Source organism: Chelmon rostratus, chromosome 9 (assembly GCF_017976325.1).
Source record: "Chelmon rostratus isolate fCheRos1 chromosome 9, fCheRos1.pri, whole genome shotgun sequence".
Classification (NCBI taxonomy): domain Eukaryota; kingdom Metazoa; phylum Chordata; class Actinopteri; order Chaetodontiformes; family Chaetodontidae; genus Chelmon; species Chelmon rostratus.
The window spans coordinates 16,723,009-17,243,257 of record NC_055666.1 but is presented as its reverse complement, the minus strand read 5'-3'; the positions used below and the strand labels follow the sequence as shown (position 1 = coordinate 17,243,257).

The window sequence follows — 520,249 nt, the reverse complement described above, 5'->3', positions numbered from 1 at the left end:
AATAGATTATACAGTGTAGGCAAAGCTACATGTGCCTAATTGTGCTGAGGTTTTCTGCAGTCACTCTCACTTTATAGACCACATCAGTGTGCACGCATGCCTGTGGAGATGAGTCAGTTGCCACAAAGCTGCTCGATTATTTCACCATCCGTTTCAACGACTGTTTTTTTACTTGCAAGCACAATATAGCACCTAGTACAGATTCAAAAAATGCATGCTGTAGATTCGGTAAGATTAGTCTGACACAACAGCTGCTGACCTTGCAGTCCCCAAGGACAGAGTTCCCGGCAAGGGCTGTTTTCTCCTAGCTGCTGACTGTTGAACCAGTGTCTCACATTACTGCTAATTCTTCTCTGAGGACTAAGGATTGACTTTTGTTTTTTAAAGAGTCATCAAAGGTAATTGCAAAGACAGTTTCTAGTCCACTAAAAAAGTCTGGTGTTGAGAGGAAAGAAAATTACTGATTAAGTATTCTCATTTATATAGCAGTTGGGACATTTCATTGTGGGCTTTGGTCTCTTCATAACTTATGAATGACAATAGAGACAAAAACTGAAACTGCCAGCAGCATGGCATTCAAAAAGCTATATACTTGTTGCTCATCTTTCCATTTGACTGCTAAGTCTCATATTTCAGATTTCAACAATATTACAGTCTGTAATAATGAGGACACAGGTATCAGGTGATGGGAATATAGGGTAAAGGTGAGCGTCAGGTGACTAAAGCTTCAGGAATGCAATGATGACACAGTTGCTGTGTCTCTAATTGTGACATGTCACAACATGTTGGGCACTTTTTTTCCTTGATAACACTTCCACTGATCTACTGGTTGTTTCTTTTATTTTTTTATTTGACCAGGAAAGGTCTGCTGAACATACATGCCCATTTCGATCATTTCTTAAATGGTTTGTCAATGTATATTCACATATGGGAGTGTGAGTAAGTTGTTGGTTTCTGTTTTACACCACATTTCCCTCCAAAAGTAACATTTTGGAGTGGTTTCTGGGGATGAAGGAAGTTTAGATTCCATTGCCACTTACTCACCCTAAAAATCTCCACATGTATGCAGGCAACTCATCCACACCCACCCACCCACTCACCCATCCCACACACACATCCCACACACACGTGCTTCACAGAGCATAACAGCATCCTGATGCTACACACTTGAGTACATTTATTTGGTTTAGTGGGTGTTGCAATTCATGCCTTGTCAATTCATGCACAAGTGTCATGGATAGACCTTATCTTACTGTGATTGTACAGTGCAGTTTTTGAACATTCCTGTACAAGACAGTTGTGATTGTCCAGATCATGGTTTGTTGAGGTACTGTTGGCATACTTGTATTATGTCATTTCTATTAGTCCTAATATCAATTAATGATTACTTTGATTAAAAAAATATATGAATAAAATGTAATATTACAATAATTCACATATCACATTCTTACTGTAAATAGTGTGGCAAATGTTGTACATCACTTTCTGTCAGCCTGGTAATCAATTTTTTAAGGTATAGATGTAGCTAAGTAAAAGTACACATTGTGATGCACTGTCCATTACAGTAGAGGCAATAAAAGTACAGATTATTTAAAGTATCTATTCATCAGTATAGTAGTCAAAGTAGAAGCACTTGTTTAAAAAAAGTACATATGTTTTTATTTTATTTGATGTTAATTGTATTTTTTAAGTATTAGCAATTAAATGTTCTTCAGTAGCAAAAATGAAAGTAGCAGCAATGCAGCTGGTCCAGATGGAGCTAAATTAATCTTCATCATATATATATGTGTGTACATATAGACTACTGTTTAGTTGTTTCATGTTTTCATGTTTTCAGAAATCTTCATCTGCAACTTCAACCACATGGGATAAATAATGCAGACTAAAATGTAGTGGAGTGTAAGTACCTCAAAATTGGACTTAAATAGAGTACTAGTGAATGTGCTTGATTACTCTGAAATAAATAAATAAAACTGACTTGACTTCATGCATTAACCTGTAATCACTAAAACAATTTTGCAGGTGGTCTGGCAATGCATTAGCATTTAATCTGTAATTCTCTTTCTTCTTTCTGTTCTTGTTTTGAGTGCACAATATTATTCTATAGCATGAAAAGTCAGTCAAAGTCAAAATAAGATAAACATTTGCGCCCTTTCCCCCACCGCCTTTCTCTGACAGCCTACCTGCGTGTTTCAAAATATATCTGTCTGCTAAATTTAGTTTCAGTATATTTGATAAAAGGGAAACTGTGTCTTCTTTATGATGCTGTTATATTTCTGGTGTTGGTCCAGTGGTGTTTTCTGCTCAGAGATGCACTAAGTTTGTGTAATCTTAAAGGTGAAATGAAACCTTCCCATCTGTCCCCCCAAACAGTTAAGCATGGATAGGAAAGAAACGGAAAGCAAATCCTGACGTGCAAGTGCATAGACCCTTCACTGTATGTCCTGATACGACTGTGTACTGTGAACTATGTCTTCTACTTACTCTGTTTTCTGCCACGCAGGCACACTGAAGTCAACCAACCGCTGTGGATGGGTGGGATCAGCCCGAACAGTCTGGTAGCCACGTAGCTAGCTAACAGCGTTAGCGGTGTAGGTAAGTGCTCGTATGCTCGTTATTTACTTAATAACCATAATGTTATACCTTAGATAAGTTGTGTGGACTTTTGAAATGCTACTGTTGAATAGACTTTGTAACATGTGTGGCTATACTGAGTATTACTTGAAAATATGATGTTATTAACTTAGCTCGCCTGGCTAGGTAACTAGCATTAACTGGCAGCAACAGTGATTACCGTTAAGTAAGTTTATATGTAGGTTAGCTTGGTAGCTAGCGAGTGTTAGCATAAAAGTGTCCCAAGCTAGTCGCTTACTGATATCAAGTAATGTAATGCTATCAATGTTAGCTGTGGCACAACATCGCAGTGCATTACTTAGCTTGCTGACCAAGGTGACTTAGTGTGACTGAGCGTTAAATAAGATGAAATGTGGCTAACGTCTCATTGTTTTTTATTCTAAGCTAACGTCAGCGCAGTGAACGTCACAATGGAATTGCCGCATCATGGTTACCGAGCAAGTAAGTGGAAATGTGAATCACCATGTTACCATCAGTTATCAGTTGTGCAAAAAATTTACAAAATATCCAGTGTAGTGTCTACTTCCTATTTTCCTAAGAGAGTAAGACATAGAGGCCCCAGCATACCTGTCACATGACTGGTGATTGACACTAAAAACGTCCACTTAATGAGGTACATCTAGATAAAACTAATGCAGTCTAATGTACCAGTACTTGAATAAATCTTGCTTTTATACTGTAATTGATTTACAGTACAATGGGTGGACAAAATATAAGAAACAAATGTGGTACAATTCAGCAGCATCCCAAACTACATCCAAGATGGCAACGTCAAAGGTGAATCAACCTTTTGTGAAGATACTACCCTATCAGCCAAATAGGGTGGATTTAAGTGTATGTTTATGTTTGATATTGTTGTTAAAAAGCTAGTAACTCTATGTAAGATCATCAGTAATTTTTAAATATTTTTTCATGTAAGTTTAAATTCACACAATTTTCTCTGTTGTGTCCATATTTTTCACAGCTAAACCAAGAGCCCGTGCAGCTCCACCCACAGCAGATTCTGTTCTGTTTGACGACACCAGCTCTGCAGCACCAGCAATGAACAGTCAGGCATACTACACTCCTGGGTACAATATGGGACCCACAAATGACATGCACGGAGGTACTGGAGTGGACAACCTGTTTACTGACCCAATGGCCAATGCTGCAATCATGTATGGCTCCTCATTAGCCAGCCAAGGAAAGGATATGGTAAACAAAGAGGTAAGGAAATGCAGGATATTCATAGGGATATGATATGAGGGATATTCCAAATATGATGTATGCTACTGTATGTGGTTGAATGAAGGGGAATGGGTTGTTGACACAGTAACCTATTAATAAGGTCAAAGACTCAGTTGGTTAATTGGCAAAACTTTACACCTGTCCCTCGTTTAAAGGAACTCTGAACACATTCTGAACAATTTTCACAACGTCCTGAAATTTCTCTGCAGCTGTCATATATGACACAGCCTGACTCTTAATATATGTGATAAGATAAAAGGTCTAAGCAAGAGAATGGAGTTGTCTAAAATAAAGCAGTTTGCTTTACAACTTTGAAACAATAAATGTTTTCCTTGTTCTAATTTTTTTTTTTTTACCCCAAATAGTGACTCTTGCTCTCACAAGTTCATTATTTGAAGTTTTGCAACATAGAGAACCACACACAGATGTATTCCTTAATTGTCACTCTCCAGGAGCAGTCTAATACCTAGTACTTTCTGATTTTCAGCTACCGTCCAATTCCGTTTTGCCAGACATGAATCACTTTCAGAGCCTTTTGACAATTGAATCTTGAACATCTAAGGCATGTCATTTTTAGTGGACAGTTTTCAGTCAAACACACCATTTTCTGGTCCATTTTCTCATATAAGATAATAGTCAATGAATTTCATCACCCAGGAATAAAGGAATGAAATGAAAACGCCTGTGGATGGCACATAAATAAAACTGATATTGTTTTACTGGATTGGCAACTTTGGTACACAGGTGGTTACGCATACTGGGTGTCAATCCAAAGTGATGCACAACCCTGAGGGCAGGCGCAGCCTTCTTTAAAACTGTGACTCAGCTGTATTTATTAACTTTGGCAGACTGTCACACCTCATCTGTTAAGTTAATGTTTGCACTTCCTTTGCCTTTCAGATCAGCAGATACATGTCTGTGAACAAGCTGAAATACTTCTTCGCTGTCGACACCAGATATGTATTGAAGAAGCTTATGATCCTCATGTTCCCTTATACACATCAGGTAATCAGAACCATTCATCCTGTCAGACTTTGTCCTACATCAGCGTACAGGACAACACAAAAACATTTAGTAGTGCTAAGACTCCATGATAATAAAACTGGTATCATATTTTCAGCCACCTATCACATTGAAAGCATGCAAATAAGATAATCAGCCACTTAATCACTGCAACAGCTTTATTTATGAATGTGATAATGCTGCGATTGCCTGTGGGGATATAAAAGCATATTGTGCTCAGTAAATTTGCACACACTTGAACTCATTCAGATTATAAATCAAGTCACCACTCCAAACATTCTGTGCCAAGATAATGTACGAACCACATGCAGTGCAAACTGTCCTTACAAGACCAGGGTCACGTAGTATGTACTGTTTGACCCTAAATTCTACTGTATGTACTCTTACATTTGCAGCTATTACAGTTTGGTTGTAGTTTTAACTCTGCATAGAATACCTTATAGCTGGAGTTAACTTAAAGGACAAGGCAGGTAATAGTCTATACTTTTCTTATTGTCGACAAATACTATAAAATGACCAAAGGATTAGTCCCCAACAAAGTATTAACTCCTGTTTGAGTAATATTCGCTAAAAATCTTCAGTGCTCTTGATTTTTTATTATTATTCAGTGTTTTGTAAACTATACATTTTGGACCTGTTTTTTAAGATTCACACTTTCAGTTAGAAGAAATGGGCTTCTGGCTAACACAGGGTACAGAAGTTGGAAAGAATTAAGAAACAGACACTTTCTTGGTTTTATTCTTTTAATGGAATTTGTTGACACCAACAAAAATATAGACTATTGCTAGCAAGGTAGCAAGGAGTTAAACAAACAAACAAAAAGCCAAACTAAAGAAGACAGCTCTCTTGCACTGGCCCAGAACATGCTAATTGGCTTTAGTGTAATATTTCATTCTGTATTTTCTTCATTCTTATTCAGAGGATCATCTAACACTGCTGTTACCCCTTGTTTATCTATAATCTTACCAAATTTAAATTAACTTTCATATAGTGATTGTCTAAGTCATGTCATTGTTTAATGTGAGCAAAGCAATAGACCCTTCAGTTGGAAAAATAGCACCAAGCATCATTTGCATATAACACTGATGATGATGATGATGATGATGATGATGATTGATGATTCATACTTTTTTTGTGTGGGTTCTCGAAAGGATTGGGAAGTTCGTTACCATCGGGACACTCCACTGACTCCAAGACAGGATGTGAATGCACCTGATCTTTACATACCAAGTAAGTTTCCTATAGATACACAATTATCAATAGAAGAACATGTTAGGATCCTGTATGACGTGTTATGTGTACTTTTGTCTTTTAGCAATGGCTTTCATAACCTACATTTTACTTGCTGGAATGGCCCTTGGCATTCAACAAAGGTGAGTCATTCTTCCCCATGTAATTTATTTTATGACTCACAGTTACTGATAAGTTAATTAGTGTATATTGTCTTTGTGTAAAGGTTCAGTCCAGAGGTTCTTGGACTGTGTGCCAGCACTGCCCTTGTGTGGGTCATCATCGAGGTCTTGGTGATGTTGTTCAGTTTGTACCTGCTGACAGTACACAGCGATCTGTCAACCTTTGACCTTATTGCCTACAGTGGATACAAATATGTTGGGTAAATATCAAGTTACGCTAATGTGCATAAGCAAAGTGCATTCACAAAGCAAATCAGTGTGATCGTTTTAGACCAAATCTGTAACTTTTTGTGTATTATAACTAAATTGTCATGAATAATGATTTTAAATATAAGTTGGTCCATGTCAGCTGCATTATAAATTCATGTTTAGGTAGTATGAAATATTAAAAAAAAAATGTTCTGCCTCTCCTGTAGGATGATCTTCACAATGTTGTGTGGCTTAGTGTTTGGCAGTGATGGTTATTTTGTGGGCCTTGCCTGGTCCTCTTGTGCCCTTATGTTCTTCATTGTAAGTATTTTGAGTCCTTATTAACATCATCTCCTATATTTGTAAATCTAAAGTATTTGAATATCATGTTTTCTTAAAACTGAAAACCAAATTACTAATTTCTGATCAATCAGAATTAGAAAATGAGATCATTACACGACTATAAACTGGACATTTATTATTTTTTTTTTTTAACAAAGCCTGTGCATGGACAAAATTGTGTGCTTGAAACAATCCGGGTTGAATAATATACTTTTATCTTATTTAATCATGCACAAGCATGAGTCTAAGCTTAAAACTATGAATTTCCAATCCACAACAGGATTGTGTTTCTTCAGCATGGCATATTTTTAGTTCAGATTTAATTGCCTATATAATTATACTTAATTCTACTTCATAAGTAGGTCAGATTTTTGCATATTTAGTTTCTGTTTTGTTCAATTGTTCTTTCCCCATGTGTTTAAAAAGAGAATAATGAAGAAATGAACAGACAGTATACACAAAGAAACGAGGACCGCTATTGCACACCAAACTCCATAACTATGGCAAATACAATCGGTATATAGTATAGAACTGTAATATAATAGGCATGAAAACCCTTAGGTTTAGGTTTTACTGTGATAAATACACTGTGTTGTCCTGTGCAACAAAATACATCATCAACATCTTTTGGCATTAACATTCAGCATTATCATTTGTTGCATTATTGCCCTATATTACTTTTAGTTACCAAAATACCCTTACAATTACCAATTACTTCACGTATGTGACAATAACTTGCTAAAAAACACACAAACAACTTTTGGGGAAAAAAGAGCTTAATGGCTAAAGAAAGGAATAACTGTTTAACCTGTTTTTATTGCATCAATAATGTTTTTAATCAATGTATCCTTTAAAATTCCTTTTTAAAGGAATAGTTTAACATTTTGGGAAATAGCTAGCTAGCTTAGCACAAAGACTGGAGACAGGGGGAAACAGCTAGCATGAAGTCTTGTCACAGTGACGATGCCAGGCAACCAGCTGAGACTCTAGAAAGTTATTTGTCCTGGCCAAAAAATAGTCCAAGCACATAACCCTCCTACAAAACAACACATGTAGTTTTTGTACAAATTAAATAAAGGATTTCAAGATTGAACTTTTAAATAAAAGAACTTTACACATAGTGGTGGGTGGATTTTGTTACTTTTAGACAGAACTAGGCTAGCTTTCTCCCCTGCTTTCAGTCTTTGTGCTAAGCTAAGCTAAAATTTGCTGGCTATTGCTTCATATTTACCGCACAGACATGAGTGTTATTGATCTACTCATTTAACGTTTGTCAAGAAAGCAAATGAGCATGTTACCCAAAATGTCGAACTTTTCCTTTCATCGAGACAGCTTGCATATTATATGTTTGGCCTGAATTCTAGGTTTAAAAATGGTGCTATCTTCACAGGTTCGATCTCTGAAAATGAAGATCCTTCCCTCTCTCTCCTCGGACTCCATGGGAACTGGATCAAGTGCCAAACCTCAGTTCCGCCTTTATATCACTGTGGCTGCTGCAGTCTTTCAGCCAGTCATTATATATTGGTTAACCTCTCACTTGATCAGGTGACCTTGAGGCATTTAATAACCTGAAATCCAAGTGTATTGGACCCAAGAAATGTGGTAGTTGCTGTGCTTGTACACCTGCCTTTATATGCTCTTTTGTCAGTACACTCAGAACATATGTGTCAGTGTTGAATTGCAGCGTGTGTTGAGCCTGTCAGACGAACATGTTCGTAATGCAGTGGTTTCACTGATTTAATCACAAAGTTTGGTACAGAAAATGTTTCACTGGAAGACTTGTCTTCCCGCCTGAGTGGACAATGATGCTGACAAATGCTTTTTTGGGTCATCTAGTGTGGTAAAGAAGGGCTTTCATTGTGAAATTTGTTTAAAAATAACTCAGTTTAAATATCCTTTTTGTAAAATGTTTCTGGACATGTTTTCCAGTATTTATGTCACACAGTACAAACCACACAGACAGCAATGCGCATTACACCCATGATTCGAGTGCCACTTTTCTGGAATAGTATTGTTGCTGCATTATCTCCCTTTCTCTTGTAAGTCCGGGATTTTATTTATCTACATTTGACAAAATATGACAATGTTTGGATTTTTTGTAGAGAAAAAAAATAAATATATTTAGCTTTGTGCATTCAGTTTTAAGTTTCTGAGGCTTTTTCAGACTATTTTGTTCCATGGGAAAAGCTATGCGGGTCATTTATTTTTTGTTGTATCTGATTTTTCCTCTGAACACTACTAATTTAGGTCTGTATTTTTTAATCCACTACATTTAATTCAGATTTTACACACAAGTGGAAGAGGTTGTGTAATATACATTTGCATTGATTAAACCAGCCAGTTTATTGAAAGGTCAGAATTGGCCACACCTTGACAAATTAAAATGCTGCTTAGACATTAATGCAGTAATAATAATCCACTAGTATATTATAGATAAAAATTACAAGTCATTATACTTCACACTGATAAGTTTTAATACATAAGTACCTTTTGCTGATACTCATTACAAATGTTTCCATTTGTACATTTTTAATCTTTAACATTGTTTCTTCCTGAAAACATCTTAATAATTTTACACGACTAACCATCTTACTCCTGTTACTACTTGGGTACTTAGTATTTCATGAGGTGTTTTACATTAGGGTTCTGTTATTTTTTATTGTACTACCCTGTTGAGTGTGACGACTGTCTCCTACTGGTCGGTTTTGGTGCGACTGTGCAGTGGGTGCGGGAGCGCGGCTGGGCGCGCACACGCCGCAGAGCGTCCTTGTCGTTTCCAGGGAAACCCGGACACCAACAGACCACAGAGGTGTCCGACTCGGACTGAACCGCAGAATTTCACGTTTAACTTTCGAACGACGTGTGTTGGACATTTAAAGAGCTCTGAATTGTGCCAGAACTACCGTTTTGGTAATTCGGTGAGTAGCTAGTCAGTATTGTGCATTTGAAGGACTGGGAAACATCCCCGAGTGCGTTACCTGTGAGAGGAAGGCGGCTTTCCTGACTAAATGAAACTTTATATTGTTCCGCCATTTGCCTCCTTTGTAGAGCCATGTGGCATCACCTCCAAACTTTCAGAGCGTCAAATATTGGAATTTACCTGCAGTAAGTCCGTTATTAGTTTGTTAAAAGTATGTAATCGATGCCAGCGCACCTTTAGTACATACATGCTAACAACGGTGACTTTGTAAGAGAGCTGCACCTGTCCACTGGACACGCTTTGTGTTCATGAATACAAGAGATGTTCGGTTACTGTAAGACTGGACACACACTGGACTTTGAACGCCTAGTGGATGCTCATCAGATGGGAACGGATAGCTAACATTTAACTGATCCAAGCTGTTGTTTTTCCTTTCTCCTGCATTTTCCATCAGCTCTTTTACTCTCTGTGTTTAGTTAAAATGAACCTGGAGTAGCTAACCTCCATGTTTAATTGTTTTTGTTTTGAAAGGTAGTTTTTAAAGTTTTAAGTTTTATTATTCCTTCAAAGAAACAGACCTATAGTTCTTTTCTATCTATCCTGGAGGAAGTTTTTTTCTGAGGGTGCTGTGCAGATTGCAAAGCCCTTTGAGGCAAATGTGACTTTCAGCTATAGAAAACTTACTTGGTCACTTTTAATCTTCACTGACATTAATCATTCCTAACATTTGTTCTGTCGTATCATTCAGGTGCGGTACAGCTGAATGATCCTGGAAGTTTCCTCCTGGGAGAGAGATGGAGAATAGCCCTCACACACTGCCACCCTCATCGCCATGTCCTACCTCATTTGGAGGGACCCTGCCTTTCTGCTCCTCGCCGCAGCAGGCCTGCTCAGATGGCCGTGTTTCACTCCCGCTTTCGCCTATTTCGTTCCCCCCGTCCCCTACCTCACTTTCTCCAGCAACCGCAGAGTCTGTTCACTTTTCCTCTGCTCTTTCACACTGCACAGCATCTGAGTGCCTGAAAGGACAAAACACACAGTGCCTCAGCCCGGCAAACATGTCTGACCAAGATGACCTGACATGCCTCAGCTGGCTGCATCAGAGGGGCAACCTGCTACCACTGCAGCCCCTCCCCAAAATGACACTGCTGCCTCATTTAGAGCCCTCCACACCTACCCATCCTCTTCCTCCGGCCCTGTCCAAGCCACCGTACTCCTTCAGTAGTCTGATTTTCATGGCAATAGAAGACTCCCCTGACAAGAGGCTTCCAGTGAAGGACATCTATGAATGGATTGTGAACAGTTTCCCCTACTACAGGACAGCTTCTGGAGGCTGGAGGAACTCTGTTAGACACAACCTGTCCCTGAGCAAGAGCTTCCGCCGCATCCAGAGGGACAAAAGCCAGGTGGGCACATGACTCAGCGTTTACCACATTAAGAGCAACCAGGTCATGTAGCGAGTAAAGCGCTTAATGTATAGGACAGAGGTTCAAGCATCCCTCTAAAATGTGCCTCTCTGTAGTCAAGTCAGCAACTAAACTGCCTTACAGGGAAATTATTATAATGTGCGCCACATGTTGTTATGTGGTCTAATGTGTCAGCGTGGCTTAAGACTAACATCTTTGCGTGGGCCACTGCAGTTTGAGTGTTTCAGGTGGTTTTGTATATTTCTTTCAGTCAGTGGGGAAGGGATCGCTGTGGTGTGTGTGTCCAGAGTACCGGCCGGCGCTCCTCGAGGTCCTGAGGAAGACCCACAGTTATCACAGCACCAACAGCAATCTGATAAAGAAGCCTACACTGTGAGTAAAGTCACACAGTTTACGTATGCGCAACAGGGAAACAAACAAATATTCATCTTGAATCTTTTTTAAAATAATGTTTAACTCCATAAATGTGGTTAATTGATCATTATACAGTATTAAAAGCTGGGAGTTGGAACAAGAGAATGTTTTGGTTTACTGTATTTACTTAATTACTTATATAATTGATTAGCAAAAGTGGATTAGATACATTTTCTTTTGGCTGACTCAAAGTCAACACAAAGTATTAGTGATGATACTATTACTCAATTAATCATTACTTCATTAACTGAAAGGAAATTATTATCAACAATTTTGATAATCATTTTGTTATCTGGGGTAAAATACCAAATATTTGTGAGAATTAGCTGCTTTTCACTGTCTTTTCGATTGAATGTAAACTGAATATCTTTGGATTTTGGACTATTGGTGGGACAAATCGTGCAATTTGAAGACTTGCTTTCTAACTGGAGCAGTAAAATAAAATTATCCTGTAGTGGCTAAGGTGTTAGTGAATCGTATTACATTTTAATGACACTCGCTTACTAGAAGCTGTATTTGTCCAATTGTCTAACTATCTTGCCATGTTGTTTGCAGGTTGGAAGAAGCTGAATTTGGGCTGCCTGCATTGTCTGACTCTTTCGAAATATCAGGTTAGTGATGATGACGAGGAGACTCACAGCAGGCTTATGTCACTTAATTAGTGCAAGAACTTACATTTTTGACCCTTTATGAATTTCTTTCCGTCTACATTATTTTATCAATGGAGTAACAGCTCTCTGTGACACTTTTATTACCTGCAGCTTTTATTCCTCTCTGCAGTTTTCTCAGCATGCAACATTGTTCCCGTGTTTGTGTTCTGTTGTCATGGCAACAACCTTCTATTACCTTGGCAACCCAGCAATAGACTAGCTTGGTCCCCTTTATGTCCCCTCGTTTTGTTTCCGAGCCTATGTGCTACATATGCCCACATGCTCACTGAAGAATCCGACAAGTGGTTGTTCATCCCGCCTGTATGAAAACGCGTTGTTAATATTAATGTCTAATTTTCTGCATGACACTATAGTCTGTCATTTTCTTCTTTTATTGTTTTTTTCTCATGCAGATCCTCTTTCTCACACCCTCCTCCTGTCCACGTCCTCACCGCAAAACTTGACTAGTGGTAACCCAACTTTCTCTGAAAACCCTCTGTGCCCTTTGACCCCGGATCATGAGGAGCTTGTCACCATGGAATCGGTTGAATACCAGCAGGAGGAGGTCAGCGAGGAGATGGAGAAGGACCCCCTGTCAGACAGCGGGTACATTGAGTTACACTATTACCACTCTCAGCAGTACCTATTGCTGCCGGGTGACACCGAGTTGGACCTGGAGACTGTGGAGATCCTTCAGCTCGATGCCGAGGCCCAGGAGGCTGCTGGGTCACTGCTGGACCTAGCAGGTGGAGGATATTAATGTTCTATCCCATTTAACAATCACAAGTGATGCAATGCTTCAATCCATTGTAAGCAAATACTCCAACAAACTAACATAGTGGGGCTTTGTATTTTAAAGTCTTAAATAATAATGGATGGAGTGATGATGTTGACACTGCCCTAAGGCTTCCGTATGGTTTTGTAGATAGGTAAAACATATATATAACAACTTTTTTGTTGGATTAACAAGACTATGAATTACGTTGCGTCACATGTTTTCAAGCACTTGCAAATGCAGAAACTGAATTAACCACCATACAATGACAACCTGGATCAAGACTTGAGAGCGTAAGATAAGAAAAATGGAAAAATCATGCTCTGAGATTTTTAAGTATTAATAGAGTAATGTCTTCAAAACAATACATTTTAGGTTTTCCACTGTGAATTTTTTAACACAATAAGTTCATTCTCAGAGGTGGACAGAGTGCTTCCAACTCAAGTGGAAGTGCCGTGTCTTGATTAACTTGTTTCCCAAGTTAAAGTAAGATTAGTAGAGCGTTGAAACTTGCACAAGGAATGTACAAAAATATCTCTTTTGTGGAAAACACTGAGCAGCACACTGACTCACATCCACACTATTACTTATTCAGTGTAATGCTTCTTTAAAAAACTCTTTAATTTATAATTTAGTTCTGAATGTAGAGTGCACTCAAAAAGTTGCAAAGCACTACTCAGTTCCAGTAATATAAGTACTTCCAATTTTATGTAAACATAATTTCTTTCCACCCATCGTCAATCTTCAGATCATGAGTTGATTTCATGTGCATGTTGTCATGTTACTGAATCGCTGTATGTCTATGAGTTTTCTGTGAATTTGAAAACCTAGATATGATCTTGTAAGCTAAGCTAAGCTGTTTCAATCAGGAATAGTTTTGATATTAAGTTGAACTGTAAGATGACTCACTGCCATTTAAACCACTGTCCATTTCAGGGTACACTGAATTTCTGTTCGTAAATTATATGTATTTTCAAAAGCTTTAGATTTTGTAATCCAACAAATAAAATCTGTCATGCTGGTTTTGTGAGTTAAAATTGCCTGTTTGGGGGTATTTTCATCATATCCAGAAGATTGTAGCTGTTTATACGAATTATACCATTAGAGGGTGCAACAGTCACGTTTTGCTGAACCAACTATAGTCTGGTATACATTTACATGGTATTTACTCAAACAAAAACCTGTTGCTAAGCTACAATGTCTTTAAATCCGTGGAAGTTTTTCAGATATAATTTGCATACATGCAAAACATCTAACTTCTGTTTTACGTGGCTTCCGTATACGTAACTTTGTACTAAAAACTACATTTCCCTAAGCTATGAGGAAAGGTTGGCATGTTGGGTAGCGTTGTTCTTAGACGGACTAAAGCGCAAGCAGGCAAGTACATCAACACTACATTTCCCATGCGACGTTTCTCAAGCTGAAGGCGGAAGTGTGTGAGTTTCGTGGTGGAAAAAAGTTCTCATAGTTCTTCTCATGCCAGTGTAAAAAAGTCACGTTTCAGTCGTTTCTCGACCTTCATAAGATTGTGTTGAAGCCGTTTGAAGACATCGAAGGTAACATTACACTGTGAACGAGAAGCTAAAGCGAGGGTATCCGTTATTTGCAGGCCAATTCAGGCTGTAAAAGCATCTGAAAAGATTGCTGCAGCGTTTTTTTTAACACTGGTTTCCCGCAACAGCTAACAGCAGATACGCTTTAGCCTGTTTTCACTGTTTTTGTTTGAGTCCATGCAGACATACGCGCTGCTAGCTACTGCCGTTAACGAGAAAGATAGCCCGTTAATAGTTATGGGCTTTAGTTAGCTATTGAGCTTCTCGAGTACATCTCGGTTAGTAATCTGCTTATCTTAGCTATGCTGCTCCAAGTACTGCCAGCATAATTTAGCCAACATCACTGCAGAGTTGATTGCTAGTTTCCGACATCAAGCTATGTTGATTACAGAGATGGTACTGTACAGTTTAGTTTATTTCATTCGATACTTGCTCATAACAAATCTCAGGAAGTTTGCAAAATAGTGTTCGGCCGCAGGGCTTTGTTGCATCAACTGGGTTGCACGCATTCACTGCCCAGAAATGTCAGGCATGCTGCTGCTGACTGCCACACCTTTTGAGGTGTTGCGCTCTTGGTGAGAGGAGGGAGCGAGCTTTGGGTATTGCAACCATACATAAGCTGTTATGAAAGCATTCGCCTGTCTTACTCATCTTGGGAAAGTTCATCCTCCTCACAAAGCAACAACAAAGAAGTGCATTGAAGCAGCAAAAATGAACAGTGTACTGGAGAGCGTGTTGAATCCCCTAGCTGGAGGCAAAGCAGCATGACACCCATAAGAGCATCCCACAGTCAGCTTAACACAGAGCTCAATATTGTGTCTGATGGAAGGATCAGTGCATGTCTGATTTCTGTAGACACAGGCGAAATGGTATTTACTGAGTAAACATCTTTGTCATAAACTCATCACTTTATGAAGCTGGAAAGAAAATCTGTTAGTGTGCTCAGCAGAATAATCTATAAGGAATTTGCCCTTTAGGCCTACAAATAATGGCTACTGATGGTATTGTTTAATGTACTGATTATTTTCCCATTACTTTTCTTATGACTAGCTGTGACAGCTCACAAGATTTTTTTCCATTAGTGCATTAGTTAATGACCGTTGTGGAATGTCATTACAAGTAACAAGAACCCAAACAATGTATTAGCATTGTTTGTGGCCAGAAAACACAAAAACAACAAAATAAAAAGTAATTATGAAAATAAAAGTTTTTATAGGAGCTTAAATTACAGAGAGGAAAGCACCTTCTTTACTTTTGCGAAACTGTAACCAGCAAATGTTTGCTGATTGTGTTTTATCAGTATTAATAATTACTATTAGGAGATGGTCAAAATTTGAATAAAATAGTTCTCTGGTGCAGACGAAAAGTGATTTTTAGAGAAATGCCTTGAACGGTGCTGAATGAATTAGACAATTGGAGGAAAACTATTTTTCTGATAAACTGATCGTTAAAGTCATTTATCAAGAAAACATGTTAAAGATTTTTTACTTTTCAGTGCTATATGTCATTGTAAATTAATATTCGTGTAAGGGCGTGGGGTGTTAGTGGTCACCTTGGACATTTTTCAGTTGTTGTGACGAGTTATGGACTACAAAGTTAGACCGATAAATGAATAACATAGAAAGTAATTTGTTGCCATCCTAAAATTGTTCCAGTACTAATATCCGCCTGTTGTTTTTGTCTGTGCTGTACACAGGAACCAGTACCTCTAAAGGATGGGGAGTGAACCAGGCCCAGTTCAGATCGTCACAGTGTGTAAGGAGGACCACTCCTTCGCTTTGAACACAGAGGCGTTGGCTCGAGTTCTGCTGGCTCCCGAGGTCCGAGACAAACATGTGGTAGTGCTGTCAGTGGCCGGAGCCTTCAGGAAGGGCAAGAGCTTCCTGCTTGATTTCATGCTCCGTTACATGTACAGAAAGGTGAGTCACACTGTAATTACATCTTACTCCCCAGATCCCCCTACAGCACTCAGAGGCCAAGATCCCTTGCCTGTGGGGACTTATTTGATGCTAAAATATTGTCATGCAAACCAAAGAGTGCCAGGGAAGTCACAGCAGGTGATACTGACTGGTTCCTCCACTTGTGTTGAAGGTGTGATAGTCTGGAAAATCACTGATGGCCTGTGGCTGCAATGCAAACCTTTAAGCAGTGATCCCACATTAATGCTCCTCCCTGCCGTAGCATGTGAACTAACAAGTTTGCTGAATAGGAATAATTGAGAATGTAGTCATTACCTTTATTAAGGAGTGGATTCTATGTGAATGCCCACAGTTAGTTTTCCTGTGCATATCTTGCACCCTAACCTAATGCTTGGCTTTAGATTTGCTTTGCTCATTGATAAATCACACTGATTTTGGTAACTCCATTACATTTGTTGTGCTGCCACCACTGTTACCTACCATTTAATCCTCTTGTCATCTACCCAGTACGGTCAAAAGTATAGCTAACTGTGGAGATAATTATGACCGTACTGATTATGCAGAACACCTGGAGTTTTCTATTATCAAAATGTGTAATGCTGCTACATGCTGCAGCATAACTAGAAGTACATGACCCGGCATGTTTCAGTTCTTGAGTAAGCTTGGAGGTTGGGACATGATATCCACAGAGAAGGTCTGGCCTGCCCCCCCTCTGATTTCGAGTTTGTATTTCTGCAGGGTGATGAAAACTGGTTGGGACAGGATGATGAGCCACTTACTGGATTTTCTTGGAGAGGGGGCTCAGAACCAGAGACAACAGGCATCCAGTTGTGGAGCGAAGTTTTCCCCGTCCGGAAGAGCGATGGAACAGAGGTACCTGCACACATTTGTTTATGCACTGTGTGCATGCCAGGTTTTTCACTGAAAAACTACAGTGAAATCAAGAAAAAAGCATTTGGCATTTAGAACTTAGTAAATAATAATAATATCACATAATTTCTATGAAAAGTCTTTATTTTCCGTGGGTCATTATATGAGTTGTTACTTAAAGCAATCAATCAGTTGAAAGATAATTTAGGAATAATATACCTCTCTGGATACGCAAAATGTTCACTGAGGTAATGTGTTTTGTCCTGTTCTCCTGCAGGTGGCAGTAGTGCTGATGGACACTCAGGGAGCCTTTGATAACCAGTCAACCGTGAAGGACTGTGCCACCATCTTTGCCCTCAGCACAATGACCAGCTCAATACAGGTGGCTGATTATCATCACAGATTTAATAATTTGTTGTCATCCACCTTATAACTTGTGCTCACATAGTATCTCTTTTGTAGATCTACAATCTGTCGCAGAACATACAAGAGGACGATCTGCAGCAGCTACAGGTCTGTTTACATTAGTGGGACGGGAGTCACGCTGATGATATCAGCGGGTATTTTGGTGCAAAACACCTGCTTTGATGTGGTTACTGTCAATTGTTTGAAAATTCCCAATTTGGCGGAGGCACGCAACCAAGAGGGAATAATTATACTTAAGACAGGGTCTGAAATATAATTTTTTTTTTTTTTTTAGAATAAGCTTTTGTGCATCTGATAGAAGGGTGTTTTAGTGATTTAACTGCTTAGCATCAGTTACCCTTCAGACGTTTGCATCTCAGAATTAATTTTGCATCATGGCTGCCTCCTCCTCGCAGCTGTTCACAGAGTATGGCCGTCTTGCCATGGATGAGATCTTTCTGAAGCCCTTTCAGGTAAGTGCAAGATCTGAGGCATTGTTTCATTGTTGCTCTGTTTTATGTGTTAAATATGTTTTATCCATAATTTAACACCTTTCTTTTCGTCCTACAGTCTTTGATGTTCCTAATAAGGGACTGGAGCTTCCCTTATGAATATACCTACGGGTTTAAAGGAGGCAATCAATTCCTGGATAAACGGTTACAGGTACCAATTCTATTTTCTGTCAGAATACAATAAGTACTCATATCATATATGTTGGGTTTTATTTATTGTGCTTGTATTTATCTTGTGTTATTTGTGTTTTTATTGTGCTTGTATTTATCTTGTGCTATTTGTGTTTTACCCGCTCTGTAAAGTGTCCTTGAGTGTTCTGAAAGGCACTTCCAAATAAAATGTATTATTATTATTATTATTATTATTATTATTATTATTATTATTATTATTATTATTATTATTATCTTATCTTAAATACTTGAAGTTTGGAAGTTTGGAATTTCACCTTACTATTGCATTGATTTTTAAAGGTCAAGGAGGCCCAACATGAGGAGCTGCAAACAGTGAGGGAGCACATCCATTCGTGCTTCACCAAAATTTCCTGCTTCTTGTTACCTCATCCTGGGTTAAAAGTTGCCACCAGCCCTGGTTTTCAGGGACAACTTAGAGGTAGGAGCCCCTCTTTTCAATATTATTCTGCTGTTTAAAGTTGGTTATTAGCAGAATGCCCAAAATTCTAAATGCTGTCTAAGTTTTGACCTTTTTCGTCAGACGTGGCCCCAGAGTTCAGAGAGCAGCTGCAGAGCCTGATTCCCAAACTGCTGCATCCAGATTATCTGGCTGAGAAAGAAATAAATGGAAACAAAGTCACTTGCCGGGGCCTGCTTGAGTTTTTCAAGGTAACATCTTCAATATTAGAGTTTTCATGCAAAGCCAAACCAGTTCTTGTCTAATGATTGTTATTATTGTCTTACTAGGCTTACATCAAGATTTACCAGGGGGAAGATTTGCCACAGCCAAAAACGATGCTCATGGTATGTGCAGGATTGGTTTTAACAAGCTCATATTTCTCCCTGTTAATTAGATGCATGGATACTTCTTTCTTTATTTGCTCCTTCCTTGTTCACTCATCTAGCATTTGACAAATGTGTGTTTGTCTCACCAGGCTACAGCAGAGGCCAATAACCTAGCAGCTGTGGCAGCAGCCAAAGATCAGTATTACAAGAACATGGAGAAGGTGGGTTCACTTCCATGTGAAAAATCAAAAAGTTATCAACAGAGGGAGGGTGGATAATCCTGACTGCAAACTTCCTTTCTTAAGTCTCTTTTCTCTCTGCTGTCCCTCCTAAGGTGTGTGGGGGAGACTTGCCCTATGTGTCCCCTGAATCTCTGGAGGAAAAGAATCACTTTTACTCCCGAGAGGCTCTACACACCTTCTCCTCAACGAAGAAGATGGGCGGACAAGAGTTTTGTGACCGATACCAAGCACAGCTGGAGAAGGAGCTTGAGGAAATGTGGCAGTCATTTAGCAAGCACAATGAGGTATTAGACTATTACTTAAACATGATATACAATCTTTATACCTGTTTAAAATATACATTTTTTAACATTAAAATAAGCATTTGACACAATGCTTTTAGTACACATTTATAATATTTAGTATGCAACTGTTCACCCACTTTAAATAAATGTCATATATTACCCCTGCATGCATTGCTGTTTTTGGTAAAAACATGATTTGAAAAAGTTTTTAAACATCTGTTTTTCTCTTTGCTGTAAAAGTCTAAAAATCTCTTCAGCGCCTTCCGGACGCCTGCAGTGCTGTTTGTCCTGGTGTGCCTCCTCTACGTGCTCTCAGGTGTGTTGCTCTTCGTTGGCCTGTCCACCTTCGCCCTGGTGTGTGACTGCACTCTGGGTGTGGTCATGATGTCCATGCTGACATGGACCTTCATCCGCTACTCTGGTCGGTACCGGACTGTAGGAGGAGCCATCGACCAGGCTGCAGGTGTCGTCCTGGAGCAGGTGAGAATAATGAGGATGGTGGAAGTGGTCAGCTATTGTTAACTGATGTCTACCCATGTGGCTTTCAGGGTTTTCAGTTATATTATTATAGCCTTTTTTTTTAAATGCATGAATGCACAAACATCACTAGAGGGAGCAGTTGATGTTCGAAAGAACAAATGCAATATGCTTCAGTGGTTGTTGTCACCCCTCAACCATGCCCATAGCTGCTACCAGTTCTTCACAGGATTTTTCTCAAAATGACTGTGATCTGGCCACAAACACATAATACTTGAAGCCTGGCAAGATGGATTCTTGGCTTGCGCGATTTTATGTGAGCTCACGATCTTGTGAATCAAGCTGCCTCGCAAGGTACTCCAGCAATATTAGAAGAGAAATTAGGAGTAATGCAGCTCTTAACTCAACTGACATGAACTTGTAACAAAAACAACACAAACATGTTCCATTTTAGTGCTGGTTTATAGAGTCGTATACTGTGTGACATTCAAAAACAAGAACAGTTTGAATTTAAAATATGTTCACTGCTTTGTACAATAGGTCATTTTGCCTTTAATCATGTAGCATCTTAAGGAACACTTTTAATTAGTTGTCACCAGGAAAAAGCCAGGTTAATCTGAGACCTTGTGGTTTGCTAGCCAACTACTGTGTTCACGGTCCAGTTTCCACCGGACACTTTCGGCATAGTACCCTTGAAACCTGTACCTATCCCATACCTACATGTACCTAAACTCTCAATCTGTGTTGCGTTTTCACTGCAGACATTTTTCACACTTTTCTTGGTCTGGAGAAGCTGTAGCGTTTATTAACTGACACACTGTTAACTTATACTGTGCGTGTACTACCAGATTCACAACTTACTGCTGCCCTTTTCCTCTGCTCCACCCATACTGAGCTATGCTACTCTTTTAACAACAAGAACATAATGGAGTCATTGAATGCTGCCTGTTCTTTCTTGTCTGCATGTGGTTGTATGTTCCAACAAGGAGACAAGTTTTGTTTCAGCTACAAACGGGAAGACAGACTCAGAAAACTACTGTACAACTGTAGACTATATAGATATGAAAAAAAAAGTCTGGGGGTGTGGAGTTGGAGAGACATGAACTTACCAGACCTCTGTGCCTCCTAGTCCCTGCCTCAGTCTTGTGGCTACCTTAGCTACTACTAACATAACACACCCACATCTCCGACCAAATTGTCAGCAATCGAGTTGTATTGTAGTTGGTGTAGGTGATGCATTTTGACAAGGAACAAGAGTTGGTGGTATAGGAAATAAAGTATCATCATCAGTAATATTTTTTAATTCTCCGTCATGAGTCCGACAATGTTAAACGAGTGCAGTGCTGAGCTGTTGGAGTTCTCTTGTCAGGTGATAGTATGCTAGTTTTTAGGCTTTTTTTTGCCAGCCACGTGGCAAACCGAAAGTGTCATGGCGTTGCACTCAGTGTTTTTCTCACCTCCTTTCACCCTGCTAGATGCTTGACAGTGTTCACCAGCTGTTCGCTAGCTTTTTGGTGCAGGATAGGTTACACACAGTGGTTTTTATTACAGCTTGTTTGCTGAGAATGGCTTGGCTCTAGCTTCTTGAAGCTTGGTTGATAAGTGCAGTAGGATAAGGAAAAGTAAATGTTTGAACCATAAAACTGAAGCATTGAGCTAATCGAGGCAAAACAAACTGAACATCTGCAGAGTTGGATTAAAATTGCCTGTGGGTGCATAAAGACAGTGAAATCAAAAGTATGTTTTCTCTCATCCTGTCACTGTGTCAATTCATTAATATGCTAAATGTAAGTATTTTTCTATCAAAATGGCTTCCTTTTCTTTTCCCGTAACACATACAAATGTTTTTGATGACTCATCTTGAAATGTTATTCCGGGAGGGTAACTAACCCCAACCATCTTGTAAAACTGCACTTGACTGCTAGCTAGTGTGGGTAGCTAGCAGAGCAATACAGTAGGAGGTGTGTGTTTGAATTTCAGCTGGAAAACCTTTGAAAACAAAGCATGTGTTTTCATTTGTTCATTTAACCCTTAACCCCTCCTCCTGGTCTAACGGCACAGGTGAAAGGAGGTGTGTGGGCGGGCTTCTGCAGTGTCGTAGATCTCTCATTGGTTCCAAATGGAGTTGCTGTTAAGTCACTAAGCCACGTCCACGTAGAGCGAACCAGTCACATGATTTGATTCAAGTCTTTCTAAACCCGGAAATATGCTCCATCCCTTTTGCTGTGACTTAACTGTTGCAACCCCGTTCACATCACATTTAGTCAAGAAATCCTGTAATCATGTTTGAAAATTGATCTGTAGATTGATAATTAGGAGCACAAATACTAAAGGAAAGGAACAACAGTGAAAGACAAAAAAGCCCTTGTAACAGCCATCAGGGTTCACTCTGTTCCCTCTGCTTACTTACACGAGACCGCAAGTGGTTTGAATTTATCGAACGAAACGCTTCCTGGCAAGTTTAAAAATATGACGGATGACGCTGAGAGGTTTCAGTGAATCAACCACAACGAAGCGGAAGTCAGCAAATGTTGCAAGAAGCTCTTGACGATTCAGTGTGCAATCAAATAAACCGTCTTCCTTTTTCTCTCCGCTTTCAGGCCACAGTGGTGTTGAACAAGTCGAGAGGCGCAAGCACCGGGGACCAGAAGAAATCCAGTTAGGAGACCTTTGAACCCCTCATAATCTCGATGCAATGCAACCAGCGCACAACACAAGCACACATTCAGCACTAAAGCCTTATCATGCCACCCATTGGAACAAACATGCAGCTAAACCACTTTGGCACAAGGTAAAAATATGATGCCAATGCACCAGCATCTTTATTATGTACATAACCCTGCCTGTGAAAGTCCAGGCGTCAAACCATCCCAATCCCTCTTATTGATACTACATGTCTTAAATTGACACTGCCGTCATTTGACACGTTTACAAATGGTCTTAATAGACAAGACAATGTTTACCTTTAAGCTTATAAAACACTTTAATTTTCTATTTCAGCTGAATTTATCTTACCTGGCCGCATATTGTTCAGACAGGCAGTCAGGGTGCTTTTCAAACAAAGCTTCTGCAGTATATCTTTAAATAGTTACCTTTAAAACATGCTGGCTTTAAAGCTAATACATTTATACATATTTCTTTGTGGCTATATTTTTTTTACTTTGTGGCCTTAAAAACATTCCATTCTCTCTGTCACTTTGCTTTATATTTGATATAAACTAGCAATTCCAGACGGGTGAACTGTCATTACTTTGAAAGGAGAAGAGGATACGCACTTTCTATACAGTAGATTTTGGAAGCTGCATGTAGTGGGAGTTCAGTTGAATCTCATTTGTTTCGAGTGCTTTGCTGTTTATTCATAGAAGGATGTGTTACACTTTATAGATTTTGATACTATATACTAGACTCTTCTAGTAAAATTATATATAGGAACTGATATGCTGCAAAAAATTTCCAACTCCAAAGAAAAGATGTTATTGGGATATTGGTGTTGAATATGACAGAATGAGCGAGCAGTCAGCCAAAGAGCTAACTTTAAATATTTGCATTATACTTTGGCCTTGTACTCTTATCACTTTAAACCTCAGTAAATAAAAGCTGAAATATAATCTGCAGTGTAAACAGGAGAGCTTTATTCCTTCGAAATTTTAAAAATGGCAGTGACTACAAAGAACTCAGTCAGAAAACAGTGTTAAACATACACAGAACAATAACAAGCAGGATGTTTAAACAGATACAAAATACAAGTAATAAACAATAGAAACCTATAGAGAATGGGCCTGGGTGCCTGTCCCCCTGTGCTGTCTCAGTTTTCAGAAGATTGCATCACTTCACCAGATTCTGATCAAATTCAATGATTGTGAAAAATCCTCAATATGTAGTCATGTTAGTATGTTCGCACCTCAGAAATGATTTCTTGACATAATGCCTTTAGTTACCAGTTGCAGCTGATGCTGTGGCTGTGAGAAAGCTGTGTGGTGCCTCACTGTGTTGCACTTTACAGAGCTGACATCAGTGATCTGGCTGCAGCTAAATGGGACATTTCAACTGTTTCACATTTACTCATTCGCGATAAAGGTCCTAATGTGCTCTTCAGTGTAACTGCATAAGAGAACTTTGTCAATGTAAAACTTCTTTATTAATATGACAAACTGTTCCCTTTTGGCAAAATAATCACTATACATGGCCATTAATACAGCTTGAAACTATTGCGTGTTTGGGTCAGAGTTTTGCTTCCAGTGACTTCCACGTAGTGGTTGCATAACGTAATGAAACCATATTACAGCAAAGGAAAAATAATTACTTTGGGCTGACTTGCTTCTTAGGTCCTCACTTACTTGCAGCCATTTAAATGATTAGCTGTATTTTTCAAAAATAAGTCATACAGGGAATTAAAAAGGCGGACTACACACTGTGGATTTATTAGGTTTTAGTTTTCCTCTGTGAGGCCAAGCAGGGCTTCTAAGGCCAAGTCAGGCATTGGATTAAAGGACTCTGATTATTTGCAACCATGCCCTACATCTCTGAATATGATGAAATGCAGATTCTTTTGGAAAGCATTAGATTGAAGATGTGGAATGGCAAGCATTTAGTTTGGTAAAACAGGCCTTTTCAGTGCCACAAGATTGTCTGACCTGAGAGTGAAAGTAGGCTCCTGTAGTCTGTAATGGTTTTACATTGTTCACTTTAACAACTAACCATGCATATACGTAGATACAAAGAAGAGACACAAAAACCTGATTAATGGTGCTTTACTCTCACAGTGATTTCATGTTACTGTAGGTATAGGTCATAAGAACACAGGGCCAAAAAAAAAAAAAGATGTGGAAATATGGAGGATGAGTCACTTTCTAAATCCATGACTTTTGACTGTCTTTTTGCACATTCCATGTGTGTCGCTTTACACAAGAGGAGGAAACATCAAGATGTTGTACAAGCACTTCCTATTGCACTTCCCCTCCTCTTTGGTGCTTTTTTGCACACGGCTCATTCCAAAAGTGAATAAATGCATGCAATATTGTAGTAACAGCTAATGTAGTCATCTCCTGCAGGGCTATGGTGGCCTTGACTCAAGAAGTGCTGTTTTATAAGGAATAAACAGAGCTTGAAACGGTTGATGCCCCTCTCTGATCTGTTCTTTCAAGTGATTTTATATGAGGTGGCACCAGGGATGAAACTCTCTTACCGCACAGATCCACAAGCAGGTTCACTATTACAGTACAAACACTTGCTGCAGGGCAGAGCAATGACCAAAACCACTGAATATTATTTCCAATTTCATTCACATTTTACCAAAATGCTACTTGTGGCATTTACAGATTACAATATCACGTAATTGTGCAGCCACAAAATGTATTGTTTCAGATTGCATTAAGTTTAGATTATATGTATTATGTACAATATAAACAATAAACTATTATGCAGTGTGTTACGTAATATGCACAGTATGAGCAGTAATACTTGTTTTAACAGTAGGATGAGTGAAACTACTACATGGTGCTCACAGTATAAACAAAAATCCTGGATGTGACATGTACAAGCTATTAAACACCAGAACATCTAATGAACGGTAGATCTGAGGACATTATTGACAATAGGCTATACGAGTTTGTGTGTTTTTGATAGAAATTAGTGTTGTTTTATTGCTTGTTATACCACATAATGAATGTAGGTCATATTCTACAGGCTTCGTGTTTACATCTACAGCGCTTTTACGCCCCACAACAAAACTGTCGCTGCCACAGTGTGAATTGTCTTCATCTGTGATACTGCGGGAGCACCGTTATTTCACTCTCCAGAGAAATTTGTGCATTCATCTCCCCGCTTGTTGTGTCATTCTTGTCCCTCATCTTCCGCCCCTCGCTTCCCACTGCCTGGACGCCCGCCGCTGCCTCTCATCCTCACACTGATCCTCTCTGTTCGGCTGTCTCTCTCCCCTCCACGAGATGCCGTGTATAAAAATCTGCTACAGCGAATTTCGTGTCCCTTGTTTCCTTATATGGTGATCAGCGTCGCGGCCCGGCCCTCCTCGTGCTGTGAGCGAGGCGCGTGCACTGGCCGCCGCCGCTCAACGTTCGCTTCCATATTTGGAAGTGAGTCCAACAAAAACCGCACGGAGGGGAGGAGAGAGAGGTGGGGAGAGAGTGGGGAGGGGGGGTGATGGCGGAGAATTTCCTTCTACCCTGAAAACCGGCCGACTGGCTGCCGAATGTCGGTGAAAACAGCAGTACAATAGCTTTTCTTATTAATCATTCATCGCGCCGTTGGTGTACTCACGTCTTCGGAGCCGATAAAGAATGTACGACATTGGCCTCAGTCACGGCTACACACACGTTGTTTTTAATGTAGGTTAAAATTAAAACAAAGAAATTAAGTGTATTCGTAGAGCATCAGAAGCTTGGCCAACCGCTTTGCTCAACTGCACGTCAAGTACTAATTAGCACTAATAAATACTTAGTTTCGTATATAACCAGGAAATGGAAGGTTTATTCAAAATGCTACACAAACACATATTCCCATAATGCTCTCCGCTACCCACTTGGTATGTTTGTTTTGTTCAAATTTGCTGTCCGCCACCGCTACAGGGAATTAAATTATTAATAAAAGGTGCCTATATCATAGAGAAAAGAAGATTAAAATCTAAGAAAATAACAAGGAGGTAAAAGGTAAATTATTGTTCCCCTCAAACGGATGGCAATCGGTGTCACGCTTAATAAAAGTGTTCAGTAATATATTAAAATCTACCTGGGAATAGTTTTTATTTTTTCGTATTACCAATTTAGTGTATGTATATACGATATTGCAGTGAAGCTGATTAACAATCAAATTACTTTTGGTGAACTCTGTGTTCTATCACAAATAATTAAAAAAGAATTATATATATATATGTAGGTCAATATACCAAGCAGTAAATGATATCGGACAGTCGTGGCTTACAGACACGCGCTCCCGCTCGTGCACTTTGAATCAACCAGGGCCGCGCTTATAGGCGCGTCCACGTTGTGTATCGAGAGTGTGAGCGAGACCGACAATTCATCATCATAGTCCATTCAATTTCCACCCAGACGTTGACCTATTCAGAGCTACAGCAATGGTAGGCTTAACATCGTTTTTTTAATCACATTATGTATTATTGCTCGTTTGACTGTATTAATACTGACTTAATCTCAATATATGGGGAGCTTTGTGGTCAATTTGTGTTTATTTAACAGATCACTATTAGTTTTAGCATCAGACGTAGTAAGCCGGTCCTGTTCCGCAGGAGCTAGCGCCAGTGCTAGGAAGCGAACAGCTGCTGTCCGAAAGACTGGACAGCTCATAATACTTTCATAGATTTAACATTTATCGCGTTCACCGAATTTGCTAGCGGTAGTTTTTTTTTTATTCTATTTTTTTTAATATAAAATCGTGATAACAGACCAGATAAATGACTTAACGATTTACAACTGGCGCCATTTCGTTCATCTTGCCGTGTTTGCTGATGAAAAGCCTAAAGAATCTTGTCTGTGTTAACATGTACACCGTTGTCATGACGCTGTTCCACTGTGTCTTCACTGCACCATGTTTCCGTTATTTCACCTCTGTTCGCCCAGGCTTGCACAGAAAAAAACAGCCTAGCGCTGGCAGGTGCAGCAGCGCCGCGGGGTAAGCTAGCTAACCGTATTGTTAGCTGAAGTAGCTGCATTAGCAAAGGCAGAAAATGACACCCATTATGGCTGACGCTAGCTGTGATTTTCTTCCTCTTTGTCTGTGTACGGCACAAGCGCTAACGGGATTTAAGGCGCAGGTTGACGACGTACTCCAAATCAGGTCACTTTTCAGCCACCGTAATACTACATGGATAATTGTAGGTTTAATGCCAAGGTGCACTGTGACACAATATGAGTGAATTGACAAACGAACGGTGTGATTGAGCAGAGCTTTTGCCTTATATAGCAAGCTAGCGCTCACATGTGCGTCTGCTGCATTCATGGCCCCACCCTGAATTTGGTGCAAAGACCATTTTGTTTAGTGCTGTATTATAACGAATCTGCAGTTAGATTCACCCAACTACCATTTGCCGTGTGATGATTTTGCCATGTATGAAGTAGAATGCAGCAAATATTTGACGGTATTGTCACCATTATGTAAGGACAGTTTGGCAGTGTTGGATTCGCTAGCTGAAGCTAGCGGGCCGCTGTCTCTGGATCTTGATGGTCGGTACTGCGCATCTTTTTTTTTTTTTTTTTTTTTTTTTTTTTGGTTGCGCATGTAATTTGTACGGCCGGTTTATACACACTGCACGCTCGTCACGCCATTAGACTACTATACAGTACCAAGAGGAAACAAATAACGGTGCCTCTATTTATTAATGCATAGTCTTCAAACATTAAAGAACCAGGTAGATGCCGGATGCATTTTATTTTGTGCACCACTGCAATACTAAAAAATAAATTCATTGTGTTATATATGGTAGTGTACATATACACATAGTGTAATATAATACATTATCTCAGTTTTTTTGTTAACTTCCCGCTTCGTAATCTGTTGCCTTTAATTGCTGAGTCGGCACCGTTGACATCAACTAAACTGTCTCCTCCACACTTTCTTTGTCTTTTTTAAAAATGTTTTTAATATAACGGCATTAGGTCTGTTTGTGCAAGTGAAATTGGCCTGTGTTGTAATAGTGTGATTCCTTCTGTAATCTTAACTGTTACTTTGTGTCAAGGAGTTCAAGACGTGTATTGTTGCTAGGAATGTGTTGAGTCACTGAACCTTGACTTGTGTAAAGAAAAGTATCTATAGTTAAGATTAGATAGGGTAAGAGCTTACTAATCACCTTGGTAAGCCAAGCTTGCTACTACACCAAAAAGTCAAATTAACAGAATATAAAAGATATCAGGGCAAACTGGGCTAAATCAAGGCAGAAGTAGAAACCTATAGATATTTTATTGACTTTACAGATGTAAATCATGTTTGGGTACAGAAAAATGAGACATGCAAAGCATAGGTCTTAAAAATGTCTCAGCATCACCATGGAGGAAGAATGCAGTGAGACAAATGTGTCATGTGCCGTCTCCTGTGCAAAGAGTTCAGAAATTTGTAAACGTCAGCAAATATTTTGGAAAACAGACTCTGTTATAACTACAAGGAGCATGGAAAAAAACATCGAGCACAATTCTTTTATTGATGAATTGGATAAAGGAAGTAAGTAGTTGTTTGCTAGTTACTTATTACCCTACTGTTATCCCATACAAATCTTCTTGGCCCTGAGCAAACACGCAGACTCTGCCTGTGCTGCTTTGCAGTTGGGTTCCTTTTCCGTCTTTCCTGTCCCATTATTTCCTTTTCATTGTTGTTGTGTCTTTTTTTCCGTTGACACATCGGTGGTAGATAACAGTTTTTTTTCATCTTCTCCTGAGGCTGGTTTTTCCTGTGATGGCGTGCCTTAAACAGAGTCAGAAGACCTGATTGAGTGACTTGTATTCTGTAGTTCTACAGAAGCCTCATTGTCTATGACTCAGCCCTGCACTGACACTCTTAATTCCTGGCCGCACCCTCACCCACATGGTCATCTTTATGTTAGAGATAGATGACTTTTCCTTCTGCTTGCAGAAAGATCTTATGTAATGTTTTATGTTCAACTGGTCCTGTCGCAATCGCAGAAACTTAGACACACCTGTTAGCTGAACTTATTTGGTATTCATGTTCGAGGTGGACTTTGGACAAGCTGTACTGGCCACATATTTTATTTCTGTCCTATAATATTCTTTCAGTCTGACCTTATTCATAATAAATGGAGTTAAGAGGCTGTACTGACTGAATCATCTATGCTAATTTAATTTGTACAATCTGTGCTGTCAATTGGGCAATTTTCACATTGCATTACACAACTTTAGCTGGGTACCAGCTTGCCACAGCCACACCTTGCATTTCATTTCATATCCTTATCAGTCAACCTCATAAGGAGCATTCCTGCTGTGTGTGATAGTCACATGCCCCCCTCTCAAGCCCTTCTTCAGCTTCATTTTGTCTGTATTTAGTAAACTTCAGACATCACTTCTGGCCTGTTTAAGACGGTGGCAACTGTTGCCTTGTTCAGGCAAAGCTGTCACTGTGGAGTAAAGCTGCAAATAACAAATTACTTTTATAATCAGTCTGTCAATTATTTTTTTTAGATTGTTTGGTTGATACATCACAGTTTCAGACGAGCCCAAGTAATCATATTCATATTGCTTCTTTTCAGTTCAGATCCAAAAGATGGATAGTTGAAGAAAAGAAAGCCAACACATATTCACATTTGAAAAGCATTTTAAAAGCAGTTACTTTGTTACTTATCATGTATGCAGTAGAACAAGTGACTTGAGCAATTAACTGATTGTCGATGTGGAACTGAAAGCGTTAGTGTCAATTTGTATTTAAAACATTTTAGATTTATGTTGCGATATTTCCACAAATCAATCCCTGGTGATTTAAAAAATAATAATAAAAAATTAAACCATCTAGCAATGGATTTTCTGCTTGATCCACTGTTTTTAAAATATATATAATATGTATTATGTTTTATTTTGTGAAACCTGTATTAATAAACTAAACCTAAACATGTTGCAACTGTGTGTTATTGGTGGTTTTTATAACTTTACAAAATATGTTGTGACAGACATGAAAACTCAAATGTTTTTTTTTTTTTTTATAACACTAATACGGTAGAATTGAATACCATAGGTAAGCAGATGTACATGATACATGATAACTGTTAATTTTCATGCGGCAGTGTACTGTGAAACCAGCATACCCCTGGTTAAGAAATTATCTTCTGTGACATTATAAGTCTTGGGAAAACATGGACAGTTGCAGTAATAGCAGCTGCCATGTTTAACTGTACATAATTAAACTGTAAATTAACAGATAGTTCTCTTTTCACAGGCCTCCGGTGTGAAAGTCACAGACGATGTTATCGCCGTCTTCAACGACATGAAAGTGCGTAAGGCTCAGGCGAACGAGGAGGAGAAGAGGAAGAGGAAGAAGGCCATTCTGTTCTGCATGAGCAAGGACCTCAAGAACATTGTTCTGGATGATGGTAAAGAGATCTTGCTGGGTGACTTGGGAACCACAGTCCAGGATCCATACCAGCACTTTGTGAAGATGCTGCCCCCAGACGACTGCCGCTATGCCCTGTATGATGCCACCTATGAGACCAAAGAAACAAAGAAGGAGGACCTGGTCTTTATCTTCTGGTGAGGGCAGCCATTATCAGACATGAAAGGGTGTATGATCATGAAAATGAGAAGTTTGGTTTAAATCATTTTTCCTCCTGGCTTGCAGGGCTCCAGAAAGTGCCCCCTTGAAGAGCAAGATGATCTATGCCAGCTCAAAAGATGCGATCAAGAGAAAATTTGAAGGTAAATAGTAGTGAGTGTATGTGAAAGGATTCACTTGGAGAGAGCAACCCATAGAAAATTATCCCCTGACTCTGTAGTCAGGTCTACAGAGTATCGTTGTGTCTTTTAGCTCATTATTTAGCTGTCTGTCTCGCATCTTACTGTAGCTCACGTAGTGTTGTTTTCAGACAAAGCAGGAAGCTGTTTTAAGAGAAAAACCCACTGCAGACTAGCTGCTCAAAGAGCAAACTAACAGCATTACTGGATAACTGGTGAAAGTAGAGGAGCATTTATGAGCCAATGAATCAGGCAGTTCCTACAGCAGCAATTGGTGAACAAAACAGAGCTAAAAGGAGAGTGAATGTTGGACTTGGTGGCCAGAAACATGACTACCTAAAACCACTAATGTTGCTTCATGCTGGATGTGTAAATAGGAAGTTGTTTGATGATGAAGCAAGTGTGGTGTTAACAGCTTGTTCCACTGCCCCCATGTGGACAAAACACTTAACGCTGCTTAAAAATCACTCGATACATAAACATGTACCAAACAAACAACCTGTTTGTCTCCCTTTATACCAAAAGTTTTTTGTTTTTTATTTAAGTAAGGATTTAGCTGATCAGAACAAATTATTAATGGGGAATTGTTTATTTTAAATATCATAATCTCATAACTGTAATTTTAACATGTGCACAGGGACATCTGTCACTACTACTGAACCTGTTAGTAGTGGCCACATCACATTCAAGCACCATTTTGCTACACTCTACAGTTTTGCATTGGTAACCACTACTCTGCACTGTGCTTTTTATTTGTCTCAGTGCTAGTGCTAAGGGCGATGTTTAAGCCCTTTCACACTGGACAAACCCCACAAGCATCTGGCTTTTGTCTTCAGTGGGAAAGGGTACAATCAGCATTCATTCCCAGGTGAAATGACTGAAGTAGTCACGAGTTTTTGTCAGCTCCAGGTGCTATCAGCAGTGATGAAAATATGACACTTGGGTCTACACGCTAATTTTTTCACTGCATGATGCTATGACGCGTTGAAGTTCCAGAAATTGGCATGCGAGTAGCCAGTAAACTCAAAACGCTTGAGTCTCATTCTGTTGCTGTTTGAAAGACAGACTGAAGTAAAATATATAAAATAAAGCACCATAACATTGTCACTGGCCTTCATGCTGCTTTCTACTGTTGCCTGCTTTTCCAGTGCACTCATGATGTTGAATGTGACTCAAGTTTTAAAAAAAAAAAAGAAAAAAAGAACTCAGTTGGATTTTTAAAAAATCTGCATATATGCACTGATTTAATTATTTCCCCACTTGATTTTTGAGAATAGTCTTAAATTTAAATTACACATACCATGGTAAAGGATTTTGTCTATTGTTTGATTTCAGGTATTAAGCACGAGTGGCAGGTGAACGGTTTGGACGACCTCAAAGACCGACACACCCTGGCAGAAAAGCTTGGCGGCTCGTCAGTAATCAGCCTGGAAGGATCCCCTATATAAATACTGCTCCCCTCCCCTCTCTCTGGCTTCGATCGAGGCCTTTCAGACACATCTGTTGGGTTTAGCTGTTCATTCCAGTGTGGTTTGGAGAAGGGCAAAAGCAGAACCAGCACCAATCGCGGGACTCCTGGGTGGGATATTGGGGGTGGGTTTGGGGTCAAGTGACAGATAAAAGAAAAAAAAAAAAAAGGAAATTCCACAAATGCAGACTCTCATTCCAGTTCACGCAACATAAAGAATATGAACAAAACACACACTAAGGAAAAACATTAAGATACAACTGAGGAAGGATGATGGTAAACTGAAGTACACATATTGTTCATGTTTAAGGACAGGGTTTTGTTCTTTCCGGGTTCCATTTGAATGATTGCAGAGAAAGGGACAGACAAAAGAAAATTAGTTTTCCAACCATTGAATCCTGATAAATAATTGTTCCAACTACATTTTTTTTTGCCAAACTTCTAGTTAAGTTTTGTAAGTGTGTGTAGTTGAGACTAGGTGTAGTATAAACTAATTCACTCTTGATTGCACAAGATGTAACAAAACTTTCTCTGGGGGAACACGGTTAAATATATATATTTTACTTTTTCGTTTTGTTATTCCATTGTGTGTTTTTTTTTTTCTTTTTTTTTTTTTTTTTAACATGCAAATTCCAAAACTGAGTGATTCCTTTTTATTCCAGTTCTTGGTCAGAAAACCATGACATTTGATGTAGTAAACAGATGACATTCCTTGTACTTGTTAAAACCGGGATCCTATTGATTTAAAAACGTTGGTGTTATTAAGGTGAACTTATGATGGGGAGAGATGTGTATATGAAAGACCAGCGGTCAGAGTTAAGACTGAATATTGAATGGTGGATGTTTTGTATCGTCTCCTTATCTCTAATAAAAAGCACTAAACTACTGACTTGTTCTGCTCTTTTCCCACTTTTTTTACTTGTAAAACACTTGAGCCTACATTTTCAAGTTTGTGGTGTTTCAGATTTTGATAAACTGCCACATATCCGATTTCTCCTCTGAAAGCATCATGGTTGTGGTGGATGGCACAATGTAAAGTTACATTTTATGGACGATGCTCAGACCTCACTGCACAAAAAAGAATCATCCAATCTAATCTAATAATTACCATCAACTAGTTCAGTTTATGAAATCTTTGGCAAATATTTTCTATCACAATGCCCTAATATTTAAGATGAAAATTTTTTGTCCAACTAAGTGTAAAACTGGAAAAAGGGCAAATATTTACATCTGAGAAGCTGGAACTAAACATTTTTGTTTGAAATAACTAATTACTGTAATTTTCTGTCAAATAATAAATTAAAATGGCTCTAAAGTCACTTTAAACCACACTGGTCCATTGGTGCTGCAGTACCTGTTGTGACCACAGGAGGGAACCCCAACATCACTCCTGACGCCAAGTAAAAACCATTGACACAAACATTGTTAGAAATCTCTGTTTATTAAAATATATCAAGCATTTTCCAAAAAATAAAATTAACACTCTGTCTCTCAGGTCCACTCTGAGAAACGCACACGGTCTGCTGAAACATGTCGAAAAGCATCAGTGGTGTCCAAAAACTGAATGATCCTTGAAGAGCTACAAAAATACCCCAAAGTCAGACAAGAGAAGAGGGAAAGATGTAAAGGCAGAATGTCAATAGAGTGCCGTCATCCACAGTAGGAAAATGATTTGGTGCTACTGACACACTGCACACGCGAGGAAAAGTGTTTTTTTTCCTTCTTGTAAAAAAGTGGTTGATGTTAATACTGTGGAAACACTGAGTGTGTTATTAATCTGACTGCGGGCAAGAACTTATTAAAAGATGCTGTGGTGATGATCTCACAGGCAGATTCGTTTAATAGGCCCAGAGGTTACAAGGGAGCAAATGAAACACATGAGAGGAATAACTCAGTGACAGGGAACTTGATCCAAAAGTAAGTGAGTAGATCTGCTCTACTGGTGTATCAGTGAAAGGGTGTTATTTTTATGTGGATTTAATCCTGTTTCACTCTTCTTTCTTAAGGGGAAATAAAACATTTCACCCTGTATTTTTTCAGTCACTTAGTGCTTTCTTGTGTTTTTCGTGCTATACTTCCAAAACCTCCTTTTGTCCTACTTGTGTAATTCTTAGTCCTGGAGACAGTCTAGTCGGCTACCGTGTACCCAGTAACAGATCTGAGCAAACTTCAGAGGAGTGATGCGCACAGCCACATTGTAATCCCGGTTTTCCCCGTCTATCTCCAGCCACTGGTGTCCAGAGAAAATGCCGATGACCTTTCTTTCCCAGCGCTCTAAACTGTTGTCCCACACTCTTCCATACACTCCAGAGCCGCTCGCTCCAGGCCGGGCATCGCAGTGCTGGTATATCAGGTCACTGGACTCTTCTTCCACAGGACAAAACCTGTACACCAGCTCCCCTGATCGATCGCTGTCAAAACCAGAGAAGTGGATGCGCTTCCCTGCCAGGTCATCAGAGGAAGGAGCGACGGAGAGCCGCATGAAGGGACGTCTGTGAGGCCAACGCAGCTCTAGCAGGGCGTAATCAAAGTCCATGCTGACCTCCTGAGGGCCCTGGATCCAGCCCTTTGGCACGCGGGTGCGTTTCACCCTCAACCAACGGACCAGAGGCTTCTTGGCAGAAGTGAGGCCAGCTTTGGTGCCGTTGATGGACGGAGGAATAAGAAAGCCAACCCTGAGTTTCCGCGCCCCCTTGACATAATCTTTCCCATCATGCACACAGTGGGCAGCTGTGAGGACGTGCTGCTGAGACACAAGAACGCCGGTGCAGCCTGTGGAGATCCGCACAGCCGTGGAGAACGGGTAATCCAACAGGAAGTTGTCACCTTGGATGTTAAAACGGCCGTCTGCTCCGTAGATCTGCCGCCTCACGCGTTTGTGCCTGGGCTTCAACCTCGGTGGAGGGTGAGCAACGTGACCCGTGTCCCCTTCAAACTCCTCATCAACCTCAACATCTACGGTAGTGAGAGTGCGGGAGCCGTCGGCGTACAGCGTCTCGAAGGCCAGCTTGTCTGTGAGCTGCTCCTTCCGGGCCTCCTGCTCTGCTCGGTGGAAGCAGCTGGAGTTACAGTGAGTAGTGAAGTCCAGCTGTGTGTGAGCACTGAAGCGGGAGCGGTTGAGAGGCGTCGGCGCATGAGGGACCAGCGTGGGGACGTGAACGGGCGGGTGGTGAGGAGGGGGCAGAAAGGACAGGGTGAGAGGGAGGAGGAGCTGGAGGAGCAGGAGCAGGTGAGTCAGGAGGGAGGTCTCACGTGGCGCCATCACGGTGATGGAAAACACTGGAAAGACACGGAGGGAAAAAAATCACATACATGAGGAAAAAGAGGTTATGCTCAAGAGATTGTATGAATTCCTACATGTCTATCAAGGGAACAACTGCGGAAAACATTGCCAAACAAACAGTCTTACAAACACACAAACTAATCCCCCATAAATCTGGACTCTTTCACAGCTGATTCTTGATTATAAATCACAGCCCCTATGCAAGGGGGTCAGCTTGCAAAATCTAATGTTGCAACGCAGATCTGAGTTTCATCTGGTGTGGGGAGGCAACAATGGACCTCTTGTTCCTACAATATAGATTACGAGGAAAATAGGATTTCAGCATGATGGAAAGAAACAAGCATATTAATGTCTGTTTGGTACAAAAGTCACAAATTCCAAAGGAAGAAAAGGTTCAATTGAAGTGGAAGCAAAGCGGCCACAGACATAGCTGCAAAGCCAGAAAAGGGCTGAGCGGTCGACGCTCTAAAAGGAAAAGATATGCAGCGTGCGATTACATGAAACATCACTTAAAACATGTTCCTAGACATGATGTGCAAGACTGAGGTTCTGCATTAGAAGCAGACTGAATAGGTGGACAAGAGGCTGGGAGAGGTTACAGTAAAAAGCGCCAAATCAAATATTTGTGGACACTCAGAGGTAAGAAGTTGTTTTCCATCAAACATTAACTACTTCACAGTGTACGTGGGGCTTTAGGGGCAGATTAGCAGGGACAAGGAGATACTCGATCCCCTCTCAAGGCTGTGGACCTTGAGGCACTCATGGCACGAAGAGAGCAGGTGTGTGAAAAGTGAAAAGAAACAAGTCGAGGCATGGCGGCAAAACAGGGTATTATCCGGAACAAAGGGCAGGGTGGGGCCTGCTCACACACCTCTGTGCTGTCCATATAACACTACAAAGGAGGCACAGTCACAAAAAGGAGCTTGAGTAAGCAGGGAAAGTACATATTTCCCTCCATGCTGACGTGTCAGAAACATGACAGCTGCGGCAGACAATTACACCACTTACAGAGGATCCTAAGTGGTAAATTGGCTGGTGAGGAAGGGTATAAACCAGGCTGTGGTAAAACAGATGTAGTCTGCGTAATGCTATGAAATAACTGTTTTCACAGCCTGTGTCAGTTTTGAAACACACTATTTGACCCTTAAGGCGAATTCAACCTCTAAACCATGGATGATGGAAACCCCAAGAAAATGATCCAGGAGACATCCTTGTGCAAAAATGACAGCATATAATTGAAGGCAAGACAGTGGGAGTGCGCTGATTTTCTGGGCTGGTGACTTGGAGCTTGGAGAATATAGTGCATTCACAAAGAGAGGGAAAAGAAGTGCAAATGAATTTTCTCAGCCATTCTTTGCATTGCACTTCAGTGCACAAACAATACAGACAGGTATCCAAAACACTCCAGTTTGCATGGGATCTAATGTTGTCTGATAAAGCAGAGCAGTCAAATTAAGTTCAGCTCCTTCTAACATCTGTTCTACAACCACAAGATCCACTTCAAGTGTAACTGGAAGGATGGTTGACAGGAAATTTGGGGCCAAGACACAGTTTGGAAACAGACTGAGAGGGGAAAGAAACACCTGAAACCTCATGCATGCTTTATTTAATCTAACCATATATTTAATTTGGCCTGAATAATCGCTTTAGAGCCGGCTAAACAAGGATGTAAAAATGCAGACCGTCATTTATGCAACGACCTGTAAATGTAACAGTGGTGGTCTGGCCCACACCCCTGCCCCGTGGGATGCCTCAAATGCAATTTCTGAATCAAACTACTCAATCTAATACAATACCTCCTGATTAGAGATCGATGGTCCGTGTTTACATCCCAGTCAAGTTTTCCTCCCCATCAGACGAGTCCTTCAGGATCACTTCCCAGGTTTTCCTCATCATCTCCGGTGACCGGCAGGTACTTTCTCCCACCTCTCTACCTCCGTGCTTGTCCTCCAGATGGAAAGAAGGACGCTCGCTCTTTTACAGCACGTACAAATAAAAGTCTCTCTCAGTGTTTGGATCGTCACGGCTTCTTCTGAAACCTGCCCAGCTCAGACAGAGAGCCGCAAATAAAAGTCTCTTGTCTGAAAAGAAGTGTTTACCCGCTGCGGAGCGTCCAGCCTCACGGTCCTAGCGCCCCGCCTCCGCCCGTCTCCCGCTGAGTGGGGGACAGTTAGCTTGTGCTTTGCTACCAGGTTGATGTAAACCAAATCAACCACAAACCACATCAAATACATCTTATTCTCACACTTTATATGCATTTATATGTAATAATAAGTGGGCAACATTAGATTCAAAGTATTTACAAGCAGAGACAGAGAAATATTTCTGAGAATCATGTTTATGCATAAATAAGATAAGCTAATAAGCTAACCTAAATCGTCTACAGCTATGCTAGCAGCTTTTGAGGCTACTTTAGCACTGCTGATTTGAGCTAAACGCTAACAGCAACACGCTAACACTGACATTAGTTTAGTAGGTAGCCTACAATGTTCACCATCTCAGTTTAGCACATTAATATGCATGCTAACATTTGCTAATTATCACTGAACGCAAAACCCAGCAGAGGAAGACGTGTTTAGATGGATTAGTTTCACAGGTATTTCGCAAACAGAATATTTGCCATTTCAGCACAAGTCGTCTTGACAAGACGCTGACTGCTGACTCATCACATTGGAGAACTTTGATCTAACTTTTCAGCCAAGTTGCAAATTCAAGGCTGCGAGAAAACTGCTGTTATTATAGAAAAGTATGATGCCAATACACATTTTAAGACATTATGCTGTCATTATTTTCAGATTAAGCCTTGATCAACATCGGCATTTTCAGTTTAGCTCTGTTATGGCACAAGGATTTAACATTCAATGCAGTCAACATGCCTGATGATTTAATGACTCAGTTACAGATTATAAGTGCTTATATTCTTCATTATTTCAGGCAATTGGTACATTCATTAGCCGACAGCTAGACTCAAACAAGAAAAGTCTTGTTTCTGACATTACTGTATCCTAATTATCATCTTTGCCAAGAGCCATGATAGAAATGAAGACCAACCCCTGTATGCTCAGAAATCACAGCTGGCAGGCAGAGGACTGTTGGGGCATGTAGCATTCACCCCACCCTCTGCCGCCTGACCTTGATCTCCAAGAGGTCTTTCATCTCTCATTGAGGATCTCTGCAAACCTGTGGAATTTGGGACGCCATGCAACCGATGCTCCCGTGGGGTTTTTGAAGCTTCAGGGGTGCTGAAACAGAGCTCCCAGTCACAGCGACAGTGCTTTCAGGAATGCTGAGGAATCTCTCAACAAGGACACAAGTCAGGCTGCCGACACAATGTGGCCGCTGTTGTCGTCGGAGCAAACGTCACCCTGGAGGAAACACCTACCGAACCTGCTCCTCATCCCTGTAATGAAATCTTCAGTCGGTATTGTTCCTGCTCTGTGAATAGTGGAGCGTTGACAGATTAAGTGTAAGGTATAGTCCCTCAGAAATATAAGGGGAAATCATTGTGGATGAGAAGGAAGGTAGCCGGCAGAAGGCCAGAGAGGTGTAAATGTGTAACTCTGTAAGCATGCTGTGTGTCATGATGGTATCACTGTCTGTCTCTCTGCTTTGCAGGGCGAGCACAAGAGATTTCCTTTGTGTGTGTGTGTGTGTGTGTGTGCGTGTGTGTGCGTGTTTGGCATTGAGTAACTTGGCCTCCGTTTCTCTGAGGATTCCTCTCTTTCCGTCCTCTACTTTCCACTCTTCCTCCCAAGAAGTTCTGCTTATGAAGACACAGTTGTTAAAGGAATAGCTGTACATTTCAGGAAATATGCTTATTTGCTATCTTACCCAGCGTGACATGAGAAGATCGATACTACTCTCATCTAAGCTGCAAATATGAAGCTATATGTAGAATATGAATATGAAGATATGAATATGAAGCAGCAGCTGATTATCTTAGCTTAGCATAAAGACTGAAAACAGAGCAAACAGCAATAATTAGTAGTGATTACACCAGGAAACATTCCCACACATCAGCAAATCCACAAACTGTTGGTTTTACATTTAGTTTTTATGCAAATTAAACAAACCAGATTTAATGTGCTCATTACTGTGCTTTAGAGGCTAGATGTTTCCCCATTTCCACTCGTTATGCTAAGCTAAAATAAGCAGCTGCTGGCTGTAACTTTATATTTATCATGTTGACATGAGAATGATAGAATCCAATCATCTAACCCTGTTCTGCAAGAAAGCAAATAATTGTATTTCTCAAACTGTTTCTTTAATTCTAATAAATGTATGCTTATTTTTCAGCAGAGCAGAAATAGAAAAGAAACAGATTAAATATATTATTAGTGCAATAAAAACTGGCTAGAGTTTTTTAGCAATGCAGTTTTCGCTTTTCTCTTCGTTCTCGTCTGTTTTTTTTTTTAATAAAATATTGTAGCATATATGAAGTCTAACTCTTGCCAAGATAGCAATTAAGCATTTTTTCCATAGAGTCTATTATATTAAAGCCTGCATTTTGGAAAACTATGTCAAAGCTCTTTACACATGATGGAAACTTTCCTCTATATTTTTCTAAATTTGTCAAACTGTGTTAATTGAAGTGTATGCTAAGAAGTCTTGTTAAGATTTAAAAAAAAACCCTTTCCAGGTCCAGTATCCCACCTGTGTCCTGTCTGTTGTACGGTAGATTAGCAGCCTCTTGTCTAACACGTGTTTCAAGGGTCATTCATGATTCGGTTTTCTGAAGAGGCAGTATATTTGACAGTTTAAAGGAAAAAATCTGCCTAAAACTGTTAAAAACAGCTGTCGGCAGTATATCTTCCATTTCCGAAACCATTTGCTTTGTTTGACAGTGTTCATTCAATTTTTCAATGTACCTGCCTTTTCCCGTGGGGGCCTGGAGCCTTGAAAACAAATTCCCAGCATGCTGTGGGTGGTGGAAAAGTGTAAATAAACTCTGGAGAGGTTTCTGGTCCATCACAGGACCAATACAGACACCCACAGTACACATCAGACTATAAATTCGCCTGACTTCCATGTCTTTGGCATTTGGAAGGTCACATATTTGAAAGCAGGGAGAGCTTGTCAGCTCCAGATGAAAGAAAATTCCTGGATTGAGATTCGACCTTGTGACACTGACATACTGCCGCCTCTGTTTGATGGTGTCATTTTTCCCTGCTGCACTGCAGACAATGAGCTCCATGTCACAGACTGTGCTCTTTCGTGCATGGACACCAGGTGGAATGGTCGTTTTACTGGTCACCCTTTGGCTATGTCACGTCAGGTCAGTCGCTGGATTTGACCGAGAAGGTCGTCTTGTCAGTGAACACACCAGATGTATACATGAGAGCATTTCTGAACAAGTGATTTATTGCCTTTAAGAAGGTTTTATGATCATTTTATACTGTTCGCTGTGATTGAATGCCTGCTAGTGTTAAAAACACAGCTTTCCTTGAATGATGTTCAATATAAACCTTTGAATCCGACAGCCGAGATGATGTGGCACTTGTAAAACAACAAGGCTATGAATCTGTGGAGTTTATTCTTTGGCACAGCAATGCTTCGAGATAAATGCTAACATCTGCATGCTAACATGCACGCAATGACAATGCTAACACTTTTGTCCCTATGGAAAGTTAGTACAGTTCATCCTCTGAGGAACATGAATGTCTGCACAAAATTTTATGCATCCATCGAACAGTTGTGGAGACACTGGAAACAAACATATCAGCCTAGAGGAAAAGTCGCTGGATCGCCAAAGTCAGTAGGATTGATCCTCTGGAGTCCACGGATGTCTGTACAGACTTCCATGGCAATCTATTAGATCGTTGTTGACAGTGGTAGACCAGCCGTGCTGCTAGTGTGGCTAAAAATAAAGACTTTTTGGATGAAGTTCTGTTTTTCTCTTGGTCAGCCTCTGAGTTCAGCATTAATATGCTACTACACTCTGCCTGCGCATAATTATGTTTATTTTTTACAACTTTTCTCTAATTTTGTTTATCTTTCCTTATGAAACACTGGATACTGTCGCCTCTGGAACCTTTCAAACAATCTGAGAAGGAGAAATTACTTGTTTGTTGAACTGCTCACAAGTTGTATTCACATTAAGGTGGTTCTCTGTGACAAGGGGTCACAAGCAATTATTTCATTTCAAGGTGTCACAAGCCAAAAAGTCTGAGAACCACCAGGCTGCAGAATTGGTGCCCTGCGGGACCAAATCTTTCCCTTTGTCTTATTCTTGAGGATACCTGGCAACATAAATAACGTGTTTCTTCAGGGTGTCTATTTCACAGATGCTCCAAAATGTTAACATACATCTTAGATGAGACAAAAATACCAGTTTCTCTATCGTCATGGAAACAATAGCCAGAACAGACAGGAGCTAACTGCTGCAGGTCACTACTGTTTCTGGTGGTTGTCAAAAATACATCACGGAAAAGCAGAATGATGGTAAAAACTGATTACCCGTTCACAAAGTAAGTCTGTAAATACACTGATACAGAGCATTTACAGAGTGAGTGGTGTATTTTTCCTAATCTCCATGACTGTCTCTTTAACACCGAGGTCCTGAAGGTCAACGACCCCTGACCCCCCAAATCCTCAGCAATTTCAGTCAGTCTCTCTGACCCGTGCACACACTCACACTTTCCAAGATGATTCATTTAAGAAAACAAACAAATAAAAATCCTTAGAGACCCACTTTTCTCCCTCTCTGGAGAAACGCCTGTCGTGTTCATTAACACATGACCACTTTCCAGGGAAGTGCGTTATTAGTCTGTCACTGTGTGTCGGGAGAGAGAGGAAAACAAATGAAATGAAAGCCACCAGGTTACCAGCCGTCCGTGTCACTGTTTGACTTTCTTCATAATTATTCAGTTTAGTTTGTGCAGGATTCCCTAATATATGTCATTACTGGTAGCTGTCAGGGCTCATCTCGCTCAGCCTGGGGGATTCCAGATGAGTGAGTTCACGCTGGGTATGTGTGAGCAGACATACCTTAAATTTCCATGGAAATGTAGCTGAGGTGCTGCGCACAAGTCAAAGCCTGTATAGTTCCATATTGTCCAGCACTCATCTCTTATACATGTTTCCAACATGTCCAAATTTGACTGAGTTAAAGACATTTGTGCATTGAGGGGGCGAGCAAAGCTGTGGTCCCTCTGCCCGTTTTAATGCCAGCATGGTGGGCCGAGGGATCAGGGCTTGTGTGACCGTTCAGCTGACATGCTGTGAGGGCCCCTCGACAGGTTCTGTAAGCAAATGGGGATTTATTAACTGGATCACAGGGTTTTCTCTGGACTCTTTAATCTGATAATTGGCTTCAGATTCAAACAGACCATCTGAGTCTTAAAATAGTAGAGTGAAACTTTCATAACAATCCTGCAGGTCTTGACCAGACCCTCTGGTCACTTAGGAACCGCAGAAACTGGAGCCTTTTGAGAGAGCTTTTTTTTTTTTTTTTTAAATGGGGACTCTGGACACAAAGAATGTCCCCTTTCTCCTCTGTGGCCTGTGCTTCAGTGTTTTATGTCCCCTTTTTTCCGTCCGGATGTATTTATTGCATCTTCACCCAGTCCCTTTCATCAAAAGCCCTCCCATCCCATCTGTCTGTCCTCTATCTCTCCTCATCATCAGGTCAAAACAGAGCCAGTGGACATTTTCCACATTTCAGTCCATGTGTTGTTGCAGCACTTGACAAAGAGCTTCATCTGTGCCAGGAATTACCTTTTCAGACATTATCTTATTTTCCTCCCCAATAAATGTCTCATCCTGCCATTGAGCAGATACCCCTCCTCCCGTTGGTCCCTGGTTCTCCTGCAGGGCCTTGTGGGTACGTATTCAGCCCGACTTCCCCTCGGCATGATGTCATTTCAGTTTGGCTGCGTGAGCTGAAAGAGGAAAGGGAAAAAAATGAAAAACACAGTTAGCAAAAACAGAACTAAGGAATGCAAACTGACTGCGATGAAATCCATCAGGAGGGAGGTGGAGTGTGTCTCCTCATATCTTTAACCAGTCTGGGCACATTGGCGGGCGTAGGAGGGAGCTGCTGCTGAGACTGGAAGTCATCCCAAATGGTATCCTGTCACTCCAGCCTCTGGCCTCCCATAACAACCTCAAAACATCTCTTTGGCCTGGATAAATGGAAAGGAGACAGGCATCTGTTGGCTTAATCAAGCAAAGTAATGACCCCAAAGGGTGAAATAAATCCACTCATCACCATTAAGTCATTTCACAGATTGTTGTCAAATTTGTCAAAACAAAATCAACAAAATATGTTGATAGGATAACTGCATTTGCGAATATTGTTCCCTAGAAAAGTTCTGTTAAAGCAAAATAATAACAATGATTGATATAAACTGGTGTATAATATTGCATTATTTGAACCAGATACAACTGAGAGCCAGACCTGATGACTCTTGACTCCAACATTTGTTTTCAGGTTCGTTTTTTTTATCACTAATATTATTCTTGTTATGTTGGTCGAGAGCCTGAATAAGTGCTGACTCTGAAAACAATGCTGTCCAGTTGGGAAATTAACAAAAAGCAAATAAATTTTATGTCCTCAATTCCTCACGAAAACAACCTCCCAGTATGATGACAAGACCAGCGCCAAAATATTTGATAGGAACTCAGGAACGGCCCAAGTGTGGGTTTAATATTTGGGTAATCTTAACTGATACCAGAGGGGAGAAATTACTGGGGGAATGCTGGAAATCTGGTGAGACGTGAGATGTGTGGTGAGACCAGAGATCATACAGAAGTGTCTCTCCATCTGTGATCAACAGTGGCATTTGAAATCAAAGGCTCTGGACCCAGACAGCCACGCAGCTGTTGCACATTGAGGAAAATGCAAACGTGTGAGGCTCAGCTAGACTGACAGGCCGCCTCAGAGGAAAGCCTTCATCGTTTATCACACCAATATGGTTTGAATATAGAGAAATCATCAAAACGGGCGACTGCAAACATGTGACCACACGAGATGAATCAAACTTCCTCGAGCTGTTTCCGTGGAAAAGACAAAAAGCATTCAGGCCGTTTGAGTAGAGGAACAAATCTGCTGTAAAGGACACGGTAAACAGACCCAAATATTTACAGCCTCAGAGTGAACATTCCCGCTGACACTCTTCTGTACGAGTCTCTCCTTCGTGCAGAGACAGTTGAGTTTCATTCATCTGAAAAGATACTCTTACCTCCCACCTGCGTACCCCCGTTTGACCCTTAAGCATGTGAGTATGATTCTCTGGCGGCTCCCAGTCTACCTGCACTGAGGAGTTGGTTTGAACTTTTCTCCCACTTAGAGAACAAATTTCAATCATATGTCAGTTACTTTTAACCAGGTTTGGCTACAGATTTCTTTGAAAATATACATTATTCCACAACACCTTAATTTGTCACCTCATCTTTAATAACTATCTCCAGTCTGTACGGTATCAATCTAGAGGAAAGCAGGCTTAATGTTTTTTAGATATTCATCATATATAATGTGCATTTTCTGCCTTTACTAAGTTGGTTCTCAAAGTGGAACACACAGAGCTTCAGTTGTGGCCTACCTGAGGATGCTCTTCAGGAAAATTATGTTATTTAAAGCTGCACAAATAGATTTTTCTTAGCAAACAATTGCTAATTTACACATTCAGCAGTTACGGAGCAACATCAGCCTCCATTTGAAAGCACATTTCTGACTGCCTGATGAATCCAAGTCCAATATTTACTCTTCTTTTAGCTCGAGTTTGGTCTCCGTCAGCTCCTGAGACAAAAAAAAATGTCTCTTTAGCTTGCTAGCTGCTCTCTGTGTTAACTGGCTAGTTGTGCTAAATGTGTCTGTCTGCCGTCTGGTGCCTGGCGGGCAGCAAACAATTTGCTTCTTGAGCGCATTTGCTGAATACAACTGCCTGACTACATTGCTAATTTTGAGATATGGATCAGTGCTTTAAAAACTCTTAGTCGTGAGTTTTTCATTTTGAACTTTGGTTATAACATTTCACTAATCAGCCTCAATAATCACTTTTTTTTGTACAGATTTCTCCTCCAATAACTCAAATTTCCTTGAAGTCACCTGAGAATACCCCAGTCAAAAATGTAAGTCATTTTTACTGCTTGCCTCTTGTACCAGAGTAAAGAGTTCTACAGTCCACTGAATGAAGGCTGAGGGGGCACCTGAGTCCTGAATGGAATGTTCTGGAATGCTATCACCACAGTTCTTTGCTCCAGAGAACTCACAAAGGACCCGCCCACAGGAACAACGCCGTTGCCAGGTAACGAAGAAGCCGTGATAACGACCACAGTGAGGTCTGTTAACTGAGGATTGGAATCCAGGCAATGTGAGGAACAACAAGGGTACAAAATGGTCTTTTAGATGACTGAGAGTCCAGTTTAGGTTTTTATTTGGGTAATTCTTCTTTTATTCTGTCATTTTATTTCTCTAATCAACCCCAAAATTTGTGGCTCCGGCGGTTTTCACCCTCATGAAGCAGCTGGAGACAATCCAGATGCAGCACTGACAAACAGAGCCGTGAGGCTGCCAGATCCTTTCACTGTGCTGTTATCTGCAGCTGCTAATCCTCTCTGTTACATGCAGTATTAATTTGGTGACACTGTTCTATTAGAAAACACAACAACGGTGTCCATAACAATTGACAGGCTTTCAAAGCAGACATTTCCTCGGCTATATACTAAACAACATGTCTGTGAGTAAAGAGAAACAAGGCAGTGTTTTATAGCCAGACACACCCTGCCAACAAACAAATTAAAGTTCCTAACGAGGGCTAAATTATCAGTGCATGTGTCAAGCTGTTACTGCATTCCCTCACTGAAATTAAAGCAACTTTCCACTGCTCACCTCTTTGCCACAGATATCTACTACTGGCATTTTTTTTAAGATTCAAACTCTGCCAGAGCTGTGCAAGTGAATGAGGAGCTGAGCAAGCCAAAATACTGCAGTGGGAGGTTTTCATGGTTAAAAAAAAAGTCTAAGAAGGAAGAGAACGTGGCTTTTCTTGCTGCATTCTTTCCTTCATCGGGAATTCGCTGAGGTTTGGCCGTGCACTTCTTGCTGGAGCCTTTTCCTGTTCGCCTGGGAATAACAAGGCCGTCCATTTGTTGTCCCTGCACGCTTTGAACAGAGGAGCTGGAGAACTGGGCTTCAGAGTTGTCCAAGTGCTCCGGGCTAACCACACACCCACAGTTTAATCCTTCAAACACCGCATCTCACACAGAAACAAAGCGAGCCCCTGCTCCCAGTGTCCGAAACAGACCCCTGAGAGCCGTGGAGCTCATTTTCCTGAGAATAATACTCTATGCAGATAAGCTACAAGCTCGGGTTCGGGGTTTTGTCCCCTTGACTGGTCCTCTTTTCAGCTGCGGACAGATTGATGAAGCAACGATGCTCATAATTGGATTCCAGCATGGTACATCTCTGCTCTGTGCCCAGCTGGAGGTTATTGTTTTTGACCAGCATTTAATCCACGGTTGATTGGGGTCTATAAATTCAACAGACAGGAGATGGCACAGCGAGCTACAGCCCCAAAAAGACATCAGGGCTATGACAAAACATTCCAAGCGACAACTGTTTAATTGTAAACTTATCTAAAGGTTACCCACAGCCAGATGAACAAAAGCCCCGAGGACATGAGTGCCTGAGAATCTTGGATGATCACAAAAGCTTTGCAAACGCATGTCTGTTTATAATAAGCGGCAGAATCCAAAACACCCCATGCAAAGCCAAGGAAAACTTGGAGAAAAAACATCAACTGTGTCTGACACCAGGGATCCAGTTGGAGGAGACTTAGAAAGAGACGTCCTGTACCAGGAAAAGCCAGTAAAAACAGTTCATAAATGTCTCAGTCGTCTCCACCTGTCCTACTTTTCTCCTCTCACCAAAATATTAAACAGAAAGATACTGTTTTTTAACACATTCACGCACGTTTTTCGCTGTCCTCTGCCACCTCCCTCATTAACTAGTCCGGGAAATAGTGATTGTGTAACCCTGATTAAAAATTACAACCTGCTATAATCAGTTTAGACACACTGATCCAATGCATCTGACACCTCGCACAGATTGTTCCAGTTTTTCCCCGAAGCATGAGAGGCAGCACAAACGTCTGGTGGCTCAGTGAAGGCAGTGGGATGGGTGACAACAGAGAGAGAGAGAGCGAGAGAGAGAGAGAGAGGCACATGAGGCGGCTGAGGTGGCCAAAGTCTGATCTCAGTACAGACAAGGCTGGGCCACAGCTGCGTGTCCTCACGTTCAACCCCCTTCCAGATCCAGATTAGTAACACCGTTACACAGCCAAGACCTGCTCCAACTGACACTTGGACAAAAGTCACTGGGTTATAGACTCACACAAGGCTGAGCTCCCTTATCTATCAGCTGGGTGAAAATTCAATATCATCAGTTACTGACCTTCAGGTGATCCGTATCATGATGAACGTATGTGACTAGATCGTGCTTTTGTTTCATGAAACTCAGTTCAAATGCATGATTCCCAGCACACTGTAAGAAAAAAAGCGTACATTATTTCAATAGTTCAGTCAAATAATCTTAAATGCATGTCGCGGTCTTCCCATAAAATATGACTGAAAGCAATAGAAAAAAGAAGAAAGTGGACTTTGGGTCATTTTGTTAACCTCGGTTTGGCTGTTGTGTGTTATTTTGTATATTGTAAGAACTTATAAAACGTATATTGGCCATGTGTCCCAGCTGCACCCCAAAACTCGTGCAAACGAAGCAGGTGTAAAAACATTGAAAAGAAAGTTTTGCAAACATTTAATGAGGAAGGAGACTCAAATCAGCATGTCATCGAGGCTTTAAAGTTCCCATGAAACGGCGAACAAACTGCTCTTCTGCATATTGACGTGTTTACGTGCATATTATGTCCTGTAAAAACAGGCAGCCAGGGAGGGACTTGTCACGGATATTGGTTGGTGTTTACAGCAGCCAATAGCATTACGCGGTCCTGACTCTGGACTGCCAGCGAACATTGCCAGACCAGGACTGAGCACAGCCTCTGAGACCGAAGGAGGCCAGTTTGACGACAGGGAGCACAGTAGCCTGCCAAGGTGGTTTTTCTTGGAGGGTTTGGCTCCTGGCACCCAGGGATTAGTCGACTAATCGGACCACCTGCTGCACAGCTAACCAAGCTAACTAGCTACACTTAGCAGCCATTAGCGGTTACTTTAGCAACAAGTAAAGGCATTTGTCACGAGTTGAGGCAGAGCAGCTGGAGGACATGGGAGGGAAAAACAGGAAGTATTTTCTCCATAAAAAATGATCCAGTTTCACCCAAATCAGTGAATAAAGTTATAACGTTGTGCTTTGTTACAATAATCTGTGAGACCTGGCCCTCAGCAACACTACAGAAGCATTCCTCTCTGTATGCATCTGTGGTGGTGAATTCAGAAAGCATTTAATTGGACAGAAAATTTGAATACGCCCCCAAGTGCATGATGAGTTATAAAATAACTTTCCAAGAAATGAAAAACGCTAAAATCCCAATAAATATACTTACAAAACACCTTTTTTGCCATTGTTGGGTCAGATACTGGTCTAGAGGTGACTTATGAATCAAGACTTGTGACAAAAATACATCACTGATGTTGACAGCATGGGAACTAAAAGAAAATAAATACCAGTGAGAGAGGGTGAATGTAAAACAGGTTTATTTTGAATTAATTCTATTCTGTCTTTAATTTCTCTGTCATGTTGCCAATCATGTTAAAACCATTCTGTGTCTCCACTGGCTTCTTTCCTGCATACGGTATGTGTTGCTGCCACTCTCTCCTCTCATACAGGGCCACGCAGACAGAAGGTGCTGTTGAATTATGAGCCTGTGACTTGGCAGAGTGTTGAATGACTGTCAGCTTAAACGGCGCCGGTTCACCAACTCCACCGCAGAACCAAAAGAACTCCATTCAGCCACCAAAGTCCCAGATGCCCCATAGTCACACACAACAAACACCCCGAGGACTCATGAAAACCACAGAGGTTTTCACTTGAGCTAATATTTGGACTTTTTTTTACTTTGTATGAAAAAAAGGATAACAATTATTGCATTTAGCATGAAATCACCTCTTATACCAAGAATGTGTGTTCTTTTTCACCACAGTTGCACAGCCACAGTTTTCACAGTTGACAACTGCCTGTTGCAGCTCTCAAGTGTAAGAAAGTACTTCACTAGAGCAGTTTGAGGGATAGGTGCCTTGCTCAAGGTCATTTCACATCGTCCCAGTGATGATGAGGATACAAAGGAGCAGCTCTGACATCATGAACTTGGCTCTCTACCTTCTAAGTAGAGCTGACATGATAACTTGATTAACTGATACAGAAACACTTGACTTGTACAGACAGATTATTTACTGTGTGTATGTTGTTGGTCATTGGCACTTATATATACACACACACCTATTTTATCCACATACTTGTGTACATAATAGTTGTGATTGTTCAACTTTGTTGTCCCTGTTCATAGCTGTTATGTTTACATGTCCACAGCTATGAGAGCCATGAGAAAACAGAGTAAACTTCCCTGTGTATGTACACATCGTACTTGGCTGACACTAAAACTGATTCTCATACTAAAGTGGATTCTGATTCAACTAATTGATTAATTAAACAAACTAATTGATAATCAGCAGTTGTCAGTGCCAAACCTTTTCAGTTTCTCTGATGTGATCATTTGCTACTTTTCTCTGTTTTACTCCAAATTGAACATTTCTAAGTTTTGGATTGTTGGTCTCACAAAACAAGACACGTAGTGACATTTTCACAATTTTCTGACATTTAATTTAAGCAAATTAACTGCTAATGAAAATACCTGCTAGTTTCAGTCCTACTTGTAAGCTGCAATGTCCTCAGATTACATTTGCACCAGCAGCAGAAGCAAAAGTAGTGCAGAGTGTGCAGGACGGCTCTTTCCCATCTAAATGATATCTTTCTCTTCCTGTATATAAAACAAAAATATGGAAACAGTGAGTGAGTTAAAGAACCACAAACAGTGGTGGGAACCCGCTGCCCATATATCAAAGACCTGACAGCTCTCTAACAATGGACTCCACCTGACCTTTCCTTGTTGCTGCTCTCAGCACCAGAGCGGCTGCTGATGTTGCTGCTGCCGCAGGGAGGTATGAGTCTGCACAAACCCAGCAGGGCTGCAGAAAAGAGCACCGCTCTTTCAACGCAAAACAAGCAGAAAAACAAATAGCAGTCGATTCTAACTACGTGTCAGAGTGCAGCTGATTACATCTGGCTGCTGAAGCTGTCATTATCACAGAGAGGATGCAGGGAAACACTTCCGCTTGTCAGGGAGGAGGAGGATCAAAAGCTCGATGAATAACATGGAAATAAACACAAGCAAGGTGAAGGCGTGTGCGAGCAGCAGAAGAGGTGGTGGTGGTGGAGTTGATTTCCTGTAGTTACTGAGCTGTGTTGTTTCTTTTAAAGAGTTGCCCAGATGCCATGTGACACACAGATGGAGTTACGTCGTGACTCACACTGACACTTGATGATGGTTTAAAATCCAGAAGAGGGGCAAGCTTTAAAGACCAAATTGCTTCACTGTCTTGTGTTATAATATCTTGCTAAAAATATTTTCTCAGCCAGCTCCCTCCTTCACAGATTTTTCTCATTCCTCTCTTTGTGAGGCCCGCTCAAAGGGACGTGGGACCTATCCCACCCTCATTTCGTTATTCATTCTCTAAGTCAAGGTCTCCTCACCCCGTCCTCCTTCTTCCACTTTGACTGTAGGACCGGGAAACTCCAAAACATATCCAACAATGCCATTCAAGTCAAGCAGGGTAGAAAGTTAACATTCAGTGTTGTCTCTCTGCGGCCTGAGCGGCTCCCTGCTCTCCATCATCTGATACTCTCTCATTGAGTTGCAGATGGTGTCAGATTCAACTGGGTCAAGGCGTGGAGAGGCAGAAAAGCTGCGACTGTGAACAGAGAGGGTGAATACAAGACAGATCCCTGACAATCTATGCGAGCACGTATCAAACCACCTTCAAACACCAATTCCTTCGTGGATCTGGAGATGTAAAGGTTGCTGCAGCAGTTTCGCCATGTGCAACATATTTGCTGCGCCCCACATGGTAAACGGCGCGTGGGAGCGAGGCCAGGTATCTTAATCCCCATCACCCTTGGGATTCCCCACCAAGAGATCCCATTAGTGAGGATAAAAGCTGTAATGTAGTCCGCAGAGGCTCGGTGGACTTGTGGTGCGCTGCAACCCCCACAGGCCAGCAATGACCTCCATCTGATCCCTCACTAACTGGAATTACAGCTCTGGCTCCAGCAGGCAGTGTAAAAGAGCAATGAACTGTAAAGCATTTTGATGTCTTAATGAACAACATACATGCAGCAACAAGTCCAATAAGGGGCACCTATAAATTTGAGAGCAGTATTTGCAGATACCGAAGAAAAGGGCTCCAAACACTCAAAGCCTTGTAGTGTGGAGAAGAGGAGGGATTTTAACACTCAAAAACACTTATGATAAAAAAGTAATAATGTCAGGAGTGATGCCGCATGATGCCAGAGTGTTATGAAAGGCAGAAGGAGCAGCTATGTTTCCCTAAATGTGATTTTAAGAGAGAAAATCTGAGTCTCGCACGTAAAATCGGAGGACTCTGAAGGGAGAAAATGTGTTCTCAGACATACAGTACAGCACATAGTCCTGGGTCAGCATCTGGTGTCACTGAGCAATAATCACACACGATGTGAACACGCGAAATAATTCAACGACTAGATCCGGAGAAATTTATTCACTTTAATGATGTCTGGAGAGCGATCAGAGCGGGTGTCGGAGCGTGAAAATGAAGAAATCAGAGACACCTGAACATAAATCACAACCTTCATCCCAAACGTAAACAGGGATGAAAAGAAAAAGTCATCACGTGTGCTAAACATGGAGCGAATGGAGGAAGTTAATCATCAGGTTTCTTGATTGCCAAAATATAAATGACTGCAGGGTTACATTAATCACCATAAGAGGGAAACAACCCAAGGCCTTTAGCAGGAAAACACTGACTACACACTACAAGTATAATGACTGCAATAATAAGTAGATCCAAGTTGTTTTACCATCACAGGTAAACAAAGAAAACAGGTCTGTAATCTGCAGGAGGCTCGTGTGTAATGATGAGCCTGAATTTCTCTGGACCGCATTCACCACGTTCTGGCCTCAGTTCCGCATGTAATTACTTTAACATGTTCTCCTTCAGAGCTTATTTTGTGCTTTTCATTTTAAGTGAAACTAGAGGAAGAAAGTTCGCTCAGAAACCGGTACCCTACAGAGACCACTTGTCCTACTCAGACAATGAGGACCCGGTCTGCAGAGCCAAGAAATCACAGAAAAATGTTCCTGCAAAAGAAACGACATGTGAGTGTTTGTGCATCATCTGTGAGCTATGTGCCGAAGCAGATGTTACTCACTACTCAACATCGTACTGCTGCTCCTGTCACCTTTAACCTTTTAGGCTCACATTGACTTGGTTAATTATTTAGGGTAACACTTAGAGATAGATTACAGCAAGCAAGTTGCAGTGTAATTATTTAGTACATACATGGTATTAATAAAAAACTTCTTGGACACCTATACTGGGACTAATGTGTAGATACAGACTAATATAACAACTTTGTGTTATAAGAGACTATTACTTAAATCAACTCTAATCTAGGTATTTCTATGATTACTCTGAACCTATTTAATTACTAGTAGGTGCAGCAATATTATCACTGGATAACAAGGCAGGAAAATTGGGAAAATTAGATAACAGTGCCAACAATGCAATAAAAAATAGCTGTGCTGTGATTTCTTCCAAAATTAAAATATACATTCATTTTTCATGACCTAGCTATTGCGTAAGGACATTTCTGAACACTGTGCCGATTTAATATGTTCTGGGTAATTAAACTGCAGTTCTGCTCTTCCCCTATTCCCTGTATTATACCCTTGTACCTACCAGTAGATACCCAGTAAGTATTTTATAGGTAACTTTTTATGTAATTAGTGTGTAAGGTATTGTGTCTAATTTAGAGGCTGCCACTTTATTTAGATTCTTGGCTCCGAACTAAAAATTCTCAAAAAAAAAAGACTAAAAATAAAAAACTACTAAACCCCAGATCATACCACATTAACTTATCATTCAAGTGAGACAGAAAAAGTCAACAGGAAGACACAGAAAAGCTGATAAAACATGCAAATGTGAACCTCACTGGATGCTTTTGTTTGTGCAACAGGAAGAACGCCTGCAGTTTTTGGTTGTAGTTTACTTGTTTCCTAAAACTGAAGGTAGTTTTTACCTGCAGGGGCTGCAAGCATAAATGCTGAGTGTTTTCTTCTTTAATACGGTGCATTAAGGTGCTGCCTTTGCGAAAATAGAGTAATAATAATGTGCATTAAAAGAAACTAGGATGAATTTTCTGAGACTGGAGCAGATGAGATGTTTTTGCGGTTTGTCATATTATTAAAAAGACACTAAGACTTATGACTTGAGAAGGTTTTTCATTGTACTTTAGAGGCAACACTTTCACTATTACACACCATTCTCACATGGTTACACATGGTGTTTGGATTGATTACAATGACGAATGACTGATGCTTTCTTTACAAATACTTTACCTTGCTAACAAAACCAAGACCAACACCCTTCAATTGATCTTTAAAGGTGATTTTAAGATGCATTTAAATTGCGTAATTATACACAAACACAACATATGTGATGTTGCTCAAATGAATGGTGTTTGTGGCTCAATTATTTGGGTTTAAAAGACAGGATTCAAGGATTCAAAGGCTCATTTGTCACATACACAAGGAATATGTGTCGTTAAATGCAATGTGGTGTTCCCCTAAGGTTGTGCTTAAAGTCTGAAAAATAAGGAATAGAAAAAACATAAAGGATAAAAATTGAAGCTAAAAATCATATGTATAAATGTATACAAATGTAAAAATGTACATATGTGACATTTGCAAATATGCAATGTGCAGGACAGTGCAGAAGTTTGCGAAAGAAAAGACCAAGGATGTACAGAGGTCAGAGGTCAGAGGTCACCATCCTGAGTCTCTGTGCTGGTTACAGAGATGTTGGCTGGAGCACAGAAAGAAGCTAGAATATTCTATTGTTGAGGTGGTGAAGTAATATCTAATTCTTCATGATTTTAACATAAAAACACATGAAGGTTTGGTCTTTTCCTGTTCACAGAAGTCATCGGAGGACTCAGCTATAAATCTTCCATCCCTCTCCCACAGCAATGCTGAGAAACATTCAGGTCTTCATCTTATGAGTACGCCCTGGACTTTTCATCCCATGTCTTTCGTGCACAAAGCTGATATTGTTGTAAAAGCTGTGACCCTTTAGACCGACACGTTACAAGGAACTGGGGAGCATCTGGTAACATAAACGATCAAATAAAACGAGGTTAACTGACCTCGCCCTCAGTCCTGCGCGCCTCTGTTACAGCTTGGTAATGGAAACACTTCCACCTCCTCTACAAACACACAAACACACACCTGGTCAAAAGTCCACGTCCCCGGCCCTCCCTGGTTATGATCCCTTCATCTGGAAACAAAGAGCCACATAAACCAGTGTCGTTTTCCCAATTAGGAGAAGAAAGGAGGTCTGGAGATGAAGAGAGACAGCAGCAGCTTCTGGAGTCAGCGTGAAAGCTGCTCATTTGCGAACACCCCGCTGGGTTAATTCAACCCCTGCATGAGTGTGTATGTTTTCACACTGGCCTACTGAACTCTTTCATTTCATGCCACTGGCAGACCTCTGGTGTGGAAAAATAGACTGAAAGGAATGCACACATGATAACACACATGCAGAGTCATGACCGCACATTCACACTCCATCATGAATACTGAATGAAGAAGCGGCCTATCTGGTAACTTTCTGTTTTTAGTTCTTAATTTCTTTCTTTCTTTAATTTCTGATTCCTATAATTTAACATGACAAGACGAGGGCCAGTGGTATTAGTTAGCCTCCTTCTCCTGTGCTCGCCTTTGTGTGTGTGTGTGTTCACAGCTGGTTTTAATATAAGAGCAACTGGCAGATAAGAAAATGGTCAGATGCAGTGAAAGGAAAAAGGGATCTGGAGAGCTAAGTGGCATAACAGAAAACAGCACATATATCACAACTCCCTGTTGACTCAGCCATTCACTTACTTTAGTTTAATCAATCTGCTGGAAACCCTGAACCTGCTTACACAGAGAGCAGCGGAGCAGTGAACATACAGACAGAATAAGATCTTTATGAGATGCTACCAAAGTTTTGCTCCTTAATCACAAATCATGTTTGTTCTGAGCATTTTAATTGTATTTTTTGTACCGTTGTTCTACATTCCATTAAGTGGATTTTATTCATTTTTGCACAGTCTGAAAATCAGTCAGTAGACTCCTGAAACTGCACTGAACAGAGTCTGCAATTAAAGGTGCAATATCTAAGGACTCCACCTGTTGAATCCATGCTCCAAAAAGCATATCACCAGTAACTGCTGCTTGCTGTAGCTGCAATTAGCTTGTTAGCAAAGTTAGCCGTGCAGCTAGCAGTCCCGTTAGCTGAGTCTGCCTGGACTGGGAGCTTGGAGCACCAGGCGAGTGTTGGTGTTGTTAACACAGCTAGCACAGGAGCTTTGGACCACCAGGAGGAGGAGATTTCCAGGCCCGGAACGCAAGGGACCTGGGGGGAACGCTGGCGGGGAGCGGTGGAATGTGCACCAGAAGATGGATGAGCGGGCAAAGGAACTCGGCAGGTTATCGGTGAACAGGACCAGACCAAACACAGCTTCTGAGGCTGAGAGGCCAGTTTGACAACAGGGAATCCAACCCAAGGTGATTTATTGTGGCTTCAACCAGGACCATCAGACTATACTGGAGGTACAAAGTTGTATTATAAGACAGGATGGGCCGTAGCTAGCTAGTTAGCATGCCAACTTCAGAGTACTTAAATGTCTTCAACATAACATCAAAACTCTTATTTCTTCACATTCTGTTGATAATTTTAGTTTTTGAATGTTTGAACTAAATTTATTCCATATTGTGCCTTTAAAGGAACAGTTTGATATCACAGGAATTATTTGCTTTCTTGTAAAGGGAAGTAACTCTGATGTGTGTATGCTAAAAATGAAGCTAGAGCCAGCTGCCGGTTAGCTTAGCTTAGCACAAAGACTAGAAACAGCTAGCCTGGTACTGTTCAAGAGTAACAAACTCAGTCTACAAGCAATTCTAAAGCTCACCAATTAACCTATTATATCTTTTTTGTTTGTTTGACCCAGACTATCCCAACTCATGCAGCAGTACTTACACTTGAGTAGGATTCTTCCAGCCTAAACTGCAGCCAAAGTGGGAGTTAAGCCCCCCCCCCATATCAGGACAAGGGGAGGTAAAGCAGCTGAGAGTGCAGACTGCCCTCCAGGGACAGACAGACCAGTAGTGAACACTTGTTGGACCACAGCCCACTGCAACACACCCCGAGAAACTGGCTGCACGCGTGCTTTGAGTCATGTTGACCGCAGAAAGCAATTCCTCCTGCAGCAGCTCTGAATGCGGTGGGCTTAAGTAGCGTAGATTTCAACAGAGTGCCTCCCTGGACTCTTATTTAAACACTGCTGATCACCTCTGAGGTCAGCTGGACGCTCCTGTTTAGACATTACTTTAAAAAGCCTGTCAAACAGTTCAGATAAGAGCAAGCGGAAAATATGAAGCGATGTAGAATGACAAGCTGTTTCAACACAATAACAGGTTGGGAAGAACAGGAGGCCTGTATTGAGAAAGATGTGGGTTGACTGCACTTTTCCAAAGGTACACTGCCAGTGTCAACTGGAAACCTGGACTTCTTGCAGCTACACGTCAGGAGCAGATTCCTGAGGCAGACGGGAAGCTGCTGAAAGTCAGCCCAACAGAAAGCTATGACCCAGTTCTAACAACAGAAAGACCACTTCAGCTGTAGTCCTCTGTCTGCATGTATCATCAAACTGTCTACAAATATATTCGATTTCTTTTAAGCTTCAGTCTCTTAAGGCGTTTCCGTCAGGTGCTCCACAACACTCAACTTGTAAATAGTAAGTGGTATATTTTGGAACAGTAGTCAAAAATAATGTAATTACTGTGCTTCTTTAACTTCTATCTCTGTTTTAGGATACAGCCAAAATAAAGATAAATGCTTTCATCCACATCAGCCCTCACTAATAAGGCTTACAGAGGAACACTGCCACCTAGAGGTATATACATAAAACTACATGTAGTTTAGTCATTAGTATGACATGTCAAATTCTTAGCTTAGCTTAGGTATAATTAGTACTGTTTTCTACTGATTCTTGACCGGTTGTGATCACCTGCCATCATGTGACTGAAAATCCATACTTTTTTATCTCCATGACAACTGAGCAACTTCCAACCACTGATAAAGGCTTCAAATGTGGCTGAAAGTGAGTGGATCTTTGTGCTAAGATTTTTTTTTTTTTTGTCAAGCTACATGTAGTTTGTATCAGCTGCGTCTCAGCTACATGCTACATGCTAATTCTGATCAGGTTTTAGGGTTCCTAAAAGTGACCAAAGTCCGCTCCATTCAAAAATGTGTTTTGCCTTCCGTTACTTCACTTGGATGTTTGAGCTTCACTGTGCAGAATGAAACAGGAGTACAGTTTCACACTGGAGCGTCTCTCTGTACTCATATCAAGTCTCAGTTTAAGACATGTCTGAGAGGATTTTGTCACATCATAACTACTTTGGAGCCAGTATGAGACTTAATAATGGAGATGTTTTGTAGCAAAACCATGAGACCTAAATCATCAATCAGAGTTCTTCTATACAGCTATCATTAGCTGTAATCCTAGCCACAATTTCTGTCTTATGTTTCACTGAGAAACAGCAAAAAGGAATCAAAAGAAGTTGCCTTATTTAAAGATTTATTAATTTATAATACAAGCTTTTATGTAGACCACATTGCATTTTTAGTTTTTACATTTATTCAGACTGAGCTAAACTTCATAGCAGTGACACTGATTGACAAAACACAAACCAAAGGACACTCAATGGAAGGAATCAAAAGGTTTCCGACTGTTTCTGAGAAACCGCAGCCCATCAACACTCCCAGTGCACTCTTTTTTTTAAAGACCACATGCCCTCACTAGTCCTCATACAGTATGCCACGTGCATCACACACCCTCAGACACACTCACACACAAACTCACCCACACTAAAATTGAACAAATACCTATACACAAGATAAAAATTGATATATTTAAATTTCAATATTAATGATATTACTGAATTCCACGATAAAAGGCAAACAAGAAGTAAGGACAGCATCCAAATGAAAAGGAGGTGAAACACCACCAAAATCTTCCTTTTAACTCTTCATCCAAGTGGGAGAAACTCTCCCCCTGCCTCGTTCCAAGTGTCCAGTAGAGGGGGCTCTCACAGCGACGACGCTTCTCCCTCTCATCTTCAACCGCTTCTTCTGTCTGCATTAAACTGGCCCGCCGTGTTGGCTCCTGTTATGAGGGAGCATCGACAGTCTAGTCCTTTAAGTCAAAGCCAGAGGTGCGAGCGCGAGGCCTGATGGCACACGAGCCATCCGCCAAATCCTCCGACTCCATCCTTATGAGCCTCGCTGGAAAGTCTTTTCACCGTTAGTCCTTTGCCAGGAACAAACACGTGTAAGATAATGGCACGAACGCCACTGGTGCTGATACAGACCAAACGGTTCAGTTAATAAGAGGCAGAAACAGTCTGATGAGGAGGATGGCACATTTTCTACCATGTGGGGAGTTTAAGTCTGTTCCTCTGACCAAAAGAAAAGAAAACAAAAAAACAGCGATTGGGGAAAAGATGATGACGATGAAACACAATAAACACCTCTGAATTAACAGACTGGTTAAGTGCAATGAGAGGGTTAACACCATTCAGTAAGATCTGGGGAAACATCTATGTGACTAGTAGGGAAGGGTAAAAGCCCACACATCCTTTAGAGCAATTCTGTGTCCATGAAGAGCAAAGAGTTCCTGGGTCTTTTTGAGTACGTATGACGGCTCTTTAAGGCTTGTCCAGCAGCGGACAGGCCTGCAAGGGAGCGTAGATACTGTTTAACGTAATGATCTTCAAAATAAAAGAGGAATAACGACAGCAACTTATGCCGATACAGTAAAAGCTTGGGGGGCAAAAAATGGCTATATTGGCACAAAAAAAGACTCAGATTGGACGTGTGTTCAATCAAAGCGGCTGACGGCCCCAACCAGACTTCCTGTGATTTATTCCAAATCCACAGCTGACAGGATGACAGGCAGGAGAGAACAGGGTGTATTTATATATATGTGTGTGTGTGTGTGTGTGTGTGTGTGTGTGTGTGTGTGAGGTTAAGGTAGAGGGTAGGAGGGGCATTTCTGTCGCTTTACAAGAGGAGGCAGCAGTTGCTCTCTGTGGTTTTTTCTCTGTTCCTTTGACCTGCAAAGACATGACAGCAGAGACACGATGTGAGATTAAAAAAACTGTCTGAAAGTAGAAGAAAGCACGACTCGTTCTGCAGACGGTCTGTGTGTGGGATGAGGTTGCAGTTAGCAGCAGAAGCAACAAAAGCCCTGCTGCATGATGATGTATGTGAAGGCTCAAACAAAAACAGCTTGGTGATGTTGATAAAATCAACTTATTTTTTCTGACCTGTGTAATTGAATATGCAAGTAGTTACATAGCTACAAATGTTGCCCTTTCAATGAGCTTCAGTAATGAAACATTGTCCAAAGTGAGCTTAACTACTTCAGCTTTGTCTCTGCAGTTTGCAGGCCTATAGCTACCATGTTCCCACGATATCTGGTCCTGTATGTTGGAGGCAAAAAAAAAAGATCCTCACCATGAGAGTTGGGCTCTGGAAGAGTCTCTCTGGCAACCAAGTGCATGACGGTTGTTCGGCCTGGTGGCAACTTTAGAGCTTTGAACAGAGAAATGATTTGTTATTTGTCAGCTATATTTTACAGTATGATCCTATGGTAGCAAATCCTATGAAAACGATTATTATACGATGAATGATTCGTGTCTGTGATTAAGATTTCAGACAAACAACTGTGAGGTTATAAAAAGGATAAGACTTCCGCGAAACTCAGATTGGCAGTCTTAAGAGTTCTGGAAAATTCCAGATGAGCTGACCCGCGAGGGCTGTTATGGTGCAGTCCAGACTGTAAATAAAGATGGATAATGTGTCTCCACTTCCTCCCACTGTGCAAAAATGAAGCGGAAATATCCCAGATACGGGCGCTGCCACCGTGCACTGGCGACATCATTTGGAGAAAGAGTCTGGAGAGTAGTGATCGGGGTGTGGACCTGCAGTATCAAGGTCCAGCCCACATACACGCCCACCTCAACCACGGGTTACGGTTAGCTGTCAATTAAAACGTCATACACACCCTTTTCTAGCATCAAATAACAAATTAGCCAGATGGGGTAGGACTAGCCTCATTTAAGGATTTTTATGTGTTTATATTTTGCTTGTAACTATGAAAAAATCCAAGAAACTGGGAAGGAAGGATGCTGATTGGCTGTGGTGAGTGCAAAGACAGTGACAGAGGTAAATGACAGGGTTCAATAAGAAGATGTATCATTAACAACACTCTGGACTGTGGGTATAAGCTTGCTAGGTCTGGCATTTTAAGTTTACAACCCTAATCAAGTTATTTTCCTGTCCAACTTTATTTTTACCACACCGCATCAACAACAGGAAGACTGAAAGGATATAACTTGCCTCCACTGTCACTATGACAACAGAGGTGTTAGTTTTGACCTGCTCCTGCGACACTGAATTAAACCATACTACTGTGTCTGAATTTAAGCTCTGAACGTGCAATTAGGGCGTAAGTGAGTGTGTTCATCAGGTTTGAAATTGTGTTTTTTGTTATTTCTCCTTTAATTGCTAGCCACTTATTGATATATATGTATATATATTTGAGTATTTTTGATAACAATCTTGCAGTTGTACCTGTGGCTCTTCATCTCGACAGTGTAGCATAATTATAATACACCTACAGACCCAATACAACCATTTGTGGGTCCGCTTGTGGAAAACTTTTTCTGCAGGAGTGTTTTTTGTAGGACAGATAGATAAGGGGGCCGCTCACTGTGGTCAGAATTATCTTGGTGAAGGTGTCTTTGTTCAGAGGTGGTCTTACCTCCAAGGGTAACGTTGCCATGAAGGAAGCGTCCCTGGAAGATGAGGCGCAGTATGCTGGGACTGCTCACCCTCTCCTCCTCCCATCCTATCACAGAGCACAGAAACAAGTGAAAGTCACTCACTGTATCCCAGCCCTAACTGGATTTTTGAGGACAATACTGATATTGATAAATGCAAGTTTAGATAACGATAACAGTGTATCAGCTGAGAGTAATTTTTTTACATGAACACATAAATAAAAATCCTGCTGCAGAATGCTATATTCATTTGTTTTCACAATTGTGAATAAGCAAATACTTTACAGTTACAAAAATCATCAACTGATACCAATATATCTGCAGTAAGTGTATATTGTACGGTTTATCATTACTATTCTATGCTGTAATTATGTTATTACCCATTTGGTCACTTTTGACCAAGTTTGTGTTAAAATTAGCCAGTGTTCATTTTGACTTTTAATATAAAACAGTGTATACAAGGTTTGCATTGCACACCTTAAGTAATGGTAGCAATGAATCTGCCATAGCAAGGGCAAAGGGACAATTTATCCCATGAATTATTAATACTATACTAATATTAAATATCATATTAGCATTATGAAGAATTATCTGCAGAAACTGCCAATAAATGGGTCAGCAAACACTGAGACCGAAACAGATGGACAGCTTAGAATAACTTCATAAAATCTATGAAATATATCAACTGAAACTTAATACAAAAAAAAAATCATTTAAAAAAAACTTACCTGCAGGCCAGTTCTCAAACACATGCTTGGCAATGTCTGTGGCCGAGTCATTCGGGGAGAAAGTGAAGTCTTGTGTTTTCCCACTGACCAGGATAAGGCGGAGGTGCACCTACAACAACAAACAAAAACAGCTTCATCTTAGTCCATAGAAATGTTGTATCAGCCAACACTCCATGACAGTTCTTCTTAATTAGTTGTGGTGGAATCCCTCCACTTCCTCTAACCTCTTCAGACATGAGGTGACCTTTAGAAGGCTGTGAAGAGACGGGCATTCCAGTCTAACGAGATTTATCCACACCAGATCTCCACCCTTTGACTGGCCGACTTCATTCACTGAGGGCTTACACTGAAGTGAGCCCCTGTTGCCAGAGACGACAACAGATATGGGTGGGGCTGAGGGGGGAACACTGGCCCTTTAGTTCCAGGGCGCTGCAAGCTCCTCTCCGGGCTGTCGGCCTAATGCGATAACCCCAGGTGTCCCAGACAGCTCTGGGCCATGTTATTAAATTTACATGGCCAGTGCGTAGCCCCGAGGGGGACTGTGCATATGTGTGTGTGTGGGAGGGGGGGTCTTTAACAGTCGGGTTTCCTCCAAATGTTATCCTCTGGGCAACTACACAATCCAATCTCTTAAAAAAAAAAAACAACTAAAAATAAAAGGGAGTTGCTTGTCTTAACATGCCTCGAAGGTCTAACATCCGGAAATCCATGTGGGACGATCCACACTCATTCTACTATGAGATTTTAAAGTATCACAAACTCTTGTTCTGAATGTGATATGAAGAAGACATCACACTGGATTTAGGAATCTGCATTGGCCCTTTTATACAGTCATACATGTAAAACTATAAATGATTAATAATATGACAGCAGGAGAACACAACAATTTGTTTAGCTTCTTTGTGTTGATTTTAAACACAGACTATTATGCTGAAGTGCAGATTTTCAGATTTAACAGTGTGTGAGGGCGATCACATGACAACAGTATGGGAGATACTGTTTAGATACAATAATCCTAAACATGAAGACAAGGCAACCAAGGAATATTTTGGAAAAAATACTTTAGGACTTTTGACTGGCCAAATCAATCACGTGAAGACAAAATTCCACAGAAACATGAAAGAAGTAAAGACCTTTTACACTGAGGACAGTGGAGCATCACCAGGGAAGTGAATCAACTGTGAGTCACAGAGTCACAGACCTGCCCACTGACCCCAAACCACAGATGTATTTTAATAGGCAACCTTTTGAGGCCGAAATGTCTAAAATGGATACCACACCAATATATAGGCACCAATACGCTGACAGGCTCTCTGCTGAAGGGAGTGGTTAAGCATAAACACTGTTGGTGTATGTTAAAAGGAAAATATGATGCAGGCTCTTCAGGTTAAATATATTGTATTTCTTATCATAATGTACACTATTTTAATGTCTTCTCTCACTTAACTACTTCCTCATAGATTTCAAGCAGTCATCAATACAGCAGGATTTGCAGCCATGATTTTACATTTCTATTCATTTGTCCACTTAATTTTATACTGTATGTAAAGTCAGCTCATGGTCAGGACAGAATTTTCACTCTGACCTGAATTATTGACGCATTTTGGACCTTATTCTAGTTTATGCTGTAGCAAGTACAGTTCCTGATCAATCCATTAATCCATCATCTCTAATCAATCATACCACTCCTCCAGACAATTACTTATGCGAGAAAATCAGCTAAATCTTTCTACTGGGACATCTCTACTGAGGAGTCAGAACTGACAGATGGGATTCATTTTCCCCAACATTTGCCCTCCTTGGTGGCACATGAACTTTCTATGGTTCACAAATCACAGAGGAGAGAACAAAGAGATTTAACCACGAGGTGTGACGTCAGGAAGGGATGACCCCACTCTCTGATCTGTTTACAAATACAATCCTCCCTCGGTGGTCCTCTGCCCTCCCCTCCCCCCTCTGAACCGAATAACCTCGATGTGGGGTTACATACCCATGTCATCATTAACAAGCATTGTCCCCATCACTATCCCTTTCATCCCCAACAAAATAAAAACAAAGTCAAATCTGCCTGGTTACCCATGGCAACATCCGGCATTACAAATGTCCTCGAGGATGCCCAATCCAAAGGAAATCCTTCAAACACTGTTGTGAAGCGTTAACAGAGGTATCAAAAGCTTATCCATTTTTTATTTTGGTGAAGTTTCCTAAAAACTAATGCCCCGTGGTAGCTGCCAAGAGAGATGATCTATTAAATCCCACTCTGCTTAGCTGTGGGTTTTTACCTGATGTACCTAGATGTCCTAGATAAAACAGTTGTCAACACTAAATATAAATAAATATATATATATATATATATATATATATATTTATTATGACAATAAGATTGTGGGCTACAAATAGAAATGTGCTAGTGTATCAAAGGCTGCAACAAAAAAAAAAAAAAAAAAAACAATTTTCAACCTTGACAATAATCTGCTGATCATTTTCACAATGAAGCGACTGACTGGTTTGAGAAATGTCTAAAAATAATCAGAATTTCTTCTTCTAATTCTTCTAATGCCTTGTTTTTTCTGTCCAACAGCCCAAAGACTAAAACATACTCAATTTACAATTTATAAAAACGAGTTTTTAATTTGGGAAGTCAAAATCAGCAAATTTGAAATTTTGCTTTAAAAAATATGTAAATAATTAAAAAGCTATTTTGTTTCAGATTCATTTTCTGTCACTGGATTAACTGACTGCAGACTGAAGCACTAAATGCTTCCCAATTATTCACATTTGCATTAAAACAACTAATTGCCTGACTGACCATCATAAAATATTTTCCATCTTACTATCTCTGATAATACTTGCAGGTTAGACAGCCAGCACCCAGGTATCATAACTAACAGAAAGTCTTACCCTCTGTATAACTTCTACTATCAGTCCTAATCTGTCTCTAAATGAGTGCCATCCATTCCTATGGTGGGGGGCACTATGGCCAGGATTTGTTAAGAGGGTACAATCAATTGGCGTCTAAACCTTGAAAGGAAAGTAGGGCAACGTTTTAACTGAGATTAGACAGATGGTGTTCACAGGAACAGCGGCCACTGTCCCAGCTAGTGTTTGTGGAGGTTGGCTAATCCATGACCACCATCCTACCCCAACCCCCAAACCCTTAATTATTTTAATTTGGGGAAACCTTTGTTTAATGTTATCACTGTAATAATCAGATGTTATCAACTGACTCTATATCATGCAACAGCAATTGGTGTGACAGACTTAGCTTGTCAGAGAGAACACAGAGGAAACCCAGGCTGCCACCTTTGCTGAGTTACTATTGGAAAATAACTTCAGAAAAGGAGGCATACCCTTAACTTACTCACCATATCAAGATCCCTCTGGGTGGTCATGGCTCAGTTAGGAGGAAGGCCGTGGACGTGGAGCAGAGAGTACAGGAATGGTGTGCTTCAGCTGCTGGAGACGGGGCCAGAGCCCTGACACAAACAACACAAACACTGTGAGGCTGCTTCCCACAGCCTGGCACCATAACTGCACTGCACATAAACCATTTTGCACCGAGCTAACATGTCGCTAACGTTACAGCTAACAGCATAACATCATCTCTCAAACGTCAAACATGCACATGATAGATTATTTCACGAAAGTAGTGAGCATACAGGCTCACTTAGCCATTTTTTAGCTAATTAAAATAACAAACTTAGCTTGTCAAGCTAGGACAGGGGCGATCTTAATAGCTTAAGGCTTTCCAGGTTTTAGCAGTTAACGTTAAGCTAGTTAAGATAGCGGGCTAATGTTTCTTATATTAGCTAGATTAAACCATAACTACAAACTAGCTGTCTTGTAGTAATAAGACGGTTGATGTTGTAAAACAACTAGAATAATGAATTCGCTCGAGCACACCAACTAGCACCGAGTTTCGTTATGACTGATTTCGAAACAGGGCTCTGCGAACAGTAAGGCTTTTGCTAAAATTAGCATTAGCTGCTGTGTTATTTTATGACAATCCTGCTATCGCTGGGTAGCTGCGGGCTAGCTGGCTAACTAAATGTGCAACGGCAATTTGTGTCCTGTCTACCTCACCTGCATCTGATGATTATGATGGAATTTTGCATTCAGTTGAATTGACGAATCAGTGTTAATCGCTTCTCCTGGGGAAAATATCGAGTGTAGTTGAATTTCGTTGACTGTGGTTATCGGTGGCTAATGGACGGGAAGACGCCGGATGTCAGCTGGTTGTAAACACAAGGAACGAACACAAACGTTTCTGGGAGTTGAAGTCCAGAACGAGTAAGCGTGGCTCTAGATAAGACTTTATTAATCTCACAATGGAGAAATTCACTCTTATAGAAGCTCTTCAGAACACACAAAGGGGGTGCAAACAAATGGAGGTGCAAATAAGAACAATAAGGGTGCAAATAAGAACAATAGGAAGAACAAGAACAATAAAGGTGCAAATAAGAACAAAAGGAGCAATAAATTACAACTGTGCAAACCACAAAAAGAATTTCAAAAATGTTTAAAAAAGAAGAAAATAGGTATCCTATGTACAGTCAGTTTAAGAAAAAATATAGAAAGTGTCTAGACGGTGTCTATGACATTTTCACCTGCATTGAAAACGTGCTGCCACTGTCTTCATTGCGAAACGTGATGACTGATTTCATACATTCCTTTGCTTAGTGAAGCAAATAGGCTTGCATGGTACATTTCACAATAAACCCCCAAATTATATCATGATTTGGCAAAACAGATGGATCAAGAATCACCACGTAAGAGGACAGACTGATAACGAAATGTATCCTGTAAAAAATCTTTTCGTTCCTAAATTGCTTTAGTGTCCAATCAACAGCACCACTACAACTGTCCCTGGATGAAGCAAGGATGTTCGTTCTTGACTTTGGAAATAATGGTTTTACAAAACAGTCCCAACTTAAGGTCCACTTGCTAGCTTTACCAGAACCATATCGCTGTCTTCATTAGCATATCAAGTTTGCTCTGTTGTCATGAGGATCATCGCCATGACAACTCCTTGGAGACTGTGACATTTCCTGCTCAACCAGGTTATCAGATTTGAAGCTTGTGCAGTCCTGACTTTGGCAGTGGTCCAGGTGATTAAAACAGAAGGTTTAGAAATAGTTCAGGATGGGATGGATACTCAAGTAAATTAAACTACTGAATTATAACTGACACAGCATGTATTTACTTTAACACAAATTACAACCTCTGTGTTTGCCTATTGTCTTTAAGCATTAAGTTATTGATATCTATCTAGGTCTCCAAAGATAAAGATCCAGCCAGTGATGAAGGCCCAGATATCTCCTGGGCTCACACATCAGAAAGCCTTGGGCACATGGATGCAAAACTCAGCATAGAAAAAGCTGCAGACAGTACATGCTCTCTGATTCCTGATCCTGATCCCATGAGCCATCAGGTGAGTCATGGTAGAGCAGCTATCAGACACCTGGAGCCACAGAAGCATTTACATGGAATGATTTCCTGTGTTAGTGCCTCGCCTCGTCTGAGTCATGACTCGGGTAATGAGAAACTGCGCAGGATTGAAAAGAAAACTTTAGAGATTAAGTTTAAGTGCAGTACAAGGCTGTACTGGGTTACTTTTCCACATGATGAGCAGAGAGCAACACAAGTAAGCAGAACACCATATAATCAACTGTACAATATACTTCTATGAGAATCACTTACTTAGAAAACCCATCACTGAATAATAATGAAAACCTTTGCTGAAGATACGATAAGATGAGAGAGGACTGAAGTGTTTTCTAATTAACCACATTTGTCATCCAAATGTACAGACAACAAAAGACCATACACAGAAAATCAGTGAAAAGCCTGCCAGTTCTGAAACACTGGTATGATATGACAATAATTAACAGAGTCAAGCTTGATTATTGTTCCACAACAGTATCTAATCAAGTTGTAAATCTCAGTGGTATAACCTAAATACATGCCAATCTCCAGTCAACACTCAGGTCTAAATTATATGATGAAAAAATAAGAACACCAAGTTAACAATAAAAAAAAACAATAAAACAAAATGTCCTGAGACATTTTGTTCCTCTGTGGGCTGGACTCTTTCTAATGGGGTATGATATATCTTAAGTAAAGTATATATATCTTTGGTGATGTATATAACCCACCTCAGCAACAATTTCAAGTTAAAAGAATTCAGTTAATGTCTTATGACACTAATAGAATCCAAGACACCTCTTTTATGAATGAAACTGTGACATCATCACATGTATGACAGAATAATCTTAACTCACTTACTTGGTTTTGTTGGAGATTTCATCCACAGCTCACAGTCTTCATCAATGAATGGAGCTGATTCATTGTTCATTATGTGGGTCAAGTGTGACTGAACTGATTAAGACTGAGATGCAGTTGAAATTCTCAAGAAAGCTGGAAAGGGGACCTTTGAGTTGAGATTATTTCATCAGACATGTTGTCCCCAAGGTCAAGAATGAACTTCCATGCCCAAATTCTAAAATGTGTCCGTCTAGTAGAGTACAGTTGGATTACCTAACAGGACAAAATGGGATGATGCTGCAGGGCCTCAGACCCTCACACCTCAGGGCAACTGAATATGAATGAGTTCCACAGGGGTCTTCTGGTGGCTGAAACCGACCAGTTCAAGTCTGGGTGGAGACCTTTGTGGCATGTCATGTTCCTTGTGCTGTCACCATAAAGTCAAATAAAATGTAGAAAACAATAACACTAAAAAAATAGTTGCACACAACTACACTATCAATCAAAGCAATAATTGCAATTATTTCATAGGAATTTGTAAGGATAAGGCACAATATTGAGGAGGGTCCTGCATTATTCACAGATCCTGTGACTCTGTCTTTATGATGGCCTCTGTGTCAAAATGTTGAGTAGCCTAGTAGTCATAGTATTATTAATTCTTTTAATTATCCTAATAAATTGTTTTAGTTTATATTGTGCTCACAAGTTGCATGGTACTAAACAAAGTCATGCTCAATCACATTGCCATTAATGAAAACCAGGTCATATCCAGGCCTAGGAGGACGTTTATGGTTTCTGGGCCTTTGGGTGAATGATTAAACTACATATTTATTGTCTGGATGTGACACAGGACATATACAGTGTTCAGAAGAGAGTGCACAAGATATTTTGGGGGTCTAGAGGGGTCTGGTGACTTTTTTTCACTGTGGGGCCCCCTGTTAACCCACCCATATAGTAGAGGAGGTGAGGAAATAAAACTAACATTGTAATTAATGTTGTTTTGTTGTTATTGTGTTCTGTTACAAGTATCAGTAATCTATTTACTTGCAATACCTTAAATACTTTAAGTGTACCCTGGACTTGGCACACTTTCATAGATTGTTACATAATGCACTATTACAGGTACATGTTGCCTCCCTCAGACGCTGTTTACGCCTGTGCTGTCACATGAATGACTCGGTTTCCCAGAAATCCACTTCGCGCAGGCGCAGGACGCGTTGTCTGACAGTGGTAAACAGACGTCAGAAGGGAGTCTTCGCCTCGAGTCAAAACAAAACAAAACAAAACAAGTCAAAAAGATCCCGAAGGAGTGGATATTTGGACAGCCACAACGACAAGAAGTTATACAAAAGTCATCCCTGAATTAAAACAGCTACTTGGACGAAGTTTTTGGAGACATTTCACGGACTTTTTCACGGATTGTAAACTCTGGAGTAGCAGGAGCTTAACCAGCTAACGTTACGGTGGCTATCGTGCTGTTTTCAAAGTGCGGCGAGTGGGAGCCGACAGACCTCCGAGACGACCCAACTTCACCCAACACCCGGGAATTCGCTTTGTAGTTCGTTTACGAGACCGCGGGGCGGAGGTCGGCTGAGCTCCGGGCCTCGTCAGAGAGGCTTTTATAACCGCTTCTTCGAGCATCGTGTGCCGCGGCAGGAGTGTGGAGAAACATGGCAGATGGTGACATGCGCCTGGCCGCAATGTGGCGGATCGTGCAGACCTGAAGCACGGACTTTTTTCACATACATTTCTCTCATCGTCGCCCTTTTTTTCTTACTTTAACACTATTTAACCGCTACCCAGACCCGCTCTCTCTTTCCTCTTCCTTCGTGTGAGATTTCGGTGGTTGTTTAGTTCCAGCGGCTTTTACATACAGGCCAACGAGACGGCGTCCAGCGTCTCACTACGGTTTTTTTTACACTTTTCTGGCACTTGGCGAACAAACCCGTTGCTTGGACAATCAGCCGCTGTACGTTTTTACACGTTGCTTTGACTTAACCGGCCCGATTTGTCACTGTTTGGGGATCATTTGAAGACTTGATTTAAAAAAGTTTGGGTCGGGGTTTTGTGGCTTGTGGTGCGCCCAGACATCACGTTGTTTACAAGTGGAGACGGACAGGGGCTCTCCTGAGAAGCTCCTTTTGTAACAGTAGCCGGCTAATCCTTGTTTGTAGTCGGCATAGTTTTACAGCACGAAATATCCCGAGGTTGAATGTTTTACATAATGAATTATGTACAATTCGACTAATTTGGTACGAAATAATCCGTTATTTTGATTTATTCTTGCAATATTTCATTTTTTACATCTTGAAAAGCAGTTAAAAGTGTGTCTGTACAACATTTAATCTTTGACAAATATTTAAATTGAGTGTTTAATGACGGGAATGGCGTCATTTTATACCCATCTACCTTTAAGATTGTGTCATTCATTTTCAGGGGAGCCCAAACCTGTGTAGATCCAGATGTTTTGGTGCTTATTGCCACTTTTGTTTTTATTTCATTCAAACAAAGGGACGCTCATCCCAGCCCTCCTTCATTCTATATAAATCGGAAGGTTTATGATAGTTACTATTAAGGAGATTATTTGGGTTCCCTAATCTCCAATCTGAGGATTAACCGAGGCTATTGGTGTGTCCAGATTATTACGTCTCTTTGCTCGGCCCCTGTGTTTACACCCCCGCAGCGGGTGAAGCATATTGTTTTTGTGTCAGGAAGTTTTATTTTAACGCATCATCCGCTCAGAGTTGTCTTTAAATTTTTATAGGTAGATGTTTTAAGTGGTCCCATCTTTTTTTTTGGCTGAGCGGAAAATCACAGGACCACCATGGAGGAGTCGTCGATGCCCCCAATTGACCCAGATTTCGAGCCGCAGAGCAGACCCCGCTCCTGCACGTGGCCCCTGCCGAGACCCGACATCGCGGCTGTCAAACCGGAGGGCGCGGATGGCACCGAGTCCGCCGCCGGGACCCCGCCCGCCGACGAGGACAAGCCCGAGCCGCAGCAAATCACGTCCGAGCCCGAGAAGGCTACGGCGGCGGCCGAGGGCGGGGTCGTGGCCGGCGTGGGTGGAGCCGGCGCGACGCCCCGCAAAGGATCATCCAGGCGCAACGCGTGGGGGAACCAGAGCTACGCTGATCTGATTAGCCAGGCCATCGAGAATTCACCTGAGAAAAGGCTGACCCTGGCGCAGATCTATGAATGGATGGTGAAGACGGTGCCTTACTTCAGAGACAAAGGAGACAGCAACAGCTCAGCTGGCTGGAAGGTGAGAGTGTGGGTGGTGTTCATCCGTCTTTACAAGGTGGGCTCTAATGCTTTAAATGTCCTGAGTCAGGGATTAGTAGTTTTCCAATTCATGCTGCAGCATAGAGCACTGCTGTGCAGATGAGCATCCTATTCTTTCAGAGGAACTTTAAATCTGAGAGTATATGATGTTATTTTTCTTTTCTAGGTATAAAAAAATCACCTCCTTAAATTTTTGACTGCATGATCATGACATTTCTTACTTTTCATTCATAAACTGTACCAGTATTGATAATGTCTTTAATTGTCCTATTGTGCGTTTTTTGTGTCGATGTATTTCTTTTTTTCTGTTTATGTCTTCCTTATCTGCACTAAATGTCACTCAGTAAATATTTTTGTAGTACTGGTTTAGGCCAGTGGTTCCCAACATTTTTTGGCTTTTTGCCATGAAACATTGTCACAGTTCGAATTTGTCTGTTAGCTTTTACCTTTTTTTTTTTAAAATAATAAAACAAGAAGAGAAAATTAAAATATATGGTACTTAATTAAGGGTGTGAAATTATTCAGTGCATCGCAATAAAAAGTGCAGATTACAGAAAAATCTGACATAAATAAATATATGTGTTAATATGTAACAGAAGTGGGTTTTTTTCCATTCTGTGACTCACTTTGTGACCCCACAGATTTGCAGCCTCTTGGGGGTGTCCAGATTTCCATCTTTTGAATCAGTAGCTCAGTGTAGTTTCTTCATTCTCAAAATAATTAATTCATTTCGAGCTGTACCCGTGTCTTAATTATGAGTAGTAATTCATCTGTGAATGAAATGTTTAATGACAGGAAACCCATTAGTCACCAACATTTTTCATAATCTTTTCTTTCTCTTTGTTTTCAGAATTCAATTCGCCACAATTTATCACTCCACAACAAGTTCTTGAGGGTACACAATGAATCGACAGGCAAGAGCTCCTGGTGGATGCTCAACCCAGAGGGAGGGAAGACTGGGAAAGCTCCTCGCCGCCGGGCCGCCTCCATGGACAACAGCAGCAAACTGCTGAAGAGCCGTATGAGAGCCAAGCAGACCAAGAAGCAGGCGGGAGCAGCTGGCCTGGGGGGCGCTGGAGGGGCTCTGCAGGGTGATGGTAACGCAGGTTCAGCGGGCGCCGACAGCCCTAACTCGTCCCAGCAGTTTCCCAAATGGGGGGTTAACAGCAGCAGCCCCTCTTCCCGCGGCAGCCTGGATGACACTGACATGTGGACCACCTTCCGCCCACGCACAAGCTCCAATGCCAGCACCCTGAGCGGTCGTCTGTCCCCCATCGCGCCCGGACAGGAGGACGATGATAACCTGCCCGAGGACTCGCTGCTGGGGAGATACGCCTCCAGCAGCTTGACCCCAACCCTCACCGAGACCCTCATGGAGGAGCTGGATCTGATCGATGGCCTCACCTTGATGACTGGGCAGCAGGGAGGGGCTAGTCCCAGTACAGCTCCACCAGCACCTCCCACTCCGCTACCCTCCGCTTCCACCCTGCTGCCCCGTGGCTCCAGCTTCTCCTCCTTCCATCAGCTGCAGCCATCCAGCCTCCCACAGGCCTCCGCTCACACTGGCACCCAGGCCTCCATCTCTCAGTGTGGCCCCAGCAACAAAGAGCCGTCAACCTTCAGCAACTCCCTCTTCAACCCCATGTCCAGCTCTGGTTCTCGTGGGAGCGGCCATTACAGCACTCACGTGCCTTCCAGCCTGGAGGCGCTACTCACCTCCGACTCCCCTCCTCCCAGTGATGTCATGATGACCCAGGTGGATCCCATTATGCCCAGTCCTGGAGGCGTGGGCCTGATGGGCCTGGGTACACCTGTGGTGGGTGTGAGGTCCAAACCCAAGCAGCTGCTGTTGGGTAAGGGACTGGAGCCAAACACGGTGGCCCCCATGGCACTGCAGGCTCAGATGCAGCCGCAGCAGCACCACCTTCACCACCAGCAGCAGCAGCCGCACCAGCAGCAACAACAGCCACAACAACAACACCAGCATCACTCTCAGATGGGATTGGGGATGATCCTCTCAGGTATGTCTCAGGACCCATCTCAGCTCTCTGCTCTCAAAGCCCAGCATGCCACGGTGCCAGCCGTGGGCTCTCACCACGGAGGGCCCGTCGCCTCAGCCAATCCCGGCGTGAGTCTGCAGGGGATGAGTCAGTTCGGAGCTCCGTCCTGCTTCCCGACCGGTCAGGACCGACTGCCCACAGACTTGGACATAGACATGTTCACCGAAAACCTGGATTGTGACGTGGACTACATCATCAACAGTGACCTCATGGACGGAGATGGCATTGATTTCAACTTTGACCCCATACTGCCTGGAGGCCAAGGCTACGCAGGCCCCACCACCACACAGGGCTCGGCTCACAGCTGGGTGCCCAGCTAATTCCTCAGCTGACCACACAAAGTTAGCCAGGTACTCTCATCACACAGCTTACACTTTCATTATTGGTTCATCCATATTTCAGTTGATTGAGGCATTGTTTGGTCTCTAAAACATGATATCCAAAGCCAAAGATGGCGCCTTCAAACGTCCTGCTCAGCCAAAGTTTGTTCAATTTACAGTGAAATAAAACAAGTAACATTAAAACAGAGAAAAGCAGCAAATCCTCACATTTGAGAGGCTGCAACCAGAAAAGGTTATTGAGCATTTTGGCTCAATAAACAACATATATGATGAAGACTGAAAGTTGATTTCCACAATTTTGATCAATCGAATTGTTCAAGTCATTTCTGGAAGGAAAAATTATATTTGGGTTTTGAACTGTGGGACAAAATAAGACAGTTGGAAGTTGTCACATTTGGTTCTGGCAAAGAATGATGAGCATTTTTTCAATTCCAATCAATTGGTCAAACGCTTGATACTGAAAATAATCGTGAGTTGGAGCCCCAAAGTGATTATCAAGCTTGTCGCTGATTTATTTTCTGCTGACTAATTGATTAATAGACTTAATTGTTTCAGTTATAGAAACTTTGCAGAGCACCACCTGTAGATTTGCAGGCGTTAGTGAACTCATCTCAGTGAGGTGATTTGAGACGATAGATGATTTTACACACGTCGCTTCACATAATCTGGATTTATGAGCCAATCAACACAATTGATCTTTTTATCATGTTGTGTTGCAGGAGCTGATCTCCAATCAAGATAACCTCACAAAACGACAACACGACCGGTGCATTCCTCCTCCCTGCTGGCTGGAGATACTATTTTCACATACGATGGTTCTCTTGGACTTGAAAACCAGACCTCACCCATGTCATGTGCCAAGACATGCAGAGGACAGGGAGGAGATTCAGGCTACTATGCACAATTTTTCTCCCTTTTTAATTTTTTTTTTCTTTAAATAACACTTGCAACAATTTGGCTGCTAGCCTTTTTTCTCTTTTAATCCGAACTGATGATTTTTAAAGACACGTGACATAATGTTTTTAGAGTGAAGGGACAAATCATTAATCTCCCCTCTGCTGGGACTTTATATTTCAGTTATGTTACACCAGAATAGCTTTAGGGTGGATCCGGTACTTGACGGCTTTGGTATTGAAGACTCAACGGACTGTGTGTTTTTGGAGAAATGGCCAGTTTCCCATTGACACCTGCCTAGCATGAACTGCCAGACCAAATGCTGTTTGATCGTCTGAATGAGGTGCACCTTCTCCACTGCGCCATTAAAAGGTTTCCATCGCAGGAGTCGGTGAAAGCCGACCGTGTTGAGACCAGGTGGAAGATAAAGACTGGATGACTGGAGGTATAACATGCTTGATTCAGCATTGGCTACGCATCTCGCCCATTTGTGTACTTGGACTATGAGCACATGTACGATTCAGATTTCTCACTTCAGAGAAAAAAAGATAATGAAATTGGTTAGGAGGGGATGTATTTGCAGTTTGGCATTTTGGGTGTTAAGGTAGATGTCAGTTAGAGGGTGTTTTTTTTTTGTTGTTTTGTTTTTTTAGATCCCTGATGTGCAGTTAAACTAACAAAATGAAGAAATGTGATTTGTGAATTTATACACAGGGCATTCAAGGGTAAATTTATTTGCCAACAAGTGATTGGTTGGCCAAGTATTATATTGTCTCACACAGCAGTATGCCTCCACTGTCAAATGATCTACCTGATTATTCTTTTCATCGAGCCTGTGCATTTTCAAAGCACTTAGGTTTCCTGCATCACAGGGACCCCAAACTAGGAGAATATAAAAACATTAGGTTATACCATTTCATTAAAGTTTAAAGAGTTTAAATCCTGTAAAAGAAAAGAAAAAACATTCAATGTACACGTTGCACATGTACATTATGACACACTATGCAGATTTATCAGAAAAACTAGATGAAATCTTGAAGGAAATTAGATAAATCACTTCTTGAAGGGTTTTGCTATTTAACATTTTCCTGATATCTTGTTGGGAGGGGGGTTGAGGGGGACATGGGTATCAGAATATCCTCTCACACTTAATTATTCAGTACTTCAATTATTCAGTTCAAGAAATTAATTCACTGTGTGAGAAGTACAAAAAAAGAATATATTTGATTATAGTTTTAATATACAATTATGATGGAGGTAATAAATGAGATATTAATACATATGAATATATTACTAATGACAAGTGATGTTTTTTTTACATTGGAAGAAGCATTTTCAGATCATTTCTAACGGTAATTTTCTATACTTTTATTTTTGTAAAGGATGAGATGCATGTAGATTTTTTTACGTAACCAAAGGAACACTAATATTTGCATTTGCATGGCATTTAGGGAGCGCTTGGGCCTGACACAGTATCTCGGTGTACATACGCTTTGCAAAAGATGCCTGCAACATGAAATCTGATTTTGAAAGACGAGTGAGGCAAAGTGCATTGATACTTGACCGTTTGAACTAAAACTTCCCAATGATCTGCCTCATTGTTTGCCGCATTAATCGTGAATCCAAGTAAAACACGTATGCTGAAATGTGGCACGGCGAAAAGAAAAACCTTCATCGCCCCACTTTTCAACATGGCACCGAATTCTCATCTCAAAACGAGACAAGTACAACCGTTACCTCTCAGGGTCGCTCGGAAGTAAAACAACAAAATCAATTGTGCACAGATGAAATCAGATCACATGACAATAGCAAAAAAAAAAAAAAAAAGATATTTATTCTACACACTTTCTCTGTTACTACAGACTGGAAACCAACACGCCACGTCTTTATTTTGTTTTCCTGGAGACACTTCTGTCGAGTTGATCTCAAATTTGACTTCCCTTTTGTTTCTTCTTAAAAGAGAAATGTATTCTAGCTCTCCAGCCATGCATATCAGTACTAGCCTTTCCCTTGGGATTTTTTTTTATTGACTGCCAATATTAAAAACACTATAGCATGTTACTCTGTAGCAAGATCGACTCTATTTTGTCATCTTCCCCTCTTAAAATTTTGTGTTCAGTGTTTGTATTTAATTACTTTGTTCATAACGTCAACATTTTATTGTGATCAGAAGTAACATCCTTGCAGTTTAAACTCTTAATATTCATCATTTCACTGTAGCTATGTGAATATGTTAGCCTCTGATATGTATAAAGCACTCTTGTTTTTTCCACAAATGTTTTTTTGAATGGTGCTAGATGTCATTTGTGACGTATCCTGGAGTACGCCATGATACAGTGGGTGCATATCAGGGCCTTTTGAATTTTCTGTGTACAGCACAAGAATCTTGATTTGGTGTTTTCAATCCACAGTCCTTCCCCCTCTTTGTTTTTCTGTTTTTATATAGATATGATAACCCCTTCAAACTGATCACTTCATTAGATCTGGAAACAGCAGACCGGCTTGTTAAAACTGCATGATTTTGCTCTTATTTTAAATCATAACGTGATTATTTTAGAAAGCTGTATATGCAAAAAATCACCCAGTTTTAGGACGGACTGCGGCATGTGAAATGAGTGGTGGCTGGTTTGTGAGAATCTGCTGCACCCAGCTTTTAGTTTACTGTTGCCTCCTAAAAAACATGCAGGTGTGGTATTATTTCCCTTGTATCTCCCCTTCTATGTAATTGCAACTATCTACATATTTTTTTCTTTAAATTTCTTAAACTAGCAGTTAGTCCCCGTATGTTTGTTTTTAAATTTAAAATTGCCCCATTTGATACATTTTAGTATTCGGCAAGGGTGTTTTTTTTTTTTTTTTTTTACTTTAATTTTCCCATAGGGGAGGGTGGGGTGGACAGGTTATGATAAGTTGTGCATAGGCCAATTATGTTTTTAAGAGTTTGATTAATGTTGGTAGTTTTTCTTTCTTCTCCCCCTTCAGTATTTTTCTTCTTTACACATTGTAAAGTCAGCCAGAGATGACAAACAGTTCTGAACAGCAGAAATAAATCCAATAAACTGTTTAACCCACTTTGTCTGTGACTGAATTTACTATTAAATGCTTGTTTGAAGTCAGACTGTCAGTTCTGTCAATCTGCCACTAGGGGGCGCTGTTATCCAGTTATACAACCAATTTGAATCCAACAAGAAATACTGTAACAATATACAGTAAAGTAGCTGATTATAAATGTACAATATACTTAATAATAAAATAATATTAAAGGGTTTTTTCTCAAATCAAATAGTGTTGGCTTTGTGATGCTGCCAATCACATTATTTAGGTTTTAAAGGATAGCCTCACTATTTTTAAGTCTGTCTTAAAATAATACTCCCATGTCTACATTGAAAGGCTTTTTGGTCACTGTAATCATTGCTTCTCTCCATACTGGTCATGAGGAGGTCACTTCCTAATGTGATTTCAGTGTAAGTGACAGGGCATGAAAGCTTCAGTCCTTCTACTTCGAAGTTCTACCAAACCTACAGTAAGGCTTCAACAGTTTGACAGTCGAAGAGAATGGCTGCCTTCCAGAAGTAGTGCTTTTGGAGCAATATATTGTTTTTCTTTATCTGTCCACTGCAGCTTAGCAATGAAAAGCTGTCTATGGGAATTAGATAAGAACTAAAAGGACTAACTTTGAAAGGTACCCCAAGTCACACTGCTCAGTCTCAGGTTCGATCTGGTTAAATTTAGGACTACACAGAATGACGACTGTGGACCTTGTCCACCATCACTTTCATTGAAATTACATGTGAAGGTGAAGTGATGCTCTGTGATGGATTAGGTAATTCGTTCAAATCCACAAGCACACTTTTAGGTACAGAGGAAGTCTAAAAACTGAGAGATTGATAAAAAAGAAAATGTCATAACATAACATAAACTTGGACAAAGCTTACAAAAACACTGGTATGGAAGGTAAAACAGTAGACAGCAGTTATTTTCATAGAGCATCTTTATAGAAAACATTTCTTCACATTTTCAAAAAAACATTTTTTGTCTTTTCACTTGTTCTCTTTTTTTAGGTAGTTTTTGGTTTTTTTTAAATAATTGTCGTTTTTTTTTTAATCTGCTCAAGTTGAACATTTTTTTTAACATCCATCTGTGTCAAAGGCTCTTGCTGAGTTGCTGGGGCTTGTAGAAGGTGCCTGATAGAAAACACGGCATTCACAGCCGTAATATTTGTCAGAGATGGTGCTGACCAACACCAAGAAATAACTGTTCCCATTCATGCGGGAAAAGCCACAGTTTTTACGTTGTCAGTTGGGGGTGTTTCCCAGCTGCAACCAAAGCCCACATTCAGCCTCCAGTAGTCACATCCTTCCACTTCAGCAGCACTCCAGTTTTAGCCTGAAGGCACCTGTGTTAACAGCGCTTTTGCTTTTGTCGATATGCACTTCTGTTTCTTTTCTACATCCCGCCGTTACTACAGTCTAACTCTAAACAGTCTGTCACACCTCTACATCTATCCAAGCTGCAGCACAAAAAGCAGGTCCTACCGTCACACCCAGAAACAACACACAAAAGAAAGTACTCGAGAGCAGCCTGTGGCCCACCATTAAGCTTCAGTTTTGGCCCTTCATAGGGAAAAAGTTTGGGCACGACTGCTCTAGAGTTTACAAAAACTGTAAAAAAAAAAAAAAAAAAAGACAGAAAAGATACAAGAGTTTCAACAACTAGTTTGCACATTGTTCTGCTTTACAAATTGTACCATGGATTTTGACTTGATAATCAGCTTTGATACAGTTCACAAAAAAAAAAAAAAAAAAGCTTTAACACAAAGCTTTGAGCAAAACAGCTCAACCTAAACTCATGACCAGTGCAGATCTACTTCTGGGCATTTTCCATCTATCTAATTCATCACTGTTGTGACAGGTTGAGCTTTGGCCTGAAATTCGGTCTCCGATTTGATCATTTCTGACGCCCATCAGTCCAAACAAAACAATCATTTAGCGAATGGCTCAGCTTAATCTTCACCATAGGAAACAGCTCACTGACCTCTTTAGTTGCAAATTTTCTTATCATCAGGTTTAAACTGTGTTTTGCAAACACGGCTACCTTCAAAATCCTTCCAACGATTCACTGAAATATCTCGGATCAAGTTACTTCACCCAGAAATCTGGGGTTGGGAACAAAAGCAAAGTCTGAAAATCTGAAGACGTCTAAAAGTCTTCATTACACGTCGTACAGTGGAGAGGAAAGGCTTCAGACCCACACACTGTGCGTCTCAATGTCTACTAATGAGCTACCTTGCATTATAAATATATAAAGTTTAAAAAAGTGCTTATTAAAAGAAACTATAGTGATGTGATAACTTCCAGCAGTGTCACTGTTGTTTGTTCTTGACCAGCATTAATACGAAACGTTAGGGACAGAATGACAGTCATCCTTCACCGTCCACTTAATGTCCTCCTCCAACACTGACAAAGATTGTCCCAAAAAAACAAAGGCCCTGGTCTCCCATCAACATTTATTCAACTTGTTCAAAAAGATTCTTTTTTTCGAGGGGGTAAAGCATAGTTAATACAAAAGGAGATCAAACTAAAAAGGGAGACTTTTGGCCACTCTAACACACTGCTACCACCAAGCAGTTTCTCACAGACTGAGCTGGAACACAAAACAACAGGTAAAAATTAAAACAACTCTAGTAATAATTGCACATAAACTTTGAGAGCCGAGATGTTTGATAAGAGGACTTCACAACAGGAGAATCTGCAGAAGGGGCAGGGGGCACGGGGGGTTGTGGCACACTATGGTATAAATACATTAAATCTGAGAAAAAGAAAAGCACAATCATGAGGCACAGCTACGAAACGATGGAGCTCTGTGTCCATTAAAAGTGCTGCTCTTGTCCCACTTCACCGTCTGCTGTTGAGATTTCTTTATCCTCACGTCTCTGGGTCTCTCTGTACCAGCGGAAAGTTTTAGCTTTGTGCCTCTCCGAGCACTTAGGCAATCATGTACTGAGTGATGGCTCTCAGAGCATATAGCAGCTCAGCCTGCAGCCGGGCCTCCATGATTAGTAAATTCACGTGTATCTGAGGGAAAGAAAAATGATTCAAACAGAGTGCAAAAAGAGGGGTTGAGGTTTAACCAGTGGAGAAGATAACAGTGAAGGTCTTCTCACCCGTTCTGAGGTTTTAAGTGGGGCCCAACTCAGCGGACACACTGGGGTTTTGGTGGCGTCCGGAAAACAGGAGACAGTCTTGATGTACAGCTTCAAATCCCGCTCCAGCAACTGGTTCACTTCTCCGTAATCATAATCGTCATACCTGTGACCACAAATGTATGTATTTATCTACTGAACACAAAGAGAAGTGGGGGGTTTTTGTATGGGTGAAAAAGGAGGGTCGCTCACCTTATTCCTAACACACAATGGATGTAATTCCAGATCGCCCTCTTCAGGTCAGGGCTGTGCAACGAGGGGAGGGTGGCCACGCTCCTGAACCGGTCGTCCAGGAGGTGCCCGATGTCCGAATACAACCTGTTGACTAAGGAGAAACCGTGGTCCTCCCATGAATAGTCCTGCAGAGCAAACACAACACATCTTCAAAATCAGCATTGGAAGGTTTTGATGTTCATTGTCACTAAATCACCTACCAAAGAGGGATCCTAGACAAATGTCTTATACGTGTTTTATTTGAATAGTTTTTAGAAGCAAAAGTCTGGGGGAAAAAAACACAATTTTGTGCAGCAGAAATGTACAGCATCACGTAATTGACTCTAAAGTATCGACCAGAATGTAGCATGGCATCTCGGTTGTGTAACATGAAAGAAGTTCATGTAAAATCCAAATAAAATAACTTTTCATTTCTTAAAAAAAAAAAAAAAAAAGAGAATATATAAGGGAAGGAACCTTGTTTCAAAAAAGTGTTAAATAAAGGCCTAAATCCTACATGTCAGTTTACTGTTGATGCCAGCCAATGATAAACAAGTACTTCCTCTGGCCGTAACACACATACAAGTATACCGACAGCAAAACCCACCTACTGGTACATAACGTCCTCACCTGAACTCTAAATACTTGAAAGTGGTCCTCCTCCCTACGAGCAAACTCCTGATAGCAAAAGTCAGGGTCTGTGATGAACCGCATCGGGTCTGCAAGGCAAATCATCTCCTCCTCTTCTTCCATATCTAAAAAAAGACACGATGAAAGCAAAGGAGATGGACGGGAGGCACAGAGCGTGCGTCAATAAGGGTGGCTGATGAGCGATAAGTTTCAAACCATGTGACCTAAATTTAACGCTCGAGATAACCATCAGAAGTGAGTGAGAAAGTCTCAGCTTGTCTGTGCGTATCATCTGCCAAGTAGGTTACCTGTCTGCTGGAGTGTTTGGGTCTGTAGGAGACGCTCCTCTCTCTTCTCACGCTCCTCCTGGGACTTCTGAATCCTCTCCTTTAGACACACTATGTCACAGCTGGAGTCAAGAGACTGTCAACAGAAATGCCAGGAAGAGCACAGATGAAGTATCTCACAAGAACAGACACAACGCACCGCTGCTGTGACGAGAAATAATCTGATCATACATTTAGCATCAGAAAATGAAGGCATCTCCGACATATTTACACCAGGAACTCCTTTCAACCAAAGCGATGCAACATTAATTAGCATTTAATGTGGAGAATCACATGCTCAAACGGACTGAACTATCAATTTCACACTACGAATTCAGGTTTATTTTTATCTTTTATGTAACAGATGGTGTACACTGTACCTACATAGATGTTATTCTCAATCAAACATTATTAAAAATGCTAAAATCTTGCTGAAATGCGAAAGAACTAAAATACTGTAGAATCCTACTGAAATGATTTGCTGATTAACTGATAACAATGGACAGAAAATTAACAACCATTTTCCCTAAATCGATCAATCACATTCTCTGGTTCTTGTGACAATTTGCTGCTTTTCTCTGTCTTGGATTATTTTTCACTATTTTCTTTTAATAGACTAAAAGAACAGTCGATTCATTTTAAAAATAATTCTACAAAAAGCGATCATGAAATGAAGTTGCATAACCTTTGTAATAATAAAAGCTATTCATGTATGTCTCACCAGTTTATCTCAAATGAAGCAAAGAAAAAAAATAGTTATAGCTTATAGCTAAATCTATTACATGCATATTGTATAAAAAATAGCATCTAAAAACCAAAACAAATGCACTGTGAAAGTTTCTTAGCATTACAGAAGTTTAAAAAGCAAGGCGAGAGCAATATTTTTCCTGCCTTTCACTCGGTAACTGATTGACTTTGATTTTAACAAAATATAATTCTGACTGTTACCCGTCGTCGTGTTATGTGTTCGGAGGGAGTGGCAGGCGACTGAGGCACATTGGTGTTGCCGTTGGCAGCATCAAAGGGGCAGAAGGTCGGTGGGGTCCCGTTAGGAGATTTGGAGAGCGGGACAACATCTGAGTCTGTGTCGCATCCAAACACAAAGCTGCAGAGGGAGTGGCAGTGGGCCAGGATCACCACAGCCTGAACCAGCTCAGCCAGTGACCAGCACTGCTCGCCCGACTTCAGCAGTGTCTGGAGGGAAAACAGACAAGAGCTCAGGGTCAGACTGGTCAATGAACATGTGTCATTTTAAGGCTTTTCTTCAATTTTGTTTATCTGCATCCTGAATGCTCTAAAGACATAAATAATTCTGTTTTTCTCTAAGTGATAAGAGGTAACCATTTAATACTGTGTTTATGTACATTTCGTAGTGTGCGGTCCGTCTGTGTTTTGCTTGGCTGTACCTGGATGTGTGAGCAGGCAGTGAGCCAGGGTTGGTGGGCCAGCACCTTGTTGATGTGGTCAAGGAGGCGAAGGCGAGGGGGCGCCGCCTCCAAACCCTGCAACCACAGAGGGTCTCCACCCACCCTTAGAAACTGGGCTGAGTGCAGGTACACCAGGTAGTTGCAGTGATGTCGCGCAGCAGCCTGAAAGTCAGAGGAAGATGTAGCTGAGCTGAACAGATTCGGGGGAAATGACTGACTCAGACATAAGAGCTTGTTATTCTTCAATTTTGAATAAAACTATTATGATGAGTAAAAAAAAACCAAAACAAAACAGCTCCCCAGACTACTATGTGTTTAGCGACATATGCAGGATGACAACAGGTGAGATCCTGGGTATGCATAAACAAGACCAGCGTGGTCACTGACCATGATGGCGATGTAATGGCGGTATGGTAGTGGCAGGGGGCCGTCCATGTGCAGGATGTAGTGCTGCGTGCGCAGGAAGCTCTCCAAGTACTGAGGGTGAGAGGCCATCTGCTGGGACACGGCATCCACGCTCCCCGTGCTGACCAGAGCCTTCATGAACAGCAGCGACACTCGCTCCTTCTCACCGTTCACCATCACCTACAGAAACCAGGACAGAGAACAGGGAGGAGGTTGGTCTCTGTGGCGAGAAGCAAAAACATCGAGCTGTTTGTTATTGCGGTAAAAGCCCAGGACGGCTTTTCATTGGGTTCATGTGCATGATGCTTAGACAGTGTCCATTGGAGCTGAAACATCAATTAATCAATTTGTCAAGCTGCACAGATATGAGGATTTTCTATTTTTCTCTATACTATATCCCTGTAAATTAGTCCTTATTTGGATTTTGTATTGTTAGGTTTAAAAAAGAAAGTAGTTTGAAGATGTCACACCAAGGGCTGTGGCATTTTTGTGACATTTAAGAGGCGCAGAAATGAGCCAGTTATTTGAGGAAGTAATCAGCAGGTTAATCAATAAAGAAAAGAAACACTGATTGCAGCACCAGCAGCCATCGACTTCTTAAAGTGCCCATAGTGACAGTGATAAATGTCTTCATTGACACCAGTAACACATACTGTCCTTCGGGGGAATTATTGGAACTCATTTCACAGCCAAAGCAGGTTGGCTCAAGATGAGGTTGGTCTTCAGTGTCCACACCATGTGATGGCTCAGACTGTGGACTGGAGTCATGTTCCACATCTTAAATCAACTGAAGAGAGGCAGTCTTGGAAGAACAGCACCCACGAAGCTGTGATACCGGCGCCACTGGTTAGTGAGTGCATTTCTTACATTATTCTTTCTGCAAATAAAACAAGGAAACAACGGTGCTCAGCTGGGAGCTCAACAGGCACACAGACAACAACTCATGTTGGCTGCAGCAGGATTTGATGCTCCATCACTACATTTTATTAAATGTAAATGAAGCACAGTATATTTACAGGTATCCACTTCTGCAAATTGAAAGTAGATGCAGTGAACCAAAACAACGAATAGCTGAAACCAGGAAAAAAAACACCCAAAGTTGTCCTTTCAAAAGGGGATTTACATGCTGGGAGGAAACACAGATGAAGGAACTAATGTGAAAGTCGGGCTTAGGAGGCCTCGAAGAGGGAAGCTCCACAGCAGCAAAGAAGTGGATGAGACCAAACACACAAACACAGGAGCGACTGAGCTGAGGAGCCAGAGGCCAAGAGAAACAGACCCATGTGGAGAGGGGAGCTGGCCTGCCCTCGTAGGCACAGCAATTTATTACCTCTCTTGCCAACATACAATGGCCTCTAGGAAAAGGTGTCGGGGAGCTCGGCCTCTGAGCAAGGACTCAGTTCCCCTGTATGTGAAACCTGAGTTCACAGCGCTGATCAAAGCCAAATGGCTCGCTGCAGTCTGAGCCTTCTCCTTTTAACAGCACAACCTGCTGTCTAGGATTATTACTGCCCTGTCAAATCACAGACACCTCAACTTATGTCACAGATAGTGGGAGTGAATGGCGACTAGCGGGCATTGTTACTTAATTTGATTTCTGCACAGCTCTTTGGCATTCAGTACCATGTTTATCTGCCTGGTAGCTCCATGTGGTATTTCACTCCTCCCTGCAGTGGATGAGGGTTTCCTCCTGATCCTGCAAGAGGCTCCACCTCATGACCTATATATGGTCCACTCTCACATCTTGGAAGACGTGTTAACATACTACACATTAAAGAAATCGCTCTCAATCTGATGTCTATATTTTTCTAATGTCATATATATATTTATACAAGGCCAAAGAGAAAAGATCTAAAAGGAACAGGAGGATAAAAAAGCAGCAAGTGAACAAGGAAAAGTGCCTCTAAATGAAACTCGGACACAGAGGCAATCTCATCTGTCACCGTACATGGGATATGGGCTGGAGGGTTCGTAGAGCACACAGGTGCCTGCCAATCAAAGACCTATTGACAAGAGCACATTCAAACAAGTATCTCTCTGCAAACACAAGAGCCACTGATTAGTATGCTGAGCTGCAGAATCTAGGTTACTGCTCCATCAAGCACTAACTGGCTTGGCCAATGAAAGGAATGGGCATTTCAGAGGCCTACACCATACAACATGCTTTGAGTATAACTTGTCATGCACTTATCATGTAGGGAGCAGTTTAGTTTTTTTTCACTCTGCCACTGTGGAATGAGCTAGGATTGCAACATTAACAGATTATACTTCCATCTGATCAGGAATGATCCATGTGATACTGTTTAAAAACTGCTCTTAAACAAATCTTTGGCATAGTGGTGCAGTAATTTATTTCTTATCAGTCGGCATATTGGCCAATAATATCAGCCAGCGAATGCATCAGTCTGGCTACAGTGCTGACATGCTTTTTTGTACTTTATAGAATCAAACTGTTTCAGAGTCACTGCACAGCACACAATATGATTCCAGAACAATAAATTTACTTGGCTTTCAGACTTCAGAGCTGTTCCAGACTCCCCAAATATGGGTGGAAAACATTTCAGACTTCAGACTTAAGAAATATTGCAGTTGCTTAAAAGCCAGACTACTAAGATATCATGACAAATCCTTGTCAAAGTTGGACATCATGCACAACCAGGTGACACAGAGAACCTTGCTGAAGTGTCCCTGAGCAAGGCACAGACTTCTACTTGCTCTAGTAGGGCTGTGCTGTGCCTCCTTGTTGTGTAAGGTAAGAGAAACAAAATTTCTGCATGAGCATTAATTCAGCAAGGGTTACTGTTGTTGTTGTTGTTGGACCAGTTAAAGATGAAATGACAAGCTTGCGTTTCGTTCAGGGAACCCTGCGCCCACACAAGGCACTGTCTATGACTCTACTGCCCACACTGGACATTACAGGGCTGCACAGCTAGGTGATAAACCCACTGCACTCTTACCAAAACACATGTACAACCAGCAGATATGAAAAGACACACACATCAAATCCCTACAAACTAGTGACCAACTGACTGGTCACAATTTAGTCTTCGACCACTGTGAAATTTACAGTTGTGACAAGAACCGTAGAATGAGACTCACCATGTACTCTTATATAGACCGACGAGTCAGGGATTTGCCATCACTGACAACACACAATGAAAAAGGAAACTGGTGTTTTGTGAAGTCTCATAAACATGTCTGGACAAATACAACAGAAAAAGTCAAACTGAAACAGGAACTACAGTTGATATGAGCAGTCGCACAGCAGGAAATGACACATCCTACAGTTTTAACTGAGTTAGCTGACGGCGTAACACAGAAGCAAAATTAAAACGCTGCCAAATCTACAATTCAAGACACTCTACAGTAAGTTTACTTGCAAATTTGAAAAAAAAAAAAAAAAAAACAACCAACGAAGATTTTGAAACTCCTAAAATGAACTCAGCATCTACACTCCATCTTTAAATTACATCTCTTTTGTTTTTCCTGGTTGTCAGATTCAAACAGAGTCAAACAATTTATATTTCAATGCTTTTTCAAATAAGTGATCCATTCCGCATTATTTAAAGAAACATTTTCATCACAATGTATCAATAATTGTGATTAATATACTCCAGGGGAGGAGGTTTTAGACAGACATCTTTTGTCAAAGCTGTGTCCAGACACCCATCCACACTGTTTCATCATTGTTTCCTAAAAACAAGCTGCAAAAGCTGCACACAGCAGTACTTTTGATAAGGCGATACCCTCCTTGTTGTCCACCCACATGAAAAAAACACCCGCATGAAAAGAAAAAAAAAATCTGGTAACAAGCGTGTGTGGGCGGATATATGAAGCAAAAAGGAACAAATCATCATTTAGGTGACTGTGTATGGTGGTATTACAAAGCATATTTTGGTTTCACATGGAGGAAAACAGTCTGATAGAGCACAAGCACATAAAGGCTTTGTGCAAACAAACCTATTAATTCTGCTTACAGTACGCCCAGCAGCAAATGATTTTGAAACAAAGCCATTTCTTCCTAGTCAAAAACAAGCTGGAGGGTAACAAAAGCGATACAGCGATGTTGATATTAGAGCACTGCTGTATTCAAATCACGAGATGAATTCAAACTTGTGGCCTGGCAGCAAAAGACAGAGAAAAACAACTCACAGAGGGCCTGTTGTGGTCAAAAATTCACAGGTGCAGATAATTTGACATTCAAAAAGAAAGGGAAAAAACCACAGGAGAGGTCATTTGTTTATTGATCAGACTCGAGCAAGAGGCAGGGATGAAATGAAAAACAGGGGTGACGTCACTTAGGGGAGGAAAGGTAAATGGAGACAAAGACAGGCTTTGATAGCAGGCTGACAAACAAAACAGCAGCACTGTACAGCCAGGGATATGAAGGTGCGGGCAGGACTGAGATTACACACAAAGAAGTGGAAAAATGATGCCAGCAGTCTTCCAAGGGTAAATGTGTCAGCCTGAGATGAGATGTGCATGTGCGCATGTAATGTCTGTACGTTTGTGTGGTGTTGGTGGGCTGCGGGGGGGGGGGGGGGGGGGGTTTGCTGCAGATAGAGGAGGAGGACATTCAATCTGCATTCCGATTGAGCCTGGAGGGGGTCCGTCCTTATCATACGCCGGTGTCCTAGGGTCATTACCTCTTTGACCGCCCCCCTTCGCCTCATTACCGGAAACACAAGCAGCCAGGGACGATTTTGGCTCTGCAACCTGAACTCAGGGAGTAGTGCAAAAACAAACCAGCTGCAGCCCAAAGATGTTTGGAGAGGGGAGGGAAAGGAGCTGCTGGGTAGGACAGCACAGCAACACTACCAAGACAAACAAAACACTGTGCTGCAGGATGGGAAAAAAGACAGCAAGCTGAGCCCACTTACAGCAGATGAGTGATCAGACATGTCAGAAAACACGGTGGGCAGGTAGAGCAAAGGGGGGGGTGCAGTAACAAAAGACTTACACTGATGTAAGGCTACTTCATTACTTGTCTCATTCACAGACAAGGGGTGGATTATCATATCAAAGTCAGGTGAATGCCTGCCAAATATTTGTTTATTTAACAGACAGTTTTGGGATGCAAGTGGTTTAAGAAGCTGTAAACTCACAGGGTTATTATCCTTTGCAATAGCATTGGCATACAAAACAAATACTGATTGCCCACAGTTATAAACTATTATGTAGTCAAATGACATGCAAAGAAAAATGCCAGCCGAATAACAATGAAGATGAACAGCAAACAGTGAAAAGGGCAGCGAAAAGTAGCACAAAGTGAGCTAGAAACCAGAGTAGAGGGCTTTGAATCCCTTGCTGCTCACATTCCTCCCTGTTTTGCTCCATTTCTGGACTATAATCTGCAGCAAACATGGCTTTTAGGGACTGCATTTGAGACAGCGCCCCCCTTCTGTTGCCAAATGAAAAACAGCGACAGAGGAGAAAAACAACTTTGATTGGCAGTCCAGTTCAGCCAGCAAAAAACAGCACAATAAAAGTCGCCCAACATCGAGAGGGACCGCATGCAAGAAAAGCTGAACAACCCTCATCTGTCCCCGTAGATTAAAAGCATTTAGACTGCTGTGTGCTTCCGAGCCGTCCTTATATCTTATTTATGGCCACTAAACGGCACCGCATTACTTCACAGCCACCTCGCTGACTGACAGACACTTTTCTCCCAAAATCCTTGGATGATGTCATCGTCACCTACAGCTTTCTCCTCACACTGCAACGCTATTGCATTAAAACACTAGCATTTCAGCACAGCATCTGCGTGAAAGTTACATATAATTATATAAAACGGAAAGGAAGTACTTAAATCATCCCTGTTGAGCCAACAAAAGCAGAATCGTCTCCAACGTTACATTGTTTGTGGGTTTAACATCACAGTGACGGCACAGACACACAACTGACAGCAACAGCCGAATTTTGTCGAACCTGTTCACATCTAATGTAAATTTACTAACGTTAGCTTTTATTAAGAAAAAGACGAACGGTTGCGAGCTTTACGTGACATTTTAACAACTGGGGATGGAAACGACAAAATGTTTCTTGGTGGCGAGTAAAGGTGGCAGCTCATAACCGTGAACTGAATCACGAAAACACATTTTATTGCCTCTTCAGTTGTAATTTAACTCCGATGTCTGCTCGATAAACCGTTAGCCGCGTTAGCTAGCTAGCGTCAGGTCAGAAGTTTAGTACAGCTATTTTCGCTCGCTAGCTAACTTACAGTAACTTGCGTTACTGAATGACACTTTGATAAAAAAAAAAAAAAAAGTTTAGGGACTGAAAAAGGCTGCGAACGGTAAACTCAATCTTACACGTTGGCTGTTAGCTGCACAAACAGGACATTTAAAGCTAAAAAAGCCAGAACAAGAGCTGCTTAGGAGAAAAGCTTTTCATGTCTGAAACAGTTCCTTAGGCAAATGAATGAACGTTACTCGGGCTAACCAGTTAGCCGCTAGCTTTAATTGAGTTAATACTAACTTAGCCTAACTATTTTCAACATCTTCGTTTTTTGTCAGCTTGAACCTACCTGTTTATGCACTCGCTGGCGCTGGGTTCTTAGGGGGTACTCCATTTTATTCGTACAGATGATCATTTTCCAAAAAAAAAAATTAAGAAAAAGAAAAAGTGCTGCTACTGCATGGATGCGGCTCTGTCTTGTCTTGGTGCCTTCCAAGCTAGCGAACAAAGGCAGAGAGCCTGCCGCCGGATGCAGTCACTCAGTCGGTCCGTAGCTGAACACTGGACAGAGAGAGCAGAGAGAAAACCTTCCCAGAGTCGAGCTGACAGCTCCAGTAACAGTGTGCCCAATCAAAGCACAGGAGGCGGAGCCGGCTGGCAGGGTTATATCCAAATGCTAATGAACATCTGCCAACAGGAGTACAGAGAGGCAGGAACAGGCCAAGGCAGACACAGGGTCGGACTACCAACTTCTTACCAATTCTTGAATCCTGGGACGGGACATTTGTTAGGAATCTGCATTATGTCTGCGTGTACGCCCTGTTTTATGCTAGCTGTGCTGTTTTAGTTACAATATACTGTACACTTGGATTGGAAAGATGGAGCATCAGACAACCAGTCACACCCTGGACTAAAAAAAGACAGTTTCCAGGTATTCCAAAGTAAAGTAATACAGATCAGTGTGTAATCCTGCTTGGTGGGACAGAGGCAGGTTTGTAGTTTCAGAGATGTATGTGACTTCTTCTGCAGACAGTTACTCTACATGGTCAACAGCACAAGAACCCAAATACTTTTGAGTTTCTTTGTTTTTGTTTTTTGTCTGGGTGTTGGTGAGGGGAATCTTAAAGGGGTCCTTCCGAGGCTGGATTAGTATCCCAAGGGGCCCCTGGGCATGGAAGTCCATGGGGCAAGTTTTAAAAAAAAAATTGCCTCCCATCTTTCATGCTCAGGGGTCCCTGGGCCCCGATTGCCCTTATGGTACATGTGGTATGTGAACTTCATTGAAAAATTCATATAACAGAGGTTCTAGACCAAAAACACTAGATCCTACACTTCCCATGATGCAACTTGATAGTATCTTTTTGTTACAGCCTCCCTGCCCTAGTAAAGACCCATGTCCCATCCTTTTAACTCAGGTTTTCTGTTCTGAGACGTTTTTCCCCTGAGACTTGATAACACACAAAAAACATCATACAACTGCCTTCATGGGCTGCTCATGAGAAGCAAACTGACCATCAAGTGTAAAAATCAGAGGACTTCTCATTTAATGCCACAGCATACAGCGATATTTGAGACAATGGTGTGCTTCTATCTTCATGGCAGCAGGTTGGGGAAGGCCCTTTCCTGTTTCAACATGACAATGCCTCTGTGTACACAAAGCCACGTCCATAAAGACATTTTTTCCCAGTTCGGTGGGGAAAAACTTGACTCGCTTGTGCAGAAATGACTCTGATAAAACGTGTCTTTTGCATCCAAGTCATGCTAAACTTAACAGGGGAAAAGACAGAAAAATCTCAATTAAGTCTTGCTGCCATACATCAAGTCATTTAAAAGACCCAAAGGCAAAGACAGCATGTCGCATTCATGTAAGCTAAACACACAACAAGCATTGTTTGCAGTCCCTCTTGCCATGAGATGTCCTCAAATGACCACTGCATTCAGGCTTATTTGATTGACCCTCTGCTTTGACCCAGTAGTTACTTCTTGTACAGACTTATTCAGTCCACTCTCATCATGATGAAAGGGACACTGGTTTATCAGAAATCTTGGAACTGGATTGGTTCAAATCAGGATGTTTTCTGCCTGAGTGCAGGAATCATGACTTACTTACTTGCTTACAAGTTCACGTGTATAGGTACAATGTCACCAAATAAATGATACTTCTAATATTAACGGCTGCTCGGTCTTAACAAATTAGCTTGTATTTCCTTTTTGAAAAGGTATTTCTTTGAGGCAAGGTTTCGCTTTGCTATATGGAAACTTCAGATTTATGAAAGTGGAACTGAGAACAAATCTGGACACAAGAATGCACAAAATACATGCAAATTGCTCTGTTGCTTCTGTCTTTAAAATTAGATTTAAATCATTGGCCAATCTGACACTAATTAGTGTATTTGTGAGTGAATATCTTTTGGATTTGTGGTTAGATATGCACTTAAGGCAGACACATTTACCATAAAATCAGATCAAACGTCTCTCTGAGGCCTTGTGTGGTCCCAGTGGGTGACTGATAAATACATGTATAACATTTAATCTACATTAAGCAAAGACTGTCTTGGCTAAAATACACTGAGCTTTAACGCAACCGCATAAGCTTCAAAACAAAGCTGACTGAGAAGCTCCAGTGGGGAATTCAAGTGACAGTAGATCTGAGTGTCCATCTCTATTAGATTAACGTGCAGTTTGCACAAACATCATGTGAACCACACTGGAGTGGCAGGCAGAGCCAGTCCAAACCAGTTAACTACAGCTTTACTGATTCGAAGAAAACTGGCAAAAGGTTGTGACTTTGCCGAGAATATCTGCAATAAGGAGGTTTCTCAGTCAGCAATTAAGCCTTGTCCTAGATTTGAAATAATATTCTAGGGCTTCAGCTAACGACTGTTTTCATTATCAATTAATAGTCTACAAAAAGTCAGATCTTCAAATGGTGTCTTTTATCCATTGGACAGTCCAAAGCCAAAAGATACTCTGTGTGAGTATCACGTGACACAAAGAAAAAAGGAGATCTTCATCAAAGTTGCCCATTAATTTTCTGTCAATTGGTGAATAATTTCAGCTCTACAACTTTCAGCAGAGATACTGACTGAAAAACATCCAGAGTCTTGCACCAGGCTTAATACTTGTGTGATGATCTGGCTGTGAGTGTCAGAAATTCAAAATGTAATTGTGTGTCCTCCATGACTTTGGCTGGAACGTTTCAGAAGCAGCATTGTAACATGATGTTATTTCAGAAAGGCTTTTTGTGTGAGTGCCTTGCCTCTCTTAATATGTGCTCTGTGGCTTGACCCCATGCTCTGTTTTTTGTGTGTGTGTGCTGTATGTTATAAGTAACCACTTCCCGAGCTCAGCTGATGCGGTAGAACAGCTGTCTGGTGTACCGGCAGCATCAGAGACTAAATCTATGTTACGCCTTATTTATCGCACTGATCAGAAGCAGCCATTACTACGTTAGTCTATCATGAAAAGAAAAACAAACAAAGATGGCCATTCTCCTAATGAGTTTCTTATACCAGAGAATCATTCTTTTCCACAGAAACAGACACAAAGGGGAGGGAATTTCCTAAGAAGGAAACCTGCCAGGCCTCTAGTTTATTCCTCTTGTACAACAGATTAGTTTCTTTTTCAAGCTGCTTGAAATACCATCTATAAATCAGAGACACTGGGAAATTAACATCCACAGTGTTATAACTAAATAGTAATACTAAATGTTTCCTGCTCTGACTCTTAACACTGTTCACAGGCTCAACTGCTACACTTGACTACGTGCTGCCTGTCACCCAGCACTTCCTGTTTAACAAACCCTCTCCTGGTGAAGAAACTGCAACTGTCAATGATAAATCAAAAGTCTTACGCCAGCATCGAAACTTCTCCTAAATTGTAGTTTGTCTTTTTATTGCAGTTTTGCAGGGATTTTGTGTAGATAACCTCACACCAGCTGAATGCGTGACAAACGATCTGTCTTCAAAATAATAAACAAAGAGTTTTATTCTAAAATGAGGTTCCCAGGCTGTTGATGGCAGCCTCTGCAGAGATACGGGGACAGATCGAGGCAGAACTGGTTGAATAAGGTTAGTCATGGCACATACAGAGGGATTCCACTGAACGTGGCCTGGAGCCACATCAAAAACTTACTCTTAAAAATGTCTTAAGAGTAGAAAAGACACCAAATGTCTGCATCTGTTCTTGCCAGTTTGGACTAGAAGAAATTGGGAGTGTGCTGCACGTATGTGCTGGGGGACGAATGATATTGCAAGGTCATCGTTTTAAACATTATCTCACCCTTGTGGCAAGAACTGGTACAACTTGCCTCTCTGCAATGAAGCAAATTTGTTTAGTGTCTGTGTAAAACAGCAGCATTTACATCAAACCAGCTTTCTGTCTCCTTTTAAATAAGTGGAAATGAGTAGGAAGTGATATGAACTTATATTCACAAAGCTGTGTACAGTACATTATTCTGATTTAATTTAATAATAGACACCTTCAGTGAAATTTACAATACAGCTTCTATTTATTTTTGTGTAAGTCTGGCTTCCTCCTAAAAGAACGTCTATTGGACCACGATTTCAGAGAAACAGAAAGAGACAAAAGAGTTAGAGCTGCTAAAGAGCATGCTGTCTGCAAAGTCTTCTAATGGACAGATGAATACATGACCATGCACATTTCCTGATAAGATCAACTGTTTAAGAGCCATTCTTAGCAATGGCTGCCACTTTACCATCATGCCACAAAGACAGAAAGTGGCACATCGTCACAAAATGGATGTCATCAAATTGTATTGTCTGAAATCGGTAGTTAGGATGTGATAAGGATGAACCTGGCTCTCAGGCTGTGGGTCGTCTAGGTCGAGACTTTTTGAAAGGATCCTGATTTCCATATGTGGTTTGAAGACTGCGTGGTTCTTTGTATTTGCTGAACTGGACTCAAAGTGCAGCTCTGCCTTCAGCTCTCTGAACTGCTGTGTTGTGTTTGACTGCTAATGTCATCTTCTTCCTTCCCTTGTTTAAAACCTTTTAAAAAACAAAACCTAAAATAAATATACAAATAATTCCCAGCACACATAAGGATATGAAATTTGACATATATTATTATTGCATACAAAAACAGAAAATGCTCCAATGTTCATCAGTGTCAGTTAGGTTGTCAAAAGGATCGCTATACAATACAATACAATCTACCTTTATTATACATTCAATAGTATCTACAGTATGCAAGCCTAAGAAAAAAACAGATCTGCAGTCAGATTTTCAACCCAATGCTGCACAGATGAAACAATGGGGGAGAAAATTCACTGGTCCTCAACAACTACTATTAACATTATTACAAGTGTGTTGGCATGTGTTCAGTGACTGGTTTCCTGTTTTGTGTGTCTAGGACTTCTTCCTTTTTGCAGAGGCATCAGACATATCGACTATCTTTTTGTTTTACACTAGTGTTGTATCCATGGTTAAAATTCTGGTATCATGACAACATTGGCTTCAGTTGTGTGCTGCATCACAATGTAAGAACCAAGTATCATACTCTACTGCAACATCCTCAAACTCCACTGAGACATAAAATGAGCAGTCCTCTAAAATTAAAGTTCCACTAAACACCAAGAGCTTTGTCTAGAAAGTTGGCAAAATGCTTTGGCTGTCCAGGCAAGAAAGGCTGAAGAACAGAGAGATCCATGGTCTTCAGTGTTTCTGTCAGGGTGCTGAAAGATTTAAAAAGAGCTCGTTACTTTCGCTTTGTTAAATAGCCTCGCATGTATGAACTGCACATGTGAGAAGCACATACCTGCATGTGCAGTACAAAGAGTGGGAGTCCATGCATAGCTGTTCGGCCAGCTCCAGCTGGTGGTTGTCCATCAGCTTGTCATTGACTACGACCAGCAGAGACTTGCCTGCGCCGAGCGCCTCCAAACAACTTCCTGCCCCTGAGGAGAAAAACAAGACCCTCACTATGACCAGAAGTAAACTCAGTCTGTGTTTCTATTCGTGGAGGCGGACGACACATGACACAGACATGACTGGAGAAAACATGTTAGTATCATCATGTTCTATGTGTTTGTTTGTAGGTAGTTTAACTCATAATAAGGATACTTTTGACTGTTTATGTCAAAGCATTCTTTATGTATGCTGTTGTAAAATCACAAAACAGAAGAAAATACAATATAAGTGTAGTATAGATGTGTGTATATAGATGTGTAGTATAATGTCTTTTTTTTTTTTTTTTTACTTGTCCTTTTGGCTGCACCAAGCGCCGGTACCGTAATAACACAGATAGATGCGCATCACAATCCCTGTGGTGGCTGGCTTGAACTAAACACGCCACAGCTTGGCTGAGAGTGACTTTTAGGGAAGGGTGAAAATCCAGCACTGTGAAGGAACATGGCGCGCTGGATTTATGACACAAGACGAAATGAGAGCATCATTGCAGAACAGAACGTGGCACAACAATGGTTTTGTCTCGATTATCTTGCTTTCATAATCGCTGGAAGGCAAAGTTGTGTAATTGAAAATAAAATTTGATCAACTGCCCAGACCTACATTTTAGTCTTCTCCTCATACTTGATTGAACAGCATCCTGTCTTTAGTTCGCTCTCCGCCCTCTGATGCCTGACCCCAACCCTCATGTTGTGTCTGTTGTTGACGCTCTGCTGTATTAATCATCAGTTTTCTGTTTAATGTTTGCACACTGCTGACATACCAGTATTTGCTTTTCCTTTGACTTCTATATAGCCATTATGACTTCTGGGCAGTTAACATGACAACTACCTGCCTTAGCGACTCCCATGATAACCATTAATGTGCATTATGTTATTAAAAAGCCAATAAAATAGACAGTTTGACTAGATTTGAATTGAGTAGCCTCAATTGACAGTGACAGAACAAAAATATTGTTAGATTAAGATGTGGCCACCACATCTTACAGGAGTAAGAGTCTATTGTGCTAAGAGGAGTCAGTGTTCAAGGTTATTGATATTTTACTCACCTGCATGGCTGATGACGAGGTCTGCCTGCTTGATATCTTCTGCTAGAGAGGCTTTGAATCGATAAGCCTCCAGTTTGATGTGTGGACAGCTGTCAGCAGCCGGGAGAAGAGATCCTCTTCCGACCTGAAGAACCAAACGCTCGTATCCACGAGCCTTTAAAGCCTGTGGGGGGCGAAAATACTATAATTATTATAAAACTGCTCACAGGCTCACAAATTCACAAGTTGAATTCATTCACTTTTTTAATCAAGAAGCACTTGTTGGATAATAATGCTATGTTGGTGCAAAGTTTTCTGAGATTCGAGTTCCATCACTAAAGAGAGATAACACCTCTGAGTCACCTGTGCCAACTCTCTATATTTAGACAATGCCAGGTCCCACTTTCACATAAGTATAATATCTGCATACTCTAATGCTATAACCTCTTAATGCACAATTGTCATAATATTTAAGCAGCTTTAAGGTAGAAAATATTAACTTATGCCACATTATATGAGCTTGTTCCAAATGTTCATTGAACACATTACACTGAACACATTTTACACTGATGCATATTCAAACCCAAGGCAAAGAAATGTTCATCATTTTATACTAATTTCCCCCAAATTCAGGCTGACAAATTTGATATTTTAGGAAAATTGCGGATTTCTTCCAGAATCTAAGAGGAGACACAGATGAAAACATTGATTTTTCATGCAGTGGTCAATTTTGAGATTTTGGGCAATTTTTCTTCTATATCATGTCTTCTTTTAAAACCAGTGGAGAGAAAATGTCCAAAATACATATTTAAGTGTTTATTGTAGTTCTTTTGTTCTGAATATTTATGCACGTTAGTCCATACTTAAACATAATATTTCAGAAAACATCCCATCTAGATTCTGGATGTTTTTACAGAGGGGTTTGCTCTCTTTACATTAAGAAAAGAAAGTCACACATTTGACTGTTTTCACTCAGCTGGATTACTGTTTGGTCTGTTGTCCCTGAGTGCAAAACACTGCTGCTCGGACCTCAACCTGAACCAGGAGGGGAGACCACAATAGCCCAGTTCTTAAATCCTTTGTGTTGGATATGTGTCTCTGTAAGATCCTAATTTTAGTCTTCAAAAGTCTCTGTGACCTTGCCCCTATTTACTTTGGCAAATTGATCATTAGATATGTTCCAACCAGACCACTAAGATGGTTGCGTGGTAACTTACCACCCATCACAATTCAGTCCAGGGTCAGTTTGCAGTTACAATGGCCCTGAACTGACAATCTCAAGGTGGATGATAACCTTTCAATCCTCTGAAACACTTTGCCGTTAACTTCATATTTGAAAAAGTGTCATACAAACAAAGCTGTTAACAAAACAATTATTAAATATAATCATTATTTGTATTGATGGATGCAATAAGACATCCCGACAGCAAACATTCTGACTTATCAATCTGAGTTGTAACTAATAACACTCATGTTTTTACACGTGTGCTATAACAAACGATCTGTGACAATTATTCTCTTAATATACTGTACATTTATCTAGAATGCCTTACATTCGGTTCTCAAAATACTGTCAGTAGTCTATACAGTGGTAGAAAGTAACTAAGTACATTTACTTAGTACAAATTTGAGCTACTTTTACTTTACTTGAGTATATCCATTTTATTTTATTTTTTTCATATATTTATTAGGTGGTAAGGCACATTAGAGCAGAAACCAATGTCATAATCACATTGAATATCACATCACACCTGCATCACAGTTTAAAATGTTGAGTATATCCATTTTATGCTACTCTATATTTCTACTTCACTACAATAGGGAAATAGCGTACTTTTTACTCCTCTACATTTTAAATGCAGGACTTTTACTTGTAATGGGGTATTTTATAGTGTGGTATTGCTACTTTTACTGAAGTGATGTGAATTCTTACATTATTCATAGTAGCAGTATATAGTATATATATACACACACTGTATATATATATATAAATACACACACTGACATATCGCTACAGTATAGTACTAATAATGCAACAAGAAACTCGCAACAAATGTAAGTTAATTGGTGTTAGCTTACTTTAAAACCATGTTTCCTCACCTGAGCGGTCTCTGAAGACGTGATTCTTTCAATGAGCTCATCGAAGCTCGTTGTGCCGACAGTTACAAACACTGTCTTCATGGCTGCTCGAGTAAATCTGTCAGTTTTCTGGTTTGGAAGTAATTTCAAGCACTTTACAGCCACCTCTCACAGCTCATCTTCAACATGACAGCCACTTCCGCATCACACCGGCGACGTCACAGCCCTGAGAAACACGTCATGCTGCCACCTAGAGGTCTGGAGCTGTAACTGAGGCTGCAGTGTGGAAAAACACCAGTTTAAATCTCTGTTTTAATGCCTGTGTGTATTTCCTGCACAGTGATACATGACAGCAATGACGACTTAAATATTTCAAATGTCCCTTGATCTGCAATAGTTTTTATAATTGTAGTCTCTGCATAAAGAAAGAACGCAATGTGGTCAAACAAATGTTCAAAATGGAAAAACATAATTGGAGCTTAATTTTCTATATCTTTAATTGATTCTCCCCCGTTATGCTGTAGCCTGATAATCAGTGTTGTGTTTAAGAATACAACAATGCATACAAAAAATGCTGTCATATTTTCAGTGATTGTTGTACACATTATGTCACTGCAAAGAGATTGTAATAGCAGTTCACCATATACACCTGCAAAGCTCTTCCTGTGGTCCCATCCTCAGTTCCCACCATGAAAAGCACATCATTTCTGCAGCTTTAGACTGAAAGGATGACTTATAAATATGATGTGTAGCTGAGAGTAAGGTTGGACTACCAACCAGGGAACAGTTCACCCTGTCATTAGTTTGTAGCAATATGATAAGAAACGGCAAGGAGTCTGCAGTCTTAAGGTCTTATCTTCTTGGATGGCCATGTGTAAAACTATTTTTCAGTTGATATTGTACTCATGTGGTTGATATTCTTACATCTAAATCTAAATTAAACTAACTAACATCAAGCAAACCTTGTATGATAGTATTCTAACAGAGGAAAGATGGTTATCCAGTGCTAAATTATGATTCGTCTGCTCTGTGAACTGTACTGTACTATGTTTGATGGTACTTTAAGGTGACAGAGTACAAACACTGTGTACAGAGAATGGGCTGGTGGAGGGTTAACAGGGGCACATGGTCCACAGCTGAGGGACATGTGGAAAAAGAAACATAATGACATAAGAAGGTAGTGTCTGTTGTTAAGGACAATACAGAACTTCATCCACATTATGACGAATTTGAGGAGGAGCCTTCACCTGATAAGAAAGAGGCTCCTGCTGTGGTGGAAGTTAAACTCAGGTGATCTGCACAGCCTAACTGGGCTGTCAGTTATTGAGGAGGCGCAAAAATCCAGGACCACCACAAACCTACTTCTCATAGTTTTCTGGGGCAATAGATATCTCCATATGTCTCATGATGTCCAGGATCTTTTGTTTCAACACCTGGGACACAAGACCTGCTCTCTGTGCATGAGACAAACGGCCAGGCCCAGGCTCTCAAGTGACAGTGAATAACTGCCTTGTCTCTTTCAAAGAGTTACTGTCCTTTAAACTGTATGAGACACAAGCAAACTGCAAAATACAGCATAAAAATCTGGGCAGCGTGTGATGTAAAGACTTCCTGTACCTGGTGCACGCAGGTGTACACCAGCAAACCTGCTGACGGAGCTCCACAGAGGAATCAGGGCATTAACGTTTTGTACTTGACACCGACAGCTGGGCTCCAGGGGCACATTATCACTGCTGGTCATGTTTTGACTTCATACGTCCTTGGTGTCAGGCTGCCTCACATGAACCTAGTGAGAACTTGTAGGTGAAAGAAGTCACACAAATGGGCTAAATTTGGCTAAATGTGAGGTTTCTTTAGATGTCCAGGATACATTTAACTCTTTTAACAGCTTTTTAATGACTAAATTTAATGGGAAGCATTACAGTTTTCAGTGATTCCATGTTTTACTACCTTAAGTTGACAATCTACTTCTATTCTTTCTTCTATTCTTCGCTTTTTCTTCAGTTGTCAAACTGCTTTATTGTGTTTGTTTTTCATGATCGCTTATATAAACCAAATAATAAAAATCACTAATCATTGATCACCAATAGTAATCCAACAATAGCCATTCTGCTGCATAAGAAACACTCCTACTTTTGATACTTTAAGTATGTTTTAATGCTAATACTTATGTTACTATGACTGACACTGTTTAAAACGTAAATAAAACAGAAAGCAATCATTTGCAAACAAACCGTTTTACGAACAACAGTTTTATAAAGTGTCCCTGAGCCCATGTAGTAACATCCTTTATCCAATCATGTGTTCACAAAGTGGTGAACGACTGAGCCCTTCCAGGATGCTCCTTTCATACATAATCATGATACTATCACCTGTTACCAATGAACCTGTTTACCTGTGGAATGATCCAAACAGGTGTTTTTGGAGCGTTCCACAGCTTTCCCACTCTATTGTAAAATATAGAATACTTTCACATTGCTATATCACTAATTTACATAGGTGAAGGATCTGACTACTTCCTTGATCACTGAACAGTTATTGCAACCTTGGGTGTGACAGAAATGTCCAAACCATCCTGAGCTACAATATAAATAAATGAATTTCTTTCTTAGTGATGATTGTGTTTTTCTGTGGGATGATAGTGTCGTTGCAGCTTACTGGCACCTACTGTACACTGCAGGCAGCTGATAGCCTGGTGGCCTCTGCTAGTTTTTGTTTGTAGATGTCTAAAGCACTCTTGTGGTGTGGACAGAGATAAACCCAGCAGGACCGAGGACAAGACACTCAAAATTTGTTATTTTCCCCCTCAAGGAGCTGCGGTGACCCTGTTAACTCTGAGACGTCAGCGCCCCTCTCCTCTCACAGCAACTGCTGCCAGCTCGGTGAATAAAGCACAGGCTCAGCGAGCACCCAGCAGCTCCATCTGACAACCGCAGAGCGAGAGGATGAAGAGCCAGCTTTGTGCTCCGTGGGATGTGAAAACTACAGCAGTGCCATGTGTGACAAATGCAAAAAAAAAAAGAAGTTGCAAAGCGCACACCAACTCCACTGCACTCTGCCAGACTGGTGCATGAAAACACACACACACACACACAAGTGGAAAGTGTAGCATGGTATTTTTAGACAATGCAGCTTCAGAAAGTTTTAACTCTTTGTTGTCTTTTCATCAGATGTGACCAGACACATCATATTTGCCATTATGTGAAGTCCTACTAATCGATACTAATCAACATATGGCAGTTACTGTAAAAAAAACAAAAACCTAATATATATATTTCAGTCTGTACTAATAAGTCAACTAACAATTGGATATTTTTGTTACATTTCAAACAGAACTAAAAGGTGCAAAACGTGGGATGAATACTGAAAATTATAAAATGTTGTCTTGCTGAGCAAGAAAACACTAAGAGAGAAGAGACTCTGATAGATAGTTGCTTGCTTTGTCAGACTGCAGAAGCTTCCTAATCTATGATGCATTTTTGCACAGAAAGATGACGGTGGAGTTTGTCCTGCTTCACTTACTGTTAGAGGAAACTGGTGCACCTCTCCTGTACTAAACTCTCATTAGGGGCTCGGCCCCAGAAGGGCATGAGAGTATCGTTTTAAGAAAGAGTTGAAACAAAGCTTGACCCTATTCTTTAACTTAGACTTGATTTTTTTTTTTGTGCCACTTGAGGGCAGTAGAAACGAATTGTGGACACAACACTGACATATCGCTACTGTCCAAGCAGATATTGCCAGCTTATTTGTTGACACCCAGCAGCTACAGAGCAGCATTAGCACTCATTTAAAGGTGTGTTCCTGACCACCTGATGTATGTATGTAGAACATTGATTCTCTTATACCTCTGCCATACAAACTCCTGATATCTGTCTCCGTAGCTCCTGAATGCTCCACTATGTTCACCAGCTAGTCATTAACACTCTGGTTGCTGTGTGTTGCTTGTGTTGGTACTTCACTGTGGGTTTATAGAGCTTTTTTGCTGCCTGTGACGGGTGAAAACGATGTTATGAGGGTGAACAGTAAAGTTGCCGCTGGTGAACTAAACAATGAGCTGAAACTCACTATGAAGCTCTGTAAAGCTGAGATGAGCTAAAGATTCATAATTCTCTGTAGGTTCATGACGATGAGTAACGCCTTTCACACAGTCACATTCATTCACTGATACAATGTTGTTATAAACATATCGAACATAGCAGCTTTGTGGCAAAGGCTTACATCATTCATAGTAGCATGACCAAGTGGACTAGTTTCATTTAAATTACAGAATGGCTTCCTATGGAAGAACGGTTTCTAAACTGGGGGGGAGGTGAAGATCTGTTTCTGAAGCTGAAATTAGAAATGTTGCAGATTGAGGTCAGCAGGCAGAAAACTAGCATCGGTCACAAAGAACTAGTTGTGTATCATAGATAATACTGTAACTGTGCCCAGTGACAATCGCAGAAAGGCATGTTTATTACCAAATGATGACAACTGTTTAACCGTCAGAGGAAAAAAAATAAGAGACATGAGACCAGAATGCAACAGAAATTATTTAAGGCTCTGTTAAATCCTCACCTTCAAAAAACAAAAACCCGAAAAGAACAATGTACCATGTATCCTGAAAAGTCACAAAAAGCGAAAACTAGTATAAAATGAAAAATTTAAAACTGGCTACCCATGTCATTAGTTTTTAATAAATAGGTTACTAGAAGAAAAAGAAAAATACAAAGTTAAATCTGATTAACTGTGCCAGAACTTTTATCAAACCACATTGCAGCGAGAGTTATTTGATGACAAGAAATCAGCATCTCCTGAATTTAAAGCAACACACGTCATGTAGTCAAACACAAATATGCACTGTGAGCTTCCTTTGGTCGTTCCAAAATCATTCTCCCACAGAGACTCCTCGAGAAAACTGAAATGGAAGACCTGCGTCCACACGATTCATGCCATGTAGAGACTTTGACAGAATTCGGCTAAAAACAGTAAAATGGCTCTTCCTTATCACTTCAAGTTGATTTAGCAGGACATTTTCAATTTTGAGCATGCATGTTTTCAGATGAGTTTAGCTGCTTCAGGCTACTGCGATAATAATAAAGGAAATGCTTAAACTACAGGGCAGGAGACTGGACTTGATGTAAATGTTACAGGTTTAATCCACCAAGTCGCACATCCTGTCGAGGTTTCCTGATGCTAAAAAATGTCAGACTGTAATACACACTCGCTGTAAATTGTGTCAGTCAGAAGAACTATTTTAGACAAAACTTTCCAAATAAAGGGAGCAGTTTACCTGGGCAGCAAACTAGTCGAAGTATGCATGCTTAAAAGTCAAAATGTTTCAATACTATGAAATACTTTGTCAAATTCCAAACTTGAGACATAATACAAGTAATAATAAAGTATATAATAGTGATTAAAGCAGCTTTAAAAAGAAGCTGCAACCTCACAAACACTCCTGCTTATTATTTCAGGGATACTTCCGACTAAAAGGGGGGAAAAAAGACCGAAATTCACAGATGGCCGTTCTTGCTCGTTAAAAGTCTGTCTGACTTCATCCTGGGTCATCGCAAAGGCCGTTAAGGTTGCAGCAGAAACGTCTTTTAACAGTTATGATATCAAAAATAGGGCCGACGTCTTTCCTGTCAGATGCTTGATGACAGTCAGAAACCACTTTGAACAGGAACATTACCAGCTGTGGTAAGTTTCTGCCAGAAGGCTCAAAAGTCCGGTTGTCCCCAGGTTCATGGTTCATCAAAATACTTGTTGTGATCCAGACAAATTATGAATCTGTTAAAAAAAAAGAGAGAGAGAGACAGAGAGAAAAACAAGTTTAAATGACTAAAACTGGCATTCTCTGAGTGCATGTGTGTGTGTGCAGTGGTTAACACAGGCAACATCTGTCACAGACTCCAAAGCGAACTTCCTGTTTTTTCAGGATGTCACATTTTCCTCTTTGTACGGCTCGGCACACAGGACTGTCTGCTTCATTAGTCCCTACTCTTCAGGGTCTTTTCCCTCCCTGCCCTGAGCTGCTCATACAGTTGTATTCTTCATGCCACATACTTTCTGCAATCTTATGATAACAAGCTAAACCAACGGTTTGCGCAGAGCAGCACCACCCACTCCTCTTTCTCACTTCCAACCAAACCGCTCCTCTCTCTTACACTGCACTGAAACACCACACAGTCATCCATGTGTCACATTTCTCCTCAGCTTGTGAACCATTTTTACACAGCCACTGCAGGGACATTTTATCACATTTTGTAAAATTAGTGAGCGGCCAACTGTGCTGTGCTTGTGAGCTCTTTGGCAAAGCACGAGTATGAATGCAACCATGCAAAAGAAGATAGGAATGGCAGCACTTGTACCTCTTCCTCACTGTACCACACAGGCTGTGCAGCACTGTTCCTGCTTCTCAGGCAGTGTGGAATAATTCATCTGTCTGACGATCTCTGCGAACAGCTCGTCCACCATAGTCTTGCTCTTGGCAGAAGTTTCAATAAAGGGGCAGCCCCACTCTTGAGCCAGAGCTCGTCCATCTGACCCGGCGACCTCGCGCTCAGATTCCAAGTCGACTTTGTTCCCGACCAGGATCAGCGGCACCTTCTCGAAGCGCTTCACTCGCACTATTTGGTCTCGCATTGGTCTGATGTCCTGAAAGACAAAGGAGGAGAGGATGTGGGTGTGTGGTTTCTCATGAAAACCACAGGCAGTATGTAGTAATGGGACAAATTATCTCCATGCCAATGTGGTTGTTTTCCAGTGCTATACTATCAACTTCTTCTGAACAGATTTTCAACATCCAGTGTGTTCACTCTGGAAAAGTGAGAAACTCTGTATGCATACTTAGAAACAGCTAATTTATAGCTGCACTGTTAAAGCAATGCAAAAACCACATGTCGACAAACAGCTGTAAAAAGTTTAATTAATTCAGTATGGGGGCAAAGCAGATAAAGGAAGATTTTAGTCAACAAATAATGTATTTAAAATTCCCCCTTTCTATTTGTGAAGTTTAACTTGCTATGACAATCCAAAATCGCAGTTCGACTTTTGCATTGCATCATTTCCTGTTAGCTGAAAACATAAGTACACTTCTTTTGTTTACTAAATGTGAAAACAGTAAGAGTAACAGAACAGAGAAATTCTCCTGCATTTTCATATATCAATACTGCTGTGTTTATTAAATGTGTAGATTATATTCACTTTCCACTTATGTGGCATTTCATTATTGAGAGTTTTTTTGTTAAAAAAAACCCGGTTTGGCCGGATTGAAACGTTTTGGGAAGGAAGTTTTTAACTACGAAGCTGTTGTGCACACTGACACCTTAGGCTGTTAGCCAGCTTATAGCTCGCTGACATTTGAAGGACGGCAGACGTGCATGTCTCCATGCGCTTACTTGTACAATGTTTCATGTGTGTCATGTTGTCATAACATTGCTTAAAACCGAACACGTCATTGTGCATTGAATAAATTAAGCGTCGATTACTGCTTTTCAGAATTACTTGCAAGTTTTGATGGATTGTTTATCTCTTCAGTTGCGAACACATTTCGATATACGGTCAATTATTGTTTTGCAAAACAACAGGTACCACGGAACAGCCATGATGCCGAGTCACCATGAGAGCATATTGTGAGTTCACTATAGCACCACTGGTTTTACATGATTCTCACGAGATCAAATTTTTACATCTTTGACCAGATTCATTTCCGTCTTTGAAACATAAAATCTTGATGGTGCACGGCTATGCAGTTAGCAGCACTCACCACATAAGTAGTATGAATCACACCCCAAGACAGCGCCTTAATGCCCCGATTAGCTGCCAAACTATGAACAGTTTCCACCTGTATGTGGTTGACGGTGTCTTGTATATCAGGTACCTGGAATGACTGCTGGTTGACCAGGCTGTAGACCAGGATGAAGCCTTGTCCGTTCTTTATGTACAGATCTCGCATGGAGGCGAACTGCTCTGTCCCCGCCGTGTCGAGGATCTCCAGCACGGACGGCGACGAGTCCACCTCGATCTCCTTTCGGTAAAAGTCCTCGATGGTTGGGTCGTATTTCTCGATGAAGGTGCCGGTGACAAACTGGACGGTCAGCGCGGACTTACCGACGCCGCCGCTGCCCAGCACGACCACTTTGTATTCTTTCATTGGGGCGGTCGAGGCAGGCTAACGTAGCAGCTAACGACTTAGCTACACTGCTATACTCGCACAATAAACATTTATCAGGCCTTTCAAAGAGCTAACAAGCAAACTGACGAATGTCAGGCGACCTAAAATTACTCCTCTACATTTACATGAACCCGATAGTTGCGCTCGGTGTTTTTATACGCTACCTCGCTAACGTTAGTTAGCGAGTAAAAGTTGATGCCCGTTAACGTTAACTCTGTTGTTAGCTAGCGTTAAGGCTAGCTCGTTTTTGGCTAAATTCACGCTGTTCCATGCTCGAGCCTCAAGCCTTTTACATCCGATCTGATAAACCAGAAGTGCCGGAGACTCATCGGCAAACTTGCTGTCTAGTTACAGACAGCAAGTCAGGATGATACACTACACTTCCCCTACAGACAGCATGCCAATTCCGACACACACAGAGCAGCCCGCCGGTGTCGCAAAACGCAACGCTGGTTATTTCCGTCTGACCGGGCCTGGTTCTGGTTCCGGGCCCGGCCCGGCGCTTCGGCACTCGTGCGTCCTATCGATGGATAAACCGCAGATTAAATATTATAATCCGCGGGTCCATTGGCTACAATTTGCTGCTGCTTCAGTGTATGTTTGACTCTCTGCTGGGCAAGTTTGGTTTGATTACGGCAAGGAGACCTTTTTCCAGCAACTGATTTCCTGAAGCTAACAGCTTGGTTTCCGGTAACGACAACAAGTTTTCCGGTGTGATTATTTTCAGAATAAAAGCCCCTTCCCTACAGCAGTGGGCTGTAAATACTGGAAAAGCTTTACAGATGTTGCAAACATGGCTCCTATCAACAAGTTTAATTTGAACCCATGCAAATATTATTCTCATGGTAGTTCAAACATGTTAATTAGTTACTTCAGAATGCCAGGAACTGTAAGAAAACGTTTAATTTTAAATATATACATTTTACCACTTACAAGTCAGATATTTCTATTGAATTAAGGTAATGCAATTAAATACAACTGGATAAAAATGTAGATAATAGCTGTAGAAATAACCATTTTTATTTCATATTTATGAATATCCAATTTAAGAATGTGTACTAGTGGGCTAGTGGTTGAGAAATATACAGTGTAACTGCAATGCCCCCCCCCCCCATGTCTATCTATCTACTCTCACTTATATATAAAGGCAGAGCAATAATCATCAAATACATTGTTATAATACTATATTCCTGAATGTCTTCTTTGGTGAGTTTTGTATTAAATTGGTTTTACAATGAGTTAAGATCATCTTAGATCAGTAAAAGAGAAACTTGAATTCAGAAGGTATATGGTTGCATTTGTCTGCTTAAGACAGAAAATAGATCTAAGAATATTTCCTTTCTTGTCATTTTGTGAGTTTGTGTATTTATTGGCTTGCTAATGTCAGTAGTTATCTTGCAACACAACATCTTGCACTATATTAATATATTGTCAGGCTATGTTCATGACATCAATGACTTCAACTGAAAATGTACCCTTCATTCATCCTTCATTTTAATATCATCCAGTCATACATGGGCAAAATGTCACAATTCAGGAGATAAATGGTAGATGAACAACAAAACACACCACAAGGGGATCACAATTATGAGTTTTATTAAAGGTCAAACAGAAATTGCAGAACTCATCATAGGCACAGTAACTTACTCTTAATAGCTATACACTGCAAAATAAATTGGCATGTAGCACAGCAGCACATACAAGCACCACAAGCAGAAAACAGAGTGAAACGATAGTTGACTTAGAAACAGCAGTCACTTTCAAGTCTGTCCTAGAGTGTCAGAGAGAGTTTTTCATATGGCTTAGTCCTGAACAGTCTTTGGCCCTCATCATCTTCCACAGGTTACCATTCAGTCATTCATTGTACCCAATTTAATAACGACTCACCAACATAGGATTTTAAATAAAGGGACAAGTTTTACACACGCTCAATACATGTCCTGATTTCAATCAATCTAAATCAATTTAAATGTAGAACGTGAAAGGAAATCTTCACCATGCATGATAAAGGCACAATTACAACTGAATCGTGTTAAAATAATGGTAACAAAAAAATCAGTTTTAAAACAAAAGCTAAATCTTATTCACTTGTTGGTGACTGGAAACCCGCAGTACGTTAAGTCCACTCCACATGCACTTTTCCCCACATGTGGAGTCAGAGGGCTGTGAACCGATTCACCAGAATGACTCAGTCAGTCCACCACTAGGACAAGTGCCATGGCAACAAAATCGCTGGCTTTAATAGCAATTGAAGAACATCACATGTCCAAATCTGAAGGAAACAAGCTGCTTAAGGATGTTGCTGCTGATGCAAGAATAACATTGGAAAACCAAGTTGTTTGCAATTTTGACTAAAATCCTGAGGAGAATTCAGATTTATTGTTGTTTTGGATAATGACACCAAGGGGGCAAAGAATAACCCGTTCCACAAAATGACAAAATGAAAGTGAATTTAAAACCCTGTGAACACATCTCACATCCATGTCCCTCCAAAGTCTCATTTTTGTACCAGTTTTTCTTTTTTTCCTGGCTGCTTTTCAGCCTGCAGGTGGAGCTCCTCTTTGCTTTATTTTGGTGCATTACAGGACAGAATACTGCACCTGCACTTGTGTATTCATGATGAGCATTTAAGGACAAGGTTAGTACTGGTTTATAATATGTATGCTCCAGACAAACTATTTCTTCTAATCCACCCCTTTTGTTTGAGATATTGTTGAACCAAAAACATCCCACTAAATGAACAGAAAAAAGCTTCTTTTTTTTTTTTAAAGCAAACCATTCATGGTTTACAGCTAGGCAATGTCATGCTTGGCAAATAACAGGGCTCTAGCAAAGAAACAAAAGGACAGATCCCTCAAAGCAATCTTTTTTTACTGTAATAAAATGATAGACATACATCATTAACAATACATTGATTTGATTTTTTTAATCAACTCTTTTATCTATATTTATTCAAAATAAATTTTGAGTATTTTGACAGAGTTATGTACATAAGTGCAAACAAGGTGAACATCACACATTCGTATACACCTCAGCAAGGATCGACATCACCCAGCACAGCTGGGCAGGAAGAGGCTTCTGGACCACCTTCTTGGCTAAAACTGAAACAGAACTCACTAATGAAAGCCTCCATACAGAGGAAACTGAGCAAGGGCTGTCCAGTCTGCAGGAGGTGAACAGTGAGCATTGCTGACTAGTTTGATTTTACAGAAAAAGATGAAGATCTTTTCATTAGTCCAAAAGCCTCTTCACCTCCCTGACAGATAGGTGTTAGCTTTAAAAGCCAAAGTCCATTCTTATTTCTCAAAAACACCATGTACGAGAACAAAAAAAACAATTAAGGTCAAATAAACAAAACAAAATAAACACCTGATCTCCCCTAAGGACCTTTGGATATAACAAGGATTTAAGTTTTCCATACAAAATATTTAATCACGTCGCAATAACAAGACAAACTAATTAGACATTCCCTTTTTGAATAAGTTAGTGTTGTATGTTATTTCAATGAATGTGAAAAAATTCACAATTAGGATAATAGAAAGGTAGCCATGTTGTCATTTTGTTGCCACAGCAACAGCAACTATTACCATTACCAATGACTCCATCATTGTATACAAATGATTTTCATATTATATCTTTTTTCTTGTTGGTCTACACAAACTATTAACTATGTATAAATGAGTTTTTGTATTTCCATGCTGTGTTTTTTTTAAATGTCACCTAAAAAAAAAGCTTAACTTACCGTTAATACGTCACTTTCATACACAGCTATCACATCTTTATACACTGATCGAGAAATAAGGCCCTTTGTTTGTGCCCCGGGCAACACAAGTATGCTCAGGACCGAATTAACTGTCCACATGCTAAAGGATCTGGTCACTGGACACAATGATCAGAGCATTTTGCATATTCCAGAGTAATGATTCATGACTGTATGGGTAAAATACAATGAGGCCTAAAGGAAATCAAGTACAAGAGAATGAGAGAGGGACAGAGGTAAAAACTTATTTTTCTCACGCCACACTGCAATCCCCCTAACCGACACGCTCTTGTGCACCAATACATACGTCCAAAAGTACTTAAAAATTCAAATGCCCTCAAGAGGCACAATTTATTAATCAAGTATTCTGTTTTATTCCAGCTGGATGGCAATTAGTGAAGGCATAATGATGTAAAGGGGAGAGGAGACGAAGGCTAGAGAGAGGGGTTTTCTTGGCTGGACAAAGCTAGTCTTTCAAAGCTGTAAGATTTAGACAAACTTGATTTGTCTGGACATTCTAATCATCAATTACATCATCATACATGATCATCAATCATTAAATTGTGTAGGAGAGGACAATTTCTGTTCAAATTCTTCACAGAGAAAATGTAGCTGCTCAACACACTCAAAGGAGAAGTACGTTTCTGTACCAAAAAGTACATTTCTTCACAAATGTATGATAACAGGCATATAGTGGGCTACATATGGTTTAAAAGGAAATGGTACTTTAAATAAATACTTAAGTATTTTGGGAAATATGCTTATTTACTGAGGTTAGATTAGATGACTGGCATCACTGTCATGTCTCTGCAGTAAATATGAAGCTTGAACCAGGAGACTGTTAGCTTTGCTTAACACGAAGAGTGGAAACAAGGGGGAAAAAAATATTCTTGTTCTGTCCAAAGTAGAGTGAGGCTGATAAATCGGGTGATATTAGCTAACTGTAGATATACTGCGTCTGTGTATATGTTGGCTGATAAGTAACAAGAAATTGCAGAATTGCAGTTAAACTGTTTGTCCACCAGATGAGACACAGCCATAGTTACTGTACATAACTTGCACTAAAACTACAAATTGTTGTTTTTACATTTCTCTGTACTACATAAACAAACATACAATATGTTAACTAATGAGCTTTTAGATAATTTGAGGCAAGCCGTTGCCTCTTGTTTTCAGTCTTTATGCTAAGCTGATTGGCTGCTGGCTGTAGCTTCATATTCGACACACAAACATCAACAGACAGCAGTATATATCTTCTCATCTTACTTGGAAAAAAAGCAAATATGTGTGCTGTTCCTTTAAGGGACACATTTATACCAATTCAATGTGAACTTAAGGTACAGTTGCTACAGTTAAGGTAGCACAGGACGCCCAGGTGGTAACATTCACCTACTCAAACCCAGGGTCAATCCCAGGAGGTGGTGCTTCCAACTTGGCCCTATTGAACACAGTTGACAGTGTTAATGGTTGGGAAGCCGGTGAGGGATTACATCTTTGTCACAGCACTATCACCTCCCATCGAATGGTGTGTCTACACTGTCACTTCTGTATGCAGCCTCCCGGATGAAGAGTGGGAGTTAACAGAAACAAGAACTGCAGTACAGTAGAGAACTGGCCAATCCACAGCATGTGAAAAAAAGGATAACAGGCTGATTTTCTCAGTTTTGTCCAATGATTATACCATTGTTTCTAGGTGCATTTTGGGCACTTTGGGTACCTTTGAAGGTAGGGATACAAAAACTGACTAGCAAGAAATGGTACAGTAATGTACTTGTACAATTCTGCTCTACCTTTTCTGAGAGTGAAAGATATTTCTAAAAGTAGTCACACCACTCATTGACATTAAATATAAATCTATATAACAATACACATACTTTAATATGTCTAACACAGTATCAGCATGGTACCTATGTGACCTCAGAAATAGTCTATATATAGTGAATCATTACATTTCAACATGCCTGTCTTTTAGAAGGGCATGTGTAGTTTTTGCATTAGATACATTCACGACACAATAACATTATTTAAAATGAACAATGCTCAGTGAGAAATGCCTTAATATCTGCAGCATTTACAAATAACCAAATATGTGATTCATTGTCTCTTTCAACACACTTACGTATGCACACAACTCGCTGATTTATTTCTTTACATAAATGCAAAGACAGCACAGCTGTCTTGAGAAGAAACTAGTACAGATGTGATTTACTCTTGTAATAATGTACCAAACAACACATTGATCTTTGAGCACTGGTCTGTTCTTACAGTGTATTGACAGTGGTGGTTTGAGGAGACTTGAGAGAGGCACATCTGAATTTGGATAAAAGTGATTTCAGCCCAGTTTCCAAAGCCTTACCTTCAATTTTACACACCTATAGAGCAATTCCTTACAGACATTTGGAAATCATGACTCCAACTGGTTCATCATTTTTTTTTTTAACCATCAGACATCAAACGGGTGACTTATTCCTCCATCTCCTGGCTTTACCATAGCTCAGTTCAGGTTATAATAACTGTGGCTGCCGTATTCAGAGTCTGACGACTTTTGACAAAAAGGGCACATCAGTAGAAAAGACGACATATTATAAAGTCAGACAGGACATTTTCAAGTTCTAAGCTTTCTCCCTGAAGAGCCATAAAACATACAAATCTTGTGCCACTTACTCAATCCAAAAGCCTCATCAAAGGAGACAATTACACAAAGAAATTGCCTTGTCAAAATACATCTCTGCGTTTGAGAGGGAGACATTTATTTGGTGGAATTATTCAGGTATTGCATTAAATGGGGGCAGCTCCTTGCATATACCACCACTTGGCACACACTGACTTTAGGCACAACATCAGGAAACAAATTCAGCTTCCATCTTGTGCAATAACTCTGATACGAAGTTTGAGATGTGCCAATTATAAAAGTCTCTCATCTTGGATCTGACCCTCAGAAATATCATTTTGTCTTTACTGTGATTTCAGGTGAGTTAGACACAGCAAAACAGGGTTTGTGGCAAAGTTGTAATAAGTCAACACCTGTAGATTGTCATTCTTTTACACCATGTTTGGATATCGAATCACAAACAGGACAAACAAACCTTCCTTTTCAGTCATTTGACGATTACCCTCCACGGCCAAGAAATGATCACTGATCAGACATCGCGACTAAAGACACCTCATCACTCAGATTCAACAGTTTTAATCATGTGAGCTGTCTGGTTTAGTACTTGTATTTTTCCAGAGACACACTCTTTTCACACAGAGAATATAACCTCACCTGCTTTAAGACAAATCTTTTCTTAAATCACGAAATTAAGAGCCACATTTTTAAAAATCTCTCAACTCCTTTAATATAGAAGTGATTGAGTCCTAATTTTACCTCACTCTGTCAATTTGTAGTTTTTTAAGGTTGTTGTTTTACATGAAATTTCAGTATCAATACTGACCATGAAACTGGGGGACCAAAACTGATTCAAATCATACTGAACATGTATGGAACAATATAAATTTTAAAGTGGCAATCACTGTAATTACTACATTTTACAATATGAGCTATAGGCTGATACACAGTATTTTTGTAATGACAGATATTGCCTTTAATTGCAAATAAGATCTTTCAATATTTGCTGTTAGGTGATTTGAATTCTTTTGGGAAACTAAGTCTCCCCTGCAGCTGAGCAGATAAATCAAAGGCACAAACAAATGAACAACAACTCACTGATGTTTCATCAGGCGAGATGAGACCATGAGAACAAACTGAATGGTAGATGTAGTACAACACAAATGTTACATTTGTAGCCATCTTGAAACGTAAACATGACATGATATGAAACACTTTCATTTTGACAACACGTAATGGTTGTAGACCAGCAGCGAGTCCTTTTGCCACTCGAATGGTCTGAATTTCCAGAATTAGCTTTTCAGAGTTTCTGACTTTGGAACAGTCAAATGTGTTGGGTTGCCTCGTGTGATGGCTCCAACCCATAAAGGGCATGTAGTCTTAAATGTGTGTGTGTGTGTGTGTGTGTGTGTGTGTGTGTGTGTGTGTGTGTGTGTGTGTGCGCACATGTCTGCTGCACTTTTAAGGTGTGGGCATGTATGGCTGTAAGAACGAGGGAGCTCTATTGCTCAGCCTGATCAAGTCAGTATGCATCAGGATGGCTGCTTTAAAGCAAAAGTAATACGTCCAGGCTTGTATTGCGTCAACCTTTGCAGCTTTGTTACTTTCAGAGTATCTTATAATAACTTTCACATTGCCACTCAGTCAGTGTGCACTGTAGGTGAGGCACATGTTTGCTGCATTCAGAAAGATGACCGCCCTGGTAGTGCGCAGGCCTCAGGGACTTTAACTGGGGTTTCGGGAAAGGCTTACTGAGTTTAGCGCCACCGGAGCGGCCACCAGCAGTTTGGGGACGGGACAGTAATGGGTTTCCATGGGAACGCACTGGAGCTCCACTGGATCAGGGGTCAGAAGCTCTGAGGGGTCTACTGGAAGAGAGAGAGGGAGGGGGGAGAGGAGTGGCAGTGAATTCCCAGTGAGACAAACATCTGCAAAATAGTAACCTGCAGTAGAAGAATCAATAAGATTAAGTCAGTGTGCAAACTATTCAGAAAGTAAAATCAGTTTTTATACACTTTAACTTTGACAATATTCATTTTTCAAATAATGGCCACAGCAAGTTCTGCAATGAGAACATTTATTTTGAATAACTGCTACTCATTGTTCGAATGAAACTGCCAACAGCCATTAAATGAATAAATTTGTACCAAATTTGAAAGTTAAAAAAATATGCCAAATTATGTGGATTAAGATTTTCCATCTAAATTTCATCCTGTATTCCAAGTACAAAAAAAAAGCATTCAGACCATAATGACATGTTAAAACCCTCCAATAAAAACCATGTTGCAATGAAAAACTCACAAGATATCACAATCTGTGTGTGTGTGTGTGTGTGTGTGTGTGTGTGTATATATTTTATACAGATATTTTTTGCCGATATTGCTCAGGAAGGAAAATCAAGACTGTATGCCAAAGGTAAATCACTAAAAAGAAAAGGAGACGCTTTTAAATGATAGCAGGGTTGTTACTGATGCCAGACCACACGCTGCATATGTCCATAGATTATATAGAAGACTGAGAGGGACAGTGGTTCTTCACCAAACTAGGACATTTAGATGAAAACAGCTACCTATTCTGAGATTCTTCTCAAAATAAATTCTGTTTTCATTTGCACACATCACAACAGACTGAAAAGTGAGGACAGATGAAATGTGAACATAATATATGAACTCTGACTCAGAACCTCCTGAGCTAAAATAAAAGAGAACTGAAATGAAAGAGCAAACCTGATTCGAGGCGGCAGATTCAGCGAAAGGAACATTGGTGACTGGGGTCGAAGCCGACGAAACAGTGGAGGTGGTGGCACCGTGCATCATGGGAACTTTTATTCAGGCGAGTCAGACGAAAGACAGAGGACGAGGATGTGGGCGGGGAGGAGGGGGAACAGGAATGATATGGTTACCATGGCAAAATGTGTAGGATCAAAAGTCATGGCACAAGTCAAGTGATATTGCCAGGATGAATTTGAACAAGTATCAAGACACATGCAAACAAAATAGAGATAAAGAAAATCACATATTTAATTAGCCAACCGGTTACAAAATAAAAGAAAATGCATTGTTTCACCAACAAATGGTCGTTAAACAAACAAGGCAATACACAATCATACAATCAAATCAGACTGGAGTATCTGATAATTGTATTCAAATGGACAGGGTGTGTGTATGGAGGGAGCAAATGAGCCATAAGAGAAAAAACCCTTTTCAATAATGTCACAGCTATGGCAGTCGTTTATCTCTTCTTCAGAAATAGTCCCTGTCAGCCTGCAGATACAATCTAACTTATTTTCACTGATCATTTTGTGATTGTGTCAGATTTAGTGACTGACTGGCTTTGCAAGATACATTTCAACATCTCACTTTCATTCTGCATTTAATTCATAAATATCCTGCAACAAACACACACACACACACACACATGCATTCATTAGAATATAAAATATTTGTTTTCATTTTACAGTCTCAGTGATCTGCTTTTTATTAGCATCTTTAAGTACTATCGAAAACAGGCAGGTAAAAGTGATTACCAGAGATAATGTCTACCTTGGGACAAATTAAAGGAGAACTTGGGTCAGTTTACCAGTCACTGGGAGGTCTACTAAGCCTGAGAGCAGTTGTATGGAAATGTCTTTAGAAATGTCTGAGAAAATAACCTCTGATCATGTCAGCAGGGGTCTTCTCGACCTTGAGATTTTTAAAGCCCCTGTAGACACTTGGTCCACCCACGCATGTGTTTTCATTTATGTTGACTAATCAGACCTTTTTTTAGGAGTCTATACAATTGTGCTTAATGGACATGTCACCCACATGTCTGCTGTTTTCTTTATACCTGTTTTGGCAGGACATCATACACGATTGCCCTTCTTATTAGAACAAGTAATTTAGTGACATCACATTGACCTAATCAAATAGAGTGAATGAAAACACCTGTGTGGGTGTGCAAAGCCTGTAACAGAAAGCTTGTGTTATAAACTGACAGCCTGGACTTTACAAGATGTGTGCATTTTCCAGGTAGAGAGGGTCTAATGAAATGCTTTTGGTTGCATTATGGGAAATGTAGGATTTATCACAATCTGTGTGTGGATGGGACTAAAAGTCAGGATATCTGGACCTCTGCTGCTTTAATTTTGCCCCTTTTTATTTCAGTCTGTCTCTTATGAGTGCCCCGACATTATGGAAGTGCAATGTTAAACCACTGGAGTACTGTTTTCAAGAACAGTATGTAGGATTTGTGGCATCTAGCAGTGATGTTGCAGATTACAACCACCTAAATACCCTTCACCTCACCTTCCCCTACGAGAACCTACAGTTTGTGAAAGGCCCTCTCTAGAACCAGTATTTGGTTTGTCCATTCTGGCCTACTGTGGAAACATGGTGGTGCAATATGGCAGACTCTGTGGAAGAGGACCTGCTCCCTCTATAGATATAAAGAGCGCATTATAACATAACGAAAACACAATGATTCTTATTTTCAGGAGATTGTACGCTAATGTAAACATAATTATGAAATTCCTTTTTTGCCAATAGATCCGCCTAAATCCTACACACTGGTCCTTTAAGCAGCAGCATTCACAACTGGACCAAATGAGACAAAAATACGAAAGCTGAACTACAATCACAGCAGTTGCAAACATTCTCTTTTCCCACCAGCAGCAACATAACACATCCTAGAAACTTATTTCATGGTGTCTTATGACAGCAACAGACACATGAAAACATTTATTTTTCTTTTTTCTGCTTCCTGAGTTTCTGCTTTCTGCTGAAGTTTACTGACTGAAATTATTTCCAAATGTGGTAAAAAAAACTAGCATAATATCAGCATGCAGCCAGTGGTAAATGTGGTATGGATGGAGAACACAAAGTCAAGTCAGGAAATGCATAAGCGAGGTGGTCTCTCTCACACACACACGCACACACATGAACACAACATGACAGTCTGCAGGCACTTTTTGATTACCATCTACAAGACTTATGACTGCAATTAAGATCAGCATCACCACAACTGACAATCTATCTTTCTTTTATATGTGCATGTGTGTGTGAGTGTGTGTGTTCGTGTGTAGGGGTAGATTAGTGATTATGATAGATCTTGGATTATTTTAGTAGTATATAATATATTTTGTAATCACTGTTAACACCTCTAGACTATCACATTCTGTACTGTACTGTAAAAACATGTAAAATGTCTCCATTGTTCAAAAAGGACCAGTACTGGACCTACCTGAGCTACCTACACGCATGCACACATACTGTTCGCATGCACACCCAGGCATGGCCGCACAGAGTGGAAATGATAAACTATAGCTTGTTAAACTAATCGGACATTAATGTAATTGCGGAGAGACACACATGATGGCACACAGGCATGATGCAATGAAAAAGACAATGGGATGAAAGCTCCAAAATGAATAGCTATGGACTCCAGTAGCTAACATAATCGTCTGTGGTATGTCCTCCCAACGGTATGAATGTACCTCTATGCTGACAACTTTGAAGGACCATAGCAGTTTGAGCTCATTACCTGCACATTTCTTATACTTTACACCACCACTGACCACCACTTGTTTCTTTTCACTACAGGATGGTATAAAAATCAACTTACAGAAACTTGGACCTTGTTAGAGAGAGGTACTGCATCAACATATCGTCACCTTTACTCTCCATCACAGTGACATTATAATACATTTATGAGCAACGACTGCTTTTAAAGCTCCATTTCTCAGGTCAGGCATGACATCTGCATCTGCATCATACAAGTTCTAGATTTAACTTTCTGAGCTTCAGATTCAACATTTGAGTCAAAACTTTTTTAATGCCAGGGCTTGTCAGCCAATGTAATTTGCAACATTGTTGGTTTGAGTTGAGAATGTTTGTTTCATTTCATTCCCCATCTCTCTCTCCCCACATTTTCTGTCTACTTTTCCACAAAAGACTACAATTTCAAACTTATACTAAAAAAAACACCACCCATCCATTGTCAAAATAGGGAAACTAAGGATCCACTGTGATGCACTATCTACCACAGAAACATGCCATATTTCTGGTGTATGAATGAAAGCAAATGGCTGCCTCAATAGCAGGAAACATCCATTGAAATTGTCATATGTTATGGCTTTGGAGAGCCCTTGGTAGTTATGTAATGCATACATGATTTTTAGTAGACTGGATAAAACATGCTAAGCAGTACGGCCATTTTGTCATCCAATTGATGAATCAATCATTCAATAAAGCGGCTGCTCCACCAACACATATATATTGCATAGTTATAGCTGACCTACCAATGGCTCCTGAGGGCAACATGCACAGAACAGAGCCTGTCACATTATGTATGGCTACATGTGTGAAAAACAAGAAATGGATGTGAACAGACGAGACAGACAGCAGGAGGAGGACAAAAGAAAACAAAGAGGACAAAGAGTTGGAGTAAAGAAGAAGCCATAATTGGTAACAGCAAGTCAACGGGTTCAGGTTAGTTCAGAGGACATAAGCAATACTGAGGTTGATGAGAGTGTAAAACCAAACCGGTGTCAGCTGATGAGCAGCTTTGATCAGCATATTGTAGAAGTGGTGTATCCATGCAGCAAGAAATGAAGATGAAACTAAATGTGCATGAGTACTCCTTCTGCATGGAACAGGTACAGTATGTGGGTGTTTTGGCTGCAGACCTCTATGTTGTGTAATTTGGGCACGTGGCATATCAATAATTCATGACAGACTTCAAACATTTCACTAACCACTGATTCTTTGCAGTTACCATCCTCTTAATGGCAAATGTTTTTCAGTGTTGATACCTAGCAGTGTCTCTTGTATCATTATGTGTCAAATACATGTGACCAAAATGTTGTTTTGTGTCGTATAAGTTTTTTTTTTCACTAGCACAGTCTCCTTAACTGAGCAACTATTGACTATTTTCATTAATTATTTAATCAATGCATGGTCCGAAAATTGTAAAAATAAAATTGAATTACCGCCTTGTGGATGTATGCTTCACCAAAATTTAGTCAGTTCATCCTAGAGTCATGTGAACATTTGTGTCAAATCTGAAGAAATTCCTTCAAGGCGTTCCTGAGATAACATTTAACATGTTATAAGAATGGTACGAACTGCACTGGCCACAGCTGTTGCCAGTGCAGAGGCATAAGCAAATACTTGTGATAAATTCTGACAGCCCAACGTGACACATTAAAACTGCATAGCATTTCAGACCAACACTTCAACACCTGATATGCAAGTTACAATTTTTGGTACTTAAAACAGAGAAAAGCAGCAAATCCCCACATTTGAGAGGCTAAAACCGAAAAATAGCTATGATTAAGTTAAATGATTAAGCAGTTTTAGAGACTGTTGGCAATTCATTCTCTGACAACCAGTTACTTCACTGTTTCAGCGCTAATGTAATGCAGTAAAATATGATCATACATTTTCTGCCAACCCGTCCTTCAAATCTAAATTAAACCCTTCAAATCAAGTCGCTCCTGATGTTAACAAACAAGCAGATGTCCAGTTTAGTGTAAAAACTGTTGAAAATTACAATCATCCAAAACATCAATATGTTTAAGAGTATTTGGACTGGTGTTGGCTATATCCTTTACTCTGTCTCACTTTTTTGTTTATCTGCTCCTATGACTTACTGGTACTTTCAGCAAAATACATGTTATTTTCCTTTATAACATTAGGACTTCTATGATTTCCAATACTCGATAGGCTAAACAAACCCACAAGGCATGCACCCAATAATCCATGCACCGGCAGTCTCATATAATAGCCTTCTGAAGTGATCACTTTTCGTGCCTTCTCTGACTTTGTTTATAGCTTCAACAACTCTCATCACGTGTCAAGCAAGAGTGAAGCAAATGCAAGCAACACAAGGGAGGAAGTGAAGCGTGGTGTGATAGAAAGGGTAAAGGTGAGCAGTTAAACTGTAGTGCATACTGCTACCACTACACCTGTAACTTCCTGTTTCCCACAATGTTGAATAGTTGTCAAACATAAAAAAAAAAAAAATTCTGCCAAGAAGTTCCAACGGTTAACTGATTCCAGTTTACCGCCCACATGCATGGTAAGAAATACACTGTCCGGACTATGTTTCAGTGTTGCTAATGTGTGTAGAGACTCACCGGTGGGGATGAAGGCTGGTTGCTGGAGCTGCATGTTAGCCAGGGCTTGCTGGTAGTGGAACATGTTGGGATTGAAGACAGTGGCAGCAGCTCCGTTGCTCTTCTCTAAAATCGGCCTCTTTGGTAGCGGCTGCATGGCACCTGGAGGCAGAGCCTGGCCAGGGAGAAACCCAGAAGAAGGAGGAGAGAAGTTTTTAAACACTGCTTACAAAATGTGCATTACAGTACATCAACAATTTCCCTGAAACAAACAAACAAACAAAAAAACTGCATTAGCTGGTGTTTTTTCAGAGTAAATATACAGCCTCTGTGAGTGCATCAACATCCACTTGATGTGGATGTTTCTGTTTACCACCACAAGAGGACACTGCAGTGTGTAAGATTAGCTGAAGTGATGTAGGACAGCCCAGAGGTCAGGCCAAGAGCAAAATGGGATTGCTATGACTTCATTCCCTAATGGGGCCTGTGCTGAAACATCCAACTGCAGTGGAACATAACCAAGAGAACAGGGAAATATAATTATGACATGAATATATACACATATCACATTTTAGCATGTGATGCCAAACGGTCATAAATATGTTATGCATAGTTTTTAAGTATCCTGTGAGAATCTTGATTCATTTAACGTCAAATGGGTGAAAATGTGAACCACTGGCGACAATTCAGGATGGCACTACCAGAAACAATACAGTCATTCATGAGCATACAGCATTAGCAGCCACATCAACAAATTTTCGATTTTGTAACTTTTTCCAATACTGGCTTTCTTGTTTTTCTGCATCAGCTCTGCAGATTGACCTGATTACGTTACAGCTGCTCACAATGCTAACTTTAGCCCCTGTAGCTTGCTTCACTGAGAGTACAGGCTCAGACACATGCACAGCAGCAGACATTCATGAAAAACATAATCCCCAGACTACAGCTGCCTGAGGGATAAAGTGATACCCGGATGCTTCACAGCATCAGTAAACAATATCCAAGTAAAGAACAAGAAAATGTTCTCCTGTTTCACTGCTGTGTCAAGCAGATATGGTGAATTTTGATTTGTAAGTTTTAAGAAAGAGAGTATTGGTTTACACCTGTGTTTTTTCTGTTCGTTGTATCATACAAAGTCAGTTGATGTTCTCAGTATTTGTCCCCGTCACAGTGTTGAGAAGAACTCACCAAGGCTGCGGACGCTGTGGTTTGACTGGCTTGGTGCTGTGCAGCCTTGATCCTGGCCTGCAGGTGAGCCGGGGGATGGAAGTACTTGCACTTGTCTCGGCTGCAGCGGCCTTTAATGTAGTCCATGCAGACGATGACCGAGTTCTCGCTGCAGTCCACCATGCCAGCCTCCAGGGGGTGAGCGTAGCGGCAGTCGCTCTCACCCCTCGTGCAGTTACCACGTTGGAATTCTCGACAAACCTGGCAGGGTCATTGGGAGCACTGATCAACATTTACCTTTCATCATACTTAGGCCAAACATAGCAACACAACAACTGCACGCAGCGCGCATACCTCCAGCTTGTCTGTGCGCACATGTTTTTGTGCGGAGGTGCCGTTGGCCATGGCTGCCAGGCCGGTGGGACTCCCAGGGACCAGCAGGGGAGTACTGGGCAGCAGCTCAGGCATCAAGCCCATGCCTGGGCCCATGTGGCTCAGATATGGACTGAATGCCATACTGGGACTCGTTGCCAGGGAGGGCGTCACTGGGAATGTTGTCTGAGGAAAGGAGAGAACAGCAGAGATGAGAGAGACAACTACATAGCAGATTATATAGCAGAGATTCCTCTTGCTTTAAGAGAGGTACTGATGGTAACATAACCGGGACTGTGGGTGTTTTTACCTCAAGCTATGCTATTACTTTAAACGTTAAGAAAAATAAATTAATAATATATGAAGGATCACCACTTCTCAATTCAGCAAATGACACATTTCCAAAGTTGAGTAAGACTTAGACAGGCCTTTCAAAGCTACCTTCACTATTGCTAATTAAAAGTGCTCAGAATAATAATGATAATTATGATGTACTTGAATAAGTGAATAAAAGTTCTAACCAAAGATACAACAAAGACTAAAATAAATCAAAGCTGATGTGCCACATGGCCTAAACTAAGTATATTTTTAAATATTTTATTAATTAAAAAACACCCTACATGTTATATTTGGAAGATCTTTCTGCTTTCAAACACACTGCTTCAATTGAAAAATCGTAGTTTTAGTGTAGACTGCTCACTATGGGCTGCAACTGTGCTCCAGGCAGCATGAACTGCATCTGTTGAGCCAACATGGCTGCCGCGGCTTTTTGCTGGATCAGGTTATTCCTCCCGTTGATCTCCAGCTGGGTTTTCAGGTGCGGAGGTGGGTGCAGGTATTTGCAGTTCTCGCGCGTGCAACGCCCCTGTGGAGGAGAGAGCAGGGAGGAAAGATGAGAGAAGGCAAAGGGGTGACATTTTACAGTCCCAATACAGAAAGATGAGAATACTGTGATCTACGTTTAGTTGATCTCATCCATGTAATCACGCACAATTTGTTAAACCCAACATCAAGGAGAACAGGCGTGTTTACAGAGCAGAACTACGTACGATGAATTCTGGTGAAATAAAGCACTAATGAAGTCCCGAAAGGCTGCATTTTAGATTATTAATGAGAAATGTGCAACCGCTTTCTAAAAATGTTCATTAAATGCAGGCTATGTTGAAATCAACAACAATCTGAGCAAAACAGTAATGTAGACATCTAACTGGCAGTCATTCAGAGTTGTTTATTCTTTCTACAAGCAAATTACTGAGCTGTAATCAAACTGTTCTTCTGTTTTTCATTTTACACCACTCATTTTTTAAAGCAATGTGAAATGACAGGTGAAGTATTTGAGCCAGCTTTGAATTTTTCCACAGAGGCACAGCAGAAGCCAGATAAACTTTACTGACAAGAGATAAAGCTGGAGAGTGAAAACATATGCTCGACTCTCAGCGGCCTGTACAACAGATTCTGTACCTCTGCCTGGTAGTTATCAGTCCAATAAATAAGTTACTTTCCAGAAAGAGAAAAACAAATATTTACAAGTATAAGTGGCTGACTGTAGCACATACACCTGTCTATTGAAAATGGAGACCAGCAAGCTTACTTAGGTCATAAGATATTTTAACGCGCTGCAACCTGCATTATGTTTTCGGGTTGTCCGTCCCATTCACTCTCTCTGTCTTTTATCCACATAATTATCTTTTTTAATTTCAATTTTGCTTACAGTCTCTTATGAACGAACATATATAGTAATGCATTGTATAAGGTAGTATATACAATTCCAGGAACACAAGACATAACATACACAACATACAGTATAAGTAAGCAAGACATGTACATTCATATAACATTCATTCATCTTACAAGTACCTCTTATCCAAACCCCCAAATGAACCTCTTGAAAACAAGGGAGGAAAACATAACCTGCCATCCCATAGGATATCTCATTTTTTCAGCATTCTGAAATACACACAGCTCAGCTGAGAATTGACTTTTTGCTTTACAGGTAATAGATCCTTGGATTTCATTCCACACTTTGGGAGTTGTGAGAGCCACACCTCACACACTGATCAGAAGAATCTGGATACGACTTATGAACTTTCTCTAGTGTAATATAGTCTTGTCATCAGTTTGCATTATATTAACTCTATATTCATATTTGTGGTAATGCTATTAGTGAGACAGAAGCATTTTCCACTTCATATTTGCTTCTTTAAAATGTAGATCTTTGGACATTCTGCCAATTCATTGTTTCTTTTTTCCTTCCAAGTGAAAGCTTTCTCTTTATCATTCACCATCATTGTCAAGTCTAGTTCTGTCAAGTTCTAATATTGGCTTTAAGACTTTTGTCTTAAAGCCAGTTTGATATATCTTGGCTATTTTAATTTACTTTGGTCCTGATATTACTTTACTATTAATTAAACTTACAGGTTAATACTCAGAGTATTACCCTCCCGTCCCTCCTGTTCTGGTTTTGGTATCACATTGTTAATTGCTTGGTACATTGTTTGAGGGAGAACAATGTTGCCTCCATGCATAATCATCATCACTGAAAAATAATGAGCTAACCTATGTCCAAAATATAGAATACATTTCTATTTCTAATGCATTCATGCCTGGCACCTTTTTTGGAGGAAAGCTGTCAACTGTGAGTATCCTTCAGTGCTACGGTGTGCCTTCTTATTACTCTTTTAACTGAGGTACTCAATTGTTTATCTGTTTTATTTGCTGATGAATAAGATAATTTATTTGAATTGGGTTTAAAATTAATATTTAATACTTTTAATTAAATATCTTTTTTAAACAGAAGATTATGATATTCTGTCTTAAAGTTTTGCAGTCTTGCAAAGTCATCCTTGGCATTTGTTTCTGAATATGTCGAAGAGAATTCATTGATTTTCCTTCTCAGGCAATCTCCTTAACTAGCTTTTGCTTCATTTTAACTCAAAATGACATCATTATCCCTCTTATATATGTCTTAAATGCATCCCATATCATATCTATTGAAGTTGTATCAGTAGCTGTTGTATTTTCAATACTTGTACTTAGATATATCTCAATACGATTTCTAATGTATTTAAGAAATTCAGTATTGGTTAGATTTATTCCTGAGCTCTTTATATCTACAGAGGGAGTGAGTCATCCTCCAGGGAATCCACCATGTTTCACCGCCACGTTTCTACAGTAGCCCAGAATGAACAAACCAAACACTGAGAGCACCTTTTGTGTTTTTCATGGCCACCATAGGTTCTCCTACACCCTTAGAAGTGGAGGGTAAGGTGAGGAGTGTTCAGTTGGCTGCCATCTGCAACACAGTAGACCATGAAGTAACAGTAACAATACTGTGATGTAAGAATATTCTGGTAATTAAGCAAAAGCGTTATCAGCAGAATGTACTCAACTTACTTACAGTAACTAATAACTACTTAGTACAGTGGAGTAAAAAGTGTAAAGTACCAAATCTGTACTCAGTACATGCCACCACTGGACTTTCTGTATAATACATATACGCATACCAGTTTAATAAAGTATAGTTAGGAAACTAATCTCTGATTGATCTTAAGATGATCTTTTATTACTTGTCATCTCCAGGAGATCAGAACAGGGTTTAGTGAGATGAGATCTGAACTCCAGTCAAGGGGAGGACAGTTTTTATGAATAAATCACGAAGACACAAGTGTTGCACCTTCCTGTTGGAACAACGTGTCCCAGGGACTACAATGAATAATTAAAAAAGTGTGTTCCACCATGACTGAGTTAAACATTCAATATAATGAAAACAGAGAACCATTCATGACCCTTCATTAAAAAATGCAGCATGAGCCATGTTGGCTGGGCAGCCAGTATTCTAATGTTGGGCTTCTGTGCATAGTCAAAGCGTTTCTATTTGTTCTGTATGCAGAGCTTCACTCAGCACATGCAGGCTTAAACAATGACGGGAGACAGTCTGTATGACCATAACCACTGTCGAAGCGTATTTGAGCGATGCCCTTTCCAGAGGTCACACGGCTCAACAATATTTGGGGCTATATACTAAAACTTATTTGATGCAAGTTGAACAATACATAACTCCAGTTTTAGTTCCTCTGACGAGGGTACCACTCTTGAACTTTCCCTAAATATTTCCATATCGCTAATTAATCAAGTGATCATTGCAATATGTTACATCCAAAGTGCAACTATGGATGCAAAACAAGTATCTCAATAACCTAATACTGACTTGGGCTATTATATTTCTGTATTTTAGTCAGGTGAGGCTTATCCTGATTCAGCAACCTCTGCCACAAACCATTTTAATCTGAAGTTCTTAATGCTCATTTATACCTGTCATCTTTGGCTTCTTGACAAACCCTAAATCAGATTTTGAACCATTTATCTAAAAGCAATTCATTTTGCCCCAGAATGTCATTAAGGCAGTGTCCTTCCTCCCTGCCAGAGGCTGCGGGGAAGGTGAAGATGGTGCTGCAGAAACACTGCAGGTCAACACACACTCAGAGGAAAAACTGCAGTCTCCATTAAACCCCTGGGCCGCCAGCAGCTGTCTGCCCCTGCAGATGAGCTGTTAACCCGCTAAACTACCTCCACTGAGTGTCAGCCACATGCTCTATCATCATACCACACCCACACAAACCAGCTCTCATTAGATGACCATGAGCTACAACTGACAGAGCACTAAAGCAACGGAAAATAAAAACCTCTGAAGACAAACTGATGTCATGGTGCAGGGACTCTGACAGCCATGGATGACGTCATGCTGAGACAAGGACACGTTAAAAAAAAAAAAAAAAAAAAGGGTTTAGCAGCAGGAGAAGTATATAGGACAGGAGGTAACTGCTGTGTCTCCTATAGCAGCATCCATTTGGGATTCACACAACCTCACACACCAGAAGAAAACTGTACAAGCTGACATGTAGCAGCCTGAAAAAACAGCCAGGATGGTTCACAGGCATACACAAACACTCTCACCTACACTGGAGATGTGAGCAAGCTTTGCATCAGCAAGCTGTGTGTTTAGGGATGAGTCTCTAATGACGAGTGAGTCCCATGAGCCCAACAAGTCTGCTCAGTATAGGAAAAGAAAAGCAGCTATTAATGAGCCTAATGATGTACTTTCTATGTGTTAAAAAAATTAAACAAATTTGACCAAACTAATGTCTGAATTTCGTGCTCTAATAACATGAACATCGATACAAATAGAAAACTTTTCTAAAAGCTATAAAATCTGGTATAAAGACAGCGGCCAATGAAAAGCAATGTTAAGGAGAGTATTGGGTCAGGAATCTCCTTTCGGTAGCCATGGCAACACACTACGCAACACAGAGAAAGTCCCTGTTAGTACAGTGGTGTGCTGCTGATGCATTCAGGGAGAGAAGAGAGAGGTATCGATAGACTGCACAGATCTGAACTGTTCCACGCATTTTTGGGCTGTATTATATTCTATATTAATATGGGACAGATTTGATGTTTTTCTTCAATTAAAGGATCAACTGGCTGAAGTCTGGGCTCATTTCCTTATGTGACAATGATGTAGAGCTGCAACAATTAGTCCATTATTTGACTGAATTATCTAGAGTTAGCAAGAATTTTGATAATTGATTAACTGCTCAGTAATTTTTTAACTAGGAGGGCACTATTCGTCTGTCCAACACTTTTCAGACTGAAATATCTCAACAGCTATTGAATGGATTACGATGAAATTTTACACAGACATTTATGTTCCCCTGCGGCTGAATCTTAATAACTTCAGTGATCCCGATTCTCATCGAGCACCACCATGAGGCTGACATTTTCGGTTTATAGTGAAATATCTGAAGGGCTTTTGGATGGATTGACACAAAAGTTGGTAGAGATATCCAGGTGCTTAGCTGATGAATCTGATCACTTTGGTGATCCTCTGACTTCTTGCATCTAGCACCATCATAAGGTCAAAATTTCAGTTAGTTCAATGCTTTGGTTTCTAAACAAATACCTGCAAAACTAATGACATTTTCATCATCCTCAACTGTACAGAGGTTTGTTTAATACTTAACATGAAATGCTAGCATGCTAACACACTTAGCATGCAAAGGGGTTAGAATTGTGGTTTGGACAAAAGAAGCATTTTAAAGAAGTCATCTTTGGCTTGTGTTGGGAATTTGTACCTATTTTTTGACATGCTATAAACCAAAAAAAATGAATCAATTAATCATCGACAAAGTGTTCAGCAGACTAATCGATGATAAAAAATAATTGTTCCTTGTGGAGCCTACCATGATGTCATGTTGTGTTGATTCCCCTGTATGTTGGGCAGATGTGATGTCCACACTAATCATTGGAGATGACAGCAGCACTCCAGTTAACAAGGTAAAAAGAACTAGGCGGTGAGCTTCCCCCTCCCTCCTCTGCAGCAGGTTTAGACCGACCAGACAGAGCTAATGGGGGCGCAACACGGAATGACAGCGGTCAGCTCGAACCGGGCTGGAGATGCCAGATATGGGAGGGACAGTGAGGAGGGAGGCCATTAGCAGATAAATCCATAAAATTAACAAAGAAGGGAGGGGCGGGTGGAGAGCAGGAGGAAGTAGTGATGCTGTAGAGCGGCCCTGTTGGGGACAGAGCGAGGTGCTTCTTTGTTTTTTCTAGTCAGTCAACCAAAAACAATGGCTGTCAGCTGAGTATAATCCTGAACAACAATGGGGATAGAAACACTGTTCTAAAGTGGAGATTGTTTATATACTGTGCTGGCGCTAAAGCCCTGCTGCAGTTCCTGATAAAGAAAGCCACTTTGACCTTCAGCCGTCATCAACTTCAGTTCTCTCTTACACTAACATGACCCCGGGGCTTCAAACAACCAAATGTGGCCTTTAATGCTTGTTTGCTGCCTTTGGTACAAAGCAGCTCATATCTTTCTCCCATCAATGCAACCAGTACAGAGCCAGGCTGTTGCTCTGTGCTAAAAACAGCAGTGCCACTCAGGAAGATCAAACTATCCAATGGGTACGCACTCCTGTGCTGTTGCTAGGCCCCCCTCTCTGTTTCTCTCCCTCTCTCTCTCTCTCTCTCCCTCTCCATCTCCCTCCTGCTCTGGAGGACATAACACAGAAAAATGGCTGAATAATAAATTCTAACTCAATAAACGAGGAGACAGCAGCTGCACTCAGACAGAAAGCCCCTTGTCTGGGTCTCACTTTTCCCTGCAAGAAAGCTGGTTGAGCAAAACCTCTCACAAGCACACACGTATATACACACGCCGACACAGCAACAGTCTATCCTCTGTTTTACCGCAATTGCCCATTGATAGTCGGAGCTCTTCTAAAATACTGTAAAGCATCATCACTTCTCAGACTGTTAGTTTTCAGCTGTGTATGAGGAGAGCTGGAGAGTCAGGAGAGCAGCTGCGGTGATGTTGAAGCATCACGACCGACAAGCCCACATCATTGATGGGCCGACAGACCGTCGGTGAAGTGGCTTTAGGTGAAATTATGTTCTGGCAAATGGAAACAACAAATACCTTCTGACAATGTTATGCTGATCTACTCTACCTGTGTGTGAGCATAGACAATCATGTCAATTTGTCTAGTTTAATTTAGGGTTGGGCTACGTCCCGATTTATACCATGACCACGCCAAGTCCTCGATTCTGACTGGCTAGATGAAATAGGTTAACTTTCAGCAACCAGGCAAGACATCTGTGATGCAGGTGTTCAATTTCATTATCGGTAAAGACAGCAAAAATAAGGCTATTTGTGTAACCAATAAAAAACTGAATAGCTAAATAGCTTGACAGTCCAAATTTAATTTAACGTTTGATATTTTTGTGAGTCAGTGGGAGGAAAAATAGGATTACGTTGGCTATGCAGTGAAGGGAATTCAATGCATTACAATCATGTCACATACAACTTGTCGGCTGTTATCCTTAACACACACAATGAGATTAAATTTTTCTACCAGAGACTTTTCAGTATAATTTATACAGTTGTAACTATTCCTATAATGCATCTAGTTTGTTACATCATTGCAGTCAATGCTGCAAATCAATGAGCAAGACTGCTTTATGGTAATATATGATTTACAGGATTTTCAAATGAATGTAACAAAGTGTCTTGATTAGGCCTTGATTAGTGGTCTATCAGACACAGACTACATGACTGCAATGTTACAGGCTTTAATCAATCAAAATCTTTGTCTGTCACCCCACTCTCTCTACCTCTTCCTTGTCTCAATGACATACTATCTAATGTGGCAAAAATTACCATGTCATTCACATTTAGGTATTTCATCTTTAGGCTTTAAATGTACTACATTATGATATTGCAATCACAAAATATTACCCATACGGTGATAAATGTTTTGATCAATGTCACCCACCCTTAGTTGAAAGTGACAGTTTTAGGCTAACTTTAAGATGGTTCTCTCCAGTCTTTTATAATCATTCTGTCATACATCTTTTTTCAACAACATGCTAGCCCTAATTCATGATATTTAAAACCTGCAACAAAATACAAGGACATGAAGTGATGATGAATAAATCAAATGACATACAAATGAAATTAGAAAAATTCTAAAAAAAAATAGCTTGAAAAAAATATGTGGAGGTAAAAATACTGGATCAACTGACCAACTGGCATAGTCAGGTTTCCAGGAAATTCATCCTGACGCATCTCCTCTCTTGGACAATTTAGTTTGTAGACGACACCCTAAACAATAGTCCTAATCATCAAATATATGGCATTTTAGGTGTGAAGTAGCATAGCCACATACGGTGGACCACCTCACCTGAGACAAAGACCACCTCTGCCATAAAAAACAACAGGAAAACATGGCTTTAGTGTATCTTTGCCTGTGTTTGGGTTTATGTGTCTATCAGCAGGCAAGTTGCTTGTTCAAAATATGCAGAACCATTAACTAACTTGACACAGATCTAAACAAATGAGATGGGGTATGGCAAGGATCGATGTGAGTAACGTCTATCGCTTTGTTACCTTGAGAGAGTCGAAGCAGGCAATGACTCGGCCATTCTCCACATGGCAGCTCCGGGAGGGGTGGGCAAACTTGCACTCAGCATCAGATCGCGAGCAGGTGCCTCTCTGAAACTCACGACACACTTCCAGGGTCAGCCATTTGGTGTCCCGTCCCATGGCCATGCTGACAGCCATCAGAGTCGCTCACAAACACTGAGCAGTGGTGGAGATAGATGAATGGAAAACGGTCTGCTGAGAGCAAGGGTGACTAATAGTGATGCAAGAAAAAGTCCCCAGCAAAAACACAGAGGAAATAGAAGTGAAAATATTTTTCCTCAGGCTGCAAGTCCTTTTGGTTGGTGTATTTTAGAGGATGTTTATTAGTTCTTCCTGGGAAAAGTGGCAGCTGACGTTTCACTGGGGTGAGATACAGGGGTTTAACTGTGAGCAGAGGCCAGCTCTGTCTCGAAGAAAAAAAAAAAGAAAAAACTACTCTGAGGACATCACTCCGGCATGCTTGGATATGTCACTGAGCGTAGTGCCTTCACCTGAATCAACTGCCACCCACGGTAAGCAACTGTTACATTCACGTCAACATGGCCAAGGCTGGGGCAGTCACTGCGGTGCTAGCTATGTTTGGTCAGCCTGAAAAAGGAGATTTCTGTAGAGGAACAAAAAGCAGAACCTTACAGGGATGGTGTCCTTGCACTGATGAGACGAGGTGGTGGCTCAGCTCAGAGTATGAGGGGACTGCAGCTCAGCAACGTGGGATGGATGACTGTGGCTATCAGGATAAAATACAGCCTCCAATCAAGGCCAAACACACACTTAGCCGTGTCCTGCTCTCATCCAGCAGAGTCAGACAGCAGCTAAACAGCAGCAGACAACCCCTCGCAGTAGGCACTTTGGAGTTCCACTTCCTCCTCTTATTTCAGTCTCTTTCTCATCCCTCCTTCGCCGTCGTCTGTTCTTCTCTTGTCATCCTCCTCACTGACCTCTCTTCTGCATGTCCTTGCTTGTTGTCTTGCTGTTGATCGCAAACACAGAAAGGCAAACATTAATTCAAAAGCACTGACGAAACAGCAGCCTGTTGAAGAGAAAAACATAAAGCGTCAACCTTGTGTAGATCTTGTTTAGACGGAGGGCGGTGAGGACCACGAGGCAGGAGGGTGGAAGGGAAAGAGCCAAAGAGAATAAAGCGAGGACAAACAAATAGGGGAACAGAGCATACAGGAGGGAGGGAGGCAGCAATGAACAGGAAAGGGCAAGCTATGTCTTGATTAAGTGATACGAGAGAGAGAGAGAGAGAGAGAGAGAGAGAGAGAGAGAGAGAGAGAGAGAGAGAGGGGATGGAGAGAGATTGCAGGCAGGACAGAGACGTCACTTCAGCTCCCCTGAGCTCCACGGAGCAGAAAGTAATTGACTAACTTGACATGAAGCTGCAATATAGTGTGAAAAGCAGTGTCCTTGAAATCGCTGGCAAGGCTGGCACGTGTGTACAACCCCGATGATTCCCAGACAGTTATTAATGTGAAGGGAAGAAGTAGGAAAAGGAAAGAGACAGGGCAGAAAGAGAGGGAGGGTAGTTCTTCACAACTGCAGCTGCTGTGCTCAATGCGAGGATCCAGCCAATCGAACAGACTTTTACAGGCATGCAGAGCACATCATAACCAATGACAGGGTAGTTTCCACAGCAGCTCCTCCCTCCACAGAGCCCGTCCTTGTTCCTCCCAGGATTTTTTCACTGGTACAGCACAGTCATGGCTGAGCCACATGCTAATATTCAAACTGTACAACAACTCTGAGCTGACTCCAAGCAGCTTTGTCTTCTCACAGACATGGAGGAGTAAGATATGTCTTATTCAAGCAGTTGACTATACTGCAGTGTGGTGCAAGGAGGATGCATGCAGCCTGCTGTGCAGCTCACTCTCAGGGAGCAGAGTGACGTGTCCAGACACTAACTGAATACAGATAACAATCAGTGAGGTGGCTCAATAAAGAAACACACAGAAAAGAAACTACAATTTGGCTTCCCAGGTAAAAGGCAAAGTCCAAACAGCATTTTGGAGTTAAGGTAAAAACTGGAGCGAAAGGAAGGCTACCCTGTGTAAAACAGAAGGGCACAGTAGTAGATTAATGCACAAAGTGAATAAACAATAGGCCAAATGCAGGAGAGGAGGAGTACAAAAAACAGGAGGAGGAGAGGGGGTTGGAGCAGATATTATCGGTCCCTGCGTCTGATGGCGGCAGACACAGACGGAGGAACCAACGGGGGGGAGAGTGTGAGGGAACGTGTGTGTGTGTGTGTGTGTGTGTGTGAGAGGGAGAGAGAGAGAGAGAGAGAGAGAGAGAGAGAGAGGGAGCATGCAGATAGACAGCCCAGAAGGAGAACACCGCAGTGGAGTGGGAGAAGGAGGGATAAGGGGGAGGTGGGAACTGAATTGATACACCCACCTTCAAACACAAGAACAAAGACACATCCCAGCCCAAAAAAAAGAGAGGCAGGAATGAGAGATGAGCAGGTACAGCGATTGCTTTGCTTGCTTAACCATTATGCTTGTCTGTGCCTCCTCCTCCTCCCAGCCTACCTACAGATCGATAGAAACTTTCCTCAGGGGGACAAGACAAGCACTCCTCCTGCAGCTTTGCCTGTCCTGCATTCAGGTCCACATCAGTGTCAAGCACCCCTGCTTACGCACACCCTGACGACGCAGCTCAGCAATATGCAACCCGCATCATCAAAATGCTCCTCAGCAACACTCCTCACTTCCCCTCCTCGCTCTCGCCACACCAGACACCAAATGGCGCGCAGTTGCCATTACATCCATTCTTGGAAAGCTCCGCAGCAATACTGGCACTCCTCCAAAGCCATTCTAGTTTATGCTGCACCCTGTACTTTTGAATATACAAAGTATTGACCTTTCACTTGCTGATATATACTGCTATGAATCTGCTCTCCAGGACTCTGACCCTCCCAAAAATCTCACCAACCATATAACCAAGCCTTTCTTCGTTACCTTTGCCTTTGGCCTCTATCATGGCTTATACGGATGGTGGAAGACAATGGGCACAGTTAAAAATAGAGAAATCATGCCATGGCATAATGTCTAAATTGGTAAAATGTGACATGCCCACTTGGGGGTTAGTGTTTGTTACAACATGTCCATGAACTGACAGACTGACTGACCTGTGAGAGCTAAAAGTAATGTAGTAGATCTGTGATTCAGACAAAACAGTAAATAAGCTGTGTCATCTAGCTACTTCTAAATGGGTGTCACAACCTCATCCCCAGAGATGTAGGAACATGGAAAAGTACAGTGCAAACTTTATACTCAGAATTGACTATCAGCTTTAGCCCTTTAGGCTAAATATATAAAGTCAGCATGATTAGCAGGTATAATTTGCCATGTCCAACATCTTAGCTTAGCATATTAGGATACGAACATTAACCAAAGTATTTAAAAAATGACAATTTTGTCTTGATGATGACTCTGAAAAGTCAGGGGTTCACAAAAATGTTCACAATTTAATGGAAATCCTTCCAATAGTTGTTGAGCTTTTTCAGTCTGGACCAAGGTGAACCGACAGACCGAAAGATTGACATTGCCATTCACACAGCCACACCGCTTGCTTGGCTAAATAGTTGTCCCTCCAACCAAATTTCTGTTTGACTGCACTGTGTGAGTACACCTTGGGACTAATCTGCACATTTGTCAGTGAATAATTTACCAACAGCAGCAGACCGATATAACCACAAGGCAAAATCCAACAGGAATAGCCACCTTTATGATGTAGAACTTCAGGGTTCAGGATAAAAACATACAAATGACTATCTTCAAAAATGTCACTACCTTGTAAGAAACGCAGCAAAGATAGGCATACTTTATGGCAAAAATGTACAAAAACAACAGTCACATGAACTGTCTGCATTGGGCAAAATATGTTTACTTGCCTTAATAGGATGCTATAAATCCTAATCAGCAGCGCTGATGCTGAGCTTGTGCTCTTTAGAAATAAAGATCCTTCAGTTTGGAATAAAACCTCTACTGACAAGCTGCAATACTGCACAACACTACCTACCACAGCAGAGATAAAAGATGAGGAGGCCTAAAGATACATGAGCATAACAAACATCCAAGGAGCAAATAATTAAGAGGCAGATGAAGCAGAAGGATAAGAGTGAGAAAAAAAGAAGAGGGAGAAGTTTGACTTTAAGCACTCTTATGCTAAACATTGATCAAGAGCTCTGCTGAAGAGACAAGGGCTTGATGCTACATGCTTGAGGCTGCATTATTGTGCAGCAGCAGCCCACACACCACAAATATTGCAGTCCCTCCCAACACTGGTGAATGGGTTAAAGCTCTTAAGTAAAAACAAAACATACAGAAGAAAGCATAAAAATAAGCATTAGTTAAGCAGCTAGAATAGTAAATAAACTCATTTAACCTTATAGTATTCACGGAATGGGTGCTGCTAATGATTGTTTTCATCATCAGTTAATTCAGTTGATTTGTGACATGATTTGAAATGTCACAATTTTTCAAAGCCCACAATGACATCTTCCAATTGATTGTTTTGTACAACTAAAAGATAATCAATTTAACATCATTTTTTTGACAGAGATAACCAGGAAATCCTCACATGTGGGAAGCTGAAACCTGATTAATTGTCAAAATAGTTGCAGATTAATGCTCTTTCTATCTAATCAATCTATAAATCTATGAATAGTTGCAGCTCTAACACACAGATACACTTAGAATTGTCACCAAAACTCTCATCTCTATTCCCACATAGTAATAAGAAAACTGTAAGAAAGAATGTACATTTTGTACTGAAATAATCTTGGCCTACTGAACTTGTCCGACCTTTACAATGCAGCATAAATAGTCATTTGCAGGGATGCGGCATGGTGAACAAATATAGAGTGTCCTAGTTATAACAGTCATTATGCTGCTGCCTGTCCTCCAGGTGTCCGCACTGAGAAGAGGGGCTCCAGCAGTCACTAGGTGGGGGTCAACTTGTAGGAGGAACAGGATGGGGGGGGAGTATAAGGAGGACAGATGGGGGTGGCTGCTGTTGACTCCGGCGCACTGCGTCCCTCATCAAACACAGTGCACCAAAGGGCTACCGGCAGTGTAACCTTCACCGGAGCTCTGACGTCTGCATTATGGCTGGCGTGTAGGCTGGGTGCCACCTCGACAGACAGCCCTGCGCCTTATCTGCTCACTCTAACAGAGAGCCTTATACCAATACAACTGTTAGTGCCAAGGTGACACATTAACACTTGTGAGAAAAATAAACCCCTTATTTTTTTCTCGTCTTATATTTTTCCCTTTGCTCTTTCGTGTTGCATAATCATGGAATAGGCAGGTGGATATATTTTAAGCGCACTGTAACTTTAATTTTTTTTTTTTTTTACATGTTTTGATTTCATCTAGATTAAGAGCATTGAATAAATGTAATAAATAGTAATGTTAAGTGTAACACATAAGACAATGTCGCACAAGCAACTAATAAATCAATTTTTAATAAAATGTACATGTGCTGGTTGTTGCAAATTTGCTGTTGAAACATTTGAAATAGCTGAGACACTGTAAGAACTTGCACTGGCAGTGGCTATTTGATTTCTTTAAGAAGTTGAAATGGCACTTAAAATTGAGGGATTGAATGAAGTTGAAGTATCAACTGAAGTGAAAGTGTTGAAAAGAGTTAAAGATTCAGCTGAACTTAAAGCACAGAAAAAAGGAGCTGTAGGGTCTGTGTAGAAATTTTAAGTTTGCTTTATTTGTTAACTTATTATGAATCTCTCTAGATTAAGAGCATTAGCAAATGCGTTGTTGACTAATACAGCAGGTCGAGTGTATTAGCCAATATCTAATCAAAATTAGATGGCTCTATGTTGAAAATTTGCAGTTGAAAATTGAACTGGTAGCCGGAATATGATTTCTTAAAGAAGATGAAATAGCACTTTAAACTGAGGGACTGGATGAAGATGAAGTGTCAATAGGTTGAAATAGAGAACAACAGAATTAAAAACTAGAATGGTCTAATTTTCCTGAGGAAAACCTATGTGTGCCTGATACTTAAAATATGCAGCTGAAAGATTAGAATATGGGCACTGGTTAAGTCTGTAAAACGTGACAGTAAAGAGGTTTAGGCTAACACAGCAGGTTGACAGAGAGAACAAAAAGATCAGAAAATTATTGAATTCAACATTTCATGGACTGGGGAGCATTTATACACTGGGAGAAAAACATTTTGGTCCTTGTTTCTCACGAATCTGTGAGTTTCCTGTGGGAGTTTTTTTTTTCTTTTTTTTTAATCTGGAGTTTCCCCATTCCCAAAAGCTCAGTGAATTCCTTTTTTTAGAGGCATAGGTAGTTGTGTAACAAATACTATAGCGATGAAAACAACTCTTATCGCCAACAAAATGATCTGTGTGTCACCGTTCAGTAAGCAGACAACTCTTTTGAGAGCAGTGACAAGGACGAGTGCGAAACAGGATAATGTCAATGACCAGGTGATTGATTAAAAAGCACAAGGTGGAAGATCCATAAATCACAATGAGAGTGAAAGCCAGCAGCCTGGAGGGATGGAACAAAGTAATTAGGTTAAGTATCAGTAATCCTTTCAGCTCATTAAAGCACCACAGTTCCCATTCAAACAAGCATACAACAAGCCTATCCCACCATACAGGACAACATAGCCTCACAAAGCATGAAACACCTGGAACAATGCAGTTTAGCTTGCCTGCTGCAGTTTAAGTTTTAATTCAGAAACAAGACTGAATGAAGTGTAGGCCCGAGAGCTTTCATTTTCCACCACAATACTGGTTTTGAGCTTGGACTTCTCCTCCCTGTAGTGAGGTACTGAAAGTTAACTGTGTGGAAAAACTGTAGATATGAGTTGAACCACTGATGCACCGTCAGCACAGTATTTTTCATTTGTTATTGCTGCTGCATTCTTGGTGAATGGTTTTATTTGCACCATAAAAGATAGGGCATCCCGGGCAGTTAATGTGTGTGTGTGTGTGTGTGTGAGAGAGAGAGAGAGAGAACAGGAAAACAGGAAATGTGTGAAAAATAGCTGTTTGCCATTTATGTTTGTCAGTTTATCAGTGTTTACATGAAGTAAAGGAAAAACTAGCTAGACTGGTGCAGAGTCCACAGACTGGAGGGGACGTGTACATGTCTTGACTGGCTGTACTGTGAAATGAGCCAAGACGACGGCAATACATCCACTGTAAGTGTGTACAGTGTATGAAGGCAACTAGTGACAACACAGGTGCCATGGTGGCTTGAGTGTCTGACCCCTAAGGGTAAACAAGGACAAGACTCAACATCCCTGCACTGCATGCATGCATGGAGGCTGGCTGAAAAAAACCCTGCAGACACACAGCCAGAAAACCAGGAAGCAACCTGCAGGTGCTCTTCCCTTTTAATAGCTGCAATGGAATAAAACACGATCTACAGTGAAGAGAGACTCACAAAGTTATTTCACATTCATTTTTGTTTTGCTCTTCACTCTGTGGCATGGCAAGAAAAAAACGACTTGCACTTGAAACACTGGCGCTGCAAAAATGAAATCCTGCATCTTGCATTCAACCAAGCCCTTGAGTGCAGACTCAAATATGACCGAGGCTCATAGCATTATTTGTATCCATGCAGAACAGCTCTCAACAGACCTGCCCAAAGCATAGTCAATGCAAATGCTATCACTGCTGCGTCTATGTGTAACACTGCAATTACGACGATATTTAACAATAACAAAGCTGCTTTGGGCTTCCGTGCAACAGGCATTTTAAATGACTGCAACATGGATTAAACATAAAACTAGGTAGCATTAATATTGCTGCGAACTCAACTGCGCCAGACGGGCTCAGCCTCTTACCTGTTTGTCGTCCACTCGGATTCAGATTCGATATGTCTTCAACCAATATTAACGTCGGTCACAATGATTGTTTGATCGTTATTTCCCACAAAGACGCGGTCTTGGGGGCTGATATACAATCAGTATTGTCTATAAGTGAAAGAAAAAGAAGCAAAAAGCGCGTTACCGCAAGCTAGAAATAATAAAACCGAAGCAATTAAAAAAAACGTGTTACGTAGTGAAAGGAAGAAGCGGGGTTCGGCTGGCAGCTTTAAACGTTAGCTGCAACTCAATTTGCTCGGCTGCAACACGGACTGAACACACAGCAGAATAACAGATTAAAAAAAAAATCAGAGGGAGGGCGAAATGGTGAGGGAGGAGTTGGGAGACTGTGTGTGTGTGTGTGTGTGTGTGTGTGCTTTCGTTTATTAGGTAACATGATTAGCACTGGGGGGAATCAAAGTCACGACAAAAGCACTGCAGGTATCAAGGTAGGCTACCATTAACACCTCGCAGGTAGGTATATCCAGTCTTATATGTGCAGAAGACGGTACACATAGAAGATAAATACACTTCCTTCGTTTACTATGACTCTAGTACTAGTGCCAGTGGCGCTGAGGGCTGACAGTTAAGGAGATATTTCGCCTGCTCAGAGCAGTTAGCTACAAAGATCCACCAAGAGCCAAACTGTGTGTTGTAATTTTAAGGATGTTATTTAAGGGCCAGCACTTTACAGACATATTAGGACAACAGTTAGGCTAAAAGTAGCCCGTAAAAAGTTGGCGTTTTTGCCATAGCTAATGTTGACTAACTTAACGGTCAAAATTTAAACGATACGTCAGTCTAACGTCAAACGAAAATCTCAAAACACATATTGACAAACCCGGTGATACGTCCATGTGTCTCACTCCTTTAACGGTTTAGAAAGGTATAACAAAATCAGTATAGTAGTTATGTTTACTTCTTACTTTCAGGTGACAGCCAAAAAATGGAGGTACAGGAGCGCTCTTTAGCTATTCCACCTGACGCTATTTAACGTTGCTTTTCTACCAACACTGTGTTTCCGGTCGCGTTTTGGCTTTTCAAAATAAACCTCTGTCAGTCGCAGTTGTTTGGCTGGGCAATCTATAATCATGTCATATGGTATGATGGATAATTGCTCTAAAAGTCACCCTTTTCTGTGAGGTTTACACATGCGGTATAAACATGCCTGCTAAATGTTTGGTTTTCAACGCTGTGTGTTCACAGTAGTAAGGTACAGTTGATCGCAAACAGGAAATGAAGATAGCAGAGAATCAAGCTTCCCAGTCACAGTATGTCTATGCTTGTTAAGTTTTACATTTTTTCAAGTTTTTAAATCTGAAAGAGGCAAAAATTAAGGATAGAATTCCTCTTTTCTATGGTCAAGTCCAAATTTGAATATACACTAAAACTTAACTGTCTATATTCCTAAGTATATAAACTAACAGCATGTACTCTGTTCTTATACCTCAACCTTTTTCAGCAATGCTACGGTACTAATAAAAAGTAATCCCTCCTTTTGGCAATCCAATAATCTCCACAAAGTCTTGAGCATTTTCATTTTCAGTCTATTGCTGAATAATTCTTCAAAATTTAGGAGCAGCTGTCACAGCTGATCCCTCTGTTAAATCCTCTGAGGATCACACTGAAATATGGTTCAAATCCTAACCAACCAAATTTAAGAATAAGCTGTGATGTCAACTACCACCTCAGCATAGTCACCACTCAGGAAGTTTGGATTTCGTTAAAATTACTTCAGCGCTCCCTGCTGGCGATCCAGAGGGTGGCAAGTGCAAAACAAAAGCTTGACGTGTTAAACACTTGATCAGATCAGACACACATCAGACACAAAAAGAAGGTATCTCAGTATGGCAAGAAGAATCAGTCGAGTGAATGTAAAACATTGTATATAAAAATTGAGACTTGGAGCACATTCAGTAATTTTACAACATTAGTAGTTAATGCTACACATTGAGGTATCTATGAAAATTCCATTCTCCTTTTCTGTTACTCAAAAGACACTAAAAATCACAGGTACATTTTAAAATGTACGTATTTCAGACAAGACAGCAATTTGGCAAACATATAGATTGTAGCTCACAAACAGTAACATATTATGTATAGAAACAAGTACTACATTGTTCTTTTTAACAAAGAAAAAATAAACATAGCCTCATTCCAAGCTACATTACAAGAGTTCAGATGTATTTAATGGCCAGGAGAACAGTCTCAGAGGCTTGTGTCACTAAAAGGTAAAGGTTTGTAGGTACATTGACCAGCCTCTCCTGTCAATGAAATGTATCCATTACAGATGTCAGTTATGGCAAAGAAATACAGTATCAGTATCAATAAATAAATGTGTGTCATTGAAAATAGTTCACGGTAAGAAAAAAGAAAATTTAGTGGAAGGCATATAAATGAAAACAACTTTAGTTAATTTAAAAAAAAACCCTTTGATTAACTAACAACAGACAAGGCAGAACTTGGCACACTTATTATTAAGACACCCTACTTCTTCTTCCGATCACTACCACTGTTCCACATTGTCAACGTAATCCTCCATGGTGCCATTCTCGTCCAGATCCCACCAGTCTGGGAGTAGCATTTCTGACTCCACACTGTCTCCACCAGCCTTCCCCTTGTGCTGCTCCTCAGCTACTACCAAATGTCTGTCAGGTTGACTGGGTGTTTCTGTGGGCTTCAGCTGCCTCCCTTGCTTTGTGGTGAGCCTTCCACGGAGCCGCCTCCTCTCCTGCTGCCGCCTCTCCCTGGCCTGCCTGCGCTCCTGCTGCCTCGCCACCTGGAAACGCTGCAGGAAAAGGTCACGGGCATACTCATACAGCTCTACGTCCCATCGGTTTAGCTGGAGGATTCTGTGCTGCGTCTCTGGAGGGACCTCAACGCTGGAGGCGCGTGTGCCATTGAGCTGTGTGAAGGGTGCAATGAACTCCAAGTTAAAGGTACGCTCAAACAGGTACTGGGTCTTACGCTGGTATTCAGTCAGTCCGAAGAAGGCCATGCCACGTAGGTTACGCTTGGCGCTCTCCAGGAGTACTGCCCAGCGTTCTTCCTCACTCATGGCAGAGACATTGTAGCAACCCACCAGGCTGAGATCAGCGAGCATGCGGGTCTGCCGGTTGTTGGCCAGATTGTAGGGGCAGTCCATGAACTCCAGCAGGGAGCAACCTGACCAGTCATCTCCCGAGTAGCAGTTTGGCAGCTCAGACAGCGTTGGTGAACGTCCATCACACACATGTAAGGAGGCCTTCCATGTAGCACCACGTTGCACATGTCGCCACTCGCTTAGGTAGCGTGATACTGGGTCTCTTAAGATGGTTATATAGTAATAGTTCCTACTGGAGAGAAAAAGTGGACATTAGTTCAGATTTTGACCACCTGCTTGCAGTATTAAAACTTCCTCCAAGGATCACATTCACACTCAAGATGAAAGTGAACAGCTACATCAAATGAACAAATAAAAAGCTATAACAGCATCAAATAGGTCATGTCTGCCATTACCTATTAATGTCAACAGCTGAACCATACAGTGCATGTAATGTCGACATGTTTTGATCTGTATTATTTTGTTCACTTTCTTACATCCCTGCAGTGATAGCAACACTTAGGCCATTTCATAACACTGAATAGAAAAATTTGTGGCTATTAGGACTTAGTTTCCTCTGTCAGTAATGATGGTCTTGTGATGTGGTGTCGAAGGCAGTAGATCAGTCAGACAAATCTTGTAGTCTATTGCATTGCTGAATGGCCAGCATAGTTCTATAATCATTATTATAAGAGCAATGTATAGTGACTGTATGCAATGTATAGTGATTGTATGATTCCCACCCCAGCTTCCCCCCTCACCAACCTGGGCAGGTTCTCGGGAACCTCTCGTGAGTCCATACGTGACGGGACGCAGCTGGTCAGCTCAGTCCAGTCCGCATGAAGCCCGCAGCTCCAGCCGGTGGAGAAACGGGAAAAGAGCCAGGTTTCTTTTTTACCTGGCCGGTAACAGGTACATTTCTTCTGACCTGCGTGACACTCGCAGGGCCTCTCCAGCTGAATATTCCGTACCAAATGTCGACCAAACGTCGTGCCACCCGTTTTTTGAATGTGCAGAAAAACTATAACATCATCTCCTTTGATGTTGAAGTCCACAACACGATTTAAGTCGGCTCTGGTGAAGTTGAAGCGAGGGACAAAGCGGACCAGAGCGCCGTCCTCTGCGATGTACGGGTCTCTTTGGAGGCCGTCTGGGATTTCATTGCCCCTGGTCCGGGTACCAGTTGCACCGCCGTCCTTAAACCAAGATCCCAGCTGGTGTAGCATCTGGCACTCAGACCTGCTCGGGCAAACATACTGGATCATAATGACACCAAAGAGCAACACCATGAGCAGGACGATCAGGAGCCGGTTGTGGCTGCTGCTGCTGGACTTCACATCCATCTTCCCGGGACGGACAGAAAAACATCACTCAGGCAGTCCGGACCCCTGCCTCGGCTGGGGAAGCTCGGGGAATGGTGTTTATATGGCCACCAAATGAAGCGAAAACAATAACAATGCAGCAGCTAGCCAGCTAAAGGCTGCTAGCCAGAGTGTCGACTGAGTCCCAGGAAAACGGACGAAACGTTATTATAATTGTTGCTGTAGTGTAGGCGGGAAAGCGTTCAGATTTCATTTGAAAAATTAAGCACTTTTGCCGGTAGTATTAGTTCGTTCTACAAAGCGGTAACAGTTAATCTTTCACGCAGTGGTAAATCCGTGTCTTCAGCGGCCATCGATTCTTGACCTTTCTTCCCAGCAGCCTCTGCGCTGAATATGGGCGTGAAAATTACGTCACCATGTTTAACGCGCTACAGGTCCAGAGCCAGGGAGACACAAAGTTAACCTGATAACCGATTGAAGCGTTTTCACCAGTAAAGTGACTGTTAATCATTAATAACTATTATAATAATATACGGTGTTTGATTTCCTATAATTCGGGTCTGTACTCTTTGCATGTTTCATCGCCGAAATAGCTCAGTTGGGAGAGCGTTAGACTGAAGATCTAAAGGTCCCTGGTTCGATCCCGGGTTTCGGCATTTTGATTCGGTAAACAGATCATGTCTTATCGTTTAAGGCAGTGGTCCTCAACCGTTTCTGTACCATGGCCCAGTTTAATGTTTGACAATATTTTCACGGCCCAGTCTAAAGGTGTAGCAGATAAAAACAAAATAAAATGATAAGATCGGCATTAAAAACTGTGGTATTTTCTATTTAATATAAATAATAACAATAATAATGAACGTAAATCCACTTTTTACTCATGTTAAGAGGACCACAAACAAATTATTGAAAAAACAAAATAATGGAAATTATTTTTTCTTTCTGTGCGGCCCAGTACCAAATGACCCACGGCCCACTAGTGGGCCACGGCCCACGGGTTGGGGATCAATGGTTTAAAGAACACCGGCCTTGTATCCAGCATGGCAGCCTGCCTCCACAGCAAACACGAGACTCTGTGTTCCACTTTTGTTAAGTATCCTCATGTTCATTCAATTCTGTGGTAATTCACTCTGGAAAATGTGGCTTTCAGCAGGTATTTCATTAAATGCTCAACAACCTGAAGGTGACCCTTGACTTGTTGGCTCATCAATTTGCCCTCTTTTTGCACATTTCACAACTGATATGTTCATGATTTCATAACTTTCCCACTAAATGTGATTTGTATGAACAAGGCTCTGTATTAGAACCAGCAATAGGCCTCTCACCAATAACTCCCGGTTGCCTTGTTTATTATAATGCCTTATAATGCCTTATTTTCACTTCACTGTGTGTAATGCTGCTGCTGCACTGCAATTTCCCAGCTTGGGATAAATAAAGTATATCTATCTATCTATCTATCTAACCTGTGCTAGTGGGCGTCTGTCCCACAGAGAAGAATTTCACCCCAGCTCCACCCCACATTCCTTTCTATCAAACAGTGGCATCCACTGTTGACCCCTCTGGGGCAATTAAAAGACATACAGCGTAGTGTGGAATAATAAATTCTTTCTATTGCGTAGTTGTCAATCCTGGGCCTCTAAAAGAACACTGCTGCTTTTCTATCCTACCATCTTATTTAACTGCAGGAAATTAGACTCATACAGTGCTTTAGAAATTGAGAAATAGAGCTGAAGAAAGGAATTAAGCAGGCCAAGCGCCGCTACATAGACAAAATTGAAGATCACTTCAATAACAACAACCCCCACAACATGTGGAGAGGCATCAGAACCATGAAGGACTACAAGCCTAACACCCAGCTCGCCAGCCACGACTCCACCCTGCCTGACACCTTAAACAGCTCTGCCCGCTTCGACACATCAGGCAGCAGAGAAGCCATACACCTACCCCGGCTGGAGGAGCAGCACCAGCCCCTCGCGTCCTGCAGCAGCACCAGGTGACATCCACCCTGAGGAGGATCAACAACCGCAGAGCTGTCAGGTGTCAGGCAAGCCTTTGAGAACATGCGCTGACCAGCTAGCAGGAGTGTTCCTGGACATCTTCAATCTGTCCCTGCAGCTGTCTGTGGTTCTTGAGTGCCTCAAGTCCTCCACCATCATACCGGTACCTAAGAAGACATCCATCACCTGCCTGAATGATGCCTGTTGCTCTGACCCCGGTAATCATGAAGTGCCTTGAGCAGATTCTTCTCAGGTACATTAGAGGCTTCATCCCCACAGACCTAGACAGCCTTCAGTTCGCCTACAGAGGGAATCGGTCCACAGAGGACGCTGTCTCCATCACCCTGCACACAGCCCTGACCCACCTGCAGCACCTACGTCAGGATGCTATTTGTAGACTTTAGCTCAGCTTTGAACACCGCCATCCCAGACAAGCATTTGCTGAATCTACGTGCAGTGGGTCTGCCTGCGTCACTGTGCCACTGGATCAGAGACTTTCTCACCAACAGGCCTCAGGTGGTGACAATAGGGAACACAACATCATCCCCTCTGGTCCTCAGCACGGGCACGTCACAGGGTTGTGTGCTCAGGCCAACCCTCTTCACCCTGTTTACTCACGACTGTGCTGCCATCCACCCCACCAACACAGTCGTCAACAAGTTCGCGGACGACACTTCAGTAGTGGGTCTCATCTCAGATAACAACGAGACCCACTACAGAGGGGAGATACACCAGCTCACCCAGTGGTGTTCAGCCAACAACCTGGTGCTGAACACATGGAAGACCAAGGAGGTCATTGTGGACTTCAGGAGGTCCAAAAAGACGGATCACGCCCCCCTCCTCATGGATGGAGAAGTGGTGGAGCGTGTGGACAACATCATGTTCCTGGGCCTCCACATTACATCTGATCTTTCCTGGTCCATGAAGGTCCTGGTGAAGAAGGCACAACAAAGGCTCTTCTTCCTCAGGAAACTGAAATGGGCTGGACTCTCCACTCGGTTGCTCGTCAACTTCTACAGGGCCACAATTGAAAGCATCCTCTGCCTTAGTGTGACAGTATGGTATGGCAGCTGTACGGCACAGGAGAGGAAACAACTGTCACGAGTGGTTAAAACTGTACAGGGCATCGTGGGCTGCCCCCTTCCTGACTTAGACTTTGTATATGCAGGCCGGGTCAGGAAGAGGGCAAGATCCATCGCCATGGACCCCAGACACAGACTGTTTGTATCACTTCTATCAGGAAAGCGGTGCAGGAACATCCGCACCACCACCAACAGACTGAGGAACAGCTTCTTCCCCAGAGCTGTCAGAACTATTACCCCCTACAGCCCCTCACTGGAGTGAGAGACTGTGAGAACTATGAGCCACTGCAGACTGCACTTTGTCCACCTTCACCTCTACCTTCACCTGCACCTTCTCTGTACTTAACATTTAAGTACACACATGCTTACCAAATTGTCAGCTGCATCTCAGTATATACATTTTAGTATATATTCAGCTGTTGTTGGTATATTTTATTGTTGAGTATATTTTTATTGTCTTAGTATATTTTTATTGCATTTACACATATTTTTACAGCATGTTAGTTTATTTTATTCTATTATCTTTATTTTATTTCATTATCTTTCTTATTATCTTGCTTCTAACACGGGGGTTGCAATGCAAATTTCGTTGACATGCTCAATGACAATAAAAGCTATCTTGAATCTTGAATCTAGATGCGATTGCATTGAACCCAGTGTGACTCTCTGGGATGCTGCGTTTGGAAAACATTGCTCTTGTACCAGCTGAGCAGCTATATGTAATCAGGATTCTAAAACATAGCATGGAGAGAAAGCAGTCCAAATGTTTATAACTTGTTAATTATATCATTGTAAAGGTTTATAATTCGCAGTTAAACTTTAAATGTTTGAATGTGCATAAAAAGATGATATTTAAGATCGTTTGGGAAAAGTGTTTTTTTAATGTTTATTTACTTTTTTATGTAAGGTTTCTGTGTTACGAAAGTCGTATAAAGCGTCCAAAATAATCCCCCACATTTTTCACCTCAGTGTCGCCAGGCCCGACATGTCTGCTGATTAGCGCCATTAATCAAACCCTTCATTAGTGAGATCGTCCAGGTGATAAGTCTGCTGCTGCAGGAGGATTAAAGCCTTTTAAAAAGGGTCCAGTTGGCAAAAACAGACGTCAGGTCACCGCGGCTACGTCACTACTGGAGGAATTTGAAGTACTAATGATCGTTTGTGTGAACAGATGTATCACTATGCTCTCAGTCTACAAAACAAACAACAAAAACAAGCAAAAAAAAAAAACTTTAAAGCTTTCAAATAACGAATTAAAGCTGTCGACTGCATCGGCTTATAGTGAAGATGAATGGTTGTGGATCACGTTTTTCAATGGATGTATGAATAAAATATATAGAAATAATAGTAGTAATAATAATAGACTTAACCGAACAGTTTGTTTCTGTCCCTTTCTGTCTGGTTGTTATTAAGAAGTCTTGAAAACGTGTAGGCAGGTTAAAAAAAAGAGACCGTAGCCATGATCACACTTGTTTGTATGTTTATTTATTTATCTAATTTTTGTTGGGGTTTTGATCCAGTATCATATATTTTGGCTCATAATTCATTTGAGACATAGAAGTGAAGTTGTCTTTCTTGACTCCCCGTAAGATTATATTATATTATTTGTCTTTACCTAATGTATACAAAAATCATGTTATGTAACCACTACTAATATAACAACTTCTTATTTTGACAATAATGGCGCTGATTCGCCTTCTTGTCTTTCTGGTACGTGGATTTCGCGGCAGAGTGAGACGTCTGTGCCTCCGCCTCCTCTCTGTCGTTGTTGTTAACGGCTGGAATGCGGAGCGATGACTAGGTCCCCGCCCTGCTGTCTTTAAATACCCACCACCACGGTGAACCGTTATAAGGGAAATACACGGGGATGTGCTGACATTACTCGCAATTTTATTTACACTGTGAATACCTGCAGAACTTCGTTTTTGTCGGACTTCTAACATGGAGCTGGACCGGCGGTTGTTGCTAGCTCACTGTGCGGCTCACGCCCTGTCGATGGTGGCGGGCTTGCTGGTGGTCGTCCCCATGGCCCTCAACGGCTCCGCTTTTAAAGGCCGCTGCGCGCTCTTCTCCGCCGGCTACTGGAGGACAGAGAACCGGGCCGAGCTGACGGGGCAGCCGGGAGACATCTCTCACTTGGTGGTACAGCAGTGGGGCCCGCCGGCGGCGTGCCAGTTCGCCACATTTGTCGGTATTTTCACAGTGCTGTACGGTGCAGCGCAGGGCTGGAGGTGCCTCTTCTATCTGCACGGACGACATGATGAGTGAGTTCACTGACTGACACAGATCAGTATATCATTGACCCAATTCCTCACAGTTCAGTCATCTCTACTGCTGAAACAGCAGCAGCTGTAGTAAGACAATCAATTAATTAATTTTAATAATCGATTTATCGGTTTGAGTACATTTTTTGAAGAGAATAAGTCAAGGTACACCTTCTTAAATATAAATATTTTCTAGTTCTTCACTCCTCTGTGACAGTAAACGGAATATCTTTGGAATGTGGACAAAACGAGACATTTAAGGACGTCATCTTGGGTTTTGGACTTTGACGCCGTTTTTCACCATTTTCTGTCATTTTATAGATCAAACCTTTACTTGATAAATCAAGAAGATAATCGACCGATTAATTGACAGTGAAAACAATCAATACATTATGATATATTTTTAAGGGTTAAGATACTCAGCAGTGTGTGAAGTAATTAAAGTAATTAGCTGCACCTTTACCAAGTGATGTGCAAATTAATGCATTAGTAATTATAATCCAGTCATATAGTGTACATTATTCTGAAATTGGCCATTCTGCATAATAAGTGCTTTTACTGGTGGTACTTTTAGTATATTTTGATGCTAATAATAGTGTACTTTTACTTGAATAAGATTTTGAATGAAGGACTTTTACTTACAACAGTTTTTACACTGTAGTACTGCTATTTTTACTTGAATGATAAAATAATAACAATATATTCTACTTATTGTTCCCTTAATGGCACTCACCGTCAGCTCACATCGTTTAATATCAGCCATTAAATCATACAGTACAATAGTGTAATGGCAGGTGTAGAAGTTCAAAGTACAATTCTAAATATATTTTAGAGACTTGATGTCATTTTGTATACTGTTGAACAGCACATCTTGGCATGCACATAGCTATGTCCCAAATATATTTTATAACTAATGAATGTGCATCTCTATACAAGCAGAGACACATTATTAATCTGTCTATAGGTGTGTCTAAAATAGTCCAAAAAAAATCAAAATATGATTTGTAGCATTTTCTATACCACAGCTTTAGTAGGTGTTTGACCTACATGACCTGATGTGTGCACTAATATATCAGCCCAATGTGCCAGCATAAATCTTTTAGTGGATGTTTTTATCTGTATGACCAACTGTCTGACGTGTGCAATGTGTGTTTCTGCTCGCTCAGCACCCTGTTTTCGTCCTTCCTGACGGTGGTGCTGAGTGTGTGTGTGCTCTTCCTGTCTGGAGGGGCCAGTGTTATCCTGTCTCTGGGACTGGTCTCCTGGTGTGACACCGTGACTGACGACAACACTCGGCCTTACAGGTACGCTGTCTGATGAACCTCCATGGTGTCATGGTGGTTTACTGTGTTTTTGTTTTACTGATAAAACGTGACAGCAGACAGATGGAAAAGTGTGTTTCTGACCCCTGTGTGTTTGTTTGTGTTCAGCTGTGCAGAGTCCCAGTCTGTTCCTCTTTACCTGGATGTGGACACCTCCTCCTTCTACACAGAGCTCAGCCTGGCACAGGTGAGAGCGCTCAGACATGGACACTAACAACAGAGTTTTATGACACCAACTGCTCAGAATTTCATGTGAGGTTATTAATATTTTAAGTACCCAGACATGTAAAAACATCTGGCAGGTTAATTATGACATAATGATGGATTGTAGCCTTCTGTACCGCTTCTTTGGGTTTGAATGTTTTTATAGAAGGAATTTAATCGATTTACAGAATCCGAACCTTTTTGAATCCCTTACCAAATATTATTAGGTTCATCTTAAGCATTTGCAAGTACAACCCTGATTCCAAAATGTTGGGATGCTGTGGACTTTATAGTCTGTAAAACTGTCGTCGGTAAACACAGTTTATTTCCAAATGATTGCATTCAGTTGTTATTCATGTTTTACACGGCGGTCCCAGCTTTTTTTGGAATCAGGGTTGAAAGGCTAAAATAACTACAACTCAAGGATGTCTTACCACCTTTCACCAAATTAAAATGTTGATTTGATATGAATCAGGGTTTGACTGGTAGAGTCACTGACTGAAATGTACTTAAACTTCTTTCTCCTGAGAAGAGTCACCACATATTGAACTAACGCAGTCCACTTGTGTACAGTGGTGTAGAGAGCACATAGAACAGAGAACAGACGAGCTGTTCATTTTAGCCCTTATTGAATTTACTGGAATTAGCTACAGCTGATCTAATCTGGCCTGATAGCCAGACTGAATTCACATTTGTTTCACTACATTATTCAGTCAGACGTTGTTTCGCCTGATGGTCGTTTTTTTTTTTTCGCTTAACCATAGATAGTCAGTAGCAACATTTCGTTCCCACAATCATTTATTTAGTCGACATGGAAGCTGTTGTAGCGGATGCTAGGAAAATTTCACTCAATGTTTTTCTCGGCGATCAAATAAACATGCCGACATAGGAGTCTGCACACACACGTACACACTGATGTTTTCATTATGTAAGTGTGACTATAAGCATAATTAATCACGCCCCCTGTCCCCAGGCGTCTCTGTGGTGTGTGACAGCTCTGTGGCTGGCTCAGTCCATCCTGGCTTTCCTGCGGCTCTACCACTCTCACAGCCAGAACATCAGCGGGCCGTGTCGTCCTCGAGAGAAGGAGCTGCTGCTGGGACACAGTCCGTCCGACAGCGGCTCGCCCTCCCCTCTTCCTGCAACACCCACTCTCCTGGTCTAACTGACACTCAGTTAGAGGTAGTGACTTAAGGTGATACCCTTAACTCTGCTATCTAAATGTAGTTTCAAACCTCATTTGTGTCCCTCTGCAGTTATTATGTAAGAATGGTTAAGACGTGCTTTTATTTTGATACAGCTCATAATTCATCATCTTATATAACAGAGCCAGACCATAAATCGTGGAAGTCAGCTGATAAATTAACAAGAAAAAGATTTTTTTGGGTCATTTAGAAACAGCATCTCTATTATATAGTTTTTCCTCCAGAGAGCACTGACAAGCTCATTTTCACAATGAAAAACCTGAAGTAAGTCACATTTTTTTCAGAACCAAAGAATGTGGTTGTTATCTCTTTGTAAAAAAAAATATCTGCCAATACAACATTATCAGATTGTTTAAATATCAAATATTGATATCCAATATAGGTCAGGCTATATTATATAATGATGGGCCAACATCACTGACATTACGCTGCCTCAGCACCCGTCACCTCACAGTGACGCGACCGCTTAGCCCCAGTTTGTGCCTCTTATATGTTCATTACGTTTACACAGGACTGAGCATCTATTTTCCTGAATGATACATACCAGTTGATCTTAAAAAAAAAATTCCAAACACTGTCAGTTTACAAAATCCTCAAAGACACCATTTCTTATGGAGATGGTGTCAGCCTCAAAGTTGTTCTCCTGAGTTGGGTATATTGGGAAATGCTTACAAATTTAGTTGATAATAAAGCTTTTTAATTTTTTGTGTGTGGTGTACAAATTAAATAAGGACAACTGTCATTTCCAGCTACAGTTTTTTTGTTTAGATTAGAAGATAGAAATCAAATTTAAAAACATGTAAACATCTCCTTTTTTTAATCATGCAGCAAACTGAGTATGTTTCATCTACATGGTTAGAAGAGTCGAAAGGATTCAGAATAGCACTAAATGTTGTTCAACGAGCTTCTGGGCTTTTAAAACTGTCTGCAGGAATTCGTTTTTCAGAAAAACCGAGGCTTAGCTCTGTGACTCCAGTGTAACAGTGTGCACTAACTGGGACTAACCTCAACTCTGTCTTTGGACAAAAGGGATTTTACAGAAGACAAAAAGCAACACTCCTCAGAACAACTGAAGTGGAAGTATTCAGTGATCTAATAACCACAGTGTTATTGAGAAGCTATTGCTTAGACAGGTCATTTGACCACAGGCAGCCAGAGGGTGTTTTTCCTACAGCCGACTTTGAATATATTTAATATGCATGGTTGTTTACATTTCAGATGGAGTCTGACATTTTGCACAGTATGTCCTCATCAGGGAGAATACATGTTTGTTGACTGTTCTGAGCGTAATATTCAGATGTAGCACTGAGGTGCTTTCATTGTGAAGCATGTGGTGAGTGTGACTGAGCCACCATGTACGAGAAACAGGCTCACTATGTGAGCATGACCTGAATGTTCTGTTGTGTAACGGAAAAGTCGCTGCTGACCTTCTCTCTTCTTTTGACGATTGTTGTTATGATGCTGTTTGTGTGGACACGGCCACTCAGGGCGTTAATGAAGCAGTCAAATTCTCTCAAATGACACTTGTACAGTCTGTAGGGTACAATCAGAAGCTAAACCTTCAAGGATCTGTAATAGTTTTCATGTGGAGAGAGATTTGTGCAGAGCCCAACAGGGTCAGTGAAGAGGAGATAAGTTTTTAAAACAAATGATTCAAAGTTGCTTCCACACTGTCCTGTTATCATGGACTCAAGTGGCTGTAATGAAACACAGACAGCAGAGCAAGAAATCTGAAGTAAAGAGAGGTGAGACAGTCATGTCACTTGCAATGAATTGTAATATGTGAAATGTTTTTTGTATTATAACTGACAATGTTCTTGCTTTTTACCTCTTATATCTGTTTGTGCTCATTCACATTCATGTTTTTTGCATTTGTCTTGTTTGTTGAATAAAAAGCTTGTCGTTCTGGATGAATGTTGTCTCAACATATACATACAAAAAAGTATGTCCATATACATCAATACTGGCTTTTTGGAGTTGAGAATACAATTCCACTACAGTCAGGCCGTGACATGCTTATCTCTCTTGCCTTTAAAAAAGCAACATAACTGACACATATAAAACACAACAAAAGTAGATCAACAGAGCAGATTAGGTCGACAATATATGTAATGTAATGGGTGATATGTAAATTCATACATAATGGGAGCAGGCTTACTGTATGTTAAGGATTACTTTCCCAATGCTCCCAGAAAAAAAAATTGATACATGTATTATTAATAGGAACTCTGCCTCCTTACATAAAATAATAATAAATAAGAGTGGTTTGCAACATCAAGTACTTCACTTAAAAGAACATAAAAAATAGATAGGAAATTGACGTAAAATAAGATGGAGAAAAAAAAGCCACTTGATAATTGTAAGAATAAGATGAAGGCTGAAAACAGACTAAAGATAATGCATAACATAAGATGGAAAATTAAGTTAAAAATAGAGTTCATAGAATGCATAAAAGCAAAATACAACATTTTAGAAGAAGTGCAGCGTGGCATAGGTGCGAGACAAAGTGCGAAGGTTTCAGGCCTGTAGAAAATACGGACAAAGCCTAAAAATGTGAAGGATCTATGCGTCAATACCAGGTGTAGTAACATTTTAGCCATTTGGTGGCAGTATAGACACCTGGTGGTGTGTAAACTGCGAAAATACATAAGGAAGAAGAGGTAAAGAGCCAATCACAAACCAGGGCACCATATTGAACCGATGTTTTGGTCCGAACTGCTGCCTTTTCCCCAACAGTTTACTTTGGGTTTGTTTTTACTGAGGAAGCTACAACTTGAATAAGACTTTATACTCACACGGTAACAATGAAGTTAACGGAAATCAAAAAGTTGAAAGTGCCCGAGCTGCGGTCCAGACTTAAAGAACTCGGGTTGGACATCAAGGGACTGAAGGCTGAGCTGATAGGCAGGCTGTGGTCTGCTTTAGAGGCAGGACAAAGTGTAGAAGACGGTGAGGAAGAGCCAAAACCACAAAATGACACCTCAGTGACACCTGCGGCACAGACGGAGATCGCGGACGTCCGCGCTCAGTCCTCGTCAACACCGACAGAAGCTGGTGTCACTGCGCGCTGTAAACTAGACCGCACCAGAGAGTTCACAGACTGTGCCACACAGACAGAGACTGACACCGGTCTGCCAACACCACAGCAAAGCTCGGATCTGATTTCGGACAGTGTTCCAGAGTACCAAGCTGAGCCGGGATATGCAGAGCGTCCCGGAGAGGGACAGGACAGGAGAGCTCAGTCATCAGAGGAGAGGGCCAGAGGTCGAGCTTTCTACGAGTTCAAAGAGGAGATACGATACAAGAGGTAATGCAAGATAGATTGTAGTGAAAAGAATATTGTGACTTTCTTAGCTCCACCATTTTCGGAACAGAAGAAGAAAGTAGAAAAGGGTTTGGGTTTGAAAAAATGTGAAACTATCCCGGATTTAGACCTTAAAAATCTTTTTAGGAACTTTTTGAAAATGAGATTTCATTGAAACGGTTATTATAAAGCAGCACGCGTCTCCATCTCATCTCAACCAGAGCCAAATCTCCACAACCTCCAGTGAACAGGGAGGAGACAGAAGAGGAGGATGAAGATAAAGTCAGATTAAATCCATGTAAGTGAAGTAAACAACACAGTCTTGTGCAGAGACATGAAACAACCCTGATCAAGTCAGTATTTTAAACTAAGATTAACTATTTTTTCTAGAAAATAGTCCCAAGAGTCACATGTGAAGTCATAAGAGCAGCATAGGGGCATTTTTAATCTCTGATTTTCCTTATTGTTTGCACAGATGACAGTCACCTCCACTTTGAGGCGGGTCCTGACGGTGGATGTGGCCAGCCGCGGTTCTGGGCTCGATGCCCCTCGCTGTGGTCCGGCTGCAGGCTCACCCACGGGGTGCTGCAGGGCAGGGTGGGTTTTGAGGTGAGGCTGGAGAGGAAGTTGTTGACTACACAGCTGGAGGAACAAGAAGACATGGATTCTTGCGGCCTGAGAGTGGGCTGGTCGATGGCCAACACCTCTCTGCTGCTGGGTAAGGATTAGGTTCATTGTTAGGTTCATTTCACCTTTTTGCCAGGAGAGTTTATTTGAACATCTGTCCTCTGTCTCATATCAGGTGAAGGTGAATTCTCGTTTGCTTATGATGGGCGTGGTAAAAAAGTATCGGGTGGGATGGAGGAAGACTTTGGAGAACCTTTCTCGGAGGGGGACATCATTGGCTGTTACGCTGTGAGGAACACTTTTCTATCTTTGTCCTCCTCTGTTCACAGTCTGAAAATTCGCTGTCTCGTTTGTTTCTTGTCAGATGAAGCTCTTGTTTTGGTGGAGTTGGAGGATATTTCTTATTTATAATCCCACCTGTGTGTGTTTGTGTGACAGTCTTTCTCCACAGGCACTGCTGTTGAGCTCTCATTTCATAAGAACGGTCGTTTCATGGGTGTTGCCTTTTCCCTGAATGCCCCTGTGCTGCTGGGTCGTGCCCTGTTCCCTCATGTCCTCTGTAAGAGCTGTTCAGTCAGATTCCAGCTGGACCCCACAGCTTCTCCATGGTACCCTGGCCCGCCAGGCTTTACATCGGTGGCAGCTCTTCCAACAGGCCAGAGGGTTCGTTCTACATCAGCGCCTTCCTCCAGAGCACGGTGTGAGGTGAGAGACTGTCGCTGGGTTTCCATCCAAAGTATTTGAATGTGGATAATATAAAGGCCAAATGCAGAATTCACATCATTTCAACAGCCACAAATGTCAGCCTCATGGTGGCACTAGAGGAAAAGTCAGTAGAATTCATCCTCTGGAGATCACGTCTGCACAAAATTGACGCTTTGAGATATTTCAGTCTGGACCAAAGCGGTGGGCCGACCATCAGACCGACATCCCTAGAGGCCTCCTGCCAGTGTGGATAAAAAGAACAACTATTGGTTATTTTCAGACTGAATATAAAAATAGTCCTTACACGTTAACGTAATGTTTGAACTTCTCTGTCCCTCTCTCCAGGTGTTGTTGATGGTTGGTCTTCCTGGTTCTGGGAAGAGCCACTGGGCCAGGACTCACATGAAGCAGCATCCAGAGAAACAGTACAGACTGTTGGGCACAGAGGAGCTGCTCGCCTGTATGATTGTCAGTCAGACCTCCAGCCTTCACTCTCAGGCTTTATATTATATGTACATAAATATGTTCAAAGATGGTGTTCACTTTCTGACCTACTGATCCATAAATGTTCAACCTCTGTGTGTGCGTGCGTGTTTAGAGTGGGGGTCAGAGGGAAAGCAGGCTGCAGCAGGCCTCTCAGTGTCTGACTGATGTGATCAAGATAGCTGCTCAGACTCCTGGCAACTATATCCTCGACCAGGTAACTCTTCACATATTGATTTAACTCTGAAAATCCTGTCCTTTAATTAAATTTGAATATTTTGTTTTATTAGAATTAACTGGTTAGTGAATAATTATAAAACCACATATGGTTATCCTCAGTAGTATGAAAAGTGTTACCATTTTTCTAAGTATCTATCTATCATCACCAAGCAGTTGTATGTGGGTCCACTACAGTTTCAGATAAATGTCAAAATTATTTCATTATGTGTCAGAATTATTGTATAAGGTCATAAGCATGTGTGATTAATTATCCATTGATGCACTGACACATGCTTGGAGGTGTCAGTACTCGGACATCGTGTTCCACCTCCTCACTTCTCTTGCCATATCCTCTTCACCATCTCTCTTCTGTCCAGTGCAACATCCTCTTCTCTGCACGGCGTCACAAGCTGCAGCTGTTTACAGGCTTCAGGCGGTGGGTGGTGGTGGTCTTTCCCTCAGCAGACGAGTGGAGACGTCGACTGTCCCAGCACCAGATGAGTGACAGGGAGCAGATCCCCGAGACCGCCCTCCTCAAACTGCAAGGTCTGACTTACGTCTCAGGGATAGGAGGCCTCAGTCCTTTATTTTGCGCTTCTGTCATCGTTCCACAACTGAAGTTTTCCTCCTTTTCTTCAGTGAGCTGCAGTCTCCCAGAGCAGCAGAGTGACCTGCTGGAGGAGCTGATGTATGTCGAGCTCCCTCAGGAACAGGCACAGGCGCTCCTGCAGGAGTACAAAGATGAGGCTCGCAGACTGCTGCCCCCCATCCCCACTCAGGACAAGAAGAAACCCAGACTTAACAAGAAAAGACCCCACCCTCACGGCCCTCGACCCTCACATAGGATGCAGTGGACTGGTCAGTGTAATAAATGAAAGGATGTATTTTGGGAGAGTTTATATTTTCAGATGTTAATTGTTTTTATTATCGTCTTTGTAGGGTTGACCGACGTGCGACTCAACATGCAGTCATGGAAGCAGCAGCCAAGATATGTAAGTGTTGTGAAATCAAACCATAACACAAATCTCATGATGACATCATTTGGTGCTGTTGATTTGTCATTAGCTTAGCTGGTTTAAACCTGCTGCACCTCATTGCTACATCCTGTGTTTAGTAGAAATCACCTCAATGCCACTAGACGTCGAATCTGAGATTGAATTTATACCAGCTGTGGACATGGTAAAAGGAGGCATAAGGTCATAGAGTTCAGTGTAAGGGCAGGTTGTTATGCACAGATGTTTAGTCAGATGCTAAATAACACTGCAACATCCAAATTAAATTCGATTTTTTACATTTCAGTGGAACATGGCTTATCAGGGCCAGGGCTGCTGCGACTACAGAGACTTTGGTGGCCGCGGTTATGAAGGTTACTGGTGAAGAAACCTGGAGCAAGAAGAAACAGATGTCGCTGCACTATATGTGTTTACAGGAACAATAATTTTACTGATGTCATTTAATGTTGAAGAAGAGAGCTAACTACATCAGGAAGTCATATTACACAGAACTACAGACTACAGTATGTGCTGCACTTGCTGCTTTGGCCAATCAGACTTTGTTTTGTAGTATTTAATCATTTTAATGAAAACCAGGTCACTTTTTAGCGTTTTATTCAAGATATTTTTTAAAATGTATTGTGTTTTACTGTACGAGGTACAAACAATAAAAAAAATCTACAGTATTTTGCACAATGGTAATACCAGTATTGGTCAGAGAGGACTTTAAGTCAAAGAGTAATAAATTGCTGAACTTTTGAAATGTTTCTCTTTGTGTGTACATTTGATCATCTGGATGCATCCTCTGATGCAATCAGCTGAGTTTCCTGTCGCCTGCTCTGGCCTCGCTCTCCGTCAGGCTTCACTGTCTGATAGAGCAGCACGGCTCCTTTAGCTGAAGGACACAGCTCTGACCACAGAGGGCGGCTTCTGTCCAGCTGCAACACCTCCTACAAGGAGGAACAACAAAATGCAGTCAGCACAATGTTTTGGTGCTTTTAGATGTTGCTAAGATGATATTAGATATTTATGTAGAAGGCCCTCATTCTAAACACATCACTTATGTGTCTACGTCTTGTTATATACTTCACATTCCTCCTAATGCAGCTGCCAAAACAAGAAAGCTCTGGAGTTACTATTAATTATAACTCTCCAGTTATACATTACTCACTGTTTTGCTGAGGAAGACAATATCTGTAGACTCGTGGGCCTCTGCTCCTCCTTTCCAGTACAACTTTCTGACTTCATCAGCTGTCAGTGAGCAACTGAGGACACACAGCGACAACTGACTGCAATTCTAGGCAAACAGCCATAATATCCCTGAAAACATCTTTCTGTCATCATCTCAGGTCACAGCAAATACATCTGGTGTCTGTCACCTTCTGTATTATCTGCAGCTCTCTTACAAAATGAACATACCTGGTTAAATGAAGGTAATATATGAAAAAAAAAACCCATTGAATTGTACATGGTCATAATGAATGGCGGCACTGTGGTTTCTCTGATTCACTGACTTTCAAGACAATCAAGGAAAGGGTACCTGACGTAGAACTCAGCGCTCGGTCTACCAGCGCTGGTGTGATTCAGAGCGACGCCCATCAGGACAGGCTCTCCCAGGGAGCTCAGAGGAACATTCACCTGTGGATGGACAGAGTGAAGGTGGGATGAGGGAAGAGAGAGATTAAAATAAGTCTGGTTCTCTGTTCTCTATCTTTGCTAAAAACTTGGTCGTGTTCAAATGCCAACTGAACTCTGACCAGCACTAACGAACTAACTAACGAAAATGCTTTCTGATTAACCTGAAACATGTTTCAATCATTTGTTGTTCAACACATGGAGGTTTTAAGTCACCAGAGATAATTTTCTTTGAAAATGTAATTATTTTTCAGTCAGTGCTGTTATTCTCAGTTTTATTTAGTTTATTGATCTTTTAACAAGAGGTGTATGCACAGAAACAGACCTTTAACGTTTAAAACTAATGCTGAAACATGCCAAATTAACCATCTGATTCATTTATTGACAAAATAAAAATAAAAATATTTGGTTCCAGCTTCCCAAATGTGAGGACTTTCTTTGTCTTATGTGATAGTACTCAGAATGTGTGGGTTTTAGACTGTCGGTCAGACAAAATGAGTGATTTGAAGGCGTCTCAGAACCTTCAACGGACATTTTTAACTTTTTTCTCATGTTTTCTAAACTAAATGACTAACCAGTTACAATTACAACACAATTAATTTCAGCATGGGTGAGAAAATGAGGAACTTGGGCTGATTTATTCACCAGCAAATCATAAGGAAATTAAAAAGCATGCAAATTTCCAAAATATGGAAATGCGGCCTTTTGTTTTAAACACTGTTTTGCAGAAAACCCGACCTCGTCTCTGATCTCAGCGCACACAGATGAGAACAGCTCCGAGACGACGAGCCTCTGCTGCATCATGTCCACGCTGATCTGCTCCTCACACACCGCCTGGCCCAGACGCTCACACACCACCTGAGGACGGCGGCGATGGTAAACAACAACACATCAGGCATATTGGTGACACGTTAGTGACATTTCATTCACTTTGTTTCTTCTCACCTTGGGTTCTGGGTGACCGCCCGGGATGTCCAGGAGCCCCCCTGCCTCTGCCACCCTCTGGCTCCTCCGAATCAACACCACCTGACCGTCATCTGTACACAAGACGGCGCCCACACCCAGAGGCTGAGCCAGCAGCGCCAGAGCATCGCCGAACTCCACCTCTCCCAGCTGACGGAGCTCTGCCGCTCGACACGACCAGTTTGTTCCCAGGTAGTCCTTGTAGCATGTCAGGCCTAGTCTCAGAGTGAGGAGCGGCCCAGTCTCTTGATCATCTGTGTTTTCTGTATTTTCTGCCTGATTCACATGTGTGTTTCCTCTGTCCAAATTGTTCTGAGCAGTGTCATGCAGAGAATCGCTGGTACATGAATTCTCTTCTGTACTTTTCCTGCTGTTTAATTCCCCTTCCTGATCCTCTGCATGGTCTAAGATGGGGACGTGGGGTGAATGAGTGCAGGGTGGGGGTTTAGGAGTAACGGAGGATGATGAGACACTTGCAGGAGAGGCCAAGTGGAAAGAGTGCAGCCTGAATTTGGAACCGTTGAAAAGCCACGGCTCTTTGGACACCCGCTCGGTCCACACCTCCTCTATCTGACGCGCCAGAGTCGGATCTGTCTGCCTGTTAAATCTGAAAAGAGGGAGATGAATGAAAAATAACATTTCAGGTTGCTACAATGCCTTTTTTTTCCTATAAAGTAAAAAGTAAAATTACTAAATTAAAGGATGAGGCAGGCGTTATTCTACATTTTTCAGAAAGAGACTTTCCTGCCATTGGTTCCCACTGGTTCCTTCTGAAAGTGTATTTTTTAAAGAAGGCTACAAAGGCTATAACAGCCGGTTACTTGTAGTTTTTGGCAAATGTTAAGAGGAGGAGTGATAGTGCATTTATTCGGGACTGTTTTCACCCACAAATGTGGTGTGCTGTTATGTATTTGAGATAGGTGGAGGTGTATGGTGCAGAGGAATAAGCAGATAGTAACTGTTGGGAGGATCAGTTCATTGTTGGTTTTGGTCTCTTTATTGGATTTGTTGACAAGAGAAAAATATAGAACATCTCAGCTTATTTTTTAAGCCAAATGTACTGTGTATAGAGTACAATGCATATCACTTATGACACCTTGTAAAGTCTCTAAAGACATTTATTTATATACTGTACATTATGCACAGTGTCAATGGTGATCAAAGGGACTTTGATTTCAACAGCTGAGGCAAGTTAGACCACAAGTTAACCCAATATCCATATCAGATGTTTGAGCCACTGTGTTGTTCAGTGGGAAAGCCCTTTAAGTAGATAACGCTATGGTTTGAAACCATTTTAGGGGTCTGATTTAGGTTCCTACCTTTCAGAGAGCTCCACTTGCACTTGAGACTCCAGCAGCCCCCTCCAGGCTGCACAGTGCAGCAGCACAGACACCTCAGCGTCCATCATGTCTCCCTGTGTGTTATCATTCGAGTCTTTTCTTATCCCTTCGCTTACACTGATGCAGTTCTGTAATCCTCACATCAAAATACCTGTGCCCGGGGTTTTAGCTGCTCTGTTAAGGAAACAAAATGCACAGGAAAGAAACAGAAGTTGTAAGCAGGCTGTAAAGAGCTAAATTTCAACATTTTTCAATGCAGTAAATGACTGTGCCCACATCAGGAAACACGCTTCCTCTAAACTCTCCCTCCAAACACAAACAGACACGCCAAGAACACACACAGTCACAGATTAGAGCTGGAAAGCACAAGTCATTTTGTTCATTGATTTATAGCGAGCCAGGCAGTCACTCCAAACATGTCGAAACCCGTCCACACTGCGTTTCATGTTTGTCTATTTCTGCACGAGCCTGAGACCTGTTGTTAAGCTTTTTGTTTACAGTTATTTAAACTGCTGAATTTAATCACAGGTGTTTGGTTAGGCTCAATAAATATCTGATAAGTGTTCAAAGCATAAACAAAGCAAAACATAAACCACATATGTCCACATTTTCACAAACTATCACATATTTAGCCTTTGTATGTGCGCAAAAGGACTTCTTAAGGCCTTATAAAGTCATAGTCCACTCACACAGGTCTTTGCACTTGATCTACCTGACTAAAGCTCTTCTCAGAACTGCTTCTGATGTGATCAAAATGTCCTTGATTGACATCTTCAATCCCTTGTCCCCTTTGTTTGTCATCTGTAATGGTGTGACAACGTGCACCTTTATCACTGTAATTGATACATGGAGTTTGGTGACATCACATAATTACCAGCATAACTCTAAGCATATGCCGAATCAGAATAACATAAAACACCTGTGTGAGTGTGCCGAGCTTTTAAAAGTACCTGTATCAGTGCTGGTATCAAGCCAAGATACTGATCAAAGACAGAGAATCACTGATATCAGTCTTTCATATGGGATATATAAAATGGGGGATAGCAAGTAATATTTCAATCAGCAGTGATGTGGCCACTTTTGTTTACTGGCAATGTTTCAACTGCTTCCTACACAGTTCAGAAGTGATGAAGGTGTTTTAAAATGTTTGATCTTTGCCATGTGGACACCGTTTTTAAAATAATGAGTGAACACTCTTACCAGTCTGTGATGTCACAGCAGGTGTTTTGCCTCTTGACAGCTGAAAATCACCTGCAGTGACATCACCAGCTGGGGCTGGGGCCAAATGCAACTTGCTGAAGGTGCTATCTACAGAGCAGCAGCCCCCAACTGTTTAGTAGAACGGGAGCCCAAAGGAGACAAAATTTAAGTGAGCGTCACCTCTAGATGACGGGGGTCGGCTACATGCTGACGTTAGTGTACAGCATCACATAGTAGCCACACATTTGACTATGCTAATGCTATTTGCTGGAGTAACTCGAGTTATCTTAAATGCTGTTAACTGTTCCGACTTGAACAATTCAAGGTAACTGACAACTTTAGTGTCAGTTCATCCTGGAGCTGAACCCACTCAGAAGGACCGTAAACTAAGCGCAAACCACAGATAAAAAAACGACAATGCCGCGCCAGCATTTTATAACGTGTAACATTACAACAGTAGCTTGCACAGCTATCAGAACGTGTTAGATTCAGGCTAAAACGCGGTAGTTTTATCTTACCTTCTTATGCGAATACGCATACAACACAGCAGCGTAGCGTCTTCCTCTTTATTTGACAGATGGCAAATGTGTTCGTTATCACCACCCGGTGGAGAGAGTTCGAACTGCAGGTGGATATATCATATCGTCGGAAAACTTATTTACTGAAAGCTGTGCAAAATCTAAATAACTGTGTATGCGATATGTTGTATTTATGATCTACTGGCAGGTTTTAGGACATTGCATAGCAACAGCAGGGTTAAACGCCTGGGAAAACAAGCATCAACGACAACTTCCGGTCAAACCAAATCAAAAGTCTTATGCTATGTGTTGCAAATTACAGTAAAGTCATTAAGTTAAACGGTTCTGGAGACAGTACCGCGGTAGAAATACTATATTCAAAATAATTTTGACAAACAAAGTACAGTTATTATTTATTCATATAGATGACACTTGTGACACAACTAATTAATTAATGTTAATGACACAATTTAGACTTATTTTGTGCTATACAGGCCTTGGCAAAATAGGTCAGATGGCATAAATAAAATAATTACAGTTTTAGAATGCATTGAGTTGTATGTTTTGTTTTGTTTGATCAAACAGCAGTGGCACCTTGCAGTGATGAAAAACGACTGCGCTTTATTTTGACGAGCAACACCCCCGTGTTCCGGTTTTAATTTAGCTAGTTTGACTCAGACTTTATGCAACGGCCCGATAGTACAGCTCTTGTTATAAAACTGATCTTTGCGGGTATGTCACTTTTCTTTGTTTGAGTGCTGGCTTTATGCGTATTCAGTTTTGAACCACTGTTAAATGTTTGTTCTTCCTCTTTCACAGAATGCCACTAGCTAAATTAGATCATTATTAAGTTAGCAGGCTAACAGAAGCACAGACTGGCTGCCGAGCTAACTCCGGCTAGCTTTAGCTGTGCTGCTCAGGTAGCAGAACGCAATGTTCCCATTGAAAACTCTCTGCTCTGTATTTGACAGTTTATTTCATGCAGTGAATAGTGTGCGAACCCAGCAGTTACTCTGTAGGTGGTGGTGTAGCTAATGAAAGTAACTCAACGTTATTTTTAATTCAAAGTATGTAAAACTCTTAGGTTGCACAGGGTCAACACACCCCCAAGAACAAAGCGACATGATGTCAAAGTGAATGACAAGTTTGATTTTTCTGCAGAAAATAGCAGAGATCTCTGGATCAGCTGGTCGAGTTGTTCGGTTCGTGTTAAAATTCTGCTTTGAAAGTATTTCGCTCACCTCGTCCCCTGTTGTTGTCCTCGGTCAGGTCACGTGTCAACAGATGAGGGGACCCCTGCTGACCGCATCATTTTTAATGGAAGCGCACTGAAAGGTAAAAGAGAGGAAACTGAATAATAACAACGTGCCTCGGGGCCCTTGCTACAAATCCTCTCCCCCCTTTAGTTTTCAGACAAACCTCTGGAACAGAAAGTCCATACAGTTTATTTGAAATCCAGTTGTCATTGGTTGGGGGATTCGTCTGCAGTCATTTTTGGTTTTGGAAATTCTCTCCAGCAGCCAAACTCATTTTAAACAGATAATTATATGATGCTTTAATCCAGGATTCTGACCAACTTTGATTTCTATACCAAATAATTTGATTCTTTTGGTAAAATTGAATGACAGGTCAAGGAAATGTGAAAATGATCAGCCAAGCACACTGTCTCCAGTGTTTGGGTTTGTCCCTAAGTGTTCCTTTTTTAAAATTTCAACTTAAGAGTTGTGAAGCACCAGATTATATCCTTCCAACAGAAGTTGATTGCTATACTCAGGCTGGGGGACTGAGGTCTGGACCCATTTAGTCAGTAATATTTTGGTTTCAGATGCCTCCCTGCTTTCTCCTGTAATGGTCTTTCTTTGTATCATCGCTGATGTTGACATCTGTCCTCTCTGCACAGGTTGTCTGTGTGGAACCTCAGAAATTAACCGTCATGCAGTTGGAGGCTCAGCTGCGTTTATGTCAAAGTTGTCTTTGGTGCTGCAAGAGTGGACTGCGCCTGCTCTCCCAAAGCTATGCACACAGGTAGTCTCTCTCTCTCTCTCTCTCTCTCTCTCTCTCTCTCTCTCTCTCTCTCTCTCTCTCTCTCTCTCTCTCTCTCTCTCTCTCTCTCTCTCTCTCTCTGTGTGTGTGTGTGTGTGTTTGTTGAATTTAATCAGAATTGATTATTGATCAGTGATTGTGTTTAGGTACTCAGCTTTGTACAGGTCTGAATGTCTGTTTGGTTTTGAATTCTTTTCTTTCTCGCCACAGAAAAGCTGTGAACTACTACGACCTCCTGGGGGTCAAATCTGACGCCAGCTTGGATGAAATTAAAAATGCATTTTTTGACAAATCTAAGAAGGTAGGGTCCTCATTTAGCAACAAGCTGCACATGTAAAGACAATGTCTGGCCACACGAGGGCAGCCTTTTACATCCTTGCTTCTACTCTTTTACTGTTCCCACAGTGAGCTTCCTGATTGTTTGTTTTCATGTTGTGCCTCCCAGTGTAAATAAGGATGTGCATGTTTATTTACCTTGTGGTTTTGGCATAATTGAGGGGTGACACAACTTACCCTGTAGAGAAAAAAACATGGATGTGACTGCAGAACATGCATATGCATGCATTTGTTTAACAGAGAAAGTACAATGCAGCATGTCGAGATAAGCACCTGCCTGCTCTGCAGCAGCTCGTGGTTCATTGGTCGGTTATGATTCATTGCTATAACTGACCCACTCGTCATGCAGCTGCACCCAGACAGTGACCCATCCAACCCAGCGCTGCACAGCCAGTTTGTGGAGCTGAACGAGGCCTACCGCGTGCTGAGCAAGGACCAGAGCAGGAAGGAGTACGACTTCAAAATCAGACGTCCATACAGTGGAGGCCAGGCCTTCAGATCCACCTCCAGTCACACCAGCTACAGAGCCAGGTGAGTCAGTTAGTGCTTGTTAGTTAGCTGACCTGAGCATCATCCTGACTCTTAAACAGGATGCTTCTCTGCAGGAAGAAGACAGAGTTTTAATGGTTTTAATCCAACAGTGGCCTTGTGGGGTAGTTGGACATTGGTCATGCTATTCTTGTGAAGACTGATTAACTGGAAGTGTTGCTGTAATGCTGAATGAAGAATGAATCTCTGTACTTTCCCAAAAAAGGAAAACTCCCCCTGCAATTATTGGCCAGATTTTTTGACTTGTACCACTGGATAGTCCTTGATGGAGGTGCTCCATAGTTTGATGTTTTAGGTTTTGTCACAAGCCTAGAAACTCTGCTTTTGATGATTCTGCTCAAAGCATTAACCGATCTTCAACAAATGATCTGTTTTGGGGTTTGTTTTTGTTAAAATAATTATATATCCAGATAAACATCTTGAGATTATATATCTCAAGTTTTACTAGTTTTTGAGGAAATAACACAACAGAAAAAAACAACATGAAATAACTGAGTTTACTGTCTTCTCACAGCTAAATGGAAGAATCAACATTCGAAAAAAAAAGTTTGGTGGAAATGTACTACCTAATAAATGTCGTCACTCAGACTGGCCTCATTACACCTCAGCTTAGTTTATTTTTAACATTTGTACCATCTGTCCCACCTTTGTTTTTGATGTCACCTTTCATGATGCATCTTCAAACACTTCACCATCAGTAGGGACGCCCAGGACAACATTCGTTACTGGGAGCAGTTTCGTCACTCTCATGCACAGGAGATGAACACAGAGGAGTGGCAGAGGAGGAGGAGGAGGAAGAACTTCCACCTGTTGGGCTATTGCATCATCACTATAGTGCTCAGCATCGGAGCCCACATAGTCTTCTTCAGGTGAGAAAAGGGCATTGAGTGCTTTTGTTTTTTGTTGTATTTGTCTTGATATTTTAACTCTGCCACTATTTCATGTTATCCTGTAGTGAACTTGCCACTGAGCCCATCCATCTTGTTTTCATGCTTTGTTTGCTGCACACTCACATCCAGATGAATGGGATTACTTGTGGACACGTCTCTCTGCCATGTGTCCTGGCACAACCTCATGGCTTGTGTCCTCGTATTTGTTTCCACACACTGACTCTGTGCCACTTGTGTTTGCAGAGATTCACTTCTTTGTGATCTGAAGAGCTGTTCCAACAGCTGCACAAACTCGTAAATGCAACTGAGCATACAGAGTGCCTGCTGAGCAACAAGTTTTTAGCTTAAGCAAAGTTATTCTGTGGAGGGTGTCTTAACCCAAGTGTTTCTTCGACTCTTTCAGGAAACTGGAAGAAATTCACAATAACTTCATGGACGAGAAAGATCGAGTCATCACAGAAATTTACAATGAATCTAAAGAGAGGGCCAGGTGAGTGCTTTACATTTAAATTGGTGTTTTCTTTCAGTTTGATGGCACATTTGGCTGATAACGGTAAATTTGTTTGGGTTTGGTTAATGTTTGAATATGGCGCTGGGTCTGAAGGTGTTTTCTCTGATGTTTCCCAGGGTCAACGGTTTTAAGAAACAGACAGAAATCCTGCGGCAGAAACATGCAGAGTTTCTGGAGAAATACAAAATCCGCAACGATGGAGGCGACAAGTAGGAGAGTCTCCAACTGTGCTCAGTGGTGATGGAGTTAGAAGTACCAGCGGGAGGAAGACGGCAGAATGACTGTGGCGCAAGTTTTAGTATTTTAAAGTTTTTGTCCGCGTTTATCATCACTTGAAGACACATAGAGCATGGGTGTGATGTGGGAGGGTTTCTCCATGACCAAGCTGAACTGTAAATCGGACTACTGAAGCATTTACAGGTGATAAAGTATTTGAAGTGATGCAACTTTGTAAAGGATCCAGCTGCAGAGTGCACACAAACCTTTCAGAGCCGTAATGAACACTGTTAAACTGCCTCGAGTGAACTCAAAGCAACATGTTGTTCATTGTTCTCAGCCTCATTTCTGTGTTAGTGGTGCACAGCATGCTGGGCTCACAGACAACAGTGAACCGAGTTGATCAAGTCAAGACGAGACAGACTGATATAATGCCAGTTCGTTTCCAGCTGAAAGAAACTGACAAATTTGATTAAAATCATATCTCGGGCTGCACACAAGAGGACACTCTGTAATGTTCTCACAGGTTTAATGAGCCTGTTCGTGGGAGGATGATTGAGGAGGGTGCAGTATAATACATGTCAAGAAAGTCAAAAGTCTCAGCCATAATCGTTTTCCAAGCAAATTGTTCACAGTTATGGATTTTAACTCATTGTTCCCTCTGTTGAGCCTGTGTTACTGTAGAATTGTAACACCAGTGTTTCCAGACAGCGCATAAGAAAAGGTTCATTCGTTAGAAAGGGATGACGCAAGTTTATTTATTATTAACTACTGTAATAAGGTTAAGACTATGGAAATGTGTAATTTGAATGGAAAGATGCTCATAATTACAGATGAAAGTTCCTCCAGAGCCGGCGTTTATCATATTACCTCTCAGTTTTTAGGATATTAGAGAGTGTTGTCATTTTTCTGTCTTTCACTGCCTTACCTCTCTCCCTGACGGGATGGAAAAGAAAATGATTAAAAGATCAGCTTTTCTCTCATCAATCATTACTCTTTTTTCTACTCTCATTCGCACACGCTTTGATTCTGGTTGTGTAACACAGAAAAGGCTACACACACAGCTTTTCAAAAAATTTCCAGTGAATAAAGATTATTTTGTAAAAAAACAAAACAAAACAAAAACTCTTAAAGTTTATTCACCATTTTATCAATATCTTTCTATAGTGAAGTTCATTCTACAGGTTTAGACATCCAGATGTAGTTTAATAAGCAACTACACAGACAAATCAGTCTTGTTTTAATTAGATAATTATTTATCTGCCCTATTTCATAATTCAGAAGTTTATTTTCCATTGTCTCGTTGGTCAGACTTGAATTTTAACTGCTCTTTTAAACCTGCAGTCTCATTTGGAGCTGCAGAAATTATGAAAAAAAAACTGATTCACATGAAAGTTACGAAACAGTTCCTAAGAACATCCTGAGCACAGAGCGTTTGCTGACTTGGGGGGGGCTTGGTTTCTCGTTTTGGGATTTTTTTTTTTTTTTAGATTACTTGCACAAGTATGAGCTGAACTTTCATGTGAATTGTCTTTTAAGGACAGATATTGCCTTTTTTTTTTCCTTCTGTCTTCTTGTCACCACGCCTGTCCTGAGACTTCAGCAGGAGATAACACATCCCTGCATAGCCTGCAGACACCCTCACCCTCATGTGGCATGTGAGTGCCGTGTCATAACCCAAACACACCATAATGACTGAGATTGTGGTGTCGGCATGCCTCCACACACACACACACACACTAATGGAAGACAAGCCTAATGAGAGAGGCAGCTGTAGTACTACACAGGACAAACAGCTATGAAGACAGTTTTAATAGACTTTTATCTTTAGTTTAATGAGTGGCAGACGAAAAGTGTGTCAAGGCCTGCACTGAAATAACTGTCTGACACACATGGCATCTGATGTATTACCTGAAAAACAATAGATAGTGATATTGAGTGGTTAAAAATCATTAATTAAAAAAATTGACTTTCAGACTTTTAATCAACCTGAATTTGGATTTTTCATTTTTAAATTTCTCTTTATTTTCTTTACACTTTATTTTCAGGGGCCATTTCCTAGTACTTTCCTAGGAAGTTTACAGATGGGGCAATTATAATTATTTGACAGTGGAAATTTTGACATGTCGCAGTGGGAAAGCACAGGCGTAATAAATTAAATGAATTATGGCCAAATTCCATTTAGCTGCTTCAGTTTCAGGGTCTTGGTGTTGTGTGTGCTGGCTCAGTATCACACTGTCATGGCTTACTGGAACTCTGAAATTGAACAGAGCCATTGTTCATGTTATTAACTAGTTACTGGTGACACCTGTGCTTTTCCTGCTGTGAGAAGTGAAAATGTCTACTGTGAAAAAAGGTCTACGAGACAAGGTTCATTTATCGAAAGCTTTATTCTCCATATGTGTTGAACTGTTTGCCTGAAAGTATAACAATTCAACTTTGTCTCTATTTTCCTGCAATTAGTAACAATGATTAAGTTATGGAAAATAACGTGTTACCAAATGTTGGTAACCAACATGATGGCTTTGACACAGGCTTCTCCGCACTGCCATGAATACAACTTTGGTGGATTAATACTGACCCTGTTATTGCTTTCTTTGCTAATAAGAAGACCAACCTCAACCTATTCATATAGGCTATGCTAATTATTTTCATTATCGACTGATCATTTTCTTGATGGACTGTTATGGTCTATAAAATGTCAGAAAATAAGAGAAAATCCCAACCACAATTTTCAAGGTGACATCTTCACAATGCGTGTTTTGTCCAACCAACAGCCCCAAACCAAACATGTTCTGTTTACTGTCATAGACGAATGAGAAAACCAGTGAATGCTCACATTTGAGCAGTGGGAACCAGTGAATTTCTGTCACCTTTTTCTTAGAAGGTAACTTAAGGGGATAGTCAGTCATCAAAACTTGTAGATGTCTGTCAGCTGATTTATTTATGAATGATCAATTGTTTTGGCTCTTCACACACATAATCAATAGTAGCCTAGAATATAAACCTATACACATAGCCTAACTGAAAACCCCAAATTTCCAGAAATAATGTCGAGGACATGACCTCGGTGTCGTCAACTACAGCTACATTTCGGTTCCCCACTTAAAAGGGGCTCCTGGCGGCCCCCAGGCCCCACGCTGTGGGGCCAATAGAGACGCTGCACCTGTATTCAGTGCGCCTGTCCTGCTTGGAAAAAGTTGGCAGCGCAATGGTTACGCTGCGTGCGTCTCAAGGGCAAAGGAAATGAGGAAACCGATCACAACAACTAATGAAGACCGCTACCTTCCCAGACCTCTCTGGCTGTCTGCGGACTACCCTGCTGCTCTGCCGGCTCTGCTGTAGCTGTGCTGCCATGTCAGTACAGGATGTTATTCCAGTCATATTTATAAGAGGATAAAAAAAAAACGAGAAGATGCGCCTGGAGGGGAAACGTCACATTTTCAAGGGGAGCGACAGCGTGGAGAGCCTGTGACCGAGCCGGGGAATATGCGGCACCGTCCCTCTGCACGTCGGGCCAAAGCGTCGGATCTTTACCGGATAAACGTCCTATAGCTGGGTGATGTGATTTTCTTTTTAGTCGTGCGGAGGATTTTATGATCGCGCCACGTTTCAGCGTAGATCTGGGTGATCCTCTAGTCACGCCACCCCGGACCCCCAGACCGGTTCCTTGGGATCAGGACCAACAGACTGACGGTGCCCTGGAATAAATATAGGCAGTCATCACTCAAAGTTTAAACAAGTCTCATTACAATTTCAGGATTTCAAGGTTACGGCACTACAGTTAGATGTTAAATTATTACTTTACCTCTGCACGTTTTCTGTCTATATGTTCATTTTCACGGAGGGAGCGCTATTTTAGATAGCAGCCTACTCCAGTGTCTCACTAATTAAGAGGATATTACAAACTATCAGGTTGGGAAGTGACTCCTGGAATAGTTCAGACAATCATTTGGTCTCAATGCAACAAGATAAAGTTATTATTTCAACACTGAGGATGCCGCCCTGGGTGTCTTTTCAAGGAAGGGAGAGTGGAGAATGAAAGCGGGATTTCTGCGTCTTTAATCGGACGATTGATCAGAGAAGGAAGGACACGGCCGGACGAGCCACCTTTTTTTCTTTTTTGGATCGGTCCAAAAATATTTTTTGCGTGCCCATTGGACTCCTGCACAATGGGGATTATGCTTCAAGTTATTCTAGGAATGTTTCAATTCCTGCTGTTCAGTAGAATACCCACGTCCCATGCCAAGGTATGTATGTATTTGACTCTATAAGTCTGCATGTCTGAAGTGGCCAGCCTGCCATCGGCTATGAGCTTGTGCGGTTTATTTCCTGCTTACATTGATCATGTTTTGATTGGAATAAAGTAATATTGTTTTCGAATGAATGTGATGTGGTGGAGAACATGTGGGACTTTAAGCTGTGTGGAGGTTATCCCCGAGGTCAATGACACCTGTCACTTCTGGTCCAGTGACAGGAAAATTCACTATAATATCTCTGTGGGATGTTTATCTGCGGTGCTCAGTAATGACTTTATAGGTGTTATTGTGTTCTCTCACTATCATTATTCTTTTTAGTGGGGTACCTTCTAAAGAGAGTTTATACGCTGTGATAAATAATTAACTAAAGCTTTGTAGATGAGTAAGAACAACTTTTGGGTTGCCAGGTTGTGGAAAATCCTCCTTCAGCATGGCTCTTGCTTTGTGTTTTTAGCTAACTGTAGCTCATAAGTCATCAGGAAGGAACCCTGTTATTGCATTTTTTTACTACTTACCTTTAAATAAATGAAAATTTGGGCCAGATGTCAATTCATTGACAACATTACAATTAAAAGAATAGTTTGACATTTTGGGAAATATGCTTATTCATATTCTTACCAGGAGATTGATGAGAAGAAAGAACTCTGGTTAGCTTAGCTAGCATGAAGACTGGAAATGGGGAAACAGCTAGCCTGTCTCTGTCCAAAGCTAGCAAGTATCTCCAAAGCTCTATAATTAACATGTTTTTATCTCGTTTTATTCTGTACAAAAAACTAGAGTTTTTTTTTGCCTGGGACCAGTAGCTTCCTGCTTCCATGGTTGCCTGGCAACTAACTGGTCCGCAAAAAAAAATAGACTGGCACTAGCTCTCATAAAGCCGCAAATTGTCATTTTTAGACAGTTTTGTGTGATGCTTAGAAAAACAGCATATAATGTGTTAATTAGTAATCTTTAGAGGTGCTGGTAGGCAGATTTCTGAACAGTTGGACAGAGCCAAGTTAGCTTTTTCAAGTTTCTGTGCTAAACTAAGCTAAGATAAGCTAACTGACTGCTGCCTGTGGCTTCATATCTGAGGAACAAGCATGAGAGTGGTATCAAGCCTCTCATCTAACTCTGGACACAAAAGAAAATAAGTGTATTGCCCAAAATGTGAGGGGTCTCCCTGATGAACTAAAGAGTTAGCTAAAAAGACAAAGCATGTCACACTGGAAACAGATAATTTTTTTTTTTTTTATGTTTTTGCCTGATACATTACTTGATTATTTTTAATTGTTGCCAATAATGGAATCATTAGAAATTGGTGCAAATAATTCTGTATGGACTTGAAATTCTGTGTTTAGTGTTATTTAAAACAGGATTGTTATGGCTATCATTCATAAGAAATTATGAAATAATTGTACTGACATGATCCTCAGTGTGACATATGGGCTTATTTTACACACACAGACACACACAAAGGCACACACACACACACACACACACACACACACAGACCTGCATATGCTGTTTTTTTTATTTATGTCTGGAGACTTCTATCAGGAACAGGCAGTGCCCTGTGGCGATGTGGGATCCAGCCCTGACTTTGTCGGCTGTTATATTGTGAGTTTTAGTGATGCGTCATCCTAGACACTACATGACACACAGTAGTGTGCAGCAAAAGGCCTCCTAACCTGCTCACAGCTGCTGTCTCTCACCTGAGACTGTCTGCTTCCATGCTGTCTGCTTCTCTGACAGCTAATTTGGAAAAAGGGGTCATCCTTTTCCTGCGATAGCGATGAAGTTCAGTGTGAGAGAGATGTGTGTAGCTGTAGAGCACACGCATAGATGCATTCACACAGTTGGCCCATCTGCCAGTGTGCTCTGGGAGTGGCTGGGAGTTAGAAATGTTAGACAGTAGACAGACATCAATACCAGTGCAGATGGCACTGGGATGGCAGATAGCAGAGTGTGTGTGTGTGTGTGTGCGTGTGTGTGCCAGCTCCCTTCAGATATGGCTGCCAAAAGGAAGTAATCTTATCCTCATCTCAAAGACTGATACAGAAAAGACACACTTACTTAAGCTCACATCCTACCAGTCACAAAATGGCCTCAGTCCCAGCTTAACTCAGAATCAATGTGGGCCAAACCAGTGTGTGTGTGAGTGTTTGTGTGTGTGTGTGTGTGTGTGTGTGTGTGTGTGTGTGTGTGTGTGTGTGTGTGTGTGTGTGTGGAAGGAGGTGGAGCAGTTTAAGGGGGGCAAACTGGGCAAAGTCTACATTCCCTTACAAGTGGCCTTGGTCTTCACACACACACACACAGGTCCAGTAATGGCAGTGTGGGTGTTACAGAGAAAGAGAACTATAAAATCAAGTTGCTCTTTCTGTGTGCTCTTTCAGAAGTGTAAGAAGTATTCAGATCCTTTATTTGTTTAAAATTATCAATACACCAATGCTAAATACTCCATTACAAGTAAAAATCCTCTATTCAAATCAGCTGTCACCAAATACACCTAAAATCTCCAAAGTAACAGTACTTTTGCAGTTCTGCCGTAAAATGTCTACTGTGACCGATACAGAATAATACATGACATTAACAGATTGTTGAAATCAGTGTGTAAGCAGCATTTCTACTGTCATAACTGCTAGTGGTGGAGTGACTTAGTTTTAACTATATATACAGTTTTAGTCCAGCTTGGGGGTCAAAGGCTCACAAGATAAATCTGATGGCTCCTGTGATGATTAATGGAGGAAAGCAGAAATAACAGTTCTGCTACAGTTTTTTTCTTATAATATATATATATTATATATATATATATCCCAGCTGACGCCAACATCAGGAAGAAAGAACAAGAGAAAATTGAGAAGTACCAAGGGTTGAAAGAGCAGCTGGAACGGATGTGGAAGGTCAAGGCTAGCGTGGTCCCTGTGGTAGTGGGGGCACTCGGGGCAGTAACCCCCAAACTGGGAGACTGGATTTTTTTTTTTTTTTTTTTTTTGCAGGTTTTTTTTTTTTTTTTTTGCAGTTTTTTGTGAAATAAATATTTGTTCATTTTGCCTGTTTGAGTCCCAAACACTTTATTAATGAATCCATCTGAGAAGTTTAGAGGGGATAATCTGTTTGGTAGAGCTGCTAACAACTCATAGACATGACCAAAGCTTTTTATTTTTAAGGGTTCACAAGCCAAATAGGCAGGGAACTGCTGGTTTAATATTTAATAATACATGGTATTTTATAAGGCTGTTATATGGATTTGAATGTAGAATCCTAATCTGAAAACTCAGTCCGAGAAGTGAGTAAAGGAAACTGTGTGTGAGAGTTAACTGCAAATGGGCCACATGAAGTGACATAACAAGTCTGACATAACTGACAGAGGTCCACAAAATAAACTACTGTCTGAACAAAACATTGCAGTAGGTGGTCTCTTGTGCTTCTACTCCCCTGACTGCAACAGTTCATTGTTGAAAAATCCAGTGGCACATACTCTCACTATCTGCCACTGCAGGGCTACTGAGGGTGTTTCAAACACCATAATCAGGTGATAGAGTTTAGGGCAAAGGTAGCAGGTACAACTCATCAAAAACGTAGAACACAGACATTTTCAGTTGCATGCTCAAATGGACCAATGGACCCCATCTGCACAGGAAATATTTCATAATGGAGCCTGAAATGAGGAATGTTTGATTTAGTTGTCATAATGCTGTTGACCTGCTCTTACCCTCTGTGTATCTGTGTTTCAAAGTTCAGAGTTTTTACTTTCCTCCTGTCGTCTACCACCGTGCATTATTGAGCTTTTCGTGTTCAGATGCCAGGTGTGAAGTATTGTGGCATTCATTAACAGGAAATACTTTGATGTGTTGATATGCAACGGCAGCTTTTTTACAATTTTACAACAATGTCAAACAGGAGGTTGCATGCAGAAGCTCAATAGTTAATTAATGGCAATATAATGGTAGTTCGGGGGGAAAAAAATCTTGATTATTGATCATTATAGCAGATTTATGCCCTATTACATTGCTGGACACATTTGTAAGATAAACTTGATTGAATTAATTACAAAATAAAAATATTGAATCTACTCTTAAGCATGTGAGGGCGATCTATGTACCTCATGTGCTTAGAACCTTCGCTCACTCTCAAATGCAACCTTTTTTCAACTAAAATTTTATTTAAATTTGATTTCATCTTATTTTGATGGAACATACTTTTCGTGCTTTTAGTGTGTTTTTGGCATAGAAAAATTTTAGGTTGACATGATGATATGTTGCATAAATACGTAGTATACATCACAGGAATCAACATCAAACACACTGAGGATATTTTAGGTATAGAAAATTTTTTTTTGTTTAATGAAGCTCTAATTTACTACACATCTTTTTTCCACTTCTTTCATAAGTTTTCAAAATTAAACCACTCACCATGACTCCAAAGTATAATGCTGAATGCTTTCTAACAACTCGACTCGCCCTGGAAACCCTAAACTTATTGAAACAGTGCTCTTCACATTCATTACTTTTATGTCTCCCTCCAGTTTGCTCACTGGCGGCCAGCAGACTCCCCAAAATCCAGGGAAGGTCGAGAAGGTACGCTTCCTGTTTCTGCAGTGAGTCCTGCACTACTTCATGGAGCTGATAGAGAGAAATAAAAAATGACTTTGTTGATTTGTCTCCACCAGTGCGGCGGTGGTTGGAAGTGTATTCGAGGAGTGGCTGTGAGCCGCGGGACACTCTGGTAGAGGTTTGGCGGGAGTTGCCGGAGGAGACGCACCATCTCTTTATCCCATCCTGCGTGTCGGTGAGGCGATGTGGCGGCTGCTGTACTGATGAGGCCATGGAGTGTGTTCCCTCGCTCACACACACACTCACCATGGAGGTATACGCACAGACGCGCACTAAATCCCCACCTGCGTCAGTGCAGGACAGTAGATGATTAATGAAAAGAGTGAGATTATGTTTGCAGTTTAACATGATTTTCTTTTTTTTCCTGATCTGTGTGCAGCTGATGAGAACGTCCTTCATGAAACATGAGCTCGTTGAGCTGCCTTTCGTTGAGCACAGCCAGTGTGAGTGCAGGTAATAAAGCACACTTACAGTGTCTGTAGATGTATGGTATACCTGTTGTTTCTTGACTTCCCTCCACCTTTACACTGACACCATCTGTTTTATCTGTGTGCAGATTAAAAGATCAATTTCAGCCAACACCAACTACAAGGTAACACTTCATTTCTTCCAACTCTTACCATTCTGGATTTCAATCTCTCCTTGTCTGTTCATGTTTAATTGTGTGTTAGTGAGCTGTAAAATCTCATGTTCCATCGTCTCTAATGACTGTATAAAACCCAATCTGTGTGGCCACTAATGATGCTCTCACAATTCTGCTGCTGATGTTATTGATGAGGCGGAGGAAGGCAGAGGAGAGATTCAGTCAAGTCCGAAGAGCCATAAGTTGTTTAATAGTGTTGAAAAGAGGTTACACTGTCAGATATTGCTCTTGTATTCATTGTCTGAGGCCAGCATGCTTTAATCAATTTCAAACATTTTGTGGTTGTCATTGATTGGACCGTTTTAAAACACTCTTTCTTGCTGCAAAAGTCCAGCATCTTTGCCCCTTGTCTCAGTTTTTAAACACAAGAAATAACCAGATGAAGCCATGAAACGTGTCAGTGTTTGCTTTTCCGTAATTGTGATTAAACACGTTGAAGACTCAACATCCTCATGCTTGTTTGACTGGTGCTTTCAAACCACACAAGTCCCATAATGAAATATTAGGACAATTAGAATTTGGGTTGTTAATACAATGCTTTTCTGCAGCCGGCTGTAAAGTGCTTTTAATGCCACATCACCAGTTTCGCCTATTGCAACTGCCTACCACACAACAAAAAATGAACTTTTTTGCCTTTTTGAGACAGCTGAAAATGGCATGTGAAGAGTAAATGTTAGAAAGCTGGAATCAAACCAGGCACTTGTGGTTACATGGTGACCATAATGCAAATTTGTGTAAGAAAAATCAAGGTCATCAAATGTTCACTGTGATGGTTTGCTTATCTCAAGGCAAGCAAGTCTGACGTTTCAGTGCACTGAAACATGATAGAAAACTCTTATGGCTCATTCAGAAGTCTCTGACTTTAGCTCAGCTCATACATGGTAAAAGTGAAGAAATATTCCTGTTTGGGCAGGAGGCACCGTGCTGTTCAGGTTTTACTGAGGGTCACTTGGGACCAACAGATGTACACCGTAGAAGAAACATTTCTGTTGGATCCCTGATGTTTGTTTGTGTACCTCATACTGGCAGGTCCAACCAGACAATCATATGATTGCATCTTTAATGTTTATGTCCCCTTGCTTCCTGTTAGGATGTGGACATAAATAAAGGATTCCAATGTATGTGTGTGTGTGTGTGTGTGTGTGTGTGTGTGTGTGTGTGTGTGTGTCTGATTTCTTCGGCCGTGTTCAGGCTTCATGTGTCTATATGACCGTATTTGGTTTCGCTGAATCTCTACGTGTATTCTTGTGCGTGTGTACATTCTTTATGTTTTATTATAACTGTGTGTGAAAGTTTTCATGTGTGTGTGAATGTTTGTTTCCGTGTGTTTATGTGTGTGTGCCCCTCAGTGAGTTAGCATCTGTGTGACTCTCTCCCAGCATCCCCTGGGATAGCACGCATCCTGTTGTCACCATAGTGATGATCTTATCTTCCCTGCCATGTGCTCTCTCAGAGACTCGCAGAGCAGAGTCACGCATCCATGATAGTAAATTAGAGCTCCAAAGACAACAGCAGCAGCACACCGTTATTAATGTCAGAGCTAAGCTGGTAGACACTGTCCCCATAATTTGATATATCTTAACATAGTCTGCAGCAGATGGGATTTGAACAGAGACAGAAGGAAGTCAAAGCAGGAAAGCCAAAAAACAAAGCTGTATTTTGATATTGAGAACACCAGCATATATTAAAGTTAAATATATTGTGCTTAACAGAGGCTAGGCACTTAAAATGATAAGGAGGATACAGATCAGCAAATTGTAGTGGACCGAGCTTGGTAAACTAGTGTGGACGTGGCTCAAAAGTGCAAAGTGTCTCTCTGTCCTGGTAGTCAGTCATTTCACTGAGTCACTGTTTTGCCTTCGTCATTGATCTTTGTTCCTGTCAGTGAATTAAATAGTAATCAACAAGTATTGGAGCCTTCTGGCCAGTGATCTGTCCTTAAGAGAAGCAACAAGAGCTGTAAAAATACCCCGTTACAAGTATTCAGAATTTTACTTTTCAAACTAAAATACTCAAGTAAAGTACCTCAGAATTGTGCTGAAGTACAGCACTTGATGTCAATTTGCACCACTTTTATCCTTGATTAGTGAATTTTCTTGTCAACGTCTGTATCCGATACTTTAAATGATAATCGCCCAAATGGTGCTACTAATATTAATAAGAATATCATAGAAAAAAAACATTAAAAGCTCACTGTTGAGTAGATACAACAGAACCCGTGTTACTGTATGAAATGACAAAAATAAGTCAAAGATAGATAACATTGCAAAATACAATACTAATAACACACAAAAGTTACTTTTTAAAAATGACTGTATTGATGTTGGACATGATGTACATGAGAGAATGTGAATATGTGAAGCTCACTCGAAAGTCAAACTCTGGCTCTGCTGTGAGCTTCCTGTTTTGAGAAGGAGATTTATTGTGTTTTTTGAAGGCCTAACTGTTTGTATAAGTACATTACGAACAACATTTTGAGATGAAATATACCAGGACTCGAGCAGGGTATTGTTTGGCATTTTCAGATAACTAAGTGCAGATATGAAACATGATATAAACTTGCTTTTCCAACAAACCCTTTTATTGCTAAACCAAAGACACTTCAAATGTTAAAAGCAGCTGTACAAGAACTTTGCCTGAATTGATTACAGACCAAATGATTTGAATCAGAAACTGTCTGATCAAAAAATAAGTAAAAAGAAAACCACAAATCTTAGCAAGCTTTCAACTGGGACATGTAGTACATCACGTTCCTCGAAGAATACATTTAACATATTCACTCAGGGAGACTGATTTTAGTTTGGTTTTAATGTGTGTCACATTTTGTGTATCTGATATTCCCAGGCCCTATCTGAAGCCAACGAGAAAAGACAAGAAAAAAGAGCGAGTGAAGTCCAGACAGAAGACAACTGGTGCCATCAGAGCTGCGTAGGTTGAATATTCAGCGTACACATTTAGTTTTTTAAGTCAGTTAAGAGCCTGAAGTTGACGTCAGCGTCAGTGTGACTGTTTGGATCAGGAAAAAAAAGGTTATCTGCTCTACATTATTACTGAAGGACAATTTGTTGTGCAGACACAGCAGTCAAGGTCTCTCTCTCTCACACACACAAACACACACACACACACACACAGCTGTCATTTTTGGGGACATCACATAGACTTACATTCATTTCCTGGAGACTAACCATAACTGTAACCACTACTTACCTAACCCTAACCCTAAACTTACCCAAACTCTAACCTTAATCCAAGTCTTCACCCTATAATTGAATGATTCACATTATTGGGACTTGCGTTTTGTCCCTATAAGGAAAGTGAGTCCACACAATGTGACTGTGTAAACAGATTTATGTCCCCACAACATGAGTTGCACATGGCCACACACATACTCAGCATACACAGGAAATCCAGATCACCTCCAGGACTCACCTCTGTGTAATACTAAACACAAAAGACAAGTAAGCTTTATAACAACAACATTCTATAGCAGCTATTCATTCATATTTAATATTTATTGTCAGCACTTATATGACATTTATTTTTTGTACAATTCACAATTCAGGCTGTTAATATGGACAGTTAGAAATATTAAAGGTCCAAAACAACATTTTTCTGAAGCGTTCTGTTTGTAGTCCGAATGGTATCAACCAATCACATTTGAGACTGCATGCAGGTTAACACTCATCGGCTATCCTCTGATGACGATTCAGCTTTTTATTCATTTCTTTTCTGAATTTATCTGTAAATGTTGTGTCACCAATGAAAAAATAGGAATACACTGGAAGCCCCCAAAACATTGAGGCTAAATCGTCATCAGATTGTGGCGGATGGGCAATGAGATTACTGCTTCATGTACCATGATTCAGTCCTGAGCAGTGAAGGACAACAGTTAGCACTCTTTTCCTCACCACTCTTTTTTCATCTGCTCCCCCTTCACTTAACTGTCAGTCATTTCTGGGCTCCAGGGGCCAGAGGTGGCTCAGATTGGGTGTGATGTCCCCCAGCGCCCATCCATCACTCAGAACGGGCTTTATTCAGACTCTGGCAGGGGTGAAATCTGTGTTTGCTCCCAAATGCCACCTCCTCTGTCTATGCCAGCGGCAGGCGTGGTCATCGGGATCTGAACAAAGATGGCCCCTCTTTGCCTCATTAAGTAACTTCATTAAGACTGCCAGCCTCCCGGGAAGACTGAGGCAGAACCAGCTCCGCTTAATGGACCAACTGACGTAGAGAACTTTCTCAGACTCAGAAAGTACAGAGAGTCTAGAAGGAAACTGAAGGCCTCATAGGCAACTGAGTGACTATAGCCATGGTAACGGCCAGAAAGACAGACTGACCAGAGAGAGCAGAAAATTTGTTAGCAGGAAAGGAAACAGTATCCCACATTAGTCACACATCTCCCACACACTGCATTGTCATGGGTTGTTTTCAGACGGGCACTGTCCACATTTAAACAAGCCTGGCATTTATTTTTAGCCATGCTAACGATGTGGTGTGTGTGGATCAGTAGAAAAATAGCAAAATCTTCTAGACCCTGTATTGATCCCATAATTTGTCTGTTGCCTGTAATTTGACTGTAATGAAATGAGGATGAAACCTACACACTCAGATGATCCCATGACGTTTCCTGTAGCACCACAAGCTGGACATTTGAGTTCAGTGCTAATTAGCAAAAGTTAGCATGCTATCATACTGTAGGTGAACATGATGAACATTATACCGGCTAATCATGTTAGCATTGCCATTGTGAGCATGTTAGCATGCTGTTAGCATTTAGCTAACAACCTCACAAAGCCACTTGCGTGGTTCTTGACTATTGTTAATCAATGAATTAAAAAATTCTGCAGCTAATCACACTGTTCTAACACTCCTCTTCCATCCAGGACCCATGCTCCCCCATCCTCTACTTCTTCTCCATCACCTCCTCTCATCAGCATCTCTCCCTCCCTGTCACCATCTCCGAGGCCTCGTTGTCGCCCCTGCAGAGGGAGGAGGTGGGCACTGGATACTACGTCTTGTCAGTGCCACTGCACCATCAGAGCTGAGAGCTGCAGCCGGAAAGGCCGGAGGCTCAACCCTCATCGCTGCAGGTCAGTTCGCACATAGCCAGAATACATTCACTGGTTGAGGTTTTTTGAATGTACCAGTATGTAACTAAAACAACAATACACAGGCAGGGGTCCAGAGCACTGGCAATAGAGCCTCAAGGAAGGAATCTAAATCAGGATACATTTTAGGGAGCATAAAAATGCAATCAATGAGGCACCATGAGCTGCATAATACAAAGATCTATACATGTAGACCAGAGCATCTTCCCACTGCTCCTCTGTGATGGGCTGCCTAAAATCCATTTCTGAATGCAGATTTTAGAGATTCTGCAATTGAACAGTCAGTCAGTTGCTAGGACCTTTGACGCAAGTGAGAAAGCTTTGCGGGACAGGCTGTACCTCATGTGGTAGAGCAGGACCTGATATGAGTCCAAAATTCATCTTGGACGAGGGCGTCTGCCGTGAAAAAGTACATGTACATGCTCACTTTATCACCAGACATCCAGAATACATGTGAAAATCAACCCTGTATCTGTCAAACAAGATTTCATGCTAAAATCTTCTCCTGTCTGTTGTTTATTGTTCCAGGTGTGATGCCGTGAGGACTTGATGTGTCCACCCACTTTCTTTTCACCTCCTTGTTTCCACAAATCCCTGCTGATTCATCGCCCACTCTCAGTATCAGTGCCATGGAACATACAGATGCTCAGACATCTAGTACCTCAGACGGAAGGAAAAATTAGCAGAAGCACACACAAAAACCTGTAGTAGAGCTCTAGTTTAGCAGTAAGTGCAGCATTACAACCTAAATATAGATGTATGTGTATGTGTGTGTGTGCAGCCAAGCACCTTAGCACCTCCTTGCTTCTGTGGCAAAGCTTCTGTCTGTCCACATGTACATGCGTGTACAAAGAATCACAAAACACATCCCATGAGTGGAGGGATGAAATGGCAGCATGATGGCGACTTTGCTGTGGTTTGGAGGTTACACTCAGAGTTTTTCTGGTCTGCAGTTGAACTTATAAATGTAAGAGATCAGTGGAAACACGAATGATCACACCAAGCAGGAACAACGGACATGAGGTGGATCGGCCTTCCGCAGGTGTCCCACATGTTGACGCTTCAGTGGAAGCTGTGATTTGTTGTTCGCAGGCAAACTGCACATGGAGACAGATTCCACGGTGAAGTCAAGGCCAATATTTGTGCGAAGGATTTGAAAAACAACTGCAGCAGATTATACATGGACACATCCACGCTCAGACATACCACAAGGACATAGGACATGCACATGAACTGGCACCCCAGTGTGCGTGGACCTATAGTTGAGCTGAATGCTGGCATGGAGTGTATCTGTGTGGTCTCCCCACTGAAAGACCCAGGATGGGTTATCCCTGCAGCCGTTCTCTCTCATTCAAAGCGCATGACCACGGGCTGGCTCTCCAAGCCGCTTTCCAGCATTTGTTTAATTTGGGCCTTTTGTCTCCATCTTTCCTCGGCTCCCCGATTGAAAGCAGCCGCTTTGCCTCTCTTGCCTCTCTTTTAGGCAGTGAGAAGAATGACAATCATGAGGCCTGGCGGTTGTCCACTGCTTCACACACAAACATTCACACTTTGATGCCAGGAACAGACGACACTGCAAACGCAGACACACACAGTCTCACTCATTCTGTGCTATAGCAAGCACACGTACATGCATATTTACACGCACATGCAATGTAAAATGATTGCAGGTAGCCATAAGCTTTTGTTTGTGCCACACCAAGTGTGAAAATCTATGTCAGTTGTTTATATTTGCAATTTACTGCAAAGTCTTCATTTAATATTGTATTATATGCCTCTGTTTTATATTTTATTATAATTCTGTCAAGTTGATTGAAAAGATATTCTATATTGCAGAATGTGTCTTTGTTTTTTTTTTCTGTTCATCTTTAATCCGTCTGCATAAAGAGTCACACTGGGTGGCCGGCTATGCACACTCGGCATCTAAACCCATACCCAAATGTATTGAATTTAAACAGAGACGGCTCACACAGGCCACAGATGGGAGACTATATACATTATAATGTGTAATTCAAACAATCAGTGGGGCAGTGTTGTCCACAGCACAGAGAAACCAAGCAAATAGCCATTCCCAGTGCAGTGAAAGGAAAACATGGCTGTTTTTGTTGCATGTTACGGCCGGGAAGGAAAGAGTATTATTCATTTGGAACATAACTTGTTTATATTCCGACTGAATCTCACGGTTTAACTCCATGCTAGTTCGTGGCTGCTTGGCTGCTGGGTGGGAACGGGGATTTGAACTGTGGCTGTTTCAGAAAGGATGAGGTCTTGAGCAGCTTGTCAGTCAGCATAACGGGCTAAAGCCAGAGCTCAGAGGACCCATAATGGTGGGTCATGGAGTGGTTTGTCCTGTGCTAAATTTTACTGAGAACATTTTGCCAGTGACATTTTAGCTCCATGATAAACAGTAGCTTTGAAACTCCGTGATTCATGTCTGTACTCTCCCCGCAGTCCAGAGTCTGAATTATTTGTGTGTCAGCCTTGTGCAAAAGAACTTTGTTTCAGCGGCTGCAGTGATAAGCTCTGTATTTATACTCTCCTGAGATGAGATTATTTTTTCCCATGCTCGAGTCCATTGTTCAGTGTTTGCCTTTATTGTCAATCAATGCTTCAATCACTACCTCTATATCATAACATATTAATGACCAAGTATTAGAGTATTGTTGTTACTATCTCTGTTATTTCAGACCTCTTTTATGATATAAGGATTTATTATTATTATTTACATTTAGCAATAAGCATAGTCTGCAGCAGATCTGTGGTGATTATCACTGGTTTAGAGGAACCTATAGGAGTTTTCTGTGTAGGTTTTAGTAATCCGAAGGGACGAATTTTTCATATGAGGAGAACTGAACTGGTCCTCTAAGTACAGACCTAGACACTGTGTGATAATGTGGAACAGGAGATGGTTTCCCAAAGTGTTTGTAGCCTCAAAGCACTGGTGAGCATTTTTGGCTTTCAAGGAATATTTTGCCTTTTTGTGAAATACTTTCCTGCTGAGAGTGAGATTAGAAGATTGATGCCACTGTTATGTCTGTACGGTAAACATGAAACCGGAGCCAGCCGTCATCTTAGCTTAGCATTAAGACTGCAAACAGGGGGAAGCTGCTAGCGAGGCTCTGTCCAAAGTTAAAAACAAAAAGTGTAGCGGCACCTCTAAAACTCAGTAGTTGGTCACTTTTCTTTAATATTTATAAAAATGTGTGAAAGGTTGTGGTTTTACAGGGGAGCGGGGTGTGCGGCAAACTGTTTGTTGGCTCTGAACATTTGCGAGCAGCAGACACTCCAGGAAGTCGCTTTTTCAGCCAAAATCAAGTCCAGCACATACAGTAAACCCCCTTTAAACGACAATTTTACTATTCGGTTCTCGTATGGATTTAACAAGTAAGATATAGTGAGATTTACAGGTGCCAGTAGGCAGATTTTACTCTTGGACAGAGCCAGAGTCAGATCGAGCTATTTCCCATTGCTTCCAGTGTTTTTAGCTATGCTAAGCTAACCAGCTGCTGACCTCATTCGGTATTTACTGAACACACGTGAGAGTGGTATCAACCTTCTTATCTAACTCTGAGCAAGACAGAAAATAAGCGTATTTCCCAAATTTTCTCACTCGCAGCTATTTCTTCTCATGCATTTATTCATTTTTACAAATATTTCCAATATTCTTGCCTCCATTTCTTAATAATATCACATTTTGGGAACAAGCAAACAAACATTTTGAGAAACCTGTGAGTCCCTGAACATCAGTACAGATTGCACTTGTGTATGAGATTGCAAAGCACATACTGTATATTAGTCCACTGGAAAAATAATAACTTTTGTTGAAGGCAGAGGTGAAGGAGCGCATGGACTCAGACTGAAAAGCTCCACCCATGTAGACATGTATGACCTAATCAAAAACATTCCACTTGAGAGAGTTGTGGTGCTCAGATAACTTTCTGAGGGCCTTTCGGGCTCCGGTTGTTTCCATTTTTTTAAAAAAAGTACTAATTCTGAACAATTAAAGCAACAACAGTTGATTCCATCAGAAAGCATTAGCATCATTAGCAACATCACAACTCTTTCAAATAGACTCCTTGGAGATACTAATAATACTATTCAAATGTCCTGATCCTGTGTCAGTATCAAACATCAGTGTGCTTTGTATCTGCACAGTCTACATTGTACTGTAAAGGTAGCCCTGTTCTAGCCTCCAGTGTCTTAGCCTATAGAGACCCCTTACTAAACTATATAACATTTTATAATCTCTAATATCCAGCTATGACCTTGTGTATGACGTAGTGCATACTTTAGAGATGTATTTGTAACTTCATTTAAGCTGTACTTTGCAATGAATCTCTTCTCTGCAAATACATTGTACTACTGTAGCCTATGTATAAAGAAAAAAAACCTACACTCTTTTTTTTGCTGCTACACCATTTGTGCCCTATTATGATGTCTTTGTAGAAAACAATGCAGCTTTATGTTGTATTCGTACATAAATGCCAATTATTCGATTCAATGTCCACATAAAAGTGTATTCGTCAAATATATTGAAAATGATACCAGGATACAACCGTGATGTTACAGATGTTATTAAAGGAAATGTCTTATTTTTCGTATACAGCTCTGGTTTTCTTCCTGCCACTGTTTATCCGTGCTGCTCCCCATCTAACGTCCCTCTGCTTTGACCTCATCTCTTTGTTTTAATCTCTCATTTGCTGGTAATGAAAGGTAAACAGCCACTTTTGATTACAGTGACACCCTGGGAGTTGGGTACAGAGAAAGTGTGTGTGTGTGATGTGAGGTGGTGTTATGAGACATAATATTGTTCCCTCTCCTCCTCTTGTTCGCACTGCTGAGTCAGAAGCCGGTCGAGAACAAAGGTGCGCTGCCCCACACTGTGTGATGGAAAATCACAAGTTCATTTAGTCAAGTACAGTTATGAGGCACTTGTACATTACTGGAGTATCTCCATTTTATGATCCACTACATTTCAGAGGGAAATATTGTGCTTTTTATTAATTTGAGAGCTACGGTTACTTGTTAATTTGCAAATTAAGATTTCACATACAAAACATATGACCAGCTCAACTTCATCTTCAACTTTTCACTTAACTTTTGTGATAATTTCCAAATCCCTTTTGACATGTACTCAATCGAAAACAGTACAAAGACAATATATTTAATGTTTGACCTCATCAGCTTCATTGATTCTTGGAAATATGTGCTTGTTCTGAATTTGATATCAGCAACAAGTTTGGAAAAGAGCAAAAAAAAGACTGGGAAAGTCACGGACTCCATGCTTTTCTGACTTGTACAAAACATAAAACATAATGAAATGCATCAAACATATCTTAAAACTTTTTAAAACCAATGCTAAAACCCACCGCCACCCCCCTCTCAAAACCTCGAGTACATTCAGCCATTATCATCCACCAGTGGATAAAACAACACCATCATCGCTAGTTTCAGTAGTTACACCAAACTGTCAATTGTGGCCACAATGGCTGCTGTTTAACGTAAGTCACAGTGTAATTTGTGCTCGTATTTTTTGCAAGTGTGTGTGTCTGGGTGTGCCTGTGTAGATGTATATTACTCATTTTGTATGGGCATAAATGATTTTACGCAGTCGCATTGTGGGGACACACCTCCCTTACGGGGACAAACTACAAGTCCCCACAATATAAATCATTAAATTTTAGGGTGAAGGTTTGGGTTAAGGTTAGGGTGAGACAAGTAGCAGTTATATGTATGGTTAGAGGGAGTCTGCAGGAAATGAATGTAAGTCAATGTCCCCAAGAGTGATGGAAACACGACTGTGTGTGTGTGTGTGTGTGTGTGTGTGTGTGTGTGTGTGTGTGTGTGTGTGGCAGAGCCTGGGAGATGAGATATCGTCTTTGTATTCGGTGTACACACAGTACCTGTCAGCACTGGTTTTGCTGAGCACTGCGCCTTTTATCCCCGTGGCACCCATGACGATGAATATGACGATGATGATGATGACAGTGATGATGAAAGTCGCTGGCAATATCATGTCCGGCCCTCATTTGTTCCCTCATCATCATCTCACGTTACAGAGCAAACTTTAGACCAAAGGAAGGGTAATAAGTGAATGTCTGTATTATTGATGATGACTGATGGCATGTACAGCCATCGATAGTCGTTACAGAGTGTGAAGGAGAGGAGAAGATGAAAGAGCAGAGGAGCTAAATGCTGCTGCCAACTTATCTGTCTGGAAGGGCATTATGCCAGTACTAAATATAGCTGCAAGATTAGAGAGACAGAGGGAGAGAGAGAGAGAGAAAAGGACAGAGTGAGTCATGCATCTTGATACAGAGAAGATGCCTTTACTCAAAATTGTTTTTTTTTAAAGCTCTGCACTCGTCAGAAACCCCCAGAAACACGTCATCATACAGGACCGGCAGAAGCACTGTCTCTGCTCACACTTTCACGTGGCCATCTGGCTGTTTCTCTGTATGTTCTTATACAGTTCATGCATTCATTTGACCTCCTACATGTATTTTCAACTGTGGCTCACTGCACCGCTTGCCTCATCCATCTCCCTCTGTCTCTCTCAGTCTTTGCGCTTGTATCAGGACTTCCTGTATTTTTCCACCTTGCTTTCTCTGTGTTCAGAGTCGTGTTTGTCTAATAACTCCAGCCATGGTTTCCTCCCTGCTTTTGTAGCAGCAGCTGTGTTGAAGCAGGTACTGGACGCTATCTGGCCTGTAAGTGTGTTTTGTTAGATGGTATCAGCACTCCTGTGTGCATGTGTGTGTGTGTGTGTGTGTGTGTGTGTGTGTGTGTGTGTGTGTGTGTGTGTGTGTGTGTGTGTGTGTGTTAGTGAGAGAGACAGAGATAAAAGACTGAGAGAGAAAGAGAGAGATTGAGTCCAATATGTGCAGTGTAAAGAAGAGTCATGTGTGTGTTTGCTGGTTTCTGTTAAACTGACAGGAAAGTGAGTGTTTTTGAACGTCTGGTGTGAATACAAAGAACTTTTTTTTATTTTACAGAACAAACAAACCGAGTTATCTCCAACAGAAACGTGGATCCACAGGTCTCGTCTGTCTCTCTCCACCGAAGGACATCAACCTTGATAAAAGATTTACTGTTCTTGTTACTTCATGGGAAACAGTATCTGCAAAGTCAGAGGACTGAGAATTTAGTGTGAACATGGCTTAGTGAGGACGTTTATCCAGATTCAAATGTTTTGTTGCCATGGCATGACCATTAAGTCCAGCTCTGTCAAAGCTCGTTCCAATATTATGTTTACAATATAAACGTAGAACCAATGATTCAGAGTGTAAAAATACTAACATGCAGTAACTACATGATTTGAAGCTGATCACTACCAAGAGCCGGCAGATGTGCTACGTGAAGTTGCTATGTGACGCTGTACTAATTCACTCAAAACTACAAATGTCCTGATGGTGGCGCAACATTGAATGTCAGGAGATCACCAGTATCACTAGGATTTATCCTCTGTGCGCCACAAATGTCGGTCCAAATTTTAATCCATGCAATCCATCCAATAATTTTTGACATATTTAATCTGTACCAAAGGAGTGGACCAACCAACCAACTGACATTACCATGGAGCCAGGCTAAAATATACAACAATACAAGAATATGTTTGATAACATGAGATGTAATTTAACAATTGAAGGTAATTCATAGAAGAAAAGAGATAAAATCAAAATGGAAAAGGAGATTTTGAAGGAGAAACTATTCTCTTCTGTTCTGTGGGCAATTTTGTTCAGCAAAGCAGATTAAAGCATGAAATAACGCGGAAAAGCATAAAGTGGAGCGTTTCAGAGGAAGAGATAAGTTTGGTGGATTATAGAGAGGTACAAAAGGTGAAGGAGAACATAGATAAGGTAGATGAGGGGTGAGGGGTGGTATAGGGCATAGGGGGAGGGTGGAAGGCTGGGTTTTTTTGTGGTTAGGGGTCCAGCAGGTACGTAGACGAGGGCATAGTTGTGGTCTGGGCATGCTCAGTCCTGTCAGGAAGAGGATGCGGGTACCAGTAGGAGTGAGAGGAGATCAGAAAGCCTGCTCGATGTTATCTCTGTCCATACCATACCTGCAGGTCGACTCACCTGAGGCAGCAGCCAATCACGTTCTCTGTCTGCTGATTCCTCCTCCTTCAAACTTCCAGGTTCATTTCTCCTACGTTGGCCCACCTTCACTGATGACACATAACATTTTACTTGTAGCAAGCATCAATCTGAAGTGACTCATTTTTATCTTAACAATATCATTTAGCAGGGTTCATATTCCAATACATAACATTCATATAGCCAATCATTTCACAATAGGCCTATAAAAAGTATGTGTATTGCTTAATTTTTTAAAAATCCAAATGAGACTACAGCAATAGTGATGTGGCCATTTTTTGTGTGGTGCCTATATCAGTGGCAAATCGTCATATGTTGCTATTTAGAATATGTGTTTAAGTATATTGAAAACTCCTGAAAACTTGAGTCAAACATGCATGTGTAGGCTTAAACATGCATGGCAAATAAAGTTGGTCCTTATTCTATACCCTGTGAAAGACATTCTACCATTTAACTCTGGAGACATAGAGATTAGATCTGAAGATGAGGAAAGAAACTGTAGAATGTACCTCAAGTATTGCTGTCTTGTGCTTGCCTTGGTCTAGATAGAGAGATAGATAGATAGATAGATAGATAGATAGAGAGATGAACAACTTTCAAGTAAGGAGGCAAAAATACAATACAAAATACAAACTAACAATATAAGAATAGATAGATAGATAGATAGATAGATAGATAGATAGATAGATAGATAGATAGATAGATAGATAGATAGAGAGAGAGATGAACAACTTTCAAGTAAGGAGGCAAAAATACAATACAAAATACAAACTAACAATATAAGAAAAAATAGTACAGAATAATACAGAACTAAGCTATACAAGATTAACATCTGGCAGTTAAATGTGAGCGCAGTAGTGCATTTGTGCAAAATGACAGTGTGCAGCAGTACCAGCATGAGAACTTGGGTTTGTGGTAGTTGCAAGGCTGCATCAAAAAGGCTGTGGATTTTGGGTATCTTGGAAGTGTAGAATAAGTTTTTTGTTGTTTGACTTGGGTTGATGTATCTTGGGTTGATGTATTTTTGATATTTATATTTTTTGTATTATTTATTTTATTTCTTTTCTGGTAATAAGGTGTTACATAGTCACCAGAACTGCTGCAAATAACTTTGTTTACACTTTGTAGCTGTCTGTGATTTACTGACATCACTTTTCAAAATGTGTAATAAACTAAACAAAATCATTTCTATGGCCTCTCTCAATAGAGGGCGAAACTAAACTATAAACAGGAGATATGGCGACCCCTGGTGGTGACGTCTTGTAGCGGCGGGGATTTTCCGCCACGGTAAAGTAGACGTGGCAGTGACGTCAATGCCGGAAATGACCCGGATCGGAACTTTAACTCCTGGGTTGAGTAGTTTTTACCAGAAAGATCGAGGACTCTCCAAATATGATGTAATATTTACTCAAGTAAGTTGGAACCTATCGATTTTTGTCTTTTAAATACGGCTGAACCACACACCGTTAGTTTAGGTCGAATTGTACCAAGGTAAAGTAGGAGAAACCGTGTTGAAAGACCGGTTAGCTTTCTTTAGCTAACGATAGCCTGTGGTTAGCCGGTTGGGCCGTGATCAGCTGTGTGTCGTGATGGGCGGCCTGTACACACAGAGCTGGTCCAGACTTAAGATAATAATTCTTACCTAATGATAAGTATATTTAGCTCACTTGTGATTTTACTTGCGAGATGTGGCAGCTATTTGTTGTATGTTGCCTGGTTGTTATGGTGTAGTCGGAGCCTCCTTGTTGGTGTCAGCGAACTATGCCGTTAGCTAACGATACCAGCTGGCTTTTTCCTCCCAACCTACTTGATCATGTTTTATCAGTTCCATTTTAAGTAGCAGCCTGAGAGTTTAAAAGCGATGACACGTCTTCTTTCTGTCCCTGAAGACATGTGTTTCTATGTGCCCATGAAGGATACCCCACCTTGGATGTGACTTTGCACACACATCGGGAGGTCTTCGTATTTCTGCACTACACAGAGTAGAGGGTTAGGAACCGACAGTCCCACTTGTGGTCTAGAGCGGCCTGGTGACCCTTAACCGGCGGCAGGATGACGTGCCGTGACCGGACCCTCGAGTTCCAGTCAGCCTGCAAATCTCTCCAGGGCAGACCGGTATGTTGGTACAGCACACACCTGACATCACCGCACAATAATAACGGGATCACATTATGGGAAGTTAGGCATTTGCCCCAAATTTATAGCATGTAGAGTTACAATGACGTGTTTTACTTTTGGTTTTGGTTCCTTGTTTACTCCTATGTCTACATCCACTTTTAGTTCCACAGAAGGTTGCAATAGATTTGTAAAGTTAATTTGACCAAAACCATCACAAAATCAAAGTACCTACAAATTGGTATTCTTATTATCTTTCTTCCAATATTTTGAGGCAGCTGTTTTACTGTAAATCCCCAAATGGCACAAAATGTGATTTCAGTATTAAAAATAATGGTAAATGGCAGTCTGTCAGCTATGCTGCTGTATTGGCTGATATTAGTTATCACAGAGATGTCAGTGTACATGATGGCTAATATTGTAGTATAAATCTATACATTTAACACTGTCTCAGTTATGTTGTTTGTCTACCAGAGACCATTGTTTATTTTTCAGCTGTAAAATGTCCCCTCTCGTATCAAGTGGAGTCCAATCAGTGCTCATAGTGACAGCATAAAATGTTTACTTAGTTTGGCCAATGGCCCAAATGCACTGGTATTGATTTTAAACTGATAAGAAAACAATAAGAAAGCATTTGACCTGCAAGTGTTTGGAATTTTTAATCAGTGATACTTAATAACTATATGATGTTTAGTAGGTCAACAAAACTAGAAGGCGTGACTTCCCTGTTACTTGACCAATTGATTTGTCCTAAATAAATTTTGAGGTGCTCTGTTCTGTCATATTGTCAGATTTATCCCTCAGCTGATTATTTTAAATTAATATCTCCATCTCATACTCTCCACTTTTGACCTCCCATTGCAGAATGGAGTGCAGCCCAGTAAACCAGCTCTCAGCGCCCTCAGGCAGCGCAGTGACTTCACAGTTATGGCCAAGTAAGTTCCTCATGGTGTGTTGTCTTAAGTGTTTTCACAGTTCATAAATCTTTGCTGACTCTACTTGTTCTTATGTCAATTTTGTGTGTTGCATTATTTGTATTCACACATAATTATCCTCCTTGTCCTTATCTTTATTGCACTTGTAAAGCATATTGAATAGAAATCATGTTTATTGTCTTTCCATAAGTTAAATGAGGAGATTGATATGAGTTTTTAGTGGAAGAATTGGTTTGGGACATAATTTGCATTGCACAGCACAAAGACTGTGTGACTGTGAGTACTCTTCAGTACAGTTTGTGCATTACAAAGAAAGGTACATTTTTGTGTGTTTTGTTTCCTTGCAGGAGAATTGGAAAAGACTTGAGCAATACATTTGCCAAACTGGAAAAGCTCACTATTTGTAAGTGTTCCTTTTAATGATATTTGAGCACCATTTAAAACATGCAAAACATCTTAGTGCTGATTGTAAATGCTGTCGTTTTGATGTTTTAGTGGCAAAAAGAAAATCTCTATTTGATGACAAGGCAGTGGAGATCGAGGAGCTAACGTACATCATTAAACAAGTGAGCTGAATTGTTAACATCCCATGAAATGTGTTTTTGCAAACATTCTGTATTTTATTTATGAACAGAGCAGCTCTCTATAACCCTTTAAATATTTAGTAAGATCTACCTCTTCTGTGTTTATGGTTTTAGGACATCAACAGTCTTAACAAACAGATAGCACAGCTGCAGGACTTGGTGAGGTCCCGTGGAGCTCCGGGTGGCCGACATATCCAAACCCACTCTAACACTATAGTGGTGTCATTACAGGTATGAGCTCTCTTTGGAGATTAATCTATCTATCTATCTATCTATCTGTCTATCTGTCTATCTGTCTGTCTGTCTGTCTGTCTGTCTATCTATCAAGATCTACCTTATTCTATAATGTAGATGTGAATTGAGTGCAAATGCATGGAATCCTGATTTTTTAAATCCTGCTAAACGTTGCTTCTGTTGCCAATTTGGGGGATTTAGGGAATTTTGAAATTACTGTAGAAGAAACAAGGTTAGCATGTAATTTTAAAATGACAAATCTTTTTTTTTTTTCATCAAAGTAGTTTTGCATCCATATAAAATACCTTTGGATAATGTTTGTAGAAATCTTGCTCAGACGAATTAAACTGTACTCTGTTGAACTTTTCTGCTTTATTTTTTGTTATCCACAGTCAAAACTGGCTTCAATTTCCAATGACTTCAAATCAGTCCTAGAGGTCAGAACAGAGGTGAGAAATGTTTGATGTACTTTATCATTGAAAGGCAGAAAATACTAAAAATGAAAGATTTGAAATGTTGCACAGGTTTCTCCTCAGTCATGTTTACCTCCTCCATCATTTGTCCCTTTTCCTACAGAACCTGAAGCAGCAGCGCAGCAGGAGAGAGCAGTTCTCCCAGCCTCCTGTCTCTTCTTCTCCTCTATTGGCCAACAACTTCAGTAAGTCTATCCACATCTTAGCTTCAGCCTTGTACCCGCTATGATTTTTACAAGGGTCTCGCATTAAAGTAATGGCACGAAAAGGTAAACACAGCATGCTGTTGTAGCTTCATAAGGGTGTGTTCACTTTATGTATATATATATATATATATATGTGTGTGTGAGAGAGAGAGAGAGAGCAAGAGAGAGATTTATTTTTTCATCGGCCATATTTTGTGTTGCCTTAAAGCTTCACTCAGTTTGAAGTTTCTCTAACACTTGCATGACTTAAAAATCACAACCTAAAAATAATCCCCAGTAGCCCAGACAACGGTAAAAAGTAACCATAAATCACTGTCATAAAATTTTGAGCTCATTCTGCAGTACAGACTCAATCCTCACAAATTATATCCTAGTCATCCCCACTTTAGAAATTGGTGGTTGTCTGAACCATTGCCTGCTCCCCATCTGTTCATCCAACATGAAGCTTGTGCTGGCAGTTTTAAAAAGTGTAATAGAGTGAACACACCTTTATTATTTCTTTGTTTTGGCTTTGAGGCAACATTCGACATGTCTGGCTCCTGCTCATTTTACCACTTTGCTAAACAAATAGGTCGACGTTATGCTAAACACGCTACGTACCAGAGACCCTTTAATTAGCACAGGGAGCTCAATTGCTTCCTGTGCAGACATTTACACTGCCAGTAAAATGTTTATGAACAGTCTATATTTCAGCCTTTTTTTTTAAATCTCAAATATTGTGCCCACTAATTGTGCAGTCAAATATAGGTTAAGAATTGGTAAGTAAACCAAAAATGTTGGTAATATTCCGTTTTATTGGAAATAACTTATATTCAGTTGACAATGAGTTTAATTATTATACTTGTAATTAGGCCTCTGTAGCAGACAACATAGAGTACTGTCTGTTAATTACACAATAATGATCAAAGTGTTAAATGTTAAATGTCTCCTCATGACAAAGAAAAGACAAGCTTATTATGTTTTATTACAATAATTAAACATTAGACATTACAGGTTATTTTGTTTTTAAAGGTCTGATATACCTGCTAGATGTATTTCCTAATTTTAGCTTATTTACAATTAGCAAATTTGTTGAAATGTAGTCAGAAATGCCATAGATGTACAGAAACATTTAGACTGGCAGTGTACTTTTCAAACAGCTGTTATAATAGGGAACTGCTCAAAATCCTTGTGAATATGATTATTACTGTATTTGGTCATCTATAATGCAAAAATTAAAAAATATTTTAGGGAGCCGCAAAAAAGGGGCCCAGGAGCCGCATGCAGCTCGCGAGCCGCGCTATGACTACCAGGGCAATACAACCTCAAATTTAAAAGGTATTTCCCTGGAACGTTTGACTCTCCCAGCGGGTATAACTCGCTACTGTATGTGCCCGCTGTTCTTTCTGCTTTTCCCCCCTCTACCATTGAGGATTTCTGTCTGGGCCTGTTGAACATGTGTGCATGTTTTGCTTGTTGTGTCCCTTCAGAGAGCTCGGTCCTGATGCAGGATGAGTCCAGGAGTCTGGGGGATGTAGCCATCGATATGGACTCTCAGAGCAATCCCCTGCAGCTCCAGCTTATTGATGAGCAGGTAGACTGTTGGTGTATGTTTGTCAAAGTCAGACAGGTGGAGAGGAGTGTGTGCATTTAATTTGCCAGTGCACAAACTGGGAAAAGAAAGTCAGTTATTGTTTATTTTTGAAGTCAGCTGATTTTGAAGTGTTGCGTCTTTGCTACTACAAGCAAGAAATGTATCCACTGTAAACTGTGTAGAAATATTGGACTGGGGTATTTGGTGAATATGTGACCAAATGGGTAAACTGCATTTACGTGCTCTAATGTGGCCCTTTTTGAAATCTTGCTGGCTGTGCCATAACAGGACTCATACATCCAGAGTCGAGCAGACACCATGCAGAATATTGAGAGCACCATCGTGGAACTGGGCTCTATATTCCAGCAGCTGGCACACATGGTCAAGGAGCAAGAGGAGACCATCCAGAGGTAAAATGGAGCTTGAAATGGAGGGAGAGTTGAGGAAAGAGAGAGACACGTACAGCTAAAAAAACTACAACTTGTTGTTTTTACACTTCCGGTTTTTTTACAGATTAAACAACTATATATACATATAATGTGTTAGTTAGTGAGCTTTACAGGTGGTATCCGTTTCCAGGCTTTATGCTTAGATAAGATAAGTGGCTGCTGGCTTGAGATTCACATCAACCGTACAAGATTAGAGTGGCATCGGTTGTCTAGTCTGACTCTCAGCAAGCAAGCAAACTAGCATGTTCGTGCTGCCAGAATTTGAGTGGTGACTTACTCTTAACTGCATGCAGTTCAGATTGAGGTCTTTCATTTTATAGACTGAATGTGCAACTTGCCAGTTATCTCCTGAACTGACTGATTTGAAAGAAAATTATTATAGGTAGCCCAATTTACATCTGTTTTAAAGTCCTATCTCACTGAACTGCTTGTTGTGTTCCTCTCACAGGATCGATGCTAACGTGGAGGACACCCAGCTGAATGTGGAGGCCGCCCACACAGAGATCCTCAAATACTTTCAGTCAGTCTCCTCCAACCGCTGGCTGATGATCAAGATATTTCTCGTCCTCGTCGTCTTCTTCATCATCTTTGTCGTCTTCTTCGCTTAAAGAAAAGAGGAGCGGCTGACGGGAGGGGAAAAGCACATCGACTGAGGGGAAGTAAAACTAAAAGCTGGACTGAGACGACGTGTCCAGACAACATATTTGAAGGACGGACTTCTCTATGGGAGTGACAATTTGATGAAGACTTGGGAGACTTTTTGATTAACACAGACTTTTCGGTTAATTCCCAAGCCACAGACTCTTGATCTTAATTCGACAATTCAGTGAAGAATGAAGATGTCGAACTCTGTCCAAATGAAAGAATATATTATCTAAAATCCCCACTTTGTATAGAGAGAGCACAAAACTGCTCTGCATTGTACTTTGACCAATTATTCATAAACATTTAATCAAAATGGCTATAATTTAATGGTTTGATTCTGCAAACTGTCTTTTAATTTTGATTTGTTTTTTTTTCTTGGTTACCCCCTTTACCACATGTCATCATTATTTTATTATTATTATTTCAAAGCCAAACAGAACTGGAGTTTATCATCGAATATTTTTGCTTCGTAGTTTACTTTTATTGAAGAGCATGACTGTGTCACTTGTTTATCAACCATTCTCCACCTACCACCATTCAGTAATTTTGTGAATTATTTTTTTATTCAGTTATATTCTGTTTCTCTTTCAAAGTTTTTTTTGCCAAATGGGTACTCTTATAGAACTGTGACACAATACAAAGACACTCAGCTATTTGTGTCCTGAAGGCACGCGTTTTAAATGAAACTGTTGGGTTGCCAGCCTTTAGGCAGGTTGAATGGTTTAAAAAGCATAAATCCGGCACATTCTGTGCTGCAGAGAGGGTTTAGCATACGAGTGAAGTATCTGAACAGGATCCAGGTTTGACATCAGTGCTTATGAAGGGGTTTGGCTGGTTGTGAAGGCCCATTAATGAAGTGGCTCAATCAGCCAGATTCCCTGAAGTGTCTGGTTGGATGTCACTGTTGTAGTTGCTTTTCCTCTTTATTTCTCTAATGTACCAGATGTTATTTAAGTGACCGCAGCTTTTTAACAAGAGAGAAAACATTCATCCTATTTTTCCCCGTCTGTTTTTTTTTAGCCAAATGCCTTGACTTAAATGTATAAAGTGCAAATAGTGGTAATGATGTATTGATAAGAAAGTGCATATTAATAAAATAATAATGGGGTGCTGGCATTCATGGCTGAGATTTTCTTGGGATAAGAGGATTAGGCAGCAGTGATATAATTAGCCATGCCGGGCTAGGAGGCTAATACGAGTCAACAGAGGAGTGCTAAGCAGGTGCAGTTTAGTGTGATATGTTGGACACATATACACCATAAAGATGTACTGGTACTGTATGAGTACAGTATTTATTTATCACAGAACAGGCCCCAGACTGATTTACAAACAAATATTTTGCCTTAACCTCAATGAAGTGATAAAGGTCCACGTGTCTTTCATTCCTTTTATAGAAAGGCTTCAATGCTACAAGACTTAAAAAATGTACTCTTAACAGGTATCAACGGGCCAAAATCCAGGAGTCACATGTAGTCTCAAATGTTGCACAACTGTACCTACATTTAAACAACAAAAAAAAACTTTGTGAAAACAACTGTTTTAACCACACAGAAGTTATAAGAACGTCATGTACATATTTTCCTAAACACACTATGAGGGCACCCACTAACTGAGCAGGCGATCTGAAGCCAACTTGTGACTGCTGAATATACAGATGCAGCAGAAGACAGCTGTCCTGTCTGTTGCATAACATGTTTTTAAAGAGACAGTTCATGACACATGTATGATTCATCAAGAGCTGTTGTTCACAGAGTCCTTGCATGAAGTTGTTTTTGAGGATACCTGAAGCATGTGAAGGTTAGCAAGGGTTTTTTTTAAGATTTTACTCAACAAAGTCCCATGTTGCAGATTTGATCTTCTAGACATGCTAATGCTGTGGCTCCATGGATGCTGGTTGGTTGGTCCAGCACTTTATCCAAACTGAAACATCTCAGCAACTATTGGATGGATTGCTATGCACGTTTATATAGACTTTGGGTATCATCGGACATCTCCTGTAGCGCCACCAGCAGGTTGACATTTGTGATTCTGAGTGAGATGTCTCAATAAATATGTGATGGATTTCCATGGAGTTTGGTACACACATTCATGTTCCCCTCAGGATATACTGTAATCACTTTGGTGATCCCCTGACCTTTCTTCCAGCACCATCATTAGGTAGACATTTTACTGTGTCCAATACTTTGTTTTATGACTAGCACCAGCAAAGCTAATGACTGTCCCATCAGCCTCAGCTGCACTTTGTGTTTAGTGCTAATTAGCAAATGTTAGCACACAAACACACTAAACTAAGATGGTGAACATGGGAAACAACATGCCTGCTAAAAATCAGCATGTTAGCAAATTAGCATTAGCTCAAAGCACCACAGTGTATAAGCACGGCCTCACAGATCTCCTAACATGGCTGTAGACTCTGTATTGTTTGAACAGGTTTGTACCCATCAGCGCAACAAAATGCAAACCACATGTGTCAGAATCCAAACAACTAATAATGTTTCTTAGAAGGACTAAAGACTTCAAGTTCATTTGCGATTAGACGAGTTTCTGTAAAGTCAAGAATTAGTTCTAAGCCCACCCTCTAGACTTTTCTCCTCCATTTTTCAAATCTATTCCTTTTCCCTTTTTCACTGAATGCTACCTTCCTTCCTCACATCCCCTCTTTTCCCCTCTTCCCCATATTTACAGTATGCTGACCCATCTCTATTTTGTGCTCGCTTTCCCTCAGTCCTCATTTTCTCCCCCCCTACCAGAAGTCCTCTATGGGTGTTCATCTTCTCCCTCCCACCATCCTCTCTGCATTGTCTCTCTCCCTCGTCTCACCCATGGGCACTCTGCTCCATTGGGCTGATCTCTGGCATGCTCCTGCTCCTTCCCTTCCTCGCCCTGGCCTTGATGGCCTCCTCCTCCCCTTCTCCATCCTCCTCGTCAGACCAATCCAACTCCTGCTGCAGATTCCCCCTGGAGCCTCTCATGCTGCTGCCCTTGAAGAACTGACCCGTGCGGAACTTGGTGCGGAAAGTATCGAAAGAGAGGCTCTTGCTGCGCTGCTGCTTCTCAAAAACGGTGTCCTGCACGTCTTCGTTTCCGTTCATCTCATCCACGAAGTCGCGTAGCACAGTGCGAAACAGCCGGGGAACCTCGTGAACCTCAGGCTCCATCTGTGACACCAACCTCCTGAACCTGTAGTGGCAGGAGGGACTGTGACTATTAGGAACGTCTTGATCTCCAACAACACACACAGTTACAGAGCACTTAACAGTCAAAACAAAACACAGACAAGGTCATTATGCATATATATCTATACACGCACACACCCAGAAAGTATACCCAGTAATTATGCAAAAGTTGAATAGGTGTTTAAGCACCGGTTACGATCTCTGGTTGGGTTATCATGGGCAGTGTAGTCGCCTAGAGAAGAATGGGGATCTGAAAGTGTCAGCTTACTCTCTAGGTTATAGTTAAGGGTGTTAAAGGGATTAAATCGACACCCTGCAGCTATCTGTTCTTCTGCCTCTTCTTTATATTCTATGTGTCTTTGTCTGTTTCAACTTGCCTGTCTCTCTCTTTTAGTCTCTAATGTTGCCTCTGCCTTTGTGGCTCCCCAGCCCTTATTTCTCTGCATCTTTCTGCTTGTATCTGGCTCTACATCCCGTTCTCTGTTTCAGTCTGGTTCATACTTTCTCAGTTCCAATTTCAGCTACAGTTATCTCTTATATCTTCAATATGCGTATGTCTCTCTGTGTCTCCCTGTCTTTCTTGCTGCCTCTCTCACCTGACGATCAAGGGGCCACACTGTGCAGGAGGGATCTTGCCACAGAGGTCCTGCAGTTCCAGCAGGTCGTTGGGCGTCAGCTCGTAGGGCTGTGGGGTCGGGGTGTTGGCCAGCCAGCTGTAATCAGCCGTGGAGGAGGAGCTGCGACGGCGGCGCCGACCCTCAGTTGCCCGCTCCAAACGAATGCGTTCAGTGCGCTTCACCATGGCCCCCAACTCCAGCATCAGAGTATTGGTGACCAGTTCCTCAGTGCTGCGTTGGCCGGGCACTTTGGGCTCAAGGGAGAAAACAGCGGACCAAGGGAACATCTGGGAAGGAAGGGTAGAATTGGTGGAGGAGAAACAATTTTCTGTATAGCTGCATGTGACATTCACCGCACCTAACTTTCAGAAGGTTCATATTTGGGGGTGTAGAATTTTCGAATCACATGGGAGTATAAAGACAAAGCAAAATGTCACAGAAACCTCGGCAGTTGGTCTTTTGAATGCAAATCATACCAGATGCAGGGACTTATTTATAGCTAATGTAAATGTTTAGAGAATTTAAATTTCCGTACTCAGACAGAAACCTCTGAAATACAATATAATGCGAGAAAAATCTCATCAGTATGAAGTCTGTTCAAGTAAAACATGACTCATAAGAGGTATAATAGTGTGCATGTGAAAGGAAAACAACTCATATGGCTGATGAATACAAACCATGTGTTCTTAAGAAGACTGTTATCACTTGTTATTCTCTTACTCTATACACTATCATGTAAGTTTAATTATTGTCTTACCTTCATGAAACTGGATCTACAAAGCTGTAGTGTCTTCTTTTCTGACAGAAATCCACCCGTTGTCTGGTAAAGCCCCTGTTAGCAGCCAGATGAAGCGCAGGCCTCCATGGACATTCAAAAAGGATGAGTCCTCTGACACCAGCTGGTGGCACACGGTTACCTGGCTGCCTTGCTACCTTTGACGGTCCTCAGCAGACAGCGCGTGTACTTTTGTGAGGAGCCCGTGGAGCGTGGTGTGAGTTTGGGATTGAGAATAAATGTAATCCTGTATTAATAAAGAGTGACGAGAACGAGCTTACCCCGCATGAGTGTGCACCTGAGTGAGGAGTGTGTGTTTGTGGGTGTGACTGACAGAATTCAGCAGGGGTGTTGACATAACAGCATGGGATTGATGGCTAGTTAAGGTCTTTTGTACATTTCATTTCACTTCATCTTTTCTTTTGAATGTGTTTCACACTTTTCCTTCCTTTTTGTGCAGCTGTTAAAACTGTAAAGAAGGTTTCAGCTCATACACACAAGAAGGCTGAACACCTTGATCAAAAGTGTTTTAAACCACTTGCATAGTGTCTAACAGAGATGTTAGCAGTAGTCACAAAATTTTTAACCAGCCATGACACCCAGCATATCCCTTGAAAGTAACGAAATGTTCATCTGGAAATGGTCTGCAGACAGTAATCCTCCAAGCACACTTTATAATTACCAGACTGTTACGTTCAAGCATTGGACTAAGATTACATAACTACCCACATAATCTCTATTTTTTCACACTTCTAAACTCTCAGCTGTTAGCAGTCTGACCCACTAGCTGGTATTGTATTGCATATAAAGTAACTGCAGGCTAGTTTCTGGGTTTCCGCACCACTCAGCACTGAGCCACCAAATCCCAGATTACAGTCAAATCCAGAGCCTACCTGGAAGAATGAGTGATTGTAATGATTATTATAATCTAATTACAGTTGCCTACAGTGGATGCTGTTACTGCTGTACCTGAACAGGAATGGTAAGTGAGCAAGTAGTGTTGACTGATCATTTTAATGTATTTGAGGATAACAATTGCTAGTATTCTGCCCATGAGTAGCTACAATCATCAGGGATAGTAACAAAAACACAAAAAAGGATTATTTCCATGGTGCTCCTTGAACAAACAACGCCACAAAACCATTACACCAGTCAAACACACATGCAGTACAACATTCATACAGCGTGGCTAAGCTTACAAACTTTTAAAGGCCACTTTGAAGAAGCACTCTGAGGTGATCCTCTTTTATGAATCTTATTTCATTGTACTGCAGCAGAATAAAGAAATGTGTTTTTACCAAAATCTTGAAACAGCATATAATTTGTTGTGCTCAGTCTCTCTATGTGTGTGTGTGTTCATTTCTAACAGGGGGAATGGCACAATTGGGGCACCCAGTGGGAGTGTGGAATTGAGTATTTACAGAATCCAAGACAGAACTGGCAGAAAGGGCAGGACCAAATGAGAAAAATGCAATTACAAACCAGTCTGCTACTTCAGCGCCACAGGCAGCGCCATGAATTCGTCAATACACAGCACAGTGAGGCTACTGATATTTCAGAGCCGTGGTCGGCGACATAGATTCTAACTTGCACAAACCTCGGTCAGATAAAGGATCGATGAGTCAGGCAGACTAGACTGAAACATATTAAACTTAACAACCCCTCTAGCCCTGCACCCTCTCTGTTAGGGGCTGGAGACGGGGGATAGCAGATTATAAAGGGGGATACATTTTGGTCATTTTGCTAACAAGGGGAATGGCATCCCCCTTCATCCCTCCTCTAATCCCCCACTGGTTCCACTACCTCTCTGCCTTTTATCAGAAAAACTTTGTTCCATACATACACAGACACAGTGTGTTTAATAATTTTATATGTTTGCAACATTTTGCTGGAATAAAGTTGATCATCATCTCAGCATTGACTTTCCTAAAGTGATCAGATTCAACATTTTTTAAAATATAAAGGTGCATAATCAGAGTCACCTGGAACAAGATGTTCTGCAAGGTTTGAATATAATTCATAGGTTTGTCTGAGTTTGATTTTACAAATAAATAGGATAGCTTCTATCTTTCAAAGGTGGAGAGATAATATTTAGTCAAATGCTTAAATTTTTAAGTGTCTTTCTTAGAGAGTGTTAGACTTAGAACACCCAAAACACTACCCTGTGGGACTCCACACTCAGTAGTTGTTAGTTCAAATAATGTCCCATTTACATCAACCGCTTTGCCCTTGACAAAATATTTTAAAGGTTGTATGCTGCTTTTACATTGCTACATCTCTAGGAGTTTGTTTAGGCCTCTATTTTCTGGGATCATCAACATTTACCTTCCAGGTGTGATGAGTAATTTGTTCGTTGGCCAGTCAATGTTTCTAAAATATGGTTTGTGATGTAGCTGGACTGTTCGCTTTTTCTCTGCTTATATCCTAATTGCAATGCCTTTCCCAATCCATTCTTCACAATGAGCCACCTCGTGTGTGTGCCTAACCATACAGTTAGGTTGGACACACTTTTATGTTAAAGTGTGTCCAATGAAGACAAACCTGAGACATGGCTCAGGAATCAGGAAACAGGAATCTCTTCAGTGTCTCTCTGCAGTGTCACCTAGTGGCTTAATAGATAAAACCGGGTCACATACAGCACCGACAGTGTAAAGGAGGTTACCACCACTCAAGAATGAAGCTGTCTTGCTTAATTTCACTCATTATTTAAGTGGTGAGACCCAGTGAAGCACAGGGTGAAATGCGAAATCTACAAATGTGAAATTTGTTCTTGTTTTTTTGTTGTTGTTGTCAGAATTTAGAATTTGTTTGAATATTATAATGTTTTCTCTTTAGTACATTTTTTATACAGTATCCTTAGAAGCACATACACCACATTCCTATTACCTAAAGTGTTTCTGTTATTATCACTCTTAATTTTAATAATATTGTAATTTTGTTTGAGAAACACATCAGCAGGCCTTCAATTTCTGGTAATAAAGCAGACCTGCCTTGAGTCTCTTATATCAGGTCATAAGTAGTGCCTATTCCCATTACCAAATAAAATCATAATTAATGAAATTACCATAAAACATTGAGCATGACAATGTGTTGTGGACGTTGGAAGTCATACGTATGTGACAAAAAGGTGCACTTACTTACACAACTCTGCCAGGTAATCTAAAAATGCAAAGAAACAAACAACATTTTTTTTTTTGTTTTAAAAAACAGCAGTTTGAACCCTAGGTTCTCAGAGTGTCATCTCAAGCCTTGCTGAAAGGAAACGATAGCCCCCCAGTATTGCCAGTGACAGCCTCCAGCACTGCCAGTGCTCAAACTACTAGGTCTTTTCTTATACATATCTCTCCCCTGTCTTGTCTCTGACAATTATATTGCTGTATCCAATTTTCCTTAGGAGACTACAAACAATATGGCGGACGCTCCGGTTTGTGCCTGTGTGGTTTTATGTGGAAAAATAGAGACTTGCTCAGTTTAAAAGCGGCAGCATTGCTCACACTAAGGCTGTTGCTGGATTTGTGTTGTCGCTAGGGGTCATCAGAGGTTCATACCGCCTCGCGGACTTTTCCCAAAACATCGCCTGCTACGTCACTAACCCCCGCTCCGCCTCGTGCCACAACGATTCTGTGTTTCTGTTGGCTTGTCAGCTGCATGGGACGCGCGGCACATTGTTCAATATATGAAAACTGTCAGTTAACGTCAGTTGTTAGCTTCGGTTCTGTTAAAAGCGGCCGTTCGTTCGTTGTTAAGTGAAGAACTGGAGGCGGTTATTACTTTTAATAAGCGGTATCAGAGCACCGTCACAGCGCTGTCTGAGCCTCCCTGGCGGCTGGCGCCCTTTGTAACTCTCTAACGTGAATGGTAAGTAGCTGTGGGTTGGGGTTAGCTTGTAGCATCATTGCTAGGTTAGTTGTCAATCACTGGCCGCTGATGGACTAAGCACCAACAGGCGATAAAAAAATAAGTCTCAACTGGCCATGGTAACAGCTCTGCTTAAGAAGTGTTTGTGATAGATGTTAAATTGAAATCCAGCTTTTTGTTCTTTGGAAGTTGTCAGTTGTCTCTTGTCCTGTTGAACCTCGTGACCAGACTTTTGTACAGCACAGGCCATGGTCCAACGTCTGGATCTCTGCCTCTTCCGTCCAGCGTTAAATTTAACCTGCTCTAAGCTGCCTCCAGAACATGAAGATTTCGTAGAAATTGACGATTAATTAATTGATTTAGTTTGCTTAAAAGTGTGAGACGTCAGTGACCATAATACCAGAGCTAGCCACAAATCGAGACTAAAAGACTAAAATGGGCAATAATTATCTTCTATATGTTGATGTCATGAAATAAGAAATCTTTAGAAATTCTTTATTTGTGGAACTGCCAAGTCCTACCCTAACTGCAGTAGTGTAAGGTAAATGTTATTCTTAAATAGAGTGGGTATGTTTTATCTTTTTTATTCAATTGAACTTCATCTTCAACAATGCCACACTGCTGCTCTCCTTTGTGATGTGATTATTTTGGGTGTCTGTAAGCCTTTCTGTTAACTGTTCACTGCATATATGATACATTTTGCTGGTTTTTAGCGCCTGCTTTCTGATATCTCTGGTCAAATATTGAATACTTAAGTCCCTCTTTCTTTCTTTTTTTGCATTTTGCCTTTTTTTTACTTTTACATTACATTGTATAAAAATGGGAAGCAACAGCTCACTCGCTGAAATCCAGGGTGGGATGTACAAGTACATTTCATGTGTCTTAGACCACTAGTTCTCAGTTAGTGGACTGTGAAAATACTAGTGACAACAATGAAAATAAGACCAGCACTTTATCATTATTATGTCCCTGTCAAGTAAGTTCTGTTGTATCTTATCAGTATTAAAAAATTGTCTTTAAAGTTGAGGTGAAAGAATTAGTTAGTTGATGACAATAAATTAATCGGCTATAATTTTGATTATTTATTGAATCAATTGTCCAAGCAAATACTAAACATTCTGTGGTCCCAGCTTCTCCAATATGAGGATTTTCTAATGATCTCTGTATTATATATAAAAAAGTACATTTGGGGTTTTGACTGTTTATGACAAAGTAAGAAATTTGAAGATGTCAGCTTGAGCTCTAGGAAACTGTGACTTTTTTTCCCATTATTTTCTGACATTTCATTGCATAGTTTATATATTTCCCAAATACACCTGTCAGTTTAGTTCAGTATATCTCCCATTTTTCTTTTTAGGAAGAGGTAAACACAGTGACACAGTCTGTGAGCAATGACAGAAACTATGTGACAAAAGTTGCAGTGTTAGTAGCCTTGAGGCTGGAGTGCATGCCAAAACTGAGTTCAGAACTGATCTCTACAGGTTTGGTCTGGCCATTTTTTTCATTCAGGCTTTTCTTCATTCCAACACTTTCACTTTTAACACTTTGTGTACATGTGTTGCTAATAACCCATATATATATTTAGTCTTAGTAAATGCAGTGTTTGTACAATTGCTGTACTGATGCAATCAAGTAGTAGAAGTCATTGGGCAAAAAAAAGTTTTTATGTGCACGTCTAACTGTTGTTGCAGGAGTTTGAGAGAGAAGGGATTTATTTTCAACTTGAAGTGCTCTTGGAACATTGCAGACAGTCTGTGTTGGAAAACACTGAGTCACAGCTGCCAGTGACAACCAGTGTGTCCCTGAGGGATCAAAGCCATAGCAACATAATATATTCAAGACAGTACACACAGCTAGAGGGACAGATGAGTAGAACATGTTTAGATACATGTGGTATGAAAAGGATTGTCTGTCATACACAAATTGACATAGAACTGCCTCCACCTTGCTTAACAGGCCTGTACTTCCTCTTTGTTTCAGACTGTGTGTGTTTCTAGTTTCTTCACTCCAGCTACTGACTCCCATGACTCCAGGAACTGTCTGATTCTGGATCTGTCAAGCAGGAATAGGACAGGTCAGCTGGCACATTGTCTCATGGATGCCAGACACAATCATCCACCTCAAGTTCTATTAAGTTCCCATCAGAATATAAAGGAAATATTTTCTCTACAGTTGTCTTTATAATGCAGGCAAGCTAAAAATCCAGAAGAAATGCATATTTAATTTTTTTTTTTCTATCCAACCTTGGTAGGCCCAAGCAGAAAGAGATGAGCTGGGCTGAGGAGGACTGGACGGTGGGGCTGTCTGGACGGGTCCTGCAAAAGGTGAAGGAACAGCAGATCCATCATGAGCGGCTGTCCAGAGAAAACAAGCAGAAACAGCTGCAGTTGGACAACATCCATACTACCCTCGAAAAACAGACTGTGAAGGTACAAGCAGCCATGTTTGTTTATGTACATGTTGGTTTTCTTTGACATGGTGCTGCACCCCACAAAATTAATAAGTGTGACAAATAATTGTGAAACATGCCATTAGTATATTCACAATTTGTAACTGTCAAGAATGTGATGGATTTCATAAACGAATGGAAAAGTTGAATTTATAAAGAACCATGAAATTTTGGTGGCATATTTCTAATTTCAAAGTTATCTTATAAATGAATATTCTTATCCAGCTAGGTACAGTTAAAAGGTTATGTTTCATAGTACTGAAATATTAGGTGGCCTGAGAGCCACATTCTGGTCTTAATACATTAACTATGGCAATGAAATGAAATAGGCAGACATTTGTAGATATTATGTTGTATGAATAGTTGATAACATATAATTCTGCCATACATTTGCATTAGCAGTCTCAGGACAGGATTTGTTAATTTCAATTTTTGTGATCCTACAATCTGTTCCTTACCCTCTCCTCTTTCTTCTGCCCACACCTGCCTAGTATGAGGAGGTGCGTGGGGAGCTCCATTCTGTGCAGAGAGAGCTCCAGAGGGTTCGAGATGAGGCCAAGACAGCAGTGACCAGCCGGGAGCGTCTGACCCAGGAGCTTCAGACCAAACAGGCCCAAGTGTGCTCATTCGAGGGCCAGCTAGATGCAGCTCGCACCCTCAACAACAGACTTACCCACGAAGTCAAAAGGTTTGGACCAGTGGACAATTAACCTCTCAGTCAGTTGCTCAATTTCTAATGTGTCTTGTGTGTTGTTTGTCTTTTTTTGTGGGGTTTTGTAGTGTCTGATTAAGAACAGAGTTTTTTACCTTCACAGTTTCCAAGCTGCTATTAAAAATTAAACTTGGCAGTAAAATACAGTTTATTAAATGAATACTTCATGTTGGATATTTGTAGCAGATAATACTGATAGAACTTACTCTTAAAGCTGTTTGCAACATTTAAAGTCAGAGGACAGATAATTAATTTTCTGCTATGTTACATGTGTGTAAAAAAGGGAAATTTATTATCAGTTTAAGATTAATAATGTCCAGTGAATCCAAAACAAAGCTATAATAGCAGGTCTGTCAGCATTCTGAAATGGCATCATCAACGGTTTTAAACTGAGAATAGTCCATCCCTAATATAAACGACTGAAGCTAGATGTCTAGAATGACAGTACTCAGGACACTTTTGAAAATAGTAGACTCATTGTACTTCTTAAATGTTTTATTTCTTTTCTTATATATGGGTTTGTTTAGTTTTTGGATGACTGTCATAAATCTAAGTCTAAGTAAAGAAAGAGGCAAATCCTTCACTTGTTCCACTGGATCATAGTTGCTTCTTCCTTGACATTCTTACACTGAAATCTTTTCCTCTGTTTTTCCTTCATCATGTCTCTCTCTTTCTCTCTGGCAGGCTGGAGGCAGAGCTAGAGAAGCTGCAGAACAGCAGCATGTCAGCAGATACCACTCTGTTTTCTACGCCCTGTTGGAATACAGCCTCGCCCTGGGAAAACAATGGTACAATCCTATAACTTCATGATTCCCATTTTTATTCTTTTCATTAATTCACTGTATAGTTTGGAAAATTAAATGAAAGAACTACAAGATTCCCAAATGAATAGAGAGGTTATAAATAAACTTCCTAAGCTTCTTTCCTCTCCCAGCCCTTCACTCTCTGGGGACTGTAGTATTTCTCTTTCCTCTCTTGTCAGTAAAGCAGTTGGGTTCTTCACTGCTGTTGTTTCTGTTCTGTTTTAATGAGTGATTTTAGGTACTAAGTCCAGTGTGTCCAAATGCTGTGTTTTTGCCCTGTAGGGAGCAGAAGAGATGAGAGGCCAGGGCATAGAGATGAAGGACAGAGCCGGGCACCTATCCGAGTAAGTACCAGTATTTTTTTATGCTGAACTATGCATAGGCTAGTTCAAGACCAATATGGGTTTTAACTTAAAGCTGCAATTCTATAGTTGTAGGAAGCTCACATCATGTCAGTAGATAGACAACAAATAGAGTATTTGTTTGGTATGAAGTGCTAAATAAGGTAGCGCCCATGTCCTAAACTATTTTGGCTATTTTCAGTAGCATATTTGGTGCTTTAGTGACTGTTTAGTTAACAGAACTGTTTGTGGCTTCAACTTAGAATAAACTATAGTACCCATATTTACCTTAATAAAGGCACTTATCATCCAGTGAAACAGTATGACTCACTGATTTGATTTTAATACCCTTTGGACAACAATAGAGGTCTATTGAACTGGGGACTAAGATATAATCAGGCTGTGGCTGTATAAATAATATTTGATATAATAATAATGATTATTTATATTATTATGTATATTATTGCTGGTTTTGGTATTTTCATGGGATTTGCTTACTGCAAGAAAAGTTTGGAATATAACCCAATTTATGCATTTTTGATTTTGACCTTCTTGTACACTGCTAAGCTTCATCATAGTATACTGTGAAAGAGTATATGCAGAAAGTAAAACATGCAATGTACCTATAATCTTCACACCTGATCTGTGACTTCCCTCAGTTTCCACACTCTTTTTTGTGTTGTGCCAGGAACAATGGTGAATATAACAGCACTGATTTTTCTTCAGTAAAAGGCTGTTTAAGTTAAAGTGAAATAACTTGAGTTTATAAATTCTGCTCAAATGTTCTTTCTACTTTGACATCCTAACACCATCCTTTGTCCCTTCTCTTCAGCAGCGCCTCCAGTTCTCTGAAGTGGCCACAGCCTCGTTACCACGACAGCAACACAAGAACACACCCCACCGCCATCCATCTGACCAATCAGACTCCTTTTCCACTCCCTTGGCTGCGTTTCCGTGGGAACGGGATGACTCGAGGTCGGCAGCCAGGAGACGATCCCCGCCCTCTCCCCAGACGCCTTGCACTGATGTCATTAGTCAAGTCCAGTCAGAGCAGTGGATGTGTGGGAAGGAGAAGGACTACAGAACAGAAACAGACAGTGAGTGGGGATGTCAAATGTTGCCCATTTGCAGTTTGAAAATATACACGTATACAGCTCAGTCTGGCAGTCTGTCTCCTAGTGCAGGATTATCAAAAGTAGCTGGATAATTTTTTAATTTAACAAAGTAAGACCAGGACCCAGCATGCATTGAAGTAAACAGACAAGTCCTGTGTTTTAACCAGTGCTGTTATCTATTTAACTGGCTATTTAATAAAGCATTCTTCTTTATTTCATAATTTAGCCTTTAATTTTTAATGTTTGTCACAGCCCTCATACAGTATGTTACAGACATCAATAAAAACACTATCAGCACAAATAGATTTTCAGATGCAGTTTACAAAGTCAACATTGTTGACCAGCCTTATGTCAATATAAAGGCTGTTCCAGTGCCTGGGGTCCATAGCAGCAAAAGCTCAGTTGCGGTTGGCCTTGAATTTTGACTGAGAGATAGCTAGCAAACTCTGGTCAGAATAACATAGATTTGACGACTGCTTATTAGCCAAGTATGGTTTTTCAATTAGAATGAAGGAGCGTGTCACCCAGTGCAAAGTTGTAGCTCATTTTTAATAGTTGTTGAACAGCAGTGGAGGTCTTTGGCACAGAGGAATACGTCAGCACTTAGTAGTAGAATCAATTAACTGTTAATTTTGGTCTTTTTAATGGGATTTGTTGATATGAAAAATCTATTATATAGCTATTCTTCACCTAAAACAAATTGCTAGAATTTGAATATTTACATTAGGACTGATATGCTGGCACTTTGCTGTAGTGTTGTTATTATTGTGACATTGGACCGAACAGTAGGGCCAAAGGATGAATGTTTTCCGTTTTGGTTTAGTTTTTAGCTCTGATAGGACTGTTGCAGCGTAAGTGAAACAACACGATCATCATGAATCACGTGTACTATGTATAACCTCAAAAACACCTGTTACATAAGAGGTGTAGAAACCACTGGCTCAGCAGGAGGCTCCTCTGCTTGCTCCCAGGCCAGCGTCATGATGCAGAGTGGCTCTTCATACACTTCACGATTGTGACATAACATTCCTCTTTCTCTCAGCTCCATTCTGTGTGTGTGTGTTTGTTTAAAGGAGGAAGGAAGATAGTTCAACATGTAACAATTAATGCTTCTTTTAGCTGCTATAAGACAAAGGGAGGGGTGGTGCAGTGTTTACATTAGATGTGCTTTTTTACTGGCTTGTTGCTCCTGTGTTTTTTTAACAATCTACTCTCCACTGTTTAAAATCACACTAGAATTTTATTCACATTTGCTTCCTCATGGGGCTGAAAAAATCTTGCAACAGCAGATTCTTGTTAGGTTAGTAGTACAGTATACCCTTGTTTTTTGCGGGGGTTACGTTCCAAAAAGAACCCGTGATAGGCAAAATCCGTGAAGTAGAAACCTTTAATTTTTTTTTACAATTATTGTACAATTAAATACTCTATTGTACATTGAAAAGAAAGAACAAACCATTTTACAGGCTCAAGCATTTGTTTCACAAATAAAAGTACTTTAGAAATGTTTTTTTTAACAAATAACTTCTGTGCTGTACTGTCAAATAATAATTGTAATCATCGATGTGAACAGAAGGCTTCAAATTGTGGAGATTAGCACCGCCCACCGCGACCCGAGTAATTGGATTAAACGGGAGAAAATTAAAAATGATTATGAAAAAATACAAAGTACAGTCGGACTAATAGTGACTCAGGTGTATTTCACTGCTCTTCAGACTGAGCCGCTGCATCCTGACTCCGCTCTGCAGTGTTTTCTTCTTTTGAAGCCCGCGGTGCAGGTGTGTTTGTTCGGGAGAAGAACATAGCGATAGGCAAAACTCGAAATTACAAGAGAATTTGCACGTACGTAATGTAAATTTGGCAAGCTGTTTTACATACATGTACATATTAAACGGCAAGGTTATTGACGCACAGGTAGAGAAGAAGCGGAGTGACTTTTTAGTCAATCAGAATGCAGAACACAATGCACGATGCAAATCCGTGAACTAGCAAAACCGTGAAAAGTAAACCGCGTTATAGCGAGGGATCACTGTACAACAAATTTTGATTATAATTATATCTGTAGATGACAAATATGTACAAATACAGACGTTACAATAGAGAGTAAAAAAAAAACGTTGTTATTGACTGTTAAGTCAAGTGAAGATGTTGACAGTAATAATTATAGATACTTCAGTGTGTAGCAGCTCTTCACTTAAAAAGTTGAACAGTTTTGTTAAATTAAAGGAACAGGAAAAAGACAGAACAACATATTAGACAGACACGAAATTGATTTCATCCCTATCTTTGGATGTCAACAGCCTGACATCCACAGGCAACAGCTGTGATTGTCAATAAACTGACCTCATTTGTGAAGACCTCAGCCTTGTGCCCCTGCTGTGTTATTGCCTGTTGGTCAGTTGTAAGAATTCACTGCATTCTTGCAGATAATGTCAATGCTCATTTTGGTTTTTTGGCATTTCTTTTTGTTCCCCAGTATTTCGTCTCCCTTTCCCTTGCTGTCTCTCTGTCAGTGTTTTCTCTCCCACCCACTCTGCCTCTTTTCTTCCATTTAACGTTTGAATCCTTCCTTCACTGGAATTCAGATATCTTTATAACTCTAATTTACCTCAAAGATTTTGTTTTCAACAATGAAATGAATATTTGTGGCCATTGTTTTCTTTTGAAAGATGCTAGGCAGCGCAAAATGTATGTAATTTGCAGTAAATAAGGTAGAACTTTAACAAACACTAGTATGCTCTTTAAGGCCTTTAAGATGTGTTTTTTTTTTTACTCTGTGTGTCTGGTCCATCCACCAGAATCTTTATCAGCATTACGGAGTCGAGTGTCTGCTCTTGAGGAGGAGCTATGTGCAAAGGCTGGGATGTTGAAGTCTGTTCAGAACGAAATGGTGCAAAGCAAGAAGGAGCTTGCCGCCAAGGAGCTCAGTGCTCAGAGAGCCCGTGATGAGCTCAGCCTGGCACACACACGCATAGCCCAGGAGAGTGACCGGGTAAAAACACACACTACCACTACTACTACTGATACAACTGGTACTACTACTATTACTACTACTGCTACAGCTACTGCTATACTGAGAACACATGTGTTTCATACCAGTGCTAATGTTCTATATTTCCCATAAGCCCTCTTGTTTTTCACAAAATGGGTGTTGGCCTCATGTTAAAACATTTGTCTTTGATTTCCCTGAAAATGACAAACATGTGAATATTTTACTGCAATCACAATCAGTTATTATCAGTATCTTTGTAACGGTTGAAAAATAGCGGTCCTGCCCTGACAAAACAATCCAGCTGATATTTTGTGAAATCTAACCTTTAGGCAAACAATGAACAAAGACAATGCCAAGGAGGGACTAACAGAGGCTGCCTGTTCTCCCATTAATTGTCTTGTTTTTTTTAAGAGTTACTATGCCAATCTTTCAAAGTGTTAATGCATTCCTGATGCTGAATGCTTAATGCAGAATCTTACTCAGCATTACAGGATTAAAACAAGGTAAACTAGAAGAGCAATCGGAGTGCGCAGACCACTGTCGAGGCCCATAGTCCACTCTTCTGTGGACTATGGGCCAGTAAGAGTATGATAAGTTGTTTGATATGTGTGTGTATGTATTTACATTTCCATAGCTATACAATAGTGTGAGAAAAAACATTGTTGCAATTGTGGAGAGTTAAAGTTGTACAATTCTCTCCTGAAACCACTGTCATTGAGTGCTTCATCAAGACTGCTTTCTGTATGATGTTTCAGCAGCATGTGTAGGCTGCCCCAGAGGATTATGGTACCCGTGACCATGGATTGTGATATGGAGTCATCATATTTCTACATCTGGCCATGTTTTGTCACTATTGAACTTTAGTCCACTGGATTTTAAGATTTCTGGCATTTATTCCGCCAGGGCTAAATGCGCTGTCTCGCAATCTTAACAAAACTGAAAAATAATATGTGTATTCACCCCATGATGTTTAAGGGGTTCTTGGGTTCATGGGTTCTTCCTTGGAACATGTTACACACTTTCAGCAAGTTTCATGAAAATCAGGCCAGTAGTTTTTTTCCATAATCCTGTTGACAAACAAACAAACCAACAAACCAGATTGAAAACAAATGTAAGGGCAAAGTTGATAAAACAAGGTTAGGGAAGTGACTTATATGAACAAAGACACAAACATGCCCATACATTTGACAATTTACACGACACTTAATAGAATAATTGAATATCTGACTAATTGCTTTGCAGTAATTGCAATATCTTGGTGTCTGTGTGGCAGGCATCAGGAGCTGAGCAAAGGCTGAAGCAGCTACAGGAGGAGCTGAAGTGTCAGAGGCAAAATGCAGAGAGCAGCCGACTGCAACACCAACAACGCTCTAAAGAGCTGGAGAAACAACATCAGAGGGTGAGATGGAGAGGGATGAAAGAGACAGAAAAAAGAAGATGCTTTGAGAAACAACTAAAAAAATCAAGAGAACATTACAGATTTGTGTCCAGCTTGCTTTTTGTTCCATTGCATCCCTAAAATGTTTTTTTTTTCTACAGTGCAGTTAAAGACAGAGGCTCAGATTTATTTGCTGTGTGTTGCCTACAGGATTTGACAGAGCTTCAGAAGGAGAGGCAGTGTCTGGAGAGGCAGCATCAGCAGGAGGTGAATAAGCTCAACCAGGAGCTCCAGCAGGCCAGGACACTCCACAATGCCCTACAGGCCCAGGCTGACAAGGTAAATACGCTCATACGCAGACAAGGTCACAAAATCATACACGTGAACAAGGCAAACAAGTTTTGTAATATGCATGTTCATACATATACATTTGCCATGATAAAGCCTGCATCAACACTGGAAACTGAGGACCAAAATGATATTCTGTACATATTATTTGTATTTTGGCTCAAATGTCTGCTCTGTTTTTTCAGCTATTTCCTGTTTTTCTTTCCTGCTACTCTGTCTCTATCCATTCTCCCCTCTCCCCCTCTCTTTTTCCTGGGACTTTATTTGTACCAAAAGGTCAATAAACTTATCTCACTTCTTCTACCATGCTTGCTTTTTGCCCTTGTTTTCTCTCGCATTCGGTTTCACTGTCTTGCTCTCTGTGTTTTATGTTTTCCCTTTCCCTCTCCACCCGCTCTCCTCTCCGCTTGTCCTCCTCTCCTCTCGGTTTCTCCCCAGTGGAAAGGTTGAACAGCGAAGGTAATGACCGTGTGACTACGTTTGACAGTGCAGAATGCTTTGGTTATGGAAGCGTGAAACAAAATCAAACTTGTGTGTGAGAAATACTCCAGGTTAGGCATGACGGCATGGCTGCAGGATGAGGGTGCAAATAGATGGAAAATTTGTATGAAGGTGTCCTGAGGCAAGATGCATGAATGTAGTGAAGGAGGAGTGTGCTTGTGCTTAAATACATGGTGTTGTCATTTTTTTCTTTTTTTTTGGATTTTCTTAATGCCAAGGAATGCTGTGGTATTTATTTTTTATCAGCAGCACAAAAACACACATTTTTATCTCAGCGGTGAACCCCTTGACATATACAAAAAAAAGTATGTATGTATTTCCTTGACTTTAATTCCTATGCTTTTAAACATCAACAATGAGCATTCAATATGCCCACAGTGTCCTTTAAAACTCTATTGTAAGCCCTTTGTAAACCACACAGATGTTATCTTGTTATATCTGATAAAGCTACAGAGAGTAAATACAGAGGCACAGTAGTGTTGAATCGAATCACATACACAATCAGAAACATTCAACCACTGCCTTCTGTGCAGAAAAAATGTTTGCATGTATTCTCACAAGAAACTGGACAAACCAGAAATCTCCAAGAAGTTTGCGGTCACAGAAAACTCCAAAGGATCTGCTGATTCGATTTGCATGTAGACATAATTAATGAGCAGTGGTTAGTTGTTCCAGGAAAAGAAATGACAGTCCCTTCTTCTTCTCACAATAGTAATGAAATACTCACTGAGAACACTTCATATGCCATGAACTTTGCTGTAACCTCTAAAATGCCTGTTCTGGGCTTACTTACAATTATTACAAACCCATACTAGTGTCAGAAATTGTCCAATCAGTGACCACCCCAAAAGCCTTCTCTGAAGTTACTGTTTAAAAGGCAAAGCCTACAGCATTGAAAAGCTGCTGTGAGCTATATTTACCACCTTGTTCGTTGTTTCATGTACATTATACAAATGACTATTTCCAACCTCACATGAAGAGTAGTTGATCTAAAAAGGCTGAAGAAAGTAACGAAGAAACCATTAGTTGGATTAGTATATGTGATGACATAGTTATGTACACGGAGTACAGTAATGCAATCTCATGTCATGGTAACACTGTTCTTGTGTGCAGAGTCATGAGATAATATACAGAATTGATGAAGAGTGCAATAAAGTGTGCAGAATGAGCACTGGGGGGAAGCCCATCAGCTTGTTATGGCTTTTTTACTTTCCCCAGAGAGGTAGACAATATGTTAGACACAGCTAATGCTCACTATTGATCGCTGATCACTCTCCTGCTTCCCGTTCGCTTCACTGGTCCTGATTTCTGCGCTTACAAAAACAGCCAGTAATTTCTTTATTTCTTCTTTATATTTTTTTGCTTCTTACCTCTTTTTCTTTTGTACGTTCCTTCCAACCCTCTTTGATTTCATTTTCCTTGTTTTTTTAGCATCTGCTGAGTCTGTATGTCCTCCTGTCAGTTGTCTCTACAGAAGCAGACATTGGACAAAGAATTGGACTCTCTGAAAGAGAAACTGAGGTGGACAGAGGGACAGCTGCAGGAGAGCCAGAAGAAAGAGACGCAGACACAAGCCAAACTGATGGTGACACACACAAACACACACGCACACACAAACACATGAGTCTGGTGAGTCAGGGTCTGCAGTGTCAATTATTCATTAGCTGAGCAGTGAGTATATAATGACCTCCATAAATTTTTAAACACTTTATTGTGCCATTTGACAGTCAAAGATTATGATAATAAGTGAACTGTAAATAAATGATGTCTATTGTCAATAGACAAGTCTTCCAGAATTGTATCTCAGACCATTGTTATAGATAGTAAAGGTTCAGCTGATCTGAGCGCTTCTTTTGAAAACCTGAATAGCTAAAGTCCTTATGGTATAATCTAGAGTTAAGTTCCATTTGACTGGATTCAGTCCAGCTCATAAATGTTTTTTACCCTTGCATTAGGAAGCGATGCGTGAGGCAGAGGGCGTGGCAGTGAGTCTGGAGCAAAGCAGGAAGAAAGAACGAGCTCTAGAGGAGGAGGGGAGGAGACTGGCAGAGGAGCGAGCCGACGCACTTCGTCTCCTCAAAGAACTGCAGGGTGAGGAACGAGCTGCGAGTGGAAGATAGGACTAATCCATGAGATTTGTCAGTCATGAGATATATACTGGCCTAGAGTTCTTTAGAGAGGCTTTCTTTTCTCTTTCCTTCCTTCAGAGGGAGGTCAGAGGTAAGGAGTTGGTAGGGATTCAGTGTCTTGTTTAGTAGCAGGACAAATACTTGCCAACATACAGGCTTAAAACAGTGTTCTCTGGTGATTCCTTGTAATTACACTGTCCTGTTGATTCATTTATAATTCTTTAAAGGACAAAATAATGCACATTATTTACATATGCAGATAAGGTCTAATGACCAAATGCTTGACATCAATGTATGTTGTACAGTACATGCCATGCTAATTCCCCTTTTATCCCACTGCTGCCCCCTGCTGGTCAATAATGCACAATCCATTTTCTCAAACTAATGCAATTAACTATTCCAGTAATGCATATGTGTTCATTGAAACGGACAGATAATTTCTTTGTATACTGCTTTTCCTCCAGCAAGTTTTTTCTTAGTGCATATGTGGTCTGAAAAAAAAAACTTATTCTGCTGTTTGTTCCTATCTCCTTTTAACTGTAGACCAAAAAGCTGCCCCAACACCCCTTGTACAACCTGTCCAGTTTTGCCCTGTTGTACAGAGCTTCTCCCCTCAGCCCTCTTACTCTCTTCATTCTCGACCATCAACTCCCATCAAGAGGCCCACGGCTGCCACCCTAGCCGAGCAGAAGAGAGAAGAGGACGTGGATAAGAGAAAGGCAGAGATTACCACGTCTTACCCCTCTGACAGAGAGCCAGGAGAAGGCATTGACTCGGAACACATCACTGTACTTATTTCACAAGACTCTGAGTGTTTACAAAGGGCAGGACTCAAAAGAAAAAGTAATGAGGAGAACAAGAGCAATAATGAGATGATAGAAAGTGACAGCTCTGGAACAAATAAACACTCCACATTTGATCATGGACTCTCTCGTTCCTCTCACTCTGCTGCTGGTACACCCACTAACAACTCTATTGATGGTGATGGTTGCAAATTGATGCTGTCAGCTGAAAAGGCACCTTCTCTCACGTCCGATCAGGCCAAGACCTCTGAAGACCTCAAGAGGGAGAATGCCACACTGCGTTCAGAGCTACATGATGCACGTGAAGAACTGCAGAAACGACTTGAGGACCTGGAAGCCCAGCGACGGGCAGAAACAGAAGCCAGGACCCGGCTCAAACAGCTCAGCCGCAAACATGCCAGCCAGTCTGTGGAGAAGGAGGAGCAGGACAAGGAATGGAGGGCACAGCTGGAAAGTGAGAAGGCTGAGACGGAGAGGTTGAGGAAGGCCATGGCTGCTTTGGAGACAGAGATAAAGAGAGGATGGGAGGAAAGGGAAAAGAATAAGAGAGAGGAGCATGAGGAGGAGAAAAACAAAGCACTAGTAGACCGTGAAAGTGAAATGACAGAGCTTAATATCCAGCTAAAGAAACAGCTAGCAGAGGTGAAGGCCCAGCTGGCATTAGAACGAGAAGAGAGGAAGAGAGAGGAAGAGGAGAGGGGCCAAATAACAAACACAGACATAGATATAAAGAAGGAGCTGAGCACGAAACTGGAAGAACTTCAAGCCGAATTGGAAGAACTAAAGCGCAGCAGACAAGAGGACTCCTTAGAAGAGGAGAAACTCACAGTTGCCAACAGCCCGCTGACATACCTGACTCTCCATGATGATGAACTCAACTCCAACATGGTTTGCAGTGACAGCAAGTTCCTCCCTTCACCAGAACAGCACCTCCTCTTCTGCCAGTCCACCAACCAACGCAACATGCTTGTATCTCAGGCAACAGGAGATCTCATTCAGGAAGAGCGAACAGTGATAGATCCTGAACACTCACCTCAAGTGGCCTCTGACCTGGAAGACATCAGACAAAACTATCTGGTAGGGTCTTCTCTGTCAGACCACAGAAAGGCACTTTCTGACGTTCAGAAGGATGACCCTGCCTCCTCAGATTTGACAAAAGAGGTGAAGCGCCTACAGAAGGAGAATGCAAAGGAGACAGAACGTGCTAACCTGTACCAGGTTAAACTGGAGGCCCTGCAGAGCCAGGTAAATAATGGTATTAGCATATAATAGCAAAGCATGCATGCCAAGGGTTGTAGTGTGGTGCTGATCACTAAAAGCAGACTTGAGAGTAGGAAATGTCATGCACTCCAGTTGTACATGCATTCTTCTAATGAAAGAAACAAGCACACAGAGTGTGCAACACTTCTTTCCTACTCTATATATAGATATACAGATTAGTACATTACATTTGTCCTCAGTAAAACAGTTTGTTTTGGAAAGATAGCAAGAAAACTCTTTTACATACTGAATCATAACACTTGTAAGTAGAAAACTCACAAAAAGATAATTATGGCCAAATATAAAATGTCATTATTTATTGTCACAAAACTATCTGAGAAAGCAGTAAGAGAAAGAAGCCGGAAGCAACCAGGCCAAATTAAGAACAAAAAGCTACTCTTCGTGCATGACATCAACACGTCCACTTGTTCGCTCTGTAGCAGGGTAGCAGTGCATACACTGTGAATGGCAGTGTGTAAATACTGCTTAAGGCAAAGCTCTGTCAGTGGAAACAGTATTGCAAAAACATCTACCAGTGGACACATTTCTACTGTTGCACAGTATTTACCCTCATTCCGCCCAACCCTAGTCCGTCCTGATGGAAGATAATTAAACTCCTAGTGCTGAGTCCAGTAAGATGACCTGGGCTTTCTATATAGCAATGATCATTTAAAAGTACAGCACTGACTTAATGGCATGCATTCACAATTTTTCCTAGACTAGTTTCTGAGACTTGTCAGCACATACAGGGGCATTCTTTGGCTTACCTTTAAAAAAATGTGCCATGTGATGTGTATCTGTTATTAAAACACAGTAAATCTTTGGCTGCGGTAGCTTATTACCAGTTCATCTTCAACATTTTCTCTATTCTCTATTCTGTCCTATAAATTATTTCCTTCTCAGGTGACACGTCAGACCCAGCAGCTAACGATGGCCTTTGAGAAGCAGAGTCTGCACATCTCTGGCCTTCTAGCTGAGCTGCAAGAGAAAGAAGGGGCCCTCTTCAGCCAGGGAGAGGAACTGCAGCGCTACAAACAGGAGCTAGATGCACTCAAGGCCCAAAAAGAGAGAGAGGAGATGACAGTTCAAGAGGTAGAGGATGGAGAACAAAAAGAAGAGGCGCAAGGTGATAGGTTGGTGGAGATCTCAGGGCTTCAGCCAAACCATGGAAAGGAGTGTGCTATCTCCTTTCTCACTACAAACTCACCGGCAGACAGTGACTCTAATGCACAGAGTTATGTAGGTCAGCCAGAGATCGGGACATCTGCTGCTGAAAGGCCAACACCTATTAGTGACAATGAAGCATTATGGTCAGGAGAACAGCATCCAAGCTCTGTAGAGTCAGACAAGACTCAGACCAAACATGACTCTGTGTATGTGATGGGAGAGACTGAGTGTGATCAAGATAGAGGAACAGCAGACATGGTTGCAGAACTGCTTGCTCTCCGACAGGAGAATCAGCTCTTGAAACAAAGAATATTGGGCTTGACCATTTCAGACACCAGCATCCCAGTCTTACACACTGCCAGTGAAAACCAAGATGACCCAGTCAGGCAAAGCCAAAACAGAGTAAATGCTGCTCTGTCCTGTTTGGCTGAGCTGAACGACATTACTGCTGAGGCACAACAGTCACCGCTGAAGAAGGTGAAGAGGAGTCAAGATGAAGGAGGGGATTTAGAAGGGGAAGATGGGAGGACTACGAGGACTGAAGAAGAGCTGGAGGCAGTGTGTCAGCTTCAGATTAAGCACCTACAGCAACAGGTAGTGACTGTGTTTTATCGCTTTGTATCCCAAAAATGATGTGATGGGTCTTACTGAAGAATGACAAAATACGTTGTTAGTCATGAAAACAGGAAAATGAAATATATAATCTCTATATAAATCTAGTACATCAGTGACAGAAAATGTGATTTCTGATCCCCCAGATGTTTTATAAGTATATCCCAGTTATCTGAATTAATGTGTAAATATTGACATGTATATAGCCTTGTATTTTTCGGAACTGAGTTTTATTTGGTAAGTGTGTATGATTCAGTCTGCCCTGTCCTTCCCCTTCTGTCCAGGTGGTGGAGCTGCAGATGAAGGTACGGGCTCTCTCCAAGGAGACCCAACAGCAGGCCGAAGAGCTTGCAATGTGGAGACTGGCCTCCCAATCAGCCCCAACATTTGATCAGTTCCTTCCCAACACAGACACCCAGTCTGAGGTCCAGGAACAGATTTCTGCTGTCAGACAGTCCCAGTCAAACCAGCAGACTGATGATTTGGTCCACATAATACCAGGAATACAGAACCAGGCTCTGACTGTCCAGGCCCAGTTTCAGGCACCTTACCTGGGTGTTCAGGAGAGCCCTGGTAATGTGACAGTCATCAGAGAAGATGAGTTACTCCTCTCCCACTCCTCCAATAAACTGCAGGGCCGCATGGTGTTCTCCAGGTAACCCACTAATGCCAGGGAGCAATGAAAAATATGGCAATACCTTACATTAGAAGCTATCTAAAATGTATAAGTTGGTGATAATGTATAGATGTACAGTTTTAATGTATGATTTTGTACGGGCTTCTGTTTTCTTATGTGTATGCTTTGAATTAACTTTTTGTTATGTTTTGTTTTACCACAAGACTGCAGCAGAGCAACCTTTCTGAACCAAAGAGTCCCCATTCCTCCAAAATGACAGCACTTCAGGAATACAATCAGGATACTGCCAAGATTGATGAGGTGATTTTTAAAAAAATTATCACTCTCTTACTTAGGAGACCACTATATGTGTCACTATAGTCTCTTCCTGTCAAGGTTTCCTGGAATATTGGAGTAGAAATACCTTAGTAGCTCTATAAATGCAGTCCTTTTAGAAGGAGTAAGAACTGAATATGTTTTTCCAGTTACATTAAATTTTACAGATGTGTAATTTCCTCATGACTGAATTTTTGGGTTGTTTAGATAAAGCTGTTTTTCTTATAATTAGTGCCAGATTGAACCCTGCTGTTTTTCCTTTGGTTAAAAATTCAAACCATCTGACTACCCTCAGTGCTTGTATTTTCTAGGAAAAATGTTTTAGTTCAAGGTTTTGAATTACAATTAATGGGCACACATCTTCACATAGAAGTTGATTAATTGTTGTTTTCTTCTCTTCACTCAGGACTCTGAAAAAGAAAACCAGGAGATTGACGTCTTACATCAGTCAAATAGCTGTCAAACACAACACAAAGAGAGGAGTGATACTGAAGTTATCCAGATCTCATCTGAGAAAACGGGTCAACATGTCACCAAAGACAAAGTCTCAGGACCAAAGCAGACCATAACAGCCGAGTTTCAAATTGGGAAGCTTGAGGCTGAACTAGATGCCTCCAGAGAAACCTGTGAAATAAACGTAACCAATGATTCCTCAGACGGAGATGCCAGGACAGAAGTGAAAAGTGTCAGCAGTCAAACAGAGGAGAGTTTATATCCTCGCTGTGCTCCAACGGCATCTGAACTCCACTGTGCATACACACAGACTGAGGAGATGGAAGAAGAGTTGATGGAATCCCCCTCTGTGTCTCCTGCCCCGTTATCTGATGGTGCTAGTTTAGGAGACAAGATGTTGTTTTCAGGTTCTTTCCCCATCCCAGCTGACCCAGCCCGTCTAGCTGAAAGAATCCGCCGTAACAGGACACAGCTGTCAGCTGCCTTTGATGACACAGAGTATGAACCCTATGGACTGCCGGAAGTCGTCATGAAAGGTAACTTAGTTAGCTGTAAGTTTGTGAGGTTAAAACAAGGACACTGAGGCCATATTTTTACACTTTTGAGAGAGCTAGACTCATAGTTTCTCCCTGCTTCCAGTCTTGGTGGTGAGGTCAGGTGAACATTTTTCCATTCCTGTCTTAATACTGGATCCATAGATATGATCTTTATATATCTCAGTGTGGCAAACAAGTGTCTTTCCCAATAGCTGTTTTAATGACAGAATTGTGGATTTCCATTCTGACAAGGCAAAAGAGCAGAATATTCAATATGAAGTTACATGACAGTCACCACTAAAATTAGTGCCCTTCTGTGAAAGCCAAAGCTATAAAAGGGTAGGGTCAAAAGTTTGTTGGAATGACAAAATAAGCAATATGGCATATTTCCATTTGTGTTCCCAGACATCACATAACACTATGACCAACGTCAAAGTTCAAGTTCTGCCCAGACAAAAACAAATGTTGGATTAGAAATTGGTGGTGTATCATTAACAGTGTTCATATCTGAATCTTGGTCGTGACTTTCTGACCTTGTAATACCCCTAATGCTCTTTTTTTATTCCTTTGTCTCCCCCTCTTCCAATCCTGCAGGTTTTGCAGACATCCCCAGTGGTCCCTCATGTCCCTACATTGTGAGAAGAGGTTTGTTAGGGACTACTGTCGTACCTGCCCCTCAGAAAAACCAGGGACGGGAGGAGGAGGAGACAGATTAAAACACAACTACAGGTAACCTCCAAAGTCTGTCCCTATACGCTGAGAAAACTAGAATTGAAGTCCCAAGAACTAAGACATTCAAAAAGCCTGTTAAGTAATAATATACCAGCTTAACTTTGCAGACATTTTCTGAATAGCTTTTCATGCTTTAATATGACAATATAAGGGTGTGTAAAGGCCCTGATATCATCACTTACCCTTTAAGAATATGGTCACTTGTCTCCAAAAATTCTTGGAAACAACTTAAAATATTGTTTTGGATCATTATTGTTTTCTTTTTTATTTGGTTAAGAGTTTGACTCTATCATTGACTAGAATATGGCTTACATATTTTTGCATTTGTATAGATGTGGTGGAAAGAACTGATCGCTGTGGCTTGACAATGAACTTCAGGGATGGACGGTAGCAGCTGTACAGGGACTCTCCATTCACCAGCACCAGCTGAAACACTCCAAAGCCAACACAGGACCAGTTTAAAAAGTGCTGCAGTCACTCATGGACTCATATGTGCAGGTAACTCGGCCTGCACTGACAGAATAAACAGCCCCACTGTGGGTCTAAAATGTCTTAATGGTCACTAGTTTATCCTCTAATTGCTGTGTGGAGACTTTGCTAATGCTGTCATTTTACACCCAGCTGTATATTTTAGGAACAGAGGTAGTGATTTACTGATGTTTGTTGATGTTGAAGTTAACAACCACTTTTCCAAAGGGACTGTTTATTTTTTAGTAACTCAGAATTAAGTTATGGGTTAGCTTACTTTGAATGAAACAGTGCCTAGTCGATGCTTTTCTAAGCAAGTGCTTATCAAGATAAGTTTGACTTGTTTTCCAGAAGGGTGAAGCCAAGAGAGGCCTGTTGTGAAAATGTGATATATATATATATATATATTTTTTTTCTTCTTTTATTTCTTGAGGTGGCTTATTTATGGACACTTGAATGTGTTTTAGTAGAAGGCGGGTGTTTACAAAAAATGTGTGAAAGCATGGTGAGTGTGTGTGTGAGACGTTGTAGCATGTGTGTCCTCATTTTGATGTTACTGTTTGTATATGTGTGTGTGGGAGAGAGAGAGAGGGAGAGAGAGAGAGAGAGAGGGGCGAGCATGACTCAGTCTAACCTGCATTGGTTTCCGCTCCATGTATGGTGATACACACTGCGCTCTCTCTCCTTCGGTTGCTTTGCTTCTCTGTCTTACACTAACGAGCACTCAGTGGTCAGCTCTGTGATGAATTTACGATAAACTAACATTTGAAGCTTTATTTTATTAGTAGAATATACCGATAAATTCAGTTGGTTTCTTATACTTGACCGAATATAATTTATTGTATTGATGTTACTGTTTTTGGTTCTTGCACATTTGCTACTGTGCGTCAGTGGCCCACATGTATGTACACTGTGGATTTTTTTTTTATTGTTAAATTTGAAATTTATGTACAGTTTGTATTATCTCCTGTGACAGAGAATCTCATCACTTTGCTTGCTTACCAGGTTACACCAGTCAGTCAGAGGATAGGTTCACCTTTTTTCAAGTCCATCTGAAAACTATACTCACAAGCCCACATGTATATTGACAGTTACTGGTTGTTATAATTGTTTCTCATGTACAAACTGGCAGTGAAGAGATCTTTTTTTAAAGCAATTAAAATGTAAATGACAGGCGCAACATCCACAGTCCTCATTCTGTGTAAAAAAAACACTTTTAGTAGAAGCTCAAGTGAACTTTCTGTGCAAAATATTTTGTCTTAAAGCTTGGTGGCGTAGTGGTTATGCTCACAGGACTAGTTGAAGAAAGTTGGTGCTAGTCAGTCTCAATCGCTCCAAGAGATTTTCTCTATTTTTATCCTGGTATATCCTTAGCCAAATCAAGTGGGTATCATCCAAAGTTGCAGTCTTTATAGTATAGTCTTTATAAAATCTAGTCTCTTTATGTTTCTACCAAACAGTGCATGGAATTGATACTAAATCAACGGTAAATTTGGAAGATACCTGCTTGATTTGTCAAACTCGGACTGCTGAATCCTTATACTATACTGTCAGAAGTAGAGCTGAGTGTTTTGCCTCCCAGTAATTGCACTCAGATTGCTTAAAGAAAGTTTCTTTGAGGCCAGTTTGGAAAGAGAGAACAGTTAAGGCATCTGTTAATTCCTTCAATTTACATATTGTCATTTGAGTATTATTTTAAGACAAACCTGGAAAAGTGTTAATCTGTCCTTTGAAACCTTGTTGAGCTCTGTTTCAGTGACTTTTGAGATTATTTGAGTTGAAGGTTTATCACATATTTGTTTAAAAAGTTGTTTTATGTTAAATTTTATTTAGAGGTGGAATTGTTCTCTTATGGCCTTGGTTTGTTAACTTGGTCAGAACAGTGTGCACTGTTACTGCCCTGACTCGATGCCATCGCCATTCATTTACCATGTTGACACACTCACACACACACTCTTCCCCTCCCTTTCAGCTGCCTTCACATCTCTGGGATTTGTAGTCTTTTGGCAGTGAGGTGTGATCGTCCGAGAGGAGCTCATTGTGTATTGGTTGCCTTGTTTTGGACACTTTGATGTGAATGTATCTGTGTCGTGTTTGCGGCTAAAATAAAAGGTTTGCTTTTAATTTAAGCACTGTCTCTGTTTTGGATTCATTAACCTTGTAGCGCCTTTGCGTCTGAGAAGTATGGCTCTGTACTTTCTGTATTTCATGCTGTGATCTTAGGTCTGTTCATTCCGCTGTCAACTGTGTGCGAGGGTTTTTTTTTGCTGCTGGCGTACGATTCTAGTGAGTCAAGTCTAAATGAGTACCACTGTCCAATGAAGAGTGCTTCAAAGTGTTTAAGTGGAGTATCTTGGTTAAATCTCATAAGTATTTCCGCAATTACCAAAGTCCGCTCCCTTTGCCTCTTGGTCATGAGCACATGGTTAACGGAGCAGACTGGATCAAAGAAAATCAAGGAGTCAGTTGAAGAGTCAGATTTTCAGACTATAGAGTCTTTTTGATTTCGTGATGCAATTCCTCCTGGAGTGCAAGAAAAATTGTGTGGATCATAATTCTGACTTTAAAGAAACAACTGTCTCTTTTTACTTCCCAAAAAGACAGAGATTGGAAAGGCGAGGATTTAGAGAGCTTAGCCCCCCACGTCCAGCTCAGGAAACTCCGGGACCTCTGCTCTTCCTCTGCAGTGACGCCACTTCATCACACTCGCTGCACTGTAATGTAATGCTCCTCCTCCTGTGATCTACTCTCCTCTGTCAGAGTGATGTAGGGTCACGAGAATGGGGAAACACCTTCCAAGGAGAAAACACACATGCACACACACACACATGCACAAAGACACACACACACACACACACCCGCACAGAAGGCTCCTCGCTGAGTGCTGAACGGTGAGAGGACGACACATGCTGCATGAAACAAACTTGGATAGGACATTTCTTCAAACTTAAGGTAAGAGATGCACAAATATAATTTCTATCAAGCAGGTTATCGAGAGTTATAAATATTTTTGGGAAAGGACTGATTCTGTTGTTCATTTTCTCTTCATAAGCAGAAATTTGTCTTTTTATCAAGCACGCTAATGGGTTTTAGATTCAGTTTGCATGTGCGATTCCAAGGCCTTTCCTCCACAGTTCCTTTCTTCCTTTTTAATTGTAGGTTACCGAGTATAGTAGTAGACTGTCTCACTGATTTAAAAAGAGATGATCAATCCCCTGCTCTAACATTTCTGCCAATATATATTCTCTCAACCCTGACACAACACAGTAATTTAAGGGCAAAATTTAGAAAGTAACATAGCTTAAAAGTATATTTTAAGATTTATACATCTGTGTTTCTGCAAGCGCAGCAAAGCGTTTGACAAGCTTTTCATTCTTTTTTTTGTGGTGTTGTAGCTTTGCGAGCAAAATGTAAACAAATTTGTCTTTTTCTCAGCTAGGAGTGTGACTCAAAACAGTGCCATCATTATTTTTGAGGATAATTATTTCCCAGAGCATGAAATCAGAGAACCAGAGTTGTAACATATGATCGGCCTCTGACGTCAGTCTTGGCTGACTTTAAAGAGATCACTTTGGGGGGTAATTGCATCCAAAGGAGCTTTATTTTCTCCCAGCACTGTAAATTCTGAAGTTACGATACTACATCCTTAACAACAGACGATCATATTCATCCCTTGAGGTTTGCCTGCCCCGTTAAAGGGGCGAGACAAATGTTTGTTTCTTCGGCTGTGGCCGACTGACACATTCACAAATGGGCCTCTTTATGATAGCCGACCAGGCTTTACTTAATTGTTGCTTGGAGTCTGCAGATCACACTGCTGTATGTGCAAGTATAATGATAGAAACAGCAAAGTATTGAAGTGCTAAGGAGGTGATAAACTATAGAAATGACCATAAAGCATTATTATTACACCAAATAAGGAAATAGTTCATGTTTTCTATGTCACATTATCTATGCATAAACAAGTGTGTGTTGTTTTTGTTTGCTGCAAAGTCCTTCGCAGACTGACAAATGTACAGCATGATATCCCACTACATAGCAGGGATCCCAAACAGAAGTAATGTGTCTGTTTTGGCAGCAGACTTCCTGAAACATTTCACTGGTTCAAAACCATGTTCAAAATCAACTCTCATACAGTTTGGAAAAGTTGTTTCCAAGGCGATAAAACAATGTTTAATATTCCTCAACATGTTATAACACACTCAAAAACAACCCTCACAAAAAAATTCAGTTAAAACGTCTTAAAATGACATCTGTTTCTTCTCCCTCATTAAAGTCCAGAATATGAAAATGCAAAAATTGTTCATTTTAGAGGTTTATGTACTAGACACAAGTAGTCTGTTGCTTCACTGTGAAGCCTATTGTCAGTGTATGTACACAATATGTTCACGTTTCCTCATCATGCTTGTGTAAGCTGCATACTGAACCATGTTTGGCTCCAAAGTATTTGCGCTGTCACAAGTCATACCCGAGTGTACATGTGTTACTCTGATATTTAAAGTGAGCACAGAGGAAACTTTCTCCCTTCAGCAGAGGAATGTGGAAACTGGCGTCTAGTGTCATACTTAGCAAATACTTCATTCCGGACAGTGAAACTCAAAAATCCAAGTGAAGTAACAATAAGCAAAGCACATTTTTAGTGGAGGGAGACTTTAAGTATGTTTGAGTTGTTGAAGAGATCCCAAACTTGACAGTTAAGCTAGGCACTAATCACATTGAGAGGATTGTTTGCAGCTGTTTTAGATTTTTTTTTTTTAGTTTCTGCAGTTCATACTTTGGTCAGATTTGTCTTGTACACCTGCCTTAAATGTAAACCTAAGCATGGCTCATGCACATCTTCTCCCAGCCTCGTGCTTCTTTTCAAACAGCTCTCCCCATGATTTATTTCCCCACCTGCCCCTCTGTTTAACTTAAGATTAGATCACCGCCCATCAGCCGCAGTCCTGCTCTTTTCTAAGCTCCCCTCACTCAATATCTTAGCAAAATATCAAAATATGCCAGCGCAAGTTTAGACAGTGATAACTAATAATGGTTGTCAGCGTTGAAGCCAGGGGCAGAGAGTGAGACTGTCCACACAAACCGAAGCCAACAGTCCATTAGCGCAGAATGCTAACAGTCGGCCAGACTCTGGGAAATCTCAGAACATTGTCAAGGTCCGTGTGGAGCCGACCAGGGCCGGCTGACCCAGAGCAAGAAGCTCCTAAATCCCAGTCCTCTGCATGTGTGTGAGTGTGTGTGTGTCTGTCTCAAAGGTAAACACAGTTCAAAGAAAACATTAGAAGCCAAATGAAGATAAGCGATAAATTTGTTTTCGATTAATGTCAAGATGTATGTTTAGAGTTTTGGCAGAGTCTAATCGTTTGTGAGAGCACTGGCAGGGCGGCCTGGTGTGTGTCAGTTCCTCCCTGGTTATTATGACAAAGTCTCTACAATGTGAACACTTACTTCATGCCCTCATACCCCGATAAGACAGAGCGAGAAACAGGGAGCTGTGCCACCTTACAGCCCCTGTGTTCCTTTATGCTCTAATCTACATTTAAACCTGTACACATGTGTTTGCCTGTTTGTTCTTGTGTTTTGTCATGCTTAAAATGGTTTGAAGGGGAAAGACGCGGACCCACAGTCCTCCACTCCTGAACACTGAAGACGCAGGACAACCGGAGAGGAAGCAGAGCAGGAATACAGAGGAAAGATTTCTCCGTCAGCTGATTTGTAGAGCTTTAACATGGGATGAGCTCAGTGACTTAAGGTACTGTCTTTATCATTCTCTCAGTTATAAAACTTTCTTTATGCATCACACAAGCTACCATAACAGCTATCATAAAAGAGAGAGGTGAAGAATAGTTCCTTTCAGTTTAACAGTATTGCTCTACTTGGCTGTGATCGCATTGGATGCATTGCGCTTCATTTCCAGCTATTTGGTAGACTGTGAAAGATTTCCTCTGAACTGGGCAAACATAGATTTTTGATATGGTTTGTTTTTTCAATGATTTCCAACTCAGTCACACGCTACGTCAGTATAGCACAAAGGAAACAAAGGGCTGTATCTGGAGCGAGCTTACCAGACCTCTGTGGCCCGGTCCTCATCTCTGCATGAGGCAAGCAGCTGCACCAGCGGCTACTAGTATAACTGGACTGAGTCTCCGACCGAACTGTCAAGTTATTATGGGAAATGTAGGATCAAGTGTTTTTTGGAGCTTGACCTATACAAAGGACTGAAAGCCAGAGTATCTCGGCCTTAGCTACTTCAATTGTAACCTTTTTAAGCTCACCTACAGTATAAAATTAAAGTGAAAAGATTGCCTGCATATGGTGCTTTTAATCCAAAGCACTACATTTCACCCTATTCACACACACACACACACTCAAACCCTGTTGGCAGTGAGCTGCTGCCTGAGGTTCAGGCTTAATCATCAGGAGCAGTTTGGGGTTCAGTGTCTTTACCAAGCACACTTTGACATTAGGACAGGAGGAGCTTGGGGTCAAAGCGCCAACCTTGAGATTAGTGGACAACCTGCTCCACCTGCTGAGCCACCCCATGTGGTATTTTAGTGTTGACTGTTCTCATCCTGTGGGTGATCTGACCTCTCATCCGCATCTGAGCATTAAGCAGAGCTACTTTATCTTAAAATTTGTGTCTCTGAAGATCTCGTATTTTGCTCACTTTCTGAGGACCCGGCACATAATGCTCTTTGTGTCAGTTGACCACTAAGACCAAACTAACTGTTCCCCACCTCCTAAGGCCCCAGGCAGAGAAAGACTACATTCCTGCTACTAAAATCACTGTAACTTTGGAAAGTGCCACTTAAGTTGGCTACTGAAGCCTCATGTCCCCCATGTCTTGAGCCACGTTTACGCCACAGGGACTAGGGACCAGGCTCTGAATTAAATTCTGGGGACGTGATCCGACAAATAATCTCTGCTCGGGGGGAGTGCTTCCCAAAGTACAGGAACTAGATTCATAATAATTGCAGCTGGATTGTATTAACAACCTGTTTTCATGTAAAACCTGTATCAGTACTGTACAGTCAGTGCAGCTATCAGATTAATGAAGTGGGGTGAAAGAATTACACCCTCAAATGAAATATGAATCGTACTCATTTCACACCGGTCCAGCCCGTAACTCCTCACTTTTCCTGTTCGCGTCCGTCTCTTTGCTTTGACGCACTGATGTATAAATAAAGGTTGTTAATGTCTGTCAGCCTTCCAAGAACACTTGTGTTGCTTGTTTATACATTTCCGTGCTCACACATACAGTGCCTCTCCAAAGGAACTTCCTGTTTATGGCCAGCTGTGCACTGCATCCTGACTGAGAGCCCGACCAGATCCTGGCCTCTGAGCTCTGACCCCTAACCCTGAAGGGGTAGGGGGGTCGACAGGGATAAAATGCGGTGCACCACCCTCCTGGCCCTGCTGACAGGGGTCATGCTGTACTTGGTGATGGGGGCGCTTGTTTTCCGCACCCTGGAGGCCCCCAGTGAGAATTTGGCATACAAAGACCTGCTCGCTACCAAGCGCACCTTCCTCGATAATAAGACCTGTGTCACCGAGCTGGACTTCCACAAGCTTGTGAAGGTACCACTGAACACACTGAGCAATCTCCCATTACGTAAACACACAGACTGCCTGTGAATGTGACTTTAAACAACTTTAACACACAAACATACAGTGTTTATTTTGCTTTTCTGTTTGTGCTGTTTCTGATTTAGCTTGACAGGCGATGTTATTAGATTCAGTGTGACTGGCACCTCCCGAGGATATCATTTTCCTCGCTGGCCATCTATAAATCTGCGTAGAAATCATAAAAAAAGTACTCTCTCTATAACTCCAGAACTTGCCTGAGAATTAACCTCAGGCTAATTGTTATTTAAGTGTCATTTACACAATTTGTTCTCTTTTCATGTCACCTACATACAGAAACAGTGACAAACAAGAGGGCAGGTAGTCAGAGGGCAGTCTTTTAAACAGTATTTCACTGCACCGAGGCTGTAGAAACTCCTGGTGGAAAGTAACAGAGTATATTTACTCAATGATTGTACTTAAATACAATTTTGTTTCACTTGTACCTGAGTAATTCATTCATTTATGCTCCTACATCACTACATTTCAGAAGCAGATGTATTTTTTACTTTACTACATGTAGTGACTTGCTAGTTACCAGTTACTTTTCATATTACTTTCCCTCCCCCCAAACACACACACACACACACACACACACACACAGACACATCCCCAAAGAAATGTGATACATTTATAAAATACAACGCATTATTAAAGGTTAAAGCTCTGGTTTTTGGCTTACAGAAGAGTGGTGTCTTTGGGGCCCTTGTAACATTTCAGTTTTTAGCTGTTCAACCAGAGTGTGAATTCCCATCAGATTGTTAAAATAAATAATTGCTTGAGGCCCATTTGTAAAAAAATTGTACAGTATTTCATATAAAAATGGACGAATTAGAGACTGATCAGCTTTATCTGTGACTCCCAGATTTGGAACCATTGAACCATATATCAAGAGGATCAAATTGACCAGCTACAACAGTAAAATGCTCTTTGCCTTGATGCATCAGTACAAACAGTCTAATAATGTATTGTATAATACAGCATCAGTCACTGGTGCCATTTTTCTGCAGAATGAGTACTTCTGATCCTAAGTCATGATAGAAAACAAGTCTTCAAAAATGCGAGTTGTTTTATTTTGTTGGGTCCTGTTGGGTCCTGTTGTGCATAGATGTGTGTTGGAGGGAACATTTCCAGTGAAATGATTGAAATCCCCTCCCTGCAGGGAGTGGCGTCCGCGGTGGAGGCAGGCCTGGATGTGAGCAGCCTTCCTGCCAACTTCACTAGCCGCTGGGACTTGGCCTCCGCTTTCTTCTTCTGTGGTACCATCATTACCACCATAGGTAAGCGGGGACTCACCTTCAGGCTACACTTTGAAGATCAACAGCTTTAAGAAGCTCTGAAGTGAAGGCTTCTGATGGGAAGATTACATACCTGATATGTTGTGGAACTGATTAATAAGAGAAGAAACGTTCCTGTCATGTCAGTTACATCCTGAACATCCTTTCCTCAGCCTGTCATCCGCACAACCAGAACTCTGATCTATGACACATTATACTTGCTTGGATTTCCAATAGATCCGATCTATAATTTGGTTTTTGGTTTGTCCTCACAGATGAGTGATGGTTTCAAACTGCAGTTATAACAACACTGCAAAGTGGCAGGGCCGGTCTGGAAGCAAAAATGATCTCTTTGGTTGAAAACTGATCTTCATCAGCTGAGCAGCTAAGCGGTGAACTTACATGGAAATGTAAAAAGTGATGTCATAATTATATCTATGCCTTCATGACTGACATTCAGAACACATATTATCATGTCAGTGAACGCAGTAGACATGTTTTTTTTAACATTCTGAATACCAGACATCTAAATCCATCTAAACATGTAAAACTGTACTTCATGTTAGCACAGAACACATCTCAAAACTGGCTCTCCAGTCTGCTGTAAATGGAAATGACTGAGACAGGAAGCGTTCGAAAACTACAGGAGCATAGCTTATGTGTACTGTGTGAATAGCCCTTAGAATTAAACACACATTCATATTAACTTATATAATACTGAAGGGTCCTCTGTTCTTCTGATTTTTTTAACAGGTTTTGGGAACCTGTCTCCTCGGACATGGTACGGCCAGTTGTTCTGCGTGTGCTATGCCCTGGTGGGCATCCCCATGTTTGGCATACTGCTCGCTGGAGTGAGTGACCACATGGGCACGGTGCTGCGTAGAGCTGTGGCCAAGATTGAGACCCTCTTCTTGGTGAGAATGGTCTGTCCTGCCCGGCAACTATACCTCAGTTGGATCCACACAGGCCTTCAAACCTATGAGGCCCAGACATTTTTTTTTGTTACTGCTGTCTTAGCAGTGAATAATTGGATTCTGTGTGACTTCCTGGTTAAAAACATTGCTAGAACCTCCTGCCACCATCGTTATTAGTGTAAATATATATTCCTGTGCTTATGAAATAAGGAATTCTCAGTTTTCCCCGCTGTTTAAAAGGACAAATGTAGAGCTGGTAATTAAAATATCATACTTACATTAAATATGGATGTATGTTACTGAGGAAGTCATTCAGTATTAATTGACTCTTAGTCTTCTCTGATAAAGAGATGTTATGGACACATCAATAAGCAGTGTTTGTGTAAGGAACACTGACCTTTGACCTGAAACCGTTGTGTAGTAAAACCACGACTGTTTAAAGCCAAACTTGAGTCTCATGACTCTCAACTTAGTTTCATTAAATCTAATTTAACGTGTAAATATAATTTCAGTCTTAAGTCACTGTCATTCATTCTGCTGCTGTGTTTGCGGTCCTCTTTCTCTCAGAAACGTAAGGTCAGGCCGACCACGGTGCGCGTGATCTCAGCGGTTCTCTCCATCCTCATTGGTTGTCTGATCTTCCTCGCCGTGCCAACAGTCGTATTTCAGAAGGTGGAGAAGTGGTCCTTTCTGGAGTCGCTCTACTTTGTGGTCATCACTCTCACTACCGTTGGCTTCGGAGACTTTGTACCTGGTACTGACGCACACAACGCACACACACACACACACACACAACACACGAGTTGTACCCAACCTCATCGCTTACTTCAGACAAGTATAGACCAGACACGCCACAAGAAATTGCGAGGTATTTCCGAATGGTCACAAGATGGCTACCAGGATATGAAAGAAGAAAATTGAGATTTTGCCAAACAAACGTTTTCTTGTATTCTTCCCATGAAATACTGACCAATTCTGTTTCTTTGCACCATAAAAATCATTCACATTAATCAGTCTGATTGCTGCAAACAACCCCTCAATGAAACTGCCACTAGTAGCCATGCACCCTATGATGAGAACTTGCAAGTACTGCAAACTTGGACATAGACATTGCTTTGTTTTAAAGCTGTATTCACATTTCAGACAAGGCCCTTGTGCTGTGAGTGTTCGTGTCTAACAGTATTTTATCCCCTATCCTGAGCTGTTCCAACACCCAGGACAAATGGCTCCTTCAGAGGCCGGCAGGCTCTCAAAAAGCACAAACAGCCTTTTTGTTACAACTGAATCTGATCGCCGATGTTTCACCCAGCATCTTTTTTTGTGTTTATGATTGTATGATTATCATTGAATTGGTACATTAAAAAACACATTTAATTAATAGTTATTTATCTGTTATCTTTAATTGCAGCAGTCTGAGGTCCAAGTCAAACAAATTCCATGCTGCGCACAGACTTAAACACAGCATCGTTATGTGCGGCACACACACACACTTGATTAGCTGAGCCACAGAAAAATATTCTTTTTTCATAATCAATGAATTGTTTTTTTTTTTTTTTCAAGAAAAATGCTGCCAGCATTTGCTGGTTACAGCTTCAACAAATGTGAGTGGCCATATAGCATGGAAATTTTCTCACTTTTATTTTCTAGATGATCGGGAAAAAAATCAGCAATTTTATTGGGAATGAATATAATCGTTAATTATGGAATAGGGATGATGCAAAAGCTGATTGCCTGCAATAATGTGAGGATGGCTTACAGCAAATAAAAGCAAAAAAAAAAAAATGGTGGAGAGAGAAATATTCTTCATCCAGGCCGTCTATGTTAAAGCCTCGTCTGCAGCTTCTCCCTTGCTGAGGTTTCACTGAGCAAGAAGCTGTCTTCCGTCCTGCTCCAGGACTGTTTTGTATCAAGACTCTCTGACCCCTGTGAGGCGGCAACAGAAAGGGGAATACTGTGTCTCTGTGGAGATCAGTGGCACATCACAGCCCATTAAAACCAGCTTTCTCTGTGTCCAGGTGGTGGTCGTGAGGGCATGTTCTTCAAGCCTCTGGTGTTGTTGTGGATAGTGTTTGGTCTCGCCTACTTTGCCTCCATCCTCACCATGATAGGCAACTGGCTGAGGGTGCTGTCCAAGAGGACCCGCGCTGAGGTGAGAGATGAGTGGTGCTAGACAGCCAGGAATGTATCATAATTTTTTTTGGAGGGCTCATCTTTTAGGTTGCTTGTGTCTCTCACTCTCAGATGGAGGAATTGAGGGCCCACGCGACAGACTGGACCCAGAACATCCAGAACATGTCCATGGACTTCCGCATCCCAAACCCTCTGGAGTTCAACGACCCCTTCCTCCTGCAGCGCCGGCGCTGGAAACGCAGCGAGCGTCGCCGCATACGTCGCGGAGCCCAGGGCACTCTGGGACACTGGGCTCGAGGGGGATCTGAGAACGGACACCTGCCAAACCGCTGGGCCGCTCTCTCCAGCTCCATGAGCCAGCTGGATGCCCATCCATCTCTCGAGAGGGCGGTGGTTGCCAAGTCCAGGCCGCGAGTCAGTGCTGCCGGAGGTGAAACGGTCCCGAGAGTGGGGCCTGGATTGAGGGTTGACCCCGCTGCGGGTCTGCAAGTGGAGGGCAGGTCGTTTCCTCCTCTGCTTGCCCGCTCGTTCTCCCTCCCTGTGGCCCGCTCCACCTTAGAGCTGGACTCAGCAGGTGCAGCCCTGCAGGAAGGATCCCTCTCTGGATCCGAGTCTGCTTTTGACTCCAGATCAGACGTCTCCTCGGTCTCCTCGTCCTTCTTGGCCCTCCGCAGGTTCCAGCCTTGTTGTACAGTCAGCAGCATGGAGGAGGGAGGGACCACAGACATGAACACAGCGCAAGAGAAAAACGAACTGACTCCAGCAGAGAAATATGGATCTGTAGCATACAATAGCTGCAAACACACACCTGCCTCTGGTTTGCTCCCTCTCACTTCCTCTCTTACCCCTTTTATTCCTCCCTCTCACCACCCGGTCCTCCTTCCCTCGGCTCCACTCAACATTGCCTCCTCAGCCAGCTGCCAGCTGCTGGACTTCTTCGGAGAGAACCTGGCATACATCGACGAGTCCTCGGACGCTCTGAGTGACCAGCCAGCAGCAAGCGAAGAGAGGAAGAGGCGACCACGAAAACCAAAGAGGAGGAGCATCAAGAGGCAGCCGGCACAGAGGTGGAGCCCCCTGCAGGTGAGGAGGCCCCACAGTGAGATGCAGCCACCTTCAAATCCCCCCACACCACCTCCAGACTCGTCGGTCTCAGACCTGCCCCCATCAGAGAACCACACAGGTTCGGCTCCGACACTCTGACAGACAGAGTCGACATGTGACAGAACGGACTCCGAACAGAAATATAAACACTTTAGTTTTTGCTCCAGTTTTTCAGGAGTTGGAATAAAAGACCTGAGACTTTTTCTGTGCACACTAAAGGATTGTTTCTCTGAAAATTTGAGCACAAATTTGGTAAAATCGACGTTAGTGAGTGCCAAGGTACCTTTGCCAAGGTAATCCATCCGTCTGGAAGGTGTGACATATCAAGATGCTGAATAAACAGTATGGTTATAGCACGGGTGTGCCTTGGTCTGGGCACAATAAAAGGCCACTCTAAAATGTGCCGTTGTATCCTGAAAAAAGACATTTATTAGGCACTGAACTATGGATTTCACTTTAGTAGGGCTACAGATATGCATTTTTTTGCTCACAGATGGAATGGATGAATGGCACGACAATGGGCCTCAGGATCTCATCTTATTATCACTGTGCATTTAAATTGGCATCAATAAAATGCACCTGTGTTCATTGTCCTTATCTTATGTCTGCCTGTCAATAATCCCACCGCCACCATGGGGCACTCTGTCCCACGCTGTCCCCATGTCACGCTGACACAAGCAAACCGCCAATCACACTGTCTGCCTGTGCTCCGAGATAAAACTGCACATTTCAGAGTGGCCTTTTTATTGTGACCTGCACACGGCACACCTAAAAATCATGCTGTTTAATCAGCATCTTGATACTCCACACCTGTCACAGGGATGGATTATCTTGGCAAAGGAGAAGTGCTCACTAACATGGATTTTAACAAATTTGTGCTCAGACTTTGAGAGAGCCTTTTATGTGCGTGGAAGAAGTCTTAGATCTTTTACTTCAACCTGTGAAAAATGGGTGCAAAACCAAACATGTTTTTATTTTTGTCCAGTCTAATATTTCACACCAAAGATGTGGGTTTACAGCAGACTTCACACTCCTGCCGCTTATAACATATACAGTATTTTCCACATCTAAGTCTCACCATCATGAATGTAGCTGATGTTTTTGGATATTTTTAGTATTTATGCTTAGCCTCACAAAGTCGGTACACAAATTTTGCTTTGTTACTTTATGATCCGGCAATCTTGATCTTTAACAGGATTAATATTTACCATGTTAACTATTGTTGTATAGCTAGATGGCGCTAGATGAAAAGTCAGGGAGTCACCAAAGCTACGACAGGTCTGTCCCAGTACCCACACTTGCAGTCTTGCACATTCACACACCTGCAGGCACTTGTAGTAGACAGCAACAGACAGCCACACATGTTGGATTCAGTGAATAGTATTATTATTCTAATAACATTGGGAACGTCAGGATAGATTTTAAATAGCATATCCTTTTATCAAAGATTAAGAAATAAAAAGACAGAAACATCAAAATAATACCTCTTTTTTATGTACACTAGACCTACATGCTTCTAGATTAGACTCGATTTAATTGCTTTGTTTATTAATACTCCTCTTAGCTCCTGAATGTGCCTTTTCCATCTATTTGTAACTGTGACATTGTGTCACTGATCCGAAATATTTGTTCCAACACGTCGTCTGAGCTCAGTCCCAGTGTGGATATTGGGATGAACCTTTCGGTTCATTCTGAAGGGGGACAGGAACCACATTTCATAGCAATCCATCCAGTAGTTGTTGAGATATTTCCGTCTAGACTGAACTGATCCATATTCCCAGGTTGCTCCTTTTCTCGAAAAATGATTTTGAAATAAATCTTCAGAGAGATGAAGAGGACTTTCAAATGAGGGAATTATGCCACACCTGGAGTAAACAGCTGGTCATGAGTCTTAGTGGTTTGAAGAGACTTTGAGTCACATCATTATCCATCATTACACATAATTATCTACTTTGTCGATTTGTCCTCCAGCCGCTGAGCTTGATCAATTCTTGGCAGACGTTTTTAACACTAAATCTCAGACTGAAGCGGCTTTGTGAGGCTAACTTTTGGCAACTGACTACTGGCCTAAATTCAGTGCAGCGTTTCCCACAGTGTTTTATAGCTGAGGTGGGCCACCTGGCTTGAAGCAAGGCAAAAAAAAAAAATGAAATATGGAATACTTTTGTGACATTAAAAGGGAAAAAGAACATGGGAAAAGAGCAGAGGAGGTATTTTTCACAAAACAAACGCCATATATTTCAGAAGTGTGACAGAAGATGTCATCTACCAAGAAAATTAATCACAAGACACAATGCGTCTGGATCTGGGTGGCTTACCGCCTCGGCTAAAAAAAATCCCTGGGGAAAACCCTGCAGTGGGTGGAGAACCTGAACCACAACAACAGCACAATAGTATCAAAGCACGGCAGGGCCATCATTCACCCTCAGACCAGTGTGAGTCCTCTGTGTGACGCGTCACACGAGTCCCGACTATTGAAAACTTTCTTCTGTGTTGAAACTGTCCGGCTGTTGGAGGGAGGAAACAGGTGGATGACTTCCTCCTGTAAAGGCTCTTTGATCTGCTGGTTCATGAAACTGAGTGTCTTTAAGGGTTAAAAAGGGTAAAAGTCAGACTGAGTCACTGTCCGCTGCTTCGTGTTTAAACATTTGTCACTCCTCGCACCATGATAAGCATCTTTGCGTGCTCGCCTTGGATGCGAGTGGTCACGGGGTTATTAAAGCGACGCTGAGTTTATTTTTAAGCGTGTGGTGTTTACCAACTATACTATCAAGTGTCCTTAAGTCACTGCTTGTGACCACGTTCCCTCTTGGCTGATGCTCCTCGTTAGTGTTTTATTATTTCCAAAGACTCTTTGCCACCTAAATAAACTGTGCAGGTGTTTTGACTCGTGTACACACCTACTGTACTGTTTGTCCTCAGCTGAACCCTGTTGGATGCCTCATAATGTCTTAAAGTTACACAGTAAAGTGATGATCATCAGACCTTCCTTGATACACACACACACACACACACACACACACACACACACTGCTATTTGACATTAACTTTATCGAGGCTGAGCCTGTGCAGATGCCTTTGAGATTTTTTTTCTTAAAGGTCCCGTGTTGAGTAAGGCCTTGGAGCACTGTTTGTTATGAGTGGATTCATTCCACTGATCAGCAGGTGGTGGTAACGTGTCAAGAAAGACACTAATGTGCCAACAAAAGCAGTCAAACAGTTTGTTTCTCCCAGTCCAATCACTGGAGACCAGTGAAACTGCCTGAATCTGGTCATGCCAACATGCTGGTTTTGCTGAGGTTTTAAGAGCAGAACGGAGCCAAGTAAAAACAAACTATGACATTCAGTGATCTTATCTATAGCGGTCGCCATTGTTGTTATTACTTCTCCTTTGTTCTGGTGCACAATTTGACAACAGCATGAGAATGATGTTAGTCGCTGATTGGCTAATCTCCCTATGGCGCTCACTGAAGCGCTGTTTCCTGACACAATGCCACATGAATCCGTCGACTCTGTGAAGTGGGCTGATTCAAAGGTCCGGACCCAACTTGTGTCCCAATTTCATCCTACTTTTTATGTGTATTTTTTACATATATTTTTGTGTGTTCACACTGGAAAGTGACAAAATTCAGTACTTTAGACTGTTGCAGTGTACTGTGAAACTGATTGGGGAAAACAAACAAAAAAGATGAAATCTCTACAAAGATATTTTGGTTTCTCTTTGTATTGTTTAAAAAAATCACTTAGATAATTTCCTGATAAAACATAAAGGTAAAGTGCAGTAAAATGGCCTTTATATTACCTGCAAAGACAGGTACATACTGTATAAAATTGGGAGTCAGGGTCTTGTTGCCTAACCTCTGTCCACTGGAGAGCAGGAGATCTCTAATGACCTGGATCCTGAACTCTGAAAGTCCTGACTGAGCTCAGCTCTTGGTGGACGAGGGATAAACACAAAGTTCCTGCTTACTCAGAATCAGGAGCTACGACAGGAGGCTGTGTGGCACTGTGCCCCTCACCGGGGCCAAAATAAGTAAGTGACTGAATCCACACTCGGGTTCAGGCTGCCACATATTGACAGAGGGTTGGAAGGAGAAAGATGTTCACATGGTACTTCACTGCTGCGCTGACCACGACCCATCAACAATACTGTCATTTTGGCTTTGACTCCTGACCTATGAAGCATGTTTTTCTCTATGTTTAATTTGTCTTTATATGGGATATTTTAATTGCGCCTCCCTTTTGGTTCAAGACTTCTCCGTTTCAAACTGAATATACAACTTAAACTCTGTGTTTCAGACCACATGCTCAGATTAACGCTCCATTTGAGGCACATTCATCTCCCAATAAATAAAAAAAAAAAGAAACTTTTTAAAGTCACTAATTCATTGTATTTACAGTGAGATTTGCAAACCTTTTCATATGTATTGACTTTTTTTTTTAAGCATTACTAAATGCCTGTCTAATAATGGCTTAATAAATGCTCATTTTAAATAAATGTACACATTTGGTTTTGTTGATTTGAACATTACATCCAAATGTCAATCATAGATCTCAGTGTTAAATCTGAACCCTTAATCTAAATATCTAAACAACGGTCATATCCTAAATCTGACGTGTTTAACTCTAGTTCTGGGTTAGTTTTTATTCTGTGATAGCATGAATACAAAACCAAAAGAAAAACATCAGTCATAATATTGCGTGTCAAGATCTGCATGATACGTTCAGTGTTTATGTGCTGAATTTAAACTAAATTGTGCACCAACTAGCAGAATAAAAAAAGTTTGATGAAGGTTTTTTTTTCTGCAAAGTAACTGACTAACTTAAATGCTTCATACGTGAATAATCAACTCAGTGTTTGTGCATAACCTGGTTTTGAAAAAAAATCTATTTCTGGTTTAATTTTACTGACAAAATATTTGCGTCGTTCCAAACAAATTGAAACTTGAGCCAGCACATTGAACAGACCTGCTCCCTCTTCCGACCTGACGTCCAGATTAAACATGGAGTGTTCAAACCAAAGATCTCAGCCGTTCGGCAAGCAGCAAAGAGAGCTCTTTGCTGCTTCTTGTAGGAATACAGGATGTAACATTTACATGTATGAGATTAGAGTTCACATTTCAAATAGCCATTCGTGTTTTACAGCGGTGAATCTCACTTTAAATCCTCTGAAAAAAGTGACTTTAAAGAGCTAAGATTGCTTTTTTATTGTTAAACTAAATCAACTTTGAGCATGTTGCTCTTTACAAAGGGTGCCTGTAACATTACAGATGTGCGAAACACTTGTTTGTCTGATATAATTTCAGTGAATTCACCTCGATGCAGATAGGCTGACCTGCTTAATGTCTCTTTACCTTGAATTGAATCAGCCTGCTGTGAGTCCAGAGAGAAATCTCTGAAATGTCGCCCTCATATGTTTAAACGGAGAACAGCCAGGCCTCTGCGGGTTTGGCTTCCCAGCTGTTTTGTCCCAATGGCCTCAAGTACAGCAACACTCTCCAAGTCTGACTGCTCAGAGAATATGGCTTCAAAACTGCTGAGGCCACAGATCGGTATCTTCTGTTTACTCTTGTGTCTCATTACCGCTCTGCTGCTTGTATAACTTTTTTATTTTGTTTACGGTGTCCTGTTGCCCCGAGAGAGCTGTATTTTCATTTAACTGCCAGAAATAAACAGAACGATGTCGACCTAGTCGTGACGAATGATGTCTCGTCCAAACGTGTAGCGTGCGAGTTGTATTTGAAGCAGGCCGCGAGGTGCTTTTGCTTTCTGTCATCCTCAGAGCGGCTCTCCAGTTTTTGGTCTGCATGTGAGGGCTGAGTGATTGAGTGAGCATGTGAGGAACCAGAGCCATGAATCATGACATATTTTGCTATATGAGTATATACGAGTATATATGAGCCGGATGTTCAGTATGTATGTGTGGGTGTGCTTAAGATGCCTGTAGGGTCTATGTGTACACTCCCTCCCAAAGTCAGAAGCACAGACTTGGTTTATGGAGGTGTGTGTGTGTGTGTGTGAGAGAGTGAGCGGGGGTCGATATCTTCAGCAGACTTCCCCTCTCCAAGGACAGTGGGACCCAGTGTGAGACAGAGCAAGGCGCTCTACCGTGGGATAAGTACAGGTTGGATATAGCAAGGGGTAGTTAAGTGGAAAAGACTAACAGATGCTGGGGCTAGTTTACTCAGGGGGAGGGAGCCTCACCACAGCTCCAGCACTAGCACCCCGACAAACACACACACACACACACACACACACGGAGTGAGGCTGCATTCTCACTGCGGCTTAGAAAAAACAGTTTTACTGCGATGGCTGGAGAACAGTTTGTATCTCTTTAAGCTATTTTGACAGCAGAAGTGGCTCGGACAAAAACCTCCTCTGTGAAGGGAGATGGATCTCCTGCTGCTGAATTCAAGGTCAGGACGTTAAAGGCTCAGTTCACCAAAATCGCAGAAAATGAGAGGACGGAATGTACCTGCAGGGGCGGTTCTGGGTTTATTTCTATGGATTTAGATGGAGGTGATGGATTCTGTCTGCGGCTCTCTGAATAATGACACTTGAAAATAACCGTTCAGCTGTTTTGATTGCGAGGTTTGTTTGTCTTTGCGATTGTGAGCTGGCCCTTTAAGAGTGAGAAAAACAGTTTGTGGTCGAGATGAAGAGAAGACAAAGCAGGTGAACGCAGGTGTGTGTATCCGCCCTGCCCTGACGAGGTGGAGGTCAGCAGCAACTGTGATGTTATAACTGAAGCTTGTGGGTATTGTAGTTTTTAGCGCAGTCCACCATGCTAAAACAACAGGTAAAGCACAGTTACTCAGAAACAAAGTGGAAATAGTTGAAACTGTTGGTCCCAACATAAATATATATGATTGTTATTTTATCTAGGAGAGTTCTGTGTGTCTGTGTTAAGAGACATTGGGGATATTGTTGAAAAGAAGAAGAAAATGGGAGTACAGAATGGAGAAGGAAGCTTCCGGAGCCAGCGGCCCCGCCTACTCACTTAACAGCCAATCAGAAACAAGTATTTTCTGCAGCTTTAACTTGATGAGTGCATGAAAACCACTGGCTCTGTTCATGCATCCGTGACCAGATGCTGTTGGGGCAACCTTGTTTTTGTCAGACTGGACTGCTTCCTATTCAGCTAAAACTTTATTGTCAACCAGGTTTTCAAAACACGCACACACACTTCCCAAAAAACAAAACAAAACAAAAAAAATAAATCCACATATCACTTTCAGCTGGGTCAGCGAGAAACACCCCCTGTCACACAGTAAAATTCACAATAAAACCAGGGAATCATTTTTGGGCTATCACGCATGACCTCACCAGCCAAACTCACACACACACACATAGCACACCCAGTTGCTCTCTGTCTCTCTCTCTCTCACACACACACACACACAAACCACTGGCATACCAGAGAGCCTATATTTAAAATGAGCCCTGGGGATGTTTTTTATTTTCAGCCATTTAGACATTCTATCAAAAGTGGTCAATGTGGATGCTTGGGTGTAGAGAGAGACTGTGTGTGTGTGTGTGTGTGTGTGCGTGTGTGTGTGTGCGTGAATCAGTGAGACACACTGTAGGGACGACAATGTAACCATAGCATAGAAATAGCAATGAGTTGATGGCTTTTTACAATAAGATAATAAATGCACATTCAGAAAATGAGCATGAGAGTGTGATGACTGAATGTTTGAGCCAGACCCAAATAGTTACAAATTTGCTAAGACTGCAAAATACCACCTTCCAAACTTGTAGCCCTTCCAAATACAGCCCTATCATCCCACGTCTCATTTTCAAAGCCTCTCTTTTCTCTCCCTCTCTCCTCCCACCACAAATCCCAGAACCTCGAGCAACACAGAGAGAGAGAGAGACAGAGGAGATGAGGGGAGCATTTAAATCTAGCGTTCCGTGAGTGGTCGGGTCGGTGTCTGGAAATCTTTCACATCCTGTTTACGCCGGGCAGATTTCAGCCCGGGACCGCAGAGAGCTGGCAGGGCCCTGTGCCTGGACACAGCTCCTCTCTCTCTTTTCTATCTGCTCCCTGCCTCCCTCGCCCTAAAGATCTCAGTCTGCAAACCTTTCCGCCGCCGCCTTCCTATCAACACCTTCAAACCTAAAGCAAACAAGCAGACGTCTAGCTCGCTCTGCTCTGCCCGTGGCCACCGGTCTACGGCCGGAATCGAAATCCTGATAAAAAGAAGCCTTTTCATGCAGACCGAATGTGGCCAAATCACACAACGCCCCCTTTAATATCCAAGTACAGGTTTAATACAGCTATGTGGTTGTATTTACAGTGTCCTATATCAGACGGAAAGTTCCAGAGAAATGAAGAAAAATGAAGTTTTCATGCCTGTAAAGAATTGGAGCAAAATCCTGATATTTGAGTCAGGAAGCGTAAAAATATAAGATCTCAAAAGTCTGCTAAAGGTGATCAAACAGCGAAGATTACTGAACAAAGGTTCCATCTGTCCTCTCGTCTTTATTCTCCCCCCAGTTGGAAGTCAGTTTGTAGGTTGGGTCCTGTTCTCGACCTCCTCCTCTTTGCCTCCCTCTCCTCTTCCTCTGAACTCAGCGACACTTGCAGGACTTGACGACCATGTTGGAGAGTTGCTCAACACGTGGTGTGCGGCCTATGAAGTACATAATGGTGAGGGGCTCCAGGTCCTGGGGAACGCAGCAGGGCGAGGCGGAGGCCTCAGGGTTCAGCTTGTTGTACAGAGGCAGGATCTGACCAGGAAAAAGACATGAAGAAGTCAGTCTCTCACTATGAATGATGAGGCGCCACATGAACACGTTGTTTTTGCCAAAGTTGGAGCAGTTTTTATTACTCCACATGAGAGACTTCCTGTAGTTGTGTTTTGTCTTTGCTCTTCTCAGTAGCCGCGTTTCCAGCGATGTATTTTTCTGCACATGTTTAAGTATCGCATTAAAAAAGGTTCATGGTAACGACAAAAAACGGGCACAATTTTGCATTAAAGATTTTTTTTTTTCGCTCGCTTGAGGTGGTTTTTGCCTTCTTTAAAAAAAGAGTTAATGCCCTTAATGGGAGATGGAAACCTTTCATGATTTTTTTTTCTCTTTTTTACGACATTTCAAGAGTCCGCTTCAAATTCACTTGACAATTAGATGGAAATTACCTGGATTCGAGATTACATCAGCCCAGAATCCATCTTGCCAGGCTTCAAGTTGTGCGCCTGTGGCCAAACCACATTGGATTGGACCAATCAGTGTCCTATGAGGAACTACTGGCAGCTAGCATTTACGAATTTCCTACTCTGCCTCTGATTGGCTAATCCCCTAACACTAACCAGTCATCACTCCTCATGTCTAAAACTAAGCAGCCCGACCAACGAAGATGAAAAGGTGTTTTCGCTCTTCTCCTGACTGGCCAAGAGTTCCGCTCTCACTCTAAGTCATATGTTTTATTGATCTGATTGCTTGAAATTATCCCATGATAGACAGTGGCAGACACATGGTTCATCCAATCACCTGGCAAGTATTTTTTTTGGCAGTGCCTGCCCTTTTCCAAACAGCTTCCATGGACGACGTCCCAGATGGTTCTGTGTAACAAACCATCTGGCCCATCAGGTTCAGATGGAAACACAGTTAGCGATGTGAAGTGTGCAGGGCTGAGATGGGAAAAGCTGATGTCACGAACATTTTGCACCAGTCAGGATTTTGCAACGTTTGAATCAAAATGTGAAGACAGCTGTGGGGCTGTTTGCTTATGTTTTCCAGACCAGTTTAAGAGGAACATCGCGTCATTTGGGGAGATAGGCACACAGTTTCTGGTGTCTTACAGAGTTTGATTGGAACACTGATACCACTCTCACATCTGTAAATATGAAGCTACCGCCAATTAGCTTAGCTTAGCATGAAAACAGGAGGAGACAGCTAGCCTGGCTCTGTCCAAATGTAACAAAAATCACATTTAAAGCTCACTAATTAACATGTTTTATCTTATTTCATTACTGTACAAACGTGAGAGGACGAGGTGAGGGAGGCCAACAAGTGAATTAGCTTATTTCCAAAAATGTCAAACTATTAGATGAGTTAAACTAAACTTTGATTGCTGTGTTTTCAATATATCCTCTGACCACAGTCTGTCAGCGTGTTGCCCTTTTTCTCTTTCATGTACTTTAATATGTAGCTTACAACAAAAACTGCCAAACTCCATTAAACTGAGTGACCAAACAAATCAGTCTGTGTTAAAGCCACAGTGTTGACAGCAGCAAAATGTCCCAGTGCAGCAAGCGTAAGCGTCCTATAAACATGGACGTCCTCCACATCTATATCACAATAAAGGACATGAAGGTAGAGAGCTCAGAATGCTACAGGCCAAGTCATGAGCTGTGAGACAAACAGGCTGTGTTGCATAAGCCTATATGTTCTGTAACAGGCTTCTGCGAAGTGACAGCCCATTTATGACACTGGGGTTAACCAATTTCAGCTAACTATGGTGTTTAGCAGCCACAAACAATGCACTTAAAGCTCATTTAAAAGCAAACGTCACATCGTTTCAAAGTTTCTGTACATTGAAGTCAGGCTGGCAGTTGATTTGGTCCAAACCGGAGTGTTTCACTGGAGGGACGAGAGAGGCCTTTTGATTTTTCTGTTTTGTTTCGACTGGACAGCTGTTTACAGCTGATCAATCCCAGATGATTTCTATTTATACAGTTTGGTTTGTGCTGAGAAGTCCGTCACTGTTTCCACTCAAACTTTTAAGCAAAACAGAAAACAAGGTCATGAATCTGAAGATTGGAGCAAAATAGAACTTGGAAAAAAGGATACTTTTGTCTTTTCCTGAGTGTATAGGGAGTCTAACTTATTAGTCTGACTGGTTAAAAGAAATATCTTTGCTGTGGTTACAAAATGAACTGCTGATTTTTTGACAAAAAAATGCCTCAGTCATGTAGAGCTGGAATATTTTTTATACCAGTGTCAATACAATAGCTAAGCTTTGGTTGCCATATTTAATTTTCCTAAATAAAAACAGTCTGAAAGTGGCAACATTTTGATTTATCTCTGATCACAGGACGAAGCATCTGACGCCAGTTTTTGGTGCGACACATTTTATATGATTCTAATAAAGTACTGAGATTGAATACGCAGCCGTGGCCATACGTCATGTTACAGAAATAGACGACCCCGACAAACTCACCATGTTATAGTGGTTGTTGGCACTCCAGAGGTAAGGACAGTTGCCAGCACAGAAGTTGGCTTTGTAACCTTTGGGCTCATGGATCCATTTCCAGTTGAGGTCACGCCTGAAGTCGATGTAGAGCGAGCGCAGGCAGCAGCCCTGGTCTGAGCCGCTGAGACACAACATACACACAGAAATATATCAACACCCGTCCTGCTTTTCAACGTCTGGGGCAAGAGCGCAATGTTGGGTCATGGGAAAATGACAACGGGTCACCATTGAAGAACCAGCCATCATAAGGTAATAACTATGCAAGGCTGCCAGAGTTTTCCCCTGCAGCGTGAGGTAGTCTAAATAAAACACTGCATGCCTGTTGCCCTGCAGTCTAAACACAGGGTCAATGTTGTTAGTTTTGCCACACAATAGTCTGAAAATGAGTTTTGGGTCAGGAGGGAAAAGAAACTGAAATCCACTGCCCGCCACAACTAGATTTCAGGATTATAAAACTACAAATCCTGGAAGAATGTCAGTCAGTGACACATAACCGCTCTCGAGCGGCTGGTTGGCGGCATACCGGGAGCAGGTTGTGGTGTCTGTGGCGGCCGCCCTCTTCTTGCGGTTCTTCTTGGCCGGGTTGTCCACTCTGTCACTGGGCAGCACGGTGAGGATGAGGTGCGGCGTCTTGGTGCTGAAATCCGCCTGGCCTTTGACCTGGCCGGGCTTCCTTATCTGACGAAGCCTCTCGTCGTCCACACCTGTGGAGAGCAGAGCAACAGTCAGAGGTCGCAGGATAAAGCTGAGGGGTCAAAACAGAAGTTAAACTCACTCTACAACACAAATTCTGCTCCTTTATTCAGACATTTCTCTTGCATTTTTATTGTGTAATACTGAAAGTTTTCCCTCCTCACGTCTGTAAAAACTATTCAAATGAAATCTGAGAAAAAACATTTTCTAATTAGTTTAACTGGTCACAACTCACCAGCCGAAAAGGTCCAGAACACCTGAGTTAACACCTTTGACGTCGTACAGTTTGGATGCCAGATAAATGTGGTCATTCGTTCACAGAAATAACCACAAAGTCACAGATTCTAACACAGCTATAGTTTTACACTCAAAGTGTTTTTTTTTCTGGGAAAGCAGAAAAACATTGAATGATTGTTGCTGAACAAATATTACAGCACATAGACAGAAATACATGCATGATACAGCTGCTACCTGCGCCAGGAAAGACAGCCTTACTGTTTGCATCTGATTTCATGTTTTTTTTCTGGGGCTTCGTGGCCCGGAGAACTACAAGAGCTCAAAACAAGCCCCCGCTTGTCTTACATCAATATCAAAAGTTAACATTTTTTCCGAGACGTGAAAAAACTTGGCTGAGCTGTGTGTAGATCCTGAGGAAAGTGCTGTAATTTAGGGCCTCAATGGAGCAACACAGACAGTCTGACATTCAATAGTGGAAGAACAGTTTCTCCATTATTCCTGGAGGATAGTGAGCAAATGATTCATGAATCATTCTGGAGGCGCCTGACAGAAGAGTCTCCACTTTATGTTCACATTCGGTGACCTGCAGGATTATTGCTGCGCTGGTAAATCTTCCACAAGTGCTTTTAATGCATTAACGAAGACATTTACAGCCAACCTGTAAATTTCTCATTTCTGTAGCCACTGAGATTAAACTGAGGTTAACTTTACGTTTTACTTTTTCTTTGACATGTTGGCTGTCATCCTGGTTTATTTATTTTTTTAAGTGCTGTGGTGAGCTCAACTAATTTTCACAAGTAGCATCAATTTCCCCAGTGTTGAATGCTGACCACAAACAAGCAGCATCCACAGAAATCTGCTGAAAACATTGCAACAAGCAAAATCTCTGTGAGATAAATGTCTTAAATTCAGCCAATAAATGCTTGCTTTTGTCTGACAGGATAAATCTTCTTACCAGGCAGTGTCTCACTTGTGTCCTTAATTATCTCAGTAAGATGGTTTGAGTAACTTGATGGTTGAAACTAGAATTTGCAGAATCACAAAGCTGTTTGATCAACACAGACAAGCACAAAGCTGCTTTGCTGAGGTCAAACTTTCTCTGTATCAAGACAAATGTACAGGTTTTTAGTCTGGATGCACTACTTTTAAGATAACTGTGGGCTCTTTCAGACTTTTATGGGTTTTTCCTTCTGTATTTCCTGTTCTGTAATATTCCAGTAATATTTCCACATTTCCTTGCTTTTTTTTCTTGTTTTTGAGTCTAAAGTCATCATCATCAGGCTGAGTCTGACAGTCGTTCCACGAACGTCTCGGACATGAAACAGCTTGTCTGGAACAGGAGATTAAACATTTTTCTGTATGAGGTGTGAAAATTTTCCCTCGAGTCAAAGCGTAAATACAGTTTAAGGTTTAGTGTCACTGGCGGTTCATTCGAGCCTCAGAGCGGCTCTAATAATCGTCTCTGCACATACAAACACAAATGCAAAGACTTGGCCAACATGATATACAGTGAAAACAACAAGAACTGCAGCAAACCTGCAAAGAGAGCCTCCAGCTCCTCACTCTTGTTAGGAACTATGTTGTTGGTGGACGGGACAAAGGTGCAGCAGGGACAGTGGACGCCCAATTTAAGGCCGAGATTATTCTCTGATTGGTGGAAGAGGAGACAGAGAAGGACATGCATTGAGATCAGCTGATGAAGATGAAGTTCACAAACACTGTTATTGGCTTGCTGGTGCTGAGTCTGACCTGGATCTGAAACCCAGTCCTTAATGGTGTCGGTGACATCCACAGAGATCCAGGCTCCCTTCGCCTTCAGCTGAACGGTGCGGGAGTCAATATAACGTTGAGTGGAGGTGCTCTCTTCATCTGGCTTCAGCAACTGACACACACACACACACACACACAAAGACAAAGACATGATGGAGGTGATGGAGCTGACACTCACAGTTTCCTGTCAGGGTACTGAGTGAATACTATAATGTCTACTTTGGTGAAATAATGCATGATTGGCATAGAGCCATTATCATCATCAGGCATGAAGGTTATGTTGAGCTTCTTTCTCGGGGCTAACATTTTTCTGCAAGAGGTGTAAAATGTCTCCCTCGAGCCAGAATATAAACACACTTTAATTGGTGAAAATTTAGTGTCGTAACACTCTTGCTGGCCTGATGCCCAAAATCCTGAAAGAAGAAATCTGACACAAAAAACACATATGTACAGTATCCCTGGTCACACTTTACACATATGAACATTGTTTTTTGAAGATTCTTCTGTGATGTTGGCAAGAAAACAACTCCTGAGTCTGCTTCTTCTGGGACAAATGGGGCCTGGAGTGATTTAAAAGGAGCATTTCTGTCATAATTGCGCAAATATTGGGTCTATCATTGGGTCGCAGTCATGGTGATCTTTGAGCTGACTACCTGATAGATCTCCACTCTCTGCTCTGAGGCCCGGGCCTGCGGGTTGGGAGCTCTGAAGATCCTGAACTCAGCCTTGACCAGGGTGCTGTTGGTGAGGTCCACTCCGCTGACGTCAAAGCGGACGACTCTGTAGTGGGGGCTGGGGACTGCTGGCTGGACCACATCTGGATGAAGAAACAAAGAGCGTGAAGGATGACTAATGATCCAACATCTCATGCCCTCTTCGACAATGTTGTATTTATACTTTTGGTTAAAACAGCGCTGTGATGCATTGTCTCGGACATAATTACTGCTGATGAGTGTCTTGAAACGAAATTATAGGTTCTGGCATCGTGAGTAAATGTGCCTGGTCTTATGTTTAATATATGAGTAATTGTAGCGTTCATGCTGTACGAAACATCACCTCCCAACTCGACAGTTATGTAATTATGCACCATGTAGTATCCAGCGCCATTAATCTTAAAAGCTCCTAAATAAGGTCCATCAACATCAACTTTTGTTTCTTTGCGTGAGAGCTGCCGGCGACCAACCACAGCTGCAGTTCAGCACCACAAGGAAGGCATCACAGAATCCAGTGCCTTGCTCAAGGGTAAGTCTTGATAACTTGACTTTCTCCACCCCTGCCTCATTTCTCCAAACTTGTTTAATGGTGGGTGGAGGTGGGCAGTAGTAGCAGCAGAATCTCTGATTTAAAAAGGCAATGAAGGGCAATCGTTTGTTGATACATTATTTGTGTAGATACTGAAATTCAGTGAAATTCTACTACTACTACTACTACTTCAGTTTAGAATTCCCATTGAGTTAAACTTGTACCTCTAATCTTCTCTGTGTCAGAGGGAAAATAATGTACTTTTATGTACTTTTATCAGTTACATTTTACATACAACACATAACAACACTTATACCTTATAAGTGAACTGAACTACCCAGCCATGCGAAAAGTAGTCAGAGTTACAACCACCTGGGCCAGATACATTAAAGTGGTGCTTATGCATCAGTTTAACCATAGTCAATGGACCATTTTGCACCACCAGTGGAGATTGGTAGAACCACCAGTTCTATTTATTTATTCTACTGTTACCAGAGTAACACTGTGACTGCTGGATTTTTACTTGGAAAAGATCTTTTTAAAGATTAATACTCTACTTGAGTAGGATCTGAATGCTCATACATCCCATAATGGACTCACTTGTGTCGGTGCGGGGAGGCAGCATGTCGATCCTCTGCACCTCCTTGGCGTAATAGTCCTCCTCGCTGCTCTCGCGCTCGCACGTGGACTCGGCCAGACGAGCGCGCTCCTTCAGCAGCTCCCGCGTGCTGTTGTAGAGCAGCATGACCTCCGGGGGCACCGAGCCAGCCGGCGGGTCCTCGTCCTCGTCGGGCGGGCTGCGGATGCGGAGCTTGCTAAGGATCTGCCCGCGGACGGCCTCGATGCGCCGCGACTTCTGCTTGTCCAGGTTGATGGACTGGCACGTGTTGATCCCCTCCACCAGCAACACGCCGGAGAACCGGAGCAGCAGCAGCAGCAGCGCGAGGCGGAGGAGCCACATTGTCCGGTGGGGAGACGGAGGGACGGAGGTGCTCCCTGAACGGCCGCGGAGGAAATCAGCTGAAACAATTAAGGTCACTGTGGTGGGCTGTAACTACAGCCGAGTCTCAAAACCACGCATGAAGAAATATGTGCGTAAAGTGGTTTGAAATTTAAAACTGAGGGTTAAACCAGTGTCTCCAAAAACTTTGCAGAGTAAAATAAGAAAGGCTAAAAAATAAAAAAAAAATCCAATATCCAGCTCTAACAGGCTATTTTGGTCAAAACCACTTGCTGTGGAGAAGGAAAACCACATCTGCTGACTTTACATTTATTCTGCTAAGGTCATTTTATAGCATTGTTCATCCATGCGCCTGCATATTTGAACACCACACACATAAAGACGCATCGTCATTTAGTCTTTAGACTTTAAATGGAAGTTTTTAAATAGATTTTTTCTTTAAAAAAAAAGGTGCAGCACTAGAAATACTGTGTCTACACGTCAATTTATATCAATCTATAACCAATCTCCGCTGTAAAAAGCTCAAATTTTGTGACTGGAAATTTGGCTGACGCTTTAATTCCGATCCGGTGCGCTCAGCGGCTCCGGTGGTGTCCCGCGCCGGTGCGTGCGCGCCTTCCGCGTGTACAGGTAAAGGTATTTGATCAGTCTAACCGAAAAATTGGAGTTTTATCCGTCTCCGTTTTCCGTCGTCCATCCTTGGGTTATTCAACAGCTTTCAGGAGAAAAGAGTCCTCACAGGAGCTCAGCCCATGTCGCAAATCCTCCAAACTAAAACCTGAGCCGCTCATTTCACCTTAAGCAGCGAGGTTCACGTGCGTTCACCTCCGAAAGAGCCATCTGTGGGGCGAAGAGTTGGCCCATACCAGCCTTCAGAAAATCTACTAACAGCTTTGAAAAAAACCATATACCCAACGAGATCCTCCCATTCCCCGTTATAGGTAAACAGAAAGCAGCCTGCACTAAAACGTAGGAAAAAACTGTTGATTTATGTTGGAAAAAAACATGGTGGGCCCATTAATCCCCCTCACATAAACATCAAAACACGGAAAAAGTCAGACGACGTGAAAAGACATGACGCAGAAAAATATATGAAAGAAGTCCTTATGCTGTGAATTAAAAAAAAAAGAGAGGAAACTTTACAGTAAATTACAGATCCTCGGGTTAAATGAGCTCCAGCCTGATGTGTGCAGGGCTGAAAGCTCTGCTGCAAACGCCGAGACCTGCTGCATGATGTGCCTCCATTATTCTGCAGCTCCTCTGTGAGAAACGCACGGAGCCCCAGACAGAAAGAGGTGGTGGAGGGAGGGAGGGACTGGATGCGAGAGAGGTGGTGGTGGTGGCGCAGGGGCGGGTTGCCACCAAAGTGAGTGTGTGATTATGTACGCAAGAGCCATCTTCCACTCGCGCGCGCGCGCACGCGCACACTTTGCAATTTCCTCACTCCACAAAAATGCCTGCACCACCCTCTCTCTGCAGGTAAACATCCCCTGAGGACGTATCAGCATTAGAGGTTCCACAGTTCCACATTTTGGCAAACATAATTATTCCCTTTTTTTAACAAAAAACAAAAAACAGAGAATTAGAAAATTGATAAACATAACATACATAACATGTCTGTACAGTTAATATGAAGCTCACTTGTGGCCAGTAGCTGGTTAGCTTAGCTTAGCATAAACACTGGGAACTGGGGTGAACCGCTAGCCTGGCTACCACCTGGCTACTACCTGCATCTTTAAAGCACACTAATTAACACTTTAGATCTTGTTTAATCCAAGCAACAAAATAAATGAATAAAAATAAAGAGGCTGGCACATTATCTGACCATATAAGGGCAAATTGAGGTTTTTATGCTTCGGTTTTGTGCGAACCAAACAAACAAGCTATAACATGTTGATTAGTGAGCTTTGGAGGTGCAGGCAGGCAGAGGACAGAGCCAGGCTGGCTGTTTCACTGTTTCCAGTCTTGCTAAGCTAACAGACATGGATGGTAAAAAAAAAAATCTGCAGCAGATAGCCAAGAAGCATATTTCTCAAAATGTCAAACTAAATCTTAAACATCCAAATTATAAAACGAAAGATGAAGAAATACATATTAGTTCATTCCAGTGATTTCAAAATGCAGCTTTCATAAGGATCTGAGTGTAATTTTCAGCTTAAACCTCATTCATGCTGATATCTTAAGTCTTATCCTAATTTCATTCAATCACTGCACAGCACATCCCTTTTTATCTTTATCTTTTCCAGCTTTCAATCTGGGCCCTTTCTTTCCCCTCTGTTCCTCTTCAGGCTCATTGTTAATTACAGCTCAGGACTTGGAAAGGACTGTTAATCTGTCAGGGGTGGCTTTTATTGCTGCTCTGCTGCCATCCCATTATACCGTTATTATAGTTGCGGGTGCAGGCCTGTAATTGCTGTAAGTAGAAGGGAAAGGTAGGAGAGACTCAAGCTGCCTCAAGGCTTCTGGTCAGGGCAAACACCCCTCTTCATCGTCTGTCCTGGCAAAGTTTCTAAAAATGATAACACTGCCAGGCTCCTGTTACAACTTGACTGCTGCTGCACAGCCAGAAATGAATGGAAACACATTTAATTTGCTTATGTGGACCTGGACTCTTTCTTTCAGCAATCTTATAAAGATCAGGCACACTGTGGAGTATCTCACATCACAGCAGCCCTCCCAGGTGGGGTGTCGTGTGTGTGTGTGTGTGTGTGCTGTAATGTGTGGCATTCAAAAAAAAAAAGACTTCCTCAAAAACAACTTCTAGCCTCACTGCTTTTTTCTGCCGCTTTTCCTCAAAGCCAAATATAGACAAGCCACTGCCACGTCATCTGGCCCTCAGCACTTTCTTAAACCCTGAGAGAGGGCGAGATGGGGTTCAGAGCCTGCCTCTCACTCAGGGGTTATATTTTAGCATGTCTGTCATATGAATGAACCCATAGTTTCCACAAAAACCTACAAGAATCTTGGTCGTTATGGAAATTAAGACAGTTTTATTGAAAAAGAAGGAGCCCAAAAACATACAAAAATAAATACAGATAAAACCACTGGGGGTTACTCTCGGGGAACATTTCCATCTGTTATACTTCAAATCTTTTTCCTCCATTGGCAGCATCGACCACTTAAATGTCATAACTGCAATCAACCAAACAGTGTGGCCGGTTCTCTAACGGTGCCAACTTAAACCAGGGTCCAGCCTCTCTCTCTTCTCTCTCTCTGAATACCCACAGTCCCATCCGAGTGAGGGGGGAGGTTGTGTTTGGTGCCGTCTACACCTCGTCTTCGTTCAGAAGCATGTTGGGGATTCCTCTGGAAATCGGGAACTCTCGTCCTGATTCGGGGCACTGCAGGCAGCCTTCTATCACCTCCACCTGCAACACACACAACCCAGAACAGACAGGAGGTGTGAGGCCACCACTAGATGTCACTAAAGAGCGAAATGCACCATATGGCCAAAAGTATGTGGACAGTCCTGTTGCCATACTTTTGGTTTGGGGTTGGTTTGTATGGTTTGGCCTGAACCCCTAATTTCCATTTGAGGGAAATCTTTGATGCTACGGCATACAATATTTTAGACCAGTGGTTCCCAAACCCTGGGCAATGGTCCAATGCAGGGCCATGGAACATTTGCTACTGGGCCATGAGAAAAAGATATGATTCAGCAAACACAGCTTGATAATAAGTATACAAGGCAACAGGCTATTTTTTTGCAGTAATTATCTAGAATCTGATGCAGTCATGCTTTATTTTTCCTCCTCCAACCCCACGCGTCAAGCAACAATATACTGATCTTTAACTCAAGGTCCAGTGTGGGGGATTTAGGGGGATCTATTGGCACAAATGGAATATAAGATTCATAAGTATGCTTTCATTAGTGTATAAGACCTGAAATTGAGAATAACCTTAGAATGAGCTCTATATATCTACAGAGGGAACAGATCCTCTTCCAGGAAGTCCGCCATGTTGCACCGCCATGTTTCTACAGTGGCCCAGAACGGACTGACAAAACACTGGCTTACATCTCTCATACTCTCGAGCATAACTTTGCTGTTTTTGCTGCTCACTGCTCAACGACTGTATTGCACACTAACGTTTGCTAACATCAACTTGTACTGTCGTGTACTGTCCAATGTCGAGTGCTGTGGGTTTTTGGCAGGCAGTCTTTTCTCCAAAGCAGAGATAAAATAAATCATGATGTTTCATAGTGTTCGGTTTTACTCCAAGAACAGGGGCAGCAGTCTAAACGAGGCATGTGACTGGCATCAGGTGATGGTGTTTATTAGCTACTTCCTAAAAGCACACAGAGAGCCTGAATGGGTGCGTTTGATTTATTGCTCCCATCCCTGCCAAATTAGCAGACCGCCTGACTATTCAAGATGTTTGCATCAGTCAAACAACAAAAATAATTCTAAAAGCAATAATAACAATAATAATGACATCCCTACAATGTACTGTACTTTGATTAGATTAAAATGTAAAATGTAGTAAAATGTATTTACCTAATGTCTTATAGCGTAAGTGAATGAAATGTGTTTTTACTGTGTGTGTGTGTGTGTGTGTGTGTGTATGTGTGTGAGAGATAGAGAATGAGTGCGTGAGCAACTGTAATTAGTCTGTCAGGCTGCATTTGCAGGCCACTCAACAATTTCTCACAAAAGAAATGCCATTATGTTCTATCTCTCACTGCTCCATCAATCCATATTCACTGAATTTTTATAAAATATTAAATAATGGGGGAGAAAAAAAAAGATATTTTCTATTTTTGGCTGCCAGGCCAGTGGAAAAAAGTACATGTTGGAGACAGTATAATGTGTTTTTATGAGTAACATTCAATGTAAACATGTTTGTTTGTTTATAAGAAATCTCCACAGGCTTTAAAATTAGTTATGTTTTCACGCTTGCTCACTTTCTCGCCTGTGTACCCTTTTCTTTCTCTCATTTTCCAACTTGGTATCAAAGCCAATCCGCAATGACACCATTAATGAAAATATAAATGTATATAAATGTGATATATGAACATGCCTGCTTTGGACAATAGAGTGCTTACAACTTTGTGGCAGCAGTTTGGGGACAGTGGCCCTGTGCACAAAGCACAGGTCCATACAGAAATAGTTCTGAGTTTGGTGCAGAAGAGCCTGACGAGTCCCGACCTCAAACTCATCCAACACCTTAGAGATGAACTGAACACCAAGTGTGATCCAGGTCTGGTCGCCCACCATCAGTGCGACCTCGCTAACGCTCTTGTGGTTGAATGGGAGAAAATGCCTGCATGCAGGCTCCAAATTCTAGTGGAAAACCCAAACAGTCTGTCATAGTAGCACATTTAGCATTAACGCCAATGGTTTTGGGATGAGGTGTTCAATCACATATGTGTAATGTCTGGAGTCGACATACTTTTGGCCATGTGGTGCACATACTGGGGTTAGAATAATATCTAAAAATATAGTATTTTAGTTCCTGTGTTTGATGTTTACAAAAAAAAAAACCTGAATGGACATGGTGCAGTTATGAAAAACAAGACACTGTGCAGGAAAGGACCACATGAAAGCTTTGCTGCTAATTGCTGTTGCCAGTAATAGAAATAGAAACAGGATGTCAAGTACATACTGTATCTTTCTATGTTACTGTGTAAGAGTGAATTTTTTTTCACTGTGTTAAGAGGAACAAGAATAGGAAACACTGCTGGGATCTACGTGGTATATAACATCAAGAGTGGAGAGGTGGTCCCTGGAGCTAAATACAAAAAGGACCAAAGCACTTCTTTTTTTTTTTTTTTTTTTTGTGTTAAAGATGGTTTCAACTTATGACAATGTATTTTTTGGTGAAAGAATAAAAAATTAAAGCCTTAAAACAACAAGACCTTTGTAACCACAGAGAAAAAAAAACCTGATGTATATAAGTGCAAACTACCTAACATATCTTTGGGTTTTGCGCTGTTGGTCGGAGAAAATAAAGACATCTGACAACGTCACCGCCCTTTTCACTATTTTTTGGACATTTTAAAGATCATAACATGAATCAATTAATCCGGAAAACAATCAGATTAACTGATAATGAAAACAGTAGTTAGTTGCAGCTCTAAAAATAATACATTCACATTATTATCAGAAATGTAAATACATACAGTAGTAAAAGTACCATTAGTACAATAAACAGTGACTAGCAATAACAGGAGTGACTGTGAGCTCGTTACCTCTAAAAGTACTTTGTGCACCTTCTTCAGGAACTCAGTGTCTTTCTCATAATCTGCCACCAGCTCACCCGGCAGGTCTTGCCGTTGACCCAACTATAGAAGGAAAGGAGACAGGGACAAGGGTTCAAACTGGGAAGCTGTCACTGGGTGGAAGAAGAGACCATGACATTTTCTCCACCTACCGGTGAACAAGATACGAAAGAAACAAAAACACAATGACACAATACTCAACACCCCAGTAATGGAATATTGTTCACTGTATACTGAGCAGTATACAGTGGAAACATTTTGTTAAACACACAGCGCTGCATCTGCAACCGCTGCTGTTGATACATAGAATCAATTCCGCAATCAGTCTGTTATATTTTGTGTTTAGTAAAAAAAACCACATAATATATAATATATATAATATATATAATATAACACACACACATATATATATAGTTTTTTTACATTTTCAAAACAGAATCACAGCTAAAATAAACAAAATAGGCCAAACCAATAAACTAAGAGAAAAAATGTAAAGAAAGGGGCAGAAAGTATAAATAAAATACCACATAAATACAACCTTTATTCCAAAAAGGTTGGGATGCTGTGGAAAATGTAAATAAAAACAGAAAGCAATCATTTGCAAACAAACAGACAACAGTCTTCTGTCTCAAGTGTCCCTGAGCCCATATAGTAATATACTTTATATAATCATGTGTTCACAAAGTGGTGAACCTCGCTCCATCCTTGCTTGTGATCGACTGAGCCTTTCGAGGATGCCTCTTTCATACCCAATCATGATACTATCACCTGTTACCAATCAACCTGTTTACCTGTGGAATGTTCCAAACAGGTGTTTTTGGAGCATTCCCCAACTTTCCCAGTCTTTTGTTGCTCCTGTCCCAACTTGTTTGAAACGTGTTGTCAAATTCAGAATAAGCAGATATTTACAAAAATCAAGTCTAGATTTTTGTTTGCTGGTGGGAGAGACCGAACTCCTAATAAGCACAGCTGGGAGATTCGGGCAATGCGACAGCTCTCCAATACTTCTGATGACTTGTTTCCAATTAAGTGGAAACAAAGGAACAATCCCACATTAAAACAAGAAAAGTGCCTGCTTCCTTGCAACACCTCCAACACTAACTGTCATCCATGAATCCTCTTTTCTTAAATCTAACTGGTAAATTACAGTCTAATTTGTAAATAGACCCTCTTGTCTGTTAACCTTAAATCATCATTGAGCTTTTGTAAGGATCGTAAAATGTCTGCCCTACAAATGACCAACTTTTCCTAATATACAACCATGATTCCTACAGGACAGTTTCCCCCCTATTTGAATTAATGGATTGTCCCAAATCGAAGGATATCCTTGATTATACTGAGATTCTCCTCTCTGGAATTCTCCAAAATTGGATTAGTATTCATGCTAATGTGATACCTATTGACAGTCCGGACAGTCTGACTCACCTCCTCAGCAGCCTTGACCAGAACGCTCCACTCCAGTTTGGGGATCATACGGCTGACAAACTGGGGGTTGAACTCCACCTCATTCATCTTCACCTCAGTTGCCTGCACAAAAAAAACAAGAGTGAAAACAGTGTCTTTTAGCCACACATGGCTGCGTTAAAAATCACTTCCTCTGCCACTTGTTCCAAACTATTACCAACATAAGAAACACATAATAGTTAACTATAGTGACCATTAACTTGAGATTTTCCACACAGTATTATTTTTCAACATTAGTGACAGGTTCAGTATAGGGTCACATAAGTATAATTAGCACACCTATTAAATGTCAGCATTGGATTTTAGGATATTTAGCAAAGACTGTAGTGTACATGCTATAGACAAGTTGTTTTGATTACATTGTGGTTGTAAGGACACCCAACGGAAGTTCCAAAATATTCAGAGAGGATCCTGATTTAAAACAGATTTCGTGTGGCATGTCATGAGCATATCAAATGTATTTCAAGACATAAAGCCACAGATGTAATTCTAACAGCGTCTTCCGTGTTATTATCACATAATTATGAGGAAAGGAAGTTAAGTTTGTTTCTATTGCTAGCTTGCTAACACCTTGTTATCTACTTATCTAGCTATCTCACTATGCTACAGCACAAGTGACATTTTAAAAGTAATGTCGGGTGTCTGAAAAACTTGGCTTTAAAAAGACCTCCTAGATCAGGTAACTGGCCGTCTCTATCTTCTGTCATTTCGGTAACGCGCAACATCAAACGTTAAGACTAAATGGTGTTTCAGTACTGTTAGAAGTTAGCCACGTCGATAGTTTACCTTGATGAGCAGCGGGTATCCTTTCGTGACCCCCTTCACGTGAGATGTCAACATGTTGTGCGTGAGCAGCTTCATGTTTACAGCAAATAGTCACTGCTTCAACTGTATTTTTCTGATAGATGTACACAGATAATTTCAGTCTGTCAACCTCTTGTTTGTCACACTCTGGCGTTTACATGTGGACCGGAAGTGCTGCTGTTGCGGCACGAAAAAAGTTCCCCTGAAGCTTTATCGCACCACCATTGGTTCCTTTATTATAGCTGTAATTTAGTAGTTTTGAATATCGTATGACTCTCTTTAGTAGTCCCTTTAATACACCGCACTCCAATTATGACTAATGTTATACTGTTACAGCTTTTTGTTTGATAATATTCAGTTTTAAAATTCTTTATTAAAAATAAAAATCCTTTAATCCCTTAATTTAGCGAAATTTGAACAAATTTCGCTCAGCGAATTTTGCAAAATAATATTATAATATATGTATGACTGGGTTATTGTTACTGACGCCATTAACATGTCAGCAAATGTACATCTTTTGTACATTTTGTACATCATCATTTGTCCTAGCAGACTTATGTTATATACTGTACTTACAGAACTATTACATGCAGTTTTTGGTATTGTTATCTACAGCGATGGATCATACCTCATTTGTCCATCATATGTTTTGTATCCGAGATCTTAACTTTCTCAAAAGTGTGCAAATTAACAAGTGACTATAGCTCTTAAATAAAAGTGAAGTGAAAAGTAAATATTTGCCTCTCAAATTTAATGGAATAAAACAGCATGGAAATACTCAAGTGCTAAAATTCTGTACATAAGTACAGTATATAAGTAATTATACTTACTTACATTCCACCACTACTATAACAAAGCACTGGTGCTGATTAGCAGCATAAATGTCAGGCAAAGATGGCATTCAGTTTTTATAATCACATTTTTTATTTTTTGTATTAATTTTGTATACTCCTTGTCTTTGTATTATACAGGTCATTCATACAGTTTATGATATAGTAAATGGTAATTACACACACGAGGTGTAACAAGCATCAACCCGTTACCCTCACAGACATGCATCATGCGCCCCCACAAACACACTCTTTCAGTCACTCGCGCGCGCACACACACACATATCCCTTACACTTATTAAACCAAAAACATAAAAATGTAAAACTTTTTTTTAAACCACAAACCCCCATTTTCATCCTCCATTGTCACCAGATTCACATCATCTCAACTCTTATTTTGAAAACGAGTATGACAATACTTATGTTTTAACAAAATAAAAAACAAATAAAGAAACATAAAAAATGCAGGAAGGCAACTAAAGAAGTGGGCAAAGCAGAGAGTATGTTAATTCAGATCCCAGTCTTTAACACTTCATGGAAACAGAAGCACGAATGAGCTGCAGGTAGAAGAATGACTGGCTGACATCTGGACAGTTTACCATGAGCTTCAGATGACTGAAGTCTGACTTGATTTTGTGAAGCTTTACTGAATCCAATGTGTTAAGAGTTTAGAGGTGTCTCTATTCAGTCAGGACGCGTGTAATCAGTCAGGTGTTTATCAATATGAGCCAGTGTTTGTTAAATTTGATGTTGGGAAGGTACAGGATTGAGGAAGGCAACACAAACTAGTTAAAAAGGGCACTCTGCAAGGTTTATGGCACAAAAAACAGCACTGAGAGAAGCAGGTGCATAGTGGGGCCAAAGCTCAACCAATGATGTGTTGTGAAGTTGGGATGAAAAACCATCTGTCACCGTCTGCAGGGTGTTAGCAAAGGACACTTCATTAAAATATTCTACCTGTCTCCACTATGAGCAGCACAGGACAACAAGTACACCAAAGTGCTTCAACACACACTGCACCCCAAAAAAAGAAAAACTGACATCTTAATGAATCAGCTGGAAACTCTTTCTGGTGTTTGCAGCCAGTCATCTGTGAATAAGAATACAGAGCAGGGATTTCTGGCATTAATTCACCTGCTTCCAAACCATCATAGTTGCCAAAAGCTGAAACACGTTGGTCTCTTTGCACCTATATACTACTAAACAATTTCTCTTCTCCATGCACCTTGGAAGATGGTAAAATTGTGCCAGAAACTCCCTCTTTAAACTAGAGTACACACAGCTTCAAGCAGCTCAATTCAGAGTACATGAAGTGTCCACAATCTGTATCTGTGAACAAGGAATCCTTGAGAGTCATAATCCTACCTGCCCTTGGCTGGACTGAAAATGAAGCCGGGTGAGAGTGACAGTGATATGTCTGAACAGTCAGTAAGGATAGTATGTGGACTTGTGTATTACTGAGGGGAGGGTACATGAAGGGACTGCTTGCTGAATGCAAAACAGAATGATAAATCTGGTTTAGTCAATGTATGATGGAGCCACATGAAACACTGGGTGTCAGTAACTGCAGTAGTCGTTAATCGTTGCTTTGTTTTTGCAGTGGCGCACACGCCGACTCTCATTAGTCCATACACACATCCAAATACACATTCAAACACTAGATTCGCTCCTATAGCTGACCTTCCAAAATCATGATCTCATTCACACACACACACACACTTTCTCTCTCACACATACAAAAAAAAAAAAAAAAAAAAAAAAGCTGTCATCATTCTTGGCCTTCCTCCATGCGCCACTTCAGGAAATCCTCCTTCCGGGCGTCTGGCTTGATCTGATTCCGCATGCCACCGAGCAGATTGGAGGTGGCTTCAGAGGCCACTATCAAAGGTCGGACCACGGTGGGCGGGATCTGCCGCAGGACGCCGCCCACAGCACCGGGCAGACCCTTCTGCTCGTGGCCACGGGATGCTACATCGCACAAGGTCTGAGCTGTGTCAATCACTCCCTGCAGAGCAGCGAGAGAGTCGAAATATTTTATGTTTTAGTGCATTTACATTCAAACAAGTTTATGTCAGAACTCTCTATCAATATATTAATCTATACTCTTATAATCTATATCTATAAAATGTCAGAAAATAGTTCCCAGGTCATGGTGACATCTACAAATTGCTTTTTTGTCTAAACAATAGTTAAAAAGCCAAAGACTTCCAGTTTCATACCATAGAAGACAAAGAAAGAGGCTGGAAGCAGCTAATTTTGGCCATTTTAGGCAGGAGAAAATGAAATGTAAGAAATAAATTACCAAAATTTTCACTAATCAATTCTTGGCCAATTGACTTGTCACAGCGGGACACAGTTGCCCTAAATTTAGCTTCTCATATGATCAGATTACCTTAAAAGGCTGACAGTACAGCTACTACGAGAATTTGAGAGCTGAAAGATGAGTGCATGTTATCTCGTTGGTTCTATCATCAATTCTGAGAGGTTTGGTTGCACGCACCTCTCTGACAGTGTCGTAGGCCTTGGCCACACCTTCCCGGAGGTCTGCGGGCTGAACGGCCCTGCGGGGCCGGCTGGAGGGCGCCCGGCCTTCTGTGATGGCGAAGCGGTTCAGAGGGGGAGTTGGGGACAGGATGTCATACACTGTCTCCGCTGTGGCCTGTATGAGAAACACATGGACATCAAAAATGGACATAACATTCAGTAATTTAATAGGCTCAGTGATAAGCCTGTTTGCCTCTGTGCTACCTGTAACAAATTTATGGTCAAAATTTATCTCCTGTATAACTTGAATTCACAGTCATGACCTGTACTGAACATCCTGTGCAGACTGAGTACCTGTATGGCTTGCACCAGCCTATTGCTGAGCTCCAGAGCAGCTGATGCCGTGGAGGTGCCAAAGGATGCTGCCCCCCTCTGGAGACCTCGAATAATGCGCCCATCCTTCCTGTACTGCTCTATGGGCAACCAGAACAGATCCCTCACTCCATGGACTGGACAAACGCACGGAGATGGAAAGCGGGAAAAAGAGAGAGAAAGAAGACAAAACAGGATAGTGAGCATGTAAATGTTATGCTGACAGTGTGTACAATGGTGTGTTTGGACCAGAGACAAGCCGCATCAACTCACACAGCTGGACAACCGAGTGCATGGGGCCAACACCTCCCAGAATGCCCGGCAGCTGATTCTTCCTGATGTCCGTCAGCCACTCAGTGACGGCGTACTGGATCACTTTGTCCACACCGAGGAGACTAGTGGTGTTGCAGAAGAAAGAAACTTAGAACTGAAAACTCAAGTGGTCACAAAAAAGGTCACAAACCACTGAGGAGATTTGGAAGAAAGAAACCGAAATGTATCTCTCAATCAACCAGTGAGACTTCTGTGTTGGTATGGAGGTGTGTATTTCTACCCGTGTCTGCAGCAGAGCCTCTTTAGCTTCAACTCGGAACAGTTTAACTGGGCCAGACCGATCAGAATCCCTGCAAACGTTCCCTGTGAAACAAACAGCAGGGCAGAGGGAGCGTGACAAGACAGTCAGCCTGGACAATTCCTGATCAAACATACAGAAATCCTTTACATTTCTTTATTATAAGCTTTTGGCCAAGCTGAGTGACAGCTGTTTGAATGACGTCTCACCTGTTCAATCACAACATGTTTGCCATGATAGTCCAGCCAGATAGGCACTTCAGAAGTGAAACGAAACTCCCTGAAAATAGCAGGGTAGGAACAGAGACACCACATGAACATTTTCATGTTAAGAGAATTTTTGTTTATAAAAGCAGAGTCAGACTTTGAGGTGAATTAGTTTCCATACCGGAAGTAGATTGGCTGGTCGGAGGAGGAGGTGGAGCCAGCAGAGGAGGAGCTCTGCTCGCTGTAGGTAGTTTCAACAGAGGCCGTGAGGTCAGGTCCCAAACTGGCAGCTGACTCCGCCTCCTCAGACGCCTTCTGGGAGGGGTCTGCCTTCACTGAAAAAAACAAGCAAACAAAACATTTCACCAGAGCTTATCTCAGAATAAATATAGTATCAAATGCTAAACAAGCTCAAAATCAGTTTGAGTAATGATTTTAATGTGCTGCAGCTAGTAAAAATTAATCATGCCACAGCAATGATATGCACTATTTATATATTTCACACTCCACAAAAAGCAGCTTAGCAAATGAGAGAAGCCAGTGTGACAGATCATGAATATGAAAGATAATTGATTAAATATGTAGTAAAGAATTAAAAAAAACACCATGATCAGTAGCTCACCTTCAGTTGCAGGGTCCACAGGCAGGTAAGGGTTAACAAAGGAAGCTAGATTGCTGAAAAAGTCCTTCAGGAAAAACAGTGCGTCCTGACAGGAGACAGAAACAAAGAGGCTGGTTAGATGTGCCAGTGTGGTGTGTCACAGGAGCAGCCTAGTCTGCTGGTCCCTGTCAGACTGAATGGTACCAAATAATCAACGTGCCTCAAGGACATTTCTGTGGGGTGTCCAATGGCTCATTTTCTAAACTACTTGAAACTGCATGGAATTAATATGCAAAATCATTTCTTGCAAACAAAGATGGATCTTTGGGGTTGAAGCAATCACAGAACAGCTGCGGCTCAAGCCACTTTTTGGAAGTTATGTACTGAGACCGGATCGCACTCCCTGTCAGTATTCAGTCTCAGAAGCCGGAGTTACCTGGTCGATGTTGAGTCGTAGTGGCAGCAGGCTGATCCGAAGACAGCATTCTGGACCGCCGAGGCCAGACTCTGGACACACCTGCAGGGCCTTCACTGTCAGCTACAAAAACAAGAGGCACAATCGATATCATATACCTGACACAAGCAATATCCCATCCCTCCCGGCTCTCTGCTGCCTCACCATGTTGGAGTGGGCTCGGCGGGGCATGCTCTCGCTGGTGTAGAGGTAGAGGAATTTGTTGATTTGTGAGGAGGCAAGTCGGTCTCGAACCTCCAGCTCCTGGACGATGAATACCTGCCTGGAGAGGGGCTGCTCACCCCCGGGTCCGACCCCGAGCCCAGCTGCCACTGACCCCTCCCCGTCCTGCCCTGCTACTGCCACTGGGTAGGATTCATGTTGGAAGGACACCTGGAGGACAAAACAGGAGGAACAGGTTAACAGGTTGTAAAGATGGTGTTTAAATGTGTCTCCATGCTGGTGAAACTGCAGAGCTACTAAAGAAGTTGCACAATTTAACATTTAAGGAAATACCCTTATTCTCTTCCTTGCCAAGAAGAGAAGATACCACAATACCACTCATAAATCTGTGTGATATATATATATATATACACACACACACACACACACACACACACACACACACACACACACACACACACGCACACGCACACGCACACGCACACAGCTACTAAGCATAAAGACTGGAGGCAGGGAGAAAGAGCGAGCCTGGCTCTGTAAAAAGGCAATAAAATCTGCCTATGAGAGTGGTATTGATCTTTTCAGCAAGAAAGCCAATAAGCATTTTCCCCAAGTGCTGAGCTATTTATTTCACTGTCATTTCACACAAAATGCTTTAAAGCTGAGATGAAACATTTCTTCTCCATCAAGGCATCACGAAACATCAAAACTGGGTACATACGGTGCATAAATTTAAATACACAAAAGCCTAAATTACATAATTATGTTTACTCTCAAATCACTTTCAGTATTTGCAACAGAAAACTATTTTAAGATAAACCAACTAACAACCACTTCTAGTCTCAGTTTCATCTCAAGCCAGCGTACACACATACTGTATAAATACCTTGGTAAGCTGGATCTCCATCAGCAGTGTGTGTTGACGCCCGCTGCCTCCAGCCCAGCGCCAGGAGTTCTGGGGACGAGAGGAAGTGACGGAGCGAGACGGGGACCCACGAACACCAGCAGGGGCTGAGCGACCTCTGTAGAGAGAGCAGGGTGGAGATGGGGGGGACACACAACACACTCAGGTGAACGATTATCATGTGTCTTAATGTGAACATTGTATGAGAAACTACATTTCTGCTCATGTTGGCCAGTGTGTGTTTGTGTGTGTGTTACCTGTTTGCGTGCTGGGCATGTATGGACATGGGCTTGCCACCGAAGTCTTTGCCACCGTAGAGATGCCAAACCACAGAGATCTCCCGCAGCACCACCCTGCTCTGGGGCACCGGGAAGCGGCTGGGGGCTCGGAGAAGGTCTGAGCTGCCTCGAGGTCTGGAGAAGTGACTGTCCTTCACTTTGATGGGCCCTGGGGACAGCACCGTCACAACGGGCTCCCCGTCCTTGGGCTGTAACAAATCCAAAGAGTGGACATTTTGTGAGCAAGCATACAGGTTAGCTCTGAAAAGGAGTCACGCTATCTGGGAACATAAACTAACAGGGAAGAAAAAAGACAGAAGACAATAAAACCAAGGAGAGAGACTCACAGGAATACCCATGCCGGGAGCCTCCAAGATGCAAAAGTCGTCGTTGTCAGTGGAGCCCTCTGAGCCCTCGTCTGACATCATATCTGCCTGTGCCTCTGTTGCTGTGGCAACCAGTCCGTCGAGCTCAGAGTCCTCACCCTGCAGGACTGAGGGGCTGCGCTTCGAGGCTTCACCGGGGAACAGGTAGACGGAGACAGGCGAGCCTCTCGGCATGGAGGGTGAACCTGGGCAAAAGCAGAGAATCCATGAGTGAGTTTAAAAAAGGTTTTAACAACACACAAAGATGTAAACACTCCACCCTTTTCCACAGCGACTAAAAACCTCCTGAGCACATGTGCATTCAGGTATAAATTACAACACTTTGTCAGATGCTATTACTGCGTTTGTAAAATTTGTGCAACCAGGGGACCAGAGTTGAACCAGAGTTTCATGTTTGTTCTCCTTCCTGAAAAGCAATTCATCATCAGTCTTTGCCAGCTAGAACACATAAGTCTGTACAGTTGTGCAACAACACAAAGCCACACTCTCTTGTATGGAAACCCACATCTGAGGTGCTGACTCCTAAAAAGCCTTTGCACCCTTCTAGCTCATCCAATACAGCTAAGAAATTGATTTTTGGAGTACAGTACTAAGTTTTAAAAGTTGATATAGAATGATTATGATGATAAAAACCCCAAAACATATTAAATGTGATTATCTCATTGAGTCAAGATGTGACAATACGCTACACAAGGAAACGTAGCTCATTGCACAACTTTGTTCGACCGTATCCCATTTGGATGTTCAGTTGTGTTAAAAACAAACTCTGCAGTACCTGGATCTAAGCACTCTTCTCTGTGGCTCTTCTCTGTGTCGATTAAGGCATCAGCCAGGTCGTACTGGTTGATCTCAGCGGTTTCAGCGGGGGGGCAGGGCAGCACAGACGCAGGACTTTCTGACAGCTAACAAGACAGAATATAACACCGACATTAGGCAATCTGAAGGCATCTTTATACCACTTTTCAACATATGTGGAACTGTTCTGTTCTCTAGAACAAATCTGCAACATGATTGCATTCATTCACTATTTATTATGTAGGAAATACAACATCTAACATTATTCTTTCCTTGGCTTCATTATTTTATTTCTCCAGTAAATATGCTGGCCTTACTGGTAGTTTCTGGCCAGCGATTTCGGTGGGTGAAGCATGTCGCGGTGGGGGGTGTAGGTCACCCTGGGAGACCAGGTACTGCAGCATATTGACCAGGGCAGCGCAGGAGTCAGCACAGGTGTGAAGGTGGACCACATTGTTGGAGCAACGGAGCTCAAAGAGAGGCTGAGACTGGAGAACAAAGAAGGGATACAGAGGAAGTAAATTTAGAAATAATAAAAAATGGTGACAGAGAGGAAAATACGTGGAATTACAGTGATGTTGTTGAACAATTTGCCAGGGATGCACTTTGGATCAGTCTCCATGAACACATTTGTTCACTTGTTTTTTTCATCTTTCATGAAATACATCAAACACAAGATTTTCAAAAACCTGAGTTCACTGTGTATGAGTGTGTGTGTGTTTGTGCACTTTCTGTGCACACCTGTGTGTCATGTGATATCTTTCTGTCTAACAGCTGAATTGGTTTTACTTCTCTTAGATGGTCTCCTTCCACCATCTCAGCTCGAGCTGAACTAAACATGCAACAACTTGGCTGAGGGTGTTTGGGATTTTAAGGAGGGGCAAGATCATACTGCTGTAAAGGGAAGGAGTGTGCAAAACAACACCATTGTGAAATGGAAGGTGTGATCACAATCTTTTTACTTTGATTATCTTGTAATAATCGTGGAAGGCCAAAATCGTAATTTAATTACAGTTTGATTAACCGTCTGGCCCTACCTTAGCGGTATAACTATAAAATTAATAAAACAAATGACTCAAAGACAAGGCTAGACAATGCAAACGAACATACAAAACATCACTTAATTGTAGGCACTCGACTATCAAAATCACTAGTCGACACCTTCCATTGTTGCACACTAATCGCTCATGTGTGGTTTTAGAGTGTACTGTACTAAAGCATGGCAATGCAGCTACAGCGGACTTGCGACTGGGGGCGCTTTGGGTAGCTGTTCTGACAAGTCACAGTTGTCGTGCGCGACTTTAACACTGCGCAGCGTGGGGCGCTAAAGCAGCAGACAAAAAGAGAGAGCCACAAAAAAAAAAAACATTGCCAACACAGATTTGTTTGAACTGTCACTTTCTACGTTCTGACATGCAAAATAAACAGAATCTAAGGCATTTCGAGAAGTTAGAAAGCAGTCACGATGTTTGTTACTGAGGCAAACAGCATCTCCAGCTCAGACAAGTTGCTGAGGGTTAAGGTTAAGGCCAAGGTTAAATAAGATATATCTCCCGTGATTAATGGACGAGTTCGCTTGTTTATGGGAGTAGCTGATGACTACTAAAATGCAGCCCGATTGCACTGTTACATAACAAACTCTAAACCAACCATTCTCACATTTATACACCTTGTTACTGATTGGCTAAAAGGACAGCTGCATCACTGCTGAAGGAGGACAAGTTTACTGTTGCCTCGATGGTTTTGGTTCCATGTCCAAATGAAAAGTGATCCTAGTCTTAAACTGCTGCTTGAAGCTATTATTATAGTGAAACTTCATTATGGTAAAACAAATATTTATAAACACGGGGCCTGTGCTCGTTTGTGGTTTCTGAAGGAAATTGAACTAAATTACAATGTTTTGTTTACCCTCACATTTTTCTCTGGCAGGGGTAGTCATTTTTATGCTGCGGTGCTTCGTGGCTGCTCAGTGAATGTGAAGGAAACACAGGTATGTAAACACATGGCGAACACTCACCAGCTTGCCCGTATCGCTGCCTTTCCATGTGGTGATGGCGAGCTCCAGCAGGTCAATGTCCAGAACACACACATAGTCTGTGACAAGAAGACACAAGGAGGCTTTTATTGGACTGCAACTCTTTTCGAAAGCGATTCTTGTTTACACCACTAGTACTGACTATTGTATTGGCCTGAATGTAAGATGCCCATGAGCATCCCTGTAGAGCGAGCACTAAAAGAAAGGTTCAGTTAATGACACATAAACAGGACTTTCTGCAGTGTACACAGCATGTGCATCATGTGTCTCACCTCTCCTCAAGTCCACGGTGTCAGTCTCACATTTGTCAGAGAGGTAGAGAGCAGAGTCATCCAGGATGAATCTGACCACGACATAACAAAACACAACTTACACAAAAATCTGAGTCACCAGTTCATATAATGTGATACAAACAGGAAGCAACATTTCAAAATAGTTATTGTTACAATAAGTGTAACTGATTTTAGTCTTTTTCTTTTTCAATATTTGTTTTATTTATTGGCCAATCTTCATGATCAGCCAGTGAACTATACCTGAGGTGGAAGGTGGCAGTGTCTACGATGATATTACTGGACAGAGAGAAGGACTCTGCAGTGAACAACACTCGCAGTGGCAGATACAGAGGTCTGGAAAACAGACAATCACAAGATGAGTGTGGAAAAAAAGGGAGGAAGGTACAATGTACACTCTCATTTTACCACTTTTTTTTGTGACATACCTGTAGTCGACAGCACAGGTAGCGAGGTGTGTGTGGAGGACAGTGATGACGGCAGGTGCTGTGTATCCCAGAATGGGATCATCGATGACATCCAGGAAGTCAACCAGCTGTAACGAACAAACACATACTCGGTTGGCGAATGACAAACAGTTTAAATTCATCCACCAAATTTGATTTGGATTTGCGCTTTTTCTGCACAACTAAAATGGTTTAACTGGAAAATAAAACGGAACAAATTGCATTTGCAGCAGTAATAACAATAACATTCAATACATAAATTTGGTAATGCAATCTGTCATATTAATCATATTTTACAACCCACGATGTAATATCATATACTTATTATCTCTGGGAGCAAGAAAAAAGAAAGGAAAACGTTTTTTTTGTTTTGTTTTTTTGGCAGGGCTGTCGGGACCTGTGAGGTGAAGCAGGATGATGTTAGCAGCTATCAGCACAGACGGTAAAATGTTACTGGTCATAATAATATGTCCAACTCTCTGGATTTTTCTTTTATGTATTTTGTTTTGTGGATGGAAAGATTCTCAGTCGATATTTGTCTGTTCTGTATAATGAGTCTACCATATCCACCATAACACACATACCATAAAACCTTTCAGTTACTTTGTCATTAAGTGTAATTTAACCGTTTTTAGTGTACCCACTTTCTTCAAACCATCTATATCCAGTGGTGGAATGTAACTAAGTCCTTACACAAGTACTGCAGTTAAGTACAAAATTGAGGTACTTTACTGGAGTTACTTTTCCTTTCATCTCACTTTATGCTTTTTACTCCACTACAATAATCTGACTGTAGTTACTGGTTGCTTTTCAAATTAATATTTTTGCACACAAAGCATAGTAAGAGCTTCAAACATATAAATTAAACAAACAATAAAGTAGAGCTGAAACAATTATTCTATTAATCAACTGGCCAACTGACAAAACATTAACTACCATTTCTCTGCATTGAGTTCTTTCACTTTCACTACTTTAAGTACATTTCCTGATAATGCTTTCATACTTTTACTTAAGTAAAGGATCTGAATACCTCCTCCACCACTGTCTACATCAGGGATTTACACCAAATCAAGCGCCTGAATGATGCAGCTGCAGGTAATACACAGTTTATGTAGCTGGAAACTGCACAACACATCTCACTCCTCCACTGCACTCTGGTCCATTGCTACTAGAGAAACTGTCATCTCACTCTCTTGTATTCTCTTGTATTCCATATTCTATTTCTACATGAATGTGGAATGTGAAAAATGTTGGTGTAGAGAAGAAGCTATTTTCTGACTCTGAGGGACTGACACGTATCTCTAAGATGGCTGAAAATTTTCCTGCTGTTTCCCTTTACATTTTTCATTTCATTGGGTAAGTAAAACGTGAAATAAAAGAACAGATCAGAATGCCTGGAAAGTAAATAATAAATACAGATGGAAATACACGGGACATTGTTTGTAACTGAGTTAAAGTGCAGGAAAGTGATTTAGGGGGAATTTTTCCTTTCATGAACTTGACAAGAAGAAGCTGAGAATACTGTATGATATGTGCGAGGACTTTCCTTGTCCTGCTTCTCACCTGCTCGTGCCAGCTGTGATTGGTCTGCGTCATGTAATGTCGCATGGTGGCACCTTGAAGTCGAAGGGCAACCAGAAACTCCTACATGGAGAAACAAAATCAAACCGTGTTTCATTTCAAAGTCGCACCAGCTGCAAAATCAGGCGTTTGAGGAGGACGTACCTTGACACTCCTCTGTGGGTCCAGTGTGACTTTAATGGCTGTGGACAACATCTGTGGCTCCCCCTCCCTGTTGCTTACACTACTCACACCCACCTCTGTGGGGTAGATGGTTGGGTCCAAGTGCTTTGGGGGAGTGAAGTTGGGCATCTCCAGCCGCTGTGGGATGGGGGTGTCTTTCACCACCGCTGTAGTGATTTGGAGCAGGGAAGAAATTAATTTTCTTCTTAACATTCAATCTACTTTAACATAATTAATAGAGGAGAATTAGGAGGAAATTATATTACAATAAAAGGTATGGAGACAACAAGAAAATGTGCACCTCGATGGTAGAGCTCCACTCGTTTGCTCTCCAGACACAGGAAGTTGAGATTGGGGTCATTCTGGTGCTGTGCCACACTGAATATCTTCCCACCTTCCAGATCGAGCACAATTTCCCCATGACTCTGGTCCTCCTGAATCAATATGATGAAATAGAAAAGGTTGAGAACCACAAAAATTACTAGATAAAAAACAGATATTATTCAAATTGTGAATGGGTCAAGGGGAGCTGTTTGAAGGGTTTTGAACCAAGTCCAAGTCCAGTCTCAAGTCTCTGAGACATGACTTCAATGTCCTGCTCTGGATCAAGCCAATTATGAGTGCAAGTGCGCTGCCCTCGTCTCATTATAGTCAGGGTCTTCTAATACTATGGCTAGCAGCCACATGGCCCACCTTCCTGTCTGTTCTGGCCTGGAGGCGACCTTTGCCAATAATCACAGTGAGGGAGAGGAGGCTGAGGTTGTGGTTGGGCCGGGAAGCTGACTGTTGAGTCCTTCCAGCTGATTCACTGGCCAAGTAGAAGTGAGGCTCGTCCTCCTCTGAATCTGAGTCTGTGGCATAAAGACAAAAGACAGAGGAAAACACATTAATCTGGTTAATCTCTTCCACCCTTATCCAAATTCAACACAAACAAACTACTTGACTAATAAAAGATGTTTTGGCAGGCTACTTGCTCCAATAGATTTACATGTTGTCTAAGTTTTTCCATCAAACTCACCCAGTCTAAAGGCCGATTTGCACAGCTGGAACTCGTCACGGTGATGGCCGCTGTGGTCGGGGCTGTGGGCCGAGGGAGGAGGAGGCTCCCACATCAACAGATCGTTATTGATCCTTTTGGACGAAGGGGTGGGGGAGGAAAATTAATTCTGATGCAGGACCAATGTAAAAGACCAAGAAGGAACAAATCTGGAAGACGAAGCTATTTCTAACATAGCTAACAGTTCCACATGAGCAACTCAAGTACAAGGACACCAGCAACATGAAAAAAAAATTAGGAATACCACCTCGTGGCTGTATGCCTCCACCAAGTCAAGTTGTAGTTGACATTTCTGTCCAGACTCATATATGTAGCGAAGACTTTAATAAAAGTATTGAGTACATTTTAAATTAAATATAATTCTAAGTATAAATTAAAACAGCTTTCGTGAGGGATACCCGGATAATATTAGCTTTGAAAAGAGCAATCATACATGTGCTTCTGCTGATGTACCTGTTGTAGATGCTCTGGAAGGCCTGTTTGCTGGGCAGCAGGATGTAGGCCAGCGGCAGGCTGATGTCCACAGCACACTGACACTGAGCGACACACTGCGCCTGAAACTGCCTCATCTCCTCTGGGTCAGCTGGAATCACCATCTAAAAACAAGGAAGGAGGAGGAATGAGATTGGTTTGGATTCTTGATGATGATGGCTGGTACAAGGGGTCAATTTTTCTGTGTCAGTGCACCTCCTCAGTCTCAAACATGGTGCGGTTGGAGGAGAATGGAGAGCTGGTTTTGTCGTTGAGTTCACAGTGACTTTCAAAGAAGGCGGCCCCGAGGTCCCTGATGAGGCCCAGGTTCATCCCATCCAGACCTGCTGTCGGGCCCTGAGCCTCACCTCCTCGCACATGCACTGATATCCTGTTCACAGAAACAAGTAATCCTCACTTGTTGTAGAGTACATTAAGACAGTATTTTTGGCAAGAATAGTGCAGTTTGTACTTGTGCGTTGAATCTATGCTGAGGGCTACAACGCAGAATCTGAGAGCTTCTGAACAATGAAGTGCTGATTTCTAGTTATTCTCTTGATCATCACAACTAACCTGGGCAGAGAATCCCGGTTCTTCTTCACTCTGATACAGGGGAAAGAGCCGCCCTCCCAGCCCTCGTATGACCCTGGTGAGACACGATACGTCAATTTTCTATTGTGTTCAAACTGTCGCCAGGTCAGGACTACATGCAACAGCAAAGTCTTACAGACGGACACATTTTGTAGAGCTACAACATTATGGACTAACAGGAATTCTACAATCTCTAGTACAATCTTGTGTCCTTTATAATGTGAAACATACAACATAAAGGAACTTCCACCATCTCCGTATCAAAAAAAAAATGACTCATGGTACTGTATTAACAAAAACGTGGCACTTTCCATTGATTTCTAAAGATAAGACGTTAACTCAAGTCCCCGATTGAAATGATTATAGTTAAACTGTTAGATATGTTTTACTGTCTTATTGTTTTAATGCTTTTAAAAACCGGATCTCTCAGGAGAGCGATATTGATACAGAGTGGATTAGCTTGTTTAAAACGGTTGAAACTGAAAACACGCTGGACTGTTTATGTTGATCAGTGGGTATTGGTCAGCATACTGTATGTCTATCTTCTGTTGCTCTTTTCATGAATATTCAGTCAGCACACACAGTTACTGTTTAGGGTCTGTGTGTGTTCCCACCGTGCAGGTCGGTGAAGGAGGCCTCCAGCAGCTGGGTGAGGCAGGGAGCCCATGGCTGACCCGGGGCAGTCTGCTCGCTTTGGAGGTCCGGGGCCTCCTGGTGCTTCAGCTCCAGCTCCATCAGCTCCAGTACCAGGGTCTCCTGCCGCACAGCCCTCTGGGTCGGAGGTCGACGCTTAGGGAGAGGCCGCAGGTCGGGTATGGGGAAGCGAAGCCTGAGGATGGCGTGGGGGGAGAGGAGGGTGAAGGAGGAGCACAGCTCACTGCTCTGGGTCTGAGGGGAAAGAAAGTGAGAAAAGACAGAGTGAGATTTATTTATCAATAGTGAGTGAACATGGATTTTTAGAACTGATTCACAGAGTTACAGACACTAGCCAGTTGTCGTCGGTCACTGTTGACCGCTGGGAAGCTTTAGTGGCTACTTAAGAAGAAGAAGTGCTTATTTAGTCTATCTCTCGCAGCTTGGTTCATGTTTGTGTCAGCACAAATACGGTCGGTCACATATGACAGGATTGCCTCGTCAAGCTTTTTTGTGTATTTTGGGTTTTCAAATGTCATGCTGACGTAGAAACCCATGACTCTGCAAAACCAAACGGGATTACTAAAGTTAAAATTGTACTGTGTGTTTTTGAATGCTTTTCTGCTCACTTATGGGGAAGTGTGGTTTATAACACAGGCGGGCTGCTGTGCAGAAGAGCTACATCAAGTTAGGAGGTTCAGCTTGTATGAGGAAAATGTATTTCCACCCTCATTACAAACTGCCTTTATTGCTGGTATACTTAATCATCCTTGAACAAAAACAGGTTTATAACAGGTATGCTGACTTGTGTATTCAGTCAATGGTGTCATAATGTTAACAGTTTCTCTATGATGAAACAAATGTATGTGTGGTACCTGTATGAGTCCAGGTCCAGCGGTCTGTGTGGGACAGTGGCTGAAGGCTTTGCTCAGGCTCTTCAGCCGACTGAGGATGTCCAGGTCCAGCTCGGCACTCAGCTCTGCCAGCTCCACCCGCACTACACTTTCCCGCCGCACCACACGCTGTTTACCCTGCCAGGACACCAACACGATCGTGTTTCCATTGCTTTTGGGGACATTACATAGACTTTAACTCATTTACTGGAGACTTACCCTAACCATAACTACTACTTGCCTTACACTAACCCTTACCCTTACCTTAACCCAAGTCTTCACCAAAACATTTAATGATTTATGTTACGGGGACTTGCATTTTGTCCCTATAACGAACGCAAGTCCCGACAATGTGACTGTGTAAATGGATTTATGTGTCAACAACATGAGTGACCCAATTCTCCACAAATGCAAGTAAACACACACACACACACACACACACACACACACACACACACACACACACACACACACACTTCTACTTCTATCTTAGTGAGGGCACTTATTGACATAATGCATTGGAAACTTAAGTCAAAAAAGTTTGGCACAAGCCTTTAAAATTATATACCTCTTTTCTGTTTTACTTTTTTAACTCGCTTCACTTGTAGGCATGCTGTATTTTAGAATAAGTACTTTTTCCTGTTGTCTGACTCCTGTCAATCCTCACAGCCTGACTTTAAAGAGCAGTCTTTGTCAGGGCCTGGTGTTAACACTGTGACACTACACCACTTTATGTGCTACACAAACCAAACACGATTTGCACGGCACATTTTGTACTTTGAGATGTAAGATGACATTTCACATAAAAACGAACTGAAAATTACTTATAAACAAATACTATTGCTTTAAGACACATTTTTAAACATATATCCTGTAAGGGTGTGTGTGTGTATAAATGCATACCCTACGTAGGTGTTTTTCACTGAGGCCGTAGTGTAGTTGAGCACATGGTCTGGCTGCAGCTCCAACCGTGAACATGCCAGCTTTCTGGAACTGAAGTAACTGGAAAGAGACACACAGAGACACTGTTCTCTCAAATCTCCCTTATCAGTTTGTTAAGAGAGCAACAAACATGAACTACTTTCAGATAACTTTCATTTGATTACTTACTGTGCACTGTAAACGATACTGGCCACATTGAAAATTTAATACAATGATCAAACAGACGATAAGATCTTGGCACAAAGATATTAAGAGTCAGAGCTACACAGGCAGACAAGATTTTGTACCTCACTGTACAGAGGCTTTCCATCCTCCCAGAGGCACTCTAACAGTTCCAGTCTGCTGAAGGAAAGGTCAGAGGTCACAGCTCGACTGTGGCGTCTCCCGCTTCGCATCTCACAAGCAACCTGCACTGCTGCTCCAGTTACTCTGGGAGAGAGGACAACGTGAATTAGTCATTCTCAGCTAGAAGAAGCTTGTAGAAACCCTCAAGAACAGTGTGTGTGCGTGTTTATTTGTACTGAAGGCAGCAAGAGTGGGAGTCGAAGCAAACAAAAAGCCAGCAGGGAGAAGAAACACAAAAACAAAAAGGAGTACGACACATTTTCAGTATGGCGTGCTGCAATTTACATAATGCAAATGATGAAAACCTTACAGATATATAACACATTCCTAAAACCTACAGGCTATTTAGCTTCATCAAGGTTTTCTTTTTCAGAAATATATATTTCTGCATCTCATTTGTTTTCTGAGCAACATCTTGTTACGAAAAGGACGTACAGGTTTTACTGTACCGTCAACTGAATCCTATCTGTTATTACTGAAAAATGAAATTAGGTATGTAGCCACGTCGCATAAATTGAACTCACCAAAGACAATATCTGTCTATGTTTTTCTACCTGAGATGGGAGTGTGGGCAGGCCTTGGCAAAGCCACCTCTCAGATGGTGGAAGTCTCTCTCGCTGAACATGCTGTCCTTGAAGAAGGCCAGCTCCCGGAAGAACACCTGAGACACCTGAGCCAATGACGAGGTTCCGTCGGGCCTAGAGGGCGGGTCCTCCTGCAGCAGGGTCAAGGTGAGGCCGCCAATGGTCAGTCGCAACAATGCATCGGGCTTCATCTGCTCTGTCTGGCTGCTGTGTGAGCGTCCTGCAAGTAAAAAAATGAGAGCTCAGTTGCATTTTTAAGGACACACTTCTTCTTAATTAACACAGACAAAAGGCAATGTAAGTCAGGAAATTTGAGCTGTAATTATGCAAATTAAGAGCAACTTAGTATAATTTTGACGACAGTCAAGCACTTCGTATTTTAGACCTTAAGATTCCTCCAAACTACTGATGTAAACCCTCCCCTCAGGACTGCAGTGGTTTTACCTCTGGTCCGGTTGCTTGACTGGGGTAGACTCTGCAGACAGCCCGCTACAGGATATCTCCTGGAACAGTTCACCATGCCCTGGCAGGGAGAATTAAAGTCTAAATGAGATTGCTTGTAATTGGATAGGTATGTTTATGCTAATAAGTATGTTTTGTAAGTAAGGAAAGTAAGAGCACACATAATTTCATAGCACATCTTGCTACTGCTATTTGAAAACGCTTGCACAATATCTTGTGAAGAAAAAGACAAAATCACATAAATTTAATATTAGAAATACCAATACTATTGTCTGCAATACTATATCATACCAATATTAAGAATTTGGGAACTAATCAAGGAATAAAAAAAAAAATCAAGGACATAATCTTCCTTTTTCTGATGTTTTTTCAGCCTCACAACAACAATTGCTCTACGTATGGCCTGTCTACCAAATGCTTTAAACTGTAAAGACACACACACATATAGGCTGTACCTGTGCAGACAATGCTGCAGGCTGTGTGAAACTGGCTAGACTGTGTGTAGAAGACTCCATATCACTGTCTGACAGCTCGCTGCCAGAGCGCACAGACGTCACGCTGCTGGTCATCCCAGCAGGGCCCATGGAGTAAAACATTTCTGCAGGTGCAGGTGCACGCACACACACATGCGCACACACACATGCGCGCACACACACACACACACACACACACACACACACACACACACACACACACACACACACACAGTGATTAAATACTACAGTATACACATACACTTCATGGCACATTACTGCAAGGAAATTAGTGTTTCCAAAATCATTTCCACACCACCAAGATTTCTCATTGAACGCTGACGCCCCTTTTACTTTTATGTTAGTACACAGACGTCGATTCAGCTCCATTACAACGTCCGCTGCTGGTTTAAATGCAGAACCCCCCCCATTCTGTGTTCCTACATTTTATATGTAACAGCGACTGTTCCCCCCTTTGAACAGGATGTGTAAAAGGGGCTTGAAATTCTCTTTTTGCATTTTACACAGATTTCCTGTATCTTGAGATTCATAAGGTTATATGTTAACCTACCGGTATATACTGTATGGCTGCTACATTTTATTTTATTTTCTTACACGGATAGTTTACAAGCTGACCTATGCTGCTCTGCGTACCTCCATTCTCCAGGGTGGTGATGTAGGGCTCCAGCTCAGGCTCAATATCCCACTCCCTGTCTCTGGGACTGGAGCCCAGCTGCTTACTGAGGTCCTCTTCAATCATACGCAGGTCATCTGAATCTAATGGACGACTGTGTACTCCACCACACTTAGTCTCGGGCTCTGGGGGAGAGAGGACACAGAAACAGCTTTATGAATGTGTGTGAGAGACAAAGAGATTGTGAAGGCCGAGCGTGACCTCACATTTATGAGGCATTTAAAGATGTTTGTGACCTTACTCTGCAGCTCTAAACAACAGAGGAAACAGCACAGGCTCATTGTCAGTGTGTTCTATTCAGAGTCCTCCTGCCTTTGAGGACTCTTACATTATGTATTGCTAAAAGCTGAAGGCACCCAATTACCTTACCTAGAAGAAATATTGAATAAGCAGTAAATTCGTAGTTTTAGTTTGTGAGTGCATGCATGAATTAAAGCATCATTAGTGCATTTTACTCATCAAAAGTACTAAGAGATAAGAGTATTTACTATTCTGTTTGTTAACAGGATGAAGGCTAATGTTCATTTGATTATAATTTATTCATGTTATCATAACAGGCCTGACTGTACACTGACTGGTTCTTGCCATCAGATATAAGCTGGCCAAATCACAATCATTTCTTAAATCAGAGACACGCATGACTCATCCTCGTTTCATGCCATAACCACCATGAAACAATGTTAAACATAACACACAAAAGTCAAAGTGAAATGGCAGGCTGCTTATTTATCACAGTGGCTGTGTTTTAATATACCAGTGTCGATGCAGAGGGCTGCCAGCAGGTCTGTCAGATGTGTTATTTGATCTGGAGACAGCAGCATGTGGACACAGCCCACCTTCCCATCCAACTCCAACTGATGAACATATAAAAACAGAATCAAGTCAATATGAGAGAGTAGTTGCTTTTACTAATCTTTCAGTATGTTACAGTATGCACGCACGCACGCACACACACACAGCCACAAACAGACACACACACACACACACCTTTGGTCCAGGCAGCATGTCATTCTGTTTGATCTTGACGGTGGTCTCGATGAAACCGGAGCAGCTTCCTATGAGCAGTGGCTGAGATGGAGGACAGGGAGGGGATGTCTGGGCTTTTGCTTCTTCTTCCCCTTCTTCCTCATCTTCTTCTTCTTCTTCTTCCTCCTCCTCCTCCTCCTCTTCTCCTTCACTTGCTGTGGCTGATTCTGCGCATTCCCCCTCAGGGGGACCCTAATAAATTAGGGGGAATCTTTAAGCATTTCTGGTTATAAATTAAATTTACCTTTCTTCTTTATGTCATTTACCCTCTTGTTTCCCTCCCTTCTGCTTCATGTCTGCACAGTCACTAGAGTTAAAGACATCATGGCACATTTCCTTTGTTTACGACAAGCCAATTGCAGACAATTAATCATATACAAAAAAAACATCCAAAGACCAAGAAGATCCACAGTGATATGTTAATCCAAGTTTACAAATTTACACATTTATGTCAGGTTTCCACTGTCAAGAAATAAGCTTACATTTTACATAAAAACAGCTGTTGCTACTTTGTTCTTTTGCAACAGTAGCAAGAGAGAAAAATGTCATTTTGTTCAGACACCACTGCAGGGGTAAGAAGTTGATTACCTGAGTAGCTGGAAGAGCTCCCAACAAGTTATAAGACCCTTTTATTAATCCACATCAGCAGCTGGGCTGCTCGTGGTGTGGCGCAGAGTGTTGTGTGAGCATTTTGAGCATTCATCCATTTCTGAGGGATTATTCTTTGATATTTTTTTGTTTTCAGTTTGCTTAATCTTTCATGACCTTGTTGATAAGTATGTGGGTAAGTAAAATATAGAAATAAATGAATTGAAATGTGAGAGAAATTTTAAAAAGGGTCAAAACTAGTGAAGAAGAGAAACAAAAAAATATATAAAGATTACACATAAAGTGTAAGTGGTAAGTGTGGTATCCATTACCTGTACTGTGCCGGTGCTGTCGTAGAACAGCTGAACAGCGCTCAGCTGGAGGATCTTGTGCAGGAAGGCGGGCGGCTGGTGGATGTCAACAGGCAGAGTAGTCTGGCTGGCTGGATCTCGCACCGCCTCGTCAAAGTACTCCAGCCTGGGGAAACACAGTGCAAGCAAACACTTTATCTATAAACCAGTTGTTCTGTTCGAAATAAAGCCTTTGAGATGACAGAGCCTTCTGGCCACTGACCCTAGATCAACACAGCCATACTGAGCAGCTTTGTTGATAAGCCACAAAAACAAAAAGGGTTCAACAGTGTCACAGTAAACCGCACTGGAGGACATGTGGCACCAGTGGAAATAAACACAGAAACCCGGCAGTGGCTACCTGGTGTTAATCGCACATGTGTGTAGGGATGGGTTGCAAATTCAGTTTTCACAATACTTTCACAGTTTATCTGATTAGGACGGAACACTGCATCTGAAAATAACGATTGCAATAAAAATACATCATATCTTTAAGAACAATGATTGCTTTCAATAAATCATGATTATCATTTATTTCTATAGTCAAACCAACCAGTTAACGCTCTGCTGTGGCCACGGTAAACAAATGCATCAATGTCAAGGTCACAGACTTCCCTGACATCACATATTAACGACACCTTAGGTACACAGGCCAGCAGTAATGTGTGGCCACTGATAAAACCCTGTTCAGGTGAATGACCTCATCAATACCAGCCCTGTTTAAAATGAGCTTCACAGTGAGGCCGTCTCACGACACAAGGCCAAGGAGTGCAAGTTCATAACTGAGCAGGGGCATCTTCTCCTTATCTGCTGATGAGCAGCGAGAAGATGAAATCTAATTCTTGGCTTCCATTTTGCTTTGCCTGTCCCCTGACGGTAATATAAGTGCTGATGCGGGATTGCCTAAAAAGGTTCAGCTCCAGTTTGCAGTTTGTGTTTCAGTTTGCACCCCCCCCCCCCTTTATGACCATGGCCCATTGATAACACAAACACTTGTGCATATGTGCACTTTGACAAAGGAGGCCCACACAGTGTTACCCATCCAGTGAAACGATGAAATGAAGAAGTCAGAACCAAAAATGCACAAACACAAACATTTACAGAGTCACTTCATGAACAGCATGCAGAAATTTCAGTGTAATGCAAAATACCCGTAAAGAAGATTTGATTTCATAAATAATGCATTGATTTCAACTACTTAGAAAGCTGTGAAGATGTAATAATTTATCACAACCACCTTATATGTTTTTGCTCCCATCAGGCCTTGAAATCTAGTGTTTAGATGATGTGTTTACTAAAGAAAATGGAGCAGAAATGAAGATGAGAGGGGAGAATACGTTCTATGTGATTCTCCCAAACTTAACACTGCCATGGGTGTTTCAAGGTAATGATGAGAGTAACTTAGTCGAATTACATGCAATAAATTCTTTTGCAGAACAAATTAAGTGAGTCTTCTGAGTAGATCCTTTTCATATTTATAGAGCAGTGTAATTCACAGGTAGGCTTTTCTATAAATATACTATTGCCAAATGAACTGTAGAAGTGACCTTTGAAGTTGCATTTCAAAATGAGCTGCTCACTGTCAGCAAGTTTCACCATGAGAACAGCAGCATAAGTGACCTGTGTCTGTTTTGCAGGACTATTAGTTTATCACAAAACAGGATAGATACTTTTACATTTAGTGTAGTATTAACAAAGAGAACATATAAAATATGCAACATAAAGGACAGAAAATGACGAAGGAGGCGCAATAATCAAAAGGTCATCCTTTTCTTTGCAGCTCACTTCTAGGACCTACCGTTTGATGTGCATCTCTAAGGCAACACCTGTTTCCAGGTCCAGGGGCTGGTGCTCGATGCGAACGATAGTGTCTATGAAGGTGACTTTAATACGACGAAGGACTGCAAGCACAGATGAGATGAGAGACATGCAAAGGTTCATTAGCACTGATCTTTCAAATCATCTCTTCTTGGCTGTCTGTGTTCAGACCAGGTTTCCATTGGGAGAAATATTCTGTGATTCTGTCAGAGTGCTCATTACTACTGTGGTGGAAATCTTGATGTTTGTATGTTGACACTGTCACTTCATCACAAAGTGAAAACACACACAGGTTTCACTTACCCGTCTCAATGGTTTGTGCAAACATCTCAAGCCCCTCCAGCTGGGCGGGCGGCTCCTCGGATGTCTCCGGGGGGTCCTTCAGGCACTCCTGAGCCAGCTGCATGCTGGAGGTCATGCTTGATGACCAGCCTTGGGAGTCCCAACCCCCAGCTGAGTACAAACAAAACCACATGGGATTCAGTGATTTCTGTACTTCAGGACTACTGTGTAAATGATTTATTACTGAAGATTCAACACCAGGCTTGCCTTGACCATGCACCCTCTTTCACCTAATTTTCACTCTGTACTTTGACTGACAGATAGTGTAAGTAAAATGTGTGCACTACCTTTGTGGCTGGGACAATAAGCTCAAATGATTAAACTGTCAAAAGTATATGACATAAATTCAACAATGTACACATGGAGATCTGGGTTGCACCTCTTCGGCTTTCTGTAGACCAGCATTGAGCTGAGAAGATTAGTTGATTTGTGGTAGTCCAGAAATTGATCAATTACTAAAATAGTTGACAATCAATTATTTCAGTCATATTTTAAAGCAAATAATAAATAATTCTCTGGTTCCAATTACTCAACTGTGGGGATTTGCTGTTGTTCTTCCTCAAATATGACAGTTAAAGGACTATTTGGACTGTCACTCCGACAAAACTAATTTGAATATGCCATCTTGGGCTCTATTAAAAATATAAAAATGAAATTTTTAATAGCACCTGAATATCAAATCATTCCAAATGGACACTTATTTATGCTTGTCTGCATAAGGAAGAGCTCCACATCAGGAACATTTTTTGAGGAAACGGTAATAAAAACAGGCACAAATTGACCTTCACAACAACTGTGATTTAGCACCACACATTTCAAACTGAGACTGCATGGGTAATTATGATAATCCCTGGATGATCCCCTCACTGAACCTGAGGCAGACAGATGCATGTTCAGTGTCCCAGGAGGAAATCCCACGGCTAGATTCAAGAATTTGTTTTTCAGTGAACTTACAGGTGCGGTACTTGGGTCGACATGTTATCTGGAGACCAGAAACTTCTAAGGTGCAGTGATCAGTCAGGAGAGCTTGCCAGGGGATGGTCACAGCTATGCTGCTCACAAAGCCATCCACTATCTCCAGAGGAGCCCCAAGGGACTCCAAAAGCTCATTGACAGCCTGGGAAAAGACGAAGCAGTCAGTAAAGTCAAAGAAACGAGAGAAATGACTTCATATTTGTCTCATCACTCTGGGTGTAGACTTTAAAGCCAATAAAGTATACAGCCAACACGGCAGGAGGGAATATATCCATTCTGACTGCTTAGACACTGAGGAGAGACACACTTAATCTGTTTGGCTGATGATGTGTTCCCATCAGTGCATTTCCTTGAAGAAATGCGAGCTAGGCTCAGAGCATGACGTTGGAGATTGTTGTTGAACTCGAGCGCTGTTGCGAAACAGTCAAGGGTGCACGAGTCCGACAAAAACACACGATGACTACCGCTGTGCTGTGACGGCCACCGTCTCTCCTCTCTTTTAAAAACTCACCCAGACATCGAGGTTGATCTCTTTGATGACACCGCTGCCGTTGTATAGGTCCAAGCCCAGCTGGTCCAGGCTCAGTCTTTCCTGCAAAAAGTGACCGAGGTAGTGCTGTAAGAGGTACCGACAGGCCCGCTTTTTGATTGAGCCTGACCAGGGGAAAAGCCAGCGAGACATAGGGCCAGAGAGAGCGGGGAGAGGGAGCAAAGAGGTGGCGGAGGAGAACGAGTGCGAGCACAGTCCTCTGGCAACTGCATAACAGACTAACACAAAGTGTGCAAAAACAAGGAATGAGCCACAGCTAGCTAGAGGGGGCTAAGGAAGGGGTAGACCGTAACTCAAGTTCTCCCCTAGGCTTGACACAAAAACTCGGAAATCCTTTGTGTCAGGACCGACGAGGCTCCCACGTTACTTGACGAGACGTTACTCCAACTGTCTGTAGCTGTCTCGGCTCATATTTTTGGTGCGTTTGTGTCGAATTCGAGCGACAGGTCCGGTTGGTGCGTATCTCTTGTTTCAGGGTTGTTTATTGTTATCATACGCCAACTGATGGTATGGTAGACGTACGTGCGTCACGCGTCACAGTGACGAAGGGTAAAACCCGGAAGGAAAAGACATGACACCAGTCATACGCCATCTTTGTAAGGCCAGGCCTTTCTGTAAATACAATATAACACCTGTTTTTATACACAGATATAGATTTATAGATATAGATATCATTCTTCTTTTTTTCAAATCTACTCGCACATTTATATGTAAAACAGAAAGTAGATCCCTTAATATAACCAAGGTAGGAAAAAAACAAAAGGAAGACAAGACTAAGTAAAATTACAATTAACATTGTTTATGGGTAATTTTACTTACTATATTGGCATTATTAAGTATAATTTCATGATAAAAATAGATCTACACAGAGGCAGAGTTAATCTAGTTTAGAGGAATGTGTTTCATATATTGTATAATAGTCAATAAATAGCAACCATGTTTTGAAGCCTTTTCTCTTGTTTATCAATTGATATGTATTTCATTTAGTGGTATGTAATTATTTATTTATGCAAACCACATCCCAACTGGCACAGGGACAAGATTGGCATTTTAATATTACACATTTTTTGCAATAGGATTTCTGTAAGCTGAACAGCATTTCCATGAGTCCACAGTCCTCATTTCAAACTTTATCTGAAGCTAATATGAGTTTTGGGCTGTCTGCATTCATCAAATCAAGTGGTAATCTTTCTTATATTTTTCTGTGTTTACCTGTGGCTTTGTTTTGGGACTAAAAAAAGGAACATTTTAACCATTTTGTTACACACATAATTGTGTTTACTTACTAGCATTTCCTTTTCAGGTGCTGGGACTGTCCTCAGCAGATGGAGTTTGCTCAGTTGACATGAAGACAAGTATTTAACTTTGTGTATTGACAAAGACCATGAGAAACTGTTGAAAGCTCAAGAGAAAACTAGTAACTGGACCTTACGTTGGGATGTTTCCAAGGTCAAGCATGGACTTTCAGGTTAGATATTTTGTTCTTACTGTAGCTCAAGTGAAATGTATCAAGTGTGTAACAAAATATTTTTTTATTGTTAAACATGATACAACAAATCAACATGAACACAAGGTAAACTACTGGCCATTTGTCTTTATTCCTATGAAAACATGTAGTGATTGCTATACAAATGACCAAATACTAAGGTTACAATGACAACCAAAAATTGTATCATAACATCAGTCTTTGGGTCAAACAGTTGACATTTGACTGTTAAAACAAAACAATAGTTTACATTAGTCAACTTCATCTATATCCTTTTTAATACAAGAAAAGGCAAAGAATAAGGGATAAAAACAAAAGCCATAAATAAAATAACTGCTTTATTTCACAGAGGTATGCTTCAATTCTTCATTTTATGAACGCAATGTCTGGGATCTTGCCTTCTGTCTGCAAGCACAAAGAGGAAAAAGCATTTTAGGGCCTTGCTACAAAAATGATGACATTTTTATGGAGATGCAGGGACTTCAAATAACCCATGTTACCTTTAACTGAGTGAAAATTTGTGCTGCTCTGTTGAAATCCCACTCATTGTCTTGCAGACACCTGTGACAGAATAAGTGTTCAGATATTTTAAGTGAAGTGTTGTCATACATTTTTTTCCAGCGCAAAATGCACAAAAACAAGACTTACTTTTGGGACCATTCCAGGTTCATGCCAGACTTCTGTGAGAAGGCTGTGAGCATCTCTTGCTGTGGTGCTGTGAGGGTGGGGACGGGGCTGGAAGATGGTGTCGGGGCAGGAGCGACGAAGGCTCGGCGGATCTCCTCGGTTGTGGCCATCCGGATGAAAATCTGGTCGTTCACAATGCACAGGCTGTGGCACAGGAGGACCCCAGGAGACACACAATAAGATCTGACTGTTTCAGGTACTTCAGGAGGAGTTCAACCGCTTCCTCTTGGCTTTTCAACACTTATGTTCACCTGCCACATACATTCAACTGCCAAGTTATCAAGCTAAAACCAATGTAGGCAGATGAAACGGCTGTGCAATAAATTTTACTTTTGTGAAAGTCACAGTATTGTTTTTCTTGAAATCGTTAGTTGACTGATATTAGACTAAATTCTCTTGTGCTAGTCAGTGATTTTAGAGCACATGGCTTTTTATTAAAGGCTGTTGTATTACAAGGATGTTTGTCCTCATGTCCAGTTCATTTTCACGAAGATCTGCTTCTGAACTGTTGTTAATAACTTAGTACCATTTCCACAAATATGTAGGCAGTGGAAGATGATACAAACCGTTGGTTAACAGCTAACTAAACTTACCCAGTACTCCCTGCTGGGACTGTGATGAACACTCGAGAGAAAGCCATGGTGGACTCTCGGGATTTACCATCGACAGCAACTGAAAAGAAGACATGACCCAAATTAGTAACAAAATCAACACCACTTATATTTGCAGTGGTTGAGAACAAAATATTAAATCATGATGATGAAACAACTCACCTTCTTTGAAGACTCCGCTCACTGTGAATGAGAGTAGTGTGTTCTGTACATGGAAAACAATTTTGCAGAATTAATACAGAATGATTCAAAGTGAGAGGAAAAAGGTTAATGACAAGTGCTGGCAGATGGAACAAACATGAACTCACGGTGTAGGTGTTCACATCCACAGTAAAGGAGGCGATGTCGTGCTGAGTCTTGGGAAGCTCATTGAGGAAAGCCACAACATTCAGCCGTGTGTGTTTCAGAAGTCGAAACCGTATTGCTAATTGGGGTGAGATTCAGAAAGGGACACATCTCAGAGAAATCTCATATCACAAATATTCAGTCTCAACCATTCAGATGCCATGGCAGGTCAACAGATCAATGGGTAAACTCACTGGAGTCTTTGATCCTCTTCAGGTTTCGAGTGTCTTTATGATACTCTCCTAGACTGCTCCTAAAACCAGAAGACAGGGATGGATGGAGTCAATGTGAGTACAGCCGAGACTCAGATAGAGATGTGCCAGGAGTGGGATCAGAGATAAGAGCAGCCAATGACTGGTGGTTCTACGTAAAACGTCTTTCAATGAATGACTAAAATCTAACAGTAGAAATCAGTACTCTCATATGTATACAGAAGTGTGCGTCTGTGTGTGTGTGTTCTTACCGAGAGGGGTTCTGGGTGGAGTAAGGTGTTGTGAGGGACAATGATGCTCCATCGTGGTAAGCATCCAGGAGTGGCTGTCTGTCCCCTGAGTCATATATGCTGTAGTACCTGCAACACAATCACTTGAGTTAGTTATCTTGAGTCCGTCCCTGTGATCCTTTCCTGCACACAAACATTTTTATGGAGATGAAGTTGCACTGGTTCCTCAGCCACTGTTGTGAGAAGATTTTTTACATAAAAGCAAGAAACTCACTGTTGCAAGAATCGAAGGATGAGAGCCTTGATTTCGTCTGAGCCAAAACAGCTTCCCTGCATTGTCAATTTGAGAAAAAAAAAAATTCATAGAGATGATAACGATCAATGCACCATAAAACTTCTGAAATTTATTACTAAAGAAATAACAAATTGAAGAGCTTCTATGAATGTCACTGCACCAGGAGACATCATCAATACGACAGTTTCTATTAAAATATACAATCCAATGAGATAAAACAAGTAACCTTGCAGGGCGGGATAGTGGTGGGTGTTTCCACATCAAATCCAATGGGCGGTGGGAGGTCAAAACCATCCTATATGAGTAACACATGAGGGAAGACACAAGAGTGAAGAAATGAATTAACTGCTTCTACACTTCATTTAATTAAAACTGTGGACTACACACTGCCGCCTTTATACCAATGTTGATGAAAACACACAATTTCTGCTATACAGGAGATAATAAAGCTATAAAAGATCAAAATGGTGGAATATCAACAGGTCCTTAAAAACAAGATATTTAACCCCTGAGCCCATTTCATTTAGATGTTGCAGTCATTTTTGGCTTACCAGTTTGAGAAGCCGGGGAAACCTCTGACGCACAGCACTGTTACAGGAACAAAAATCAAGAGCAGGAAATTTAGCATCGTAAACCACCTCACACAAAGACAAGTCATGCTCATTATTGTAGATACCACTGTCAGTCACACCTGCTGAACCACTTAATATCATTTTGTGCTGTTCAGTTGATGTCATTTTAAGATGCTACACTTTCACCAACATTTGGGAGAATACAGTCATGTATAGATACAACCCTGATGCAAAAAGCAGTTGGGATGCTGTGTAAAACATAAAACAGAATGTGATCATTTGCTCATCCTTTTTGACATATACTCAAGTGAAATCACTACAATGACAATATATTTAATGTTTTACCTCTGTAAATATCTGTTTATTCTGAATTTGATGCAGCAACATGTTTCAAACAAGTCGGGACAGGAGCAACAAAACACTGGGAAAGTTGTGGAATGCTCCAAAAACACCTGTTTGGATCATTCCACAGGTAAACAGGTTGATTGGTAACAGGTGATAGTATCATGACTGGGTATGAATGATATGATACAAAGGATATTACTACATGGGCTCAGGAATGCTTAATAAAACCGTTGTTTGCAAATGATTGCATTCTGTTTTTTGATTTTTTTACGTTTTACACAGCGTCCCAACCTTTTTGGAACGGAGGTTGTACATGGATGCACAAAGTGTAGCGTACCTACAACCAGTGTCGTAGGGGTTTAAACTCTGAATACAAGTAAATACCCAAACAGACTATCACACAAGCCTTGTACTCCCTTCAGTTTCAAGCTGTGCCTCTCGTCAATTCTCCCACCCTTAAGTGTACTTACCAGCAGATATACTCACCCACTCCCCCAATATGGAGATATACACAGATCTGACATGGGGAAGCAACATAAACATACTTTTGTACAAACACACACACATACAAACATGCAGAGACCCAAGACCTAGCAGTCTGCACTGGAAACCAGTTAACACATCCATGGTAAAACAAAGAGGTTATGCATTGCTGGGAGAGAGGTGTTACCGCTAGTCTCGTGTTAACTTCCCCACAAAACTCTGGCCAAGATGCTGAGGAACAGATGAGTCTACATCACCAAAAAACAAAGCAGGGTCTGGGTAAAAAAAATATAAAGTGAAGTTCACGCAAACACTTGCACATGTAGTCTAACATTCATTAGAGGTGCCAATCACAATTCATCATGTGAGTGAGTTTGTCAGCGTCTGCGCCCATGATTATCAGCAAAGAAAGACGACCTGAGAACAAAGTGGAACAAAAAAAAGAAAGAACAAAAAGACAGCCGGCCTCAAAGTGAGCTGCACCCAGCAGTCCCACCACTCATCCTACAGCCTCCCCCTGCTCCACGAACAAAGCAGTTATCAGTTTAGTATCTCATAGCCACCATCATTTCTGAAGAGATGAGTCTTCATACACTAGCAGTGACTGGACTTCATGCTGTGTAGCCTTTTAATTTTCTAGTTTAATTTGGGCCCAAGCCTCTAATTAAAGAGGGACTGGGAAATCATTAAGCATTCGACTTGAGTGGTAATTCTCTCCTCTGCTCTCTCTCTGCTTAATGGTTGAGCTTTTTGTACTGTCACAGCCATCAGAAACTGGAAGAGGAAGTGTTTTCACTTTTCATTTGACTTGTTTGAAGTAAAACTGAACTTCAATTTCCAGTTCAGAACATATTTCCCTCAGAAGGTAGTTAAGGGTATTTGCCAAACTCTCCACAACATTCACTGAACAGCAGAGGCCTGTTTTAGGCCAAAGAGAAGCAACTTAGTGGAAGTGACAGACTGCCTTTTCTCTCTCTTCATCATTGGTCACTGATAATGACCTGTATCCCCCTCCGCCTCAACCCAACGGCCTTTCCTGTGGAGTCCCGTCTTCACAAGTTCTTCTCTTCATGTTCTCAGTGAGTCAGAGCTCACAGGGACTGAGGCCGAGTAATCGTGACTGTGCCTGCCTTAGGTTGTCCCGGGATTTCGAGGTGGGATCTTACCCGTCATGGGCTATCCAGCCTTCCATACTCGCCTGATACAGGGGGCCGAGTGGGCAAGGGTGCTATGAGGGGAGAGGAAATCATTGGCTGTGGATTTTCTTTGTTTCATCCAAACATTACGACAACTGTGGAGTGCCCTCTCTCCAAAACAAAACCTATACTGTTTTACAGTACTGCTCAAGAGATTGTTTCTCATTCTTACTTTCACAGTAAATTGTGTTGGAGGGTCGTCGTGCTGAATATCTTCTTGTTTTTGTTAAAGTTTCTTCTCGGAGTTACATCTCATCAGCAGCATGATGGTGTTTTACGGCAGTTTATGGGATAGCTAATCAAGATGTCAGCGGGGGAGTGCTGGGTACAGCATCACCGAGAACCATCAAACAGAACAAAGCTTGAAAGGATGCCCCACAGAGAAGCTGAATAACTGGCAGAGAGAGGAGCGCTGTTCAAACTGTGGAGACTTAAAGCAAGCTGAAAGGAAAACAATGTGGAATTGCATTATGGGTGGATGTCCTCTCAGCAACTTTTGGAAGTAAGAAGTGTTTAGTTTGCAGTGTGAAAAGGAATGTTAATCATCAAGTGGAAAGAAACAAGTATAACGAAACCAAAAAGAAGGCTAATTTGAACTAATTGCAAAATATTTTGTTTCTTTTCTCCCTTTCTGTCTCTCTCACAAAGACACACACATACACACAAATACAAGGAGTTAACGGCGAAATGTCAGCTGCTTGTGCTTGGTCCAAAAGTTCATCCATGACTGCTGGGGAAGTGGGTTCAGTAACTGTACAGGTGTCTGACATTAACAAACACAGAGGCTTGCTTGGTTTTCTTATGTAGCACAGTGCTGCACACTTGTTATTCAGGAAAGACTCCTGGACACCCCTTCCTGCACACATACAGTCACACCACAATAAAATAAACCCTCCATAAAATTTTCTCCCCTCACCCCACAAAACCCCTGACTGACCTGATGTATGAGGCCTGATCCTTGAAGAGGTCACACAGAGGGTTCCTGATCAGCCACAGCTCCACCAGCTTCAGGCCCTTCATCTTGTCCAGCTCCCGGTCAGACTTCAGCTGGAAGACCACACAAAAAAAGGAGGGTGTGAGGAGGGTCTAAAAATAAATCAGGCTAAGGGCCTAATTCATGCATGGTTATTATTCTCTAGATCAACTGAGCAGCCAGTTTCACCTCGTTGTGGGAAAGGTTGAGGGTCTTCAGATGAGGCACCTTGGTCACCAGTTCAGCGAGCTCATCCAATTTGTGAATGCGGTTATTACTCAGGTTCAAGCACGTCAGCTGGCAAGAGTCACAGACACGCATGTAAGCACAATTAGTTTGACCCCTTAACTTAATCAGAAAGTAGCTATATTCTGAAAACAGGAAAATGTGTGCCACTTATTTTCCAAGAGAACACGACCAAAAACATTCACTGTATTAATATTACCTCTGGAATGTTTTCTTCAATGATCTTGATGACAGCTTCCATGTTTGTCTTCCTATTCAAAATGACTTCAATGTTCTGAGACACCAGGTCTGTCACATAAAATTAAATTAGCAATCAAAACACTACACAAACATACAAACTTGGAAAAGGATGTAATAGCATTTTCAGCAACCATAATGTAATAGAATAAAGTAATCAACAGACCGCATACACCATCTATTTAATCTTCAATGTAAAACAATATTTCAGCAACCATTTCCTTAGAATACAGTGATTACAACCCTGCCATGCACAATAATTAGCAGAAATCTTGTATAATTCAATGGTTTAACAGCATGTCTGAACAGCTACAACCAGATATTTACTTGTAGCACTAATCTCTCATATATACTGACAGATTCTGGTTTATCTGTGTTCAATGTCATGTCATATATCCAATTTATTTGTTTAAAAGGTATAATCACCTGGGTCTGTTCGGATGTTGTTCAAGTCCAGGGCTTGCTGGGAGCCATCAAAACGCTTTGCCATGCATTGCTGTGAAAGATAGACAGCCAACATAAGAGGCCTCATCTGAACATCAAAAAACTGTCAATATTAAAAGAAGCTTGGTCAAATTCATTTTGATGGGGCTTAAAGGGCAGAAGGATGGGATAATAAACATTTTAGAAAACAAACAAAAGAATGAAGAATCAGAGTTGTGTCTTTGGAATGCCAAACAACCCAAAAGTCTGCTCCTGAGAAAATTTAGCACCAAATTACTTCAAGGACCAAAGATTAAGATTTAGTGCCATCTAGTAGTGAGGTGGCGGACTGCAATAAACTGCGTACTGCTCCCCTTCCAAGCGTGTGAGAGAGCCTGCAGCAGCCGTTAAGAACGTGAAATATGTTCTCTAGAGCCAGTGTTTGGTTTGTCCATCCTGGGCTACCGTCGAAACATGGCAGTGCAACAAGGCGGACTTCATGGAAGAGAACCACCTTCTGTAGATATAAAGGGCTCATTCTAAGGTAGTGAAAACACAATTCCTATTTTAGGTTGTTATACACACAATATTCTGATTATATCCCATTTCTGCCAATACATCCCCCTAAATCCCACTCTCTGAATTTTAATTTCAAAACCACTTCCCACTTCTGTCAGATCAAGTGCAAAGGTGAGCATACCCTTGAATGCATGGAATTAACCTCACTGCAAAAATCATCACCACCTCATATTTTTCTTATCAATATGAATCTACTTTTTAGTTCATGTGTTTTGATCCGTACCCACTCGTCACAGAGACCAAGTGAAATTCTAACCAGTGTTTGTGACATTAACAGTCATTTAATAATATCACTATTGACACGGCCCCGTTCAGACTCTTCAGATAGTTTATTGAATCCTGTAGCTCACCCTCAGGTGCTCCAAGTGTTCAGGCTTCAGGTCAGAGAGAAGGAAGGATGGTGGAGGGCTGGGATTGACATGCACTTCCACCTTGAAGAGACAAATATTTGTTGGCATTACAGTGATTGATAAACAAAGACATGCAGTAAATATGCTGAGTTTTAGGTTAAGTGTGATTTGTGGTTATTCATTATATAGACGTCACAATTGCAAAGTAGACAGGGCAAGAACTTAATGACAGTGCAGTCATTATATTCAAACTGCTGGTAACAGTATAGCATGTTACCATGATCTGACAATGCTTATGAGAAGACTGATCATTAAGGATAGACTTTCTGCAGCAGTAAGAGTGACATTTCTTTTATTACCCCAACACACCTTATATCCATCGGAGTCTGTTATCTTGTGGGAACATTTGTGCAAGGCACTGGCAGTAGCCGAATCGTCCACATAGAAATGACCCCTGTTATGGTCAACGTGGTACTGGACAGAAGGAGGGAGAAAGAGGCTTAATCAATATTCATATGCACAAAGATGGTAAAATCTTCAGCTAAAAGGTACAATTCATGATGCAAAATACACACACAGAGTTACAAGCACAGGGCTAGCTCAAGTTTATAGTTTGATATAAAAAAAAGTGCTGAACCTCACCTGTACAGGTGTGAAGGGAACTGAACAGATGTTCTGAAGCGCTGTCAATAACCATTTCTTGTCATATTTTCTTCCGTGTGGTATCTGTTGAACAGAAAATTAAATAAAATAAGATCTCTTTTGACAGGTTACAAGCATGGATGTCCTGTGGTGACTGTTACACTACGCACCGTTACTTTGTACCAGCCTGAACGGGGTTTCCCTCCTCCTCCACTGCTGCCTCCTCCACCCCTGTCTCCTCTAAAGCCGCCTCCTCTGCCACCTCCTCCTCCTTTGCCTTGTCGCCTGTCTCTGTCAAACCGCCCATCGCCTTTTCGAAAAGATCTTCCATATGGGTTGCTAAAGAAGACAAAACACATATATTTTTATTTCTAAAAACTAAACATGTATTTCCCCAAGAGGAACCAGGGTCTAAATTTTGTTCCTCTGCCATAGTACCTGGATCGCCAAAAAGTTGCTCCTCTGTGGGCTGTATCTTCCAATCACCCAGGAACAACTGAAGCCGAGTTTGTACAACATGGAGTTTCTAAATTTTTATGTAAATAGCAAGTCCTAAGAGTAAAGGTGTTGTGTTGCGTCATAGCAGCACCCAAAAAGTTTTAACAGTGTATAAACATACTGTGCATTTTCATTTTAAACAAATAGCTCTGCTCACATTCATTATTTCTCACCTATCTATAGGGCTTTTTTCTAACCACTACTGATTTGTTTTGAATTCACACTCTACCTCATAAAACATCAAAGCAAAGTGTTCTCTTTTCCTTCATTCTCTTTACTTTTATGACTGTTTGCTAGCTTTTAGGGTGTGTCCTCATACATGTGCTTGATGTGCACCGGATTCAACCAACTGGGGAAACTCTGAGTACACAGTGTACGGTAAATAACTTTACACACACTGGCAGCTGATATTAGTTCGCACCCATTTAAAATGTGCACGTGTTCTATTATTGTTCATTAATTAGTAATAAGCAGTAAATACAACACTCAGTTTCACACTTTCAGTCACACCAACTTTCACTTTTGTTTGTGTTAACTGGGGTATTTTCTGAGCAGGTACTTATAATCCTAGTCCAATTCCCCAAGGCCTCTTTCTAACGTGAAGTGCTTCTTTTGGAGCTTATCAACAAGTCACACTCTTATAAAAATATCTAGTGACAGAGTTAAGCTATCAACAATCAACACCCTGGCACAGTAAGTCAGCCACACTTACAATCTGTGCTGGGAGCTGTTGTCCTGCGAGTTGTCACTCATAGTTACATCTCCATCTGTATCGTCAAGCCTAGACCGTGGCCCAGGACCTCCAAAGCCTCCGGAGTGGCTTCCCCGTTGGCGGTCTCTTCGGGACCTGTCATACCGACCCTTGTGGGAGCCTCTGCCTTTACGGCTGCGAAACTGCGGCGCTGTTCTATCATCATGCTCTGAAAAGGAGAACAGTATTCACAAGTTAGTTTGACTTAAGTATTGGATCACAGACATACATGATCAAATAAAAAACATCAAGTCCTAGCAAAGTTATAAATACAATGCATATAAATCAAACGATTTGACTAAAACATAGCAAATAATGCACTATGATGAGACATTTAAGTTACTCACGTGTCTTTCCACATGCTGCTCATGATCAGTTTTAGCAAGGGAGTTCATGGTGTGATGGGGAACAAAACAACATGCTACAGGACCTAACGCCGCTGACCTCTGCAGTAACTGTAGTCAATACATTCCTTGTTAACATTAACCCATTCTCTGGAATTGTAATAACTGGCCACTAAGTATTGGGTAAATACTTGACGCATATCTATAGAGAAACAAAAGCAGACCTCCAGGGAGCCCAAGATATAATTTTACCTCCTGGGACCACGTAACCAGTGCGTCTGACCTCTCTCCTCACCATAAAGTCTCCACACCCTGATGAAAAACGGTACAAGTGGTACAAACGTGTAAGGTTAGTGGTATAGAGAACAGGGCTTCTTACCGTTGTAGTAATGCCCGCCATCCGCCATATTCCTAGGACAGTGTTAGATTAAAAATAAAACCCACAGCCCTTGCTGTAAAATAATACTGGCAGGGATTCGTTTGTCTCTTTCACGAAACACAAAGGTTAGGCTGTGGAACAAGCTCCAGCATCCCAAGTAGTTCAGAGGTGAGACAAAGGCGACCTCGCCGTAATCGAGTAGCCAGTGTTAAACTAGCTTTTAGCTTAGCTAGCTTTTCCAACTACGCGTTGACGCAAAAAGCGGAAGTACAACTTTTAGACACTTTCCCTTCCGGGGACATAAAATGACGCGGGCAAATGAAACATAACAACTTTTGAATCATGGTGGAACAACAGATTATCTTCAAAGCTGTTGTGAGCTTTGTATGTTGAAAGAATTCATTAACTAACGTTATCTACCGGAGTTTTCAGAGTACTTAGAATAAATATTATCTGCCATACATGCTGTATGGTCTCAAATATGAGCAGGTCACATTATAGTCAGATTTTCTTCAGAATGAAATTTAGCATGCTGTAGAATTATGGGATTATTTTGGGGATCAAAGAAGGCATATTTAAGTTAACAAAGAATGCTGCGTTATACACTAAAATCAGAAGCAGAAAATACACATTACTTTAATAAACTGAATGATCTAATGACTTATATAAAAGGATACTATTTCATAAAAAACGATTTTCCACATGAAGACTTTAAAATCTCTCACACTTTTTGAAATATTCATTTTTTAATTTGGAAATTACATTGAGCCTCTTAAACTTCACATAATATCTGGGCATATTTAATCAACTCCAATAAGGACTTACTCAGAAGTCTCTGTGTCAGGAAGTGACGCAAGATCAGTTTGGACTGATTAGCAGCAAGGTGCAGCAACCGCGCCCCACATTGATGAAGATAGTTTACCTTTATTTATTTTTAAATGTCAAACACCTAAGCCATATCAACACCAGATTTACCCATGTCGGTGTATACTTTAACCCCCATAATTACCCGACTTAAACCGGAGGAAAACCTGTCCAAACCAAGGCTACGTGTCCTGTCAACTTAAATTAATGGACAAACTTACCATCATTCATCACACGGGCTACCACAGCTAGGTTGGCGTAGCTTCTCTGAGAAAAAGTCGGGCCGTCCATCGAGAAAAACTCAACTTCAGCCTTAAAGAAAACCGTCAGAACTTACTTTGTCGTTATTAAAGCATTCAAGAAGAACAGTTACACAAATTCTGTATGTTAATTATCTTAATTCACAATGTAATGTATGCTAATTAAGTTGAAACTATCTTTAGCTAGCTAGCTAACTGTTGGTTTTAGCACGGCGGAGCATCCCGCTGGCCTCACAGACACAATCCCACAATATTTACCGATTAATTTATTTTACGGTTGTATTATTTCTAGTGATGATGTAGGAAACAACTGCGTCTGTCTGCTTCCTCCGCCGGAGTCTGTTAGACTGTCCCGCTCATCTTTCTCCACCACGAACAACAACATTGCGCCACCTGCTGGACAGGTTTCAACCAAGTCGACTGACGACTGGAGTCAGGATCAAGTAACTGGTCAAACTTGTCAAACCACATTTGTGTGCCTGATAAAGTACACCCAGTTGCCAGTTTATTAAGTCCACCTAATTAAGATTAATACAACAGTCATGAAATAAATCTAATCTCTGTGAAGGTTAGACTATTGTGTTGAAACTTCTTAAAAAGCTGTTGGCTCATCTTTACGGTCATTTGTATTGCATGTTTGTGGTGCTGCTGTATTGTGTTGCAGTATTCAGAGAGGTGTGTCTAATGTTTGGTCAACCCTCGTTGGTAAAAATTGGGTGGACAAAATATTAGAAACATCTGTTTGAAACACCTCATCACTCCAAACTACAGTTTTTTTTAAATTAGCGATTTAAGACAACTTAAATTGAGTATTATAAGTTCCACAAAGGTAGGATTTATTGCAAGGCTCTTATATTTGACCCCATAATTTTTAGTAAGCTGTACCTCATAAACTGGCAAATGAGTGTACAGTGCTAATAATAAAGTCTGATAAATGTCAGTTATTCTGTCTAGAAAGTTTGAATAAGTTAAATGCACTGCTGAATGGTATCATCAAAATAACTATTTTAATAGAGAAATAGTCAAAGAAAGTTAAACAGAACAAAATGGAGCATAATATATTGCCTTAGTATCCGGAGCAATATGTCAGCTTGTTCCAGCTGTCCTTTGAAGCTATATGACATGTTATGGCTGCACCTTTCCATTAAATGTGCATCATTTCATACACATTTCACCCAGCTGCTATGTTTGGAAACTTTAGGATTTCCACTAGAATTTAGCTTTTGATATGTAGCACATATATAATTAGGTAAGTTTATGTGTGACTATATACTATGTTTTGATGTGCTGATACAGTACCATTATTTCTTTTGCCTCTGTTTGTAATTTATTTGTGTGTAACCTATTGGGGATTTAATATGAAATTATAAGTGTGGATGGTTTGAGTATTAAGGTTATGGGCATATGAAAACTCAGCAGACAGCAGCATTTATTGTTTATTTGACTTAGTTTGGACTGTCCAATATGTGATGGTGTTCTGTGTCATTTAACTGTATACAGCCGGTAAGACCAGGAAAAGACATTTCAGCTGCATGATATGTAAATAGTTGAAATCACTTATAGTAATAAACAACACAACGTTCTATCAATATATCTTCATCTGTTTATAAGCATGTTTAGTCTTTTTAAGATTTACTTATAACAACATGAGGCTGTTGAACCATTTGTGCAGATTCATTATGAGTTTCCTTTGCTGCTGTAAACAAATAAGCGTAGCTTGGGTTGCAACACAGGTGAGTTTCTGCAGACCAACCGCATGAAAAACAGTTAGTAAGAAAAAAAAGCATTCACAGGTAAAGAGAGTACATTTTTGGCCCTTTATGAATGATAGAAAAAAAGACTGAAGTATCTTAAATCTGTGACAAAACACCGTCTCTGCAGTATTAAAAATTGCAAGACAACCACATCACATTTCTATGGATTTTAGCTGATATGTTTGAATTTCCTCGTTCCTCTTCCTCAGCCTGTGAAGACACATCCCCCCTAAACAAATCCTCCTCTGTTGTCTCTTCAAGTGAATGAAATGAGGCAGCAGTAACAGTATTTTTTAATGTAACAGTAGCTGCTTTGTCCACCGGATGCTGAATGTGACTGTTGATAAAGGGGCGTCTCAGCCACAGTGTGCTTCATGTAACAGTCTTTTCTCCTCTGCAGCCGTCCTCCTGCTGCCAGGAGGCCACGCTGATGGCCTGGCTCAGAGAAGTGATGAGGGAGGTCAGGCCGATGAGGTAGCCGTCTTCTCTGCTCCCCTCTGCCCATGGGATGTCGTGCAGGAGCCCGCTGGTGTCGGGCACGGGGGTTGTCTTCCCAAAGTCTATCATCCATACGCTGGCCTTGCTGCTGTGGTCGTGGACGAAGAGAAGCGAGCTGCCAATCACCTGATCAGGTCAGATGGAAACGTATGTAGATTCATTGTGAGGATATGAAGTAAGATTGAATTTGAGTGAGGTGAATATAGGCTGGATCAGCAGAAAACAACAACTCTGGCCTCAATGTGGTCTAATTTTTTCTGTTCCCTCTGTTATTTAATATCTGCCATTTCCATTCCATGTTTTTTCACTTTCAGCTTATATCATTTAAAACAGAATATAATAACGAGAAGATTTGTCTGTAGGTAAACAAACCTCGTGGGTTCTGAAAAATAGTGAATTCTTCAGTGCATCACTCAGGGCCAGCAGTCTGGAGTGGTACGCTTTCTGAGGACACAGACGGGTCAAGTTTAGCACCAACAAATAGTGCATACAAAACAGGGTAAAAGATTAATGAAATGAACTGAGTAGAGTGGACATCAAGTTCTTCAAGTGACAAGAAGTCAGTAGTGAAGATTAGGGAAATTTTTTTTTAGATATTTTCCTTTTCAGTTTTCAGTTCTTTGCTTGTTCAACATAATTATGTTTTCATAAGTGTTTGTTGTTGGCTTAGTTTTTTAAAATTTTATCTTCATTAAAAAGTTTTTAAGACAATGCTTGTGTTGAGTGATGTGGTAGTTTCTTGGGTTGTAGTGTTTTCATGAGGTTAGTGATTTCAAAAAAAAAAAATTGCTGGAAATCACAATATGATAGAGGATGTTTTCTGAAGGAAGAGAAGTGTAATGTAACTATGTAAATGTGGTAGAAAGAACTGACCAGGATGTCCAGCTGACTCCTGGTGAAGTAGAGCAATGCCTCTGTGACCTGAACTAAAGTCAGAATGTTCCTGAAGTCCCGTCGGACGCTGCCGTCCTCCATCTGACTCGCAGAGAAAAGAAACACAACAGAAAACATGCAGAGTTCAGGTGTTTTTAGGGTAACATGAGCCGCGCTGTGATTTTACTGGCCTGCACTCCTACCATGATGCCCTCTATCCTGAAGCCCAGCGTGGACGTAGAACTGGTTGCATCCCTCCACTGAAGGTATCGGCACTTGGTCACCCCTTTCTGCGCGTGTTCCTCTGCTGATGGAGCAGACGGGTCTATTTTCACCATCTTTTGGTACATGTCACTCCGCAGGGGGGCCTTGAGCCGGGCTTTGATCAGTTCCTCCTCCTGGTATGTCCTGAGGAGCAAACTTTAGAGTTATATCTATCTATCTATCTATCTATCTATCTATCTATCTATCTATCTATCTATCTATCTATCTATCTATCTATCTATCTATCTATCTATCTATATATATATATTGCTACAGGCCAAAACTAAGATGAAAAATGTATGTTTTGTTGGGATTTCCAATGTCAGTGTTCTGAGTTAACACTTAATCAAGTTAAAAATTTAGTTATTTATAAGACCTAAATTAATTTCAACGTGTCAACTAATCCATCAGTTTTCACTTTCCACATTATGTTAGTGCTGTTTTTACACAAGTTTTCAGATTATTATTCTCACGCAGCACAACTGCAGCCCCTCATCTGTTAAGTACACTAATTTCTACAGTTTCAGCATTTAAGATTGAAGATTAATCCTGCAGCACAGGACTGGACTGGTCAACGCTGGGATACAGAAAAAATTGCTCTCAAGCCTACCGGACTCCCATCTTGCAGTCCATGATGACAGGTCTCCTCAGCCCACTCAGCAGGTCCTCCAGGCGGATGTAGCAGTGCTCCCCCCTGTTGACCAGGCCGTGGTACTGCGGGACAAAGGGTCTCAACGTATCTCCCATTAGGGATTCCAGGCAGTTTGCCTCCACTTCGCTGTACAGTTTCAACACCTCCCCTCCGTCACTCAGCTGGAAGTTACCTGGTGAGCAGCAAGAAAGGGATAAGGAGTTATTGTTTATCCATGGGATTATCAATGAGTGTGCATAACATTTGATTTTTCTGAATAAACTCAAAGTGCAGGGTGGTCCAACTAGAACACAAAGTGTTTCTCTTAGTCCCTGAAAAGCTGACAGCTGTAGACATGATCACAGCAGCGTGTTGATGAACTGTTTCGGATGAACTGCAATAAACGTGCCTTGATGTCCAGCCAGCTGGACCCAGGAACTCTGCCGCCGCATTGACCAGTGCATCATCGTCAGGTAGGTTTTCCAAGAGCGGCACTGAGGCACAAAAGAAGAAAAGATTATGTTGTTGTCTTCATGTGCACTGAACATTGAGAAGGGAACGTGTATGCTGTTCCTGTCCACTACAGCAGCAATACAACATACATTTTTTATACAGCTGATTGTGTTCAGGGTCTGGAGCCTAGTCCACCATATATTGCTTTTAAAAAGGCAGGTTACGTCTTTGACAAGCCAACAGGTGTCAAGCATACAGACAAACACATTTACCTGCAGTATATTCAAAATAAACCTGAATGTCTGCATGCATGCAAGTGGAACAGACCCATCCAAGACCTTGTTACTGTGAGGCGACTGAGCTCAGCTGCTGCACTGACCTATTATGGACATGAGCATCTTCTTCTGAAGGCTAATGCTCCGATGTATGGATATCAACAGGTTCCCACCTGTGATTTTTCATGCCCACTAAAACCATTTCCCAATCCTTCGTATGCCTTTTGCACAGCAAACATTTCAATTTGTCAGAGCAGGAAAAACACAGGTCTTACTAACTCTATTCAAGTCTCCCACTCAGCCATGGCAATGTGACTGTGAGCCAGCATGCACAATAGCAGGACCCTGAAACCAAAGCAGCAAAATGGAATTCAGCCATCCTTCATTTTTGTGATGTACGGCAGTGTTTTTCCTACTGCGACATGTCAAAATGTCTGGCATGAAAATGGTCCGTGGAGGAGCTTAAGCCAAAAAGCCTCGGCAAATGATTACATGCAAATGTATTTCTGAATTCTCTGATCTCTCCTTTCGAGGAAATAAAGCCCACCACCGTCTGAAAATCTATAGCAGATTGAGAAACAATTGTTGGGGCACATTATACAGCAGAGGCACATCTTAAGACCTCTGTCAAAAACTGTTATGAGCAGGTTCGGTGTTTACAAACAGAACATACCTCGACAGTTATGATCTGTTTTGTATATACACAAAACAGCTGCCACCAAGCACAGGCACGGCCAGTGAAAAACCAATAAACCAAGGGCCAACATGGGCCTGAGCATGCTCAGTAGAGACGCTGTTACAAAATGAGTTTGCCGTTTGAAGAAAAAGCCTATTTGATGTTTTGTGCTATTTGTTGCTATATCTGATTTCTCTGTTCCCAGTGCTGTTACATTTAGTCCTTATAAACTACTCTCCAGTGTCTGACCATGCAAAATGCAGACTGCACTGAGAATATCTACTCCCCAGTCGTCCTCCCACCATCTGCTCCCCTCTGGCCTCATATCTGTTGCAGCAGCAGCAGCCAGGCATGCAAACACCATTCAAATCTGACCTCGTCAAAGTCCTCTTTCAAGCCCATGCAAATCACCAGGACCACAGGTGCAAAGAACAGTTGAGAAATATAGTTTTAAGCCTCTTCTTTGGAAAACCAGAGCAGCCACATGCACAGGTGTGATGTGAAGTGTGTATGCTGGGATGTCAACTGCCAAAAATGAAAATGAAGCCCTTTCTCACCTTCCTGAACGTCCTCCTCTTTGAACCTGCGTCCTCTCCTTCGCTAAAGACCTCATCACTCTCTGCTGAGGAGAGGTTGATGGAGGAGCAGGAGGAGGTGGACTTGTGCAAAAGCTTGGAGAGGATCGGATGTGGGGTGGACCACTGGTGTGTTGCGGGGCCCTCAGCCATTTCAACCTCTGGGGTCTCCCCGCTCCCCTTGTTCTCTCCCTCCACGGCTGAAATAGGAGATCTCTTCATCTCCTCATCCTCTTTTTCCTTTCTCTCTATCTCCAAACTCGAGTTTCTACCCCTGCAGTGTTTCCACTCGCTGTTTGTGCCCCCTTCCGTGTCCTTGTCATCATGCTCCCTCTCTCTTCCAGTCTCTTCTACCCTTCTTTTCCCACTCCACCTCGTGCGCTCCCATCCATCTGGATCAGCTTCGTAGCTCCCCCCTAACCTCTCCCTCCTCCTCATCCTCCATTTCGACCTCACTTCATCCCGTGCACATCTTGTGTTCAACTCAAAGCCCTCTTTTCTGTCTCTGCCTTGAGCCGACTCACTCTCTCCATCCCTCACCATGTCTTCCTGTCTGAGAGAGGAATGGGAAGCGATGCTCAACGCGGAATTGAGCACACTATCCCCCTCTTTGTCTTCTCTGAGTCCTCCTATACACTGATTGTAAGGGGGGAAACTTTTTGTTGACTGGAGTCTGGGTCTGGATCTCACTCTGACCCTCCTGCAGCTGCTGGAAGGTCCTTCGCTGATTGTCTGATGTTGGCGCGTCTCATCTGATGGTCTGGCAGAAAAGTCATGAGCTTGGTTGCCCTCCGTCTCCATGTTCATTCCCTCCATGTGATTATCGTCTGCCATGTCCATGTCTGAGTCCAGTGCGGAGCATAGATGGTCGCTCTGCTCCATGGTCCCAACATGTGCTTACACAAAACAAGGAAACGTTAACAAGAGATGCACAGTTTTGAATATGTTTGAGGAAATGCATTTACTAAGTCTAAACTCTAACATAACCTCAGCAGTATTTCTAAGTTTTCAGAACTATAAAACTACAAATGATCTAACTTACCTGGCCCTACCTGTGCCTGCCACCTGTTAGGCTTGTGTGATAGAAAGCTCTGCGCCTTCCGAGCAACGTCCCTCTCTCATTCTCCCTGCTGGTGCCATATTTTGCATGCAGTGACGTTATTAAGTTTCCAAAGCTTCAGAGCCGCAGGCCACGAGGCCACCAAGGAATGACAGATGTGACCGTGTTAGACAGCAGGGTGTGAAGTGGGTGAGGTGTCCTCACACCAAATATGAGTGCGTGCTTTGTTGGTGAGCTGTTTTAGGGTGGTGTTTTCTGACTATGCATAAGATTAAACAAATAGACAGATGGACAATTTTAAACAGGTTTTATTGCGACATTCAAACAGAGTGTGCTTTATAAGGAATTCACAGCCAAGTAATACACATTGTGGCTTAAAACTTGAACAACTGAAGATATTTTTCTGTAGTTAAAAGAGATGCAAACAAACAGGTTGACATTTTAAAGTGGCATGTCAGCCTGCATCATAGTAGAACTTGCGACCTTAACATTTCAGAGCTGGAAAAAAAAACAGGAAAACAGGAAACAGCTGGTCTTTGTTTAATTTTTAATATCTTTTTTGTGTATTTACTTCAAATGAATGGAGACCCAGACTGTTCAATGTTAGATAAATAAATATATATTTATATGCAAATAAATACAGGTCTAATATGTGGTATAACCATGAAAATGTCAAACTAATTAATACATTTTTAAAACTCACACATAAATAAAAATGGACATTGGGGAAAACTGCATTATGACATTAGAGCAGAATTAATGGAATGAACTTATGGAATGAAATACAAATAACTCACAAAATACTATATTACTGTGAAAAGAAGCAGGTGGAAATAGCAATTCACTTTTCCATGGCTGCATTACATGTTTTGACTGTTTATTCATATGGTGATTTATTTCATACCGTCCTGTGTATTCAAGAAATAAAAGTAACAAAAATGACAATGAGAGATTTGTACGAAGTGATAAAGTTTCTGATAAGTCAGTCCCATAAGTCATTGGGTCCTGACATTAAAGTTGAAACACCTGTGTGAGATAGCTCAAACAGGGCAGCTCAGGCCATCAACAAGTCTGTCAGTCGGTGGTGTGCGGGAGCTCTGTGAGTCATTTTCAACCGCATAGTATTCCTCTTCAGTCTTCATCCTTGCATCTGGCTCTTCTCCCTATCCTATATTAATGGCCTCAGGCTGCCTCTGATTCATTTATTGACCATGTATCTATCTATCTGTTATGCACCTCTGTGCCGTCACCAAAGTGCAAATGGGGCTTCTCCTGGCTCAGATTTGTGGGGGTTATCTGGAGGGGACCCAGCAGCTCTGCAGCACCTGTCAGGGAATTTATCCTTGTAGTCAGTACCAAGTGGCTGATGCAATTAGCTTGAATAGTGTTGAAATTCTGTGTGCCTGTGTTTCTGTACCTGCAGCTGCATCTTTTTCATCCTCTTGCTGGTTGTAGTTCATGTTATTCTCCCTATCTGACAGCAGTCCATCTGTTCTGAACTGTAAACAAGGAAAACAAGCACAAAGAGCGTGTCAAGTCTGAGCTATACAACTCCTGGGAGGAATCTGGTGGTAAGCCACACTCGCTTCAGCACAAACTCATGAAGTGTGCAGCCCTGCAGCTAAAGACGGGCTCAATATTGTGTGCAGTAGTGGGCGTCTTGTCTCACCTGCTCTAGACCCCATTCAAATCTTAACAGCCGCATGTAGCTGAGGACCAAGAGGAGGCTGAGGAAGACAAAGTTGCTGGACACACCCACAAGTGCAGATAGAAGAGGGAAGTTGAACAACAAGTATCTGAGGAAGAGGGGAGAAAAACAGTCACACAGCTTTACAGTAATTATGATGTGAGGACTAGGCTACTATATCATCATTGTACTTCAGTAGAAGTACTAATACCACACTGTGAAAATACTCCACTCCTTAGATACTGTGAGTATCCAAGTATTATGAGCAACATTCACAAAAAGAGGAAAAATAAAAGTACTCATTGTGTGTAAAAATGCCCCCTGTCCGTATTTTAATGTGATATAAGATGTTTTTGGATTAATATACTGCTGCATCACTATGTATGATGCATTTTACTGCTGTAGACATTTAAGGTTGAACTCATTTTAACTACTTCATGTACTTGTGGGTGGTTAAATCCCCAGCAATGTATCATATTCTATAAGATCCCCATATGCTTGTAGTGTTGCAGTCCTGTGAGATTCACGTATTTATAAAAGTCAACTTTTCATGCACTTAGAAAAGCAGCCCTGTTTTCTACTTTGTGACGATGCATTTTCCAGCTAAGAGAATTTCAGAATTTGAAATTTCAAAATCAACCCATAAATGAAGTGGAATACATTGTACAATATTTGCCTCCGAGATGTAGTGGAACTGAAGTACAAAGTTGCATAAAATGGAAATACTCAAGTACAGCAAATTTTTTTGCTTTCTTCTCTGCAATGCTTCATCATCAGATGTACTGTATGTTACTGTCAGATCTATTAAACACATGGTGTACACATCAGTTTAATGTGCAGGCATGTGCACCATGCCTCTGACTCTTACCGTATACCAGTGAAATGAGCATGAATGTAGAGGTGAGATGAGTAGATCTGCACCCTGTTGGACAGGATCTCAATGACAGCAGTGGCCGAGGGGACGTACTGTACATGGAGAAAAACCCAATAGGTTGACTTTAACAAAACGCTTGCTATTCAAGCACACTTGCACATGCTAACACATTCACAAAGCAGTGCAGGGCTCACAGGGTCGTCCATGTAGTCTGAGAAGAGCTCCACCTCCAGCACTTGCTTCTGCTCGGTGACTCCACTCAGAAACGCCGGAAGGAAGAGCAGCGTTCCCAGGTACCTCAGCAGGTCTGAACGGTATCGCAGCATGGTCTGACCAGGGCAGGACAACACAGTCACCCTGACATATACAGCTGCAGCAACAACACAGTACACAGTGTCCTGCGGATGAATGAATCTGCTCTTTCCTTACAAATGAGTGATGGCACATCCCCAGAAGATATTTTCAGTGATGAATATTTGGTAAAGGATGCTTGGTGTGGTAATGGATGCAGAAGTTTCGCCTTCTGTATAACTCAATGATTGAGCTGTGTGCTCAGTTTAATGAATGCTAACAAAAGCTGATCTCGGTGGACTCAATACGGCCCTCCGCACAGTGTTATTAAAATTTTTTTGAGGTGGATTAGTATATATGGAGGTGCAAGAATACACAAGAAAGCACTGTAAAATGTGAAGCAGTCCAATACAAAAAACACCTCTAAATATAAGCTCTGAAAAAATACCAAATCAACACGCCTTTGATATAGTGTCAGGCTTTAAAAGAAGTATTTATTAGAGGACTGTTGCATGCATTTGCATTACAATGTATTTTTTTATGATTACTCGTAAAAAATACATTGCATTGTTTAGTGCCTGCAGGCAATGATGGCGTCCCTCACACTTCTAACTACACTGAAAGAGCTTTACTCCCACCGTGTGTTTGTATCAGTCATTAGCTCACACGTGTCCTGACCACTGAGATCACCTTCTGTCGCGGTAGAACTCTGCAGCAAGCGCAAGCAGCCCTAATCTGGCTCCAACCAAGCCGTGTGATTAAAAGGTTATTGTGCGTCAGAGCTGTACTCACAAAGCGAGAGCTGGAGGCGGACGGCAGTTGTCTTGCCTGAGAGACACACAGCAATGCAATAATGAATCAGTGGAGTTTGCAGGAACTAGAAGCATTATTTGATTGTATGTACACTTGTTGCAACGCAGAAGCTGAACAGATCTTATTGCAACTTACAGAGCGAGCAGAGGAGGCAACTTGCCCTCCATCCTGGGAGAAACAGGCTATTTTGATCATGAACATCCCCAGTTCCTGATTGACCAGAGAATCAGGCATTTCCAGCTGCAAAGAGATCTGATAGGCCTGGCCGACTGTCAGCACCTGAATGTGCATTTTATAAAGATTACAGAATTCTATGAATAGATGAATTTTTAATACACGGACAGAGATTCGCACACTCTTGTTCATACGTACGCGTTTCTTGTTCCTCATCAGTGAGATGTTGGCCATTGGATAAGAACATAAAAAAGAGGCAGGAGAGTCACAGTCTGTCCTGCAGACGAAAACATGAATGACTGAGTGAGAGTAAAAGCAAGAAAGACGGACTCAAACACACAGTAACTGCTGTCTATTTCTAATGAGGATGACCAGGACTTCACATACACACCTGTGGTAATAGTGCACATCTGTGGAAAAAGCTGCTTTGGGCATGTAGGAGTAGTAGAAGCTCCCGTATAAAAAGGTGGCAGTCCAGAGGAGCAGGAAGACAAAAGACAACACAACAAAGCTCTGTATGATTCTCTGACGGATGCGTAGCATCGCCATGACGACACAATACTGGAGCCTCAGCAGCGCCCGACCAATGAGGACTGATGGTTCATCATCTCCTGGGCGCAAATAACTTTCTTGATCCATAACACCAGAAACAGCTGCAAAACCGAAGATCAAATACAAACAAACAAACAAACCCAGGAAGATAAATGCAACCACATTACAAGCATGTTTTGAAAGGTAAACGAAAGAAGTGATCAAAAGGATCATGCTGACTTGATTAGTCTGGAATGTCACTGAAAAAGTTTTCTGGCTCTGAAAAAAGAAAGATATCTCAAGCACTGTCTGTTTCACACTGCAGAAAACTCAGTGTGGTTGATGATATGACCTCATTGAGCATAAAACACAAGCAACATGTTGATTGTGCTGAGAGCTGTGCAACCACCAAGTCCAATCTGAGTCACAAGCAGAGGCCTTTCATATCAGATGACTCCAAACTCAACTGGCGCTCTGACTGTATTACATGTATCAAGAAGCACAGAAGCAAATAAGAAATGGGACGTTTCAGCACAATTTGTATTGTATAAAAATGTTGATAGATCAATGGTATTATATCGATAGTCCTCAGTGGACACTAAGTGTCCGTAAATTTAATCTGTCTATTTACTCATTTCATGTAACTTTGATATTTGCTGATATTTCAAAAGAGGAAGGGAGTTGCAACTTGCTCAACACATATCCAGATCAAGAGTTACGCCAGTAAGGGTTATAGCGATGGGATACTAAAGCATTTTTAACTCAACATCCAAATCAGCATTTCAACAAGGCAGTCTAATTCAAATGTCCATGTGGTATACAACAGCAGCATGCCTGCAACAGTAGTCTGTCTTGCTATAAAAAACTCACCTCTGGCCAACTATGAGCTGTTAGGAAATTACCTCTCCTTTCCCCGAAGTCTGTTGCTCCACAGCTTGACACGGTCTTGATGAAATGCTGTGAACTGAAAACAACAATAACTTGTCCTTAGCTCCTGAAAAGCTGCCATTGGACAGGGCTTAGCCCATCCCATATGAAGAGAGATGCTGCTGCCAAGTGGAACAGAGTTCTTAGAGTTGAACATGATACTGACAACAGAGCCAAGGCTATTTGGTTTTGGCACCTATTAAAAACTGATTGATTCTATATATAAAGCAATAAATCATACAACACAGAGACACATTCATTAAAAAAGTCAAAATAAGACATGAGATGAACCATGAAGTAGGCCTGGGTGAATAAAACACACCTCACTGCTGATACCACTCTATAACCACGAGAGGCAGAAAAAGCAAAGCGAGGAATGTAATCTCTTACCAAGAGGGAGAGACATCCTCTGGCAGAAGAGAGAACACCCGCCAAAATATCTTTCAGCGTAGAAGAAGAAGCTTTCGTCCAATCACGCGCAGCGACGGGCGCAAACCGGAAAAGGTTCAATTTCATGTAGCAAGAACGTTTGGAAAACTGCGGAAAGGTAATGTTTGGAGTTATGTTTCTAAAATCTAAATTTAAGTGATTTAACAGGTTATTTAATAATGTCATAGAGATACTGAGGAAAACACGCTAAGTATGACAACATTTCAAGTAGGGGAGACATGCTGCTAACCGTTGGGAAAGTCTGCGCTGCTTGTTGTCTGAGCTCCTTAACTTCGGCATTATGACAAGCAGTGATTAAACAAGACACAGGTCCTAATAGCCTAAAAGCCTGCAGAAATGAGTTTTCATTATAAAAATTAACAAAATGCTTGTGCAGTCATTACGGTTACTAAATCAAAAAGTATACCCTAACCTATAGTGATAAATTATCATCCTTTCTAAATGGGAAAAAGAGTCTTATCTGTTGGGGCAAGCAGATACTTCAGAGACAAGCTTTTACATGACTGTAATCACATTTAAGGCTGAACTCGCTGTTTATTAAAATACATTTTAGCTTTAAATAGAATACCACAGTGTGATTTGTTGTCATTCACGTGTTCTGTTCTGTTCTGTCTTCTGGTTGCAGGATGTCCTGTAACACAAGTGTTACACGTGTTCAGCTGTCATCTGTGGGTCAGGCACAGCGAGCCCCAGTCCACCTGATGCCCTGTGAGATCGAACAGGATGGGCCGGCCAAGGTCTCAGAGTTCTTCAGTGCTACCACAAAAGATGGCAAACATGGTACCCTCAGAAAGTGTTTGATATCTGTCCCATTTTCTATTTTGCAAAGTGTTAAGCTTTATTAAGATCTTCCAGTATACTAGAGCTCACTGAACCAGTTTGCAGGTCACACAAACACGGTTAAAATACATAAAGAAATAATCGCAGATTATCACCAAATGTGAGGATTTTCTTCACTCTCAAAAGATTAATTTCTAAGCAAGAAAGTCATTAGGGTCTCAAAATGTCATGTCAGCATGACTGATTTCTGCTGCTTTATCTTGTAACCACTAGTTCTAATATGGAACATTTGTGTCATAAGGTAAGACAGGACGAGTATCACAGCTGTTTGACCTCACCGTTAGCAGTAGCATATGTTACATTTTATTCCACAGTCATATTTGGTGGGGGCCAAAACCATCTCTAACAACAATCTGTGGTGTGTTTTTCCCCATCACAGAGAAGACGGTGTCGTTCAGAGGGCGTGGGTTGAAGGGGCAGGAGCTCAGCTGTCCTCAGGGCTACACTGGCTTGGTGCTGAAAGAGATCAACAAGCCCGGCTCTGACCAAGAGGTAAACATCACTGATGTCACGTCACAGAAAGGCTGACCAGCGGTGGGGGCCTGTCAAGCATAAAGTAAAGCACTGACTGTATGGGGCATAAAACCAGACATGCAATTGTGTGGGTGAGGACTTTCTTTCTGTGTGTTCATGAGGCTAAATGATGTTGTGTGTGTGTCCAGGACAGGACAGTGAGGCTGTCCTCTGTGTTTGATAAGCTGACCTACTGGAACCTGGAGACACATCCAAACTCAGATGATACGATTGTGATGGCGATGGATTGGCCAGAGTTGGCTGAGGCGGTGAGTCAAAGACAAGACTAAAATGTGTCACCCAGTAACTTAAAGTTTTTCAGTTCAATGAATATGAATAAATCAAAAGCCTATGTTTTTGACTTTGACTTGACTTTTTAATATACTCCAATTTCCTAACTTCCTAATTTTAATCAAAACATTTGTTTGTGCTGTTAAGACCTAATAACTTTTTGATTGAGCCCGTATTTTTCAGTCACAGCTCAGTCCACATGCTAAAAATCTGTATGACTAGTAAATACAGTATGGATAAATTAAAAATGGATTCCTGAGTTGCAGATTTGTTCTTGGAACAGGGCTGTGGTACTGCCCTTTTTTTTTTTATTATATATCCTTAGTTTAACAAATACTGTTGAAAATAGCTGCACTGACAACAATAGCTCACCAGACTACCATTTGAAATACAAGGGCAAAGAGGCAGATAGATCTGTAAGATGGATGTTGATGTTTGTCTCTCCACAGATCCACGGGCCAGTAGAAGACTGAAGAGAGAGACAGAATGACCTGCAGAGAGGTGGGAGGTTGGTGTCACCTCAGTGTGTACAGTTTGCTGGTTACAGGCTAGAGTCTGTGAAAAGACATCAGAACTGTTAACCAGTCCAGTGTTACTGCGGCGGAGCAAGAAGTAACAGACATAATGTTTATATTTTTGTAAGATGTGGTTTTGTAGTGAAATAAAGAAAAATAAAATATTTACTGACCGACCTGTGCATCGTGTGATATCACTGAAACATGACAATAATAATAAGAAACTTTTCTACTGAACAGTGTTTATTCACAAGATGACATTTAGATTTTGCACACTCGCTACCATGAAACTCTAAATGATCTCAACTGTCCCTGGTGACTATCCAGTGTAAAACTCCTGGGTTTGTGTGGTGATATCAATACTAGTCAATTTTCATTCTACAGAAACTGTCAAACATGGTGCAGGACAACAAATCCCAAAAGTGTCAGTCATTCAGGCACATTTAACATTTAAATTTAAACATTTAAAGAGAAGGCAGACTTACTGCATGTGGCAAAGTGTGCTCATACTGTATATTCTGTCATACTACAAGAGAAGGAAATGGGCAGTAAGCAAACCAAACGCATTAACGTATTCCTGCCTCACTTCCACTGCTGTTCTACCAGGGAATGTAGGCTGGAAGTTGATCTATTGACACCCGTTTTCCATTCCCAACAGCTTGTAATTAACCTGGTGGAAAACGCCAGGTAACGTCTATGAAATATATCACTAGTTAGGATAAGGTGGCCACAGTGCAAAGAGAATCTGACTGAATTTACAGCAGGCTACCGTATATGATCTGCTGGAAATGCACACAATGGTTTGTCAGGTAAAAACTGCTGGAGCAGAAAATTGTGGGGCAGCAATCTTATTGCAGTCTTCATATTATTGTAACATACTCACCTGTTGTTTCTAAAGGAGAGGAGAAATTAAGCACCTTTCTTTGTCATTTAGAGAATTCAATCAGTTTGTATAGCTGCCACTCTGAAATTTCAGGGTCAGTTGCCTCATTTAGTCCTAATCAAAGACTGAAAAAAGAGATAAGGGGAGGAATGAAGGAAACAAGGCAAAGGCCATTTGGCACCACTGATTTCTGACTTCATCAGATATATACTCTATACAACTGTTGATGAAGTGGCTTCATCAAAACTGATGCAAGGAAAGGCTTATATGACAAGTTATAAATTGACACTATCCAATTCTAATGTTGAATTTTGAAATTTGATGGTTTCATCCTATAAATAAAACACTAGACAGTACAATGCTACTATATTTACAATTTGCTGGCACAGAGTCACACATTTAGAAGGCAGTCGTACACATTACATTTGATGTAACTGATAAAACAAACACAACAGCTTTCCCTTATTTGTGTTTTGAGTTCATATGATAAAAACTGGCTGTTAGATGTCACACGAGTCCTAAATCTTCTTACAACAATGAAGTTTGGGATCATTCTTATACCCATACAAATGTATGAATAATGGTAAAAAAAATGCACAAGCACAAGAGCTTAAAATCAATTCTAAATGAAAACTTTAAGTCAATCAGTCTTGGGGAGACAATGGACATACATAAACACATAGCTTGTTAGTTTGATGAATGAGGGCTTATATAACTGCCACACTGCTGGTGTTTACTCTCACTCTGTGTGTGTGTGTGTATTTGTATTTCTGTGGGATCAAATGTCCTCAGAAGAACAGAAAGCCAGGGTGTCTGCAGAATGTTTGCAAAAAAAAAAAAAATTAATACAGTATTTGGATAAATTGAGCAGGATGGTTGGAGTTGAGAGATGGAACATCTTGTGGCAACTGTGTTTTTATATCAGGGCCACGAGAGAAGCCACTTGTGGGGTTGACGTTACATACATGAAGTACTTTGGTCATTTAATCACATTTGTTTGCCCGCTAAATTTAATATTTGCCTTATTCTATCAGAGAAGTGTCATAGTATAGTATAAAGTATGAAGTTGAGTAAGCTTGCAACTATCGAGGTAAACATTAGCTGGTTTGAGATTGTTTATTTCTGAAAAAGAATATAAATGAATAAATAAGATCAGATTAAATGTCTAGAGATGCCTGAAATGAGGCCTGTTGAATTTAAGACTTTAAATGACATCTTTTAAATAAATTACTTTTCAAAATCGATCTATTTCTAGCACATTTTATTGCCATCTTGATATCTTGGGAGTGGGGATGTGTTTATTTTTCTGGTCCCTTTAATTGTTTTTTTTTTATGCAAACTTAATATTTTTTGTTTTTATACTGAAAAAAACTGACATTTGAAATTGTCATTTCAGACTTTTGATTGTGATTTGTGATGTGACATTTTATAGACCAAAAAATTAATTGGTTCATCCAGGAAATATGTTGGCGCCCTACTCAATTTAGGCTTGAAGGTAGAATTCAAGTTAGGCTATTCAGGAAAAATTTAAGTATGTGTGTGTAAGTATAGAAATACAAGTGGCTCTGTTTGTGTGTTAGCTAAGAGGTGGAGGTGGTGGAGGTGGTGGAGGTGGTGGTGGCGGCGGCTGTGGTGGCAGGGAGGGCTCTATGTCTGCCTTGCTGCGTTTGGCTGGCAGCGTGTGGTCATGAGCTTTGCGAATGTGTCGGTAAAGGTCCCCTGATTGTGTGTAACTCCGGTAGCAGTAGCGACACTCGTACGGACGTTCGCGTGTGTGCACGATAGCGTGGCGCCTTAGTGTGTATGTACATGAGAAGGTCTTCCCGCAGACTCCACATGTGGGGACATCCTCTACAAAGTTCCCCATAGAGTCCTGGAAGTCCTGGAAGTAGGCAGGGGGGTCTGAATGAAGCTGAGCTGTGGACGGATGAATGAGGGAGGCAGCGAAGGAGGAAGTGTCCTGGGAGGAAGGGCCGGCACCGGAGGAGGAGGAGGAGGGAGAGAGAGGGAAGGAGTAGTCATTTGAATGGGAGGTAATTTGTGAGAGGCCCTGTGGGTGGGAGGAGAGAAACTGAGGGCTGTTCAGCTCCTCTTCTTGGATGTCATCTTCAAACTCATCGTCTACTTCCATCACTGGTTCCCTCTCCCCGCTTTCCGCTTTCTCCTCCTCCAGCTCTTCGTCAGATATAACTATGGCCTCCACTTTGACTTCCACATTCTCTCCGTCATTGTCGTCTGTCCTCCCTCTGCCCAAAAGAGGGTGTGATCTTTCATTTCTAGAGGTGTGTAAAGCTCTCGTGTCCCCCTCAGGTCCTCTCAGCGCTTGGGTCTGAGCAGAGTGGAAGTCGAAACTTTGGCGTTGGAGTGACACAGTGCTCTGGATTCGTATCTGGGGAAGTGCACGCTCTGGAGCCGAGTGTGTTGGGTTTGTTTCTGGGCGTGAGGTTAGTGCTGATGCTTGGATTAGCATGACCATCTGTTGTCCTCCGCCTGGTGTACCTCTGTGGTCAGTCTCTGAGTGCTTCCTAACAGAGTCATCACGGGGCAGCCGTGCTACGTCCTGATGGGGGCTGGGCGGGCAGCCAGACTCTGACTGGGAAAGAGCAACCACTGACCGGCCACTGGCCTGACTCCCTGGCACCAAGGAGGAAGAAGACGAGGACGGCTGCTGGTTGCTGCTGTGGCTGGTGAACAGAATAAAGAAGGAAGATATACTGTAAGCAACCTTTTAGTAACAACAAATCATAATAATGTGCATCAGTACATGGAGGAACAACCTTCCCGAATGGAGTAAAATGCTATTAAAGTCAAGAAGCCAAACTACATTTTTTTTATCTAAATATGATCACTATTTTCAGTTTCTTTGTCAGTTTCTTTACTGTACTTAAGGTTGGGTGATATGACAATATATACCAGATAGGGCTTGATAATAACATGATCTTGAGACGGGATTGTGATAAAACATGATGATGATGATAAAAATGAATTTTTAATTTAATTTAATTTACATCCAACAGTGTATCACACAACACAACAGCCAGTCAGCCTGCTGCCTCTTTGCCTCTGCTCTCTGTGTCACTACCTGTCTAAACGAGGGTGGTGTTGAGCTCCACACACACAGAGTGGACAGCTGTGTAACTTCAGAGTAGAGCCCACAGGGGAGGTAAAGAAACAGACTGTTCATTATCCATATGTGCAACAAAAAGGACACAGTATAACCAATTTATCAAACACCTGTTGAACTTTGAAATGTTGAAATGTGATGTCTTCATCACAGGACCTGTCCTTTTCGACTTCTATTCTGCTTTAAGCTCAAGGCTAGTTTTAAATTAAAAGACAGTGATCTCTAATCTAATATTTAGAGTACACTGATGTTTTTGGAGTGCTCCGATTTTTTCCCAAGTTAAAACAGTCTACAAATTCACTACAGACACCTACCTGTATGTTTCAGTGGTGCTGCAAGGGCTGCAGAGGGCCGAACCCTCTCCCTGACCTCCCGTCCTCAACCTGGCGTAACCTCCCAAAGCAGGGGCAGACGGGCCCACGATGAGGCCCTGCACCAGCTCTCCACCTGGGGGTAGAGGAGGGGCGCCCATTCCTGGCTGCGTGGTATCAGCGAGGTCAGGGCTCAGAGGAGTCTGAACTCTTGCCTCTGATGACCTTCCACCAGTCCTCCGCTCAGACTTCACAGACTCCAACTGACTCCTTTCTGCTGTTATGGATGCTGATGAGAGTGGCGCTGCCATGGCGACAAGATTCAAGTGATCTCCTGCCATGGCTACCGCAGGATCAGCTCCAACATCACCCCCACCCTCCCTGCCTGTCTCTATTGCCTTCCTTGCACCAGCGCTCTCTTCAGAGCGAGTGCTGTCTGCCTCAGCCAGAGGCCCTCGTCTCTGCAGCCGTCTCTTGCACACTCTCACCACTTCATTCATGTGCAGAAAGCTAGCAGCGGCCAAAATGTCCTCCACTGGTGGCGACTCGTCCAGCTGCAGCACGCCTTCATAGACAAAGTCCAAGAGCAAGCCAAATGCAGCAGACGTAACAATGTCGCTATCAAGTGTGACAGAGCTGCTGTTGCTGTTCCCAGCGCTGACCCCTGGAGAGTCTGAATAGAACATGTGGAAGAAAGGCGAGCAGCAGGCCAAAACAGCCCTATGAGCCAGGAAACGGGATGTGCCCACCAGGACGGTGCAGTCGCAGAGGAAGCCCCGCTGGCGCTGGGAGCGCAGAGCTGACAGCAGCTGCTGGGAATGCTGGGGGAACTCCATCACCTGGGCAGCACACACACAGATTTTCAAATGACTTTTACCTGACTGAATTACTCATATTGCCCATCAAAACGTTATACTGGAAACTATGTACAACTAAGTTGCACTAAAATATACTGGCATTCACTGACTAAATCACACTTAACAACAAAAACAAGGCAGACTGTCAATTTCTGTGTACATCCATGTGCATTGACGTTTAGAGACTAAACATACAAATTATAGAAACACCAGAAGATTATATATTGTGTCTAGTTTTCCAAGCATGGCAAATAAAACGAGTCCTAGTCCGTGCACTCTTGCAAAGGTGCACGCAGGTGATCATATAACGTAGCATGCAATTAATGATAATCATATGCAATAAATCTAAGTGCAATTTATTACTGACGGTCACTGAGCAAAACCAAGTCCATCCGGTTTCTCCCATCCAAGTTTTTTTGGGGAGGTCTTTGTAAAATAAACCTTTCACGTCAACGACTTGTTTTTTTAACAGCAGAATACCAACGAAAACTGCGGCCTCCTTCTGTCTTCATACGCTGATAACGACAGTTGAGAGTCGTCTGTTAACTTGTCTTACGTTACGTTTCCATGGTGACAAGCCCTAGTTCTTCAGTCCGCTGGTAGCTCGGTCCAGGAGCTGAATCTCAATTTGAAACGCGACGAGGACGAAGGCAGCCGACGGCATGCAGGTGAGACAGAAACATGGCTAACACCACCTCGTGTATCAAAGGACCCCAACTGAAAAAAAACGAACAGGCTGTGTAGTACGAAAAACAAGCTCCGGCTGAACTATGCTAACATTAGTTAGCTAAGTTAGCTCAGCCTCTGTAAAATTCAAGCACCGAGGGCCCCAGTAAACCGCTGCGTTTCTGTTTTTGGATGTACGAACGTGTGTCTTAAGTTACAGTGAAATAGCCAACACCGTTTTCTGCTCAGATATGTCGCATTTTTCGTGGATATGATCAGCCCGTCCTTACCTGCAGCTGCTGTCTGACTGATGTTTTCTTCCAGGACAAAAAAAAAAAAAAAAAAAAAAAAAAAAAAAAGCAGTTTTTCCTCTTTGGTGCCGGCGGACCGCAGCACCGCCCGGCGCCACAGTGCCACCTATATGCGGATAGCGAAAGCAGACCGGAAGTGGCAGTCTACACGCATTAGTGACCACACGTGTGTTGTCTTTTGTGACGTCTCGCTGAACTGAAGTCAATACAGCTGATCAGTTGATGGCACAATGCAGTGATAGACGAGGAAGAGGAGGAAGAGGAGGCAGAGGGGGGAGAGGAAGGAGAGGGAATCGTGGTGGAGAGGTAAGAGATTACAGCCCTATAAAGTGGGAAATGGCACCATCTCTTTAATAGTTCAGAGACTGATTTCTGGCTCATAACACGTCTGTATTGACTGTCAAGGCATCTCTATGAATTGCCTTGTATGGTAAAGTCAAGATCCTATATTTAAACCAAAGCTATAATTATAGCTGTGTGTGTGGGTGTGTGTGCATGTGTGTGTGTTATGAGTCAGAAGTAATGCTTTCTTCTCTACCAGGACAGAGATGTCCATCTGTCTAAATCCATGTCTTATGCTCTCCGCCATGGAGCCAACCAGATGGGTCTTCAGATGGGTACAGGTGAGCAGTCTGGTCTGAGTAACACAAGTGTCCCTTCACTTTTCACAGTTTCTACGATCACTTTGGTTGTGGAGCTATTTTTCACTGTCGGCCTGGTTCAAACAGACATAATGGAAGGAAATGCTGTGCGCCAGCTGGTGTGGTGGGGTGGATTTACTCGAGTGCTGTACTTGGGTACAATTTTGGGGTACTGTACTTGAACTTTGCTTTAGTATTTCGATTTTCTGTTTCTTTGTATTTCTCCACTGCTTTTCAGATGGAAATATTGTACTTAATACATTTATGCGGTAACTTCAGTTACTTCATAGATTCAGATTGATAATACAAAATATCATCTACGGTCGGATGTATTATTATGATAAGTGCGAGTGTATCATTATAAGTTAAGACTGTATGGTTCCTTAGGGGGAAATTCACAAGCTACCTAGCAGTATATAAAGCACTTGAAATTATCCCCTCCTTTACCAGCTGCAACATTAAAGTGATGCACACATTAATCAATAACTATAATCCAGTAATATAATAAACATAATTCTGAAATGGGCCATTTGGCATAATGACTGCGTTTACTGGATGCTGCTTTTACTTAAATACAAAATCAGAGTGCTTCTTCCACTACTGTACAAAGGCTTCCCCAAAATGTGACAAACTATATTAAAATTATATATTAAGCTGCTTCATTTATAATAACTCATGTTTGCTCACTCAACAGGTGTTTCACAAATACATTTTGAACAAATCTGCACTGACTATGATCTTGCTGTAAACTGGCATTGTTACTGTTAGTTAGATCATTCATATTACCAACATTTGTGTTCAATGTTTCACAAACGCATTAAGACTGTAATTGTATTCCAAGACAGCATGCAGGGCAAAGAGGTAAGTACACAAGAGAGCATCCATTGTGGAAATGTGACCGTAACCATAACAACTCTTATGCTCATAGATGGCTTCCTGTTTGTGGAGGAACTCCTGGCTCACCCGCAGTTTCGCTCGTACTCACCTGAAGACGTCGAAAGAGTCGTGGCCACAAATGACAAACAGCGCTTTAAGCTGCGCTCCCACCCGGAGGATGGACGCCTGCAGGTTCGAGCCAGTCAGGGCCATTCACTGCAGGTAAATGTCTGATGAGCTGTTCCTGAAAAGAGATATGTGGAAACCTGCTAATGGCACTGAGAAGAGTATACTTCATTTTGTCCACAAACCAGCATGCCAGGATCTTTATCCCTATGGATAGATGCTGTTGTCAGTATATTTAAAATTTACACCAAAATTGCTTTTAAATAGAAACATCAAAACACCAGCTACAGTGATAAATCTCCATGTGATTTAGTTAAAGTGATGTGTGCTTTTACACCTAACCTCTTTGGCTCCGTTAAAACAAACTCACGTCCACTTGCCCAGTTATTATTCTTCCATTCATTTGGGCTGGTGTCAAAGCTGTGAATTAAACCCTGGTGTGGACCAAGCAACTAAACCAAGACTACTTGAAAAAGTGGGTCTTCATCAGTTTCCTCTGGTGCAGTTTGTTTGTGGTGTGGAAGCCAACACACAAAACACACCACATACAGGATTTTATCATTGCAGGTATGTGATTTTAGCACAATTTTAAAAACTAAACTACTCATAAATCAATCTTCTGATCATGAAGTGTTTGACAGTGAGCCAACAGTAATAAGACATGTGTCATTGTACAAGGCGCCTCCTTTTCGTCCTGTCGCCACCTGTTTATCACCTCATTATCATTCAACATGCGGTCTACTTGCTGTCTAATACTTCTAATATATAATGTTATTTCTTTGTGAGCTCTTTGTGACCCCAGATAAATACATATACACATTGAAAACATTAAAGTGCTGCATAAACGACTGTCAGTTACCAATGTTTGATTTCCTCATGTGGGTTCTGATGATGCAGTGATGATGCAGGGTGACAGTCGCCAAAACTATCCAACCAGTAACCTGTCAGTCTGTATAACGTCATGTTTACCCGTCGTGGTTTGTTTGTAAACTGTCAGTGTGAACAGGAACTGGACCAGAACTATAGTGCAACAGTGTATCATTTGTTTCTCTTGGTCCAGACCAAATGAAGCAAACTACAGCTGTGAATGTAGCCTTACTTTTGCAGCTTTTCATCTCTGCAGCCACACATAAGGATTTAAACCAAACAGCAACGCAGAGAAGACAGAGACAATGTGGGCGTCAGATGCTCAGTCTGTGTCTTCTTTATGTGTGTGGGAGAGTGTGAGTGAATGAAAGCAAATTTTATTTGAGGATATAGGATATATTACAATGTACATTTACTTTCTTCTGATGGAAAATGAACTGTGGGCTGAAAACACGCTTCATGTTGTTCTGCCAAGTGCGTACAAATGTAATAAAACAATTTACACCTTCAAAATATCGCTTTAAGTGTAATTTTCAGGTGGCATATGCTGTTAGTCCTCTGACAATCAGTTGAAATGAAAATATCATTTTCATCCTCTTGATGCAAAAAGACGTTGGGGAATAGCACCAAGGCTGGTGCTCATTGACAGCTTCATTTCTTGTAAACATGACATGTTCGCAAACCCTCATTGGCCTCAGTTTCTCCTTCCATCTTCCCCTGATAGTAGTCAAATTTCACAAAATCCTCACAGCTAGTTAAGCAACAAAAACAACTAAATCATCCCACTCAAATTTTCCTTAACAGGCAATTTAGTTTCTGTGTTTAGTCTCTGTGTATAAGATTTCAGTCCCGTGAAAAAATCTCCAGTGCACCCCCATTTTAAATGCTGTGTTAATGCTGTTTGAATTGCTGTGGCCAGGTAATGGATTTGGAGCTGAAACCGGTCCTGGCTGGTTCTCCAGACTGCCCTGCTGAGGCCGTTCATGGCTCCTACATCCGCAACTGGAACTCCATCTTGCAGCACGGCCTGAGCCGCATGAAGAGGACACACATCCACCTGGCACCAGGCCTGCCAGGGGAGGATGGTGTCATCAGCGGTAAGCTGTGAGTGTGTTTGTGTGTGTGTGTGTGTGTGTGTGTGTGTGTGTGTGTCTGACAGAGAAGCCAGCTGAAAACGCAGACAAATAGGCTCTACAGTGTGATTCATTTTCCCACCAGGCATGAGGAAAGACTGTGATCTAGCTGTGTATATTGATGTCCCCAAAGCTCTCGCTGGTAAGCTGAGCCACTAATCACTGCTACTCGATACGCTCAGTTCAGTCTGTATGTTTAGACTCTCTCTTACATGTGTTTTGTGTGTGTGTCTGACTGTACAGACGGTATTGAGTTCTTCTGGTCAGAAAATGGAGTGCTGCTGACTGCAGGCAACGCAGAGGGAAAACTTCTCCCTAAATACTTCAGCCGAGCCTTAAGACTGAGACCAACAAGTAAGAAAAACACGTGGATTCATTCAATCTAGATTCTTTTCTGTTGAAACCTGGATTGAGGACCAGCATTTACTTGTTCACTGAAGTCACTTTTGGCCTGTGTTTCAGGGAGCATCCTGCCACTGCAGTAGCAGCAGAGGATACAGTTCTGTCATTGGTCATAGCAGGACTCACCTGACTGTGTTGGCATCCCATGGTTGGTTGATGCTCGTGCTAGTTCCCTTGGTAACACTTGTTGTTTGGCAGGAGCATCCTGGTGAGGCGGCAGTGTGAGAATCCATTCAGAAATCATCCTAAATGGGACTAAATTGGTAAACTTTTCATGTAAGGATCGGGATGGCTTGAGGGAAGCATACTTTCTTTAAAAATATGACGGTTCAACCATCTTATGCTGGCAAATGTCACTTTTTATTTATGCATATGGAGGCTTGCTTTTCTCTATTGCATCGTTAGTGCTACATAAACTGTAGCACACATTTGCTACCAAGATAATAAAACATAACCCTGGTTACAAACAGACACACTGACTGCTGGAGGAGCCTTTGAGGACATATTGTGTCTGTGGTTAGTCACTTTACACTTGACAAAGTATGGGAAAACAGAGGATGCAGATACTGTGGTTTTAGTTAACGGACTACTTCAACAGTTTCTTGTCAGATATGGGGGCACACACACACACACACACACACACAGAGCATGTGAGGGGAGATAAATGGTTTGAAGCTTCCTGTGTAAGAAACAGTAATTACCACCATATGTCAGAGCATAAGGAGTGAAGACAACAGAAAATGAAAAGTGAATTGTTGTATTTATTTTAATAAATGTTTGTTTATTCATAAATGTATTAGGGAAAACATTTCATGTGAGCTTGTGTTTTTCTCCTTGTTGTTGATTCTTGGCTGTGATAATGTGGCTGCTATAATGTGCCATAAATTTCACACTAAAGTCTAAGTGACAATAAAACTGCAGCTCTGGACAAAGCAAGGCTTTCTGTCCTGAGCAGCAGGAAGTCCAGATACAGCGAGCTGAACAAAGTAAAGTTGCTGCTGGCTGATACGTCTGTTGATTTTACATTTCCGTTTGATTGTCAAGCCTGCTGATCCTGGACCAGATGTCCAGCAGTTTGGCCCTGCAGTAGTCCATCCTCAAATAAAGCACAAATCGGCATGAGATCCACAGGAGTCTTGAACTGTCTGAACATGGAAATCCATCTTTTGATGTAGCTACATTGTGTGGGTATGTGTGTGTGTGCTGTATAAAAACATGGACTGACGAGGTGGGTTGTAATGCATTTACACATCAACAGAATACCTCATTTTGACTACTACTCTTGTGTTGTTTTGTAGTTGGAATATAAAAGCCTATCCCACATGGTTTTCCACGGCTGAGACACACAGTAGATCTGATGTGGACTGTGAAGGATTGTATTTTTTTGAGTGTTTTAGTCCTAGAGAGCTTCGTGGCCTCCGGTCAGCTTGTGGAAAAGCTCCTCATTGAGCGTGTCGCTCTTCTCACGACTGCGCGTGGACATGAAAATGTAGCCTCCAATGAACTCGTGAACAATTTTGCAGTCGGCGGTCACACAGCTAAAAGCAATGTTGACGTTGCCTTCAAACTCTATGGCCACCTGTAAGAGTCAGGAACACACACACACACACACACAGTAGTATATGAGGTTCTTTTCAGTGTTCAAGTGTTAGTGGTCAAACCAAAAGTTTGAGATTTTGCAGACTGTTCTCCCAGACAAACGGTGAATTAAAGTATTAGCATCACCTGTCGTATGTCCCAGTTGACATTCCACTGCTTCATGTTGTTGTAGCGCCAGGTCTTCACCACATCACCCACGCCCAGGTCAATACGGATCAGACGGTTGGGAGCAATGCCAAGTACCTCGTCTTTCCGACTGCCCTTAAACCTGTTGGGCAAAAACATCTTCATCCTCTTTTCTTGCTGAGGCAAAAGTCAATAATTAATCCTCCAAAGATTTGTAGCAATTCACTGGCTTGCTGGATCACACTCAGATACCAATTCTGTGTTTTCCACCCTTATCAACAATCATACTCTCATCATATTGCACATATCAGCAATTCTTCTGCAGAATTGTGTCTGTTAAGTGTGACTTGGGGCTGGTTTGCTGATATGATCTTAAAACATCATAACAGAACACATAAAAAAAATCTGAATTTCTGCCAGTGGAATGATCCTAAATTGATGTTATCTGCCATTCAAGCATTTCTGAAGAGCTTTAAATGAATTCAAATAAATTTAAACTCAACCTGACGACGACGTATGACAGGCCAAAGTCAGGCAGCGCTTGCCAGATCTGCAGGAAGCGCATCACCGCGTCTGTCAGTGAGAGCTGAGCCACGTTCTGGTATGCGTCCAGGATTCGAGGGGTCAGCTGGAGGAGCAGGCACAGGGTAAAAGGTTGGACGTAATTAGATTTTTGCTGCCTTGAGCACAAAGTGGGCAGAGGTTTCAGCTGTAAAACGGTTCAGTTAGTTTAGCTGCACAAGGTCACTGTACTACTGTCCGGAAAACCGATAAAGTTAGTTTCAGTTGGTAATGTGACCCATTGCTAAACGTCATGTAGAGGATCAAAATGAGAGATGGGTGTGAGCTACTCTGCTGTTGCTGCTTCCTCAAAATGTGACACATTTACTGTTTGTGAAGCATTTACTTTATTTATTCTTTTTTGTGTCGCTTCTGCTCTCTACCTGCTTGGTTTTGTACTTCTTATGGTAGCGTGGCGACACCAGACTGTGAGTATTGATGCTTTCGTCGTTAGCAGGTGCGTTGCCATGGGAACCGGAGTTGGTCTTTTGCATAGCCAGAAAGGAGCAGATGCTCTGGATCTCGCTCTGGAAGCTGCTGTCGGCCAGAGTCTTGCCTTTGGAGCCTAGTCGACATGCAGCCATCCACTGAGCGTACTGCTGGTCCTGGGGGGGGGGGCACGGAGCACGGAGAGACATGTGGTCAGAGAGGTGAGATAGTGGAACAAAGATGGAGGTGTTGAAAGAGGAGGTGGGGGAGACGTGTGTGTGTGTGTGTGTGTGTGTGTGTGTGTGGCCTCACGTTTTCACAGCGCAGATAGACCTCATTCATGCCCTCGGGTGCTGGTATCAGGAGTCTGATGAGGAACTTCTGTGCTGCCACGTTAACGTCCGGAGCCACCTCACACCCTGTGTGCAGGATAAATATCATAGCATCTAGCACTTAAATTTAGAACATAGAACAGAAGCATGGTAAGATAAGATGGAAGAGCAGTCTTTTGATGAACATGAGTCACACTTCCGGCCAGAGCCCACTGAGTCATGCCCACAGTTAACTGTCTTTATTTATGTCGTCGTCCGCATTAGTGTTATACTCTTTTTATTAATGCTTCATTTCCTCTTTGAGCCCAGAATATGCTTTTTTTTTAAAAAAGAGCTGTTAAATGGTTCATAATGCTGATCTAGGATTACCAGTGATGCTATTAACTTCTAACAGACTTAAAGGGAAACAGACTCGAGAGCGGCACTCTCACTTTTTACCATATATGGAAAGCTCTGTGTTTGCGTGTGTTGAGGTTTCCTTTGCATTACATGGTACTGTAATATGTGGTCATTTCTAAGCAGTAATGCTACAAAGAGGTAAATAAACAGGTGGTTAAAATGTCTGCTACTTTATCGGTCACATACTTGTAAATACTTATTCTATTGCTAACTGAGCACATTACTGGTGACATAGAAGCAAACTATCCTGATAATGAAAAACAGAATATGTGCAGTACCTTTGAGGTTAATCTGTTGAATGGGCTCCCCGACGCTCTCCTCTTTGCTCTTGAAATAAGAGATGGAGGTATCCTGGAACTTGAACCAGTACTGCTTATATCCCTTCAGAGTCAGCCTTTTTGGCCTGAGATGTACAATCACATTGCTCAGTTTCACTGTGTTTGCAAAGTTACACATATATGTTGTTTTTTGGTCAGGAAACAGGTGCTTTGCTCTTTTTGAACTCATCTATTATCTAGGCCAATGCCGATGGATGGTCTGTAAAATGAATGTCACCTGAATATCTTCAAATAGTCGTTGAGTTCTGGTGCTGTCATGTTTTCCTGGAGGAAAGACAAAAATGTTTTTCAGCGGATAAAAGATAAAAGAAGATGCAGTATTGTTTGGGTTATCTTCAGTTCTTTCTGTATGATAAACTTATTTTATTTGATGTTATGTTTGAAACAAACTGCGGACCGTAGAAGAGTTACAGCCCTATAACAGTTATACTTTGTCAAAATCATTGCAGGGATTCAAGTAAAATACCCTATAATAGCTTGAGTTATTGCAAATGACCCTCCAACCGCAGCTGAGAGTGTAACACAAATCACTTCGTTGAGTCAGTATCTTCTACTTCTGTCAGGATTAAGCTGAGACAACTTCACCCTAATCCTGACAGGAGCTGACACTCAGCGATGAGTACATGCAACATGTCTGACCAGCATCTCGGATGCAGAGCTGCTCTCTCCCTCCATCTTGACCTCCAGGCACAGCAGGGCGGACTCCAGGTCATCCATGGCCGCACTGGAGCTCAGCATCATGGGCTCTGACTGAGACACCTTACTGATGTGGTACTACGTGTAAGAGAGCAGAGTGAGACACATTTAACTATGTCCCAGACGTTAAAGGAGAAAACAACCCAAACTGTGTGCTAATGATTTCTTCTGGACACTCAAATCCTTTTTTGCAGGAGCAGTTCTTTGTGAACAAATTAGGACTGTTTATACCTGAGTGAGTTTTATCTGTAACATGTCAACTCAAAAGCAAAGATGACACATAATATGTGCAAAATATGGATTCTTTTAATTGACAGGCAGCTGATTGATATCGTGCTTCACAGGTCTCATTTGATCCAGTTTTCATGGTTTTGCTGTGAAACACATTATTGTGGCGCAGATTGTAAGTGTTCCTGCATCTATTTATAAAATACTGTAGTTTGAAAGGCTGATTGCTTCACCTTGGATACTTTGTTGTTTGACTAGTCAAATTCCTGCAAAATGTGACATGTAAGATTTTCGTGAATATATTTTCAACATTCCTTTCTTTCTTTCTTCTGATTCTAACCCCTCAGCAGCAGTGTTCTCTACCTGCAGAGCTCCAAACAGCATCATCTCCTCCTCGGTGCAGTCGATGTCCTCCAGCAGGATGGCCCAGCGCGCCTGCTCGTACAGCTGGGTCAGACGCACAACATCGTACTGCGCGGACGGAGAGGAAAGAGCCAGGTCAAGAGAGGACTGCAATGCCACACACGCAAACATACACACATACTGTTAACTATGAAACCAACATGCATGCGCACGCACACCTTGGGCTCCATATCATAGAAGGCAAAGTATTTGAAGCGAAGCCCAACTCTGTCATTTTCTTGGATGCCCTGCTGCATAAGACAACGGGATGAGTCCAACCACCTGAGAGGGAAATGGAATGGTATATGTTTATGAGTTCACATGCATCATGCATATACAGTGTATATATAAAGCTCTACAATCCCACTTCCCCCATCCCACCCTTAGAAGGACTGACCGACGCAAACATACACTCACAGTCAGAGGAAAACTGCCACAATGTCTGAGAACTATTGTATAATCGTCTTGGTGTTCCTGAATTTAAATTCTATATCTTACATACACGTATGTATAGATATAACTATGTTCCGTTTGTTTGCATTGTATTTCATGCTTGCTATTGCAACAATGGCTTTTACAGGACAAGCAGTTCAGGTTTAGTAGAAAGCAGATTTGAGCTTTAACATGAAAAAGGGACATTGGGAGAAACAAGGAGAGGCGAGAGAGAAAATAAAAAATAAAGCAAATTTTCTTCTTCTGGTGTCCTCACTATCGCTGAAAGGACAGTGCTTTGATACAAATCATACAGCCTGACACCCTTCAAACAGCTCTGATTATAATCCAGCTGTAGAGCAGTGGCAGTAGCATCTTTTTTAGCAGCATGCATTTAAGATAGAGTGGGTTTGAACTCCGTTAGGGGGAAACTGCTTTATGAGCTGAGCAAAACTTAACTCTTTGTTGAGAAGTTTAATGAGCGAAACGCTGTTCACCTGTGAGTGCAAGAGAGTCTGAAAGCAGCAAGTTGTGCTAAAAAACCAAACTTCAGTTACGAAGACTTGGACTTGGTAAGTAGTGACAAAAGGAGCATATTTTGTCAGCCAACGACGCAGTTGCCAATAAGACTGAACCAGATTCCTTCTTATTGTGAGACAACAGCTCTAAGCACTGAACCAGCATGCCTTCTGGGTAATTGGTTGGCACAAGATTTATTTTCTGGAGTCTAATTAGCCAAACAACTTGCACCTGTGAGCTGGATTATACAGCTCTCATTCACACAGTAACAAGACATCCAGACAAGTTTGTGTGTGAGTACAGGAGGACCTAAACATGATAATGTTTAAATCAAAGGACAAGCTGTGAGTTGGAGAGATAAAGTCACTCATCTCCTCACATAAAGGAAGGTTTTACCACACAAATATCTGTAGAGGTATACCTGCCATGGATGTGGGCCTTGTCCACCACGCTGGCTGGGCGGTACTGCTTGGCTATGACCTCGGGGGCAGGGGGAGGCTGGGTGACTGACAGCATCTTGTAGACGGCCTCCATCTGAGGTGAGTCAGCGAAGTGAGCCGGCATGCCGTTATACAGAGAGGGCCGGGATGCTGCGAAGGAAGTGAAGGAGGGCTACCGTCAAATTTTCCAGGGGAGTTCACTTTGTGGACATCAGGGAAAAAGTCTGATTTCTCTAGTATGTGACTCAAACATCTGCTTTAAAATGCACAGTGGCTGCTGAAGAGTCTGCTGTTCGGTGTATTTTATGCTCAATGATTAACCTTCTCCACCATGTTTCAGGTCTATCTTTGGATCATTTACAGGTAGACTATATGGAGCCTTTTGAGGAATACTGGTCTCAGACTTCATCATCTAGAAACGGTGATTATTGTTACCACATATAGTTCACCTGATTTGTTATAACTCTGTTGAAAAGACTGTAAGGAGCATTTTCTGCACTGATAGTACAGTAGTAAAGGTAAGTCAAAAGCCAAAGTTGTGAAAACTAAATTTCTTCTGGTGAAAATGAGAGCAGGAAAATCAAATCTTTGATCTTGGCAGTTTTTTTCCAGGTTTTTTGCTGAGGGCCACCAGTGATAAAACATGTGCCTGTAAAGCCTGCAGTGTGAATGAAGTGTGATGAGTGTACCCGAGGAGAGGGGCACCTCGGTCAGGTCGTAGATCTCCTCAGCCGAGTCTTTATCTTTCTTCTTCTTCTTCTGCTCTACGGGCCGAAGGAGCGAGAGCTCCTCGGGGTGACGGATATCTGTGTAGGTGACAGGGAGGAAATGGATGCAAAAGTGATTAACTTTATTAAGCAGACAGCGTCTCGGCAATAATACTGACAGATATAATACGTAGAGAAGGGACAGCCTGATCACTACAGGAGCAGCTCACTGCATGTTACAACACTGGACAACTGGCAACCATACAAGTGTTTCAGGTAAATGTGTCAATTATATGAACTGACCTTTTTACAGCTGTGCATCAGACTCTGTGGTGCAGTGGTAATAAGTCTGACTCCTGATCAGAAGGTTGCATGTTCACATCATGTCAGTAGCTATAAGTTTGCTTTTCAGTGGCTACTGAACCCCTGTCTGTTGCACTTTACGGTTCTAAACTCTGGCTGTTTAATTGCCTTGTATTTCCTTCCTGTATTAGTACACAGCCATACAAATACCCACAAAACCAAGTGTCTTGCTCTGGATTAAGGCCTTGCATGTTTATGTCACCTCAAGGTCAATGTTTTTTGCAGTATTATGAATTCCAAATTGTCATTGCATTTAAATATAATAGTGCCATTGTTCCGTCCTCCTCCACCTGAAAATTTATACGGGTGTTACTGTTGTTATGACAACAACTAGAAAATGTTTTAGCCGTCACACTCTGACTCTGTGGCTGCGTGTTCAAATGTGTGGGTCAAGCCTTTGCCAATGCAAGACAACAACAGAAGCTGGAAACAATAGACAAAAATAGACTGTGAATGAAACCAGAGGTGAACTTAATTGTAGTAAGCACAGTCACAAATGTTTGGCTACACAGGGGTCCCCTGTGGCTGGATGATGAAATCTACATCAAGTAGACCTATGTGGACTCTTGTGACCACAGGCACCATGGCCTTGCATGTGTAAATAATGTGAAAGAAGGAAATACTAAGAAAGAAAAGAAAGAAGTTTTCACCCTGGCTTATAATAGTCTGATGAGATCAAAATCCAAAGAACAATCCATCATCATCAACATTATTTCTTCGATTGAGGTTGATGGTCATTTGTGCTCAAGAAGAGAGGAAGGGGAAAAAAGGAAGGGGGGCTTAAATGGAAGAAAGAAAGGTTGAGTCTCACTGAGCAATCTGCAGATGCCCATCACGGTCTGGAACACGGGGTTGGAGAAACAGGCTCGGAGCCGCAGGGTAACGCCGTTGGGCAGACACAGCCTCAGGGGCTTGTGCTGGGGCATGAAGACCAGCCGGGCATCAGCGTGGATGCCATATTTCTCCAGAGTCCAGGCGGTCCGCAGCAGCCACCGCTGCTTCTGCTCCCACCACAGCGCGTGGTCCGACCAATCACGCTTGATCTCTGCAGAAACGGACAGAAAGCATTTGTCCCGAAAACTGAAACGGAGTTTACAGCCGTTAGTTTCAAGCACTGATGTGTGAAGTCCGCTGTCTTCTGGATTGTCTCGTTCACCGTGCAGACATTTTCTCACCTCAGGAACTCGAGCTCCAAGTTCCAAACCGCTGGACGTGTAAACAGAAATGAATTTACCGAGCATTTAATGAACAACTTGACGCAACTGTATAAGTCATTACGTCGTTTACATCCTGGTTTTTAGTTTGTCAAAAAACTAGTGGAAGTTGAACTAACAGACTCTGTGGCGCAACGGTAGCGCGTCTGACTCCAGATCAGAAGGTTGCGTGTTCAAATCACGTCAGGGTCAAAATCTTTGAAAAGATACTTTTGGCCTTCGCAGGGGTCCACATGGATACTCGCGGACTTGGCCGGAAAAGGACATGCCATACATCACGTCAACGCGCACGGCCACAGAAATCATTACTACTCTTTGGTGCGCATAGTTAGTACGCAAGAGAGGAAGAAAGAAAACAATGAATAAAAAAAGAAGCAATATTAACAATTTTTACCTCCAGTTTAGAGAGCGGTACTCATCTCAATCAATTAGAGGTGATAAATAAACCAGTTTGTCCTCAATAACAGACTCTGTGGCGCAACGGTAGCGCGTCTGACTCCAGATCAGAAGGTTGCGTGTTCAAATCACGTCAGGGTCAATATTACTGTTTCTCTTGCTCTGTTTAATGGACGATTGTTGAATTGGTTTGTCTTTCACGGACCAGAGTCAATCTGGACACATTGTCACCTCCGTGGATGTATTACTGGAGAGTGAAATGATTCCACAAGCACTTAGACTGACCGTTAGAAAAGAGTAGTAGTAGTATAATATACAGATGTGAAATGCATATGGCTCATGTTGTAGCTATGAAAATCTGATATGAAGAAACAAATTAAATACTGTGTGGAACGTCTTACTGCATACGTTACACCAACATTTGATATGTACATTCGCTCTCCTCTCTTATCCCAGAATATGGTTTAATTATTTTTCTGTGTGGGTGCATTTATACCTCTTTATGCCAAGCAATAACCAGACTATCTTCAGCCTGTGCCGTGATGCATGAAGGATATATCAGTTCTTTTTTAGGTGTTGCCAATGCAGTATATGTGAATTCTTGCATGGCCATTCAAATTATGTCACTATCTTTAGTCTGTGCCGTGTGACTGAGCCAAAGACTGATGCGAACAGAGGCAGACAGGCAGTAACCCACGTGTCTTTTCCACCAGCTTCAGGATGACCCCTCCGATGTGGAGGTCAGAGGCCACGCTGAGGGTGACAGGTGGCGCGTCGGACCCCAGGTCCTCCACTGTGACTGACAGGTCCCACGCTGCCATACTGGGACTAAGAGAGAGAGAGAGATGCAGGAGACGGGTCTGACAGAGTCGAGTAGACAGATGCCAGGAAAAGAGAAGAAAGCAGGAAAGACAAACATGAGGGAGAGTGAAAGAAGGGATGAAATTATAACAAACTGTCAAGAAAACCTGCTCAACAAATGCTCTTTAAATGATCCGTTATGTGTGACGAATGTCATCTTTTTTGTTTTTGTTTTAGCGCCAATATGAAGCCAGCTCAGACAAAGCAGTCGAGGACAAGAAGAAGATGAATCACTTCAGTGAGGTCGCTCTTTCATTTGTTTTTCCACCTCATTCAACTGCCAAAAACATCTGACATGAAAAATGTTCAGATGCATTGTGATGCCAAATGGAAGGTTTTAGTGATTATTAATTTATTTTGATATGTCAGGAATGAGAAATTGTGCACTTTGATACAGGAACAAATTGTTAAAATGCCTGAAAAACTCTCGTAAAGTTACATTTCAGAATAACACTACAACCCTAAAGCTTTAGGGCATTCAATCGTTCGCAACTGGACCTCGTCAGTTTGTCTTAGAAGACGTTTCGCCTCTCATCCGAGCAGGCTTCATCAGTTCGTACCCAACCAGACTAGATAGGACAGCTCTAGTCCAATGCAATGGTGTTAGGTTCAAGTATTTATCCCCTGAGTGAGACCAACCCACAAAAAAACAAGGATGGTATCACTCTATTGTGAGGCAAACGATCCCCCCATTAAGGTGGGGTGGGGTGCAACCCTTTGGTGTCAACGACAGTCGTTAGCCTCGTTAGTGTCCCATTGTTGTCATTGGGAGGCTCCTGGAGCCATGTGTGAATGGCTTTGTTGTTTGTTTTCAGAGGCTAAATCTTGGACGAGGTCCAGTTGCGAACGATTGAATGCCCTAAAGCTTACAATGACCTGGATGAATGAGAATATTCACAGGCATACAACCCTAAAATATGTTTTCTGCATTCTTTCATATCAGTGCATAAAAAAATGAGCAACAGGCATTTAAGATTAATTTTTAAGAAGGTAAAAGTGGCTGTGAAAAACTGATTTACACATTCTAAAGAACTGTTTGACTGAACTTGATAGAGTTGCTAAAACAAAGCCTGCCTCAGTTTTCCAGGACATTCAGATATCTAATACCACAGAGACAGAACAGATGATCTGTCAATCCCTCTCCTATCAAATGTGAGAAAAAAAGACTTTAACTCATGGTTCAATATCACATGATACTGAGTAACACTGACACACACACACACACACACACTGAATGGGTGAGTTGATAATGTCCAGTTTAGTGAGCACTTCCTGTTCTGACTTGAACTATCACCAGGCACACACACTTCCGCTTTCTGACCCGCCTAGGTGAGCTGTTCATCCAATGCCAATACAGCAACCCCCTGCATGTGTCTGAAAGTGGAAGGCCATCTTAAAGATACTGAATTTAAGGATTAAAAATGCATTTATTTTTTTGCTCCATGTATCTGTATTTTCAAAGATTAATAGAACAGACAGATACATAATAGTTGACACGCCTGAACCCCTCTGTACCTCTTCTGGAAGCCTAAACTTTATTTATCTGCATGATTCTGAATATAAGGTTTAATCTGTGACCAGTTTACTTGATGTGACTTAATAAATTACCCCACATTTGTGTATTTAATACAGAAGCTTTACACAAACACACACCCTGGCCTAACTCTCTCTCTATCCTCATGCTTTCTCCCTTTCTGTCATGCTGTCACACACACACACCCACACACACACTTTGAAAGACAATACCGTTAGTCTCCTCAGTCCAAGATTTTGAGTGATGCAAATGGGTGGACTCCTGCTCTTCTGTCAGATCTCTGAAGAAGTTTACCAGGTTTTGCTGTGAAAATGTGCAGAAGTTTCGCCTCCCTCGGGCTGGGCTGGTTGCGGTCTGTGTAGCTGTGTCTGCGCAGCTTGTGTCACTTCTGTCAAGAAGGGCTTGTTCCTTTTTTTGTCAGTTTCCGCCAGGCGGAAATGTGAAAAGGGTTCAAGTTTTGACTGGCAGGTTGTGTAAGTGATGCATATTTGGCAATGTGTGTGTGTGTGTATGTGCATGTGCATACAGCATATTAGAGAGTTTGCTTCTTTTGATATTTTATTATTATGTATATAATTTTTTACTGCTTGCTATTTTTATATTTTATTATATATAGTTTGTTCTTTATAGTCCTATTTCACAAATTTTCACTTTTTTCACTGTGTGTATGCTTACAGTCATGGTACACTTTATTTTCTACACACTGCCATTTGCTTTAGATTCTTTTTTGTGCAATACTTGTTCATTACTACTGTTTACTATTTTGCTATTTTATTATTATGTATATAATCTTTTTTACTGCTCGCTATTTTGATATTTAATTATGTATAGTTTGTTCTTTATAGTCTTATTTCACAATTTTTCACTTATTTCACTTTGTGTAATGCTGCTGCTGCACTGCAATTTCCCAGCTTGGGATAAATAAAGAATATCTATCTATCTATCTATTTATCTTATATATGAGATACTGAAATGACAAACATGCATTATGGCACATAGGCCTCCTGTCTATGGAAGAAGTCCAGATTATCTTGATCTCATCACAGATTATTGAGTTCACTGGTTTGATTTGGGTAAAATAATTCTACCTTCAAATAATGATCTAGCCCTCCTTGAAGTACTGGAATGGCCAAATGTATCTGGCACTCAGTTGTACAATCCGCTAGGGGGCGACACACTGTGCTCTTCGGGTTTGTAGAGTAATCTTAACTTCCGGTATATGTATATATATAAGATACTGCTTACTACAGACAGTTTGGGTTTCAACTCTGCTTGTTAGAACTGATGTTGTATTTACTAGCATGTCTGGTCGGCCAGTGTGCCCTCTTCTACAAATGACGACATTCCCGATAGTCTGAAGGAGCCGCAAGCCTGTAGCAGTTGGCTTCGGCTCTTCCATGTCATCTCAGTCGGGGTTTACACTCGGTGTGACACTGAAAATAGAGCAGCGCCGGACACATCAGACACAGCATATCCGTTTCACTAGTAACAATAGTACTAGTTTAATACCGGCACTGGACCCCAAATTAACGCCTATCAACACTTTTTAGTTTAGTTTTTCGTTTAGCAACAGCCGACTCGTACCCCTTGAAAATGGTACTTTCCACACGTTAACGGCAAAAATAAAAATGGCACATGAAAACGTCCATCGTTAAGGGGTGTGTGTCTGTGTTCGTAACGAAAACGAAACCTAACGACGGTGTGGCTGACACTGATCACTGTGGACTTGAAGCAATACCAACCGTTAGTCACCCGGTGACACTCAGGCATGGCACTACAAATATCAGCTCTATTGTCATATGTCAGGGTCCCTCTGTTCACCGGCCCTCTGTCCCGTGTCCGTGCTAACTTCCAGGGAGCCGGTGTCAAGTTCAAACACGTTTTAACTCCTGGAACCCCCCAGCTGGGAGGGAAGCCAGCAACAAGTCCTGTCCGCGGCCATATTAACGTTGATGTCCGAACTGAGAAGTTTTCAACAACAACGACAGCAGCCGTTTGGAAGTCCAACCAGGGGAGCGGTTCCTCCTCACCTCGGGGGAGAAGGGGTTGGCTGAGCAAGGTCGCCCTCGGTGCCGCCCTCGGAGTGAGCACAGTCGCGCTGGTCCAGTCTCTCCACACCGGAACCCTTACCGCCATGTCCCTCAAAGTTAACCTGAACTCCGCCGAGGGAGACTTGAAGGAGACCAAGGGTGAGACGGTTCAAGCAAGGCCGAGAGGATGTTCATTTCATTTTAAACCCGCTGCCCTGCAGTATGCTTTACCAACAAATGAAAGACAAACGTGTGCTGTCACATGACCAAAACACCTGTCCAGCTGTCAGCTACTGTGAGGTCGTGCAAACACATTAGAGAGTGAAATGAGTTATTTTGTCCTAGAGTTAGAACACTATAAACTCACTATATATATATATATATATATTTATATAAAAGCACAATGTTAAGTCAGTATATGAATGATTTTAATACATTTGGGCTGTAATTAATAATCATTTTTGTTAGTTATCCAACCCAAATTGATTCAGTTTTATTTCGAAAACCTGTAGATATTAATTTTGAGAATAACAAGAAATGACAAGGGGCAAGCAAATAATTGAATTTGTAGAGCTGCGACTGCCAAAAGTTTGCAGTGTATACCTTATAAATGAGTCATGCAATAAATCTGTCATTGAACGAACTGGATCTTCAGAGCAAAAGCTGCACAAAGACCGTGAAGTACTTTCAGGGTAGTATAATCTCACAGTACACTATACACTTTATGGTTCTGTAGCAATTTGACTGTTTATCAGGTGGTTATGCATGAGCTATTTTGTCCTATTCTTCATTAAGCTGTTCTTCAGTCTGGTGTACCCAAAGTACCACATTTCTCTGTTCCACGACATATATAGATATTGAACAAAATACATATCTAGCTAACACATTATTACTGGCCCTTCTCTTTCTCCACTGTCTCTCACAGACTTCTTGCTGTCTCTGTCTGTGAAGGACAGGCGTCAGTACCACAGGACTTCGAGCTCTGTGCCACTGGACGACATCCCAGTGTGGACTCCTGCTGCAGGTCAGACACCCAGCATCAATCAAAGTCACTGTCAGATTCATTCAAGGTTGGATGGAAGTGGTGGTTGGACTTTATGAGAGGGGCAGAAAGACATGAATACATTAACTAGTGTTACAGAGATTTGGCATCAGATAACGTATAAAATTGCACACTTGCAGAGCATTTCCAAATTATGAGCAACATAAAGAAAGTTGAAAGCAAAGTACCCTGTGCGCAAAATGTTATATATTCTTGTGTAATATGTACTTGTAAAGTACACAAAGTATGCACAAAGCAAATACTGAAATTAGATGTAATTTAACATCAGAAGTTAATCACCAATTATCACATATTAGAAGCTTATTTCACAGAGAAATAAAGCAAACAATTACACTTTTGCCTGTTTACACTTATAATGGGGCTCTCGTATATGGCACATTGTGTCTGAGATTGTTTGTCCATTAACTCCAATTTCACGGCTGTATTACTGAAATGTTTTGGAACAATTTAGTTGGCTCCATCTTGTACACATAGTTTAGCATGCTCCACTGGAATTAGTAGTGAAATAATGTTACACTTACTGCTTCTTGAAAAAGACAGAAACGTCACTGCTTAAATAAAAACGCTGACGCTTAGTGTGCGGCCTTGCGCAGTGAACACAGAAAGCTGGTTCAGTAGATTTATATCTCAGGTTTATGCCTGAATCTCTGCCACTGAAGTCTATTTGAAATGTATGTGCAAAGTAGACCAGGGTATACACAGTGTAAAGTCTTTTCACTGTAGTTTATAATAGATTACTGCAACAGTGGGTAATACTTCAGAAGTATCATAGTATTGTAATCCTAACTTTTGTAATGATATCTGTTTTGAAATATTGTTAGTGGCTCAATTTGGCCCCTCTACTGCCTGATAAATCCCCTTTAAAAACTTAGACCCACGAACCAAGAACTGTTTGGTTACCTTTTATTAGTTTAATGTTAAGGAGAGGAGCAAAGCACCAAGATCTTGTGCAAATTGACCAGGTAGATAAAACCAGTCCTGAGACTGAATGTACTGTATGTGTGTGTCTCCTTATCAGGTGGTTCTGAGCAAACTCGCTACCAGAGGAATGAAAAGTTGGACCAGAAGATTTCCCTCTACAGTGGTGACATCACCAAGCTGGAGATAGATGCCATTGTCAATGCAGGTACGTGTGTGTAAATGAGTGATGAGTGTTTGTTTTGCAGCTGGATCATGCAGCGCGTAGGGCAGCGTTCCAGCATGGTCACCAGTGATCCATTTTCACACAAGGTGAAATGAAAAAAAAGAGGAGAGAAAAACCAAGTTTGATTTCATTGGATTTCCTCTGTTTTCAACAAAAGTAATCCGTGGGGGGGAAAGACACACATTCACAAAAACAGTCTGAAGAAAAAAGCCAAACAGTGGGAAATATGAGAAAGGATTATGGATTTAAAGCCTGGGTGCTAAACTGTGCGCAGCCCCCAGTCTGTTTGTGCATTGATGTGCATATACTGTACATAAATTTAGTACAAAACACCTGTGAAGGAGGTTTCTGCTGTGATTATGGCTATGATGTTTTTTCAGTGTGTGGGAGGGACAGCTACAGGCTTTTAGATGGTTACAAACATGTCTGTAACCATTTTTTTTAAAATAGAAGTGTACATGCAGTACATGTTAATACAGGAACAACAACAGGGTTTAAAATCAGAAGGATGCTGACTGTCTCCCTGGAAACTTCAAAAGGAGACAAAGAAACCCCAAAGCAGAGCTAGCACTTATGTGACATCTCACTGCCGAACAGATTATGGACAGACTGCTTTGAAATGGAAGTATATAAAATAAGCGGAATTAAACTGATTTGACCTTTAAATGCCAATATCAACTTCTTACGTTTTCTTATTTAATTTAATTTGATTTAATATATTTGGCTGTTGAGTCGCCTTCCTTGTTTTCTTGCACTTCTGTTTTATAATGTCAAACCTTTCATGACAGGAAAGTGAACACATACTGAAATTTAGTAAGTATTTAAGTAGGAATAATCGTCTTGTTTTTAACATTTTAAAGACGGGTTGTTTCCCAGCACTGAGACGGGTTGTTTCCCAGCACTGAGAAGTGGGATTAGAGTATTTCTAGTGACCATTAGATGGAGCCCACAGTCAGTTCATTTACTGAAGACCTTTTCCCACAAGGCTGTTTGAGCATTTGGGCAAAATTTAATCGGTGTCTTGGCACAGACGGTGCATCAGGGGAGAGTGAGGCAGGCCAGCACGCCTAAATGATGCTTGATGATGAGGCTTTAGCAGAAAATGATAGATCTTCATTGGCAGCTGACTGTCAGCAGGTGTGAGCTGTGCCAGCATCCACTGAATATGTTGATCGTTGACCCTCATTTATGGCACTATTGCTTGTGTGCGTACACTTGCAAGCATTCATGCATGCCTCTTTCTACAAATGTTAAAGTAATTATGTGTGTGTGTGTGTGTGTGTGTGTGTACACAGCAAGTAATTCTAATTTGCCTCTGCGTCCGTTGAGGCGACTTTGCGTTCTGGGTGCGTGTTTTACAAGAGCTTTTACAGAGTCGCACGATGCAAAGTAGCATGGAATTAACAAGAGGAAACAGCTAGTAAAGTGTCATTTAGCAGAGAGGACGAGGCAAGGTGAGGGAGGGAGACTGAAAAACACAACAGTGCCAGAGGAAACATGACTGAGGGACGGAGAGTCAGCACTCTGACTGACAAAACACCAAGAGGAGATTCTGGAGGAGTGAAAAGAAGAGGATAAAAGAGAGGCAGGGAGGGGACAGAGGCTAGTATTTAAGTCTCGGACTACATTGCCATGGCAACAAGCAGGTACAGGGTACCCACAATGGGGTTTTGGGCAGCAGAGTCCGATCATCCTTTCCGGGCTGACTGATTGGCTGGCCAGCTAACCGTCTCTGTGGTCATTTTGTCGACTAAGCGACTGACCTTTTCATTCGATGACTAACTGATTGACTAAGAGGCTTTGAGTGATGTCAGTCGCACTTAAAGAGATATGACATTAAAATAAAAGAGAGCAGCGAGCAGACATCGAGGGACAAGAGAACAATTATAAAACAGACAGTTACGCTCATTTAGAAAATTGTCGGCAAAATGATTCTCCAGTTGCAGATGTACCAGCAAAGCCTCAGCGTTAGACGGTTGCCAAACCACTGCCTGTGGTTTTTGACATGTGGAGGGGAGTGTTGTGTTTTTTTATTCGCGCTGCTCTGAAAGGCCTTGAAGAATCATTTAGCCCCTAGCGTAGCAAACATTCAATTGAAGCCAACTGTGGCCAATTATACGCTATACTGGCAGACTGGTAGGCAGGTTGGGAGGGGGCCTGCAGGCCTGGCTGGTGGTTAGCAGTTGACTGCAGACGCACAGAAGCGCACACATGGATGCTTTAAGAGGCGCTCTTGTACGTGTGGATACATGCAGATGCCCAGAGGCACCGAGACCTGTGAGTTAACAGGTGGAAGTAATGCTCTGCTCTGCCCTGCTCCTTCCCTCCCTCAGTCAGCACTGATTGATCAGGTAAGCAGGGCGTTGCAGGGAGGCTGGGTGGGCGCTGTTTGTTGTTTGTGTCGCTCTCAATAAAGATTGGATTTACAGTAACTCTCCACTCCTCCTCTTCTCCTCCTCCTCCTCCGCCCCCTCCCTCCTTCCTTCCACACTTTTACAGCCCCTGGCTCCTGCCCACTCCTATAAAACACTACAAACATAAAAACCCACAAGCACTTAAGAGCCGTCCTGGTGGGGGGGGGGGGGGGGGGGGGGCTATGGGGGGAGGAGACGGCGGGCTGAAACATCCTCCTCTTTACACCCCTCAATCACTCCGTCCGGAGAAGGAGAGAGAGATGGAGGGGAGGATATATTGTCTCTGATGGGCTAGCTGATTAAGATGGATTGCACAATGAAATGTCGTTGGAGTGATGAGTTCTTGGAGTGTGTGTATGTGTGCGAGTGTGTGTGTGTGTGTGTGTGTGTGTGTGTGTGTGTGTGTGCAGACGACGTCTCGGCAACTAACTTTGCATTAAAACCTTTTTTCAAATTGATTAAATGCAAATTTGCTTAGCTCTACTGAGCTGCATTTTCACTCGCAAAAGTTTTATTCCTCATTTCCATTCCAGCACTTACTTTCAGCCACCGTAGTGTTTATCGTGTTTGACATTAAATGGCATTTATTTTGGCCTACCTTTTCTCCGCATGGAATTGAAATTTTATTGAAAACGATTTAAAGCTGGGGTGGGGAGTTAATTTTTGGCGTCCATGGGCAATTCCATAATAACCTTTCAGCCTATTTGTAATTCAAGTGGTCTCTGAGAAAACTGGACTTCTGCACCTCCTTTTGGCTCTGTTTTCAGGCTTTAGAAAATCTGGCCTGTGACTGGAGACTCCGGCCAATCACAGGTCATTTTAAAAATTGGGCTTCCCTATTTACTGTTTTACAAATGCCTTGTCTGGCATAGCTAGACCTCCACCAAGCCTAATTCAATGGTGGAAGACCCTGCAGAAAATCCTGCAACTTGTATTAAATTTCCTTTGTATTTGATTTTGCCTTTTTGTATTTGATTTTGCCTCTTACTTGGAAGTTGTGCCTTACTTGAAGATTGATCTGTATTTGAAAGTTGTTCATCACTTGTAAGTTGCACATTACTTGAAAGTAGTTCCTGTTCTTATTTTGCATGCCCTTGTGTGTCCACCTTTTTGAGCTGCTGGAACTGCAAATTTCTCCTTGGAGATAAATAAAGTATCTATCTATCTATCTATCTATCTATCTATCTATACCTCTATTGCCTACAACTGCGTATAGTACAAAAGACTTGTGTGAACACATCCCGACTCCACACGGAGCTTCGGGCTGATAATGTTTGATGCCATGGCGGCCATATCGACGAGTGGCAAAGAGGCGTAAAGACAATCAGTGGGGAATAACTTTTGAAGGGGGGCAGTGGTGGGTGTGTGGTGCACTAGCCTCTCATCCTGCTGTTAGACATTGTCGTATCTGTCTCTGAAGCCTGGGACACTGCCCTGAGGCCGTGAAGCACTGGAGGGGCTTCTTTGAGAAGACGAGAGCGGGTCCTAAGAGGCATGACGTTGACGTTTCGCAGGGCAACCGGCTCCTTCTGCACAGGTTTTGCCTACTGCAGCTTTAAAAACTGGACACTGAAGTTTTTTCAGTATTTCCAGTATAATGTCCCTTTTTTTCAGTGCCGCTAGCTCCATGTGTGAGAGTAAATGCAGCAGCAGAGGCGGCTGATAAATCTTTCAGGCTAGACTATAAAAAACTGTCCCTAAAATTAAGCCGTGCACCGTCAAAAGATAAAGAATATTCTGGTCCTATCTCAGTCTTTAGAGCTGAACCACTTGTCATCGTCACAATTTCTGCTTGCTGAGAGTTTGCGGTGGTGTGTGTGTGTCTCACCTTTGCACACGTGTTTGGATGTATTGACAGGTCTACATACATGCATGCCTGCATTTGTACACCTGTGCACAGCTGCACCTGCTCGTGCCAGAAATAAAAACAGCACACATAAAGCTGGCTGTGTCAGTGTGTGTGTGTGCGTGTTTGTGTGCAACACGATGTCTGGCACGGTGGTGCACGAGTGGTGTATTTTTACGTGTGTTTTGTGTGCAGGTGTCCTATCATGTGTGTTTGTGCAGAAGATAGGGTCTCCCAGGTTTTCCTCTGCAGGTCAGAGATAAAGCTGTTGGTTGGCTCTGGAAACCCACTCACCGTGGCAACAGCTGAGAGATACAAGATTAGAGCCAATAGTTTTCCCGGCCCGCAGGTGACAGACAGGATGAGAGAGAGGGAGAGCGTCTGTAGACTTTACTGTAACTTCCTCACAGATAAGAAACGTAGAAAGAAAACCCGGATGGACGGATGAGGGGATGGAAAGCAGCGTGCTCACAGACAGGGAGGGTAGAAAGGTCAGAAAGTCATGAAGCAAGTGAAGGGAAAAATTCCCTATCAATACATTTTGTAACCGTCAGCGTGGCATCGTTGTGACTGAAATTGCAAACAGGCCAATTATGACTAATGGCAGACTTAAAACTGTGATATTCACAGAATTAACTTGAGATGCCACACCTGATTCTGGATAAAGACTGTCTGAAGAAGCAGTTTGAATAGAACAAGGAAGGCTAATGTACTTGTTGTATTTATTATACATGTGTCCTCCTCACCACAACTGACCACAGCCGTTGGACAGCGGCGAGGCATTGTCCAGCTGGTCAATGTGAGCTTTAACCCAACTTCATCTTGTGAAATGTACATGGTGATTATCAATCTGCCTTCAGCTTGGATAAACTCGGATTAATTATGCGAGTGTATAATATAAAGTAAACGTGCACTAATCAATCATGAATCAACGAATCACCCACTGAGCCCAACAAGACAGATCAGGAATGACCATACCTAATAAGTGTGATACTACATTTCATAAAAGCGTCTTGTGATGTTAGCGGAGGCGCCAGTTATTTCAGGCAGGGCATGGGACCTCCATGATAAAACAATGTAAGGAAAATGTGTTAGATTTAAGTGAAAGGTCTAGTGTGTAGATTTAGGGGCGTCAGAAAGAGGGAGCATGTGCTCTTCCATGCAGTCCGCCACGTTGCACCGCCATGTTTCTACAGTAGCCCAGAATGGACAAACCATTCACTGGCTATAGAGAGGGCCTTTTGCATTTTGTTTTTAGCAGCCAACGTAGATTCTCCTACATGCTTGAAGGGAGGGTGAGGTGAGGGGTATTGAGTTGGTTGCAGTGTGCAACCTCACCGCTTGATGCCACTAAATCCTACACACTGGTCCTTCAACATAAAATATAGTAAAACAAAGAAATAAGCAATAAGATTCACATTTTTTGTTGAGTTCCTTATGTGAAACACAGTAAGCATGACTGAATAACATTTGTTATGTTCACTTCTGTTCCTCAGTCAAATTTTCCACACACTCTTCTGTCAAGCAGTTCGTTTTGGGCCTGATAGACTGTTAACATTTTTCAGACAGTCTTCCTTGGCTCACTAGCTTATAACACTCTATGGCACAGTATTTCTTGACTGCCTGACAGATGTTTGATGACTGCCTCACTGGTCACTCGTGGTGCTGGAGTTGTCAAGTGATGTTGCCTCGCTCCAGTTGTTTTAGTGGCTCAACTGCTGGAGTGAATGTGTTAAGGCGTTTTAAGTGTCTTGTCCTCGAATCTAAGACAAATCCAATTTTTCACATGTAGTTTCCACATTAAACCATAAGGGCTGCAACAAGATATGTTCGTTATTAATTGCTGATTAACTGCTGATTATTTTCTTGGTAATTGATTGGCTGTTTTGCCTGTGAAGTGTCAGAAAATAATTCTTCAACTATATTCAGTTTGCAGTGATATAAAACAGATAAAACCAGCAAATCCTCAGAAGCTGCAACCAGAGAATCATTGCCATTTTTGCTTGAGAAATGACTCACACAATTAATCGATATCAAAATAATTGTTGATTCCAAATATGCCCATCAGCTAATTGAATAATTGACTAATTGTTTCAGCTCTATATTTTCATTCATGCCAGTACGAAGGGTTTTCCCAGGCAATTGTTCAGCAGAGATGGGAAGCCATCTACAGTAGATCCTGACAAATCTGGTCTCATGATCAATTTCGGGTAACAGATGACAGCCACAGCAATATCTACACTCATTAAAAACATGCCATTTGCTCCGTGAAGTTGTACATCTGTTCTTTTCCCCAGAAGGCAGCTATAATCTATATTTTTATACTAACAATATATCAAATGACTGTGAAAACAACGTGGCAGTGTGAAAGGGGTTGCATGTAGTGATGAATCTACAGAGAATTATTATCTGAATCTGCAGCGCCTTAAGCTTTACAGAGCTTTACAGTGAATTTCAGCGCATTGTTTGCTGCTGTTTTCACTGCAAGAGCTCTAAAAACCTATTTAAAAACTATTTTGATAATTGAGCACTTTCGAGCACACATGCCAAACATTCTGTGATTGCAGCTTCTCAAATGTGAGGATTTCCATATAACAGTCCTTTGGACATCTTTAGGTTCTTCGACTGTTGGTCGGACAAAACAAGCAAATTGAAAGTTATCACTGTGGCCTCTAAAAAAACGTGTTTTTCACTGTTTTTCAGTATCTCATAAAATGACCATGTAGTCATTTTATAATTAAAATGATAAGTCAAGAAAGTAATGGTCAAATAATCATCGGTTGGAGCCCTAATTTTTTATAATGTTAGTGGAGATGGTCTCTATTTCATGCGAGGAAGCACGTTTCTGCCATACAGCACTATTGCAAAGCCTGATATGGTAATCGGAGCTTTGACATTATTTCACTTTATGTAGAATATAAAGACAGACTGATCTGAAACAAATAAGTGGTTAAATTATTATTTTTTTATACGCAAGTCATCTTGAATTGAACACATTAGTCCAGCAGAAACCTTCCAATATCAACTTAATGTTTCATTATTACAATGCTCTATTTGAGGATGGATGTGTGGGGTAAGCATCAATAATTTAACATTAGTGTTTTTTGAGCTTGGTTGCTTCCATGGGCTGCAGTATAAATTCAACCCAGGGGTAGAACATCTTTTATTGATTCCACAGAAGTCCATGGTCGATGATGACCGCCAGCTGTAGTGGGGCAGGCTGTGGGGCTTGTGGGTTATAGAGGATGAAGGGACTGGGGCTTTGGGAAGGCATGGATGAGTGGACCCAGACAGACAGAGAGACAAGGCAGCAGGACGTCTACCAGAACATCTGCAGGAGAAAGGTGAGAGGGATGTGCTCAGTGATCCTGTTTGGTGATTTTAAGAGGATAAAACAGGTGAACCCTCGGCTCTGCAGGTAGAGCCCCTTGCAAGAGCGTTACTCCACAGTGGCACACGTTCCTGCAAGGCTTCACTGATTCTTAGCTGGCTTTGTCAATGGAGCTTAGCGCTGAGCTTAGCGCCAGAATCAGCCTGGCAGACATCCCTGCTTTCGACACTCTGCTAGAGTCAGTATAAAAGATTGTCAGGCCTGGCTTGTTGTTGTAAATTGCCTCAGAGTGGCTAAAATTATTTCTCAGATTTCACCTGAGCGGCATTTTCCTCATTTGTCTGGAATAATAGGGGACATACAGTGGGAATCTTTGCATGCTTAACCACTTTATAAGGGATTTTCCAGCATCAGGCCAAGGATTAAGTGATTTTTGTCACAGACCTACTTTGAATGCCACGGTATCTACTCCACTCTCTAGTGCTTAAGCTGTTGATAGTCTGATTGTTTTAAGTATGTGAATCATGCAGCACTTATTAGAGAATAATTAAGTTGTAGGCAGCTGCAGTAATTGTTTTTCATCTTTTCAAGGCTGCATTTCATCCTTAGATGAAGCCACTTTTTCATGAAGTCATTTATCCAAGGTTTTAATCAGGCGAGGCATGTTGTTGTGCTCCACTCAGCCTCCCAGGTAGTAACAGGGGTCAGAGGAGGTGATAGAAAGCCCAGAACGGAGACTTGTTGTGCTGTTGAGCTCCCACAGGCCCCACAGTGTGTGCTCTCTATCTGTCTGTGCTGCAGTTACCATACATCTACCCTAAAGCTCTTGTCAGCTCCTCTTAGGACGGCCTCATAATACAAGATGCAAAGTGTCACACCAAGTTTGCTGTGGCAGACAAATATTTTATATTTGTGTGCACTCTAAGAAAGCCTCAAAACAGATACTGTAAAATGGGCCTGAGCCTATTTATGTATGTGTTTTGATACATTGGGGTTGCTCAAAATTAAAAGCAAGATCAAATAAAAATCCACCTCTTTGCCCTCAGCTGACATTTCTTGTTCTGTAAGAAGTAATTGAGATAGAGTTGTATTCTTTACTCGACAAGTAAACTGTGTTCACAGTGCCGCTGCTGTGAAGAGGTTACAGATCCCTCATGAATTGCACTCCCGTAGTAACTGTGCTTTCTTAGCTCTAGTTCCTATAGCAGTATTCCCACTGCGCTGACTTTGTGTTTTGTGAAGCAGTGCTAATGGACACATTCTCACAATATGGCTGTCAGCTGTCTGTACGCACAAGCACTTACAGAGGCAAATTGGCATTGCTGATGGTGCTTCAGTTTCAGACTAAATAGGATATGCTGTCAAAACTTAGCCCGGCCATGACCACCTCTCCACCGTACCAGCTACTAAACCGGGGCAAAATTACAGTGGCGAGCGTCGACGCTGGAAATGTTAACCGGTTTGTGGATTTGAAAATCCAATAAAAGTGAGTGGAATATCCAGAAGTCTGATCAGGTCAACAGGAAGCAGCACAAAACGCATTCCACTGTGCTGATAAGTCTTATTTTGTGAATTGGAGCAGCTGTTTTTAGCACAGAATTACATTCTCAAATTGATAACATTGTTATTAGCTCGCAGTAGGGCTGAAACTAATAGCTATTTTCATTATTGATAAACCCGCTGAATGCTTTGTTGATTAATTAATGAGTCGTTTGGTCAGACAATAGTGAAAAATACCCATCCCAGGTTCTCCGAGCCCAAGGTTATGTCGGCAATGGACTCCAGGTGGACTCAGAGGCAGGCAGGTTGAGTTGAAACAAAGTTTGATATGCCTGAAGTGAAAAAGGAGATTTTACAATCAATTTACCTATATGCAGGTAGTGTATTCTACACAATTCATTCATGTCTTTGTCAAACATATTTCAGTCTTGTAGAATTCATTTAGTCTTAAGGGATGTGACGTCTGTTGGTTGGGCACATGGAGATGAATGAAAGAAGTTATGTTTTGTTGAAAATGGAAAGCCCTGCCCCCTGGGAACAGGCTCAACAGCAGCCAGGGGGCGTTACACTCTGCGCCATTTTCCTTCCCACGTCAGAGGATTCGTCGTTGACCTCCAGAGCTTTCTGCACAGTGGAGGTAACTAAAATTTATCAATCAGTCAAAGTTAGAGATGCTCTCTTAAGATTATTTTTACTGAGCTGTTACCCATCCTATCTACCAGTAAGCAACTTGAGCTAGTTAATGTAAATTGGCACCATTCACTAGTCACGCTCAACTTTTAAAACTTTATCTGTTTACGGGAATGTTTTCAGAAATGTGTGCGAAAGTTAATGCAACAGTCTCAAATATATTCTTCTCTTCAGAGGAACACAGGTTAGCTTTGTTTCTCTCGTGTGACAAATTTTGATAAAGTTAGAGAAAGTAGAGGCAAGCATCTCAGTCAGTCACAATCAATTGGAGATGTGTGAGGACAAATGAATGTTTCATTTCAGGCGGCAGCAGATGCAAACAGCGGGTCGAATAGATATCTGCTGTTCTTCCACTAGTCACATTCAGTTTGAGATGTGTGAGGAAAAAAATGAGTGTTTCATTTCATTTGCAGTGAGTGGAGCTCCAAAAGCTTCAGAAAGTTGGAAAAATTAAATTAAGGGGCGGCTGTGGCTGAGGAGGTAGAGCAGCTTGTCAGAGGGCTGGCGGTTTGACCCCCCAACTCCTCCTGTCCACATGCCAAAGTGCCCTTGGGCAAGACACTGAACCCTGGGGCACTCCCTGGCCACTGAGGATGCACAAGCCATTGCATTCCTAATTGGCACTCCCAAGCCCAGATAAATGGGGAAAGTTGCATTAGCAAGGGCATCCGGCCCAAAAAGCCTATGCCAAATCAAATATGTGGATCATAAAAATCAGATCTCCATGCCGGGTTGGGCAGGGCCCGGTTTGGCAGCGAGCTGGAAACAGATGATCCACTGTGGCAGCCCCTAACAGGGAACAGCTGAAAGAAGAAGAAGATGGATAATTAGATGTAAGGAGTTAAATAGATAGGAATTAAAATAGGATGTTGGAGCAACAAAACAAATAATTCAAAGGGTTAAAGGATATTCAACAACAAATACAATCATGACAAATTAATGTTGGTAGGGTATTAAGATAAAATAAAGAAACAATCACTCGCTAACTTTCATTGTAGCTTAATTGGTGTTAAACATTTTACATGCTTTACTAAATAGCTGCTGTACACTATTTTTATGTCTGTTATTATTCTTTGTTTTCTTCAGATAAATGCAGAATTTGTGTATTACCACTATTCTTTGCCACCTGACAAACTGCTGAATATCTCTGTAAAGTCATCCAGGGCTCCATTGAGGAGACCACAGTGGGAATGCATGTTATCACAGACTGGGACGCCATCAGACACTGGTACTGTCCTCAGGGGCATGCTGGTGCTGCAAGATTTGGATAACTGTTTTGTTTGAGCTTCTAAGTTCAGGTACACGTGTAAAGCACTGGAGCAGGTTATCATGTAGCTGGAAAGCAACACACTCTCTGAGGTCTGTATCAAAGATTATCAGTGTGTTGTTTCCAAAGTCTAATGGCGAGTCAGACAGGATGCAGTCTTCCATGTTCACCATCTTGGATTCTGAACATTATTGCTCTCTCCATCGCACTGATCATGAACTCATGTATTATGCATTCTAAAAGCTTTGGACACATACCATAGTTCATCTCACATGGACTTGGACTGTCTTGTATGGTACCTTCCTCCTGCTTTTTAAGTTTTGTTGTTGTTCTGTTTAGATATGTATTGTTCCTTTAGTATAGTCGCAGGATTCGTATTTGTCCCAAGGCAGTTGTAGAGCGTGTTTTATTAGGTTCTCCTTCTATCAGTAAAACTTGTTGAAATTTCAGTGTTTTAAATTCAGGCTTTGGGTGAAGTTGTACAGTTTTTTGACCAAATACAAGTTATTATAGTGCAAGAAATGTGTTTTTTGATTATTACCATGTTTACTGTCGAAAATGTACAGTAGCAAATGTTGTATTTAAAATATTTCACTAGACCAGGTATAACGATGGGCAAGATACTTCAGAAATCAGATTGTAGACATGATTGTGTATAACTGATTCAGTGAACATGATTTTAATATGTAACCGGTATTTTACAAAGTAGCATATTTTAGAAGCTAATCATTTTGTGGAGTGTACAATCATGATCTTCAAAGAAAGTAGTTACTCTAGTGTATTGGAATAAAAAAAAGAATTAGATAAAATGTAGATACAGAGGTGAAGTGCAAGCACCTTAAAACTATACTTAAGTAAATGTATTTGTTGCTTTCCACCACTGGTGTTCAGTCCAAATAGGCAAACAAAGAAAAAGGGTAGGCAGGCAAGCTGGGCGCTAAGGCAAAGCCCCAATTAATTCCTTAAGTGACCTGTATACAGAGTGACCTGATTAGGTTAATGGGGGGCAGGTGTAGACCAGGTGACTGGGGAATGATGGGAGGAGCTGAGGACAACTGCTGCACAATGAGGAAATGACAGGAAATGTTAGTGGCAGGTAAACAAGGAGATGGTAAACTTCAAATTGCTTGTTGCATCCACAACAACAGTTCAAACCCCGAAGGCATTCACTTCACTATCATGTCAGACAAAGAAAAGCAGGGAGCTTTCACATTTCAGAGCCTGGAACCAGCACACTTTTGACATCTCTGCTTTAAAAATAGCTAGCAAGATGAATTGATTACCAAATGGTTTCTGATTAATTTCAGTCTTTCGAATGAAAGATTAATGGACTAATACATGCACTATAAGCTCCAGCCAAAGCTAGTATATTCTTTAAAATGGAGTGAAGCATTAGTGCAGAGCCACCGGGTGCCATCTCTGATTCACAGCCACAGTCTGCAGTGACAAGGCATGTGAGGACCTTTAAATGACTGTTTTTAATGTGTAAACACTGCTACGGCCTCATCATAAATGTGCTTAAATGTATGTTCCTCCTGTAATGAAGACTGGACTATGGATGATGTTTGATTAAAAAAAGGCTTCTTTGTAATCTTGTTAATATGAAATTGAAAGTTTAATTCAAATCTTTAATGTTGTAGAGTAGCCTGTCATTAAGGATACATGCTTCCTATAATTACCACGGTCCTGTCCAGAAATATTGCTGCAGGAGAGAACTAATATCTGCTACGCAGTCATTTCTCTCTGTATTTGTTTTGAGGATTTTCCCTTCATCCCCCATATGATTTCAAATGAATAGAAAATTAGTCTTCCACGCCCTCTTGAAGTGGCTCATTTCAGACTGTAAAGTAAATGAAAGGTCGTAGGCGTGTTTCATATCTTTGAAGGTTACATGATCTAAGCGGCAGCCCTCTGAGGAATCGGAGTATATGTGCTTCAGATTCACTTTAAAAGTTGCTTTAAAACCATCATGGTGATTGACATTTTGTTTTATGCTCATCTGTAGATTCCTGCTAGTTTTTTCTCGTCTCTAGTTTCTTGGGGTTTGTTAACACGCTGCTGACCCTTGTCTTGTCCTAGCTCAAATGTGGACGCTAGTATTTCATAGTTTTCATCATTGCACTGAAGTCATGTTGTTATGTCCACTCTGTCCTCTTTTATCTGTGTCTTTGCCATGGGCGAAGTTTGGAGGCTTCAGTGGCTTTGTGAATTGGCCGCAGCATGAATTTAGACAGTGCTGCTGCTCTAGTTTTTCCAGTCCAGATCTGTCCAAGTTAATTACGGTACAACTGTCAGAAAGACCACTTTACTGGTCATTTGGACAGCGACATTAATGCTCTCTGTGTACGGAAATTTTGAGCTTTCAAGGTTCAGTGCCCTGAGTTTCCACGGGATGCTCTGATTTCCAGTTTGTGTCTCAATTTGAGTGGGAAGATGGAAGAAAAGCTACGTTGCTTAATGGTTCATCTCCATAGTTTCATCCTCTCCCTTCCCCCTTCTTTTTCTTTACCACTTCCATTTAGACATTATCGCAGGGCTATGACCTGAGAGAAGCGGGACATTGATTTACACCCTGACGTTGAGAAGTTAACATCCCCTTGGAGAGTTAATCCCTAATGTTGTCCGGGTCAGTAAATAAACGGAAAGAAGAAAAGCCGAACTGAAGGAGTTTGCAGAAAAGCTCATTCGCGCTAATTATTTCTCTCCCACCCCTCCCTTGTTAAAAGCTTTCCCACCCCTCCAATCAATCGCCACTTTAGCTAGCAGGAAGGGATGGAAGAAGTGCGAGCCTCATTAGCCTGATTGGGCCGATGTGGGAGATGGAAAGAGATGGAGTGAATAAGGGAGTTAAAGAGAAAAGGAGTCAGCTTGATCATCAGCACTTGGCCCATCAGAGCTTCTGTCATCAAGGCAAGTGCTGCGTTCAAATGCGTTGGTCTGTTGTTCAGTGTTGCGACTCCTGGTCGGCCGGGAGAGGATCTTCTCAAGGTTGTTGGACTTTGTTTAACTATTTTGTTCTGTCAGCGGTGAAGGTAAAGCTCCTCTAATTTGACCGCCGATGAATGCATATTCCGAGGTCTTTGCCAATTTAGCATAAAATAAGACCACTGAAATGTTTTTTAGCTATTAGGAGCCCAGATATAATGGGCAGCCAGGCAAATAATGATGTCATGAAGTTGCCGATCAACAGTCAGCTTTGTTATGTAGACTGAAAAATAAAGAAAATAGAGGATGATGAGTGTCTATGCGTTTTGCCTCCATCACAGTGGATAAACCTGACAAACACTCACTTCACCTTTTCTGGCGTTCAGACACTTTATTTTGCTGTTTTGGTCGTCTGTCCAATGTGACGTTGCAAACTAATCATATCACTGTTGCAAAGCGGAACTGCTGTCTCGACTTTGATAGCCGTTTGTGCTTATTATGCAAACTTTTAATACCAGAGAAGTAGAAAACAGATCGGTTGTAGCCCCACTTCCTACTTAAATGTATACAACATAAGGTCAGCCCAATTTATGTGAATTATTAATGTTAAAATACCGCATGCTCCTGGTGGCCTTTACAGCGGACAGACTGTTGAACCAAACTCCATTCCCTTTCAATCCTCTCTGTGGACGACCTGAAGCCACAGATTTCTTCTTTTACTGTTCTTCACTGGGGATGTAAAGAAAATCAAAAACTTTTTTTTTGGTTGAACATGCAAAATACGACAAAGTAGCTTTTATAGGCATGGTGCCATGAGTTTTTTTTAATTTGGCATTAGCACTTTTATGGCACTTGTTTTTAGCCAGAAGCGGGTGTGGTTGTTCCAACGGGAAAGTGACGTGAAAAATTCAAACCCTGCCTAACATTGACACCTCCCCACACCTGACTGGTTTCCATATGAAGTGTCAGATTTTGGGTGCAGTCCTTCCCATTGTTGGAAACTCAAGCAAAAGAGCACATTTAAAAACAATAAATATTGTGTGTGCTTCACAGGGAAATATGACAAACAATTATAATTATAATGAAAAGAAGTAAGTAAATGTGAAATCACCAAACTGCTCTAAATTTGGCAGCAAAATTTGTGTTCATGTAGGACCCTGTCATTCAGAGTAAAAAGCTGGTTTCAAAAATATAGGTTTTCAGGTCCTTTGAAACATTCATGCTGTCACTCATTTGGGGGATTCAAGAAATGTAATTGTAAATTGTGGCAATAGATCGGGGGAGGACTTGACAATGAGAGATAAACTATTCCACGGCCTGGGAGCAGGAATAGAAAAGGCTTGATCACCTTCACATTTTAACTGGGAACATGAAATTGTAATGAGTCACTGATCAGAGGACCTGATGGGTCTGAATGTAGAATCGAGACTGAGGAGACTGGAGATGTAAGCCGATGTGGGTCCATGCAGTGCTTTACATACAACTGAAATAATCTTAAAATCAGTGGGTTTCAGATGCTATCCGGTGATCCGACAAGTGCTTTATTTGAAGCACAGTAAAGACATTTGACGTTCAGAGCGGCTGACTGAATGTAACCAGGGCTATTGATATTAAATAAAGCAAGTCCTCTGAGGGTGTGACAAGGCGACAGCGATGTGCAGTTTGTAAAGCAGCCAGCTGTCAAAGTTGAATGTGTTTCCTTTTGCAGGGCAGAGTTCAATTTTCTGTGCTGTCTCACTTAATGCACTCCTTAGTATAGCAATAATCGTTTGCATTCCCAGTTCCTTATGACAATAATAGCGTACCGCATGCCCTTTTTTTCAAATATTGGTTTTTGTGCCAGATAAGTAATCAGCCTAGCATTATAAGGTTTTGGCTGTGCATCCAAAATCCGCCTCTCCTTGGCTGCTCAGGTCGAGTACTTGAACAGCTCCCAAAAAAAAAATCACCTCAAGTATGGTCACAATCGCCTAATGAATGGCTTCTTTTAATGAGTTTATCAACCTTTGATGATTGATGTTATTCATTTAGACTTTTGTCATTTGAATCCAACCATGTCTCACTGAACCAGCTGTGCGAATAATTTTGAGTAGAACTAAGACACACAAGACGGAATGAGAAAAAATTTGATATGGAAATTAAAAGCACATTGGAGGAAGATTATCCTCATTGTAGGCAGTGTTATTTGAATAATAAAGTATAATGCAGCCTGACAATAAGCCTCCATTTTCTCTCATCTTTGTAATCATAGCTTAGTGAACAAAGTACAAAGGATGTATCATTGCAACCTCCAAAATGGGCTTTAATCTAACCCTGAGTCCTCTTCCCATCTCTCCACCAGCAAATACAAGGGGCCCTCATTGTCTGCTCACATGCCCTCATCACAGACGGTGTTTTTGTCCCATAATCACACACACGGACACGCATAGAGTACAGGGAGTACACACTGCTCACAATTACCATCTTGTAATTGTGGTCTATCAGTCCTTGTTGTGAAGTGGTTCCCGATGTGCATGTTGTCGGCTGCATTATCAGAGCTTAGGAAATGACAAGACTATTTATAGGAGCTATTAATCCACTTATCCTACTGTTGCAACTGTCCACGGGTGGGACAGACAACCCTGGTTAGAGCCGGACTGACAGACAGGCTCATCAATCAGAGCATCAGTTAGAGAATGTGATAGAACATGAGGATCAATACGTCAACATAGAGAAAAGTCCAGAGAAGAGAGGATGAACATCTGGCTGTAGCCTTTAATGTACAGTGCATTTTATTGTCACTGATGTAAGTGACTTGTATAATCCCAGCTACAGATTTATTGAGTTTTAAAACTGGGAATCTGTTCAGTTTGTGCCATTTTATTTTAATTATTCCGGTTAATTAAAGCGTAATATTTTGTTTGGTAAGCCCCTGGCAAACATCTGTTTTCAGTGCATTGGCAAGGACGTTTTTGATCAGTTCACTTTCAACACAACGCAGTCCAGTGATTAAAAAGGAAGAATATTTATCTCGGTTTTAGTTTCTGATGTGTATCAAGTGAACTGAAAGCTATCTGCAGGTGGATTTGTCTTTCATAATAACAGAAAAAAAGTCAAGGACACTGTGATGCATTGGGATACGAAGGACAGCTCAATCACCGTAACGTCAAGCAGTGAAAAGATTTATTACACCTTTTACTTTCTGTGTCTTCTGCAAGATCAACAGCATGTGATTGGTTTGTGGTCTGCACCTGCATGAGCGAGCCAGTTATCTCTGTGCATGTGTGTGCTGTCGAGCTTTGCACATCATTGTGTGGGTGTGTGTATTTTGAAAGTCCGTCTCAAGATTTTTCTGAAATGTTAGGGTTGATATTGTATTAAAGATACTTGTTATGTGTGCTTGTGATGAGCAAAGGCTGCACGGTTAAAGGCTGGCGTTTTTCCATATTTATTATTGCCAAAACATCCCATGCAAAGACCAAAACCAACAGTGTCAGTGTCAGTCTCTCTATTTCTGACCATACCCTGTGGATGGCACTCAGTCCTAAGCCTATTTATTGTTACTTAAGATATAAATAGATGTGATTAGTCAAAAATATACACTTTCATGGTTTGAAAAGACCAAACAATTCAACAAAAAATGATGGTCAGTGTAGTTTCAGCAGATGTTACTCACAGGAGTCATTGTGAACTATTTTCAGCTGCGGGTTACTACACATATGTCCAAAACCGATAAATTGAAGGGTTTACAAATTTGGATAACAATGTATTTGCCAATATAAACATTGTCACATAAACACATTACATATTAGGAATGCAGGATAATACTTTTTTCAGAGTGAGGCATCTCTTTACGACCACAGCAATGGTTTTCTTCACCGTTTTCTTGATGCCATGGTCCTCATCTGTTTCTTTAGTTAATGCCAAAGCATCTGTGGGGCTCACTTTTCGGGTTTATTCCTCAAACGGACCCAAATATTCCCACATGATCAGCTTGATGACAGACTGTACGTGCAGTACGTGCTGTTCCAGCTGGTCTGCATGTCTTGCTGGAGTCTTCTAATACGCTTGTTGAGCTGAACCCAAATTTTGTTTTGTCATCATCACTTATCCTAAAATATCTCTGACCTGCTGACATTCTCCTCTCCCTACCTGCTCAGCTGACGGGAAGTTAACGCCACATTGCTGTAAAGTGGTATCAGAGGCAGCTGTGTCAGAGTAGTATTAGGATTACGATTCCAAGTACAGGAGCACAGTATTGCATCTAAAACCTGATACCAGTATTACATTACATTACATTACATACATACACAAATATGTAGAAAGTTCATTACTCCAGATATTTTGCAGTTGAAATGTAAAGTTGTCAATGCATTTTGGGGGACAAACATTGTAATGCTGTTTCTAGATTACCTCAAGAATGTAGTATTTTTGGCATTTCTCTACTTCAATTTCTTTCTTTGTTACTTAGAGCCAACATATTTGCAGATGCAATATATCTTATTGTGGTCTTTTTTTAAACAGTTTTTGGACAACAATGGAGGCATGGTCCATGGCATAGAGAAATAACATATATCAGGTTGGGCTAAACGGAGAATATTTGGTAGTTGCTCTTATTCATTGTTATTTTTTTTCGAACAGAAAAGTATAGCTGCCTTATCCTTTAATTCTTAGTTGCTGTCAAAGTCTTATAAGTCAGAGAGAAAGCAGTAAAATAATTTTGATCCTTAATTTACACTAGATTACGGGTTGTGGTCACATTGTGTGTGCTGGACGTCTGGTATGATCACAGTCCACTCTGTGGCATTTTCGACTCAGTAATGAATAATTTAAAGCGCTCCTGGAATTCATTTATTTTTTGGCTGCGATGTGTCTGTCTCTGCTGGAGAAAGGCTGAGAGTCAGTACTCCAGAGAAATCACAAGTTGCCATAACTACAAGTGCTGAGGTCTCTGTGCTGTCCAGAGTGTAGCCCCGGAGAGGTGGGCAGTAAGCCGACCATGAGTGAAGGCTGAGAGCTCTGGAAGACCCCATCCAGCAGGAGCCCAGCGCCTGAAGCGCTCCTCAGCCAGAGTTGTTTCTCTTCACAGTTTGCTCATGTAGGCAGGAGATGAAACTGCATGCCTGATGATTTATCATGTGAAGAGAAGGAATCCATCAATTATTCACTTAATGTCAGCCTAGGACAGATAATGAGGCAAATAGCACAAAGACTACTTAAGGTTATAAATGCATTTAATTTTTCTCAGTTTCAGATGCTTTTTCCAGCAACAGCAAGGTTAGAAAAAAATCTAGTGCTATACAGGCTCATAATTAAACTAAAAAGATAAAAGACAAGAGGCTGGGAAATTGAATAGAAGACAATTGCAGTACATGGGCAATTTAGGTATCTTTTTGTACATGCTTTCAGCGTGGTTATAGCAGAAGTTGTCTTGGAAGATTTTTTCTTCCCTCTCACGTGAGGCATCTTGCAGTGGCACTAAAGTGGCTCTCTTTCTGATAGACAGCCTAATTCATACAGTTTGTGTTGTTATAATCCCCTGGGAGGCTGTCTCTGCCTTGTTTATTCCAGTGTGGTCCTCTCCATCCATTGCTACAGAGGAACCCAGACCACCACAGCTTAATGTTTTGTTGTTGTTCTTCAGTTCGTACCTCTGAGGCATTTCACTAGTTTCCTGCAGTGTGTGTGTGTGTGTGTGTGTGTGGTAGGAGAAACATGATGTTAGTGTTTGTTATCCAGCTTGTTTGGGACAGCCAGTCCCCCTGCGACTCAAAGGTGTGCAGATGTGTGTCCAACAACAATGACTTTTAAAAATGAATTCTTGAGTTGGATTTACAGCTGAGGTGAGGGTTTAGATGAGAGGTTTGTAAATCTGTACATGTATTTGGATATTGCAAGTATTTATTAGTGTAACAATGCTTTGTTTGTGCATGAGTATGCGTGTTTAAGATATGATCCTTTTGACTGCATGTACATGTGTTGATGTTTATAGTATGTCTATTTGTGCACTTTCAGGTGAATCAGTCTGTGGGGTCCCCATGTCCGTATATTGCATGTTTTACACAAGAGAGTGACCATGGTTTATTCTGTTGGTTGTGCACAGCTGGGGAAATGTATACGATATGCATGCATGCATACATTTCACCAATTGTATGCATTCGCAGGAATACATTGACCTTTTGCGTAAAGAGCTTATAATGCATGCAAACACTGGAAGACACTTTACCATGAGATGCAGATTTAAGTCACTCCAAACAGCACTGTGGTGAAGAAAACACAGCATGGGGGTTATAATGCAACTAAGCATTTTATTGGGCATTGGTGAATTGAGCTCATTTGTTAAAGAAATTGGGGTAAAGTCTCAGAAATACACTAAATTTAAAGGCAAGGCATTCAACTGAAGACACTACTGCTGCGCTTATATGCACAATCCTCATTTAACATGTGTTCGTCTATTATTGAAGCACATTTCTTTCTCCTAGAGAACTCAATTTCGGATAGATGATGCCCTAGTAGATGTAACTTAATGGAAGCATATCTGAAAAACCCACTTTGATGCCATTTATTACTGTGCAAGAGTACATTTCAGACTCAACAGATATGGACTGAGTCTCTGAGTATACATCTTTTTGTTGGGTGTAATGTGAGTTAGAATAATTAAGCTGGAGGGCTTGACGCTAGATAATGGACTGCGACAGTGAAAGGCCCCCGTAATGACTGACAAGAACTCGGGGCATCGTTGTTAAGAGCACAGACTTCACATTTCCAGTTTGCGTTGGCGCACACACACACCGACTAAGACATATAATCACAAACCCCTTAGATAAACAGTCATATAAAGTCGGTTGTCTGTCTTTATCTCCTTGTCAGGCACAGACAGCACAGTCTGTGAACCATTTCTATCTACATAAAGTATATTTCTCTCTGACTCACTCCTTCACAAACACCCAGCACAAGCAGTTACTCTTAGATGGACACTTATACACTCCCCGGTTCGTTATATTGATCCGTGCTTACACAAGCATTAGCACTCACTTAGAATGAGATGCATGTCTTCACCCATACACAGGAGCGCAGAGCATGAACACATCCATACAAATGCGCACACACTGTCTCATATCGCTTGATCGCCATGCTAACACACAAAACGTGTCGGGGGGGCATGCGCCTGCTTTGGCTGGCAGACTGTTCCGAATTGAATCGGAGTCTACAGCAGCTGATGTATTCATCCAGTGTGTGTGATTTAACAAGGTCCACTCCGTCTCGTCATAAATCATATTAATAATCTGAACTTCCCATTGATTTTTATTTTTTTAAGCCATCTCAGTGCATTATTTGATATCTCCAGCCTTTGTTTCTGATTTAATGAACCCAATGTGGAATTTCACAGACGCATGCACACACACACACACACACACACACACGCGTGCACACACAGAGAACTCATGAAACTGCTTTTCCTTTTAGAAGTCTTTATTCATCTGTGTAGAAAAAAAGACGACAGGCCAATAAATGGAATAGCATTTTGCGCCCATTTTTATGTTTATACATAAGAGTGTTTTCATTATCACATCTGAGGGTGACATTTTTAAAGGAAAAGGATTTCTGCACAGAATGAAAGGAAGCTTCAGTGCTCTTAAAAAAGAGAAAGAAAAGCAAATGCAAAAATAACTAAAAACCCACACCGGAGCTCTTCCGATATTACTGGTTCACAGTAACACAAGTTGGAAAGAGAAAGAGACCCACAGAAAGTAAGAATGGGTTTCAACACTCACAGGCTCTCTCTCTCTCTCTATGTCAGTCCTCCCCACCCTCTACTCTTTATTTTTCCCTCTTTGCTCTCTCCTCTTCCTCTTTTAATGTCTGGCTGTTTGCTAGCGTTTTCCTTTGAAGTTCCTCCTCCCTTAAAGTATATTAGTGGGGTCAGTGAGAGGCAGTCAGAGAGGCAGAAGCAGGTGCTGCTTCCTTCTTGCTGGGTGTGTGTTTGTTTGTGTATTGAACTGCACAGTCTAGCAGCAAGGCTGTGATCCCTGTTAACACAACAGTGTCCACACTGTACTAAGGCCTGCAAAACTGGACGACTAAAACCAGTCAACTGAAGTACCGTACCTCACAGAATGAGGATCAGTCAGATCAACTCTGAAATGTCGGATGTTGTAAAGAAAAACAGCTGTTTAAAGAGTTAGATACTGTGAGACATCTCATTTTCCTTCCTGGATTTTCTGCATCGTATCTTTAAATTGGCCATCCGACTAACAGATTGAAAGATAAAGGTTTTTCAGTTTACTGTCACATAAAACTAAGACAAGCAACACATACTCACAACTGGGAAGCTGAAATAACAAAATATTTAGCATTTCTGCCCAGAAAATGACTTTGATGAATGATACATTGTTTCTCAAAAGTGTTGCAGATTAATTTTCTGTTGATTTAATAATTGGTTGTTTGGTTTAATTAGCTAAATTTTCAGGTCAATTTGTCATATTTCATTCTACTGGTCAAACCATGGAAGCCCTCGATGTAATTTCTTTGATTTAATATCTGTGGTTGAATTATTGTGTTTCACAGACGTGAGCATAACTACTTTATAGCAATATTGTAATTTCATGTAATTTTTGCATCAATATGATGTAGTACTACAGTTTGTCAGGTGTTTGCCATTTCTGTCTGGTAATTTTATGCATAATCAGTTTCCCAATCTATATATATAATATATCCCAAGTACTATATCTCAGTACATATAATATCACTATATAAAATGACATATAGTATGATAAATACTTTTATACATATTGCCCACTTCTACCTGTTTATATTTTGAACTTTCCCTTAATGACCAATAGAAACAGTTCTAGCATTTTAAATAAAATTGAAAAGACACATTATTATTAGTGAATTTTAGGAAAGAGTAATTACAGCAGAGTAACTCCGACCTTCACCAAAAAACTCATATCTGCTAAAACTTATTTTCAATTAAGCAGGTTTAACCAGGCTCTAGAAGATAATGGATTACTATTATAAGATGCATGATTAGGTTTCTTTCACTTCATTTGAAAAGGTAATTTAATAATGAGACCAGACCACAATAGAAATTGGGTACATGCATTACTTTTTCTAAACTCTGAGTGGGACATTTTTAATAGCCATTCCTTTCACTGTAGTCATTTATTCTGTGGTATTGACAATCATTGTACTTTTTTCTCTAATGTTTTTCTCTGATTGTCTCACTGTGCCTCTCTTCGTGATATGTGGCATGGAAATGAGCCTGTATTGTGATGAAGATACATGATACATAAGGCAGAGACTGCCCAAGAAGTGTTGTTCGATTATCACAGGCAACTGAAAACCATCAGTCTTTGAAGGAAGTGTGCAGTCTGTTATCACTCAGGTATTTGCTGAGTGCCGTAGTGGATACACTGTGGGTAAAACTTGAGCCACATTTTTGATGACGATGTCACATTATTCCAGTTGTCACCGCTCTTCTCAACCCCGCCCGCACCCTTCTCCAGCCTCTTCTTTTCCTTTTGTCTGCTTTTTTACCTCCTACCGCTGCATTTGTCACACGCCCTTTTTTTACTTATCCTCCTTTTTTCTCTCCTTTTCTGTCCTCACTCTCAGCCTTAAGCCAACACACCTCTCTCAGTGCACAAAACAGTACCCCCCCTTCCCCATATTTTATGTTTTATCCCTCCATCCATCCATCCATCCATCCATCCATCTATCCGTCACCCCCCTACCACTATCTCGCTCTTTCTCTCCCTCTCATTAGTCTCCCTATGCTGTGGTTTGTGTCTCCCATCTCTGTCAGAACTGTTATCGCTGCTGTCAGCTCCCTTGGTGAGAACAAAGTCGTCCTCTGCTCACGGCACCACAAAAGACAAGAGAGAAATAAAAGGAAAGAGCCTCAGCCCAAAAAAAAGGAGGCGGAAAGGAGGAAAAATTAAAAAGGAGGGGAGTAAAGTGGAGGAAAAGGAGGGGGCTAGGAACACATCTTTTCATGTCAACCATGATGCATTGTCATCTGTGAGTTATAACTACCATTGATTTCTCCCTCTGTCATCCCTTTTATCTATACAGCACAGAGCTTACAGTTGGTAGGAAGATATGAGCTATCTCTATACACATCAAGTGCCTTTTCCTCATATTATAAATATAGCTCCTGCTAAATCAGCTAAGCCTAGTATATCAACCTCAAATAAGTTACTGTGTATTATTATGAGCTGAGAAGAACAGTAGGTTTGAAAGACACTGAGATATCCAAAAGAGAAAAGTAACCATTTATAACTATAAGTAGCGCTGAAAGACGGGCTTACTGTATAATGTAGTATACAGTAGTAGAGTATAGTAGGACTTTTGTCACTCAATAGCAATGTCCAATCAACATAGCTGAAACGAGTCTTTTCTACCTAGCAAACCAATCAGAATTGAACCAGCAGAGGCACAGAGGGTACTTTGGAAACCAAGGACAAAATGGCCACCAGCCAAGGGGTCGTCATCATATAAATGGTGCCTGGCATTTGTGGCTCAGGGAACATATCCCTATATCATCACGTGTACGCATAATCTATGTCGGGGATGCCACCCTCTCTGTAGCCACGGTTGGTACCGTAAGTGACATGATGGTGGCTGGTTTGGCTGAGGATGGTGCCATTGAGGCTGCCAGCTCCGTGGCTGCTCCGATAGGTCCCGTTGGCTTGGGAGGAAGAGGAAGAGGAGGGGAAAATGGTGTGGATGTAGGTGACATCCTCCAGCTTAGGCTGCAGAGGCTGATGGGCCATAGCTGTCATCTGAAACCCTGCAGGGGGGGCCCTGATCTCTAAGATTGAAGTGTCTTTCTTGGTGCCTGACTCTACATAGTCATCATAATGTTTTCCACCCCGGCCCCTGCTGTACGAACCTGAGTCCCCGGACATGTAACCTGCTCTCTGTCCATACCAGCAGAAGATGCCAAAGATTAACAGCAGGCTTACCAATGCTGTGGCACCCCCTATGATCCCAGCCAATGGCAGGGCTGTTAGTTCAGAGTCCTGTCCCTCTTTATCTGAGCCCTCCCCTCCTGTGTTGACCTGAGCCTCTCCAGTCTCTATCTGCGCACAGGCCGGTGCTGAGTCTTTACTGTCCGTGTCCATGCTGCTAGCTCGAGCTGAACCCATGCTGGAACCCCCAAAGGAGGGCTCCTGTCGTAATGGCAGCAAGCAGATGAGGTAATGGGAACGTGGGGTGAGCTGAGTGAGGAGGTACTGCCTCCTCTCTCCAGGTACTAGAGTCTCTGTTATGGAACCAAAAGCTGCACTACTACCCAACCTCAGCCATGACAGGCGGAAGGAGGGTGCCGGCTGTGGGCACAGCCAACTCACCAGTACACTGTCCGAAGAGAGAGGTTTTACAGTCAGCTCCAGGGCCTCTCCAGATACCTGTCCCCCTTGACCGGGAGGCAGAGGCATCACAAGGCCAGGCCGTTTGGCTCGCAGGGTGAAGAGGGAACCTTGTGTGGGGACGAGCAGAGAGGTAGTGGTGGTGCTGCCATGGGGGACCGAAGCCACTGCTTGGCCCCCTCCAACAGCATCATCACCCCCTCCATCTTTTTCAACTGGGTTCACCCCCATTCCTGTACTGGGACCAGCAGGGGGGCCTTCACACTGCTCCATCAGGGAAGTTAGGTCTCTGAGGGTCTGGCCCCTTACAGGCTCAGGCCCCTGACAAGTCAGACCCCTGACTGTCACCGCTGCCCCCCGGCCGTGCAGCCAGGCATGGAGCCAGCGAAGGTTGCAGCCACAGTACCAAGGGTTTCCTCGCAGCAGTAGAAGCTCGAGGCTTTCTGTATCCTTCAGAAGTCCTCGTGGGAGACTGGTCAGATTGTTTCCTGACAGGTCCAGCCTCTGTAGCCGCCGCATCCCATCCAGCGCGCCTCGTGGTATGTGAGTCATTCCGTTGTCTTGCAAATGGAGTCGCACGAGGTGAGCTGAAGGTAGGTTTACTGGCGGAGACTGCAGAGCATTCCTGACCAGTGACAACTCAGTCAGGTTGGAGAGACGAGAAAATGTGTCATCTGCAATGCGTGTGTTGGCTAACAGGTTCCCATCCAGGACCAAGCGTCGCAGGGAGGAGAGCCCACGGAAGGCATGTGTGGGGATGGTGCTGATTCTGTTGTCATCCAGTCGCAACTCTTCCAGGGATGCTGGCAGGCCTGCAGGAATGCTTGACAGGTGGTTTCGAGACAGAAACAGAAGTCGAAGCCGTGGGGTCCCAGAAAAAGCTCGCTCCTGGATGCTAACTGTGGATATAGAGTTATCATCCAGGTGTAAACGTTCTAGTAATGGTAACTTGGCCAGAGCTGATCTCGGTAACGTTCGTATATTATTATCCTGTAAATGGAGCTCCCGTAACGAAGGCGGGAGGTGTATAGGGAATTCATCCAACTGGTTGGCATACAGGTAAATCACTCGTATGGAAGTGCTGCGTTCCAGTGAGGGAGGCAGCCCAGCGTTACTCAGACGGTTGCTCTGCAAGTAGAGGATGGCAGCCATTAATGGTAGAGGAGGAATTATACTGAGGCCACGGTCGTTGCAGTAGACAAAACCCTCATCACAGCGGCACACTGAGGGACAAACAATGCCCTCATCTCCCTCGCCCGTCTCCATGGCAATTGCCGCTGCCGCCAGTTCCAGCACCTCAGCCAATAAGGTGAGGCACAGGAGGAGCAGAAAGAGCCAATCGCGGAGCTCAGCAAGACTCTCAGCTGCCATGTTGGTGCACAGCTCCTGATTGAAAGAGAGAAAATGGGAAACTGGATTAAAACAAGTACACAGGCTACAACTCAGAAACCAGATGAGTAACCTGTTATATTCAAAAGAGAAAGTAAAAAGAGTTGTTGGCAAAAAGACATGTTTTAGATAAAGATAGTGCAGGAAAAACTACACAGTTAAGACTTAACTGCTTAATAAAATGCTGTGTTTTCAACCTGCTGTTAGAAGTTCTCTTTTGTTTTTTGTTTTGTTTTTTAATCTCTAAAGTGGAGGAGATTTGTGGCTAGTCAGACATACTTGAGATGGGCTGTCCAGTATATATGGGTCAGAGCGACCAAGCAGAAGACAAACGGACATTTAGAGGCAGAGTGCGCGATGAAGGGTGGAGTGTGTGGGCGAGGAAGATTACAAGAATCAGTGAAAGCAAAAGGATGATAGAGATGGAGAAAATTGGACAGTGACTGTTGCAGGGACAGAAAATAAGGGAGGAAGAATGTTTTCCGGGGAGATTAACTGAAATGGACTGAGTGACATGAAACTAAACTGGAGGAGGGATTGGGGAGAAGGAAATCAGATTAATTGCCCACAGTGCTGTTGATAGCTTTTAAGACAACAGAAGTTGTAAACTTATTCTGACTGCACTATATCTATAACTATAACGGTCCAATGAAAATATGACGAGAATAAAAGTACAGTAAATGGATAAAATAGAGAATCAGAATTCCTGACTGTATATTCAGGCGCTTGTTTGAGGTTATGACCAAGACACACATAGAGAAATGCACACACAAACAAGTAAACATACTGAACACAAAGCATTCACATACAGAACAAAGTCTCAGTGCAAGCTGACATGTATAATGCATGTTTTCTCTTGGTTGTTATTGTTCGTGAAATTTCTATAAATTATTCAGGGAAGTGGTCCTGAAATCCCCAGAAATGTTTTAGCGAGATGTTTTACAGAGAAGCATTTTTCTGCAACATTAATACGTTCCTCGGTCGATGTTTTATGACTTGTCTCCGAGCGAGTCCCTGACACCAACATCAGTAATATAAATTTACAATTCAGATAAAATGATCTCTGTGCACACACATTCACAGCACACTATTTATGGAATATGAATAATATACATTGGTGAAAGTTGTGGAAATTACATTGTGGTGTACTCTTGTATGAACCCTTTCTTTTGGGTAGCCTGGGGCTGTAAAATGTGCCCTGATGTGAAATGCCTGACATGATTTGACAGCACATTTGATAAACAAATCCTCTAAAGGCAAGTTTTTTTTTCTCCCCTTCTGTGCACGCATGTACGTGTTTGTGTGTTTGTATGTGAACTCAGTACTAGATGCAAAATTGCCCCTTGGCTGCAGTCAAAATCCATGCAAAGCAAACAAGAGATGGCAACAATAGAGGAGATGGAGGGAAGGAGGGGGAAGGGAGGAAGGATGAAGGCGAGGAGACAGATGGAGAGTTGGACAGTCCGTCAGAGGAGGAGAGGGGAAGTGAGTTTCTGGCAGTGGAGTCTCAAGTCACTATCAGCTGATTTTGCTGCAAAAAGGACAATTAGATGTTGGTTTTTTGTGTAAGATTGGTGCAAAAATAGCTACATTTGTGTACCTGTACATGCTTGTCTGCACATCTTTAAGTGTTTGCATGAAAGAGATCTGCTTCAACAACAACCAGCCCGTGTCTCAGCTAAACACAGGCAGCATTTGTTATGAGTGTGTGTGAGTGTGTGCCGCGCAACTCGGCATGGACCCAGTCTTTATTTTTTCCTCTTTCCCTAATGGTATTTTTAGCTTAAATGGGACTATTTCCAAACATTCCCAGCATTTGAGACGCAGTAAAAGTAAGGGAGAGGAACACATGCACACGGGAGGGAGTGTCAAGGTAGGAGCGGAGACCATATTGGGAATGCTCCATGAATATCAACTAGCATATGCTTCGGTGCCACACTATCCCCTTTTCCCTTTCATAAATATCCTCTTGGCACGAACCTGCGTGTGTTTTTGCCTACATGCCAAGGCTTCCTATCGACACGTCCTCTTAATGATCCTTAGATTTTCTGTCTTCTCCCCTCCCCAGCTTGTTCGCTCACCCTCTCCAACTGTCGCTCCCTCTCAAGGCGACCTCCACTCTCTGCATCTCTATCTTTCACGCCGTCTACCTTTCCCATCAGCCCACCACCGCCTCCTCCCCTTCATAATCTTTCATTATATCCACTCTCAGGTTTGTTTACAGAAGTGTCCGTGCAGTCATCCTCCTCCTATCCTCCCTTGTCTCTATCTCTTCCTAATCCTCTTTTATCGTTTCCTCTCCAGTCGTCTGTTGATTCCTACACACTGAGATTGGATCAATCAGCTCTGCTTCAGTCCTCCTGCCCAGACCTCCTCTCTCGTCTCCTCCACGGCGACTTAGTTTCTCTTTTTCATTTAGATGCAGCGGACCCCCCACCTCTTCTTTTTCCCCCCTTCTCTTTCTCCCTCCCTCTAGGCCTCAGCTTTCTCGCCTGTGCATTCGCCTTCCTCTCCCTTTGTGACTTGTCTCCCCCCCCCTAACATTTCAATCAAGTTCTGAAATAAAAGCCTTTCTTGGAGCACAGAGCCAGTGTGTGTTTGTCTTCTTTTTTTCCTATCATGTAGCTGAAAGCAAGATGTAAGACTGGTGTACTTCATTGCAGTGAATGCAAGAAGAAAAGTGTGTGTGTAAAAACGCCTGAGCGACCCAGGATGTGATTGCAGAGGGCTTGCTAACCTGCTCAGTCTCTGTGCCTTTCACGTCCGCCGCAGCTTTGTTTTTCCTGTATCAAAGATTTGTGCGGAGGAGTATTAGTATGTCTATCTGACGATGTAGCTGTGGATCTCTCTGTGTAAGCGCAGTTTCCCGGTCTTCCTTGAATCGTTCAGAAGTGTAGCTTCGCTCCTTGCGGCTGTTGAAGCTTCCTCAGCTTGGGTGAATGATGATAGGGATGATGATAGTCTGTACTCCAGGGCTCCACAAGTAGCAACACCAGCATGGCTCAAAGCCGCCTCGGCACCCACATTTCTGTGTTGTGTGTGTGTGTGTGTGTGTGTGTGTGTCCTGCTGCCAAGCTCTTTCTCTCTCTTGGGTAAGGGGCTTTTAGGCCTGCCAACTCAAGTCATCTTCAATAAGTGTCCAGAGGCCTAATTCTGAAACCACCACTCCACACCCAAATGCTACAGTTGGGCAGACAGTCAGAAGATGGTTGAGGGCTCAAGGGTCCTTCTTCGAAGTCAAAAGCAATCCTGGACACTCATGCAAGCAGTGGGTCATTCAAAAATAGTACTGTGCTGTGCTACACTCGCTTTGAATGACCAGGTATAGTTTTAATTAATAAGCAGCGACGAGAGAATAAGTGAGATTTCCACGGCTCAGAAAAATCCAGCAGAGTCCTTATGATCTGTTATTATTGGTTGTGTTATAACAATTATTACAACATGAATTTCACAGTTCAGTGATGGTAATGAGTATGTTTGAGGCTGTGATGGATAGGTTGGCCCGGAGCAGAGCACAGGCTGCAAGAGCTGAGTTCAGAGGGAGAATTCTCCGCTCCTGCTCCTCTCTCCTTCCCTCCCACTTTCAGTCACAACTTTCCTCTGTGAAATGTTTGCTTGCTTCCTCTTCAGTTCACACAGAATATCTTCAGAGGCAGCAAAGCCAGATGACAGTGTGTACTGTATGTAGTCCGCTCTAAGCAGCGCTGTAATGGCCCGTCACGTGGCTCGGTGTGAAAAGTTCTCCCACAGGTTGGCAGAAGTGGACCGCGGTCTAGTATCCTCAAGGTAGACTTGACTGGTGTTTGCTTCAGCAGGACAGCTGGCTGAGTGTGTGTGAACACTGCCCTGAGAGGAGACACAGACACGTACAGTATTAGCATTTTCATTTGGAGATGCAGTGAATTAGGGTAACAAGGTATTTGAGAAAATTGGAAATGGGAAAATCCTTCTTAAACCACACACAATGGGCCATTTGTAACACATCAGAAATTAAACCAGAGTGCACAACAAGAGCCTGCCAGTTTTGAGCCCTTTAACTAGTTTAGCTTTTATTAGTAAGTGAACCCAAATTTTAGCGGTTGAAGAAATATATTATTGAAAGAATAGTTCTGTAATCTCACAGATCTGTCATGTTGATTACCTTCCAACTTCAAAATATTATTCAGATATTGCCGCAATAGCTAAAAATAGATTCAAATTAGGTGCTTTTAAGGGGCTGCATAAATAAAAATGCTTTCCTATCTTCATTTTTTAAAAATACCAGCCTTCTTTAAGGGACTGCGAGATGTAATTTTGAGTTAAAACGTTGGCACAATATGGAATACTAAAAGGCACGGGCTAAATAATTATCCCCATCAGAATGGTTACACCTTTTAAAATTAAGTACCTCATGAAAATACTTCCTGAAGGTCAACACTGTACATACGCAATGCTAAGCTCCCAACGGACACAAACCTCCCATTAAGGTAACTCCATGTTTTATATCTGTTTTTTTTTTTTTTTTAACGGCACACAAAGCTTTGGAGCTTTCATCAAACCACCACGCGCTAAGTGCCTGTATCTTCTGTGCAGAATCGAACCCCCAAGTGAACACTGGGTTTAGAAATATAAGGTTTTCATCAGGCATACTGAGTGCACAGAGACAGATTCATCAATGCCATTAACTGCTCTGCTGCTCACATTCGCCTCTTCGCTTCATCCCAGAGTAAGTAGACTACATAGCCAACTGGGAAATTATCATGCAGTTTGCTTAAACACAAATAGAGACAAATAAAGCTGTCCTCATTTTCATTTCCAAAGGACACTCTGCCGTAGCTGAGAAGAAATTGGTCAGCAGGCTTATGTCTGTGCGTGTATGTATCCTTGGAGGGTATTTAAAAATCTCTTTAAGTTGTGTGCCATACATCCTAAACTCAGAGTGATGGTGTTTGTGTGTGTTTTATTTAAGGTGCGGTGTTTTAACTGCTTCCACAAATGGAAAGGAATGTGTTTCACTGAATGTGCAGTTTTAGTTGGGTAGGTAGGTGGTTGGTGTGGGATGAAGTTGGGCAGTATGTGGTGAGATAAACTGTCCCTTTTTATAAAACAGCTCTAGACTGATACCCAGTTTGTGGCATAGTAAACTGATTTATATGTGCAGAGTGTGGTTAACATGCGTAATGAAAACAGCTCGAGATGGACAGAATGCTAAATAGACATTGTTTGCGAAACAGTCGACTTTGTGATTGACATTTAAGGAGAAAGGAGATAATGGTGTGTTCAAGGACATCCTAGATGTACACAGAGCTTTATGTTTGCTGCTCTGTACCCTTTTTTATTCCAGTCATTCGTACTTCATTGATTGATGTCTAATACTTCAAAATAATTAAATCCTCTCATGTTAGTATTTTGGAGACCAAGGCTTTAAAGGGGCTTTGAAGTCAGATCATAATTCAAATGAAGACTTTTAATTGGATGTCATCAGTCATGTATTAAGAGCACATGTCACCTTTAATAACACTAACTGTCGTTTTAAAACAAGTCCCCTTAATTGGTTGCAGTGTCTGGTCCAAAACTAGCCTTACACTCTGCACTAATCTTTGCCTACCGCAGGCAAAATGTCTGCCTGCATTGGACAAGATGTGAATATTGAACATCAGCAGCATTTCCACAGCTCACTGCCATTGCCCATTAGACATCAATATGTGAAGCTCTATCTGTATAATGTCGAGGCTGTCCTTAAAACTTTTTGTGATGGATTTTTCCGAAGCAAGCCTGGCTAGAGGGACTGTGATGGGGAGACGGAGGAATTAAGGAGCATTATGGAGCATGTATCAGGGCAGGGAGGCAGAAGTTAGATGCTATGCATTTAGGAGAGGAGAGTAGCTGAAAATTACGTTTGAGGGAGGCTAGAGAAAGAGAGTCACTGACTTCTGTTCCTCATAACTGTATTTCAGGACATTGTTGAGGCAATTGTGCCACTTTTCAAAGGAAATATCTCCGTTATTAATAGCCAACATTTATCCAACATCAGAAAACATCGCCTAACCTCCAAGACAGAGATTACACAACCTTTTAAAGGTGAATGGATACACCTTGACATGAAACCAGCTGTCTTTCACTGGATCACAACGAGCTTTGAATTCTCTTTGAGCTTACTGGCCCTTTATACAATTTGAATGCCTTTGATTTTAATAAGTGCAGTTCTTTAAAGGCACACTCATTAGAAATCTAGAAAAAAATGACACTGTCAAGTGTCTTAGCAGCACCCTCATTCACATTCAAATTCAAACATCATAGAAAAACTCTCCATCTGTGTCAATCTGAGGTCAACAGCTTGCATTTGGTCTCTCATATCAGGCTATAAAATTAAAGAGATTCAAAGAGGTTGAGTCACTGTTTTTCATGGCAACCGTGTATTTAGCATGAATACAAAAAATGCAGCTGTAACGTTTGGTCGATAAATCGATTAGTAGAGTGACGGAAAGTTACAATTAATAATCATTTAATGGTTGAAGTAATTTTTTAAAGAAATATGCAAAAAATTAACTGGTTTCAGCATCTAAAATGTAAATATTTGTTTTGCTTTTCTTATACTTCTATGAGAGAAATTTTAATATCTGTGTGCTTTGGAAAAAACAAGCAATTTTAAAAGAAGTCAACTTGGGTTTTTCAAAACTGTGAGGGACATTTTTGTTCGATTAATTGCTAAAATAAGAAAATAAATGGCAAATTGATGACAAAAAATAATCATTATTTGCAGCCCTGGAATAGACATTGTGAATTATCTTTACTCTATTAAATGAAAACTCAGGTTTTAGCCAACAGATGTTCAGGTTGCAGTCCATTAATTTCTTTTACGCAAGTTCGTAATTTCTGTTATTAATGTCATGTAACCGTGTACTCTAAAGACAGGTCCTTGAAGAGTAACAACCATCAAATGAGTAGCTGGTAATACAAGGAAGAAATATGTCATTTAGAAACACTGGCAAATGATGTAATGTAAAACAGTAAGTGGGTGCAGAGAAGATACAAATACTCTCATCATCTTAAGTATTTCAGCATTTTCCTTTGAATTGGTAAAACTGCATAACACACTTTTTTCCTTGTAAAACAATTCCTGCATATTAGCTCCTCGTTCCTCATAACTCTCAAACCACTAGTGAGTAGTAGAGAGTAATAAAGAGAGCAGTTCCCACACTTTGGGCAGGCTAACCATGTAATGTTGAGGTCAAAAAACATTTCTAGCTGACCCTTCTCTGTGCGTCTTTTCTGTTGTACTTGTTTTTGTTCTGCGTAACAGAGAGCACAGAGAAGGTCTCATTCCTCAGGGGGACAGAAATCACTCTGCTCTTGTGAGCCAGTCAATGACAACTGTGTAGCCTACAGGCACGCTACAGTATGTGACTTTCACTGTGGCCTCTGTGCAGTCCAAATGCTCTCGCTGTTTTGTTTTCCTCACTCCTTTGTACAATAATGATCAGATATTAGCATTTTTTTTCCTTTGCTTTATGGGAGGGCCGATAGAGAAGGCTGGTGATAATGCGACTGAGAAGATAAACAGAGCAGATGTGTAAATATATGCTGTAAGCGATTCATGTTGTAAATTTCCAGATGGAGGTAACATGTACAGAAATATGGCCAAAGTATTTATATGTACGTTGTTAGTGGTCACCTTGTAGAATTTACAGATGGAGGTAAGATATACAGAGGAGAGTCTGGCCACACAGGTGTGTTTACTTGCATACGTCTTTGCTTTGACATGAGGTGCAGTGGAAATGATGAAAATGAGCAAGAAAGGAAAGCTCCTGGTTAAAGAGAAAACAAGCTTAGGGTGCACGCTTGGGTGTTTTTGGCTTTATTCATCAGAAATTACCAGGAAAAAATGTAATGGTTTGTTTTTGCAAATTCTCCTCCAGATGACCTTCGAGCTGCACTTTCACAAATTTGAAACATTGTAAGGGACAGCAGCAGGAAATCGACAATATCAAATCTCCATTTCCATCCACCCCTTTGCTCTATCAGGCTGTTTGGGATGATTCAGAAAATGGAAAGTGAAGAAAAGTGACAGCTGTGATACTTGGCAGCGTGCTCGCTCTGTGCGCTGTAGGGAGCTAGGAGCTAGGAATTGAGGGAGTAGGAGCTAGGGATTAATAGTTATGGGGCTGGGGACCAAAGTCTGAGTACTTTGTAATCATGTGGCTGCCTAACCCCAGTGTTAGCGAGGTTGATGAGCATGCGTCCCTGCTGACACACACTCTCTCTACATCCACTCTGCTGAATATTAATATGGAGGAGAGAATTCCTCTGAGCCCCATTGTCAGACGGCCCTATTGTTCTCCGCTGGCCTCTCTCTTGGCGCGTGTGTATGTGTGTGCTTGGTATTAATGCGTAAGTTGGTGTCTACATTGTGTGCTTATGCATATTATGCCCGTGTCTTCATCCTGCGTGTGTTTCGGCTACAGCAGAGCAGCAGTTAAAGCGGCAGCGAGGGAGACGAGGGGCGTGTTCGTGGCCCGCCATGGCCCATAAAGACAACTGGCCTGAGAGCACTTGGACCAGCCATCAGGGCCCAACATTGGCAATTATTTCACCTAGAGGCACTATCTGTAAAATGAACACTCTCATTAAAACGGCCATGTGTGTGCATGTGCGTGCATGCGTGTGCGTGTGTGTGTGTGTGCATGCACACACGTCCGCACAAGTCAATTTAGAGGCATGGCAAATATACAGCAGCACAAATGCTTGTCTTTCAATCAAAGAGTAATTTGCTGTTTATGATGTTTGACTGTGGATGTGCTCTCATGTTTGTGTGTATTTACACATTTCTTTGTGGATGTGAGCACATCTGTGAGTGTGGGTGTGTGTACATCTGTGTTTGTGTAGGTGTGTGTGTGTGTGTGTGTGTGTGTGTGTGTGTGTGTATGTATCTGTATGGATTTATGTGTGTATGTGACTGTTTAACTACCCCGCACACGTAACCTCCCCATCTCTGCCTCCCTGTTTCTCATTTACTGAGCCAGCGCCAGAGAGAGGGAGTGCGGGGAAACGAGAAAACAAGTGATACGGGGGGAAAGAGAAAGAGGAGAAGGAGAGATGGTGAAATAGAGGCGGAAAAGGGAAGGAGGAGGGTGGAGGTTTATACAGGAAAAATGAAGCGAGGCTGGAGTAAGAAAGGGAGAGAGGAAGAGACGAGGGACGGCAGAGAAGTGGGGAAGATAGAGAAGCAGAGGCAGGAAGATGGGGGGAAAAGAAAGAGGCGGAGGAGGAGGCAGCAGATTTATGAAGCCATTGGAATGTAATTTGGAGGCAGAAATTACTGTCAGCCTGAGCAAGGTTTAAAGTCAGTGAAGCCTGAATCCAGGGCCTGCCTCTATATGTGTGTGGTTGTGGTAGTAGCAAGTATCACAGACAAATGGATAGTAAATGCGATGCAGAATAATACCACAGAAGCTCTGCAGTTACTTGTCATACACACCGAACGTACACTACGTGTGTGTGTGTATGTGCACGCACATTTTTTACTACTCCTCCATGCATGAGTGACGTGACTACATGGCATCGGAACATAACCCAGCATTCATATTTAACAGCTCATATTTCATCTATGCTTGGAGACACATAGACACACACACACACACACACACACGCACACTTGTTCACGCACACACACTCGCAGGCACTGAATTCTTGTCAGGCTCTGAAGGCCATGACTCCAGCGGACTCAGTCGAGGGTGTCGGCGTGGACAGAGCGAAGGCTGGAGGGAGCAGAGCGGGAGAGAAAAAGACAGAGAGATTGTGTCAAGGATAGACAGAGAGCAAGAAAGGTAGAGGTGGGAAATGAAAAAGAGAGAGGGAGAGACTCTTAGAGGGGCTAAAAAGAGAGTGAGAGGGATGTGACTAGCTTTCTAACACAGCAACACACAGCTTCCATTTAGCATGAGAGGGAGGGGCAGGGAAGGAGAGAGATGAGGGAAGCGACAGGACGGGGATAAGCAGCAAAGATCTGAAGGGAGGCTCTCGGCTGTGACACACACCGGGGGTTGGCTTCATTTTTGCCGCTAATTTCTACTCCTCATCAGTTAGTTGCAGTGAACAGATGAGTAAAAGCAGAAGGTCGGTGTTCTTCTGCATTTCCTCACTGTCAACAAATTTTAATGTGTTAGTCTGCGTCTCAGTGCTTTCTCACCTGCCTAACCTGTCTGTGGCACTCAGCCCCAAGCTCATTTGTTCCTACTGAAGACACAAGTCTTTAAAAACAGATCATAACCGTACAGTTTCAGCTAGGCGCTGTAGTTTTTAGCGAATGTCACTCAAACAGGAGTAAATAGCACATTTGTTGGGAACTATTTTCAGATGTGGATTAATACACACGTAATGACTGTGCCCATGTTCACTGTGAAGAAAACAAACGTGTCAACCAGTATAAAAGTATGGTTCACTTTTTTTGTTTTAAATAATTTTTAACAAAAATGTAACACACAGCATTTTTGAGGGCTGAATGCATGTCTTCCTTTCAGACATAAATGTAACTGATTGTAAAGATCTATGACAGAGGAATGTGGCTTGTTGGCTTTAGTGTTTTTATGGGATTTGTTGACGATAAGAACAATCTAAAATATTGCCAAATTTACCCTTTAAATTATGGACATTGCAATAATTTCTAACCTATTTCTGCTCCCAGCTCAGCAAACGCTTCCTCTGCCAAGGGTAGTAGTGGAAGTCCACAACTGGCTGCATGCAAAGCAACGGGGCCGGCCCCCGATAATCTGATTGGATGAAACGTGGATGCTCATGCCGCCTAACCGCTTAGTGCATCATCCAGATTTGGAGCAGAAAATAATATCACCAAAAAGTAAAAAAAAGAAAGAAAGAAAAAAAATCCTGCACAACAAGCCTTACAACAGCCCTCTAGTAAATTGCGCATTAATCCGGCCCTGACTCTGTCTCAGTCACTCAGAAATTGAACAATATATTTGCTGAGATGTAAGTGCACTCCTTTAACAAAGCAGTACAGTAGCTTGCACTGTAAGTGGAACTGATGTACTAATGCTCATATCACTTTTGTCCCATATTTGTCCCGTTTGATGTGACAAAACTGTGTTTTAATAATCCACAGGGAAATGTTGCTCCTTTGTGGTTCTTTTCTTTTCCATTTAATACCAAGCACTGCAATCTCTTAAAGTATGACTGCAGGAATGTGAGTGAGTGCTTAAAAAACTGACAGTATTTTTGTAGTTGCACACATGCAGAGGAAAAAAATGTTACAGTGCTGATGAATGAAAAATTAAGACAAATGTGTTAAATACTGTCGCTAACATTCTGGTATTATCAGCTTCACAAGGCAGATACGTACCAGGGTGGGTTGTGCACCACCAGTCTCGATCAGCAGCTGTCCCCCTAAAATGGACACCTGACGCACACACACTCGTGCAAAGTTCTCCAGATCTGATCCACACGTACATAAATAAACAGTCATTCTCGCAGCCTCTCTTACGTGCTCACACACACACACACACACTTTTGTTGCTCTTTTGACCCGCAAACTTTCTCGCTGATGCACACACACACACACACACAAACCAGTTTTCTGTTCTTTGTTCTTGTAGCCAGTGATAATGATAGCAACACCATTATGCACTGTGACAACACTACCTCCCACTTACTCTCTATGGCAGTTCACACCACAGTACAGTCTCTGCTTCTGTCTCTCTCTGCTTCCCTCCATCTCTCTCCTCTCACTCAGAATAGTGTTGAGGTCAATTATCTCTGAATTTGCTTATACGGTAGATCGACTATTTCAGGCTGTTGGAAGGTGTTAAGTAGCATCTGTAGACCATTTAGAAGGTTTTTGACATTTTTTTGACATTCATCCCCTTTCAAACCTTTTCTTCCTGTTCTTCTTTTTCCATTTAGACTAACTTTTGTCTCTCACTCTGTCTTGATCTATTTCTTGGGCCCTCTAGTTGTTGTCTTTCTTTTTTCTTTCCTTGGTTGTGTTTCTTTTTCTGTCTTTGTCCATCTCTCTTTTCTCTCATTTTACTTCTTTTTGCCTCTCTCTCGTTGCTTTTTACATGAGGGTTAGGGTTGTCAGTCTTGTCAGTCGATATCTTCAGTTCATCAGTTAAAATCCCTCATTTTGGATGCCTCTTATCTGCACCACGTCTGCACACACTTTTGCGATTAATAACACAGCAGCATGTGATGAGCGGTGGAGAAAGCACTGTAATGTTACGGTTTGTTGCAGGTTTTCTTCTCTGAGAGCTTTGCGACTTGAACCTGGGATGGGTCTAATTACTGGTGACAGTGCAAGCACTTGCACTCTGCATGCACTATTAGATGGTAATGGTTCAGGTGATTTTTGTGCTATTTCCCCTCTTTATTGGAACAGGTAACTGCGTTAATACAACCTCGATTCCAAATCAGTTTGCCAGATGCTGCGTGAAAACATAAATGAAAACAAAATGCAATCGTTTGCAAATTAGCTGTGTTTACTGACAACAGGTTTAGAAATTGCCCATGTGGTAACATCCTTTATACAATCACAAAGTGGTGAACCTCGCTCCATCCTTGCTTGTGAACGACTGAGCCTTTCCAGGATGCTCCTTTCATACCTAATCATGATACTATCACCTGTTACCAATGAACCTGTTTACCTGTGGAATGATCCAAACAGGTGTTTTTGGAGTATTCCACAACTTTCCCAGTCTTTTGTTTCTCCTGTCCCAACTTGTTTGAAACATGTTGCTGACATCAAATTCAGAATGAACATATATTTACAAAAATAAATGAAGTTGATGACGTGAAACATTAAATATATTTAGCTTTTTTGTCAATATAGCATATGCCAAAAACGATTGGCAAATTATCACATTCTGTTTTATTTATGTTTAACACAGCGTTCAAAATTTTTTGGGAATCAGGGTTGCAACATACATCAAAGCTATGCTGTTCATGTGTTTGGAGCCAGACTTTAACATTTGCTAGACTGTCTCATCAACTTTAAGTAGCCAAATTATCAACGAACCACTGAGATCGTGGTACCTTATTTATGCACAAAAGCTCTTTCAGGTTGTTGTGACTGCTGATCTGTTGCTTTCTGTGCTGAACGCTGGTCTCTCCTGTCTAACTGTCTGATTTTTGATACATTTAAATTTTTTGTGCTGGGATTAAGTTATTAGTAGGATGTCAAGCTATGGGACTTATTGACTGTATATCGAATTGATTTATCAAGCCAGTCTTCTATTGCTATCTGTGTTGATGCACAGTTCTGCCTTTTACTTGTAGGTCAAGTTTATTTCAGTTTGTTTCAGGTATATTTGAGGGATTCTTGACAAAGCATGAAAATCAAAACTTTTTACATTAAATTCCCTATTTGTGTGCATATGTGTGTGGTGGCAGTGTTCCTGGCTTGTTTCCTTTCTTTCCCTCAGTAGCCAGGACAAAACTCCAACAGTGATGAGAGCAAGCAGTGCAAATGGGAATTTTCAATAGATGGTTCGTGAAACCTATTGTATTGCGAAAAGGAGTGAAAGAGAGAGGATAAAGAAGAAGGATGGAAAGAGGGGAGCATAGATGGAGGCGGACAGGGAGACAAAGTGAGCTGTAGAGTTTTTGCCCTGGAGGAAGCCGGTTTCCAAAGAGAGAATGAACAGCAGAGGAGGGAGTAAACGAGACTTTGAGATAGAGAGAGTGCTACTGGAGACAGGAGGGGAGCAGCAGAGGAGGATGAGGTGGGAACAGACTAAAGAGTGGAGGACAGGAGGTGAAAAGGCAGTGGAGGTGAGAGGAAAATAGGGAGAGGTGGTCTAGAGATGGGCGGACACACACATCCAGAAACACAGACACGACACCCAGAGTGAAGGTGTTTTGCATAAATATGGTGCAAATAATGAAAATGCTGGCGGCTTCATTTTAAACACAGCAGCTAATAATTAAAACAGTCAGACCTCACACTGTGGGCTACGCAGCACAGAGATTTTTATGCATAAGCGGTAAATAAATTGTATTATCTCTCTGGGGGCTCTCTGAGGGCTGCGGCCTTGGGTGCTGACAATATATTCACAGCGCTGCATGCTCGAGTCCAGCTACTTCACCCACTCGCCTTACCTCCAATTAGGGTTAGACAAACATGCAGGTTTAATGATGAGCGTTCATGTTTTCCGACAGAAGCGGCGGCCGACCAAAAATTCCATATGTTTCAATTAAAAATTTGACAATTTTAATGGCAAACAGAAACTCAGATTAACATGATTCACTGTTTCTCCCAGCATGTTTTATCTTGGCAGGATAGCAATTAGACCATGGGCCACTGAAAAGCCAGTGAAAGCCTCGCAGATGAAAGCTTTTAGGTGGGTTGGCAGCCCCTTAAGGCAGGGTGAGGCAGGTTTCATTGCAGGTTTTACAGACTGACAACCCTGAAGCTGTGAGTAAAATCCTCCCACACCATGCTGGAATGATTTCTCTGCTTAGCCATCTGTGATGAAGAAATAATATTCATAAAAACATATTCAGTTGCTGCAGTAAGACAGGAGCCTCCGTCACATCAGCTATGGACAATGTGACCTGGCCGATGTCTGAGAGAAACATGAACAGCTTTAAAATTGCCCTGTTATATCAGTCTAACACTGCTCTCTATCAGTACAGGAGGAGTGCATTACATTTATCGGCACAAAAAAAAAAAAAAAAAAAAAAAAATATATATATATATATATATATATATACACACACCCATCTGCCTGCAATATTATATGCCAGGACCAGGAGATGCTATGATATACCCCATCTCTCAGCAAAACACACATTTCCACACACAGCCCAGCATGCAAACGCATCGTCTCATGACAGTGTGTGGATAAATCATCCCATTAAATATGATTGAGGGTTTTTCCAGCTCAAAGCATTTACACTCTCTCTCTCGCTCTCTGTGTCTCGCTCAGAATGAGGTATGCAGGAAGTATCTGTGCACACAAAGGCAATTTATGGGCCGGACACCCTCACACACACACACACACACACACTCATACACGACAGTCCACCAGAAGGCACTCTTAGATAGGTCACAATAACTCTCGCTAGGTTGAACTTAGCACTTATGTGTTTGGAGCAGAATCCCTGGAGTCTTTTGTGTGTGTATATATGTGTGTGTGTGTGTGTGTGTGTGTGTGTGTGTGTGTGTGTGTGTGCGTGTGTGTGTGTCCAATAAGATTTGAAGTATGTGCAGCCTCCTGGTGGTAGGCTAAGGCACGGTACTGAGGGTTGGGATCCAGCTGACAAGCTTTGTTGCTTCTCACCCACCAACACTTTATCTCTCACGCTTTCTCTCTATTACTTCCTGTCATTCTCCATTTCAATATTATCTCTGGAAGAAAAAAATATTTCACAGGAGCGAAACTTTTTAAACAGAACGAAAAAACTGTGCTGTTTCTTGGTTTTTACCTCAGTATGAGAACTGCCTCTCTTTTTCTTACAGTCGTATCATTTTTTGTTCTTTTATCCTTTAAACCAGTCTTTGTGTGTTACTGTGTTGTCTTATAGTCTTTGCTATTTTTGATTGTACAGCACTTTGGTTGTTTTTAAATGTGCTTTACAAATACATTTGGATTGAACTGTTGCTGAGTGAAGTGAGTGAACTAAAACCAATGCAACTCCTGCCAGTCTGCTAGTCAGCAGTCGTTCTGTTTTGGCTGTATTTACCTTTGTTCCTCATTATAAAGAGACAATGAGCACACTCTGGAAAAGGCTAGAGGGTAATTATCAAAGCTTATTCAAGCATAGACTTAAGCACCATCCCTGCATACCTGAGAGATTTATTGGAATTCAATACATTAGCTCTAACACATATTCCTGCCAGTCAACTTCACAATCGTACCCTTGTCATGCTTTGCAGATAGTGTACCACTTTCTGAACATAGCTCTAATTGGCTTGTGTACATGTTTATTTCATTTGTTGATCATCTCGGATAGTGTGCTGAGTGTGATAGTTGCTTTTCACTTTTTGTTGCCATGGTAGTTGGTGGTAATTTGGCATTTGGTCCCACTTAGACATTTGTTTTGGTCCAGATTGAAGGATTTTGGTTCTTGTGCAGATTGTACTTCCCAAAAGCAGTTGTGTTATTATGCTTAATTTCTGTGGTATTCATTTCTTACCACAGTGGTTATGAAGACATTTGAACATTTACCAAAAAGCGTGAGCAAATATCAGAACATTGCAACATATACTAACAAACATGCGAAAAGTAGAAATTAGACACTAGCCTACATATTAGCTTTTAAATAGACACAGAAACATTATATTTGAACACCCACTGTTTGTCATTAAGCGGTGGGATAAGTCTGGAAAACCCTGCCAGCAAAGCCACACAGTTGGTGCAAGTCCCAAAATCTAAAATTGAGCTTTTTAAAAACACAAGTTCCAAATGAATTACATGCACCACATGTCATTGCAGCACTAATTTCTGCTGCAGGCAACACACTCAGACTGCTGCAACAGATGTGAACTGTGGTGCAAGTGATACAAAATTGGAAAATGTAGACAATCTGGAGCTTGTGGCACACTGATGCAATTACAAATGTTCCTCATTTTGGGCTAATATGAGAGAGGTAAACTACAGAAAGGTTTGGGTCATCTGCTCTTTTCTTATTCTGGTTCTGATTTGGCATATCCACTACAGTTCTTAAAAAATCCTGATTTCTTATTACTGTGGGAAAATCTTTCATGTCTTTAGACCTTTTACATTTTACATTCTGAGTAGCACAAATACACTAAAATTGAAATTGGATGGAAGTAACACAACATAAAACATCCATGTTCAGAATGAGATGATGAATGGCTCTTTATTCACAAAATAATTCTGGCCATAGGTGCTGATTTATTCATTAATACTTTCATACCTGTGCCTCTCCATTAGCTTCCCCAGCCTTTGATCTAAGAAGGATCAAAAGGAAGTCACTCTTTGCATCAAATGAAGTCTTCATCCAGATGATCACATCTTTTCTCTTTGCTTTCCTTTCACCACTGGTTTTATTGCTTTTACAAACTTTTTCTTTCAACATCTGCTTTTGACACAGTAGCACCCAACGTTTGTCAGAAATCTCACCTATCGCTGATGCAAACCGATAATTTGTAATTATCTTTCATTAAGCTGCAGTATCAAAGCTTAATGATAACAGTTAATTTGTGTGTTTCGTGAGCGTGAGGCACTAGCGCTAACTGGATCTGTCGTTTTTCTAGAGGTAAAAACAGTGTATTCTTTCTAGATAATTCCTTTTTGCACAAGTGAGAATAATATCCTCAATTTAAATGGAATACAATGCATCTTAGTTCTTGTTTTTATAGTTATTCGTCTCATTTTGAGCTTGCACTATTTAATCAAAGGTGCCAGTATTTCTGGAGGTGACTGTAGCCGGTTTAAAGGCAGGTAAGGGAACAGTGCAGGCGCTCTGAAGTCATCCCTGCTGCACAAACAAAAGCTCATCTCTGAACTTCTCTCCGTGTGACTCCTACTCTCTCTGACCTGCCTGCATCTCCCACACTGTTCCCCTGCTCCAGCAAATGGACTGACGAACACGAATACTCGGACACAAAGCCATAAGGCAATTTAACACAGCCTAATGCAACACCATTGTGTTTGTGTATGTTCGTGCCCATGTTTCAGAAAGCCTCCTAAATTGTTAAAACCTTCCCTTGTGTAAGGCATCTCTCTAATGGTCTTATCTGGCATCTACTGTGGGATGTATTTATTTCAGGTTTTCTGGTGATCTCGTTTATTATGTCTTTTCGGTCAGCCTCAGCCAAAACGTGGCATAACCTCAATTATATAAAAGCACGGTTGGTTTTACAGCCATACTGCCTCCTACAATAGATTGCATAAGAAATATACTAAGACAATGACTAGGCCTACATAGAATCAATTTTGAAATGTTGTCTGAATACATCAGTTAGTCTTCTTATCTTAAGCTCTACAGACTGTTCTGCCTTCCAAGCAAAGAGGAAAAGCAAAAGGGAAAGTGGATTTTTCTCTTAAAACCAATTTCACATATGAATTAATCTTATCTTTTTGTTTATGGGTTAGTAAGCTATTGTATGGAGAACAAATTACCTGTACTCTTTAAACTTTGTTGTATGCTCAGCAGACTTTTACCCGTTCTTTGAGGCTGCCCTTGGTGCTGAGCTGCCTATCAGCCAATTACATGTTGCATTAACATACAAGATGTATCTGGAAATCCTATCCGGATTTAGAAAAACACATTTTAATGCAAGATGTGAGCAGAGTTGTGTTTCTGGCCACCTGGTGAATATAAGACCAATGTTCAGTCTCTTTTATCTCTGGTTTGTCTCTACCAACTCCTCAGGGAGATATCTGTCTATTTAGCTGCTAAATGCTCCACTCTGTTCACCAGCGAGTGGCTAACTGTGTCTGTCTGCTGTTTGGTGCTGAGCAGGTAGTGTACAGCGAGTTTTTACAGCTTTTTCGCTAAAAACAGCTACCTTTTGTGTCTGTGAACGACAGAGAGCTGTGAGAGTGAACCAAAACCGCAAAGCCGCTGCTAAACAATGAGCTGAAACTCGCTCCAAAGCGCCGTAATACCGGCAGGAGCTGCAGGTTCACGTGATGATTTTCTGCAGGTTCATAACTTATAGTCACATTGTTTTCAGTCATTTGACACATTGTTGATATAAAAATATCAATTATAGCCAATTAAAGAAAATTGAAAGTTGAAACCTTGCCTTACCAGGTGAAGCAAGCCCAACAAAAGCTACAACTAGTAGCATCAGCAAGAAAATCTCGCAAAAACTGATTTAACTGAATGGCACCTGTCTGTAGCATTGCTTTCCTTAACCTGTGTCACGGCAGGTTTGTTGATGAGTTCAACAGCGTAACTAATTTGCACATTGAGATCACATCGCAGGCAGAATCCAGATAATGAGAATACTTTTTAACACCAGATGTATGTGAAAACCCCTGTGGACTGAATGTCAACACTCAGATATAGATCACATGTCACATCACCAGGTATAAATGGGGCCTTGTCAGTTAGTGTCCTTTTGCAGGTAGGACTGTTTCTTTCTTACATTTTCAATTAGTTTTCTTCTATTTAAATAGTGTGACAGATATGATCAGAGAAATTAGAAAGGTTCAAACCCATGACATAATGAGGGAACATAGTATGTAGGGGTGGGAAAAAAAATATTGATTTTGGAATATATTGTCCTACTTCCTCTTGTGATACGTTAACAATACACCAGCACCAAATGTTGATGTTTTTATTAAAACTTGCAGGTGCTCTAAACAGATTCTCCCGCCAGTCTGCGTTACCAGACATGGAAACAGATAGTTGCTGACAGTGTGTGTGTAGGCACTAAGCTCAGACTCAATGCACTTTTATTGCACATTGCTACATCTCAGTTGTCTTTCAATCTATCAGGTTCTGCAGAATCGCTGTATCTTGATACCATTTACATTATGATTTCTATCAATTCCATAAGGGATAGCGCTGCATTTTCTTATCGACATCTCTTGTTCTTTAATCTGGGATGATGCAAGTGTTTGTTCGGATTGGAGTTGAATGACTATAGGTTCAATCCCTGTTAGGTTGACTGTTCACATCTAAATGAGCTTTATGTTCCGCCATTTGTTAAAGATGAGAAAATGTGCCATAATCCTCAGTAAATCATCCTGGGTGCTGTCTCAGTCTGAGTCTCTGTAAAGCTGTTCAGGACACGGTTATGAAATCATTGTTTCGGGGGCGGGTTAAACTCTAAATCTGGCGACAAGTGCAGTGTTTCCCACACACAGGCTTTAGGGTGGGGTGCCTGGAAACATTAATGCGCAGGTATATTTGGATACCCATATATATAACAAACACTTCTCTTCTACCCTTATTCTTTTGGTCTGTTCTACTTGCATTAGAAGGGAATAAAAAGTTAAAGTCACAGACTATCTTCACATATACTTGTTCATTTTGTAAATATATTGTAGTTAATTATTGGGCTCTGTGCACTACATATTCTCCATTTGTTTTCTGATGTTTTCCATGACCATGAAGATGACAAGACAATTTCCTCTCTTGCTGATCAATAAAGCACAATCTGTTTCAATTCATCTTACTGGTCAGTGGACTTAAACATTTACCTTCCTCAGAAAGCACAGTTTTTTCTCAGCTGCCATGAGTAGACCACAAGCCAGTCGAGGGCAGCATGGACATCTTCCATTTGTTACAATTATATATTGATTTGGATGGGCACCAATTCCAATATTGAATCATTAATAATAGGAAATGTTAACAGCCTGCCAAAGTCGACAAGCACTGATATGCTTAGTAACAGTCCAGTTCTGGTTTCATACTTTTTACATTTTGCAGTGGAAAATGAATGCTGAATTTCATGACTGTAGCCATGAAAACAAAGCTGAGGATGTAAATGATGTTAATCAATCTCTAATTTTTAATACATTTCAGCTACAGTATGAGGTTATAAAAATGATGACAGTAAATTTAGCTAAATAATGAATTATTGGATGGACAGAATCAGAAATCATTCAGGTAGACACATTAGATAAGAAGGTCAAATAGCCTCAGGACAGCAGACATACTGCTTAGATACATGAAGCACAGAGAGTCATCTCTTCCTCTTGACACCCACTGTTGTGCCACAGGGCACTGACCCGGTGCCTTGAACACTGCTCACCACTACATGCAATCACTAGCCGGTGAAGTGAACAAACCGCTGGGAAAAATGCCCTTACTACTGAAGAAAACTGGGGGTAGTTTTAACCCCTGGGGTCATACTACAGGGCGTCTACATTAGACAGTATGGAATAAAGTGCCTGTATCTAGTGGTGAATAGTAGTCAATTTCTCCATTGTGAGATTAATAAAGTCTTGTCTAATAGTTCAAGAAAGGAGTGAAGTTTTCAGTCATTTTTCATGTTCTAGATATGTTAAACTGCACTAATCGAGAGTTTTTTATTAGCAATGGAAAAAATAACTACATGTAACATAAAAGGAGACATTGTGGTGATAAACAGAAATTTATCACATGACTTTGCATTTGCCTTTTCCTTTAGCATCATTTAGCTCATTGTTTTGGTTTTACAGCCCATAACTTTACTACTGAATTGAATTATTGAATATTGAGCTTACATTCACCAGATTGCCACAAACCGAATAAATTCCACATTGCTCCTTGTCTGCTCCGTGGATAACGGACAACTGTTTGCTAATACGTTCTCCTTATCAATTTTATATGGAGATAATTCGTCAATGTTGTGCCTCCAGCTTGTTGCACTGCCTCACAGTGGCGAAAATAAAATCTGGAGGTGCAGGCTTAAGAATCAAAAGGATTGCACGGTGCAGATTCAGTTTTGAGCCTAAATATTAGAAATTCTACACAGAGAATCAGTCCACTCCGTCTAAAGAACAGTATACACATTAGCTATTGCTTTTGGGGATTATACTCTGTTGAGGAAGATCTAATACCTTATTTGAGTTTTAAAAAGGCATAAAATCAGGCTTCTGGATCATATTTTAATGCTGTGGTAATTCTCAATAAGACACCTTTTATTAGTCAGATATTGGCCTCATATTGGCATCAGCAACCTGATTGCACAGCTAAGTCAGCAATACTTACACACAAGGACAAAAAGCTGCTTAAAAGACTAGATTAATCTGTCAGAAATAATTCTTTGAGCTCAATGAAGGACCACATGTTGTGCTGAATTGGCACTAACATGTCTTTTGACACATATGCTGCAAAAACCTGAACAGAAGCTCGGTCAGCTGAGCCTCACACAGGTGCTGAGGATTTTAAACAGATCCATTCTGAGGTGTGAGCAGGGCCTTTTGTTCGGGTGAGTGATGCCTGTAACAGATCGCAGGAAATGAAAAATACTGCCATGAGGGCACAGAGATGATATTGATGTCTGTTTGACTGGAGACATCTCTGCGCCCATCTTTTATTTTTTAATTTTGTTCGGCAATTTAACAATCTGCAACATGCCTATTGTGTGTGTGTGTTTTTTTTTTCAAAAACCCCTTCTTGGTTTATTGTGTTTCAAATGGCGAGTTATATAAGCAGTGTTCCTCTCCTGCTGTCGGATGGGTGAATAAGAGGAGATCAAAAGGGAGGCGATAGAGAAAGAGTGTCTGCAGCCTTCTCCTCTTCTTTATTCTCTCCACATTCTGCCAATGTGCAGTTCCCTCTAACTGCATGACTTGCCCTGGATTCTCTCTTTCTCTCTCCCTCTCTAGGACATTACACTTTAATCTCATGTTCTGTGCAGCTCTCTCCCTTTCTCCCTCTTTGCCCCCCTTTTGGTCTCTTTGCCTCTCACTCTTCCCTTGTTCTCTGTTCATCACTCCATCCATCCATTCATCCACCCATCTCTGCCTTTCTTCTTTAATCCCATGTTCTGTACCACTTTGGCCCCGAGAATCTCATTCTAATCTGCTGTCTCAATATGGCCCTGTATGACTGCTAATCCTGTGTGCGTGTATATATATATATATATATATATATATATGTATATATATATATATATAGTGTGTGTGTGTGTGTGTGTGAGTGTGTTTACATCCAGTGAGAGATGTTCGATGTCTGCTGAAATGAGTTGGCTGACGCAACATTTTGTTTGTGTGTTTTCAGTCTAGTTTGTGTCCTGCACAACATGAAGCATCAAAGCACATAGGCCTTGTGTGTGTATGTGTGTGTCGAGATGGGTGTGTGGTTGGGTGGGGGGTGTAGACATTGTAAGAAGGGCATGGCCATTGGGACAGTCTTGGCCCCTCTGACAAATGCAAACACACACGCACACACACACACACACAAAGACCACATGCAATTATACACACATGAAAAACACACGCACTACTGCTCACATGGGGGATAAAGGGAGGGAGCAGGAAAGAGCGATGGGAGAGATGAGAGAAAACATGCAAGTGGGAATTTTATCTCTTTGCAAAGTATAATCTCTCACTTTAATCTCTCTCTGCCTCTAACTCTCTGAAGCCCTGCTGTTTAAATCGGACTTTTTTTTTCTTTTTTGGTTCAGCAGGTAGCTGCACAAATTAACACACACCCATATAAACAAGCGCACACGTACACATTTTTGAAGAAGAGTCAGAAAAGCCTGTTCGCATCAAACATGCCACCACCACGAGCAACATCAGAGCCTGACAGCCCCTCAGCCTAACCGGAATGAACCGTTTAGCCTCTCCTCCACGAATCCAAGCACGGTCATCAACCCGAAACAGATCATACCTTTGTTATCCATTTTCAGCCTCTCTCCTGCTCGCTTCCCCCAAGGCGTCCTTGTCAAATCATCCTCTCAACTTGACAGATATGTTTTTTGCGAGTCAGTTAAGTCCCGGTCAGCAGCCTCTGCAGCCGGGCCAACGCGCCGCGCAGGGACCGGCGAGGATGTGTCGGTCTGCCCGCACCGGAGCTCCGCGATGTGCGCTAGTTATCTCCCACCCCGCTGTTTCACTCTAGGCTCCACGGTGGGTTAATGTGTTTGTAGCAAGTGTGTGTGTGTGTGTGTGTGTGAATGAGAGAGAGAGACATACATACAGAGACCGAGAGAGAGAGAGAGACAAACCTCGGATAAAGTCACGTTTTTCTCTCTTTTCGCTCCCGGTTCTCGCTGTCAGTTCGCTCCTTTCAGCCGACATCTAACCTACGTCAACTTCGTTACTTCAACTCCAGAAGCGGCTTGTCATCACGTTCATGCTACATTCTCCTCTTCCTCTCTCCTCAAAGGGCTCCGTGTCTCTCCCTGAGCGCAAAACAGCGGCAATAGGTGCGACTAATCTCTATTTCCACCTCGGTTTATCCCACAAAGTCTTCAGGGCGCCTCAGTCTTTTAAAATAAACCAACTGTGTTTAGTAACGGCTTGACAGGTGTCGCCTCCAGCGCACGCTGTATCCTCCTCCTCCTCTTCTTCTTCCTCGTCTCGCGCCGAAGCAGCGCGCGGTGTTATCTGCTTGTGTGTGTGTGTGTGTGTGTGTGTGTGGTGGGAGTACTCTTTACAGTGGCTCTCTGAGCTCTGTTGCAGGGGTTCAGCAGGTCGCCACGGTCCAGCAATTACCGACAACTCACCGAGCACTAGACCGACAGGTGCACGCGCGCGCACACACACGCACGCACACACGCGCGCGCGCGCACACACACACACACACACACACACACAAAGCACCAAAGACTACGTAGCTGGTGGCTCTGGGCTGGGGCCGCCTACGTGCAATCAGTATGGGGGCCCTGTAGATGGAGTATGAGTGGATTTCAGTCCTTGAGGGAAGGAAGGAGAAGGGCTTCTCACACTTGGCAGGGATGTGGACAAGAAGCTTGGCTCTATATGTCAGAGTCAGTTTGAGTTTTAATTACTGCATGCAGGCTAATGTAACACTAATGATGTCACTGACATACTGTATCAGGACTAAGTCATTACTTGACAGTCAGGACTCTCAACTTGACTGGGAATCAACGCTGGTTCAGCTGATATTGATGTCTTTTAATTTGGACTTTGTGACCAGTGATTTTATTTGCCTAAGAGGTATGCCTCATAATTAATTTTTGTTTATTGCCACTGGGCAGTTCTTTCACAAAAGAGGTAGCACAGCTTAGCCCTTTGGGTGCTGCATACACAGCTATGTTAAATGTAGCTTTCACTGGCAGATCATGGCAGGGCTGGGTGCAAAAGACTGCTGCACCCTTACTTTGTCCAAACACAGGTACACAGGTATGTGCACAGCTGCAGAAGGCTGGCGTGGGCCCCTTGGGGCCCTGGTTCTGGTTGCAGCTGCACTGCTAGCACCCTCTGGTGCTCCTCCAGAGATACATAGCTTTAGTCGGACTCAATTCAAGCGACTCCCATAGTTCGACTGACAGTCACAGTCAATATTACTAGTGACAGTAGAAACTAGAACCTGGCCAATACCGTATTTGTGGAGCTGGTAATATCAGCATTTGACAGTTTAAAAAATAAGAGGAATTCTCGGACGATATTCACTTTTATACATCAACAAAGAACACAAACATTATCCGTTATACGTCGAACTGTAACCATGATATGTCCTTTACTGTTTTCGGAACTTGTCACTGCTCTTTGTAATGTCAGTGATGCAGATATATCTGCATTATATAATAATACTGTCAGACTTATTAATCAGTCTCTACGAGTAACTACACTTTAAATTACACTTTACATATAAATCATTTAATATTTGAATGTATGATGGTGGACACAATTCCATGTGTATAATCAGTTTGACTGATTGACTCTATCAGGGAAGCGATCGTCCATCTCTACAGTGGTCTGCTATGCTCTTATGTGCACTGATTGTGTTGTTGTAGTATTGCATTACGTTATATTGTAATGTTTTTTTCTCCGTCATACAAAATCAAATAGTGGTGCTAATTGCACACTGTTCTGATAAGGGATCATTTAACAATCAGTTTAATATTTTTTTTTCATTTTGTGTAACAGTTTCCTTAATGAAAAATAGCAGTCATATTCCTACTGGAGCCATTAGTGCGTCTGCGGTAAATTACTGTAATTTATGGTCTAGCTATCCCTCATGGTATCAGTTTAATAGTGCCTGTGCAGGCAATTATTGTCTTAAGTAAAAGTAGGTTAAAGGATGCAATCCCTTCAAATTCCCAGCAAAAAAACATGCAACATATCCATATAACCAACAACTAAAAAGGAAAATAGTCTCATGGTGCCAATTAGAGTTACAAAGAATAGGTGTGTAACAGGTTGTATGGGCAGAATATGAATTAGACTCAGGGATATGATCACTGTTAATACTTAATGAGAGTTTTGCAATAAACAAAGCTGATCAGAATAAGTAAGTGCTTAATATGCCATCCTATATATTAAACAGTAGAACTTTTGCACTCCAAGTTTGTAAGTTAAATACTGTGGTTATTTTGCATTCACCTGCACCACGTGTTGTTGGTGTTCAACCGACTGCTAGACTAGTCAGACCACAGAAGGCCAATATAAAGCCTCGGTCACATATTTGCATATGTGTACTTGTATATTTTTGCTGATGAAAGCAGATATGAGACCAATCCTTTGTCCAGTATTACCTGTTGTGCTGTTAAATGTTAAAAAGGAGAGCTCGAACATCTGGGTGATATTTGGTCAGCTAAGCCTGCAAGAGTGTTACATCACCACAGTATGTTAGTGGTGAATACAAAATGAGCCAAATAAGATCCAAGACTGCGATGCAACACGCTAAATTCACCTCCCTGTGCTACATTGTGATGTGTGCCAGTACACACAGCCTGCACTGGCATACAGTAAGTAACCATATTAGGATTAATTATTAATAATAGATTAAAATGTCAGAATTTTGAATTAACTCGTTCACCATTTACTCTGTAAAATGTTAAAGGTAATTACAAATTGCAATCACAAATCAGCCTATCCCTAATTTATGCTGTTAAACTACTTGCATGGTCTTAGCAACAGTCGTAAACATTAAAGAAATTAGTAATCAAAGCTGCCGTCATTTCTTTTTTTCTTAATTGATTAATCCAGTCGTTTTGGCATTACTGCATTTTAAGGCAGAAGCAATGTTCACAGAATAGAAAAAAATCAGCTTTTCATAATGTTTTTCTTCCCTATTGTCAGTCAAACCTGCAAGGCTGTCTGTGTCAAATGTTTATTGATAATGTTATTGATTTGGCCTTAAATATTTTCTCTGGCTTTTTTGCTCTCTCACAGCCAACCTGCCTGCTGGATGTTTCTGTTTGAGTTGTTGAGGGAGTACGCAAACTGCAGCCATCTGTTGCAGTAACTATGGACACAAGGGTTCACAGCGGAAGAACATAAAGCGAATACATTTACCCATCAGGCATTTCTGCACCGCAACACTGTACTCATTTGCGTTAAGTGAACTCTGGTCAACGCTCTCCTGTGTCCACGCTGGTCGAGGCCTCTCTGTCCTATCATGAATTTGAAGCCAGCTGCTTTGTGTCGTATTGTCCCTGCAGGTGTGGCCGCACGGTAACGATGCACAGGTAAATATCGACGTTAGGCTCAATCACGTGCCAATTAAACACCTAATCATATCAGTTCAAAGAAGCGTTGTTCTTTTGTTTCGCTTGGGTGTAACTTCTTGTGGAGTCTCATCACAAAGTCGGATGCAATGAGATGCTTGTGTTGTAAAGATGAAACAGTGTTTCTCTTTGTTCGCCGCAGTACATCAGTACAGTCAAAGCCACAACCTTGAGGTGAAATAAAGGTCTTTATATTAAGGTGGGAATAAGACAGCAGGAAGCTTGAAAACACATCCACATTGAAATTACGGAGCTACATTTGCTGGAGGGCCAAGGAAAGCCAATAATACACATCTTCAAAATCGTTATTTTTTATATTTTAATAATGTTTTTCATCTTTGTAGCCTTACAGGAATTCTGCATCCCTGCACTGATCAGTCTGTGTTGTTTGTTTGGATCCACAGGCTAGGACAGCCTTAAATGAATACTCTTTAAAATGCTTAATGCATACAGTATTAGATGGTTTGTCGAGGTAATTTCTTAATTTTTCTAGGTTTGGTTCAATCTCTATCCCTCTCTGCTGAAAAAGTGATGTTTTATTTAATCTTCAGGATCAATTTAGCTGTACTATAATCATATTTATTCTCAGGTAGTAGAGGTATCTGCCGCTATCCTGTGCTGCATCAGGAGCATTGTCCTTTTTTCCGTAAGGACGCCAGCAAATTGATTGGCATTCTCAAGTGGACCAACTAAATGATGTCTAGAAATTAAATGACCGAAAGAGGTGTAATGGTAGTTAGGACAAGTGGGTAGCGGAGAGAGAGAGAGAGAGAGGGATGGAGAAGGAGGCAGCAGAGGGAGGAATACACAAACAGGTTGCTCTGGGGCCTGGGGATAAGGGGGAGAGGGCGCGGAGAGCAGAGAGAAAGAAAAATAAGATGGAGGGCTACGGAAAGCAAAGAGAGAAGAGGGTTTAACACAGAGCCTCATGTAGAGGACATTTTAGCCTTTTTCTCATCATCAGTATCATCATCGTCACTACTCCTGACTTTTAACATAACCCCACACACACATTCACAAACTCACAGGTGGTTTAAACCACATTTTTAGCTCTGAGGCAAACAGCAAATGAGTGCTCTCGCCCTCTCTTTAGTCTACCAACTTCTTCCTCCTCTTCCTCCCCTGTCTTGCCAGTTTTTAAGCACTGAACTCTTGTCCTTCACTGTTGCATCAATCTGCCCAGCCGTCCATCCTTCTACGTCTCCCTCCCTCTATGTGTGTCTCTCCTCTTTTCACCCCCTCAGTGTGATTACTTACCTCCCAAGAAAGAAGTACACTCCATCTTGTTGTTTTATGTTCCCAGCAAATTTAGTCCTGCGTCTCCCTTCTCCACCCTCAACTCTCTTTCACTTTGTCTCTGTCTCTCTCACTCACTCCTCATCACCCCTCCCTCCTTCTCTCTCTCCCTTCCCCTCCCTGAGCCCTCCCTCCATCCCCCAGACACCTTGCGCTCTCCTCCTCCACTCTCCCCCAGTCAACTTACCCCCCCTTGCTCTGTATGTAGTTGTATAACTTATCACCCTGATCCCTTCCCCACTCCGATAATTGGTGTGGCTCGGCAGCAGATGCTAGCGCGCTTTATCTAGCTGCTGCCTATTAGCTATCACAATTAGTCATCTAATACCAATAAGAAAAAGAAACTGTTAGCCTCCATGTATTCGGCACCATGGGAGAAGGGAGCTGTGTGTGTTTGTTTTTGCCCATGCAACAACTGTGGCCAGTGCGTGCACACACTCTCTGTCTCTCTCACACACACACACATGCGGTTAGACTCGGGTAGAAGATCCATGTGGGTTTTAACAGATGGTGAAACACTTTCCCTTGAGTATCAATATTACTCGCTCTTTCTCTTTTTCTCTCTCTCCCTCTCTCCTGCTCTCTCTCTCTAATTAACTAGGTTTCAGTAACAAACCTTTGGGCTTTGCCGTTGCCATGGTTACCCAAACTCTGTCTCGATTGTCTGCATTTGTATGTGTGTGTACGTGTGGCTGGACGGTGTATGTGCGTGCAGATGTCTTATTGTTCACATCCCGTCTGTGTGTGCACCCTCCTGTGTGTGTGTGTCCATGTGTCTGCAACTGCATGATTGTGCATACACATGAGTATTTTGGTTGCTTTGATGCCTTTATTTCCCCACAGGGCTCAGAGGCTCGTCTCAAGCACCTACACGGAGAACAGCAGCATTACATGGGATCATTGATAATTTATCATAGATCTATTGTACCTTACATAAGGCAATCTTAATAATTATATAATCCCATGAATAAAGATTACAAGCAAGATGAATTTAAAGTGAGGAGATAAAACAAAAATTAATTCTGTGCCAGTATCAGGCAAGGTAAAAGTTAAACTTGAATTTGAACTTGGTGCAACTTCTGCGAAAGGCAAAATAAAATGAAAATAGGATGTAGGATTATAGCTTCTGAACAGCCTGAGCAGCCAACCATGTATACAATAATGAAGTGAGGTATAGTGTTCCTGGTACCTACTGTAGCACAAGTATATTGTAACACTACTAGAAGGGCAAGCAGTCAACCTGACATTAGTCCATGATACATTTTTTTAAGAGGCTGCAGTGAAGTAGAGGGAAGAAGGGCATTGTTAAGGGTTCAGCATGCTTCAACCAAATTGGGTGACACAACGTGTTGTCAGAGCGCGTCTGAAGGGAAGAGCTCAGTGTCGTTTTTGATTGATTCATTAGATTGTGCAAGTGGAGAGAGCCGTGCACGCTTTCTCTGCTTGAAGGCATTCTTGGTGTTGTACTCAGTTGTACACATTAGAAAAATTAAGACAAAGCTTGAGGAAGGAGTTAGAAACCCTCCTACTTTTGCACCTACGTACACTTGGCCAATCGCTACAGGAAGCAGGCATGATTGTAGGTTTTAGGCACCAAAAACTGTCAGACGCAGCTGTCCCAAGCTGACATTGGAAAGGTGTGGGGGCAGGGCGGTTCAGATGCCAGGTTCAGACTAACATTTGCACTTGTTTGAAAAAACTCACTGCCCTTTAATTCATTTTAAAGAGAAGCACAGGGCTGTGGCCAAAAATGGCGAGCAAATGGGGTTAATCTGCTCAGTTTTTCATCTTCATCCAGCATGGTGCTTCATTGGCTAATCAAATACATTGATGGCCACACTCCGGGCAGATTACTTTGTAAAATGAGCTGTATTTCTCCAGTTTACCTTCCTTCATTCCTCAGTCTTATAAACCACAGTGCAGTGTTTTGGCATCTAGCGTCAAAGTGATGGATCTGTTACTCCAACCAGACTACCTGGATTGTATTTCACTGTCTCACCAGTACCTGAAGCATCATGGCCCCACCAACATAGTATTTATTTTTATGTCTGTTTTTATTCTGAACGCTCACTTAGACAACAGGCACTTTGTTTGAAGGCCATGACATGACAAGTTGTGCCACGGATCTTTTATGTTGCCTTTATTGATATTCATTTTAAATGGATGAATAAGTTTGCAATATTAAAACTAGCAATGTTCAAACAACACATTTCCATGCATGCTATTCTGCTGGCAATGTGCCTTGCAGTTCTGGGGCCATTTAGTGAACATTTGGAGCCTTATTTTTCTTATTCCTGCTGATGGCTGTCCAAACACAGACAGTGTCCTCTCACTGAGACATTTCCTGCAGCTACAATGATTGCAGAAAAACATTTCAGCAATCTAAGACATCAGTAACCACCAGGCTTTGGTGTCATTCACTCAGAAGGGAAGAGAAGGGCTTCTTTTTACACACCATTTTGCAGCAGCCGTTCATCAGTTTTACTGGGAGAAATCCATCGCAGAGGAGGCAGAGATACAGAGTCCTACACTGATGCCAGCCTCAGTAATCAAGAAGGCAATACAGCCATAAAACATGTTGTGTTTTGAGTAACAGGACACACTTTTTTTTTTTGACTGAGGGAATTTCACTGTCGCTGTGTGAGAGTGTTCTTTGAGCTTTATTGTGACAACATTATGGGAAATGTTAGACATCAGCTGACATAGATGTAGACAAAGCAGGTAGCGGGTGAAGAAATACATTTCCTCAAATGCATTAAACATCATAAACTGACACATAACAGTAAAAACACCCACAGGCATATTTTTCATTTAGAGTGCACTGAAGGAGCCAGTTAATGCTATTTTCCTGATTTCTTGGCCAGGATTTATCCACCTGGTCTTAAACTGTGACAACCTTTTAGTCTCCGAGTGCGAGGCGACGGCTGGTCCGACATGCCATCTGTCATGTGCTCAACATATTCCATGAAAAGTTAAACCGTTGATTGCATTATGAAAAACTACGGTACAAGAGGAAAAAGTGCCGTGGACGTGCCTTTTTCAGCCCTCTCTGGTGACTCTGCATGTCTGTGTTTGTGACATGTCCACATATTAAGCTGAAAGTAAAGCCTGCCACTCCCAGTGCGTCGGCTGCACCAGCCAGTCAGAAGTTCAAAATCTGTATAGTTATAATGAAAGTGTTTAATAAGCTGAGATTTGTGCGTCACTTGATTAAAGCTAGTTCTTACATGAGGGTTAGTCTGTGTGAAATATTTACACCCAGCAGCTGAGAGGTGTATCTGTTATGTAGCGAACTGTATTATCACCAGGCTCACCAGTTCACTCGACCGAGCACAGCACTGGGATAAGATGGGCGAGTTTGAGAAGACCGGGTCAGTTGTAACACTTTTTGGTTTTGATGTCATATCTCAAAAACCTCTTGAAGTTGACAGATGCTGTTTTTATGTGAGTAACTTGTATCTGTGTTTTACTTGTTAAGTCATCTCGTCAAGTCAGTTTGAGTCACAATATTGATGGAAACGCTAAAAGCCAAATGCAGGGTGGATTATAACAGCATGTGGGGGCAATCATTACAACAAACTTAATACCTTCATATAAATACAGAGAACAACGCTTTACTCCCAAGTATACAGATATAGTTAAAACAATTAAATATCCATTGAGCAATTAATTCCACTTTAATTAGAACAGTACGAGTAATCATATGATTATACAAATATGAAAATGATGTCTAATGACAGACAGCTTTGAAAAGCATGAGACAGATCAGTTTGTCTGTGGGCAGGCTGAGAGGAGTCGCCACAGAGCTCATGCAGAGTTGCGTGGTTCTGTCTCGTTCCTGATTGGTGCAATTTGAGATGTTACAAATGCGCTTTGTTCAAATTGTGTAATAATTAAATGGCTGCAACCAATACAATACAATATGTCTCCAGAGCAAGACGCTCGACTACATCACCAAATAGATAATGATTTCAAATTAACACAAAATGCGTTTGATGGTGTCGTAACACAGTGTTACAGTTACCCCCAATGACACAAGCTACCCTGCTGGCTAGAAAAAACACAGGTAACATTTGACAAAGACATCAAACATAACGCAAAATCAGAACTAGACTGGATATTAAAAGGCAGTATGAGGAAAACAGTGTTGATGAAAACAGTTGCGTCTTGTTCCAGATCTCACCCGTTAACAGGACCCAGTGTGTGATATCACTCGTTTGTTCGGCATGCAGCTAATCAGGAGAGGGTGAATGCGAGACTTAATGGAGACATTTTATTTGTCTTTGCTTTTAAATCTGAATGAGCTTTATTTCAGGTCCTCATGAGATCCACCAGCTCTTAAACAAGCTGTGCACCTGAAATAATCTCACACTGTCAGATTAAATAACTGCCTTTTTTTTTTTCAGTTCAGTTTAGAGAGTGGAGCCGTTCACTTTGGGAGACGTTAGTGAGGTAGTGTTTCACATATGCAGAGACATATAGCGTGTTTAAAAACTGAAATTAAGTGGGATTTACCATTAATGAGGCTGTGGGGGGAAATGAAAACGCTGAGGAGGATTCTGGAGAGAGAAAGACAGCTGTAGGATTTAGTCTGTCTATTTCCCTCTCTAAAACCAACTTGCCTGATATGCTGTCTGAGTGTGTACCCAGTTGGCACAATGCCTACTGGCAAAGAGTATCTAAAATGAGAGACGTCCCCTGTGTGTTCTGACGTAACTTTGTAACGGTCGGAGAGAGATTATGTGCTTATCAGATTTTCCTAACATGGTCACAGCAACCTAAATTGGATCCACGAGCGGGGAAAGAATTGGAAAACATGATTTTTTATGAGTTTGCGGTCAGGTTAGTTTCTTGTGGAAGCGCCGCAGATGTCCCCGGGCTAGTGCTGCTGACTCCACACGTTTATGGATATGTGGGTGAGAAAAACACTTGCATATCACATATGTCAGAAGCAGCAGCAGCAGCCAGCCTCATCACCCTGCCAGCAATTTACACTCTTTAACATGTGCAGCGGCTTGATTCAAGTGGGGAAGGCGATGATTTGGGACACGCTGGTCAGCCAGACTGCTAGCATGAATTCTCTGCTTGCCTCGCTGGAGAAAGAGCTCATAATGTTGTTATTTTATTCAAGCTACTGTCACATTCTTGTTATCCAGGTAGAAAGTGACTTTTTTCATAACTAAAAGATCAATCTGACCATATTGCTTTTCTGTGTCTTCTCACAGAGTTGTTTATTTTGCTTTGGACTGTAGCCTCAGCACGAGTTTATTTATTAGCTTTCCAGGCAGTGAAGCGACTCATTTGTTATTGCGCAAAGCTTCTCGGTCCTCAATGACACAACACAGAGCCCGCTGGTTCTCATTCTATCCATCTAATGTGGGACTGAGTTACACATTAGATGGCCAGGTGAATGCAATTAACTTGCCGGTTGGTAAAACCAGCAGCACCGATAACAAATCATGTTCTGAAGGACAAATGTGTAGATGCACCCCCCCACCCCCAGCTTGTAAATATAAGCAACAGCCTCAAGTTATTTTAGTGCACAGAAGTTCGCCCCAATTAGATATAAAACTTGATTAAGTCTCAGGAGTGCAGAGTTTCTGAGCATCACACCCACACACACAGCAGTGCAAATGAAGAAATGCTCTGAACTCAGCTTTTAATAAACGCAGTGATTAGGTGTTTTTTTAACACTGTGGTGAAAGGTCAAGGTAGTGCGGGGCCCAGTTTGTGTCAGTGACCACAAAATATTGATCAGAAGGAGCCAAATAGTGAGTTCTCTGTTGCAATCAAAACTACCAATGTAACCTTGAATTCAGCTTTGGTCAGTGTTGCATTTTCTATTTGATGCTATTCAGGCTGCAGCTAACCATTTTCATTATTGATCAATCCGCTGATTATTCAATTAAAAAATGCCTTGCTCATCTCAAGTTCTGAAAGCCCGACGATGGCTTCAGATATGTTGATTTACTTGGCTGACAGTCCAAAACACCAAATACATTGAATTTACAGTTATACAATTATATATTAGAAATAAAGAAAAAGAACATCAACAACAAGCAGCATGTCTTTTTCATAAGTGTCTCCTCTTTCTCGTCTCCCTTTCAGCAAACAAGACTCTGCTCGGCGGAGGTGGAGGTAAGTCACAACCTGTCTGATCCGTTGCTTGTGTGCGTTTGTGTGCTTGCCAAGCTGCTTGTTGTTATTAATAGTGCAGCTTTGTGGTGCAAATGGCCCTCTCTGGACACCAAATAATTCAAAATCTCCTTCTTTTAATCAGATGATGCAGTGCAATGTGCCAACCAAAGAGTGTGTGCATGTGGGAGTGTTTAATGTCCTGTGAGCGGTGTGTCTGTCTGTATTCTGCTTTGTGTTTGCTAGCAGGTAGCTCTTTGTTGTTGCAGGTGTTCACGATGTGTTTGCATGCAGCGCCGTGTGTGTGTCTGTCTGCCCTTGTTCCTGTGTGTATGTGTGTGCGCCCAGGTGCTAAGTCGATAGTTCATAATTTATGGGTGTGAAGTGCTGTGGATATAAACAGTCATTTTTCAGTGTATTGTTGACTCAGTACTTTGCTGCGTGCGTGTGATGTTGGACGTCCATGCTCAATCGATACTTGTAATAAATCTGTACAACTAGTGCGGCAGCCGCATTCACTGAAACATGTACGCACACACTCCATTCCACCTGTGTGTGTGTGTGTGTGTGTGTGTGTGTGTGTGTGTGTGTGTGTGTGTGTGCTTGCAAATTTGGGTGCAGCGTTTGCCTGTGGTTGTTTTCTTTTTCTTCATTTGGGCAAACAGCTTTAGCCTTTCAGACCAGCTCACTTGCACTGCCATTTTTAACCTTCCAATTTGTATGTGTGTGTGCATGCACATGTCTTTGCTTTCCAGTCTCCATGGTGACCTATCTAGTGGCACACCTGTATGTGTACCGTGTGTGTATGTGTGCGTGCATGCGCATGCGTGTGTCAGTTCACAGTGGTGCATTTGCCTGCATCCAAAAGTAAATTTGTTTGCCTGAAGTGTTCTGTTGAAGCAGTAGGTCCTTAGCGTCCACACACACATGCACACACACACACACAGACGGACGGGCTCCACCCTTTCTGATATACACCAGCTGAGCCTCAAGCCATAAAAATGGCCGGCACACTCTTATGTCCTGTGGCTTCACACACACACACACACACACAAACACACACGCATGCATTCAGTCAAGCACCTCGAGATCTACAGCATCGTTTGATGTTGTCCTCAAGTCTCTGATGGCTCTACAAAGACAGATGGTTTCAGGAGAGGCTGTGAATATGTGTGTGCTTCAGACATTTGTGCGCAGTTGTTTCTCGGAAAACCGTGTTTATGTTGTTCGTTCTGGTTAAGTTATTAAGAAATTTTCACTCAGTTAAATTTAACCACAACATCTGTTTTAATTTTGAAATTTTCAACCGACTGGCTGGAGGAGGCTACACATCCAGCAACAAACACCTTTTTATCTGCCACCCTATACTAGCTTCTCTGTTGCTTAGTTGATTTCTCTCATCTCTTTCTTATTGTATTTATTTCCATCTCTCTGTGTCTCTTTCCAGCTCTGCCCTTGGGGGTTTGCTAAGGCAGAAAGAGCCTACAGTAGGTGTTAATTAGAGAGAGAGGTAAGGGGAGAGAAGAATGGAACAAACAAGAGAGACAGGAGGGAGATGATGGTTAGAGGGAGAAGCCGAGAAAGACAAAAGAAATGAAGGGGCAATAGATAACAGACAGATGCAAGAGCAGAGCCACATGGGAAAAAAACACGGTATACACCTCCATTCGCCGAGATCACACCCTGCGCTGAGTAACCAAGCATTCATTCAGCTTTAGTGAGTTGTTTTTTTTCATCAGAGGTGAAGCAACAAAAGGTCTTTACAGTGCTTTACTACTCAGTCTCAAGGGTACCTGGGTAAATGTCATTCAGTTAGATCAAACGCACACCTGCCGACATTGTTTTCGCACTTCAATCTGGAGGAGTGCTGAGCTCAGGCAGCGCATCAACAACAAACTCAAGGGCAGGAAATTAACCTTTTTTTTTATGTCCACTGGCTGCAGTTGCTCATTTATTCCAGACCTTATCTGCCATTTCAACGTTTCACTGCTTTGATTGATTTTCTAAATAGAAGAGACAACTTAGATGATGATTGGGGGTTCAGTCAGCCAGACAGTTACCAGATATATATATATATATATCTTCATATAACACACACACACACATTTATGTATATATGTGTATAGATATATATAGATGTAGATATAGATAGATAGATATGTTGGTTTGATGTTTTAAATGAATTCCATTAAAATTCCTAGAGCCAGGACTCACACTTCGAAATCTGTCGTTGGTTGTTCTTCTAGGTCACCATGTGTCAGTATGTACCTTTGAGATGTGTGACGCACTGAAGTGTTTTTCCGCAGGTTTGTGACCTGGACATGAACGTCGTCAGCCGTTAGTAAAACGTAAGCAGTCTCTTGGGACAAGAGGCTGAGTCTGTTTACTTAATTTCAGGCCAGGATAAACAAGCTTCAAGAGTGACAACTGCAGGCTCCTATTTCATTTGGCGCTGAAGCAAAGAAATTGTCGTTACAGTTTAACACGTGGGTCCACAGCATGTGAACATACTCGAGTGTACTGAGCCCGGAGCTACCTTGTTTTAATGCTTTGCAAAAGTCCAGTGTGTGGGATTTAGGGGGATCTATCGGCAGAAATAGAATATAATTTTCATTCGTGTATATAAATTTTTGCCTTAAGGAGCAGTGTGTAGGATTTAGTGGCAGCTCGTGGTGAGGTTGAACTGAATACCCCTTTCCTCATCACTCCTCTTCCAAACATGTAGGAGATCCTATGTTGCCTGCAAAAAAAGCAAAAGGGCCTCTATCGAGCCAGTGTTTGGTTTGTCCATTCTGGGCTACTATAGAATCATGGCAGTGCAGCGATTATGAAAACATACATATTAATATTATATTCCATTTTTGTCAATCGATCCCCCTAAATGCCATGATGTGCTCTACTTGTATATAACAACTTACTGATCAAACAGAGACACAGTTACAAACACAGACAGCTGGTATCAGAGAGTCTGTCTGCAGTCTGTGGGGACAGAGTGCACAGGATGTGAGCCAGCCAAGAAGACAGTGCCTGTCTATGATTGGTTTAGATGTTTTAAGATATCCAGACAGAGCACACAATAGATGAGCACGATCCCAATTAAAATTTCATCCACTTACATTTTTTTAATTTGGTGGGGAAAAGAACAAAATCTTCTCATGCTGGATTTCTTGCCGAGCTGAAAAAGCCACACTGAATTTGTGTACGCCGACATCTTTCATCAGTCCTCCAGCACGGGGACGGGGTTTGATACCCCGCACTGGAAGTCTCGTGGTCCCTGTGTCTCTGCAGCCCCCTCTCTGCTTTCTCCTTATCTGGATGAGGAGAAAAATGCAGGCAGAGGACAGGCTTGTCTGCTTGCCTCTCAGAACAAGTGAACAAGACAGCATGAATTGTAAATAAAGGGAGAGAGCAGAAGATTGGTTTTGGGGTGCTGAGATGAGATGAGAGGCAAAGCGCACTTAGTGTACCTTCCACATACAGACAGTGCTGTCAGTGTCTCAGCCGCATACATAAATTCACCTGTTTCACTGCCGTGAGTCGTGTTTATGTGTGTGTGTGTGTGTGTGCGAATGAGTTCATACTAACATTTAACAGGTTGCTGTGTGCTTGTGAGCGTGCATGTTTAAGTTTGTGTGTACACAAGTGTATATATACAACTGTGTGTGAAACACTCTATGTGTGTGTGTGCATCCACCACCAAGACCCATCCTAAATGTTGCCTTGGCAACAAGCTGACTGAAGTAAATGAGTGTCCTGGCTCTGCTGAGGGATTGTGGGAAAGCAATATGCCAGCGTTCCGCCCCATTAGTTTGACGGACAGCCTGTTTGGCCTATAAGAGGTCAGCTGGCAAGGGCAGCCATATTAGTATTCCATAGGAGAGACCTCGGGATTGGTTTTACTCTAATGTCAATCTACCTGTGTGTGTGTGTGTGTGTGTGTGTGTGTGTGTGTGTGTGTGTGCATGTACATGTACTTGCTACACAGTGAGGACTGGAACAAGTTCTAACCAACAGAGAGAGGACATTTTAGCTAATCCTGTTTGACGGTTCAGACTTGGTTTTAAGGGTTAGGTTAGAAAGAGGTAGAGGTGTAGGTTAGGGTCAGGGTAGGGAATAGGGTTAGGCATATAGTTCTGATGGTTAAAGTTAGTGTAAGGGGCTAGGGAATGCATTAAGTCAGTGAGGGTCCTCACAAGGATAGAAGTACAATTGAGTGCGTGGGTGGGTATGTGTGTGTTTGTGTTTTCATGTGTGCGTGGGTGTGTTTGTAAGGGCGGGTGGAGGAGGTTTGCAGGAGGTAAAGCTTGTCCTGGCATATAACATTGCAGGCAGGTGTGTGTATGTGTTTGTGTGTGTGTGAGTGTGTGTGTGTGTGTGTGTGTGTGTGTGTGTGTGTGTGTGTGTGTGAGCCTGTGTTTGTTTGTGTGCCCTGCTGGGGGTTGCAGGCACCTTGCCAGGTAAGCATATCGCCAATTATCACTTCCCAGTCCCACCACTTCTCTGGCCCCCTCCTCCCTCCCTCTCTCCCCCAGAGTCAGTCAATACACAGCCCATGAGGGAGGCATGATACAGCCTAAACTGGTCAGCCGCCTGCTTAGCTGGCTGGTCACTGGTCTGAAGAAGCCAGGACACTCATTTCTACCCCCGTTCCTGCATCCGTCCATCCAGTGCACCCTTTTAATCCATTCTCTTCTCTGAACCCTGGATTAGCATTCATCTCCTCCTTTTTTGTTTTTTGCCTCCCTCTCTCTTTTCACCTACACACCTTTTTTTACGCTTGATCCCCATCCAAACCCATTTCTCTTTGTCCCACTGCGCTCTTCAATCCCCCGTCTCCTCTCTCTCTGTCCCTGTGTTGAGTCTCCATTATTTTTTTATATCTCCGTCCCAACTCTCAATCCCTGGAAGACCGGGCTTCAGTAGTACAAAACGTTGATGTGATATTTGTATGGTAATGAAGGCTAAATAATGAATGTTTTTTTTTTTTTTGGTATGGAAATAAGTTTGACGCTTCCTAAAAGATTTTGTGTAAATTTAATTCATGACTAATTCATTATAATCTGTTGATGTGTGTTGGTGGCATTAGGTGTAGCCAATTATGGCTGATTGTTGAGTAGTTCAGGTAGTGCATTTGCATGCGATGGAGTCAGTGGAGTATGAACAACAAGTATCCTCAGACACTGCAGTGATGCTAATTTGGTTAGGGCTTCCCCTGCCGCCACTGTTTGAATGAGGAATACATCAATACCAATACACGGTCCTGTATATTGAGCCGATATGAGTTTGACTTTATTATCTCCAACAGAAAATTGATTTGCATTGAAGGCAGATGTAGCAGAAACGCCCACATCAAACATGTTTTAAAAACATGAGTCACAAGCATATCAGAGAGATTTAAGTTGTGTCTAAAATCGCTCCCATTTTATTTGTGTTGAAAACTGCTAAAACTACTATTCTGTTAAATGATAAAACAAAATAGTCAATGCACACTGCTCTCTGCTAACCATCCCTAAATGAAATGCATAGGAGTTTTATAGAAAATGACAACACCACATGTGCGACTCCACACTTGTCACTTGTCATAAGTGTCCGAGAATCTGGATTGACTACTGAGTAGACTGTTGTGTATCTATTATATAGTAGTCGTGAATGAGTGCAGAGGAAGTGATTTCAGACACAGCCTACAGTCATTCTAGCTGCTTTATGAGGTGTAATTTGACGCAATGGTGATAATATGCAGATTTTTAGCAGGTATAATGATCTTGGTTTGGCGTGCTAGCATGCAATCATTTGCATTTAACACCTAAAGTACAGCTGATAGGAATGTCATTAGTTTTGGTGGTATTGAGTCATTAAGTATCAGACAAATTGTAAATTTGGCCTGATGGTGGTGCTAGAAGGGAAGTCAGATGTCATCAGAGATATGACAATTCACCCTGCTGGATGCTTGAATGTGTTTACCAAATCCAACGGAAATCCATCTAAGCTGTTGAGATGTTACAGTCTGCAGCGGACTGACCATCTATCTGTCAATATGCAGCGTGTGTGGCCAAAACCACAAGTCACAAGCACACCGGAGACACAGTTCTCAAATGACAAACATTCATCGCATGTGCGGCATTGCAGAAAGCAATTCTTAATTTTTCCCTTTTTTATTAATTTCCAAAACCTTTGAGTCATTTCTTTTGCTCTGTGCAGGCTGACCAGATGACCTTGTTATCGTTCTGTACAAGTAATAAATAATATGGCCTCTCTCAGTCACAGGCCATCCTTGACTAATAGACCTGTATATGTGTCTGAGCTGAAGAAGTACTGCTGCTGCAGCTTTACTTCAAACGCCTCTTTCATTTGCAGTTCCCCCTGCTCATGAATTCCCCCTTCGTATTTCTGACTGCATTGAAGTGACAGAGCAGTGTCTGAATCTACTCAGTAGCGTGTGGTGCTCATGCTGGGCTATTACACCGGCTCCCACAGAGTCAGAAGTTACCACAGTCTGAAAGAAAGCTAACATGGGCTGTCCTCAGTGAATGCCGTTAGAGGGACAGCTCTCTGTACCAGAGAGGTGAGAGTCATGGAGGGAGTGAATAGGCGTATGGATATTTATTAACCCTGCTCAGCAGGTTCAGGCAATGTCCAGAGAGAGAGAGAGGGAGGGGGGTTCATTCTGGCTCCTCTCTTCTCATCTCCATTTGACGAGGAGCAATCTAACTTAAACATGAGAAAAACAAAGGGTTTTTCAGCTAAAAGCACAAAGCACGATTCATATGAAAGCGAATGTGGTGGAGTGCGTATTTAAACTGACGTTACTTGCAGCTAAAAGGACAAGATGATGGCTGCATTTAGAAGATGTGCACCACCTGAAATATGAAATGACATGGAGAACACTGCAGTAACTTCTTTATGCACTGTATATAAATCCTTTTTCCCAGGGAGTGGTGGTGAGACAGCATTAATCAGTTTGCTTGTGTTTCATTTTGGAGGGAAGGGGGACTGTTCCCATAACGTAGAATACATTTGCAGTATGTCCAGTATGTAAGGATATTTTTCCTCTTGCTTCTGTGGCCATAAATGCTCACATCCGGATGTTTTCTTATGTTAAGACATTCACATAAACATGCACAACAAGTGAAGGTCAATGAATGCCCGCAAACTGCTCAATTTTAGCCAAACAAGAAGTTTGGTCAATAGTTCAAAATACGCAAGGCAACCAACTGCATTCAGCAAAACATTTTATTATACAATATGTCCAGGGAGAGGATAGATAAGTTTTTCCTTGAATGGGCAGTCTTCAAAGAAACTCATTCAGCCTCCTACAGGGAGAGAAAGATGGCTGCCAGCAGGCCAGGGAAGGAAAGGCATAGAAGTGTTCAAAAAAGCCACTGCATTCTTCCACCAAGTCCCTTTTCTCAGGCGTAGCTGTCAGGCAGGACCAGAAACCTGCTCATGGATGAGGTATTTTTAACGCACCCCTACAGCCGAGCACCGTCCAGTCTGTTCACCCAACCACTCACCTCATAATGGACACATGGACACACACACACATGTCATTATAGTGGTTGAAATATACAACCCTGATTGGACGCTGTGTGAAACATAAAACAGAAGGTGATAAATCGCTAATTCTTTTTAACATGTATTCAACTGAAAACGGCACAAAGACAATTTATTTTATGTTTTTGTTGTAAATATCTGCTTATTCTGAATTTGATGTCAGCAACATGTCTCAAACAGTTGGGACAGGAGCAACAAAAGACTGAGAAAGTTGTGAAACGCTCTAAAAACACCTGTTTGGAACAGTCCTAATCATGATTGGGTATGAAAGGAGCATCCTGGAAAGGCTCAGTCGTTCACAAACAAGGATGGAGCGAGGTTCCCCACTTTGTGAACACATGATTGTATAACGGATGTTACTACATGGGCTCAGGAACACTTTGTAAAACTGTTGACTTTCCCCATGACACATTTCTTCAGCCTTTGCCTTGTCATGTTGACTTGTTGGAATCTCCATTAAGGATGAAGCAGAAATAATTGAAAGTGAATATATAATATACAAATAAATTCTTACTCAATGATTGCAGGTATGCAGTCATATTAAGAGAGTGAGAAACATACGTGTCAGAGTAAAAGGACGGACGCATCAAGCTGCTCAAACATCACAGTAATCAGGTTTCTGAGGGTTATGCTAACATGCAGGGATCAGTGGTTAGACATCTTTTATATTTTATGGTCACATGCCCTCACTGATGTCATTAAATTAACTGTCTTCCAAAGAGCTTTACTGTGCAAGGACACATGTTACTTAAAGATGGCTTTTAGCTGTATGTGCAATGTGCTCGTGTGTGTGCCGGTGTGTGTGTGTGTGTGCAAGCTTCCTGGCGCATGTTCTTCACATGTTACTGCAACCTGACATTACAGCACAGTTGTGTAATTGGGGGACTCTGCAGAGCGGTAGTCAGGTCAGAAAGCATTGCTGTAGCTCACGGCTATGCAGTCCACTCATAATGACTGGGGGACAAGGCCAGTTTTCACCAGAAACACACCCGCACGCACATACACATCAATGTATCTGTCAAACATAAAGCATGAAACAAAACAAAAGGTATTGTTGGTTTACGTTTCAGCTCAGTTTCCATTTTTTTCCTTTTGATTCTGTTTTTCTTGCCTGTTTCCTTATCTCCCTCCAGACTATTTTTACATCTGCTACTCTCTCCCTTATTCCCCTCCCTTCCTCCCTCCTTCTCTTTTCCATCTCTCAGTCTTATCACACTTGTTCTCTATTTCAGAGTTGGGCTGCTTCAAAGTTAGTGTGTGTGTGTGTGTGTGTGTGTGTGTGTGTGTGTGTGTCACCTCAAGGACTCCTCACACACATACAGTAAATACATCTGTGCACTGTAGCACATATGCTTTGACAAGGGTGTACACACACCAGCAATATTTCACCCGCACGCACCTCACACACACACACACACACACACACACACACACAGCGTGAGCATGGCATCTGAACTTGTTTTGTGTACCCCGAGGAGATAACCAGCGTTTCAGAGCTTGCCTTTCACACCCTTACACTTGTGCTTAGCTCACAGTGCGGCCCAGTTCAACATGGCACAGCATGACATGGCACACTACAGCTCAGCACCGCATGCAATATGCCAACTTAACACAATAACGTTCAGATAACACCAGACCCCTGCCTGGAGCTACTCCGTTTGGCGAAACACACCGCTGTAACAGCTGGTCTGTATACAGTCAGACAGAGATGAGAGCCACAGGCCAACACGCTGAGCTCTGACATATGGATGGGTGTTACGTACTATTTTCACCAAGTGCTGACAAGTCTCACAGTGCTGTCGCAGAAGCGTTCCTGACAGATGTGTTTTATTCTGGGTTGATTATGAATTGTTTGAAGTCCTACATTAGACATTACGTCAGGATTGTACCAGGATCCAGATGCTGGCGATGGTTAAGATACTGGCACACTGGCTGGCAACACAGACAATGATATTCACTGTATATACAGCTGTGTCCTAGAAGTGGCATTCAGATGTAGGAAGTGCTACACTTATGTGCCGCATCCAAGTTGTAGTGAGTTGGTCAAAGCCAACAGTGGGCATACGAAGCTCAAAACTTTGACACCATGTGAACACTCACATCCTGACTGGACACATACTGTGTTGTTCTTCAAGTCAAGACTATTTCATTATTTTTCCAAGAGGGCGATCTTTCCCAAAGTGCACAAACATTCAAACATTCGTATATTTGTATTGCAAATGCCGATATTACAGAGAAAACAAATGAAATATGTGGTCAGTGGACACTTTGCAGATGCATTCAGTCTGAACATCTTGTGAATTTGCAGAAACTCTCATTGAAAAAATATCCTCAAGGTGCCCCGGTGGCCGAGGGGTTTAAGGCGAAGCCCATGAACTGTAACATCCCTGGAGCCAGGGATCTTTGTTGCATGTCATTCTCCATCTCTCTCTCCCCTTGTTTCCTGTCATCACTCATGACTTTCATATAAAGGCATAAAATGCCAAAGAAAGTAGTTTTTTAAAAAGTTCCCTGATAGTGTTGATGAGAAACATAAATGGCTTTACGTTTCTCTCAAAATGCATCTGCTGTTGCAAATTAGTAGCATGTAAACATCATTTCAAGGACAGGGTTTAGCCTCTCTATGAACACAATCTCCTGATTGGCTGTCTGTAATGCTGCTTGTTCGTCTAAAGAATTAAAAGAACAGATTGTTTATTTTTATTCAATCATTAGGGTGTCTTTCCCTGCCTTTCTGTGATGTCTAGCTGTGAGCCAGCACCGCACTGGAATAGATTTCATAGCACAAGGTGAAATTCTGTTTTTCTGTTAAAAATCTAAGTTGGATGTACTGGTTTTGCAGAATTGTTCCTTAATAGTTAAATCTTTAGTTTTCTTTCTTGCATTGTTTTAAGCATGAGTTTGTTAAATGCTACTTTCTTGGATCCATAATGCTGAGAGTCATAAAAATAAAGCTGCTGAGGTCTAGATGGTAGAAATACTAGCTTTGAGAAAAATGTTTAACTGCAAGAGGTGCAAAGATTGTGACTGTATGTCTGTAATTGGCACTGCAGTAAAATTGCTTTTCCTGCATGATTGCCCTCCTGGAAATGAACACAGTCACGGTCTTTAGATGTGGTGTGGATCAAAGATAGATACACATTTCTGAATATTATGTAGATTTCTGAAAATGTAATTAATAAAGACTAATTGACCAAAAAGTCAAAGTCAGCTGAGTCCTTAATAAGACATTAAATCGAGTAATTAAGTAAGGCAGTAGCCATAAAATCCATTAAACAGACTGATGTACAGGGAGACAGATGCTGTGACTTATTAAAAGATAAAAAAGCAGGATTTAGGGAGAAAAGTTAGCAACCTGCAGAAGATGGGAAATTCAGCCGTTCACCACTAATGCCAACATTATCCAGGTCCTTTCAGCACTAAGCTTTGACACCTGTAAAAGTGTCTGCTGGACTTCAAACAACATTTAGACTCCCTGTAAGGAGTCAGATTGCAGGGGATTCACATAAGTAGGTCAGCTCTCTGAAACTCCTGTCCTCTCCTCTCCAGTGGACGGAGCAATCCACCGCGCTGCAGGTCCAATGCTAAAAAAGGAGTGCGCTTCCCTCCACGGATGCGACACCGGAGAGGCCAAGATCACTTGTGGCTACGGCCTCCCAGCAAAGTGTGAGTATGGAGTGTGTGAGTGTTTGTGTAACTTCCAGCTTCTCTAGTGACGCTGCTCGCTGGGCTTTCCCTGGACTGTTTCCAGGTGTGGGAGAATGTGACAGTGATGCAGCGAGCTGCTCAGAAAGAGCAAACTGTGCAGTTGATTTTCCTGACATGAATAAAGCAAAAAGCAAAGCAAAACAACATGAAAAAGGGCAATCCCCCTGTCCAAAATATGAAGCAGGAATATTTTATTCTTCTTCAGAAATCCTGTACGCTACTTGAAATGTTTTCCTTTTCAGCCCAACACAACCACCGGCAGAAACCATCTAGATATCCATAATAATGTCACTTTCTGCTTTCCATTTATAGCAAAGTAAATGGCCCTCAATTATTAAGTGGCACTCCATTGCTGCGTATATAATGTCAGGAAACTGAAGATTCAACATGACAGGAAAAGCTTTTCTAGGTGTTTTAGTTAAAATAAAAAAGTCCCCCCCAGCTCTCCTGCTGTCTAAAACACAACATGTGACTGCGGGAAAGGCGTCAGCACACGATGTACACATTAATAAGCAGAACCAAACAGCAGCTCTGAAAGCTACAAAATTTTAAGTACAGTCTCTTCCTGTTTCTAGACACTCTGGACATTAATGGTAAAGTCTTCAGGCCGATTTCATCACTCATGCAGTTACTGATATTTTGTTTTGTTTTGCTTATCTTTGCAAAATACCATATAGCAGGACCGTTTAGACTTAGTAAAGCATTTTCTGCTTCATTTTGAGGAAATTTTGAAGGGTAGGGTAGTTAGCATGACATTCTCCATCTATAAACTCTGACTGAAAAAAATAATAAAGAGAATAATAAAGAGAAATCTGTCTTGAAAGTTTGACTGTAATTAACTATTATGTTCATTGTTAATTAATATGTTTTTTTTATTAGTTAATTAGTTATTTAGCCTTTTAACATCAAAACAATGGTGAAAAATGTCTATCACAAGTTCTAAGAGCTTGAAGTGAAATTAATTGTTCCAGATCTTCACATTAGAATCATAAAATACAGAAAAACAGCAAAGCTTTTGCTTGACGCTTGAACCAGAAAATTATTTTGCAATTAATATTTCTGTCAATCAACTCGAGTGTTTAATCCGGTGGCTCCCTGAGTCCCTTTGTCTACTTATGACATGCATCTATGTGTGGTGGCCATTTAAAAGTGTCACATGTGATATTTCAACATCAAAATAACAAAAAATGATTAGACCGATGTTGTATATTTTGCTGAGTTGTGTACTTACATTATCCCTAATGCTTCCACCAATATTTAAACCCTGAGAAACGCATAATTTAATTCAAGGTAATGGTGTATTTCATTTGTCTTCAGCTCCAGTTGCTGTAACTTCTGGGGAAACACAGGAAACACCTGCATCAGAGAGTGATGAAGGAAGTTGGCGAGCTAGCTAGCCACTCTATTATTTACTGTTGTTATTCTTGCTCACTTGTGATGGAACTTGATTATTATGTTCACCAGCAGTGGTGGTCATTACATCACGACATCATCAGACTCATCATTTGTTTTTGTTTTGATTGAGGGCCCCGATGTGGCAGAAATTACATACTGTGCCTTTAAACCAAAGATTGATTGACTAAATACTTAAAGTGGCCTCAAGATGTAAAATTACCAAGTGATTCAAAAGCAAACAGAAAACATTTGGAAAAAAAAATGTGAAAAAGTGAAACATTTTTGGCTGTGCAGCACTGTGACAAAGCAGCAGTGACCACTGCACTACAAAACGTGGCAAAGAGACAAATAGTTTTGAAGTTCCCTCTCACTTTGTATCACATCAAGAAGACACTCCAGGAGCAGAACTCCTCGGAAATCGTTCTTCAAAAGAATCTCCACCGATTTTACACATCAGTGTGTGTTAACAGGGCTTGGAGAGAACTACTGCATAGGTGGAAATGGCTGCATGAAGCCTTTTGTGATTCCAGAGGGAGACGTGTGAAGCGTCTGCAAGTATGAAGGAGTTGGAGTTAGAAAGAAGGGAGCTTTCCAGACCTCTGCAGCCTCTGCAGCCGTTTAACACAACTGAACCGAATCTGTTGGCAGCTGAGTTGCATTATGGGTAACGTAGGCAGCAGGTTTTTGGAAGAAAGACAAACCTGTGGAATAATTGCTCTTTTCTTGACAATGTCACAAAGTGCTATGAGTACAATAAACCAATAATAATACAATCTAAATAAATGAAATTAAATAAATAAAATTCACATAGAGATAAATGATTGTCCTATAGATGATGGGTTGGTCTTGAATCAGTTGCACACAGAATATTACTTGTGGACATCATAAGCATTATGCACAGTTCAAAACATCCCTATGCCATTACATGACACTCACACAGTTCCCCCTCATTGAAAATGTGGTTTTTCATCAGTTAATCATGATATTGTACATCAGGCACACAGCATGACACCAATAAGCTACTGCAATAATGCCCCAGCCAAGCTTTGTATATTATAATGCCCACCCAGGTGTGTGTGCGTGTGTGTCAGTGTGTGTGAGAGAGATTAAAGGAACACTGAGACTGTGTGATATCAGCTTATGGTTCCACGGAGAGTTTAAGTTCACAGCGAAGGAAGGAGAAGAAAAAGAAGAGGAAAAAAAAAGGACAGAGAAGCGATGATAAAGGCGAGCTCAAGGCAGAATGGAGAGCAGGAGTAGAAAGAGATAGATAAGCAGCGAGTGGGAGAGTGGTAAAAAATAAATAAAATAAAAGGAAGCAGCGTGGGGGAGGGGACGGATGTGAGGGGAGCCGGAGACAGGAGGGAATTAGGAAGAGATGAGTTCTTACATTGTGTGCTCTCCTTTGTTGGCTCACTTGTTTAACTTTGAGGATGTTGGCTGTTGTGTGTGTGTGTGTGTGTGTGTGTGTGTGTGTGAGTGAATTCTGCTGCTGCTGCTTGTCACTGTGCCATTATGTGTGTGAGCTTGTAACTGAGCGCACGTGCATTTCTCTCATGTTGATATACTGGATTGTGCACTGCTTGCTTGTGTAGTATGTCAGTGTATACAGTGTGGGTTGCCTGTCAGGTCCCGTCACTCTCTTACCTGTAACTTCTGCCAGCGTGGGACCTGTGTGACTGACTATCTTTCTGACTCACGGACTGACTAACTATATGTGGGTGTGCGTGCGTGTGTGTGTGCAAGCCTCCCTGCCTTGCGTTCATGTGCGCGTGGCCGTTACCCAGCGTGTGGTATGGAGATGGGCTCTTTCCTCCCAGACAAAATATTAAGTCCCAAGAATAATTCAACGTGCGTCTGCTCCGATGCTTAAACACTCACAACAGGGCTTGATTACCTCTCAGCAGGAGGGAGAGGGAGGCGAGACAGCAACAACAGAGGGAAAGCAAAGGAGGGATAACAAAGCAGCCAGAGGACTGTGTGAAGGCAGAGCGCTGCCATGGAAAGGAGCGAGAAATGAAAATGAAACTCGACAGGAGAGAGGCAGAGAGGTTGAGAGACAGGTCCAATCTCAAAGCCAACACTTTGATCTTGATTTGTACAGGCTTGCCACCAGATGTGGGATTTCAAGAGCGTCTGAATCACAAGATGCCAAATAGTCCAGAGGACCCGCTGTCAGCCCTCCATGCAGAGTGTCCGCCGATGATCCTGCAGCCACTTAGCCAGCAGCATCCCAGTAGCGTAACCTAGCAACACCCGGAGTGCACCGCTACCGCTGCTGTTTAGCAAGAGTCACGTGCACTTTAGGGATGTTGACAAATGACAGCTGGAAAATTCCAAGCAGGCCCTGCCTAAATTCACACATTAACCAAAACTTAAATCAGCAATCTGTCAACTTTGGGGCACATGAGCTGCTGTAATTAGGAGGACTTGATTAAGAGCGGAACGGTTTGAGGACAGTCTGTCTGTGTGTGCAGAAAACTAATGTGCTGCTCACTTGTTAGTTGGCTGCATGCTGTAAGGTCCGTGTGCACATGTATAGGTGTGTGTTTGTGTGTGCTTTGTGGTTGCCAGAGAGGGGAGTGCGGGCTGAATGTGTTGTCCAGGCGACCCAGCGCCCCGGAGCCCACCTGTGTACCGATAAACAAAGCTGTAACCATGCTAGCCTGCTCCCCAGACGGCCCTCGCTCCCCTGCCGAACATGGCGAGACACACTACATCCAGTGAAGGCGGCACTCTGCTGTAGTTACATCAATACAGAGATCTACAGACAGCCTTTAATTCTTACTCTGGGCATCAACTGATATATAACCATCACAGCACTATAAATGCAGTGCAAAAACTGCAATGTGAGACACAACTTAATAGATTTCCAAGAACCAATAGTAAGAGAAGAGAAAAATAGTAAAAGTAAAACAAGGGTCCAACGAAGCAACATACAATCATTCAGACGATTATTCAGGTCAAAACAAAATTGGAAGACTGAAAAAAGCTTAAATTATACAGTTGTAAACTTCCATCATAGTTTACAGACCAACTTCCTGGTTTAACTTTGGCATACGTACCATAGCTGTATTGGTTTTCTCCTGCAGTGATGCATTATTAGAACTTACACTTTCAGTTTTACCTCCAAATAAACTGCTAGCTATTTTGGCTCAAATTTTTTCAACCTGGATCGTTGTCCAACCACTGTATTTAGCGATGTTCCCAGATCCCAGCAGTTAGTTCGCTGAGAACAGTTTTATCTTGACCAATAGAACAATGGCTGGAGTTTTCTTTTAAGATCAGTACAGGTACTTTAAACCTGCAATAGCTGATGTTTTGGCCACTTGGGGGCAGCAGAAACAAGCTGTGGACGCAACACTAACATATCATCAACTTTAACATTAACATGATGAACTTGTTAGCAAGCTGTTGCTTATTTATACATCCAGCAGATACAGAGCAAAGTTATTATTCACTTCTAGTCGTGGGTTAGCTCTGTTTTTGGTCTCTAGCAATATCCTGAGGGAAATATCTGGCTCGTTAGCTGCTAAATGCTCCACTCCGTTCCCCAGCCAGTCGCTAAGTGTATCTGCCTGCCGTTTGGTGCTGAGCACGTAGTGTAAACTGAAAGGCTGCCTGCTGCAGCTGAAAACAATGGCGATCAGAGAGGTGAGCATGAATCAAAACACAAAGTTGGGAGCTGGAAAACCAAAGTAATGATAATGTTCCGCACAGCTGAGGGTAGCTGCAGAGTTGGTAATATATCTCTGTGGGGTCATTACTATGAGCAACCCCTTTCATGTACAAGTAGCCACTTATCCTCTGTGAAAACAAAAGTAATGATTATAGCAGCTTTAAGGTAAGTAATGATTTAAATATTATTAACACCATTCATCGCACAACAGAACACCTCTCCGCTCACATTGTTTCTGCAGATTGACTACTGATCACGCACATCTTCTCAAAATCTCAAATAACTGCCTTTTAAGATGATCCTGCAGCTTAGTAAAGTGTGCAAAGCGTTTCGTCACACTTGCACGCGTTGCTTTCAGTCGTCCCGTATGCCAAATGCTTTATATTTACAGTGTCTTGTATTTAGGGGGAAATTGGTGAAGAGTGAAGGAAACTGTTTGGGGATAACGGGAGTAACGCAGTTGGAGGTTAGAAAAAGATGGAGGGAAGACACGATGGAGATGGAAAGGCCCCGATAGAAAAGTGCTGAAGGAAATAGAGAGGTACAAAGCAAGAGAGATATCGCTCTGTCAAAAACTGGCTGTTATGCTCCCCTCTCTTCCCCTCCCTGCCTCCCATCTCCCAGTTTCTGTTCCCTCGGTGGCCAATTACCGCTAATTAAAATCCTCAATGCAGCTCTCCCGGACTCCCCCTCTTCCTCTCCTCCAAGACCTCCGTCTCTCTGCTTCGCCTGTCACGCTGTCGCTCTCTTTCTGTTTTCTCTCTCTTTGAAGACATGGTGTTTCTGCCCGTTGCGATCAACAACTTGAACACCTCCTTTCCTCCTGTTCTTCTCATCCTCTTCCTCACCTTTCTGCCTCTTTTCACCCTCTCTTTTTTCTCTTCCTCACTCCTACATCCCCCCCCCCCTCTTTTTCCCCCTTGTATCTCGCTCCCATCCTCTTCCCGCCTTTCCTCTTCCTCCCCGTCTCACCTCCTCCCCCACTGTTCCTATCATCATCAGCAGTAAGGTTTCTTTAGTTGTGCCAAGAGACTTGACAAGGCTCAGGGCTAAAGACTGTAGCACTCAGACTGCGATACCTTGCTAGTTGGGGAGTTTTTTCCTTTCTTCCCCCCCTTTTTTTTTTTTTTGACAAGGTTGTCGACATCTTTGCTTCTTCCTGCCACGGCGTCAGCAGTGCGATCCTTCTAGGTGTTAAAAAGCTTCGTCAAAGCTGCCGCCGCTGATGAGGAGGAGCGTGCTGATGATGATCACAGCAGCAGCAACCATGGTGTTAATTCATTCAGTTAATTCATTTGCCTTGAAGGAGAAAAAAGGATTAAAAAAAGCTCCAGTGTTGCTTGGCTCAGGGAAAGAGAGTCGGAGAGTCAGAGGGAATAAAGAACATCTTTGCCGCTGCTCTCCGTTGAAGAGAATTATGTCCGCTCCTTTTAGCATCTGCATCTTGTTCCCCCCTTCTCCGTCCACTCTTGTCCGCCTGTTTAGAATAACTGCCCCTCTGTCTTTTTCAGAGAAAGGTGGAAAGAGATAGGGTGAGCCGTAGGGGCCTTTACAAGACCTGAGCCTTCCTTTTGTGCCAAAGCCAGGGCCTGGATTTAAGAGCTGTGTCCGCTTGGCTGAGCACAAACTGAGGCCGAGCACACAAAGGACCAGCTCGCCTTTTTCCTGCCTCCTGCTTTAAAGGCAGATAAAGAAAGGCGAGGGACAGATGGAGGGTATGAGCAGAGGGTGAGAGAAAGGGAGGGGAGAGGATGGATGGACGGATGGATGGATGGCCGTTGAGTATGAAAAGCAGGAGCAGCGACTCGTGGCCTCCCAGGTACGAATGGTGACAGGCCACGGTGGGAGGAGAGGGAAGGGGGCGACGGAGCCAGAAAGAGGGCTGTAATGACAATAAGCAGGGGGGGAAAAAAAGCTGGAATGGCAGACAAAAAGAAAAGCCGGGGCGGGTGTCACCGGATGGCACTCAGTCAAGTTCTCTTAAGGCTCTTGCCAGTGTGACGCCCACTTATGAGAGAGAGCAGGCCCACACACACACACACACACACACACAGACACACACACAGTCTCTCACTGCCTCTTTGCAGGGTGAATGTGCAAGGCAGATCATGTGTGTGATGAATATAGTTTGAGCTGCACTCAAGTACAAATTTGCTTTGCTTAACCCCTGTGTTACTTACTGTTTCCTTTCCTTGTCTGCCTGCCCGTGCTGTTATTTTTACCTTTTAGTTTGTTTGCTTTCATTATGTTGTTCAGCCTGCTTATTGTTGCTTTCGCAAGAAGATCATGCAGTGTGATGGGGCCTCAGTAAAACAGGTGCTGCAGTATGTTTTTATAAAAGTGTCTTTATTCCATCTGTTAGAAACAAGCTGTTGTGGTATAATTAGGTCAGACTGATTTGTGGGTTTTTTTGCACATTGATGAAAGAAGCTTCTAGCATCTTCTTCTAATTGATCTGATAAGCACGGCAGTATTCTCAGGTGGAAAACAGGATAAAACCGCATGGACGTTGTGCACAAAGGGGCTATCTAAGAGAGGACAGCTCACATAGAAGAAAAAATACAGTGGTAAAGATGAAAGAAAGAAACCAGAGAAGTAGAAGCTCTTGCACACTCTCCACCTAACTTTAAATTGTAGTTTTTATGCAAACATTTATTGCATTTTTATGCAAATATTTTAATCAGTTTGGCTTCAGAGATACAGGAGAGATGGATTCACATGGACCAATTTTATTGCCCCAAAAATATGTCCATTATTAGAAACATCATTAATCATATTTTGCATGCAAGCCTGTGGTGGAGGGTAACAAGTACATTCACTTAAATAATGTGCTTAAGTACAACTTTGTATGTACATTTTTTGCTACTTTGTACTTCAAGTTCGTGCTACATTTATCCAACGGCTATACAAGCTACTTCAAAGATTAAGATTTTCCAAAGAAAACTTATATTAGTTTAATGATCAGGAGCTCCGCCTCAACCAGCTGCAACATTAAAATGTAACTTAGATATTAAGCCATGAGAATTAATAATGGTCACACTTTTATATTAAGGTACACATATTCACTATTAACTTGTTGGTTATTAGCATACATGTAAGTAGCATATTGATTCTTTATTAGTCATTATAAAACACTAATTTATGCCTTAGTATAAAGTTTCACCATAATAATTATGATAGAGATAGTTATAATAGTGATATGATGTATTAAATAGAGCTATGACATTCTCCCTCCTTAATGAGTACTTGGACTTTCAGTTCTTTAAGTACATTTTGATGATAATACTGTACTTTTACTGAGGTAAAACAAAGTATTTCTACATTGCTGTGGTACTTTGAGTGAAGTGCAAAATCTGAGTATTTGTTCCAACTCTGGATTTATGGATTAACTGATGCAATACAGTAATTCACATGCATGGTTTATCTGTCTAAACAAATGGAAAGATGTGATGAGACAATGTTGAAAGAGACAGAGGAAGAAGAGGCACTTGAAGCATTGAACTGTACAGTATGAGCATCATAATCAGATACATAAACAGTGCAGGATAAATAATGTAACTAGCTGTGCTGTACAAAGTGATTCCTTCATTTGATGAAAAGGCAGAAATCAATAATGTCCAAACGCAGTTGTACATTTCAAGAAATGTTGCCTTAAAGGCACAATGAGTTGTTGGAGGTGGTTTGTAAGAACACCATTTAAAGCTGGCCCCTCCTCCCTGACTCAACCACACCTGAAGCGTATGGCTGATGGATGCTTACAATCTGGCACCTGGTCGCTACGTTTTTATATAGTCCTGCCCTCCATCCTCACACACCCACTGCCCAAAGGCTGACACCCAGAAATGTCCTGAGCACAGCAAAAAAGAAAAGACAGGCAGGTCTCATACAGGCACACTTCCAGTGGACCGTAAGTGATGATTGAGTTCTTTTTAGGAAAATCCTTCTTATTGTGTCTGTGAGCAAGAGGAAGGAGGAGGCAGGAAGAATTGGACATTCAGTGAGAAAACGGCACAGTTACATTAGGCTACAATCAAATCATCATGCAGAAAATGATGTTACTAGCCAATGAAGCTTGTTGTTCAGACCCTTTGGAAACACGGTCTGCAGGGTAAAAATCAAAAGGCCTCACATCTGTTTAACAATAGGTCATGATTCCCTCCTCTGTGTGGAAGATTGACCTTTTCAGACCCACAGAAGCAAAGACACAATATGTCACTGAAATGCTCAAGCACGGAGTAATGACAGCCATTAATTCTTATTTCACACTAATGTGAATGTGTGAATGTGTGCGGTTTTAAATATCTTTTTTTCCGATCATAAACCAACATGGTACAAACTCAACATGAGCTCATGCTTATTGACAGTTTAGAAAATATTTAACCCCTTGAAGGATGATGAAATGTGCCCATTGCCTTGCTCATTTTTTGCACTGCGTGCATCTACCACAACGATAGCTGCTGCCAGGTAGACAGCATAAAACTGCTTCTTGTTCTGTGCAAGATCAACATGAGCAAGCTGGTCTGTTAACTTTCTCCCCCATTAATCAACAAACAGAGGCCAGAAACTGAAAAATAGAAAACTGCCACATGTGAGTTCACCTAATTTATATAGATAGCTTCCTATTTCTCTGAATAAAAACCGTGGAAAATCTTTATATAATATAACATTAGGCCTGTAAGTCAGTGTAAATGAGAGTTAATCAAGTGACTCTTGTTATTAATGAATGCTCACAGAAGGAATCACAAATGTATTTCCTGATTTATATGTAAATAACTCTGACCACAAAAATATTCTTCAGCGCAGACAAAAATGTTCATCGTTGTATATAAATGTAAAAAAAGTCCACATATAAACACACACAATATGTCCTGTTGCATGTTGCTATGTTGAGCTGACATTAAACAAGTGTTAGCTAACAAGTTAGCTATGTAATGCTGATACACATACCCTAGGATCATTGGCTAACTACCAAGCATTCATAAATCAAACATATTTCATCGTGAAAGAGAAGAGAGTTATGACTTCCCTGTGGAGAGCAGCTACCAGACGCCAGGAAAAAAAAAAAAAAGGCAGACGGGTGCAGACGAGCACAGCAGGACGCTAACAATTAGCCAATCAGTGCCATGGCCGGGACTAATGCTGTTGTCACATGTTGTCAAGCTGCATGCCAGAGCCACACAGTTATGGCCGCTAAGACAAGACGCAGCTGTCGAGGATGTTCTTCGCCCGACAACGTAATTTGTTTGCTTCGCCCCGCTCTGCTCTTAAAACCCTGGAGAAACTAGTATGTTGGCATGGTTACTCATGAGTGTCAAATTAAAGCGGCGTTACAATCAGGCAGATATGCTGGTCTCTGGTGATTGGTTAGGAAAAATCAAATACCTCTTGGTGAGAGTGGACACGACGTCATAGTGAAGATGGAGTGTAACGAGTTGACAATTCTGTCTGATATCAAGCAATCGTAATTGTAACACTAGTGATCACATGAAATTATACCCTCCAATCTATGCGCGTGTGGTTGGTTTAAAAGGAAGGAGGCATCTGATAGGCTACAGATAATTCCCTTCAGAAAAAAAACAGTTTGTGAGTCACACACACGCACACGCAAATGCAGTGAAGTTCGCAAATTACAAGCAGTTTGTAAATGCAGGTTCAACCGTTGGTACATGACATTAACAACATCCAAACAAGTTTTTGATAACAATGGCAGATACTTTTAAACGCATGTACCTGTGGATTTCTATTACATTTACTGTAAACAAGAAATATTTCTGTGTCATCAGAAATACATTTGTGATTTTTTTATATGTGGATTCTGTTTGCATTCATATAACTATAAATGTTGGAGGGAGTCTTTATGCAAATCACAAAATACATTTGTGAATACATTTCTGTGTGCATCCAGTAGTATAAAGACCCATCTGATTCCATGCAAGATTTTCTTTCTTTCTGTAGTTGAATACCACTGTTTTCCTTTAGGCATCTGTCCTTGAAACATTTATTTATGGAGACATGTTATTTTTTTAATTTTCAAGGGACACTTCTTTATCAGACGCAGCTCCCTCTGGAGAAGTTCTCCCCAAGACCTGTAAACAGACTTTGATGTTTAAAATAGGAGGAGTTTCCCTTTAACAAATTCAACAGAGTCTAATAGGTGAAAAATACACATACAGCTCAGTTCGTTTTTGCTTCTGTGTCCCTTTTCACCCCAATCAGCCGCTTTTGGGATCCATCAACAAGCTTTAGAAAAATTCAGGTTGGATCTTTGACTACTTGGAAGAATTGGAATTGAATTTGATGGTTTTCATGCACTGACTCATCTTTTCAAGGTCAAGAATTTGGGAAGCCGTACCAAAAGTTTAATCTTAACTCGATTCAGCCATCCCTAGATTACCTTTGATGGATCATTGTCTTGCTGGAACATCCAGTTCCATCCAAGATTTTACTTTCTAGCTGATGGTTTCCTGTTGTCCTGAAGAGTTCTGAGGTAATCTTACTTCTTCATTATTCTGTCCACTGTTCCACTGGCAGCAAAATAGCTCCAGGGCATGGCACTGCTTCCACATGCTTGATGATAGGAACAGTGTTCTTAGGTTTGAGAGTCTCACCTTTACTTCTCCAAACCTATTTCTCGTCATTAAGCGTGCTTCCATCCGCCTGTTTTTAGGCGCATTGTCAGTTTTCACACAACAAAAACCCGAGCGCCACAAATTTAAACTGAAATCTGAAGAGACTAAAAATAGGGACAAACGAAAACATCAGATCTGTGTGGAGCCATGAGGGGACAATTACTTATTTTAATTATGTCATCTCGTTGCACCCTGTTCTTCTGCAATTAATAGCGGCCGACTGGAGAGGTAGCGTCACCAGCTGTTTATTCAGGTAACAATAATGGATGGAACGCGTCAGGTTTTTTAAAGTTTGGGTAGGAGTTGTGCCACATTTAGATGAAAACTTGGCTAAAGTGGCCAAACAACTCCATCTTTACTTCACCTGACCACAATGCTCTCCTCTGGTGTTTTTTTTGATTGTCCAATTATCTCCTCTCCTGTTTCGACCCAACATCAGAGCAACCTCACTCACGCTCTCGTGGCTGCATTACTGCAACAATGTTCTCAACAATCAGAAATGGCTGTCATGTTTAAGTGTCCACATACTTTTGGCCACGCAGTGTAAACTGTGTGCATTTCCCATTGAACAGAAAGACGGCAGCCTCGTGAAATGATGTTGATTGTGTATGTTTTGAGCCTTTAAAATGCACAAATGACACACACACACACACACTCTTACTGTCAGTCCTTTGCAGAAGAAGACACCCATCCACTTCCTCCCTTTAACGCTGCTCCTCACACACTTACTCACACATGGAGCATAACACACTATCCTGCACACTCTCTCTTTCATACATAAATCCCTCACACATCCTAACATGCTCCGCTAGCTTTCCATCTCCCCATCGAGCTCCCCCACTCTCTCCCTCCCTCTCCCTCTCTCTGTGTTTCAGGGTAATGTGAGCCAGCAGCCGTAACAGTGGGGTAGGGAGGAGGAGGAGGAGGAGGAGGAGAGGGGCTGGTGTTGATGTATGGTGGAACTAAAGCAACCTTGCCGATCGATAATGTAAACAGGAGCGAAGAGAGGCGGTAAATAAGGCCGACTCCTGACAGAACTGTCTACCTCAGGTGACGGAGAGAGAGGGAAAGAGAGGGAGGAGAGGTAGGGGAGAGGGGGTGAGAGGAATATCTAATAGAGGAGGGGATAGACAGGGATGCAGGGGTAAAGAGGATCAAGGAGGGATGAAAGAGGCAGGATAGCAGAGGGAGGGATGATGGGAGGAAGGGATGGAAAGGAGGTGACAGGCATGCAGGAGAAGGTAAAAGGGGCAAGAGGAGAGGTGGGATGACTGGATGAGGTAATGGTGGAGGAGGGAGGAAGGGAGGAGAGTGACGACAAAGGACGTAGAGAAAGATGGAGGGAGAGGATGGATGGATGGAAGGGATGTAGAGGTGGAGGGAAGAAAAGGTGAGGGAGGGATTCAAAGAGAGGGAGCAGTGGTGGTAAACAAAAAAAAAAGAGCAGGAACACAAATGATTGGAAAAAATCACCCTGCAATTCTAGATTACCATTCATTTTACATGCATGTGTGTGTGTGTGTGTGTGTGTGTGTGTGTGTGTGTGTGTGTGTGTGTGTGAATTTGAAAACAGTGCAGCAGTGACATTTCGCATATGACATGCAGATGAATGACCACCAACTGACCCAGTGCTGAACCAAACCAGCTCAACACATACAGTACCACACACGCACACACACAGACACACACACACACACACAGAGAGACATTAAAACACGAACACACACACGCACGCACGACCGAGTTGTGAACCTGGCCACCGCTGAGTGCTCTGCTGATGCATTGGCATGGCTGAACGACTTTTTGAGAGCACATGCTCACTCTGGGCTACTTGACTACCGGAGGAGTTCAGACTGAGTGAAGAGTAAACACACACGTAACATAAACAATCACAACACACACACACAGACGAGCACACACGGAGAACAAATATGTGCCAACCCGTTGTGATTGCACTGCACTCCTTTCTGTTTGCGCCGACCGTTTTCATTTTTTCGTCCCCTCATGCGTGACTGCTCGTTTGACCACGGTAATTAAGCTCATGTGTCTGCGATTGTTTCATCTGCTGTGTGGTTTAACTAATTCACGTGTTCTAATCCGTCTCTGCTGCTATTTAAAGAGTTATCCGCACAATCCTCATACACTATAAATAAAATTGTTGCTGCTCACCAAGTGGTGAATCACAATAGTGATTCACCCTATAGCCAGTTCTCGGGTGCTCTTAAATTGGCAGTTTTAAAGCGGTGTTTTTTTCCTGATGTGACAGTAATGTTGGGCTTTCGTTTGCTCTCTCAACAGCTTCAGTGTTGTGCAAAATACAAAAAGAGGAATTTGGCATCGGAACTAAGCTAAAGATAACGCTTAAGGAACCCCGATGAACATCAAGTTCAGCAGGATGATACTTCAGTATGATCCTTCAGCTAAGTTATAATGTGATGATATATCTTGTCATGTTATCGTGCTACAAATGTCCATATTAATGATTCAGGAGAAGTAGAATTGCTTTAGTATTACTTCTTGAAGGGGGAAATGCATGATTTTCACTCCATTATATAGTTTACACACACATAGTCCTGAAATACACACTGGACCAACAGACATGCAGTTGAGGGGAGAGAAGAGGCACCTCCACATTGCTGCTGTGGACTTAAATCCCCACAGACTGAGCTGCTGTCGAGCAAGCTGCGATTGAAAATGAACAAAAATCTAAATTTTCATACAGCGGAGACACTTCGTCAATTAATCAGTTATTCCATCAACAGAAAATTAATGAGAAACTACTTAACATGGAAGTGGATTAATTGTTTAAGTCAAGCAGAAATTGACTGCTCCCAGCCTCTCACATGTGGAGACTTGCTGGACTTCTGTTAATCATCAATGAATGAATATCTTTGCCAGACAAATCAAGCCATTTGTAGGTGTCACCTCAGACTCATTTTGAATTAATCAAATGATGAGTCAATTAATCAGGAAAATAATCTGCGCATTAATTGATAATGAAAATAGTTGTTAGTCAGGGCCTAGTTTTTAGTCTGGCACATGAATGCAGTGCCTAACAGTGGAGGGTGGCTCACTGCTCTGAGCATCAGTTTGATTGTTTTGCATTCAAAGATTCAAGATTTGAAACATGTTCGCCCACAGCCCTAAAATATCAAGTAATTTAACAACCCTGAATACTTGCAAACATAAACATTACAACAGAAGAATTCAAAGGAGACATGTAAGGTGATAAAAAAAAGCAGATATCACGGATAAGTGCTTGTTTTTATCATGGCTCACAGCAGTTTATGTTTACGAAGACTCTCCAGTCACCTCTTTACTGTTTTTCAGAGGTTGCTCTACCATCAAATAAAGTGTGAATGAACAAAATTCAGCTGTTGAACTCGCAATGCACTTACTCTCTCTGTTGCTTCACAGGCCAGTGAAGCCGTAATGTAGAAAGAGTAGAGTAGAGTACGTATATTGTTGGTCCAAGAGAAAAACAAATTGGAGCTGGCTGATGTTGTGGCACTTAACATCTAACAGGCCTGCAGCCGGTGCTCATTGAGGAGGCTGCAAACAGTGTCTGATGGAGGATTTAACACTTCAGCTGGAATGAACGTCTGCACAGACACTCGGCTCAACAAACTGAGAGGAGGGTCAGGTGGGAGGGGCCGAGTCATCAAGGTTATCAAGTGTGATCCTCCCGTCGCAGATTAGGGATGTTCGTCTGAATTAGCCCCATGACGCCTCCAAAAGGATCATTGCTGCTGAGAAGCAGGAGTAATTACTCGTCACTCACACACAAAATGTTAACACTCGCGCTCTTTTTCTCACGCAGAGCTTACTGTTGCTTTAATAAAGCCTACAAACTACATAAAATCCCTCATACGCTGAATTCACAACAATCATAAATGAGGAGCTCTCATTAAAACGCTCCGCTGTTAGCGTACTGGATATCCAGTTTCATGCGATATGAAAGATGCAGCATAAAACTTTGATGATCTGTGCAATAGAAGAACACTGCACTCCTCTTCATCAGCGCGCACGTTGATGAGGGACTGGCATGGTATTCAGACAAGTTTCCCTCAATCCATATCCGTGGAGTCCACTATAAGCAGCCCTCACACATACGGGTCAGTGGCACAGACTTTCATCCACACACACCACACACAGAGGAGTGACAGCATAAGTTTTATGATTAAGTTGCCGTTGCTGTGAAGCTTCTCGTCTCCTGCTTAACGATTGTAGCAGGAGTATATTTTCCTCTAAGTGCTGCGTGATTCAGAAGAGCAAGAGAGAGGAAAATAGCATACAGCCTATGCTGTGTATGTCAGTAACCAGGAGTGTATAAGAGCAGTGGACAACCTCTCACATACTACAGTGCACATATTGACACTCCTTGTCAAATGTGCTCCACATCAGCAGAAAAAAAAGCCGCTCAAAGTGTCGTTTATCTGCTCAGCACCAAACAGCAGGCACAGCTAGCAACTAGCTGGTGACCGGTAACAAAATCAAGGACTGAATCTTCAAGCTCACAACTGGCCCATCTGATCCAAACGAAGTTACAGTGTGCTGTGTATGTGAATGACCCTGTTGTGACCCTTTCTGATTTATTGTATGTATGAAAATCAATTTTAGCTACATCTTTCATTTAGTTATATTGAATTATATTCAAGCAGCTTCCAAAGATCTGATGTCTTGCAGTCACACTGAAGGTTTTTACCAGCTGAGCTCACTGGTTGTATTTTGAAAATATTTCAGTAATTTGTGATAATGAAGCAGATATAAATCATGTAACCAAGGAAGCGATGTGTGAACATGTATTGCATGTTAAATGTTTGCTCCCGCGCCAATCTTCCAGAAGCTTTAACAAACAGTGGTTTTATATTGAAACTGTGATTTAAGTCAATGTTAAATAGGTTTCCTCTTTCCCCAAGAGGTCCCTCTCTTTCAGCTTTGTATCTCAAATGCTTTTTTGTTAGGAAAAAAACACAGTACAATAGTTTTTTGGCAGCCAGAGCTCTGTTCTGCCGGCTGAGAGTAATGAGCAGATCCTGCATCGCTAACTAAATATCCTCCATTGATTGTGGTTAGGTGGCAGGATTTCCTTGTAAATGGATACAACTACAACAATTTCTAACAACAAATGAGCCTGTAAATGGTATCGAGGCAGTGGACACAGGGACATGAGTCATGCTTCTGTTATGTATTTCTGGTTTTGAAATAAGATCACCAGATCGTATTTCAAGAGGTCCCAAACTCTGTGTTAAATCTGTCTTCCTAATGGCCTCCTATCCTCAGAGGGTTGGATTAAAGAGCTTCTTCTGGGCTTCTTCTGTGCTGCAGAGTCTATGGCTTGTTAACTGTGTGTGTGTGTGTGTGTGTGTGTGTGTGTGTGAGAAAGAGAGAGAGAGAGTTGTATTGATGTCCATCTTTAGCTAATTACTTATAAGTCTCTTATTGTTTTGAATTGAAGAAGAGATTAATCTGGCCCATGAGGGATGCACTGATGGAGAGGCTGAGCACGACAATACTGCGTGAGGTGAAATGAACAGGTTCACGTCAGCCTCTATTGTGGTCTGGCTCGCTCACCAACAGGGTGAACACTTGTGGCTGTGCAGCTGCGGTCAATAAAAGCGGCACAATGTGCAACAAAAATGGCGTTTCGTCTTGGAGTCATGACTCAAATCTGAACACACAGACATGAGAGACATATTTTTAGATTTACTGTGACTTACATTTTGCAGAGCATTTCATTATCTCTGCTGTCCAGAGCAAACAATCACCCATAAATCCACTTAGGAATTACACAAATAAAGATGCTCCTTATGACTTCAGAACTTGCCTTAGATTCAGTTTTTTCAGTATGAAAGTAATACAGTGATAGGTGTCTGTATGTCCATGAGTACACTGCAAAAAAGATCTGCTAAGCGCTGATTCGGCATACCGATTGTGCCAGTTTGCCAAAACATAAAGAAACAGTGCTCAAGTTGTCCATGGTAATAATACACTGTCAGTTTACATCCTCCAAAGTATCATGTGGACCTCCAGACTGTACTTTTCTCTTTTTTCTTCTTAATCATATTAATGTAACATCAGCTAAAAGACTTTATTTTTCATTCCTCAACTTAAACTAGTAGAAGTGAATATGGTACTGCATTGCGAATAAACTACAGTGCAAGAATGGCCTTCACTGATTAGTATGTTAGACTGTTAGTGAGGTTATGTGTTTCCTGGTTAAGAATCAGGCTACTTTTAAGACGGCTGGGCAGCTTTGAGGCTCTGATTGGTCTATTTGATGGAGAGAAGTAGTAGTAGTAGTAGTAGTAGTCACAGGACTGACACATGATTCAATCCTGAAGTGTTAAGATTGATTGGTAGAGGAGGTTATTTCCCCCATAGGCTCTTTATTAGAAGAGTCAATACGTGATTAAATGTATTGTTGAAATTGATTTTTTTTTTTTTCTGTGTGTGTATGTGTGTGTGTGGCCATGTGTTATTCATGTTGTGGGGACATACATTACATCTGTCTACACAGTCACATTGTGGGCACCCCGCCTTCCTTATGGGGACAAAAAGCAAGTCCCCATAATGTGAATCACTACACACAGGTTCAGGTTAAAGTAGAGTTAGATTTAAGCTCAATTTAGAGTTAGGGTTAGGTTTAGGTTAAGGTGAGAGTTAGGTTTGGTTTAGGCAAGTAGCGGCTGTGCATGTGTGTGTGTGTGTGTGCCTGTGTGTGTGTACAGGCTGTGGTCCAGCCAGTCCTCATCACAGTGTTGGTATTCACGCTGAGAGCAACACGCTGAGCCTCATCAGAATGTGTGGTGGTGTCGGCGTTGGTGTGTAGCGGCTGGATGTACCACATTTCCACCACCGCTCTGCTTGTTCTTCACTCACTTCTGTTTATGAGTTTCTCTGACCCCCCCCCTCCTGTCTTCAATTCAATGTGCTTCGATTCACGCACCCTTTATTTAATCAATTAGTCCAACTGAACATTTTTTTTCAGAGACCTGAGAAGGAAAAAAGCATTGAATAAGACGACAAAGAAAATACACAGTTTAGATTAGTCAAGCGTTCCAGCAGCAACTTGACAAACATGAAAAATATAGTGTTCAAAGCAATTAGAAACGGTGAAAGACACTGCTGCTGTAAACCTGCTGAGAGAGACAAAGAAAATGCCATTTTGCCTCAGTCTTAGTTAAGCATTTATGTGAGAATATTTTAAAGATCAGCTTGTGGGCAGAACATCCTCTGGCAGCCATATTGGAGGTCATCAGGATGTTGGCAACAGTGGCAGCTTATAATGCTGTTTGGTCAGGTACTTCGCAGGCTAATTGGCTAGCAACGCTGGACAAACCAGCAGTTTGGATACGAATGTGCATTTTCAAACTATTGACTTTATGTTTAAAATGACAAACAGCCACAATGCAGGCGTGTCAGTTATATATTTTAACAGTATTTGCATGCAGCATCTAAAGCAGCGACAGCAGCGTCTTTACAGCTTCCCAGGTGTGCTGTTAAAATCAAACATTAAATGCTGTTAGTGTACTGTATATAGGAGATAAAACAGAGAACAGTGTGCTGAAAGCCAGGTGCGTGTCGTCTGTCACCTGGTTCCAGGCCTCCGAATGCCCGCAAATGCATTTTCTTTCACCTGTTCAAATGTAGATAGCAAAATTCATCTGTAGCCGCGGGACTGGACTCACCTTCAAGGCTGGTGGTGACAACTGTCGTTTCAGCTCGCGGGCGCTTGCTGTGCTCAGCCAGCTCTTCTCTTGATGTTGGCAGTTCAGGTTTTATTTTATGGGTGAAAAGATGGATGACAAATTTCAACATTGTTCCACAATCCAAAACCAAACCAAACACTTCACCCCTCAGTGATCATCTGGGCACGGTGCAGTTCACTATGTCCACCGCTGCTCCCCCAGGCATCTCCCAGCTGTGCGCCCCTCCCGTGTAAAGTCAGCTCCTCCGCCCTCCTCCTGCACAAGCTCTGATTCTGCGCTCACATCATGTCGGGTGGATGGAAAAGATGGGAAAGATTCCCTTTGTTTATGACTTGCGAGCGTTCAGGTCACAGGACAGCTCAGGACAGTTGCGTGACTGCAGAACTGAAGATGTAAGAGTTCAAAATGTTCATTCACAATATAACACTGCATCCACAAAATTTAGTTTACATTCAACGATGGACCTTGGCTGGTGTAAGGCGTCCATGTTTGCCTGATTTTCAGGCACTCCCGTATTATTAAGTGCCAAGTTGGATTTACGAAATTTAAGAGCCATCTCAGTGTTTGTTAATGGGATAACGGTGTGCATGTTGTGATGTGAAACATTTTAGAAACACTCTTCAAGCCAACAGACTTCCGTGATGGCACCAGCGTAGTTTTTTTAATTAATTTTGTTAAAAGTGGGACTACATTTAATGTGGCTGCAATAGTAAACTCTGTGTGGAAATGTGGAATTTGACCTGGGAGATTAAACCCCAGGTACATTTTTCCTTTTCTTTATATTTCACTTTCTTTCATATCTCATCTCTCTTTCTCTCTCTCTCCCCCCCTCTCTCTCTCTCTCTCTCTCTCTCTCTCTCTGCAGATGTGATCCACACCGTGGGGCCGATTGCACAAGAAGGAGTGGGTGAGGTGGAGAGGAAAGCCTTGAGGTCGTGCTACAAGAACAGCCTGAAAGCTGCCACCAAAAACGCTGCGCGTTCTGTGGTGAGATGAAGGGATGATGGGAGCTGGGGAAGGAAAAACAAGAGGGGAGAGAGGAGGAGGGGATAAAAGTTAAGATAAGATAAGAATAAAGCAGGACCAAGTCGTGGCTGTGTAAATAGATTTAGTTAAGACAGAAACCTGAGCTGAAGATGAATATTTTTCAAAGGAAACCACGTTCAAGCTGAGATCGAAGGGGAGAGGGAAAGAGGAGCTGCAGGCAGGGTTGTTGAGCTGTAAGAGGGTTTTATGAAACACACCAGGCAGGCGGTTTCACAACAGAACGAGGTGTTAAAGTCAAAGAAAAACACCAAAGCAACATGAAAATAAAGTCGGAGGTACAGTAGCGGAAAACAGGTTCATGGACGCTGTGGCAAGATAAATGTGTGCTTGTAGTTTCACCCCTCAAGAGCAGCACTGAAAACAGACTTCATCAGAAACAAACAGTTTCTCCTTTTAACAACCAATTACAGCATTTATCATACTTTTCCCTAAAATGTTTTCTATTGCATCCCCAGAATTGGCATTTGTGTCCTCTCACCTTTAAAATGTGCTACGTATATATGATATAAACTCAAATCATGTTGTGTTTTATTGGCGGAGCCCAAAATCACAAATTGGCCTCAAAAGGCATAACTGCCCCTGATCAAATCCGTGAATTAAAACAAAAGAGTTGTTATTGAAGACTGAAATCAGATTTGATGTGTTGACACGAGTTAAACTAGACAGTTATGACTACAGACAACATGTACGGTTGTTTACACATGCTGGTCAACCGCACTCTAATTCTTAATAAGGTCTCAATCACCTGCTCCTCAATACAACCTTACTGTTGTTGTCAGTTCACTTTCATATAGTTTCATGATTACCTTTCGTCTTGAGGAGCCATGTCTGCTCCCACCCCGAGTTGCCAACTCTGCAATCTGGTCAAAGGAGCAGATCTGGAGACGCAGAGAGCATCCTGGCATCTGCCTGTACCGCAGCGTTTGACAGCAGGTTGAGAATCTGCCAGATTTGATTTACTTTGAAGTTTGCTGGCTGCTTTTCTCCACCACTGGTGTGGCATGAAGCTGCCTGACATGGATCTCATTTACTTAGAGTTATAATCCAACGATTTTTACATCAAAAAGCATTTTTGAGACTCTTTATGACTGACATTTTTCAGCAGTTACCACTGGAGGTGTTTACATGCAATAATTTCCTCACCATTTGGGTCCGTTTCATTGTTACCTTTCCTGAGCAGGGTTTGAATTATTGATTTGTAATTTTATCTTATTGATAAAATCCTCCTAATTTACCCATTGCTCTCCGACAGCTGTATCAGAAGTGTTTGAAGTTACTGCTACTGCAAACAGAACATTTAGTGCTTCCGCTTTATACGAAATACTACAGGTTCACAAGTCTGTCTTAAAACAATACTCACATGCTCACATGTACATTGTAAAGAGTCACTGGTCTTTGTAATTGTTCCTGCTGCCCATAATGGTCATAAAGTGGTACCTTTCTAAATCAATTTCAATCTAAGTAATGGGGGACAAAATCCAGAGTCCTCATTCTATGCAAAAAATGCTCTCTAATGCTAAGATGAAGCTAATAAGAAGCTTCAACACTCTGAGTTGTACAAATCAAATGGGTATCTTCTAAAATTAAAACCTTTTTGAGTCAAACTACCTCCTTGTGTTTCTCTAGACTACATCCTCTTGCTGTGATGTGTTCAAGGAATATATTAACAAAAAGAGGGAATTTGGAACTAAAAATACAAACTTTGGTAAATACTCATTTGGCTGAATCAGGAACCCCGTGTAAACTTTGGATGAACTGGAAAATAATTGAAATTGAAAGCATAAGAAGAGATCTCTTTGCAGCCAGTATGCATACAGTGATAAGAGCAATTAATGCAACCGACAGTGATTTCAATGTACGTAGAGACACATTGGGGCTATTTTTAAAATAACATTTTCACACAGCATTTAATTCCTTTATTATGCGTATGGCAAGAGTGAAGAGGAGGCAATAGGATAAAAAAACAGGATATGAAACAGGGACATTTTGGTTCATAACTATCCTTTAAAAACATTCGTCTCTGCAAACAGCAGCGTCTTCTCATGGAAGAGTTCCTCCAACATGTAAACAATTCATTTTCACGTCTGTCCTGTTGTGTGGACAATCAATCACACTCGCTCAACGTGATGAAAAAAGGCCAACGAATTAAAACGTGACACAATAAGGCCTCAGTTTGTTTGGCTGCACTGTAATCAGACCCACGTTGCTGTTGTGTTTTGCCATTTTGAATGTAACTCTGGGACCTGTGTTGTTAAATCACACTTGCTGTTGTCAAAAGAAAGCACCGGTGGCACCAAATCGAGCAAATGTTTCATCTTTTTCTAACTTACAGTGGACTTGTGAGTGGTGTTTCCTCTATGATGGTCACCACATCCACCTCTGTCATTATTACATTAGCCATAGTAACAGTAGTGGTACCAGACCTCGACAACAAAGGATGATCAACAGTTTGCTCTTTAAATAAGTGTGAAACTCAAAGGGAGAAGAACAGCAGAACATCAGGAGAGAGCTTCCTCTGAAATCAGGCAGAGAGTGTGATTTCTGGGCATTGGTGTGTATGTGTGTGTGTGTGTGTGTGTGTGTGTTTGTGTGTGTGATAGAGAGATGAAAGCAGCCTGTTATGTGATCAGCGACAGACTGTAACCACTTTGTTTGTCATCTTTACTCTGCAGGCTTTCCCTTGCATCTCCACTGGAATCTACGGTGAGTGTCTGTGTGTGTGTGTGTGTGTGTGTGTGTCCTCCTGAAACCAGAGCTAACGCATGACATTGTTTTACTGTCATGTGTGATGTGTTTGTGTTTTGTCATTATTTTCATAGTCGTAGTCAGTGCAAATGGTGAAAACCCCTGCCTGTGTTTATACGCTGAACACACAGGCAGTGTTTTCCATCACATGCTTGTTTCCAGTATCAGGCTTTCTGTTTAACCAGAGCGCTGAGCCACCCGGTGCCACTTGTCACATTATCTCCTGCAGCCCAGAGGTGGTTCTCAGATTAAGGCCTTGGATTAAGACCGGCAGATTAAAATAGATTAGGCCAGAGATTGTGTCAGATTGACTGTAATCCCCCTTCACACTGGCAGGAGAGAGCGTTAAGGATAGTGCTTAAACACTCCCCGGGGTGGGTTTGGGTGTGAGGGCTGGTTGTCAACACTTCTCCCCTGTTGCTAGATAGAGGAAAAGGCCAAAGTTGTGATATGTGTTATCTGTCTCTTCCCCTCTGATGCGCCTGTTTCACCCGGGCTCAATTTTAAAGCGGAAGGAGGAACAAAATTGTATAAACTTAAGATGGATTTTGGCGTCTCTTCTGTTGCGTAACATCTGTTAAAGCATGAAGCTGATTGCTAATAGTTTTTGAATAATGCTACAAACTACTTTAAAGCTTGTTGTGGAGGACTGGAAACAACCATTAGAGAAGAGGAAAGGAAAGGAAAGGAAAGGAAAGGAAAGGAAAGGAAAGGAAAGGAAAGGAAAGGAAAAATGGCCCAAAATAAGAAAATACCAGCTCTTTAAAGCTTTGCACAGCTGTTTTCTATCACTTTGTCAGGATTTTGACATTGACCAGGGTCTGTATCCCGCCTTGTGCACGTGGCTCAGTAAAGCTGGGTTCCGGCTACAAGATATCAGCCTGATGTAGCCTGATCCGGCGGATGTAGGGCATCAGGTCGGGAACGACAGTGGGCGTCAATCACTTTACCCTGTGTAGAGTGTCATACTGGACGACAACCAACGCCTCATCTGGACGGCCCGTGATGTCCCGGCAAAAACACTTGCATGTTAGGGTTTATTTGTTCCAAACGTTGACCAATGAGAGCACAGAACACTCTTCTACGGCGCAATGAAAGAGGAAAGATGATGGTGCTGTGAGGGGATACGCTCACAGTTGCTTTTTCTTTTCTTTAGGCTTCTCCAAACAGCCGGTGTCATACACACCACCATTGTTGGTTTACATTGTTGTTCCTGGAAGTCCGTCCCTGCCACCTCCTTCCCGGTGACATCACACACGCTGCGAGAGACAGCAGACGGCATAACCCTAAAAACACGACTCATGTTTTAGTTGCCAGGAGGAAAATGGAGGAAACTGAATGAAATGACAGTGAAAAACCTGGCGTTCCATTTCATTGACAACATAGTTTCTGTTGGATTTAGTACCACATGAAAGTCAAGTTTGAAAAAGCTAACAGAAGAGCGAGGCAGGTGCCAATCAAGCACAGTCTGCCCACGCCCACACAGGCAAGAATAGGCGAATAAGTGAAAGCACCTGTGTAGGCGGTCCGAGGACGTGCAGAGGCTCTGAATAGATTTTACACTTTAAACAAACTTACTCGTCACATGATCGGGACTATTTGACTTTAGTGTTACTTTGCTGGTTTTTCACATCGAGCAGTAAAATCACGTTACATCCCTGGAGGTGTGAACACTGCATGTGTGTATTTTGATGCTGACACATTCAGCGCTAATTTGCATGAACCCTCTCTCCTGACGTAAGGAATAATCACTGTATAATCACACACTGTATGTTTGTCTGGGCAGAGCAGTCTGGCCAGATGATGAATTTTTTACAGCCTTTTGCAGCGTTTCCAGCAGTGGGGATGATTCTCCTGCACTGAAAGGTCTCAGCCGCTGAATGAATATGGAAGAAGCGCTGTAGTCGTTCTCCATCTGTCTCCCCGTAACCAACAAGTGTGTTGTGTCTGCGTCTCGTCTGAATAGGCGAGTCTGGGTGAGAGGAAGTGAGAAAACACACAATGTAGGGTGTTAGAATAGTGGCAAGAAGAACAGATACCTGTCGTGGAAAAAAAAATAGCGCAGCAGGAAGCGATCTAACGCAGACACACAGATCTGTCAGTGCACCTGTTCTAGCAAACTCTGTGTTTACTCTTGCTGTTGTGTGTGTGTGACGGTACAGGATATCCACCTGAACAGGCTGTGCACGAGGCGTTGGCAACTGTGAGGGAATATCTGGATGAACATCATGACAAGGTGTGTATGTGTGTGTATGTGCATGTGTGTGTGTGTGCCTTTGTGTGCATGAGTGTTTGTGTGTGCCTGATTGGCAATTTTTCCCTACCATTTCCTCTAGGTATTATTCCTTTCACAGCTGTTGTTTTTGTTTTCTGGTGGGAGCGAGGAGAAGGGTGTATTGAGAAAACGTACACACACACACACAGTGACACACACACACACACACACACACAGTGACACACACACACACACACACACACACACACAATTAAACGCACACTCCTCGCATGCTCATGGCCAAGCCTGCGTTTTAATTGGCTCCTTGCGGGACTAAACCTGACTAACACAAAAACACACACACACACACGCTTTCTCTCCGGAGAAATAGCAAGCGGAGAAAAGACAAAATGATGGAATAGATGACTGGAGGGCAGGGACGGAGGGAGAGACGGGGAGTGATGGGGGGGGCGAAGAGGAAACTTTCCAATCAGTCGTTTAGGTGCTCTAAACTCTCCTCCCCTCTTCCTCCTTTACTTTTCAGGTCTCCTCCCACCCCTCTTTCCAGTCTTCCTTTCCCTCTCTAACCACCCTGCTGTATCGCCTCCCAGAGAGGGTGTTGACGATGTTATTGTTAGCGCTGGAGTCTCCAGAGCCTCTGTGGCAATACCAGACAACTGATGCCATCAGCCGCACCGAGCTCAACAAATGAACATTAAACATGTCTCACTGCAGAGGACAACAGTCAACAGGACTTAAACGGCTGAAAATCAGAGCAGAAAGCCAAGACAGCAAGGCACTAATTTACATTCTGCACAGAAATAGTTCCGCTGTGTGTGTGTGTGTGTGTGCGTGTGTGTGTGTGTGTGTATGTGTGTGTGTGTGTGTGCGCGTTTTAAGGGGGAAACATTTTTTTTTCGTGACAAATGAGACAGAGTTTATTTGCATACATATAAAGTAGGAATGTTCACCAGAGGAAATTGGGTTGATTCTTTAATTGAACCCCCTCCATTTGACTCTTTTTACAGTGTGTTTTGCTGGCCTTGCTTTGGCTTGTAGTGCAAAATGAAAATGAAATTGAAAATTATAGACACAGTAAGACACAAATGGACTCGAGACACAGGGCAGTGTGCCAGCACTCGGCATCAAATGTAATAATAAAAACATGAATCATTTATTTGTAAAACACCACAAGAAAGTAATACCCAAGGCAGATTCATAGTAGTTATATTTTATAAATTAGATTCACAGTTGACTAGAGACTTTAGACAAAACTGATGTGATGTAGGACAGTTGAGAAAATGATCCCTCCATTTAGCAGCTGCTCATGGGGCTGTTGATCATATCACACGATCTTCATCACCATTTTTTGACAGCACAGTCACAATGACGTACCCAGGCTTCCATACTTTCACAGGCACTGTAGCTTTTTTCTGTTCTAATAAAATAATCGTTGTAAAAGTTGTTAAAATCGCAAAGGTTACAATTTGCTGATTTTTTAGAATAAGAAAACTAAACTTCAAGAACACTGCTGCGTGAGAGATTGCATCGAGTTACAGAAGCTAGTTGAACATCTACAACTTGCGTAACTGCACAAACCCCATCTGCTGATAAAGATCCTGCAATATGAGTGAAAGCTCCAGAACAGCTACTAAATGGACCTTGTGGTAAGACTTTTAGTTTGGTTTATGACAGTTTGAAATTCATATTATTTTACATGTATTCAATAGAAAGCAAAATGCTTGTAAAATGCAGTATCGCCTGCATATTAAAATGCCCATTTATTCAAGGTACATTTGCATTAGACTTAATATGTATAAAGTCTACCAGTGCTGGTGTTTTCTCCACAGCAGGTCAGTGAGTGACATCTGTGCAAAGATGTGGAAAATAAACTTTGGTACACACAGATTTTCCATTTGAGGAGGGAATATTTACAGGCTCTGTGTTTCCCTTAAAGACAGGCAGCTCTCAGAGCCCATTACATTCACTTGATGTTATTATTAGTTTTAGCATCTCCAGGGTTCCTGTTGCAATACTATCAAAATGAGCTTCCCACTGCTACCGCTTTCTGGAGGCCATTTTGCATGTCCAAGCATCAAGCGTTTCCATCAGTTTGAATGAGTGCGGCAGCAAAATGGCGCAAGTGGAGTCAACACAGGGTGGAGGTTAGAGATTTGAAGCCGTAGCCCAGGGGATGTAGTTCCTTACCGCATATTTCCATATCTTCCATTTTAGCCTCCATTCAAATCCTGCCGAGTGATGGTAATTGTGCAACAAGCTGGGACTGAAAAACACGGGCTGCGGGCTAGCAGGCTGCTGAAATGTCTGAACTCGAAAGCAGTGAGACTTAAACTCCCACACCAGACACAAACTGATAGAAACGGCCTGGCTATAAATCCCACTGCCTTGCCCAAAACGGAAAAATCAAAACCTTTGCAGAGACATTAGGCTGGTAATAATGTTTGTCAGAGTCTGAAAAATAAGAGCGCACAGTGGAGCTTACATCCCTGGAAGCATCTTTTTACTCTAGCCTCAGTGTCTTTAATCACCGGGCTTCATGTATCGCTGTGGACTGTGCTGTACTGTAGGTCCAGCTGAGTCCACGGTAATGTAAATGTTATGGACTGCAGAGCCTGGATCTGAGGAACACCAGAGCACAGAGCATAAAGATTGTTTATTGTTGTAAAATAGTTGCACTCACTTGGCCAGTGTCTTAACATTATTTGAAATCTATTATCTTTATGGCTTTGTGTGCACTGTGTGCTCTGTGTGTGTGTGTGCGTGCGTGCGTGCATGCGTGCGTGCGTGCGTGCGTGTGTAAGGTGAGTCTGGACTGAGTTGACTGGAGTGCCTCACACAGTAATCAGAGAAACTGAGGGCCTAATAGAAGTACTTATAGACTTCCAAAGGACCTTCTCCTCTGCCTAACATCTTTATCTCTCTCTCTCTCACACACTCACACACACTCACACACACACATACTCTCTCTCTCTGTACATTCGCAGCACTCTGTCCCCAGCATGCAGTGTACAGTAATAAGCGTTGTGTTGTGGCATGATCATAATAGGGAGCTAATAGGGGAGTAATGGACTGATGCATGAGCTGCATTCTCCTGATATTGCAGCCACACAATGTCACACACTGTTTCATTGTTCCCCCTGCTATTGATGAATTCATGGTTATTGCATATGCTTGTAATAAAGGTCATTGTGTGTGTGTGTGTGTGTGTGTGTGTGTGTGTGTGTGTGTCAGCTGGACAGAGTCATCTTCTGTGTGTTCTTGCCCACGGATAAGGAGCTGTATCTGCAGAATCTCCCGCTCTACTTCCCTGCTGGTGAGTTGTCTTCCTCTCTCTCACACACACGCACACACACACACACACACACACACACACACACACGCACACACACACACACTCGCCTGTATACAGTGATGACAGCTCAGCTCAGCTCAATTTAGCTACACACACAAACAGAGGCACACACAATGGTGTGATAAATACTCTGCATTATCCGCTGTGTGCTAGTTGCACATCCAGTACATTGACACATGCATGAGGCCATTAGACAGATAATGCCGTGTATATATAGCACACTTAATTGGGTTTAATTACATCATACAAACATATACTCTGTTCCCCACACACACATACATGCAGTGACGTACAGCATAAAGCGTTCAAACATGCGCAGTGGTTCGAACCACAGGTGTGTTTAGGTGATGTTTCTGGGCAGATCAGAGACTCAAGCACAGAGACAAACACAGGGCACGAGGTGAAGTTCAAAAAAGCAAAGTCTTTAGTGGTGAACTAGACGGTCACGCACAGGAGGTCAGTCCAACATCAGCAAACAAATCCAAGCAGGGAGTCAGAAAAATCCAAAAAACAATAAACAAAGCCAAGTGAAAAAACACAGAGGTTAACACTAGAAAAATGCTGGAAGGCGATGAGCAAAGGCAGCCTGGCGGGGGAACAGGGAAGGCAGGGGAGCATGTCTACAGGGTTGACTAGTGGGCAAGTGAGTAATGAGAGCAGGGCTGCAGTTGAATAGTCAAAAAATGACCTTCTATGTCCTTTCCTATACACTTTTCCTTGACTTCGATGGAAAACATCATTAAGTCGAGATCTGAAGGACGATTTGTAAGGGCTTAGAAAAAGACAACTGCAGTGAGTCCGGCTGCACTTACACTAGGCTATGTAACAGTTTCTGAATGGTGCTTTTCTTTGAATGTTCCTGACACGAGGAATTGTGGGACGGCATGATCTCCTTTCCTTTTGTAAAGGATGGTCCAGTGTACCCCGTGCTAAAGGAGATAAGAAAGGAAGCACTGCTCTCAGCATTTAGAGAATTCAACCAGTTCTTATCAAAGCTGCCGCTTGGAGTCTTCCAGGTCGTTTCACTCAGGGAGCAACCTTGCTAAGCAGAAAAGCAGCTATTCGACCGCAGCCCAGGTGGGAATGATCAAGGAGGCGGGAGACACACGAGGGCAGGACTTGAAATGATGGGAGATGTTCCTCTTACAAAATAAAACAGGAAGTGCTGCAGTGTCCATGGATTAGCAGGATGTTGTGGTTTTATCAAATGTTTTTAATGCACAAACACGCTTTTGAGCACATTCAGAGATGCAATTCTGACATTCAGGACATGTGGTTATATTCTGGTTATTGAAATGGCCTTTTCCCCAGCTGACCAACTGCCTTGTTATTTCACCATTTATTAGATATACTTAATAAATTAAGCATAATATTTGAACACAGGTTCCATTGATTGACAGTAATTGTCTTTGTGTCAGACATTTATTCTGGTGAGTTAAGCGGCTGTGTTGAGCGTTAAATATCGATATGGGGTTGCGGTATGTCATGTAAGTTATGGTCTGGAATCATTGCAGGAAGTTGGCAATGGGGTCAGGGTTGGCACAATAAAAAGACTTAAGGGAATTAATAGTTTTTGACTAACCCTGGTGGGAGTATTAGGTTATGGAAAACTTGTGTGTGCATGTGTGTTTTTTCCATTTTCCAAGCGCATTGTTGACAAGATGACATTTGAGGACTGAATGAGACACACGGTTTCTTAGCCAATCATGTGTGTTTTGCCTTCATTTCTGTGTCCGTCCCCTTAGCCTGACCAATGACGACAGCTTATTTTTCAGGTAACCAGCATGGTGTTTGCATCAACATGAGTGGTCTGCTTCATCAACAAGAATAACGCCATTTAGTCTGTTTGTGGACGGGCAGTCTTAACCTTTGCGTGAAGATTGTGTGTTCACAGAGGGAAACCCTGACATTTCCTCCAACCAGCACTCGTCGTATTTTGAGAATATATATATATCACCAGTATTTGCAGTTAAATGAGACTGTCTTTTTACACTCTTTGCATTCCTGAATGAATGACATGGGCACTACTTTACAAACCATTACTGAGGTGAAAAGTGTCTGGTTTTAGTGAAATAAAGCAACAGCCCTGTTTTAAATCTCCAAGATTCTCCCTTCAACCTGTCTCACCTGCTCCTCAAAATGACCTAAAAGGAAAGTCGTTTGCCATCATTGCAGATTGATCTGTGTGGTTAAATGAAGTTTAGTAAATACGTAAATTTTATGTTGGCTCGAGCTGTGACATGATGACTTCACCCATTTGTTTTGATTGCACTCCTGATTGATAGTGTTCTAATGCCAAGCAGGCTGGGCTCCTAAGCATGATCAGTCATTCACTCAATTATTCAAATTAAGCATCGGTATTACAACTGCAGCCTTAACCTCTAATGTCTTGCTTTACCACTGCTATAAATCAAACTCAGCTCTCGTCTCCAAAACATTTTGAGAGGAAGGTCTCAACCAGATCATTCTTCCTGCCTTCATATTTTTTTTCAAAAGCCAAACTTAAGACCAACAAAACAATAAAGAAATCCTCCAGATTTTCACCTCCACATGTTTTGTGCGGCTGCAGAGTCCTGCATCTAATCTGGTCACAATCTTACATTTGCTTGAATTATTTAGCTGGAGCACTGGGGTCACTCAAACTCATATTGTCAATACACACTAAGAAGTTGGCAATGCAAACAACCGTGGACCTGAATCAGTGCCTTTACAACCTGCCACTGTCTGCGCTTTCAGACCTTGCAAAGCAATTAGAATAATCAGGCTTTATTCCGTTTTTTCTTTTCACTTTACAGAGCTGTGAGGCGAAAAAACAGTAGCGATAAATTAATTGAAATGAGAAAAAGTTAACACCAAAGACCACAACAAACAGACAAATCTTCACACGCTGTGCTGTCAACAAAAACTTGGCAGCATGAGCAACAGAAAGCCAGCGCAGTGAAGCAAGGCTGACATTGAAACCAAAGCAGGGAGTGTTGTGTTTAATTTTAAATGAAATGAGAAATTTCATGGTCTCAGTGGCAGTAAAGTCAAAGCAACAGAGAAGTGCCTGTGGGGATTGAATATATTACTCTGTATAACATTAATATGCATGCTGCGTAACAGTTTAAGGCCATATATATATACTGTGTGCATGACATTTAACGTAATTTTCTTGCCTTTACAATACAGTGTATGTTTTAAGACGTACAGCAGGAAAACAGAAGCAGAGAGATTTACATAAAAAAATGAACACACTAAAATACATCACACAAGATAAAAAAAAAAAACACAGCGTGAACTGAGGATTTAAAGCATTTTACATATACTGTGTGCCCTGACCGAAAAGGAGTTAAAGAAGGGTGAGAGAGAAAAGAGGCGCAGCCTATTAAAAAGAAGAGCAGAATCCAATCAACTTTGTGGCCATATCTCTCGTATAAGCTTTAACTCAGACGAGAGTCTTAATTTTTTTATCTTTCCGCAGACAGATCTGACCAGTAGTGGCCGATTCCAGGAAGGATTTCTCTCTCATTTCAATTCAGGCCTCGGGGAAGATCAATTGCTAAAAATAATGGGATCTCAAACTGCGATGCCCTTGTGCTCTCTACTTCACATAAAAGCCTAAATAAGTATTGTAGTGAGTTTACTGAGGAGTGTTTTATAGATAAAAATGTAACAATTACTGTGTAGAAGAAGCACTAACATACAGTGTAATGTGCAACTGTGAGTAGGAGCTTAAAGGATAAGGCTGGTGATATTCTGTATGTTTCTCATTGTTAACAAATGCCACAAAAACTAACAATGCATTGATCCTACTAACAAGTATAGTCTGTATATCCAAATACTCATATGGACATCGACTCCAGTGTGGTCCAAAAACTTTATTATAAACACATCAGTGTTTCTCCATGGAACATGAACTCTGGCACTTTAGTACACAACCTGGATTCCAAAACAGTTGGGACGCTGTTTAAAACATAACTAAAAACTGTGTGTTCACAAAGTGGTGAACCTCGCTCCATCTTTCCTTGTGAACGACTGAGTCTTTCTGGAATGCCCCTTCGTACCCAAGCATGATGTCAGGCCGATACTGGAAAAGAGGACTCAGGCGCAGAGTACACAGCAACAGAGTTTATTTAATCACAACTCGCCAAAGACTCCTCGACAGGCGTGAAAACAATAGCTGTGAAATTACTCTTAGCAAATATTATGCGGACCTGACTGTGGTCTAGGGAAACCAAACGAATAACTAGAATAACGTAAATCGCTCAAAGAGGAGGAATATAGGCTATAAAACTTAAGAAACAATAACCGCTCCAAAGGGAGAAAACAAATCAAGGCTATCAAAATTATTCAACGCAGGGATTAGACCACTACAAACCAAAATACGCTCCGCTAAAAAGACGGAGGATTATCACAATATCTCTGGGAGGTTAGAACATAAAGCGCTCGCTAGGAGGGAAGGGAAGGAAAAGGCAAAGACGAATATACAGGCTATGATAAGACAACAAAAAACGCTCACACTGAGGATAAGGAAATTTCTAGTAAACAAACAAAGGACTATGAAACGAGAACAACGAAAACACTCTTAAGGAGAACTTTGGAATAACGAGGAATTAACAAAGGAACAGAAAGCTCTGACTAGACTATGAAACTTTATCAACATAAAACGCTCACGAGGAGGAACAATGGCTTACACGAAGGGATGATCTGTGGCTGTGGTTCAAGAGTAGGCACGGGTGATACGACCTAAGGACAAACACACACTGGCACGAGACAAGGGAGACGCAGACCATTTAAACACATGGAGGGTAATAGGTAACAGGTGGAGACAATGGGTAATCAGGCTGACGCACCGGTGACACATGAGGGAGGGCAAGTGCTCTGAAACGAGAGGAGAATTAGATTCAAAAAATAGAACAGGGGATGACAAGACAAAAACCCAAGACGAGACAAACCTCACCGCGGTGTGACACATGATACTATCACCTGTTACCAATCAACCTGTTTACCTGTGGAATGATCCAAGCAGGTGTTTTTGGATCATTCCACAACATTCCCAGTCTTTAGTTGCTCCTGTCGCAACATGTTGCTGCATCAAACATTTTGTTTTATTTATGCCCCACCCCTTTATTGGGGTTCGGGGTTATAATGTGAGTCAGTCCTACATACACTCTCTTGCTGATGATAGCAATCTCTAGAGCATCAAGTGTGTATTAATCCACTGTTGAAAATGGTCCTTAGTAAATTGTCTATTCACCCCTGTTTGCACGATGTTTTCTACGGACTACTGTACAGTCCTCAGCTGCTTTAAGAATTTATTTAGAAAGTAAAAGCTCACATTTGTACCCCACTTTTAAAGATTATGCTTCCAGTGTGCTTGGGGCTGAGTGTAGGGGAGCTAGACAGTATTGACAGATGGACTGTCGCAATGTTGGTTTTGTTCTTTCAATGACATTTCTTGACACTAAGAAAAATTTAGAATAATAGCAGCCATATCCATTAGCATTTTGTAATAAATCTCAGTCCCCTGTACAACACAGCACCCAGAACTATAAGCTGCAAATTAATAATCAAGTGAAAATAAAAATGTTGCAGCAGCTGATTTATATTTGGCTTCAAAGAAAAGGCAGTTTGTCTTAAGTAAGTGGTTGGACAGGAAGTCTGCCATCAATCACAGTCCCCAAATATGCTCTCTTTGATTGGTTACAAAGTGTTTGTACCAAATTAAAGGTCCAGTCTGTTAGATGTAGTAGCATCTAGTGGTGAGCTTGCCGATTGCTGACCTCCTCTTCCAAGCTATCAGAGAGCCTGCTGTGGCTGTGAAATAAAAGAAAAACAGGCTACTGTAGATACATGGTGGTGCAACATGGACTGCGTGGAAGAGGACCCACTCCCTCATTCTGCACTAACAAAACAAAAAACAATTCTTAGTTTCAGGTGATTATACACTAATAAAAACATACTCATGAATATTATATTCCAATTCTGCCAATAGATCCCCCTAAATCCTACACACTGGACCCTTTAACCACAATATATTTACATTTCACTAAATATGTTCTCAATCACTTAAAGCGGCACCAATATACTGTACATCATCACCAATATATGTTTTATCATATAACAGTGGATCAAATGATTATGTATCACCTGAAAGCTGTCGCTTGTGACAAACCCTCAAAGAATCGCCTGCACTGCAGAGCATTTTAGCATCTTTCAACTGTTTTTAGCACAAAAAAATGCACTGTGTGCCACTAACTCTTCACTGAATGGAAGAAAGACAAAGTAAGCGATCAGCTGGTGAACATATTAGAGCTTATAGCAGCTAAAGTACTAGATATGTCCTTCAGGAGTTGGTGGAGACCAAAACAGAGAGGAAAAGATTGGGAAAATATTAAAGTTATATTTGCCAGGTGGCCAGAAACCAAATGAATGTTAATGATGCTCTGTGACCATTCGTACATATGCAGCTGTTTGCTAACATGATTGTCATGGCTTTGAGGTCATAATATCCTAGTGATGTGTTTACAGCTTGTCCCACAACCCTCAGCTGGCCCAAAACAAAACACAGTTAATGCTGCTTTAAAGGCATATGTGTAATATAAACTTTGATTTCAAGGTCAGGTTGTTGAGTTAGTGAATACTGAACCATGAGTCCATCCAGCTTTAGAGTTGGAGGCTCTGTTTTCTTACTCATGTGATGAGGCAAACTCTACGCCTCCACTCAACATGCTGCAGTTTCAAACTGTGACGCAGCATCAGCTCTTCACTTGAAGCATGAAATCAGCACTTTCACATCTCCGCACTGGGCCGCTCGACAAAAGGAGGCTTCTTTCCAAAAATGCAGGTGCGCCCCTTTAAACAGTCGCGCTAGCTGTTGGTGTCTTTCTCCTGTAATGGATGTGCAGCAGATTTTGTAGCAGCAGTGGCGGTGCTTGGCTGGTAGATGGACCGGAACTGTCTGTCTGTGTGACAGAGCTGCTGCAGGCAGGCCTCCAACTCTCCACTATAAACCTTATGTGTCTCCAACACCTGGCACAATCCACACTGGCTGTCTGTTTGATGTGTGTGCGTGTGTGTGTGTGTGTTTGCATGCTTTGAGTGTGTCTGTAGCCATGTTGGACTGAGAGTGACTAATCCTCGCTAACAGATCCCTCTGAAGCAACCAGACGCTCCAAAAGCCAAAATGCTATTAACCGCTGCACGACCAAAGTAAAATGCTGGCTTCCCTTGTTTTACAAGTTTACATTTTCTCTCTCCCAGCTCCCACAGAGGCCACTGTCAAGAGTAAACTCTGAGAGAGTGGATTTGTCAGATTTGGTTGCTGTGGATACACACTGCCACGCTTAACAACCAGATCCCTCCTCCTCATCCTCCTCCTCCTCCTCGCTGCCATCACAGATCGAGATTTTCTTCAGCAGGAAGATAACTCCTAAATAGATGATTGCTTTTTTTGAAGTGCACACTGGCTCTTCTGCATGTGTTGATTAGTTCCTCTGCCTTTCCCATTAATGGTTGAAGCTAAGAGAGGTGACACAATGAAGCTGTGTAATGATATTGATAATTCTTGTGAAAAATGTGTGTACCTTAAGCTCAGACTCAGACTTGACCTTTATTGTCTGTGATCAGTGGCATTAAGCTTACAACCCCTTTTGAGTTATGAGTTATTTGAATATTGGGATTCCAGTGTGTGAGACAATGGCAAAAGCTTATTAAAAGAATCACACAGGCTTCTGGTTTGTATGAATTGATTATTTCTCAGAATGCGACATGATTCAGTGAGCTGCGGCGTCACGAGGGAACTTTAGATGAATATTTCCTTATTAGTTTCCTCACGTCTAGATGTGAAGGAGACAGAAAAGGGAACTTTATCTGTCAGCAGTGGTGGAAGTAACTCAGTAGATACTCATATGCTTATCTGAGGATTTTAGATTACTTTAGACTTCTGCTTTACTACATTTCAGATGGATATCTTGCACTATCACCCCTGTTGGTACTAGTGACATCTCTGCTTCTGAAATATGGTGATTTGTTAGATTGAACTGCAAAGCAATACATAAAGAATTAGCAGTGATAGCATCAGTAGAGCAGGGTCACATGAGTGATATCTGTAGCATGTGTAATGTTTTTCCATGTAAAATCACATTTGAAATAAAGTGGTTTTCAGTGTGATGAACTGTTCCCTTGTTATGCATTACATAAGACAGAACACTTTGCACATGTAAATCAAGAACTTCAGTTGCTAATTTTAGTACTGTTTAATTAAAATGAGCTTACACTAATTAAGTCAGTCCTTCTCGCCGTAGATAAGTATACTGGTAAGTAATAATTTGATAAAAAATATGCCGTACAGGAATAATATATCACTCTGAAAGGGGTCATTCTGCAACATACAGTAAATATTTTACTTTGATGCTTTAAACTTGCAGTGAGTGATTATTTTTTCACTTTTTCATATCATCACCTCATATAGTGATATATATATACATATATATATGATGATATATCTGATATATATATATGTATGTATATATATATATATATATATATATATATATCAGCAGTAACACAGAGTGACACTATCATTCGTTTGGAGTCATGTTTGTGTCCACCTGGTGAATCCAAAGCCAATATTCACTCTCTGTATGCTCTGGTTTTGGTCTCCACCAGCTCCTGAGGGAAATATCTGGCTGCTGATGCTCCACCAGCTTGTGTCTAACTGTGCTGATTGGTGGTGAGCAGGTCGTGTACTGTGAGCTTTTAGAGCTTTTACGCTGAAAACAGCCGCCAGCTGTGGCCGAAAGTGAGAGAGAAAGTGAACCAAAACGGTAAAGTTGCTGCCTGACAGCTGAACATCGAGATGTAACTCAGTATAAAGCTGCGTAAAGCAGATTTGAGCCCTTTCACAGTCATTTGGTACACTGGCAATATAAAAAATATAAATTATAGCTACTGTAAGAACATGCTGCTAATAATACTTATGTGCTTTTGCACATTGAAAGTAAAATTTGAAATGCAGGACTTTTACTTCAGAATTATTGTCGTGTTACTGGAGGAAAGGATCTTACAACTGCCAGCAATGCCTTTTTTCAGTTTTTCAATTTCATAGCTTCACTTTTTGAACCACAGCACCTGTTCATTTTCAACAACAATCATCAATCCACCCTCTTTTTTCCCTTTATTTCCTTTTTGTCTCCATGCTGTCCAAATCCCATCTACCCCTGTCTGCCTGTCAGAACACGCCATATGTGTATTTATGCCATTGCCATCATGCTTCTCCCTACAGCGCATTTGCATGAGTTTTTAATTGTTTGTTGCAGGATGTAGCCGTCACGTGTCGGCGGGACGCAGGCGGTGATTTGTGTGAAGCGAATTGAGTGTTTAGCGCGCCACCGTCCCGCCCCACGACTTTCATCTGCCAACAACCATCTTTATTGATTCCAAACAATCTGCCACGGTGGCGCAGACGCACAGGGAGGAGGGGGGTGTTGGGACAAAGGAAGGAGAGGGGTAGCAGGGGAAAAATAAACTACAAAGAATATCAACAGGAAATTGGGAGAAAGCCCCCTTTTTCTATAAAAGCTTCATCTGTCACAGAGGGGATTGTCTTTTCCTCTCCTGAGCTCTTTGATTCCCTCCCTGTCTGGGCCTCCGTTTCTTCTCCTTCCTCCTCCTCGTCCCTGTTTCTCGCTGCTTCGCTCTACAGGATGGTGGAAAAAATAAACAGATGGAAGAGGGAGGGATAAAGAGACGGAGAGAGGAAGGATGTGGGAGTTCAAACTGAGAGAGGGGGAGGAAAAAAGGTGAAAGGATGAGAGGATACAGAGCCGGCGGGAGGATGGAGAGATGGAGGGAAAAGAGGGGTGGAGAGCCTGATGAACTCATCTAAAGGCGCTCTGGGTTTTTTAATAAGCAGCAGACTGTGAAGCTACTCTCCGACCAGTCACTCTGAGTAATGAGAGGGAGAGAGAGAGACAGCAGATGAGAGGATGAAAAAACAACGAGACTCATTATCCTACGACCAATTTTCATCACTGTCCCGTCAGTAATCTCTCTCTCTCTCTCTCTCTCTCTCTCTCTCTCTCTCTCTCTCTGTCTCTTTCCTTCTCTCCGGGACTCAAACAGTCCACAGCTCTGTTTGAGATGACAGATGAAGACCAATTACACTAACTGTTTCATTAACTTGAAGGCTGATTCGCTGCCATCTTCCAGAACATACACTGATAATCCTGTTGGCCCTGGAAATTACTCACTGCTCATGGCCCTCAAACGCACCTGTGTGTGTGTGTGTGTAGCCTTAAACGCCGTCAATAGTTAAAGACATTGTGTGTGTGTGTGTGTGTGTGTGTATATTAAAAAATGTCCACTGCTCGTTGGGTTGACAGTATCCGACGGCAGTGAACTCTCAGGTGTTTGATGAACTATTATTTCAGGCCGATGACTGCTGTTGCTGACTTTGTTCATTGCAGTCTAATAGGTCACTGCCTTGTCAACATTTTCTTGGCACGTAAAACATATTTGTTGCTGTTCTGCTTGAGTTTCCTCCAGCAGCAAGACAGAGAGCAAACTTCAAATTGTTCATCTGTCTTTTTATTCATTGCTTTCGCATTGTGCCATTTTAATAAAGTGCCTCTTATTCAGAAGCTGTATTTCTCTGCAGTTCCGGCGTTTCTGGTTTGGCTCAAATGTTCATATACATGGAATGAGGAAATCTGGTGCTTTTTTGGTACCGTTTTGCTGAATGTTTTTTGGTGCAGCAACCTCTCTCTGTGTGGCTCCCATCATGCTGTGACTTGTTCTTTGTGTTGCAGGCCTGGGCAGTGCAGTTAATTGCAGTTTATTTTATTTTTTTCCATGCGCGGTAATGTAGCACCACGATATCAGCTATCACACAAGGTGTCACAAACCTGTCTCTGAGTGTGTGAGGCAGAGCTGGAAGCAAGGATTTATTCATACAGCGCTTTTCAAAACAAAGGCTACCAATAGCTTCACAGTAAAAAAAAAAAAACATTTGGGCCTGCCTGATAGCAGCCATTTCGATCACTCGGGGTGGGAAGACTGTCACATTATTAACACTTTCTGTTGGACCCTAACTCAAAGGCCCCCGCGAGCACACCCATACTGAGCCCACACAGGTCATTTCAATTATATGGGCTGATTAGGCTTTGAAATCTCTCTCTGTTCTGCTCTGTTTAGTTGAATGAAACAAACATTGTTCATGTCACGTTCAGTTCTTTTTGCTAACAATCCCACAATGCAATTTTGCATTTTACAGGTGCAAAATTACGATCGAGTGATTCTGCAGCTGTCAGTTATGATGCAAATGTTAATACAGTTGGTTTCCAAAATCTGAATTTTTGTGCACACAATATAGTAAACTACTGAGTGAACATGTGTTTGTTACTGTATAGAAGTAGCAGTGAATGAGGGAGTGATTTCAGACACAGCTCAGAGTTGTATGTGCTCTGCTTGACTGACATGAAACTGACTCTCCTGTTAACACCTGCATGCAATGCTTATTGCAGGACGAAACAAAACCGCTATCGTCCTATTCGTACCTGAAGTCAGGTGACCTCATGCCTGTCCAGCATGGCTCCTGAGCAGATCTGTAATGAGGCAGTGATTGAAAACACCTGCCTGGTTGTTCAAAGCCTTTAAGGATAAAAGTCAACAATGATCTGGCTGACATACAGAACAGGACATATAACCCCATCTACAAAAAGTAAAAAAAGTTGTCAAATGTTGAAACAGAGAAATTTCATTGTTTTTGAAAATGATATTCTCATTTAGAATTTGATGCCAGCAACACCTTTCAAAGAAGTTGGGACAGGGTCACGTTTACCGCTCTGTTGCATCAACTCCACCACAGGACAGTTTTCCACTTCGCCTCAGTCCGTCTTAAATGAGCTCGGGACCGGAGAAGGCGGCGTTTCTGGATCTGGTTTGTATACGGTTTCCTCTTTGCATGGTAGAGTTTCAACTTGGATTTGTGGCTGCAGTGATGAGCCGTGTTCACAGACGATGGTTTTTGGAAGAGTTCCTGAGCCCAGGCAGTGATGTCCACTTCAGACGCAGCGCCATCTGAGGGCCTGAAGATCACGGCCAGCCTGTACTGGTTTTCAGTGCATGGAGAGATTTCTTCAGATTCTCTAAATCTTTTAATGCCATTATGTTCTGTAGACAATGCAATCCCAATCCCAATTTTACGTTTAGAAACATTATTCTCAATTTTTTTGCACTATTTGCCAGCGCAGTCTGTGAGAGAGTGGCAAACCCCTCCCCATCTTTACTTCACAAAGACTAAGCCTCTCTGGGAGGCTCTTTTTAGACCAAACTGTGTTACTAACGAAACAGAAACGGGGTTGTACGTAGCATCAACATGTTCACAGAAATATGCCACAATCACATCTTATTGACTGAAATTACAAACAAATCCGAATGGAGAACATGTTTCTGCTTCCTGGTTATAATTCCAATGTGAATATATAAAGAAATAAAGAATTACAGAAATGTAAACAAACCGTTGGACAAATGGCGGCAAGCATGGATGTATTATAAGAGCTGGACCCAAAGATGTTGCTGACTCAGTCCAGAAAGAATTGCTTGCCTGTTGCACACACCAAAAAAATTCTAGCTTCCAGGTTACTTCTGTGGATATGCGGCCCACTAAAAAATGCACAGTCGTGTTAATCCCATCATGCTTCAGGCCCAGCAGGGCAACGTGAACCAATTCCAAAACACAACATGAACGCGCATAGCCTGCTCACGCTTTTCTGTGCTTTGGAAAAGTTTTACAAAGATTAAACCCCTACAGCTCAAAAATACACAATACAAAGAGCAATAATTGACCATGTTTGTGGCTGGAGGTGTCCTGACTGTCAGGATTCAACAGTATTACCTCCCAAATTCCTTGTGTTTGCTGTGTGTTTCTCCACTGTGAGTGTGTGTGTGTGTGTGTGTGTGTGTGTGTGTGTGTGTGTGTCTGTACTGAGCTGGGTGTGGTCATCTCCTCCCGCCTGCTGCCAATTTACTTGCACACGTGACGTTCATTCACAATCACCTCCTGCAGTATATATACCCCGGCTCCTCACTTCAGTCTGTAGTTGCTAGCCTTGCTTTTTGCAGCCAGTGTTCTTTGATGCCTGCTTTAAGCCAGCCAGGTCTCTATGCCTTGCCACCTGATGGTCCTCAACTTGTCAATCTCCACCGCCCACCTGGCTCTTCCAGCACTTCTGGAAGAATTTTGAACTCAGTTACTTAAATAAATTCTCGGAAACTGTCGTATGTCCCTGAGTACTGTTTTTGGGTCCTATATTGCCTATATCCTGTCCTATATTATGTCAACAGTTTTAAGAAGTCTCTTTTGCAATGGTGGTCTATGGGGGAAAAGCTTTTTGGGCTGCGGGGGATTTTTTTGTTGCAATGCCGTGTGTGGCCACTGGGAAAAACCGAAAGCAATATGGGCATGGAAAGAAGAGCTAATTTAATGATGACTATGAGGCTCGCTGTGGGGTAACAATCTTGGAATAATGCATTAGCACTCAAGTCAGAATAAAGGGAGGTTTTCCCATTATTCACATTCTGCAAACAGTGCACGGATCAAACAACAGTCCACAGGGAAGTCATTCATAGCCAAGGGAGTACTCCAACATGTCAAGGAACTAACATTTGTGGACTGAAATATGCTGTACATACAAACAAGAAAATCAGCCGTTACAGTATTAACAAGGGAAACAATAACAGCTGTCAGCAGTCCTCCTCCAGTCCTTCAGTGCTTTGTATGACTGCCTGTTGCAGACATTTGTCTGACCTGCAAGCCTCTGAATCTGCAATTGTGCGTTATTATCTCCCTGAAGGGCCTCAGTTACCTGCAGGCCGCTGGCAGGCAGACGGTTATGGCTCCCAATGCTTAGATTCGGGTCATCAGACATTCAAGGTGGATACTATTGAAAGCTGAGGGCTAATCTTTGACTGAACAGCTTTATGAAAGTGACAAGATGAGGTACTTTTCCTGCTGGAAAGTGCACTAAACTGCAAAATAAATGGTTTAGGGCACAATTAATCACAATTACCTAATCACACTTAATCACTGTCAAACTCTGCTGCAAGGTGTCTCATATTAGACAAAATGCCAATTAGCCATGACAGTCTCCACTGAGGGAAGTGAGATTTTCAAGCAACATGGTAAAACTAACAGAGCTCCAGAGTTTAATATTTATATGCCAAGAACAATCATGACAGCATAAACAGACAAAATGCTTTTCAGGGAGAAACAGTGGCCTCAATTTCAGACTACTGACAGACAGATCTGATGTGCAAGAGGTTTGAGAAACAGTTTCAGTAAACTGGCGTTCAAACTAATGTGATCCAGCTGTGTTTGCAATCATTTCATTCAAAGCACTTTTCAGAAAGTGCTTGTGTTGTTTTGTCACTCTGCCCTGCTGCTGGTCAGAGAGCCTGAAAGCTCACCACAAGGTCCATTAAGTAGCTGTTCCAGAGCTTTCAGTCACATCACGTGATTGTTACCAGCAGAGTGAGTTTGCCCATATATCATCAAATTTTACACGTTCAAATTTCCATTTTTCTCTGATCGATTTAAAGACTTCTTGTCCACACTGACTTAAAATGTGTCGTTCAGGAGAAGCTGACCGTCTAAGTTTTCTTTTCCTAAAGATATTACCATTGCATTAGTACACATACGCTAATGTTACCTCAGTGACATCAGTCAGTTTTAAAATAAGCAACAGTACCGTCTGTGAATATTTAACCAGTGTCTCATCTTTAGTTATGCTAGCTCTGTCCTCCCACATATTTGATCTAAAATGAAACAATGACTACAAAGTTTCAGCTTTGACTTTCAACTCCAGCATGAATTTTACCCATACTGAGTGAGCAGCGCAGGAACTGTAACCCTGTACATTTTGCACTGTCTGAAATTAGTGTGCTCCCAGCTTCCTGCCTCTGCAGCACAGGCGTCTGTTCATTTTTTTACTTCATATATATGCGAGTATACGAAGGTGTGAGTCCTATATTGTGAGGTGTGTTATTTTATTTGGATTTTTTTTTAATGCGCAAACAAATTTGTATGATGCAAGTTGATTCCTACACAGTTTTACCAATACGGATGTGAACACCCTCAGGCACTATTTCGTGTCAAATGTGCTTATATGAAGACAACACAATAGAAAATGTTATAGAAGTTACAGAAACCACCAATGACAAGTTGCATTAAAGTGTCAGTATGGTGTAAAGCTATTCCTCCGGAGTCTATAGATAAATGTCACATCCCTGACATTTGTATGATATGTAGCTATCTTGGAATGCAACAGCATCTCTGGGCTGCTTTCCCCCCAAATTAAAATATGGCTTTATAGAATTGTGGCGGAAAGGTATAGAAATCATGCTGGGTCGCAGGGAGACCTGTTAGTCTTACACATCTCTTCATTATGCTGATGTCAAAGAAATTACGGAGAAGTTAAACTAGTCCTGATGTTGCTGGAGTCAGACCTCTTGGAACCAATTCAATGAGCCCTGCTGAGCTCTGGGCCCTGGTTGTGGAAGAGCGTAGGCTCATAAGTGTGTGTGTGTGTGAGTGTGAGAGATCAGGAAGCATTAGTTTAATGTTTCAGGCTTTTCAAGGTATTTTTCTTGTAAGAAAATTGTGAATCGGCAGCAAAAAGTGGGAGGAAAACAGCAGCCGGCACTCAGAGGATGGGGATCCAGCAGTTAGGTGAGATGGGTGATGTGTATGGATGAGGCCGTGATGGAAAGAGCGAGAGGAGAGGGAGGAGGGCGATGTTTACGGGTGGGGGGGCGGGGGGTTAGCGAGGCCAGTAAACTGCTTGTGAAATGAAAATGGCTCTTTAGCAGAATCCAGGACACTTGGGCGCTGCGCTGGATCAATGTCTCTGATTTACTGTCTGAAAGCCTGTCAGAGGGAAAGAGAGGTGGGTGTGGGGGGTGGAGGCAGAAGGAGGGGGGGGATTGGGGGGGCGGGGGAATTGGGGGGGCCAGACACAGGGAAGTTAGAGCTTAGAGGTAGAAGAGTCCTTTAATGGAAGGAGAAAGAGGAGAGGTAAGGATGGAGAGGGAAATTGTCCATCAGAGTGACAGTGGAAGGCAGAATCAGAGGGATTGCTGTTCAAGTCCTCACGGCCGAGATACAAAATCAATCTGTCAAGGCGATGGGGAAGGGCAATCTTGTTTTGCGCAGGGAATTGGTGCGGCCATTTGGGTCAAAATCAATAGGGGGACACATGGCGCTTCTTAAATCCTAACTATCCCACAGAGGCCAGCCGCATTGACTAACAGGGGAGTATACGCAGGAGGTACACAAATCTTTAACCTGGAAGGAATCTGTATTCTGCTGGTGAGCAAGGCATCGGCCGAGTCGGGTGAAGGTGGGGATTTCTGCTGCGCACTCAGGAAATTCATGTAAATGATGAGAAGACGACTTTGAGGTAGAACAAACTGTCTTCTGTGGTATTGATTGAATTACAGGTAACAGAAACGGCCATTTATCTATCTGTCTGTCTGTATGATGTGTTTTAACAACCTGCATAAGTGTGTGCATGAAGGCAGGATTGTGTTCCTGTGAGTATCTTAGTATGTCTGAGTGGGTGAAACACACACACACACACACACACACACAGGTGGAGCTCAGGGGCGCAGGACAACAGGCCGGACGTCTCGACAAGAGTGTTTTCCCGCACCCTCGAGACACGGCGAGTCTGGGGGGGGAGTATTTTATTTTTATTTTGAGTGTTTAATGTATTAAAAGGGGCCGGGGTAATGAATTATAATCTTTAATGCAGAAACCGATCGATATCACCAAGAGAATAAATCAGCTTTTACTGAGAGCGTCAAAGCCCCTTAATACACTAGGAGAGAGAAAGGGAGTGCATGAGGGAGGAGGAGGAGGAAGGGAGGGAGGGGGTGCAGCAGGGACAAACTGTTAGGAGAGGAGGAACGATCCCGCGTGAAGCAGAGAGAGAGGAGGAGGATGATGAAATAGACGAGAGAGGGGGGTAAAGAGGAAGGGATGGAGAGACGGATGGAGGCAGACGGAGGGAAGTTATAGATGAACAGACTCACCTTTGGGCTAACCTCATTGGGTAAAAGCCCGCTGAAAGCATGGAGATTTTGACAGTTTTGTGAGGAGGCAAGGCTGCAGGGTCAGCCGGTGTGTGCGCACACTCTCCACTTACTTGTTATTTTTCCACCTAGTTGCGTTGTGCTCCCTCTCAATGATCCCCTCCCAGACTTCTGTTGCCTGGAGCAAAATATAATTAATTGAATTACACCACCACTTCTCGATCAAAGATCACCTCGCCGCTCTGTTGTCTCAGTGCCTGCCCAACCGGGGGCCTCTGCTGGGAAAAAGTGCCTAACAACAATCCACGAATTACAACTTTTTATTAACCCAAAGTGAAGTTTCTGTGGTGTGCCCTGATTCTAAATCAACCACTGCCGAAACGAGCAAGAGTTGAAAAACAGCTTGATGTGGATTTAAATGATGGTTGCAAATATTCATGTCAGAGCAAAAGCCCAAAAAGTCCAACGCACCGCCAAGTATTTAGGATGCCTGTTCAGTTAGTGTACAAAGCGTTATAAGCAAGGTTTTTTTGGTCACTAGAGGCTCTTTAGCTAGACACGGTCATTAAAATTTGATCGCTCCGGCAAGGACCGGAGGTAAATGGTTCAGAGTGGGTTGATGAGGAAGGATATACAGGGGCAGCAGAAGTGGAGAAAATGAGAGAAAGATAAACCTTGACTGAGAAAGAGGAAATGGAAAGTCTTCACAGGGAAAGAGGGAGGAGGTCTTCACTAGGGGAGGAAGGCCAAAAACACAGAAAAGGGGGTTTGAAAAAATGATGTTCGCTGATAGTGTTACACCCCTCAGGTGCTCAATAATTAAGCAGCTGAGCAGACTCTTGAGAGCCAACTGTGATGTCAACCAAGGCAGCCATCCATCATTCATCGCTTTAGGAATCAGGGGTGGAGATGGCACTTAATCACTCATTTTGTGCCAAGACTTTTCTCACTATTTTTTTTTTCTCCAAGGCTTTTTTTTTTTTTTGGACTGATTCTGTGTTGCCTCTCGTGCTTGCAGGGATAAAATACTAGTTTATTTCAGCGAGAGATCCTTCTGAATGAACAAGGGTTGAATCACATTCCTGGTTTTTTATTCATCCTCCTTTTCAAGAGCCAGTCTTTAAGAATTTCTTGATAATGCGCCGAGGTTGATAAATGACAGAAAAAGCGGTGCATGCTCTCGCAGAGTGAGTAACCACAAGGCTCCTCCGTTGAGAATTTAAAGCTTTACCCTTCACTTTTTGTCTGTGGGTGCTGTCTGTCTGTGTGCCTGAGGGCGTGTGATTGTTGCATTGCACTCATAATAAGCCTCTGAGTGACTGGCAGAACCAATATCTTGCTATCGCTTTGCCCTGTGCTCACTCAGGCGGCGCGCTGTGCAGCCCCCGTCATGCATCTCAATTCCACAAACACAATGTTCGGAGCCGAGAGAAGGGGCCTGCTTTTTGATTAATGTCACCATGACAACTACATAATTCATGAATTGAATTAGCGATCCATTTGTCATTTGCAAATCATAATTCAGGATGTGTGTTTGGGAAGGGCTGGCTAGAGAGAAAGAGCTACGGCCTGCCATTATCCCTAGTGTTGCCTTCTGCACACACACACACACTCAAAACAAGCTCTACCGGAAATGCTGACGTATCCTTGTCCTAATCTGGGAGGCAGAGGCTCTTTGGAAGCTGCCTCTCTTATAAGAGGGCCCTTTTAGCTTCATGATGAACTCTCAGGTCTGCTCATTTGGAAAGCTGCATGCTAATTCTCGCCTCTTCATCCGTCTGTCTGTCTGTCTGTTGGCAGAGGCCTGCCCGGCTCTACACTGACACCATTTGGTGCACCAGCGAAAGGAGTTACGGGGGATTCTCATTAAAGCGCTCGTGCGGATCATTTGCCATTAGATCGATGACTGTATTTACACAGGAACCCAGAAATGAAATGGGATTTTCAGCCATATGCGAGCCTGATGGAGGGGTTTCTCCATGTTTATCCTGCTGTGCACTGATCAGATCTGGGGTTTACAGGGAGGTTTGTCACGAAACTTATGTATTTATTTTGCCCCCTGCATAAATCCAACCCTCAGAATGATTCCTCAAACTGGATTGCAGATGACTGAGTAATGTTTTCTTTGTTATTCACTTAAATATCGAATTGGAATTGGAGCAGCTGTGGTTCATGAGGTAGAGCAGTCGTCTACTAATCAAAGGGCGGTGGTTCAATCCCCGGCCCCTGCAGTCTACCTGTTGACATGTGCTTTGGTGAGCCTGAAACTGCTTCCAAAGATGAGCAGGTGGCACCTTGCATGGTAGCCCTTGCTACCAGTGTGTGAATGCTGGGTTGTGTTGTTTGAAGCGCCTTCAGTGGTCGGTAAGACAAGTGCTCCAGTTACCATCTGCATCCATTCTTGTGGCGCCTTTTTCTGGTATGTCACTTCCTGTTAGGTTTATGCTTTTAGTTCACCTTGTTTCAGCACTAATATTCAACATTTCATGAGTGCATGCTATGCGACAGCTTCTCCTTTTTATCTTGAAGCATGTCTTGCAAAACTATGTGATCAGCACTTAAAAGTGATACTTTTTTGACTTTGAGTGAGCCAACTTAAAGAGGAGGTGATCAGAAGGAACAGCAGGAACACAGAATATTTTTAGTTAATCCTATAAAGGTTTATGGAAGACTAGATGAAGCACTTCTAGCACTGATCTTTAATACTTGAGTGTCATTTGCATATGAGGGCTCGTGCTTCTACCAAATCTGTTCCACTTGGGTATTTCCTCCCCTTGCTGCGCGACATATATGTTAAACAGCCTATATGATGTTCCACGTGAAATCCACTTGGATATTCTTGATGTCTTCATGAGGGATCTGTAACTGACTGATTAACCGCAGAGCTGCTGTGAGAGGATAATGTTATGCCAGCACAGGCACAATGTTTGTGAACTTCCTCGTAGTGTTAGCATTAGCTTGTTGGCTAAAAAGCTTGACTACTGTTCCAGGAGTCTGTACTGTGATGCCACTGCAGAAAGCAGTTCAGTATATGAGTGATCAACACTATGTGGACCGGCTGTAGTATCAGGATTATGTTAGCTTTGGCTGGGTTGCTAACTTTAGCTGAAATGGCTGGTGCTCAGTGTTAGCTACTTAGCAAGACAATCCTCTTATGATTGACACTGTTGGGAAAACAGGGAATAAATAAATGATTACATTTGTTTTCTTTTAAAAGACCAAAAAAAGGAGGCGGAAGGAGGAACAAAGGAGTCAATAAGTAAAACGAGTTAGAGAAGGATACACATAGTTATAAGGTATCAACTGATTTGTGGTGAGGGAAAAATACTATTATTAGATCTATGTGGTGTATTCAATTTACTTTTGACAGTCTAATAACAGTTTTGGGGCTCATACTAGAGAGACAGTTCATTTCTTTACAACTGAGGAACACTGGAAATCATTGACAGAAGGATTTATTCATTCATGTATTCAAAAATACTAGAAGGATCTCATATTTAAAATAGTCAGACGTATAAAAAGCATCAAAACAGTTTGCCAGGAGCACAGAATATAAAAGGTTTCTTCTTTTTAATTGAGAGCCGACTGCAGTTCGTTCTCAGGCCGTTGCGTTGTCGTCGCTGGAGTGTTGATTGTCTGGAAGGCAGATAAGATCACAGTCTAATAGGCACATGCGTGTTTTATTAAAAAGAATATTAGCTGTGTTTTGAGTGACTGTAGATGCTACGACTACTCTCTGAGCACAGTTTTACTTTACAGTCCAATTTCTATTCAGCTCGACATTTAACTTGTTACCCCGTAGACCTTTCACAACGCTGTGCATGTAGCATGCTCGCAACGACAAACTCTCCATCTGAGTCATTTGTTTATTGGAAATGAATGAATAAAAACAATTCTTCCAAATAAATCTCACCATTATCTTCTGCTGTTTTCCTTCTTTTAAGGAAAATCTCACTAAATGGCTTGTTAGTGTGGATATTTGTAAAAGTGCACACATCTTCCTCATTCCACTTTCTCCTCCTCACCTCTGCCTTCATCCTCCTCGATGCTCTCCTGACTGGTAAGTGGTGCGTCTGCCGCCTGGGGTGCGCTTGCTTCGCCTCTCTCTCCTTCCCAGAGGACAGAGGAGGTGTTCTGGCTCGAGCGCAGCCGCAGGCGGGGCGGTGTTTTGTGGTCACCGGGACTGAATGATTGGGAAACCCCAGAGCCCCCTCTGGCCAACCCAAGCCCCCAACCATGACGGGATCCCAGCTTCCGACGGCCCCCGGAGCCGGAGCGCGTGGCTGGAGTCCCGGGAACCGAGATGTCTGGCTCTGCTTTTCTCATGGGAGAGGGAGAGACTGGAGCACTGCGGGGGTCTGAAACAGAATGAAATACTTTTAAGGTTATTATTCCTTCAATCCCATATTTATACAAAGGCCATGTCAGTTTTGTCTTTTTCAATGTAAAAGACCCTCAGCGTGATAGTTTTGGATTGATCTACAGCATAAACCAGGATGGTAGTGTACGCAAAAGCTCTTCTTCCAGTGCAAAATCAGTTTCGGAGACTCTGACAACGGCAGGTGCAGAAATAAATTAAGGAAATGTGATGAGCAACACACTAAACCACGAAAAAATTGCTCCTGATACCCATGCAGCTCCGAGTGAGTGAATATGTGAATGAGAGGCGTCGTGAAGCACTTTGATCTGCTTAAGTGGGGAAATGATGTAAAATAAGTGCTTAACCCTCGATTTAAACTCCCTATTTAGCAATTATCAGCAGCATGTAAACAATTAAATGTACATGTTTGTAATGTACTTCAGCACACATGTTGAGTGTTTATCCGTCCATTTGTGTGCTATCATTCCTATGCATTAATATCTGCACATAATCTGTTATTGATGGTGGATATAATCTAAATGTAGCTATGTGTTTTTCATAATTTAATTTTATTTAACTTTAATTTGACTTAGTCCTTATGGCATTTAAGATAATATTGTCTAATGCATGCCTGGTCAACAGGAGAATGAAAAAATGCTGCACACTATCAGCACTAACATTATTGAAAATGCAACATTTGAGACATTAAACTCACAAAATGAAACAATAACATCTTTACAGTCCAGCTACAGGCTGTGGGGGTTTAATGCCTCATCGGCTTTTTCAATCCGTTCAGTGCTGCGCGGCATTTGAAATTAGAATTACAGCCATGATACTGAAAAAATATAATGCCGAAAATGCTATATTCAAAATGTGGCCCCAATATGGTCTACAATTAGTTCTTAGTGGGAAACCTAAAAGAACAGTAGTTAACTAAAGGGCTTAACATGGACACAAGCCTGACCTTTATATTCACAAAGGCAGTCCCAACCTTTTAACAGTAGATTACATCACATTGAAATAACAATGAAAATGATATCATAAATTCTGATTTAGTTTTATGAGGTAAAGAACTGCTCTGGCAGAACTTGCTGTATTTCCGTGTGTGTTCAGAGACACTGGCTGCAGCCTAAAAACTGACCTGAGTCCAGTGGTTAAAGCTAAGTTAACCTGCCATAAAGCGGGTTAGTCTCAGGGTTAAATGTAGCTGTTAAGGGAAATGTCATCTCGAACAAAGACGATAGAAACGAGTGGCGTTTGTGTGAAATGTCTCGGCTGACTCAGTCTCTCTGTTACGAGACAAAAGCCACCAATTAATCTATTTAAAGCACTTAAAGTGGGATTTGAATTATTTTCACTGTTATACACTGTGTTTGCTACATGCATCATCTTTCGGTGAGATTTTCTGCTTCTTCCACTTGTCGTTGAGAGATTGAGTCTCTCTCCGGGATTCAGGCTCAATAAAAACCACCAGTCCTGCTAGGGAGGAGCAGAAAGCGCCGGGCCTCGAAGTGTTGGTTCTGACACGCAGTTAAGGAGAGCTGGGATTTAGGTGGGATAATAGAAAACACAATGTGCTGACAAATTAAATTAAATGGGAACAACATGAGAGTGGAAAAAAAACCCACATGAATGCAGGTTGGGGCTTAAATCCTGGCTTTGAAAATGTCTGCAGAGAGATTTTTCCCCTCTCTCTCAGCCAGTAAATTCATACAACAGTCAAGGTGCATAAGAAGAGAATGAAGCCTTGCGGATCTTTTCCTTTCAACATGTGGTTAGCAGAGAAAGCCAGCCTCAGAAAGTCTTGGCACTCTGCAGGGAGAGATCTAAGGAGAAGAGAGTGGTATCAATGCTGACCACACTTGGTAGTCATGAGATGATTTGTATGCATGCCTGTAGCCTCGCTTGATGGGGTGAGCGTGTGAGCGTAGCTTTGTGAAAACCAGTCGGCCGGCATGCGCATATGTGTGTGGTCTCACCAGGGTGAGGCGCGTGTGTGTCTGATGTAAATTCAGCGCTGTCGGCCAGGTTTTCCACGCTGCCCGCGGCGGTGAAGAGGGCGCGTCCCTCTCTTCCTCCTCCCCGGGGTTTGATTAGCTTCTTCATCCTGTCTGCAATCCAGTTAGATTTCCTACGAGGGCAAAGAGGACAGGTACCATTTACAAAGAGGGATGAACCAAGAGAAGAGAGAAAACACTCGGAGGATGCCAAGTGTCACGACTGCTGCATCTCGTTCGCAAAAATGCTTTGCGATCGCTTCCTGACGTGAACATTCAAAATGAGAACAAAGTGTTCCTCAGGGTTCCACCTGTCATTTATTATGGAAAAGAAAGTGCTCTGTAACATGACATCAAGAAAATCAATTTGGAAATGTTATAATTAAAATGTCATTACCATATTCATCTGGTAGCGGGGACAAAATGCATTTTTGTGACACTTAGACATTTTGTACGCAACAACACTAATTGGTCAAATTGAATTTATGCGACGAGATGCTTGCCAGCTGTCCAATACAAGACAGGTAGACGTCCTCTGAGGGGACCGGGTGTTCTGCGGGGTTATAACAAGCTATGAACTGAGACAGCTGCACTTCAAAAACACCAAAAAGTCTCAAGACTATGACCTCAGTTTACCACTTTAGTTTCTTATTCTGGCTAATTTCTGGAAACAAGTGGCAGCCTCCTCTACCTTTCACACACTTCAAGAAGTCAGGGTTTTAGGTATAATAGAAAACACAGATAACAAACGGGGCAGATAACAAAATGGTAAACTGAAGTCCCGACAGTTTTTGGATGTTTTTCACACTCACATCCTCAGCTCAGACACTTCACTGTCATGTTTGTGAGCTTTATGATGTTCACTTTCTGCTGCCACCATGTGAGACCTGTTGGGTCAGTCTGGGGTTAAAGTAGTGTTTCTAATATTTTTGTCCAATGTGGACAAAATATCAAAACCTTATTACCATCTGGAGTTTATAATTTATTGATGTATAAGACCTGCTCAACTTTGACTTAAAATATCGGTTAAACTTTTACTTTTAAATTGCTTTGAATCCATTCCTGTTTTAACATGATATGCTGTATTTCTTTTTCTTTGTGTAAAGCACTTTTATTTGCCTTTATGTTTGTAGTGTGCTGCATGAACACACTGGCCTGCTTTTACCCTAACTAATAAACTGGCAGCTCTGTGTCTAAGTTTATATATTTTTATACAGTACTTGGCCTTGCTGGCTGGAGGTTGCATGCTTGGCTCGAGGACTCTATACTGATCCATGATCTTCTCCACCAGCTTCTGCTTCTCCCGACGGAGCTCGCTCAGCTTCTCCCTGAAGAAAACATATGAAACATCAGAACAAAGCCGGAAGATGAAGGGGGGAAAAAACTGAGTAGGAGGATCCATTTGATTCATTTCAAGCATTCATTATCAGTAGTCGAGATTTTTCCGGAAGTGTGTATGTAAAGTGACTGATGGTGTATGAATCAGCCCATTCCAATAAACCCTCAACTGAGAAATGGAGCCTGCTGTGCTGTTTGAACTGGATTCCTTTTAAAGCAGCAGATCAGAGAGGAGACCCCATGTGGATGTTCATGTGCTGCTGCAGAGCAGAGGGTCCTGGGTTCGAGGTGCAGCGTGGACAAACCAAAAGCAGGACAGGGTTGAAAAACAGCCCGCATTCTCAGCAAAACTCCGCCGGATGAAAGACGGCTGAGAATAAAAACACTGAGCACAGCTACTGACTTAGTTACTGACACTCAGCTGTGAGCTGAAAAGATCAGGGAAGGTTATTGAAGATGAGCCACGGTCAGCATCCAGGCCTGTGTATATTTTTAGCCGAACTAGCTGCTTGGCTCTGGCAACGTCAGCTGGGCGGTCGTCCTTTGGTCCTGAAATATCTCAACATACTGGTATTCTACTGTGACACATATTTTTTTTACTGTGCAATAGTGTTATTACTTACTTTATCCATACCACCGCACCACCCATTATGTGCAATTTTCTATCCACATGCAATTTGTGTAAAAACTGTGAAATTATCTAGAAATTTTGGCAGCATATTTTTATGACAATATTTCATATAGTTCTTCATGGCAATATACATTTTTGCCATATTTGTGTGTGTGTGTAGATCTGTTGTATATTGTATATATATGGTAGGATTACTATAATAAGCTAAGGCAACAGCATGGCTCTATGGATGGCAATATCAGTCAGCCAGTTGGTCCCTCACTTTGGTCCGGACTGAAATATCTCAACATCTGATATGGATCATTAAGAAATCCAAGAATAAATCCTATAATCCTACAAGAATAGATCTTCTTGTAATGTGGTCGCACCTTGAGATTAATATTGTCAGACAGACAAAGACTTTCATAACACCTGCAAAACTAATTTCCCATCAGCCTCAGCTGTAGCCTACTTTGTGTTTAGTGCTAATTAGCAAATGTTAGCTAACACGCTAAAGTCAGATGGTGAACATGGTAAATGTTATACTTGCTTAGCATTAGTATGTGTGCATGCTGGCATTAGCATTTAGCTCAAAGCGCCACTGTGCCTGTGTACAGCCTCACAGAGAAAAGGCTTTAGACTCATCATCTTGTTTTTCATATTTCTAATTGGCTTCTCTAATTCATTGGATGTTTTCCAATGTAATAATGTGGCCATCGGCTCTGGTTATTTTTGTGTCCTTCAGATCTGTTCTGTATTACCTCTTCAAAATCCTCCTACTTCAGTATGTGAATCAACTACAGACCAAAGCCTCCAGCTTGCAGCAGACCAGTATCAAATGTACACTATTAAATAAGTTTACTTTGATGAAGCGCTCTTGAAGGCCACTTCGATTCATTTTATAAAAGCTTATGAGGCTTCTTCACTTATTTGCTCACTGAATTCACAACATTTCTCCCGACATTAGTCTGGAAGGGCAAAGTCGCTGCATCATTTGATCAGCGCCACTCACAACAAAAGTGATTTTGTAAATCAGTCAATCTAAACTGTCTTTTCCACTTTCCAAGGTCTTGAATATATTTTGTCAGACACTTGTTCAGGGAAAATAAAGAGATGAGACTGCTGAGGCAGGAAGCCCAGATGTCTGTGAAGTGTATGGAGTCTTTAAGTCTGCTTTCACTAAAGAAAGTGTCATGTTTCTATGTGGCAATCTGTCTTACAGCTACACTAACTACTACAGCTGTTTAATCAGGCTGGACGTGAGATATTTGGTGCGTTTTTGTACACATGTAATATCACATGAACTCATTCACTGGACTGTTATGTCATCCTGTTTGTAATAATATGTTTTCATGATACGCTTGTGTTTGCTCTTCATTCCATCAAATAAAAACCTGAATATGAGCCTCAGACTCACTTTGCCTCATCTCATTTTCTAATGCCTGTTTGTGTGAGTAAGAGAAACTGCGGGCTATGAAATAATAACATCCGCCCCCTTCCACCCCTGACACTCTATTTGGACTTGTATCCTGGTGTTAGCTTGGATTACATTCTCATTCCTCATGAACCGCACCACAGTTTACTTGGCTCAGGATAGAGACCTGCGTTTCCTGTTCAAATAACCTAAACTACAGGAATAAACACTCCAGTTTAAATCAACTGCTCTAAAAATGCACTTCTGGTCATTAGACCTTGGGATGATAACACCTCATCAGACGATTCACAAAGAAAACACACAGTTCGAGGAATGTGCCGAGGTCAAAGCTTATAGAAGAAGCACAAAGCCTTTTTGTACTCAGAAGTGGTTTCAAGAACCCTGCTGTTTTTTTAATACAAGTACCATTACCCTGAATACTAATTTGTGTCTAAGAAACAGCTCTCTGTTCAAATAATGTTTCAAAATATTCATGTCTTTGCATTTGGTAGCAATGGGAGCAGACAGGGTGAAGCTGGTTTAAGTCAGATTTGATATGGACTCAAACTGTCAGAGCATAAACTTGCAGTGACGGCCTGAAGGTCGTCCCCAGAGTGATGCAACTTAAACAAGTCCCGTCTATATCAAAAGTGCTTGATACTAGCGACGCCTTTCTGGCTGTCACTCTAGCTAATTACATTTCAGCAGTCTCTTTCACGGGTGTGTACATACTCGCCACCTGCTGAGTTTTGTCTGACGATGAATTTCCAACAACCGTGTGCACATGAAAACAAATAAACAAATATTGCACCCCCGTATCCTTAAACCTATTACAAATTATTATTCTAAATGATAATTTTTTTTGGCCACTTGGGGGCGGCACAATAACTTATAAAACAAGGGCATCCTATCACCTTTAAAGCTAATGGGGGCACTGGCCATCTGAATAATGGAAATCCAGCATTTGCTCTCTTTTTAGCTCTGTTTTAGTCTCCAACTAACATCTACGGGAATCATCTTAAAGGCTGAATCCTCTGCTGTGTTCACCAGCTAGTTGCCAACTTTCTCTGACCTTTGGTGCCGCTTCGGTAGCACACAGTCTGCTGCTTCTGCAAACGATGCCGATGACAGTACATTTAGTCCTTTGATCTATTATTAATATAGAAATATTGAGTAGCAGCTTTAACTCCTCCCTCAGTGTGCCCAGTGTTCAGGAGTTTAGATGTAAATTAAAGCGGATGCGGCCTTATATAAAGAATATTACAGTACACAGTTAGCCTGTGATATTGAATCCCCAGTACGCCCATCCTGTTAAAGGTACCCTTTGGCGCTTCTGGTAAACAAAGTTATGTTTGCATTTATTGTTTCTCACAAAATGCCTTTTGTGTATCCTTAAGGCCAAATAAATGAGTTGAATACAATTCCTTACACATAAAACATTCGTAAAAGGGGTTAGAATTTTTAGATTTTGGATTGTTTTTAACCATGTTTGGTAGCTTGCAGTCTTCTTCTTGCTGTTTCAGTGGAATTGGGTGAATTCATTGGCAGGAATACATATTGGGATTTGTGATGTTGTCGTCTTTTGCCCATGTCTTTCCTCCCGGGCATGAATAAGATCCAAACTAAATTGCACACATTCCTCCATAATGCCACGTATGGTCAAAGTCCACAGGGTACCTTTAACCTTTAGCACTCTAAAAGTGACCAAACATTCTTCCTAACAAGCTTCAAAATCAGATAAAAATATGTTTTTCCATTTTATATCAATCACCAATTACCATTACGCACATTCTTCATCTGTACACACTGCACATATCGTATTAGTCAGACCCAAGATCCATCCTTCCATCTGGTATACTTTGATATCCTCTTTATCCCTTTATGCCTTACCTTGCGAGGCAGTGGGGATCATGAGATCACAAGATCACGAGAATCCATCTTTCTAGGTTTCGAGTTATGTGCTTGTCAGTCAGTGTCCTTTGAGGAACTACTGGCAACCAGGGCTGGGCGTAGTTTAAACGTGGCCACAGCACGACTGTCTGTTTGAAAACAATGACGGCGGTTCATAAAGAGGTTAGCGTTGTTGCTGCTATAGCATCAGTTCTATCAGAACTGGAGAACATTTCTCCATTGAAAGAAGAGCAAAGAACGCCAATGACGACTTTTCTCCATCAAAAAGGTGTTTTCACTTGTCTCCTGCTGGCTTGGCAAGAGTGTGATTTACCCGCCAGTAGCGCTCACAGGTAGCGCTCTCTTACTTCTGATAGATGATGATCATCCAATCACCTGCCAAGTATTTTTTGAAAGCGTCTGCCTTTTTCCATGGCCGACTTCTCAGACGGCTGTGTGTAACAAACCACCTGACTATCCAGGTTACATTATCCCAGCATGCATTGGGCATTTTTCTGTAATTATGTAAATGTATTGTATTATGTATGCGTGGCTGTTTAACGTGCTTTTGAAATAGAGAGGCTACAGACTTCGCATGGCAGGGTGCTGAATTAAAATGTGCTGTGAAACACTTGGAAATGTAAAACGCTAACAGGGACATTTTTCTCAGTAATTTCAGGAAAAAAAGGTGAAACCAGTGTGGGGAAAAAAAAATCATCTTTTCAAGAATTAAAGCCTAAAATTAATCTACAAAAAGAAATTTGGTAGCTTAAGAGGAATTTGGCTCATTAAACTTAAAAGGTGAAGCCAGCTCTGCATGCTCACTATTAGTTCTGGATTAATCTATTACCAGTCTATTAGTGATTTAAAGGGATGATGGCTGAATGCTGCTGAACTCTGAAATTGTTGTCTCGCAGTCTCAACCCTTTAAATCCAGTCAGTGCTTTTATGTGCTTAGATATGAACACAGACTGTGTTACCACCTACGAAGTTAGATATGTTAAGAAATTGCTTTTGCTCTAGCGCACGTTCCATAAAGTTTGCTCCTGCTTTGTTGCTCTAATTTGAACAACGGCGTTAAGACGCTTTGTTGTGAGGAAACCTGATTTCCTCTTCAATCCACTTCTGTTTTCTTGTCAGTAATTCTCAGCAAAAACAAATTATCTGGATTGTGTGTGTGTGTGTGTGTGTGTGCCTGTACTCACTGGTACTCCCTCTGCTGTGAATAGTGCTGGTCACGGCGCTCCAGGCTCTGCTCCAGTAAGGCCCGGTTCTCCTTCAGCAGACTCTGGTTCTGCTCCGCTAACTGTCGATTCTCCTCTTCCATGTTCCCCTTCAACTGGGTCAACAGCTACACACATAAGGCCGTGAATGTCAATCAAAATAAATACTTTGCTGTGATCTATATATATACGCATCCTATTTTTAACATCTGTATCTGTATTGTCAAGCCACTTTTATTTATATAGCAATGTCACAAAGTTGCCACCAGGAGCTTTACAGTCCGTTCAGCATACGGCTCCCATCCTGAGAGCCTTGATTCGGATAAGAAAAACGTCCTGAGTGTGTTAGAGCACATATGCATTCACAGGAAAAGGACGAAGTCGACAGGAAATCAAATGTGCTGGGAAAACTGGGAGGCACGAGGTTACACCTCCATCACTGAGTATTGAGTTAATATCCAAAGCTAACACACAAAACCACATCACCCAGTGCATGTGGTGTAGCACAACTACTGCACCAAGCGGTGGATAAATTCAAGGGTTAATCGTTGAGCCTTTTTCTGTACCTGAATAGATGTTCAAGCTTTAACGCTCCAAGAATACCTTCGAAACACAAACTCTTTCGCATATCTGAGAAAAAAAAACTCACTCTGTGAGATTATGTAAGTCTTACAAGAAGGCATCCCCACACCTTTACAGAACATCTCTCCTAATTTCCTATTTGTGACTCTGTTTCCAATTATTTTCCCCTTCTTAGCCACAGTCCTGTCCAGTCGAGGCCCATCAGTTAGCACAGTTAGCACAACAGGTTAATTGCACAACCACACAAGCTCCAAACTGAACTTTTGATCAAAGGGAAGAGTTGCCTCTTCGCCACTTCTTCATTTCCTTCTGCAAAACAGTATAATGAGAAGCCTGGCCGTCTGTTTGAACTACCTACAATACAGCATTTTGTGGGGCTGAGGCATCCAGTGGGGCACATGGGAGGGCTGATACTTCAGCATTTTTAGCTGTGTTTTGAATTAAGGGACTTTTTAACTTGAGTGAATGAAGAGATGATCTGCTAGGAAATAAGGGAAAAAAGGGCCTACAAATACTGCAATTTGTGACATGCATTAGCATATAGCATTAATATGCTACTAGTTGGCCATCTAAAGGAATAGTCTCACATTTTGGAAAGTATTGTCATTTGTTTTCTTGACGAGAGTAAGAAGCAAAACCCACTCTCACATATGTACAGTGAATATGAAGTGACTGACAGCTAGTGATGAGCAGGCTGATAACAGAGGGAAACAGCTTGCCTGGATCTGTCCAAAGATAACAAAATCCACCTACCAGCACCTCTAAAGATCAATCATTAACATGCTGTATCCCCTTTGATTAATCTGTGCAATAAGTGCAAAGGTTACAGTTAACCATGTTATGGATGGTTATGTACTGGACTATTTCTTTTTTAGATGCAGTAACTTTCTTGAGTCTCTGCCGGTTGCTTGGCAACTGCTCTGAGAAAAAAAAAAAAGTCCAGCACATAAATGCTGCCATAAGATTATAGCAGTTAGATAAATATGTGTTAATTAGTGATCTTCAGAGGTGCTGGTTGGTTGGTTTCCCCCTGTTTCCAGTCCTTATGCTATGCTAAGCTAACCTTGTTCCAGCTACATATCTATTGTGCAGACATGAGAGTGGTATCCATCTCCTAATCCAACTGTAATTTCATAATTGTCAAACAATTCCTTTAAAGGTTGCCTTTGTCCGAACAAAACTGTGCAACCAGCTGACAGTAATCCAGAAACATGCTGGCCTACGTATGTTTTGAATCCTGCAGAGATTTCGTGCATCTTCTTTTACACAATTCCACACATGTATCAGCTTTTAAAGGACCAGATGACTCGTCGTTTCACGAGCAGCTGGATGAAGCAGCCAAAGGTAACATCTGCTGGCTAACTTCTTAAACTCTGCACAGGAAGTTTCCACCTCTTTCCCCCCTCAAATGAGTGGAACTGCTTGAAGAATGTTTTCAGTATTCAGCGCTTGCTTGACAGCATTACACGCCAGACGCCAGATGCCCTCTTCCTTATTAGTTCATTGATATTCATTTTCTGTCTGGACCAATGTGTCTTTTTTTCCTGATATGTCAAGCTGAAAAATCCACCGCCCACTGTTCCTCACAGATGATATGATAGCTGCTCATCCCTGACCACAACTGTGAAAATCACTCTCTAAAACCTGCACTGTAGTCCTAATGAATGTTGTTTAATTGCCCAATAATGCTTTAAATAAATTTGTTTCTTTATTTAATGGGGGTAATGTGTCTGAGTGTCTCCACTATGAAGCACCAAATCCCTTTTTTGCATGTCAATGGTCAGCTGACAGCTTGAATGCAAAACACCTATGTGTGTCTGCAGTTGTGCAGATGCAATTATGTGTGTGTATGTGTGTGTGTGGTTTATACCTGGTACTGGCTGGTGAGGCGAGCGCTGCTGAGGTCCAAGCTCTGGTTGGTTTCCCTCAGGGCGCTGAGCTCCCCCTCCAGTCGAGTCCGCTCCAGCTGGGAAGCGCTCAGCTCCCCCCTCAGCACCGAGCCCTGAGCCAGCAGCTCCGCCTGCAACGCCAACCACTCCTTCTGCTGGGCCTGCAGCCTGCAACACGACACACATGGGCTCATCCCTGTGTGTCCTGCAAAGTGCTGTGCATCATTGTTTGCTAAGTGCTCTCTAACCGAAGCTCATTATTATATTATTACACAGCATGATGCGTGCCTACAAAGCCAGATAACAACCAACAGAAAAATCTGACATTATCTCAGACAAAATGCTTGAAGATTACATTATGGAGTCACTCTGTGGTTTTAGACCAAAATAGTAGCATTATAGAGGTAAGCAATCATCTTTGTTTCATTTTGTAATGAGAACTGTAATGAGATGAGATGAAACTCTTAATGATCACTGCGGGGGGCAGTTAGTAATTTTCATTAATAAGCATCTCACATTTTATGGATCCAGTGCTTTGAAATTAAACTTTTTATGCAAGTTAAAACTGAACCAGTGTACAGCATGGCTCGCTATTAAACAAATCAGCCACTCTCCATATATTTCATTAAGTTCCCAGAGCCCATGGTGAGCCCGTCTTCAGTGTCTTGTTTGGTCCGACAGTGCAAAACCCAAAGGTAATAAGGTCACAGAAGACAAAAAAACACCAGAAAACATTTGTTTTTGAGAAGCTGGAAGTAGTGAGTTTCATTTATTTTAAACCTGCAATAACTCATTTTTTGGCCACTTGGGGGCAGCAAAAACAAGTTGTGAAAAAACATTACAAATCATTGATGAAGTGAACTTGTTCACCAACTAGTTGTTAACTTCGTCAGTTTAGGGTTTTTTACTGAAGAAGAAAAAGAGATGATGAGAGCAATGAAAGCGAACCAGAACAGTGAAGTTGCTGCCGGTCAGCTGAACAATGAGCTGACACTGAAAAGCTCAGTAAAGCTGAGGGGAGCTGCAGATTCAGGTGATCCTTCTCTTTAGGTTCTTCACTACGAGGAACTCTTTCATTGACACATTGTTGGACGCTTAATAAGCATACGTAATATGTTGTGTAATATATATAATATAATATGCAAATCAGTTAAACAATTAAATAAATAAACAGGCATTTTTAAATGCAAGGAAATGCCTATTTTTTATCTTAATATAGTAATTTCAGTCAAGTGTCATCTGACAGCCAGCAAAGGAGGCCATCCTGTCTCCAGCTTGGCAACAAATTATTTGAGACAGTCAGTAATCAGTTGCAACAATATGATGATGAAAACCTGTTTGATTAACTAATTATGGCATCTTATGATGATGAACATCACCATTATATACACACCACCCCCAAGATAAAATGCAATCAGAAGCACTTTAACCTCAAACCTTTTGTAAGATCTGAGGCTCAAATATGATTAAGAAGACTGTATGTACACATCTAAGATGAATGAATCTGTTGAGTTCAAAAGCCTTCAGTTCTCTGCCTTTTATGTTTCTGGAATTGAACTTGTAAAGTATCCAACCAAACCTCTATTTTTGCTTGTTTTTGATCTCTTGTAACTTTCTGTGCTGCTGTTTTGTGCCCAGAACTCTTAAAGGCGTAACGTGTAAGAATTGGCCATCTGTCAAAGGTCACAAAGAGGGAGCAGGACATCACTGGAGCAATGCTAACTGCTGCTCACTGTACTCTCTGCATACTCCTTGCTGTAGCTATATTTTACTAGCCACCCTTAGCTAGTTAGCTCAGTTCGCAGTGCAGCCAGTGGCCCTGTTAGCTGCCTCGAGCCTGCCTGGACCAGGAGCTCTGAGCACCGGGGGATTGTTGGCGTTTACATCCAGGGGCATCAGAACCATGTGGAAAAGCAACATCTAGAGCTGAATGCTTTCACATATAACTCTGAGAAACAAACCAGCTCATCTTAAAAGAGTAATACTTGAACTCAGAAGGTGTACGGTTACCTTCTTCTGTTTAATAAGGGAAAAAGGTGTAAGAATATAACACAATGTGAACTCGCTGTTTGCCTACATCTCTCAGCTGAAACTACGGAGGCCATACATTACTATCGACCTATTGCCTCTGGAGGCAGTGTTAGGAGACAGGACAACTGGGGTTAGCTGGTCATCAGGTGCGTCATAAAGAAGCATTAACACCGCTGCTCCCTCTTATTCAGAGCAACGTGCAGTGAGAAGAGAGGATAATCAGATCTCATGAATGTGACGCTGAAGAAGCTGACAGCTGAGCGTAATTCTTACCTCTCGTTGTCTTCTTTCAACCTCTCCAGCTCTCGTTGACTCTCCAGCCTCCTCTGGGTCTCTGCCTCCATCTCCTCTCTCTCCAGCTTCATCTCCCGCTCTTTCTCCTCCAGCTGGGCTTTACCGTCCAGGAGCTCCTTGTACCTTGAGAGCGGAAAATCCAACATTCACCCCAAGATAAAAAAAAATGTATGACAGAAAGAGAGAGTGCATATTTTTAATGGATGCAGGTTGTGTTAGTGAATGAGAACAAAAACTCAAAATCCTCCAGCGTCAGTTCTGGTTCCAGTTTACAAAGGGGTCTGATTTAATGCAGTCAGTGTGTGTTTGTACCTGGACTCCAACTCCCTGTGCTGGGCCTCCAGGCTGCGGTTGTTGCTCCTCAGCTGAGAGTGTTTGTCCAGCAGCTCCTCCAGCTCCACCTCCTGCCGCTGCTGCAGCGCCGTCATCCGCTCGTGGTCCCGCCTCAGAGCCTCCATCCTGGCCACTGACTCCTCCCGCTCCCGTGCCCACACCTTGGACTCGGCCTCCAGAGCCGCACACCGGGCCTCGCTCTCACTGCTGCGGGCCAGCACTGCTGCATGCTGGGAGCTCAGGGATGCTTGCTCCACCTGCGTGTTGTTTTTGTGTATTTGGTATAAAGCAGAGACATGTCTGAGCCTACATTTTAGGCGTCTAACAGAAAGCCAACAACCCAAACATCTATGACTTTGCTACAAGCCAATTACCATTTAATCTACAGTAAAACTTCACAAACTACTTGTACTATGAAAAATAACATTAGTATGAACATATAATGCATGCCCTCATAGATTAAACTCTACAATGTACAATGTGGAGGATACAGCTGAAATTTTAACAAGACTAAGAGTGTGCAGCCACATCAGCGGCGCTATGCGGCTGTATTGAGCTAAATGCTAATGTCAGCATGCTATCATGGTCACAATGATAAACATGTTCAGCAGGTAGAATGTTTACCATGCTCATCATCGTAGTTTAACATGCTCACATGCTAACATTTGCTAATTACTGCTAAACTCAAAGTGCAGCTGAGGCTAGTGGGAATGTTGTTAGTTTGGCAGGTATCTGGTCTTAACCAAACTATCGGACAAATTTAAATTTTGACCTGATGGTGGCGCTAGATGAACCATTAAGGGATCGCCAACGTTATTACAACTCAGAGGGGGATGTGAATGCCATCCACAGCACTGCTAAAATGATGGCGTCTCCCTACATTAAAGCAGGCTGGTACGTCCTTCTACATCCAAATTCAATGCAAGGGTCTAATGCTGAAAACTTGTCCATTTAGAGGAGCCAAATGGTTAAATTTAGCAATGATCATCCTGTGTGTGTTTGGTCACCTGAAGCTGGGTGTTGAGCGTCTGTAGTCTGGTGCAGGAGTCCTGCAGGCTGAGCGAGTGCCGGCGCAGTGCTTCCACCTGCTCCTGAAGGTGCTCACAGGCCTCCTGGGACTGGGACAGGCGCGACAGCAGAGCCTCCTGTCCTGCTACCACCACCGCTTTCTGAGGGGGAGAGGTTAATGATGAGAGAGAGTCCACAGCCATGTAGAGCAGCAGCTGCGTCAGAGGCTGTGCGGCCCTTGGTGTCACACGATGCTCAAAATATCCATTTTATTTGCACCGAATCTGCAGCTGACCTTTCACAGCAGTGAGGTTACAGCGTTAAATGATGTTTGCGTTAATTAAAAGTATAATGATGAAATTCATCCTGTGTGTGACTGAGTTTGCGAAATTGTAAGGGTTGAGAATACACTCTGTACCACTGGTCCACATTTGTTGTTCACTGCAAGATTTCAGTGAGCAGAGTCTGTGCACACGCATTTATAATCCGTTGTGATTCTTAATCTGCTTTGACCGTGAAGGAGTGTGTTGATTGGGCATTGTCATGGATAGATTAGAAATTAAAAGACAATGTTGGATTTCCAAAACTGCTGAATGTGTAAAACCTTGTGTTTTTATCAAAAATGAAAGTAAGCCCGCAGCAGCAGCAGCACAAAAAAAAAAAACAACAACTCAGCTCCCACCAAACAATGTGAAGTATTTGAGCATTTTTTTACTGTACTGGCACAGCGACAACACATTTCATGTGTGAGTCATCGAGAGGGTCTGGAGCTCCGTCTTGGTGTGTGGCAGCGCTTTTTTCATGTTGGATTCTGTCACATTTGCTGCCAGCACCTGAATGAATCCCTCTGCTACTCAGGGGAGTCGCACTGTCTTTACTGGCTCTTCTAGACTTCCTGCTTTTTCACCGTAGCAGAGATACTTCCAGCCACTGTTCTCCTGACCAGCGTCAGTGAAGTAACTGTGTACATTTACTCCAGTACCAGTGGTAGAATGTAGCAAAATACATTTAGTCAAGTACTGTGCTTCAGTACAAATATGAGGTACTGAGGATCTTTCCTTTTCATGTCACTTTCTATTTCTCCTACAACATTTCAGAGGGAAATATTGTACTTACTCCATTACAATTACCTGAGAGCTTTAGTTACTAGTTACTATATAAATTCAGCATTTCTTAACTTAGCACACAAAGATCTTACAAAATATGATGCTTTGTTATAATTTAATTAGTCTACATTACATACAAGTACAGCTGAAAGGACTGACAGAAAAAAATATTATATATAATTTTAGTTATTTTTTATGGTTCCAGCTTTTCAAATGTGGGGATTTGCTGCATTATTTTAATAATATTAAAATAAAAGAAATCTAATTTCAATACTTTACATTTTCCCGACTACACTTAAATAATTTTACTTAAGTACCATTTTCAATGCAGGACTTTTAATGGAGTTGTTTAAAAAAACAAAAAAAACAGTTGAGGAAATATTCAGATAGTTTACACTAAGTATTTTTATGTTGTTTTTTTATTTAAATAACTGTTTGAGGCCCAAAGACAACTGAATGATCCAATACTTCAGAAAAAAAGTTTTGACTTGTAATAGTGTATTTTTACATTGTTGTACTGGTACTTTTTCTTCTTCCACCACTGTGCGACGTATCAACAAGTGTACCTGCAGCTCAGTATGGGTGGGACCAGGGACTAAACTGAACCAAAAGTTGTTCTTCCATCCTATTAGAAAAATGAAATTCCTGACCTTGGCCGGAGCTGCTGCTTCCAGCTCGATGTTAGGGTGTATGTGTGAGTTTCTATGTGTGTGTTTGAGAGAAAGAGTAAGAGCTCCAGCACGAGAGCAGCAGAGGAGATAAGGAAGATTAACAGTAGCCGAGGTGACATTATAAAAACTGATGAGCAGAGATAAAGCAGTAGTTCTGGAAATAAAGTGCTGCACTCAGGGATATGGCGGCCTACTGTGAGTTGATAGTCGTGAAGCATCCCCGGAGCAAGAATTTCAACATAATCTAGATCATCTCCATCACACAGAAATTGCACTGAACCATGCAGATATCCTGTAAATGAGATTCAAAGGCTCACACATACGCACACATCAGTCCCAGAAATGTATTCAAACGCAGATACGCACCTCTTTCTCCAGCTCTATCAGCCTCTCACTCAGCTGCCTCTCTGACTCTCCTGGGGTCACAGAAAGGTCACGACCTTTGCCAGCGTCAGGGGATTGATCCAGATGTGACGTCTCCCGAGTGTTTGTCTGACAAATGTGCGTTTTGTTTGAGGAGTCTGAATTAGACGGCGCGTCCACCTCCGCACTTCCTCTTCTCGTTTCCAGCTGGAGGAGAGATTCGCTCTTCTTAAGGCACAGGGAGAGCGACTCTATTCTCTCCCGTGATTGGTCGAGAGAATCGGTTGTCGCCTTTAGTTCGGTCTCCGCTTTTTGTAGTTCCTGGCTCAGACGTTGGACTTCGACGGAGAGTTCCTGAGAACGTGCCTGCTCATTGGATAGGTCCTGATGGGAGAGATAAGAGGCAGTGCAGGGTTCAGAGATTATAATCTGTGGAAAATAAAATGGTGGTAAACACATCTAAACTGACTTCATTTTAGTCAGAAAGTTTGCAGGTCTGTCTTCATAGGATCACTTTAATGCACTGGTTGTGGCTCAGTTCTATAGTGCATACGAATTCTGTACAATAAGTACAATCTACTAATGTTCACTATTTAATAAATTGGTAGTTTGTAGTGTAGACAAGAAATGAGTTAATACTAAAGGGAAACTATTGAATTTAACTGAAACATTAAAAAGGAGGAAACCTAAATGATTTTCTTTCAGATAATATTGTTTGTTTTTGTGTGGACAACATTTAGATATTGGACACTTACTAAACATCATCATTTTGCGTCGTCCCTGACAGTTGTAGAGCTGAATAACAGTCATTTTCGCAGAGCAGAAAATAGTGCACACCACTTTTTTGCTGCATTTCTTGGGAATTTTGGACACAGCTATTGTGTTCCTGGGGGCTGGGCTGGGCTGTTTTAATTTTCAATTTCCACCTGTGAACAGGGTTTCTATTTCCCAAGTGCATTGCATTCTGGGACAATAGTGTCTCAACAATACATTGAAAAATCCAGTGAACTGCATTGTTTGAGGGTGCAGACTTTTTTTCAATTTTACAGTATGAACACACAAACAGAAACATCATAGAATTAAGGATTATTACTATGCTTTTTAGTCCTATGAACGAATCTCAGTTTATACAATTTCTGCTGTCTAGATAAGGGAAGAAAACTGAGTTTAACCTACATCCCTGCAGCAGTTATTACTGCCAGTGACTAAACTACCACATCACACACACACACCCACACACACACCTGGGACAGTGAGCTAATCTTGGCCTGAGCGTCTGCGTACTGCTCCTGCAGCTGCTGTTTACCCTTTTCCATGCTGGTTAATTGACTGCTGAGCTCTTTCTCCAGGTCCTGCAGCCGAGTGCAGAGTTCCTTGGATTCAGACAGCTGCTGACACACACATCTGCAGCGACACAGGTCAGACACAGGTTGAATAAAGATGGGCTTGACATTATAGATAAATGCACTGTGCAGCCAAGTAGCTCTCTCTGATGCCTTGTTAAAGTTAATTGCATACCTCAGCTCGTGATTAAGGTTAAGTGTGTGAACACGCGTGGGCTTACCTGTGTTCGGCGTCCAGAGACCGAGCTCTCTGGTTGCTGTGCTCCAGGGCGAGGGTCGTGCTCTCCAGCTGCTGCCTCAGCCTCGCCGCCTCCCTTTCTCTCTGCCTCCCCTCCTTCCGTTGGCTGTCCAGCTCCGACTGACACACCTCCTTCTCCTGCTCCAGCCTCGAGGCCTCCAGCAGGCCCTGGTCTCGCGAACGGGCCAGAGACTCGGCCTCCAAGGTGGCCTCGCGGAGCTCTGCCTCCAGCTCCACCTCCCGACGACGAGAGGTCTCCAGACTCCGACCTTGACGTTCCAGCTCCGCCCTGAGAGTCTGGATGGTGAGCTCTAACTGGTCTCCCTGGCAAAAAAGACAAGATGGCAGATTAATGCTAATAGTGTAGCCCAGGACCCTGACCAGCAACCTGTCATGTACAGATAAAAGGCCAAAAAATGTACCTAAAACGGGGCAAATAAAATTGGTAATAAATATGTCTCATTTGTGCTGTTTACGCAACATGTTCACTTAACTCTCTTTTTAGACTACTAAAAACAGCTTCACACTGAGGTATGGTTTGGACTTTATGTAACTTGTGGTAATCGTTGGTCAGAAATAACTTAACAGTACCCTGTGGAAGTATTCAGATCCTTTACTTGAGTAAAAGTAGCAGTTTTGCAGTGTAAAATACACCATTACGTAAAGCATTAAGTAAAGTTCCGCATTAAAATATCGTCAAAAGAAATGACATTTTAGTTATGTTTCCATACAGAGTAGTTCACTAAACCCACACAACAAGGAAGCAACGGGAAGAAAGAGGATGTAGATGATTTGTAATTTCCTATTTGGTTTTATTCACCCCTACAGCTGAAAGAAGTGCACTTCATGTTTCATTTAACACGCGCTGTTCTAATCTGCATTAATTCTGAGTGTTTGCTTCTTGTTCTGGTGGTCAGAATACAAAGTCTACCTCAAACAGGACTGGAAACTACTCTAAATCATCGAGCGTTGAAATGAACACATTTTAATTTGGTGCTAATGCACAACTTTAAGTTTTTTATTCATGAATCAAAATGACAGCACAGTACCGCCTCTGCTGGAGCATTTACCGAGTGGGTCGCTGTTTTAGTGTTTAGAAATCATGGGAATAGAAATATGCCACTGTTTTTCTACATTATCTATATATTATTATCTATATCTATATTTCACTTGCTTTGACATATATCAGCACTGTAAAACAACTTGATGTATTGAATCCAATTTCATGGGATCACATAGCAGAACACACGCAGACAGCTGAAAAAAAGGTATTTTATCAGCCAATATTGAGCGTGTTTAAGAGATATGTAGAGGAATATTTGGGTTTGTGGATGTACAGCATGTACAGCATCTACAATAAAGATGGGGTGTTCTCTTCATAAAAAGAGGGCAGGTAATACAGCAGAATATTACAGCATCAGAAGAAGGATTATGTACGACTCTCTGAATGGGAGGTATTCATGAATCCCGTTTATGGTATTTCTTTAATGCTGACTTAGCACTGCTCTTTTCCTTAGCTTGCAATTTCTCTGATGTCTTGCAATTTTACTGCAAATAGCACATTAAACACAGTCTTCTGCGTCACATTTTTTTCAGAAAATCTCAGACGTCTACATCCTTCGATGAAGTGTCTGACCGAGGTGATTTTCATCTTGTTAAAGGCCTTAAACAAATTGTACCGAATCTTTAACGCGTGGCCTCTCTGAGCGTGGAGGAGCTACTTGTCAATATCTGAATATCGGAGGTTTAAACATACTCCATCTCTCTATACTGGATGTCAAAAAACGTGTTTTTTCACTCTCAGACGGCAGCTTGAATCACCTGTTTCACTTCACGCTGTCAAATCCACCTCCCGCTGAACAAATTCTCCACGCAATAATAGAATTAGATTTCCGATATAAATGCAGGACAAAAAAAAACATTCATTTGGCAAGAAGACCCCCTATCTAATGTAATGTGTTTAATGCAACCAAGAAATTATTTAAAGAGATTACAGAATAATAACATCAGCTACTGGGGGTTTGTGCTACATCATAAAAACTCCCTTTCATCTGGTTCGTACATTTCTCTTTGTCTGCCTCTCGCACATCTTCCCTGAAGTAAAATGACATCTGCCGTGCTCATGAAAATGTTCAGTCACAGATGCATCGTGTGTGTGTGTGTGTGTGTACACTCTTCAACCTTGCGCTGGGCGGTGCGCATGGCGTCCACGGTGCTGCGTAGCGTGTCCCTGTCTCTCTCCAGCGCAGCCCGTTCTCCCTCCAGGGTGGCGATGACCGTGGTCTGCATCCTGTGCAGCTCCGCTTGGCTCCGCAGGCGGCACAGCTCCTCCTCCATAGCCAGACCTTCCGCCTGGAGAGCCTGAGAGAACGGTAGGATACTGAGCTCTGTCCATGGAGGCATGCAGACATTTGTAAATATATATGCGCTTGAACTGGAAATAAACATCTCCTCTAGAAATAAACATTTCCAGCAAACACTTTCATGCTCACTTGATGGGTCAGGTTTTATTCTACTCATATATAGCCTTCACGGGAAGGTCCCTGGAAAGGTCTACGTAACTTGGAGTTAATTATATAGAAATGCAGAGAGTTTCAGTTTGTAAACTTCCAATTAAATTAATGAATTGCAAGCAAAAAGAAACTTTTGTCAATGAACAGAAGGTCAGCTGAACAAGCAAACATTTGAAATGTGTCAACAGGCCAGCCTGCAGCTCAACTACACTAGAATCCACAGCCATGCTAGCAGCTCTGTGAGGCTATACTTTAAGCTAAATGCAAACATCAGCATGCTAGTATGATCACAATGACATAGCAGGTATAATATTTACCATGTTTTCCATTATCAAATCAATTTCTGAAGCAGTCGGAATGCAGCCGCCATTCCAAAAACGGATGCGTGTAAAACATAAATAAAAACAGAATAAGCAACAAACTTTTTGCATCCATCCATCCCTCTATCCATGTATCATTCCTCCATTCAATCATCTATCCCTCCATCCATCCATCCATCCCTCTATCCATCAATCCATGGATCCATCAACCCATCCATCCATCCCTCCATCCTTCCATCCTTCCATCCATCCATCCCTCCATCCTTCCATCCTTCCATCCATCCATCCATCCATCCATCCATACCTCTATCTGCCTACGGGCATCTCCCAGACTCTCTGCAGCTTTCTTCAGATGCTGCAGCTCAGCCTCTAGGACCACCAGCCTCTGCTCAGCCTCCCAGGTTTTCTTGCTCTGCTCTCCCAGCTTGGAGCGCAGGTCCTGGGCCACCATCGCCTGTCTGTCAGCCTCCTCCTGGGCCTCCTGGAGCCGGTTCGTCAGCAGCTCCACATCGGGACCAGAGAGGGAACACACTGCCTGGTCTGCAGCTGTGGTCGCTGTGTTATCTTCCACGCTGTTTGGATGCTTCGGGATCTCTGAGGTTGTTGTTACTGTAGTCTGGTCTTTCTTTATTTCTCTTTCTTTCTCCTGTTTCTCTCTGTCTTTCTGCCCTCCCTCTGCCTCTCCTCTCCTTTTGGACTCCTCCTCATCACATGGTTCTCCTTTCCCCCCTTGAATATGGAGGACCTCTTCCCCTACTCCTGCTTCCCTATGTGTCCCAATGATTTCTCCTCTCCTCTCCCTAGCCTCCATCACTCTCACCCTTCCTTCCCCTTCTCCCCTGCAGGATTCAGAGCCCTGCAATCCTCTGTCCACCTTCTCTTCCACCTCCTCCTCTCTGACGGGCATATTCACTCGCTTCTCCTTCCTCTTGTCTTCCAGGTGATGCAGTTTGGTCACCAGCTGTTCCAGGCGCTGCTTCAAAGTGTCATTTTCATTCTTCAAGTTTTGAAACTGAAAAGTATAAAAGGAGAATAAGGGAAGGGAAATTTTGGTGCTTTTCAAAGCTTTGAATCACCTGCATTTTCGCTTCTTTTTTGTCCTTCTTTGTATCGAACATGACTGAACTTGAATGCATTGTGAGGCACAACACCACCACTTGCTCTGACTCAAAATGCATCCAGATTCAAAACAAGGGAGTGGAAAAGAAGCAAGAAATAATGAAAGAAGGATAAATGCCTGCAGGGAAATTAGAGATTGATTTGAAAGTTTTTTTTGAGGGTTATAAAAATAGTATACAAAGGCACTTCTCTCCAAACAACCAAAGGAAACTCTAAACAGTCCAGCAGCAGCCCGAAAAGGACAACAGGCATCAGCAATCATAAACACAACCCAGAGAATATATGTAATATACTGTAAAAAACAATTATTTATACAGCATTTGCGCATATGAAGAGCCTGCTACTGTTTTTCATTGATCTGTGGATCTGTTAATTTTACAAGCTCATTATCATTAATTCAGCACTGCTGATGAAGCTGTTTCAGATGAGAAACCTCATGTTCATCTGCTGCGCTGTGACTGTGAGTTCAGTTATATCCAATCCATACCCTCCTCTTACAGAAAGTACAGTATTATCTGCTCGTTTCGGGTTAATTTAAGAATCATCAAAAATCACTTCATCTTTACCATTTCAAAATATCCATCAGAGTTGTTTCAATTTTTCTTTTTCGTCATGTCAGGTTGTGTATATTGTGTATATTGTGGCATCTTTTGGTTCCAGGGTGGGTGTTTCAGGTGTAGGGACATTATGTATATGTTATCATTCAGTACATCGGAATGATAATAATTGATCAGAGCAATTAATGACTATTTGCTTCAGCACTCTAATGTTGCCTGTTTGCCCCACACAACCACCACATACTGGCACACAGTGTTTATGACTACTGAATACTGAGCAACCAATAGGTATTTTTACTTAAGCATGTTTAAGACACCTGCATGGAGCCTACTGTCACTCCACCTTATGTCTGACAGAGCCGGCCAGCCTCTCGAAAACCTTGTACATTTCATTCACGTCTGTTGAATTCAGGACTGTAGCAGCCTTTACTTCCCCCTCAGCTCACCTCTCTGAGTGTGTTCTGGTGCTCCACCTCCAGGCAAGCCAGCTCGTCCTTTGCATCTGGAGCATCAGCCTGCAGCGAGAGGAGACGGATGTTTAACTCTTAATGGTTGCTTCCAGCTTTTCCTGTTTACTTTAAGCCCAGATAGTGAGGAGCTTCATGTCTGACTTCAGTGACACCAGGTTGACTTGAAACTATATGATTTACTTAACATATCCAGGAGCACAGTTATCTCCTGTTATGTATGACCTGCTTTAACCTTTAACCAGCGAGAGCTAAACTGTTATAGATTTCTCGAAGTCATGACCGTCAAGCCTCCGAACCCTGACCTCCTGCTGGGCCTGCAGCTCCTCCAGCCGTCTCTTCAGCTCCGCGTTCTCCTGCTCCGCTCCCAGCAGCCTCAGCGCCGAAGCCTCGCCTACTTCCACACTCAGCGGCTTCTGATCTGAGACAGAGAGAGTGAGAAATAAAGAACGAAGTAGGAAAAAGAGGACAAAATAGGAGGGACAGAGGCAGACAGGTGGAAAAAAGAAAAGCAGACACAGAGGAATGGATATATGTAGAGATTCACTCGGTTATTGTTTATTGAAAACCTGTGGGCCAGCATTACCTCAACACATTTTCTCTTATCAGTTAATTAAAATGTCTTAAATGACAAGGTGCAGAGAGGCAGTTGCTCTGACCAATCAGCTCGCTCAGCTCCTCGTCAGAGTCCAGTTCTGATTGGAGGAAATGCCGGTGAGCCCGAGCGGGAATGCTGTCGCCGTGCCTCAGGCCCACCTCCAGGCTCATGTTCATCTCCAGCAGCTCATCAACTCGTTGCCTCTCGGTGTCCCGCTCCTACACACACACACACACACACACATACACACAAAGGAACCAAACTCCATTACAAGAAAAACATTTCAAGGGGCACACACAAGACATGCAGATTTTTTTCATTAAATGCCACTCGAATGCCATAAAAGTACAGTACAAAATCTTACCAAAATCCAAAGGCACTTTGGTGTTTCCTCACATATGACACACAAATATAGCCACTATCAGCATATTGAGACAACACAACATTAAATCAAACCCACCGCTTCCACTTCCATGATTCGCTGACGCAGCAGAAGATTGTCCCTCTCAAGCTCCCTTAGTGAGGAGCAGCGTGCCCGTGCGTCTGCCAGCTGTGCTTCCAGAAGTGCTTTGGTCTCTTGCAGCGCTGCACACAGCTGCTGTTGCTCCTGCAGGGGGCGCCGTGCACAGACAGGCAGGACATAAAATAAGATGAAGTGAAGTCGGACGCAGCGTCAGTCAGACCCGAGGAAGGTGGACAACCTGACCAGACGTTTGCTGAGGGAATCACATTGTTTATTTATGTATGTTTCGGCTGCAGCCCTCAGAGCTGATCCATCTTTGATCAACATTTGTCAGCTTTGGCTTCAGGCAAGGGCAAAATCATCAGTAACCATGGTAATTACCTGTCTGGTTTCAGATGACAATGTCAGCGTGGTCTGGTCTCATTTCTACTTCACTACATGTACCCAGAATGCTATCTGATATCACCCAGTGGGTCCCTTTATTGTTATACGTGGAGAAACCATTTGTGAAGCAGGATTTTTTTAGTCCATATAAAAAGGATGGGATAAACAGTATAGAATCAGAAGTTTCAATGCTGTGAATGCTTGATCAGAAGTCTGATACACTGTTCTTCCTCATCTAACTCTCAGCCAAAAAGGTAAGATACTGTACTGTATCTGACCACTTAAAATGAGAAATACAACTCCCAGCAGCAAAATAGGCCAAGAAATATGCCACACAACATATATGTTTAAGAGTGTTTCAAAGGATAATTCTGGTTTAAAACAACTTCAGTCTTATTAAATTGTTTTGACTGTCGTATGTAGCAGATTTAATAACCTTTCACTACACATGTAACAACAAAGTCAAACAGGGCAAGAAATACAAGCAATTAGAAGGTCAGACAGGTTGGAAACAAGACAATAGTTTAGCCAGATTATCTAAACTACTTATTTTAAACCAAAAGTCAGCACCTAAAATGTTGGTATTGACCAGTTTTGACTGTGTTTTTTGCCTCCTCTGATCTTTTTCTTAGCGACATCGCTGCATTTTCATATCTCTACAATTAACTTGGTGAGAACAATGTTGTTATTAGTTGTGGAATTAGAAACTGGATTGCAAAATTGTGCAAATAACACCCAAAATTTAATAAAACAAAATTACTCACAAAGTGTGTCCTTTAAAAGGGAACACCTCCTCATGTAAACATTCGGCATTAGCTGCTCTGGTTTTAACAACCACGCACAGGTTCACTGTGAATGAGGGGAAATTAATTATGAACCCAAACATGAGAAGATTTTGGGCTGTCAGAGGAAGGCGGTATGAAGGCAGAATAAATCAAATAAGACTGAGAAGGTGACAGTGAGGACACTGCGGGGTGTTTTACAAGGATATGAGCACATTTTCTGCCTCAGAACAGTTATACTACCTCAAAATAAATCTCATTTGGGTGTAAAAGCTCCAATAACTGAAGCCATACTCCTGCTCTTTGTCAATGAAGCAGCTCCGGGCTGTAAATCCCGATGACATCACACAGTTTAATCTCATTCTCCGGCTTTGAGCTTCAGAGTTGTTCATACTCACTCTTGAGCGAAATGCTCAGGGCCGTGAGAGGGTATACACTGTATGGCTTTTGAGATTAAGTGGTACAGCACTTCTTTTTAAAAAATAATAGCCACTCAGGGAAAGGTCAAAAACGGGATCTTCTTGATGTGGCCTTTGCCGGCAATGTTGATATGAGGTCCTTGCTTTGTAAAAGTGTGTGTGTTTGTGTGCATATGTGTATAAAGGCATGTGTGAGTTTGATTTTCCACACTATGGGAGATCAGAATATGTAAGTTACTGCCAAAACAATTTGAATGTATTTCATGGTGTAGATGTTGCAGTGCTGCTTGTTTTCTTTCCAGTTTAAATGACTTATTCAACAGTGTGTGTAGTAAATGGTGTGTTTGCAGTGTGTGTGTGTGTGTGTGTGTGTGTGTGCGTGTACCTTCAGCTGAGTGCGTGTGAGCTCCAGGCTGCGCAATCTGTGTTTACAGCTCTGAAGCTCAGTCTGGAGCTGCTCGGACCGTGTAGCTCGCTCTCGGGCGCAGTCCAGCTCATCCCGCAGTGCACGCATGCCCCTCACCTCACCCTGCAGAGTACGGTTCTGCAGGCATACACGCACATACACACACGCGCGCACACAGAGTGACACACACACACACATTCATGTACCAGTGGGGATGAGGTCAAAAAAGGCTGTGAACAGATCTGGTATGTGCAGCAAAGCAAATGTTGACAAAGTTTAATTCAGGAAGAAGGAAAGGTGTGTGTGTGTGTCTGTGTGTGTGTGTGTCTGTGTGTGTGTGTGTGTGTGTGTGCGTGTGTGTGCGTGCGTGTGTGTATTTGAAAGGAAGTTTAGCACTACCACAATGATAAAATACAAGAAAATGATTTAAGGAAGGCTTCTTCTCTGGGGGGCATTATGACCCCACATGAACCACAACCACGCCAGCAGTTTTGTTCTGGATGGAGTCTAAACTGTCAAGTTCAGCTGGGAAAGAAGTCTGACAGCAATGTTCTACCGGACAACACTTTAGCTGGCTGCAATGTGTGTAGTCTAATTCCTGTTAAATACATAACCTTGGGAGGAATTGACTTCTTGGCTATTAAAAGCCACCTGTGTTTTGTTGTGTTGGCCGTCATGTTTTTCAGGCCTAATATACAAACGATTATAGCTGCCAAACTAGTTAAGTTTTATGTGTGATTAAGGCTTGCTGTGTATCCAAACCAAAGCTGTCTCCTTGTCTTTGAAAGAGGAATCTGGCAGCGTGAGTCAGGCTGTCTGTACCTCTTTCTGAAGTTTCTTGAGCTGTTCCTCCATGGTTTGAATCTCCTGCTTGTAATCCAATATCTGGTCACCTTTATCTTCCCTAAAAAAAACATCAGCACCAAAAATGCAATTATGCAAAAAAGTATTTTAATGTTGTTATTTTATTTGATACATCAGCTGATAAAAAAAAAGATTAGATTAGATTAGAGCAGGTTATGTTTGCTACAAATAGAAAAAAAACTGTATATCCAGAAACTATAATTGGCCGACAGTGACCTTTATGACATAGTTAATGTTTAATACACTGTGTGAATTGCATTATAGCAGTGGGTATCTGATTTGTTCCTTCCTCGTTGCTGAGTAACAGCTCACAGTTTTGTGTATTGTAAAGTGTGACAAAATCATTTGCACATTTTTCATGTTGACCTTTATTGCAAGTTTTGAGTTTTTCCATCACACACACACACACTCACAGTTGTTGTTTAAGGCGGCGGAGTTTGGCCTTGTTGTCTGCCAGCTGGAGTGCCAGACCTTGGGGTGGCTCCTCGCTGTGACCACCCAGGAGCGCCGTGGTTGAGTCAGCCTGGCCCTCCCGCTCCCGACACAGCTCTGCCATCCTCTGGGAGAGAGAGATGGGCCGATGCACGTGGCAAGGGACAAAGAGGACGGAGGAAAAGAAAGATTTGGAGAGAAAAGGAGGAACATGCAAGATAAAGGATTACTGGAACAAAGAGGAGGTTGGAAACAACAAGTAGATGCTCAAAATTCCAAATCTTTAGCAGACCGTTTGGTATAATGAGCTCTAACGTCTGTTCATTGTGACGTTACTGAGAGCAGGTACAGTGTCATCAAAGTGTTCCGACACCTACTGGGTTTTAAACCATTTGTTGTTCTGAAAAATTAATGCAAAACGACTTTTCTCTGTTTGTAACCTTGCCTCTGCGGTCTATGTGACATTTACTTTGACGCTGCAGCAATACAAAATTCTGTATTTATGTGGTGACATGATTCAAATACGGGAGAGCAAGGTGAAGCCTGGTTCCAGCAGGGCTCATTTGAGTAAGCAGAAATTATTTGATCAAAATTTAATGTCTTGTGCTGCTCTGAGCTCGTGTTAAGGTTGTAGCTAAAGGTTCAGAATGTTATTCACTGTTCAGAACAGGTGCCTTTTTCCAACAGAAGCTGGTGACAGATCTCAGTGAAACTTAAGTGCATTTAAGGCTGCAGGATTGTGTCATATTAAGAAACTTGCTCATGTTTTCTGAAATGAAATCTATCCTGCTCAGTTGAGATGCCATTTTAGCATCGGCTTTTGTTGGCTATAAGGCAGAATTACTGCAACTCTGAGTGGTGAAGAATAACTACAAACTGAATATGAGATCTGAGCTGCGTAACATATAAAATGTTGATCAAATATGTGACACAATTAAGCCCAGATGAAACAAGTGATTCGCTTAATTATGCATATCCTGCTTTTCAGTTAATTACATTTCATAACTTCATAAAAGTAAACTGAATTTTCTAATTATCGTGTTGGGTGTATGAAAAATATTGTACAGGTTTCACACAAAAAAGGTTGAAAATGATGAAAAATGGCCATCAGTGTTTCTGAAAGCCCAAGTTGACGTCCTCAGATGTCTTGTTTTAGTCCACAACCCAAAGTTTACAGTCATACAGGAGTAAAAGAACCAGTAAATATTCACATCTAAGAGGCTGGAATCAGCCATTTTTCTTTTCTTCAAACAATTACTCAAACTGATAAATCGATTATCAAAATACTTGTCAATTAATTTAATAGTTGAGAAATAATTGATGAATTGTAGCTCTGCTTCTCAAAACGTAAGTTTAAAAGGTAATATCTTGTTTAATTATTTTGCATTTTGTCACCTTTGGACAGAGCCATGCCAGCTGTTTCCCTCTGTTTATGCTAAGCTAAGCTAACCCACTGATGGCTGTAGCCTTATATTCTAACGTGACATGAGAGGGATATCAATCCTCTCATCTGCTTTTTCCAAAATGCCAAACTATTCCTTTAGGTGTGTGCATGTATACCTCCAGGTGTGAGTCTCTCTGTGCCAGCAGGCTTTGGATCTGTTTGGCCATGGAGCCGAACACCAGCTGCAAGTCTGCACCTTCAGCCTCTACCAGCTCCTCCCACCGAAGCGGCAGCACCACGCGAGGATCCTGAGTCACCTGCAGCAAGGACAGTGTATCAGGTCTCTATGATAAGATCAATTTGCATCTGGGAAACCTGACACAAAACGGTAGATCTGGGGACAAACAATCCAGGCAGTGTGGAGGCTGTGTGAATACCAAGCAGGGATGCACCTGTGCGCAAAGGGGAAAGAAAACTCTTACATTTCTGTAGGGGTGTCTGTTAAGGAAGCATGTCCAGAAATGCCTGACTAATGCATGTGAAACTAATGATCATGTAGACAGGTTTGAAATGTCCTCGGGTGGAAGGCATATGAACGGCAAGCAGGGGGTGCATCCATCCACGCAGGAAGAGCACCTCTCACCTCTATGATTTATGAGGCTGAGGAACCTGGCACAAAAAAGGCCGGTGGGCAACACGCTGCTAGTGTAATTCAGCCACGCTGGTATGCAACATGCTGTTTTTGTAATGCAGGCAATTATTCACGGGGGGTATTTTTAAAAGACTACAATTTGGCTTTAGGCTTTATTGGAGAGGAAAGCGGAGAATGACAGAGGAGAGATGAGGGAGAGAGGATGATGTGACAGAAATGGAGGTGGAGAGGTGGACATGAGGGGTGGAGGATCCATCCTGCGGTGGCAGCAAGGGGCACCCAGAGGTCCTTCAAAGGCTGCCAGCAGAATAACAAGTAGCTCATTTTCACACTCACTTCAAGCCCCAGTCGAAGGTATAATAGCTTCACTCTCTCTGTCTGCAGGCCAGACAGTGGAGAAATTCTTTGCTAAATCATATTTAGGAACAAAAATCCTTTTAGAAGTGTCTCCCCAAGATAATATCTCCTCATACTGACGGTCAGTCCGTGAATGTCTTGGGGGGGGTCCTTGATTTGATTAATAATTGAACGTACCTGCTGGATACAGCTGGCAATAGCTGCCTGGGTCTCAATGTCCAGAGACTGGATCTGCTGAATGAACGTCTCCTTCCTCTCACACTGCAGACACAGAGGGATGACACAGAGCCAGGTGTGTGAGTGTATTTCTGTGTATGTATTTCTATTCAATAGCAACTATTTCAATAATCGATTAATGAGTCTGAGCATTTTTCAAGCAAAAATGCCAAAAATTCGTTCCTGCTTTGCCATTGTGACAATCTGCTGCTTTTCTCTGTTTCACATCTTTATGAATTAAATATCTTCTTGGCCTTTGATAAATCATGATTGTCTTTTGCTAATTATTGACATTTTGTACGGTAAACAATTAACTGATTAATCAAGAAGATAGTCAGAAGATTAATAAATATTGGAAATAATCGTTAGTTGCAGCCCAACAACAAGCAGTGTGTTAAACATAACAGTCATGTTGCAGAATGCCCCAGACTAAAAAAAAAAAAATCTAATTACGTGCAAGTAATTAAAAAAAATCATTTGTTTAAAGGTTATCAGCACTGATCCACCTAAAATAAATTCATCATTTAGGAGTTTGATGAAAAGTTTTATTCACAATGACCTACAGGCTGCTTTTTTCCACCCTGACAAGAATGAATTATCAGCCCTCAGAGTCTGTGAAGCTCACTGCATACCAGACAACAAAATGATGTCTGATGGATAAAATGATGATGGATGGAAATAGAGAGACAGCTTTGCTATATATCTATCTATCTATCTATCTATCTATCTATATATATATATATATATAGATCTATCTATATATATATATAGATAGATAGATAGATAGAGATATAGATAGATATAGATAGATAGATAGATAGATAGATAGATAGATAGATAGATAGATAGATAGATAGATAGATAGATAGATATATTCACACACAATTATCATACTGTGGCTAAAAAAACTTGACCTGAGGGTGGTGCCAGAGGAAAATCTGTTGCTAATTAAATCAAGGTTTATAATCTTTACAGACTCAGTTTGTCAGGCTCAGCTTTACACTGTCAGACTAGGACGTTTTATCATTTTTATTTATTTATTTTCACATTTGATCCAAAGAAGAAGAAGAAGAAGAATTGGGTCAGGAGATGGTGTTTTGAGAACTGGCTGAATTATGGCTGATCTGATATATTCAGCCACTTGACCAGAAGTAGGTGAAGAATTGATTATGAACAGAATAAAAAAGTGAGTTGGGAGAATGCCCAGGGAAGAGGAAGATTTAATTTTAGTCATGGTATCGGTTAAATGCTTAGCTGTGATTGATTTAATAATGATGATAATAATAAAGTTTATTTATATAGCAACTTTGGAGAACAGTTTCACAAAGTGCTTCACAAAAGAAAAAACGCTGCCAGGGCACTGAGTGAGTTCCTGCACACAGGTGATTTAACTCATTTTCTGACTTTCAAAGCTGACTGTCCCCACCAGAGATGATTTTGGTTTGTGTAACCTGATTTTTTTTTTTTTTTTTACTGTGTATTTCACATTAAAGGATCTTTTTCTGTTTAACAGTTTCAAAGCGTGATGCAAAACAATAAAACATTAACTCTTGCAAGGTGGGTGAGACTATACCATTTGAATAGTTTGAAAGATGCTATAATGAGAGGAATCCTGTCATGAACTGAAGAGTAGGATCAGTAGAACACCTAAGTCATTTTGACTCATTCTTTGGAGACCACAGACAATTCGTCCACTAATTATTCAACTCTGAACCAAACAGTTGGATCTGACCACACTACTAGCACGGCTCAAAATACTGCACATTGGTACAAAATGTCGGTTGTCCTCAGGTTCAGGAAAACAACTGTGTGTGTGTCATTATCGACCTTCAGAAAGCGTGCCGGTCATGTGAGTGTGTGATCACCTGCACCGCACATCCTAGCAAGAGCAGCAGCAGTCGCCTGAGCTCCTCCACGGCCGCCTCTGAGGACACAGAAATAACTGTCATCATCATCATTATCATCATCATCATCTCTACCCTCCCTTCCACCGCCATCCGCCCAATCATTATCACCTTAATGTGTTTCACAGATAGCAGAGATATGGACTCGTATATAAAGTATAATTACTTTCTTGCCGCTGAGAGACATGGCAGTGATAGGATCACGCTGTTATCTTGTACCTGTTAGGGGGTCCTGCCCCAGAATGGCAACATTGGGAAGAGGCATCAGTATCAACTGCTGCATGTCCTCCTGAAGAAAAAGAATGTGTTGAGTTAAGTGAAAAAAAAATTCCATGTGATGAGCTGGCCCGTCTTGTCTGTCTGCCCACAGCGAGCCTGTGTAAACAACAGCAGAAAAACTTTCCACCAGCCTTCTGCAGTTTGTGGTGTAAACAAAGAGCTGATATCCGATAAGAGGTCAAGGAGGGTTTTTACAAAATCCTATTTGAAATATTTCATTGTAGTTCTTTCTCAGCATTCTGTTGAAGTAACAGAAACATAAAAACAGATCAGATGAATGAGAAACAAACCTGTGACAAATTCCCTTATTGGTGCCCTTGTGGTTAGAACATATGCATAATATGGGTACTGTGACAGCAATGTAGTGAGTCATGCGTATCACAACTGACGTCAAACACAACCGGAACACATAACTAAGACCAAACCACAGACACTGCTGCCCGCGAGCCACTCCCTGGAGCCTGACCTGGACGCCGTATGATCATATTTAGTAAGAAGCAGAACTCTTCATCCCACCGTTAAATTTACATAGAATATCATTTGTTTATAGGGTGTGCCCAAGAGTTTAAGGTGTTAGCGCAAGTTAAAAAACAAATATAGGCTTTTTTCACAGATGACAATTCAACGTGTCTTAGTGGGAGAAGCACGGGTGAAAATGATAAAATTAATGACGTGATTCTGTTTCAGGGTCCCGGCACTGTGCATGCTGTCACGCTCTCGTGGCTTACTGGGAGACATCTGGGCTTTTCCTCCGATGACATCTAGCGATCTATGATCTAATTTTTTTCATCGTCAAATACAGAATATCTTTCAAAAGAATCCACCCGACACTCCATAACTTACTCACTTTGTGAGACTTAACTGCTGGATCTCAGCTCCTAACACTCTGCAACAGACTCTGACAAACATACCTGGTCCGGGTTCGACCAGATTTACTGGAGCTTATGCTGAGTTTTCACTCTTCTGTGCACCTGAGGCGTCGTGCATAATATTTGGAGGGGGGCACAGCATTCATTACTCAGCATCAGCAGTTTCACCTCAACTCATTCTGAAAAAATAAAACTAAATCTAATATTAATCTGGGGTCGTTCAGACTTTATTGGCTTTACTGCTTGTATTAAGAATGTCGTGTGAATAAAATGTTTTGAACAGGTTTTGTAGTTGGCTTTGATGTGATTGTTTGGATGACGGTAAGCATGCATGCTGGATTTAAATAGCATTATTATATTTAATTATTATCGTGTAATTATCAGCTATCAATAGGCAGCTTTTAACTGTCAGATCATGTCCTCACATTGCTGTTTTTAGCCACAATGGTGAGATCACAGAAGAGTATTATGAAAAATAGATTCCAAACATCGAAATCTCAAAAATGAGAAGGTATGAGCCTCCTAAGGTTAAATGGTCGTGATGCCCTTGCTGCGGACTCTAAAACCGTCAAAATAAGCTCCTGAGTCCGGATGTTTGTAGCTTGGTTCTGTGCTAAACAGCATGTTTAGAGAGTAAATGGGGGGATTCAGGACTAACAGAAGGGCCATCAACACTGCAGTCAGCTTGTTTCAGCATCTCGCAGTTTCCGCTTCAAGATCTTGGAAAAATCTCCTGGCAGATTTTAAATGACGCTGAGTAAAGCTGGATGCCTCAGACGTTCCCTGTCCAGAAACCTGGCTTTACTGGCAGCAGGGACATGTATTTGTCATGTGGACCTGCAGTGCCTCGCTCCTCCTACACTGCCATCCAGGCCAGGCGGATGACTTTTGCCTGATACTTGATTAATTTTCTTACTTGGTCTTAAACTCAGAAAATAGCAGAACGATCTCCCTGTTAATTAAAAATGTTTCTGTCAGAGAGCCACACGCTGGCATTGGCGAGCTCCTTTCCCAACTGCTCTGAAAGCCTGTTCACATCCTCCTGCATCCGTCGATGCAAAATCACCAGAGTACAAGCAAGCGGCAAGTCACAATTACAGCTCTCTCTGCTGCTCACTGTGATTTATAAACTGTACAGTGAGAGAGGGAATGTACCAAGAGGCAGGCGCTCCCTTCAGCAACTCCATCGTGTGCGAGTTTGGCATCAGATGCATATGCAGCCAACCTGAAGTTTCTGCTCCTTCGGGGCATGTAGGCTAGCAGCAGCTTTGAGTTGGTCAATGTGCAGCTCATAGTTCATGATGCCAAGCAGACTTCTGCAAGAGATTAGCCTTGAGAGAAATTATACAGAAGCTGCTTGTTGTTGTTGGCATGCTCATTAACAATTCCCTCTCCGGCATCACACAGCCAGAACACATACTGGATGGTGTTTGTTCAGATCCCTCCAGCGCTGTATCTTATACATCGTCATTTGGTACAATTATGTACCCTGCATTGGTGAGAGATTAACAATATGAGTAATACACAGTGCAATTTTCTGTGCTGTGCTATGATTTCTAGGACAGCTTCTCTTATGGATAATTTCTAGAGGAAGTATAACTATGAAAAATATGAAATTAGCCTTTATCCCTCAGTGAGTCTACCTCTGAAAAGAATCTAGTGTTGTTTACAGTTGTCCTGAATTTGGACATTAAGCTGTAGACTGCAGGGGTGAAGATAATCAAAATCCTGCAACATTATCTGTTCTAACAATAATTATGCTTTTTGTTGTTTGGATTGGTGCTCATTTCCATTTTACCCCAAAACAGTTTTGATTTTCAATGCTTATGTGCTTCTGTGGGCTGTCTCTTATCTTTTATACTTACTTTTTGTCTTTGCACGCATGAATATATTTTTATGTCAATTCAAACAGAATTTATTGGACGTTCAGTAGCCTTAAAAATATCAGGGTTTACTGAGGGTGGAAATCTTTAAATGCAAAAGGTCAATAAATTAGTGAGCAGGAGAAATTAACATTTAACATCCCATTAACAGAAGGCTGAAAACTAAGTGACTCCATTCAAAGGAGGTTAAGGCTTTTCAGATGTAATAGAATAGAACAGATAAAAAAAATAATACGGAAGAGGAGAGGAGAGGCGAGACAGAACGAATCAGAATAGAATAAAGTGGAGTAGATAGAAAACAATAGAATAGAACAAAAAGCAACAAAACACAATAGAATAACCGCCACTCGGTGTTTTAGATGCGGCTACAGTGCAGAGAGAGTATGTACTGTACAAGAGCCTTCAGCCTGAATCATCTACAAAAATAGCTCAGTAGCTGTATTAGAGAAACTGAGGTCACAGCAGAGAAAATTAAGCCTTGCCAGGCTGCAGACTCTTGCTGTGGCTTTCACTCGCCACAAACACACACTCACACAAACATATACACGACAAAGCAGCGTCAAAAAACAACGCCAGCGAGAAGTAAAACTGTGAACAACGTGGAACTAAGCGTCCACGGCGACAGCGGAGCCTGCTCCGAGCGCACCAGGTGAGATTCTGGTGCGTCGCCGGCTGACACGAGCTTCCCAATTATCACAAGTGTTTTGTGCTGCTCTGAACTTTCAAGGGACATTAGCGATTCACTGAAAATTAGGAAGTGAAACCTTGTAGACTCGTGTTCCTATGTTGTGTGACAAGCTAAGCCGTGCATGATCAGTCCACCTGACTCGTGCTCAGGGATGTTTTCTTTGCTGAGAACACAGGCCTTTGAATCATCCTCCGGGGGGAAGAACTGTGTCATTTCCTCTAACGCCACAGGCGCCCACTATGCACATTATGAAATGCATGATACTGCTGTTTGATAGATTTTTATTCACTTTCCTTCCTGAACCCCCCAGCCACAAGTGCAGCTAAAAAAAATTCAGCTCGCCACTCCACCACTTTTTCTCACCCAATTTGCCTGCTAATAAGCAGGTACACTGCTACTGAAGATGGAAATGTATAGTGTTTCATCTCGTCGTGCAAATGCTCCATCGACCCCTGCGTACACCTCAAACTTTCTACAATATCCTCAGGCTAAATATTTGTGTGTTGAGACTAGCTGAGCCTTGTCTTGTCCTCTGTTTTTACTACCTTACAGCTAGACAACTGCTTCTCCAGCCCTCCTCCGTCGCCCTCTCTCCCTCGCCATTTGGTGTGGCCCTGAGTTATGTTTCAGAAGGATATTTCAGCGAGACATTTCTATTTATAATGAGCTGCAAGTCATTTCAGTCCTTCTGCAAAGTCCACCATCACACTGATGTTTTTCAAATCTTAATTTTTGGCTAGAAAAGCTCCAATGATTGTGTAGCCTCTGTCACTGTCTGACTGCGTATGACTGCTGAGAGCTGGTTGAGGCTTTTCTTACACAGAGATGAAAGTACAATAAAAACGGCCCAAAGGAATATTTCACTTTCTGTTCGGGCCTTCTTGTTGAGTGTCGGGTGAGATTGACACCACTGTACCAAACACAAGGCTAAAAGATAGCAGCTGATTAGCCTAGCATGGAGGCTGAAGGCACAGCTCTGTCCAGAGGTAAAATAAATGAAAAACCAGCCTACCAGCATGTTCGAGGCTCACTAATTACGACAAATAGATAGATGGAGTACTCTATTGATCCCCGAAGGAAAACTGCAGCGCTGCAGCACTAATTCACACAATCATTTGCAGACAAATTGTGTTCACCAGCAACGGTTTAACAAAGTGTTCCTGACTCTATGTAGTAACGGTCCTTTATACAATCGCGTGTTCACAACATGGTGAACCTCGGTCCATCCCTGCTTGTGAACAACAGAGCCTTTCCAGGATAGCTGATCTCCTTGTGGCACACTGATGACAAATGGGCCAATATTTGTTTGTTTGCTGTGAAGGATCTTTTTTTTTTTGACAATAAACAGTTAATAGCAGAAATAGTTCAACTTTTTCATGCGGATGACACGAGATGCAGGAAGTGGAGTTTGCATTGGTTTACTTAATATTTGGCTTGTTTGTAAATAGCTATGCATCCAAAATGAGTATTCTGTTCTGGATGTGATTTCAAATGTAGAATGTTGGCCTACTAACATAAAATGTAAATTACTCCTTTATAAAATATTCAAAAAATGCAAAAATCATGCAGTTGAATAGAGATAAAAGTTAGAAGAGAGACTGTAGTTAATTCCAGTGCGCTCACAAACTCTTACAAATTCTATCGTGAGGAGTGAAACAACAGTGCAAGTATATAAACGGACTGAAAGGTCCATCAGTGGGTTTCGTCCATCTCAGAGTGGAAAATTGCTGAGAAGATCTGCGCATGCTCTCAGACCATCACTCCTGATTTCCCTCCCGATGAGCTGATCTAATGCCTCGATCACAACCTCCTCCCCCCCGTGACCCTCCCCTACCTGGTAGAAGGCTCGGAGGTGTCGATTTAAAATAGAAAAGTTCTGGACTCTCAGCATGTGGTCATCTCTCTCGCTGTCGTACAGCCGTTCCACCTTGGGGTTCGGGTCTCTGGGAGGAACACAGAAAAGGCACAGCGGTGAATTTACTGCAGCCTGATCAAACAGCCCAGCACCACGTCTCTCTCTAGATGAGAAGTCCTTATGCAACAGTGCATTTAAGCAGAGAGGGAATAAAATTTTAATGAGCCTGAGAAGCAGGCAGTGAGAATCCACACGCAATTATTTGTTGAAATAATGTGGCTTAGGTCAGGCCAAATTAATCAGCTGTTCAGCAAATACTGACAAAGATCTTGTCTTTCCGGTTGAGAGAGAAAAGGTTTTATCCTGCTGAAATTTGAACACAAAGATAAGGAATTCATTAAAGATGACTAACAGGCTGGCACATATGCAGAACCCCATTTCATGATTCACTGGAAATTTGTGAAAAATACGACTGGATCAGACATTCATGCCATCCTTTCACAGCGGCAGCAGAACAATGTGCGGTTACAAAGGGGAATGTGATGAATGTTACTTCAAATTCTATGCAAGTGCATAACAAAACTGGCAATCTAGAGCCGTGCTCGCAGCTCTGTGAGGATGTGCACAGGCACAGCAGTGCTTTGAGCTAATGCTAGCATGCTAACAATGGCAATGCTAACATACTGATGTGTACTGGATGGCGCTAGATTACATGTCAGCAGAATGTGTATATGGCAGTCCGCCCTGGAGTTGTTGAGACATTTCAATAAAAACACAAATGAGAATCTCATGGTGGGGCTAGTCAGAGGATCACCAAAGCCAGCAGGGTTCATCCTCTGAGGACCATAAATGTCTGTACAAAATCTGATGGCGACCCATCCAATAGTTGTTGCTGAGACCTTTCAATCTGGACCAGAGTGGTGGACACAAATGGCTGAAAATGAGCACTTTGCACCCTATTTTTTTTTTTTTTTTTTTTTTTTACATGACAGATTGACTGTGAAATGTCTTCACATGTTCCTCACTTTAGTTCTTACTTTCCTTTGTCTAGTGGCCACGTTTGCTGCAGCCAGTGCACAGCTGCAAGGCAATGAAGCAAGAAAACCTTGATCAATCTTACATGACCCTCATGACCTCATTGAGGAAAATCCCATTGGTCAGCCTCATGTAGCGATCCCGGACACTCTGGGAAATTGAGTTCACTTCCATGTATTGGCTATAGAGCAGGACGCCATCCTCCCCGTCCACCATCTTCTCGAACAGCTGAACCTGCGAGAGACAGGGAGTCATTATGCTGTATGTATGGAGGAATGCATGAGTGTGTACTAGGAGGTGTTCAAACACAATGAAGACGGAGACAGTGGCAAAAAATAGGCTCACAGAGAGACACAAGGAGGGAGATGGAGAGCTGCAAACATTTTCACACAGGAAGCCACTTGAGTCGGCGCACCTGTCTGGACAGGTGGGATCTGTGCTCTCACACTGGGAAGCACTTCACAGTGACAGCCAGCCAAGCAGGACCGCAGCCAAGGTCTCTCTCTCTGCTAAGAAGAACTGTGCCAATGCAAACTGCAATATAATGAGGTTTATTCCCACCTGCACCTTCTAAAAACTGCACTGTCGGTAAACAGAGTAACAAGCTGGAGTTGGTTCAGCTGATAAGGTGAGGCAGAGCACCTCGAGACTCTGTGCGACAGGGTAAACACAGAGCGGCTACAGTGGGTGTCCTTCGGCACAGGTGAAGCGGGGTGAAAGCTCTCGTGTCAGTGAATAACCGCTCTGCTGAAAAGCCCTTGAGCACATAGTCTGCCAGCTGTAGGCATCCTGTTGAACCTGACCTCTGACCTCCTCTCTGGAGGGCAACAACAGAGCGAATAGAGAGGCTCAGTACAGTATCACATTATATGGTAAACACTGTTCATTGACCAGAAGAGGGGGGTGGGGGAAGGGGGTCCCCTTAGGCTGATTGGTCTCCCATGTGGAAAACCCAGCTGGAAATTCAGCCTGTTACAAACCAAACAAATCCTCAACAGATTTTAGTGATTGGACTGTCTTGAATACACAGTAGATACGTTTGTATTATTTTCAAATCAAAGACAGCCCAAGGACACGGAAGTTTCAAGGCAGCTGGTCAATGAGAGGCAAGGGAAGCAGCCAAAAGGAGAAGTGGGGTGTTTTTCTGTACACTAAAGCAAGAACGCACTACATAAGCTTCATTTTTGCAGTTTATTCAGCTCATAATTTTCTATTTATACGAGTGAATAGACCTGGAAACTAGACTGCTGTAAAAGAAACTGTGCCATAAGTATTTGTGACTGAAATAATAGTGTTTACAGCCCAACTGGTTACTGTCTAAGGCGGATTTCTGCACAGTTTCACGGTTTTATTCCCCTCTCTCTGCCTCTAGAAATAATGACCTTTTCTCTAACTGAAAGTGAGAAATGATAAATGACATACCCATTGCGCCAGCGCACTCTCCATGAATTCCTCTATTATCTCCATCATGTTAGAGTCCATTGTTGTGCTAAGAGAGCACCGAAACACTACACAGGACAGCTAATTAAAAAGTATTATCAACGCCGTGCTCGTAATGAATCAAACAGAGAGAATCCATCTTGTGTCAAGTGAAGTAGTTTGACATTTCTGCGGCCCTTCCCCTCCCTCCACCTCTCTGCCTCTTCCTCTCTCTGTGTGTGTCAGTTAGTTTCATTGCAAAACCACACCGGAATTTTCAAAACGCACATGTTGCCTTTTTTTCTGAGCCGACATTATTAAACGCCCTCCATGCAATGCAATGCAATGCAAACACACGTTGCATTTGTGAATTATTTTTTTTTACAGAGTACATTATTTGCATTGAAGCCCACTCAGCGCCATTATTGTCGGAGTTGTTTCTCCTCAGCAGCCGCTTTTCCCATGAATGTGACGGAGGTCATATTTTGACTGGAGTTATTACCATTAGTAAAGCTGTCGAGCTGTTTTGTTGTCAGTATTGCTGCAAGCCCTCATTAAAATATATTGAACCGAATTCAAGCACTGTGCAACAGCGACCTCTGGTGGTTCCAAATCCAGGTTGCCCATTAAAAAAATGCATTACATCATTATTTCCGATCACTGGGGGAGTGAAAGCTGCCCTGCTTACATTTTGCTGCTGCGCTTCCTGCACGGTGGAGACTATTGTGAGAAAAAAAACCCGTGTGGCTGCAGAACAATAATGTGGTGTGTTTACAGTCGTCTGTACCCATTTGTGGACACAAATGGTCAACAGGTGTCCTCTTTCATTTAATTACTGGGAATCTTTAATTTGAAAGAAGTTGGAAAAAGCTGCAGCTTTATTTCCATTTGTGACTCGTTTGTTCACTTTAAGAAAACTCTCCACAGGATCAAACTTTCTGCCTCCTGCTGTCTGACTGCGGTGTTAATTATTAAATTTTTAGAGGTGATATGAAGCCACATGTTCAACCCCACTCCTTTATCAATCTCTGCTACCTGCACTTTCTAATTAAAGAACATGTCTTTCTGCAGCCGCTGACGCCATGTTTATCTGCTTGTTCTGAATAAAATAAAACATCCACTGGCCCCATTCTGTGATAGACTTTTATTTAAGAAGAACGAGCACACATGGGATATACCTGTAGCCAGGACAGATCACCATGATGTGTTCTTTGCAAATAAAAAGCATTTAAAAACCGTTTCGCGTCACAAAATGACCTCCAGCGTGTTGTGTCAGCGCGCTGTCGAGTGTGCTCCTGTGTGCTGCCAGCCTGTGCTGATACTGCTTGTGCAGCAGTTCTGGGATTAACTATACAAGGATTATCAGATTGTTTCAGAGCTGCCAGAATAGACAAGATGACAGCTTCATATAGGGCACCACACTCACACGCACGCATACACACAAACACACACACTTAATCCAACTCTCCTTGCCGAACTCAGATAACCCAGTCGGGGAACTCGCTCCTCTATTATGTTGCTTGTACAAAAGGAAGCAGACTCTACTTAGCAGTTAAAAACTTCTACCTTTAATATATAATTCATTTTTCCATTTTTAACAGGTTCCTATGCATTTCGTTGCAGTTACAAACTCTACAGCTGGGTGATGAATAATACAAATGCACTGATCAACATTGAGCGTTATGTGACTGTTCCAAATTTGAGCCAAATGTCAAAACGTTTTAAATACATGTCTGTGAACGCTACACCCATTTAAACTGAATGTACTCTCTTCTAGTTACAACAAAAAGTGCTACACATCTCCTGAACAGGCTCTCTGATGGTTACACATTCATGAGGTCCTGCACTGAGGAGATGTTAGATTTGGTGTGGGTGTGCAGGGCTTGATAAGATTCCCTATGTGTTGCCTTGTTTTGGCCGTGCGGCTGCTGCATTGGTGGAGCGTAAATCAAGCCTAACGTGTCAAAACCCAACAGGTGTTCTACCTGCCACCAGCCAACCCACACGACCAAGAAAACTCAGCCCCTCCGCCCCCCCTTGCATCCCTTCCTCCTCAGCTCTTATTTCAATAATTTCCCCCTCTAGCTTGCAGGAGAAGGGGAAGCAGCCTTCTCTGCAGTGTTATCAGCAGCCTTCTCGCCATCCGCAGCCTCGGGGGATGCTTCGCCAGCGTTGGGGTCAACCTGATCGAACTTAAGCATGGTCAGGGCTTTGGCTTTGAGATCTTTCAAGGTTGACTTCACATCCTTCTCCAGGAGATAACCTTCACTGTCGCCCTCTGGGTCCTCCAGAGCCATGGCTCCTTCCACGGACGTCTGCAGGTACCGCAGGCTCACGAGCACTGATATCTGGACAGAAAGACACAATGAAGATGCTGTAAAAACTGCATAAAATCAGCGGCAGTATGCAGCGTTTGTCACAAAATGGGATGGCCAGAAGGCACGATAGACTCATGAAAACTGACTTTGTTATTTATCAACACTAATATCATAAAAAGGAAGCCCTGACAACATCTGGCTACAAATATATTCAAAAAGTAATTCAATCCAACTGACATTAACCTGTTAACTAAGATAGGAATAGTGCACATATTTATTGCTCTTAACTCTCTGCATATGTCTATATTTTTATATGTGTATGTTCCTATTCTGCATGTATGATAAAACACATTTTGCATTAGACTAGAAGTTATTTTTGCATTTTGATTTGAATTAAGTAGCACTGCTTAATCTCTTTGACCAGGAAGAATCAACATCATAGCAATAATCATTTTTTACTGCAGGATTAGATGCATGAAGATGAGTTCATCTGAGTCAATACAAAAAATATTCACTTAGGGAGTGTATGAAAATTATTGGGTGTTTGTATTAGTGGGTGTGAGGGGGTTAAATTATTATTCCATCAACATATTAATGTCAAATGTTAAGATTAAGGTAAGGGTACATCTAAAAGGTGAAAAATAAGGTCCAGCCTGCCCTCCCCACCCTAATTACTTTCATAAAGCTCCTTCCACAAAATCAGCTCACTTCCACAAACATTAAGATCCAAACTATGTCCAGTAAAAACTGCTCAGTCCAAATAAAGCAAACTAAATCAACTGTGACACAGTCAGCTTATGCACAACATTTGTTTTTTCTTCGCACTCTTCCGTTCTTTTGATCTCGAGCTGCATGATTCAAAGCAGGTTTTGGCTTTTGCTTGACAATCAGACGTGGTCTCCAGCTCAGCTTGAGGCCTTGTTAAGTCTTCTCGTGGCAGCCTTCCATCACCCTCATGCAGGACTGGAAAAAGCACCATACTGAGCTGCTGCATTTAAAAGTATAGATTGTTTGATTAGCTGTAGGCAGTGTGTAACGATGCACTGTTAAACATGTGTGTGAACATCCTGTGCCAGCCTGAGGTCTCGTTTGGGATCTGGAGAGAATGTGCCATCAATACTGTTCTTTGGCAAAGGATAGAAAGCGCATGTTTGATTAAAAAGGCAGAAATCAATGTGTGTCAGTGAGGTTTTTTCTTTCTGGCGGTTGTCAGGGCGATCGGTAGACAACCATTATCTAAAAATCTTTTCTTTTTTTTTATGTGTGTGTTTGTGTGTGAATAATTTCAGAAAAAATGTGAGAAACTTCCCACGCTCTGATGAGGGCCTGGGGGGGCAAACATGACAGAATCTTATATATTCAGTTAAAAACACAATCACATCAATGAAAGCTGTGTGCCTTTATAAATACTGTATTTCTTCTATTTTACCGCAATTAAAGAATAGCTGAAGTGTTCATCATGAGTCCCACCTGTATTAAGATGACTGACAGCACACCAGGACCAGTTGAATTCATCAGTTCCATGTAGTAATCGGTCAGAGCCTGCCTGCAGCCGCGGTTGTGCAGGTTGAGCTCCTCTGTTTGGTAGTCATAGCTGTGGTGGGCGCTGTTATCCGTCAGGCGGTACTGCAGGCAGGGGCGAGGGGAGGCGGGGTTACAGCAGCTGAAAGGAACACCGTCCAGCAGGAAACGGCCGTCCACGTTACTCCGGATACGACTGGAGGGACAGATGATGGGAACAGATTGGAGATGAGAGAAGAGTAAGAGGGGTGACAAAGAAATGAAGGTAGAGAAGGGCATTTTATTGGCGGTGAAGCACAGAAAGTGTTATTTTCAGGCAGGTTAAAGGCCTGACTTCAAGCTCAATACACACTTAACATTAGTGAGAAATGAGCGGTGCTTCTATAGAGGAGTCATCATGTCATAACCTTTCTGTTTACTCATTCCTTTTCACTTATTTCATCTTTGACCAACCTTTCTCTGCCTGCTTCAGAACCAACCTTCTCATCCATTTCTGTCATTCTCTTTAAAAGTAAAGGCCAGATCTATTTTTAATAAACTCCTCCTCTACCTTCACATCAGTCTTTTCCTCCCAGCGCCCGTCTATCCTTCCTCTAACATATTGTTTGACCTTTTTGGATGTGAAGTCTGCTCATCTGTCTTTCATCTAGACCTCTTTCCCTTCTCATCTCTTCCCCGTGCAGCCCTCATCAGTCCAGTTTCTTCATGTTCTAGTTCGTCGTCTCTCCTCCCCTCCCTGCATCTCATAATCTGCTCAGCCCGGCAGTGTGATTCACTCACTCCTTGACGTCCTTAGAGGTGAAGTCCAGGTATCTGTTGCTGACCCACTGAACTTCAAACCAGTCCTTGAAGTTGTTGTTTCCACAACAGCGAAACTCCATCTGCAGACGATCGATGGTCTCTTTCTGAAAACAGCGGCCTGGCACATCAGTGTCCTTGTAGAACCGAATACCATTCCTCAGGCCCACCTGGCAGTGGAGAGAGAGAGAAGTGTTCAGTTGATTTAATGTTTTCATCAATTGTTTCACTTGACTGCATGGAACAAATGCTGTTTCCACTCTACTTTGAATCCTATTTTAATTTAATTATCTCTGCTTTCTTGATTTTTAATTGACAGCCTTTAAAACTTGTAAAATGTAAAGACATAGATCATTTTCAGGGTTGATTTTTCTGGTTTCAGTGCAACATTTGATCAAGGGTGAGAGCTCTACTCTGTCACTTTAACTGTAACTCAAACACAGATAAATGTACACATTTTCTTTTTATCTGCACCCATCACTTGTTTGCAGGAATGTAGGATAACCCCTTTCTCTCCAGCCCAAATCTGGTGAGAACCCTTTGACTTTCGGCAGCTTGTTGTGTCTTTCAGGTTACATCTTGTGTTTTGTTTGAGGATCTGAGAACGCCGTCCTGTTATGGCACAGATCTCTTTCCCCCAAGACCATACTGGCACCTACTCTACCACTTGACCTGCCAGACATCACCCAGCCTAGTGACCCCCACCTTCAGGGACTCCTCAAGGCGTCCTTGCAGGGCATAGCTGAGCACCACAACAGCGATGAGCAGACAACAGAGCAGTGCAGCTACGACAAACCAAGCCAGCAGGAGAACTTTCCAACGGGGGAAGCGGCTTGCGTCCAGGGAGTCCTGACACACACGACTGGCAACCCAGTTGGTGCCGATGGAGACCAGGCCCACCATCATCAGGATGTTGGGCACCACGTGGATCTCTGTGTTGTCCATCACCTCAAGAAAGGAAGAGCACAGTGAAAGATAGTAGCAGCCGCAAGAGCAGCAGCCAACTGCAGATCAATTTGTCATTTCCTCTGCCCACTTCAGTAGGTAATAATCCTGCATTCAGTTAGCCTTATCTATTCTAAAAATGACCCTGGAGTCGAGTGATTCAATTAGCTGCTGATAAACTGGATGCAAAAGCTACTACAGAAGTATGATGACAAATTTAATTAATTGCCCTGGTTACAGCAAAAGTCAATTAACGGCTGAATCTATCATTGGCTGAGTTTTCAAAAAGTACTTTTGCCCCATTGTTGTTTTAAAATTACCGTTAAAAATCTCAGCCCAGATCTGACACCTTCTAGCATTATCATCCTGCGATATCTACGCTGCCAAATGTGAGGATTCGACTCTTCGAATCACTTCTGGCTTCCTGACACTTAGCTCCACGCTAACTCAATAACACTTCCTGCACAACTAAGAGATCACAGAATCTGGTCCTCTGAGTGGCGATCAATAAATATCTGGAGGCATGTGTTGATGGCCTGCAGCTTTCCTGTGTGGCCCGCTGGATATCAGTGCATTCAACCTATCCAAATCAATCAGTGATCAATTCGGCACAATGACTGGTTGGCTTGAACAAATGCACCAGCCCTGTGGAGGTCATGACCTTCACCTGCTGGTCACAGTACCTAAATTCAATACACAATGAACCAGAAAGACTTTGGAAAAAAATGTTGATTCTTTTTAACGAAGCAATTTACCACACTACACCCTCATGACTTAACATGCCTGACTGTCACTGTGTGTATGTTTACTCTGGTATTTTGTGTGCTGCATGTTTGTATTTGTGGATTAAGCCATAGAGCTAAGTTTGAATAAAAGTCACTGATAAGCAGCAGCAGTAAACAACCACGAGCAAAGGCAAAAGTCTGAGCATACAAACCTATGTTTGTGCAATTCATGTAGCTGTTTTTAGACTTTGCCCTCTTAGTCTTTAGGCTAACTTTGCATTAATTTGTGTGTGCTTGTGTGCATGTGAGCAGATTTCCCCTTCTCTACCTCGGCCCTACGGAGCAGCTCTGTCTTAAGGTAAACCCCCAGGCAAAAGATGAAGGTCCCGCACATCACTGCCAGCCAGGACAGCAGCCACAGGCCCTGGGCCAGACGCACCCGCCGCGGATGGCTGAACTTCACCTTCAGCAGCACCATGGCTCACTACCATGCACCGATCAACCCAAAGACGGGAGACAAAACCAAGAGAAAGGGAGCAGGAGAGAAGAAAGAAGAGTTCAATAAAGTCTGATCAAAAATGTGTGAGTGTCTATCCAGAGGAGGCAAGCCGCATGCAAAGAGACAAGACAAACCCTACAGAGGTCACAAAAGGGTGGTTTCAATGTTGCAGAAACACAGTGATCAGTGCAGGCCTCGCTCTTGTTGTTTGGTGAGTTATTAGCAGGTTGAGCTCATCTAAGTTGTTCCAGGTGGAGGGGATAAGCAGGTAGATCCCTTAGATGGTAAAGGACACAGCCGACCTCAGAGGATAATCCAAAAAGCTTTCACTTGGATGCTGAAATTGTCCCAAAAAGGTTTCCTATAATCCAAATCAGTGCAGCAAAACCACGAAAAAGTGTGAGAAATTTGTCAAATGGTAAAAAGAGGAAGAAAAGAGATATTCCTTTCTCCACAGATGATAGGTTTTCCCTTCAAGTTGATTGGTCACACCGCCGTAGCCCCCCCTTCAAGCTGAAACCAACGATTTCTTCCTCTTGACGTGATGCTGTCTTCTGATGGCGCCCCTCTGGGTCTGTGCAGGTGCGGCGCCCCCCTAAACCGCTGTACCCATGGTTGGAGGACACAAAGACTGGCCGAAGTCGAGAGTTTGGAGCCGTAATCCCCCAACAGAGTCCCTCGGATCCTATTAAAGTCCAGGGGCCAATGGGAAAGCAGGCCAGTGTCTGATCAGCAAACTTGTTCTGATGGACACGCAGTCTGGGAGGGACTACTGGCTACAGGTGGACTTACCTGAAACCCATACACACAGGCTGGACACCATGGACACCTCAGTAACAGAATAGATATCATGGACACAATTAGCTGAGGCTAAATGGTAGCAAGGTCATGAGATGTGTGAACAAGCAAAACTAATTTACTAAATGATAAAGCAAAGATACGGAATAAGAGGAGAGAGTCCAGGTCTAAATCAAACACTGGCAAGTGTTCAGTGCTGGAAGAAGCACTCATCATTTACTGAAGTAAAAGTACCAATATCACAATGTTAAAATACTCAAAGTGAAAATCACTCTGCAGTAAAAGTACACATGTATGTTTCACACATGCTCTATAGTCTATTCTTTTATAATACCCATGTATCAAATGACAATGTGAAAACAATGTGAAAGGTGTCGCTGGCAGTGATGAACCCACAGAGAATTATCACATCTGAAGGCTCCAGAGAGAGGAGAAAGAGAGAAAAGTAGAAAAATATATGGTTCCGATATTTAATCAGTACTGAGGTTTTTCTTTCTCTCGTGTGTGTGTGTGCGTATGTGTGTGTGTTATTAGATAACTCTGCCTCCTGGAACATTTGTCTTGATGAAACCATCTCAGAAGTTCAGAGGCTAAATGTCTCTTTGGTGGAACTGCTAACAACTGAGGAGCCCAAGTTAGTACTTAAAGCTGATGTTGGTAACATCTGAGAAACCAGCGAGAGTAGGCTCGAATCCAACCGAAAACATCCCATAAACCCTCATGCCTGGTCATGAGGAAGACCGGTCACGCATAATGAGTGTACAGGCAGGGTGCAGGCAGTCAAGTATGTCAGCAGACAAGCAGGTAGGCCATCCAATGAATTCATTACAGGCCTGCGACAGCCACAGATGCCACATTTTTCAACAAATAAAACAAAATGCTTTTAAAATACATTACCTTCTGTAGCTTTAACACCCATTAAAAGAATATTTCCCTCTGAAAGTCGTGGGATAGAAGAATAATGTAGCATAAACTTGTAATATGCAATTAAAATACAGTAGATCAGCTTAGCTACTTTCCACCACTGCAAACGTGACACTATACTGGCCTCAAACCAGCTCCATCCAAACCAGACGAGTCTGTTCCAAGTGAACAAAGCTGAAAACCTCCTCCTTCAGTATTTATGAGGTGGCATTACTGTGACACAACACCCAACTGTGTTCTCTGAAAAGAGAAACAAGGGTATCATTGGTTTATGTTGAAAATGGAGTACACCACATGTGCTGATTGCTTTCTTTGAGGCAGCCCACCCACTGATTTACAAATTGACTCAAATAAGGTGAATATAAATGAACTCATGTGGGAGAGGCTAATTCATGTAAAGGGAGAGGAGAGTTATGCTCGTATGGGATTATGAACACAGAGCAATGGGGAGGACGGCTGGTGGGGCTGCATCAATAGGATTAAACTGTTATTATAAGTATTTATGACAGCCTGAGTCAGAGCTATAGTTAGGCTGAAGCCAGTCTCGTGTTGCCAGCTCTTATGACACACCAAACAGAAAACTAAATCAAACTCTCTCCTCATATACAGAAATGATCCGTTTATTGCCAACATTAATCACATTTGCAGTGATGTCTTTAAGCAGGGAGACTGATGGAGAGATTAGTTCATACTGTCATCGTGAGTGAACCTGTTCAGCCCTCTAGTGGCAGAGATGTTGGTTAGTCGATCAGGCCAGCCAACATTTTGTTAAGAAAAACATATTTTGGCTATTGAAACTAAATCTAAACCAAAGGCACAGAGAGAATCGTTCTTGGAGAATTTTGGAGCTTTCTGTCTTCATTGCAACAAATTAAAGGCAAATATCACATTTTAGGTCTCTGCCACCTGTGATGAGTGTAAGTCAGCTGATGGCTCTCCATCTCCTCTGGTCTTGCCTCAGCTCATCAGTTTCTGGGATGACATTGTTCATTTGTACAGCGACTCATACAGCAGACTGCTAATCCCTGACAGTCTCCCTCTGTGATTTTGGCCGGCTCCGACTTTTTGACTTTTCACCAGCATCGCAGCGAGCCCCTTGTGTTTTTCAAAAAGGGTTATCCTGACAGAGTGGAGGTTAGTTTCCCCTCTTTGCTTTAAAAATGGCTAAATGACATTCTTGTTTCTTGTCAATACCTTGAAGACATTTGGTCTGATCTGTGCAATGCCCACCCCAGGTTTCTTAAGATCCTTTATTTAAAATACTTGAAGGGAACTAATTGCATCTGACTGTATTTTGCTGTATTTATTGTATTATGCTTTGACTGGATAGGATTTCAGATTTCTAGCCTTGGTCTTCCTCAGCCTTTCCAGGTTCCGGGACTCTATTTCTGACCCTCAGTCCGTCATGTCTGTCTGTTTTGGCTTGTTGTCTTGTAAAAAATATATATATAATAAAAGGAAATGTTTCATAAATAAAATATCAAAGAAATATCACATTTTCACCACAGCTAAGAATAGCGAAGCTGTCCCCATGTTGTTTGTTATATAAAGAGCGAGAACTCCTTATGATGTTTGTTGATGACAAGACGAGGGAGAACAAGAAATCATGAATAATGAGCAGATGTCTGTAATATGAGATGTTGCATTAATTAAAGATGATTATTTTTATTGGTAGAAGAGCTGAAATGACACGGTTACATGTTGAATTGATGCAGGCTTGCAGTATTCAGAACTGCATAATGCAGAGGGTAAAGTGTTTACTGATGAGAGATGGGAGCTATACAGAGTAAAATAACATTAATGTGCTGCCGTTGCACTCCATCCAGTCTACACTGTCCCAATACCTTCACATTACCTTCAAGTCTCTTAAGTGTGCATCATCTTAAACATCTATCCCATAATATTTCAGAAAGGAAGGGATGTATTATATATATATATATATATATATACACAGTCAATAAATATTTACACAAAGTAATACATTTTACATTTTCTGCTAAGCTAAAATGACATTTCCTGTAAATAAGTGAATCATTTTAAATATTTTTAGTGACTTCACATCAGTTCATGAGCAATGTACCTGCTCTGAGTATCAGATGTCAATCTACGGTCCAGAAGAAGTTCACAAATATCCAAAACAAACATTAAAAATGAATGTCAGCAAACACAAATGAGATAATGTGTGTAGAAACTTCAGGAGGTGCCGTATCTCCGCCTGGCTGAATCACTATTAACAACAGCAGAAGTGACATCTTTTTCACTGATGCTGACGTTGTGTCAGCAGGCTGTTGAAAGATGACTATCATGAGCTCCCTGAAATGTGTTCCAAAGCAGATGCATTGCCTCAAGAGGTAAGTGTGCCCCACTTCGCTCAGCACCGCGCCACATTAAAAAAGGCTGTCACTTATCTAAAACACAGAGGCCGTTTTGATTCGCACTATTGTCAACAGTGACCATGGAGGGTTTGTATGCAGATGCCACCAACATGCTCTCTGTTTATTTGAGGATTACCAGGTAACAGTGAAAAGGGAATAGACAGTAAAGAACACATTATTGGAATGATCACTTATATGGAAATATATTCATAAAGCCAACAGGGAAATTCACGAAATATTATAGATATATGTAATATACAACAAATTAATTATACTGCATCCTTGCTATTAATGCATTGTTGTTGATACTTGAATAATCTGAAGAATTGGTTTGTTGCTATGTTTCAACATCATGCAAAGAATTTTCTTCCTTTTCTTCCTTCCGTTTATGAAGTTTATAAAGCTATTTTGGGAATATAGTGTTTACATCTGACAGCACTGACGTACATGAATGAAAACATATTTCCATGCTCAAACATGGGACTGTACTTTCATCCTGCCATGTTTTTGCATGGCATTTTCAGTCTGCCACTTTGCCTGTATGTTCTGCTCCACCCGCCCACTCCTGCCCATCCTGCTGCTCCTTCCCTCCACCCGTCTCCTTATGGGGCTGCAGCTGCCGCATGAACTCATCCAGGATCTGCTGGGCTGACATGGATGTCACATCCACAACGTCCTGCTCTAAAAGTGTTACTTTCACCCCTCCCTTCCCACCCCAGCTGTCACCACCCACGTGGGCCTGCTGGAGGTGTGGAGGGGTGTCGACGTGGTCAGCGCCCAGGGGAGGCTGCTGCTGGGTTTGGGGGTAGAGAGGTTGTGGTCTGGCAGCATAACTGGCAGC

The 520,249-nt window shown here is 41.7% G+C and overlaps 35 protein-coding genes and 3 non-coding genes across 54 annotated transcripts; 18 read left to right on the top strand and 20 right to left on the bottom strand.

Annotated features, from left to right (window-relative positions):
• Positions 1 to 2,501: 2,501 nt before the first annotated feature.
• yif1a (Yip1 interacting factor homolog A (S. cerevisiae)) lies at positions 2,502 to 8,959 on the top strand. The gene is made up of 9 exons (XM_041944154.1): positions 2,502 to 2,595; positions 3,019 to 3,075; positions 3,599 to 3,840; positions 4,762 to 4,866; positions 6,036 to 6,114; positions 6,200 to 6,257; positions 6,341 to 6,496; positions 6,713 to 6,806; positions 8,218 to 8,959. Exons 2-9 carry the CDS (start codon positions 3,045 to 3,047, stop codon positions 8,374 to 8,376), a joined length of 924 nt encoding a protein of 307 aa, XP_041800088.1. The 5' UTR covers positions 2,502 to 2,595; positions 3,019 to 3,044; the 3' UTR covers positions 8,377 to 8,959.
• A 1,582-nt stretch (positions 8,960 to 10,541) lies between these two features.
• On the top strand, positions 10,542 to 12,998 carry si:ch211-145o7.3 (forkhead box protein N2). Its single transcript, XM_041944721.1, has 4 exons — positions 10,542 to 11,153; positions 11,425 to 11,546; positions 12,144 to 12,199; positions 12,652 to 12,998. The coding sequence occupies exons 1-4, from the start codon at positions 10,542 to 10,544 to the stop codon at positions 12,996 to 12,998; spliced, it is 1,137 nt and encodes a 378-aa protein (XP_041800655.1).
• A 1,440-nt stretch (positions 12,999 to 14,438) lies between these two features.
• atl3 (atlastin 3) lies at positions 14,439 to 25,346 on the top strand. The gene is made up of 14 exons (XM_041944159.1): positions 14,439 to 14,569; positions 16,263 to 16,485; positions 17,224 to 17,358; positions 17,633 to 17,737; positions 17,818 to 17,868; positions 18,177 to 18,233; positions 18,331 to 18,423; positions 18,744 to 18,882; positions 18,985 to 19,112; positions 19,191 to 19,247; positions 19,379 to 19,450; positions 19,564 to 19,755; positions 19,996 to 20,235; positions 22,833 to 25,346. The coding sequence occupies exons 2-14, from the start codon at positions 16,282 to 16,284 to the stop codon at positions 22,893 to 22,895; spliced, it is 1,536 nt and encodes a 511-aa protein (XP_041800093.1). The 5' UTR covers positions 14,439 to 14,569; positions 16,263 to 16,281; the 3' UTR covers positions 22,896 to 25,346.
• Positions 25,347 to 27,209: 1,863 nt separating this feature from the next.
• cfl1 (cofilin 1) lies at positions 27,210 to 34,003 on the top strand. Its single transcript, XM_041944549.1, has 4 exons — positions 27,210 to 27,325; positions 31,138 to 31,448; positions 31,537 to 31,613; positions 32,985 to 34,003. Exons 1-4 carry the CDS (start codon positions 27,323 to 27,325, stop codon positions 33,095 to 33,097), a joined length of 504 nt encoding a protein of 167 aa, XP_041800483.1. The 5' UTR covers positions 27,210 to 27,322; the 3' UTR covers positions 33,098 to 34,003.
• A 542-nt stretch (positions 34,004 to 34,545) lies between these two features.
• On the bottom strand, positions 34,546 to 38,471 carry LOC121611668 (serine protease 23). Its single transcript, XM_041944325.1, has 2 exons — positions 38,197 to 38,471; positions 34,546 to 36,396 (listed from the first exon to the last, which is right to left on the bottom strand). Exon 2 carries the CDS (start codon positions 36,377 to 36,379, stop codon positions 35,228 to 35,230), a length of 1,152 nt encoding a protein of 383 aa, XP_041800259.1. The 5' UTR covers positions 36,380 to 36,396; positions 38,197 to 38,471; the 3' UTR covers positions 34,546 to 35,227.
• A 20,808-nt stretch (positions 38,472 to 59,279) lies between these two features.
• On the bottom strand, positions 59,280 to 67,503 carry ubl3b (ubiquitin-like 3b). The gene is made up of 6 exons (XM_041944092.1): positions 67,368 to 67,503; positions 66,650 to 66,760; positions 63,285 to 63,393; positions 62,538 to 62,624; positions 61,229 to 61,306; positions 59,280 to 60,825 (listed from the first exon to the last, which is right to left on the bottom strand). The coding sequence occupies exons 2-6, from the start codon at positions 66,674 to 66,676 to the stop codon at positions 60,773 to 60,775; spliced, it is 354 nt and encodes a 117-aa protein (XP_041800026.1). The 5' UTR covers positions 66,677 to 66,760; positions 67,368 to 67,503; the 3' UTR covers positions 59,280 to 60,772.
• Positions 67,504 to 70,783: 3,280 nt separating this feature from the next.
• Positions 70,784 to 77,979, top strand: foxo4 (forkhead box O4). The gene is made up of 3 exons (XM_041944299.1): positions 70,784 to 72,813; positions 73,684 to 75,243; positions 75,954 to 77,979. The coding sequence occupies exons 1-2, from the start codon at positions 72,373 to 72,375 to the stop codon at positions 75,211 to 75,213; spliced, it is 1,971 nt and encodes a 656-aa protein (XP_041800233.1). The 5' UTR covers positions 70,784 to 72,372; the 3' UTR covers positions 75,214 to 75,243; positions 75,954 to 77,979.
• A 2,952-nt stretch (positions 77,980 to 80,931) lies between these two features.
• Positions 80,932 to 92,047, bottom strand: sesn4 (sestrin 4). 2 transcript variants are annotated; one of them, XM_041944037.1, is made up of 9 exons: positions 91,858 to 92,047; positions 85,314 to 85,511; positions 84,906 to 85,088; positions 84,448 to 84,693; positions 83,482 to 83,596; positions 83,174 to 83,298; positions 82,523 to 82,689; positions 82,292 to 82,436; positions 80,932 to 82,202 (listed from the first exon to the last, which is right to left on the bottom strand). In XM_041944037.1, the coding sequence occupies exons 1-9, from the start codon at positions 91,921 to 91,923 to the stop codon at positions 82,113 to 82,115; spliced, it is 1,335 nt and encodes a 444-aa protein (XP_041799971.1). In that variant the 5' UTR covers positions 91,924 to 92,047; the 3' UTR covers positions 80,932 to 82,112. The 2 variants fall into 2 exon arrangements, with proteins under 2 accessions (XP_041799971.1, XP_041799972.1); XM_041944038.1 differs by lacking the exon at positions 91,858 to 92,047 and adding an exon at positions 88,431 to 88,520.
• A 4,489-nt stretch (positions 92,048 to 96,536) lies between these two features.
• zgc:92907 (uncharacterized protein LOC436733 homolog) lies at positions 96,537 to 100,732 on the bottom strand. Its single transcript, XM_041944374.1, has 4 exons — positions 100,563 to 100,732; positions 98,484 to 98,646; positions 97,287 to 97,425; positions 96,537 to 97,203 (listed from the first exon to the last, which is right to left on the bottom strand). The coding sequence occupies exons 1-4, from the start codon at positions 100,641 to 100,643 to the stop codon at positions 97,095 to 97,097; spliced, it is 492 nt and encodes a 163-aa protein (XP_041800308.1). The 5' UTR covers positions 100,644 to 100,732; the 3' UTR covers positions 96,537 to 97,094.
• A 4,240-nt stretch (positions 100,733 to 104,972) lies between these two features.
• Positions 104,973 to 109,367, bottom strand: rap2c (RAP2C, member of RAS oncogene family). The gene is made up of 3 exons (XM_041943601.1): positions 108,403 to 109,367; positions 106,892 to 107,177; positions 104,973 to 106,310 (listed from the first exon to the last, which is right to left on the bottom strand). The coding sequence occupies exons 1-2, from the start codon at positions 108,673 to 108,675 to the stop codon at positions 106,899 to 106,901; spliced, it is 552 nt and encodes a 183-aa protein (XP_041799535.1). The 5' UTR covers positions 108,676 to 109,367; the 3' UTR covers positions 104,973 to 106,310; positions 106,892 to 106,898.
• Positions 109,368 to 110,288: 921 nt separating this feature from the next.
• On the bottom strand, positions 110,289 to 141,800 carry mbnl3 (muscleblind-like splicing regulator 3). Of its 2 annotated transcripts, none has more exons than XM_041944086.1 (8): positions 141,515 to 141,800; positions 133,646 to 134,651; positions 125,399 to 125,563; positions 124,681 to 124,884; positions 124,348 to 124,587; positions 123,181 to 123,334; positions 117,791 to 117,885; positions 110,289 to 116,932 (listed from the first exon to the last, which is right to left on the bottom strand). In XM_041944086.1, exons 2-8 carry the CDS (start codon positions 133,817 to 133,819, stop codon positions 116,930 to 116,932), a joined length of 1,035 nt encoding a protein of 344 aa, XP_041800020.1. In that variant the 5' UTR covers positions 133,820 to 134,651; positions 141,515 to 141,800; the 3' UTR covers positions 110,289 to 116,929. The 2 variants fall into 2 exon arrangements, with proteins under 2 accessions (XP_041800020.1, XP_041800021.1); XM_041944087.1 differs by lacking the exon at positions 141,515 to 141,800 and adding an exon at positions 134,742 to 134,857.
• Positions 141,801 to 143,313: 1,513 nt separating this feature from the next.
• hs6st2 (heparan sulfate 6-O-sulfotransferase 2) lies at positions 143,314 to 146,304 on the bottom strand. 2 transcript variants are annotated; one of them, XM_041944085.1, is made up of 2 exons: positions 145,383 to 146,304; positions 143,314 to 144,867 (listed from the first exon to the last, which is right to left on the bottom strand). In XM_041944085.1, exons 1-2 carry the CDS (start codon positions 145,958 to 145,960, stop codon positions 144,042 to 144,044), a joined length of 1,404 nt encoding a protein of 467 aa, XP_041800019.1. In that variant the 5' UTR covers positions 145,961 to 146,304; the 3' UTR covers positions 143,314 to 144,041. The 2 variants fall into 2 exon arrangements, with proteins under 2 accessions (XP_041800019.1, XP_041800018.1); XM_041944084.1 differs by having other exon boundaries at positions 143,317 to 144,870.
• A 218-nt stretch (positions 146,305 to 146,522) lies between these two features.
• On the top strand, positions 146,523 to 146,595 carry trnaf-gaa. Its single transcript has one exon. It is a non-coding gene; the product is annotated as a tRNA-Phe (tRNA).
• Positions 146,596 to 150,745: 4,150 nt separating this feature from the next.
• On the top strand, positions 150,746 to 155,917 carry zgc:153018 (uncharacterized protein LOC767701 homolog). Its single transcript, XM_041944345.1, has 4 exons — positions 150,746 to 151,282; positions 152,449 to 152,586; positions 152,713 to 152,791; positions 153,782 to 155,917. Exons 1-4 carry the CDS (start codon positions 150,960 to 150,962, stop codon positions 153,971 to 153,973), a joined length of 732 nt encoding a protein of 243 aa, XP_041800279.1. The 5' UTR covers positions 150,746 to 150,959; the 3' UTR covers positions 153,974 to 155,917.
• Positions 155,918 to 156,710: 793 nt separating this feature from the next.
• Positions 156,711 to 161,129, top strand: si:ch211-107m4.1 (heterogeneous nuclear ribonucleoprotein U-like protein 2). The gene is made up of 11 exons (XM_041944090.1): positions 156,711 to 157,320; positions 157,539 to 157,615; positions 157,793 to 158,035; positions 158,120 to 158,232; positions 158,383 to 158,649; positions 158,995 to 159,117; positions 159,248 to 159,349; positions 159,729 to 159,897; positions 159,991 to 160,209; positions 160,291 to 160,343; positions 160,651 to 161,129. Exons 1-11 carry the CDS (start codon positions 156,818 to 156,820, stop codon positions 160,726 to 160,728), a joined length of 1,947 nt encoding a protein of 648 aa, XP_041800024.1. The 5' UTR covers positions 156,711 to 156,817; the 3' UTR covers positions 160,729 to 161,129.
• nudt22 (nudix (nucleoside diphosphate linked moiety X)-type motif 22) lies at positions 160,322 to 166,120 on the bottom strand. Its single transcript, XM_041944091.1, has 7 exons — positions 166,000 to 166,120; positions 164,261 to 164,455; positions 162,924 to 163,548; positions 162,717 to 162,836; positions 161,884 to 161,981; positions 161,515 to 161,608; positions 160,322 to 161,293 (listed from the first exon to the last, which is right to left on the bottom strand). The coding sequence occupies exons 2-7, from the start codon at positions 164,347 to 164,349 to the stop codon at positions 161,132 to 161,134; spliced, it is 1,188 nt and encodes a 395-aa protein (XP_041800025.1). The 5' UTR covers positions 164,350 to 164,455; positions 166,000 to 166,120; the 3' UTR covers positions 160,322 to 161,131.
• A 538-nt stretch (positions 166,121 to 166,658) lies between these two features.
• Positions 166,659 to 171,618, top strand: dnajc4 (DnaJ (Hsp40) homolog, subfamily C, member 4). Of its 2 annotated transcripts, none has more exons than XM_041944172.1 (8): positions 166,659 to 166,731; positions 167,269 to 167,334; positions 167,900 to 168,024; positions 168,253 to 168,343; positions 168,728 to 168,909; positions 169,629 to 169,796; positions 170,221 to 170,307; positions 170,445 to 171,618. In XM_041944172.1, the coding sequence occupies exons 3-8, from the start codon at positions 167,933 to 167,935 to the stop codon at positions 170,539 to 170,541; spliced, it is 717 nt and encodes a 238-aa protein (XP_041800106.1). In that variant the 5' UTR covers positions 166,659 to 166,731; positions 167,269 to 167,334; positions 167,900 to 167,932; the 3' UTR covers positions 170,542 to 171,618. The 2 variants fall into 2 exon arrangements, with proteins under 2 accessions (XP_041800106.1, XP_041800105.1); XM_041944171.1 differs by having other exon boundaries at positions 169,626 to 169,796.
• Positions 171,619 to 173,847: 2,229 nt separating this feature from the next.
• vegfba (vascular endothelial growth factor Ba) lies at positions 173,848 to 186,954 on the top strand. The gene is made up of 8 exons (XM_041944355.1): positions 173,848 to 174,794; positions 179,311 to 179,362; positions 179,455 to 179,651; positions 179,778 to 179,851; positions 179,955 to 179,990; positions 182,886 to 182,969; positions 184,925 to 185,131; positions 185,678 to 186,954. Exons 1-8 carry the CDS (start codon positions 174,717 to 174,719, stop codon positions 185,697 to 185,699), a joined length of 750 nt encoding a protein of 249 aa, XP_041800289.1. The 5' UTR covers positions 173,848 to 174,716; the 3' UTR covers positions 185,700 to 186,954.
• Positions 186,955 to 194,568: 7,614 nt separating this feature from the next.
• On the top strand, positions 194,569 to 201,571 carry stx5a (syntaxin 5A). Of its 3 annotated transcripts, none has more exons than XM_041944464.1 (12): positions 194,569 to 194,660; positions 195,164 to 195,363; positions 196,228 to 196,298; positions 196,646 to 196,701; positions 196,794 to 196,864; positions 196,997 to 197,113; positions 197,509 to 197,565; positions 197,693 to 197,774; positions 199,026 to 199,112; positions 199,265 to 199,368; positions 199,657 to 199,778; positions 200,266 to 201,571. In XM_041944464.1, exons 2-12 carry the CDS (start codon positions 195,301 to 195,303, stop codon positions 200,423 to 200,425), a joined length of 990 nt encoding a protein of 329 aa, XP_041800398.1. In that variant the 5' UTR covers positions 194,569 to 194,660; positions 195,164 to 195,300; the 3' UTR covers positions 200,426 to 201,571. The 3 variants fall into 3 exon arrangements, with proteins under 3 accessions (XP_041800398.1, XP_041800400.1, XP_041800399.1); XM_041944465.1 differs by having other exon boundaries at positions 194,570 to 194,660; positions 195,138 to 195,363; XM_041944466.1 differs by lacking the exon at positions 199,026 to 199,112.
• On the bottom strand, positions 201,374 to 205,221 carry zgc:162144 (RD3 domain-containing protein). Its single transcript, XM_041944467.1, has 3 exons — positions 205,013 to 205,221; positions 204,235 to 204,542; positions 201,374 to 203,642 (listed from the first exon to the last, which is right to left on the bottom strand). The coding sequence occupies exons 1-3, from the start codon at positions 205,016 to 205,018 to the stop codon at positions 203,279 to 203,281; spliced, it is 678 nt and encodes a 225-aa protein (XP_041800401.1). The 5' UTR covers positions 205,019 to 205,221; the 3' UTR covers positions 201,374 to 203,278.
• A 3,466-nt stretch (positions 205,222 to 208,687) lies between these two features.
• Positions 208,688 to 230,755, top strand: si:dkeyp-115e12.6 (centromere protein F). 2 transcript variants are annotated; one of them, XM_041944713.1, is made up of 19 exons: positions 208,688 to 208,888; positions 210,869 to 210,962; positions 211,140 to 211,317; positions 211,829 to 212,025; positions 212,734 to 212,837; positions 213,135 to 213,196; positions 214,029 to 214,290; positions 217,104 to 217,297; positions 218,571 to 218,696; positions 218,886 to 219,014; positions 220,987 to 221,109; positions 221,480 to 221,615; positions 222,197 to 223,701; positions 224,620 to 225,477; positions 225,780 to 226,150; positions 226,336 to 226,432; positions 226,854 to 227,436; positions 228,031 to 228,165; positions 228,501 to 230,755. In XM_041944713.1, exons 3-18 carry the CDS (start codon positions 211,156 to 211,158, stop codon positions 228,150 to 228,152), a joined length of 5,031 nt encoding a protein of 1,676 aa, XP_041800647.1. In that variant the 5' UTR covers positions 208,688 to 208,888; positions 210,869 to 210,962; positions 211,140 to 211,155; the 3' UTR covers positions 228,153 to 228,165; positions 228,501 to 230,755. The 2 variants fall into 2 exon arrangements, with proteins under 2 accessions (XP_041800647.1, XP_041800646.1); XM_041944712.1 differs by having other exon boundaries at positions 214,026 to 214,290.
• Positions 230,756 to 235,627: 4,872 nt separating this feature from the next.
• On the top strand, positions 235,628 to 241,899 carry kcnk4a (potassium channel, subfamily K, member 4a). 2 transcript variants are annotated; one of them, XM_041944649.1, is made up of 6 exons: positions 235,628 to 236,211; positions 237,419 to 237,536; positions 238,287 to 238,447; positions 239,015 to 239,201; positions 240,463 to 240,596; positions 240,689 to 241,899. In XM_041944649.1, exons 1-6 carry the CDS (start codon positions 236,023 to 236,025, stop codon positions 241,778 to 241,780), a joined length of 1,881 nt encoding a protein of 626 aa, XP_041800583.1. In that variant the 5' UTR covers positions 235,628 to 236,022; the 3' UTR covers positions 241,781 to 241,899. The 2 variants fall into 2 exon arrangements, with proteins under 2 accessions (XP_041800583.1, XP_041800581.1); XM_041944647.1 differs by having other exon boundaries at positions 238,287 to 238,456.
• An 8,010-nt stretch (positions 241,900 to 249,909) lies between these two features.
• Positions 249,910 to 259,034, bottom strand: tgfb5 (transforming growth factor, beta 5). The gene is made up of 7 exons (XM_041943861.1): positions 257,424 to 259,034; positions 256,235 to 256,398; positions 255,561 to 255,693; positions 255,348 to 255,458; positions 253,405 to 253,585; positions 252,849 to 253,002; positions 249,910 to 250,414 (listed from the first exon to the last, which is right to left on the bottom strand). Exons 1-7 carry the CDS (start codon positions 257,782 to 257,784, stop codon positions 250,256 to 250,258), a joined length of 1,263 nt encoding a protein of 420 aa, XP_041799795.1. The 5' UTR covers positions 257,785 to 259,034; the 3' UTR covers positions 249,910 to 250,255.
• Positions 259,035 to 260,754: 1,720 nt separating this feature from the next.
• On the bottom strand, positions 260,755 to 266,443 carry trmt112 (tRNA methyltransferase activator subunit 11-2). The gene is made up of 4 exons (XM_041944482.1): positions 266,255 to 266,443; positions 265,430 to 265,531; positions 263,975 to 264,067; positions 260,755 to 261,152 (listed from the first exon to the last, which is right to left on the bottom strand). Exons 1-4 carry the CDS (start codon positions 266,327 to 266,329, stop codon positions 261,051 to 261,053), a joined length of 372 nt encoding a protein of 123 aa, XP_041800416.1. The 5' UTR covers positions 266,330 to 266,443; the 3' UTR covers positions 260,755 to 261,050.
• A 729-nt stretch (positions 266,444 to 267,172) lies between these two features.
• Positions 267,173 to 292,109, bottom strand: atg2a (autophagy related 2A). Its single transcript, XM_041943517.1, has 42 exons — positions 291,606 to 292,109; positions 291,074 to 291,236; positions 290,081 to 290,230; positions 289,758 to 289,860; positions 287,942 to 288,086; positions 286,983 to 287,213; positions 286,750 to 286,849; positions 285,956 to 286,120; positions 285,284 to 285,426; positions 284,811 to 284,889; positions 284,337 to 284,586; positions 283,725 to 283,866; positions 283,399 to 283,497; positions 282,478 to 282,633; positions 281,584 to 281,857; positions 280,952 to 281,024; positions 280,595 to 280,769; positions 280,361 to 280,503; positions 279,869 to 279,981; positions 279,544 to 279,701; positions 279,152 to 279,284; positions 278,833 to 279,017; positions 278,671 to 278,751; positions 277,090 to 277,196; positions 276,905 to 276,997; positions 276,644 to 276,714; positions 276,354 to 276,430; positions 274,654 to 274,824; positions 274,317 to 274,443; positions 273,503 to 273,726; positions 273,135 to 273,364; positions 272,860 to 272,995; positions 271,956 to 272,183; positions 271,773 to 271,874; positions 271,358 to 271,442; positions 270,917 to 271,070; positions 270,739 to 270,808; positions 270,512 to 270,594; positions 270,232 to 270,353; positions 269,941 to 270,095; positions 269,603 to 269,761; positions 267,173 to 269,107 (listed from the first exon to the last, which is right to left on the bottom strand). The coding sequence occupies exons 1-42, from the start codon at positions 291,774 to 291,776 to the stop codon at positions 268,871 to 268,873; spliced, it is 6,063 nt and encodes a 2,020-aa protein (XP_041799451.1). The 5' UTR covers positions 291,777 to 292,109; the 3' UTR covers positions 267,173 to 268,870.
• Positions 292,110 to 293,144: 1,035 nt separating this feature from the next.
• nxf1a (nuclear RNA export factor 1a) lies at positions 293,145 to 303,769 on the bottom strand. The gene is made up of 21 exons (XM_041943518.1): positions 303,529 to 303,769; positions 302,767 to 302,974; positions 301,727 to 301,895; positions 301,557 to 301,640; positions 301,284 to 301,388; positions 300,915 to 300,995; positions 299,989 to 300,058; positions 299,525 to 299,613; positions 299,269 to 299,376; positions 299,044 to 299,153; positions 296,062 to 296,098; positions 295,737 to 295,805; positions 295,490 to 295,545; positions 295,237 to 295,344; positions 294,968 to 295,026; positions 294,737 to 294,852; positions 294,591 to 294,633; positions 294,411 to 294,489; positions 293,779 to 293,961; positions 293,631 to 293,691; positions 293,145 to 293,535 (listed from the first exon to the last, which is right to left on the bottom strand). Exons 1-21 carry the CDS (start codon positions 303,554 to 303,556, stop codon positions 293,497 to 293,499), a joined length of 1,902 nt encoding a protein of 633 aa, XP_041799452.1. The 5' UTR covers positions 303,557 to 303,769; the 3' UTR covers positions 293,145 to 293,496.
• A 2,477-nt stretch (positions 303,770 to 306,246) lies between these two features.
• Positions 306,247 to 311,533, bottom strand: si:ch73-22a13.3 (inositol-trisphosphate 3-kinase B). The gene is made up of 7 exons (XM_041944824.1): positions 310,634 to 311,533; positions 309,082 to 309,166; positions 308,652 to 308,865; positions 307,981 to 308,185; positions 307,778 to 307,879; positions 307,277 to 307,348; positions 306,247 to 307,030 (listed from the first exon to the last, which is right to left on the bottom strand). Exons 1-7 carry the CDS (start codon positions 311,531 to 311,533, stop codon positions 306,779 to 306,781), a joined length of 1,830 nt encoding a protein of 609 aa, XP_041800758.1. The 3' UTR covers positions 306,247 to 306,778.
• A 508-nt stretch (positions 311,534 to 312,041) lies between these two features.
• LOC121611732 (seipin-like) lies at positions 312,042 to 317,023 on the bottom strand. 3 transcript variants are annotated; one of them, XM_041944409.1, is made up of 10 exons: positions 316,952 to 317,023; positions 315,942 to 316,203; positions 315,749 to 315,827; positions 315,512 to 315,655; positions 315,356 to 315,391; positions 314,467 to 314,601; positions 314,267 to 314,364; positions 313,381 to 313,507; positions 313,129 to 313,210; positions 312,042 to 313,036 (listed from the first exon to the last, which is right to left on the bottom strand). In XM_041944409.1, exons 2-10 carry the CDS (start codon positions 316,187 to 316,189, stop codon positions 312,933 to 312,935), a joined length of 1,053 nt encoding a protein of 350 aa, XP_041800343.1. In that variant the 5' UTR covers positions 316,190 to 316,203; positions 316,952 to 317,023; the 3' UTR covers positions 312,042 to 312,932. The 3 variants fall into 3 exon arrangements, with proteins under 3 accessions (XP_041800343.1, XP_041800341.1, XP_041800342.1); XM_041944407.1 differs by having other exon boundaries at positions 315,942 to 317,004; XM_041944408.1 differs by lacking the exon at positions 315,356 to 315,391 and having other exon boundaries at positions 315,942 to 317,004.
• Positions 317,024 to 317,496: 473 nt separating this feature from the next.
• Positions 317,497 to 319,793, top strand: rnaseh2c (ribonuclease H2, subunit C). The gene is made up of 5 exons (XM_041944846.1): positions 317,497 to 317,555; positions 318,084 to 318,238; positions 318,678 to 318,790; positions 318,961 to 319,080; positions 319,552 to 319,793. Exons 2-5 carry the CDS (start codon positions 318,085 to 318,087, stop codon positions 319,573 to 319,575), a joined length of 411 nt encoding a protein of 136 aa, XP_041800780.1. The 5' UTR covers positions 317,497 to 317,555; position 318,084; the 3' UTR covers positions 319,576 to 319,793.
• Positions 319,794 to 321,786: 1,993 nt separating this feature from the next.
• zbtb3 (zinc finger and BTB domain containing 3) lies at positions 321,787 to 325,771 on the bottom strand. 2 transcript variants are annotated; one of them, XM_041944841.1, is made up of 3 exons: positions 325,749 to 325,771; positions 323,939 to 324,774; positions 321,787 to 323,184 (listed from the first exon to the last, which is right to left on the bottom strand). In XM_041944841.1, exons 2-3 carry the CDS (start codon positions 324,769 to 324,771, stop codon positions 322,077 to 322,079), a joined length of 1,941 nt encoding a protein of 646 aa, XP_041800775.1. In that variant the 5' UTR covers positions 324,772 to 324,774; positions 325,749 to 325,771; the 3' UTR covers positions 321,787 to 322,076. The 2 variants fall into 2 exon arrangements, with proteins under 2 accessions (XP_041800775.1, XP_041800776.1); XM_041944842.1 differs by lacking the exon at positions 325,749 to 325,771 and adding an exon at positions 325,349 to 325,555.
• Positions 325,416 to 330,942, top strand: trpt1 (tRNA phosphotransferase 1). The gene is made up of 8 exons (XM_041944845.1): positions 325,416 to 325,460; positions 325,972 to 326,075; positions 326,311 to 326,392; positions 327,339 to 327,508; positions 329,199 to 329,376; positions 329,498 to 329,554; positions 329,656 to 329,766; positions 329,875 to 330,942. Exons 2-8 carry the CDS (start codon positions 325,992 to 325,994, stop codon positions 329,895 to 329,897), a joined length of 705 nt encoding a protein of 234 aa, XP_041800779.1. The 5' UTR covers positions 325,416 to 325,460; positions 325,972 to 325,991; the 3' UTR covers positions 329,898 to 330,942.
• On the bottom strand, positions 330,156 to 341,786 carry fermt3b (FERM domain containing kindlin 3b). 2 transcript variants are annotated; one of them, XM_041944843.1, is made up of 15 exons: positions 341,603 to 341,786; positions 339,693 to 339,855; positions 338,197 to 338,430; positions 337,005 to 337,121; positions 336,297 to 336,465; positions 335,104 to 335,206; positions 334,886 to 334,993; positions 334,238 to 334,372; positions 333,816 to 333,862; positions 333,539 to 333,663; positions 332,842 to 332,948; positions 332,484 to 332,705; positions 332,043 to 332,167; positions 331,540 to 331,681; positions 330,156 to 331,393 (listed from the first exon to the last, which is right to left on the bottom strand). In XM_041944843.1, exons 2-15 carry the CDS (start codon positions 339,814 to 339,816, stop codon positions 331,214 to 331,216), a joined length of 1,938 nt encoding a protein of 645 aa, XP_041800777.1. In that variant the 5' UTR covers positions 339,817 to 339,855; positions 341,603 to 341,786; the 3' UTR covers positions 330,156 to 331,213. The 2 variants fall into 2 exon arrangements, with proteins under 2 accessions (XP_041800777.1, XP_041800778.1); XM_041944844.1 differs by having other exon boundaries at positions 339,693 to 339,823.
• Positions 338,720 to 338,791, top strand: trnaw-cca. The gene has a single exon. It is a non-coding gene; the product is annotated as a tRNA-Trp (tRNA).
• On the top strand, positions 339,066 to 339,137 carry trnaw-cca. The gene has a single exon. It is a non-coding gene; the product is annotated as a tRNA-Trp (tRNA).
• A 1,245-nt stretch (positions 341,787 to 343,031) lies between the features above and the next one.
• Positions 343,032 to 455,028, top strand: macrod1 (mono-ADP ribosylhydrolase 1). 4 transcript variants are annotated; one of them, XM_041944282.1, is made up of 10 exons: positions 343,036 to 343,579; positions 344,346 to 344,444; positions 345,502 to 345,609; positions 406,794 to 406,823; positions 417,921 to 418,037; positions 438,360 to 438,481; positions 441,214 to 441,244; positions 443,449 to 443,522; positions 446,754 to 446,835; positions 448,650 to 448,839. In XM_041944282.1, exons 1-10 carry the CDS (start codon positions 343,159 to 343,161, stop codon positions 448,703 to 448,705), a joined length of 1,140 nt encoding a protein of 379 aa, XP_041800216.1. In that variant the 5' UTR covers positions 343,036 to 343,158; the 3' UTR covers positions 448,706 to 448,839. The 4 variants fall into 4 exon arrangements, with proteins under 4 accessions (XP_041800219.1, XP_041800216.1, XP_041800218.1 ...); XM_041944284.1 differs by lacking the exon at positions 448,650 to 448,839 and adding an exon at positions 448,620 to 448,649 and having other exon boundaries at positions 343,037 to 343,579; XM_041944283.1 differs by lacking the exon at positions 448,650 to 448,839 and adding an exon at positions 454,120 to 455,028 and having other exon boundaries at positions 343,040 to 343,579.
• flrt1b (fibronectin leucine rich transmembrane protein 1b) lies at positions 370,127 to 375,224 on the bottom strand. Its single transcript, XM_041944280.1, has 2 exons — positions 375,081 to 375,224; positions 370,127 to 372,340 (listed from the first exon to the last, which is right to left on the bottom strand). Exon 2 carries the CDS (start codon positions 372,323 to 372,325, stop codon positions 370,127 to 370,129), a length of 2,199 nt encoding a protein of 732 aa, XP_041800214.1. The 5' UTR covers positions 372,326 to 372,340; positions 375,081 to 375,224.
• A 12,343-nt stretch (positions 455,029 to 467,371) lies between the features above and the next one.
• ccdc88b (coiled-coil domain containing 88B) lies at positions 467,372 to 508,707 on the bottom strand. Of its 2 annotated transcripts, XM_041944018.1 has the most exons (28): positions 508,509 to 508,707; positions 507,172 to 507,320; positions 506,031 to 506,139; positions 500,697 to 500,766; positions 500,439 to 500,497; positions 498,535 to 498,618; positions 497,525 to 497,665; positions 495,946 to 496,091; positions 495,491 to 495,572; positions 494,648 to 494,806; positions 492,675 to 492,821; positions 492,276 to 492,432; positions 491,922 to 492,037; positions 491,596 to 491,664; positions 489,778 to 490,485; positions 488,822 to 489,001; positions 486,624 to 486,964; positions 486,304 to 486,463; positions 485,063 to 485,443; positions 482,919 to 483,080; positions 481,891 to 482,168; positions 481,558 to 481,701; positions 479,235 to 479,421; positions 476,765 to 476,910; positions 471,528 to 471,635; positions 470,290 to 470,441; positions 467,976 to 468,308; positions 467,373 to 467,586 (listed from the first exon to the last, which is right to left on the bottom strand). In XM_041944018.1, exons 1-28 carry the CDS (start codon positions 508,566 to 508,568, stop codon positions 467,549 to 467,551), a joined length of 4,866 nt encoding a protein of 1,621 aa, XP_041799952.1. In that variant the 5' UTR covers positions 508,569 to 508,707; the 3' UTR covers positions 467,373 to 467,548. The 2 variants fall into 2 exon arrangements, with proteins under 2 accessions (XP_041799953.1, XP_041799952.1); XM_041944019.1 differs by lacking the exons at positions 506,031 to 506,139; positions 507,172 to 507,320; positions 508,509 to 508,707 and adding an exon at positions 502,781 to 503,991 and having other exon boundaries at positions 467,372 to 467,586.
• A 930-nt stretch (positions 508,708 to 509,637) lies between these two features.
• On the bottom strand, positions 509,638 to 515,953 carry rom1b (retinal outer segment membrane protein 1b). Its single transcript, XM_041944017.1, has 6 exons — positions 515,451 to 515,953; positions 515,141 to 515,296; positions 513,848 to 514,090; positions 513,125 to 513,312; positions 512,294 to 512,540; positions 509,638 to 510,853 (listed from the first exon to the last, which is right to left on the bottom strand). The coding sequence occupies exons 2-6, from the start codon at positions 515,288 to 515,290 to the stop codon at positions 510,587 to 510,589; spliced, it is 1,095 nt and encodes a 364-aa protein (XP_041799951.1). The 5' UTR covers positions 515,291 to 515,296; positions 515,451 to 515,953; the 3' UTR covers positions 509,638 to 510,586.
• Positions 515,954 to 520,249: the final 4,296 nt, after the last annotated feature.

What these genes read in the sequence shown, in the direction of transcription:
- yif1a (XM_041944154.1), top strand. Translation starts at nt 3,045, where the DNA reads ATGGAATTGCCGCATCATGGTTACCGAGCAA. An exon ending in AGGATATGGTAAACAAAGAG is followed by an intron (nt 3,841 to 4,761) that starts GTAAGGAAATGC and finishes TTTGCCTTTCAG; the next exon opens with ATCAGCAGATACATGTCTGT. An exon ending in AGTGGATACAAATATGTTGG is followed by an intron (nt 6,497 to 6,712) that starts GTAAATATCAAG and finishes CCTCTCCTGTAG; the next exon opens with GATGATCTTCACAATGTTGT.
- si:ch211-145o7.3 (XM_041944721.1), top strand. Translation starts at nt 10,542, where the DNA reads ATGGAGAATAGCCCTCACACACTGCCACCCTCATCGCCATGTCCTACC. An exon ending in TCCAGAGGGACAAAAGCCAG is followed by an intron (nt 11,154 to 11,424) that starts GTGGGCACATGA and finishes TATTTCTTTCAG; the next exon opens with TCAGTGGGGAAGGGATCGCT. An exon ending in TGACTCTTTCGAAATATCAG is followed by an intron (nt 12,200 to 12,651) that starts GTTAGTGATGAT and finishes TTTCTCATGCAG; the next exon opens with ATCCTCTTTCTCACACCCTC.
- atl3 (XM_041944159.1), top strand. Translation starts at nt 16,282, where the DNA reads ATGGGGAGTGAACCAGGCCCAGTTCAGATCGTCACAGTGTGTAAGGAG. An exon ending in GGAAGAGCGATGGAACAGAG is followed by an intron (nt 17,359 to 17,632) that starts GTACCTGCACAC and finishes GTTCTCCTGCAG; the next exon opens with GTGGCAGTAGTGCTGATGGA. An exon ending in CATTTAGCAAGCACAATGAG is followed by an intron (nt 19,756 to 19,995) that starts GTATTAGACTAT and finishes TTGCTGTAAAAG; the next exon opens with TCTAAAAATCTCTTCAGCGC.
- cfl1 (XM_041944549.1), top strand. An exon ending in GACCTGGTCTTTATCTTCTG is followed by an intron (nt 31,449 to 31,536) that starts GTGAGGGCAGCC and finishes CCTGGCTTGCAG; the next exon opens with GGCTCCAGAAAGTGCCCCCT. An exon ending in GATCAAGAGAAAATTTGAAG is followed by an intron (nt 31,614 to 32,984) that starts GTAAATAGTAGT and finishes GTTTGATTTCAG; the next exon opens with GTATTAAGCACGAGTGGCAG.
- LOC121611668 (XM_041944325.1), bottom strand. Translation starts at nt 36,379, where the DNA reads ATGGCGCCACGTGAGACCTCCCTCCTGACTCACCTGCTCCTGCTCCTC.
- ubl3b (XM_041944092.1), bottom strand. Translation starts at nt 66,676, where the DNA reads ATGACCACCCAGAGGGATCTTGATATG. An exon ending in GTTTGAGAACTGGCCTGCAG is followed by an intron (nt 62,625 to 63,284) that starts GTAAGTTTTTTT and finishes GCTCTGTGATAG; the next exon opens with GATGGGAGGAGGAGAGGGTG. An exon ending in TCCAGAGCCCAACTCTCATG is followed by an intron (nt 60,826 to 61,228) that starts GTGAGGATCTTT and finishes ATGTCTTTGCAG; the next exon opens with GTCAAAGGAACAGAGAAAAA.
- foxo4 (XM_041944299.1), top strand. Translation starts at nt 72,373, where the DNA reads ATGGAGGAGTCGTCGATGCCCCCAATTGACCCAGATTTCGAGCCGCAG. An exon ending in ACAGCTCAGCTGGCTGGAAG is followed by an intron (nt 72,814 to 73,683) that starts GTGAGAGTGTGG and finishes CTTTGTTTTCAG; the next exon opens with AATTCAATTCGCCACAATTT.
- sesn4 (XM_041944037.1), bottom strand. Translation starts at nt 91,923, where the DNA reads ATGATCATCTGTACGAATAAAATGGAGTACCCCCTAAGAACCCAGCGC. An exon ending in GCCAGCGAGTGCATAAACAG is followed by an intron (nt 85,512 to 91,857) that starts GTAGGTTCAAGC and finishes TGGTTTCTGTAG; the next exon opens with GTGATGGTGAACGGTGAGAA. An exon ending in GCCATTACATCGCCATCATG is followed by an intron (nt 85,089 to 85,313) that starts GTCAGTGACCAC and finishes TCTGACTTTCAG; the next exon opens with GCTGCTGCGCGACATCACTG.
- zgc:92907 (XM_041944374.1), bottom strand. Translation starts at nt 100,643, where the DNA reads ATGAAGACAGTGTTTGTAACTGTCGGCACAACGAGCTTCGATGAGCTC. An exon ending in CCTCGTCATCAGCCATGCAG is followed by an intron (nt 97,426 to 98,483) that starts GTGAGTAAAATA and finishes TTTTCTCCTCAG; the next exon opens with GGGCAGGAAGTTGTTTGGAG. An exon ending in TCTTTGTACTGCACATGCAG is followed by an intron (nt 97,204 to 97,286) that starts GTATGTGCTTCT and finishes TAAATCTTTCAG; the next exon opens with CACCCTGACAGAAACACTGA.
- rap2c (XM_041943601.1), bottom strand. Translation starts at nt 108,675, where the DNA reads ATGAAAGAATACAAAGTGGTCGTGCTGGGCAGCGGCGGCGTCGGTAAG. An exon ending in TCAACCAGCAGTCATTCCAG is followed by an intron (nt 107,178 to 108,402) that starts GTACCTGATATA and finishes TTTGTCTTTCAG; the next exon opens with GACATCAGACCAATGCGAGA.
- mbnl3 (XM_041944086.1), bottom strand. Translation starts at nt 133,819, where the DNA reads ATGGCTGTCAGCATGGCCATGGGACGGGACACCAAATGGCTGACCCTG. An exon ending in TGCGCACAGACAAGCTGGAG is followed by an intron (nt 124,588 to 124,680) that starts GTATGCGCGCTG and finishes TGACCCTGCCAG; the next exon opens with GTTTGTCGAGAATTCCAACG. An exon ending in ACCAGCCTTCATCCCCACCG is followed by an intron (nt 117,886 to 123,180) that starts GTGAGTCTCTAC and finishes CCTGAATAAAAG; the next exon opens with TTCCCATGATGCACGGTGCC.
- hs6st2 (XM_041944084.1), bottom strand. Translation starts at nt 145,960, where the DNA reads ATGGATGTGAAGTCCAGCAGCAGCAGCCACAACCGGCTCCTGATCGTC. An exon ending in GTTCCCGAGAACCTGCCCAG is followed by an intron (nt 144,871 to 145,382) that starts GTTGGTGAGGGG and finishes TTTTCTCTCCAG; the next exon opens with TAGGAACTATTACTATATAA.
- zgc:153018 (XM_041944345.1), top strand. Translation starts at nt 150,960, where the DNA reads ATGGAGCTGGACCGGCGGTTGTTGCTAGCTCACTGTGCGGCTCACGCC. An exon ending in CTGCACGGACGACATGATGA is followed by an intron (nt 151,283 to 152,448) that starts GTGAGTTCACTG and finishes CTGCTCGCTCAG; the next exon opens with CACCCTGTTTTCGTCCTTCC. An exon ending in CAGAGCTCAGCCTGGCACAG is followed by an intron (nt 152,792 to 153,781) that starts GTGAGAGCGCTC and finishes CCCTGTCCCCAG; the next exon opens with GCGTCTCTGTGGTGTGTGAC.
- si:ch211-107m4.1 (XM_041944090.1), top strand. Translation starts at nt 156,818, where the DNA reads ATGAAGTTAACGGAAATCAAAAAGTTGAAAGTGCCCGAGCTGCGGTCC. An exon ending in TAAAGTCAGATTAAATCCAT is followed by an intron (nt 157,616 to 157,792) that starts GTAAGTGAAGTA and finishes TTGTTTGCACAG; the next exon opens with ATGACAGTCACCTCCACTTT. An exon ending in ACATAGGATGCAGTGGACTG is followed by an intron (nt 160,210 to 160,290) that starts GTCAGTGTAATA and finishes TCGTCTTTGTAG; the next exon opens with GGTTGACCGACGTGCGACTC.
- nudt22 (XM_041944091.1), bottom strand. Translation starts at nt 164,349, where the DNA reads ATGATGGACGCTGAGGTGTCTGTGCTGCTGCACTGTGCAGCCTGGAGG. An exon ending in GCGGTCACCCAGAACCCAAG is followed by an intron (nt 162,837 to 162,923) that starts GTGAGAAGAAAC and finishes CGCCGTCCTCAG; the next exon opens with GTGGTGTGTGAGCGTCTGGG. An exon ending in AGCGCTGAGTTCTACGTCAG is followed by an intron (nt 161,609 to 161,883) that starts GTACCCTTTCCT and finishes GTGTGTCCTCAG; the next exon opens with TTGCTCACTGACAGCTGATG.
- dnajc4 (XM_041944171.1), top strand. Translation starts at nt 167,933, where the DNA reads ATGCAGTTGGAGGCTCAGCTGCGTTTATGTCAAAGTTGTCTTTGGTGC. An exon ending in TCCCAAAGCTATGCACACAG is followed by an intron (nt 168,025 to 168,252) that starts GTAGTCTCTCTC and finishes TTCTCGCCACAG; the next exon opens with AAAAGCTGTGAACTACTACG. An exon ending in TTTTTGACAAATCTAAGAAG is followed by an intron (nt 168,344 to 168,727) that starts GTAGGGTCCTCA and finishes CTCGTCATGCAG; the next exon opens with CTGCACCCAGACAGTGACCC.
- vegfba (XM_041944355.1), top strand. Translation starts at nt 174,717, where the DNA reads ATGGGGATTATGCTTCAAGTTATTCTAGGAATGTTTCAATTCCTGCTG. An exon ending in CACACACACTCACCATGGAG is followed by an intron (nt 179,652 to 179,777) that starts GTATACGCACAG and finishes ATCTGTGTGCAG; the next exon opens with CTGATGAGAACGTCCTTCAT. An exon ending in ACTGGTGCCATCAGAGCTGC is followed by an intron (nt 182,970 to 184,924) that starts GTAGGTTGAATA and finishes TCTTCCATCCAG; the next exon opens with GACCCATGCTCCCCCATCCT.
- stx5a (XM_041944464.1), top strand. Translation starts at nt 195,301, where the DNA reads ATGACGTGCCGTGACCGGACCCTCGAGTTCCAGTCAGCCTGCAAATCT. An exon ending in TACAACCTCAAATTTAAAAG is followed by an intron (nt 199,113 to 199,264) that starts GTATTTCCCTGG and finishes GTGTCCCTTCAG; the next exon opens with AGAGCTCGGTCCTGATGCAG. An exon ending in TCCAGCTTATTGATGAGCAG is followed by an intron (nt 199,369 to 199,656) that starts GTAGACTGTTGG and finishes GTGCCATAACAG; the next exon opens with GACTCATACATCCAGAGTCG.
- zgc:162144 (XM_041944467.1), bottom strand. An exon ending in TGTGGCCCCTTGATCGTCAG is followed by an intron (nt 203,643 to 204,234) that starts GTGAGAGAGGCA and finishes CTGCCACTACAG; the next exon opens with GTTCAGGAGGTTGGTGTCAC.
- si:dkeyp-115e12.6 (XM_041944712.1), top strand. Translation starts at nt 211,156, where the DNA reads ATGAGCTGGGCTGAGGAGGACTGGACGGTGGGGCTGTCTGGACGGGTC. An exon ending in TACAGGCCCAGGCTGACAAG is followed by an intron (nt 219,015 to 220,986) that starts GTAAATACGCTC and finishes TCCTCCTGTCAG; the next exon opens with TTGTCTCTACAGAAGCAGAC. An exon ending in TTAAGCACCTACAGCAACAG is followed by an intron (nt 225,478 to 225,779) that starts GTAGTGACTGTG and finishes CCTTCTGTCCAG; the next exon opens with GTGGTGGAGCTGCAGATGAA.
- kcnk4a (XM_041944647.1), top strand. Translation starts at nt 236,023, where the DNA reads ATGCGGTGCACCACCCTCCTGGCCCTGCTGACAGGGGTCATGCTGTAC. An exon ending in ACTTCCACAAGCTTGTGAAG is followed by an intron (nt 236,212 to 237,418) that starts GTACCACTGAAC and finishes CCCTCCCTGCAG; the next exon opens with GGAGTGGCGTCCGCGGTGGA. An exon ending in CCCTCTTCTTGGTGAGAATG is followed by an intron (nt 238,457 to 239,014) that starts GTCTGTCCTGCC and finishes TCTTTCTCTCAG; the next exon opens with AAACGTAAGGTCAGGCCGAC.
- tgfb5 (XM_041943861.1), bottom strand. Translation starts at nt 257,784, where the DNA reads ATGTGGCTCCTCCGCCTCGCGCTGCTGCTGCTGCTGCTCCGGTTCTCC. An exon ending in GCCTCCCCGCACCGACACAA is followed by an intron (nt 256,399 to 257,423) that starts GTGAGTCCATTA and finishes TTCTTCATCCAG; the next exon opens with ATGTGGTCCAGCCAGCAGTC. An exon ending in CCAACAACCACTATAACATG is followed by an intron (nt 250,415 to 252,848) that starts GTGAGTTTGTCG and finishes TTTCCTGGTCAG; the next exon opens with ATCCTGCCTCTGTACAACAA.
- trmt112 (XM_041944482.1), bottom strand. Translation starts at nt 266,329, where the DNA reads ATGAAGCTGCTCACGCACAACATGTTGACATCTCACGTGAAGGGGGTC. An exon ending in GATACCCGCTGCTCATCAAG is followed by an intron (nt 265,532 to 266,254) that starts GTAAACTATCGA and finishes TTTTTTGTGCAG; the next exon opens with GCAACTGAGGTGAAGATGAA. An exon ending in TGCACAAAGTACTTTTAGAG is followed by an intron (nt 261,153 to 263,974) that starts GTAACGAGCTCA and finishes TGTGTGTTGCAG; the next exon opens with GTGGAGGTGATAGAAGGCTG.
- atg2a (XM_041943517.1), bottom strand. Translation starts at nt 291,776, where the DNA reads ATGTCTCGCTGGCTTTTCCCCTGGTCAGGCTCAATCAAAAAGCGGGCC. An exon ending in CAAATCGGCCTTTAGACTGG is followed by an intron (nt 279,702 to 279,868) that starts GTGAGTTTGATG and finishes TTTATGCCACAG; the next exon opens with ACTCAGATTCAGAGGAGGAC. An exon ending in AACATGTTGTGATTGAACAG is followed by an intron (nt 270,595 to 270,738) that starts GTGAGACGTCAT and finishes TTTGTTTCACAG; the next exon opens with GGAACGTTTGCAGGGATTCT.
- nxf1a (XM_041943518.1), bottom strand. Translation starts at nt 303,556, where the DNA reads ATGGCGGATGGCGGGCATTACTACAACG. An exon ending in TTCCCTTCACACCTGTACAG is followed by an intron (nt 301,389 to 301,556) that starts GTGAGGTTCAGC and finishes CCTTCTGTCCAG; the next exon opens with TACCACGTTGACCATAACAG. An exon ending in AAATTTTCACTCAGTTAAAG is followed by an intron (nt 293,536 to 293,630) that starts GTAACATGGGTT and finishes TTGTGCTTGCAG; the next exon opens with ACAGAAGGCAAGATCCCAGA.
- si:ch73-22a13.3 (XM_041944824.1), bottom strand. Translation starts at nt 311,533, where the DNA reads ATGGAGCAGAGCGACCATCTATGCTCCGCACTGGACTCAGACATGGAC. An exon ending in GACTGCAAGATGGGAGTCCG is followed by an intron (nt 308,186 to 308,651) that starts GTAGGCTTGAGA and finishes TTTGCTCCTCAG; the next exon opens with GACATACCAGGAGGAGGAAC. An exon ending in GGAGTCAGCTGGACATCCTG is followed by an intron (nt 307,349 to 307,777) that starts GTCAGTTCTTTC and finishes CTGTGTCCTCAG; the next exon opens with AAAGCGTACCACTCCAGACT.
- LOC121611732 (XM_041944407.1), bottom strand. Translation starts at nt 316,315, where the DNA reads ATGATCCTTTTGATCACTTCTTTCGTTTACCTTTCAAAACATGCTTGT. An exon ending in GATGTGCACTATTACCACAG is followed by an intron (nt 315,828 to 315,941) that starts GTGTGTATGTGA and finishes TTTCGTCTGCAG; the next exon opens with GACAGACTGTGACTCTCCTG. An exon ending in CAGACTACATGGACGACCCT is followed by an intron (nt 314,365 to 314,466) that starts GTGAGCCCTGCA and finishes CTCCATGTACAG; the next exon opens with TACGTCCCCTCGGCCACTGC.
- rnaseh2c (XM_041944846.1), top strand. Translation starts at nt 318,085, where the DNA reads ATGTCCTGTAACACAAGTGTTACACGTGTTCAGCTGTCATCTGTGGGT. An exon ending in CACAAAAGATGGCAAACATG is followed by an intron (nt 318,239 to 318,677) that starts GTACCCTCAGAA and finishes TCCCCATCACAG; the next exon opens with AGAAGACGGTGTCGTTCAGA. An exon ending in AGCCCGGCTCTGACCAAGAG is followed by an intron (nt 318,791 to 318,960) that starts GTAAACATCACT and finishes GTGTGTGTCCAG; the next exon opens with GACAGGACAGTGAGGCTGTC.
- zbtb3 (XM_041944841.1), bottom strand. Translation starts at nt 324,771, where the DNA reads ATGGAGTTCCCCCAGCATTCCCAGCAGCTGCTGTCAGCTCTGCGCTCC. An exon ending in AGCACCACTGAAACATACAG is followed by an intron (nt 323,185 to 323,938) that starts GTAGGTGTCTGT and finishes TCTGTTCACCAG; the next exon opens with CCACAGCAGCAACCAGCAGC.
- trpt1 (XM_041944845.1), top strand. Translation starts at nt 325,992, where the DNA reads ATGGCACAATGCAGTGATAGACGAGGAAGAGGAGGAAGAGGAGGCAGA. An exon ending in GGGTCTTCAGATGGGTACAG is followed by an intron (nt 326,393 to 327,338) that starts GTGAGCAGTCTG and finishes TTATGCTCATAG; the next exon opens with ATGGCTTCCTGTTTGTGGAG. An exon ending in TGTCCCCAAAGCTCTCGCTG is followed by an intron (nt 329,555 to 329,655) that starts GTAAGCTGAGCC and finishes CTGACTGTACAG; the next exon opens with ACGGTATTGAGTTCTTCTGG.
- fermt3b (XM_041944843.1), bottom strand. Translation starts at nt 339,816, where the DNA reads ATGGCAGCGTGGGACCTGTCAGTCACAGTGGAGGACCTGGGGTCCGAC. An exon ending in CGAGGTGCCCCTCTCCTCGG is followed by an intron (nt 336,466 to 337,004) that starts GTACACTCATCA and finishes CTTCCTTCGCAG; the next exon opens with CATCCCGGCCCTCTCTGTAT. An exon ending in GCTCTGCATCCGAGATGCTG is followed by an intron (nt 333,863 to 334,237) that starts GTCAGACATGTT and finishes TCTTTCCTCCAG; the next exon opens with GAAAACATGACAGCACCAGA.
- macrod1 (XM_041944282.1), top strand. Translation starts at nt 343,159, where the DNA reads ATGGCACTACAAATATCAGCTCTATTGTCATATGTCAGGGTCCCTCTG. An exon ending in AGACTTGAAGGAGACCAAGG is followed by an intron (nt 343,580 to 344,345) that starts GTGAGACGGTTC and finishes TGTCTCTCACAG; the next exon opens with ACTTCTTGCTGTCTCTGTCT. An exon ending in AGTGTGGACTCCTGCTGCAG is followed by an intron (nt 344,445 to 345,501) that starts GTCAGACACCCA and finishes TCTCCTTATCAG; the next exon opens with GTGGTTCTGAGCAAACTCGC.
- flrt1b (XM_041944280.1), bottom strand. Translation starts at nt 372,325, where the DNA reads ATGGCAGCTGAGAGTCTTGCTGAGCTCCGCGATTGGCTCTTTCTGCTC.
- ccdc88b (XM_041944018.1), bottom strand. Translation starts at nt 508,568, where the DNA reads ATGGACTCTAACATGATGGAGATAATAGAGGAATTCATGGAGAGTGCG. An exon ending in ACCAGAACACACTCAGAGAG is followed by an intron (nt 490,486 to 491,595) that starts GTGAGCTGAGGG and finishes TATACTTTTCAG; the next exon opens with TTTCAAAACTTGAAGAATGA. An exon ending in ATGCCCGTAGGCAGATAGAG is followed by an intron (nt 489,002 to 489,777) that starts GTATGGATGGAT and finishes CCGTTCTCTCAG; the next exon opens with GCTCTCCAGGCGGAAGGTCT.
- rom1b (XM_041944017.1), bottom strand. Translation starts at nt 515,290, where the DNA reads ATGGTGCTGCTGAAGGTGAAGTTCAGCCATCCGCGGCGGGTGCGTCTG. An exon ending in GCCTTGAGGAGTCCCTGAAG is followed by an intron (nt 513,313 to 513,847) that starts GTGGGGGTCACT and finishes CTCCACTGCCAG; the next exon opens with GTGGGCCTGAGGAATGGTAT. An exon ending in ACCTCTAAGGACGTCAAGGA is followed by an intron (nt 512,541 to 513,124) that starts GTGAGTGAATCA and finishes CTGTCCCTCCAG; the next exon opens with TCGTATCCGGAGTAACGTGG.